The sequence below is a fragment of the Oreochromis aureus genome, linkage group 6 (genome assembly GCF_013358895.1).
Source record: "Oreochromis aureus strain Israel breed Guangdong linkage group 6, ZZ_aureus, whole genome shotgun sequence".
Classification (NCBI taxonomy): Eukaryota; Metazoa; Chordata; class Actinopteri; order Cichliformes; family Cichlidae; genus Oreochromis; species Oreochromis aureus.
In genome coordinates this window covers 23,917,882-24,359,351 of record NC_052947.1, presented here as the reverse complement: position 1 = coordinate 24,359,351, position 441,470 = coordinate 23,917,882, and the positions used below count along the sequence as shown (strand labels likewise).

The window sequence follows — 441,470 nt, the reverse complement described above, 5'->3', positions numbered from 1 at the left end:
CACTGCAGAAGGCTGCCCCTTTATCCTTCCCACTGTTGGCAAATTTTGCTTACAATTGATCATATGATTATTGTGGTTTTCTCTCTAATGTTACTGAATTGGTGCTTCATAAATGTCACTGACCTTAGTTGAATCCACTGGTTATAGAAACTCTTAAAAAAGAATATGACACCACTTATATTACTGTAGCTGGTGATCATGGACAAGATAGTAAGGTCACAGCTTCAGCTGCTTGATTCTGTAGTTTGCACTGTTGTAGGTGTTAGATTTATGAGCGAGCTCATGAGCTTGTGGGATTGATGGTATAAGCCTTACGGTCATCTTTCATGACATGTGACATGTGAAGCAACAGTCTCTTCCTCCTGCTGCTGAACCCAAACATGATACTCTCTGTTCTCTGGCTCTCACGGTCCTGTTGGGCTAAACTAAGCAGTAACTTGGATCTTACAGCCTTAGGCAAACCTCATAAATCTGCATCTAAAACTGGCCTCTCAGTAAGACAAGTCTCTAATAAGTAAGCAATAAGTATACTGTAGGTAACCGTCTCCAGCCAAGTGTGTAACTGGTGTTCCCCAGTTTTTCAGAAAAAAAGGCATAAAAATGTCGTGTGATGCTGTTTGTTTATTCTTCCAAAAGGTAGTGGTAATGTATCTGACAGAAAACAAAAAATCTTTACTGCATTTTAGAGTAAAGGCATTCTCACAGCACTTTCTGAAACAATTAACATTCATTACCATTCAGTTTATGATTTTATTGTCAACATGGCTCTTTACATTTCTGCATTATTTTCTCGAGGTCCTTTCCACACTGACAATGCTAGGAAAAGAGAAAAACCATGTGAACTGACAAACTCATCTGTGGCTGATCTTATTATGAGGGTTGGGTAAATGCAGAGTGCTGTATATGCATACATAAGTGAGTTTAAAAAACCCCAATTTATTTATTTATTTTTTTTTATTTTTATTTTAACCTGTCCCGTTTGGTTCTTTTGCCATCAGAATTATTGTCTAAAGGCGAAGAAAGATGCCCAACGGATTTACTTTACCAAATGGACCATCCCAGCCTTGCCGTAATGGTCCATTTGATTCACCTTTTATTGTTTATTTTATTTTCACTTGCTGGATACGGGACAGACTTGACTGGTGGAAAGAAAGGGGAGAAAGAAAGAGGGAAAAAAAAAAAAAAAACCTGAGAAGAGGGACGGGGAAAAAGGGCAAAAAACAAAAACCAACAGAATAAGCAGACAAAAAATACATATATCGATCACCTGGGTCACCTGTTGAGAAAGAAAAAAGAAAGCAAGCAGAAGAAAACGAGAGTAATAAACAAGATCACAATGATATATGGGAATATGACAGTAAATACTAAATATTAAACATTATTGTGCAGCACGTGAGATCGACAGCGCAGTGTGTGCTTTGAGGTAGGAGCCAAAAAGGGTCCAATTTATATGTAAAAGATTCTGCTCTTCTTCATGTCAGGCTGCCCTTACTGGAGTGGCTGTAGCTCATAAGGTAAAGGAAGTCAGTATGTGTGCATCACTTTAATTTATCAGCTTAAGTTTGCTTAATATGTTATTAAATAGAAACAGGCAGTTTTGTGTTTTCCTGCTTATTACACAGAAACTCCCAGAGGTAATTGAGTGGTAATAACTTAGAAATTACCATATTACATTCTAGTTTCTGCCTTGGTACCCAGCTATTACCACTTTTTTTTACTGAGCTGTAATAGAAAGTGCTACCCAGATTTCCATAACATCTTCCAATCTGAGCCACTATTACAGGTAACATCGGATATTTTGAGTGTTTTACTGCTGTGGTCTGCAGTTGGTTCACAGATGGCATACTTATCTTTACACTCCCACCTTCTCCATGTATGAATCCTATTAAATAATTCTTCCCTGCATGATGCTGGAACGTCAGTAATCGCTGACCCCTTCCTACAGGCACGAAGAGACATCATGTCAGGCCTGGATACGGTGCTGTCTCACTCAAAACAACATTGCATATCATGTGAATAAAATCTAACGGACCTTTAGTCTGTTTTTTCTCTCTTTGGCTGACCTCAAATATTTCGTGCTCTTCTTTTGAATTCTTGGTGTCGCTTTCTATTCTTTAAAGGGCTAACAAGGCAGAAAGAAAAAGACTTTCCCTCCATATATATATTTATAGTGTGCAATGCTCTGAAACCACATCGATGCACTTTACAGATTTAGATTACTGTGTGTATGTGTGTTTATTACATGTATAACAAAACTTTTATTACTCACTTACTTTGTGCGGCACACAAAAAAGCAAAAGCCACAAGTGTTTTTCATTGTTATTATCAGTATGAAGTTGTAGCTTCATATGCTTATTAAATAGATGGTATGTGTGTTTTGTAGTAGTAGTAGTAGTATGTGTGTGTGTGTGTGTGTGTGTGTGTGTGTGTGTGTGTGTGTGTGTGTGTGTGTGTGTAGTGGGGTGGTGGGGGGCAGCAGTTTAATACTGATGGGGTTTTTTAGGAAATGTGTTTTGCTGGCTTGATGAAAGGTTTTGTGGTAAGTGTGAAGACCCATCCATCCAATTAACAAAAATAGCCTTCATTTTGAAAGATGCAGATGGCATCTAAACATGCAGGGAAAAAAAATGTAGATAGCTATAATGTATTATTAGAGCCTCCTGAAGGAGAGCTCAACCTAATACATTTTTTTTGCTCTTCCTCCTGAATGCCACAAAAAACATTCTGTTTGTCAAAACATGACGTCACACAAGTGTCTTGTGGTGGTTTGTTGGATCAGGTGACGAGAAAGAGCACCAGCTTCAGCACCATACAGACCTCGTGTGCCAAAATGTGCAGTGAGGGTGTGCTAGAAGTCCAGGAGAAGTCCAACACCACTCCCAGGGAGGCTGATGTAGCTGACAGGCACCTTAAGCTCAAACAGAGCCCTACTCTGGCAGTTGCTGAAGAAAAACCTCGGAGTGGAGTTTTGTGATGCCAGGGAATAAAAGCTCCATCCTCTGCACAACTCTTACAAATTTTTAGTCAGTGAAGAGGGAAGCATCTTCCCACCCACTCTGTATGCAGGGGGACAGACTGCTGCCAACCTCAACTGAGGATACAGTCAGGTGGTGGAAAAAATACTTTGAGGATCTCCTCAATCCCACTGGCACACCTTCCTTAGAGGGAGCAGAGGATGGAGACAAGGGGTATGACTGTGGCTGGGGTCACAGAGTTTTATATAAACTCTGGTGACAGGGGCCCTAAGACCTAGAGTCCCTTTGCCCTTGGATTAGTGGTGGCCCCTATTTTTAAGAAGGTGTGTACAAAGTTCAGGGAGATCACACTTCTCACCCTCCCTTGGAAGCCTCAGCCTCCCCTTGTAGACATGAGAGAGGAGAGTGTGTGTGCGTTAGTCGACCTTCAGGTTCAGTAGTAATATTGGGGTTTTCCAACAAGCTGTTGGCTATCTGATCCCCATACAGCTATAGGGAGAATTTAGTTTTTATTGCTAACAATAAATTAAACTCATTCATGATGGCAGCTGGACTACTACCTAGAAAATAATTTCTAGGTGTAGCTGAGGTGGATGTGGTCTCAGGATTTCATTTTGCACTGGGGCACTTTACAGCCAAATGTGAAGAAGTTTAAGGCCATAGTTCTCCCTCCAAACAAGGTGAAGAATCCACTTTGGGTGGGGAATAAATTGCTGCCTAAAGTGAAAGAGTGCAAGTGTCTCAGGTGGTTTTTCATGAGGGAGGAAACAAGGGATCTGGAGATTGACATTCAGATAGCTGCAGCGTCAGCAGTGATGCAAGTACTGCCATCTGTTATGGTGAAAAGAGAGCTGAGCATGAAAGGAAAGCTGATGACTTAGCAGTTGATCTATGTTCGTACCCTTAGTTATGGAAACAAGCACTGTATGCCAGAAAGAATGAGATCACAGATACAGGTAGCAGAAACAAGCTTCCTTCAAAAGGTTTCAGGCCATCTGTTAGACATAGGGTGAGGTGCTCAGTCAGTAGTGCCTCAGAATAGAGGCACTTCTTCTCCACATCAAACGAAGGAAGCTGAGGCATTTTAGCATCTAAGACGCCTGCAGGATTATCTCCTGGGCAGAACTGTTTGAAGGGGCTTGAAACTGAGGGTGCTGAATATATGAGTGTTTGTGCGTGCATGCATAGTGCACACATGTGACTATGAAACACTTAAAAAGTATATCAGTCTTTCAACTACGAGGTTTCTTTAGACACAGCAGTCAAGATGTACATGTACACACACAATAACCTATGTGTGTGCAGCTATCCACAACCTATAAATAATGACAGTTTAAAATACATTTATCTATTCTTTGCATTTGCAGGGGGTGTTGTACTGTACCTCCCACAGCATTGCTCATGTTTAAGGTTTTTCAGCCATGTCCAAGTAGGAAGAGACAGGAAGAGAAACCCAGTAAATGCAGGCGAGATATATCTCTATATCTCTACAGCTAGCTTGGGAATGCCTCACTGTTCCCCCATGAGAGTTTGAGGAGGTGGCTGGGGAGAAGGTCTCTGTTTAGACTGCTGCCGCCCCCAAGCCGAACCCCCATAAGTGGCACAAAATGATGGATGGATGGATGGATGGATGGATGGAATAACATAACTGCTTTGTTATAAATCCATGTCCAGTACTATTATGTAATTTTAAATTTTGTGTCGAAGCACAACTAAAATGTATACCTTAAATTTTCTTTAACTGCTAAAAATCAGAAAACTTGTTTTGCTTTTATTTAAGTTAGATAATTTTTACTGTTAATTGTTTTTGTTGTTGTTGTTGTTTGTTTAGTTTACTAAAGGAACAGCTATAACTGGCCCTTGAGGTAACACTGTTGTATAACAGCACCATGCCCGACAGTTTCTGACTCTTTTCAGATGTTACACTGTAATATTTAAATGTTGGTGAAATTTGTTATGGGTAATTTAGGTACCTTACTGCAGACACAACACGAACAAAAGGAAATGTCATGCTTTTCTCCGAGCTTCCACACGCAGCCTGAGGTAATGGTTTTAAAAAATGCTGAATACAGTCCTCTAACTGGTCATTTGAAAGTTGTTTGTTGCAAAGATATGAGGCATGCGCATCATGCAACAGGAATAAAGCTGGTATGGATAAGAGTTCCAGTAAGAATGGCTCTGCTTATCCATCACCCATGAGGCCATCTGTCTGATGGATATAGACGTCTTTACTAGATACTGATTCTGTGTAAACTACACAAAGCTCAAAGAGAAGCAAATGATGGTTAGCCACGAAAAAAAAAATCCAGATTTGAACCCCACTGAAGTGTTGTGGGAGTATTTGCAAGAACAGAAACTGACTGTCTTTTAGTTAGAGATATTTTCCTTTGAAAGGCGAAACAAAATTTCAGCAAGCTGACAGTAACGAGAAATTTTCTCTGCTTAAAAAAGGGAAATGATAATTCTCAGGAATTTCTTTCTCTACAGGAGAGTACAACATGTTCAAACCAAATGTGAAGAGGTCTTTTTCTGATTGAGGTCTTTGTGCTCTTTTAAATTTGTTTTGTTTTTAAATTTATCCCCAAAGGCTGACTTTTGCGTGAAAAAGAAAAAAATTAATTTACCTTTTTTTTTTTTTTTAACTTAATACTTATTGCTTATTACTATTTACATACTTAATGAATCACTTTGTAATTCAACTATTGCTTTTAGTTGTTTGCTGTAATTCACTGATAACTATTAGCAGTAAAATGTGTTTGCTATAAAGTCTATAAAAGTCCAGGATTGTGTCAATATGCAACAGCATATGCTCTATGTCGTTTTCTCAACAGAGTTTCTTTATAAGTTTTTTGGTATTTTTACTGGTTATGATATGACTAAATATACTGATAATCATACATGTGCAAATAGACAAAAATTAAAAATAAAATGATGTGAGACTAATGTTCACCAGACTAATGCAAAAATACAATGGAACAGAAAAAAATCATTGGATTTATCAACAACAACAACATAATGGATCATTTACTAAATTAAATTTTAGTTATAAGATGATCAAAATAATCAATAATCAAAAGCCAGGGTGAGGAAGTGCTTCATAGTTTGGCCTCAGATCATTTGATAGACTGTTCCAGTAGCTCGGAGCATGGAAACTGAATGAAATAACTTCAAATCTTTGGAATGCCGAAATCATTCCCTGAAACGTGATTTAAAAATACATTTGTAGGAAGTTCTTAAATTAAAGAAAAATATGAAAAAAAGGGAAAAATGATAACATTTGACTTGTGAGGATATTACATCATCTGCTTTAGAAAAAGATGCTCATCACTGATATGACTTGACTGCTGCGATCACACAGTACAGTCGCTATCACATGTTTAGTTGTATTTAAATCTGCTAGATGCACAAGAGCTGGTATAAATGAGGGACAACTGTAAAAAACTGAGAGCATTACTTGATGTCTACATCATATTATTTAAAAGCCAGGATGCAGCAGCAACGAGGAACTCATCCAAAGCAGAAATGTCTGCTGCATTTCCTGCCTCCTCGGGGATGTTATCACAATTGTTTTCTCCAACTGTGTCCCCCGAGCACTAAATCCACAAAAATCCACAAAAATGGACACTGGACGAGACATTGAAATTACATGGCATGAAGTCCAAAACAAATCCTAGACACCAGGAATAACGCTAGACTACGAAGCGCAAAGGACAACAAGGTCACTCTGCACCACTGAATCTGGCTCACTACATGACAAATGAAGCCATTTGGGGCTCTTTGAGATATATATGTATATACACGAGTCAAGTGATATGTGTGTGAAAGTTTGGTTATCTACACAGTATTTAAGATGCAATATGGTTTAGGTCAAAGCTGCAAACTCCAATACCTTTTTTAAAAATATACAAGCCACCAAAGCCGCACTCGAATATATCGCACAAACAGAAAACTGCATCCAAACCCGCGTGCATAACGCTGTGCATCCAACACATGGGGGTTGTCTAAATTTATCTCTCTATATGCTGAAATACGCTGACTGACACTGTGCATTGGGCCGCTGGTTGGTGTTGGTAAGCCATAGCCATGCACTGGATCTCTCCAGGACCTGGGCCGAGATGGATCTGTAAATAGCGCTTGACTGCGGTTCGAGTGGGACTCTGCAACACTCTAATTAAGCTCTGTCGCATAATGAGGCTCACTGCTGTTCTGTGTCACTCGATTAGTAGGTTGTGGTAGGCTCAGACTATAGTTTGGGGTTTGTGTGGGTGGGAGATCACATCTGGGGCAAGGAGTATAGAAACATAACAGCAATGGCAGACCTGGCAACCTCGATGTTAAAGAGGCAGCCCTGCAGTGGGTCGTCTGAATTAAAATCCAATTAAATGTTAAGGATATTTTATAGAAATCTTGTAACACCATCAGTTTGGACTTTCAGAGTTTGTTGTATTATTTATACTTCAGTGATGACGGGTCAGAGCTCAAAGGAATTTGAAGGGGATGTACAAGACTGGTAAACAAGTGTATAAAAAATGATTAGTTTGGCCTCAAAAAATGATTGCAATTTTTTGTTGGAGAAAATATTACAAAAAATATATATATAGTGTGGAGTTTATCCAAAAGCAAGAGAAAGGAAGTATTTTGAGATCTCAATTCAGACATTTAATTCAAAATTGATCTACAGCTCATTCAAGTTCTTCAAACTATTTCTGATGAGTTTTTTCTTTGTATGTGAAAAATTCATGTTTGCACACGTGCACGTGTGTTGTGGAGAAAACAGCAGTTCCATAAAGAGTGTAGGGAATAATTCTTCCATCATTCTGTCAACATACGCACATACACACAGGTTTACATGTGTTTCCATGTACTGTATGTAATGTCAAATGCCAGAAATGTTTGTGGCTGTGGCTGTTGGATGAGTTTTTGGACTCTGTGCCAGGAGCTGTTTGGATGTTTATGTGAGTTTTCATGACAAATGGAAGCGGAAACGGTGACATTTGATTCCCCAGCCAATCAGAGGATTATCTCATTGTGTGGGTCTGGTCTGACAAGAGAGGTGGACTGCAGTATATATTGACCTCGACTTGGGAGAAAGAAACAGAACAAGCCGTCGGAGGAAAGCAAAGAAGAAGAAGAAGCTATAAAAGAATCAAGTTGTCTACAAGGAGACACTAACTACAAGACATCATGAAGGCTCTAACTCTTCTCTCCATCTGTACTCTTCTCTCAGTGTGCTGGTCCATGGGAGGTAAGGACAAACTCTTGTTAATGCTGTGAAGCCCAGAAACGTTCTCGACCTTTTTAGGGACGATACGAGCACCTAGAGTACGATTAATGTATGGCATTGTATGTTTTCCTCAGCGGTGGAACCGGAGGTTGTCGTGGACCCCGATGCTGACACAGCTGCTGATGTTGCACCTGCTGACCCTGCCGCTTCTGATTCCTCCTCCGCTTCCGACTCCTCTTCCTCCTCTGAGTCCGATTCCGCCTCATCTGACTCTTCCTCAGACTCTTCAGCATCCGATTCATCATCCTCAGAGTCCTCTGAATCCTCTGAGTCCTCTGAGTCCTCACAGTCTTCAGAGTCCTCTGAATCCTCCGAGTCCTCCGAGTCCGACTCCTCTGCATCAGACTCTGGCTCTGACTCTTCTTCTTCTTCATCATCCTCATCTTCATCAGAGTCAGCCAGTTCTGAGGGTGGGTGGCAGATTTGTTTTGAGATAGAAGCTTTGCATGGTTTTAGAATTTAAACGCGAAAAAAGGAAAAGTCTAAATTTGCAATGTTTGACTCTTCAGCTAATCCAGTGGTGATGAAGAGAGATCTGGCTGCTGTTCTTCTGAGAAGGAGAAGAGCTGCTCCAGCTGGTAACCTCTCCCCTCTGCAGCTGGAAAGGTACAGTTGTTTTCTTTCACTTTGCAGTTTCTTGCTACAAAAGTCAGTATTCATAAGTAAAATGCAGTTTATATATGCACCATCTAAAGCCATTTCTCTCCACTACCCTTCAGCCTCAGAGAGCTGTGTGAGGTGAACGTTGCCTGCGACGAGATGGCCGACACTTCCGGCATCGTGGCCGCGTACACCGCCTACTACGGGCCCGTCCCCTTCTAAGTTAAAGGAGATCTCTGTCATTCATATGTGTACTGTTTTTCTGTCATTTTCTTATACAACAGTGCAACAACTCCCCTAAATCAGAAGCAGAACACAAAAACCATGGTTCAGAACCATGCTATGATGCTACACAGAGAATTTCTTTAGGCACAAATTATTGCACAAGTGGCCAGCTATAGTGGTCCCGAAAGAAACTGCCTCTTCCAGGCTTTCAGAGAGAGGCACATGGAAACACAAGCCTGTGAAGTATGTTATAGTAGCCCACACAAGTTTTAAATTATTCTTTTCATCTGTAGTGTAATGCAGTGAATGGTGCTACAAGTGCAAATGTATTGTTTCTTTTTTCTTTTTTTTCTTTTGATGTACTGATGTTTTGATATTATGGATAGTCTTACTTTAAGTGGTAGTTCTAGTGAGTAGTGGATGTAGTAATGAGGTCGTAGAGGTAGTGTAGTGTTAGCATTGTGTTGATAGTGGTAGTGTACACTATGTGTAAAATGCACATCAGTTATCTGTTATGACTGTAACCACATATTGCCTCTGGGTTTAAAAATAATAAATTATTTTGTTTTGTCAAATTGTTGCATTGTCCTCATGAATTTTTAATTTTAGTTCCTGATCTAAGAAAAGAGAATGTTTTTGGGGGGATACTCAAGGTTTGGCACTAAAGGGCACTGAACACATGCTCCACACTGATATTTGTCAGATTGTTTAATATCTGCCTGAGAACCAGCCTTGTATTTATGTCCTCTATAATGGACATTTATTTTTGTTCTATATCATTATTTGAGCTACCCTACTAAGTCCTCATGTGCTCAATACAGGACATCCTGGCCTTTCCAATGATATCTCATGTGTTTGGGTGCACCTCTTTCAGCTCCAAAGAGCCTGAAATTACAAAAAAAGTTCAACTGAAAGACTTTTTCCTCAGTTCTCAGGAGGACATGCTAACTTGTAAGCTAACAGTAGTGGCTCTAGTCAGATAAAGCACTGTGAGATCCCAGCTGGAGCTTGAAGATGAGGAGCCAGAGCCGTCAGTTGTCAGAGGTAGTTAGGAAACTTTATGAGATGGAGACATGTCACTAACAATCCCACACAGAAATATGTTTGTACTGATTGATATAATCTATATAATAAAAGGAGTTTCTTTAAAAAACAATAATTGTATCAATGTTTAACATTCACAATGTTATTTAAACCACTTTTGTTAATTATTAATATCTCAAATAATCTCTTCTGTCTGTTTAATTAAAAACACAAACATGAGACGCCATCATTGTGTTCTCTTTTGGAAAGTTCAAATTAGAGAGCGCTAACTTACAAAGCATCGTGACAACTCAATTTGCAATACTCTCTTGAGATGGAATCGAAACAAATGAGACAAATGTTAATTTGTCACCCAAACCTGGGTGATACAATGTTCTTCTTCGCTAACAGTGACGCCTTCTACATATTCCAATAAGCTTTTATGTACGCTGATTAAAGCCACATCGGTCATTCAACATTCAAGATTCTCTATTGTCATTATGCAGTCACATAATGTAATTCTGTATGCAAGTTCTCACATTAAAACAGACCGTATTACAACATATATACAAATACACAAATAGTACATACAGTTGACAAATAATTGGAATTGAACAATAAGTGATTCAGATGGATTTGCGCTAAACTATTTTTACACATAGACATGCGCAGTACAATACAGCTGGTGTCTTCATCAGCATCCTCTTCCTCTTCTTCTTTTCCTCAAATGCCTTGTGCTTCCTTTGATTACCATTAGATGGCAGTGTTGGTCAATCAGTCACCTTAGCGTGCAGAAGTCAGGGCTTTATGCTCAGCGGCCACTTGTTTAGGTAGGCCTGTTCAAAAGCTCATTAGTGCAAATATCTAACCAGCCAGTGCATTTAAGCAGGTAGAGATGGTAAAGACTTGACAGTAACACCTGTAAAGGCTTGCTACAACCAAGGTGTGCAGAGTAGTCTATGTGAATACGGCTGCTGATTATGTCCTTCCTTTTGTGTTGAGATGGTTTCTTGGGAAGGATAGTGCATCATGTCACAAAGCTCAAATCATCTCAAACTTGTTTCTTAAGACAACAGTGAGTTCACTGCACAAGGTCACCAGATAACAGTGGAACACCTCTGGGATTTATTGTGAAGGCTCACATCATGGATGTGCAGCTGACACATCTGCAGCGACTGTGTGATACTCTCATGTCAGTATAGAATGTCTCTAATGGCGTGTTGAATATGTACAACAAAGAATAAAGGCAGGTATGAAGGCAAAATGGGGGTCAAAAACAGTACTGGCACGGTGTACCTAATAAAGTGGCTACTGAGTGTAATTCTGTACTAGTTTTATAGGTGATTTAAGAGTTTCCAAAGATACAAGATATGTTATTCTGAATTTGGGATTAATTATATTCAAGACATTTAAAATATTTTTCTTCTGATGGACTAAAAATACAACAAACACGTGCCGTCACACAGATGTCATAATGTTACTATGTCTATCAAAATTAATCTGATCTGCTGGCACCCAATGAAATGGAGATCAAAGACCACAATGTGTGTGTGTGTGTGTGTGTGTGTGTGTGTGTGTGTGTGTGTGTGTGAGAGAGAGAGAGAGAGAGAGAGAGAGAGAGAGAGAGGGAGATACATTTCCATGGCATGATTGTCAGTTGACCATGTGGAAACTGTGGTGGCTTCTGTGTTGTGCTTTGACACAGTTGCACACCCTCTTTATTGATATATTGATGGCGCATCTCATGTTCCCTGCACATGGCTCACTGACACGTGACAGTGAAGGTTTCCCAGATACCGGGTATGATGGTACAACTCAACTCTGCTCTAATTTATTTATAAATCACAGGAGAAAAACTGCAGTTGACCAAAGTTCTGTGCAAAAGGTAGAATGTAAAGAAAATAATCAAGGAAATAGGATCAGAAATAACTAAACACATACAATCTTGTAGATGTAGATGGTGTCTAGAAAAAAAAGAAATATAACAAAACATCAATATTTAAAACTTCACATATCTAACAATACAGTGACTGTACAATGAGAGACCTTTGGACAGTCATTAAAAAAAGTATGAAAGAATAATTTAATAATACTAACAAAGTTTATGACATTCTTAGACACTGGGCAGGTCTTTCCAGAACCCTCAAATCCATTCCAGTGGACCAACTTATTTTACAGCAAAGTGTATATATATATATATATATATATATATATATATATATATATATATATATATATATATATATAAATGTCTCTCTGTATTCCCATTGCCTGCTAAGCACTTCCTGGAACTAGCTAAAGCCTACATGAACCACGTGACGACCTTGTATTCTGGACCCCTGCTGAGGCAGCTCTTACCATTGCAGGGCTCTGGCTTTATCTCTCTTAACACTTTGAACACCCTCCCTATACTTTGCTTAGCTCAGAAACAAATAACACCGATAACAGGGCTATATAGAAATGATCAGCATATAGACAGGTCAGGAAAGCATACCAAATGATGAATCTAGCATTATTTTATTCTTTTTGCTTTTTAACACAGTTTTTTGGGGGGACAACTCACAATTAAACAAACAAAAACAAATTGTTAGATGCGCATTCATCTAATTCCAGACTATATATTCCTTGAATACAATTACCTCTTCAATTACAAAGTTATATTACACCTTAAAACGATGTTTTAAAGATCTGAATGTGTCTTTTATACACGGTGATTTTTTTTCTCTGTATAAAAATACAAAAATGGGAAAATGATGAAACTAGGGAAACATGACAGGTTGGTGTGCCAATGAAACTGCAAAGAAACAAAACAAAACAAAACAAAAACAACAAGCACTACATCTCAGACTCCACAGACCTCAGTTAGCATGTTAAATGTTATGTTATGTTAGTCATGACAATGCAGTTACTCAGATGTCAAAAGGATAAGAATGGTGATATTCTGCAATTTTATATCCACACACAAATTCATTTAAAAGACCAAAGTCAACATGATTGAGTCTAGCTTTGTCTGTGTAGCCAGATTTTCTCATATCATACACCGCTTTATAGCCATGCTACCAGTTCTGAGGCTGTACACATGAGCTAAATGTTCAACGAGCAGGCAGGAAATCATGATGGCATACTGACACAATGACACAAAATAAAATTTGGCTGAAGCCTTTAGGTTTTTCAACTTTTTACTCATGAACCAGGGAACTATTAAAATTTTAGTTCATCAACTCAGCAAGACTCATAAATAAAATAAAAAATGTTATAGCAAAATGTTAAATAGGGAAAATCTTCATGTCTGGGTGAAAGTATTTGACTGGCACTGTCACAGTTCCCTGTCTTGTTCCCTGTCTTGTTCCCTGACTTGTTCCCTGACTTGCAGCTGAAGAATAGTCAAATAAAAATTCAATTTCCCTTCATTTAAACAATGAAAGTAAAAACAATTAAAGTACCAAGATGCTTTAAGAAACAATGATGTCCTTTATAAGGTTAATAGAATTGCACTGATGCATTTATGTCTTCAGCAAGGCCAAACTGATTTGATGTTAAAAATCATAAACTTGCTAAATTATAAAGTATTAGTACTCCGAGGTCTAAGTCATCATAGATAATAACCCTAACCCCACTCTAATAGTATGCTGTGGAAAAAGTCAAGAAGGACCTTTTTGGGAGAAAAAAATCAAATGTTTTTAAATGACAAAAACCCCCAAAACAAATATTACATATTCTGTGAAAAAAAACACACATACACACATTCTGATTGGCTAGCCTTAGTGTTAGGGTTAGGACTGGGGTCATGATATGATGACTCTGAGAAACTAAAGTTGTTGGTTTGGATCCTTTCATAGGATTTGCTGACATTAATATAACTATAGCTTTCCACTTGTATTTCAAGGTCACTTCTGTTAACGATGTAACATTTTACTACATTTGTCTACGCAGTCATTTCCTATGTTACACTACAATATGTCCATTAGTATGTTTCTTTGCATCACACACAGTCACACACATACAGTTGTGGTAGGAACTTTAAATACATCGTGGCAATTTGGGGATTTTTAATGATTTCTTGGAACTGTTTTTTCCATGGTGGAATGACAGTGCACAAGTTTGAATTTATTTTGGAATCTCTCTCATCCACAAAGCATCAAAATGATATATTTGATTAAATGTCCCTTATGTTGCAGTCCGACCAGATACTTTTGGCATCCATTAGTCTTGGCAGAGTTTGATTGGCTTTTAAGCATAATCCATAAAATTGTGTTCTTAGGTTTGAAAGCCTCACCTTTAACCATCCAAACATACCTCTTGTCATTGTGATCAAACAGCTCAATCTTTGGTGTCACCTGACCATAAAATTTGCCATTTGGCTCGTCCACGTGGGCAGCTGAAAATTGCAGATCAGTTGTTGAAGGTGTTGATTTTGGAGCAGGGACTTCTTTCTTGGTCAGCGCCGTCTCAGTCCATGGCAATGTAAAACATGCCTCAGTTGTTCAGTTCCTTCTGCTGGTGTTCCAGCAGTTTCCAGTTCATGGCAGACTTGAGCCTTTGTGGTTTCTCAACATGTTCCTGAACAATTTCCTGTCATCTAAGGGGTGACAGTTGGGGTCTTCTTCTAGAAGTTGGCAAAGTGGTGACAAATAACTTGTACTTACAGAGAACTGTTTGAACTGAAGATTAGAGGCAGTTTTTTTTTTTTTTTTTTTTTTAGAAATGCAGGTAAAAAAAAAGTGTTTTAATAACATTGTAGAACGATCACCACAACCTAAATGAGTTTATGTATAATTTCGACCCTGTGTGGATTAGAGAAAATCCAAAATACATTCAAACTTGCACCCAGTTCTTTTTAAAGTCCTGTAAGTTGGCTTCATCCCCCCCTGGAGAAACAACAGTTAAAGAAATCATTAGAAGTCCAAAATCACCGTAATGTTCAGGGCCATGACGAGTACATGTAAACCTCTGACCACAACTGCACTTAAAGTATCAAATCTCAAAGCCTGGTCATTTTCAGGATATTTAACTCTATTTTTATCCCATCTTCCGCTTCATTCTCTACACTCATTGCAGGATTGTCATATACTGCTGTGTGTGTTGTCCTGTTATTTTCCAATTGTTCTGCTCTGCCTTCTTGGTCGTCGGATACAGCTTGGCAGCATTTGCAGCAGCAGCAGCATTTTGCGATTAAAACACCAACTGCTTTGTCGCAGGGAGCCAGGGAGTGTGCCCATAGTGGGAGGAAGTCCCAGGATCGCAGGACTGCAGGCAGCCACCCAGGTTTCCGCTTTTGTAGTATGTTGATCACAATGATTATGATCAACATGATGACTAGAGGAACACCCACGCCCACCAGTACCTTCCAACCAGCCAGAGACAGGCCGAAAATGAAAAGCGGTAAAACGAAGAAGCAGCAGATGATGTAGACTACAGCAAACCAGCGGTACTTGCCCGTGATGTTGCCCAGACCTTTAGCCAACCGGATAGGGACGCGGGTAAATGGAATGGGATACCACAGAATAATACCAGAGATGTTGAACAGGAAGTGCACGAGGGCAATCTGAATGGTTAACAAACAACAAGCATCAGTGTAAGTGCAAAGAAGTAGCTTGCTACAAATTCAGGTAAAATATGTCATCTTTTACAGGTTGATAATTTCCTGATAAGTTTCTGTTTTATTGAAAATAATTAAATGATTTGGCACAAGATGTCAGTGCCACAAAGATACTGGTCACTTTATTAGGTACACCTTGCTTGGACTTTAATTCTTCATGACATGGATTCAACAAGATTCAGAGATTTTGGTCTATATTGACGATAACATCATACAGCTTCCGCAGATGGGTCAGCTGCACATCCATGATATGAATTTCTCATCCTGCCACATCCCAAAGGTGCTCTATTTGATTGATATCGGGTAACTGTGGAGGCTGGGATGACTACAGTGAACTCATTGTCACGTTCCAGAAACCAGTTTGACATAGTTTGAGCTTTATGACATGGTGCGTTATCCTGCTGGATGCAGCCAGCAGAAGATGCTCAGTTGGTACTGGGGGCCAAAATGTGCCAAATATCTCCCACCCCATTTCACCACTACGACCAGCCTGAATCTTTGATGCAAAGCTCAATGGAGCCATGTATGTTGTTTACAGCAAATTCTGAAATGAGCTCATTTTGTTAATCAGTTATAAGATTTCTCCGTTTTAACATTTGTTATGTTATCTATGTTTGGAGTTGTGAATAAAATACGAGCTCATGTGATTTGAAAGTCTTTTAGTTTTCATTTTGTTCAAATTTAAAGAACATCCCAACTTTTCTGGATAGTATTAACAAGCAGTTGATAAGGTGTACCTAATGAAGTGTCCAGTAAGTTTATATTTCCAACAGTTCTTTCCACAACGATTTGTCCCAAATTTTCATGGAGGCACCCAATTTCTCCCTCAAACCACAAATTTAAAGTTAAGCTAAATGTCACAGTTGAATAAAAATTTAATTAGTCGGATAACATATTATTATTAGGGTAAAATTAGTCATTTGGATTTTTGCAGACCTTAATATGTAAGTAACCATAGGAAATATGTTAAATAGCAAATATGACATAATTTCTCATGAGAAGATGTACCTGCAATGATATTCAAATTACTATAAATTAAGAATTTATTTATTTTTTTAAATAAGAAGAAGTACAGTATAAAACCTTAGAAAGGCTTGTAGTGGTGCTAAATACAATTACTGACACATTTAATGTTAACCAGGACAGGAGAGTGTTTTTGTAGGAATGACCGACCTGTAGAGCGTCAGCCAGAGTTTCTCCGGGACTAGCCATGGCTGCCAGAATGGCTGTGGTGGTTGTGCCGATATTTGAACCAAGACACAGCGGGTACGCTCTCTCTATACTGATGACACCAATGCCTATTGGATTAAAAACGACATGGTTGGAATACATATTTTCACATCCTTACACCATGAGTCACATAAAGAAGACAAACAAGATACAGAAATCTTTAGAAAAAAAATATTTGGAAGAAAACAAATATTCGCAATCGTGCATCAATGCTGTTTTTAATAATAAATACATGGAGGTGATAGAAGTAATAGATGAATGCATAATTAACCTCACCAACTAGTGGAGTAATGGCAGAAGTGAACACTGAACTGCTCTGCACGATGAAGGTCATTCCAGCTCCGACTAAAATGGCGATGTAGCCCGTGACCCAACCGAAGGGAAATGGGAAATCTGTGCAGAGATACAAGAATATTCATGTATTATTCTACACATTGTATCCAGTTTTTTACAGAATTTATAGAGTGCAGTGATGCTCACTGGTGTTGAGGACTTTCTTGATGACAACAGCCACCTGTCCCTTCAGCATAGAGTTGAGCAGCTTGACTATGAGGATCAGGCAGGAGCAGAGCACGAGCAGAGAGAGAGCCAGCAGAATCAGACCCACCGCCATATCGGACAGATTCACATCCACAAAGAGGTGTGTACCTGGCAACACACAGAAACACGCACATAATTACACGAAAGAAATACACAATATGGACAAAACTACTGGCCCACATGTCTTAACATGTCTTTGAATTCAAGTGTTTCATTCAGCCTCATTGCCACAGGAGTGTAAAAAAGTCTACCATTATAAACATTTGTAAAAGAATGGGCCACTGAATTTGAGTAAGGTACTGCAACGCAATGCAACAAGTCAGTTTGTAACATTTTTTTTTTTCCACGATCAAGTCGAAGTAGTTTTGTTGCAAAGTGGAAGCATTCGGGAACCACAGCAACTCAGCCCTAAAGAGGTAGACCTGATAAACTGAGTGCTGAGGAGCGTGGTGCATAAAAGTCACCAGTGCTCTACTGATGCAATAACTGAACAGCTCAATACCTCTGGCATTTACATCAGCACAAAAACTGTGTGCTGGAAGCTTCATGGCATGAGTCTCCAAGCTGAAGCAGCTCCTGTAGGTATAACATGTAGGTGTCCCACTACTTTTGTTCATATAATGTTTGATACTTCTGTAGTAACTTCTGTATGCAACTTTTGTATGCAATTTACTGATGGACTACTAGTGCTATTAGTAAGCTGCAATATTATTATGATGACATCTGATGTATTTCTAATGTATATATATGTATATGAGATGCTTAATCTGGGCAGACTACTGTCCCACAAGGACAATAAAAATTACACAGTTCAATCCAAAGGTCTCTACAAGGAGACTGTGTATTATATTGTGATGGAAACATTATTCCCTTATTTACATAATTAAATTAAAGTAAATAGTGGTCTTACATTTCTTTATATTGTATGTCTCAGAAATGTTCTTTAGCGTGAAGGTATAGTTGCCATCAACCCAGCACAGAGACGGAGAGGTACAGTTCTCTGGACCAGGAACTGTGACATTCATTAAGGTCTGAAACAGGGTGGAAAACATATATTCAGCATTTAATTCTTGGTTCTTTGGAGTATATTTGGATATATTTGACATGCTTTGGTCTTACTGTGTTGGTGAAGGTTTGGCACCATCTCTTTATGAGGCTCTTGTTTTTAGCTTCTGGATCGTCGGTGGCAATCCCACTAATCACAGATGCATCCAGCTGAGTCAGAAGGAAAAAGGGAGGAGGAAACTGTAAACTATAAACCATGAGAAGATAACAGCCTTATATATGAGCATCTTATCTGTCTGATAACGTTAAGAGTGTGAAAACAAGCAATAAACTGCAGACTTTCATGTCAGCATTCATCTTTCAGGAAATGAATCATGCTACTTAATACTTTGTGTGTCATTTTAGATAGAGGTGAAATTCTGCTGTTATATATATATGCTGTGCATGGCCACTCTTACTGTATCATCCAGGCCTGTCAAGCACGTTTTTTCACCAGATTGATGACCAAAAACCGAATAAGGCAGCTGCATGTTTGTTTGTTGCTTGCAAAATTAAGATAATAATGACATCTTACCTGTATGATTGATTCAGTGAGGGGGTCAGTGATCACATTTAACAGATCTGGGGCCTCTCCACTCTGGATTTCGAATGAATCAGTGATGAGCTTGGTGACCACAAACAAATAACCACTGGCTACCTCCAGAGGCAGCAGCACCAACACTGAGAGCCAGTTAAAGAAGTCGTGCACCGTGGCCCCTGCGAAAGCTCTAAGTGCATAATGAAAGACAAAAGCAAGACAACAATGACCTTTGATCTTTCTAATGAAAGTGTGATATCACTGTTTTCCAGGTAAAGAATTCTAGGAAATGTGTACCATTTATCTTATCTCTGAACCTGAGATTCATAAAATAAAAATTAATTAATTATTTTGTTTGTTGATTTATTTATTTGTATTAAATATTACATGGTTAATTTTGTATTTATTTTATTTCCCGGGGGCCTGAGAATCTCAGGTTGAAAAGAAGGCTGTTTGTCAGTTACATAGTTGCAGGTTATTGGAGTTCAAAGGGCTTCAGAGGTAAGATAATAATAAGACAGTAATAAAACAGACCAGACCGATTAATATTCATTTACAGCTAAGTAAAACAGGTCAAGAAAAGAACAAAACATCATAAAATGAAATAAAATTAACAGTATTAGTTATCTAAAATTGAATGCAGATAATAGCATCCATAAAAATACAATAAAGTAATTCTGACGGAAATATATATAACTTCACAGTAAGTTCATCACACTTTTAATTTACCTATGTTCATCTTTTCAGGACAGATCATCACATGTACTGCTGCTGCAGTAAGGAAAGCTATAGTTGGGGTCAGACGCTTACATGCATTTATAATTGGCATGAATGTCATGGTAATTTTTGGCTTTAATGACATCATTGAACTGTTCTTCTTTCAGGGTGGAATGATTGTACAGAATACATTTTACTGACTTTAAATGATTAAAAAAAGCAAGAATTTTTTAATTTAAATTTATTTTGGATTTTCTCTAATCTACACAGGCTCAACTACACTCATACACTCACTCAAATTTATTAACATTTGGTGCTAAAGATTCTACAATGTCTTTTAACTTAATGAGGCCAAGACCTATTAACTTCTTATTAGTGATCATGAGTGACTACGGCTGATAATTTCTCTTTGCCAGCATAGAAGAAGAACTGTAGAGTTCTGGAGGAAGACCCAAACTGTTACCCCGGGATGAGAAGAAATTGCTTAGGATATTCTGGAACAAGCCTGCCATGAACTAGAAACTTCTGAAATACCATGTAACGGTCCACAGTGAAGTGAGTATTATATCGCCATGGACTGAGACCTTCAACAGAACCCCCATATGGTGAAGCAAAGGAGAAGCTAAAGATCCTACACATTCTCTAGCTTAATCTTAAAGCAATAGCTAGATGGTTGAAACTTGGAAACAGTTGGACTTTACACATCAAAACTGGTTTTGGAGTGGATAAAGTATATATTTGGGCCTGTGTGTATAATTTTGACCATGTGTAGATTACAGAAAATTCAAATTTATGCACCCAATCCTGTTTTTTAAGTCAGTAAAGATGTATTCTGTACAATCAATTCACTCTGGAAAAAGAGCAGTTAAAAGAAAACATGGAAATCCCAGAATAACCATACATCCATGCCCATGATGAGTGCATGGAAATGTCTGAACAGAGCTATAATTCATCAGGGTGTTCCTCTAGATACTGTGGGAGAATGCCCACAAGATTTGCAAGGTATATATTTTTGTATATTACTACAATATAATGAAGAACACACACATATTTTCTCCTGGGTTACTTTTTTCTGTTTAGCAGAAGGAAAGGAAGCTTCCATGAAGCACAAATTCATTACCTCCGAAAAGTGTTGCGCTCACCAGCCTGCGTCATGGCGACTAGTGTGTTTGTGACCGAGGTGCCGATGTTGGTGCCCATGATGATAGGAACGGCCACCTGAACTGTTAACACTGTGGAAGCACACAGACCTCCTTCAATATCATCCTCACTCATGATAAGTTTTCTGTGCATGGATGTGTTTCTATATGTGCTGGTAGAGGGGAGAAGTTCATACTCACAACCAGAGGAGACCATGCTGACAACTATGGAGGAGGAAGTGGATGAGCTCTGGACCAGCAGGGTGACCAGAACACCAATGACTAAACCAGCCAGAGGGTTGGACAAAATTTTGTTGTCCTGAAAGATGTCACCTGCCGTTTTACCTGGACCAGGTGAACATTAGAGACTGAACATTTTCACATTCATACCATATTTTATTTCTGAATATAAAAATATTGTGCTTGGGATTGGTGATCGGGTACATTTTAAACAGTAGTAGAGCTGAGTACTGCTAAAGGTGACTTCCAGTCACATTGTGACTGTGCACAGTGTCTTAAAAACAAGATGTCTGCTGTGGTAAAAGGACTATAACTTGCAAGTTTATTGCTCAACATTACATTAACTCATAGCTTCTGATAAGTTTAAGAGTGAGTACCTCCCACAAGCTGGAAAGCTGAGCTCAGGATGTCAAGAGAACAGACGAACATATAGAGGAAACCTAAAAGCAGAATCAGCTTCCCCACTGATATCAGCACTGTGAGGACCTTCCCTTTGGTATCCAGTGCTGAAACAAACAGAAAGAGACAAAGAAAAATATACCAGTATTACACCGAAATACACCTTTCCCCCCCTTCTTCTTTATTATAAGCTCTATAAATGGCCTGTATTTGTATAGCGCTTTACTTAGTCCCTAAGGACCCCAAAGCACTTTACACTACATTCAGTCATTTACACACCCATCCTCACACTTGTGATGGCAAGCTACATTGTAGCCACAGCTGCCCTGGGGCGCAATGACAAAGGCGAGGCTGCCGGACACTGGCGCCACCGGGCCCTCTGACTACCACCAGCAGGCAACAGGTGAAGTATCGGAGACGGGATCGAACCGGCAACCTTCCGATTACAAGACGAACTGCCAACTCTTCAGCCACGAGCTCTATAGACCAGTGGCGCTGGTTTCAAAGAGGACTGAATATAGTAATTTATGTATAATTTTTAGTGCTGCCAGCGTTAATCGCGTGGGACTGCATGGCGCTAACACGTTAATGACCAAACCGTGCTAACGCGTTGACACTGTGCAGCCCCACGCACTAACTCGCTAACGGAGATTTGCCACGTTAATGTAATTTTAAAAAGATTAACACTGACAGCACTAATAATTTTATATACCAGTAGTATTATGTTCTATAATTTTAGAGTTCATCTTAACCTCCATTGCAGTCAAAGCAAATTTACCTAATTTATCTTATCTTAACAGGACGTTTGTTCACTGCTATCATCAACACTACCATTTATTACTGGTACACTGTTCAAGTAATCAGGTCAATGTTTGAACTTCTTAAAATGAGGTAATGATGATCCAGAAGCAAACTAGAGTGTATACTAATGTTTAAAACATGAAAAGCCTTTTATGTCTTATTCTTTTAGTTTTACACAGATCAACACTTTAAACTGTTTTTAACTAAATATTTACAAAATCGTCAAACTTACAGACAAACTCGAAATATGAAACATGTGTTTGCAAAAGGTGTGGGGGTTACTTTGTTTAAAAATCAAATACCGGTATGAAAGATTCTCGGTGAATATTTTAATTATCACTAAAACAAACAGTAACTCTTTAGCTGCAGGACTTTGTGTTTTACTGCAGCTCTTTATGGTGTAATGTACAGCAAATGTTCTGAATCACTAGGCTTGATTTGGAAATGCAATCTTATCAGCACTGTCTTATCACAGTCCTTGATGGGACATTGCTTGTACTTTTAGAAACACGAGTCTACACCTGACCACGGGACACCCGCATCCTTCAGTTCTGGCAGGTCCCATGGATCTGTGTCCTCCGGCTCAGCCACGATCAGAGCCGCAGTGGAATGTGCAGGGCTCGCTTTGATTTCTATAAATAATGGGGAAAAAAAGACCATTTTTGTCCTGCTGCACACACACATGTAATTCTGATGAAATCAATCAGTAGCTTTTCCTTACACACCTTTACTTTTATATCCATTTTTCTCATCGTTGTCTTCCTTACATTTGTTTTTTGTAGCCATTTGCTGAAAAAAAAAATCAGATTAATTTTCACTCATTTAGCTTTAGTCATACAAACAATACTTACATTATATCCAAGTTATTGCAATATTTAGATCACACAAAGAAAAAACGCAATATTATACATAAACTGTAAAGCAGCTTGCTGTTATCCCTAAATGCAGCAAGCATTTACACAGAATGATGCATCGCTGTGTAAAATTTCCTCTATTTTTGCAGCAATCTGTTAGAGTGATGATTGCAGTTAACTAACAATGCAGCAAACTAAGCAAAGATACAGAAAACCTCATTCAGCTGTATCGACTCCTCGCTTTTTAAAACAAACTAATTTTCTCCAGCAGGTATTGGCTTCAGGAATAACACACACACACACACATCTTGTCTAATGCCAGGGTATTGATCTTTGTGTCACATGTAATTCCAGTAAAATTCCAGTCACTGGACAGTATGACAAAAAGAAAACACTCTGGGGTATGTTTCATCATTTTGCTATTGTTTATACTTTGATAATAATTTGTAAAGCTTCTAAGTGTGCACTATTTGTCTAAGCTGTGCCCTGTTTTCTATCATTACTCGTTCATAAGAGGATTACTGCACAGCTAATATTGAACGTCAGTTTTAGTTTTCACATGCTGGGCTTCAGTGGACCACATCCAATCACTTTCAGACTTAATTTCAGTGTTTTCTGTTCTGAATTCCAGCTCAAGTTTTGTTTTGTTTTTTTCACATGAATGAAGAGCCACGTGCATACTGTATGAGCAGTATGCATGTTAAAACATATTTAAAAAATTAAGAAATAAATAAAATTTCAAAAACTACACACATCCTTGTGTTGCCATACAAATGTTATAGTTCATGAACTCTTGACCCATACTGATTCTCCCCATCCATCATATAATTTTATTAATTTAAATACTCCAGATTTGCATTCAGTTTTCAGTTAACAGCAGCAAAAATAATTAGAAGATTGACTGAGACATGTCTGTCCTCACCTGTGGCAGATGTAGTGTGTCCATCCTTCCCGTGCACTTTTTACTTTGGCCTCAGGTTTAAAAATGCTGCCTTCGTGCAGATAGAGTAGAAAAGGTGGGAGAGGGGTCAATGTAGACCAAATGAAAATGTGATGTGCAGTGTTCACATCACCGGGAACACTTCCGTCATGATGATAAGAAGAACACACCTTCCAAACTTTGATTAGTCTTACCTGACTCGGCTTTAATCTTTCTGCCAGTGGTGTTGCAATCCAACTCACATTGTACCTGATAAGTCTCAGGCTGGTGGCGTCAGCTTTCAACTGCACCTCCACACCTGCTGCTAAACTTACCTTACCGATATACTTTGTACGTTTTACACGCAAAACTCATAATCAGTTCTGTTTGCTTGTCCCATTTGAAAGTATGATCATCCATTTAAAACATGAACTTTTAAAGCAAAAACTCTGTACTTCATTTAGCTGTTAAAAAATAAAAAATAATTCTTTGTTGCATGTCTCATGCACAGCTCTCAGAGTGAGGATAGCTCCAGCTGGTGGACCCTGAGATTAACATGGGAAAGAGGTGACAGACACAATGGATTCCCTGACAAAGATTTATCTATACCACACAGGGTGGTGGGGTGTGATCATTGACTGTAATGGGGGTGGGGTGGGTCTATAATGTCATAGAAGTCCAACTTGAGTGTATTTTTGGAGCATTTTTGGATAGAAATTATTGATTTTCCTAATCCAGCTACCGGTTGGTCAATATTTCAAAATGCCAGTGAACTAAGTTTAGCTCCATAAAACTCTTCATAACAAAAAAAGTAGAAGTCAATCTGCGCCAAAGTGATGGACTGAATCTCCATGGTAGCTGCGCCAACATGGGAATCCAGGATCCACTGCTCTAGTGCACAACAAGCCCCTGTGGGACATTTCCATGTATGCTTCCCATCTGACCAAATGCTCTGTTGCTAATTTATTAGGTTCAGCTTGTCAATGTGGATGCACATGAAATAAATATGAACTCATAATTTTCCATTTTAAAGAAGTGCTAATGTGATTTTTTTTAAGCACTTTTAACAAATACTGAACAGCTTAACTTTCATAAAGGAAATCTGTGTAAGAGGACAGTTTTATTAGAGATCACTGATTTAAGACAGATTAACCAAACAAATGTGTAACTGATCTTTTTAAATGGGGGTAGTTAATATTAATCCAAAAAACAAACCAAAGTGCCACAGTTAACTCAGCAAGTAATTTGTACCACATCTTAGAGCTAACTGAGTGGCCCAGTTATGTAACAGTGTGGTTAGCTCAAGTAACTCTGCAGTGACCTAATGAAACCATTGTCAGTATTGATTGTCCCAGAAGCCACGCTGTGCCCCTCTGCAACCCAGTGCACTGAGGTGCCCGTCTGGTTCTCCCAAAAGCCTACAAATTACAACTCTCCAGCTACAGTTCTGATTGCCTGATTATGCCTTAGCATTCCAGTTTGGCCTTACACCTAAACAGGAGCACCTCCATCGCACACCAACACAGCTAAGGCACATATACCCTTTAGCCTGGCATCTCCTGCCATGCAGTAAAACCAAATGGAAGATAACTAAGGTGACAAAGGATACAACTGACCTCATCTTTTAGTTTTCTTTTACTTTTATTGATTATGGCCTCTCTTCTGTTGTACGGATTTTGAACATGCTTAGGATAAAAAGATTCACAGGCTTAATCTTCTCCTTAATAGCAGCATTAAAAGGCCTTTTGATGCATATATGTGCCTGTACATGTCATGTCCTTCTAAGAACCAAGGAAACAATTGTGTTTCAGTTGAACTTCTTTTGTGATATCCAGCCTATTTGGAGCTGAAAGAGGACACCCAAACACATGAGATATTGGAAAAGCCAGGATGTTCTCTTTTGAGCACAACAGGGCTTATTATGGTAGCTCAAATATGTCCAAAGACACAGACCAAAAACAATTGTCTGTTAAAGAGGGCATAAATGAATAGGCTGGTTCTCAGGAGGATGTGAGGCAAAGTCTTTTTCAGTTTACAAGTGCAACAGCATCATCTAGGCACTATACCATGCTATTACAGCACTGCACAATTTAGCTCTTATCACACATCTGTGGCCCTGTATATTATTTTTAATGCAAATCAAGTTGCCATTAATGGTTCCTAAACTGATACATCACGCACGAAGTACAGAAAAATTAGTTGTGCAACTCTGGAAAGCATTTTGCTGTCTGTAAAGTCTAAATAATCAGGACAACATGCATAAAATTATAGTAAAATTTAATGTGTTTTTCAATTGAAATATTATGTAGCATGCATAATGTATATTATAAAAACTTGTAGTATTGTAAAATATAATATGATGAGACATATATGATTATGTGACACACTATGCAAACATCTTGAGTCGCCCCTCATTTTGCTTTCTAGCAGCCAGACTTTCTTGTCATGTTTTTAAAATGTTCTTGAGAAATGCTTCTTCAGGTTTTATGATTTATTTGTTTATATTAAATCAAAGTACTTGCACCTGGCTATTTTCACAGGAATGCTTTTTGTTTCTTAAGTCACTTAATACTGACCTATGAATGATTCAACCATGAAAAGGCTGTGTAATTCCATCCAGTGTGTGCTTACAAATTTGAGCAAACTGGACAAGTGGAAGACAAAAAAGGCAGGCCTAAAAATATCTACACCAGATAAGCAGTATCTAAAAGTCATGTCCAGCAAAGACCTGACACGGGACCTGTGAGATGCATCAGGGGTGTCGAACTCCAGGCCTCAAGGGCCAGTGTCCTGCAGGTTTTAGAGCTCACCCTGGGCCAACACACCTGAATCAAATTATTAGTTCATTACCAGGCCTCTGGAGAACATCAAGACATGTTTAGGAGGTCATTTAGCCATTTAAATCAGCTGTGTTGGATCAAGGATACATCTAAAACCTGCAGGACACTGGCCCTCGAGGCCTGGAGTTCGACACCTGTGACTCTAAACCAAGCTGACCCATCTACTGTTCACCAAATAAAAATAATTCTCATTAGTATCGGATCTCTTTGGACGTGTGGCTCTAAAAAAATTAATTCTTCTTACCAGCAAACCAATAGCCACACAATGAGGCAGTTATGATTATGAAAACAATTAAATTGTTTGGATAATAATAGGTGAAGATGTGAACCGGAAAGTGACAGAAATTAGTTCACATCCACTAGAGGGAGCGGGTAGACATCATTGGTACCGCTTTAACAGCCTTTTTTTTTTTTTTTCAAAATAAAAGACCCAGTTGAGAGCTCTTTCTGATGTTTTAAAGTAATAAAACTGCAACGATATTATTTTTTTATTATTTGGAATGATGTTCATGGGAGATTACATTCCAGCAGTAAAACTGAGCTTAACACGTTTTCTTTTCTTTTCTCATTTTTTGTTAGCTAAACAAATGCAACTTTCCTTCAACTTCCGGGTTAATGTCAGCGCTATCTGTAGCAATGACATTGTACCAAACACTATATAAGTCAGTACGCCGAGTGGCTTACACTATGTTAGTTCACATGCTTTGAGTTGTCAGGAAGCTTGGACATTATCGTCAGTATGTCGTCCTCCACTACAGGTTTCCCGGGCGAGCGGCAGCACCAACCGGCGCAGGTAAAAAACGGAGATAAACACGCACTAAGTTAGATGCTAACACGTTAGCTTACGGTAGCTGGCATTGACTTTGTATGAACTGCACGCGCAGTTTTATGGAGACGGGGGTGTGCTTTGTTGCCCTCCGTTTTAATTTCAGTAATTTGAAGGTGGAGACGTTTGCGTGGATTTCTATGACTTCTAGCGGCTGTTAACTAACGGTAAGGTGTTTGCGTTAACCTGCAGACGCCGCTGAACATTGACTACATCCCCACAGAAGAAGAGAGGAGAGTGTTGAGAGAGTGCAACCAGGAGAGCTTTTTTTACAGGTGTAAGTTTCCCGTGCATGCCAGCTTGATGGTTTAGGATGTGAAAATGTTGTTTGTTGTGACTCCGTCGTGTTTACACTGACATCATTACGATTTCTCCACAGCGGTGCCCTTCTCTGTGATCAGCATGGCTATCACCCAAGCCCTAATAGCCAGAGGTAATGTTGTTCATACTGTGGAGCAGGGGTGTCAAACTCATTTTACACAGTGGGTCACATTCAGAGCAGTCCAATCTGGTCTTCAATAGGACAGATCAGTCATACGTATTATAAAGTGTTCCTCTTTCTTTCACTCTGAAGATGTAAGAGATGTCTTATGAAAACAATTTATAAGGAAAAGATGTGGGAGTGAATCAGCATGTCACTTTGGTCTTAAATGTTTAGAAAGAAATGTAACTTTTTTTTTGTTATTTTACAGATAATTTTGATCAATTTTTACCACGAAACAACATTAATTTCTATAGAAAATAGTGAAAAACATGAACTTCTGCCAATTAATGGAGTACTAGCAATAATTTAAAAAAAAAAAAAATCTATAATTATAGATAGATACTTTACTAATCCCACACTGTGGAAATTCCCTTGTTACAAGGGTCAGAAAGAAAAAGTAAATTAGACATTATATTTATACACAAGTATTTTTAGATGGTGCTTTTCCTGTGTCTATATTGTACACTTTGACTGCTGTTGGGATGAAGGGCTTGCGATAGTGCTTGTTCCTACACCGTGTCTGTAACAGTCTACTGCTGAAGGAGCTGCTCAGGGGCTCCAGTCTCATGCAGGGGGTGAGAGGTGTTGTCCATAATGAACATTGGCATGGTTAACATCCACCTCCTCTATGGAGTCTTGGGGACTGGCAAGGACAGAGCTGTTGATGGGTTGCTGATATTTCTGTTTGTAAGATGGCTCTAAAACTGACAGAAAGCACAGTGAAATATTGAAATTTATGCTCTCCTTTGTAATTTTCACATTCTCTAAAGCATCCAGAGGGGCGAGATCATTCTGGCCCCAGGGCCATAACGGCCCTGGGGTGTTTAACATCCCTGCTGTACTGGAATCAGCACAATATCAGTTAAATGAACATTGTCACATGTTGATCCTCAAGTTGACATGAATGTGTTAAATTTGCAGGGGCTCTGTCTGCATCTCCAAGATTTGGATCTTTACCCAAAGTTGCCTGTAAGTTTATAAGTGTTAAATATGTGGGAAACACACATACACACACTTACCCTGTATTTACTGAGTAGAATAAGAAAAACCTCTCTATTAAACTCAGTTTGTGTTGTTTTCTCATTTCTTTTCTTTGACTGTGTTTGACCCTACAGTTGCTGGTTTCTGTGGCTACCTGGCTGGAAAACTGTCATATATGAAAACATGTCAGGAAAAATTCAAGAGGCTGGAGAACTCTCCTCTTGGTGAGATTATCAGACAGAGGTCAGGCCTGCCTCCACTGAAGTGAGTATCACATACACTTAATTAAATGCCGGCCTGTTGAGATTAACTGTCAGCAGCATTGCCTTTAGCATATTGTCCCCTTCTTTACAGATCCCAGGGTCCTCAGTCAGAGTTGGGTGACCCAGACTCTCAGTCTTTTGAACCCATATTCCAGCCTGCAGAGGCCTCGAGCCACACCTACAGCAAAGATTATGGATATGGCTACAGTCCAGACCCACCAGCACAAATGGACAGAGGAGATGACTTTAGTGCTCCAGGTATTCCAAAGGGGCAATATGTGGGTTATTCACAACTGAGTTCTCAACAGTAGCTCACCAAAAGAAGGTCCTGGGGCCAAAGCTTCCTGTTCTTTTTGCAAGGAGTTTGCAGCTCCCACTAGCCATCTTCAGTTAATTTTCCACGAGCATGAATATTATATTGATAAAGTGCTCTCTGAATTTTGCTTGCAGCAAGAATAGAAAAGTGCTACCAGTGAATACCAGGTCTTTCCTTTTCACTTGTTACAGTGAGGTGGTCATCAAAGTCCAGCATTTACTAGTTTTTCTTGTACGGCATACATCTGAAATTACTTTTAAAAAAACAAGAGTTGGGTGCACAAATTTGAATTTATTTTCGAGTTTCTCTAATCCACACAGGGTCAAAAATATATACACATATCTCCCCTGATATTTTGTTATGTCCCTTAGCAAGTTGCACCTTAGCCATATGCTTCTGGTAGTCATCAGCAAGCTTCTGGCATAATGCTGGCTGGATTTCTTGGTTAATTTAAATCTGTTGATTTTCTGGCGCAGGTCTGACTTTTTAAGCGTACTCCAAAAACTTTTAATAGACTTTAAGGTCTGAGCTTTCTGAAGGCCACTCCAGCTTAATGGCAACCTGCTTTATCTATTGCAAAGTCAGTTTTAAAGTACTGAGATCATTGTCCTGTTGGAACACTCAGTTGTCCAAGTTTCAATCGTCATTTCAACAAAACTTTCCAGTAGAAATGAACTTTAAAAAAAAAAAAAAAAATCCCATCTTTTGCCCTGTAAATTTCAGTCCAGTCATATGTGGAAGAGGAGGAGCCCAAGAGGACGTCTATCCTCTATGAGGACCTGAGGCTCAAAAACAGAGAGAACTATGAGGTCACACTCACTCAGAAAGCTGACGCATTGCTCAAAACACCACCTGCAAAAGAGGTAGAAAGACCCAAGAAAGAGGGTAGGTTGTTACTGCTAAGGCATGTATAGAACTTGATAAATACTTTTTTTCCCTTCCTTGGCCAAACTAAATGGAAGATAACCAACATTAAAGAACTGTATGTTTGTGTCTCTAAAGTGGTGTCTTACAGAGGTTCAAAGTTAGCTGTTAAAGGAGTTGCTTCATAGTCTATAATTCTGACAGTGTCTGTAAGTTAGTATTAAATGACACAATAATTAAATTATATCAACAGTTGAGAGAAAAAAAAATCTTATAGAATTCAAAGAAGTAAAATGTACAAAACCAAATGTCTGGAAATCCATCAAAGAAGAAAATCCTGTTTAGTTGTGGCAGAATCTTATTCCTGTGATGCGCCTGCATCTATATCATGACCAAGCAGAGGAGCAACTGGCATGGAAACGAATAGCAGGGGGGGGAAGAATTTGACGTCATTACTGCCTTTTATTATAATTCAAGATGCAGTGTGGATTGCACCTTACAGGAGGACTAGAATAATGTCCTTAAGAAATGGTGGTGGATAGATGGAGGTAGATTTGCAAGTTCAGCCTGTCTTTCAAGTAATTTGTAAAATAATTTGCATTTCTCCTTCTGTCTCTGTACAGTGAAGAAGAACGTCTATGGAGATGCCTGGGAGGAATGAGTCCTTTGGTGAAATTAAGATGTGATCAGTATTCGAGTGTCACTGATTGTACAGGACACGGGCTTCTCAGTGGTCACTTTTCATGATGTACAAGTTTATGATAATTTTGTCCTTTAAGTATCAATAAAACCAAACAGTTTCAGGTCTTGGTGCTCTGTGTTTTGGCACTAGTGTGAATTTATCAAACATTTTCTATTAACTAGGATAAAGGCAAAGGTTCAAAACAAAAAACCCTGGAGCTGCATTTGACTTCTGTCTGAACTTAATTTGCATCCAGAGTTTAAGATGCTTTCCTGACCTGCAGTTGTTACAATGATGTAAGCACTGTTGTACTTGCATCATGTTTAATACCATGGTGTAAGTACAACACTGAGTTTAATAGTGAAAGAGGAACTTCTGTTTTACTCATCACAGAGGCCTTTAATTTAGGCGTAAACATGGCAATTTAAGTTGCAGAGAAATGGACCAAAACCACAAAGGAAACCACTCTCTAAACCTAATCAGTGAAATTTGTTTGGACTGTTTGTCTAGATGCAACACAGGAAGTGGAGTACATCCTGCTGACACCAAATTCAGATAATAAGACAAAAAAAGGAAAAATAGAAAGATACAGTGCTTAGCAATTTTACTACACCACCAACTAGCGTCAGGATTATGCAGCAGCTCCCATAAATTTACAGCACTGGCACCAAAATCATATTTGGTGTTTGTGTAATGGTTAATCTACCAGTATGTGCAAACACCTTTAATCAAAATGTATTTAATGCTAAAATATAGTTATCCATGAATTTTCAAATGTACTATTTTAGAAACACTGGTAAAGCACATTATTGCTTTCTTGATGCCAAATTGCAATTATTTACATGCATTTCTTACCATGAGCATAAATAGTTGAATTTTACACTTTGTTAATATCTGACTTCTCAAAGACGTTCAGTTTGGTGGGTCAAATTTGGGTATTAAAATGTCAATTCAGTTTATTTGTGTAATAACAATATAATTTTTAGTTTTAAACAAGTTTTTGACAGATTTTCTTAAAGTTTGATCCATTGTCTTTATGACAGGTGGTCTAAAAAAATGATTAAGCACTGTATATGAAGCATGACTTTTAATACTACCATAAAAAGATTGGGATATTTTAAGAAATACTGGGAAAACATGACTGCTCCAAAAACACTGCACACTGGTTATTACAGTTTATGCCTACAGCAGTTAAGAGCCCTATTAGGGTCTCTAGTAACTGCATGGTCTGTATTGTTACTTCTGTGCATCGATTTTGGTTTCCTGTGTGTAAGAAAGAGATTAGAAGGTTTTTATTTAATGTTTAATTAGTAGGAATAAAAATATAGAAAATTAGAATTTTTAAAAATTACAAAAGTCACCAGAAATATTTAAACTTTCAAAAAAAAACTACACTTAATTATACAAGCAGGCAGAGAGACAATCAGTGCTGAGATGCTGCAGGAGCTTATAGATGATAAAAACTGAGTAGCTTTTATAGGATAAGCCTTCATAAGTGGATCCTTGTCAAGGCAAACTCATCTGAAAACATCTACTGTTGTAACAGTGATCCTCCGCTCTTATGGCTATGACTGTGACCGTGGCCATGGCTATGACTGTGGTTGCAGCTGTGGCCAAAACTCTGTGGTGAAAAGTGTCCAGAGCTGTGTCCTGCAACATGTCCATGAAGACTGAGAGGTGGTGTGGGACTCGCCTGGTGTGGCCAGCCTTCATAAGTCATGGCAGCAGTGTTGGCAGTGGGTAATGGAGCATAAGCCTGCACTGGGTAAGATCCAGGAGTGGGATTGATCTGTGGAAGCAGGGTCTTCTTCCTGTCCTCGGAGGAAGCTGGGATGAACATATCACCGCTGATGCTCCTGAACAGCCTGAAAGGCAACAACTTCTCCAGAACTCCAGCCTTGGCCTCAGACATGTCCAGAAAAGAGACCCATCCTTTACCGTACATCACCCCAACCAGGATGGCAATCACATTACAGGGCAGCACACAGTGAGGGACCAGAGCAGTGGTGATAACAAGGAACACCCAGGGAAGGGCCATAGTGGGAAAACTCACTCCACAAAGAAAGGCTTTAGTCATCTTTGTGTGCATGGTAGTTATAGCCACAGAGGCCAGAGTGACGGGAACCAAACCTTCGGTGTGACCCTGGAAGCCGTCCTCCTGCAGGAGATCCATGAAGCTGTAAAACAAGCCTATGATCGAGGACAGCAGGAGGAACAGAAAGAGGAAACGGACTGTCCCCACACCTTTCTCCAAGCTCCCGCTGAGAAACACCAAAGTTGTGATGTTCAGAAGGAGCTGAGCAAAGGTTTGGTGGTAAAAGGGAAACATCAGGATGCAGTATAGGTGTCCGTTTTGAAAAACACTTGCGCCGATGCTGAAGATGCCTTGTTTTAAGCTCAAATATGTTTGGATTGCAAATAAAACACACGATATGATGCTCAGTGTGACAATCCCGCTGGTGAAAGCAGGAACAATATCTTTGATAATTTTGCAGATCATCTTAATATGCTCAGTGAGAGCCATTTTACCATCCAACTCAGGATATCCACGATTAATGAGCTAAATAGAAGTTGAGCAAGACTTGCCGAACTGCTTCATCGATGTCTTCACTTCCTACAGAGGAAGAAGTGCCATTTCCGGGATGTTTCGAGGCAAAGGCTGCTGTAACCTTCTCAGGATGTTTCCAAGTTTGATGGATAAAAACAGCGTGCAGTCTGTGATGCAATATTTCGATAAAAAGCACACCAAATTAACTTACTGTACAAACATCTAGCTAGGTATGAATCAGGAAGGCTAGCATGGGTAATAAGATAACTTCTCGGTAAACCTGTCAAAATAAGTTTCCCGCTAATTTATTTTAGTAAAAACGTGTATTTAATTATGTGGCAAATAAAACAGACCACACATAAAAACTTTAAAGGTTTCAAAAAGGTAAAACTTGCTTATCCATATGCTGTGGGAATGACATGAAGACCTGTTCTAAGATTAACCAACGACATTCAAGTCATATTTTGAAAAACACTTTACTCAGCTTCCGGTTTTAACTGCCCACCCTCTTCATTTTATTTTTAGCTATCATTCACACATCTGCGCCTTCTCCTCAAAGTGGAGAGATGCACTTTTTTCTTCACCACAACTATTTGTACAGGTTTAAGATACTTCAGTGATCTTCATATAACAACATGTTAGACTCGTAAATAGTTGGGAGATTGAGCATGCATCAAGACACCATATTAGACTCTGAAACAGCGACTGAAAAGCTCAATAGTTTATAAAGGTTTTAAAAATGACATAAAACTGTCAGTGATTAAATGCTACAGTCAATAATTACGAAAACTATAAATAATAATAACTCAGTTCGAAGAGCATGAAGGAAACTTAATGCAATACTTCAATGCTCCCTTTGTTTTACTGAGCAAGTGAGACTTAAATATTTTTTTTGCAATTTGAACCTCTCACACGCATTAATGCGTCAAATTGTGATAACGCTTTTTAAATGTTTTTTAATAAAATGTGCTGTGGAATACCAGCATCACTAGACAGCAGTAAATGTCATTCCACAGATAGATGCCTTCAAAAACATCTATCTGTGGAATGACCTGGGATTTTTATAGACATCCATCTTCCTGTGTTAGTCCAGTCTCAAACATTGCAGAGAGCTGTAACTGAATTCTTGTTTAAAAATATTTCTCGAATTAGTTTTACATATTTTATATATTGTTATATTATATTGTTTAACTGTGAATTGTGCTGTTCTTGGTGTTATTCTGTACATCTGTACATTCCTTAATTACACCTCTATGAAAAGTGCATCCAAACAAATTGCTATCATATTTTATTTTATTTTAAAAAATAAAGTACATATAAGAATTACACGCGACACCAAAGCCTTGTTTTATGAATCCACTTGTTAAAAAAAAAATCTGAAAAGAAGTCTGTCCCCCTTCCGGTGTCGTACGGTTACTGCGGCGGATGTTGATGTTTTGTTTCAGAGCTCTCAGAACGATGTGAAACTGTATCGTCTCCGGGACTGCTCGATATTTTTGTGGCCGTCTTCCCGATACTTTTTGTCCCATTTCTCTGTAAGGTTTCGCTGTTTGTCGGCATCGTGTCTCTCCCGGTGTCTTTCCCGGGAAGCGCGAGGCCGAGTCGTGCGATGATGGAGGACTTTGATGAGATCTACGAAGAGGAGGAGGAGGAAGAGGAGGACGAGGACAGGGCCGCGGAAGAACAGCTCCTTAAGTATGCTCCGGACCCGGTAGTGGTGCGAGGGTCCGGCCACGTAACTGTGTAAGGAACTGACAGAGCTCACGGGGGTCTACAAAACAGTTTAACGTTACTGTAAAATGCGGCGGCTAACACAGCTTTCCGTGGGTAACTGGTGGCTAGCTGCGTTAGCTGCCGCTGTTTGGCCTAGCCTAGCCAGTTAGCTTCTAACTTAGCAGCAAGCTAACTAACCGAGGAGTGAATGATCGGGTTTAGCCTCAGACACATTTGCCCTTTCTTGAGATTTTTTTTTTATTGTAGCTGTTGTCAACGTGTTCCCATCACTGATTTCATTTTTCTGGAGTTAAACAGCTCTGGAAGTTTGTACTTATACCGACCATTACAACTCAAGACAGTACTGTGTCAGTAAATGGGTATTCTCACAGTTAAAGCTAGTAATAATTAACCTTCCATTCTTGAGTAAAGAAATTGTATTCTTAAGTAGTTGACTGTACTAAGAGTAGAGCTTTTCCAAACAAATATACGCTTTACTTGTTTTTTCCGTTTATCTTACCTTATCTCTTCTAAAAAAAGGAAGAATATCAAGCCTACTACTACTACTAAGAATAAAGACGGGAAAGGGATAAAGGTTGCAGTTTGTTAAAATTTTGTGCCTTGAATGGATAAATGTACCCCCGCCTTTCAGCCAATTTACATTTGTGGATTTAAAAGTTGGGTTTTTGTTTGGGTGGAAATGAGCTTACAGTTGAGTTACTTCCAAACCTAAATCTGTGTCCTTACCGTTTTGGGGAGTTTAGCCTACTGGTACTGTTTCTTTAATTTTACAGTGCCTCACATTCATTCTCACAGTGTTTGACACTACACTGCTCTTAACGTTGAACATTAGATTTGTCTGTGTAATTCAAAATAAACAGTGACAGAAGCTAAATAAGCAGGTCTGTGTGATAGTACACTGATGTATGGGATGTTTGAACTGTGTATTATGTATTATCTTTGAATGTTTTAGATGAATTATAAAATAATTATTTTTGTTCTGGTAAAGTAAATAGCTTCTCTTTGTTATGGATCTCAGAAAGCTGTTGTGATGTTTTTTTTAATGTCTGCACTAAAAGTATATTAAATCTCTAATAGTGGTTCATGTCTGATATAGTTTCATCTTTAATGTTGTAAGTAAAAATGTAATTTTTTATCTACTTTCAGGTTTGGACTCAGTAACAAATTCGAGTCAGAATTTCCTTCAGCACTTACAGGAAAGGTGAGTGTGTTGTTTTTATTGAAAGCAAACCATGACCATGTGATTCAGATCAGAATCAACATGTAGTGCGTCATTTAAATTAATTTCTTTCCGTTTTTTTCCCATACAAATTACAGATATTTGATGCATATTTAATGGTGCTAAAAATGTGAATACACTCACTTTTAATAATAAAAGTTATACTGTGTGCTTCCCTTAGGTGGCACCAGAGGAATTCAAAGCCAGTATCAATCGTGTGAACAGCTGCCTGAGAAAGACACTCCCGGTGAATGTGCGGTGGCTTCTGTGTGGTTGTCTTTGTTGCTGTTGCACACTGGGCTTCAGTTTGTGGCCCGTCATCTGCCTCAGCAAAAGGGTGAGATGCCCATTCACTTCGTCCCACAGTTTGAAAATGTTATACAGAGAATTTACCACATTTGCTGCAGCATCACAGTGAACACAACAAAAAATGTTGTGCACTAAGTTAATATGAGACCGTTTTTTCACAACAGTATCATCTAATATCTTTTTCCAGACAAGAAGATCTATAGAGAAACTTTTGGAGTGGGAAAACAGCAGACTTTACCACAAGGTAAGCAGTGAAGGCATCATTTGATATGTGTGGGCTAATGAAACTTCTCTAATCTTCTCTAATCACTGTTTCTGAACTCTGTTTCTGTGTAGTTGTGTTTGCATTGGAGACTAAGCAAAAGGAAGTGTGAAACCAACAACATGATGGAATATGTAAGTATTAGCTCTTTTCAGTGGTGTAATTATCCCAGTACAGTTAATGAAAGTATACCAGGTGTTACACCCACTACCAGATTGCGTTAAAAAGCTGCTGTTTTTAACTCAAAAGGTACTATTTTAGATGAGACATTGTGCCGAGAGTTGGTTTCTGGTTGTTCATGAAGTTACAGGTTTATCGCTGCACCATGGAAAAGTATCATATCTCCAACCTTTTTGAACGCAGATGTTAAGAAGTTATTGTATCTGCAGTGTATGCTTGCATGTCTTTGATTGATTACTGTAGCACATTGTGGCTCAGTTAGTCCAAAACAAAGGGGTAAAAAAAACTTTGTAATTGAGTACATTTAGTTGTTGAGTAAATAGGGCTCCTGCAATCCACAGCCCTGGACCACCTTGTCTTGTGTTGTCCATTAATAAAATATTACATATTAGTTTAACCTACTAGTATTAGCATTTCTTATTACTGACATTATCAATTTTGTGTCGTGGTGTCTGGACTTCTATATACAGATGTTGTTTATCCAGCCGGCTTTCAGCTCCTTCATCCGATTCTGTGCCAGTTTAATTGTGTTTAGAAGAGGCTGACGTGCACTTCTAAATATAAACGCAGCATATTGATTCTTGTAAAGATACACAAAATGTAATATTCTGTGGTCGTTATCTGTTAATATATCTGGCTTCCTCGTAATGCTAACACAATAGCCATTTATCCATCAGCCAGTTCCTCTTTTTCATAGCTTTGCGTATAGCCATGGGTAGCCTGCTTGGTTTTTTTGTATTTCAGAAAAAGTAACTTTAGCACGGTCTGCTTAGTTAAGTTGGTACTCAGAAGTAAACAAATAGGCTTGCACAGGTTTGCATCTGTGACCCAGTTAGACGTGAGACGATGGCTGTTTTGATATAAACGCTGTGGCCAAACTTCTCCACGTGAAGTGAGGGTTTGTTTTTTTCCACTAATAGCTCTTTTCCATCAGTACCTACTGGGTCGGCTCAGCACAGCCTGACATGGTTATTAGGGGTTTTCATTAGATGATAGTACCTGTTACCGGGTACTTTTTAAAGTACCTGTTACACAGAAACAACACCGTGGTGCCCGTGTCTAACGAAAAGCCACAGACAGAGCAGCAGGTACGCGTCAAGTCGATCCAAGGAGGTACTAATTGGGGGGGAAAAAAGGGCTTAAATCTTGTTGAAACATCCCTGACTCACTACTGAGAGCCTTTTGTTCTATCCCCTGCAGGTAATCCTAATAGAATTCCTACCTAAGGTCCCGATCTTCAGACCGGACTAGCCTGACTACAGCTGATCTGAAACTTCCTCTGCTGCCCGCCGCTGTCACAGAATCATGATGGCTGTAAAGTTCCCAAATAATTACACTTCCTTAAATACTCCAGCATTTGTGTTTACATTTATTCTCCCTGTTTTCTCTTGGACCCATTCCCTATAACAAATCTCCAGCCTTGTTTACAAATCCAGCAGCCCCATACTTTTTTTTTGGGAGTGACATTACCACTGAACCTTGGCCAGCTGGGCAAACTTATATCAGCCTATGGGATGTGAGGGGAGAACCAGCCGTGGGCAATTTTATTGGTCTTTGGAACTATACCTGGAGACTAGACTCTCAAATTGAGTTCTGGGAGCTACGATTGGAAATGTGTCACTTTTATGTTCCCTAACCGAAGCACATGGCACAGACAGACCATGATTAAAAAAAAAACAATCAATAAAACACTTTCATATGTTACACCACCAACTTCCCCTGCAAAAAATACACGCCAGTGCATTTGTAACAGTTGGTTTGGTGCTTTCGATTTGTTAAAGGCAGAGGAAGCAACGCAACACTGAACTTCAATAGAGCCTTCATCCAAATCAACGCTGTAGCGGAACGTGGGGGTCCTGCGGGAACATGTTGGGCCAGTGGCAAAAACAGCTGAACTCAATGTCACTATTCAAATACCAGGCGTCCTCTGGCCTCTTTTCACGTCACTTCACTGTGCATCAACCTAACCCAGTGACAATCACACACTCTGACTGTACTGTATGAATGGGTCTTTATGCTACACAGATTACGTGGAACAGTTTGTTTTAAACGTGTGTCCATGTGGTGGGCTGACTCTTGAAGAGACGGCCACCGGTGTTGAAGAAAAGCTTGTTTTGTTTTCTTGTTTTCTTTGTTTTTAGCATTTGAAGGTTTGTTTTCTGTTTTGTTGAAAGAAAAGACGGACAATGTTTGCAAAACTTTTGTATGTGTGTCAAACATAAGCAAAAAAATAACCAAAATTGGACAAATCAAACACAGGATACTCTTCTTTGGTAATGGAAAAAAAAAATACTTCAATCTTTTGTTTAAGTAATTTAAAAATGTGAGCGTGCATTGGTGAAATAAGCATCTTTTGTGTAACTGCAAAGGAATGCCTTGGTTGTTTTATTTCTCTCTGGGGTCTTGTGTCGTGACTAAAGCACACAATCGCTTTGTACATAAGAGAGGCCAAGTAAAGGTGTTGATTATCTGCTGACCTTGGCTTACTCGTGTCTAAAGGATGTGGATGTGTACAAGGCAGATATTCTGTCTTAGATGTAAACTTACTCGAGATGAACATAAAGAATAAGAGTTCCACTTTGTGAGGTGTTATGTGGTACAAGTGATCTGTGTCATGAAGCAGGATTTGGGCGTTCAATATAGTATGGAGAATCTCAACAAGGAGATGAAGCAGGTCTAATATGTGTAAAGACGTTATCAGCCCTACTCTGTTCTATGAGGCGTTTTGTCTTCCAGTGAGTTGTTGTGGTTTTCTGTCCTGAAAGCATTACTGCTTTGGTTCACTGTCACCGTTCCTTGTCAGTCTGGTTTGAACCAGTTGTTTTCAGAGAAAAAGTTCAGACTGTACACAGTCTGCTAACATGTAAACATGTCGCTCTTTCCAGCAGAAGTTAGTGAACACCAGTAACGGACCTCAAAGGGTAGTAACAAAATGCACTCCGTATTGTATTCAGCATGATTTAAAGTGAGTGAATAAGAAATTAAGTAGTAAAGTGTGTATACAGGTCTGATTAGATTGCGTTTTTTCAAAAGACTTCTATAGGACCTGAACTCTTTTTTTCTTCCATCCATCCATCCATCTTCATCCGCTTTATCTGAGGCCGGGTCGCGGGGGCAGCAGCCTAAGCAGAGAAGCCCAGACCTCCCTCTCCCCAGCCACCTCCTCCAGCTTATCCGGGGGAACACCAAGGCGTTCCCAGGCCAGCTGAGAGATATAATCTCTCCAGCGTGTCCTGGGTCTGCCCCAGGGCCTCCTCCCAGTGGGCCATGCCCGGAACACCTCACCCAGGAGGCATCCTTGTCAGATGCCCGAACCACCTCAACTGGCTCCTTTCGATGTGGAGGAGCAGCGGCTCTACTCTGAGCCCCTCCCGGATGGCCGAACTTCTCACCCTATCTCTAAGGGAGAGGCCAGCCACCCTTCGGAGGAAGCTCATTTCTGCCGCTTGTATCCGCGATCTCGTTCTTTCGGTCACTACCCACAGCTCGTGGCCATAGGTGAGGATAGGGACGTAGATCGACCGGTAAATTGAGACTTCGCTTTTACACTCAGCTCCCTCTTCACCACGACGGACCGGTGCAGCGTCCGCATCACTGCAACCGCAGCACCAATCCGTCTGTCGATCTCCGGCTCCCTTCTCTTTTTTCTTTTTTTTTTTAAATCACAACTGAGTGCAGGTTTTTGGCTCTTCCACATTGGCTTCATTTTTTTTTCAGGTCTGGAAGCTATGTCCATCTTTTATATCATCTATAGTTATCAGCTAGCCTGACAAGCAAGGGGCATTTATAGGCCGTATTTAGCAGAAATACCTGCTAAATAATAAGCAGTTATTGTTTGTCACGTAAATTCCTTAAAAACACTCCAAAAAGGTTTGAGTGCTGCAAACATGGTTAAAAGGTCTTTTGGAGCCTGCCTCAGGTGGTCATATGAGGAGCTGCAGCCGGTGGCAGTTCAGTGTTAGCAGGATTTTTCAGCCCCAGAGGAGTTCACTTTGTGATAAAATATTAATTATGAAGCCTTGTTTCTGAGTGAGTTATTTAGCCTGTAATCCTGCTTCATGATGGTTACTTCAACAAATGTTTCCATGTCACAGATCACAACATGAAGCACATCACATATCTTGCATATGTTTATCATTGACAAAGAGAGGAACAGATGGAAATCAGAAAGAAGGCCTTTTTGAGTAGATTGCATAATTGTCTTTCCCTGCTCCGCACACCTTTGTGAAAGCATAAGAAGACTATGAGGTTATGTATGTCAAGAATTTGAGCTAAGCCACTTAGTTTTTGTTCACTGAGGTCTGGTGATTGCATGGATCACACTCAGGGGATTGCACTAGATTTTGAAAAGCCCCAAAATGTAGCAAAATCTCACTGTTACACCAGGGTGTCGCATATAGTACACACGTCACACGTTACTTTGAGTAATTGCTAAACGATGCATTTGAAGATTTGGAAATATCCCTGAGAAAAAAAAAGAATAACCTTTCTAACATTTCTGTGGTCTTCCTATTTAGAAAAGTGAATGAAGCACATGCACCAACAAAAAACAGATTTAGCCTTTTTATGTTAAAAGACCCAAATTCACTTGATTACTGCTGGTTTGCCTGTCGGTTCATCTGTCACTTTTCTATACTTTGAACTGTTCTGTGTAAAGCGAGGCATAGGGCCGTATGCATATTTGTGGTGTGTGTGCATGATGTTTGCAGAAGCAAATGTTCCGATGTAGATCTGACTGTGATGAAATCCTGCACAAAATATTAGTCCTTTTTATATGATCTTGAGTGGTCGTATGTGTGCGTGTGTGTCTGAGAGACAGAAAATGTATATACATGACTCATGAGCAGATGTATGTACAGGAATAAACTTAATTAAACAAAGGTATGGACATTCTTCTCTTCAACTCATTTTTTATTAACTGCTTCCTTGGCTGCTATTATTTGCTAGATAATAAGCACTGACAGGCATCTTTGTAAGGTACACCAGTCCACCTACTCTTTCATTCTAATCAGCCAATCAAATGACAACAACTCCGTTTATTTAAGCATGAGGACGCAAGATAACCTGCTGAAGCTCAAATCGGAACATCAGAATGGGTAAGACGGTTGATTTGAGTAACATTTAACATAGCATGGCTCTAGGGTTTACAGAGAGTGGTCAGACAAAGAGATCAAGTAAGCTTTAGATTTAGAAAATGTGTTAACACCAAGAGGTCAGAGAAGAATGGCTTAGTGACATTTATGACTACTTCAGTCTTCATTGAATAGATCCACATTACTTCGGACCATGTCCAAAATGGTCTTCATTCCACTCTTAGTGAAAAGCTTCTCCAATAGGTTGAGATCGTCGGGCGTTACGCTGCTCAAGGACAGATCAGTAGTCTGTGTTCCGGGGCCGAGCGCTGGATCTGGGCAAAACCCTGCAAGAAGACATTTGTAAATAAAGTTCATTCATAAATTTGATTAATCTATGACCTTATCAAACATGGCGGTTACAAAAATATAAAGAGTATAAAGATAATATTAGATTGAAGAAGTAACATTCAGTTCAACTGCAGTTTCTAGGTTTTCATATTATATAAAGGTTCATACCTTTTTCTGAATCCATGATAGCAGGGGATTCTAGGTTCAGACACTCTGTCTGCTTTGTAAACTCTTCCAGCTCAGCAGCAGACACTTTAACTCTCCTACCTGGGAGACAGAAAAAGTAGATAGAAGGAACCATGATATTGAAGGAGAATTTGTGGCCATGAGCACATGAGCAAGGCCACCTCTGAATGGCTTTTAAAATCCATTCATGCTTGAAAATCCAGTCCAGTGCGACTGAATTGAAGGAATTCTACATAGTAGAGTTTTGAAAAATTCCTCCACAGTGATGTGAAAGACTCATTGCCAATCATTGCAAACGCTTGATTTCAGTTCTTGCTAACCAGTTATTAGGTTTAGGGACAATTACCTTTTCACACAGTGCCATGTAAATGAAATATTCCTTTAAGAACTGTGTTTTCTATTTGCTTGGGTTATCTTTGTCTAATCTAAAAATGTATTTGATGATCTGAAATATCTAAGTGTGACTAATATATAAAATAGAGAGAAACCAGGAAGGGTGCAAATACATTTTCACAGCACTGCAAGTTTTTAGATGTTTTATTCTTTAAAAAAAAAAAAAAAAAAAAAAACATTTCCTAATATGCCTTTAACTGGCAAGTGTTATTTGTAACTGGTATTTCAAAGGGCAGTGTTCCGATTTAATAAGCCATAGAACAGTGGAAACCACTGTTCAATGATTAGTCATTGTTTTATTTTGGAAATTAGTGGCCGGCGTGTCATAAAAAAAAATACTTACGTACTTTGACATTACAGTATTTAGGTGTGTCATTGTTCTTACTCAGGAGATAGAGAGCTTTAAATGTGGTTCTTCCAACGGTTTTATTTGAGTACATAACAAGGCAGTCAGGACAGCCAGTATTCAGCAGGACAGTAGGATATTGGTAATCGTGCACTGTGGACAGAAATACACATCAATCGATATATACTGAAAGTGTTGTGGCAATGCTAGGTCCAAAGTCTAAATCTGGTCATCGAATGTTTGTTCCCTCACTAATACTCACCCATACTGTTGTTAACCAAAGTCATGTTGGTTTTCAGTGTGGAACACATGCCCCTCCTTTTAAAAGATAAAATTAAAGAGATTTCTAAATTCACATTACTTGAAAACAGTATCACTTCAGGCAAGGCTTTATCATTTTTATTACATTTTTTTGAATTTGAAGATTATTGAATGTATTAGCCTCGTTGGCAGCAGTGATGTTCATCCAGGCGGTCACCCCAAGCATCTTTGTCAGCATGTTGAATCCAGGTATGCCTAAGCTCGCTGCTATTTGTGTCCATTTTCCCACCAGCTGAAACAGATGGTGTATAATATACAGGGGGTAAAATAAGTATTGAAAACATCACCAAATTTCTCAGTACATGTATTTCTAAAGGTGCTATTGACATAAAATTCTCACCAGATGTCAGTAACAATCCAGCCAGTCCACACATGCAAAGAAATCAAACCATAGATATTATGTGTAATAATGAGAAATGAAAGGAGGAAAAAGTATTGAACACGCTTACTGAAATTGTGTTTAATACTTCATGCAAAAGCTTTTGTTGGTAATGACAACTTCAAGACGCCTCCTAGCCGCAGGCATCGCTCAGGTGTGATTTTGGTTCATTCTTCTACACAAATGGTCTTCAAATTCTGAACGTTCTGTGAGCCCTGCTATGAACTCTAAACTTTAATTATATCTATAGATTTTCAATTAGATTCAGGTCAGGTGATTGGCTGTGTCATTCTAGCAGCTTCTTTGGCTTTGTGTTTGGGATCATCGTCTTGCTGAAAGGTCCGTCCTCATTTAATCTTCAATATCCTGGTAGATGCTAGCAGAACATTTTTCTATTCATTTTCCTCCATTTATATGAAACATTACAGTGCCACATGACGAAAAACAGCCCCATACTGTGATGTTCCCAACTCCAGACTTCACTGTTGGTATATTGTTTTTGGGGTGGTATGCAATGCCTTTTGACCTCCAGACATGGCGTGTATTAAGGCATCAGTTCAGTTTTGGTCTCTACTGACCAAAGCATATTCTGCCAGTATTTCTTGTCTAAATGTTGTTCAGCAAACTTTAAACGTGCTTTAGCATGCTTTTTCTTCAGCAATGGCGTCTTGTATGGTGAGCGTGCATACAGGCCATGGCAGATGAGCTGATTCCACGTCTTTTTGTAGCTCTTCGCAAGTGCTCCTTTGCTTTTGGACAACTCTTCTGATAATTCTTTTCACTCCACTGTCTGAAAACTGGCGGGGAGCAGCTGGTCCTGGCCGGTTTATGGTGAAATTATGTTCTCTCCTGCCCCAACAGTGCTCACTGGAACCTTCAGATCCAACATAACCGTTCTGGTTATGTTGGATCTGAAACATACTAGGTTTAAAACACATGGGGATCGGGCTTTTCAGGCACTGGGACCAAGGCTGTGGAATTCCCTGGCGTTGTCTTTACGCTGTCTAGACTCCACTGACTCCTTTAAAAAGCAGCTGAAGACATTTTTATACAAACAAGCTTTTAATTAAATTTTTCACTGTTTTATATTATTTTATTTGTATTTTTGATTTAATTGTGAAGCACTTTGTGATTTTTAGCTGTGAAATGTGCTATATAAATAAAATTTACTTACAAGTTTAGGCATTCTGATGGATTGGTTTTATCCATCATGAGCTGTTTCTTGTGTGACACCTTGGTAATGAGACAACTTTTTATAGGCCGTCAGTTAGAATAGAACCAGCTGACATTAATTTGCACTAGGGGGCAGGATTGCTTTGTAATTGCTGATAGATTTCAGCTGGTGTCATGACTTCCATGCCTTTTTGCACCTTCCTTTCTCCATGTGTTTAATACTTTTGCTCATGTCATCCTATTATTAAGCATAGCTTAATTTATGGGCATCGATGGTTTGATTTCTTTGTATGTGTGGACTGGATGGGTAGTTACCTACATCTGGTGTAAATTTCATGTAATTTTGGTGGCATGTTCAAAACTTATTTTACTCAGTGTGTATGTGCAGAAAGTGATAAGTGAAAGGTGAGATAAGAGGGAGTCTGACCTCATTTTCATCCATTTCACGAGGCTGGAGTAGATTCTCACAGCTTGTCACAGGAGCTGAGTGTCCAAGAGACAGAAGACCGAGCACAGCTACAGCAACGTGAACAAACTCCATCATGGCTCATCTGCTGATAGTGTGGCTTCAGACTTTAAATGTGTTTTAGACATACAAGACTCAGGCCAGTGTAGGTGACGTATTGCTCAATTGTTTACTTATGTGCTGTAATTTTACTTAGAAGAACATTACAGAAATATTTACTCTGTGGCAGTACAGTCAGGGGGGTTATTTAAATGTGTTGCGGCAATGTCACCTAAGGGAATTTCACCCATAGGAAATAAAAAGATTGACATGTAAATGTAACAAATTAAATTAAAAGCTACCTGGGTTTGGAAACACATCCTGGCAAGAGAGATGGATTCAACGATAAAAAGAAAACTTTACTGAAAGTAATACTATAAAAAGTTAAATGGAATAAAAATAATAGAATAAAAATAAAAATAGACTGTCTTTCAGCCTAATAGTGTCCTCATATCAATTCCAATAAATGTCTTGATGCATGCTCAGTCATCCAGGTAAGTAAATCCCAAAAGGTTGATTCTGTTCATCTGGACGTAGCGTTTTTAATGATCAAGGAACTGACCTCACAGCCACTGTTCATTCAGTGGGCTAGTTTCATGCAAACCTGCAGTCAGCTGAGACTGAAGAAGTCACTTGGATGAGTGACGAAACGTCTCTCCCACTGAAAACGCTAAATCCAGATGAACAGAATCAAGCTTTTGGGAGTACCAATGAAGAAAAATAATAGATGTTGGGATGGACTTGGTAGCTGGAGGCTCTAACAAAAGGGAATGAAAAGAAACACAGACACTATAAGTCACTTCACACCCAGAGTGCTGGTCAATAAAAGAAGTGTGAAAAAGCAGGGCCACAACCAGAGAGGCCACGCTGCTACTGGCTCGATCTTCTGGAGCCAAATCCAGCAACTAAAAAGGATCAAACAAGATGATTAGTAGTTACAAGAGCTGGACTTTATAGTTTTACAGTGTTCATAATGCTTTGTCCAACCATCAGCAGACTGAGCCCAACCGGAGCAACATGAACAAACTTTATCATGGTTTGTTAAATGGGTCTTTAGTACATGGTGCATTAAAGTGACAAAACTAAGTAATTTACTCATGTGTTATGATCTTTTCCTCTTAAAGCACGTTCACATTGTCAGACACCTTAACTCTCCTACCTGAGAGACAGGAAAAGTGTTAGCACGGGATTGCTGCAGGCTCATGTCAGGGCACTACGATGGTACAGAAGTATTTAAGTTAGCAAAAATAATATTACCTCGGGGAATTTTCCTATTTTCAAACATTACAGCATCCATTTGTAAGCAGCAATATTTTGTTTTGTGTGGTTAAGGAAGGTATTTTAGTACAATCATGTACAGTAAAAAATTCTTTCTGATTTCTAAGTTTTTTGCATATTTGTCACATTTCAACGTTTCAGATCATCAACCAAATCCGAATATTAATCAAAGAAACATAATTAAATACAAAATGCTGTTTTAAAATCATGTTTTTATTTCTTAAGAGAAAAAGGCAGGCACAGATCATGTGGGGGAAAAGCACATTTTTCATTTCATACATTTTCTTTTCCTTTTTTCACTTAGTTTAAAATTTTAACTTTAACTGTTATGTGGATGTCCTCATCTAGATGGCAGTATTTGGAAACTACAATTATTTATTAAAAGGCCTGGAAAAGAGGAAACGACTGTAAATCATTGTTTTTGATGTTGTTGTAATTTGGGAATTAGTCACCAGCATCTCTTTCAGCTTTAATAAATTAAATGCATGAAGTTGGACCATAAAAAAAAATACTTAAGTACTTTGACATTACAGTATTTAGGTGTGTCATTGTTCTTACTCAGGAGCTGGAGAGCTTTGACTGCGATTCTTCCAATGGTGTTATTTGAGTACATAACAAGGCAGTCAGGACAGCCCGTATTCAGCAGGACACCAGACAATCGGTAATTGCGCACTATGGACATGTGCACATACACACCAATCAATATATACTGAAAGTGTTGTGGCACAAAGTCTAAATCTGGTCATCCAAATGTTTGTTCCCTCAGTAATACTCACCCATAGTGAGACTGTTGTTAACCAAAGTCATGTTTTTCCGTGTGAAGCACTTGCCCATCCTTTTAGAAGATAAAATTAGAGAGATTTTTACATTAATATTATTTGAAAAGGTCTTAAAGATATGAGGAGATGGATTTTAAATTTGATTCTGAATTTAACAGAAAGCAAAAGAAGATAAGCCAGTATAGGAGAAATGTTCTCTCTCTTCCTAGTCCCTGCTGGTATTCTTGCTACAGCATGCTGGATTGACCAAAGGTTTTCCAAGGGGGTTTTAGAGCAACTTGATAATACTGATTCACAAGCTAGAAGTAATAAACACACAAACTGGCTTTTCACCATCACTCTGAGACCGCATGTTTCTAATTTCAGTGATAACAATGTTACTGGAGACCAAGATAGTGTGATCTAGAGTGAGTATCTGATTAGACACTGTGTTTCTCAGATTTCCAGGACTGAGTGCAATCACCTACATTTTGTCTGAATTTAGAAGCAGAAAATTACAGCTGATCCAGGCTTTTATGTCTTTAAGACACGGCTGTAGTTTAACTAGTTGATTTTTATCACATGGCTTCATTGATAAATAAAGCTGGGTGTCATCTGCATAGCAATAAATATATGTGTGGTGTTTTCTAATAACATTGCCTAAGAGAAGCATGTATAATATAAAAAGCATTGCAACTGTGACTAGTTCTTGTGTGTGAAGAAGACACCCCATTTACATGCACATATGGGAATTTATCAGATACATGTTATTCATGCCAGTGACCCGACAAACATCCAACCACTGGGGTGAACGACCTCACCTGACTTATTTTGATATTTAGTCATAATAGTGGTAAACTATGAGTCCCTCCCAAATGGCCATGCTCCTCACTCTATCACTAAGAGAGACCACCAGCCACCATCTGGAGGAAGCTATTTTCAGCTGCCAATTATTCCTCCAAGTAAAAGAGTTTTAAGATGCTGCTTAGATATCACCGCATTAATGATACTCATCCAGTAATTGAACTGGACTTGTCTTTTGTTCCAGTAAAGACATACAGTAACAACATAAAAGTGATCGTTCATCCAAATAAAGCAGAAGAAATCAGAAGCTACATTTAGGCATTTTTGTTTGTTTGTTTGTTTGTTTTGTTATGCTTTTTCCATAGTTTCACACATAATTTTTAAGAAGTCATTAATTTAATTCAGTATTACAATGGACAGTTTTGTTTTGGCACAAATACAAACCTGTTAATGTAGAAAAATCATGTCCTTAATTACTCTTACGAGTGGATGTCTACGCTATTTCAGACTGGATGACCCATATAGAGTGAGATGATCTTTGGTATTTTGCTGGCACAGAGTAAAAATGGTCACAAGAAATTAATACAAAGTTATTTTAACTGATCACTTTTATCCTATAAGACATTTCTGTCCTGTTTGGAGTTGTCAGTTTTATACAGTTTTCAAAGATTCAGTTCAAAACTTCAGATCCTTCACTAGATATGTGTTTACCTTTCTCCATATATGCTCATTCATGCACGTCAGGCAGAAAAATTCTGTTGCTTTCAAATTAAAGCCTTTGATTTTAAAACCACTTACTGTGGACTGCAAGATTGTGTACTGAGTTTACTAAGAGGTACATTGATGTTACAGACTTCCTACAGATCCTTTTCAATCCCAGTGTCAAGTGACATGGTTTTCAAGATTTGTAACAGCTTTACATCATAGCAAACCTTAGGCAGTAAAATAAAAGGATCTTAAATGTGATCTTAGAGGTGAACAACAATCTTTGCACAAAGGTGGAAGGAAAAACAAACAAAGAAGCGATAATAAGACACAGAAGAACTCAACAAGGAGGGTGATAAAAGTAAACGTCCACATGATAAAATAACCTTTAAAATAAAACTGTCAGCAACTAAAGGACAGACCAGAAATAAAAACAAACAAACAAAAATAAGTAAATAAAAACAGAATAACATGTGAACAGAGAAAGAACAGGAAAAACAAAGAAAATAATGAATTATTAAAACACAGACTATGACAAAATTTCATAATTATCTCACTTTCAATGGTAATTTTGACATACCATGTTTTCTATTTTGTGTTCTAACACGTATAAATGTGTCTAAATATGTTTTAGAGATGTCAAATAAACAAGAAGAAAAGCTGCTTTGGACTATCTTTGCAATACGAGTCAAAATTATAGCAATGATTTTAAATTTTACTACTTCCCCCACTAACAATATAAAAATAATAGTTCCATCATATTAAAATGAGCTACAATCTACTTTTATCTTAAAGTGAAAAACTGGCCAAACTCTCCCATTTAAAGGGACTATAATACATGGGGTTTACATCAGATTCAACTGTAGCACATCTAAGTGCGTTTAAATTAATTCTTTCCTATTTTTCATACAAATTACAGATATTTGATGCACATTTAATGGTGCTAAAAATGTGAACAGACTCACTTTTAATGATAAAAGTAATACTGTGTGCTTCCCTTAGGTGGCACCAGAGGAATTCAAAGCCAGTATCAATCGTGTGAACAGCTGCCTGAGAAAGACGCTCCCGGTGAATGTGCGGTGGCTTCTGTGTGGTTGTCTTTGTTGCTGTTGCACACTGGGCTTCAGTTTGTGGCCCGTCATCTGCCTCAGCAAAAGGGTGAGATGCCCATTCACTTCGTCCCACAGTTTGAAATGTTACGCAGAGAATTTACCACATTTGCTGCAGCATCGCAGTGAACACAACAAAAAATGTTGTGCACTAAGTTGATATGAGACCGTTTTTTCACAACAGTATCATCTAATATCTTTTTCCAGACAAGAAGATCTATAGAGAAACTTTTGGAGTGGGAAAACAGCAGACTTTACCACAAGGTAAGCAGTGAAGGCATCATTTGATATGTGTGGGCTAATGAAACTTCTCTAATCTTCTCTAATCACTGTTTCTGAACTCTGTTTCTGTGTAGTTGTGTTTGCATTGCATTGGAGACTAAGCAAAAGGAAGTGTGAAACCAACAACATGATGGAATATGTAAGTATTAGCTCTTTTCAGTGGTGTAATTATCCCAGTACAGTTAATGAAAGTATACCAGGTGTTACACCCACTACCAGATTGCGTTAAAAAGCTGCTGTTTTTAACTCAAAAGGTACTATTTTAGATGAGACATTGTGCCGAGAGTTGGTTTCTGGTTGTTCATGAAGTTACAGGTTTATCGCTGCACCATGGAAAAGTATCATATCTCCAACCTTTTTGAACGCAGATGTTAAGAAGTTATTGTTTCTGCAGTGTATGTGTAGCTGGGATATAGTATACTGAGTGTGAACATTCTCAAAACTGTATTGTATATAGTTTATTTTATTTTTTTTATTGTGTAAATTTAATTTTTGTAAAACTAAGGTTCCACATGTCACTGTTGAAGTGAGGCATTAATCAGTGTGACACCACTTGTAAACATGCTGCATGTGTGGGGGTTCCCAGCCAGTGCTGCATGGACTCCACACTGGTGAGGCACACTCTCTGTAGCTCCTCTCCCTGTATTAAATTATACGCTTAAATTTGGTGTATTTTTCTTTAATAAGTATTAGTTCTTTTGGGTTAAAGCTCCCAAAGTGTTTTTGATTACTTTGAACGAAGAAAATAGTAATTGGAACTGCCTTTTATCTGTTACACCATCCGTTTATGTGTTCCTTACTTGTGCTAAACAGGGATGAGCAGAGGCGTGCTGTTGCTGTGTGACACTGATTTTGCTGCTCCACTTTGTGTTTTAGGTATGTTTAAATGTATAGTTTTTGTTTTCTGTGTATAATGAGTTCATGATCTGAGGCTGCACACTGAATCGCATTTTCAGCCATGTTGGTAAAAGTTAAAGTTGTTTGAATATGTATTGTGTATTTGATCCATCTTAGTGGGAATTTGAATATTATAAGTTATTATTAGTGGCTTATTTTTGACTGCACCTTGCTTCATCTTTGTCTCTGTTTTACCCCACTATAACGTTTGATTTAAATGTGGCTGTTGAGAAAAACCACACCGTTGTTTTGATAGATTGTATTTTCTTTTATATATTGTAAGCAGTGCTGCATGGACTCCACACTGGGATGAGCAGAGGCGTGCTGTTGCTGTGTGACACTGATTTTGCTGCTCCACTTTGTGTTTTAGAAATAAATCCAGTTTCCAGCCAGTCTGTGTCTGTCGTCACAACGCAGTCAACCGTTTGAAATCTGCTACATAAAAGTGGTGCCATGACCCGGATCCATCTGATCAGCCACTGCCGATCGCTGAGGTTGAGCTGAACACTTCTGACACCTGTGATATCAGCAAAATTATCTTGTGGATCCTTTTGAAAAAAATCCTCAGTGTTTTGTTAGTAGACATTTCTCCAAGACACATGTGTTAGAGTTTAACTGGGCTACATTTACATGTGTTGTATTTTCCTGGGTGATAAGCACTTTCGTATTTTTCCTGTTTCCAATTATTTTTGTAGTTATTGTTAATTTCCTGTGAGTAACATGACTGGTAGGGGCCAAGGCTCGTTTAACCTTTTCACACCAGTTGCTGGGAGAGGTTGGAGACTGTCTGGGGCAGATGAAGTTAGGGACAGGTCCATAATGTCTCATGATGAGCCATCAGAATCAGATGACATTATTCAAAATAATGCTCATGGGCGCCAGTTTTCAACCCCTGCTTTGAGTGATGACAGCACACACAAGGAGCTACGTGAGCTTATTGGTGAGCTGGGGACTCAGATAGGTGAATCAATCGCTAGTCGGTTATTATCCAGTCAAGTCCCGCTTGGTCCAAACCAGACAGCTCCAACTGAGTCTCCCAAAGTTAAGGGCCCTGATACCACTCTCGACTTCTCCAAAATGAACCTAGTGGTCAGGCAAGATATCAAAGACCCACCTATGTACCGAGGTGATGACGCAGATAAGTACTCTGTTCATGAGTGGATAGATATGATGGAAGTGTATTTGCAGAAGAGAGGTTTGTCTGGAGCCATGCAAGTGGATGAAATCTTGAACCATCTCCTCGGCAGAGCTAAAAACATTGTTAGGGTGGGTTTGAAAAGCAACTCATCTTCTGGTGCGGTGACCAACCCTGAGACCATCTATGCCATACTCAGGCGTTATTTTAGTGAGAGCCCTGGTTCTTGTCAACCATTGGCTGACTTCTATGCCACCCAACCAGTTGCAAAAGAAACACCAGTAGACTATTGGGTGAGACTTAATATCACAGCTGAAGCAGCTGATAGGCACTTACAGCGCCAGGGAGGCAAAATGGAGAACATGGAGGCAGAAATAGCCATGATGTTTATCAGAAACTGTCCTGATCCCAGCCTCGCCTGTGTCTTCAAATGTAAGCCCATTAGTAAGTGGTCAGTAATGGAAGTTCAGGAAGCCATTGATGAACATCAAAGAGAGTGCCATGTAAAAAAGAAGAGTCTGAGCTCTGCCAGACCACATCCCCTCCTAGTGGCCACTGCAACAACCACAAGTGAATCACCTGAATTTGAACTGAACCATGCCCAAGTAGGTACAGTAAAGTGTTCCCAAGATAACCCGGTTAAGACCGCTGGAGTTGTCGCTTCAGATTCAAGTGCTCTAGACCGCGTGCTCAGTATGCTAGAGAGGGTGCTAGAGCGCACTAACCAGCCTGCCCCTCCCGTAATCAAACCACAGCCTCCAGTTTCAGCCAGGTTCCCTTCATGCCAGGTTTGTGGTAATAGCTCACACTCTACACGCACTCACTGCATGAGAGAAAGGAGATGTCTAGGTTGTCTGGAGGTTGGGCATCAGAGAAAAGACTGCCCCAGAGCAACTGAGCCCATTACTCAACAAAGCAGTCCCCAGGGAAACTAGGATGCTTGCACTTGAGAGGGGACAGTGTGAGCGAGGAGTGTGAGTCCCTCAATCCCAGTGATGACATACAGACTGTATACAAAGAAAGCCTGAAGTGTGCTCCACCTGGTACTGTTGTACTTTCCCAGAACATAGTAAGACTTGATGAAGCAGACAGCCTGTTTTACACGAATGCATTGGTGAATGATAAAGTCTCTTTGCAGGCTCTTCTTGATACAGGTTCCATGGCGTGTACTTTGAGCGAAGAGGCGGAGCAAGAATTAAAGAGCGCTGGGGTTGCACTGGAATTAAGCGACATTCGCACTGACATTATGCTAGTGGGCTGTGGTGGAGTTCAGGTTAAACCCAAATGTATATGTGAGCTGGAGATGGAGGTTTATGATTGCACGTTCAGAGTGCCCGCTCTAGTGGTCCCTGGTCAGAAAGATCAGTTAATTTTGGGGACAAATGTCATCAAACACCTTCTCAGACACTTCAGGCTGTCTCCCCATTTTTGGCAAGTCCTGAGTAAACCCGAATCAGCAGAAGCACCCGAGATAGTACAGTTTCTGAATATGCTGTCTGGCATTAATAGGTGGAGAGGTGACAAAATGCCAGATGTCATTGGCACTGTCAAACTAGCTCAGGCAGTGACTCTACTCCCCAAGCAAGAACACCTTGTATGGGGCAGACTGCCAGCATCATCACCCCTCTCTGAGGGCAGTGCCATTCTGATTGAACCACCAAAATCTCAGACTCATAAGAAAGGTGTCATTGTCTGCAGAACTGTGGTTTCTATGAGTGGCGATAGGTGGGTCCCTGTTCGAATCCTGAACACCTGTGATAAACCTATCACACTGAGACGAAACACTAAGGTGGCAGATGCCTCCACTTGTGTAGCTGTTGAAGATCTTGAAGTGGCCTCTGATCAAAATCCAGGTGAGACACTTAAAGTCCAGAGCCAGACAGTGTGTAGCGACACACATAGCAGCTCTCCCTCCTGTTCTAGCTTTCGTGACAGCCTGCAGAAGGTGGGGTTGGAAGATTTAGATCTGGACTCTTGTGAAGTCTCAGACCACTGGAAGGCACAGGTACTACAACTGATCCACAGATATGAGGATGTTTTTTCCAAGAGTAAACTAGACTGTGGGCTGGCAAAGGATTTTGTCCATCGCATCCACCTGTCTGATGACCGGCCATTCAGACTTCCCTATCGACGCGTCCCTCCAGGGCAGTATCACAAGTTGCGACAGGTGCTCACAGAGATGGAGGGCGTGAACTGATCCGCAAATCCAACAGTGAGTGGGCGTCTCCACTGGTACTGGTATGGAAAAAGAATGGAGATCTCAGAATATGCGTGACTACCGCTGGTTGAATGCACGCACAATCAAGGATGCCCATCCTTTGCCCCACCAGTCAGACTGTCTGGCAGCCCTGGGAGGTAATGCAATTTTCAGTGCCATGGATCTCACCTCTGGTTTCTACAATATTGTGATGGCAGAGGAGGATAAAAAACTAACGGCATTTACAACACCTATGGGGCTCTACGAGTTTAACAGACTTCCCCAAGGCCTCTGCAACAGTCCGGCAAGCTTCATGCGTCTCATGATGGGCATATTTGGTGACCAGAACTTCCTAACCCTGCTGTGCTACTTGGACGATTTGCTTGTTTATGCACCCAGTGAAGCAGAGGCTCTCAGGAGGTTAGAGATTGTGTTTAGCAGACTACGTGCTCACGGACTGAAGCTAGCTCCTAAAAAATGTCATCTGTTTAGGAGGAGTGTGAGATTTCTGGGTCATGTTGTGACTGAATGAGGGGTTTCGACTGATCCTGACAAGGTTAAGGCGATCACTGCTATTTCAGAGGGTGACCTCATGATGGAGGATGGGGTCACGCCATCTCAGAAGAGGATAAAGTCATTTTTGGGCATGGTAATGTATTACCAGCATTTCATACAAGACTGTTCTAAGATTGCCAGGCCCCTTTTCACCCTGACTGCTGCTCCTAAAGGGAAAAAAAGTAAACGCTTTCGGTGCTGCTTCTTTCCGGAGGCTCAGCCCAAGTGACTGGAGAAAGGAACATGTTGACTCGTTTGAACACCTGAAGGCTGCACTCCTTGGCTCCGTTGTGCTTGCTCACCCTGATTTCAACAAACCATTTATCTTGTCAACAGATGCTTCACAGGACGGTTTGGGTGCTGTGTTGTCACAGGTCCAAGAGGGCGAGAGTAAAGCACGTCCTGTTGCATTTGCCAGCAAGGCCCTCACCCGTGCACAGAGAAACTATCCGCCCATCGTCTTGAGTTTCTGGCACTAAAGTGGTCTGTCTGTGACAAATTTAGCCACTGGCTGAAGGGGCATAGCTTTACAGTCTGGACAGACAATAACCCTCTAACATATATTCTCACAAAGCCTAAGCTTGATGCATGTGAACAAAGGTGGGTGTCAAAGTTGTCCCCCTACAATTTCAGCATCAAGTATATTCCTGGCAGTAAAAATGTCGTTGCAGATGCACTGAGCAGGCAGCCGTTCATTCATAACTGTGTTAGTCAGAGACTCATGAGTGAACCCTATGCAACTCTGTTAGAGGAGTCACAACAAGTCAAGGAAATCTCAGTTCAGGATGCATTCAGGCTCAGTGCCAACCACCAAAGTGTTGAGTGTTTAGCCCCTGCAGAGAGTCTAGGATGTTGTTCCCTGACTAATGATGAAGTTTCCGCAGTTTTCACAGGTCACACTGAGTGGGACCAAGGTCCAAAACAGAGAGCAATCTCCTGGTTGTCTCAAGAGCTAGATCGGCTTCCCTCACTAGGCCAGAACACCTTGTCTGCCTTCTCACTTCAGGAGCTACAGGAGGAGCAGAGAGCAGATGTGACACTGTCTCAAGTCATTCCGTTTGTCATACGTGGTCGGCGCCCATCACGTAGAGAAAGAGCTCACCTGTCACATAAAGTGCAAAAGACAATGAAACAGTGGGAGAAATTGAAAATGCTGGATGGTATTCTGTACAGAGTGAGTAAAGACCTGCTCACTGGCAAAAAACGCCATCAATATGTGACTCCATCCACATTAATCAGTCAAGTCCTGTCAGGTGTCCATGATGATGCTGGCCATCAGGGTCAAAGCAGAACTCTGTATCTAGCTAGGCAGAGATTTTTCTGGATCAACATGGAGCATGACATCCGTGAGCATGTCAAGTGCTGTAAACGTGTTATCAGTAAGACACTTGAACCTGAAGGAAGGGCCCCTCTAGAAAGTATTAAAACTACCAGTCCTCTTGAGCTTGTCTGCATAGACTTCTGGTCCGCAGAAGATCACAAAGGCAAGAGTGTGGATGTTTTAGTAGTGACTGATCACTTCACCAAGATGGCCCATGCTTTCCAGTGTTCAGATCAGACGGCAAAACAAGTTGCGCGTCAGTTGTGGGACAGATATTTTTGCGTCTATGGCTTCCCTCAAAGGATCCATTCAGATCAGGGTGCCAGTTTTGAGAGTGAGTTGATTCAAGAGTTGCTGCAGGTAGCTGGAGTGCAAAAGTCAAGAACGACACCTTATCACCCTATGGGTAATGGTCACACTGAAAGGTTTAACAGAACCTTGGGAAATATGATCAGAGCCTTACCTCCAAGGGAGAAACACAAGTGGCCTCAAATGCTACAGACATTGACTTTTATCTACAACTGTACTGCTCATGAGTCCACTGGCTATGCACCGTTCTTCCTAATGTACGGGCGTGTCCCCAGGTTACCAGTGGATGTCATGTTCCACAATGTTGCAAGGGACAATGATGTAGCAGATTATGACAGTTATGTGAAAAGAATGAGAGATGACCTCAGAGAAGCACTCACACTGGCTCAAACTAACACCAAAATCAGTCAGCAGCGTCAAACAGACCTGTATAACAAAAAGCAGAAAGGTGCTGACATTGAGGAAGGGGATCGTGTTCTTTTGGCAAACAAGGGCGAGCGGGGCCGTAGGAAGTTAGCTGATAGATGGGAGTCGACCATCTACACTGTGGTCTCCAAGAACCCCACATGCCATACGTATCGCATCAGGAATACCAAGAGTGGACAGGAGAAAGTTGTCCATAGGAACTTGCTCTTGCAAGCTAATTTCCTGCCCATTGAATCTGAGGGTGAACCAGAGATGTCTTTTGCCAGTGAATCAGAACTCGGCCAGGAGCAGAGTCAATCTGATGGAGAATCTCCTGTTGCTGATTCTGAGGTTGACTGTACTGAACGCACAGCCCACTGGGTAGCTAAGATGGCAGATGATTGTGTCCCAGCTCTTAGAGGACCCCAAGAGAGTGACAGTGTTGGGGACAGTATCTGTGCGCAGTTTGATGATGACGAGCATCAGGACAGTCACAGTGCTGACAATGAAGTAGCAGCTTACCTTGAAGTAGATGATGACAATGGCAGCAGGATTTGCGCTACCCTAGTTGAAGAAAGAGCACCACCGAGTACAAGTTATCCTGAAAGTCAGCCAGCCAGTGAGGTTGGGAGCCTCAAGAAACCTGGCAGTGTGCCCCAAAGTAAACCAGTGGGTGAGATCAGAACGAGAGTGGGCCGAATGGTGAAGCCTGTGAATAGGCTGATCCAAAACATGACACAAAGGAATCTACAAACAGGCAATGTGGTCAGCAGCTTTGCCAAGAATCTATTTCTGTGAGGACTACTTGTTCCATATATTAGGTGATCTTCATGTTGGATGTTAACATTTATTTTGAGATTGTTTCAAGCTCAGGGTAATATTCATTACATAGTAGCTGTCATTGTATTGTTTGTTCAAGATAGTGTACAAGGCACTTTCTCTTGCGAGTAAACATTAGGGGGTCTGGCCAGCTTTCTTTTGTTTACTCTCCCCATGAGTTGGGAGACACATTTGTTGCATGTATCACCGAGTAGTAAATTTGCGGATCACTGACAGTAACAAATTGTTATTTGCAATGCTCAGTTGCTCACCCTTACCTAACGAGTTTTGAGAAGTTCAGGGGGAAGTATGTAGCTGGGATATAGTATACTGAGTGTGAACATTCTCAAAACTGTATTGTATATAGTTTATTTTATTTTTTTTTATTGTGTAAATTTAATTTTTGTAAAACTAAGGTTCCACATGTCACTGTTGAAGTGAGGCATTAATCAGTGTGACACCACTTGTAAACATGCTGCATGTGTGGGGGTTCCCAGCCAGTGCTGCATGGACTCCACACTGGTGAGGCACACTCTCTGTAGCTCCTCTCCCTGTATTAAATTATACGCTTAAATTTGGTGTATTTTTCTTTAATAAGTATTAGTTCTTTTGGGTTAAAGCTCCCAAAGTGTTTTTGATTACTTTGAACGAAGAAAATAGTAATTGGAACTGCCTTTTATCTGTTACACCATCCGTTTATGTGTTCCTTACTTGTGCTAAACAGGGATGAGCAGAGGCGTGCTGTTGCTGTGTGACACTGATTTTGCTGCTCCACTTTGTGTTTTAGGTATGTTTAAATGTATAGTTTTTGTTTTCTGTGTATAATGAGTTCATGATCTGAGGCTGCACACTGAATCGCATTTTCAGCCATGTTGGTAAAAGTTAAAGTTGTTTGAATATGTATTGTGTATTTGATCCATCTTAGTGGAATTTGAATATTATAAGTTATTATTAGTGGCTTATTTTGACTGCACCTTGCTTCATCTTTGTCTCTGTTTTACCCCACTATAACGTTTGATTTAAATGTGGCTGTTGAGAAAAACCACACCGTTGTTTTGATAGATTGTATTTTCTTTTATATATTGTAAGCAGTGCTGCATGGACTCCACACTGGGATGAGCAGAGGCGTGCTGTTGCTGTGTGACACTGATTTTGCTGCTCCACTTTGTGTTTTAGAAATAAATCCAGTTTCCAGCCAGTCTGTGTCTGTCGTCACAACGCAGTCAACCGTTTGAAATCTGCTACATATGCTTGCATGTCTTTGATTGATTACTGTAGCACATTGTGGCTCAGTTAGTCCAAAACAAAGGGGTAAAAAAAACTTTGTAATTGAGTACATTTAGTTGTTGAGTAAATAGGGCTCCTGCAATCCACAGCCCTGGCTAGTGGTTGTGTACCACCTTGTCTTGTGTTGTCCATTAATAAAATATTACAAATTAGTTTAACCTACTAGTATTAGCATTTCTTATTACTGACATTATCAATTTTGTGTCGTGGTGTCTGGACTTCTATATACAGATGTTGTTTATCCAGCCGGCTTTCAGCTCCTTCATCCGATTCTGTGCCAGTTTAATTGTGTTTAGAAGAGGCTGACGTGCACTTCTAAATATAAACGCAGCATATTGATTCTTGTAAAGATACACAAAATGTAATATTCTGTGGTCGTTATCTGTTAATATATCTGGCTTCCTCGTAATGCTAACACAATAGCCATTTATCCATCAGCCAGTTCCTCTTTTTCATAGCTTTGCGTATAGCCATGGGTAGCCTGCTTGGTTTTTTTGTATTTCAGAAAAAGTAACTTTAGCACGGTCTGCTTAGTTAAGTTGGTACTCAGAAGTAAACAAATAGGCTTGCACAGGTTTGCATCTGTGACCCAGTTAGACGTGAGACGATGGCTGTTTTGATATAAACGCTGTGGCCAAACTTCTCCACGTGAAGTGAGGGTTTGTTTTTTTTTCCACTAATAGCTCTTTTCCATCAGTACCTACTCGGGTCGGCTCAGCACAGCCTGACATGGTTATTAGGGGTTTTCATTAGATGATAGTACCTGTTACCGGGTACTTTTTTAAGTACCTGTTACACAGAAACAACACCGTGGTGCCCGTGTCTAACGAAAAGCCACAGACAGAGCAGCAGGTACGCGTCAAGTCGATCCAAGGAGGTACTAATTGGGGGGGGAAAAAGGGCTTAAATCTTGTTGAAACATCCCTGACTCACTACTGAGAGCCTTTTGTTCTATCCCCTGCAGGTAATCCTAATAGAATTCCTACCTAAGGTCCCGATCTTCAGACCGGACTAGCCTGACTACAGCTGATCTGAAACTTCCTCTGCTGCCCGCCGCTGTCACAGAATCATGATGGCTGTAAAGTTCCCAAATAATTACACTTCCTTAAATACTCCAGCATTTGTTTACATTTATTCTCCCTGTTTTCTCTTGGACCCATTCCCTATAACAAATCTCCAGCCTTGTTTACAAATCCAGCAGCCCCATACTTTTTTTTTGGGGGGAGTGACATTACCACTGAACCTTGGCCAGCTGGGCAAACTTATATCAGCCTATGGGATGTGAGGGGAGAACCAGCCGTGGGCAATTTTATTGGTCTTTGGAACTATACCTGGAGACTAGACTCTCAAATTGAGTTCTGGGAGCCACGATTGGAAATGTGTCACTTTTATGTTCCCTAACCGAAGCACATGGCACAGACAGACCATGATTTTAAAAAAAAACAATCAATAAAACACTTTCATATGTTACACCACCAACTTCCCCTGCAAAAAATACACGCCAGTGCATTTGTAACAGTTGGTTTGGTGCTTTTGATTTGTTAAAGGCAGAGGAAGCAACACAACACTGAACTTCAATAGAGCCTTCATCCAAATCAACGCTGTAGCGGAACGTGGGGTCCTGCGGAACATGTTGGGCCAGTGGCAAAACAGCTGAACTCAATGTCACTATTCAAATACCAGGCGTCCTCTGGCCTCTTTTCACGTCACTTCACTGTGCATCAACCTAACCCAGTGACAATCACACACTCTGACTGTACTGTATGAATGGGTCTTTATGCTACACAGATTACGTGGAACAGTTTGTTTTAAACGTGTGTCCATGTGGTGGGCTGACTCTTGAAGAGACGGCCACCGGTGTTGAAGAAAAGCTTGTTTTGTTTTCTTGTTTTCTTTGTTTTTAGCATTTGAAGGTTTGTTTTCTGTTTTGTTGAAAGAAAAGACGGACAATGTTTGCAAAACTTTTGTATGTGTGTCAAACATAAGCAAAAAAATAACCAAAATTGGACAAATCAAACACAGGATACTCTTCTTTGGTAATGGAAAAAAAAATACTTCAATCTTTTTGTTTAAGTAATTTAAAAATGTGAGCGTGCATTGGTGAAATAAGCATCTTTTGTGTAACTGCAAAGGAATGCCTTGGTTGTTTTATTTCTCTCTGGGGTCTTGTGTCGTGACTAAAGCACACAATCGCTTTGTACATAAGAGAGGCCAAGTAAAGGTGTTGATTATCTGCTGACCTTGGCTTACTCGTGTCTAAAGGATGTGGATGTGTACAAGGCAGATATTCTGTCTTAGATGTAAACTTACTCGAGATGAACATAAAGAATAAGAGTTCCACTTTGTGAGGTGTTATGTGGTACAAGTGATCTGTGTCATGAAGCAGGATTTGGGCGTTCAATATAGTATGGAGAATCTCAACAAGGAGATGAAGCAGGTCTAATATGTGTAAAGACGTTATCAGCCCTACTCTGTTCTATGAGGCGTTTTTGTCTTCCAGTGAGTTGTTGTGGTTTTCTGTCCTGAAAGCATTACTGCTTTGGTTCACTGTCACCGTTCCTTGTCAGTCTGGTTTGAACCAGTTGTTTTCAGAGAAAAAGTTCAGACTGTACACAGTCTGCTAACATGTAAACATGCCGCTCTTTCCAGCAGAAGTTAGTGAACACCAGTAACGGACCTCAAAGGGAAGTAACAAAATGCACTCCGTATTGTATTCAGCATGATTTAAAGTGAGTGAATAAGAAATTAAGTAGTAAAGTGTGTATACAGGTCTGATTAGATTGCGGTTTTTCAAAAGACTTCTATAGGACCTGAACTCTGTCTCTCTTCTTTTTTTTGTTTTAAATCACAACTGAGTGCAGGTTTATGGCTCTTCCACACTGGCTTCATTTTTTTTTCAGGTCTGGAAGCTATGTCCATTCTTTATATCATCTATAGTTATCAGCTAGCCTGACAAGCAAGGAGCATTTATAGGCCATATTTAGCAGAAATACCTGCTAAATAATAAGCAGTTATTATTTGTCACGTAAATTCCTTAAAAACACTCCAAAAAGGTTTGAGTGCCGCAAACATGGTTAAAAGGTCTTTTGGAGCCTGCCTCAGGTGGTCATATGAGGAGCTGCAGCCGGTGGCAGTTCAGTGTTAGCAGGATTTTTCAGCCCCAGAGGAGTTCACTTTGTGATAAAATATTAATTATGAAGCCTTGTTTCTGAGTGAGTTATTTAGCCTGTAATCCTGCTTCATGATGGTTACTTCAACAAATGTTTCCATGTCACAGATCACAACATGAAGCACATCACATATCTTGCATATGTTTATCACTGACAAAGAGAGGAACAGATGGAAATCTGAAAGAAGGCCTTTTTGAGTAGATTGCATAATTGTCTTTCCCTGCTCCGCACACCTTTGTGAAAGCATAAGAAGACTGAGGTTATGTATGTCAAGAATTTGAGCTAAGCCACTTAGTTTTTGTTCACTGAGGTCTGGTGATTGCATGGATCACACTCAGGGGATTGCACTAGATTTTGAAAAGCCCCAAAATGTAGCAAAATCTCACTGTTACACCAGGGTGTCGCATATAGTACACACGTCACACGTTACTTTGAGTAATTGCTAAACGATGCATTTGAAGATTTGGAAATATCCCTGAGAAAAGAAGAATAACCTTTCTAACTTTTCTGTGGTTTTCCTATTTAGAAAAGTGAAGGAAGCACATGCACCAACAAAAAACAGATTTAGCCTTTTTATGTTAAAAGACCCAAATTCACTTGATTACTGCTGGTTTGCCTGTCGGTTCATCTGTCACTTTTCTATACTTTGAACTGTTCTGTGTAAAGCGAGGCATAGGGCCGTATGCATATTTGTGGTGTGTGTGTGCATGATGTTTGCAGAAGCAAATGTTCCGATGTAGATCTGACTGTGATGAAATCCTGCACAAAAAATGAGTCCTTTTTATATAATCTTGAGTGGTCGTATGTGTGCGTGTGTGTCTGAGAGACAGTAAATGTATATACATGACTCATGAGCAGATGTATGTACAGGAATAAACTTAATTAAACAAAGGTATGGACATTCTTCTCTTCAACTCATTTTTTTAATTAACTGCTTCCTTGGCTGCTATTATTTGCTAGATAATAAGCACTGACAGGCATCTTTGTAAGGTACACCAGTCCATCTGCTCTTTCATTCTATTCAGCCAATCAAATGACAGCAACTCCGTTTATTTAAGCATGAAGACGCAAGATAACCTGCTGAAGCTCAAATCGGAACATCAGAATGGGTAAGACAGTTGATTTGAGTAACATTTAACATAGCATGGCTCTAGGGTTTACAGAGAGTGGTCAGACAAAGAGATCAAGTAAGCTTTAGATTTAGAAAATGTGTTAACACCAGAGGTCAGAGAAGAATGGCTTAGTGACATTTATGACTACTTCAGTCTTCCTTGAATAGATCCACACTACTTTGGTCCGTGTCCAAAATGGTCTTCATTCCACTCTCAGTGAAAAGCTTCTCCAATAGGTTGAGCTCATCGGGCGTTATGTTGTTCACGGTCAGATCAATAGTCTTAGTTCCTGGGGTGAGTGCTGGATCTGGGCAAAACCCTGCAAGAAGACATTTGTAAATAAAGTTCATTCATGTGAGAAAGAATAAATTTGATTAATCTATGAATTTATCAAACATGGCGGTTACAAAAATATAAAGAGCATAAAGGTAATATTAGATTGAAGAAGTAACATTCAGTTCAACTGCAGTTTCTAGGTTTTCATATTATATAAAGGTTCATACCTTTTTCTGAATCCAAGATAGCAGGGGATTCTAGGTTCAGACACTCTGCCTGCTTTGTAAACTCTTCCAGCTCAGCAGCAGACACTTTAACTCTCCTACCTGAGAGACAGAAAAAGTAGACAGAAGGAACCATGATATTGAAGGAGAATTTGTGGCCATGAGCACATGAGCAAGGCCACCTCTGAATGGCTTTTAAAATCCGTTCATTTTATTTATTTATTTATTTATTTCACACTTGGTACAACAGTTTCCACAGTTAGTTCTTTCAGACAAACCAACCACACTTTCTATCGGTAAAGCACTGCAACCATGTGTGAAAAGGAGCAGGAAGAAGAAAGTATTCTTATTAAACCCTGCCCCCTATCTACAAACTTATATCGCAAGTGGGCACCAAAAATGAAGGAACAAACTAACATTTATCTCCGGTCCTAACGCAAACCAAACAACAAATTTACAATCAGAATATACCACTCCACATAGTAACAAGGAGAAAAGATAAGTAAATAAAATAAAATGAGGCAAAAAATAAATGGGGGCAAAAAATAATGGATCCTTTTTCAATTAACTCCAATTTCGTTCACGCTCTTCATATTGAGTTAAAGTTTTAGACATGTAACACTTTTTAAAACAATGTAAATTTATACAATTCTTTAAATTATAATGAAGAGTTCCACAGTCGTATACCCCTAACCGTTGGACTCATTAATCTTTGTGTAGTCCTAGCTAGCTGATGCTTAAAATAAAATTTCTTCTGCTGTCTTCTCCCCCCGAACACATTAAAAATAATCTTTGTAACTTAAAAGGCAAAATATTATTTTTAGCCTTAAACATAATTAATAGAGTCTGTAGTTTCACTAAATCTCCTAATTTTAATAATTTCGATTTTATAAATAATTTATTTGTATGTTTTCTACATTTAACGTTATGAATCATTCGTATCACTTTCTTCTGTAATAAGCGAGCCCGTTCTCACTCCCGAGGCGTAACATCCCGACGTTTTGTCACGTCCATCCAGTGCGGCTGAATTGAAGGAATTCTACATAGTAGAGTTTTTTAAAAATTCTTCCACAGTGATGTGAAAGACTCAGTGCCAATCATTGCAAACGCTTGATTTCAGTTCTTGCTAACCAGTTATTAGGTTTAGGGACAATTTCCTTTTCACACAGTGCCATGTAAATGAAATATTCTTTTAAGAACTGTGTTTTCTATTTGCTTGGGTTATCTTTGTCTGATCTAAAAATGTATTTGATGATCTGAAATATCCAAGTGTGACTAATATATAAAATAGAGAGAAACCAGGAAGGGTGCAAATACATTTTCACAGCACTGCACGTTTTTAGATGTTTTATTCTTTTTCTTAAAAAAAACATTTCCTAATATGCCTTTAACTGGCAAGTGTTATTTGTAACTGGTATTTCAAAGGGCAGTGTTCCGATTTATTAAGCCGTAGAACAGTGGAAACCACTGTTCAATGATTAGTCATTGTTTTATTTTGGAAATTAGTGGCCGGCGTGTCATAAAAAAATACTTAAGTACTTTGACATTACATTATTTAGGTGTGTCATTGTTCTTACTCAGGAGATGGAGAGCTTTAACTGTGGTTCTTCCAACGGTGTTATTTGAGTAGATAACAAGGCAGTCAGGACAGCCAGTATTCAGCAGGACAGCAGAATATAGGTAATTGTGCACTGTGGACAGATGACAGATGATGGCCACACTTCATATTCTTTTAGCATTGGTAAGGGTAATACACACCAATCGATATATACTAAAAGTGTTGTGGCAATGCTAGATCCAAAGTCTAAATCAAAGTCTAAATCTGGTCATCGAATGTTTGTTCCCTCACTAATACTCACCCATACTGTTGTTAACCAAAGTCATGTTGGTTTTCAGTGTGAAACACATGCCCCTCCTTTTAAAAGATAAAATTAAAGAGATTTCTAAATTCACATTACTTGAAAACAGTATCACTTCAGGCTTTATCATTTTTATTACATTTTGTGAACGTAGAGATTATTGAACGTATTAGCCTCGTTGGCAGCAGTGATGTTCATCCAGGCGGTCTCCAGAGGCATCTTCGTCAGCACTTTGAATTGAGGTATGCCTGTGCTCTCTGCTATTTGTGTCCATTTTCCCACCAGCTGAAACAGATGGTGTATAATATACAGGGGGTAAAATAAGTATTGAAAACATCACCAAATTTCTCAGTACATATATTTCTAAAGGTGCTATTGACATAAAATTCTCACTAGATGTTGGTAACAATCCAGCCAGTCCACACATGCAAAGAAATCAAACCATAGATGTTATGTGTAATATTGAGAAATGAAAGAAGGAAAAAGTATTGAACACGCTTACTGAAATTGCATTTAATACTTCATGCAAAAGCTTTTGTTGGTAATGACAACTTCAAGACGCCTCCTAGCCGCAGGCATCGCTCAGGTGTGATTTTGGTTCATTCTTCTACACAAATGGTCTTCAAATTCTGAACGTTCTGTGAGCCCTGCTATGAACTCTAAACTTTAATTATATCTATAGATTTTCAATTAGATTCAGGTCAGGTGATTGGCTGTGTCATTCTAGCAGCTTCTTTGGCTTTGTGTTTGGATCATCGTCTTGCTGAAAGGTCATTTCATCTTCAATATCCTGGTAGATGCTAGCAGAACATTTTTCCATTCATCTTCCTCCATTTATATGAAACATTACAGTGCCACATGACGAAAAACAGCCCCATACTGTGATGTTCCCAGCTCCAGACTTCACTGTTGGTATATTGTTTTTGGGGTGGTATGCAGTGCCTTTTGACCTCCAGACATGGCGTGTATTAAGGCATCAGTTCAGTTTTGGTCTCTACTGACCAGAGTATATTCTGCCAGTATTTCTTGTCTAAATGTTGTTCAGCAAACTTTAAACGTGCTTTAGCATGCTTTTTCTTCAGCAATGGCGGCTTGTATGGTGAGCGTGCATACAGGCCATGGCAGATGAGCTGATTCCACGTCTTTTTGTAGCTCTTCGCAAGTGCTCCTTTGCTTTTGGACAACTCTTCTGATAATTCTTTTCACTCCACTGTCTGAAAACTGTCGGGGAGCAGCTGGTCCTGGCCGGTTTATGGTGAAATTATGTTCTCTCCTGCCCCAACAGTGCTCACTGGAACCTTCAGATCCAACATAACCGTTCTGGTTATGTTGGATCTGAAACATACTAGGTTTAAAACACATGGGGATCGGGCTTTTCAGGCACTGGGACCAAGGCTGTGGAATTCCCTGGCGTTGTCTTTACGCTGTCTAGACTCCACTGACTCCGTTAAAAAGCAGCTGAAGACATTTTTACACAAACGAGCTTTTAATTAAATTTTTCACTGTTTTATATTATTTTATTTGTATTTTTGATTTAATTGTGAAGCACTTTGTGATTTTTATCTGTGAAATGTGCTATATAAATAAAATTTACTTACTTGCTACTTACTAGTTTAGCAATTCTGATGGATTGGTTTTATCCATCATGAGATGTTTCTTGTGTGACACCTTGGTAATGAGACAACTTTTTATAGGCCATCAGTTAGAATAGAACCAGCTGACATTAATTTGCACTAGGGGGCAGGATTGCTTTGTAATTGCTGATAGATTTCAGCTGGTGTCATGACTTTCCATGCCTTTTTGCACCTTCCTCTATGTTCAATACTTTTCAGAATCAGAATCAGAATCAGAATCGTGTTAATTGGCCAAGTATATGTGCAGACACATACAAGGAATTTGGTTCCAGTAGATGGTGGCTCTCAAGCACAGCAATGTAAATCACACACACACACACACACACACACACACACACACACACACACACACACACACACACACACACACACACACACACACACACACACACACAACCCCGTTCAGCTATCTTAGTGAGGACCCTCATTGACATAATGGTTTCCCTAGCCCCTTACCCTAACCCTAACCATTAAAAATGAATGCCTAACCCTAACCCTTACCCTAAACCTAACCATAACCTAATTGTAACCCTGACACTAAAACCACGTTTTGAGCCTCAAAAATGGCTTTAAATGCCTTCAAAAATGTGAGGACCGGGTTGTGTGTCCTCACAAGTGACTGCTGGTTCTCACAAGTATAGTAGAATGCAGATTTTGGTCCTCACAAAGATAGCTAGACAAGAACACACACACACACACACACACACGTGTCTATATATACATTACACATGCATACACATACTTTTCCTCTTATTATTACACATAGCTTAATTTATGGATATCGATGGTTTGATTTCTTTGCATGTGTGGACTGGATGGGTGGTTACCCACATCAGGTGTGAATTTCATGTAAATTTGGTGACGTGTTCAAAACTTATTTTACTCAGCGTATATGTGCAGAAAGCGATAAGTGAAAGGTGAGATAGGAGAGAGTCTGACCTGATTTCCGTGGATTTCACGAGGCTGGATTAGATTCTCACAGCTTGTCACAGGAGCTGAGTGTCCAAGAGACAGAAGACCGAGCACAGTTACAGCAACGTGAACAAACTCCATCATGGCTCATCTGCTGATAGTGTGGCTTCAGACTCTGAAGTGTGTTCTAGATATACGAGACTCAGCCCAGTTTAGGTGAAGTATTGCTCAATTGTTTACTTATGTGTTGTAATTGTACTTAGAAGAACATAACAGAAATATTTACTCTGTGGCAGTACAGTCAGGGGGGTTATTTAAATACGTTGCGATAATGGTAGAGCAGGTCATCTACTGATCGGAAGGTTGGAGGTTCGATTCCTGGCTTCCCCTAGGCTGCATGCCAAATATCCTTGGGCAAGATACTAACCCCAAATTACTCTCCGATGCATCCATGGGAGAATGAACGGGTGTGTGAATGTTAGTTAGAAAGCACCAAGAAAATGTGCTTGTGCGAATGGGTGTGAATGCACAAGTTGTGTAAAGCGCTTTGAGTGCTCAGAAGAGTACAAAAGGGCTATATAAGAACCAGTCCATTTACCATTTACCAATGCCACCTAAGGGAATTTCACCCCTAGGAAATAAAAAGATTGACATGTAAATGTAACCAATTAAATTAAAAGCTACCTGGGTTTGAAAACACATCCTGGCAAGAGAGATGGTTTCCATGACAAAAAAGAACACTTTATTGAAAGTAATACAATAAAAAGTTAAATGGAATAAAAATAAAAATAGACTGTCTTTCAGCCTAATAGTGTCCTCATCCATCCATTCGCTTATCCTTTTTCAGGGTCGCTGGAGCCTATCCCAGCTGTCATAGGGCAAGAGGCGGGGTACACCCTGGACAGGTCGCCGGTCTGTCGCAGGGCTAACACACAGGGACAGACAACCATTCGCACTCACATATTCACACCTAGTGGCAATTTGGATTTTCCAATTAACCTATCCCCACAAGCTGCATGTCTTTGGACGGTGGGAGGAAGCCGGAGTACCCGGAGGGAACCCACGCAAACACGGGGAGAACATGCAAACTCCACACAGAAAGACCCCGGCCTGATGGTGGAATTGAACTCAGGACCTTCTTGCTGTGCGGCAACAGTGCTAACCACCGTTCCACCGTGCTGCCTAGTGTCCTCATATCAGTACCAATAAATGTCTTGATGCATGCTCAGTCATCCAGGTAAGTAAATCCCAAAAGGTTGATTCTGTTCATCTGGACGTAGCGTTTTTAATGATCAAGGAACTGACCTCACAGCCCACTGCTCATTCAGTGGGCTAGTTTCATGCAAACCTGCAGTCAGCTGAGACTGAAGAAGTCACTTGGATGAGTGACGAAACGTTTCTCCCACTGAAAACGCTAAATCCAGATGAACAGAATCAAGCTTTTGGGAGTACCAATGAAGAAAAATAATAGATGTTGGGATGGACTTGGTAGCTGGAGGCTCTAACGAAAGGGAATGAAAAGAAACACAGGCTACGTCCAAACTAGCCCGAATAAATTTGAAAACTGCGTTTTCGTCTGAAAACGCTCCGCGTCCACAATAGCGTTTTCATTTGTTTTCACACAGTTGTTCGTCCACATTCAAACGGCTGAAAACGCTTACGTTTCAGTTCTGCGCATGCGTGTAAAGTAAGACGATTCGGCCTGCCTCATTTCTGTCTGCCGTTTATTTGCTTTCCGGCTCTTCGAAATGTGGCGGCAAAATGTTGAGGAAAAGAACCGAGTTTTTTAAATGGTGTAACAATGAGGTGGAGTTGTTGCTGCGAGTAACACAAAAGTAAAAAGTTGGAAAAGCGAGTGAGAATTAAATAATTTGAAGAAAAGCTATCTGGAGCATGTACAGACTAGTATTAATCTTTAATAGGGCTGTCAAAATTCAGAGCAAACAAAACAACTGCTTTATAATGCCCTCTGCTAGCTTACTTTAATTGGTCACATGACTGCATCACAGGACTAACAGGCGTCATTGTTTTCAAAAGTCTGTGTTTTTGCTGTCCACACTGCGACGCGAAAGCTCCGTTTTCAAATGTATGCATTTTCAAGAGCATTTTCAAAACGCTGCGTTTTCCTAGAGCGAAAACGCCATCTCAGTGTGGATGGGAGGCCAAAACGGAGAGAAAGCGATGCATTTTCGTTTGAAAACGGGTTAGTGTGGACATGGCCACAGACACTATAAGTCACTTCACACCCAGAGTGCTGGTCAATAAAAGAAGTGTGAAAAAGCAGGGCCACAACCAGAGAGGCCACGCTGCTATTGGCTCCATCTTCTGTAGCCAAATCCAGCAACTAAAAAGGATCAAACAAAATGATTAGTAGTTACAAGAGCTGGACTTTATAGTTTTACAGTGTCCATAATGCTTTGTCCAACCATCAGCAGACTGAGCCCAACCGGAGCAACATGAACAAACTTTATCATGGTTTGTTGATTGGATCTTTAGTACATGGTGCATTAAAGTGACAAACCTAATTTACTCATGTGTTATAATCTTTTCTTCTTAAAGCACGTTCACATTGTCAGTTTTATGTCAGTTCAATGAAACTAAATCTAAATTACACTGATGACACAGAACAAATTGCCACAGAGGAAAAAACAGTCATGCTTCTTTTTTAGCATCTTTATTTTTAGTGGCAATATTCTTCACAGGCAGAGCCGTCAGTCTTGCTTGGATGAAGCCATACTTCTTTGGATCATATCCAAAAGGGTCTTCACTCCACTTTCACTACTGAGAAGTTCTTCTAGAAGGCTGAGCTCTTCAGAGTTGAGTCTGTTTGTGGTTCCATCAGTGAAATTTGTTTCTGGGGCAAGAGATGGATCTGGGCACAAACCTGTGAAGATGACATTTGTGAATGCCTTTAATTTATGAGAGGAGAAATGAATTGAATCTACAATTGTTCCAACCATGGTGGTATAAAAATAATGACAACACTAAACTGAAGGTGTAACATTTAGTTCAGCTGCAGTTTCTTTGTGTAACTGAAGTCGATTGACAAACCGTAATCTGCTACTGACTACTGCGTTTTCTTTATTCTTCAGGGCACATACAGATGTGGCTTTAAGACTTTCATATTAAGTAGACGTTCATACCCTTTTCCGAGTCCATGATAGCAGGTGGTTGTAGGTTCAGACACTCTGCCTGCTTTGTAAACTCTTCCAGCTCAGCTGCAGACACCCTAACTCTCCTACCTGAGAGACAGGAAAAGTGTTAGCACTGGAGGCTCATGTGAGGGCAGTACGATGGCACAGAAGTATTTAAGTTATCAAAAATAAAATTACATCAGGGACAATTTTCAAACATTAGTGCATCAATATTTTGTTTTGTGTGTTTAAGGAAGGTATTTTAGTACAATTATGTACAGTGAAAAATATTTGGCTTCTTACTGATTTCTTAGTTTTTGCATATTTGTCACATTTCAATGTTTCAGATCATCAACCAAATCTGAATATTACTCAAAGAAACATAAATAAATACAAAATGCTCTTTTAAAATTATGTTTTATTTCTTAAGTGAAAAAAGTTCCTGTCTTGTGGAAAAAGCACATTTTTCAGTTTTCAGATTTTTTACTTTTTCACAGAGTTTAAAATTTTGCCTTTAACTGTTATTTGGATGTCCTCATCCTGACGGCAGTATTTGGAAACTACAATTATTTATTTAAAGACCTGGAGAAGTGGAAACGACTGTTAATCATTGTTTTGATGTTGTTTTAAATTTGGAAAGTAGTCACCAGCATCTCTTTCAGCTTTAATAAATTAAATGCATGAAGTTGGACCATGAAAAAATACTTAAGTACTTTGACATTACAGTATTTAGGTGTGTCATTGTTCTTACTCAGGAGCTTGAGAGCTCTGACTTCGATTCTTCCCACGGTCATATTTGAGTAGATCACAAGGCAGTCAGGGCAGCCAGTATTCAGCAGGACAGCAGACACTCGGTAAGGGTGCACTATGGACATGAGCAAATACACACCAATTGATATATATTGAAAGTGTTGTGGCACAAAGTCTAAATCTGGTCATACAAATGTTTGTTCCCTCAGTAATACTCACATATTGTCATGATCCTGGGTCCTTTTGACTCAGCGTTTTGTGTTTTCTATTATTGTAATTTTGGTTCTGTTCTTCCTCGGTTAGTGTTCATTCTTTTCTACCCGTGTATCCCTGTGTTTAGTCTGTGTCATTACGTGTATGTGTTTCCTGTTTTACTTTAAAGGTCTCTGTCTTATCTTAGTGTGTTCAGTTTACTTTTCCCCTGTCTCGTCAGGTCTGATTACTCCCAGCTGTGCCCTCCTTTTGTGTCTCATTCCCTCGTTATCCTTCTGTGTATTTAAACCTCGTGTCTGCCTCTGTTAGTTGCTGGTTCGTCTGTGTTGCTCCCCTCCGTGTTCTCGTGTTTTCCCCCGCATCTCCGTTTCTCGACCCAAGGTTTCAGGTTTGTTTGTTAGCTCTTCCCAGTTTAGGTTTTTCAGTTCTTGTTCACCTGCCGTTGTTGTTTGTACTCACGTGTGTAAATAAAGACTCACCTGCACCAGAGCTGCCGCCTTTTGGGTCCTCTCTACAATCTCCACACGCCTGCCACACCGGGCGTGACAGCACGAACCAGCCACCATGGACCCTGCGGCATTCAATCCGTCCGAGGAGCTCCAAGATGACATCACTTATAATGTGGAGATCCTCCTCGGGAAATGGCTGGAGAACCCTCCGTATGAGCTTCGCCGCGCTGTTGAAAGCCGGCTTCAACGGCTCTTTTCTGGCCTGCCATGGCTTTTGGGATCTCTTCCTCCGACCATGCAGGCTTTTCTCCGGCGCACTCCTCACCTTCTCTCAGCCACTCCTGCCTCGCTGCCCGACTTGCCGGTTGTGATCTTGCCCGGCCCGTCGGAGCCATCTGCGGGGAGGAAACGCCGATCGCGCCGCCGGCGCGCCACCCCACAGCCGGACGTTCGGACTTCCAATTCGCCGGCTGTGGTGAGTGAGGACTCTTTTCAGTTTTCGGACTATTTGACTGTTCATTCTGGGGCTGTCTTCTGTGCGGCAGATGATTATGAGAACAGCTCATCGCCTGCTCAGCAGCCGCTCTCAGCTCAGTTTTCTGGTGTCACTCCACCGCTGCTTTCAGAAGTCAGGCCCTGCAGGAGGAGCAAGCAGCGGCGAAAGAAAGATTATGTGGTGGAAGACACTGGGCTTACTCCGCTGCAATCCTTTGCTTTGTTCTTGGGACTTCCACGTTCAGAGCTACACAAACTCCCCACCTCCTCGTCCCAGCCTCGCTCCGCCACTCCGTCCCAGCCTCCAGTAGCTCACTTAGCTGCCCAGCCTCCAGTAGCTCACTTAGCTGCCCAGCCTCCAGTAGCTCACTTAGCTGCCCAGCCTCCAGTAGCTCACTTAGCTGCCCAGCCTCCAGTAGCTCACTTAGCTGCCCAGCCTCCAGTAGCTCACTTAGCTGCCCAGCCTCCAGTAGCTCACTTAGCTGCCCAGCCTCCAGTAGCTCACTTAGCTGCCCAGCCTCCAGTAGCTCACTTAGCTGCCCAGCCTCCAGTAGCTCACTTAGCTGCCCAGCCTCCAGTAGCTCACTTAGCTGCCCAGCCTCCAGTAGCTCACTTAGCTGCCCAGCCTCCAGTGCTCCCAGTTTCACCCGCAGCCCAGGCCCCGTGCCGCCCGTAGCTCCAGTGTCCCCGTGCTCCAGTGTCCCCGTGGCTCCAGTGTCCCCGTGGCTCCAGTGTCCCCGTAGCTCAGTGTCCCCGTGGCTCCAGTGTCCCCGTGGCTCCAGTGTCCCCGTGGCTCCAGTGTCCCCGTAGCTCCAGTGTCCCCGTGGCTCCAGTGTCCCCGTGGCTCCAGTGTCCCCGTAGCTCCAGTGTCCCCGTGGCTCCAGTGTCCCCGTAGCTCCAGTGTCCCCGTAGCTCCAGTGTCCCCGTGCTCCAGTGTCCCCGTGGCTCCAGTGTCCCCGTGGCTCCAGTGTCCCCCGTGGCTCCAGTGTCCCCGTAGCTCCGTCGCTCATTCCGTCACCAGTCTCACACAATCACTTCATGCAGGGAGAAAGTCTAAGTTCCTCCCAGGGAGATTCTTGTGCTTTAGCTGCTTCAGGCGAAGTAATGCACTCCAGGGCCTCCCCAGAAGCTAGGTTTTACCCCCCAGCTATTACTGGACCCCTGAAGATTAAGCAGCCCTCAGAGAACTCCTCCGTGTTAGCGTTGCCTGGGCAAAGCCAGTGCTCAGTGCATTGCCAGCTGCCTTTATGTCGGCTAGTGGACTCTTTGCCTCGTGTCTCCGCTGGAGGGTCCGAAGGACCGCTCCGGCCTTTGCCTCGTGTCTCTGCTGGAGGGTCCGAAGGACCGCTCCAGCCTTTGCTTCCTGTCGTCGCTGGAGGGTCCGAGGGGCCCGTCCGGCCTTTGCTTCCTGTCGTCGCTGGAGGGTCCAAGGGATCCGTCCGGCCTTTGCTTCCTGTCGTCGCTGGAGGGTCCAAGGGATCCGTCCGGCCTTTGCTTCCTGTCGTCGCTGGAGGGTCCAAGGGATCCGTCCGGCCTTTGCTTCCTGTCGTCGCTGGAGGGTCCAAGGGATCCGTCCGGCCTTTGCTTCCTGTCGTCGCTGGAGGGTCCAAGGGATCCGTCCGGCCTTTGCTTCCTGTCGTCGCTGGAGGATCCAAGGGATCCGTCCAGCCTGCAGCGCCTCCGGCTTCCACGCCGCCGCCAGCTGCAGCGCCTCCGGCTTCCACGCCGCCGCCTGCTGCAGCGCCTCCGTCTCCGGCTTCCACGCCAGCTGCAGCCTCTTCATTCACGCCGCCTGCAGCGCCTCCGTCTCCGGCTTCCACGCCGCCGCCTGCAGCGCCTCCGTCTCCGACTTCCACGCCAGCTGCAGCCTCTTCATTCACGCCGCCTGCAGCGCCTCTGTCTCCGGCTTCCACGCCGCCGCCTGCAGCGCCTCCGTCTCCGGCTTCCACGCCAGCTGCAGCCTCTTCATTCACGCCAGCTGCAGCGCCACCGCCTCCGGCTTCCACGCCGCCGCCTGCAGCGCCTCCGTCTCCGGCTTCCACGCCAGCTGCAGCCTCTTCATTCACGCCGCCTGCAGCGCCACCGCCTCCGGCTTCCACGCCGCCGCCTGCAGCGCCTCCGTCTCCGGCTTCCACGCCAGCTGCCGCCTCTTCATTCACGCCAGCTGCAGCCTCTTCATTCACGCCAGCTGCAGCGCCACCGCCTCCGGCTTCCACGCCGCCGCCTGCAGCGCCTCCGTCTCCGGCTTCCACGCCAGCTGCAGCCTCTTCATTCACGCCAGCTGCAGCGCCACCGCCTCCGGCTTCCACGCCGCCGCCTGCAGCGCCTCCGTCTCCGGCTTCCACGCCAGCTGCCGCCTCTTCATTCACGCCAGCTGCAGCCTCTTCATTCACGCCAGCTGCAGCGCCTCCGTCTCCGGCTTCCACGCCGCCGCCAGCTGCAGCGCCTCCGTCTCCGGCTTCCACGCCAGCTGCAGCCTCTTCATTCACGCCGCCTGCAGCGCCTCCGTCTCCGGCTTCCACGCCGCCGCCTGCAGCGCCTCCGTCTCCGCTTCCACGCCAGCTGCAGCCTCTTCATTCACGCCAGCTGCAGCGCCACCGCCTCCGGCTTCCACGCCGCCGCCTGCAGCGCCTCCGTCTCTGGCTTCCACGCCAGCTGCAGCCTCTTCATTCACGCCGCCTGCAGCGCCACCGCCTCCGGCTTCCACGCCGCCGCCTGCAGCGCCACCGCCTCCGGCTTCCACGCCGCCGCCTGCAGCGCCTCCGTCTCCGGCTTCCACGCCAGCTGCAGCCTCTTCATTCACGCCGCCTGCAGCGCCACCGCCTCCGGCTTCCGCGCCGCCGCCTGCAGCGCCACCGCCTCCGGCTTCACGCCGCCGCCTGCAGCGCCACCGCCTCCGGCTTCCACGCCGCCGCCTGCAGCGCCACCGCCTCCGGCTTCCACGCCGCCGCCTGCAGCGCCACCGCCTCCGGCTTCCACGCCGCCGCCTGCAGCGCCTTCGTCTCCGGCTTCCACGCCGCCGCCTGCAGCGCTTGCCGTCTCCGGCTTCCACGCCGCCGCCTGCAGCGCCGCCGTCTCTCGGCTTCCACGCCGCCGCCTGCAGCGCCGTTCGTCTCCGGCTTCCACGCCGCCGCCTGCAGCGCCTTCGTCTCCGGCTTCCACGCCGCCGCCTGCAGCGCCTTCGTCTCCGGCTTCCACGCCGCCGCCTGCAGCGCCTTCGTCTCCGGCTTCCACGCCGCCGCCTGCAGCGCCGCCGTCTCCGGCTTCCGCGCCGCCTGCAGCGCCGTCTCCGGCTTCCACGCCGCCGCCTGCAGCGCCGTCTCTCTCTTCCACGCCGTCGCCTGCAGCGCCGTCTCCGGCTTCACGCCGTCGCCTGCAGCGCCGTCTCCGGCTTCCACGCCGTCGCCTGCAGCGCCGCCTCCGGCTTCCACGCCGTCGCCTGCAGCGCCTTCGTCTCCGGCTTCCACGCCGTCGCCTGCAGCGCCTTCGTCTCCGGCTTCCACGCCGTCGCCTGCAGCGCCTTCGTCTCCGGCTTCCACGCCGTCGCCTGCAGCCTCATCAGCCTCCGAGTCTTCAGCCCCGTCTGGTCCAGCCTCCGAGTCTTCAGCCCCGTCTGGTCCAGCCTCCGAGTCTTCAGCCCCGTCTGGTCCAGCCTCCGAGTCTTCAGCCCCGTCTGGTCCAGCCTCCGAGTCTTCAGCCCGTCTGGTCCAGCCTCCGAGTCTTCAGCCCCGTCTGGTCCAGCCTCCGAGTCTTCAGCCCCGTCTGGTCCAGCCTCCGAGTCTTCAGCCCCGTCTGGTCCAGCCTCCGAGTCTTCAGCCCCGTCTGGTCCAGCCTCCGAGTCTTCAGCCCCGTCTGGTCCAGCCTCCGAGTCTTCGCTTTCAGCATCGCCTGGTCCTGCCCCGTCTGGGTCTGCAGCTAACTGGCCACTTTCCAGGCCACGGGCCAGGCGACATTGCCGTCGTGGGCGGCCCCCGGACCGCCTTCGCCTGAGTCGCCGCCGTTGCCATCCGCACGGCCGGCCCCCTGAACTGGGTCCACATCGCCACCGCTGCCGTCCTCACGGCCGGCCCCCTGAACTGTCCGGGCTCCTGTGTTGTCGGCCCCCGGGCCGGCCCCCTGAACTGTGCCCACGTCGGCGCCGCTGCCGTCCGCACGGCCGGCCCCCTGAACTGTTTGGGCTCCGGTGCTGTCGGCCCCCTGGCCGTCCCCCTGAACTGTGTCCACGTCGCCATCCTCACGGCCAGCCCCTGTGGTGTTCTGTTTTGGCCTGTTTTCCTGTGCTCTGGTGTGTTTCCTTTTTGTCTTCTTTTGGTTTTGGGCTCGTGTTGTGTTTTCTGGTGCTCCTGTTTTGTTTTGGCTTCGGGCCCTCCTTCCTGGGCCCCCACCGCCCGCCCTGGTCGGGTTGTTTTCTGTTTTTGGGCGTTTCTTGGTTTCCTTGTTTTGGGCTGTCTGGGGCCAGCCCTTGAGGGGGGGGTACTGTCATGATCCTGGGTCCTTTTGACTCAGCGTTTTGTGTTTTCTATTATTGTAATTTTGGTTCTGTTCTTCCTCGGTTAGTGTTCATTCTTTTCTACCCGTGTATCCCTGTGTTTAGTCTGTGTCATTACGTGTATGTGTTTCCTGTTTTACTTTAAAGGTCTCTGTCTTATCTTAGTGTGTTCAGTTTACTTTTCCCCTGTCTCGTCAGGTCTGATTACTCCCAGCTGTGCCCTCCTTTTGTGTCTCATTCCCTCGTTATCCTTCTGTGTATTTAAACCTCGTGTCTGCCTCTGTTAGTTGCTGGTTCGTCTGTGTTGCTCCCCTCCGTGTTCTCGTGTTTTCCCCCGCATCTCCGTTTCTCGACCCAAGGTTTCAGGTTTGTTTGTTAGCTCTTCCCAGTTTAGGTTTTTCAGTTCTTGTTCACCTGCCGTTGTTGTTTGTACTCACGTGTGTAAATAAAGACTCACCTGCACCAGAGCTGCCGCCTTTTGGGTCCTCTCTACAATCTCCACACGCCTGCCACACCGGGCGTGACACATATAGTGAGAGTGTTGTTAACCAAAGTCAATTTCTCTGTCAATGTGAAGCACTTGCCCATCCTTTTAGAAGATAAAATTAGAGAGATTTTTACATTAATATTATTTGAAAACAGTGTCAGTTCAGGAAGAACATGATCCTGTTTATTACTTTTTTTGAATTTGGAGACTGTGAAATGTATCGACTTCACTGGCAGCGGTGATCTTCGCCCAGGTATTTTCCATAAGCGTCTGTACCAGCATTTTGAAACCAGGTATGCTTCTACTATCTCCTAGTAGTACCCATTTGCCCAGCAGCTGAAACAGACAGTATTAGGTGTATAAGACAACAAACATTTCATATCGAAAATTTTAAAAAAAGAAAAAAAAACTAGAGAAATGACGTAATAGAGGGTCTGACCTGATTTCCGTGGATTTCACGAGGCTGGATTAGATTCTCACAGCTTGTCACAGGAGCTGAGTGTCCAAGAGACAGAAGACCGAGCACAGCTACAGCAACGTGAACAAACTCCATCATGGCTCATCTGCTGATAGTGTGGCTTCAGACTTTAAATGTGTTTTAGACATACGAGACTCAGCCCATTTTAGGTGAAGTATTGCTCAATTGTTTACTTATGTGTTGTAATTGTACTTAGAAGAACATAACAGAAATATTTACTCTGTGGCAGTACAGTCAGGGGGGTTATTTAGATACGTTACGATAATGGTAGAGCAGGTCATCTACTGATCGGAAGGTTGGAGGTTCGATTCCTGGCTTCCCCTAGGCTGCATGCCAAATATCCTTGGGCAAGATACTAACCCCAAATTACTCTCCGATGCATCCATCGGAGAGTGAACGGTGTGTGAAATGTTAGTTAGAAAGCACCAAGAAAATGTGCTTGTGCGAATGGGTGTGAATGCACAAGTTGTGTAAAGCGCTTTGAGTGCTCAGAAGAGTACAAAAGGGCTATATAAGAACCAGTCCATTTACCATTTACCAATGCCACCTAAGGGAATTTCACCCCTAGGAAATAAAAAGATTGACATGTAAATGTAACCAATTAAATTAAAAGCTACCTGGGTTTGAAAACACATCCTGGCAAGAGAGATGGTTTCCATGACAAAAAAGAACACTTTATTGAAAGTAATACAATAAAAAGTTAAATGGAATAAAAATAAAAATAGACTGTCTTTCAGCCTAATAGTGTCCTCATCCATCCATTCGCTTCCGCTTATCCTTTTTCAGGGTCGCTGGAGCCTATCCCAGCTGTCATAAGGCAAGAGGTGGGGTACACCCTGGACAGGTCGCCGGTCTGTCGCAGGGCTAACACACAGGGACAGACAACCATTCGCACTCACATTCACACCTAGTGGCAATTTGGATTTTCCAATTAACCTATCCCCACAAGCTGCATGTCTTTGGACGGTGGGAGGAAGCCGGAGTACCCGGAGGGAACCCACGCAAACACGGGGAGAACATGCAAACTCCACACAGAAAGACCCCGGCCTGATGGTGGAATTGAACTCAGGACCTTCTTGCTGTGCGGCAACAGTGCTAACCACCGTGCCACCGTGCTGCCTAGTGTCCTCATATCAGTACCAATAAATGTCTTGATGCATGCTCAGTCATCCAGGTAAGTAAATCCCAAAAGGTTGATTCTGTTCATCTGGACGTAGCGTTTTTAATGATCAAGGAACTGACCTCACAGCCCACTGCTCATTCAGTGGGCTAGTTTCATGCAAACCTGCAGTCAGCTGAGACTGAAGAAGTCACTTGGATGAGTGACGAAACGTTTCTTCCACTGAAAACACTAAATCCAGATGAACAGAATCAAGCTTTTGGGAGTACCAATGAAGAAAAATAATAGATGTTGGGATGGACTTGGTAGCTGGAGGCTCTAACAAAAGGGAATGAAAAGAAACACAGGTTACGTCCACACTAGCCCGAATAAATTTGAAAACTGCGTTTTCGTCTGAAAACGCTCCGCGTCCACAATAGCGTTTTCATTTGTTTTCACACAGTTGTTCGTCCACATTCAAACGGTGCAAAACGCTTACGTTTCAGTTCTGCGCATGCGTGTAAAGTAAGACGATTCGGCCTGCCTCATTTCTGTCTGCCGTTTAGTTGCTTTCCGGCTCTTTGAAATGTGGCGGCAAAATGTTGAGGAAAAGAACCGAGTTTTTTAAATGGTGTAACAATGAGGTGGAGTTGTTGCTGCGAGTAACACAAAAGTAAAAAGTTGGAAAAGCGAGTGAGAATTAAATAATTTGAAGAAAAGCTATCTGGAGCATGTACAAACTAGTATTAATCTTTAATAGGGCTGTCAAAATTCAGAGCAAACAAAACAACTGCTTTATAATGCCCTCTGCTAGCTTAGTTTAATTGGTCACATGACTGCATCACAGGACTAACAGGCGTCATTGTTTTCAAAAGTCTGTGTTTTTGCTGTCCACACTGCGACGCGAAAGCTCCGTTTTCAAATGTATGCATTTTCAAGAGCATTTTCAAAACGCTGCGTTTTCCTTGAGCGAAAACGCCATCTCAGTGTGGATGGGAGGCCAAAACGGAGAGAAAGCGATGCATTTTCGTTTGAAAACGCATTAGTGTGGACATGGCCACAGACACTATAAGTCACTTCACACCCAGAGTGCTGGTCAATAAAAGAAGTGTGAAAAAGCAGGGCCACAACCAGAGAGCCACGCTGCTATTGGCTCCATCTTCTGTAGCCAAATCCAGCAACTAAAAGGATCAAACAAGATGATTAGTAGTTACAAGAGCTGGACTTTACAGTTTTACAGTGTCCATAATGCTTTGTCCAACCATCAGCAGACTGAGCCCAACCGGAGCAACATGAACAAACTTTATCATGGTTTGTTGATTGGGTCTTTAGTACATGGTGCATTAAAGTGACAAACCTAATTTACTCATGTGTTATAATCTTTTCTTCTTAAAGCACGTTCACATTGTCAGTTTTATGTCAGTTCAATGAAACTAAATCTAAATTACACTGATGACACAGAACAAATTGCCACAGAGGAAAAAACAGTCATGCTTCTTTTTTAGCATCTTTATTTTTAGTGGCAATATTCTTCACAGGCAGAGCCGTCAGTCTTGCTTGGATGAAGCCATACTTCTTTGGATCATATCGAAAAGGGTCTTCACTCCACTTTCACTACTGAGAAGTTCTTCTAGAAGGCTGAGCTCATCAGAGCTTATGGTGTCTGTGGTTACATCAGTGAAATTTGTTTCTGGGGCAAGAGATGGATCTGGGCACAAACCTGTGAAGATGACATTTGTGAATGCCTTTAATTTATGAGAGGAGAAATGAATTGAATCTACAATTGTTCCAACCATGGTGGTATAAAAATAATGACAACACTAAACTGAAGGTGTAACATTTAGTTCAGCTGCAGTTTCTCTGTGTAACTGAACTCATTTGACAAACCGTAATCTGCTACTGACTACTGCGTTTTCTTTATTCTTCAGGGCACATACAGATGTGGCTTTAAGACTTTCATATTAAGTAGACGTTCATACCCTTTTCCGAGTCCATGATAGCAGGTGGTTGTAGGTTCAGACACTCTGCCTGCTTTGTAAACTCTTCCAGCTCAGCTGCAGACACCCTAACTCTCCTACCTGAGAGACAGGAAAAGTGTTAGCACTGCAGGCTCATGTGAGGGCAGTACGATGGCACAGAAGTATTTAAGTTATCAAAAATAAAATTACATCAGGGACAATTTTCAAACGTTACTGCATCAATATTTTGTTTTGTGTGTTTAAGGAAGGTATTTTAGTACAATTATGTACAGTGAAAAAATATTTGGCTTCTTACTGATTTCTTAGTTTTTTGCATATTTGTCACATTTCAATGTTTCAGATCATCAACCAAATCTGAATATTACTCAAAGAAACATAATTAAATACAAAATGCTCTTTTAAAATTATGTTTTTATTTCTTAAGTGAAAAAGTTCCTGTGCGGCGGAAAAGCACATTTTTCAGTTTTCAGATTTTTTTACTTTTTTCACAGAGTTTAAAATTTTGCCTTTAACTGTTATTTGGATGTCCTCATCCTGACGGCAGTATTTGGAAACTACAATTATTTATTTAAAGACCTGGAGAAGTGGAAACGACTGTTAATCATTGTTTTGATGTTGTTTTAAATTTGGAAATTAGTCACCAGCATCTCTTTCAGCTTTAATAAATTAAATGCATGAAGTTGGACCATGAAAAAATACTTAAGTACTTTGACATTACAGTATTTAGGTGTGTCATTGTTCTTACTCAGGAGCTTGAGAGCTCTGACTTCGATTCTTCCCACGGTCATATTTGAGTAGATCACAAGGCAGTCAGGGCAGCCAGTATTCAGCAGGCCAGCAGACACTCGGTAAGGGTGCACTATGGACATGAGCAAATACACACCAATTGATATATATTGAAAGTGTTGTGGCACAAAGTCTAAATCTGGTCATACAAATGTTTGTTCCCTCAGTAATACTCACATCTAGTGAGAGTGTTGTTAACCAAAGTCAATTTCTCTGTCAATGTGAAGCACTTGCCCATCCTTTTAGAAGATAAAATTAGAGAGATTTTTACATTAATATTATTTGAAAACAGTGTCAGTTCAGGAAGAACATGATCCTGTTTATTACTTTTTTAGAATTTGGAGACTGTGAAATGTATCGACTTCACTGGCAGCGGTGATCTTCCCCCAGGAATTTTCCATAAGCGTCTGTACCAGCATTTTGAAACCAGGTATGCTTCTACTATCTCCTAGTAGTACCCATTTGCCCAGCAGCTGAAACAGACAGTATTAGGTGTATAAGACAACAAACATTTCATATCGAAAATTTTAAAAAAGAAAAAACTAGAGAAATGACGTAATAGAGGGTCTGACCTGATTTCCGTGGATTTCACGAGGCTGGATTAGATTCTCACAGCTTGTCACAGGAGCTGAGTGTCCAAGAGACAGAAGACCGAGCACAGCTACAGCAACGTGAACAAACTCCATCATGGCTCATCTGCTGATAGTGTGGCTTCAGACTTTAAATGTGTTTTAGACATACGAGACTCAGCCCATTTTAGGTGAAGTATTGCTCAATTGTTTACTTATGTGTTGTAATTGTACTTAGAAGAACATAACAGAAATATTTACTCTGTGGCAGTACAGTCAGGGGGTTATTTAAATACGTTACGATAATGGTAGAGCAGGTCATCTACTGATCGGAAGGTTGGAGGTTCGATTCCTGGCTTCCCCTAGGCTGCATGCCAAATATCCTTGGGCAAGATACTAACCCCAAATTACTCTCCGATGCATCCATCGGAGAGTGAACGGGTGTGTGAATGTTAGTTAGAAAGCACCAAGAAAATGTGCTTGTGCGAATGGGTGTGAATGCACAAGTTGTGTAAAGCGCTTTGAGTGCTCAGAAGAGTACAAAAGGGCTATATAAGAACCAGTCCATTTACCATTTACCAATGCCACCTAAGGAATTTCACCCCTAGGAAATAAAAAGATTGTCATGTAAATGTAACCAATTAAATTAAAAAGCTACCTGGGTTTGAAAACACATCCTGGCAAGAGAGATGGTTTCCATGACAAAAAAGAACACTTTATTGAAAGTAATACAATAAAAAGTTAAATGGAATAAAAATAGACTGTCTTTCAGCCTAATAGTGTCCTCATCCATCCATTCGCTTCCGCTTATCCTTTTTCAGGGTCGCTGGAGCCTATCCCAGCTGTCATAAGGCAAGAGGTGGGGTACACCCTGGACAGGTCGCCGGGTCTGTCGCAGGGCTAACACACAGGGACAGACAACCATTCGCACTCACATTCACACCTAGTGGCAATTTGGATTTTCCAATTAACCTATCCCCACAAGCTGCATGTCTTTGGACGGTGGGAGGAAGCCGGAGTACCCGGAGGGAACCCACGCAAACACGGGGAGAACATGCAAACTCCACACAGAAAGACCCCGGCCTGATGGTGGAATTGAACGCAGGACCTTCTTGCTGTGCGGCAACAGTGCTAACCACCGTGCCACCGTGCTGCCTAGTGTCCTCATATCAGTACCAATAAATGTCTTGATGCATGCTCAGTCATCCAGGTAAGTAAATCCCAAAAGGTTGATTCTGTTCATCTGGACGTAGCGTTTTTAATGATCAAGGAACTGACCTCACCGCCCACTGCTCATTCAGTGGGCTAGTTTCATGCAAACCTGCAGTCAGCTGAGACTGAAGAAGTCACTTGGATGAGTGACGAAACGTTTCTCCCACTGAAAACGCTAAATCCAGATGAACAGAATCAAGCTTTTGGGAGTACCAATGAAGAAAAATAATAGATGTTGGGAAGGACTTGGTAGCTGGAGGCTCTAACAAAAGGGAATGAAAAGAAACACAGACACTATAAGTCACTTCACACCCAGAGTGCTGGTCAATAAAAGAAGTGTAAAAAAGCAGGGCCACAACCAGAGAGGCCACGCTGCTATTGGCTCCATCTTCTGTAGCCAAATCCAGCAACTAAAAAGGATCAAACAAGATGATTAGTAGTTACAAGAGCTGGACTTTATAGTTTTACAGTGTCCATAATGCTTTGTCCAACCATCAGCAGACTGAGCCCAACCGGAGCAACATGAACAAACTTTATCATGGTTTGTTGATTGGGTCTTTAGTACATGGTGCATTAAAGTGACAAATCTAATTTACTCATGTGTTATGATCTTTTCTTCTTAAAGCAGGTTCACATTGTCAGTTTTATGTCAGTCAATGAAACTAAATCTAAATTACACTGATGACACAGAACAAATTGCCACAGAGGAAAAAACAGTCATGCTTCTTTTTTAGCATCTTTATTTTTAGTGGCAATATTCTTCACAGGCATAGCCGTCAGTCTTGCTTGGATGAAGCCATACTTCTTTGGATCATATCGAAAAGGGTCTTCACTCCACTTTCACTACTGAGAAGTTCTTCTAGAAGGCTGAGCTCATCAGAGCTTATGGTGTCTGTGGTTCCATCAGTGAAATTTCTTTCTGGGGCAAGAGTTGGATCTGGGCACAAACCTGTGAAGATGACATTTGTGAATGCCTTTAATTTATGAGAGGAGAAATGAATTGAATCTACAATTGTTCCAACCATGGTGGTATAAAAATAATGACAACACTAAACTGAAGGTGTAACATTTAGTTCAGCTGCAGTTTCTTTGTGTAACTGAAGCCGATTGACAAACCGTAATCTGCTACTGACTACTGCGTTTTGTTTATTCTTCAGGGCACATACAGATGTGGCTTTAAGACTTTCATATTAAGTAGACGTTCATACCCTTTTCCGAGTCCATGATAGCAGGTGGTTGTAGGTTCAGACACTCTGCCTGCTTTGTAAACTCTTCCAGCTCAGCTGCAGACACCCTAACTCTCCTACCTGAGAGACAGAAAAAGTGTTAGCACTGCAGGCTCATGTGAGGGCACTACGATGGCACAGAAGTATTTAAGTTATCAAAAATAAAATTACATCAGGGACAATTTTCAAACATTAGTGCATCAATATTTTGTTTTGTGTGTTTAAGGAAGGTATTTTAGTACAATTATGTACAGTGAAAAAATATTTGGCTTCTTACTGATTTCTTAGTTTTTTGCATATTTGTCACATTTCAACGTTTCGGATCATCGACCGCATCTGAATATTACTCAAAGAAACATAATTAAATACAAAATGCTCTTTTAAAATTATGTTTTTATTTCTAAAGAGAAATAGGCAGGCACAGGTCATGTGGGGGAAAAGCACATTTTTCATTTCATAATTTTTTTTACTTTTTTCACAGAGTTTAAAATTTTGCCTTTAACTGTTATTTGGATGTCCTCATCCTGACGGCAGTATTTGGAAACTACAATTATTTATTTAAAGACCTGGAAAAGTGGAAACGACTGTTAATCATTGTTTTGATGTTGTTTTAATTTGGAAATTAGTCACCAGCATCTCTTTCAGCTTTAATAAATTAAATGCATGAAGTTGGACCATGAAAAAATACTTAAGTACTTTGACATTACAGTATTTAGGTGTGTCATTGTTCTTACTCAGGAGCTTGAGAACTCTGACTTCGATTCTTCCCACGGTCATATTTGAGTAGATCACAAGGCAGTCAGGGCAGCCAGTATTCAAGTGGCACCCTTGTTAGATCTGTGCCCCACTGATGCCAGCTTTTTCAGCTCCCCCAGGTTGTCTGGGAGGGGAGGCGGGGTAGCCTCTAACATCAAAAGCTGTTTTAATTGCAAACAGATACAAAGTCCTGGTGTTTTTACCTCATTTGAGTCCCAACTCCTGATCTTAAACTGTCCTGTGGTTCTAATTATAGTCATCTATCGTCCACCTAAATATAATGATTTGTTTATCTCGGAATTCTCAGACTTCTTGACATGTTTTATTGTTCACTATGAAAGGATTCTTATAGTGGGGGACTTTAATATCCATTTGTGCTGTGAGGATAAACCCCTGGTCAAAGACTTCTTAAATATAATTGACTCCTTGAATTTTACACAACTGATGTCTGGGCCAACACGTATGGGCCACACCCTAGATCTTGTCTTAGGTTATGGACTGAATATATCGATGACTGAAAACTGTCTTCTACCTATTTTAGACCACTCAGCAATTTTATTTGATATTCTAATCCCTAAATCTCCAGCTTTTGAGAGGGGAAAACTGCCCCTCAGATCATCTCGTTTTATTAGCCCTGAGGCATTGCTTGGAGTTAAACTACATCTACCTGAGGTGTTGGACCCCATTTTTACCCAGGGGTTATGTGTGGACTCTTTGACTGTGAACTTAAATAATACACTTCTTGAGCTACTGGATTCTGTTGCTCCCGTGAAGAAGCTAAAATGTCAAAAAAAGAACCCTATGCCTTGGCTAAACGAGGAGCTCTTGAATCTAAGGAGAAACTGTAGAAAGGCAGAGCGTCACTGGAGATCTTCCAGATTAGAAGTATTTCTTCGGGCTTGGAAGGACTCCCTGACTTCTTTCCAATCAGCGATGTCGACAGCGAAAGCAAATTACTTCTCAAATCTTATCATGAGTCATAAACATAATTCAAAACTATTATTTAACACAGTATCACAACTTACAGAGAGCAAGTCAACTCTCTGCTGTTCTAACTTGATGGCTCATGATTTTCTTGTGTTTTTCAGTGATAGGGCGGACACACTTAGGAATCAGATTACTCCTTCCTCAGGTAGTTTGTCAGACTACTCAGATGTCTTGCCTGTTGCTGCTGATAAACTGTTCTCTGATTTTAAGGTCATTTCTCTGTCTGAATTAACCAAGGTTGTAAAAGCAGCTCGTAGTACAACCTGTTCATTGGATCCTTTACCAGCCTGGGCTATAAAAGAACTGTGGTCAGCATTAGGACCCTACATTCTGTTTCTTCTAAATATTTCATTGATGACTGGAGTCTTCCCTGAATGTTATAAATCAGCTGTGGTAGTACCAATCTTGAAAAAGCCTGGACTAGATGTTGACATGGTTGCAAACTATAGACCCATCTCACATCTGTCTTTCTTGTCTAAAGTCTTTGAAAAAGTGGTTTTTAAGCAGCTCACTGAGCATTTGTCAACAAACAATTTGTTTGAACCATTTCAGTCTGCTTTTAGACCAAATCACTCCACAGAAACAGCTTTACTAAAAGTGGTGAATGACCTGCTGGTACATGCAGACAATGATCGCACTTCAGTTTTATTACTACTGGACCTAAGTGCCGCATTTGACACTGTTGATCACGGCATTTTATTGGATAGGCTTGAACATTTTATTGGAATTACAGGGAATGTTTTATCATGGCTGAGATCTTACCTGTCAGGGAGGTCTCAGACTGTTAATTTTAATAATGTTCTTTCTGAGACCTGTGTGGTGAGGCATGGGGTCCCTCAGGGCTCTGTGCTTGGACCACTGCTGTTCTCTATGTATCTGTCGCCTCTTGGTGCTCTTTTACGTTCTTTTAAAGTAACCTTTCATTGTTATGCTGACGACCTGCAGCTCTATGTTCCTCTAATAATTGGAAACTGTACTGAAATCTCTAATTTGGAATCTTGTCTATCAGCAATTAAGGGCTGGTTATCGGATAATTTCCTGTGCCTAAATACTGATAAAACAGAGTTGATGGTCATTGGACCGCCTAAATTTCAGCACTCGTCCCAAAATTTTACCCTGAGAATTGATGATAGGGTCATAACTTGTAGAGACAAAGTAAAAAAAATTTGGGCGTGTGGTTTGACACGGTGCTCTCTTTTGAGTCTCATATAAAAGAAATAACTAACAAAAACCGCCTTTTATCACTTGAGGAACATAGCTAGAATTAGACAAGTTTTGTCAAACGATACTGCAGAGATTCTTGTTCATGCATTTGTGTCCTCACGCATTGATTACTGTAATGCTCTTTTCTCAGGGCTACCAAAGAAAAGTTTTAAAGGTCTACAGATGGTGCAAAACGCAGCTGCTCGTATTTTAACAAGAACTGGAAAATTCGAACATATTAGCCCTGTTTTATACTCTCTTCATTGGCTACCTTGTCCGGTTCGAGCTGATTTTAAAGTCCTGTTGCTCACTTACAAGGCTTTAAATGGATTAGCACCTCCGTATCTCTCTGACCTTTTACACCGGTATATTCCATCCCGTGCTCTCCGATCTCAGGACTCTGGTCTTTTAAAAGTTCCTAAAGCCAGGAAAAAGAAAATTGGAGAGCGTGCTTTTCTTTTCGTGCCCGGTTTTGTGGAATAACCTCCTCAAGATATTAGGCAGGCATGCTCTGTTGAGGTTTTAAAGCTAAGCTGAAGACACACTTGTTTACCTTATCCTACATGTCTTAACTCTATGGCTTTTAGGTTTTAAATGTTTTCTTCTTTTTATTTTGTTCTTAATTTCTCTTTTTTCTCTGTTCTTAACTTGTACTGTGTCTCCTATCTGTATTGCTATGTATCACTTTTAAACCCTTTTAATTTCAAACAGTTGTACAGCACTTTGCTTGAAGGTGCTTTATAAATAAAGTTATTATTATTATTAGTTAAAGTTATTATTATTATTCAGCAGGACAGCAGACACTCGGTAAGGGTGCACTATGGACATGAGCAAATACACACCAATTGATATATATTGAAAGTGTTGTGGCACAAAGTCTAAATCTGGTCATACAAATGTTTGTTCCCTCAGTAATACTCACATATAGTGAGAGTGTTGTTAACCAAAGTCAATTTCTCTGTCAATGTGAAGCACTTGCCCATCCTTTTAGAAGATAAAATTAGAGAGATTTTTACATTAATAGTATTTGAAAACAGTGTCAGTTCAGGCAAAATATCATGTTTATTACTTTTTTTGAATTTGGAGGTTGTTAAATGTATCGGCTTCACTGGCAACAGTGATGTTCACACAGGTATTTTCCATAAGCATCTGTACCAGCATTTTGGATCCAGGTATGCTTGTGCTCTCTCCTTGTAGTATCCTTTTGCCCAGCAGCTGAAACAGACAGTATTAGGTGTAAAAGATGAACATAGCTAATGGGATATAACCTGTTAGTTCATAATGAAGTCCCACTCTGAAGCCTCGAGAGCAATTTGGCTAATCACTTGTAAATCACAAGTTGACAAGATCAAGCAAAAGTAACAAAATGCACTCCTTGTTGTATTCAGCATGATTTAAAGTGAGTGAATAAGAAATAAAGTAGTAAAGTGCGTACACAGGTCTGATTAGATTGCGGTTTTCCAAAAGACTTCTGTAGGACCTGAACTCTTTTAGTATTATTTTTTTTAATCACAATTGAGTGCAGGTTTATGGCTCTTCCACATTGGCTTCATTTTTTCAGGTCTTGAAGGTATGTCCATCTTTTATATCATCTATAGTTATCAGCTAGCCTGACAAGTAAGGGGGATTTATAGGCCATATTTAGCAGAAATACCTGCTAAATAATACTTAGTTTTACTCCCTCTAACTGGAGCATAGAAATCTTGGAAGCCTGTTCATACAATTGCACATGAACCAGTTATTATTATTTCTCATATAAAACCATTGAAAACAGATTTAAGTGCCACAAACATGGTTAAAAGGTCTTTTGGAGCCTGCCTCAGGTGAGGCGGGCGGAGCTAGAAGATGCAACGTGAAAGGTTCCTGTTCCAGCAGTCCCATGACCAGATGAGAGCCGGGCTGACTGATTTCCAGGCCCTCCATGTCAGTTTGCTGCAGCTGCTGGACCATGCAGAGAGTCTGCAGCTCAGTCCACCACCGCCCAGAGCCCCTGATATTCATCTCCAGCCACCCCCTGCTGAAGAGGAGGAGGACTGGCCTCCACCACCTCCTCCTGTTGTCTCCAGGAGGAGGTGGGCATGCTGAAGACTTTAGGCCCGATGGGGAGGTCGAACTCCAGTGTGGCTCCCATGTGGCTCGACTCCTGAGTAAGCTTGCTTCAGAGCAAAGAGCTGATTTCCATCGGAGCATGTACAATCACCCTGGTCAGACTTACACCCTTGATGACCTGGCTATATGGTTAAAATACGAATCCTGGTGTCAGGACTATGACAGCTTGTCCACTCTAACGACCACCAAAGAGAAGCCTGATGTCAGACCAAGCAGGCGATCTGTCGCGGTTCTTCACAGTGAAGAGATCACCCAGGTCACTAGGTAACATTCCAAACAAAGCAAAGCAGCAGCCTTTTGCTCTGCGCCTTTTGTGATAACTGTGCCCATCACCTGAGTCAATGTTGGGAGGTCATCAAGCGGAGTCGCGAACAGCTCACCAACTGGGTAAAGACCAACAAGAGGTGCTGGCGTTGCACTCGCTCCCATCAAGCAGCGCAGTGCACCCTCAAGAAACCCTGCAGCCTGTTTCAGGGTCATCATCTGCAGGTCCTTCACGACGTGAATTCTAAGCCCTCAAAGACACATGGCCCAGTGTCTGCTCCCCCACAAGAAAGTGAGAATCCTACGGGTGTCCTGTACCTCGATCGTCCTACAGAGAGCAGCCAAGTCCTTTTAAAGGTCTGGCAAGACTTTGAGCACTCACGCAGTTGACGTCACATGCCACTCTTTGTCGGCACCCGTATGGCTGAGATCCAGGAATTAACCCACTCTCGCACCTGGCACTATGTGGATTCAGCCCAGAACCCCGCAGATGATATAATCCATTGGAAGTCCCTTCCAGAGCTGACGAGACCCAACAGATGGAGTCAAGGGCTTCCTTTCCTGCTCCTAAGTCCAGAACAGTGGCCTCCAGAGCCAAGCGGTACCCTGGCTGAGGCTCCAGGCCCATGTGAGCTCTGGAAAGAGACCTTTTGTGGAGTTTCTACCACCTTTGACCCCGCCACCTCGAACTTCAGCAAATATGACACCAGGACACAGCTGCTGGAAGCAGCAGTTGCACGGGGCGGCCAAAGGTGGTGGAACTTCATCGGCTTATGACTATATTCAAGCAGAGATGCGCGTCCTGAGAGAAGCTCAACAGGAGAGCTTTCCTGAGGAGTATCGACTCCTTAAGCAGGGGAAATTTATCAGTCGCAGCAGTCGTCTCCTTGCACTCTCACCTGAGTTTGACCACGAAAATGAAGTCATCCGTGTAGGTGGATGTCTTCGCCGCTCTGAAGATCTCGCCTTTCCCAACTTTCATCCTTTAGTTTTGGATCCAGCACATCCAGTCACCCACCTGCTTATCCAGGACGCCGACAGTCAGCTGCGTCACCCAGGGCCAGAGAGGGTCTTTGCAGAAATTCGGCGCATTCATTGGATCCTGAGAAGCCAGGAAGCAGTTAGGCACTTTCAGCGGACCTGTCTTGAGTGCCGCAGATGGAGAGCCTGACCTACTGTGCCCAAGATGGCTGACCTGCCAGTTGCTCGCCTCCGCCTTTTTGAAACCTGACTTTTATTCGACAGGCGTGGACTGATTTGGACCCTTTGAGGTCAAAATTGGGCACCGTGTGGAGAAGAGGTGGGGCATCATCTTTAAGTGCCTTACTATCAGAGCGGTCCACCTTGATGTCAACCTCAACCTAACTTCCATCGATACAGACGCCTTCCTCATGGCACTCCAACGTTTCATTGCCAGGAGAGGAACCTCAGCTGAGTTGTACTCAGACCAAGGTACCAACTTCCGTGGGGGAGAAAGGGAACTCCAAGCAGCCTTTGTAGCCATGACCTCTGACCTGCAGAAGCTCCTGGCTCTGGGAGATTAGATCTGTCAAGACTGCACTCTACAGTACAGTAGGATCCCAACCCCTTCAAGAAGAGGTCCTCCGCACTGTCCTTGTGGAGGTGGAGGGCATCTTGAACTCCAAACTGGGTTATGTCCCATCTGAAGTCAGTGATCCTGATCCAGTGACCCCCAACTGCTTTTTGATGGGGCGGCCTGACGGATCTCTTCCTCAAATGGCCTACCCTAAAGAAGAGCTCCTGAGTCGGCGGAGGTGGAAGCACTCCCAGGTGCTGGCCGAACACTTCTGGTCTCGATTCATCTGGCTATACCTTCCAAGCCTGCAGTTTCGGCAGAAATGGTGGTCATCCTGCGCGGATGTCACTGAAGTTTCGGTGGTGATGATCGTAGATCCTCAGCTGCCTTGTGCTTCCTGGCTCATGGGTCGCATCTCCAAAGTCAACCCCAGTCTCGACGGGTGCATCAGGTCTGCTGACATCTCGGTGAAAGAATTCACAATGCAAGAACTCCAGCAACACTTAAGGGAAGATGAACAACTTTAATAATTGACCAACGTGTTTCGGCTTGTGGCCTTCATCAGGGTCATAGTAAAACAAAGACAGGACCTTCACCCGAACTGTGGCGAAGCTGGTGGTACTGCCGGCCGTCCCAGACAAAGACAAAGGACAATCACCTTGACTTTGTTTGTAAAGTTGCCTTTTGTTGTGAGCAAATGTACTTCATACATTTGGGGGCAGCTGTACAAAAGGCCCCGTAGTTCTGATTTTATTCTGTTCAGTTGCTAGTTTTCACTGGTAGTTTCTGGAGCGGCCAGTAGAGGTCACCCCACCGCTTTGTATGCGAGAGACAATGGGCAGGGAGGAACGTGGGCAAGGCACCTGAGCTTTTCTGCTCCAGATTACATGCAGGGAGTTGGTCATTCCTTGAGAAGTGTGCGTTAATGAGCAAAGCAAGTTTGTGATGTGTGAGTATGTGATGATAAGATGTGTTTGTGACTGTGCCTGAGGTTGGTGGGGGAATGAATGTTTCTGCTAACCTAAGCTAGCTCTGTAACTAACTAAGCTAACTCTCCCATCATGTGGTTGGGTATAATCGTGTAGCATGCTAGTTCTCTCAGTGAGTCTATCCATCAGTCGTGGGTAATATGGCCTATAGTATTAAAGGGGATGTTAGTTTATTTCCCACCTGTGTTTATGTTGATATACTCTTAGTTATTGATGTGAACATCTTAGTAATTTAGTATTTTCTTTCTGTTCCTTTCAGAGACCACACACACACACACACACACATGCACCTAAACCTGTATGCATACCTGCTCCTATGACAATACCACTGTCACTCCCACCTGTGTGAAGTCTGCACTTATCCTTGGTGTCTTCATTGTCTCCCTTCTGAACATTCATCCAGGCCTTGAGCAGTGTTCTGGCCGACACTTCGGGGAGTGGTAGCTGCAAATCTGAACTAGCACCTTACAGGGAGTGCAGAATTATTAGGCAAATGAGTATTTTGTCCACATCATCCTCTTCATGCATGTTGTCTTTCTCCAAGCTGTATAGGCTCGAAAGCCTACTACCAATTAAGCATATTAGGTGATGTGCATCTCTGTAATGAGAAGGGGTGTGGTCTAATGACATCAACACCCTATATCAGGTGTGCATAATTATTAGGCAACTTCCTTTCCTTTGGCAAAATGGGTCAAAAGAAGGACTTGACAGGCTCAGAAAAGTCAAAAATAGTGAGATATCTTGCAGAGGGATGCAGCAGTCTTAAAATTGCAAAGCTTCTGAAGCGTGATCATCGAACAATCAAGCGTTTCATTCAAAATAGTCAACAGGGTCACAAGAAGCATGTGGAAAAACCAAGGCGCAAAATAACTGCCCATGAACTGAGAAAAGTCAAGCGTGCAGCTGCCAAGATGCCACTTGCCACCAGTTTGGCCATATTTCAGAGCTGCAACATCACTGGAGTGCCCAAAAGCACAAGCTGTGCAATACTCAGAGACATGGCCAAGGTAAGAAAGGCTGAAAGACGACCACCACTGAACAAGACACACAAGCTGAAACGTCAAGACTGGGCCAAGAAATATCTCAAGACTGATTTTTCTAAGGTTTTATGGACTGATGAAATGAGAGTGAGTCTTGATGGGCCAGATGGATGGGCCCGTGGCTGGATTGGTAAAGGGCAGAGAGCTCCAGTCCGACTCAGACGCCAGCAAGGTGGAGGTGGAGTACTGGTTTGGGCTGGTATCATCAAAGATGAGCTTGTGGGGCCTTTTCGGGTTGAGGATGGAGTCAAGCTCAACTCCCAGTCCTACTGCCAGTTTCTGGAAGACACCTTCTTCAAGCAGTGGTACAGGAAGAAGTCTGCATCCTTCAAGAAAAACATGATTTTCATGCAGGACAATGCTCCATCACACGCGTCCAAGTACTCCACAGCGTGGCTGGCAAGAAAGGGTATAAAAGAAGAAAAACTAATGACATGGCCTCCTTGTTCACCTGATCTGAACCCCATTGAGAACCTGTGGTCCATCATCAAATGTGAGATTTACAAGGAGGGAAAACAGTACACCTCTCTGAACAGTGTCTGGGAGGCTGTGGTTGCTGCTGCACGCAATGTTGATGGTGAACAGATCAAAACACTGACAGAATCCATGGATGGCAGGCTTTTGAGTGTCCTTGCAAAGAAAGGTGGCTATATTGGTCGCTGATTTGTTTTTGTTTTGTTTTTGAATGTCAGAAATGTATATTTGTGAATGTGGAGATGTTATATTGGTTTCACTGGTAAAATAAATAATTGAAATGGGTATATATTTGTTTTTGTTAAGTTGCCTAATAATTATGCACAGTAATAGTCACCTGCACACACAGATATCCCCTAAAATAGCTAAAACTAAAAACAAACTAAAATTACTTCCAAAACATTTCAGCTTTGATATTAATGAGTTTTTTGGGTTCATTGAGAACATGGTTGTTGTTCAATAATAAAATTATTCCTCAAAAATACAACTTGCCTAATAATTCTGCACTCCCTGTACAGTCCTCCCACTCCAAGCTATCTACCCAACATACATGGATCATGAGTAGATGTATGTACAGTAATAAACTTACCAATAAACAAAGGTATGGACATTCTTCTCTTCAACTCATTTTTTTTATTAACTGCTTCCTTGGCTGCTATTATTTGCTAGAAAATAAACAATGACAGGCATCTTTGTAAGGTACACCAGTCCATCTGCTCATTCATTCTAATATCTAATCAGCCAATCAAATGACAGCAACTCAGTTTATTTAAGCATGTAGAGGCAAGACAACCTGCTGAAGCTCAAATCAAACATCAGAATGGGTAAGACAGACGATCTGAGTAACATTGAACATAACATGGCTCTAAGGTTTACAGAGAATGGTCAGACAAAGAGATCAAGTAAGCTTTAATTTGAGAAAATGTGTTGTTAACACCAAAGGTCAGAGAAGAATGGCTACACTGCTTGAAGCTGATAGGAAGCCAACATTAAATCAAATAACCCCTCATTACAATGCAGAACAGCATCTTTACAGAAGCAGAAGACCACACCAGGCGCCAAACCTGTCAGTTAAAACCAGGAAACTGAGACTACTGTTCAAATGGGCTCACCAAAATCGGAAAATAGAAGACTGGAAAATGTTGCTTGGCCTCATGAGTCACAACTTCTACTGCTGTATTCACTTGGTAGAGTCAGAATCTGGTGTAACAACATGAATGCATTGATTACTCCTGCCTCGATGAAGACTGGGAGAGGATCATTCTCACCTACCTTCGACTTCTGGTGAGCACGCTGCTGGACCCCATGCAGTTTACTTACCATCTTGGTATTGGGGTGGATGATGCAGTCATCTCTCTTTTTCACAGATCACTTTCACACCTGAAGAGTACTGGAAGCAGTGTGAGAGTCATGTTTTTTTGTTTTTTTTTACTTTTCCACTGCCTTCAATACAATGAAAACCAGCACTGCTGAGAGAGAAGCTGGAAGGAGCGAGAGTCAACCGTTGCCTGATTTCACGGACAGTCGACTAACAGACTTCATTATGTAAGGCTTCAGTGCTGTGTGTCTAAGGTGGTGGTATACAGCACATGAGCCCCTCATAAATAAAACTGAGTTGAAATGAAAATGAGGGTGTGTGTAGAGGATTTGCTTATTCAAGCACTGAATGAAATGAATGAAACACACTACACTGTTTCAAAGCTAAACTGAGCTTCCTGCAGTCTACACCTGTAATCTGTTGTTTAAGTATAATAAATGATGAAAGCCACAAAGGAGGCCCAGCACTGCTGAAATCCTATATCGAGCAAGAATATGGAAACATTTGGCCTTAAAAACTGCAACAGCTACACTTTAAGGAAATTTCATGTAACACTAACCTACACATGCCTCCTATTTCAGTTTGTTGGTGACTTTCAAAAATGAGCATATAGCAGTATTTAAAAACAAAACAAAACATAACAATAAAAACTCGTATGTTGTCTGTATGCTATTTAAAAATGTTTAAAAAATTAGTAAATAATTGCATTCTAGTGTTGTTTATCAATCAATCAATCAAATTGATTGATTTATATTCTACTCAGCGTCATAATTTTTTCTGTAAACCATAAACATTTTTCTGTACATGAAAGTTTTGCTGGTTTAGTCTTTGCACCACCTGAGGGTGAGCCGAGTTGACACCAGCTCAACCTTCAATGAGAATCCTACAGTACCACACAAAGTCATAGTCCAGCACAAGAGGTCAAAGTACCAGAGAAATTTAAAAAACTCTCAAGCTCAGCTAGTTTGTTAGAAAAACAGGCTTAAGCCATCCTTAAATACAGCTGCTTTATTTTTCTCCTCATACAAGTTGTGGCTTTAAAAATTCTCACCTATATTAATTCTTATAGGTATTTTTTTTCTTTTGCATCATACTCTTTTAAAGGCCCATAAAAATTCAACAAATATGCTGCAAACTTACAGCATATTTGTTCTACCAACAGCTTAATTCAGTTAAACAGCTTGTTCCTCAAAGATTAAATTCAAATAATCTAAAATAACTCAGTTTTATTTTATATTGCATTCGGTCCTGTGATTCTTATGCTCAATGCAATTTTTAGCAAGAACATTCACATTTTAAGTTTTTATTCGTAGTAGTAGTAGTAGCCCCTCATAAATAAAACTGAGTTAAATTGAAAATGAGGCTTTGTGTGAGGATTTGATTATTCAAGCAAGAAAAAAAAATACTTTGTACAAATGGGGGGAAAAAACATCACTGTTTCAAAGCTAAACTGAGCTTCCTGCAGTCCAGACCTTTAATCTGTTGTTGAAGTATAATAAATGATGAAAACCACAAAGGAGGCCCAGCACTGCTCCTATATCGAGCAAGGGAAACATTTGGACTGTAAAACTGCAACAACTGGTGCCTTCAGTTACTGTTAAAGGAAAGGTCATGTAACACTGAGGTAAACATGGCTCCTATTTCAATTTGTTGGTGACTTTCAAAACTGAGCATATAGCAATTTTTTTAAAACATAACAATACAAACTTGTATGTTGTCTGTATGCTATTTCTTTTTTTTTTTAAATTGCGTTCTGGTTTTGTTTATATTCTACTCAGCGTCCTAATTGTTTCTGTGAACCATAAACATTTTTCTGTACATGAAAGTTTTGCTGGTTTAGTCTTCACACCACCTGAGTGTGAGCCGAGTTGACACCAGCTCAGCCTTCAGTGAGAAGCATACAGTACCAAACTAACTCATAGCCTAGCACAAGAGGTCAAAGTACCAGAGAAATAAAAAAAAAACTCTTAAATACAGCAGCTTTATTTTCCTCTCGTACAAGTTTTGGTTTTAATCATTCTCACCTATAATAATTCTTGAGTATTTTACAAATATGCTGCGAACTTACAGTATATCTGTTCTACCTTGTTCCTTGAAGCAATTGCACATCTACACCACCAATTAAATTAAAATAATATAAACATATATATGAAAATAACTTTAATTTTTATTTAGTTTTGCATTCTGTCTGGTATTGATATGCTCAATGCAATTTTTACCAAGAAGTTTCACATTTTAAATTTTCATTATAAGTAGTAGTAATTTGGCATTTAGCTAAGGTCAGTGTTTCTACTCGTTATATGAGGCGATACCTGGATCCTACAGAGCTTGCACAGATAATCCAGCTCCTCCAGGATGGCACATCGATATGTGCCACTGCAAGAAGGTTTGCATGGAGCCAATTACATGGGAAATCTTGGAATAATCATCTGGTAAGGCTCTGGGGCCGCATTTCAACCACAATGAACATCGAAGAAGGACTCCTCCGCAGCTGCCTTGCTTCCTGCATCCACTAAATGGATGCAGGAAGCAAGGAAACAGGTGTGGGAGGAGAAGGGCATATTGGCCCACAGAAAGTAGAGCGACTGAGCTAACTGGGAGACTATTCCGAACAACCTGTAACCTATTTTTCACCGTTCCTGCCAACTGCTCAGACTAACAAAACTGACGGGTTAAACTTTGTTTACAAAGGAGATTATCAGGTGATTCTGATGCTGAATCTAATTATTAGCAGAGCAAGAACATTCACATTTCAATTTATTATTATTACTGGTATTGTTATTGGTTTTGCATTTAGCTAAGGTCAGTGTTTCCACTGGTTATATGAGGCAATACCTGGACCCTTCAGAGGTTGCACAGCTAGTCCAGCTCCTCTAGGATGGCACATCCGGGGCGATCGTGGCTCAAGAGTTGGGAGTCCGCCTTGTAATCGGAAGGTTGCCGGTTCGAGCCCCGGCTTGGACAGTCTCGGTCGTTGTGTCCTTGGGCAAGACATTTCACCCGTTGCCTACTGGTGGTGGTCAGAGGGCCCAGTGGCGCCAGTGTCCGGCAGCCTCGCCTCTGTCAGTGTGCCCCAGGGTGGCTGTGGCTACAATGTAGCTTGCCATCACCAGTGTGTGAATGTGTGTGTGAATGGGTGGATGACTGGATATGTAAAGCGCTTTGGGGTCCTTAGGGACTATTAAAGCGCTATATAAATACAGGTCATTTACCATCAATATGAGCCATCGCAAGAAGGTTTGCTGTGTCTCCTAGCACAGTCTCAAGAGGATGAAGCAGACACTAGGGGACACGCAGTTACTCTAGGTGAGCTGGACAGGGCCGTAGAAGGTCCTTAACCGATCAGTAGGATGGATATCTCCTCCCTTATGCAAGGAGGAAGAAAATGAGAGCTGCCAGCAGGCCACTGGTGTGAATGTGTCTGACCAATCAATCAAAAACAGACTTCATGAGGGTGGCCTGAGGGCCCAATCTCCTCTAGCAGGCCGTGCTGGCTGCCTGGCACCATGGAGCCTGATCGGCATTTACTCATGCACTATTATCTCCTTAAAATAGAGAAAGTAGAAATGTTTTGGGGCCATTTATTCAGAAAGCAAATGAATATTTTCAATTTTATGTCAGTTCAGTGAAGCTAAATGTAATTGCTTTGAAGATAGATGACAGATGACGGCCACTCATATTTTTTTAGCATGTTTAATTTTAGTGGTAATGCTCTTGACAGACATGGCTTCTTCATCAACACTTAGTGACATTTGTGACCACGTCAGTCTTCCTTTAATAGATCCATACTACTTTGGACTATGTCCAAAATGGTCTTCATTCCACTCTCAGTGAATAGCTTCTCCGATAGGTTGAGATCATCGGGCATTATGTTGCTCAAGGACAGATCAATAGTCTTAGTTCCTGGGGCGAGCGCTGGATCTGGGCAAAACCCTGCAAGAAGACATTTGTAAATAAAGTTCATTCATGTGAGAAAGAATAAATTTGATTAATCTATGAACTTATCAAACATGGCGGTTACAAAAATATAAAGAGTATAAAGATAATATTAGACTGAAGAAGTAATATTCAGTTCAACTGCAGTTTCTAAGCTTTCTTATTATATAAAGGTTCATACCTTTTTCTGAATCCAAGATAGCAGGGGATTCTAGGTTCAGACACTCTGCCTGCTTTGTAAACTCTTCCAGCTCAGCAGCAGACACTTTAACTCTCCTACCTGAGAGACAGAAAAAGTGTTAGCACGGGGCCTACGCAGTGACACCAAGTAAATAAAGAGATTAAAACACAAAGAAACGACTGCTGTTGCTACTTCAGGACCTGGAACACTTGCTGTAATTGAAGGAACCATGATATTGAAGGAGAATTTGTGGCCATGAGCACATGAGCAAGGCCACCTCTGAATGGCTTTTAAAATCCGTTCATGCTTGAAAATCCAATCCAGTGCGGCTGAATTGAAGGGATTCTACATAGTAGAGTTTTGAAAAATTCTTCCACAGCAATGCGAAAGACTCATTGCCAATCACTGCAAATGCTTGATTTCAGTTCTTGCTAACCAGTTGTTAGATTTAGAGACAATTACAGTTTCACACAGTAAATGAAATATTTCTTTAAGAACTGTGTTTTGTATTTGCTTGGGTTATCTTTGTCAAATATACAAATTTATTTGACGATCTGAAACATGTAAGTGTGACTAGTACACAAAATAGAGAGAAACCAGGAAGGGGGCAAATACATTCATATCACTGCACTGTATCTCTTTAGATGCTTTATTCTTTTTAAATTTGTTTTCTGAAAAAATGCCTTTAATGGGCAACTATTATTTGTAACTGGTATTTCAAAGGGCAGTGTTTGGATTTGATTCATTAAAGCAGGGGAAACCACTGTTCAATGATTAATCATTGTTTTAACTTGGAAATTAGTCACCACCATCTCTTTCAGCTTTAATAAATTAAATGCATGAAGTTGGACCATAAAAAATGCTTAAGTACTTTGACATTACAGTATTTAAGTGTGTCATTGTTCTTACTCAGGAGCTGGAGAGCTTTGACTGCGGTTCTTCCAATGGTGTTATTTGAGTAGATAACAAGGCAGTCAGGACAGCCAGTATTCAGCAGGACAGCAGAATATTGGTAATTGTGCACTGTGGACAGATGACAGATGATGGCCACGCTTCATATCCTTTTAGCAGTGGTAAGGGTAAAGGTGCAGTGTGCAAATACACACCAATCGATATAATGAAAGTGTTGTGGCAATGCTAGGCACAAAGTCTAAATCTGGTCATCCAAATGTTTGTTCCCTCAGTAATACTCACCCATATTGAGAGTGTTGTTAACCAAAGTCATGTTGGTTTTCAATGTGAAGCACATGCCCATCCTTTTAGAAGATAAAATTAGAGAGATTTCTAAATTCGGATTATTTGAAAACAGTATCAGTTCAGGCAAGGCTTTATCATTTTTATTACATTTTTTGAATTTGAAGATTATTGAATGTATTAGCCTCGTTGGCAGCAGTGATGTTCATCCAGGCGGTCTCCACAAGCATCTTCGTCAGCGTTTTGGATCCAGGTATGCCTGTGCTCTCTGCTATTTGTGTCCATTTTCCCACCAGCTGAAACAGATGGTGTATAATATACAGGGGGTAAAATAAGTATTGAAAACATCACCAAATTTCTCAGTACATGTATTTCTAAAGGTGCTATTGACATAAAATTCTCACCAGATGTCAGTAACAATCCAGCCAGTCCACACATGCAAAGAAATCAAACCATAGATATTATGTGTAATAATGAGAAATGAAAGGAGGAAAAAGTATTGAACACGCTTACTGAAATTGTGTTTAATACTTCATGCAAAAGCTTTTGTTGGTAATGACAACTTCAAGACGCCCCCTACCCGCAGACATCGCTCAGGTGTGATTTTGGTTCATTCTTCCACACCAACGGTCTTCAAATCCTGTGTTTGGATCATCGTCTTGCTGAAAGGTCCGTCCGCGTTTCATCTTCAACATCCTGGTAGATGCTAGCAGAACATTTTTCCATTCATCTTCCTCTATTTATATGAAAGATGCCAGTGCCACATGACGAAAAACAGCCCCATACTGTGATGTTCCCAACTCCAAACTTCACTGCTGGTATAGTGTTTTTGGTGTGGTATGCAGTGCCTTTGACTTGCAGACATGGCGTGTATTATAGCATCAGTTCAGTTTTGGTCTCAACTGACCAGAGTATATTCTGCCAGTATTTCTTGTCTAAATGTTGTTCAGCAAACTTTAAACGTGCTTTAGCATGCTTTTTCTTCAGCAATGGAGTCTTGTATGGTGAGGGTGCATACAGGCCATGGCAGATGAGCTGATTCCACGTCTTTTTGTAGCTCTTCGCAAGTGCTCCTTTGCTTTTGGAGAACTCTTCTGATAATTCTTTTCACTCCCCTGTCTGAAAACTGGCGGGGAGCAGCTGGTTCTGGCCGCTTTATGGTGAAATTATGTTCTGTCCTGCCCCAACAGTGCTCACTGGAACCTTCAGTAGTTTAATTCTTCCATGACCAATGCCATCAATTTGTTTTGCAACAATAAGATTATGAAGGTCTTAAGGGACCTCATTGGTTTTATCCATCATGAGATGTTTCTTGTGTGACCCCTTCCTTCTTCTTCTTCTTCTTGTAAGTGTGATTGGCAGTTGGCAAACAACTGCATGGTGCATTGCCACCACCACTGGTATGGAGTGTGGACAGGATTAAAAAAATAAATTAAATTAAATTTTAAAAAAAAATTTTTTTTAAAAACAACCACTTCATATCCTTCCAAACAATCTTCCTTCTCTCAAAAACTGAAACAAAGCCTGATAACTTTTATTCCTCAACTCCTTTTGTAATAACTTAATAAGATCCAATTTCATGTTAATGTTACTGAGACTTAGGACCAGTTGTCTCCTCTCTACCTTATACTTCCGACACTGCAAAATAACATGCTCCAAAGTTTCCTCCTCTCCACAACAATCACATTTCCCTGAATTATGTTTCCGAATCAAGAATAGTGTAGAATTCAATCCTGTATGTCCAAATCTCAGTCTTGACACCACCCCCCCTCTCCTACTCCTTACTGTGGCTCTCCTTACTCCCACCCCGCTTTGAATTTTATATAACCACCTTCCCCACCTTTCTTCTACCCACTGTTTCTGCCATCTACCCCTCATTTCTAGCTTAATAATACTCTTAACTTCCGCCTGATCAAAACTCACTGCCAGATCAACTATCCTATGATTAGTGGCTTCCTTTGCTAACCTTTCCTCTGCTTCATTCCCCCATACCCCATAGTGAGCTGGGACCCATACACACACTACTGACAGACCCATCATATGTATTCTGAAAAGAGTTTGCTGAATCTCTATTAAAATATCTGATCTACCTTCCAAATGACCTTTCTGTCGACTGACCAAGGCTGCTCTTGAATCTGAACAAATAATTGCTTTCAACGGCCTCAACTCTTCCACCCACTGAACCGCTAATAGAATTGCTATCATTTCTCCTGTAAACACAGACAATCCATCATTAATTCTTTCCTAATTTCTACCATAAAGTCCAGAATTACTACTGCTACCCCCACTTGACTAGCTGGATTCTTTGAAGCATCTGTATATACTTGCACATACCCACAATACTGTTCAATGTAACCCTGAACTGAATTTCTGGTGCAATAAAGCAAAATCTACAGTTGCTTCAGGAAGTATCTGTGGAGGGATTGCAGGCCATAGCACTCGCTGACATATGTCTAACTGATCTAATTTAAGTTCTCTAGCTCTTCCCCCCACCACCCATCCAAAGCTCTTTAACTCCCTCCTGCCTTTCTCCCAGCAAGGTTTAAGTACTTCTAGTGTAGGGTGATCCTTCCCCTGACCCTGTAAGTTTGCCCAATAAGTCAATCTAAGCTGTTCCCTCCTCAGCCCTAGTGCCATTTCCTCCATCTCCACCTGCAAGGTTACAGTAGGAGTTTGTGTGACACCTTGGTAATGAGACATCTTTTTATAGGCCATCAGTTAGAATAGAACCAAGTGATATTAATTTGCACTAGGGGGCAGGATTGCTTTCTAATTGCTGATAGATTTCAGCTGGTGTCATGACATTCCATGCCTTTTTGCACCTTCCCTTCATGTGTTCAATAGTTTTACTTGTGTCATCTTATTATTACACATAGCTTAATTTATGGATATCGATGGTTTGATTTCTTTGCATGTGTGGACTGGATGGGTGGTTACCCACATCTGGTGTAAATTTCATGTAAATTTGGTGACGTGTTCAAAACCTATTTTACTCAGTGTGTATGTGCAGAAAGTGATAAGTGAAAGGTGAGATAAGAGAGAGTCTGACCTGATTTCCGTGGATTTCACGAAGCTGGATTAGATTCTCACAGCTTGTCACAGGAGCTGAGTGTCCAAGAGACAGAAGACCAAGCACAGCTACAGCAACGTGAACAAACTCCATCATGGCTCATCTGCTGATAGTGTGGCTTCAGACTTTGAAGTGTGTTCTAGACATACGAGACTCAGCCCAGTTTAGGTGAAGTATTGCTCAATTGTTTACTTATGTGTTGTAATTGTACTTAAAAGAACATAACAGAAATATTTACTCTGTGGCAGTACAGTCAGGGGGGTTATTTAAATGTGTTGCGGCAATGTCACCTAAGGGAATTTCACCCCTAGGAAATAAAAAGATTGAAAATGTAACAAATTAAATTAAAAGCTACCTGGGTTTGAAAACACATCCTGGCAAGAGAGATGGATTCAATGATAAAAAGAACACTTTATTGAAAGTAATACAATAAAAAGTTAAATGGAATGGAAAGACTGTCTTTCAGCCTAATAGTGTCCTCAAATCAGTGCCAAGAAATGTCTTGATGAATGCTCAATCATCCAGGTAAGTAAATCCCAAATTGTTGATTCTGTTCATCTGGACATGTTTTTATAAACCAAGGAACTGACCTCACAGCCCATTGCTCATTCAGTGGGCTAGTTTCATGCAAATGTGTTTATAAGCAGGGGTGCGCATAAGTGGTCCGCAGGTGCGCATTTGCTGTCAAAATAAAAGACGCGCACCAGATAAGAAGTTGCAAAACACATTTGCGTACATAAGATGTTCTGGAGGAGGACAGACATTTGTTCAGAACTCTTAAAGATGTCGAAGAAGAAGGCTCCGTAAGCAGTTACTTTGGTGTTCCTCCACAGCAAGATAAGATAAGATAACCTTTATTAGATTATTTATTAAATTTGTTTTGTCACAGCAGAGAGTGGACAGTGTAAAAGTTATATAGCAAAAATTAGAATACAATACGAATAATATACTGTACAGAATAGAATAGAATAAAATAAAATACTATATACAGTAGAATAAAATAGAATAAAATATACAATAGGATAAAAATAGAATACAAATGCTTAATACAACTGAGTAAAAATACAACTTTGTCAGAAAGGAGTATTGCACTTAGTCTTATTGCACATGTGTGGATGTGTGTGTTTGATCAGCTGCAAAAGTCTTTGTTGTGGAGTCTGACAGCAGTGGGGAGGAAAGACCTGCGAAATCTCTCCATCCCACATCGTGGGTGCCGCAGTCTCCCACTGAAGGAGCTGCTCAGTGCTGTCAGAGTCTCCTGCATGGGGTGGGAGATGTTGTCCAACAGGGATGACAGCTTAGCCACCATTCTCCTGTCACTCACCACCTCCACTGGGTCCAGAGGGCATCCCAGAACAGAGCTGGCCCTTCTGATCAGCCTGTTCAGTCTCTTCCTGTCCACGGCAGAGATGTTGCCACCCCAGCAGACCACACCATAAAAGATGGCTGAGGCCACCACAGAGTCATAGAAGGTCTTCAAGAGTGGGCCCTTCACTCCAAAGTGAAGGTGAGAAAGTCCAAAATCCAGGTAGTGAGGTGATGGTCCACTCCTGAGTTCTCCAGCTTGTCCTTCAGGACTGTGGGAAGAATGGTGTTGAAGGCACTGGAGAAATCAAAGAACATGATTCTCACAGTGCTCCCAGCGGTCTCCAGGTGAGAGAGGGAACGATGTAGGAGGTGAATGACGGCATCATCCGCTCCAATGCCAGGCTGGTAGGCAAACTGAAATGGGTCCAATGATGAGCTCACCAGGCGCCGAAGCTGAGCCAGGACCAGCCGCTCCAGGGTCTTCATCAGGTGGGATGTCAGAGCCACCGGCCTGTAGCTGTTTAGGTCCTTGGGGTCATTAGCGCGTATTCTCGGAAATTCCAAGAATACGCGCTTCTTTTGCGGTTCAGCCTCCTTCTGACATTTCTTTGGAGGTGGAGGAACACCAAGGAATAAGTCTGAATTAGCGGGCCTGCTGAAGCGCAGACCCAACATTATTTGGTCATTCAAGCCGGAGTCCAACAAATGGCTTTCCACCAAGGAGGGGGAGACGACACACCAAAGTTTGCTAGCAGCCAGGACGTCTGGGATGCCTGAGGAAAGCCCTGAATGAGCACGAGTGAGTGAGTACGGACCAGATGTGGTCTGTGGCGCTGATTGTTGTCTTGTAATGGGAAATAAACTGAGTAAGACTGCCTTGAAAGGTGATTAAATATATTGCAAAGTATTCACCGGGCAGCACATAGTATGCAGATCATTGAAGAAAGAAAAGAAGTGAAATGTGCACAAAGCAGATGAAAAAGTGAGTGTGAATGTGCCTGACGTCACTGTGTGTGCGCGCTCCAGAGGAGTGTGAAAGTGTGTGAAGCGGTCTCCAGCTGGGGAAGAGGGTGACTGTGCAGGTCACCAGCTACCCTAGTGGACACAAAAGAAATAAAATTTGCATTGTTGATGAAAATAAGCAACAATAATATGAAGAGTGTTTGGTGTCTCTCAGCCTAAAAACAACTACCATCTCACTTTCTGTTTTAAGTTCAAAAACCACAGAGAGGAGAAGTGTGTTGTTTAAGCAGTGATGAGAATGTCTCTCAGAGTGTCACTTGCAGGTGAAGAGCTGGATCAATTTTCCACATGCAGCAGTTGGAAGAAAATTATAGGTTAAAAATCATTAGAAACACTCAGACCGAGTTTTTGGCCGAATTGTGTTTACAGCTTAACTCCCATGTGTTTCTCACCCTGAGAAAGCAAGCTCCCTGAAGACAAGAAATGCAGTTGCAAAGAGCAACAACATGGCAGTCCAAGACACAACAGCAGAGAGACCCAGCAAGCACCAGCAGTGTGGACAAACGGCATCAGAGAGAGAAAACCCATCACTTTGACTGGATGGAGACACGTTGCCAGCAAGCTGCAACTTCACTGTGTGTGAAGAGGACCTGTGAAAAGACTGTCTGAGTTGACATTTGCCACGTTTGGAGTTAAATGGCAATGAAAGAGACAGTGGGAGAATACACAGGATGAAGCTGAAAAGAAGAACTACCATTGGACTGTTGAAGTGGGAGAGGAGAGCAGGTGAGGACACAGGAATGCTGTTGTTTAGAGTGGGAAATCAAATTTGGGTTAGCAAACCTTGGAAAAAGGAAACTGACTGCGTTAAGTGGGTAAATTGAGAAGGAGTCTGGACTACAAAATGAGAGAGGTACATAAAATCACACAAACAGAAAATGCATTAACCCTACTAACACATATATACACATAGAATGAAACTCATGAAGACCAGACAGCATCTTAAGCATGTGTTTCTGTTTATCATCTTGTCCAGTTCACTTAGTAAGATGAAAAGTGATACATAGACTAGTGGACTAGTATTGTTTTGGGGAAAGATGATTGCATTATAGCTGGGGGGGAAACAGAATGCTGATGAGGGGTCTTGAATGAGTGAGACTGATAGGGTGTTGGGGAGTAACGGAATACATGTACCGCCGTTGCGTATTTAAAATACAAAATATGAGTCACTGTATTCCGTTACAGTTACCGTTTAAAAAGGTGGTATTCAGAATACAGTTACTTTGTTGAAATGAATGGATTACACGGTGGTATTTTCCTGTTTCATAAGGTTATGTCCTCTCTCTTTTTGGTTTGAACGCCGGTGGAAACCCAAACAAAACACGCATTAAGAGGCTCTAATGTCTGTGTCTCAATCTCGCGGCCCATGTCACGCCTACTTGCGGCAAGGCAAGGCAAGTTTATTTATATAGCACAATTCAACAGCAAGGTGATTCAAAGTGCTTTACAGAGACATTAAAAAACAAAAACAAATAAAAAGCATGATTTAAAATGGAAAACAAGAAAGGAACAGTAGATAAAATCAGTAGTTAAAATGTAAGTTTTGAAATTTAAGCTTAAAAGTAAAACAGTGCAGATTTGGTGCTTTATTCAAATGCAGCTGAGAACAGGTGAGTCTTCAACCTGGATTTAAATAAACTGAGTGTTTCAGCTTATCTGAGGCTTTCTGGGAGTTTGTTCCAGTTATATGGAGCATAAAAGCTGAATGCAGCTTCTCCATGTCTGGTTCTGACTCTGGGAACTGATAAAAAACAGGATCCAGATGACCTGAGGGATCTGGAAGGTTCATACTGGGTCAGGAGGTCACTGATGTATTTTGGTCCTAAACCATTCAGAGCTTTATAGACCAGCATCAGAACTTGGAAAGTCTATCCTCTGACGGACAGGCAGCCAGTGTAAAGACCTCAGAGCTGGACTGATGTGGTCCACTTTTTGGTCTTAGTGAGGCCTCGAGCTGTAGTTGTCTGACTGATTTATTTATTTTTTTTAGGTAGACCTGTAAAGATGCTGTTACAGTAATCAAGCCTACTAAAGATGAATGCATGGACTAGTTTTTCCAGGTCCTGTTGAGACATCAGATCTTTTATCCTTGAAATATTCTTGAGGTGATAGTAAGCTGACTTTGTTATTGTCTTAATGTGTTTTCCTAAGTTTAGGTCTGCGTCCATCACTACACCCAAATTTCTCGCCTGGGTGGTGGTTTTTAGGTGTATAGATTGAAGTTCTCTGGCGACCTGTAATCGTCTTTCTTTGGCTCCAAATTACTTCAGTTTTGTTTTTGTTTAGCTGGAGAAAATTGTGGCACAACCAGTCATTAATTTCCTCAATGCATTTACCAAGAGCCTGTACAGGGCCTCGGTCTCCTGGTGACATTGTAATATATATTTGTGTGTCATCTGCATAGCTGTGATAGTTTATTTTGTTGTTCTTTATAATCTGTGCCAGTGGGAGCATGTAAATGTTAAACAGAAGAGGTCCCAAGATGGAACCTTGGGGAACTCCACATGTGATACTTGTCTGCTCAGATGTGAAGTTACCTATTGATACAAAGTATTTCCTGTTTTCTAAGTATGTTTTGAACCAGTTTAGTACAGTTCCTGAAAGACCTGCCCAACTAAGACTGACATTTTTCCACTGTCTGTATTCAGACATATGTCATTAAACACTTTGGTCAGAGCAGCTTCAGTGCTGTGGTTCTGTCTAAAACCTGACTGGAAGGCATAACAACAGTTATTCTGTGTTAAGAAGTAATTGAGCTGTTGAGAAACTGCTTTTTCAATGATCTTACTTAAAAATGGGAGATTTGAGATTGCCCTGTAGTTGTTCATTTGTGTCTTGTCAAGATTGTCCTTTTTCCGTATTTGTTTAATTACAGCAGTTTTTAGTGGTTCTGGAAACACACCTGACATTAAAGAAAGGTTGGCAATCTGTAACAGGTCTGACTCCAAAGTCTTTGAGACCTTTTTGAAAAAACTTGTTGGCAGGACATCTAAACAGCAAGAGGAGTTCAGTTGACCTAAGATGTCCTTCAGGTCCTTGCTGTTAATAGGGTGAAACTGTTTCATGGTGTTTAAACTGTTTTTCCGTGGACACAGTACATATCCTGAATCTGCTGTTGATGTACCAATTGCTTGTCTAGTCTTTTGGATTTTGTCTGTGAAGAATTTGGCAAAGTCATTGCAGGCCATGGTCGAATGAAGTTCAGCTGCCACTGACACAGGAGGGTTTGTTAGCCTGTCAACTGTAGCAAATAAGATCCAAGCATTATGACTGTTTTTGGTGATGATGTCAGAGAAGTAGGACCTCCTTGCATTCCTCAGTTGTAAATTATAATTCTGAAGTTTCTCTTTATATATGTCATAATGAACATGGAGGTTTGTTTTTCTCCATCTGCGCTCAGCTTTCTGACACTCTTTTTTTTTCATTTTTCACCAGTGTGGAGGTTCTCCATGGAGACTTCTTCCTTCCAGAGATAACCTTCACCTTAATGGGAGCAATAGTGTCCATAACATTTAACATTTTAGCATTGAAGCTATTGACGACCTCATTGACTGAGCCTCTGGACAGGCCAGGTGTTAATGGGAAGACCTGGTTAAAGATCTAACTATTGTTTTCAGTCATTATGCGGCCCGCATAATGACGTGAAGAAATATTTTTAAAAAATTATTCACAAAAATTATTTAATATGAAGGCAATAGGCAGAGTGTAACAGACATAGCCCTAAAGAATGTAGCCTCATTGGCAGTGTAGTCCATGCTGCAGGGAGAATGGACTGCCATACCCGTTATGTGTCTGTGAGCGTGAGGGAGAGAGAAAAAGTCGGAAAGTACGATTTTTCTTTTTTGAAATGACGTCATATTGCTGGCACTAAAACTTAATGCGAGAGATTCTGCTATCAGCAATAAACATGGGGAACTGACTGGACTGGTAAAAGTTGACAAAAGTTGACTGACTTGACATCAACATGTAAGGTTGCACCTCCACCTTAGTTTGGACAAAGGGGTGGATGGATGTATGGATGTATGTCTTTTGTTGCAGGAACAACAAGGCCAGAGGCCTCTGTCAGACTTTACACATGAGTGTGTGGGCCCTGCAAATTTAACCTTTTAGCTGTAATTTTTCTGGGTTACTGGGTTTATGCGTGCAGGAAACTGTGTTTATAGGCTATATGTGGATTAGGCTATTACACTGTGTTATTGGGAAAATGGTGAATATTACAGTGGGAAAATGAGCATACAGTGTGAGACACATACTGTGTTGAAACCAGTATTGCTTCTTTTACAGCAGAGTGTTAACTTTATGACCTATTACAGCACCTCTGGAGTCTGTTGACCTAGGCCTGACCTCCAGGATGCTTCTGCTAACGTTTGTTTTCTCTCTAAGAGTGCTTGTAAAGGATTCAGCACAGACAGACAAGTGACAGAAGAAAAGCAAGAGATGCAGTGATTACAGAATGGTTTAATGTTGGGCTCATTATTTGACAACTATTGAGCTCATAGACATAAAATAAGTGGAGTGACAAACTTAAGGAAAGTCACTGATTACAATGTGGAATGAACACATGGGATGATCCATGATTTGAGGCGAATTATGGTGATAGTAGTGGTTTAATGATTTGGAGAAAATTGCATTGACACTTGTCTCTGTGGTGCTGAATACTTTATTACTTTTATGATACAGTTGTTTGCAAATGTGAAGTTTGTTCCAGCTTATAGGATTTGTCTTCTAGAATATAGGGGATCCAGGTGGAGCTGGGAGTTAAACAAGCTTAACATTTAACCGCCGGCTAATGTTTTTTCTTTAACGCAGGGTTACAGGTTTGGAGTAGAGCTACTCCAAGGGAAAAGCCCTTGGGAATTTTTAAGAGAGAATGTGTAGCCTTCTCGTGCATGTCTCATTGAGTGGAGTTGACATATGGCAAGGACCATGTGGCAAAAGAGGGTTTTCTGGGGAGCTCTCATGTTTGAAATTGCAAGTGTCATGAGGTGAAGTAACTGAGGAGATCGTCCACAAGATAGAAGCTGAGGCCAGGAGAGAGGCTTCAAGAGGACCAGTGAGGAGCAGAGATCACCTCCAGCACAGCTGACAACCCACAGAGGGCTGTGCCACTTGATCGAGAGGGGATTGTGGACAACAGTGAAATCCAGAAGAAAGACATTCAACGTTGACGTTGAGGAGGACAACTAGGGTGTAAGACTTGCTCTGCCCTAAATCTTCAGCGGCGTTGGAACGGGAAACTGAAGGATGAAGGGAGCGTGCCAAGCTCCAATCGACAGCGCACAGAGGGATTTCACCGATGGAATTGTGGTTCTGTGAACAGCACAGACACCAGCAGACTGGGAATGACTGACAGCAGTTTCCAAAGGGTGAATGACCACCTAATATTGTGTCACTGTGACATGCGTACTTTGGCACTCTGAAGAGGGTCTTTCCTTTGTGTCATTTGCATCATGAATACTTCTTCAAGCTGGCTGAAATTTTGAGCCATGGGCCAGCCAGGAGGGAGAAGAGCACAACAGCCATAAAACAAAATAACTGGATCCAATTTACTTCAAAAAAGATTTTCTGCAGAGATGAAAGGACAGTAGAGGAGTTGTAAATGCAGATGATATGCCAGGTGGCTTTGTTCCCCCCCACAGAAAGAATGCTTGAAGAAGATTTGGGGGTTGATGGAGGCCATAAAAAAGGGGGCTGCTGACCAGGCCCAAAGCTTTGAAGACAGCCGGAAGCCACATGGACAAACAACAAAACCAACTGGTGTGTTTGAATGCCCATTTCTACATACATTTAGACAAGGAAACATCTGGAAGAGACACTTATGGAGCACTGTAAATGAAGCCTACACTGAAACTGTCAAACACAAGGGTGCATAACTGTAAATTTAAGTTCAAAATGACAAACAGGAGGGACTGTTGGGTTGAAATTGTTAAATGTTGCCATTATTGTACTTAAATTTGTAAGCCTTGGTTTCAAACTGCATGATCAATGACATTCAGAGAGCCACTCACTCACATGCACATACATACATACATACATACATACACACACTCACACGCACATACATACACACACACACACACACACTCACGCACGCATACACACACACACACACACACGCACACACGTACGTTCGTACATGCATACACACACACACTCAGTGCCTTAGTTTTATGACACACCATAGGGGATTTTTACAATGGGTGTTTGTGTAAACTGTGTGTCACAGAATAAAAGGCTGCAGGGGAGGCTGGTTCTTTGGAGTGGTCTGAGACCGAGGACAGAGGTGCTGCTCTGAGATGCTCCCCTTGCTAGCATGTAAAAACCGGTTAAAGTGTTCTGTCTTGCTTTGTTCACGGGAATAAGTCTGAACTAGCGGGCCTGCTGAAGCACAGACCCAACAGTAACAGCGTTACAAAATAAAAACTCTAAAATTTATTTCAAGGCTAAAACCCTGAATACGTGTGCATATATAAACACACATCCACACATTAAAAGACCCAAGATAAAATAAAACACACAGGCCAAAGAGTGTTAGACAATTACGTTGTTGTCACCTGAGCTGAATAGCCCGAGATTCACCCGCATGCTCTGGCACAACAACTCCTTAAGGGAATCGTGGAACAGCACTTCCTATGAGACTTGAATGGGAAGCCTTCCTGCCTCCCCAGGAAAACTCCAGGCAACTTCACAAGGAAACAGTTCATCTTAGGCAATCTGCCAGAAGCAGAGTACTGTAGGCTACCACTATGATTGACACACTGTATGCAAACTTAACTTTAAATTTGGCCCAAATTCCAGAAGGCATCAAACATTGGCTGCCAATGAAGACGGAACCCAGAGCGAGAAGGAGAAACATAGCAGAGAGAGTAACCCCCACATTTGCATTGTCAGCCCAACATAACCAACCCAATATAACCAAGTGTGCATTTGCCATTGGCACTGGGAGCACAACAGGCTTGCTTTTCAAAATTCAACAGACTGAGGAAGATAATAGACCTTGGAATGCTGTCCCACCGTGGAACGTGTGGCAGCCTGCCAAAACTGAGCTGGCCCACAGAAGACTCTGAAGAAAATGTCACGACGGACATGTCGCACCCAATCCAAGTCTCCCATAGGGGCAATGGTATAAACGCCTCTTTACCTCGAGGCGCTCACAACACCTGTTCCATATGTTGCAGATGTCTGACCTTTGGCATTGTGGACCCAAAGGTAGACCAACTGACCTACCTGCAAACGTGTAGCATGGACCAGCTGGTGATGGTGCTCCCAGCGACCAGGAGCTGCTGACAACCATTTACAAGGCCCCTCAAAAGCCACATTCAGCCTGGCTTGGTGCTCCGCCACCCAATTCTGTACTTCTTCACGCACAGGATCCTGAGGCTGGCCCAGAAGGAAGTCAAAGTCATAGGTTCCCAACCAAATATCAAAAAGATTGGTGACTGATGGAATGTGTTGTTTCAGCATAAGAGGACAGAGGTTACACAAGAAAATGTGAAAGGTTCTTTTGAACATATCATGGATGGTATTTGGTAGTCCGAGACTTTGGTTCAAGTCGCACAACTTGTGAATCAGAGAACTCTCAAAGTTCCTCTCTTGACGAGAGGATATGGCTATGGAGGCGAAACTAAAAACATTACTGTATGGAGAGAATCTAAGCTACAGTAGAAGCCCAATGATCCCAAGTAGGGAGAGCAACAGTGTACATGCAGAAAACATGAATCATAACCAGGACATTTATAAGCCGTTACAGGAGAGCACAAGCACTGCGTTCAGTGGTTTGTTTGTTTTTTTCAGTGCATAAAAAGTTAGTTTTAGTAGTTGTGTAAGAGATGAATCAAAATATTGGTTGTTTCCTAAGTGCCTTTTTAAATTAATAAAAAATGCCATACACAGTGGGGATCCGAAGGGGATCCTATTCTACGGGTAGATGACAAGTAAAAACATTTGTATAGAGCAGTTTTATAAAAGTTAGTAAGCTAGTGCGTTTGACTGAAGGGTACTGTTTCACACAGTCATTGTTGTGAATCTAATTGGGATGCAAAGGCAAAAAACAATCTTTATTTAAAACATATCTGTGTAAGTTAAAGCATATTAAAAATTGATATTAGATTCTTGCACAGTTAATCAAAGGCCCTGACTGTCCAACCATCAGCAGACTGAGCCCAACCAGAGCAACATGAACAAACTTTATCATGGTTTGTTGATTGGGTCTTTAGTACATGGTGCATTAAAGTGACAAACCTAATTTACTCATGTGTTATGATCTTTTCTTCTTAAAGCACGTTCATATTGTCAGTTTTATGTCAATTCAATCAAATCTAAATTATACTGATGACACAGAACAAATTGCCACAGAGGAAAAAACAGTCATGCTTCTTTTTTATTTTTTTAGCATCTTTATTTTTAGTGGCAATATTCTTCACAGTCATAGCAGTCAGTCTTGCTTGAATGAAGCCATACTTCTTTGGATCATATCCAAAAGGGTCTTCACTCCACTTTCACTACTGAGAAGCTTTTCTAGAAGGCTGAGCTCATCAGAGCTTATGCTGTCTGCAGTTACATCAGTGGTCTTTGTTTCTGGGGCAAGAGTTGGATCTGGGCACAAACCTGTGAAGATGACATTTATGAATACCTTTAATTTATGACAGGAGAAATGAATTTGATGAATCTGCAACTGTTCCAACCATGGTGGTATAAAAATAACAACAACATTAAACTGAAGGTGTAACATTTAGTTCAGCTGCAGTTTCTTTGTGTAACTAAACTCATTCGAAAAACTGTAATCTGCTACTGACTACTGTGTTTTGTTTATTCTTCAGGGCACATACAGACGTGGCTTTAAGACTTTAATATTAAGTAGACGTTCATACCCTTTTCCGAGTCCATGATAGCAGGTGGTTGTAGGTTCAGACACTCTGCCTGCTTTGTAAACTCTTCCAGCTCAGCAGCAGAAACTTTAACTCTCCTACCTGAGAGACAGAAAAAGTGTTAGCACTGGAGGCTCATGTGAGGGCAGTACGATGGCACAGAAGTATTTAAGTTAGCAAAAATAAAATTACATCAGGGACAATTTTCAAACATTACTGCATCCATTTGAAAGCAGCAATATTTTGTTTTGTGTGTTTAAGGAAGGTATTTTAGTACAATTATGTCCAGTGAAAAAATATTTGCCCTCTTTCTGATTTCTTCATTTTTTGCATATTTGTCACATTTAAACGTTTCAGATCATCGACCGTATCTGAATATTAATCAAAGAAACATAATTAAATACAAAATGCCGTTTTTAAATTATGGTTTTATTTTGTTAAGAGAAAAAGGCAGGCACAGGTCCTGTGGGGAAAAAGCAATTCCAACCCAACTGTCTCACGGCAATGTACATCTTGATACATTTTTTTTTCTTTTCTCAGTGAGTTTAAAATTTTGCCTTTCACTCTTATTTGGATGTCCTCATCCTGACGGCAGTATTTGGAACCATCAATTATTTATTAAAAGGCCTGGAAAAGTGGAAACGACTGTTAATCATTGTTTTAATGTTGTTGTAATTTGGAAATTAGTCACCAGCATCTCTTTCAGCTTTAAGAAATTAAATGCATGAAGTTGGACCATAAAAAAAATACTTAGTACTATTTTTAATAGTAATACTGAGTACTTTGACATTACAGTATTTAGGTGTGTCATTGTTCTTACTCAGGAGCTGGAGAGCTTTGACTGCGATTCTTCCGATGGTGTTATTTGAGTAGATAACAAGGCAGTCAGGGCAGCCAGTATTCAGCAGGACACCAGACAATCGGTAAGTGTGCACTGTGGACATGTGCACATACACACCAATCGATATATATTGAAAGTGTTGTAGCAATGCTAGGCACAAAGTCTAAATCTGGTCATCCAAATGTTTGTTATCTCAGTAATACTCACATATAGTGAGAGTGTTGTTAACCAAAGTCATGTTGGTTTTCAATGTGAAGCACTTGCCCATCCTTTTAGAAGATAAAATTAGAGAGATTTTTAAATTAATATTATTTGAAAACAGTGTCAGTTCAGGACAAACATCATGTTTATTACTTTTTTTGAATTTGGAGATTGTTAAATGTATCGGCTTCACTGGCAGCAGTGATGTTCACCCAGGTGTTTTCCATAAGCATCTGTACCAGCATTTTGGATCCAGGTATGCTTGTCCTCTCTGCTAGTAGTATCCATTTTCCCAGCAGCTGAAACAGATGGTATTAGGTATATAAGATAACAAACATTTCATATTGAATATTTTTTTTAAAAAATGATGTAAGAGAGAGTCTGACTTGATTTCCGGGGATTTCACGAGGCTGGATTAGATTCTCACAGCTTGTCACAGGAGCTGAGCGCCCAAGAGGGAGAAGGCTGAGAACAGTGACAGCAACATGAATAAACTCCATCATGGCTCATCTGCTGATAGTGTGGATTCTCACTTTAAAGTGTGTTCTCTAGTTATGAGGCTCAGCCCAGTTTAGATGACGTATTCGTCTGTTTTTGTGTTGTAATCTGAGTTAAAGGAAGATGACAGAAAAACTGCATTAACCTAAGTAATGAAAAAATGCTGAAGTATTGTGCTAGCAATCCATAATGACACTATCCACCTCCCTTACGCTATTTCTATTGAATTGAACTAAAATGCTATTCCTGACAATTCAGTTTTTTAATATAGTGCCAATTCACAGCAACAATCAACTAAACGCACTTTATATTGAAAGGTAAAGACCCTACCTTCCAGCAGAAACATGCTCATCAGGTAATAGTCATGTGCTGCGAACAGTTAGGTGTGAGGGGAAAAAAGCAAACAGCAGAGTGTGACAGGTCAAAGGCAAGGAGAAAGTTCCAGATCCAAGAAGAATCACTACCTACCACTGCTTACTGCAGCATAATGGAGGGTTCAGGGTCACATGATCCAGCCCTGACTATAAGCTTTATCCAAAAGACAAATTTTAAGACCAATCTTAAAAGTAGAGAGAGTGTCTGTCCCTCAAATCCAAACTGGGAACTGGTTCCACAGAAGAGGGGCCTGCTTTGCGTTCCAGGAACTCTGGGAACCACAAGTAAGACTGCAGTCTGAAAGTAAGGCGCTCTCACAAGGAACTGTGAGGTCTTAAAGATATGAGGAGGCGGATTTTAAATTTGATTCTGAATTTAACGGAAAGCAAATTGCTGCAGCATGCTGGATTGACCAAAGGTTTTCCAAGGGGGTTTTAGAGCAACTTGATAATACTGATTCACAAGCTAGAAGTAATAAACACACAAACTGGCTTTTCACCATCACTCTGAGACCGCGTGTTTCTAATTTCAGTGATAACAATGTTACTGGAGACCAAGATAGTGTGATCTAGAGTGAGTATCTGGTTAGACACTGTGTTTCTCAGATTTTCAGGACTGAGTGCAATCACCTACGTTTTGTCTGAATTTAGAAGCAGAAAATTACAGCTGATCCAGGTTTTTATGTCTTTAAGACACGGCTGTAGTTTAACTAGTTGATTTGTATCATATGGCTTCATTGATAAATAAAGCTGGGTGTCATCTGCATAGCAATAAATGTATATGTAGTGTTTTCTAATAATATTACCTAAGAGAAGCATGTATAATATTGTAGCGGGCCAGGGCTGTTCGGGGTTTGTTCTGTTATTACAGTTATGTGTTTGTTGTCATGTTGTTATGGTGACGTGTGACGCGCTCTCTCGGCGACGGTGTTTCCGGTGAGAGAGTGCCTTTTTTTGTTGTTTATGTTTGGTTGCCGTGCTGAGGAGGGAGATAGCGGCAGTGTTCTGGGCCGATTGTAAATAAACGGGTGCTCCCAAAGAAACCTTTGTCTCCTCCGTGACTGAGCTCGCCACATTGGTGTCAGAAGTGGGATTGCTCACCCTCACCATAATGGAGAGAGACATTCGGAGGCTGGAGCAAGCTGTCGAGGAGAGCATCCGCTGCTTGGGAAGCTGGCGATCGAGGAGAGAGGAAGCGAGCGGCCATGTAAGTCCCCCGACGGGTCCCGACGGTGCGAGCAAGGCAATGCGTCATGGGCTGCCTCTGTCGACCGACACACCGAGCCCCCGACAGCGAGCAGTGACGCCTGCAATGCCAGCTAAGGTACCGAAATACAACGGGCTAACCCTGCTAGAGCCCTACCTCTCACAAGTACGGCTAGCCGCGAGGCATAATGGCTGGAGCGACGAAGAGGCTGCTACACACTTAGCGCTAGCATTGGAAGGAGATGCACTGCAGGTACTCCTTGACCTAGCCCCGTCAGAGCAGCATGAGCTCCAGACCCTCACCATAGCACTCGAGAGGCAATTCGGGCAGCAGCACTCCACTGATCAGAGCCGAGAGCAGCTGACCAACCGGAGCCGTCGGCCGGGGGAGAGCCTGGGCACCTTTGCAGCGGACGTGTTGCTGCATGCTCGTCGTGGCTACCCGGAGTTCCCAGCAGCAGCCCGTGAGGAGCTTAGCCTGCATGCTTTTCTGCGAGGACTTTTTCCAGAGCGACTACGTCAACACGTCCGCCTGGCCATGCCTCAAACTCTCCGTGAGGCGCTCCTTGAGGCTGAGAGGGCTGAGCTGGTGTTCACCTCGCAACCTAACCAGCAGGTGCCCCCCCTCCCCCCAAACTGCCCCCAAATCAGAGTTGCAGACTGCGACGGGGAGGGGGAGGTCGCCGAGATATGCCAGCTGCAACCCTCGGTGCCCCGGAGGCGTCTCCGTCGACCGACCGACCACTGCTACCGGTGCGATAAGCCTGGCCACGTGGCGCGTGACTGCCCAGCACCTGCCCCGAAGACCAGGACTACGCAGCCTCAGGGAAACGGGGAGGGAGCGGTGTAGTGAGGGGACCACCGCTCCAGCTTCCTGCCCCCCTCCAAGGACGATGCACGGTGGTGGGCCGAGTTGGGCACCTCAAGGGACTCTACCTGAGCTGCTGTGTTGAGGACCTGCCATGCCAGGCCCTGGTGGACACGGGGTCCACCATTTCCCTGATACGACCTGGCGTGCTCCCTGGAACGTCCGGGCCATTGGTGAAGGGTTGGTCGCCCACCAACACCCAGGTGATGACGGTGACGGGTGAGAGGGCTGATATGCGGGGGAAGAAACCGTTGCGGGTCCGAGTGAAGGATCTGGAGCTGGTGCAGGACTTCTGGCTTGCTGACATTCAAGACCAGTGCATCATCGGCCTTGATCTGCTGACCTGCTGGGGGGCCTGCGTCGACACCGCAAAGCGGGCTATCACTCTTGGCACAGAGACTCTTGCCCTCCAGTGCGGTCAAAAGCAGGGAGCGGAGGGAGCCCGAGCCAGACGAGACAGGCGTCGGGTGGCTGCCGCTCAGCAGATTTCGGGTCCCGGTGGCTCCGGGTCATCTCTACTCACCTCAGCCCCGGCCTCTCAGCCCAACAAATCTCCCTCGACTGAGACAACCGAGGCTGTTGGTGACCTGTGGCAGCGCAGCAGCGTAGGTCTCAACATTGACCAGCGCCAGCGGTTGAGGTGCCTCCTGGACGAGAATGTGGACATCTTTGCCGCCAGTGACAAAGACTCCAGGCAGACGGGGCTGGTCCAGCACACCATCGACACCGGCTCTGCTCAACCCATCCGTCTGCGCCCACACCGGCTGCCCCTCTCCAAACGGCAGGTGGCAGAGGAAAAGATCCGTGAGATGGCTGCGGCTGGGGTGATCGAGCCGTCCAACAGCCCATGGGCGGCACCCGTGGTCCTGGTGGGGAAGAAGAATGGCAGCCCGAGGTTCTGCGTGGATTTTCGCCGTCTCAATGCAGTCACCAAGAAGGACTCGTTCCCGCTTCCACGGATTGACGAGGCCCTGGATTACGTTACCGGCTCCAACTGGTTCAGCTCCCTCGACTGGGGTGATGCCTGCGCTGCGGCTTTTGCACAGCTGAAGGAGGACCTCACCAGAGCCCCAGTTCTGGCCTACCCCGACGCCCGGCAACCTTTCATTGTGGACACTGACGCTAGCAATGTAGGAGTCAGGGCGGTCCTTTCCCAGCAGGGCGAGGCTGGAGAACGAGTGGTGGCATACTTCAGCCGTGCTCTGGGGCGAGCCGAGAGGAACTATTGCGTGACCCGGCGGGAGCTGCTGGCCGTAGTGCTAGCGGTGCGGCACTTCCGGCCATACCTGCACGGTTGCCGGTTCCTCCTGCGCACTGACCATGCATCTCTGACCTGGCTCCTGAACTTCAAACACCCAGAAGGTCAGGTGGCCCGCTGGCTGGAGGTCCTTCAGGGCTACGACTTCGAGATCCAGCATCGGGCAGGTCGGCAGCATGGCAACGCTGATGCCCTCTCCAGACGGCCCTGCATGGCCGTCGAGTGCCGCTACTGTCTGCGACAGGAGGAGCGGGCCCAGGAGGCGCTCTGGGTGGCTACTGCTCAGGCCACAGCCAGCGGAGGGGGGTGGCTCCCACTGACAACGCAACAGCTGAAGCGGGAGCAGGAGGCCGACGCAACGTTGGGTCAGGTGGGGGCCCGGCTGGAGGCGGCGCAACGCCCAGACTGGACGGGGGTGTCCGGTCAGGAGCCCGAGGTGAAGGCCTACTACTCCCAGCACAACAACCTGGAGACCCACGACGGCCTCCTGTACCGGAGATGGCGGGCCCCCGGTCAGGGCAGAGATCTCCTGCAGCTGTTGGTGCCTCGGTTGCTGCGGTCGCAGGTGCTTGAGCTTGTCCACGGCTCGGTGGGGGCAGGCCACTATGGGAACGCCAAAACTCTCCGCCGCCTCAGGGGACGGTTCTACTGGCCTGGCTGTCGACGAGATGTGGAACTTCACGTGCACTGCTGTGACACCTGCACGGCGCAGAAGGGCCCCACTCAACGCTCCACTGCCCCCCTTCAGCAGTACTTGGTGGGGGCCCCGATGGAGCGAGTGGACGTCCTAGGGCCTTTCCCCGTTACGGAGTCAGGGAACCGGTACGTGCTGGTGGTGATGGACTATTTCACAAAGTGGCCGGAGGCCTACGCGGTGCCGGACCAGAGTGCGACGACGACGGCAGAGAGGCTGGTGGAGGAGATGTTCGCCTGTTTTGGGGTCCTGGCTGAGCTCCACAGTGACCAGGGGCGCAACTTCGAATCGAAGGTCTTCGGGGAGATTTGCCGGCAGCTGGGGGTGGAGAAGACAAGAACCACACCGCTCCACCCGCAAAGCGATGGCTTGGTTGAGCGTTTTAACCGCACACTGGCTACCCAGCTCGCCATTCTCACCAGCCGCCACCAGCGGGATTGGGACCGATATCTGCCCCTGGTCCTTTGGTCGTATCGGACTGCGGTTCAGGAGTCCAGCCAGTGCACGCCTGCCGCTTTGATGTTTGGGCGGGAGCTCCGGACGCCTGTGGATCTGGTGTTTGGGTCCCCCCCCCCGAGCCGGAGATTGACGGTGGGCCAGACATGGACTACTACAGGAGGCTGAGGGAGCGGCTGCAGGTGGTTCACGACTACACCCGCCAGGCTTTTGTGCTTGGCGACAAAGTTTGGGTGTACTGCCCGGTTCGCAAGAGAGGAGTGTCCCCCAAACTGTGCAGTCACTGGCAAGGGCTGGCGGAGGTCGTGGAGCGGCTAACGGAAGTGGTGTACCGTATCCGCATGCCGGGCCCGGGGCGCATGGTGGTGTTGCACTGGGACAGGCTTTCACCGTACCGACCGCTCGCTCCGGCAGACGCCGGGGCAGGGGATGCTGGTGACACCCCAGGTTCTGATCCGAGTGACTTTTCCCCCGCCGGTTGAGACCGGCCGGTGCGCCAGAAGAAGGCACCCGGACACTTACAGGACTTTGTGTGGGGTAATGGGGCTGTCGGGGACGACTGACCCCTTAGGTGGGGGCTATGTAGCGGGCCAGGGCTGTTCGGGGTTTGTTCTGTTATTACAGTTATGTGTTTGTTGTCATGTTGTTATGGTGACGTGTGACGTGCTCTCTCGGCGACGGTGTTTCCGGTGAGAGAGCGCCTTTTTTTGTTGTTTGTGTTTGGTTGCCGCGCTGAGGAGGGAGATAGCGGCAGTGTTCTGGGCCGGTTGTAAATAAACGGGTGCTCCCAAAGAAACCTTTGTCTCCTCCGTGACTGAGCTCGCCACAATATAAAAAGCATTGCAACTGTGACTAGTCATTGTGTGTTAAGAAGACACCCCATTTACATGCACATATGAGAATTTATCAGATACATATTATTCATACCAGTGACCCAGCAAACATCCAACCACTGGGGTGAACGACCTCACCTGACTTATTTTGATATTTAGTCATAATAGTGATAAACTATGACTCCCTCCCAAATGGCCCTGCTCCTCACTCTGTCACTAAGAGAGACCACCCGACACCATTTGTAGGAAGCTCATTTCAGCTGCCAATTATTCCTCCAAGTAGCAGTTTTTAAATGCTGCTTAGATATCATTATTAGCGTTAATGATACTCATCCAGTAATTGAACTGGACTTGTCTTTTGTTCCAGTAAAGACATACAGTAACAACATAAAAGTGATCGTTCATCCAAATAAAGCAGAAGAAATCAGAAGCTACATTTAGGCATTTTTGTTTGTTTGTTTGTTTGGTTGGTTGTGCTTTTTCCATAGTTTCACACATAATTTTTAAGAAGTCATTAATTTAATTCAGTATTACAATGGACAGTTTTGTTTTGGCACAAATACAAACCTGTTTATATAGAAAAATCATGTCCTTAATTACTCTTACGAGTGGATGTCTATGCTATTTCAGACTGGATGACCCATATAGAGTGAGATGATCTTTGGTATTTTGCTGGCACGGAGTAAAAATCTAGAAATTAATACAAAGTTATTTTAACTGATCACTTTTATCCTATAAGACATTTCTGTCCTGTTTGGAGTTGTCAGTTTTATACAGTTTTCAAAGATTCAGTTCAAAACTTCAGATCCTTCACTAGATATGTGTTTACCTTTCTCCATATATGCTCATTCATGCACGTCAGGCAGAAAAATTCTGTTGCTTTCAAATTAAAACCTTTGATTTTAAAACCACTTACTGTGGACTGCAAGATTGTGTACTGAGTTTACTAAGAGGTACATTGATGTAACAGACTTCCTACAGATCCTTTTCAATCCCAGTGTCAAGTGACATGGTTTTCAAGGTTTGTAACAGCTTTACATCATAGCAAACCTTAGGTTTCATATGATGAACTGTCAGCAACTAAAAGAGAGACCAAAAATAAAAACAAGCAAAAATAAATAAATAAAACCAAAATAACATGGGAACAGTGAAAGAAAAGGAAAAACAAAGAAAATAATGAACTATTAAAACACAGACTTTGACAAAATTTCATAATTTCCTCACCTTTAATGGTTGTTTTGACATAGTTTGTTTTCTGCTTTGTGTTCTAACATGTATAAATTTGTCTAAATATGTTTTACAGATGTGAAATAATGTGAATTAAAGTAAAAGCAAAAAACAAAAAACTGGCCAATCTCTCCCATTTAAAGGGACATTTAGCAGAGATTAAAAGTACTAAACTACCAGTTCACAAACACATCAAACAGAACATCCAGGACTCTCGCAACTCGATGTGCCATCTTGTTTTCAAATAAGCTGTTGAGGGCACTGAGCCCGTCTGAGGGAGGGAGGTTGTCGGGGCAGATTTCTGTGTATGCAAAGAATACAAATAAAACAAACAGCTTTTATGACATAATAGTGACACAGTATGTTAAGAAATGTGCTGAAACTCACCGTTGTTTGGGTCCATCATAATGGGTGATGACATCTGGAGACATTCTGCTTGTTTCTTTAACCTCTCCACAACGTCGGGAGAGACATTCGTTTTCCTGCCTGGAAATAAAGAACAAAAAGAGGGAAAAAAACAGGTAACTAAAAGTTTTTCTACAGATTTTCATGCTTCAAAAAAACTATAGTATGAAGAAAAAAGTGTTCTGGATTCACATATGGTATTAGTGGGATATGTGTTTCTTACTGAATAGAAGAAGGCTGGTAAAAGTATCTTTCCCAGAGATGACTTCTTCATAAGCAAGCAGACAGTCAGAGCAGCCAGTTGGCAGGAAGACATCCTTTAGGTAAAAAGGCTCCTCTGTATGAAACAAACAACAACAAAAACAGTTTCTTGAAATTGGAAATCACAAGAAACTACGTGATTGCAGGTTTCCTCTGCATGTGTGCCTCTGTGGCCATTCTTTACTCACTGATTAACATTGCGCTGTTTTCAAAGATCACATTATACGTCATGCTCGAACAGTCACCATTTCTGTGAGGAAGAAAATAAAAGCATCAGAACTTGATGTCAAGATAAACATAGCAAAATAAAGAAAATAAATATGTATAAATGACTTCAGCTATTGTGTTAAAATTGCTTAAGGGAGCATTTACATTCTCTGAGTCTGCAGGATATTGAGGACGTTACTGTTGGCAGTTGTAGTAAGATTCAACCAGACGCTGGTCAGCAGGAAGCCAAAGGAACGGCTTCCCGGGAGGTCAGAGCTTCCCCCAACGTATATCCATTTTCCCAATATCTGCAGCACACAGGCACAAGTTGAATTTAAAATTTAAAATACAAACCCACTTGCAAAAAAGTTGGGATTCTGTGAAAAATGTTAATTTAGGCAGAATGCAATGATTTGTGAATGTAAATGAATCAGAACAGTAGCAATATTGAAACGTATTGTCTTTTGTATAGTATTTTTTTCTCTCTTATTTTCTTTTCTAAATGTACCTGTATATTGTTTACATGTTTGAAATAAATTAACAATCAATCAATATCAAAACCCTATATTTTATTTACAACAGAACATCAAAAACCCCAAATCGAATGAGCCATTGAAAATGAAATGAAAAAAAATTAGCTCATTATGAATTGGATGGCAACAAGACGTCTTTAAAAAGTCAGGATGGGGGGAAACAAAAGGGTGGAAAAGTCATTGGTACTAAGAAGAAAGGGCTGGAGGAACATCTTGTAACTAAGTAGAATAAATGGCAACAGGTCAGTAACATGATTGGGTATAAAAAGAACATCTTAGGCAGAGTTTCAGAGACGCAAAGATGGAACTGTGGAACAATTTCAGAATAAAGGTCTGCCTGCAGTCCAGAGCTTTCACCAGTTGGAAACATTTTGATGTCTACAAACTGTTGTTAAATGAACGGGGGATGCTGCAGAGTGGTAAACAGGAGCTCATCCCAACTTTTTTCAGATTCGTTTCTGCCAGAAAATTTGAAATGAGCTAATATGTTTCTTTAAATAGGACATTTTCTCACTTTAAACATTTTATGTGTTTTCTGTGTTCTATTGTGAATAACATCCCAGCAGTCACATCACAAAAGGTGGGGTAAACCCTGGAAAGGTGACCAGTTTGTCGCAGGGCTAACATAGAGAGACAACCGTTTATACCCACATCTACACCTACAGCCAAATTACAATCAGCACTTAATGTAACATGCATGTCTTTAGACTGTGGGAGGAAGCCGGAGTACTCGAGAGCGCCCATGTAAACACTTTGAGAACATGCAAATTCCACACAGACCAACCAGCCAGGTGCTGGATGCAATCCCAGGACTTCACTACCCCTAAATTTCAATATGTAGTCTTTAATTGTATTGCAATTCTGACAATGGATTGTTTTTTCTAAATTTTCTCCCTCCAAGAGCCAATATCAGGACGCGTTTGCTCCAAAGTAACTTACCTCTTCCGTGCTGACAGTTATTGGGTTAATCAGAGTGTCACAGCTGCTCACAGGAGCTGAGCGTCCCACCGAGAGCAGACTCAGCAACAAAACAACACACTTCATCTTTTAAATGTCTCCTTTCTCCTTTTCAAGATTTCCTCCTTCTTCTTTTGTTACTGCCTCCCTGTTTGCCTCCAAGCTCTATTTTGACTTCACAGCCTCACAGATTTCTCTGGATGCAGCATTTATTCACTTGTGCTGTGAACCTTTGCAGCAAAGGCAAACAGCAGGGGATGATCGAAGGAAGACTTTGACCTCTTTGAGGAATATCGATCCAATCACATGCAACAGGGAGCATTGTGTGGGCTGTAATAAAGTGCGTTTGATGTTTTCTTTATTCACTGAGATAATCTTCCCCGATTAGTCACTGATACTCAAGGATACACAAGATCACAAGTTTATCCTTTTATGTTAGTAAAATTAGGACTATTGCAAGTGTTACTCGGGTATCTGTAACACCCTCTATTTGCATTTAACTGACTCTACGGTAGCTGAAAACAGGCAAGTTTATTGTTTTCAGAACTCATACGGTAGTCATCCGTAATTGGAGACATAACAACTGACAAATTAAAGAAAAAAAATTGACTCCTTCATCCAAATACAGACTCTATAAAAGCACAAACCTTTAGCAGTTTGCAGGTCTGGAGCATTCAGGACAAAAACACCAAAGAGGAAAGACATCAGCAATGATCTTAGAGATGCAACTGTTGATGCACATCGATCTAGGAAGGGTTATTCATTTCCAGACAATTTTAAGTATTCTACAAAAAGCAAGATTATTCACAAAAAAGCAGTGGATATCCTGGCAAATTCAGTTAAGGGTCACAGAAAATGCAAAACACCCAAGAGCTACAGGCCTTAGCATGCCAAATGTTAAAGTTCATATGGGTATAATTAGAAAATAGACAAACAAGTATGGCTTGTTTGAAAGGGTTACCAGCAGAAAGCTTTTGTCTTAGGTTTGCAACAAACCAGAAGACTTCAGAGACAATGTGAGACAAGATCAAAGTAGAGAAGTTTGCAACCCATCCATCCATCCATCTTCATCCGCTTTATCCGAGGCCGGGTCGCGGGGGGCAGCAGCCTAAGCAGAGAAGCCCAGACCTCCCTCTCCCCAGCCACCTCCTCCAGCTTATCTGGGGAACACCAATGTTCCCAGGCCAGCCGAGATATAAATCTCTCCAGCGTGTCCTGGGTCTGCCCCTGGGCCTCCTCCCGGTGGGACATGCCCGAACACCTCACCCAGGAGGCGCCCAGGAGGCATCCTTGTCAGATGCCTGAACCACCTCAACTGGCTCCTTTCGATGTGGAGGAGCAGCGGCTCTACTCTGAGCCCCTCCCGGATGGCCGAACTTCTCACCCTATCTCTAAGGGAGAGGCCAGCCACCCTTCGGAGGAAGCTCATTTCTGCCGCTTGTATCCGCGATCTCGTTCTTTCGGTCACTACCCACAGCTCGTGGCCATAGGTGAGGGTAGGGACGAGATCGACCGGTAAATTGAGAGCTTCGCTTTTACACTCAGCTCCCTCTTCACCACGACGGACCGGTGCAGCGTCCGCATCACTGCAGCCACAGCACCAATCCGTCTGTCGATCTCCGGCTCCCTTCTCCCATCACTCGCGAACAAGACCCCGAGATACTTGAACTCCTCCACTTGGGGCAGGAACTCATCCCCGACCCGGAGTGGGCACTCCACCCTTTTCCGGCTGAGAACCATGGCCTCAGATTTGGAGGTGCTGATCCTCATTCCCGCTGCTTCACACTCGGCTGCGAACCGTTCCAGTGCGAGCTGGAGGCCTTCACCTGATGAAGCCAACAGAACCACATCATCCGCAAAAAAGCAGAGATGAGATTCTGAGGCCACCGGCGAAAGCCCTCCGCCACTTGGCTGCGCCTTTAGAAATCCTGTCCATAAAATTATGAACAGAACCGGTGACAAAGGGCAGCCCTGGCGGAGCCCATCACCCACCGGGAACGAGTCCGACTTATTGCCGGCAATGCGAACCAAACTCTTGCAACGGTTGTATAGGGATCGAATGGCCCGTAGCAATGGGCCATACTCCTGCAACACCTCCCACAGGACACCCCGAGGGACACGGTCGAATGCCTTCTCCAAGTCCACAAAACACATGTAGACTGGTTGGGCAAACTCCCATGCACCCTCAAGTATCCTCGAGAGGATAAAGAGCTGGTCCAGTGTTCCGCGACCAGGACGAAAACCGCATTGTTCCTCCTGTATCCGAGGTTCGACTAGCGGACGAACTCTCCTTTCCAGTGTGGCAGGATGAATGTTATCCCTCGGTCCAACCCACTTTCAGCCTGGCGCATTAGGGGGCGCTAGTATAAATAGTGGCCATTTGAGTGTCCCTGGATCGCTTACCTGTGACCTCCTTTTGGTCACCTGACTTCCTGTTGGTGTTGCTGAGCTTAGTTGCGGTTACTTTTCTGAAGCCTCCATCGCAGCTGGTAGGTGTTTACTCATTGTAGTGTATATATTACTTTGCTTGATGGTAAACAGCTATTGTTTGTAGGTCGTAGCTGTAGAAGCCTCCTCTGAGCCATTCTGCTTACGCTTTTATGACACGGCTTACTTGGAAGTGTGGGCCTGAGTTTTGCGCCAAGCTACGTGAACTGAAGTGCTGCTGCTTTGCTTTGCTTTGCTTTGCTTTGCTGTGATCCTTTGCTTTGTTTTACTTTACTTTTACTGTCTGTTCCGCTGCGAAGTTTCTTTGCTGCTGCTGCCAGCCTTTAAAGTGGACGCCGGCGTGGACAACGGCCATATGCATGCCACGCTGGTCGGCCGGCGCCAAGATACTGATTGACTGACTGGATAATTAACTTATAGCCGCAGCAGATGGCAAGTCGGAGCACTACGGCGATTCCGCTTTGCTCCATATTTTAGAGTTTTATCCAGATTGTATGTTGTTTTACTGTTTGATTTGTAGTTTGATTTTTGTTACGCCACTGGTGGGAGGCCCTTTTTCTAGCTGCAGATCGCCAGTGTGGTCTTGCAGTTGGGTTATCCCCCAGCGCTACACATTAGTTTGTTGTAATATATTAAAATTTTCTTTTGTTTCTTTTATTCAGATGCGGAGTGCCGACGTGGAGGAGACCAGGGTGCCTTGGTGGTGGGATCCTCTGAGTGTATACACCTGCCTTGTTTAATTTATTAGTGTGAGTGTGTGATAGTGTGCTGCACTGGTGTCTTGGTGTATTTTCTTTTTTTTGAGTTTGTGTGTGGCATCCCTGCCCTCCACTGGTAAGCCTCAGCTCTGAATACCTTTTTTTGCATACTTTTACATTGATATTTATCACTGTGCTTTTAAATGTTGTTTTAATTAATAAATTGTCAATTTATTTTATCATTGAACCTCGTCTCTGTATTGAGTATAACAAACCTAACTGCCTTCGTAGTGATTAGTGTTACCTCCAGTATTCTCTGGGTGAAATTCCCAGGGTGGCGTTGTCTTTTTAAAACTGTGAAGAGTAATTACTTTATTTCCAGCTCGTGCTGCCACAAACTTGGCGTTTGTCGACAGGATATACTCTTTAAAAACAGAGACGTGTGTTCCTTTTTAATTTTTTTTTATTATCTGGTGTAACGTAAACTGTTTTTTAAATTTTATTTTGTACAGGATAAAAGCAAAGCAGCAGCTACTTTGGTGTGGGATTCCACAGCTGTGTTACAGAGATGGAGGAAGAGTTACAGGAACTCAGGGACTTGATCGCGCAGCTGAAAGCAGACAATGAGAGGCTGCGTCAGGAGAGGGCTGGGTCAGGTACTAGTGCTACACCTTCTACTTCGACTGCATCATCTGTTAACCCCCCAACTGCTGGTGTCTCTGTAGCAGAGAGACTAGTTTTTGTGCCCCGTGACAGAAAATGCCCTATGTTTAGAGGAAAATCAGGTATAGGGTTGAATGAATGGTTGGAGGAAATAGAAGCTTGTGCTAGAGCACGTCATTTGTCTTTGGCTGATAAAGCATTTTTCCTGTTTGACCACCTGGAAGGGGAAGCACGTGAGGAGATCAAATATCGCCCTAGTGCAGAGAGGTCGGATCCCGCTAAGATAATCACTATATTGCAAGAACTTTATGGCTGTTCAGACTCCTATGTAGCATTGCAGGAAGCTTTCTTCTCTAGAAAACAGCAGGAAAGTGAGACACTGCAAGAGTTTTCCCTCGCTCTCCTGGGTCTTATGGAGAAAGTTAAATTGAGTGCCCCCAATGGCATGCCCAATGCTGATGTTTTATTAAGAGATCAATTTGTTGAACAGGTCTTAGACAGTACCTTGCGGCGGGAGTTAAAGCAGCTAGTAAGGAGGCAGCCAACACTGACATTGCTGGAGATTAGAGGGGAAGCTATTAGGTGGGAACGTGAAGGGTTGCCTAGTGGCGTTGAACATAGAAGCAGTTCTGTTCCTTCTGTCTATGGGATTCAGTATGGGGTCCATAGCGGTCTTTCAGGAATAGCCCAGCCCACCCATTTGTCTGAGATGAGTGAGATGAAGGAATTGTTAAAGCGCCAGCAGGAGCAACTTAATCAGCTCACTCAGAGCATTGCTCAATTGCAGGGCCCCCATCGAATGTCTCACTCAGGACGGAGCGATTCCATTATATGCCGACGTTGTCAGCAACCTGGACATTTTGCTCGGGAGTGTGATGGGGAACGTGTTCCTCGTTCCCGGCCTCCTTCGCAGGCTCCTCTGCATAATCGCAGGCACTCTCCTTTAAATACGGCTTCGGAAAACTAGCACCCTCCGTATTGCCGAGCCACAGTTCGGGTGGGGTGTCTATTGGCTCAAGGGTTGTTTCTAATGGTCCAGAGGCAGTCTCCAAATTAATTTCATCCTGTCCGCATATAGATGTGGACATGGGCGTATAAAGGTACCTTGTTTGGTTGATACGGGGTCCATGGTCTCTACCATTACTGAAAGCTTTTTCCGCCAGCATTTTGAGTCCTGGGGTCAAGAGCGTCTCCAAGCTTGTCATTGGTTGCAGCTTAAAGCGGCTAATGGTTTGTCCATTCCCTACCTTGGCTATATCGAGCTAAGTGTAGAGCTCTGTGATAAGTTTCTTCCACAGTGTGGCGTGTTGATCGTTAAAGATCCTCCAGGTGCAGGACCTTCCACGGTTCCGGGTGTATTGGGGATGAATGTCATTCGGAAGTGTTACCACGAGCTTTTTGGGCAACATGGTGAAGCATTGTTTAGTTTGGGCTCTGTCACAGAGGCCCCTAAACCCCTTGTGCATGCGCTGCAAAAGTGCCATGATGTTAGTATAAGAGCCCCACTGGATTTGTCTGGCCATGTGAGAGTGAGAGGTAAGCGAGCGTGTTGCATTCCGGGTGGTGTAATGAAAATAGTGGCCGGCACCTGTTCTGAGCAATATTCAGGTGCCACCGTGTTATTTGAACCTAATGATGTTAACTTGCCTGCTGGACTTTTAGCGTCCCTGCATTGGTTCGAGTGGTTAGAGGTACTGCATACATACCAGTTGTTAATGTAGGGACCACGGCAGTCTTGCTTCATCCCAGGACCGTTATAGGGACCCTGGAAGATGTTCATGTGGTCAGTTTGCCTGCTGGTGTGACAGAAATACCCCCTAACATAGCCACAATGGCATCTCACACTGCCACTCCTGTGCAGGATCAGATGGAAGGAATTGATTTGTCTAAACTGTCAGCAGAGGAACAGGGACAGGTGAGGTCTCTCCTTAACAAATACAGCTCGGTCTTTTCTGCTCATGACACTGATTTGGGTTGCACTAACTTGATCTCCCATGACATTCCGCTCTTAGATGATATCCCGTGCAAGGCAGCGTTATAGGCGCATCCCCCCTTCAGAGTATGAGGTTGTGAAAGAGCATATTAATCAGTTACTAGGGGCCAAGGTGATTAGAGAGAGTAGCAGCCCCTATGCTTCTCCCATCGTGCTCGTTAAGAAAAAGGATGGCAGCCCCCGCATGTGTGTTGATTATCGGCAATTGAACAACAAGACAAGGAAAGATGCATTCCCCCTGCCGCGCATTGAAGAATCCCTAGATGCGCTGACTGGTGCCCGTTGGTTTTCCACCATGGATTTAGCAAGTGGCTACAATCAGGTCCCAGTTACGGAAGAGGATAAGCCCAAGACTGCCTTCTGTACTCCTTTCGGCCTATTTGAGTGGAACCGAATGCCATTTGGGCTCTGTAATGCCCCTAGCACCTTCCAGAGACTAATGCAACGCCTTTTCGGTGATCAACAGTGCCAGTCTCTGCTTCTCTATCTTGATGACATTGTAATCTTCTCATCAACAGTACAGCAACATCTTGAGCGGCTGGATGTGGTGCTAGGTCGGCTTCAGCAGGAGGGCTTGAAAGCAAAGCTTGCCAAATGTGCCTTTTTCCAGCGGGAGGTTCGCTACTTGGGCCACGTCATCTCCGATCAGGGCGTCTCCACCGACCCTAGCAAGGTGGAAGTGGTGGCTAACTGGCAGCCTCCTAAGACTGTTTCGGAACTACGCTCCTTTCTTGGGTTTGCCAGCTATTATCGCCGTTTCGTAGAGGGTTTTGCTAAGTTGGCGGCACCTCTGCATAGACTGGTGGCAGAGTGGGGAGGCAGAAAATCAAAGAAGAGGTCAGAGCATGGTGTAGCGGAGAACTGGACTTCAGAGTGTGCTCAAAGTTTTGAGGCATTAAAGACTAAACTGACAACAGCACCAGTGCTTGCTTATGCAGATTTCTCTTTGCCTTTTATTTTAGAAGTGGATGCCAGCCATGGCGGCCTAGGGGCAGTGCTCTCCCAGGAGCAGGGAGGTAAGGTGAGGCCAATAGCCTATGCCAGTCGGGGTTTGAGGCCTACTGAGCGCAATATGCTAAATTATAGCTCAATGAAGCTGGAGTTTTTGGCACTTAAGTGGGCCATGACTGAGAAGTTTAGAGAGTACTTGTTGGGCCACAAGTGTATTGTTTACACCGACAACAATCCTCTTAGTCACTTGTCTTCTGCTAAACTTGGGGCTACTGAACAGCGCTGGGCAGCTCAGCTCGCTTGCTTTGACTTCGACTTAAAGTACAGGTCAGGAAGAAGTAATAAGAATGCAGACGCTTTATCTCGCCAGCATCCATCCGATCCTGAGGAAATTAAAGCCATGGTTCCTGGTACAGCCTTGCCTGAACCTCTTCAACAAGCCTTGCGGCTGGGACCAGCTGAGGTATCCCAAGCTGCCATTACAGTTTTGCCCCATCTCACTACTCCTGATCTTCATACCCTCCAACAGGTCGACCCAGTGATAAAGGAGATCCTGGTGTTCTGGAGACGGAAGCAGCGACCCAGCTTTGAGGAGCGGCAGCAGCTTGCCCCACCTGCTTTGGTGCTGCTACGACAATGGGATCGCCTGATTGAAAGGGATGGAGTTCTGTACCGTCAGGTTCATCGCCCTGATGGTGCCGAGGTGGTACTTCAGCTTTTGCTGCCTAGTGCACTAATTGAGCAGGTGTTGACTCATGTTCATCAGGACCACGGCCATCAAGGTGTGGAAAGGACCCTAGCGCTTCTCCGCTCACGGTGCTACTGGCCAGGTATGTCTGCTGAGGTAGCTAGCTGGTGTCAGAGATGTGAACGTTGCCAAGTTGCAAAAGACACCCGACCAGCAGCTCAAAGTTTCATGGGACATTTGTTGGCCTCTCGACCAAATGAAATCTTGGCCATTGATTACACTCTGCTCGAACCCTCCCGGAATGGGCTGGAGAACGTCTTGGTAATGACTGATGTTTTCAGCAAGTATACATTGGCTGTCCCCACTCGTGACCAATGTGCTGCTACAGTGGCCCAGGTTCTTGTAACTGAGTGGTTTTCAAGTTTGGTGTGCCTGCCCGTATTCATTCCGATCAGGGTCGTAACTTTGAAAGCTCCCTGATCCAGCAGCTCTGCAAGTTTTATGGTATTGAGAAGTCCCATACTACTCCTTATCATCCGGCTGGAAATGGTCAGTGCGAACGCTTTAATAGGACTTTGCACAATTTGTTGCGGACCCTGCCAGTATCCAGAAAAAGAGACTGGAATGTATGTTTGCCCCAGTTACTCTACTGTTATAACACCACTCCCCATCAGGCTACTGGGGAAACTCCATTCTTATTGATGTTTGGGCAAGAACCCAGGTTGCCAGTGGACTTTCTGTTGGGCAGAGTACCGGACCCCATCAATGGAGATGTGCACGAGTGGATTCAGGAGCATCAAGCCCGGCTACAGGTTGTACATGAAGGAGCCAAGGAACGACTGCAATTGGCTGCCGACCGCAGAAAGAGGCACCATGATAAAAATGTGAAAGAGGCGCCATTGAACGACGGGCAGTTGGTGTTCCTGCGCGATTTGAGTGGAAGAGGAGATCTAAAATCCAAGATCGATGGAAACCAGCGGTATATAGAATCCTGAAGGCACCTAAAGGAGGTGGGGCAGTATATACCATTGCACCTGCAGATGATCCTAGCAGTGTGAAGCATGTTCATCGTACCTTGCTGAAGGCTGTGGTAATGGCACCTACACCATCAGAAGGGCCTGCTCCGTGCGGTAGCCCACATGGACCAGAAATATCATCCGCAGAGCCAGAACATGACTCATCAAGTGACAGTGACCTGTTATTCCTGAGCATAGGAGCTCCTCAAGTAAATGTTTCACCATCTTACAGCCCAGTGGCAGTGATTCCAAGTAGCTCTGAGTTGTTGCCTCCGCCAGAAGATCGAACTTCCGATGTTCCAGCCACTTGTACAGTTACTCCGAGTGCAGCACCAGTTCCATCTAGCTCTCTTCCTGTTCCCACTACGAGCTCTGATACAAGAAATATTGTTGTGCGAAGAACCGCACGGTCCACGGCCGGCCAGCATTCAAACATCCATCATCTCCCAAGACCAACAGGGAGGTGGCACAAGGGCTGCAAACTCTATTTCTGAGCTTAGAATACATACTGTCTCTGCATTTTTAGGCCTTGGGATTAACCTGGGTGTCTTTGTAATCCATCGTCGGGGCGACGATGCAAAAAGGAGGGGTAGATTGTGGCAGGATGAATGTTATCCCTCGGTCCAACCCACTTTCAGCCTGGCGCATTAGGGGGCGCTAGTATAAATAGTGGCCATTTGAGTGTCCCTGGATCGCTTACCTGTGACCTCCTTTTTGGTCACCTGACTTCCTGTTGGTGTTGCTGAGCTTAGTTGCGGGTTACTTTTCTGAAGCCTCCATCGCAGCTGGTAGGTGTTTACTCATTGTAGTGTATATATTACTTTGCTTGATGGTAAACAGCTATTGTTTGTAGGTCGTAGCTGTAGAAGCCTCCTCTGAGCCATTCTGCTTACGTTTTATGACACGGCTTACTTGGAAGTGTGGGCCTGAGTTTTGCGCCAAGCTACGTGAACTGAAGTGCTGCTGCTTTGCTTTGCTTTGCTTTGCTTTGCTGTGATCCTTTGCTTTGTTTTACTTTACTTTTACTGTCTGTTCCGGCTGCGAAGTTTCTTTGCTGCTGCTGCCAGCCTTTAAAGTGGACGTCGGCGTGGACAACGGCCATATGCATGCCACGCGGGTCGGCCGGCGCGCATACTGATTGACTGACTGGATAATTAACTTATAGCCATGCAGACGGCAAGTCGGAGCACTACGGCGATTCCGTTTGCTCCATATTTTAGAGTTTTATCCAGATTGTATGTTGTTTTACTGTTTGATTTGTAGTTTGGATTTTTGTTACGCCACTGGTGGGAGGCCCTTTTTCTAGCTGCAGATCACCAGTGTGGTCTTGCAGTTGGGTTATCCCCCAGCGCTACACATTAGTTTGTTGTAATATATTAAAATTTTCTTTTGTTTCTTTTATTCAGATGCGGAGTGCCGACGTGGAGGAGACCAGGGTGCCTTGGTGGTGGGATCCTCTGAGTGTATACACCTGCCTTGTTTAATTTATTAGTGTGAGTGTGTGATAGTGTGCTGCACTGGTGTCTTGGTGTATTTTCTTTTTTTTGAGTTTGTGTGTGGCATCCCTGCCCTCCACTGGTAAGCCTCAGCTCTGAATACCTTTTTTTGCATACTTTTACATTGATATTTATCACTGTGCTTTTAAATGTTGTTTTAATTAATAAATTGTCAATTTATTTTATCATTGAACCTCGTCTCTGTATTGAGTATAACAAACCTAACTGCCTTCGTAGTGATTAGTGTTACCTCCAGTATTCTCTGGGTGAAATTCCCAGGGTGGCGTTGTCTTTTTAAAACTGTGAAGAGTAATTACTTTATTTCCAGCTCGTGCTGCCACACCAGCACCCTGGCATAGACTTTCCCAGGGAGGCTGAGGAGTGTGATCCCCCTGTAGTTGGAACACACCCTCCGGTCTCCCTTCTTAAAGATGGGGACCACCACCCCGGTCTGCCAGTCCAGGGGTACTGCCCCTGATCTCCACGCAACATTGTAGAGGCGTGTCAACCAGAACAGCCCTACAACGTCCAGAGCCTTCAGGAACTCAGGGCGGACCTCATCAACACCAGGGGCTCTGCCACCAAGGAGTTGTTTAACTGTCTCAGTGACCTCGCCCCCGGAAATTGGCGGGTCATTCCCCTCATCCCCAGACTCTGCTTCCTCCTCGGAAGACGTGTCAGTGGGATTAAGGAGGTCCTCGAAGTATTCCTTCCACCGCCTGACAATTTTCTCAGTCGACGTCAGCAGCGCTCCGCCAGCACTATACACAGTGCAGGTAGAGCACCGCTTTCCCCTCCTGAGACGCCTGACGGTTTGCCAGAATCTCTTCGAGGCAGTCCGAAAGTCTTTTTCCATGGCCTCTCCGAACTCCTCCCACACCCGAGTTTTTGCTTCAGCCACTGCCTGAGCCGCATTCCGCTTGGCCTGTCGATACCTGTCGGCTGCCTCCGGAGTCCCACAGGCTAACCAAGCCCGATAGGACTCCTTCAGCCTGGTGGCTCCCTTCACCTCTGGTGTCCACCATTTGGTTCGGGGATTACCACCACGGCAGGCACCAACCACCTTGCGGCCGCAGCTCAATGCAGCAGCTTCGGCGATGGAGACGCTGAACATGGTCCATTCGGACTCAATGTCCCCAGTCTCCCTCGGAATGCTGTTGAAGCTCTGCCGGAGGTGTGCGTTGAAGATCTCAGACTGGGGCCTCTGCTAGACGTTCCCAGCACACCCTCACTACGCGTTTAGGTGCACCGGGTCTGTCCAGCGTCCTCCCCCGCCACCTGATCCAACTCACCACCAGGTGGTGATCAGTTGACAGCTCAGCCCCTCTTTTTACCCGAGTGTCCAGAACATATGGTTTGCAACCCAATACTTTAAAACTTTTTAAAGCAAATTCAGAAAAAAATGTCACATTTTGAAGAGTCGTTTTAAGATGCGGAAAATGCTTGGAAAGACAAAAAGAACACAATGTTTTCATTTCAATATTTTAACTGCTGGACACAAGATGCTCCCAACTTAACTGACAAGCCCAGTCTTAAATTGATATATAATGAGCAGCTTTTAATATTTGAAGGCTTTCTGGTGTAAAACTCTGTACATATATTATTCTACACCACGTCTCAAGGGCTGGTGTCCTTGATCCAACACAACTTTAAATGGCTAAATGACCTCCTCAACATGTCTTGAAGTTCTCCAGAGGTCTGGTAATGACCTAATCATTTGATTCAGGTGTGTTGACCCAGGACGCTGGCCTTTGAGGCCTGGAACACCTGTTCTACATGAACTCAAAAATTGAAGTTAAAGAGGGTCCATTGTGATTTTTATTTTGTCATGCACTTTTCCAATGGTTGATCCTCACATTAAAGTTTCCTTTTTTAAATAAAGTCTGTATGCATAGAATACACATCAACTTCAAAATGCTCAGCTTAAGACATTTTTTCCCCTCATAGCTTCTTTATGAGCAGAGAAAAACCAACCCACCTGACCTCCGTCTTTTATGATGCAGTCAGTCAGAAGAAAGCTGTCTAAAGACCCAAGTCTGAATTCAGGTGCTGGATGAACTGAGGGGCTCCTCCAAAGTTCATTGTTACATAAATAAGGATTATTTTTAGACTGAGTCATGCAAAGTTTTTTTTTTTTGTAAAAAGAGTCCAGGAATAAAAATATAGAAAAGTGTGTATTAAGTCCTCTTTAATTAATCTGAAAAGAACTATACGCATTTTCTACTTTATAAATTTGTGAACTAAAGATGCATAATGGGGAGACTATAAAATGAAAAATGATAAACATTATTAGGCTCTGGAGAAATGAAAATGTAGACAATGAAGTATTTATTCCGAGAAAAGTCACAAAAAGACATCTTATCAAAAAGTGTTTAATTGAACTTAACTGACAGCTTTCTAAGGAAGTCTTCATTGGGGACAAGAACAAATGGACAACATACAAACAACAGAAGAAGAGCAAATTCTGCTGATCATAGCGACTATACAGTGAAATCTTTGAGCCTAATTTACAGCAGTGCTCTGAAAGAAGGGGCAGAGAGAGAGAAATGAGGTGGTTAAAGACCAAATGATGTTTTGCCTGATCAGATGGAAAAGATGGGTTAGGAGAATGACCGTTCCTCCTTCACCTCCTTCTCCTTTGCTCCATTTATTCTGTGATGGTGAGGGTGAATGACAGCAGGGTGGAGGAGAATGGAGACTGATGGAGAGGAGAGTGACAGGGCCATCTGTCACTCAGCCACTTTCTGGTTTTCTTGGTCTCTCGTTCATTTTCTCCCTTTCTAGTCAGCATGGAGACAAATGAAGGGATGAAAGATGGAAGGTGGTCATCGCTACTCCATGGCTTCCTGATTCTCTTGGTCTCCGCTGATCTCCTCGCTGGCCTCTTTGCCCTCCTTGCTCCTCTTGCTCTTCTTGTGTTTGTGCCGCCGGTGGCTGTCCCCCTCCTCGCTGTCGTGCCTCCTCCTGCTACTGCTGCTAATGAAAGGTGAAGAGGACAGGAGAGAAAAAAATGATCGGAAGAGAAGTAAAGGGCAGGTGTAAGGAGACGGGAAGGAAGAGGAGGTAGGAGGTGAGAAAGAGACACGGACAAAGAAAGGTCGAGATCAATACAGATGAAAGGTGAGAAGAAGAGAAATAGAGACGAGAGGGCAAAGACAAAGGAGAATTAAGAGAGGAAGCGTGGGTTAGACAGGGCAGAGAGGTAGAAAGAAAAAGTATTAAAAACCTTTCAGGGTTTGTCAGTTGAGCATTTTTGTTCCTCTGATATTTCGATCCTCACATCACACATATGACATTTTTAATGACGACATCAAATTGTCTGAAAATTCTTGGGGGGTTTTTGTTGTTGTTGTTGTTAATGAGAAGTCTGCGACTGCTGATGTTAGCTCTGTGACTTCACAGTTTACAGCTGACTTTTTAATTGTTTACAAACACTGAATCTCTCAACGTTTTAGAAGGTCAGATCTCGATAAAACTAACACTTCATGAGCTGCTACTTCTTTTACTTTAAACTGTATTTTCATATGTAACAACTGAAAATTCGTAAAAGCTAAAATATTTCTGTTTAACTCACATGTTTACATTTCATTTCACAACATAAGCTTAGCCCTAGACCACCAACGCTGCATGATTAAAAGTCCAATCATCTTGGAACCCTGTGTGTGTTGTCTGTGAGTGTCTACGCAATAACAGCCAATATTTAATGGCTTCTGGTTTAGTCAGTGTGCCTCAGGACCAATACTTCCTGTTCCTCCCAGTGATCAGTGTTTAAGGATACAGATATAATTCATTAATTCTTAAAGAAAAAAAAAAAAAAAAAAGAAATGCAATAGTGTTTATTTAATGCAATCCGTTTTTTGCCTCCTGTGTTTGCCTGCTCATATATGATTGGCCTAGAACAGGAAACCACAGAACCTCCAGAATCAAAATTCTTTGTCTGCAGAAATACATGAATATTTACATAAAGTATCTATTTACAGTATTTACAGGGGTTAAACTAAGCCCAATAAATAAAACAGAGAGCATCTTTCATCAGCGTTAACTATGTGACAGGCTTTCACTTTTAAAAAGACCAGTAAACTAACCAATAAATAAAATGTCCCATAGTTTGGGAAATAAACTAGTTACACAACAGGGGTGAAAGAAAAACTGTGTGTTCATTTACCTGCGTGAGGACTTGTGGCGCCCCTCTTCTTTCTCTCTGTGCCGCCTCTCTCTGTGTCTTTCCTCTTTCTCTCGGCTTGCACGGTCACGGTGGCGTTCTGCGTAACCACGCTCTTGATATTCACGGTACCGAAACCGCTCGTCGTCGCTTTAGAAGACGAAAAGGAAAGAAGAATTTACTTCATTTACATGTAAAACAGCTCAGTCTCTGGTTAAAGCAGCGTCTTAACATCAATTGTTCACTTTTCTTTTATTACTCTTAATTTCTCTCCTAGATGCTGTTTATTAGTTCTTTAAAAAGCTTCTCTGTCTGTGCTCTCGGTAATATTTGTGATGAGTTTGACAACCGTGTGATGACTATATGTATGATCACTGATACACCAATACCCACAAACAGCTGAAAACAAACTGTTCAAATTATTTGTTTATCCCTTTCTGTGGCTTTACAGATGCCATTCAAATCCCCCAGCAGCCCATTCACTACTCTGTTTTTGTCCCGCTGGTGTACCTGGTATAGCTCATAGCTGAAGGGCTGTGCTCCCTCTCTCGCTCCCGCTCATGTGTCCTCTCTCTGGGTCTTTCTCTGTCCTTGTCTCTTTTGTCATCTCGGCGGGAATAATAATCCCAAGGTTTGGAGTTATCTATCATCGGAGGCCAAGGAGGAGGCACACCTCCAACCATGGGGGGAGGGTAAGCACCTGAAAACAAATAAGAGGGAAAGCTGGAGTTCATTTAAATAAAAATATGTAACTACGAATGATGATAGTGCAAATGTATGCATTTGAACATGCATTTTTGTAGCGTTTGCCACATCTGTCACTGACAGCACCAGATTACATTGGTCTGTACCTTGAGGAAACGGATACGGAGGAACAGAGCGTCCATCATAACCTCCTGGATGGCTGCTTTGAAAACACAGAGAAAGGAAACATATTACTTCAGAGTGTGTATGTGTGTGCGTGTTGTCTTTTCACTGACGCAACGATTACTGTTCAAACAAAGTCATATAACACCAAATGGCATTGTTATGTTTCGTTATATAATCGTCCTACCTTTTCTCAAGTTTTAGAACTGAATGAAAACACATTAAAAAAGATGAGGCTGTGTTTCCTTACAGATTAACCCTAGGGTACACAGCTTGAATAACTAAGTGGGGGGGTGGGGGTTACTTTAAACTTTGCACCAAAAAGAAAAAGAAAAAAAAAGGCCAAAGCAAACCTTTTATATAATATCTATACAGTGTCACTGAACTGCAGGTCAGTGCGCCAGTGCACATGTTTGGGGTTGTAACTAGAAGAAAACGGACTTAAAGTGTGTGCACAGGTGTAAAATGCAGCTGAAAACACTTGTGAATACATGTCTATTCACTATGTCTATGTCAAGTTTTTTTCAAGCTATACATTTAAAATGTTGCACTAGCTTTAAAAACATCCATATTTAAAAAGTGCTAGAGTTGAACTGCAACTGTGTGTGTGTGTACAGATGCATTACCTGTCCATAGTGGGGATGATAGAAGGAGGAGGCCCACTAGTTGGTGGAGGAAAACTAGGAGGAGGGACAGTAATGGGCAACCCTACAAAGAAGCAGAAGGAGCGAAGAGAGTAAACATGCTGAAAATATTGCATAACAATAATAATAATAATAATAATAATGACGATAAACATTAAAACAGAAAACTGAACTTACTGGGTGGGGGGATGAGTGGGGGTGCAGTACTGACGTTTGGTGGCGGAGGGAGAAATGGCGGTGGGGGAATGTTTGGAGGAAGTGGTCCAGGAGGGAAGAATGCGGGAATCTTAGCCGGAGCAGGCTCAGCCTCTGATGTCGAGTGCTCAGAGATTACCTGCACAACAACAGAGAGGTGAGAGGTGAGGAGGAACACCAAGAGAGCAAACATCACACAGTTTTAATGTCTGTCAACATACTAAAAACAGCTGCCTGATGCTTTTTCATGATCAGAAGTTGAGTTTGCCATACTCCGTAACCACAAAGTCTTCTGAAGCCCTGAGGCGTAACCCAGCGTGCACCTCACTAGAAACATGTCGGGTGGACAAAGTGTCGAACTACTGTCAGTACTACTCCTCTTGTGCATTTCCAGTTACTTTTTCCCTGCTGTTTTTGAGTTCATCAGTGAGAGAATAACAATCACTGCTCAGTATAAGGAATACGATTCATAGAAAGACTCACAAATGTCAGCAAATTCCTGGAGGGAGATTGCTGAAACCATCCTAATGGATGTGAGAGAACATACAAAGAAGAGGAAAAAAATGTTTGCCTCTAAAAACGAAAAACAAAACAAAAACCCACAACAAAGAGCGGGAACCCATGAAGGAAAAAAGTCCAAGCATTTTATTTGTTTCTAACGGCTGGGTGTGCATATAAAACACTGAGGCGCGACCACAAGATAATTAACACACCAGCACGAGCATAAATGCCAACAACAACGCTGGCCACTTATGTAGGTTACATCATAAGCTACACAAAGACTCCCCACAGAAATCTAAATCAGGCCTTATGCGGTGTTTTGTTCACTGTGAAAGACGCATAAATAAACTATAACTCGAGGGTTTTTTTGTGAGTTTCTGTTTTTGCTTGTACCTGAATATTGTTGCCCTCTAGATTATGTCGGCGTCGACCCTCAACTCTGCTGATAGGTGCCAACTGTCCACCAATCACATCGATTGTGCCGCTCGATTTCCTAAAAAAAGACAATTTTTTAAAAATGTACATTAAGGTACCGAGCAGGAGCCAAAGAAAATGGGCTCCAGCTACTTTCAAATGTACTACAATCAAAAATAATGAGCAAAATAAACTATAAGCCAAATTCACCAAAAAGTGTCAGTTTCTGTCTGATAATTTAGTAATCCAGGGGTACGTATCATTAACAGTACTCATTAACTATGGCAAAAACAACAACACAGAGATAAAGGCTACTTACCATGAATACTCTCACACTTTCTTTTTAAATTTAGAGGTAAACATTATTAATGTAATTTTTAAGTTAAATTATAAGTTAATCTGAACTTGCCATGAAGTGATTTAGGACTTTTAGAGCATTACAACACTAAAGAAATTGGCACAATTATTGTTTTATTTCGATTATCTTGTTTTGATAAATCAGCAGAAGCCATCATTCTAACTGAAATTAAAATTCAATTAACTGCAGAGCCACCATGACACCATCATATCTGCAACAATCAGCCAAAGTTTAGAACTAAAACAATTTGTAACTTTCTTTTTAAGCTTGTTTTAAATCAGCCTTTTGGGTCTCAGATAAAAACTATAATACCCTTAAAGAACACACTTTAAAAAAATAGTGGTTTAAAAAGAGAAGACATCTTTAAATGGACTTTCCACCTATTTGTGTTGAAAGTACTTGTCATTTTTATTAGCTTTAACCTCCTAAGACCCGAACTCTTTCATGCCATGCATTTTCCATTTCTCTTTGCTATTTGGGCTGATTGTTTTACATTCATCAGGTCCCAAAGAATTACCTGATTTTTGTTTCTGAGAAAAATGAGATCCACAAATGAGGACACTGGTTTTAAATTTTGATAGAACAGTGGCAAGGTAATGTCCCCGTAAATGGATATCAGGCCCTTGTAGAGCACAATTTAGTATTTTTGTCTAGACAACCCAAAATGTGATGTCCACATATGCCAGGTCCTAGGAGGTTTAACTTTAAAATATAAAATTAAACTAGTTTCTGATACTGTTACAATACAACTAAAATAAATATCATTATTAAGGAAACTAATAACCTTTTTAATATGATATGAGAACCTCACATAGTTAACTGGCCTGCTGTTAGTATTTCTTCTCTTTTGCTTAAGCTGTAAAGCTAGAAAGACACATGCAAGTCAACTACACAAAAAGAAAGAAACAAGGGTGAAAATCAAGCTGTCTTTGAGGCTTCAAAAGCACCCAGAGGAGCCCATTCCTTAAACATCTATGCATTTCCCATCAGGCCCCCTTAACCTCGGAGGGACAAGGCCATGCCCACTTACGTATAATAAGACATGTCCTGAGCAGGCGGGCCAGTCCAAAGAGGGGGAGAGATCCTACCATTTTGAGACAAAGGACAGGGGTAATGAGAGTAACACACATAATAAAAACCATGGGAAGGCGCCTCATTTTAACCCCAAGATGGTGTCTGAGAATGTTGGATTTAAAAACTGTTAACACAATAAACTGAAGAAATTTTAACTTTCTTGTACCAAAACTATCAACAATTTACTCCTCGTCCTTCCGTTAAAGATGGCCAGTTAACTGTATGTGGTTGTTTTAAGCATCTTCATCCAACCCTCCCTAGCCCCGTAACTGGATTATGTATTTCATTGTGCGCTTAATCTCTACTGAAAAACTGTAAGTGTGTTTCTCTACCAGACATTTAACATGTGAATGTAGAGGCAGGAGTCTTACCTGGTGACCTGACTGACAGCAGACTTGTACAAGTTGACAGGAGATGTGAAGTCTGGCTTTGAGGTGTGAACTGGCAAACTGGGTATGTCTTTTTCATTACCAGTTCTGCCCTGCTGAACCTGGAAAAGAGACGCAAAAAAAAAAAAAAAAAAAAAAAAAAAAAAAAAAAAAATCAGTCTATTAGCACATTTCATGTGTCTTCTGAAGGAGAACGAAGGTGCTGATTTTAAAGTACAGTCAAGCAATGGTCATGCAGCAGTACACAAAATTCTAAATTTTTCATCATGGTTTTGAAGTCACTGTGCATGTTTTTGGAAACACATTGGCTATATTTCTTACAATTAAAATTCAGATGCTGGTAGATTTCCAGGAAAATACCTAGATACAAAAATAACATGACATAAATGTCTTTGTTCTTTCTTCTGTAAGTCATCTGACATCAAAGTATGTCACTGACTCTGGTTGCTACCTCATCGCTAATCGCTTCCTGCGTGAACGCCCTGTAGAAGCTGCCTCCTAAAAATGCAAGCCCTTACTCATTTATCCACATTACCACATGCTCTGCGTTGGTGGTTAACTGAAGACAAAAGCTAAAACATGTAGTGAGGTCACACAGCTTTCCCCTTTAAGGTACGTGGTCCCGTGACCTGTATGGAACAGCTATGAAACATTTAGCTGTTAGATCTGCTAACGTTTAGGCATTTACATGTTGTATAAAGTGAAATAAAATGCTCAAAAAGAAACTGAGGGTTGGTGGAAGCAGGAGCTGAAGTACAAAAACAAACAAAGACAGAGCCAGCAGTGGTGCAGTGATATCTTACAGTGATCTTGCTTGTCACTGAGCCAACTGTAGAGACCTCGAGGCCCATACGCAGCCTCTTCTGTTTTTCACAGTAAGCCTTCCATGTGTCTTCATTGAAGCCGTAGTTGAAGTAGTCTGACAGATCGGCTCCTACATAAAAAAAACATTCACACATTTTATGAAATTCTCTTTTTTTCTTTTCCTTTTATAAACTGAGGAGCAAATATGGATTTACAGATTCGGCTAAGACTGGATCCACGATGTCAACCTTGCAATTTTCAAAAAGGAAGGAACAGCAAGCAGTTTAAAAAATTAATACCATATTTCTGTTGACTAACAATTATGGATTATGGAATGGAATTAGAGACACATGGTCATATTTGTCTACTAAACAGCAAACATCCTGCAACTTGCACACTGTGGTGTCTAAGATATTAAGAAAATCTCTACTACAGACTTGATGTAAAAGATAAAAGGAGCAGTGACTTCTCCTGCTTGTCACAGACAGTGACATTAAGCAGATACAAAATGTAGACAATGATCTGCAGAGCTGTGCATAGGACTAATGCACAACCACACTAGTCATTTTAGGCTCTGATTAAAGGGTGTTAATGACCTCAAAGCAAGAGTGCCTCCACCACGTAGCGTTTTGTTAAGGCTGGCAATACTTGGAAGCCCAACAGGGTAGGCAACCATCAGTCGTACAGCTACAGAAAGTGGAAAGATGATGGCTCTATAGACAAACACCACAGCAGGCTACTCTTTACAATCTTTTCATAGATTCACCTACGGAAATATTGCAAGTTTTATTTCTTCTACATAGATCTCGTAGACTCAATGTTTTCTTTCGGTCATTTTAGCTGGAGCTGTTCTACTATAGAAGATTTTAGGGAAGGGGGCACACTAGAGTAAAAAAAAAAAAGAAATCGTGTGTTTGATTTATAACACAATAAAAAGCATTAAAAAAGAGAGATCGGTAGAAAAAATGAAATCTGCAAGACTTTTTTTTTTTGCCATATGATATAAAATGCTTATTTACTCACTTTTGGAGGCAGCCTCTGGCTTTTAAATATTTTGTCTATAAAAGCAAAGACACAGACACAAGCACACACGCACCTGGTTTCCTCCATGGTTTCTCTTCAAAAGACTCCATGTCCACCTCTAGCACTGGAACACCGTTAATGTTTCCAGGTGCATCGAGATCCACTCCCTTCAGCTTTGCGGAAACTGAAAATAAACAATACAACAAGTTACGAGAAGACATCACAGTAATGAAACAGGCAAACTGTCTTTATTGTATGTTTTTATTCAGGAAAAAAGAGATTAAGCCAGTAGAGAACGACACCTTGTCCATAAGGTCTGGAGCCTGTTGATTTGATGTTGAGGTTGACAGGTGGGGCTCCATAAGTTCTGGGAGGAAAACAACAGTATTAAGACTCTGAATGAAGCATCCCAACATAAACTCCAAATTACAATTACCATATTCACATCACCCTTTCAGTTTTTCAGCAAATTGATTTATTTAGCTGTTGATAGCTCACTTGAACTTATGTGTTCACTGAAGCATCCTGTTTTATAAGTGGATCAAAAAGTCCATTAACTCCGTCATGTCAAAGCATTAAGAAGCTTGTAGTACAAACAGCTAGTGTTGACTCACTCATTAGGATTCCATATCAAGTCATTATGACATTTGAGATTCTTCCTGGCAGATCCTCTCAGGAGGAGCTTACAGATCTCTCCACAAATGTTCAATTGGGATCTCAGAGACTCAAGGACAGTCAGAATTTTCCTGAAGCAACTCCACATTCGTAGTTTCCTTACACTTACTGTGGCACTGATAGCCTAATCTAAAGTTGCTGCACTGTGAGGTTTGCTTTCAGGTTCTTTTTGAATTATTTATTTGTTAAATTCTAAACAGTTTTCCTGCTCCTGCTACTGAGAAGCACCCCACAGAGCACGATGCTGACACCACCACGCTACATCACAAGGAAGGTACAAGCAAGGTGATGAGCCATCTCCGAATCAGAAACCTCACCCAGCAGCTTTTATTTAAACCAGCCACAAACTATAAAAATATGTACAGCACCACAATTTGCCTCAAACGTACGTGTACTGTGGCGCTCCGGTTTTTATGTCTCCAATCGTGACACGGACATCATCGTCGTCATCGTCACTGTCGCTGTCGCTCTCCACATCCTCGCCTGCAGCCTCACCTGTGGCCTGAAAATCCAGAAACAAAAACAACACAAGAAACATTCAGTGAGTTGAAACTAGGTTCGTAATAAAAACAAACAAAAATTATTGAAACTGTGCATGTAAGCTACACACCTCAGAGGCAACTCCATTTCCTGTAGCGTGCGCAGCAGCATCATCTGTTGAAGCATCAGCAGGGGCACTACAGGTATGAAAACATTAGACACAACAGACCAAATATAAAATTTCTTCTCAGTCCAAAGTTTCTGGGTTCAAAATCTCACAAAGTTTTTCACCTGGGTGGAGATCTGGTGACTGTGAAGGCCACAACATCTGATTTACATCATTTTCATACTCTTTAAACTATTCAGTCATCAGAGCACTGACATCCTAACAGAGGCCATTCTAATAAGGAAGGAAAATTTAATCAAAGGATAAAGGGGATCTTTTAGAAACACTATATTTACTTGCAGTGACCCTTATCTTAAAGAGAACAAGTATTAAAAAAACAAAACATGCCACCAAAATGTCACTTAAAACATAAAGCTGCCACAGCATGACCTCACTGTAGAGGTCAAGGTGTTACATTTTTCCTTTAATCTATCTGTATGTAAAACACTAGGAGAAAATTATGTTTCAAAAAACCATTAGTTTGTTTTTAAGTCTCCTTTAGTAACTTTTAATTAAACTAGATATTTACACGTACTCATGTGACCTGCTGACTTTTTTTGTTTTGGGTTTTTTTTTAAATATGTTTAACCACTTTTGTTATTCAAATTTAAGCACATAATGTAACTGTAAGATGTCTGTATGTTAGGTGGAGCCCAGGTGATGATATATTAGTAAGCCAAAATTATTTTTGGTCTGTCACAGATATGTTAGATGAATCTGTCTAAGGCTGGGGATAATTTAATAATGGTGTCATTATAAAGCATTCGCTATGAGCCAGAGGTACCTTTACTAAACAAGATTAGATTATATTACACTAATTTTATTCTTTGTGCTGCTGCTGTAACAGAGTTTCCCCCGTAGGATCAATGAATCTATGACAGCAGCAATAGTGTCATCAGCATCTGCAGCACATGTGGATGAGTATAAATGAAGAGATGAGGTATACAGTTAACGACTGACAAACAACATCCTCATAATTTTCTCTTTTCAATAATATTCTAACATACTAGATGTAAAGCAATCTAATCAGTCAATCACATAGCAGTAAATGCATCTCGCATGTGATTTTAGTTTGGATGGATCAGCATGACATGGCTGATTTCAGAAATCCACTGGGATTTTCCCATACAACCATTTCTAGGGTTTACAGAGAATGGGCTTGGGAAAATAAGGAAAGAAAAACTATCCAGTTCTCTCAATGCCAAAGGTCAAAGGTAAATGGTCGGGTTGATTCAAGCTGAGGACGGCAGCAGTAGATCATATAACCAAATAACCAACCAAAGAATTGATTTCTGCTGCAACATTCAAATGGTAGGCATGAATATCATGACAGCATTGACAAATCCTGCCTTGTAGCTGCCGCTTAGCGTTGTTAGTGATGTAATGGAGTGGGAGATATTTTCAGTTTGGCTCCCATAACACCAACTGAGCATTATTTAAACACCATATCCTACCTGAGTATTGGTAGGTTCTCAGGTAGGATACAGCCTACCTATATCTCATCAGATTCTCATGGATGTACAGCGATTCATCAGTAGCAACTGTGTGATGTCATGACGTCAACATGAACCAAAATCTCAGATGAATGCATCCATCACTTTGCTGAATCTATGCCACAAAGGATTAAAGCAGTTCTGACAGCAAAAGGCGGCCCAACCCAGTTACTTGCAAGGTGCAGCTAATAAAGTGACCTCTGCGTGTGTATTAATAGTGCCTTTTATCCCTTCCCAGGGATACAGCATCAGCTGAAATCCACCTCAATAAATCTAAAAATTATTAGAAATTGAAATACTTCTAGAGTTCGTGAGAAGATTTTCTGATAGCTGTACTGAACTATATTACCTTTGCTAGTTACTCTGCCAACGCTCGTTGACCCTGAAATGTGGTACACACAGAGGGTTTTTTGTTTTTTTAAATCCAGGCTAGGACTGAATTATAGTTACCTGACAGCAGCGTTCAGCTTGGCTTCTTCATCCTCGTCTTTGCTCTCTGACTCATCTGGAACAGAAATTAAAAGCAACTGAGTTCATTTATCGTTATCTAATATATATTTAACTAAAGTTGTTGTTGTTTTTAACTAACAAGATGAGCTGCAGAAAATACATACGCCACTTCATAGTCCAGTTAAACGTTATAACAAGCCAGAGGAATACTCAAATGATTTGACTCGAGCGGTGCAGCCACAACAGGCCGACCAAAATCCCGCTGCTAGCTTAGCTTCCAGGCTAACGCTCGTGATTAACGGGATAGCGCACAGTGATATCTGTTGTTAGCAGTTAATTAGGAACACAGCGAGAGACATCGTGTTCCACGTCTCTGTCTGTTCGAAGGAACCGTTTCTGCGGACGTCAGGTGGTTGTTTTTACCTCCATACAGCCATTCCTCCTCCTCGTCTCCGGCGCTGGCATCAGTGGTGGCTGTTTTGTCCGCTTCCTCCGCAGACATGTTAAACTTACACGGAGAGCTAAACCAGCAGCGGCTTCAACAACTACAAGCTTCAATAAAGCTCACAGGTGCAAAAATAACAGTAAAACTTCTCCCTTTATCGGGGAAACGTGGTTATGTACATAAATTATGTCTTCATAGGTTCATTTCCAACCTTTGCGAGTCGGAGTGAACCCGGAAGAGATTGGTGGTATCCCGCTAATGTCAAGGGTGATGGGAGAAAACACAGCGCCCCCAGCGGGCAAACTAACGGCTCCTTTTTTATGTCGCGTTTTTTTTAACACGACAGTGAAAGAATTAAATAAAACGTTATTTTGTGCTGTGACAATTAGTTAGATTATTTTTTCAAAGTAACCACCCAAATGCATGCCCGAAAGTGCTTCTTCACTCTCTTTTCCAGCTCTGCTTTTCTTCTAGGAGAAAGTGAAACTTTGCTACAAACTTTATTACTCAGTACAACCTGAAGGGCATTTCAAGCTCTTCTGCTGCCTTTTTGTTCTGTTATCTGTGAAGATGATCCCACACTGCTTCAATGATGTTGAGGTTTGGGTTCTGGGGAGGCCAATCCATGACTGATGGTGATCCTTCTGTGTTTTTGAATCCAGGTATACTGTTAGTGCATTGGCATTGTACTTGGGATCATCGTTATTATGAGAAATGAAGCCGATGCCAGTCAGACAGACAGAGCCTCCATCATGCTTTATGGTTGGCCCTAGAGACTCACTGTTGTACCTCTCTCCTGACCTCCTCTGTACATAGTGACAATTCGAATCAAAATTTTAAAATCTGGATTCATCACTCCAAGATCTGTTGGCACTAATTTTCAGACCAGCCCTCATGTAATCTGGCATACCTCGGCCTTTTGTCCCTGTTTCTATTCCCTTCCTTCACTAAGAAAGGCTTCTTGCTATCCGCCCTTCCACTGAGAACATTTCTGAAGAGGCCAGATGCAACCCTCAGCTCCTGGGTCAGGTCTTTGTGGGATTTTCTTCTATTTCTTAAGGACATGGCGTTCAGATACTGTTTATCTGCTGTAGAGAGTTTTTTAGGCCTTCCACTTATTATTTTTTTACTGTTCTATTCCAGTTTCCTCAAATGGTTTTAATGGATACCCTGCACATATCCTGAGGTATGTCAAGTTTTTCGCTCTGGAGTCTAGACTCTCGTGGTGGTGAAGATAAGATGGAGGCTTGGATGAGTGGTTTGCATGAGGTGGAGTTGGGGAGGAGGTGGGTTGCATGAAGGAATCTGCAAGGACGAATGAAAGATGGCCAGTGCGATGTAAAGTACGTAGAGTGGAAGCTGATTGGCAGAAAGATGACTGGACTAGAGCAATTATGTCAGCACTGAGTTTTGCAGCGTGGGAAAATGGAAGTGATGTAAAGAATAGACTGACAGCCAAACACGTAGGAAAGCAGACAGATGAGTCAGTACTGATCTTCCTTATTGAACTTACATACTTCATAAATGGGAACAAATTATGTGGTTTTTGACAGGCTTCAAGTTACCAAAGTGCCAAAGCATACGGCTTATTATCTGATCTTAGCTTCTCTGCTAAAATTTTGATATGTGTTGACATAACACATTTACCTGAAAAAGTTTAGACACAAAGACTGGACCTAATATTGGTGAAAAAGCAGCCAATGTCCACAGAAACCCCCCTGGAAAGCCCAGTATTGAACAAAAGTATTGTTCAACACCACTTTAAAGAATAAGAAAGTCTGGCACCTTGGAAGCAAAAATGTAAAAAATGAGGCTCAAGACTTGTGTAATGTGCTTTACATTTTTCATCTTATTAAAGAAAGTATAAGTGTTGCTATTGATTGAAACCCTGGTAGCAAATTTTCTCATATTCCTATCTCCACAAGCATTGGGAAAAATGAAGCCCCTCAGGGCCTCAGCACATGCGAAGCATAGCAGAGCAGGATAAGCACATGTCCAGATGATTAAAAAAACACTGTGTACTCCATTTAGCTGAGTGAGTTTCAAGCTCCTTGTCCTGCACGAAGGCTCAGTGTCACGTCTTACCATGGTGCTTTCATCGTTCATTAAATTAGCTCCCCCTGCACTTATGCTGTAAATGATCAAAGTGCCTGATCTGTTTAAGAAAGTTGTGTCTGAGTCTGAAGGCAGTACAGCCAGTGGCCTGGGGCACACACTGTACCTCATGTAAAAGGCCATGTAGACGCTTCAGCCTTCTATTTGTTTGCATTTCCGCCTGGTAAATTGACATAAATAAATCTACTTTTGTTTTTAGTATATCATGGGATGCCACACTTAAGATAGTCTAATGTGTTTTCAGCTGAACTATTTAGTCCTTCGAAATGTTTTGATGGTTCTCATAATCTGTTGGCTTCTGTCTATCCACGGGAAAATGTGTACCCAGAGGTGAAGGTGGTACTGGCTTCCACTGAAATATGTTTAGACCTTTATTATTTTGAAGATTTTAATATATAAGCCAACTAATGTATTATACAATTTTATTATAAATAAAGCCAGCAATGCAACAACTGTGATTAACACCATCTCAGGCTCCAATATCACAGTTGTACACAACTAAGGATACCCTTTACCTACAAATAGCCAGGGAAGCACCCCTGAATATATTTGAGAAAAGTGTGTGGACATGTAGACATTCTTTGTGAAGACGAGCACTCTTACATTTGTAGAATAGCCTCCACTCTTTTGAAAATGTTTCTGCAAGACTGTAGACTCTCACTGCAGGAGTTTGCTCCCATTCAGACATTCAGCAAGGCTGAATGTTCGGCTTGTACTACTTTGATATGCTGCAAAAATGAATAAAGGTAGCAGCTATATCAAAGTATTTCAAAGTCTATTCTGGACAGTAAGCATTTCCCTGCCTCTAGTTGGCTTTGATAGAAATGAAACTTCACTGGACAAGGTAATCATAAAAAACCAAAACACAAAGAAGTTGTGAGGGCGGAATTGCAGGTTTTCCAAGGACAATGCAAGTTTTACAGCTAAGCCATCTCTGGAACAGCAGTAGAAGCAACTAAGTACATTTCCTTATGCAGGCTACTTCAATAAAGCACAATTTTAAGGTTATTATTTCGTAGTTTTTGACTATTTTATCTGTATTCTTTATTTTTTGGTTTATAGCAAGTAAGTTGTTACTAATGCAAATTATAAGCAATAAATAAATGATGTTAAACAATGTTATGTGTAAGCCAGAGGTTGTGAAAACAAAAGAGCTCTTCACCAAAGCCAATGTACTATATTGTAATTTTAAGAAAAGTAATCCAGATTCACAACAAAATTTATTGAGGTATTTCTCTGGTCGCTATCCACTTCTCCACCAGGTTTCATGAAGTTCAGCTCGGTGGTTTTCGTGTAATCTTGCCGACAAACAAACGAATGCCACTAGAGACATACCTCCGCATCAGCTCCTGCCTTAGAAAAGGAATAAAGACTTAAACTTTGCCTCTCTCAAAGAGCTTTTATAAGTTTATAACCTCAAGAAGCAGCTGCAGACTCATCAGCAGCGAAATGACTTCTCATGATTGCTGTTGTGGTTGTTTGCGCAAGAAGTTGCCTGCTAATGCAAAGAAAACTCTTAATGCATTTATGGCCTCTGACCAGTTAAGTGGAGCCACTTTAGCTTTGTCAGTAAAGGACAAGGAAATCTGTGGATTCTCTCACTCTCCCTCAGTTTTTACAGTGGAAATTACACAGAGGCGTGGCCTGAGTTCTGACACTGGTTTATCTGAGGCTGAAATGAAATTAATTTTTATGTAGTGCGTGCTCTCTCTCACAGGGAGAGTGAAAAATGGGATGGTAACACTATAGTTGTGATTATATTGATTTTTTTCCCCCCATACCGTATGTGAGAACCACACAGGGGTTCATATCACGGGAATCTACTGTATCACATCATATGTGTGAGCTTTTGTGCGGCTCCCCCAAGTTTACGGTGTATTCACACACACACCACACAAACACACACACACACACACACACACACACACACACACACACACACACACACACGTACAGGGACTAATGGTCTCAAACTTAAACTGATCATGGAAATTGCATTTATTTCATTCACTCTCTCTCCCTCTTACGCGTCTCTCTTCCAGTCTGTTACTCCTCTGTGTTTTCTGATCACATTCCCTCCCTTTGTTTTCTTTATACCCCCACCTGCTTTTCATGCTCTTTTCTCCCTTTTCTCTTTTCCTTTCCATGTACTCAAGAGCTATTTAAAGTCAAATTTACTTAACTGAGATGATCGTAATTGGATAAAGTCTTGCAAAGCATCTTTTGAGACAAAAAGACAACAAAGCAACATTTAAAGTAGAAAAGCACATCCTCCCCAAGGTTCAGTGCCAGGGTCCTGTTTCTTGAGAGAAACGATACAGATCTAAGAGTTCCTCTGTCATTCCCACCTGTCCATCCATTCATTGAATTTTGCTTAGTAGTTTTTGTGTAATCTTGCTGATAGACAGTGTTAATCACTTACCACCAACTTAATTCTCACCTTGTCACTCTCAAGGTAAACCCTGCTTCAGCATTTACAGGTGCCATCAAAGACCTGGGCCTTTTTTTCTTACATACTTACAAACTTATTTTGGTAACTGGGCATGGATCTCTGTGTTTTTCTGCTTAAGTAGCTGCCCCTGTGACCCGATAAACTTACAAACTGGACTTTATTATGCAGCCAGAGGAGGAGGAGTCAGCACTCAGGCACTTTGCATTTCATCTTTTATCTACAGTCTGTGCATACAACAACCATGCACAGAGATCTGCAGAATATAATGAGAACGAAAGAAAAAAAAAACACATTTGTCAAACAGAGCAGGAACGTGATTTAAAATAAAATGTGGTTGAACTCTTGGATGCAGTGGCAAAGGTCAAAACCACAGTGGAAGGAGATGAAAGCGGTTTGGAGGGAGTTCAGTTTGCTGTGTTGTTGCCTGTGTTTTTCCTGCGGGCAGTGATCTGCTTTGACACACTGTGCAGCTTTTCTTCGCCTGTTTTTCCCTGACGATTCCTCTGCCTTCTCTCTCCTCTCTCTCTCTGTCTTGTTCCTGTCTGCTTTTCATCCTCTTGCACCTTGTTTATCTTTATTTCCCTTTCTCCCCTTCACCCTATGTGCCACCCTGTCTCTCTCTGAGTTTCCTCCCTCCCTGCATCCATCCCTCTCTCCTTACGGTGGATTAGAGAGGCTTACAGCCTAGTCGATCCTAATCGGGTTTATCCAAGCAGAGGGCGATCGTTGGGCTATCAGTAATTACACACGCTGATATTAGCTTCCCCTGATATGCACCCTGGCACATTTTCAATCCACATCATCTCTTTGGATCAAACAAATGGTTATATCAACGGTATGATGCAATGACAGCTTAAGGTGGCATTTTCTCCTTCTTTGTTTTGCAATACAAAGATCCATCTGTTCTTTAATTACGGACGTTTCATTCAAGCTAAGGCCTTACAAAATAAAAGATCTGAGTTTGTTTTAAACTGTTTTAATGTGAAAATTCAGAATATAAAACTTGTGTTTTCTCTGCTGTTGTTTCAAGCAAAAGTTTGACATTTTAGGGTTTTTCATCTATTGGAAAAAGATGAAAAGATCTCTTTCAGTTTCATGTGTGTCTGTTAAATATGAAGCTCCAGACAGCAGGCAGGTAGCTTAACTTAGCACAAACACTAGAAACAAGGAAACAGAAAGCCTGACTCGGTCCAAAGTGCTTGCTGATAGGGGGACGTGTGAGCTTTCTGTATTGTAGGTTTCAGCTTATTTACAAATCAATTAAAATGCAAATACTAGTATGATAATATATAAAATAGTTATGAAATGGCGAAAAGCTATCATCAGCTTATAAACAAGGACCCAAACACACCAAATAAATATATAATATTCGACATACGTAATCATACCAATAATATCCTAAAATTAACTCAAGGATCCTAACATAGAAATAACACTAATCCAATACATCCAGACTGTGGCACATAAATACAGTAGTATAAACCTTACAGGACCATCTTTACCTTACAATATGAAGTGCCTCAAGGCAACTGTTGAATTTAATGTACATTTTATTTAAGCCAAAAGTTTACATGGTTAGGGCCACGACCACATTAGGTAACAGCCTGGAGCTAATACAGGTTACAGAACTGGACCTGTGCACCTTGATTGTGGTGTTGGTGTTTTACAGAGAGTTTTTAATACTTGAATTAAACCAAAATTATGGTTTGTAGTTTGGTTAATAAACTAACAAGTCTATGCTCCAGTTCTAGTGATTGTTCCAGTATTTATTTGGATGATATTTGACACTAATTGTTGTTTAAAATGTTGTCATTATCTATCTTTGAGACAGAGTACGGTTGTCCACCAGTGCACTGTGCATTGATGGATTGATACAGAACTTTGCTACTCTAACTTAGCAGTCAAAGTGCTTTTTACTACAAGCCACATTCATAAGTGCTTTCTAACAAACAGATCATAAAGTCGCACTGCAATGGATGCATTGTGGGCACTTTGGGGTTCACTATCTTGTCCAAGGCCAAGGAGGAACCAGGGATCAAACCACCAATTTTCTGATTGGTAGATGCCTACCTCTATCTCCTGAGCCACAGCGCCACAATGCATACAGCAAGATTGCTTTGATTTTAGTCACTATATAATGAACAAGTGCACAGACTGAAAATTCAAACATTAATTAAAGACACTTGATGTAGTGCAGAAAACTGGGAGTGACTGACTTCATACATAGCCCAGACCAATACACAACCTCTCCTATTTTTCCAAGCAGTTTTTCTACAGATTGCAACAAAACACACACCACACACACACACACACACACACACAACAGATATGGCTATGATATCAATTGCATTCAAGGATTTAAGGGTTGTGCTCCCGTGCAGAGATGCTCTCTGACAGCTGCACACACCAAGGACAAGTAGTTCTTCACATTACCCCAGCAGCATGTTTTCTGTCTCAGTGAGTACAAAGGGTCCACGAGTGTTTCAGTGCACATTTCTTTATGCAGCCACTTAACTACAAGGGCACCCACTGAGCATGCTTCCTCCAAGCTGTCTCCATGTGAACTAGAAAGCAGTAAAACAAAAACAAGTGAGTATAATCCTGGCCTTGTGCTACTTTCTGCTTGGAAAACTCGTGTGTAATTTTAGTGCAGTGGCTGTGCAGATAAATATATGGTGACCATAAATTTCAGGGTACACAAACATCCTCGTGAACATCCTCTGAAGACAAAACTTATTTAGATGGACAAAGCTTAACAAAGGCTTAATTCACCACCAAAATACTTTTTTTAAAACCATGATGCTACTTATTCAAAGTTATAGTGTTTATTCATGCCATAACCAAGGAAAATCATCTAAACTGTAAAATACATCAGTGTATCCAATCAGTTATATGAAAATAAATGTAAGACAGTGTTTTCTTCTTAAAAGTGTTTTTTTATACTTATAAATGTGTCTTTTTGATTATTTTTTTTACTTAGCTTTTTGTCTGATCTGCTCAGTGGTCATAATTGATATACAAAACACCACAACTGAACCATGGATGGACACTTAACAACCACACAGAGGGGGTAAAAACAAAATGGACACAGATATCAGGTTTATAATGCCCAGTCAGCAGACAGAGAAGAGTGTTGGATTGCATTGGAAAAAAAGATTATACTGAGCTTTTAGTCCATCATCAGAAGAAGAAATGATGAGGTATTCTTTGGGTTTAAATGTCTGCGTGTGTCTGAGTGTGTGTGTGTGTTTGTATGTGTGTTTGTGCCAACAGGCAAAGGTGTACATAGACACCTGCCTGAGGGCGTGAAGATAGCTCCATTTGTAGGTGATTGAGTTTGGGCGAATAGATGTGTGTTTGTGTGTCTATCTGTATGTGTGTGTGTGCCATGTTTACATATCTTTGTGGGGACCAAAAATTGGAAGTTTACTATACTTGTGGGGACCAGCAGCCCTCATGGGGACAAAGTACCCGTCCCCATTAGTGTGAAGACATTTGTGAGACTCAAAATGTGGTTTTAGTGTCAGGGTTACAATTAGGTTACGGTTAAGTTTAAGCACATTAATTTTTGATGGTTAGGGTTAGGATAAGCAGCTGGGGAAATCATAATGTCAGCTAGATGTCCCCACAAGAATATGAAAACACAACTCTCTGTGTGTGTGTGTGTGTGTGTGTGTGTGTGTGTGTGTGTGTGTGTGTGTGTGTGTGTGTGTGTGTGTGTGTGTGTGTGTGTGTGTGTGTGTGTGTGTGTGTCACTAAAAAGAAGAGAGAGAGAGAGAAAGAGAGAGAGAGAGAGAGGCAGGGGGAAAGGTGAAAGAGAAAGAAGGAGGAGAGAGAAGAATGCATCACGTAATCTAATCTAAGTGGCTATTTTTCTTGTATAAAACCTGGGCTGCCCTCAAAGAGACCGCTGTCCTCATCTGTCTAAAAGCAGTGAGTGAGTCATGCTGTAGGGCTATACACACTCACAACACACACACACACACACACACAGACACGCCAAGTCACAGTGAGTCAGCCCAGATCTGCTATAGATGCTCACCTCAATAATGAATAATGAAATAGGGAAAGGCATATAAACTGCTCAAATAACATGTGAACTCAGTGGATAGTAGACATATGGATGATCCTGATGGACGCACACAGTGACATCTTCACAGAGCACATGAGCAGCTGGACTATGGGCGGGTGAACAGGTGGATTGTACTCCGGCACCTTGAGGTTTGTGTTTGTCCACAGGTGGAGAACATTCAACCGAAGGTCGTCACTGCCAGCTGGATGGAGTTGTCTTGAAAACAATGGTTTTGTCAGCATTTCAGGGGATTTCAGTTTCCAGTTTCTAGTCAATGAATCAAAGGTTCCAGCCAACAGTTGGATAGCTTAGCTTCTAACAGAGCCTAGAATTAGCAGGACTATAGATATAGATAACCAAATGCATCCATTTCCGACTGCTGCTGGTCTACTGCCCATTCCCATTCTCCCACACCATCCCCACTCCCCACAGGCTGCAGGTCTCAGACGGATCATTCATCATCCCAGATTTGAACTACCCCATAACCCCACCTGACACAACAAATGTATGACTGCTGCTGGTCTTCTGCTCTGGCCCTTCTTTATACATGTCAGGAAAGGCTGCGCAACCAAATGGATTTCCCCTGCAGTGATTTTTCTGCCTTAATGATATTCAACTGATACCACCATCACTGGTCGCATTTTCCAGAAACAAATAACACAAACAGATAAATCATTTCTTTAAAAAGTCTATAAAAAGCAATGTTATGCCTCTGTTCCAGTTTGTTTAGCCTCATCCCGCCATCATGTGCTATAAAAGGCACAAACAGCTGCAGGGAGATGCAGTGAGGTTAGAGATAATCATGTGTACAAGAATTTCACACAAACAATCCCAGTGTCTTCTCAAATATTACTCTTGAGCACCAGGAAACACGCACACCTACAGGAAAAAAACATAACATTCAATAATTTCTCTCGTGGGATCAATAAAGTATCTATCTATTGATCTATCTAAAAGAGGCACATGAAACCAACACATAACCACACACACTTAAACACGGAGAGCTAACCGAAAGGCATAAAACAAATTAAACACCTATTTATGGTCTCTCAGCCACCAGGAGGCCCTAAAAACAAATTAGAAGGGCAAATTTCTTTTCAGCATTCCCTGCTAAATGTTTTGTGATACCATCGAATAAAATGAGCTTCATTTAGCCTTTTAGGCTTTGTTCTCGCAAAAAACTCATATTTATTTATGATGAGCTTAATGTCCAGATGTGAGAGTATAAAAGGAGCAAGATTTCCAGGATTTTCAATGTTTTAGATGATGCTTTTGGGGTTTAGGGGGTTTGTGTTTACACTTTTTTTTTTTTTTTAATGAAACCCAAAATGAAGACCACAAGATTCCAGGAAAAGCCAAAATTTCATTCCCCCAAAAAACGCACACAGAACAAACTGTTCAGGTGGAAGCAATAAAACCCAAAAATTGTGCGTGAAAGTGGGAGAAAATACAAAGATAGACAGCAAAACTACAAAAGGCACACAGAGAAAGTAAGAGAGGAAGCGACTAGAAGCTTAACGGGGAGTAAAAACAGGAGCAGAAACTGCACCAAAATCCAAAACCACGACCATAACTTGAACATCTGTCAGTAAGACTTCTTCTGCACAAGAAAGGCGTATTTGAAGGTGCATCGTGCAAATCTCAGATTATAACATAACGAAGTCAATACACTTGATGATGTCTACAAACTTATAGAGATTTTTTAAGAATAAGGTCACATTTTATAAATCTGTGTTAGAATAGTCAGGAGACCACACGAGCCTTGAAGCAATTCATGCTTGCTGTAATCCTTCCTGCTGTTCTCGAGCATTAAAAGATCAGTTCCTATTTCTAATGATGTTGGTGGTAAACAGTGTGTATAATTACAGCGCCCGTTAAGTCAGACCTGTGTCTGTGTTCCTACTGGCATCTAAAGATCTAATGTGGAAAAGTGACCACGTCAACCTCCATCATATTCTGGTTAAAAACGTTTGCCTGACCTTGCACATGGCCAAATTAAGAGCGTTTATTGGCTCTTTCGGGGCTACAGAGTTGATTAAATCTGGGAAAAGTGAGACCGCCATAATGCTGATTAGAGTTGGGAAATGTGACACTATGAAGTGCATCGCAAACTGAAAGAGCTCCTGCGGGGAAACTCCTGCCAAGCGAGAGCTGTCATCATCACAACAGGACACGCTGGCCCAGTCGAAGTGTGAGGACAGGCTGCTGCCATAATAATACTTTATTACAATGTCTGTAATATAAAAAAGGATCATGTTATTTAACAGAACAGTTGATCCTCTGTATCCCTGCACCACCCAGGACTTTTATTGATGGAAAATTTACTTATTCTTCCAAACGACTGAGTGAAGATGATTTTTACGGTTTTTTTTCCAGTAATAACAGACTCATCACCTTGGCCAGACTCCAACCAATGCGGGACAGAAAGGAGTGGCAATGAGCCAGAGCAGGAGGGAGGGAGAGAGGCGCTGCACTGTGTCTTTAAGCTCCAATGAAATCCATCAGGGGGAGCCAGGCTGCTGGATCATTGTGTCCGTGCGCTCATTACGTTGGAGGAACCTGTGCCGCGTTATCGCGCTGGACGAGGTCTGATTGTTTTAGACACAGGATGGTTTTGTCTGCGCTTGAAACGCATGGAGTAGAGTGAAAGACTTGAAAATCACCCGACAATGAGATTCCGCTGGGCTCTTTGTGCCTCGTATTTTATTTTGCTGCCACTAACCGGTAAGAAAACCACTTGCGATGTTATTTCAGCGCACCGTGTGGATGTGTGGTTTTTTTTATTCTCAGTGTTGACTTTATTTCTTTGTTATGTTTTTTCCTTCCAACTCTTTGAGTGGGTAGTTTCAGATATTCTTACGTTTTACTGCTGTTATAGTGGTGGAATTTCTATCACGGCATCCTTAATGCTTGTCACCCTATGGTAATAATTCAAATTATTTATTTCTGTACTTTTTTCGTGCATTATTTTAGAGTCAGTGCTTCTTCAGCTCTTATTCCGTCTCCCACCTGTGCGACATGTGCTGCTGTCACCATTAAAGAGTCTTTTTTGCCTTTACTTCAGAGTATAGACGTAAACAGCCGAGGAAAACAGCGTGCATCTTTGCGCATGTTTAGCGCAACCTCCTGTCCGTTTACTGTTTTTCCGGACTGTTTCAAGTCAGTCATTTAGTGCTAAAGGTAAATGTAAAGCTCATGCCAACCCGCCAGCTTAAGTCTACAAATCATTTGTATGCATAACTGTTTAGTGGTGCGCTGGAAATACCTTTGGCGGGCAACAAGTGTGTGTGTGTGTGTGTGTCCCTGTGTGTGCCTGAGTGTTTTGTTTGAAGAGGATTAATTATTTATTCCACCCAAACGAAGAGGATAAGGTTGAGCATCCTACCAGAACAGCAAAAGAAACAAAGAAGAAAGAGAAGAAGAAGAAGAAAGAAAGAAAAAGATACGCATCTTCTACCACAAAGCACCCGCAGCATCTTGACATCTAACAGCTCTGGATGTTAGGATCAAAGCTTTGTGTTTAGTCACATAACTGCCTCGGGTTTTGTTTTTTGTTTTTTAATACTGAAACCGTTCGCTTGTTCAAATAGTTCAAATCACTGGTTGCCAAACTCATATTCTGAGAGATGCAGCATTAAAAACATGCCCTCACACCCCGCGCAAACACAGATGTGGATATTTTGGAAGGGAGGGAGGATTCACATCCTTCTCCTTTTTGCTTTCTGAGCGCTGCTTGAGCCTGGAGGCACAACAGTCACATGAAAATCCTGTTTTTGAAATGGTTCTTATCATGTGCAAATCTACGGGAAAAAAGAGAGAAAGAAAGTGGGGGAAAATGGGGGAAAGGGGGAGTTGACTGGTGGAGCTTAAACTAAAATGTCAGCTGGGTTTACTCATCTTAAGGGAATAGGTTTAGGGACCTTGATGCATGATTACTCAGCGGCTGTATAACTCATAATTATTGATTCTTCAATTGAGCTGTCGTGGTTAGATAGCACTCTCTCTTCAGGGAGTCTCTGTCAATCATGCCATCCTGTTTAACCACCACACTGGGCACTCTGATCTTAAACGATCAATCAAAAGTAAAACAACAGCAATTATTTTGATATTTTGAGTCCTAGTCAAGCCAGGATACTATGCTGCTTTCTTACAGCATTTCAGCTATGAGGAATTGTTTGCTTTTTAGTCTCATGTGGTAGTATTTTTAGATCTCTGGAGTGGCAGTCTGCTAACACAACAAACAGAAAATGCTGTTTTTTGTTACATGTACTTCAGGATTTCTGATTCCTGGTAGCTATTTTCACAATTTTCTGACCCTTTAGAAATCAAGCTATTAATGGAATAATCAGGAAAAAATCTACATCAGCTCTAATCTGTACACCTGTTCACCTGCTTGTTAATGCAGATACCTAATTAAATAATCACTTGGCAGCAGCTCACTGCATTTTGGCGTATAGCAGCGATCGAGACAGTCTGCTTAATTTGAAACAGAGTATGAGAATGGGGAAGGACAGCGGTGTAAGTGATTTGGACCTGGCGTGGTTGTTGGTGCCAGACGGTCTGGTCTGAGTGTTTCAGAAACTGCTGATCTACTGGAATTTTCTCTGCGAATGCCTTGTTGATGCCAGAGGTCAGATGAGAATGGCCAGACTGCTTTGAGCTAAGGGGAACAGTAAGTCACATAACTGTTTGTTAGAACTCTGGTATGCAGAAGATCATCTCCGATTGCATAAGATATTAAACCTTGAAGCAGATGGGCTACAGCAGAAGACCACGCCGGGTGCCATTGCTGTCAGCTAAGAACAGGAAACTGTGGCTACAATCCACAGGCTAATTAAATTTGACATTAGAGGATTGGTAAAATGTTGTTGGGTCAGATCAGAATAAATTTCTGCAGCAAAATTCAGATTTCAGGGTCAGAACTTTACATAAAACAGCATGAATGCATACATCCATCCCGCCTTGTATCAATAGTTATGACAACAGTGCACCCATCTTCTAATTGCTGCCCCTATAAAGCTAAAGCAATCTCAAACCATTCACTGTTCACTGTACTTAAACGGCCTCCATAGTCACCAGATAGCAATCCAATAGAGCACCTTTGGGATTTGGTGGAACAGCAAATTTATACCATGAATGTGTAGCTGAGAGATCTGCAGCAACCGTGTGATGCTATCATTTCAACATGGACCAGAATCTCTGAGGAACGCTTCCAGCACCTTGCTGAATCTGTACCAAAAACAATGAAAGCAGTTTTAAAGGGGCTATATGTTGAAAAAATGTTTAGATTAAGAACAACATCTCCGCTATGTCTTCACTGGTTTTTTTTTTTCAGAGCTTGTATTTAATTATATAATGTATATTAATACACCTGAAAGCAGTAGCATTTCTTTTCCTTCTGGTGTGGATTTTTATCCAAGCTGAACCCATTCAAAATTAGCAATAGGTCCACCATCCATCACCCTTAATGTTCTTCCTCTCTTCCAGTGTGGTCAGAGCCACTCATCTCCCCCAGTGGGCCTCACATCGTAGTTCCCAAGAGGGGGAAGCTAGAGCTGCGCTGCTATGACAATGCCACAACATCTGGCGCCCCGCCCAGGTTAAGGTGGTACAGGGACAAGTCTCGCAAGCTGGATGGAGAGGTGCAGGAGGGCAACGTGGCTTTTGTCAAGCTATCAGCCGCCCAGCTTAACCACATGGGTCGCTATATATGTGTGAATAACATCACACTGGAACAGAGCTCTATCTACGTATACGTGAAAGGTGGGTGTTTAACGTGGGGTGGGGGGAATGGCGTCTGGATGTTTGTCTTCACAACATTAATCCAAATCTTTACCTTTCTGTCATCTCCCTAGACCCCTACAATGCTTTCCTGCACATCATGATAAACATCAAACTGGTGCGAGAAGGCGATAGCTGCACCATTCCCTGCCTTGTTACTGACCCTGAGGTCACCCACCTGGGTTTGGAGACCTGTGACGGACGACCTCTGCCCTCTGGTATGAGATATAAGAGTGACCTTCAGGAAGGCATCACCATCAACAACATTCAGAAGGAATACGATGGCTGCTACGTATGTGTGGGACTTCTTCATGGAGTCAAAGTGATGTCAAGTAAATACAATCTGGAAGTACGACTCGGTAAGTAAAAGTCAAAAAGCATGAAAAAAGCATGAAATTACCATTCATGTTAATAAGAGATTAGTCACTTTTGTCCAGAGTAATTAATTACTGGTGGTATATCCCCTTCAGTGTGCATATATAGAAAATACAAGGTCTTGTTACAGAACAGAGCAGGCATCAGTGACAACAGGCAGGACCCTAATTAAGTCAGACACGGCTTGAACAAGAGGACTGAGGAAGGAAGTGGGATTCAAAGCAGCTGGAAGATGTCCAGCAGCTGCCTGATGTATGGAAGAGTATCAGCCGAGCCATCAGCTGATGTGGGCTGGCACTCAGATGTTGTTGTTATCACCTAATCTATCCAGATTGTGATCGGAGCTTGACGTTTGCAGCGTGCCTAAATGAACACCATGTTTAAGTTGTTTCACTGGTGTTAATGAAGCTAAATGTGGAGGAAGAAAACAATGGGTTTACTGCCACATTCATATTTCTCTTCATGCCTGAAATACGAAAACCTCCATCTATGAGCAGCTGCTCAGAGCACAGAAGCATCTTTAGAGGAACTGTTTGAATTAGGAAAAGGGAAAACTGCAAAGTCACTAGCAGGCGATGGTGAAGTGGAAAAAACGTCCATACTTCACCCGTAATTAGTAATTGGAAGTTAAAACCACAGCATTTGCTTTCACTGATGCCTCTAAAAGCATAATGGCATGTCATTAGTTCTGCAGGAATTTGGTTTGATGCAAACTGAAGGATTTTAATTCATGAAATCATCAGTCAGTAGCTGCCTAGACTTTGGCAGCTATTGACATTTTGCTCAATATCACAAATAAGCGAAATTGTAGCATCGTAAAAAGCCAGAGCATGAGCAGATGCAATAAGCATTCATCCTATGGGAAATCCATCCAGTCTTGGTTAAGACTGGAACATGATAGCGGACCAACACTGGCAAATGCAGAGCAGCTAGCATGGCTAATAATAGACAGTCCAAAAGCCTTCTGTTCACTTTCTTTTTTAGCCACAAGGAGATATTACATTTTTACGAGCTACGTGCATCATAATAAAATAAAATCGACCATAGATACAATTTAAGTTTGTGCTTCTGTCCTCTGCATTACATCAGCACTCTTTATGTGGACAAGCTGAGGGGCAGTACAGCGTGGTGTCCTTTTGAATGATGGGAAGAGGGAGAAAGAGAGAAGTACGTTGAGGAAGGGAGGAGCCGAGGGATTTGATTCCCCCAGTGAACAAAGCTCTGTAACAGAGCATGAAGGCTGTGTTTGGGTTAAATAGAATTAGTCCAGCACAAACACAGCAACCGAAGCGGCGTCTGCAGGCATTTAATGCTGGAAATTAATCGTCCTGCCTACGTGGGGACAAGTGTCTGCATTTGGACATGCTGCTCATGTCAGTATAAAGCTGCACAGTACAAACCGCATTAGGGTATTTTATTATGGCATTTAAATAAGCAATTTACTTATCATTTATTACATTTTAGCACAAAACCACCACATTTTCTGTTTCAGGTCAGATGAAAAGCCACTGTTTGGGATTCATGATTTCAGATCATACCAATCCGGAGTTATTGCAGTTCAGCAGAATGATTTCAGGCTCACGTATATCGTGCCGTTAGAAGTGTCTGTGTGACAATGCACAGGTGAAAAAATGATATGATGCTGGTTTAGATGAACTCACAAATACAGCAGTTTGATACAGTTGCTTTTTGAATCCCTTGATTCAGTGCCAGAGTTACGCCCAGTGATCACGCTGTCCCAGAAAGACAAAGTCATATTGAGGACAGGAGAACAGTTCGAGCTTACCTGCAGCTCCTCCAATGTCAACGCAGACGTCATTCTCAAGTGGGACTTCCCGTCAACAGCGGTGAGAATGATTCAGGGATTTATTTGCAGTTCTTTGTCAGGGATGGTTGGCTGCCTACTTGTCAAACAGTTTGCAACGTCCTTTAGAAATGACTTCATTTTTCACAAAGCTAACGTGGAGAAAAGTGAGTTCATATCCCAAGTAATGTTTTAGAGACTTTTCGTTCAAGAAACATGTTTCCAAAAACATTTGTGATGCTGTTTAACATGTAAACAAAAAGCAGAACTATATTTTCTGTGAAGAATTATACCCAATATTTTAATAAAAGTTTGAATGAAGACCAAAAAAAGGAAGAAATTTGTAAAAGTTTTGGAAACAGGTCGTAACTTCGCCTACTTCCAAGGTGCACGGAGAAGAGCAAACATGTGAAGAGGCTGATGGTCCAGCAACATTTGAAGCATGAAGAGCAACTTTCTGGTTCTGCCAGAACATTTCAGCAGCCTGTTCCCGTCATCACTGACGAAGAGTATAGACTGAAGTAACAAAGTTGCTCTTCATACTGCAAGTGTTGCTGGAGGTTCAACCTTTGACATGCAGAGGAGTGTCCAGAGGGGGGGCTGGGGTGGCAGCTTGTGAATAGCAAATAGATACATTGTGCTTTTTATTCATATTTGACACAAATTCCACACTTTGGATATGGTTGTTACTTACAATTTGTTAGTTACCAGTATAGACATATTTTATATACTAGTACGTGCCACTGCTACAGTATTGTTTGATCTGTAATTTTAACCCATTGTTAGGTGGTTGCTAGGCAACATGATGGCATCATAATGTGCTAAATACAAAATTGAGTCTTTGTGGATATAAATGAGATGTTACTGTCATTAAATTAAAATGATACTATTATTTGAAGTGTTGCGGGTGCATAAATGTTACAAATGGGTCATTTTAACTCCTTGGTAGGTGATGTCATAACAGCTGATCTAGATAAGAAACTTAAGGAGGCTAAGACGTCACTGTGTACTGAGCTTGGTCGCTCAACTGTTGATCATAGGGAGGAGATGCTGACAGCCAGACTTTGTGTGTTACAGTAAGACAACAGTTGCTGGATTATGTAGAAAACACCAGATCTGTGTCATGTTACACCTGTAAAGCATGCCTCTTTGCCTCCTCTTTGCCACTTTGCAGCATCCTTTTGAAACACAAACCTCACACATCCTGTCCGGGGGTTTGGGTTACGAGCGTTCAACCTCACTCTTGATCCCAGCTGTTAACCAATCAGACTCAGGGACTTACCGCTGCCATGCTCACAACGAAAGAGGCCGCAGTGACGAAGCGATGGAGCTCAAAGTTTACGGTAAGAATTTGGGGGTTTTGTATTTATACTCAAAAATATATTTTCAATCATTTAAAGTTGCCCCAGTAATGTTATAGTTATTTCTGAGACCACACATACCTGGATGTGTGCAGAATAAGAGGTCTACACAGAGGTGTCATGTTATCAACCTTTTGTTCATAAAACATATTAAACTTACATATTTCTGCTCTTCAGATCAGGGGTTCATTAAAATGTTAGTAAGTCAAAGTCCAGTCCAGGAAGAGGTTAAAGAGGGAGAGAGCCTGAGCCTAAAAGTTGAATTCGACGCCTATCCTGCACCAAGCTTCATGTCCTGGTCTTACAATGGGAAGATTCTCCACAACACCACAGAGCACGTCATCACTCTCCACCGAAACAAATACAGGTACAGTTAGTTAAAAGTGAGTACTTCAAGTAACCAGTACTCTAGTATTTCACTGTGGGTTGAAAGATTTTACAAGTACGCTTGTTCTATCAGATACAGCAGCAAGCTGAGACTAGTGAGGGTTCTTGGCTCCGAGGGCGGGATCTACAACTTCTCAGCCAGTCACAAAGATGCATCTGTTGATCACTCGTTTCATGTGTACGTCAACAGTAAGTAGCTCTCACATTTGTTCATTTGGGTTGTATATTTAGAACACAGTTAGTAGCTGAAAGCTGAAATAATAATCTGTACAGAAGAGTAGCAGGATAAATCAGAGTTTTACAAATGTTTCGCCTGCATTGATTTTAGTTAAAGGAAACCTCATTTTGTCATTTTAAGCCATCATGATTCTCTGAATGCTGCTTTTCTGTAGTAGCAGGTAGCCAGTATACTGGGAGTCAACAGGAGATGCTTTGTGCATGTACTGTATGCTTCATATACGACTTTCTTTTTTCTCCGTAAGGTAAGCCTGTCATTACTGCTCAGGAAGGGCCTCTTGATGGACAAGTACGGTGCATTGCTGCAGGATACCCCGTCCCTAAGATCAGCTGGTACTTCTGTGAGCTGCCGCGCACAAGGTATCCCAGAAACGCAGCTGATATCAAGATCTTACAGAAGAGGATTAGGCCCACTGAAATTAAAATCAGAATTCTGAAAAACTGATCATGAAACAGGAAATCAGTTTGCCTTTGAAATTTGATTTATTAGTAACATATTATTAAGTAAATATCTAACCAAGCCTTCAAGTACATTGCGCTTTTTTAGCTCTTTAGCTCTTTTTTTTAAACTTTATGCCTTTTAATAAAAGTTTTAAAGCCTTTCTTATCCTAACAAACCATATACACACTATATTTCACATATTTCCGTTCTCAGGTTAGCAACTAAGATATAAATAGTGATTTGGCCCCACTGACAAGAAGCAGCTGTATTACAGGTCCACATGAAGATATGTGCTAGGTTTTAGGATCATATGAACAGAAAGGGTTATTTTATTCCATTAGAACAGAAGTAATGGAGACAATTGCTAGAAGGAGCTGCAGAAACAGCACCAGGCTTCCACTGGGTGATCTACAGCAGCACCACCTCTGATGTGTTTGTTGGCTGGTTCAGCTGTAACTCAGATGCAGAACTGTGCTCTAGTTTCCCAGCTATTAGACTTAAAATTGCTTTAATCTTTCCATCTTTTTAAATTTGTTTTAGACAATTTAGCAATTGATGGAAAAGCTTTTAATGCACTTAGAGTAAGTAGCTGTCATCAAGTTTATTATGTCTTACTTTTCCTACCTCTCCTACTGGAGTGAATCCAAAGGCACTGAATCAATAAATTGATTTGTAAAGGCTGAAACCTGCTCTTACACGGAGTGATCTTAAGCAGCCTTAATGTCTCAACAGGTGCTCACAACTGCCCAATGCCACCCAGTGGGAGACCTCGGAGATCACTGTCCTTTCAGAGTCAACCTTTGGTAGGAGTCAAGTGGAAAGCCGACTGAATGTCAGCAAAGAGTTCACTCAGTACCACACCCTGGAGTGTGTCGCTTCTACAGAGGAGGCAGAGGCCTTCACCCTGTTCTCCATCAGCGGTAAGACACTGTACGGACCACATATAGAGCTGCAGGGAGAGTAACACAGGTGAAGCGTCAGTGTCTGCGTGGTGGGGATTTGTCTTATATAGCGCGCCACAAATACGTTGTGTAAGAATTCAAACAGACACACAAACCCATTGACCCTTTGTCTGCACAGGCCAGGTGTGTGGTTACTGGGTACAGATTGAATGAGATTAGTGTATGCTGACTATGCAAGCTGGGATTATATGGTGTAGACTCACTAATCCTTGTCACACAAACAAACACCACTGCTGCAGCTGTCTGTTTTAACGGTAGAGGATGTCACTCCGTGTGTGTGTGTGTGTGTGTGTGTGTGTGTGTGTGTGTGTGTGTGTGTGTGTGTGTGTGTGTGTGTGTGTGTGTGTGTGTGTGTGTGACTACCAAAACTTGGTTACTTCAATGCTCCATGAGATTTCTCACTGTGGGTTTGTTGGTGTTCATTCTCAGAGCGTGTGGTCCCCCATAAACTCTTCACGCCTCTTCTAACCGGCATGGTGGCTACTGGGGTTATACTCAGCCTCGTGTTAGTGGTGCTGCTCTATAAGTACTTGCAGGTAAGGGAAAAGGAAATAAACTGTGCATGCCTTATGATTATTGTGATTTTAAGCCTGGGTTTAAGTAGGGTCACAGATTTGACGTAAATCACAAAACTCTTTGGCCATCAGCCCCTTTCAAACCCATGAATCAGTTTCAAAGATTATAAACATCAATCTCAAATCAGGATCATCAAGCAGCATTGACATACACTTTGCATCCCAGGAAAGTAAATGGCTTCGGGAGTTTCTGGCAAAGGGCCCATTCTCATTTACTAATGACTCATGCCTCCATCGTGTTTAGAGTACGTTAAAGTTAGAAGCATCTTTCTTTCTTTCTGCGTTTGGCAGTGATGTTTTGCACGCAAGAGTGACGGTAAGTTCTTTTAATCAACATGAATGTGTCCTAATGAATTTCAGTTGAATCAGTCAACCATTTAAAGTGCAGACATGCTGTAGTTAAAGGATTTTTGACACTGCGATCACGCCTCCAGCCATTAATTTGCCCCCCTGAGCATGCTGCGCTTATTGCTCTCAGATGAGTCAGACTCCTTGAGAAGTAGCTCACGCATCTGCAGTGGGATCGTCAGGGGGAAAGTCTAGACTCGGGCTGACAACTAAAGTGCATCTTTGTAAAAGAGCAACGTGAAAGGGAATATGAGCTATACAGTCGAACACAACAAACAGTCCCGGGAAGCTGATCTGACGTCACTTTTTCTCTCCCCTCCAAACTTTAACAGAAACCGAAGTTCCAGATTCAGTGGAAGGTGATCGAGACTGTCCATGGAAACAACCATATATATATTGACCCCACCCAGCTGCCATATGACTCCAAATGGGAGTTCCCCAGGCAGAAACTGCGCTTTGGTAGGACAGTGTGTGTGAGAGTCCAAATGTGCAGTGACTGTTATCACTTTTAGAGCACGAATGAAATGTTAAAGATTGTTTTTTGTGTTTATTTGAAGGTAAAACCTTGGGCTCTGGGGCGTTTGGAAAGGTAGTGAGGGCCACGGCATACGGATTGTGTTCTGCAGACGCTGTGACAACCGTCGCTGTTAAGATGCTGAAACGTAAGTCTATGTTTTCCCCATCACTGTCTCTTGATACAAAGTACCTGTGCTTAAAGAGTGAAAACACCACAATTCAAAGAAGTGTTTGACTGCATTCCTATGTTTAAAATTAAAACTTCCGGAGATGAAAAATAAATCTAACCTGAAAGTCCCAGAGATTGCAGTTCCTTAAGTGGCCACTTGAGGGTGGCTCCGAAAGCAAGTCAGTGCACACAGACTCTGTGTTAAAATCCTCTATATTGGTCTCCACAGATATCTTTAATGAATACAGTGGGGCTTTTAGTTTTTTATTTTTAATAACTCATTTTGATACTTGCAAGACTTAAAGTTAGTTATATGGAAGCCACCTGCTCGTCCTAACCTGAAAACAAAATAACTGCTACACCACCACTAGTGTCACTACTGAAACTGTTTGATCTTCATGCTTCAGTATTTCTGATTGCCATTAGGCTTTTAAATATGAGAATACGCCAGTCACAAAGGAATACTTTCACTTTACGGCCTTTGATTTTGTGCTTATACGTCTTCCACTTTAATGTTGTGATGATGTCATCTCAGCCAACGCTCACTCCACGGAGAAGGAGGCGCTGATGTCTGAGCTGAAGGTTCTCATTTACCTTGGAAACCACGTTAACATCGTTAACCTGCTGGGAGCCTGCACCGTCGGAGGTGAGAGGAGTCACTACGAGCACATTTAGTTCACTCAGAATCAGATTTGCATGTGAGATATTTTTGGATTGGTATTTGTCGTATTGGGCGCATTTGTCGGGGCAACATAAACCTTACGCATCTGCAGTCTTGTTTTATTGTTGACTGTTATGATTTATGATTATGAATATTGTCTGGGAGACACATTTGCCGTATCCTCATGTGGTGACTCACCGCTGTACCCGGCCATTATCAGTTACTGAACAGCCCGCATCTGCCTTCGATGTGAAGACGTGATTCATTTTACCTTGCAACAAATCTGCTGTGTGTGTTCAATATTATTTAGCTGTCTAGACCTCAGTATTGATTATAATTTAGTTTGCGTTTTTTTTTCCACAGATGTATGCATAAGCACTTGTTGTGAGAGAAACAGGGAATAGTGACATTGTTTCCTCTGTTTAAACATGATCAGCTTTTAAACACCCTTGTTGTCAAGCCTCATCACTGTGTCAGAACTGCCTGTCTTTCTTTCTCATTTTCATTGTGCTGTCACGGTTTAAAAATCAGTGACTGATGGTTGTTGTCTTTGTATTGTTTTGGTTTTTTTCCCTGTATTCTGCCAGGACCAATTTTGGTAATCACAGAGTACTGTTGCTATGGGGACCTCCTCAACTTCCTCAGAAGGAAAAGAGAGTCCTTCCTAAACTCCAGAGCTGGGGATGGTTACTACCACAATGTCTCGAACCCAACAGAGTCCACAAGGTGCGTATGTGCAGGAATGCTTCACGGCAATGACAGCTGAAAGTGGCTAATTTCTGTACTTACGTGTGTGTATCTGTGTGTATTTCTGTAGCAGTGAGGCTACTGGTACAGGATATATGCCCATGCGTCCCTCTGAGAAAGAAAGGTCCTCTGAGTCAGGTACAACATCGCTCTCTCTTTACATTTCTAATTACAATACACTGGATAACCAATAGCATACCTCCACAAAGGATGAAAATTCCCTACAAATGAATCAAAACTTGAATTCTCGGATATAACTGAAGTGCATTGTGTGCCTAGATGACATAGATGAGCTGTCCTTGGATGCTGAAGATCTCCTCAGCTTTTCCTACCAGGTGGCCAAAGGAATGGAGTACATTACTTCCAGGAATGTAAGGCTTTTACAGACTGTTAATAAACAGTATATAGACTCGTCATGGGAGGGATTTAAAAGTGCTGTTCCTAGTTCATAAATCATGGCATGGCTCAGGGCCAATATTCGTGCAGAACCTTTGCTTTCAGCTAATGGCATCATTATAGTAGGAAACCACGGCATTGCTGCATTTCAAACGTATACTGCACACAAGTAGATTAAACGATTAGGCGTCTCTATTTAATGCTGTCAATTCAGCAATGAAAAAAAATGCCAAATGTAATGATGATGTTACAGAGAATCTGTTCAGTTATCACATAACTGTGCATCTTCCCCCAGGCTGTGTGGAGCATTTTAGCCATTAAGGCACTGCTTTGTTTTATGCCATATTTAGATTCGAAGCACAAAGTCGACTAGGCGTATAAATCAAATCGAGATAATGTCATATATCTGGATTGCATCTCAGGACCAGTGTTGTCTTTGCAAACTTCTGTATTTGCTGACACACCCATACAACCATAAAACACTCAAGCTGCACAATCCAAACATTGATGTTTCACACACTGCATTAGTGCCTGCTGATTTACAGCATTTCTCGCAGCAACTTTCAAACAATCAGGTAGAAGCATTAGTCTTACATGCGCTACCTGTCATCGATCAGCCTTCTGATCAATGACAGGTAGTGCACTTGGTAGTTGTAGGACTACACAAACGTAGACGGAGCAGAAATTAAATCCTACAAGAGTGATCTGGTGGACAGGAACATGACTCCAAATGATGACACCATCTGGAATTAAATGAATTAAAGTTTGAAGAAGCTCCACGTTCGTTACACACAAACTGTCAGCCTTAGACCACTTCAATTGCTCAGACTGTACTTTTATTTATTTCTTTAATTTATGCATAGTTTATTGGCTTTTTCTACTAATTTATCCATTTGGCTTGCATTCCCTACTATATTTTTTCATGATTTCAGTAGAAACATGGCTTCCGTGCCCAGGTTACCTGAACAGTTAAAAGAAAATATGACATGAATTCCAAAAAAGTCCAAAAAAGTTGGGCACCGTTTTGCCCCTAGTACCATCAGAGGCTTTTGAATTGAGTGCTAGTGATATGAAACTGGATGATCCCTCTCCTCTTTAGTCCACAGGACTTGGCGTCCAAAGAGAATTCCAAATTTCGATTCATCCGCCCTCAGATCAGTTTTCCCCTTTGCCTCAGTCCACTTTAAATGAGCTTTGGCCCAGAGAAGACAGCAGGGTCTCTTTATCATGTGCGTGATAGAGCTTTAACCTGTATTTGTGGAGTGCACGGTGAACTGTGTTCACAGTGCTCACGAGCCCATGCAGGGATTTCCATGACAGGATCGTGCCTGTTTTAAATGTAGTGCTGCCCGAGGACCCGAAGATCACAGGCATCCAGTTTCATATGATTTTCAGCCTCGTCCATTGCACATACAGATTTCTCCACATTCTTTGGAATTGAAGACCATTACTCTGAAATTGTTCCACAGTTTGCAGATTGGTGAACCTTTCCCCATCTTTATTTCATGTTACTGATCTGTTGCCATCAAATTCAAAAAGAGCTAGATTTTTCTTAAATGCATTTTCTTTGTTTAAACGTTTGATGTTTTTCCTATATTGTGTTGTCATTCAAATATGGACTCAAGAGATTTGCAAATCCATGCATTCTCTTTTTACATAGCAGCCCAACTTTTTTAGAATTACGGTTGTAATAACACGATTCCCCTTTTGTTGTGTAAAGAAACTGTACTCAAACACAGCTTTAATGGTGTCTTTCACCACAGCTGATTTGTTTCTCACAGACACAAACTGGTGGCAGGCCAACAGAGAGCCCAAGCTGGTGACACTTTCTCTTTGTAACATAAAGATGAAAAAAAGTGTTTTACTTCCCTCTACGATGCAATCTTAAAACCGTTTTATTAACCAGTTAAACTCTTAAAAAAGACATAAGTAACTGTTTAGAATGATCCTGTAAAACATGGCACCCGTTGACCCACACATGCTTTATTGAATTTTGTTTGGTCATATTGAGTCATTGTTTCTCCTTCTTCTACTACTTCTTCTTTTGTAAACACGTCAGTTCGCCTTTTGTGTTTGCCACAAGCTTTACCGGCCTCGCCTCCTTTGTAAGCGTGTCCTGTCATTCACTGCAGAAACCGGTTGCTGTGTCAATACTCATCGCTGTGTTTGTTTCTGCTGCCGCGTTTGTGTGCGCAGTGCATCCACAGGGATCTTGCAGCTAGAAACATTCTGCTGACTCACGGCAGGGTGGCGAAGATCTGCGACTTTGGCTTGGCACGAGACATCACCACCGATGCCAGCTATGTGCTCCGTGGAAACGTGAGTCTGTCTTTCCGTCTGTCAGTCTTTCGCTCCCTCCTCCTTTGTTCTTTGTTCCCGCTCCATCTCCGCAAATCAAGACAGGAAAACTCCCACGCTCGCTTCTTTTTACTGAGTCTGAACTGCTCTACGAAACAATACATGCAGAATTTTTGTGAGGAAAGTTGGACAGCAAGCTAAAAAGGAAAAGATAAAAAGTTTGCAGTTACATTGGCCAAACAAGAAGAAATTTCTGTTCATTTTGTACACGAAGGCATTATTTATTGAATTGTATTTTATAAAACATGCTTCTTTTTCTCACACTGAAAATTTAGATGCTTTTTGATGAGCTATATTTTGTATTCTTATAAATGAGGACAAGAGTTCATGGCTATCTCTCCCTCCTTCAGGCTCGTCTGCCCGTCAAGTGGATGTCACCTGAGAGTATTTTTGACTGCGTCTACACGATTGAGAGTGACGTGTGGTCCTACGGCATCCTGCTCTGGGAAATATTCTCCCTCGGTAACTTTTCCATTTTATGCTTTACTTTCCTTTTACTGTTTCAAATCATCATTGTCATCCATTTGACCGGGGGCCTTAGTAGAGGCTTATTAATGCTCACAAGCAGTAACATAGCTTAGGGCAGTGAATCATGCAAAGTGGTATTGATTGAGAAGCCAACAGTACCGTGCAAATCAATATTTTTTTCCTTTAAAAATGATGCAAAGTTGTTGTTGCAGGTAACAGCCCGTACCCTGGGATGCAGGTGGGATCTGCATTTTATAGGATGATTCAGGAAGGCCACAGGATGAGCAGGCCTGAGTATGCCCCCACTGAGATGTAAGTGCATATTTGTGCAGTATATATTGCAGAAAGTCGTGTTTTTTTTTTTTACTATCAGGCGATAAACAGACTATTTTGTTCTGGGCCTTGATCAAGCACTTACTTCATCCAAACCTTTTTCTTTGATGAAATAATCAAGGCAGAACCAACAACACCAACACTGTAGAAGCTAAAAGCAGAGAACTGTTTTATTCAAAACAAATTATCAGTCTGTTTTGTGGTGATCAATTAATAATTTTTTGTTTTTATTTATAACCTGGACTTCTTTGATCATAATTTTACATGATCAGTTATTTAAATAAATTATTTGGATCTAATTTATATGTTGTTTTCCATCAGTGGGTACTTGAGCTAAATCAGCAGCAGTTAAGGTGTAAAAGCCAAATATGTTAAATTTCCTGCTTCTTGGACAGTATGGGGAGTAAAAAAAAATAATTGAAAAATTAATAACAGTAATAATAATTTTTATATATTTTATAGACCACCTGAATATTTGTTCGTTGCTGCCTTATATCAATGACTAAAGTCATTTTATACAACATGACTTATGTAATATGAGCTGTTACAGGCTATGAGCCTGTCAGCCTGTAGTTTAGATTTATAATTATTAGCTAGATTGTTTTTTCGTTCTGCTGGCTGTTTCTGTGTCCAGACATATAAACTAACACCAGTGTGACCTGTGGTGTAGGTATGACATGATGCTGTCCTGCTGGAACCACGATCCTCTGAAAAGGCCTTCCTTCAAAAAGCTGGTGGAGAAAACCGAGCTGCTGCTGTCAGAAAATACCAAGAATGTAAGTGCAAGAACGACCCTTAGTCTTACTTTTGTAATCTGTCTTTTTTGTTTTTCACTCATTTCCCTACATTTTGTCTCCAAAGCACAAAAATTATGTTATATGTCTTTTTTTCTTTCTTTCTTTCGTAAAACACAAGTCTGTGTTACTCCTCAGGTGTACCTGACCCTGAGTAATGCTTCAGGTCCTCCAGAGCAGCAGAGGGCGCCGTCTCGGAGACTGAGCTCAGTCTGCAGCACAACAGCCCCCAACCAACCTTTACTGCAGAACACAGCTGACGTCTTCCTGGACTATGTCTGACACACCGATTGGACAGATACATAAATCCCCACCTTCCTGACCTTCCTCACCTCATACCACACAAACTACACTCCACTCTACTACAACTAACAGCTGATCATTTTAAACAAACTCTCAAATGCTGGCCTTCCTGCATCTTCCATATACACACACACTCACACATACAGAAACACACACACATATAGATATTGTACATATTGAGGGCTGCACTTGGCTCTCAGCCTCTACCTACTCTTGCCCTTGCAATATTGATCTCCATGGTAGGTATTTCAGGTGCACGTCTAAATAAAGCAGACCTCAGCACTAACCGGCCATCAGATACATCACCCATCAGCAGTGGGAAGAGTCTTGGCTCACATTCAGCCTTAGATTACATCTTAAGATGCTTTGGGGAAAACAAAAGGCTGCCAGTACATGTACATACCTGCACAGGGGAGATGATAATGAACTGATAAATAAATAAACAGAGTTGATGCTGTGACTAGAGGACCTCTTTGTATCAGACTTGTCTGCCATTTCATAGAAATATTTTTGACATTTTGGGACTTTCTTGTTGAGAGATAGATGAGAAGAATTATACCATCCTCATGTCGCTGCATGCAAATGAGGAAATAAAGCTTAAAAACTGTAGTTTCTAGTTTAGGAGACACAATACACAGGTAATCAGCTTGTCTGGCTTTGTCCAATGGTAACAAAATCTGCACACCAGCATTTCTAAAGCTTGGACACTTGTGCAGTTGCTAAACATTGAGTAAAAGATATGTAAGATAGTAGAATAGCCCCTGAGCTGCATGCCTGTGGTAGTTTTGCCTTTTTAGAGTGTACAGCTTTGAGTTGTGCTTACGTAACTGTCACCATGCTGCTGTTGTAGGTGTTGAATGGTGTGGTTCATAGAAATTATCAGTCTGTGCAGTCTTTAACTCGTCTCCATATGTTCTTTATGGCTGTCTATCAGTATTTACCAGTGAAAGCCGATAAAACCAATCAGTTGAACTACAAATTTGTCTTAAAGACGTTAAGGCCTATAAGAATTTGGCCCAAGAAACAAGGCATCTAACCAGATACTTGCTTTGGATGGCATCACTTTGGCCTTCATTATTACGATAGATATTTTAACACAGACATTGAAGAAATGTTTAGGAGTGCCTTCTCTAATCTGCACAAGATTGTCAAAGTTAGGAGACCCTGCCTTAGAGGGATGCTGAAAAACTAGTCCACACATTTGTTAATTCTAGTCTGGACTAATATGTAATTGCAATATATGCCCAAAAAAAGCATCCACTTGATCAAAATTCCTGCAGGAAGGAACTTAAAACAAGATCCGTGGAACCAGCTCCTACTATGTGTTTGGTTGGCTGACGCCATCTCTGCCATTAAGATTAGACTAAAATGATACAGCTTATATTAAAGGCTACCATTAGAAGTGCCTTCTCATTCTCTGTGACTCCAATGCAATGTGAGCAAAGATGATGGCACTGCAGCACTCATTACAAGTTGCCATGGTAGTTAATGAAGTCTCAGTAATGGATTTTTGCACATTAGAGGCACCAGATTGTACAGAAGCTATTCGGTGGCTTCAAGCTGGTATTCAGTGGTGACTTGGGGCAGATCCTTCTTATGAGACATGGTAGCTGCACTGTGATGGCGCTTGAAGAGCTTAATCTTGTGGAGGAATGTTGGGATTGAAGAAGATTTTTGACAAATTCCTGCTGGACTTTGGTGAGGGAAAGATTCTTGTTTTTCTAGAGGAGGTTGATTCTGCTGTTGAACTCACTGAGGAGAGATGAGGTCATTCAGAGCAACACTGCCAACCCAGAGTGGCTCGGTGCCTGAAGAACTCTGACAAAGATCCCTCCAGGAGTTCTTGCTGTTTGTGTGGACACACTGGAGCGTGAGCATCATTTGTATCCTTCCTGAAGTTTCTACATAACCTCTGCCTGTCCGGAAATACCTCTGCATTACAGAGTAATGTAGGAATCATATGATTTAGAAACCAGGACACTGCCATTGTTTAAGGCATTCCATCAATCACATGCTGCCCCATCCGCTGGCTACACACAAAACCAAGAATAGGTCTCAGGGTTCTTCCATGGTTGATAGTGCATCACTGACGTCATGAAGTCGCCCGTGGTGGCGCTGGAGGGTTGAAATGGAGAACATGTCATGAAGAGGGAGTAAAGGAGAAGCGTGAGGAGCACACAGCCCTGTGTTGCTGCTGTGTTTAGGAGGCATAGCCTTTCAATCCAGACATCTTGCTTAAAAAGTTCTGCCTATGAGGGCAGACTGGATGTTGGAAAGGTTAATTGTTCTTATCTCACTCAGCAAAAATATTTTCCCAAAATGTCAAATCCTAAAACCTTAAAACTTGTTTTCAGCAGGCCTTTAAATGAACATGTTTCTCTAAGGAAGTACAAAGTGTCTTTGAAGAGGAAACAAAAAAAAGAAGAGAAGCCATAGCAGAGTGGCATGCGAGCGATAATTCCTAATGAAAAAGAAAAAGCCATAAAAGTTACATAAACACGAATTTCCACCTGTGCGTTGTAGCTTTGAAAACTGTGACTTATAAACAACAATTGCTGTATGTTTTTATGGATAACTTTAGTCTCTTTAGCAAAGCCAGTGTGGCCAAGGATTTAGGACTGATTGTGTGCTTTTTACTGTATGTCAAACCTGTATGCAATGTAAATATCTTAGAGATGTGCCTTTAGACTTTTTTTTTTTAAGTGAATGCATTTGTTTGTGACAGTTATTGGTGAGAGAGCAGAAAAATGTTTCTGCTCTCTGGCTTTCGGGTTCTTGCAGTTTTGATACAGTTGGTTGACTTGTAATAATAAAGAATGTACCTGTGATGGTCGAACTAACTGCAATGAGTCTTTTATTGTTTTCTGTGAAACAACATGGAGTCGTAAAAGAAACTCTTGGGGGGAAAATGTTGCCAACATGGTCCAACCATCAGGTGTCGCATGATGCTTCTTGATGAAAAGTTGGCACTCCTGTTCCATTAAAGACATGCATGCCTCTATGCATTTTAATGGCAGTAATTACTGTAGGAGTAATAGCACTTTTCAGTCAAACTTCTAATCTGAACCTCAGATGGGCACTAGGATTGCCAGCCAAAAGTACTCACTCACCCATACTGACTTCAGGTGTTTCAGTCACTTGCATGGCCACGAGTGTAAAAAATGAAGCACCTAGGCATGCAGACAGCTTCTACAAACATTTGTGAATGAATGGGTCACCTCAGGAGCTCAGTGAATTCCAGCAATTCTGTGCAACAACTCCAGTGGTGAAATTTCCTCACTACTAAATATTCCAGCTGTTAGTGGTGTTATAGCAAAGTGGAAGCGATTGAGAACGAGACCAACTTAGCTATGAAGTGGTAGATCACATAAAATCACAGTGTGGAGTCAGTGGAAGCTGAGGCGCATCGTTGGTGACCTCTGCGCACCATCTGCAAATTCAGTCACTACAGACCTCCAAACTTCACCCGGTCTTCAGATTACCTCTAGAACAGTGTGTAGAGCTTCATGGAATGGGTTTCCATGGCCGTGCAGCTGCATCCAAGCCTTACATCATCAAGCAAAATGCAAAGTATCGGATGTGGCGGTGTATAGCATGGCGCCACTGGACTCTAAACAAGAGGAGATGTGTTCTCTGGGGGATTCATGCTTCTCCATCTAGTAATCTGATGACCAAGTCTGGGCTTGGTAGTTGCCAGGAGAACGGTACTTGTCTCAGTGCAATTTGCCAAGTGTTAGGTTTGGTGGAAGGGGGATTATGATGTAGGGATGGGGGGGGGGTTTGGTTTTTGGGGGGGGGGGTTTTAGGAGTTGGGCTCAACCCCTTGGTTTCAGTGAAATGAACTCTTAATGCTTGAGAATACCAAGAAATTTTGGACATCTTGGCCCCAACTTTGTGGGAACAGCTTGGGAGTGAGCCCTTCCTATTCCAAAATGACTGCACAGCAGTGCACAAAGCAAGGTCCATATAGACATGGATGTGTGAGTTTGGTGTGGAAGAACTTGACTGGCCTGCACAGAGTCCTGACCTCAACTCTATAGATCACCTTTGGGATGAATTAGAACAGAGACTGTGAGCCAGGTCTTCTCGTCCAACATTCATTTTCTGACCTCACAAATATGCTTCTGAAAGAATGGCTAAAAATTCCCATAGACGAACTCCTAAACCTTGTGGAAAGCCTTCCCAGAAGACATGAAGCTATTAGAGCTGCAAAGGTTGGGGCGACATCATATTTAAACCTTATGGATTAAGAAGTTCATATGCACGTGAAGGTAAACAACCGGCAATAAGTGTACTTTACTGTGGGTCAAAAGGAATGCCATCCCTGGCTAAAAACAGAGTACAATGCACACATGTCACATTTAATATTTGCAACTGTTTTTATTTTCAAATTGACCAAGAGGGGAGAAGAGGGGATTATAATAATAATAATGTTAGCAAACATTTTGCTTCAAAATATTGATTACATCTGACTTTGGGGTAGATAAAGGAGCACAGTTCAAGAGCAGAAGAAGGGATAGAAATACATACAGTACATGTTAGCATAGCACCGTTTTTACACTGAATACTGGTGTTTTTAACTTTGTGTATGTGTACAGTATTATACTAGATCTAGAACTGTTTAGAACCAAACTGTGTAGTGGAAAGGTGACCTGTGTATCTGTGTGGAAGGGGGAGCTCGCCGCCTTGTCAATGGGGTCCCATATCAAATATCCTAGACCTCAACTTTGAAGGGATTTTGAACCCTTTTCCCAACCAAGATGTTGTCAGAAACATATTGCTGTAAACCAATAAAGTCTGTAATGGTGAAACATTTAGAGGTTCTTTTACAATAGACTGAATTTCAGATTGTAAGTTCTGGATTCTTGCAGTGAATCGTGAGTTTCGTTCACACCCCTCCATTTCCTTCATCATAAAAGCCTGTCAAACAGGCGCACAGTTACAACATCCATTAGTCTCTTTAAAACACCATTACATTCTTTGGGCTGGGTATCAGTGACACAAACTATAAACATTTCATTACCCTTTAGAGATGCCTTAACACACACACACACACACACACACACACACACACACACACACACACACACACACACACACACACACACACACACACACACACACACACACACACACACACACACACACACACACACACACACACACACACACACACACACACACACACACACCCCCTATACAGGACAAACAATTAATGTGAGACAAGTGGAAGACCTGATTCAAATATTAAAGCCCTCACTGTGTAATCTCGCCACTATTCCTTATTTGTAAGGGGGAAAACAAGAAATGAGGTTTTATCCCCGCTAACAGCAATTTAGTCTAAGTTAAGCTTATCTCCAAGGGTTAACATTTGAGACTTGAGTTCAAATAGTACTATAGTCACTGCGAGCAGTCTGTTATTGCAGAACAATAACAGTACCCATCTTCTTTAGCCTGGCAGGTGACCAGTGCTCTGCAATGCCTAATAACCACTTTCCAGTCACACTTCTGTGTATGAAAATATACTGGGTTAAAGCGACAGCTAACATGCACACAGACTCAATCACATAAACATATTCAAGTTGAGCTGTCCCACACACGGGCTCGCACAATACTGCGCCCAACGAGAGCAGACGTTCCTTGAAAATTACAATTCCTTTATACTGCAACGCAAGAACTGATTGGCTATCGCCAGGGGAAACAAATACTGACCCCCAAGTGATATAAGAAGTAGGATCAAGGACAGGAGATGTTATATTCACACAAACCCACATGCACACTTTTACTACACTCTGAGACAAAACACATTCTAGATGCTCCTTTGCCAACATTTCACTTCCTCCAAACCAAGGCTTTTCTGTATGATATGGCTTAATCACTGAAGTACACAGGCTGAGCCCAAACCCATTTAAAGTGGAGCGGGACCCTGTCCTGGTTTTTGACTGCTATTTGAGAACCGAGAGTCAAGTGAACTGGACTGCATGAGGTTTTCTGAGGCCTAGGAAGATAAAGAAGGACGAAACACTGATGATACAGGAGACCTTAAGACAGTTAGCTGAAATTCAGATGCTTGGGTAGAGTGAAGTTAGCCTATTCCAATAAGAGTGACAACAGAAGGATTTCTCTGTAATTCTGCTCTACTGAGTGTCAACATCTACCCCCACAAAAATAAAAAACAAACAAACAAACAAAAAAAAACACAACAGCATATTTTTACATCTCTTTGGAGACCCCCCCCCCCCCTTCTGCTTTGATAAATAAACAATGAAGGCTCTAAAGAAATCTGGGGCAAATTTGATTCAGTCACCACTTCCTTTATGAATCTTCTTCCTATGGTCTTTGCAGCATCACTGTCTAATCCTTCTGGTCTGGTTCCAGACTGAGGCAGAAGCAAAAACTTTCCACATTCCTGAGAATACAAGTACCATCCAACAACTTCAAACCCTTTACTAAGTCAATTGTAAGACACAAGGGGCAACACACACACACACACACACACACACACACACACACACACACACACACACACACACACACACACACACACACACACACACACACACACACACACACACACACACACACACACACACACACACACACACACACACACACACACACACACACACACACACACACACACACACACACTCTTGTCACTCATTCACACAAAGATTGTTTTCTCGGAAACACTCATTAGCTCAAAGAATCACACCACAGATTACAAACAACAGGGTCGACAGTGATTTATCGTACACAACCACGTTAAGTGCTAAAGTTGAGGAGCTTGAGGATATACTGTTTGTTACATATAGGGCTCTTTTACTTTTAAAAAATAATCCCTACTATATACACACGCACTAATTTTAATAGGGGTAATATCTTGTTGGAAAATATATGCCTTTGAATAGTCTGCTTGAAATTTAAAGTAAAAAAAAAAATTTGACTATGTTATTGGCACTTGGAATCACTAAACCCGTCATATGTACAGTAATTATCCTGTAAATAATACAGTTAAACTGCAATCTAGTTTCTTGCCAAGCATGATCTGTAATTAGAAAGAGAGCCTTTTTTTGTCTCAGAGACACAGTGTTCAAAAAACAACTTCCACAAAAAACACCCAAGCCCAACCATTTTTTAAAACACTCAGAACTTTAAAACCTTGTTCTGGACTTAATTTTTTCCTGGGAGGGGTGGTGGTGGTGGTAGGGCGGGGAGGTCTAAGAGAGGAGTCAGTGCTCCATCTTTGACCACACTTGACCAAAGTAAAAAGTTTTGTTGGTTTTTTTTTTCGTTTTTTTAAAGCAACTAATAAAAGCTTACACAGTTATTTTTTCCATGCAATCATATAAAATACTACATTTCTGTTTTCTGTTAGGCTATGGTGGATATTTACAAGTTTTTGTTTTTATCATACAGTAAATCTGTACAAGGCCAGTTCGCTTTGACACGCTTCTCAGAAAAAAAAGAAAAAAAAAAGTGGCCATAAAGTAATTAATTCAGGTTTTCACGGAAAGTGAAGCTTCCCTCACAACACCGCTTCTCATGAGAGGAAATGGGGATTTGAATCCATCCTGTTGCCATGGTGACAGTCTTTTGGTGAGTTCCTTGTGGACTCATTTTCCTCTTTCCTATGATTTGTTTCTTTCAGATGGAGGAACGATTTCGGGGGGGAAAAAAAACAACAAAAAAAACAAACGTATGCAGCAATCCCTTAAGAGCTTCGATTCCCCACATGTTCTTGCTGTACACACTCCCCTCCTCGCTTCACTGCTGTTGGCTGCTGACAGCGTCAGTCCTGTGCGATGACGGGGCTTTCTGCTGTTTCTGGGGCTGTGGTTTAAGCTGCTGCTGGTGCCTCTGGTGGTGAGATTGTTGTTGCTGCTGTTGCTGCGGTTGTTGTTGTTGTTGCTGCAGTTGTTGCTGCTGCTGTGGATGTGTTGCCTGGGTGAAGGTTCCCTGCTGCTGGAGTGGGAAAGCTGCCTGCAGGATCAGCTGCGTAGACTGGTTGTTGTGGAGAAGACGAGGGCCCTGGCAGCAAGACAATGCAATGATATTAGACAATGAAGGAAATTCTTCTCCCTCTGCTCATTCTCTAGAGTCACTGAAAGCCTCATAAACGTCTACAAGTGTAAATGACACTGCGCACACTTAAGACACACTTCATATAGTTTCATAATTATTCGCAATATCATAAAATGAAAAATCTGCACAGTAAAATTAAACATGAATGCTATCCTATCATACCATGCCTCTACAATATTTTAAATCAATGACATCTTCTGCCCTCTAGTGATACCTGTAGGAATTGCTGTTGTTGCTGCTGCCCCTGCTGGTTGCTTTGTGCCACTACAGCCGTCTGGTTTTGGCCGTCTGGTTGTCCTTGAGGTGCTTGGGCGGGCTGCAGAGTCAGCGTTTGGGTCTGCCCCCCTTGCTGAAGTGGTACAGAGGGTTAACAAAGGGAATATGTTGAAGTAAAGGAATAAAAATGAATTACAAAGTTCACTCACTCACTGCTTTCAGGGTGAATGAGCAGCTACTCTTAGTTTTATCGTTATCAATTATTAAAATGTGTGTCCCATTTTTTCACTATTTAAGTAATTACCCAACAACCTGCAAGTCTTTGGTTTTTCAAGCGTGGTTTTGGGTTTCAATAATTATTAAAAGGGTTAAGCTATTTTTTTAAACCCCAAATACTTTTTCTATCATCCTGAATCTCTCCGTTAACTACTTCCAGATCCACACTGTTGTGTTAACTAGTCTTTTTTTCCCCCCTCCCCTTTTCATTCCAGTTACAAACACCTAGAAAATTATTGCTAATGTCCATTTGCAAGGCTATTGTGCCAGAACCATTACACCAAACAGTAAAATGTGTGTTCTTTAACATGCTCTCCCAGGAGCAGTTTATCAGCCCTGAGTGGCTCAGATATAATCACTTAAACGGGCTCCACTCCAAATAGTTTTGATCTTACACAGAGAGAGGCAAACAAAAAACAGACTTAATTCAAACTGTGTTTACCTGCTGGCTCCCAAAGGGGTTGTATGCGGTAACCACCTGCCCCATAAACATAGAAGTGGGAACCATGACTGCACCACATGCATGCATTGGAGCTGTCACGAGCTTGGTCACAAGCTGCTGCCCTGCTGGGAAGCTGGAGAAAGTGGAGAAAGAAATAGATATATTTATCCATCATAGTAAATATCAGCTTTTCAAATGTACAAACTGTCAGATTGTCATTATAATGGGAATCAGGTTTGATTGTTCTGCACTAACCGGATCTGTCGGTCCTGGGTGAAAGTGGCCACAGCTGTGCCTTGCTGGGTGTTATTCTGCGGCAGGCTGGTGCTGATCTGCAGCACATTTGGCTGTCCTGGCTGGGAAATCATCATTGTGTTGTATAAAGGAGCAGATACAGAGCCCTGGGTCTGGGGTTGAGGCTGGGGCTGAGGAGCTTGCTGAGTCTGACGCTGGGGCTACAGAAGAGCAACAGCAAAGGCCATGACATTATGTCTTTTAAGTTAAAGAAGCATTAACAAGATTATTTGAAGATTTTCTGTGGATTCGTTCTCCAGCTTCACTTTCCCCACTTTTACGCTGTCATGTGTGAAATTTACACATAAATCAGCGTGTAAGTCGAAGTGGTTTTTCATAAGTTTTCTGTCTTCTAACTTTGAGACACATAAATGAAATCAGTGAAATGTCTTGCTGCTGTCACACTCACCATTTTGAGCTGAGTTCAAAATTGCATGAGATAATCAATAATTCACAACATGGAAATTTAAACTGTCTATTCAGAGGAAAGGCGGGGTTTAATGAAAGACTCCACTATCACGGAGTGACCCCTAAAGTGTCACATTATTAAAAATGCAAACAGCATGAGATTTTAACATTTTATCCTCACAGCATAGCACTGAAATCTCTGCATAAAAGTGACTAATACTGTCCCAAATTTAGGTAAGATTATTGTTCACAGAGAACACTGAAAGAAGACTACATGCACACACAGGCAACTTCTGACATTAAAAGGAAATGACAAAATCATGGACATGCAAAGGAAACAGACAAACATTTTCATCTGATCTGAACTTTCAAAACCATTTTCATAGTATTTCCATAGCCTGTCTGCTTGCGTGTGTCTGCAGGTATCGCACCTGCGTAAGGGTGTTGGTCTGCTGTTGTAAGCTCTGTTGAGTGGGAGGAGCCTGCTGCTGGATGGTGAGCTGCTGAGTTCCCGAATGGACGGGGTTAATTGTTGTTTGCTGGACCTGATTAGTCAACGTAGTTGTCTGCTGGACTGATCCTACTTGAGGAAGCTGTACATTCATGGGTCCACCCTGCTGCTGCAGCAACATCTGTTAGAATGGACACATGAAAAGTCAGGCAACATTCAGCTAGTAAGGAGATTTACAATGTGCGCGTGTTACTTTTACCAGATCTGTGCGTGACAACAGAATAATCAACAGAAATAATTTATCTTTACACAATCAGGAGATGGCAGTTTACTGTTTTCTATGAATAGAAGAAATATATAATGCATGCAGGATTCCAGTCCTGATTTAGGTCAAGCAAAACCAGATACAGCACAATTCACCCACTGGTCTGAACAGACGTCACATTTCTTGTTCGATTAAGTGATTTTTTTTTTTTTCCACATTTGGAAAATATTACATCAATACTACTTCTTGGCTCTAACTGTATCCTGTGAACAGAATCCACCCTGTTGGTTTATTGATATAATTAATTTTATTTTGCTGTAAACACTGGGTGCAGTCATACACACCATTTTGTCAATATACAGATGTTAACTTCGACATGAAGACAGAGAAAGAGTTATGAATAGAGAGAAATAAAGCAAAGTAATAGAGGATGACACAAGGTATGTAACATTAGAGATATAAATAGACACTGAGTAAAGTGGACTTAAACACACCTACTGTAAGAAAAGGCTTTTATGTCATAAAGCAGTGCTGACCTGAAAGTAATCTTGCATATGCATGCATCTACAGCCTACCTGTATACCCTGCCCCTGGACTCTCTGCAGCTGCTCCTGGATGTGTCTGAGCTCCTCCTGCTGCCGCTGAATGTTAGCCTGGATCATTCTGGTCCTCTGCTCCAGCTGCTCCTTTAAGTGCTGCATGGCATTCACCTGCGCTGAGAACTCCATCACTGGCTGCAGACGGAGAGAAAAACAACAAGCCGTACAATGTGTATGCAATTAGGATACACTGGCTAATCGAACTCCATAGTTGGGTTGCACAGTTAATTAAATGCCACAAGGTCCAAGACCTCAAAGTCCACTGTGGCGGGGCGTGGCTTGCGGATGCCGAGCAGGTGCGTCTGCCTTCCCTGCATGGCACTGCAAGCCATGCCCTGCCACATCTACATTATACAAGGATTTGAAAAAACGTTTGTTGACAACAGGTTAATTGGTGACAAACCATTTGAGCTCTTCTCCACATTATTATGTCTCACCTGCACATTTGTCTGGAGCTGCTGTTGTTGTTGTTGTTGTTGTTGTTGTTGCTGCTGCTGTTGCTGTTGCTGCTGCTGTTGCTGTTGTTGTTGTTGTTGTTGTTGTTGTTGCTGATTGATCATACCAGGAGCTACACTCTGCCCTGTAGTCTGAGAGCTCATAGACTGCAAATATAATGAAAATAAAAACCATGATTACAGGCATTTTCCATTGTATTACACCACTTTATATGCACATGTTCAAGACTGAAAACTGAAATACACTTGCATTTATATAGTGTTTTTCTAATTTTACAGATACATACATCTACACTGGAAAATTTAGAATAACAGTTAACCTAGTATTTATGTTTTTGGACTGTGAGAGGAAGCCAGAGTACCCTGAGGAAACCCACACAGGAACAGAGAAAATATGCACACTCCACACAGAAAGTCCCTAGCTGAGGTTTAAACCAGGAACTTTCTTGCTGTGAGGCAAAAGTGCTACACACGTCTCTGTATTTTGACGCCGCTTAACGCCCATTCAAAGCACACCAACTTTAGTAAGTTGAAAAACACAGATTTTGTGGTAATTATGTATTTTTGATTGAAAGATTGTTTTGCATATCTTCACTTCAACAATGAACCTCTCACCATCCCAGCATCCCACTGCAGCACTGTCTTGATGCTAACCGCTGGCCTACTGAAACCTCATCAGCATATTAACCCTGCCTGTTGCTCTCCACTGAAGTTTAAAATTAAAACTGTAGCCGAGAAATTTGATTACATGTGGTGAAAATTATGGTGGTAAAATCAGGTCACATTCAACATAATGTGATATAATGGAAATTTAAACTCGCGTACGGGTTTTATGTACAACCCAGACTTTAAGCAGCTGAACAGATGCTTTATAACTTCCCCAGTGATGCTCTTTCAGGCCTTCACTGTAACTCTGGTTTAGCTCTCTGTCTTTAACAAGTGTTTTTATGACAGCAATTTTTTGAATTTTTAAAGAGTCATTTAGTTTTAGTTATAATTTAGGGATCTAAATTCTTTTCGTTTTAGTCGACTACATATCACAAGATTATCAAAGTCCAAATCTGAAGTTGATTTATTTGACTAAAATATAAAGTGTAAACGTTTGTTGTGTTTTTACTCCACAAGGTTTACAAAGCATCTTATTTTCCTAGACTTAAAATGCGAAATGTGTCCATATGTCTGCTCTAAATTTTATCATGTTTTCATGAGAAACGGGGAGCTTCCCCCACACCCTGTTTGTTGAGGGCAGATCAAATTCTGCGCATCCAACTTTGCTGCACAAAGAGAATACTTCTGACAGGACTGCTTCCAAACTCGAACTGCCTCTCAGAACATTTTCATCTCGTTTTTATTCGTTGATAAAAGTGTCCGTAGATTTCACAGTTTTAATCCTCATGCATTAGTTTTTTATTTATTTATTTTGTTTTCATCAGGAAGAAAAAGGTTGTTGACAAAAACTATGACAAAAATTATTAGTCAGCAAAATTAACACTGGTCTTAAAGTGGGATGTCTTTGTCTGAGCCTAGTGGTCAGATTGTGTAAGAAAGCTTCAAGAAATAGTCAAATACCAACACAAAGGTTCCACCAAGAACCAGATATGCCAATCCATCAAACAAAAAGAAAACAGTGTTTTCCTGACAGATTTCTGTGTTAGTTACAGCCTATAACTTGTTTTTGTAAGTTATAGGATTTTCTATGCATTAGCCAGGTGTGTCTCGTCTCACCTGGCTGCTGATAGATGACCGGCGCTGTGATGTCATCTCCATGGTGGATGCCAACGACTGCCGAGGGGGCGTGGCCGTGTCCATGTGTAACTTGGGAGCCGTCGCTGCAGAGAAAGTCATTGGTGGTCAATGGTTATTTTTAGATGATATCACTTTACTACAGGAGTTAGCCACTGAATTTTAATGCAGAGAGGATATGTCACCACCTCCCCTTAACAGTATGTCAGTGTATAATGTCACATTATTTGTGTGACTGTGTGTGTCCTTACAAGTGCAGGTGTTGTCAGAGACATGCGATGAGGACTTGCGGGAACTCCGTGAGGACGTCGAAGGTGTTCTACTGTGGTCAAATCGCTCCAGCGCCTCCTTCAGGCTGGACGTATTGAGCTGTGACTCTGAGCCAGAGTCTTGACTCTGGAAAAATAAGAAAATACCAAAGATTTAAAAACAAAACCCCCCCAAAAAAAACAACAACAAAGCCTATCCATTGTAACTAATGGAATGCATATGAGTGGAAATTACAGGCCTAAAAGGTAATTGAGAAGGTATCAGCAGAAAATCTGAAGCATAAATTTCATGATCTAACATTATAACAGCTCCTAATGAAGCTGAATATTGTACTTCAACATGTAATATATTTCCAGTAAAGTATTTTTGCTTTCATCAGTTTCAGTTAGGCTTATCCAACAACTTCTACCACACTGTTGTTTTTAGACTCAATTTTACTCCTGTGCTTGGCATGTTTGTAATTATAAGAACCATGCTACATGTTTTATTTATTTCTCACCTTATCTGCAGTGACCTCTGGATTTGCCTCCTCGATGCCCAGCTCTCTGCGCTGTTCTGCCCTCACCTCTGCATAGCTGCATTTTAGACCAAAAAACAAAAAAAAACAAAAACAAGAAACAGGGGGGGGTTTGAGAAGATGGTTGACCAATAAAAACATTATAAAAATAGATACATAAAGAGTCTTTTGTTATCACAGACTCAACAATGTTCCTGAAAGTCCAGTGATCAGCAATCTTCAATAACATTTTCATGGAAAAGGGAAATAAAATAAACATACAATTACTTGTACCTGACTACTGTGTGCGTGCAGACAATAAACTCAGGTCGAGAGTTCCACTGATGGTAGGTGATGTAGTAGTGTGTCTGCAGCCAGATCCACTGTTGACCTTTCGTCAGGAAACGGTAGTAGCATGACTTCCCTTTACCATATTGCATTACTGAACAGAAGGGGGACAGAAACAGCCAAAGATGTTACCAATAACATTCAGAGAAAGGCTTTTACAAAAGCTTTTTGCTAGTTTGACTAAACGTAAGTGCTCACAGTGTTCATGACATTTCGCTAGCGTCTCCAGGTCATCCACATGGTAATAGTCGTACCCTGATGTCCCCAAAACCTCAAAAGGCAGGTAGCCAATAATTGGTGGCGCTCTGTAAAAGGTAAAAGAATTTTCTTACTCTGATGTAACAATGCTGAACGGATACATTTTCTAGAGAAATGCTTTATTTTCATGTACATTTATGTGATTTCTTAACTTCTGGTGTCCTGAGAAGTAAAACTAGAAATGTGGAGGAAGATGTCAATGAAAAGGTGAAACTGTGACCTGGAAAAACACAGTACTAACTATACTCTAGTTCACATTTAAATTTGTCAATAATGAATGAAAACAGAACTTAACTGGTTAGATCCATGAATAAATTCTCACATTTACTCAACCGACCAATCATAAAGTGTGTGAATGTGTGTTTCAGCCATCTGTATATGACCCAGCCATGTGAGTGCAACTCAACCACCCAACAACCCGTTGTGATTGCATATACATAAGAAGAACTAGATCTGTGTGCCTACCGATGGTCTAAAAAGAGGAATTTCCATTCTAGACTGTGTCTCGACGTGAACTCTTCATTGGGCTCCTCCACCGTACACATTTCCTATGAAAATAAAATTGTGAAAATTAGATGTTTTGAGTGCTAATTAATAGCTAATTGATAAATAAATACATGACAATCTAATAAGTAAAGTAAGTTCATGTCTGGATAATACCTTGATAAACTGAGGCTTAGCTAGCCGGACCGTGGCTACAAAGCACACCTGGTCATCAAAGGCAGGTTGTAGCGACCGCTGTAACACCCCTGCCAGACCGTTCCTAGTCACGTTGGGAACTGCACAACAGAGTTACTTACTCAGCATGTCAAAGAATATAAAATGTAGTTCACAGAGCAGTACACAGAATAATATCTTTCTAGGCTAGTAAATGATTGATATCTTAAAAATATGCTTATTTTCCACTTTTTGACTTTTACATTTAATGGGTTTAACACACAAGTTTAATGCTAGTTTGTATCTGTACATGCAAGCTTGTTTGGAAAATAGTATATCAACAAAAAACTTCTTCTGAAATTCCTTGCATGCAGTGCGAGGGACATACCGTTATTGAGAGACTTGAAGTTGCCGATGAACTTAACATATTCATAAACAGGGGATTCTTTGGGGTCAATGGCCCCTCGCAGCATATGACAGCAGAACTCCATGTGATTCTTAGCTGGAGACAAAAAGGAAAAAGAGAATATAATTACCTAGGAAAAAAAATTACAACTGCTTGTAAAAACATGTTGTTCATGTGCTCCACAAAGTTCATGTCCAGTCCAGGGCAGCTGCTTCACTCTGACAAGCTGTGTCTTCACACTATGGTGACATTTTTGAAATTTGAATCATTTTAAAAATTATTTATTTATTTGAGAAATACTTTTACTTGTGAGCATTATTAATCTGACAATAATAAATAACCTGTTTAATCATCAGACATACAAAAAAAAAAAAAAAAGTAAACCATATCATTTCAAATAAGCAGGTTTTATGGTACAAGATCACGGTGTGTTACTCACACTTTAGGTAATCAGTGCTAAGGTTCTCTAGCTCAGAGGGGTGTGTGGACAGAGCCTTGTACACTTCGGAGTGTTCCCCAACCGGCAGGAAGTTTAACAAGTTCTGGTCCACCAAATCCGCCTGATAAAACACCCACACACACACACATTCAAGAAGAATACAAATGAAGACAAGCCCTTTTCAATACACACTGGTCAGCCTGACATGTTTAATCTGAACCACACAAAAGATCCTATGAAAGCTTTTGTTATAATAAAGTGTATGACTAATACAGAGCAGTTGCGGGGGGAGGTGATTTACCGGGAGGTGTTCTAGTAGTGAGGTGACACTCTCGGACACGTAGAGGATGTTGCCATCAGTCATTATTGCTATAAAGAACCCATCAAGAGCCTGTTAAAAAAACAAACAAACAAAAAACAGTGTGAAATCCCATAAGGACAAACTTAAAATTGTAAGTTTAACTTCAAATATACCTATACAGTACAAAATGAGGTGACACTGACCACTGCATTAATATAACTGTGGTTAAAGCCCCTGTGTTTTTACACAACAGGCAGGATTACAGAATGAAATCTAAGATTTCTGACCTCCAGCATGAGCTGGGTGAATTCCTCATTGCTAAGAAATGGAGGCTTCCAGTCTTGCCTGATCTCACTCGACTCAGACTGAGCTGCAATCTCTGATGAAGGAAAGAGAATTCAGTTAGAACTTAAAGAAATACAGGCATAGTGGAAAACGTCAAGGAGAAATAAGAGCACATGAGGTGAGGGCACGTAAAAAGACAACAAGAATAGCATAAAGTTAACAGTAAACAACTGGGTGGAAAAATGTTTTGAGACTGTTATGTCCACAATGAAAACAAGACAGTTAAAAACATACTAGGAGTGCACGTGAAGCGGAAGCTGGTATTTTATTATCTTGCAAGTCAATGACACTAGATAAAAGCAAAAGGATCACTGACCTATATACAGTGATGAAATAATTTAACATAAACACAATATCAGTGTTCATAAAAAGTTAAAACTGCTGAAACACTTAAAATTATTAAAAGACTTAAAGGTAGATTTCAAACATGGCAATAATTTGTTAGGTCAAAAATACACAACTGGTTAAAATAGTTACCATTTTGTACTGTAAAATTACAGCACCAATGTCTCATAAAAAGGCAATAAAAACATGCTTTCACTTTCTAGTGATGATGGTAAACAAACCCTGATAAGTGTGGCTAAGTCTGAATGATCAAGCTAAATATACAAAAACATCCACCCTGTGAGGTGTTCAGCAAAAACAGGAAGTGAGACGAGCATGGCAGAAAGCTCTGACCTTTGTGTTTACACAGGAAGTCGATGCTTTTCTGCAGGATGGTGGACTTGTCCATCTTTCTAGTGTTGCCAGGCAACATTGTGCCGAGTTCCTTGATGAGGACATTGAACTGGTCTCGCCGTCTCTTCTCAGACTTGTTACGGGACACACTGCAAGCCAAAATAGTTTTGAAATAGGAGGTTTAAGACATTTTATTTGGTTCTGTTTTCATCCAATGTTTTGACTGGGTTTTAAAAAATAACCTTTAAAAAAAAAAAAAAAAAACAGTAATGTAACTTTATCATAAGTGACCCTGGTTATGTGAAAGTCAAGGCAGAATGACTGTTGTGTGAATGGCATTAGGACAAAGTCAGCTCTGACACTGTGTATTCTTCAGAGGAGCTAAAAATGTACTAACTCATGTTTAATCAATATTCTATGACTTTTTTAAGTCCATACTACACTAATCTCCTCTCCAGTTTGTTTATCTTACCGTTTCGCTTTGTCCTTTTCATCTTCTTCCATCAACCCATCAAAGATACTACAATCATCCCTAAAGAAGGAAGAAAGGAAACATATTTACAGCCATTCACAGCTTTCAAGACTTACTTGTTTACGTTTTCCTGCATGTGCGGTGGCCTTTGAAGGCAGGTATGCATTGTTAATAATAACCAATGACTGATGTTGGCTAATAAGAGAATTCCTATTGTACATGCCAGCAGCAGGTTTATTTTTGGGTCACACAGAAAACGGGTGAGACAGACAGAGAGAGAGAGAGCGGTAGAAGGAATGCGTTTTGTTTGCCAAGAAGATTAAGCGCATTTGTGTAATAGGGTGTGTTTCTTGACTACGTTTCAATTAATATGGGTCAAAAAAATAATTTGATGGGGACTCATAGATGCTATCCATAACTTTTTTCTTTAAATGGAAAAATATTCTTTCAAAAGTAAAGAAATATAAAGAGTTAAAATAATGAGTTTTAATTTTTGAGCCAGATGTTACATACATATATTTTGTGATTTTGTACATGTGACTATGAACATATTCTGTATACAGTAGAGGCAACATTTTGAGGTATTGTGTGTGGCATTATACCCTATGCTTGATGTCATGGTGGCTGCTAATCAGGGCTGTGGCTGCAGTGATTTGTTCTTTAGGCGTGAGGTAGGCATTTGGAAGACCACCTGTTGAGACAAAAAGAGCAGGTAGTTTATTAGTTTAACTCCCAGTTATATTTCATATTGTATATGAAGGCACTAAAAAGGGCTTTGAAGTGAAAGCCTGAAAGGGTAGTCCCTTTTCTAACCATAACATTTGCAGATTGCATCTTTTCTCTCAACTAGTTCCTTTCTTTTTAAAAACACCGTTACATCTCCATACATGCATGCACACACACACTAAATAATAATAATACTATCTCACATTTAATAAACACTTTTCCATGCACCAGATTAAATCTGTGTGTCTGTGTAGTCACTTCTCACCTCACTGCAGCCTATGCACGTGCTCAGTTAACGTATTTTCTGAGGGGGTTGTAGAAGGGGTTTGGGGTCAAAAGTGGAGCTGAGGTCATTGGGGTCATGAGAGGGCACCAGGCCACAGGAAGGACATGGTGGTCAAGCAAACCTGCTGGAGAAATCAGAGCAGAAACTAAGGGTCATGAGGAGACCAACCAGAGAGTTTGGAAACATCTTCTAGTCATTTTACATCTTTATTGGAGCTATAAGAACAGGGAACTATGTTTCCTTATGTGCTTGTGTTTTGAAATGAGACACAGAAATTCTATTACAAATCAAGAGTGATATTTAAAAAAAGGCTAAATGTCCTATTTTTTTTAAATTTCAGTTTCACTTTAATAACCATCTTCAAGTGCATTGTCTTTCTTGAACCAAGATTTATTTTTATTTATTCTTTTTTTTCCCCATTTAACATCAGTTTCTTCCCTTTAATTTTGGTACAATATACATTATGGACAAATGTATTTTATGAATTAAGAATATTATTAAATTACAGTATAACATGCCACAGCATCTTCAAAGTGTGAATAACATAAACCAATACAGAAAGAATACCCTGAAATGAAATTTACTTCTGCACTTACAATATTTTTACATCATGTAACTTACCTTCTGGAATGTCACTTGTTGGTATAATTAGTTGTTGGGATCGCAGCCTTTGAGTTGCTGACAAATCTTGTGTGTGCAAACCACACCTCACCTGCAACACAAACATACACCCACTGTTTACCATGCACAGAAATTCTAGAAGTCACCCGAAAAATACAGATGTTAGTTGCTGCAAAGTACAAAACAGGAAACTTGAGCTGCAAGTAATCAGTTTTTATATATAGATTTGTCATACCACTGTAAAATGCCAAAAACAAGTCTGCTCTGTCTAAGAAACAGTTAAAAGTAAAAGGGGTTTAACACTTCTTTCATATAAAAAATTAACAACAAATACCCCCATTATCTCAGCAACAGTCCAATCATTTTACAGAGATATAGGATCACAACTGAGGTGCTGGATCCAATATAACCTTGGCATTTTGCCATGAAAAATGACTGGTGATGACTTATCAGAGTAGTTGCTGATTGTTTTCCTGTTAATCAACAATTCTGTTGTTTTGATTCTCAAACTGTTATGGCCAATCTAGTCTTCGCATTAATACTCAATGTGCGTTTTCCTTTTTACATCCTCTTTACATTAACACCAACCAGCACCACAACTGAACAGCAATAACTTGTGAGTGTTAGTACTTTTTTCTACAAGCAAACTCATGCACAAGAGTCGAATAATCATTTTCAGCATTTGTTAAAGTCTTAAAAGATTAGTCTATAGGAGTCGCTCCCAAACTCGTCAAGTAGTCCCACCGTCACAGGGACAACAGACCACCACTTAATCAACGCCTTCTCAGAGGATTTTGCTGTATATAAGTGTGGGCAGAGAGGTCACGAAGACTACACTAACACCTATGGACAGCATACTAGGAGAGATGCTCTCTCATATCTCCCTCATGTGTATAAAACCATCATAAGGAGATCACACTGGTGGTCCCGAGGCTATATTTCGGGATGCTGACCTCCAGTTGTTGTTCTCCTCATGGCCAATAAGTGAAGCCTCGTTAAACTGAGCTTCTTCATTGGACGAAGACGCTGTAAACCATTCCCAATGAATTAACTCTCATATGAGCAACATGGCCGAATGTTTTTCCGTCTCCCAAAACAGCAACGAGCCATAAGATAAGGCGAGCTAGCGTTTAACATATACAATTTAATGCCACAGGTGTCAGTTATACAACCAAAAGAGAGCAACCCATATAGCTAGCTAGCAGGCTAACTAAGCTTGCTACCGAAAACTGCTAATTTAACTCAAGAGATTTAATGCTCTTACTGCCCCAGTTTCCTCCTGCTCACACTCGGAAAACACTGAATGACACTCACGGGTAAAGCATTTCACGTTTGTCAAAAATAAACAAGAGGAAAAATGTGTCTCTATCATAGCAAGCTGGCGCCGAGCCCGAAGCTGTCACGCAACAACTGACATTGAAGACGAAATAATCTAAAATATTACCGTCGGGTCCTCAAACGCCGCGCGACAGCAGAGCATAAACATCCGCGCGGGGGGAAGGTCCTCGCGTAAACCGACAAAAACATGCCTATCCACCGCGGAGACATCTATAAAACCAACGACGGTGGAAACATTTTCGCGGCAGATGTACGTACACACATACGTACACTATGCCCGGGCACACACGCGCGGGCGCACACACACACACTGGTAAGGATACGCGCACGCGCTCGCCCACTCGTACACATAGACACTGGCTGCTCCAAATGTGGGTCACTGGGCCTTGCTCTCCCTCAAGCGTGCGGAAACAGTCCCGAAGCCTGCTCTGCAGTCCGACCGCTTCCGCACGCCGAAAACACAGTCTACAAACCACGGCTGCCGTGCTATTTCACAATTGGTAACCGCCACCAGCTTCGCGTATGCACTAAAAACCCTTACCTTCACGAATAATCGAGAGCAGCCTCCGTGTTTTGCTTACTTGTGAGCGTTGCAGCGAGGTGGTGGGGGCCAGGAGGACTTCGGGTTGGGGAGAAAAACAGGAGGCCTACTTCATATTCCGACGTACAGTCATGCGCAATAGAGACAGCAGGGCGCACTATTTTGCAAGTACAGTAGCCGAGGGAAAACTGAGGGAATCGCTGAGTGATCTTCGAAAGGGGAAATGACTCCGCGTTTTTTTGGGGTTTTTTTTGTGGCTTTTCCACACAAACTACTCCACTGTCTGAGCGACCGAGGTAGCGATTAAAAATAAAGGCATTTAAAATGTGTAAAAATGGCTGACGCCAGTCTGGATAATAGTGATATATAAATATAGATACACAGCTTACTCGTGTTTTAAAAGCACTTCGATAGCAATATTTAAATAATATATTTACATAAACTAATAATACCTCTATTGGCTGTAATTTGGGTTGCAGCGAATGTGATGTGACATTGGACGGTCGCCACAGGGGTGCAGAAGCAGGTTAGGGACGGCCCTCCTGGTGACAAGGGGTTTCCCCTTTTATCGACATTCAATCGCAGGCATTCAAGGCCATGACGTTGTCCGTATTTTGTGTCGAGGTTCCCCCTAACTTTTTCTAAAGGTGCTTTTAGGTGTTAGAAATTCTTTTTATGAGGTATAATCTGGAATTCTACATCAATTTCATGTGTTTGCAGTAGATATCTACACTATACTGGTTACTGTCTTTATGGACAAGATGCTATCAAGACAGTACAAATTATATAAAAATGTTACACCATAAATTGAACAATATCACCAAACTGGGAGACATTTTATTTCACTAGTCTACTTCCTTCTCTGTTCCTCTGATGGATGTGAGCTGTAAATATTACTCATAAGTGGGGGAAGGATTTAGGCACAGAATAAATAGAGGATGACTGGCAGGAAACTATAACCCTGATCAAATCTACCTTCATATGCAAGAGACTCAGTATAATAGTGTTCACAGATTGCATATCACCGCTGTTGTTTTGCACAAGATAAACTCCTCTCTCTCTCTCTCTCTCCTCTGTGCATTAAGTGCTTTTCTGATAGGGGAACATATTTTCACTGGATCTGGGAGTCTAAATTGATTTCCAGGTTCTGGAAAGTTATGTCTAAGGAAATTAGTGGAATGTTTAAAATAAGCTTCTTTATTTATTTTTTTTAAGATCCTGGTGTTTTCCTCTTAGGCCTACCCTCTAGGGAGTTGCAGCTACTGGTAGCACACTACAGATTTCTGGAGAAGCTTCTTCTAATTGCCAGAAAATGTATTTCACTCAACTGGATCAAAGGTTCTAGTGTTACCATTGGGAACCGGGAAATCTTTAATGCTCTTCCACGTGAAAGACTACATGCGACTATAAAGGGTCATGACAAATTGTTTTTGAGGGTCTGGTCACTCTGTCTACACTATCCACCTTCTGGCTTGAAATACTTGCTTCTGGAGTACTCGGTAATATCCCAGAATCTCTGATTGTTAGCTTGATGGCTGTTGATGACAAGTTAACTTATTTATTTATTTATGTTTGTGAATTTGCTAACTATGTAATAGGACTGCAGTGGGATGTTGGGTGGGCTGGTCATTCTTTTGCATGTGTGTCAGACTCTTTGTTACTTGATAAAACTTATTAAAGTATTTTTTTTTTAATCCAACAATACCATAAGCTCATTCACTCATATATAACTTTCATACAGTGCTATGTTCTGTGCATTTATTCTGCTGTTTCTTTCTTTCTTATTCAGCTGCTCCCTTTAGGGTTCACCACAGCAGATCATCTGCCTCCCTATCTATAGCAGTCTTCTCTGTCACTCCAGCCCTCTGCATGTCCTCCTTCACTACATCCATGAACTTTCTCTATGGTCTTCCTCCTTTTCTCGCAGCTCCACATTTTACATCCACTATCCCTCCTCTGCACATGTGGAAACAATCTGAGCCTTTTCTCTAACTGTGCCTCCAACCCACTCAAACTGAGCTGTCCCTCTGATCAATTCCGCCATGTCTGCTCAGCCTCCTGATTTTCTTTCTGTGCCACAGTCTACAAACCATATACCATAGAAGGTCTCACTATCACCTTGTAAACCTTCCCTTTCACTTGTGCTGCTCTTGGTTCGTTACAAATCACCCATACAATCACAATCTCCATCCTGCCTGCACTTTCTTCTTCACCTCTGTTATACACTGTCCATTGCTTTGAATCGTTTATCCCAGGTATTTAAACCCATTCCCCTTCACTTCCACTACAAGCACGTTATCATCCACGCAGACACAGGGAGAGCTTGCAAACCCCACACAATTTCATGAAAGCCATTATTTAGGTTTCCAACCTGGCTGTGGTGACAGTGCTAACCACTCCATCATTGTGTCACCCATAATATACATACATCCAACATTTTTTAAAACTAAAAAAGAAAACCAAAAAGAAATTATGAAATAAACATGTGAAAAACTTTCCATGAGCAACTCTATGACAGGAGTAAAGATTTCAATTCTGTGACATGAAAAAAACAGAGGAACACTTTTTTTTTAAATAACTTTTGTAATTTTACAACCAAAAGTACCTCTAAATTAAACAATTATCATGAGTTAGCTTGTTGTTCCCTTCCTGCAAATCTATGCTAATCCACCTGCCCTTTTCTTCCATTTGAGCATCTCACCGGTTTGATGGTCTCTTGATCACGCTGACTTCATTCAGCGTAACTGTCTGTGTCCATTACTCATTCCTCACTAATGCCTCCGGGTGAAAACGACATGCTATAATAAGACATAACATGAAAACAATCATCCATTAATGGTTTTCACAGTGCAAACAATCATAAAATCAATCAATCTGAGGCCATGGTCCTCAGCTGGAAAAGGGTGGAGTGGCCACCCCAGGTCAGGGATGAGCTCCTGCCCCAAGTGGAGGAGTATAAGTATCTCGGGATCTTGTTCACAAGTGACGGAAGAAGGGAGTGGGAGATCGACAGACGGATTGATGCTGCGGCTGTCGTGATGCAGACACTGTACCGGTCTGTTGTGGTGAAGAGGGAGCTGAGTGTAAAAGCGAAGCTCTCAATTTACCGGTCAATCTACGTCCCTACCCTTGCCTATGGTCACGAGCTGTGGGTACTGACCGAAAGAATGAGATCGCAGATACAAGCGGCAGAAGTGAGCTTCCTCCGAAGGGTGGCTGGCCTCTCCCTTAGAGATAGGTCAAGCTATTCAGCCCATCCATGAGGGGCTCAGAGTAGAGCTGCTGCTCCTCCACATCGAAAGGCGCCAGTTGATGTGGTTCAGGCATCTGATAAGGATGCCTCCTGGGCGCCTCCTTGGTGAGGTGTTCCGGGCATGTACCACCGGGAGGACGCCCCAGGGGAGACCCCAGGACACGCTGGAGAGATTATATCTCTCCCCCGCAACTCGGCCCCAGATAAGCAAAAGATGATGATGGATGGATGCATGGATGGATGATTGGATGGATAGCATCCACAGTTTTCAAGATATCATTTTCTAATTTTGTGCAGTGGTAGATACCAGTAACAGCTCAAGCTGATATCATTTTGGTGAAAATTCTGTAAAGGTCAGAGCAAAGGAGGAAATAAGTAATAACATTTTTATGGGTCAAACTTCACAACAATATATGAAGCCTTTCGGAGACATGAGTACTGGGTTGACCTTCATTAGCGTTTTAGGTCAAAGTTGACCTTGTAAAACAAATTTGAAGAATCCATATTGAGTAATGTGTCATATGAAAGGGCATGGGGAGAGCTGTACAACACACTTTTTATTTGATCAATACGACGCCCTGGGACGTCACAATGAAGCCATAATCGGCCGTTGTCATCGTACTGTAATCAAAACATCATAAAACGAAGGACATCATAAAAGAGTTTTAGTATAGCCCTTGCTATTCCGGGGGTGTTGCATTCTCTGAGTGCTCTTGTTATTATTATAATTATAATTCATAGAATGTGGTATGTATATTGGACTATTTCTTGAGCTCTCTTATACAGCATATATCTCATTAATTCATTCCTTCTGCCTGGGCTCATTTTTCTCAGTCTCTCAGCTTCTTATTCCCGTTGTCAAGCTCCTTCCTCTGAACTCCAGTTGCTCCTCCACTTTCCTCTCTGTTATCACTTTCACTTTTCTCGCTGTACGTTCAGATTAGTCCTCATCTGTTTTTTAAAGGATTATCCCCGTTTTCCTATCTATTATTTTCTCTCCTTTCTGCTCTTTCCCTCACACAGCACCCCTGCATAATATGCACGATTCAGTCATTCTGTAATTGATCTCTTCTTGTCGCGTTCACATTCTGGGTTTCCTTTACTCAATGTGTTCTGTTCCTTCTTTCTTTCTTGCTTTCGTCTTCCTTCTTGCGTCCTGCTTTCTCCAGCGTTCCACTTTAACACTTGTTCTCCACCCTTTGTGTCAATCACCTTGTGGGTTTCTCAGCAACTTTATTCATTCCTTGCTTCTTCAGCTGCTTCCTTCTTCTTTTCATTTCCCCCCCAGCCTTCATTATTTAGGCTTCCAGCATCACATAGTTGATTTCCTCATCCTTGCTGCTATATGTTCCATTTTATTCATTATCTCTTTGTCCTCTTCAATTAGGCTTACCTGCATTTCCAAACTCCCCCCATGTTACCTTATAACCGTATTATAGCAGTTTTATCCCAATGATTTCCATTTCTTACGTGCATTTGTGTATTCCAGCATACGCTGCAAAAAAACCTCCAAAACTCTAAACCTTGGATTACCCCAGCAAATGTGCAAATATGAATCTTTTCAATGTATGTGTCAGATATACTTGGATAAATCAATGATAAGTAAGTACAAAAACACCTCATGTGTTATTCATAAGATTCAACACTTGTATGTATTTGCTTTCCTCCCTATACTTCCTGCCTCTCCGCTCATTTTTCCATCTCAGAGGCAAAAAGCCTTTCAAGCGAACACCCACAAAAACCATCAACAACAACAACAACAATAAAGCACTTAGCAGAGGAGCGACCCATTTTTGTTTTCACAAATGTGACAAATCCAATGGAGCCACACTTTTTAGTGCTAACAAATTGAATCAGAGCTCCGGTCTGGTTCATTCTGGCGTGGTTTTGGCCCATAGAGAAGTCCTCCCACAATGTTTTGACAAATCTGCCAACAGCTGGGATTCGTTCATAGGTGCAAAATGATGTCCTCTACAGCCACCGGCATGTCTAGCAAATTACCTTGTGGAGCCATGATCAGTAGAACAGCTTCCTTTATATGCTTATAAAAATCACCCCCACCCCACCTCCCCACCCCTCATCTCCCCATATAAGTGCTTCACTGTACTTGTACATATTGTCAGAGATTGAATTACTACACGGTAATGGAAACCATGCAGAGTGCTGTGGGACATCCGTTTCCCACACAACAACCGTTTAATCACGGACAAACACTGGGCTGTTTGCCACAATATGTATCAGTGTCTATATGTGAGTGAGTGGAGAAGAGGCCAAAAGACCACAAAAAGAAAAAAAAAAGTGAGACCGTCTGTTACATGCGCGATGTAATGGAGCCATGCAACCACATGGAACCGCAGTTAATTTAGTTTTTAGTTTAATATTCCATCTGCCAGGGAACATGCACAAAAAAAGATTGATCTTATATGAGAAGAGCTGCTTTGTACCCCCCCACCCCCACCCCGTAGTTACTGAGCATATATAGTTAATATATAGTTATATAGTTAATGCTAAATATAAATTTCAAATGCTTATCCAACCATGATATACAAACAGTATCTAAGATATTTTTGTCAGCTACAAATGCAAGAGTGAAATCCATATTTGCAGGAAACCGTCATAACATAATGGATCTTAATTGAAGCAATAAAAACGCAAATGATGAAGAGCTTGGCCTTTTATTGCCCCCTTTCTACTCACTCCCTCCTGGGCAAGTTGGTATGAACACAGCACTTCAATCAAAGATTAACATACATCATCAAACCATGCCGATCCAGAGTGGACTGTGTGTGTGTGTGCACATTTGTCGGTAGAGTAAGAGCTTATTTCACACAGAACCAACCCACAAACCCTGCATGCTTTCAGAAGGTCTGAGCACAGGGAGCATCATCACTTCCCTCCCCTCACGCCACTGCTGGATTCCAGGGTTCTCCAGTGTCACAGTATTTTTGGGGGGATATCTCATTCCTTTCTTTTGAATTTCTCTCGCTCTCTTTGGGCTCTCTTCTTGCCGTTGCTGTTTTTGGGACGCTCTGATTCTTCTCCCCCCTCTCTCCAGTGATGTCGTCTCTTCTGAGGGAGGAGATGCAGAGAGTTTTGTTTCGACCTGCAAAACAGAGACTGGTGGAGTTCATTGAAATTGAAGAGCCATCGCACGGAAGACATTTTCTCTGTGCCTCAGGTAAACAGCTTGATTGTTGACTCAGAAATTTGCATTTGAGTTTTACACAGGAGTAAATATCTTCCTCCTTAAAATGTAAATGTACATTTTTAATGTCTTTAATAACTCACTTCCTTAAAAGCTGTGTATACCTGCACCACACAGGGTGTGTTAAATCTATAAGGCTGGCTTGCTGATGAAAAGCCCGGTGCTGCAGTGCACCTGTTTGTGATGTTTTTCCATTTTTCCGCAGTTGCAAAAAACAAAGAAGTCCAGCTATGCATAGTGCACTGTCAGATGTCTGTGCCCCTAAAGTCTGCATCCAAGAGATCCTTCACCAAACGCTCCTGCATACAAGAGTGCTACCAGAGGACAGAGATCTGGTCCCTGAAAGACCTTACCCTGATTGATGGAAGAAATCCTGACGTGGTAATTAGCCAAATTCTTCTGTAACTTCCACTGTTCTTAACTGGCTACAAATAGAGACAAACTGTCTTTTGGGTAACTGTATGTGGATGGCATTCTTGATGAGCACATAGAACGCATAATAAAGATTTGTAGACATTTTGCTTTATCAGTACCTATTAACTAAGTAATTAAAATGTATTTGTAAAGCGCATTTAAACACAGTTTTCACCAACCAAAGTGCTGCACAAAGTCACTGACCTTTGACCACCACCATAATGTTCGGTTTATGCCACAGCCGCACTAAATTAACAGTGTTTGTAATTATTCATGTCATTTTCTATGTTTCTGTAATGTTTAATCTACCAGTAAGTAACAAGCTCTTTAATGAAAAGGATATTTTTAATGCTAAAATTGCTGTTGTTATCATTATTTTTAGCTGTGATTTATATTAAAGCACACAAATTTTTTATTTTATTTTATTAAGATGGCAAATTACAGTGATTGCATTCCTAAACAGAAAAGGTTTAGTGATTTAATGTTATGCGGTGTACTGGCATTTTTCGAATATAAAAATGTGAACACAAATTTTGTGTTTGCCTAATAAATAATAATATAAGTTTTAGTTTTAAACACGTTTTTGACAGATTTCTAAAATATTGGTGCTTTCGTGTTTTTATGACAAGTGGTCTAATAAATTTGTTAAGCATTGTATGTATCCCATATACACACACAGGCATGTAAATACATTAAGAAAAAATAAATAAATGAATTTAAGATAATACCAAAGTTTTATCAGAAGCTACTTAGCTATTTAATCTTAGATGAGTCATGTTATTAAAATCTTTACTCCTGCTCTGGCACCCTCCCGTGACTCATCAGCTATAAATTTGACAGTGTTATTTATCTATTTTTCACATTTTAATTAATCGGTTGCAAAATTTCTACAGTTGCTTAAACACATAATGTTTGTGGACTAACAAGGGACAAGGTAAAGAAGAATGGTCTGTGGTCATTTGGCTTTAGTTGCCCTATAATAATGTAGGCTTTCTACAGAACAAACACAATAAAAAAAAAATGCAGTGATTCTTAAAGGTGCTCCATAAATATAATTTTCTTTGGTTTCAGGATGACCCTTGTTTCCTGCTGCACTTCGACGAGGTGCGTACAGTGACGGCCATCAGCTGCTCAGCCAAATACGCTATCGTCCGTGCCCTGGTTGCCCTCAGTGACCGGTACTGTCAAAGGTCACTGAACCTGAGGAACTTTGACTGGCCTTACATCAAGCCCACCTCCTTCTACTCAAACAAAGGGGACTGCGCTGTTCTGTCACAGATATGCTTCTATGCGATCAATTTGGTTTGTCTCTCCATGTGTCATGTGCCTCTGGATGGATAATAAAAGTACACAGTTGTTGTGAGAGTGCCAGTTAAGGTGGGTGTTTATATTACAAAGTTGCAGCAAATACTGTACGTGTATATTACTTATATCAGTTAGTGAGAAGCAAATGTAGGCTCGTAGCTTCAGTAAGCTGGGCTTTGAAGAACTTACAATGAAATATGTTTTGCATTAATGCTCTGCTGAATGTATCTTCATGGCAAATGCTAGCTATGTGCTATATTTATCATCTAATTTTGTGAACTTTTAATTATATAACCCTGAAAGTATTATATTCCATGTGCTGAATTTCAAAATAAATGTAGCACAAAAGAAATAAAGCAACTGCAAATTCTTGCGCTTCTTTCTCCCTTTACCCTTTTAAACATAGGGTACGAATCATTTACCCTATGCTCTTTATGCAGTGCATAGTACTGTTAACAGTATATGTCACAGGGAGCTGCGCTGCAAAAATCTCATTTATTTTAATGAACCTTAAAATGTATTTGGTGGATATTTCAGTGTCTGATTCCAGTATACTCTATGCCATTTCTAGATAAATAAATGATTAGGTATTTCCTCACTAGATGTATTACTCCAATGACGAGAGGCTTTCAAGCAACATTTGAGTACATGCACTACTGTGCAAAAGTCTTGAGCCACCCTGTCATTTCTTTACATTTTACTAGGAAAATGGGAAATAGATGCAACAATTTTTTAAACATCTGCAAACACACACAGAAATACAATAAACAGTGTAAAAAAAGGAGTTTGTACAATTCCAGTGAGCCTGAGTTAAGTTAGTTAATACTAAATACTAAGTTATTATTCTGCATGACCAGCTTTTTTCTTTAACATAGCCTGAATTCTCTTAGGAAAACTTGTAATTTCTGTAAGTAGTCTTTAGGAATAGTTCTCTGGGCTTCTTGAAGGACATCCAAAACTCTTCTTTGTATGTTGGCTGCCTTTTCTTCCATTCTCTGTCAAGACGATTCCACACTGCTTCAATAATGTTGAGGGCCAGACTCTAGGGAGGTCGCTCCATAGCTGATAGTGTTCCACTGTATGTTTTTCTATCCAGATATGCTTTTAGTGCATTGGCAGTGTGTTTGAAATGACTGTCATGCTGAAGCCCCTACAAATCAGATGCTTTCAAGATGCCTGCGTGGTGGATCAAACTCTTATGGAACTTTTCTGTGTTAATAATTCCATTCATTTTGACATGATCCCAACACCACTGGCTGAATTGTAGTCCCAACCATGACAGAGTCTGTACGGTGTTTTACAGATGGCTGTACACGCTGTTGTACCTTTTTCCTGACTTCTTCTCTACATATTAACAATGATTTAAAAAAAATTGGTTTCATCACTTCATAAGACCTCTTACCACTGATTTTCAGTACAGTTCTTATGTAATTTAGCATACCTCAGCATTTTCTCCCCGTTTTCCTTCCTTAAGAATTGCTTCTTGAAATTCACCCCTCCACTGAGACCATTTCTGATGAGGGTTCAGCCAGATATCTCTGAGGTCTCAGCCAGACCTTCTTCTTCAAACAGTATTTCTTTAGGACATTATTTTCAGATGTGCTGCAGACGCACACACACACACACACACACACACACACACACACACACACACACACACACACACATATGTGTGTGTATATATATATACACACACACACACTACACACCATGCCAAGACGTGCAAAGTTTTCAGCTAATAGGTAAATCAGAAAATATTACTTCATCCCTGTTCAACTGTGTTATCTTTGGCATTATATTACAATTACAAGAAGTTCTGGCTGCTTGGAAGCAAAAGATAAAGAAATTAGGGGTGGGTCAAGACTTTTGCACAATAGGTTACATAGGTTAAATAACTGTGGGAATAATTAGTATTTGAATTCAAGGCTATAACTTCTAGTCAATGCTTTTAGCGAGAGGAGCTACTTTTCGTTATTTAACAGTCATACCACCGATTTCTCTAAATCCCAAGCGGGAGAGCAGCCTCATAGCGCTTCTAAGTGACAGGTTTTTCAATTTCATTTAATATTTCGGATTTTATATAAAGAAATATTTAATATCTAGCGTCATTAAATTATCTTTATTAACTAAAACTATTTTTAGTATAATGCAGTATTTTCTCGACCGGACAGGTTGACTCCGGACGATTTTACTAATGCACTTGTACTTCATATTCGTATCTACTACAGGTGGCGCCAACACACACGTCTAAGAGTTTTAGTTGCCTTAGAAGTTGCCTGACGAAAATAAATATATGTCGCAATAAATATTTAAGAATCGTCGTTTCTTTGATTTTACATTGACGTTTATTTATTTTAAAATTTCATCATTATAATATACTTGTTGTGTGTCTGCATATTTTTCATGTAGTAAGTTTTCTTTGTTTTGTTTCCGGCACACAACGGACGCACGCACTCGAGGCTCAGGGTCTGCACGCCTGCCGCCAAAATTCAAGTTAGAGGAGAGAAGAAGCAGTTTCCCAGTTGTCAGCTGTAAACACGGGGCTAATATTTGATGCTTTCCGTTTAAGGTGGTGGTTTGTCACTTGGCTATAACAAATCTTGCCTCCGGAATCAGCGGAGAGACGAAACTCGAAAAATGTACATCAAGTCTATTATTATCGAAGGATTCAAGTCCTACGCGCAAAGGACGGAGATCAACGGCTTTGACCCACTCTTCAACGCCATCACAGGACTGAACGGCAGCGGCAAGTCCAATATTTTGGACTCGATATGTTTCCTTTTGGGTATTTCAAATCTCACCCATGTAAGTGTGCTGTTGTGCGTAAGCTAGCTTAAAAGCTATCAAATCCAGTGTTACAGTTGTTTATATTTGATTACTTAGAGTTTTTGTAGAGTTTGGCAGTGGTTGTATTCCTATCAGCAACAAGCGAAAGTCACAAATTGTTATAGTGCTTAAAACTACTGTATTTTGCGAAACAAATTTAAAATAAAATGAAGTATGAATACAAGAAATACATCTAGTTTTAGTTTCGTAGAAGCTGTCAATAGAGTAAGCATAAGGAGGCATCGACACTTTGAGACTGCGGTCGCTTCGTGACTGGAAGTAAATAGCCGTCACGATTTGTTTATAACAATATGGTTCTCTCATAGCAAGTGACAAAAAATAATAAAATAAAATAAGCATATCCTTTCTGAAAACTGACTCAGGTCAAACTGAACTGCCACAAAAGTGAGAAACAAAATATGAAGAACAACTGTTGAAAAATACGAAGCTGCAGTGACTCTGAACTGAGGTTAACTAAGTAAGAAGCATGTGTAGTTGTTTCTCATTCAAAACTTGCATCCCTTTTTGTTTCATCTCATCTGACAGGTGCGAGCCTCCAACCTCCAGGACTTGGTGTACAAGAACGGACAGGGTGGCATCACAAAGGCCACTGTGTCCATTACCTTTGACAACTCCAACAAAAGCCAGAGTCCTCTGGGGTTTGAAACACATGATGAGATCACTGTTACGAGACAGGTGGGGAAAGAAATAAAGGAGGAAAGTCTCTGGCTTTAGGGTTATTATGCAGTGCTTGTATTAACACGGATATACTTTTTTTTTTTTTTTTTTTTTTTTTTTTTTTTTTTTAAAGGTGGTAATTGGTGGCAGGAACAAGTATCTCATCAATGGAGTCAATGCCAACAACACCCGAGTGCAGGACTTATTCTGCTCTGTTGGTCTTAATGTCAACAACCCACATTTCCTCATCATGCAGGTCAGTCTTGTGTCAGCTGTGTAGTTGTGGTTGTGAATAGATATGATCTGTCACCCCATTCATAGATTTTCCTTTTGTTTTAATACATTAGGGGAGGATTACCAAAGTTCTGAATATGAAACCACCAGAGGTAAGACAAACACGTTGCCCATTAGGAGGACCATATTTCCCTCCCTTCTTAGGACTTCTAATATTGAATACTTTTATTCTTTCAGATCCTTGCCATGATCGAGGAAGCAGCAGGTACCAGGATGTATGAATGTAAAAAGATTAGCGCTCAGAAGACCATCGAGAAGAAAGAGGCCAAGCTGAAGGAGATTCAGACTGTATGTTAAGTCACTCTGACTATATCACTATCTATACTTGTTTGTCAGCAAACTGCTGCTGAAGCAAACCATTTATTTTGTTTGCTCTTACAGATTTTGGATGAGGAAATCACTCCAACCATGCAGAAACTGCAGGAGGTAGTTTGGCATTAAGATTTGAACTGACTATCTCTCTCCACAGGTTCAACCTGTGAAGCCTGTGTTCTTTTTGTTTTTACTGTTGTAATATCCATTTCTGAACCTTCCTCTGTCCGCAGGAACGATCATCATACCTGGAATACCAGAAGCTGATGCGTGAGATCCAGCACTTGTCGCGGCTGTATGTGGCCTGGCTGTTTGTGTGTGCGGAGGAGACCAAGCTGAAGTCAGCAGAGAATCTAAAAGTGATGCAGGACAACATCGCCAAGATGCAAGCTAGCATGGCAGAGAACGAGAGCAAAGTCCAGGAGCTCACAGCCCAGATTCAGGAGCTGCAAAAGAAAAAAGACCAGGTACTTTACACTGGGGAAGAAAGGGAGCGATAAGAGTAATTTAAAAATTTTTATCACAATTTGAATTTTTATATAATAGTGGGCAGATTTTGCAATACCTTTGTTGAAGTCTTTAAAATAATTTGTATGCTATAGGTCCATTCTTTGTATGTTTTAATCGAACTGCAGCAAAGTAATCCATATCAATCTGCTCGTCTGTAGGAAGTAAATGGAGTATTAAAGTCCCTTGAGGAGGCTCTAGCTGATGTTCAGCGTGTGGATGCCAAAGCTCAGAGTGCACTTGACTTAAAAAAATCAAATCTCAAAGATGAAACCAAGAAGAGGAAGGAGCTTGTAAAGAACATGGAGGAGGTAACAGACTGATAAATCGTGTTATTCTATGACTTGCAAACAAGGGTAATCTGTACATCTGAATCATTTATTCAAACTGTTGTTTTCCTTCATCCACAGGACAAGAAAATGCTTGTGGTGAAGGAAAAAGAGGTTTCTGTGTTGACCAAGCAGCTTCAGGCTCTGCAGGAGGAAGGAAAGAATGACAGCGCTGCCCTTGAAGCAGCTGAACAGCATTTCAAAGCTGTGTCTGCAGGTCTTTCTACCAATGAGGATGGAGAGGAAGCCACACTCGCAGGCCAGATGATGGCCTGCAAGAATGACATGAGCAAAGCAGATACAGAGGCCAAGCAGGTGACGAAAGCAGACGGACAGATGTCTTTAGAGTCAGAGTCTTGCTTTAAGAATAAATATTTTTGCAGAAGGCTGATTACACGTATATGCTTCTGTGACTGGAAAACATTTTTTTTCACTGACCTTATTCCCTGGGTTCTTTATTTTATCATGAATTTCCAACAATTTCTTTTTTCTTCCTTATTTATGCTCAGGCCCAAATGACGCTTAAGCATGCCCAGGCTGAGCTGAAGACCAAACAAGCAGAGGTGAAAAAGATGGACAGTGGCTACAAAAAAGACCAGGACACTCTGAAAGCTGTCAAAAACAGCAGGGAGAAACTAGAGGCTGAGCTAGCCAAGCTCAACTACGAAGGTACTAATTCATGATTATTTATGTATTTGATTAAACTGGAGTCACCTGCAGTCACGTATGAGATGCCTTTTCTGTATAAACCTGTGTACTGACAGGAGGTTTTTTTATGTCCTTCTGCAGATGGGAAGGAAGAAAGTCTGCTGGAAAAAAGAAGGCAGCTGTCCAGAGAGATCGCTAAACTTAAAGAGACCCATGAGCGTCTCATGTCACGTTTCCCCAACCTGCGCTTTGACTACAAGTAAGAACTCAGATCTCATCACATTATATTACGTATAATTTTATAAAGACATTTAATGATTTTCTGATAAAAGAAGTAGTATTGAGAAACGATTTCATGTTAAAAATGTAGAGGTGTGTAAGTTTATTAATTTATTTTTTTTTAATAAACTTGCATTCCTTTGCACACTTGGCTGACAGTTCCCTCACCTTTAACTTTGTTTGTTGTATTGTACCTGTGAAGAGGAGTCTTAGCTATTTGTTAATATATTGATATGATGGCAGATATGTATGGGTTTTTATGGGATGCCAGAGGACACAAGCTAAGACATTTTTTCTCTCCTGGGTCTTCACTCCCTCAGTTGTTGTTGTTTCATTTTTTCTCTTCTCTCCCCAACAGTACTGAACTCCAATGATAATAGTTCTGGTGTGCGGCAAAAAACATGTGGTTACATTTCTGGGTCGTAGGGTTTCAAAGTGTTTTGCAGTTATGATAATGCTACAGCGTAAATTTCCCACTGAAGGATAAATCCCCAATAAAGCCCAAAATGACATTTATGAGAATAAACAAACAAATCTTTTTTGAAAAGTAGGAACCAGATGCTATGTCAAAAATCAAAAGATTATAAGAAATATGTATTTCAATAATCTCTTAGCAACCTGAGAATATCTTTGGGAATTGTAATTTTCAAGGCACCTCTGGTAATTGATATCATCGTCAGATTTCTTTGTTAAACTTATCTCATAGACTTTTAAAACATATTTTGTTTGGCCAATGCTTGAAAATGGGATTTTAAAAAAAGTCGTTAGAGATTAATGTTTTCAGAGGGAGTGAACACTACTTAATGAACTCTGGTGTGTTAATGTTGTTGTTTTTTCCCTTTCTTTAGGGACCCTGAGCGAGGATGGGACCGGAGCAAAGTGAAGGGGCTTCTAGCTAACCTGATCACAGTCAGCGACATCTCCTACTCAACAGCACTGGAGGTCGTGGCAGGAGGACGGCTTTATAACATTGTTGTTGACACAGAGGTAGGCGTGTGTGTTTTTTATTTATTTATTTATTTTCATTTGCAGATCAGTGGGACAGCATAACTGGAGTTATTGATTTTGGTTTTTTGTAGGTGACAGGCAAAAAGTTGCTAGAGAAGGGAGAGCTCCAGCGAAGGTACACCATCATTCCCCTGAACAAGATCTCTGCTAAGACACTTAATGACAGAGTGATCAATGCTGCCAAGAGCCTGGTGAGAGAATCTTCTGAGTGTTTGGGTTTGAAAATCTTTGGAGAAGTTGGAAAAGTGCACTGATTTTTTTTTTTTTTTTTTTTTTTTTCTCCCCCTGTTTACTGAAACTTACCATTGACTCTTTTTGCCTTCTTTCTGTCTTATCTTCATCCAGGTTGGAGTGGACAATGTTCACACAGCTCTGTCCTTAGTTGGCTATGAGTCTGACCTACGTAAAGCCATGGAGTATGTGTTCGGCGCCACACTGGTTTGCGACACTCTGGACAATGCCAAAAAAGTGGCTTTTGATAAGCAGGTGATGACCAAGACAGTCACACTCGGTGGGGACATCTTTGACCCACAGGGAACTCTGAGTGGAGGTGAGAGCAAGGAGGACACGTGTGCTCTGTCATGTGTTACTTATTGGATTTTGTTGCAACTGTTTTATGATCATTTTGAACGTTATACCTGCAGAAATGGTTTTATTTTAACTCACTCAAGCACTCAAAAAGTAAACTGGCTTTTTTCCCCTCTCAGGTGCTCGTTCCCAGTCTGCATCAGTTCTGTCCAGCCTGAAGGAGGTGAAGGAGGTTCAGGACAACCTGAATGAAAAGGAGGCCCAACTTCAGGATACTGAACGGCAACTAGCCAGCCTGAAGGGAACCGCTGAGAAGTATGCACATGCAAACACAAAAAAATATGCCCATGTTTTAACTGTTCACATGTATGTTTACAGCAAAACTCTTAAAAGCCTCGTTTTTAAGACTTGATGCACCACAACGCCATTTAGTATTTAAAAGCAGTGGAAAAAAACACAACAGAAACACACTGTGATGTAGCTGCCAGCACCTACCCAGTACATTTCCTTGTTCTTTTCACCACACTTCTCTCTCTCTCTCTCTCTCTCTCTCTCTCTCTCTCTCTCTCTCTCTCTCTTTTTTTAGGTACCGTCAGCTGAAGCAGCAGTATGAACTGAAGGTGGAGGAAGAACAGATTCTGCAGGCCAAGGTGCAGCAGAGCTCCTTCCACCAGCAGCAAGAGGAGCTTGAGAGGCTGCGCAAAGCAATTGGTCAGAGAAATCAAAATACGTGGGGCAAGAAAAAAATGTCCAGTCTGCATTTTGTGTTTTCTAACTTGATCAAATGCGCTGTTTGTTAATCCAGAGGAGAGTGAGGAGACGTTGCGTGTTACTAAAGAGGTGCAAAAGCGGGCTGAAGAGAAATACAAGGTGCTGGAGAACAAGATGAAGAATGCTGAAGCTGAGAGGGAGAAGGAGCTGAAAGCTGCCCAGCAGAAACTCAATACAGCCAAGGCCAAAGCCGATGCCTTCAACAAGAAGCTGAAGCAGAAGCAGCAGGTTAAATGAACTTTTGACTGCTTTGAATAATTACTATAATATACAATAACATATTTTTATTTTTAGCCAGAATTTTTGTCAGCTGGTGTGTGTGGGTCTGTTTTGTTTTGCTTTTTATTTTTATTTTTTATTTTTTTTAACTCTTGCTTTGCTCATGTTTGCAGGAGGCTGATGCAGTGGCCCTGGAGCTGGAGGAGCTGCAGAGGGAGCAGGCTGGCTATGAGCAGCAGATTCAGGCTGTAGATGAGGCGATGAAGGCTATCCAGGAGCAGATCGACAGCATGGCTTGCACTGTATCCCAAAACAAGGTATTTGGGCCATTTTGAACGTGCAGAGTAGCTCCCAGAAGGCTTTTGGCAAATAGACTTAGATGAGTTTATTACTGCTCCACTCCAGGGGTGGAACTCGTTCATGTGAACTTAAAAAGTGTTACAATTTATCACAATCAATTTGTCTGCGTGGGTTCTCAGTCATCCAGGTCATGACAGTCTTAAGAACTTGAAAAAAGGGGGCAACTGGACTTCCCTTCTTTTGTTAAGCTCTTAAGAATCCCAGTCGATTACTAACTCAGATCTTATAAGTAAAAGTGTGCTGGTTCTTTCTAGGGAGTTGACAAGAGCTCCACTTCAAAAACCGCCTGCTTCCCCCACTTCTTGATTGAATTTGTGTCAGGTCACAGAACACATTAATATTAGCTGTACCTCCCTGAACTTGGAAGAATAACTGGTTTCAAATATTTAGCTGCCTGTAAATAGAACGAGCTACAAAAATAACCCAAATTTTGATGCTGTTAAATTTTTTTTTATCTACAACTGCTCATGTGTGCAGTTTTATTATGTGGTTGTCTGTCTCAATATGTTTTTTGTACACAGGTCTCTGTTGAAAAAGAGATGTTGATTTGAAAATGATTACCTGCTTAAATAATTTAATAATTAATATTAAAAAAAGTTCCATGCCCCAGCAGTACAAGCAAATACAAGCATTTTGCAACTTTAACGAGGCTGTTAGAGGGTTTCCACGTAGTTGTTTTGGTCCTCATTATGAATTGTAGTGTTGTACTCTTCTTGTGGATCATTTGGCTGAGGATGTGCCATCTTTCTATTTAAAAAAACAAAAAAAAAAACACACCATCTAATGTGATGTTTATAAATTTAAGTACCCAAATACTTTCCTAATTTTTTATTTGTTTATTTATTTTTTCTGTTGTAATGTAGGAGGCAGTGCGTAAAGCCCATGAGGAGCTGGTCAAACAGAAGGAAGTGATTGTGGCACAAGACAAAGAGCTCAAGGTAAATACTGTTACACATATATATTATATAATGTTACAAGCCCTCCACAGGAGGATTGTTGTTGTAACTGCAACAGTTTCAGTTTCTGACTGAAATACTTTAAAGCATTTCACACTCCTCAGCACTGAGAGCTTCACAACTGCTTAGAACTTTCAGATATGACTGATTAACTGAATTGTCTATCCATCTCAACGCTCCAGACAAAGTCCACTGAGGCCAATAAGCTCAGAGAACAAAACAATGAGGTCCAGCTGAAGATCAAGGAGCTGGAGCATAACATCAGCAAACACCGCAAAGACAGCCAGGATGCTGCTGACAAGGTACACGTAAACTCTCATTAGCCCACAGTCCTCCCACTGCAGTAACACTTGATCCAGAAGATTGGAGTGAGTTTCATCTCATCTCGTATGCCTTGAGCATCATAAACATGTTTCCATCTCTCAGGTGACTCGGATGCTGGAGGAGCATGACTGGATCAATTCAGAGCGCCACTTTTTCGGTCAGCCGAACACTTCTTATGATTTCAAGACCAACAACCCGCGTGAAGCAGGCCAGCGGCTCAAGAAGCTGGAGGAGACCACCAGCAAGCTAGAGAGGAACGTTAACAAGAGGGCCATGAACATGCTGAACGAGGCAGAGGAAAGGGTGAGGAGGGAGGGGGAGGGACGAAAAAGTACATTTGTAACTCAAAGGCCTCAGCTACTATCTGTTCCTCCATGTAACTTCATTCCCTTCTGCAGTACAATGATCTGATGAAGAAGAAGAGGATTGTGGAGAATGACAAAGCAAAGATTTTGCAGACCATTGAGGAGCTGGACCAAAAGAAAAACGAGGCTCTTAACTTGGCATGGCAGAAGGTAAACTTCTGAGCACCTTTTATTTATTTTTTTCTCCTTTACTTGTATATTTTTATTGTCAACTTGCTTTGTTTTAAATTTTAAACCATTGCAGGATTTTCAATAAATCTAATATCTGTGGATGGTATAAATCAGTAATGCCAGTGAACAGGACTTATTTTGTGCAGCAGCCACTTCTGCTTCTTTCTCTAATAGGTTTCAGTCACTATGAATATAAAAAGGTGTTAGGATCATAGGCTGTATGAAGAGTATCACTACCCCCATCTTTAAAATTGAGTCAGACAGTGAAACCGTACATATGTTAGGTAATCCTCCTTTCTTACACTCAAGTCATTTTTGTATATTTAGTCATCCTAACATTTTATTCAGTCTGATCCAAAACGGGTGACTGAGCCAAGAATCACATCAGGAAACTTCTAGGCTTCTATAGGACTGAACATCTGTTTGATGCCTTAGGTTTTGCCCCCTGGTGGCCATTAAGAAGAAAGCAGGTTGGCTGCCTTTTGTACAGGAGTCACCTGCACTTCTTAGTTTCTTTTTCTGGCCTCCACATGACACGTAGATCATTACCTCCTTCCTGTCTTGTTGTTGTTGGTGTAGTTTTCTTTGTTTGTTTTAATTATCATTATTATTATCCTCAGTATCCTGTAGTTGTGGCATGTCAGATGCTGGCTTTTGGTTGTGTTCCTTTTTTGTTTAACTTTAGAATAATTAATTTAAATTAATTTATTGCCCATTATCTCTCACTGTAGGTAAACAAGGACTTTGGCTCCATCTTCTCCACCCTGTTGCCAGGAGCCACAGCAAAGCTGGCTCCTCCGCAGGGCGGCGGTGTCCTGGAGGGCCTCGAGTTCAAAGTGGCCTTGGGTAACACCTGGAAGGAGAATCTCACAGAGCTCAGTGGTGGGCAAAGGTGAGTAACATCATTCAGTATGGCCTTTTAGTGTCACTTCGATTGCACCTAAACAATACTGTAAATAAGTTGTGTGTCTGTTTTCAGATCACTGGTGGCCCTGTCTCTCATCCTGGCCATGCTGCTGTTCAAACCCGCTCCCATCTACATCTTAGATGAGGTGGACGCTGCTCTGGATCTGTCTCACACACAAAATATTGGACAGATGCTGCGGACGCATTTTAGACACTCTCAGGTAAGTTAAAGCATGAAGGTTTTCACTTTATTGCGCAGAAGACACTTCCTGCCGTGAAGTACCATAAACCATTATTCCTCTTTTAAACCAAGTTAATGGGTAAAGTTTTTCCACACCTTGCAATTTTTATTGTCTTTGCAGTTTGTGGTCGTGTCACTTAAGGACGGCATGTTCACAAACGCCAACGTCCTATTCAAGACGAAGTTTGTCGACGGCATGTCCACAGTGACGCGGACCGCGCTCAGCCAGAGCGACCCCAAGAAAATCCAAGAAAAGCCGTCACAGAAAGAGAAGAGGAGCAAGCAGCTCATCAGCTAATCATTGCACTGAAATTTCATCACACATTATGTCATCTAAAAACCTTGTAACATAATCTAAGGAGGTATCGGTTAATAAGAGTTGTCTTTCATGCCATGTGTTCTTCTTTCTTTGTTTACATCTTTGCATTTCAAACAATAACGAGCTTTATTTTGTCTGAACTGTCCTTATTTATCCTGTCTCTTTTGTGGTTCATGTTCCCTTGCTTCCTGTCATCTGATTTATGTGGTTTATATTTTAGTAAATAAAGCAATAAATGCATTTTTGTCTGGTCTCATAAGCTCTCCCATCGAAGGGAGGGAGTACATAATCACTTCAATTTGTTACTCAACCATATTGAGTAGTATGTGATAGAAAAGGGCATGGAGAAACCTGTACGACACACTTCAATCTTTTTCAATACAAAACCCTACAACAGGGGTGGGGAACTCCAGGCCGGTGTCCTGCACGTGTTAGATATCACCCTGGGTCAACACACCTGAATCAATTAGTTCATTACCAGGCCTCTTCAAGACATGTTTAGGGGCAAATTTAGCCATTTAAATCAGCTGTTTTGGATCAAGGACACATCTACAACCTGCAGGACACTGGCCCTTAAAACCTGGAGTTCCCCCACCCCTGCCCTATGACAGTAGTGACACCATAGCAGGCTGATATCGCCATAAAAATAGCAAAGCGTAAGGTGTCTTGCCTTTCTAGGAGAGTTGCACTCACTGAGTGCGTTTGTTCCTAGTGCCTTCCACTGAGGCTGAAAGCACTTATACATCTGGTTTTAATACAGAACTTATCTGAATTAAGTGAAAATAAAAGTCATTGGTGCAAATTATTATGGGAATTTTATTTATTCAGGGACAAATTCAAACAACTATAGCATCTCTTTGAAGTTGACAGCAGGTATTTTGTTTTTGTTTTTAAAAGACTTCACAAAATAGCCTTACATCTTGCTCATTCATCAGGCAAATAAAACCTTAATCTTTTTTTAAGATCACAAGAGTTCTCGAGTAGCCCCCGTCCTTTCACCACTACTCAGCAGTGATGGTGTTCACAACCCTCAAAAGCCCTCCCCCACCCACCATGTCGACTAAGGTGCGCAACCTTCTGTAGTTTCCAATGTTAGGCAAACCCACGACAGCAGTAAAGCTCCCAAAATTGGGGCTACAGGGATACAGTGTCCACAAACCTAACACACTGGTTTATATATCATTTATCATCAGCTTACTGTCCATTTAAACAAACCAAATAAACCTCAACACGTTATGATAACAGCCTCGCCCTTCAACATGTCACCGAGTGCAGATGTAGAGCAAGGTTTGTTAGTCTCTTCAAGCTTTGCCAGCCATAAACATGAAACAGTCTGCATAAACAGGTGGGAGTCTCTTGGGCAAACCAGCATCGCAGCTCATGGGAATTATTATTATAGAGTGGGATATTTGTGAATCTCCGAGTATCAAAGAGGTCGGGGAAGTGTGCTAATGTATGGTCGCTGATGAAGAAGGAAAAAAAGAGACGCCGATGCCGTATGTTCTTGCCGCTGTGCGCTCAAGGTTGGCTTTGGATGTGTCTGCGCAGCTCCTGGGCCTTATCCCGCAAGTCAGGTCTGCTGTCGGACTGCAGCGTTGACAGGGAGCGCTGCAGCTGCTCCCGGCTCTTCACAGACACACAATCCCACTGTTCACTCTCTGTTCATATCAGAGAAAGCACAAAGATATCATCAGTCAATCAATCAAATCTTTATTTCAACATATGAGTAATAAATGTAATCACACATTAAAAAAATCAAAACATGAAATCACTCAAACACGCATATATACACACGATCTATAATTATTTAACTACAGCAATCCAAAAGCGTTCCTTTTCATAATATGTAATTATATAGAATTATCAATTTTTAATGTATAATACAACTACATACATTTTTAATACTCTACTTCATCCATATAGTGCTTTATAAGACTACACATGCTCCTCATTGCTCTCTATACTTTGTTTTTTTTACATTTAGCTCTTTCCTTACCAAATAATCTTTCTTTTGTTTAAATTTAGTGACTATTTGTTCATATCAAAGCACATTTGAACTTATTCTTTTCTGTTATGATTTTCTCTAAAAGCTGCTGTAAACTCTATGTATAATATGAGGAACAAGTCTGAACCTTAATTCAGTGCAAATTGATGGTGGACAAGTCACAACCTGGCAAATGATAATACTGCTCATATGTGACATTTCCACTCTTGGCTGTGGAGTGCAAAGAGTCAGTAAGCAGGAATCAATATTCACCTCCAGTTCTCTTGACGATCAGATCCACGACTGACAGGGCCTCGGTCCTCACAGAGGAGTAACTCTTGTTTTCTGGATAGAAAAGCAACACAGTTGGGCATGAAACGCATGCGTATAAACTATAAAACAAAGTACCAGGAAGTAGTGAAGGGCTTACCTAAAGGATATGTGAGAGCAGCACAGGTCTCTGTGAGAATCTCTGACAGTGAATTCAAGTCTTCATTACCCTTCTCTAGCAGCAGCAACCTGCAACGAAAAAACAGCTCAATACCTTTTAATAATATTTTTTTTTTTTTTTTTTTTTTTTTTTTTACAGCCAGTCGAACACCCTTTCTTTGTTTCGCTGCTTACCCCTGGAAGTATGCCTTCATAGACTGAAGAACAGCCAGCTGCACTTTCCAGGTGCTCAGCTTAAGCTTCTCGCACATCAGATTGCACACCTCTGCCTGGAAACGTGCTATACACACACACACACACACACACACACACACACACACACACACACACACACACACACACACACACACACGAGAACATTACTTGATGATCTTTCAATCAGCTCAAACACATTTCTTGCCCATTCTGTGGTAAGAAATTTGTGGAAGTTCTGCCAGATAACTTAAAAATCCAAGAAACATTAAGTGGCTTAAAATACGTCTAAAAAGTAGACAAAGGGAAAGAATAGTGTCCATTAAAGGACACCATTTTTGAGCTGGTCCTACATTCCCATCTCTTTAAATGCCATATACAATATGTCAAAACAAATTTGGGATTCAGTTTTGTCTCTTGTGAGAATAAACTTACTCTGAGTCTCGGGCTTTCTGGGCCAACTTTTTCCAAGAGTCTCAAAAGCACAAATAATAGCTTCGGTCTGCAGCTCTTTCTCCTTCACATCTTTATCATCATCATCATCATCGTCGTCTTCCAGTGATCTTGGGGATCCAGCACCACTCTCTGGACTTCTCTGTTAAAAAAATATTAAGACAGGTTGAGTTCATTAAAAGACTTTTTCAAAATATGGCATCAATATTTTAATATTCATATTCAAGAGGCAGTAGGGAGGTTTTAACCTTCTTGATTAGAGGGAAAAGGATCTCTGCCATGTCGGCGAAACGGTCCTCCTGGCTGCTGTGCAGCACGTCTCCAGCACAGCGCAGAGCAGCAATTTTGTACACGAGACTCTCCTTACGACATTCCTTCATCACAACTTCCAACACCTCAGAGATGGTGGGCTGGCCGCTGCAAGGCTTCTGTAGCTCCGTGCTGAAAAGAAAGAAGTGTGATAAGAAATTTTGTGATGTACTTGGAAGAAAACATACAAAGAAAAGGCTGTGAGAGACTTTTTACCTGCATTTGGACACTACAGATCCAATGGCTTTCAAAAGCTCCTCCTGGAACAAAAAGAAATAGTTTAAAATAGAAAAATAAAATGAACACTTTTATGTTTTCTTTAGGTATATTACATATCATTACCTTGCCGGCCCACGTGCGCCCAGATAGACCCTGCATTAAAGCTGTCAGCACCAAGCCAAGGTGTGGCGCTACCAGTGAGCCTGTCTGTTCCTTGGCAACAGTTGCCATGGCAGCTGCACCCTGAGCCTTCATCTTCCAGGACTGGGACTGCAGCGCTTTCTGTGTGATGGCAATCAGCTCGGTCATGTACAGTCTGATGCCTCCAAAGCTTCCTGATTAGAAAAAAGTTTAAAGAAGTGGAAACAAAATTAAATCTTTATGTCATCACAAAAAGACACCATCACAAATATAGAGTACATCTGAAGCTGAAAGGATTAGTTGGTAAAACAGGAAGATTTGCTTTGTTTCCTTTATATTGTCAGTGTATTGCAGCAGATTAATCAGTAATGCATCATTTTCATTAATGCTGTCTGGATTTTCCTCACCTGGAACGTTCTCCTGCCACACCTCAGACCACAGCGTGGCATCATGGCTCTCTCCTTTCTCCTCATCGGGACCCGGTGCCTGATGCATGCCCAGGAAAGCCAGTGGCAGCGCCACTCCCGCATGGCCTTTCAGCACATCTGGACTGTAGTGGCTGATTGCATGTACTATCAGTGCACAGGATGACTTGTACACAGGCTCTGGGAGCAAGAAAACACAAAGAGCAGTGTCTGAAAGCTAGCACTGAATTTAGTAGACCAACTTCTTGTGTTTTTTAAATCTAGACCATCTGGGGAAAATATAGGCATATTTTACACTTTCTCACCTTCTTTCTCCAAGTACCAGGTGTTGAGTTTCAGCAGTAGTTTTTCTACACTGCTGTCTTTTGCTGTCTGATGGGAGAAAACAGATGTCCTTATGACTTTAACAAATCATTATTTCTAAATCATCAACAAGATTACTTATCACAATTGCTGCTCACCCTGACCAGGTGTCCCAAAGCAAAGGCATAAGCTTTCTGTACTACAGTGCTTCTGTCATGGATGCCATTCAGCAGGGAGCTCATAAGTTTTCCTGAGGAAACAAAAAACAGTTATCACGGTTATCGCCACACTTCCATCATACAATACACAAACTAGATGAACAGATTCAAACTTGTCCTGTACCTGAGTGTGGGGTCAGATCCTGTGGACACTGCACTGTGAGGGAAACAATTACACTAGCACAGCCACCCTGTGAGGAGAGACAAAGAGTAGCAGGTAAACTTGGAACACCTTGGTAGAAAGAAAATAGAAAGGAAAGAGCCACTCTGTGGAAAAATAGGCAAATGTAAGAAAGATTGGTGTGACGATGCAAAGAAAGCTAAATAACTGTGTTTTTTACCTTGGTGCCCAAGCCTACTCCACTCTTAAGCAGGTCACAGAGTCTGGGAACCAGTTCTCCCAGAACAGCAACATCCAGGTGCTGCAGACACTGAATATAAAGACAGCAAAACATCAAATATATGTCACATGCTTTTGTAGCACTTTAAATAAGGCACCCTTTTTGTGACACATCTACTTAATTAATTAGTAATTTTTTTTACCATGTTAACAGTCTCCATCATTGGAGAGGCTTTGGCAGCACTCAGTCTAGCAGCATCCATGGCACTCTAGAAGTACAGTAATAAAAACTCATGACAACTTTTCATAAACTTATAGGCTTCAATTTTTTTTATGGAGGGGAGTGCTGAGGCTACCTTTTCCTGCTCTGTGGCTCGGAGACTCAGGTAGTTGAGGACCTGAGGCTCCAGAGTGCTGAGGGACTCCAACAGAGCTGGGATTAACCGGGAAGCATGGGGCTTTAGTCTGGCACCGGCAGTCTTACTGATCTTCACCAGGGTCTGGATACTGATTTGGAAAAAAGAGATTGTTGAGAGAACAGAACACACAACTATACAGCAAAAAATTACGACCTGGTAACGTGATGACCGAATGATGAATTAAAGTTGGCATCATGCCATGTTGGACAAGCGGAAAGGTAAATTTCCCATTGTCTTTGTTAATTTTTAACAAGTGAAAGAAAAGAAAAACAACCTAGGAGTCAACTGCAAATACTTACTAAGACATCACCTAACATAATTTGTGCAGGATCATATATTGGTATACAGCAAGCTGCTAAATTTCTGGTTTAATTATGCTTGAAAAACAAAAAAACAAACCAAAAAAAAAAAACCCAAACCAATTTTGCTGTTAATCTCTTACTACTAAAATATTTTACTAGAATTAAAACTAGAATTAAAGCACAAGTTTACATTAAAAGCAACGACTGCCACCGAAGAAAAACCAAACCAAAGTTATAGAAGAAGACATTACCTGAGTGAGCGAACCTCTGCGACGTTGCTAACAATGCCTTTTTCCAGTAGGGTGGGTAAAATCACCGCCACAGTTCTCTGGGCTCCAGAGCCTGTAGACTCACACATACGAGTGCACACCTGGAGAGAGAAAAAGTCTGCTTTAGAAATGGTACTTAGACAAGCACACATGTACACACAAACACATACACACAGTCCAAAGTTGTGGGAAACAGCTTTACCTTACTGAGTGTTTTCAGTGTTAGGTCTGCAGCCTTCCTCACAGACTCCTAAACAGAAAAAAATGTACTTTGTAATAATGTACGTTTTATTTTTTTGTTATGCATCAGAAACAGTGAACAAATTCAAACCTTTGTGCCACATCAATGAAAGAAACACTGATTTCTGATCACTTCCTTCCTACCTTGATGTCATCAAGGACTCTAAACAGGGTCTCCCATATTTCTGCCAGGTGATCAATGAGGTCATCAGCCTGACGGCCTCGAATCAGGTCATTTAAGGCCAGGCAGCTGAAAGAAAAATCCACATAAGCTTTTAGCCTTTAAATCTTATTCTGAACAAACTGCAAACATATTAACAGAGCATCCATTCTAATGCAAGTTAACAAAGTCAAAAGCCAAAGCTGATGATCTTCTTTTTTTAATATAAGTGTATATGCACCTGGACTCTCGCACTCTCCAGGCGTTGTTGGTCAAATTAGAAATTACATCCTGAAGGATCTCTTTGAGATACTTATCCACCTGTAATAAATCAGAACAAGCAAGCATACACACATTACTTAACATCTATGTCTACAGTCAAATAATTACAAATAATGTTTGTTTTTTAATAAATGCAAATGTACAAGAATCAGTTCTTACCAGGGTCTTATCAGTGACCAAAGCATCCCAGATGCTTGTCATGGCCTGACGAATGCTAAGGTTGGGATCAAACTGGTAGCGGTACAGACGAGGAATTATCTGAGGCAGGAATGGAGCCAGCTGTTCCCCGGCTTTAGCTGCGATCATGTGGAAACCAAAAGCTGCTCCCTGAAAGTAGGATAGGTATGATCAGGTTGGAAGGGGCATGGATGTCAGGGATGTAAAAACTGGTGAATACAAACACGATACCTTGCGAGAGTTCCACATGGCATGATGATTGGCTAGGTTCATAAATTTGTACACAAGATCTGGTTGGTTCAGGTCGCTGGCCAATGAACACAGCTCCTTGTATGTGGACAAACCGTGACTGCCAGAAACCACGAATATAGATTATGTACAGAAGTAGGCCAAGAAGGGTGAATGTGTTCAAACTGAACACAAAAATTAAATACATTTTAAAAAGCCTAAATATATTTATTACACTTTCACTGAAAGAGGAGCTAAAAAGGCCAGTAGAGGTGATATGCCTTACCCATCAGGTGTTTTCCCCAAACCTTCTCCCTGGAACACCTCTGTATCCCCTGAGACTGCATGTTTCACTCTGTTTACAAAAAAAAATTAAAAAATTAAAAATTAGCCCAATGCAAGACACGATTGTGAGCTTGTTACAATCTTCGTCCTTCTTCAGTTTAACACTGGTTTCAATCACAATTTCAAGTTTCCCTGACAAACCACTGGAGACCAACAAACCTGCCTGGATCGAACACAACTTTAGGTGGAAACTGAAGGACACCCACAACAATATACTGCTTTTGTTCTATTTTTAAAAGCGCAAAATTTGCTCAATGCATGTGTTCATCCTGCCCATGGTGCACATTAGCTAATCATTAGTCCTCCCACGGTGCTTAATGGACCATTTACATTATTTATTTTTCCCCCTTTCTAAACATTTTGTGAATCCACTGCTTTATGATCCAAGTCGAGTCAGTCAGCTCTGTGAAACAGATACATTCACAGGTCTTACCCCAGAAAACTGAGCAGCATCTTTGTGAGTCCATAATATTCCATTCCCCTTTCTTCTCATTTTTTATTCTGTTCACAAACTTATCAACACTTGCATTATTAAAAAAAACTGTATTTTTAGACCATTTTAGCTTTCAGCAGGGTATGTGGAGGACCTCATTCAACATGCACTACTCTAACAGTTTGTTTCGAAATAATAAACCTGTTTCTAGATTTTTCCCTCCTTCATACACAAGCTTGAAGCTGTTGAATGTTACTCAACCCAACCATCCACTCACCTTTTACCAGTCATGAGCGTTTCAACAAGAGTGGACACCAGTTCCTGCTGGTCACCCTCTCCCCCCATCTCATAGACCAGACCAAGGCCTTTAGATGCCACATCCTGACTCAACTCTGAATGAGAGAGGAAGAGTGAAGCGTGAGGAAGTACACAGGCACAAAGCTAGCAAGTAATGAGCTGATCAAACAGTTCACTTAGACTTGACTCTGATCTTACCGTCAGGGTCTGAGAGAACAGAGATAAAGGCCCCCTGAATCTCTTTCAAATGTGACTGTAAGAGTAAAAGAAGAGAAATAAAATTACAGGTATTTGACATACGTGCATAAAGAAATTTGCACACTAAAGACTTTGGCACATGAATATTTTTCCCAGGAAAGTACAATTTCACAGTTCAAACATCTGATATGTTTTCTACGGCCTATTGTGAACAAAACATGAGCTCACAAGATCTGCAAATATTTGCATTCTGTTTTTAATTTACATTTCATCCCGAGTCTCAAAGTTTGGGGTTATAAATACACACCGTAATCTCCTTGTGCTGGCTGAGTTTCTTGACAAGGGAAAGCAGCCAGATGCAGGATGCCTGCCGGACGTGGGGGTTCTGGCTGGTTATATACTTGGTCAGGATGGCGTTGAGGACCCAGGGAACCACATCATTGTTTTTTACATCTGTCAGGAAAGGAAAAAGTGGAAATTAAAACCTTTGTGGATAAAACATTCAGTGTTTACATAAAAATGGACTGTTGCAGTCGAATATATGCTTAGAAAATTCAAAATAATATTCAGACAGAAAAGATAATCATGCATTTCATTGGGACAACTGCTGGTATAAAGCTGAATATGGTCATGCAGAGTGAGCCTGCCACCATACTGGAGAACCAAATCAGAGTAGTGTGAACTTCAGACATGGCATAATTCATTAACAGCTAAAAAAAATGTTAAAGCACAATACAAGCTGGGACTACATTTTAGAAACGTACTCTGTGGTGGAGTGTAATGGTCCTCGGTGCAGGTCCATGGGTCTCTGGCAGCTCCAGAACTGGTCCCTACTGCACCACTTGTTATGGCCTCTCCTACTGTGAATTGTAGCTCCACCTGCTTGGCCTTGGAAAGATTGAGAATGCAAAAAAACCCAAAACAAACTTGAGTACTGCTGCCAGCAACGAGTTGTTAAGCCGAATGACAGCTCAAGTAGAAATTTTTAGAGACAATACCAGCATATCTGTGCTTGCAAAAGTAACGACCTCAACACAGCCCGATTCATTACCCTGACCTCAAAAAGTAAAATGTTAAAAAACAATCAAACATTAAGCTACCAATTACACCTGTTCATTTGAACCTAGTCTTTTAAACATGTACTATCCATCAGTATGTTTCATACCTCTACAGAGTCCATAAGTCCCTGCAGCAGCTTCTTCTGATGAGGGAAATCTTCATCTCCCACTGGCAGATAACCCAGGGTCATGATGGCTCGTTCCTTCATCTGGAACAAATACACAAAAAAGACACAAACATGTTGATCAAGATAAAAAAGCAGGCAAGAAAATCTGAAGACCCGACATATCATTAATTCATACAGTGCAAATAAACCACCGATATAATGTGTGCCAGTAACGATCACTGGAAAGTGCCTGTCAGCAGCCATTTTTTCGATTAGATTTCTAGAATACCTTTGTACTCTCCTTGCCAGAGGGAATGCGGGCCAGCAGGTTTTCTACAACAGAGAGTTTAGTCAAGCCCTCTCCCTCTGCAGGGATCAGCAGGGGGCCATTACGCCCAATTTCCCCCAGAGCTGTACAGGCTGCTATAGCCAGCATTGCACTGCTGTTGTCCAGGAAGGAACCTTGACGCACATGAACAAAAGTGGGTCAAACAGCATACACAGAAGCAAATCATTATTTATGATATAAACTTTAAAACTGCCAACTAAAAACTAAGGAATTAAAAAAAATACTGTATAATCATTGCAGTCTAGGCAAAATAAAATTTAGCATCAGTTTTTGGTACTCCAACAGTTACCAGGCCAGTAAATAAATGAAGCTGATGTGAAATAATTATATACCAATTGTCTTTGTTGCCATGGCAGCAAGTTCATCATCTTCCTGGGAAGAGATGTTCATCTGCTGCCCCATGTTTTCTGTCGAATCAATGGATGTGGCAGCTTTTTTCCTGCTCATGTTCCTTCCGACCATATAGCCAAGAGCCAAGATAGCACCATGCTGAGTTTCAGGGCTCTGTGATTTGACAAAGCAAATAAACATTAATGCAAGGTAAATTTTCCACACCTATAAAATAAATGAAGCTACGAACGGCTGTGTAGCAACAAAGTGGCATTACGTGGTTGTCTTTGGTGATTTTGACGAGGTTCTGCACGGCCTTCTGCAACTCGTTGCCAGTCATAGTCGAAACCACAACAGCATACAGCTGGGCTGCCAGCTCCCTCATGTCCTCCTTGTTTGTGTTCATCAGACTCTGGGGGAAAAAACATCTGCTATTACAGCGATGAGATCTGTAAAATGTGCACTAGGCTGATGGTTTTACAATATCACAACACAGCTGAGCAGCTGGATTATCTGGTATCTGTCTCATTTGTGAAATAGTAAATACCAATATTGGCACTAACATCCCACATGTTTATGATACTCACTTTAATCCAGTCGATTTTATCAGCAAATCTGGGAGCCAGTTTCTCCGGGCACACAGACACAACCTCCAGTAAACAGTACATGACAGGGATTCCTGTTAAGAGATTATTACATTAAGTACAATTTCCTGATAAACATAAATACCTGGAAATGCACATGGATTCTTAAAGGAACACTTCTAGCAGAACTTATTTACATTAAGCACAAATTGAATTTTGCAGTCTTCTATCAAAGAGACAGTCTTCTTTTGAAGAGTCAAGAGATTTTTTTGTTACTTAAATATTCACTGCACTGCATTGCTGCAGAGCAAAAAAATATATGTTCCAAAAACTGCTTGATTGCTTAAGAAACACATAATAACTGTAAGTGCTTCCTCACCTCCTACAGCAGAGAGCAGCTGCTGCAGAAGATCCATGTAGACATGTACAGGATTTGCTTCAGAGCCCTTTGACCCTGAGGGCTGAGAGTAAGAAAACAGCAGTGTGTGGACATAGCGGCCAATGGCAGGGGCATCATCCTGCATGTCTGACAAGCGTGTGGACATGGGCATGGCCCCGGCACTGTGGGCTAAACACATCCTCAGGTAGAGCATGATCTGGGACAACAGGAAACGGAAATGAGACGGATTAGAAGACAAGCATCTAGCATAGGTATAAGAGTATAAGATGGTCTAGTGCAGGGCTCAGCAACCTTTAACATCCAAAGAGCCACTTGGACCCGAACCTCTGTGCACAGCATCTGCAAATTGGGCCTGTACGAAGTCACTTTCATCTTTACGCAGGACTGTAAGCTGTCATCTGTGAGGTGTGAGCGGTGTTTGTTTTTAACATAGTTCACGGTGGAGAATAGCTGCTGACATAATGTGGATCCAAAGATCCATAATTGGCCTACCTGGGGTTGAAAGTCTCAATAAATGCATGGCGTTTCGGCGGGTATACCGGTTTCCGCGAGTGTGATGCTTATTTTGAACGACGAAAAATAATAAAATATAATTTTATTTTTATATTTCAATATCACAATAATCTTCCAATTTAGAACTACAAGTTAAAAAAGAACTAAACACAAATAAAATACACTTCAGCTAAATACTTCTAATTTATTTTCCCAAACCACCCGGAGCCGCAGTATAAGGACTAAAGAGCCGCATGTGGCTCCGGAGCCACAGGTTGCCGACCCCTGGTCTAGTGTCACGATTAATAGATGTCGTGAGGTCATAACAAATTCATATTTACCTCGCCAAATGCAGAGGGGTTGAAAGGAATTGTGGAAGTTCCCACAATGTACTTAGCCGGAGTCTTGATTCGCTGAGCGGCCTAATAAAGACAAAAGCGCAGAGATTTAAGATTTAAAACGTCTTAGTAAAAACGCCATCATGAGAAACTTGGAGAACATGCTCAGAGCCTCACTTTCTCCTGGACATAAGCCACCATATCAGGAAAGGAGGGCATAGGTTTTGGTCCCTCCTTCTCTGAGCTCTTGGCATGGAAAGCCCTCAGCACCCTCTGGGCCTCCCCAGACACCTCTTCTCTTCTACAACACAGAAAAATAAGACACTTCAAGCTTTTCTGCAGGTAAGTACACCTAGGAAACATTTTAGTTTAAGCTCAAAGCTTCTTGTTTGTACTAACAATAATTTTATGACCCAGTAAAATGTTTACTGTGTGTTCTTATCATTTATTCACCACTACACAAAAGATTGCTGTGTTTTTCAAACTTACGGGTCTCCAGCAGCCAGCAGCAGTAGGTATCTTGATGGCACATGATCAGGAGCAAAGACTGTGCTGGCAAACTTCATGGCCACCTGGCGAACCTGCACCTCCGGCTGTTACAAACCAAAACAAAAAAAAAAGAACTATATCAGTGCTTGATTTGCCTCATTTCTACTTATTAAACCCACCAAGATTAACGTTTATTCTACCAGTTCTGCCTCTCACCTTTCCAATATACGCAGCTACCAGGGCCTCCATTAGGTTGAGCAGTGCTCCTTGGAGGTTAGCGTAAGCTCCAACCATCATAGACAAAGCTTCCTGAATGGCTAGACGGACATCAGCTTCCTCCTGAAGAGGAATTTTAGAAATTTCAATACCAGATGCACAAGAATACAGTTTAAGCCAATAATTATATATCGACTGGGAGTGCCAATATCTTGTAAAGCATTAGTTGGTTGGTACTCAGTTTTCACTGCAAGCAGCGTCTTTCCCCTACCTTACACATGGACTCAAAGAACTGCTGCACAAGTGCAATGTCCTTTGTGAAGAGCTGAGGCATACGACTAAACCAGAGGACCGAGATATTTTGTATTAGATCATTTGAAATACAATGCAAGACTGGAAATGTTTAAATTAAAAAAAAATTCATTATTTCCTTATACCTTGACAGCTTTCCAACAGCAGAGTAAGCAACACATAGTAACTTAGGATCCTGCAAAGACAAGTGTTTCCCAGTAAGTATATTTCAAATTAAAGTGCGCAAACTTGTATGAACTTCACATTATTTATGTCTGATGCCATTTGCACTTTACCTCCTTGTATTCATTGATGAGCTTGGTAAGACCATTAAGCAACATTAGCCCTAAAGGCTTATTAGTGTCAGGGCATCTAATGAAAAATCAGAGAGATAGAATCAGCTTTTAATTACTTGAAACACACTGATGAAGACAGATGTGTCTGTAGGAAGACGAAGAAAAGACTTACACCATGCAGATATGATGGACAAACTGTAAGGTGAGAGACAGCAGTTTGTTGTTTGTGTTGGCCCCAAACAGACCGTCATAAACAACCTACAGAGGACAGACAGCAAACTAGTGAGAAAAACTGGAAATTTTACTGTTTTGCATGGCAGTACCTGAAAAATACCCACATATCAGAGTTATCTGGATACACTAAAACAAACTTCACACTGAATAAAAAAGAAAACATGGCCAGAAGCATCACAGATCGTACCTGGATATTAGCTGGAAAGCACTCTGCAGCCAGACGTGAGCGTAGAAGATGCGGCAGGATCTTCAGCTTAACTCTTGTGCTTACTGGCTCATGTTTCAGCTCTTGCTTCATGCCGCCCCCCTACAGTATACATATAAAGGTATTTTACATTTCTACGTGTCAAGAAAATACTTATGTTGACAGGTTATGTTAAAAAAAGAAAGTTTAAATGTTGAGTTTGAGTTGACAAACCTTTGTTTTAAGAGGGACATCCCCTAGATACACTTTGAACATCTTGTTGATAATTAGAGGATTGTTCCAGTCGATGATGCTGAAACATTACAAAACAAGTGCATTACTAATGACAGGAATGACAGTTTGACAGTTTATTTAGCTCCTCAGAAATACTTGAAAAAGTCTGAGTTAAATTTTTTTTTTTTTTTTTTACAAAATCTAGGAAACTGTTAAGTTGTATAAACTACCAGACAAAAGAAGTACTTAAAAGTGGAGGACTTGGTGATGCAAATACAAACACAGACATAAATCAAGTTTCATGGCCTACCTTTGTTTGCTCTTCAGCTCCAGATCAGCTGCAGTGGCCACACTGTGTCTGGTGTCACTTGACGCCACCACCAGGTGGACCACCGTCTCCACTTCTGGGACTTGCTTTGCCTCAATGAACTTCACTATACCCAGTTTACACTGTTGGAACCAAGTACACAACAAGGAACTATTTAGTCATAGTTAACATGACACATGGTGCTTCATCGTCCACATTTATATTAAAAAATATACATTACAGAAGAAATTGCCAAACAGTCAAATTAGGGATGAAGGTGGAAAATGTATAGACATAATTGATTCTAAACTGAATGTGGCCCCAGCTATTCAAAGATTTGCCTTACAAAAATATACCTCCATATCAGAGTTTGCCGCAGATTTGAATATTTTTGTGCCGATAACCTGTATGTATCCACAAGCGGAGGCACAAGCACTGCATGTGTATAGCAATAATCATCTCCAGTTACTCTTTACGCCTGCAGATGGACTTCAAATGCACAGTGCTGAACTGCAGCTGGTCGTTTTTGTCATTCTCTGCATCATCTGTGATCTCAGTATAGTTGTCCATCTGCTGCATGTTTTGATGAACATGAAACTCAGTTACAATGAAACCCAGTTTGCATCGGCTCTCCAGAGGAGAACAGGGACCGTCTTTGTTAACTGTAGTGTACAATGGTAGAGTTGGACACTATTCCAATGAATGATATTCAGGATTGGCATTAAAGTCACCTGACTAGCAAAAGACTGGGATGGCCTAGATTAGTTGGTAAACAACTGAACTTTCAAAACATCGGCAAGGGGGACCAAATCTACCAGATCAACAGGGCATTGAGCTATCCACGCAGACAGACAAAAACAAGTCACCAAACATAGTTGGATGGGCATAAATATACTTGGTCGGCCTGCCCAAACACTGAGCATATTATCTTTCCAAACAGATAAACATATAAAGCCAGTACCCATCCTCCCAGTTCAGTTTGTATACCTGCTCCAGCTGTTCAGCATTCCACTGGGCTTCTCCAATCACCCTCTTGGCAGCATAAACACTCATCCCCGGAGGAGGCTGAGGGAGACCCTGACTACTCGCAGCCACTGTCCCATCTCCAGAAGTACCCTGGGAGGAGGAGGGAGCGGGGCGAGTTGGAGATTCATTCAGCACAAAGCTAGGAGGAGAAGGACACTACAGGTCAGCAATTTGTGGTAAAAATACTTCTCAAAAGCAAATAATTTCACCAGAGGTAGGTCTGCAACCCTTATTCGCTTATGAATCATCAACTCACCCATAAGGCATCAGTAAAACATCTAACATGAACTCCAACAGCAGGTGCATTGTCTTTGGCCGCTCAGTTAGGTTAAACAGAGAAGCACTCTTGGCGGTGTCAGTAGGATACTTTATGTGGTAAAGAGTAGGGATCAGCAGGTGCATCAGACTAAGAGAGAAAATAGAGTATGGACAAGTCATTTTAAATTAAGAATAATAAACTGATATCTCAAGATTGCTTAACACACATGTTACACAACCACATCCAAAATGCGTGTTTGGATGCATCCCCTCACCTGTCCTGCTGTGGCTGTGGTTTTCCTTCCATGGCAGTGATGAGGGTCGGGGCTAGCTCACACTGTTTTACCACCTCCAGACGAGGGTAGCCCATTTTAATGTAGATGATGGTGAAATTCTGTGTATAAATGTGACCATCAAAACTCTGCTCTCAATAATAGGCCAATTTTTAAAAACCCAAGTCAATCTAGGATCACTAACTAGATTAAAAAACCACATAAACGTCAACTCAATCATGTGTATTAAATGGTGTGTTTTTTTAAAAAAAAACAAAGGGACAAAAACACTGATCTGATTAAATCCCATGTGGTAACTGTGTGATACCTTACCAACGCTGTTCATTGGCCCATAAGGCAATCACGCCCACAAGGCAAACACGACATCCTCCACTATATGGCAAACATCCTAATATGAGATTCTTACCGTAACGAAAGAGGCAGCTGCAGGGTCTTGGTACTGCACAAGCAAAGTTTCTACTGGAAGTTGAATCTTAGGCCGGCTTTTTATCCTCTTATTCAGGTGGACCAACAACTCCATTACCTAGCAGAGAAGGTGCAGTTTCCACATTTTATTATGTAGTTAAATTAGACAGATGCATAAACAAAGTGAAAGGGAACTAAGCTCCTTGAAGAACCTTTGCATCTAGAGAACTGAGTCTATATCTCTGCTACACCTTCAAATAATTTTTTTCTGGGCTGAACTTTGAAGTAATGATACTGCTTTAATGATACTGCTGATACTTTATAAACACATCTCCCTTGTAATGCAGTCATTATAATCTCTTAAGTAACAGAGACAGGCTACACCCTTCTTACTTTCTTCCGCACCCCCTCTTGAACGCTGGAAAGCTTGAGGAGAACAGGGGGTAGGAACTTGGAGATAATGTCCTGCAGCTGTTCATCTGTCTCTGCATGGCCCAGGCGAAGGAACACACGTTCCAGTTGATCTGTCAAAAACACATATAATACCCTTGTTAACACATTTTCCAGGCGGTATTTGTCACACGCTAATTATTGGCCCCATCATGGCTAATTTCGCAATATCTTTCTATTCAAGTATCTCACTAATACACCCCAAAGAGGTGTCTGCAACACAGAGACTACGACCTTCAGTTTAATATAGAGGGAGAGCAACATGCATGCTTAAAACGGTCTTACGGGCATGTTGCTGCAGTTCTGCTGATAAGTTCGTCCTGTCAGCTCCTGTGCTGGTGCGACCATCACCCAGCCCTGCCTTCCTTCTCCTGGCATGGCTCACCAAGCACCCAGCTAGCTACAACAACTGACAAGACTATTCACGCATTTGATCGTTTCTGTATTATTCAACTAGCTTTTCACTTAAGGTCACATCCTGCAGGTCAAATCCCCAATACCCCGAATATCCTAGCAGTTACTGCGCACTTTCAAAGTTTCATAAAATTATATATATTAATAGCCTACGTGATAGTTTCATTTTGACCATGACTGGGCAAACGGCCTCCTGACGATAGCATTCTGGTTAGCTTAGTAGCTAGCTATCGCACCTACCCCTGGTTTTTAACTAAAAGAAGCTTTAGCGTTACACAAAAAAGCACCTCAACTGTCAGGGCGGATCAGGCATTTTCCTGGATACGTTTTTAGAAACCACGAGTGCGACATTTGACAAAATATGAATCGCCAATAACCCAAAAAGAAACTTACTGAGTTCATCCTGGGCAGCCATGTTTGCAGAAAGTCAATCAGCGACCCCCCAGTTTAGACAGTGTTACTGCGTCCACCGGCGCCACTCCTAAGCTACTGCTTCATCACCCCAGACACCAAAAACGATTAAATGACACACAAGAAATCACAAGGAAGTTTTGTACATTTAAGAGAGCCTACATGCTCTTATTCTACAGGCTCTCACGACAAATACAACGAGATAGATCGCCCTATCACTGGCATCCTTTTCTGTCACACCGTCTGCACGTCCCCTTCATTACATCCATGAATCTTCTCTGTGGTCTTCCTCTTTTCCTCCTACCTGGCACCTTGTTATCCAGCATCCTTTGTCAAATATATCCTTCCTCTGCACATGTCCTCTCTGACTTTGTCTCCAAACTGCTCAACTTCAGTTGTCCTTCTGATCTACTCATTTCCATTGAAATTCTTAACCTCTTTAGCTCCACCCGTCTCTTTTTTTTGTCAGCACCATCATCTCCAAACCATACATCATAGCATGTCTCACATTTCCCATTTATTCTTGCTGCTATTGTTCTTTCACAGCTCACCCCTGACACAAATACACTCTCTCTCGTACACTATCCATGGTTTTGGCTGGTTGATCCCGGGTATTTAAACTTATCCAACAGGAGTCCATGGAAACTCCATGGAGACATGCCTGACCTCATCAGTCAACGTATCCATTGCCACTACAACCCAGAAGAAGCTTGTAAGACCCTACTCCCGATTTAATCCCAGCCCCACCATGAACCTATCGGTCACTGCTACTGCACACCTCACCACTCTCTCACTTTTCTCATACATGTCCAACACACTACTTCATTTCACTTCACTACAAATACACTGGGCTTCTTTAAGTTTCCAGTCCACTTGCTTTTCTTTACAAGCTCCTTACATTACCATGACCTGGATGACTGAGAACCTTCACAGACACCTTCTTTTCATAGCTGTCGTCACTTCCTCCTTACTAATCCTCTGCACTTAATGATTCACCAACTTTCCTCCATCTTTCCTCCTCAAAGTACTCCTTCCATCTTCCTAGGACACTCATTAGCAGCTCTGTCCTTAATCACTCTAACCAGCTGCACATCCTTTCCAGGTCAAAATCTTTGCCAGTCAACCAGTACAAGTTATCTATTCTTTAGTGTCCAGCCTTGCATACAACTCACTATAAGCTGTGTCCTTTGCTTTTGTTCCAGTACTGCTGTCCCCCCTCTTTCTTCGTCATCCTCTTCCTTCAAATGCGTTCTTGTACCCTTTCCTTCCACCACCAAAGTCTCATTGTCTACTCTCCTCAGTCCAGGGGATACACGAAATAACTTCTTTGTACAATTATTCACAAATTACTAATTCAGTACTAATTCTGGAGCATTAAATCCCAACCTAACAAACCTCTCACAACCAGGCAACCCAAAAGTTATTTTCATCAGATGCCAAAAAGGCAGCCTAGGCTAAGTTAAGCTACTATTAAAAAATCCTTTGGGATTTAATTTAAGCTTAATTGTTTTAGCCCTTGATATTACAAATTGCACAATTAACTCCAGATTTTTTAAATTTATTTATAGATTTAAAAACAAAAATAACTTTCTCCTCTGGGTCTCAAGGTGCAGCTATAGAAATGACAAAATATTAGACCAGCACTTTTTTTTACTTTTTAGCGCTGGGGATGCACGTGCACTTACTACCTACGTCTGTGGCTGCGTTCCAGTTCACGGGCTCGCCTCCCGATCCGCAGATCTCACAGCGCCTGGATAGGTTACTGCACCACGGCCGTGCCTGTGGAGGCGGTGTGGGACACCGCCGTGCTGCACGGCACGAATCAGCAGCAGCTGTCATGTGAATCAGCTGTACGAACAAGGAAGGGGATAAACAACAACACGACCCGAGTCTTTCTAAATCAAGGTAAAATAAAATAAAATAAAACTCTGTACACTTTAATGCGGACATGATGTGAAATACCGGCGAAAATTGTGCAGAGGAAGCTAGCTTTGCGCCAGTTTGTGTGAAAGCAGGGTGCATTTCGTGACTCCTGTGCAGAATTAGCCGAGCTATCAACAGCTAAGCGTTAGCACTGGCACAAACATAAGTTGGCACGCTCTCATGCCACTGGACATCTCGCGCTGTATGCTTTGGCTTTGTTTGTTGGTCTGTTGCTAAACTTGCATAAGAAATAACAGTAGAGAAGTGCTAGATGAAATGTTCTGCACTACATAAAGTGGCGAAGGGGGTAGCTACAGGCCTGTGTGCAGCCTTCTTGTGAGGGGCATTTAAATCCCATTGACTCGTGCAGTAAGAAGTTAGCTAACGCGATAGGTGGCTTAACTTAACAGTTAGAAATGCTTTGCCCTCTCTAACTGTTAGCACCAAATACTGTTGAGCCGCAATGCCCCACGAACACACATTAAATTAAAGCCGGTGGGTATCATTTAAATATAAGCGAGCTAGTCAGCCGAGCTAGCAAGCTGCGCTGTTTGTTCAGCCATTATTTGGCATCCTAACAAAACGTAGGCTAGCTGGCTAGTTAGCTTGTTGGCAGACAACAAAGATCAGCAAAGCCAGAGGCGTTCAGGCAGTGTTATTAATGCGTAAATACAATTCTGCTGTGATTTAATGGAGATATTTATTTATCCCAATATATATATTATGCCAGACGGAGGTTATGCAGGGTTTTAAAACGATTGTTTTAACACCCTGACAAAGAGTAAGGATGTAAACATTGTGCTTAAGGATTTTTAATCCCTCAACCCAGAAAACTTGTTCCAGCCTGTGATTGCCTATTACATAATTAGGTCGCATGCCACTAATTGGGTCTCATGTAATGTAGATTGCAGTGAAGTAACCTTATAAAGAAATATAAGGCCAAACAAACACAACAGCTTCACCCGTTGATCCTTTGTCTGGATACACAGGAACCTCAGAGTTGGGAGTGGGATGGGTGGATGGGACAAAAATCTGAAAAGGGTTGTTGGCATGAGCAAGGATCAATAGATCATATCCACATTTGTCGAATCTCTATCTCCATCTAGTGGCGAACCTGTCAGTTACACGCAAGTCAGTTACCCAATGGGTTAAAACTGCTAATGAGCACAAGATCTCCAAGTAATGCGATTTGTATTTTTTGCAGTCGTCAGAAAAACTAAAGAATTTCTAACACTATAACTATAATGAAGCTATTTGAAATTATATATCATTGTGATGAGTGTGGAAAAAGTGAAATGGGAGGTGAACAGTTGTTAAATGGCATTTTGTATTGTATTTTGTATTTGTAACAAGAGTTGGTGCTGGGGGGTGCAAAACCATCTGTCCCCTTGTTGCTCTACTCCTGAAATTCACTCTAAATAACTAACTAATACCCTGCATTTTTACTAACCATAGAGAGTATAGGGGTAAAGTATTTTGACAGATACAGATACTTTTTATGTGAATTTTAAAATTCATACAAAATTCACATTAATGTTGGAACATCATCAATATTTTCTGTTTTTCTTTCTCCTCAGGTTTTACCTGGTAAGGTGGCAGGATGGCGGGAGCAGAGGTGCATACCGCTGCAAACCCCACCTGCAAGATTATGACCTTCAGGCCCACTATGGAAGAGTTCAAGGACTTCAACAAGTATCTGGTTTATATGGAGTCTCAGGGTGCACATCGGGCAGGCCTGGCTAAGGTAAGTAGTGAGTTGAATCAGACCTTGGACAGCTATTTTTTTAAACTTATCATATAGTTACTATATCTTAGTGAGTGGGTTTACATTTTATACATAGTTTGAACTGAAGATGGATTTAGTCAATCAAAAGAAGGAAAAGGAGAATGATGTATAGTGTGACATATGTAAATGCACAAGGAACTGACTTTTTGTTTTGGACAGATACATTTCCTACATGTATCTGTAGGAAATGTACATTTCCTACATGTATCGTTGTTTTTGATTCCTCTGTTTATCCTTCAGGTAATTCCTCCTAAAGGCTGGAAGCCCCGTCGCACCTATGATGACATAGATGATTTGGTCATCGATGCTCCAATTCAGCAGATGGTAGCCGGCCAATCAGGGCTCTTCATTCAATACAACATCCAGAAAAAACCTCTGACAGTGCAGGAGTTCAGACGATTGGCCAACAGTGACATGTGAGTTTTAGCTAGCTGGTTTACATGCTTCGTTAACTCTAATAATCAGGAGCAAGAGTTCTTAAATTCACACAAATGTTTCATTTTGATGTTGTCACAGCAAAAAACCAAATTTCTTCAGAGTTTATGACTATTTACAAACCTTTGTAAAAGGCCTGTAAGGTTTTGTATACTTATACTAATAAAGAGAAATTGACCACAAGCTGGCAAAAACAGTATTAAACATGACCATTAACAAAATAGAATAAAGGAGAATAACTCAAATATGATCGAATGAAATGAAATGAATGAAAGCGTAATAAGGTTAAAATTACATAAAAAGGAGGTCAAGTAAACGGAAAGAGCAGTAAATATACATGAATCAAACAAAGAAGCTCAATATGTTAAAAAAATACACACATACCATAGAAAGCAATGTAAAAAGCTTAATATACAAAAAGCCGGTCAATAATTAAAAATCAAAAATACAATAAAAGTGAATTTTAAAAAAAGGTAAATGTTTAAATTAAAGACTATGTAAAAACTGAATAGAGAAGTAAGTATGATGTAAAGAAGCTCACAATCAGTAAAGTAAAATAAAAATAGGTTACTAAATCTAGCAAAAAAACCACAAGCATAGCAAATATTATTAAAACAAAGTCCACGTACCCAAGTGTAAAGTGTGGTTAAGAGTAGAAATAAGTTGCTTTGGTGTTGGTCTCATTGGCTCTGATTCTGCGTCTCCGGTTTAGACCACAGCAAAGTACTTGTACAACTTCAAGGATCGCTGTCTAATGTCAAATGAAATTTCTTTCTTTTTCTCACAGGTACTGTACGCCTCGCTACCTGAATTATGAAGACCTTGAGAGGAAGTATTGGAAGAACCTCACTTTTGTTTCACCCATATATGGTGCTGATGTCAGTGGCAGCCTCTACGATGAGGTAGATGGATCTTTCGTCTCTCTGTTTTTGCTCTTTTTTTTTTTCATGCATGCTGATGCTAAAGCCAACCTTTCTAGTTTAGCTTTCTCTTATTACATTCCCTGCTCAGTTTTTACAATTCGTTTTATCATTAGCAAAATAATAGCAAAATTAAATTGACTGACGATCAGGTTCATGGCCTGTTCCTTTGTTATTTCATGACGAATGAAGCAGATAATATTTGGACTTAATGAGTGTGGAACATGTATTCAGTGCCTTGTGAAACAAGTGTCAAAGTCTACCTTCATGAATGGAAGTACAGAGAGTTACAACAAGGTGCAAATCACTGGTTACACTCAAAAACAAGAAGTCTGGATTAAACTTTGACAGAAAACATCTAAAATAGCCAGAACAGTCCTGGAAAAATCATTTGGACACATGAAACCAAGATTAACTTTTACCACAATGATGGGTAGAGAAGAGTATTGAGAAAGGAAGAAACAGATTCTGGCAAATACTGCAAAGCTGACTAGGCAGCACTTCACAGTCCACGTGGATAATGACAAAGCATACTGCAAAAGCAATGGAAAGAAATGGGACATCATTCATATTTGGTGACGATTGACTCCAAAGGATTTTTGGACAAGTGTTAAAACCAATCCTTATATTTAACAATGGTTAGGTTTTTTTTCACCGATTAGTTCTGAGCCTTTAAAAATGAGGTACTATGTATAAAAATAGCTGCAATTTCTAGTTTGGTCATGCAAATAGTTTTGTTAAATAAAAGCTGAAAGTCTGCACTTTGATCATATCTCGATTGCTTGATTTAAAATCCACTGTGGTGGAGTACAAAGGTAAAATTGTCATTTTAAACGTATCACTGTCCAACAACTTACAGACTTTACTGTACATCAATATTGGAACTGTTTGACATTTCTACATGCACACAAATACAGCAGAATAATGAAAGTAATCAGAAGGATTTTGTACACAGGGACTTCAATAGTCATTACAAATCCTCCAGTTTTGCACTGCATTGTTGACCCCCAGTAAAATCGGTGAATAGTGTGGTTTCTATTAATATAGAGTGATTGGAAGCCTGGGTAACATTTCTTCATTGCTGGCTTGAACAACTGAAGGTCAAAACATGTCGAGCAGCACTTTAGCGGCACAGCGCACTTGTCTCTTTGTGTAGCTGAGCTGATAGTGATTGGATTTAAAATGCCATCATCAACTGCAGTACCAATCTGTAACCCAGGTCTAAAGCCTGTTTCTCATTTTCTAGGACGTGGATGAGTGGAACATTGCCCACCTGAACTCTATCCTGGATGTTATAGAGGAGGACTGCGGTGTTTCCATTCAGGGTGTCAACACTCCATATCTATACTTTGGTATGTGGAAGACCACCTTCTCCTGGCACACTGAGGATATGGACCTTTACAGCATCAACTACCTTCACTTTGGAGAGCCCAAATCTTGGTGAGTAAGGAAAAGTGATTTAGTAGGAGATGGAATCATTTTTGTGTTTTTTATTAGTCACTGAGTTATAATCTTGACTCCTACAGCAAGAAGGTCTAATCTAACAATGTTTCACACACTGTATCAGTCCTTTTTCTCTTTTCTACTAACCAGGCAGACAAATTAGACAAAAATGAGAAATGTGAAGCTAAAGGTGACTACAGCCCTTTAAAAGCGTTATAACAAAGTCCTTTAAATAATAAATGCAATCAAGGTTCAGAGCACAGAAGGCGTTGATCATTAAAGAATAGTCAAATAGTTTTTTTCCCCAGTCAATCTTTTTTCCCACCCTTACTTTTGGCCACAGGCTGTCTTGTGAGACGAAAGGATGACCTCATGGTTACACTGAGCTTCCTTTGAGTGGTGGCTGGGTTGCTTTCGAGACAGGGTGAGGACACTTGGTCATTCAGGAGGAACTTGGAGTCTTTACTGTTCCACACTGGAAAGGAGCCAGTTGAGGTGGTTTAAGCATCTAATTGGGATACCTCCCAAACGCTTTCCAGGCGAGGTGTTTCAGGCACTTCCTACCTGGAGGAGGCCCTGGGGCAGACCCAGGACTGGTTGGAGAGATGATATCTCTCAACTGTCTTGGAATCATCTCAGCATCCCTTTGGATGAGCTGGAGGCTGTGTCCAGATAGAGCGGGGTCTTGACTTCTCTGCTTAGACTGCTCGCCCCACCAACCCAAACCCAGATAAGTGATTGAAGGTGGATGGCTAGATGGTTTGGAAAGCCAAATTCTAGGTTTCAGTAGAGGAACCAAGTGCAAAAAGAAAAGGGGAATTCTGCAGTGCAATAATACAATACATTAAACACTTTAACTTTGTTAACAAGTCTCTCCTTTAAGCTAGAGGACACCATTATAAATACTATTCACAAAAAAGAGGAAAGTTTTCCTCTTAGCTTCAAATCATGTTAAATGAGTTTGGTCCCAGTGAAAAGTGGCTGTGTTTGCAGATAATTGTCTATACTTTTTTTTTGCAAGGTAAAGTGTTAACTCAAGTTTTGTGCATTTGTGAGTAATCAGAGAAACAATTTTATGTGACATGTTTAAACAAATACAGGGCATAGCGGGGACTATTTTAAGGCTGAGAAAGTATAGAGGAGGTGCATATCCTTTATTTCTCTCAGAGCTGGAAAATAGCTTTTATCATGTCCAGTGGATTTAAATAGCAAGTATTTACAGTGTTACAGGTTTAATTTGATTTACATGCCAATTCAAATGCATAGAGACCCCAGAGGTTTCTTCCTGTGGTTGTTTTTGGCACACAAAGAAATAAATGAGTGTTAGGAGTCTCTAAGTAGTGGTGAGAGCTGTAAAGGAACAACAGATGAAGCAATTAGGCTACATGTGCAGGCAGTGAATGTGCGGCAGCTGTGCTATTCTCCACGGGTGCAAGCATTTAAATTGACTTCTCGGCAGCTGTCTTTCCTGTATGTACAACAGACCAAGGAGAAATTTAGTATTTTAGCAAGTCAATCAATACGGTACACAGTTAGCACAAAAGCTTAACACAGATCAAAACCATAAACTCTTAGCAGTAGTAGTTTGTTAAACCTGAGATTTCTCATTGTCCTTGAATTGAATGGAACTGCATTAGTACGGACAATTAGAGCTCCAAATCGTCCGTGCTGATCATGTGGTGGTGTTGGAGGGTTTTGTCTCATACTTAGAAAGTGTGGCATCCCAGCAAACATCATTGATTTTTTTTTTCTTACAGATTAATTGGGGTCTGGGGATATAATTACTGGAATTTTCTCTGTTGTTACTCTTTCATTGAGCCAGCTTAATGAACAGATTTTTCTTTTTTTCAATTTGTCAAACTATCTTCTTCGCATTTTAGAGAACGTACTTTATTGACCACAGTGAAAGGTATCATGATCCATCACAGAGTGCCTATTGCACAGGTCTGATTGGTATTTGTGAACGGAATTATCAGAGCTTAGTCATTAGGAGGTTAGGACTAGAATAATAAAGGTAAAGAAGAAGTGGAAATGCAGGTAGATCAGAATGAAGTTTGCTTTTCATTTCTTTGTCAGCTTGGTTGTTCCATTTCTCTCTCTTGCCCTGGAGGGAGTTTTGCTCATTAGAGCAGTGAGCCCTGCAACCCCACAGGGATCAGTGTCACAGCCAGACACACAGAAACAGTCATACACACTCACAAAGAGCAGCCTGGTGTACCAAATACCCACACACATGCATACCCTTATCATCTAGTACTCTCTCATACACACACACACTCACTGACGTAGACTCTTTCATCTCACTGATGTGTTGACATCTTGTCCCTGGAGGGGAGCAGCTTAAAAGATGCACTTCTCTCACCTCTTCTCAATCCCGTATACCCTCCCCCTCCTCTCCCAAACTCCCCGTGTCACCTCTACCTGAGGTTTGCTTCCTTTTCTCACCCTGTCTCTCACTGCCGTGTTAAACTGACAGGTGGTATGATGATAGAAATTCCACACACCTGAGGGCGGATGGTACTAGTCAAATGGAATGCCTAGTCAAACCTAGAGGGAATCTTGTCACGCTTCATGGATTTCTTGCTGGGAAGTTTGGGAAGATTATATATTCAGGTTGCATCAGCAGCATGAACGAGAAGACGCAGAATAAGGTCATCTTGAAATTCTGCAAACTCATAACTCAGCAGCAATCAGCGATGGTTACTGTGTCCTTATCGGACACATAACTGGGCTTGAATTTTGAAATATTATAGTGGCTAAGATTTAATATAGTATGAAGACCAAACCTTAAATGGTCACATATTCTGGAAAAATATGGGTAATTGTAAAGGAGTGTGAGCACAGGTGGGCGATTAATGATAGCATAATGCTGTATGTTGTTAAGATTACATATAAAATAACAGTGCAGTGTTTTAAAAGCTTGATCCACCTTTCTGAAGTTTTTCACTTGTCCACCACTTGATGGCAGTCTTGAAACTGCAAATGCTCATCGAAAGTTTGTTTGCAACTGTCAGCACATGGTGCCCCGTAGACATAATTAACAGAGCATGTTCATACACAGTCAAAAATAACTCTCTGCTCCATATCTCTGTCTTTAACAGGTATGCCATCCCCCCCGAGCATGGGAAGAGACTGGAGCGCCTGGCTACAGGTAAAAGATTAAAAGGAGTTGGGTTGGGTAATTTAACAAATATTGAATCGTGATCACAGCATACAGAGGCAGGTCTGCATTAAACAACAACATCCATCTCATAATTAATCTGAGTGCGCTCGAGAGAACAACCTAGATGTAGCATGCTAATGAACTCTGGCTGCAAAGAGATGTAACCTGACAAATCCATAAACACATAAGCCCATGTAAATTAGATGTAAAATGCAGTTGAAATGCCGATTGGGTCACTCAGTAAGTTGAAAAACAACTAATTTGAGAAGAAAGACAAATACATATAGATCAGGGTTCTCCAGCCTCCTTTAAACTGAAAGCTGTATTACAAAATGAAAGCTGCTGATAGATACTCATGTCCTACATTTGTTTTTGTGTTTATTCATGTGTCACATCAAGACATTCAAACAAATCTCTGAACCAATCCAACCAATCAAATGCACTTTTTTGTATCAGCACCTAGTTTTAATGAAAAACCACACAATATTTGGTTTAGCCGTATGTCCATGTCTATACATTTCGGTTTCAGTACAGCATTTAAATGACTTAATATTAGTTACCAATTATTATTACTGATGGTTTTTGTTATGTTTTTCTTTGTCTGCATATCTCACTTTATCTATTTCATAAATTGTTGAGAGTACTGATGTTGCTTGGGGTCTCAGCGACTTATAAAGCTGGATTGTATCCTGGATTGTATTGTATATATTAAGGTCACCCTTACAAATCAGATGAGCTAAATGTTAATCTTTTTTTTTCTGCTGGAATGGTGTCTGAATAATTAAACTTGAAGTCATTGTCTAGTTTACCATCTTTGCTTTGTCAGAATATATAGACCACTGTAAACAATGCACTGGTTGCTTCAATGATCTTCTTTTTTGACTAGATGAACAGAGACAGAGATCTTGTTGTCTTATTGTTCCATTAAAGCCTGCTATCCCCAAGACACCTCCACACAGCATTTTCATGGACGTTAGTAAAGCTACGCAAAACTGTGTCTTTTAGTAGAATGTATTGCATTTGTTTGTTTTGCAGCTGGAACAGCTTTACTAAGAGAAACTGTGTCATTTAGTATTTGCACATTACAGCCATGGTTTGCACATGAAACTGCAAATCCAAAAGTGGTTTATGACCCAAAATAATTTTGTTACAGACAGCCATTTCCAATTTCTCATATATGAGAGTCCACTCCACTATGCTAAATTGTAAAAAAACACTTAAATAATTGCAGTTCTTTCTGTAGGATAGATGGTACTGAAGTGATTGCACAATGCATTAACGAATTGACAGATATAAAATTAATTGCTGACTGTTGTTTAAGTGCAATGTTTTAGGGTTTTTTTCCTGGCTGTAGTTGCATTCATTCTAAACTGAATACTGCTGTATTTCTTTCACCATTCATCAGGGAAAGTAATTATGTTTAAGATAAGCTAATAATTGAAATAATCTTTGGTTTCCATAATGGAAAAAAATGTCACTCTACTCGATAAATATTTAAAATGTAGCAGTCGGTAATAGACCACTTCTCACACAGCTTTTCGGTTCGGCTTTTTTATTCACCTGTTTTTTGTTTTTTTTTTTATTTCTCTCTGACAGATTAAGTCTCTCTAATGGGTTTTTTTGTGTCTTTGTGTATGTGTGTGTTTCTGTCAGGTTTTTTTCCCAGTAGCATCAAGGGTTGTGAAGCTTTCCTTCGTCATAAGATGACTCTAATCTCCCCTTCTGTACTGAAGAAGTATGGTATTCCCTTTGATAAGGTAGGTTCTCAGTCCCTTTGAGGAATTACTCTCAGTCTTAGTTCCTTTATTTACCACCTGTGTGAAAACAGCTTTTCCTGCTTCTAAAATAGGCAGTGTTAATTTTTATTGGTTGCAGAAATCCTCAGTGGTTTATTTTAAACTTGTCATTTCTTTTCTGTATTAATATCTTTTTGAAAACCACGAGGACATTTAAAGGTCAATCACTCACATACACACCTATAAACCAATCTTTTGCTCCTCTTTCTTTCCTTCTTATATCACAAATTGCCAGATTACTCAGGAAGCCGGAGAGTTTATGATCACCTTCCCTTACGGTTACCATGCTGGGTTCAATCATGGATTCAACTGCGCAGAGTCGACCAACTTTGCCACTTTACGTTGGATAGACTATGGAAAGGTTGCTACACAGGTAACAACTTAATTCAGTCTAATCATAATTTAGATTAAGATCTAAATTATTTACATTTTGCACAGCATCCCAACTTTTTTGTTGTAAAATTCTGGCCAAAGATCATCACAAAAAATGAATATCTTGCCGTTTAGCCTTGAGTCTGAGATCTCATCTTTTTTTCCTCTTGTAGTGCACGTGTAGCAAAGACATGGTAAAGATATCAATGGAGCCTTTTGTGAAGCGTTTTCAGCCTGACAGATATGCTAACTGGATGCTGGGTAAAGATTCAACGTTTATTGACCACACACTTGCCACTCCCAGTACAACACCAGAGCTGCAGAGCTGGTTGCAGAGGCGCCGCAAGACCAATTCTGGAAACAAAGGGTACTTTGTTTATATTCATGCAATGTTTCTTCTCTTTTCTTTAGTTATTTTTTTACACCTTCACTGAAAACCTGAACTTTTCTAGATATTAAAAACAGGAGGTACACGTGAGTTTCTAACATTCCAGCTTTGTAGTAGAAAGTCCGTGTAATGTCTGATTGTACATATGTCAGATAGCATTCACAGCGAGAAAGTCGGTGGCGTGTGTCCTGCCTGCTGCAAATACTATCCATGCTACACCCTTGTCTTAGCCAAATGGGCTATTTTCAGAAGTGATAATGCGGCTGACAATTTCAGACAGTGTCCCAATATTCTTCGCCCAATATTGTCCTCTTGAATTCATGCGTAAACAGCTTGTGGCACATTATTACATCGAGTAGGGTTAATGGTGGTAGTGGGCATTTCATTTGGAGTAGGAAAGAGAGAGTGCATATATGCACTCTCTGTGATAATTGTGATAATTTAACGACTGGTGGCTTTGGTGCAGTCACTGGTGATCTGATATTTGTGGCTAGAAGTATTTGCCCTTATCTCAAAAGGCACATCTTTCTACATTTGCTTTTAATGCTTTCATTGCTTTTCGGTTTCATTCAGTTTTGAGTTTTAATCTTCTTTGATCTCTTTAACTTCTGACAGCAGCCACTCTCGTATGCGCTCCAAGCGCCTCAGGACCACAGAAGAGCCCGTTGACCTGGATGGCTCCTCAGCGCTGAAAAGCAAGAGGAAAAGTTCGGCAGGTCCCCCCGGCCCGAAGGTGCGAAGGTCTGTGGCTGGGACAACCAGCAAAAGAGAGCAGAAAGAGAAGAAAAAGGAAGCCGAGTCAAAGCACAACCAGAGTCAAAACTCTGTTCAGCTCTCTGGTAAGAACCTGACAGATGATAAAGAAGATATTTGAGATATTACTTTAATTTCTTTATGTACATAGCTGTCTGTGTTTCTGGTTTCTTATATTTGTAAACTCCTTCATGTGAGGTCTATAAAAACTTTTGGCAGTGACTGTTTTTCATTTTTTAGCCAGCAATTCTTTTATTCTCAACAGGTCCTTGCAGACAGATGTGTGTGGTCAAGGTAAATCGTGTAGAGAGTAAAAGTTTGGGGGTTTCTAAAGAGCACTCTCATGACTCTCACGACAGCCCCCCTGCCTCACCTTTGAAGGATGACCTTAAGGCAGAAACAGACACTCATATTGACCCACAATACCTCTCAGGGCCAGGTCTCACAAGCAGAACTGCTGAAAGTCTCAGACAAAGGCCTGAGGCTACTCAGGCGGATCCAGGAATTAACGAGCCAAGGTGTCCCTCTTCTGAACAAAGAGACCTCTCATCTCGTAAAGACTGCTCAATCAGGATGCCTCCCGTGGAAGCCAGTGAACACAACTCAACTTCCCACACAAGCACTTCTGATGAGACTGTGGTGAACTTGTGTTCCCCTGTTTCTAAAGCTCACACATCTGCTTCAGTATGTAGAGAAGACACTTTAAGTGAAATATTCAACACTGATTGCAGCATGGACACGGGTACAGAAAGTTACTCTAGCAACAGCTTTAAAGCAGAGAGAACGGACGCAGTTGTTGATTCGAAGCCTATCAATCCACACTCCACTACAGAAGCACTTTATGATCTAAAAAGTGAGCCAGTAGAGGGGGGTAGCTGCACATCATGTAGCTCCCCTTCTACACACAATCGCATTTTCAAAAGCAACACTGAGGAAAATCTTCCTCCCCCTCTCCTGCAGAGGAATGCAGTGGATATGCCACAACTCACTCCGGAGCCTGCAGATAAGGTTGGAATTTGCCCTTTGCCACCTGTACTGACCCAAGAGATGCCCTCGCTTACGCCTGCTGATGATGGCCTGACTGATTTTTCAAAATCTCGATCGTGTAGTCACCAGATTGCACCTGTGCTTCAGAGGGAGATGCCAACTGGCTCTTCAACCTCACATGGAGCCAGACAAGAAGAGAAAGAGGCTGATTTAATGATGTCAGCAGAACTTCATACAGGAGAACATGCCAACAACTGGCATTTAAATTCCCCATATAATTGCGAAGGGGCAGCGGTGTCTGGTTCAGAAGGAAAAACGGCTCATTTAACTGCCAGTGGTATGCACAAAATAACATCTGGTGGTGTCCATGAAATGATGATAATGCCTGCAGTTGCTGCCGACAAGGATCACGCAAAGCTGGAAAATCTTACTGGACCGAGCGATGCCTCCCTTGGGCTGCTTGTTCAGAGCACTGCACCTCAAAGAGAGCAGAAACCCAACTTACAAGAGTTTGCAAATAAAGATAACTCCAAAGATCCATTTCAAAGAGAAGGCGGATTCAGTACCTCGAACAAAAACATCCCAGCCCCTGCCCCTCCATTATGCACTCAAAGTGACAGCCACTCAGCATTACAACTACAGCATCACACTACATACTCCTCTTCCTTTTGTACACCCCAGCACCCATACACAGAGCCTAAAACATTCTCCAGTAGCATCTGGAAAAACTTTAATTCCCAAAATCCTGCAGTCCTTATCCAAAGTCTGCACCCAGAGCTCCCTTCTGACTTTACCCACGACCCTCTACCTTACACCATGTGGACTGAACCTCAGTGCAAAGAGGTCACTGACCTGGAAAACCCTGAGCAAGAACTACGCGAGTCAGAAAACCAGGAAGGAGAAAGTGGGCCTCTCACCTGGGCTCAACTCGAGCCCACTTCTCTAGTTTCAGTTGGTGCTATGGAGCCTTTGGGGCTTTGTGGAGAGTATGAATTGCAAAGAGATGATGCAGATGGGGCTGACGCGCTGTCCCTGTGCAGGGAGCTGGGGAGACAAAGGGAAGCTGAGGAGAGACTCCATTCGGATACTGCTGTTTCACCTCTCGGAACAGGAGATGGAGAACGGGATAGGGTGTCTGATATGGAAGAAGGAGGATCTGATGGCGATGAGGCAGAGCAGCACAGTGCCAAGGAAGAGAGCAGTAGTGACTCCTCTGACGACGATGATGATGATGATGATGAAGAAGAAGAAATAAATGATACAAATAATTATGAGTGCAATGAATCAGGCCTGGAGCCTGGGGAGGTTTGTGCTGTGAGTGTTTTTTTTGGTTTTTTTTAAATAGTCAATTATAATAGTTTACACATTACAGAAATGAAAAAAAACGTTAACACCTTCAATCAATCCCTGTCTATGCCAGTATCCTGCCCTGTCAATGAAGAGGACCACTAAGAGCTGGCGTCACCCACTCAGGAAACCCACCGCAAGGGCTGTACCAACTGCTGTCAAACAACAGGTCGCCAGTGACGACGGTGGGCACACTGAAAAAACACACACATATATACAGTTAACACAGTTCAATGAAAGCTATTGCTATGGTTGAGCTTAAAAAAGACATTTAGACAGCAACACATGCACACAGTATAAGCCAAGAGTCAAGCTTATTTCAATAAAAAACCCAGGGACATTTCCTGTTGTGGTTAGTACTGCATGGTGGGTGGCACCGGGCCAGAACCCACAATCGTTAGACTTCTTTTTGGTTGCACTGGAGTAAAACAAGAATGCAATCATCACAACATTTAGATATTAATCCGCTTTGTAGTCCAAAAACAAAAACGCATTCTTTGTAAAAGTTTGTATTTCTAACACAATATACTCAGAAGTAATAGAACGGACTCTGTTAGCAGCATGAGCAACAGTCTTGACAAATATAAAGTACACTCAGGTAAAATTTGTGTTTTCCCACAGTGAGCCATTCCACCCTGTGGTCCATACTTCCCCTCCTCATTTTTCAAATTTTATGTCCCCCCGAAATGATTCTTTTGACGTCAATGCACACATAAACCAAACACATTTAATTCTTGGGCCTACCACAGTAAAATGATCTAGTGATAGATATTCTATTTGTTTTCATGGTTTTAATGGGGTGGGGTTTTGGGTGGGGGTAGGGGGGGCCTCCATTAACAACCACTAATGTGCATATACACACACAGTCACATTTATCATCTCTGTAGTTGTGAGAAAGGATGAATAATTCAGCAGCCGTTGTAGTTGTTTATCCGCGAGTAAGAAATGACCATGGCTGTGAGAAGCCTGTTTTATGATCATGAGAGTGCTTAATTATTTTTGGGCAATTTTGGAAACTGACAGGCGTCTATTCCGTGAAAATGTTTTTCAAGTCACTCGAGGAAATTGTCACCACAGCGGCTGGATTAGCTCTGACTTCTGCAGCGATTCTGTGCAGAAAATGCTGCAGAATTCACTTTGTGAGAGCAATTTTGTGTTTTGTGTTGTGTTTTTTGATATTCTGGCCAGATGATTATTTCACATTTAGAAAAGGCTTAATTAACAAACTACCAGGCAAGAGATTCGTGGTTGGAATTGCATGAATCATTGTCCGCGCCCCAGTAAAAGAAACCACCGTTTGAATAGATGAGTGATTACAGTGTCAGTAAGGCTTTATTTTGTCTCAATTTAGAGCCACCTGAAGTAAGCTTGGCAGAAGAAGAGGGGCAGGAAATGGAAGCGTGGGCAAAGCCGCTTGTCTACCTGTGGCAGAACAAAAAGAGCTGCTTCTCAACAGAGAGGGAATACAATGCTCATGCAGCCACCATGCAGCCATACTGTGCAGTGTGCACACTCTTCATGCCCTACTATCAGGTAAAGGGGAGGTCAGCACAAATTGGGAGATGATTTTCTTTAAAATGCACAGTTCCACTGGTGTAAATTGAGTGCGCATTGCAACTTTCCTCTCTTGAGAATGTTGAAAGATCACATTTCATTCTGTGTATACATCATTTGCCTTATTTGGCTAGCATTTTTGCTACTCTAAGTAGAGGTTGTTTCAATATTGCACTGGTCAGTGATTCTTATCCTGTGTTGAGCTCATATGTCTGTGATTTTTATCCAACCACTTTACTGATAATTACAGCTTACAGTTTTTCAGCACATTTCCAGCTCTAAATGTAATTAAAGTTCAGTCTGGAGAGACAATTTTGAGTTTTTAGTCTGCCAGAGCTTTTTATACATGAAAGTTACAGTCTCTTCCTCCCCTAGGCGGAAGACAAAGCAGAGGACAATAAGCCTATGGTAGCTAAAGACATCTCCCAATCTTCATCTCCAATGGAGGGTCCCTCACCTCATGGTGGAGGGTTTAGGAGAAGCAAGCCCCTGATCCCAGAGATCTGCTTTTCTTTTCGGGAGGAGAATTGCCCCCCTACTCCCACTAACCCTCTGCTGCAGGAAGATGGCACCTCCCCTCTGCTCTACTGCCAGAGCTGTTGCTTGCAAGTCCATGCAAGTATGTATGCACAAGGCAACAGTAGCACATATATTTGAGTTTGTGTGTGAGAGAGGGGGGTAGAAGATACAAACTGATGTGTATAGTTTTTAAACTTCATGCCATCTGTTTACCACTTACCACCAGGCGACATTCTTCGTTTTCACATGTTGTGCTTGTGTTACTGATGTCATTATTAGAGGGTCAGTGGGTTTAAATCCTGACTCATTTCTTCTGTATGTTCCACCCTCTCTCTGTTTCCCTTTCTCCCCCCTTTCTTTGTGGTTTGGAGTATTTTATTTCCCTCGTCAGACTGGGGGTGAATCCTCTGTTTTCGCCACACACAGTTCCTGTTCAGAATCCCCAAGCCAGTAACAAGCTCTCACACATTCTCTTAAAAAAGGAAAAAAAAAAATCCCTAGAGCTTTTCTTTTCCAAGCTACTCAGACACGATACATTGTGCATTGTCGTAATCCCTCATTCACACGGATCTCTGTCCCAATCATGCACATTTCGATATCTTAAGCCTCCAGCCGGCCTTATGCACGCGTGCATGCGCACACACACACACACACACACACACACACACACACACACACACACACACACACACACACGTACAGCTACTTTTAAAAGACTTAGACAGCAGTATGTGCAGCTTTCAGTCAGTTTGAGTCACTCTTACTAATGTTCACTTTGCCATATTTTTAGTCTGCGGGGTCTAGGATGTTATATATTTATTGTGTGTGTCTGTGTGTCTGTAAGTCTGGTGGGGTGGGAGTTAGAGATGAAGTGTATGTCATTTGACACTGATGAAAAAGCCACAAGTTCGGTTTTGAGGCCCAACAATAAGTACACGTTGATGTAGCTTTCTGCCTGTTCTGTTATTTGAACTCTGGAAAGGAAACAGAGGTGGGCTTAGATTTTATTTTTGGTTTTCTGATGGATAATGCAGGAAAAGAATAGTGACATGCACACATATACAGACTTCAAGTGTGTTTTTTCAAATAAAAATTCCTCCCAACCTGCGTGTCTAAAGCCTCTAGCTCATGGATTGTAATCAGCTGCCAGCTTTGAATAAGATCACGTTTGTTTTACTAAATGAGATTCCAGTGTTTTTCTGTTCAAGGCCATTTTTTATTTTGGAAAAACATTTGGATGCGAGGACTCAGACCAAAAAGCAAAGTTGCTGCTGTGAAGTGCCTAAAATGACAGCGAGCTATGACACACGTTAATATGAGATAAACCCACACAGACGGACGCCTTTGTAAACAACGATGAATTGTACACCAACTCTTTCTTTTGTTGTGACATTTTTTTCCTTAATAACATAAAATTATCTTGCCATTTACTGTCAAGTCTGCTGTTTTTCTCCCGGCCCATTGAAACAACAGTTTAATAGCATTTGAGTCAGTGAGTCTTTTTGCCACAGATTTTTGATCCATCCTTTCTTTCTTTAGGTTGTTACGGTGTTGCTGCAGACGACATCAGTGAACAATGGTCATGTGATCGCTGTACCGAGGGAAACTTAACAGCAGTAAGACAATTTTATACCTTTGATTCAAGTATGACCATGGTGTATCAGGAAAATAGCAGTGATATCCTGAAATTTTAATGTGAACTAGTGTTAAAATAATTATACGTTATAACTGATGATGGCTCACCCAGTCAGAACAGTCAGTAATATCTTAAGAATATAGATGACCACATTCATATGTGGTAGTTGACACATGGCAGTGTGATCACTGTATACAATAAAGAGATAACTAATTTTTTCTTCTTTCTGACTATTTAATAAGCAGAAATATCTTCCTCTGTGGCACGTGTATAGATTTTGGTGACTAGAAGAAAAATATCTTCGTTTCGTCTTTCTCACTCATTTTTCTCTTTTCCCAGGAATGCTGTCTCTGTAACCTCAGAGGTGGCGCTCTAAAGAAAACCCAAAACGACAAGTGAGACAAGCTTTTGTTCTGCGATTAGCTCTGCACACTTATCCCTCATCTCCAGAGCTCAGCCAAATGAATTGTCTGGGTATCTTAATCATCACAATGTATTAATTTGTTTGTGTGTATATGTGTGTATAGATGGGCTCACGTGATGTGTGCAGTAGCACTGCCAGAGGCGAGGTTCAGCAATGAATCCAAGAGGAGTCCCATCGACACCAGCAGGATCCCCATGCAGCGATATAAACTGGTGAGAACACACAGACACACACCCGCACACCACACACACTCCTTGAGGACTGTCCTGGTCTAATTAATGAAGTGTTCACAGTTCTAATTAACAATGTGAGACGAACATGCCCGCAATCAAAGCTAGATAATTAACCACTGGTGGGTGGGAGTGGGGGGGTTTGTGTGTGTGTGTGTGTGTGTGTGTGTGTGTATGTGTGTGTTTAAGACTCTCTGTGTGCTGATGTTTGTCTATATGTGTGCAGGTGTATGTCTGCCTCCCTGAGTGCATGTGCATGTGTTTGTGCATTTATTAAGTGTGTATGTGTTTGCTTAATGAGGGAGCTGCAGTGTGTCTCAGCAGACCTGACATGTTGCCACTATACTTAGCTTTCTGCTGCAGGCACTGTGATAACTCAGCAGAAAGCAAAGTGTTGGAGAAGCACATCCTCACATAAGATGGATCACAGAGATGTGATGAGTTCCATTCTTCTTAGAAGCATATGTAATAAATCACAGTTTAGGACTCCTTAAAACAGCTCATGACAAAAGATACATTAATAAATCAGTTTATTGTTCAAAATGGATTGTGTGAGCTGAAAGTAACAATGATGTGAATGCATCATTAATATATATGAGCTGAGATTACAAAGTTATACAATAAAAATTAAAAGCCATGCCCAATTTAACACTGGCCGTTGTCCCTTCCAAAGTTGTCTTTGAATGCAGTGATGCGCCACTTCCAGCCCTGCTGCTGTTTTTAGAAGTCTTGTTTTGAGCTTTCGTTACAGCACAGCACAGCTGCGATGGCCTGAGGATGTTACAGTAAAAGTCCATGCCTACACAGTCACAAAGAAGGAAGAATATACAACACCATGAATGATATTTAAAAGAAAAAAAGGAAGATGAATCAGGTCTCAGGGGTTTCTAGCTCATAGACAGAGAATTAGATCTCATTTGTCCCCCGACATAAAATGAAGTTAATGTTTGTCCATAGTGAAACTGCAAATGCACAGATGAACTGGACAGATCTGGGGTGCTAAGAAGGCTTGTGAAAAAGGTAGTATAGGCCTCGGACACAAAGATCTAGAGACCTGTTGGCAACCATCTGGCAACCTCCGGTCATGAGGGAAAAAGAGGTATTCCCTGATAAGGTTGCACGTGGTTGCTGGAGGTTGCTGGTAGCTCCGTTGAAATTGATTCCTAAAGCCTCGGCCATGCAGGCCCAATGACGGGTCGGTGACCCCCTGCTAACCACCAGTCACTTGGGAAAGGTGTGTTTTCTACACCTGGCTGGTGAGTGGTTGCTGGAGGTTGCAGTCAGGGGAAATGCTAGTGACCAAAGCAAGCCCAAGGAAGTTTTGGAGCAGCATACTCTTTACAACCAGTTTCACCTTGCGACAGCCAGCAATCACTTGCTAACCAATTGGGGAATGCACCCTTTTTCCCTGGTGACCAGAGGTCGAGAGAGGGTCACTGACCAGTCTTATGTGACTGAGGCTTTACTCTCACTGTTAAGAGAAAACCTGTTGGCCCAATGATCCAGCCTCAAACTATAACTTTGGCAGTTAAATTCCAGATAAAGTCCTTTGGCTCTTATCATCTGGCCTTTCTTTCCAAATTAAAGAAATGGTAAGAAGACTTTTCAGTGTAACACAATGATATCCAGTTTGAGTTTAGTTATCAGTCCCTCAGAAAACGGCATCTGAGTGAATAGACTTCAGTTATAACTAAAATGTCGTACTTCACCACAGGGAACCAGCCAATTTAGGTTTATACATGACTGCTTACCCAAAAATAGTTCAAGGAATATTGCTGCACTGACACTGAATGGGATGCTAACTCTGTGGACACAGTGACATTACCCATAGGGTATTTACAGGGATATGGTTCATATCTTCTCACACCACATTGAAATTAAGCTCATTTGGATATGAAAGCACAAACCACAAAGTCAGTTTCCATATCCACGGGCTGAAATCTGAACAAAATGAAAATTATAGTCCAGACGGGAAGAGGCGGGGTGCTCATAAAAGCCTCTGACATGACCTGTGTGATGGCCAAAATGTAAGTATAGGAAGGACCTAAATTCATTTTAGAGGAAGTGATACTTCCTTGCTTTAGATGGTAAATGCTTTCTTTATCACAGTGCCAATCAATGCTGGATACCTCCCATGGGTCTTTGTAGCTATAAATCTTAAAGTGGATTATTTGAGAATCAGTTATATGTTAAAGTGTTTCCTACTTAACACAATGACACAAAATCTTTAGATTTAGTTTTCAAGTTTTCATTAATTAGCGCAGTCACAGAAGTACCCATACTTCATTAGCTGGTAAAACAGGAAAAACTGCACAGTATGCGTGAATAACCAATATGTCCTTCACATGTACACCAGTACAAAGTGTGCTCCTGTGATGCACACTTTCTCTTAAAGTTTTTGAGGATGGCGTACAGACTACCTTTCTGTTTTGTCGGTGTTGTCATTTGTAGATTCACTCCCCGAGCCACGTGTCCTGAAGTTCGCATTGGACCCGTTGCCACTGCAGCAGCTCAGTACATTCATAATTTACTATCATACAACACACGCACACCGATGTGCACACATACACATTTATAATTTACTGTGGGAATGTTCTTAACGCATGGCTCAACACAGGCACCCGAATACACCCTGCAGAACTCACAGGGGAAAAATTGGCGAAGTTTACACAGGCATTAAAACATACAATTATTCTTACATGTTTATATTACTTTCTGATCTAATGGGCGTTATTTTGTTTTGTTTCCCCCCCCCCTCCCAATATATGTACATAAGTGCTCATTTGCAGAAATACAAACACACAGATTTTTGCACACAGTGCATGCCAGCTAGAATCTTGTTATGCTGGCCTCAATAAGTGGACTAGACAGTCGGGCCAGTTCATCTGTGCAGTGCTGTCCATAATGTAGGAGGTATGGGAAAAGGCTTTACGAAATGTAGGCCAAGTTAGTCACCGAGAAAAGCACTGACTGCTTCTCCCTCAGCTCAGGAACAGAAAGGACAAGAAACTTCATTATTAGGGGGAAAAAAGGATAAACTTAGGATTTTCACCCCATTTTAAAATCAGAGTTTTACATTGCCTTTTGGTTTTCCTCACAAGAGGAAAAGAGGGTAGTCTCTCACTATACACAATACCTACTGATCCCCAACTGATATCTGCATTAAGAGGGCTAAGCTGATAATTGTAAAGACGAAGCCAGCCCTGCTGTAGAGGTTAAATTTAATTAATGCTGAGCCAACTAATTAGATCAGTTATTGATTTGTTCAAATAAATGAACAAAGGGCAGTGGCTTAGCTGATAAGGACAGAGACTTTAAGAAAGGTTCGTACTTGCGCAGCGTCACCTTCTTATTCACCTCTCAGATGCCTTGCTCTTGTTTCTGGGCATCATCACATCCTCTTATATAGAAATATACACGGGAGAATTAAACTGTCATAAAGTGCTTTTGATATTGTATTTTCTTAATATTTCAACACGTGTTGTTTAAACAATATGTAAACAACAATATTATGCACAAGATATAGCAGTGATATGGTAATTTAGAACCTTTTATAGAAAGAGATATTAAAAAACCAGCTAATTCCCACTTAAACTCACTGAGGCACTGGAACGTGTCTGCATATAGACGTATTACATGTCGATATTATAGCATGGATTTCCAGGGAATTAGATTAATGAATAAATTACTTTCAGTAAGATGTGAAACCAAGCTGCAAAGACAGAAGCCAGGGCAGGGAAGTGAAGCGAAGAAGAGAGCGTAGATGGGTGTTTTATTAAGAGCAGACTAGAGAAAATGGAGTGAGATGGAAGGCGTGCAAAGGGGGTGAAAGAGGAAGAGGGAGCGAGTGGGGTTATAATGGGAGGCATGTCGTCATATTTTCCCTTTAGTTGGAGAGGACGGACAAGAGAGATGCCACAGTAGAGGGAACTGACTTGATGGGCTGTTTAGTGCAGAAACCCGAGAGATAGTCTTTTACAAAATTTAGCTTCAAGTGTGTTTGTGCATGGATGCATGGCAGTGTTTGTGTGTAGGATGTGTATGTGTATTATGCTCGCCAGTGTGCAGTTGTGTACTCTTCACAGAGCTTAAACGAGGAAAGAAAATACCACAACATACAGATTGAAGCACTTTTTATTTGTGGAAAGCGTAAATGATGTCATCTGATTGGCTTAACTTGAGGGTTTCTTTGTATTGCAGCAGTCCAATAACATGTTTCTGTTGACTATTAAACTGGGGTCTCTCATTTTATTTTCTGCTATCAATGACTTGTTTACACTACCGTATCCAATAACAGCAGATTTCACAGATATAATTTTTTTGGAGCACATATTGGCTTTAAATTATGTTAGAGGTTCACGGCACAGCTGAGCGTTGATTCACTTAGCAGTCTATTGTCACTAATTTGCTGTTTTTCTTAGCCAACATTTAAAGTCTGGAGTGGAAATGCAAATGTTAAATTACTTTATTTTTTTTTATTTATTTTACCCCATACATGGGTGCTTTAGTGAATAAGGTCAGGTTTCCTCCACAGCACTAAAGACAGTCACTGGGAGTAGGTGTATTGTGCAGTAGTTTGCTTTTGAAATTTAAAAAGGAGAACATCTGACTGAAGGTCTTCCATTTACAATGTGAATTTTTATTTATTTATTACCCTTGGGTTAAAATGATTTACCCTTTGTGTAAATCATATCCTCAGTCTGCCCTTTTTGTATATACAGAGCACATCAGCCACACTAAGTGTGTGTAGGATGTTGCTGTCCATCACTTCCTCCTTTCATCTCTGGAAGCACAGTATTTCATCTTTTCTATCAGTGTTTTTTGATTTTCTATATATAAAAAAACAACAACAACAACAAATGTATTAATTAACCAAAAAGTTTGATCAGTGTTCATCGTTCATCAGACTGATGTCAGCAGTGCCAAGATCCAAAAGTGGTGTCGTGGAGATATCCCATATGACGGTCCAGTATCAGTCAGCAGCTGCTGTTGGAAACTACTGTTATGTAGATAATATGTTACTTCTCCTGGGTACTGATCAAGAAATCTTTCTTAATATAAAGCAACACGGAGCTGTTTTGGTCTTTTCATTCATTTCTTCAAAGTAACTTTGGTCAGGATGGTGATAAAGCAACAGGAAGATGGAGTCAGTCTGCTGCCAGACTGCGACTGACTGGCTGTTACATGCAGTCTGTTATGGATAATACAGCATTTTACTGATACACTGGTGAAAATCGCAAATCTATTGCTATCTGTTGCAAATCTGTCGCTGTCTACATTTACAGAAATGAACTACTTAAATTCAGAGTCCAGCTAGAACATCAGTTTTGAAACTGTTTCAGTAATTCTTTCACAAATAGTGACATCAATTTAACTGCAAAATGATATAGATACTCAGTGACATTGCTTTTATATAAGAATATAACTAGAAAATAAATCAGCTAGCAACCAGTTGAGTTGAGTCCCCATCTGCAATTATAAATTAGATGGTAGTTTTTTGGAATCCTTTGCTAATCTGTCTGAGAGTGATTGCAGTCAGTCTGAGCTGTACTGTGATTGTTGCCTCCCACAATGCGACCTGTGCAATTATCTTGTGTTGTCCACAAGTTGAGGGTGTTTCATCCTTGACCTCTGGGCAACAAGTTTTTCACAACATGTACTTGCAATCAGTTTCCAACAGCAAAAAAAATTCAATGCAATCACTGCTCAACCACCAAGTTTTCTTGGTTGCGATGAGCTTGGCCATCCTATTCATACTTTAGTGTTATTAAACCATTAGCAACGTGCTTTTAAAACGACCATATATTCTAAAAGCCAAGAGTGGCGACCCAGCTGTTGTTTTTATGTGTTTTTAGAATGCAAGCCATAACGATATATAGAGGACAAATACTCCTGTTGTAACGACAAGGCTAGAGATTTTATTTATTCGTTGTGTATATGTGACATCGTTTTGGATAATTTCCAGTTAGGCTTGAAAACATTTTGGTAAAGACGTACTTAAAGAACATGCTTATTGTTTACAGAAAAAAGTTTTTTGAAGAACAGTTTGACAGCATTTTAAATCTAGTTATATTTAAAAAAAAAAACAAGCTGCATACAGTCTAAAAACACCTTCGGTTTGTCTAAAAGCAGCTGCTGATCGTTCTAGACCATTGGCCATTTTTTGGTTCTTGGCGTCTCTCAATTGTTTTTATAATTCCTTTGCAGTATTAACATTTTCTCAGCTTTTCGTGTGCAACCTAAGTTAATTCAGGCCTATTGACAGTCTGGTCTGGTCCTTATGTGTTTACAGAAGTGCATCTATTGTCGTAAACGCTGTGCGGGAAAGCGGCACTCAGGGGCTTGTATCCAGTGCTCATGTGGCCGGTGTCCCACCTCCTTTCATGTGACCTGTGCCCATGCTGCCGGTGTTATCATGGAGCCCGATGATTGGCCGTATGTTGTATCAATCACCTGCCATAGACACCAGTCGCGGAGTTCGTCAGCTGTAAGTTATAGGACAGGTGTTTGCTACAGCTGATCTGAACAAGTGCCCGGAAAAAATAGACATATTATTGTTTTTGACACGCTTGAAATAACTGACTCATTTATAAGCACCTAATAATTTGTGTTAATGTAATTAAGGAAGTGGCACAAATGACTACTCGCCAGATAATTGAAAACAGCTTGTTAAAGGGGCCCCTTTATGTTATGCCTTTGTCTCTGTTTTACCTGTTGCATATACTACAGCTGAACTGCCTGAATCACCTTGTTTGTAGTCGAGTCTTTCTTCCATGACTTATACAAAGCACTGTGTAACAACACATTGGCGTGATGTGTGCACAGTGGCTTGTTTGCACTCAAACAAAGAATGAACAACTACTATTTCCTTGCTAGAAGCTTTTTCTGCCAACTCTTAACTCTATATTCTATTAATGAAGCACACCAAATGTTCTGTTGTTGGCTGCAAGAATGAACATAAGCATGTTCATTTACTCTTGGCATAAAAGAAGATGAAGATCCAATGGATTACTTTTATTTCTGATGTGAATGTCTCTGCAACACCAAGAAAATCCTTACACTTTATACTGTGTTAGCGTGAGATCAGCGTCAGTCTCCTCCTTCTCTAATGTATTAAAATATAGTACATGTACAAACAAGCTCATAATAAAGTCATTTGATACTTTGTTTCAGTTGAAACAAATCAAGCATAAGATAGTGACACAAATGCGACCCATTAGGACTAATGTCCCCACTTTACAAACTGCTGCTCTGCACTGCTCAGCTTGTGATGTCTGATTAAAATCTCTATTAACACGTTAAAGATGAAAGCTGTGATGCGACTTTTGGCCATATTTACCTGTATAATTGTCACTCAAAAATGTGTAAAGCATTTTACACAAAACGTATTCTCATTTGACCCCAAATAAAATTGAACTTGTGGAATTTAGAAATCCATTTCCTCCAAAATTGAGATGCTGTGTAAAATATAAATAAAAACAGAATGCAGTGATTTAAAAACCTCATAAATTTATATTTTATTCACAGTAGAATAAAGAAAACATATGAAATGTTAAAACTTAAGACATGGTAATATTTTATGAAAAATAGCAGCTCATTTTGAATTTGAGGGCAGCAGCACTCTAAATAATCTCTTAAAACTGAGGCAAGGGGCAACAAAAGGCTGGAAAAGTAAAAGGTGCTGAAAAGAAGGAGCTGGATGAACAATTTGTAACTAATTATGTTAATTGGAAACTGGTCAGCCACAATTTGGGGAATAAAAAGAGCATTGCAAAAAATGATGTCTATAATTTGTGAACCGATTTCAGAATAGTGTTCTGCAAAATAAATGTCTAATCCTCTATAGTTCAGAATACCAAAATATTTAGAGAATCTGGAGAAATCTCTGTGGACAATGGACAGGGCTGAAAAATCAGATTATATTGGATGCCGCTGATGTTTGGTCCCTCAGATGGCACTTCATTTAAAACAGAAATGTTTCTGTCATGGAAACACTGCTGTCAGAAATCATTGTCTGTGAACACAGTCATTGTGCCATCTATAAATGCACGCTAAAGCTCTGTCATGCAAGAAGAAGCCATATGTGAACATGAGCCACATGACATTTGGTAAATCATTGCATTCTGGTTATAGTCACATTTTTAACAGTGTTCCAGCAGCATTTTTTGTTTTTTGGGGGGAATTGCGGTAGTAAATGTAGTTTGACGTTAAGTCATTACTGCAGTCACTTGTAGGTTCAAGTTCAGCTCTTTGCTTTGTTCACTTGCATCATCTATAATAATGCTGGTAACTGAATTAAACGTATCAACTGAAACATTGTCCATGACAGTGCGGTTAGTAGTGCAACATTATGCTAGAAAAGGAGGAGAAAAGTGTGCAGTAAGTCTGTGGGGTTTTTTTTTTTTTTTTTTGTTTTGTTTTGTTTTTGTTTTTTAAGCTTTGGGGATTTTTTTTTTTATTTTTTATGGATAAACCAGCTCAACACACAACAGATCATTATTATTGATTTCAGTTATTTAACAGTTATTCTGCTGGAACAGCCGTACAGAATTAACTGCTGGTTTAGAAGACTAATTGCTGTTTTAGAAAGTTCCCGCTTTAAGTGAGCGCAGAATACATTCGCACTGTGCCACAGTGGTGTGAGTGAATGCCAGTATCTAAAATGTCAAGGATGTAATTTCACAAATGAGTTCTTTGTGCTGGTACTGAAGAAAAGTTTTCTTTGGGGTCTTGTTAGAGCTGATGCCCAACTTACACTTAAATTCACACTAATTTAAGGTTTGTCTTCACTATGCTGCAACTAACTTGCATGGTGCAACTTTTTCCCTTCTAAATGCAAAGATAACAACCATACTCTATTCGTACTGAGCTTAATTAAAAGTAAAAGTTGTACCTCGGTACAAGAAGCTGTCAAGATGACTTCAGAGACAGATCTATAAACCTGATTGTATTAAAAGCAGAGATTTGGGTATCAGAGCCTTTTATAATGCAAATAAACCTAACAGAACATTTCAGTTGTCACTAATTATATAACATTGCTGTACCCCAGTGGAATTTAGTTTGACTTCACTCTGTATTGCCATACATTAGTCTAATTGCTACTCTCTGTCTACACTAGAAGCAGCAAGCAAACCAAGCTTCTATCTCACTTGGCCAGACGGTGATCTCCAAACACAAGAACCTGCGCTACTACAGCTCCAAGGTCACGCAGATCACCTCCCAGACGTTCTACGAGGTCATGTTTGATGATGGCTCTTTCTCTAATGACACGTACCCCGAGGACATAGTGGTGAGGATATGTTTAATTAGACGCACACTCAAGAGGTCACTGCGTAGTTGTATGAGGTCAAACCAGTTGTTTAAATCCCCCTCATTAGAAAGGAACTTCTTTTTCTCCTTTGAAAATACGCTCCAGTGTTTGTCATTGTAAATCTTTTTTTTTTTTTTTTTTTTTTTTTAAACAAAGCGAGTTTCTGAAAGGGCCTTTCAGAGAAAGAGTTTCCATGGGAGTATGGAAACTGACAGCTAAATGTGTGTTTCTATATTTAAGAGCACATTAAAGTTAAGTGCATTCAGTCCTGAGCCTCAGCTAGCTACCTAAGATATTGTATATTACACCAAAATAACTGTAAAATTCCATTTGAATCTGTATGTTTTGAAGCCTTGTGCTTGTTTTGTTAAAAAGCTGTGTACACCTTAAAGCTTATTGATTGTCTAGTGTTGAAGCCCCTTACATACAAGACAAGAAAACAAGCTTCACGGGGATATTCAGTGTGTCACAGTAGCACAAAGCATTCACGAGGTCCTGCTGTCTGAGCACTGAAACAAAACCATGTGCTCTTTACATGATCATAACGTCTCAACCATTTTGGGCTGAGAAGTTTTGTACTCAGCTTTATTGAGTTTAGATCTCAACAGCACTCGACTGTCAAATTCTCGACTATAGCAAAAGCTGTTTTCAGTCCACTTGAGTTTTTTTAGCAGGTAAATATATCAAAGGGAATTACTCTCTTTAGCAGTTATCCTGACACCCACTTTGAATGACTTCTTCTGTCTTTTTGAAATCGTTTTGAAACACTCAGGCACTTACAGACCAACTACTACTCTCTTGTATTTCAGAGCAGAGATTGTGTGAACCTGGGTGCTCCTGAAGTGGGGGAAGCTGTTCAAGTAAAATGGCCTGATGGGCTGTTCTACAGTGCCAAATACCTGGGATCCAACGTCTCCTACATGTACCAGGTACACGAACATGCGATCCATCAGTAAACTACTCAGTCACGACAGCAGTGAGTGAGCATGGGCGGACAAACAAATGGCCACGTTGTGCTGAATAGACTTTCAGGCATAGTTGTAGGTCAAAGCAGCATAGCAGTAAACTTGTTGAACTCCCTCAACATGCGCCTCCGCTGACGTTGTCAATGTCCCCTGGTCTGCGTGTGGACAGAAAAGACGGAGATTAAGGGAAGTGCTGAAGTCACGATGACTCAAGAGGAGATTGAAGATGATGGGAGGGTAAAAGACAGACGTAGGAAGCAAAAGCTGTTCGGACACAGAGTGATAGAAAATGGGTAGAGGGGGAAAAAGACGGAGAGTGAGAAAGCGAAAAGGGGAGGAGGAAGAGAAGGAGGTGACAATCTGCATTATTCAAACTCACTGAAATATTAACTAAGCTAAGACTCTTGCGGGTTCCATTTAAGCTTTATTTAGGCGAGCTGGGCGTTAACCATTACTTATGCACAAATGCACCTGTGACGCAAAGACGGTTTAATATAGGTCAGATTAAGAAGGAAAAAAATGGCTGAACAAGAACTTTCCATTGTCAAGGTGTGTTTTAGAGATGAAGCCCCTGCTTTTTTCCAAGAACTCCAGCGTTAATGTTTAAAGAGCAGAGGTAACATGAAGATGGTCTTCATTTGATCTTTTTTTATTAGAGCTAAGGGTTAGAACTGCACACTTGTGCACTCTGGCAAAAATGCTGAGGGGAGTGAGGGGAAAGAAATTCTTTGTGGCCTCTTATGATCTGTAATAATGTTAGCCTGAAAAACACACAGAAAAAAGCCTGAGTTATATGAATGCCTGTGTAGGTTCTCAGCTATCCAGGTCATGGTACTCTAAGGGGCTTGGAAAGAAAGCGACTGGACTTCCACCATGAACGACCATCATTGAGCAGAGGGGGTGGCTTATGACACCAAATTCAATTTTTAATTCAATTTTATTTATATAGCACCAGTTGCCTGAGGGTGCTTTTTATTGTAGGGTAAAGACCTACAGTAATACAAAGAAAAGAGAAAATCTCAAAAATCATATGACTCCCTTTGAGCTAGCGCTTTGTTGACAGTGGGAAGGAAAAGCTCCTTTTAACAGGAAGAAACCTCCAGCAGAATCAGCCTCTGGGAGATGGGGCCATCTGCTGCAACCAAAAGCCACTAGCACCTGCTCTCTTTTGGATTTTCTATTAGGTGTTTTTTAGTACCTGCTTGGCCAGGGTTCCAACTGAGCTGAGTTGAAATCCAAACTCGGACTCCTTCACAAGAATCAAAACCGCCATTTTTGAAGCTCGGCAATGAGGGAAATGGCTTTGTTGACACCTGGGCTCATGTGACAAGGCGTATGATTAATAGTAGGGTTTAAATACCTGGGAGACTCCAGCATTTGGTTTTAGATCTGAAGAAGCCTCTTGGATGAGCGGTGAAATGTCTTCAAGAAACTTAATGAAGCCCAGTTACCTTCTTTCCCAGCTCCTTAGACTGTTATATAAGCTTCTGTATTATTAATGCAACAAACCTACAGATACCACCATATGTAACTGCTGTATCAAAGATGATTAAGTAAAAAATATTTAAAAGACAGTTTAAATGTAAATAGGAGTTTTTTTGGCTTTTTTTTTTGGTGGTAAGATTTTGAGTGTGCATGTGCATGAATAGTATCAAAGCTGTATAAATGCAACCTCTCGGATGGCTGCTGATTGGTTTCACCTCATCTCAGGTGGAGTTTGAAGACGGCTCTCAGGTGCTGGCCAAAAGAGAAGATGTCTACACCTTAGACGAAGACCTCCCCAAAAAGGTGAAGCGCAGACTTGTAAGTATTAGATTTACAAGATTTACACATAAACTTTAAAAGCATAAGTTTCAAACTTCATTGGCATAAACAAACAGAATATTCTCATGCCATGTGGAACATTTTGCTATTACTCATTGGTGCTTTCTCATGTCTTGTTTTCTAGTCAACGGCCTCGAGCATGCGTTTCCAGGATGCTTTCTTCACCACGCAGGGGGAGAGGAAACGACAGAGAACGCCAAATTCACGCTTCCAGAAAGACTATGTGGCCCTGCCAGGCCTCCGTACAACTGCCAAAAGCACATGGGAGCAACGCAGCCACAAAGGGAAATGAAGTCATGGAGAAGCATCAATGACAAATGAATGCACTGAGTTAACAGTGGATGTAGAGGGGAGGTTGTTTGTGTGTGTGTGTGTGTGCGTGTGTGTGTGAGTAAGCTTGTACGTTTTGGGGATTTGGGGATTGCTATTTACATCTTAACTCTTGCCCACACAAGTTTCCTGTGAAAAGTTCTGAGGAAATGATGTAAAGGGGGGTTGAATGAGGTGATGTGGATTAGGTGGATGTTGACTTGCGTGTGCTTCTACATTTTACATCAGTGACTGAATGGTGTAACAGGGGAGGAATTTTGATTGGACTCTTACAGAATGGGTTAACAGAGGGCATTGTTGCCTCAGTTGCCTAATGCTCTCACAACCGTCAGGGAAATAATTGTGACTTATAATGGTCACATCACCCTTTTTTGGAATAACATTTTTTGCTTTGTACATGAAAACTTCAAAAAGCGATTTTTCTAATTAGCCCACATACGGTAGCCTTTTGGGTGATCTTTAAGTTTTGATTTTCAATGTTTATGTTCTTTGGCTGTAGTATTTTCCTCATGTCTTATGCATGTTCAGCATCGTCTCCTAACTGCTTCTGCCGGGCCGAGTCCAAACCCAAGAATGGCTTCCTCTCTGGCCATTTTTTAAAATTCCCTTACAGATAAAAAAAAAAATGAATAAATATGTGAATTGTGTAATTTCAAGTTTAAAAGCATTAAGAAAAATGACCATGTGCTCATAACTTCCTGTGGGGAAAAACGGACAGGAAGCCATAGCTTTGTGTTGGACTTTGTGTCCAATTAACGTGAAATGCTACTGTTGCCCTCTTGAATGAAACACATTGTTGAAATTATTTAAAATTTGTATTTATTTTTGGCTTGCTATAGTTAAGCTATTGCTAACTGCTGTAAGGAAAACAATAAAACATTACATATGTTTTTCTATTCAGTTTTCAGTTATTTTAACTCCAAAAGAAATGATAATTTAGGAGCCGCTGAAAAGCTTTTCAGAGCTATTATGAACACGAATACTGAAACAATACCTGTGTGTTTAATAGTATATGCATTAGAGTATACAATGTAAGGTTTTAAAACTAGTGATTGATTATGGGTTTGTGGGCATTGCCACTGGGTACTGACATTAAATCATCTACAGTTGGGAAAAATAAAAAGTCCACCCCATGATTCATATGTGTGTAGAAGCACCTTTAGCAGCAATAACCTGCAGCAGTCGTTTTCTGTATCACTTAATCAGTCTCTCACATTGTTGTTGAGGAATTCTGGTCCACTCTTCTTTACAGTGTTGCTTCACTTCATTGAGGTTTGTGTGCATTTGTCTATGACAGCTCTGTTAAGGTTCCACCACAGCATTTCAGTTGGGCTGAGCTCTGGACTTGCATGACTTGACTGCATCACTGCAACACCTTGATTCTTTTCTTGCCACTCTGTTGTAGATTTGCTGCTGTGCTTGGCATCCTCTCCTATTGCATGACCCAGTTTTGGCCAGACTATCAGACAGCTGGCCTCACATTTGTATCTAGAATACTTTGGTATACAGAGGAGTTTATGGTTAATTCGGAGACTGCAGGGTGCCCAGGTCCTGTGACTGCAAAACAAGCCAGATGCAACTTTGCAAACCTAAGCTGTGCTGTCGTGTTCTTCTTAGAGAGAAGAAGTTTTGTCCTGGCATCCCTTCCAAACAAGCCATACTTCTTTAATCTTTTTATAATTGTACTGCTAACTGAGGGCTGTACACTCTGAGATGTACTTCTGGTGTTTTTTGCAATTTTTCTGAGCATTGCACAGTCTGACCTTGGGATTTATTCCCAGGAAGACTGGTGAGTGTCTCGAATGTTTTCCATTTGGAAATAATCTTTTTCCTAGTAGAATGATCGTCTTGAAATTGTTTGGAATTGGCATTGTAACCTGTCCCAGATTGATCCGCAAACTTCTGCTTTGCAGAGGTGCTCACACTTGCTGACAGTCAATTAAGTGCTGCTACTTAACCTTTTAATTCCAGCACATGACTGCAAAGAACCATGTGAAACTTTCTTTGTCACATGACTGCAGAGTAGATGAAAAGAGGCTGATGTCAGGAAGTCGTCACATGATCAATTATTGTCTTCAGTAATATCACTGAATTTATTTCAAACCATTATTTTTGCCGTGCTCTCACCTCTTTGCACAGTGGTTTAAATTTGTTATGCTTTCAAAGATATAACAGTAAATTATGTTTAAATATTAAACTTTTCTGATGTGTTAAGGTTTTCATAAATGCTTTTAGAAACCAAAGCTTCAAGTGCAAGTCAGAAGTACCGGTTATATATTTTTAATCTGGGATACTCTGAGCTATGGGGTCAGCCCTTGCAGGTACATACTGTATAAGGGCGCCTCATGCTGAACGATAAGGAGCAGAGTGTTCCCAGCAGCTTGGCAGAACAAACGGGAAGTGAAATCCAGGCGGTATCTTAACTGGCTTCAAAAAGCTTTGTACTCCCATGGAAACCACGTCACAGCCAGCTTCAGATGGCTCTTTGTGATACTGAAGCCAAAGCAAGAAGACAAGTCAGCTTTGATGAAAAGTGCCAAAAAAGAGAGAGCTAAACATCCTTTTAACACCGTTCTTTTGTGCGGCCATAATACCCAATCACGCTACCCCTGCTGTTCTTTCAAGTCCTGTAGGACTTTTTTTCTAAACCTTTGACAAAAACATACCCGAGCAGGCCTTTTAGCTGCTGGTAAATATTCAAAGTTATGCACTGGGTGCTGTGCTATTGAAAAGGTTTACTCCTTTTACCAGGGTAGACTTTGTTAGGAGTCTAATGTTTTGGCCAGCTATATTAGAATTTTTGGATCCTTCTTGAGAATAAAGAGGAAAAGTTAAACTGAAGGTTTGAACAGACAATTCAAATCTAATTGTAGATATATTTTATTATTTGCATAGGTTGAGTTGTAAGGTGGTTATCGTTGTCTTGTCACTGCAAAGCTTTAAAAAAATTAGTGCATCATATGCAGTGTTGGGACTAACGCGTTATTAAGTAACGCGTTACAGTAACGACGTTATTATTGTGGTAACGAGCACGGTAACTAGTTATTATGCCAAAACCAGGAACGCGTTACTCGTTACTGGGATTTAGATAGGCTCGTTACTCGTTACTTCGTGTGGTGGATATCGCGGGGCTTCCACAGATTCAATAACATTAGCAAGTGGTGGAAGCCAGCAGGTGGATGAAGGAAAAGGAGGCAAGAGGAGAGACCGAAGCGGCCGCCGGTCCGCGTGTCAGGTGAACTGAACTTCAGGTAAGAAGTTATGACCTGCAGTCTATCTGGGTCAGATATAAACCAAGTTTAGGTGGAGTTTATTTTCGGTATGCTGACATTTTCGTACTGCGTGCTAGCTAGCATGACGGAGTTTCTATACAGCTGTGTGGGTGCTATGTTACTGATGTTGAACTTTATTTTGTTCATATGGTTAATTATTAGAGTTGCCAACCGTCCCGTAAAAACAGAATCGTCTGGTATTCAGAGAAAATATTTCGCGTTTCGTACTGAGGTGAAAAGGAACACAGTTTGTCCCGGACTTCAGCTACAATGAAAAAGACACAAAGCTGAAGCTGCACAGCTGCCTCTTCTTCTCTCATTCTCTCCTCTCCTGTTTCTACTTCAATCACGAAACTGATCAATGATCAGCTGATCGGCTTTTCTCTCTTGTTTATTTATCGCCCACTTTGCGCCAGAAAGAGGAAACCAGCGGATGTCGCGTTAAACAACAGCAGCACGTTTAAGCTTGATCAGCTGTTGTTAGAATTTATTTAATATTAATTGCTAGTATCAGCTGATGTTTGCTGGAGCCACAGCTGTAAAGCTGCTGGTCATGATATCGGTTTGGTTATCTGGTGAGAGGGAAACATGAAGATGAAACCAGGAGATGTCCTTACTGAATCATCAGAGCTGAACAGCTGATGGAGAAACAGGTTTACCTTTTAGGTGACATGGATGAGTTGAAGGGAAGTTATGAACTGTTTCTGACAGACAAATAACACCAGGATCCTTTTCTAAGTAGCTGACAGCTGGTAACTGTGCAGGGGCGGATCTAGCAAAGTTTTGCCAGGGGGGCAGGTAGGGCATTAACAGGGAAAGGGGGGGACAAGGAAATACTTTTCTTTATTATTCTCATTTAAAATGTCTCGCTTTAAAAAAAAATAATTATCTGAGTCTTACAACAAACAATTGATAGATTGATACATATATACCATCAGAACAGTGTACATCACTGTCACAACAGTGTTTATTTTCATTCAAAGGCTTTATGATTTTTCCTATAATGGTGGGCCGGTCTCTAGTCAAAATGCCCAGTCCAGCTCTGTATGCAGCTCATCTGCAGTCTGGTGTTACCTACATCTTCCTATTCAGAAGGCAGAATTTCCAAGTTCTGAGTACAATCAAAAGCACCACGACTGCAGTTTTTGTGTTGGATGTAAAAAGCAGGCTAGAATCATGGCGGCGGTCAACGACGGTCCAGGCGTGGGATTTCTCTCGTGGAAATGTGCACATTATTTTTTCCTTTCTATTGGTAGGTGGCACAGTGCACTTGTGGCAAGTAAGCAAGCTAGAAGACTGGCAATCTGGCTGGGTATCCAGTTATGGAAGCAACACATTAACAAGAGAATTCTGAGTAAAACCAAAGTTACTTTCCCTAGTAACTAGTTACTTTGAAAGTAACGAGTAACTTGAAGTAACTGAGTTACTTTTTTAGAGAAGTAACTAGTAATGTAACTAAGTTACTAATTTAAAGTAACTTACCCAACACTGATCATATGTCAATCTATCACACGTTATGAGTCGATTATTTATTATTCTAACTAACCTGTCAGAACTCACAGGTCAGCTCAAACGTCAAGCTATAACTTATTTAGCAATTTCATGCACTGAGTGCATAAAATTTATACACTCAGTGCTTTCTCTTTACATTGTGCTTCACAGTCAGTCAGAAAGTGTTGAATTACTTTTGCTCTATTATCACACTATCAAGTGTGACAGGATAATGGGCAGGGTTATTTAGGTAAGCCAGACCTCTATTTGTACTTGCTTAACCTCTCACAAAGATGGAAGTTTATTTTAGCTAGACAGCTTGGTCTGAGTATTTCATAAACTGCTGGGATTTTCCCACACATCCGTCTCCAGGGTTTACAGAGAATGGTCAGAGGAAGATAAAAGATAGAATAAACGGCTGTTCTCTTGGTAAAAAATGTCTTGTTGGTGTTAGAGGCCAGAGGAGAATGACCTTTGAGCTCATAGGAAGGCAACAATAACTTAAAATAAATGCCCAAGGAAGGCAGAAGAGCATCTGCAAATGCACAACATGTTTCGGTTACAGCAGCAAAGACCACATGTGGTGCCACTCCTGTCAGCCAAGAACAGGAAACTGACCTGACAACTCACACCAGCTCATCAACGTTGGACAATAGATGATTGAAAAAATATTCCCAGGTCTAAAGAGTGTCTGTCTTGGAATTCAGATATTGGCGTCCGAATTTGCACGGTGCAACAAACAACATGAAAGTATGGATCCTTTTTTGTATCAACAGTTCAGGCTGGTAGTTGGGGTGTAACGGGATGGGGCATATTTTCTTGGCACACTTGGCTTTTGCGTATCAGTTGAACAATGTTTAAACAACACGGAAAAAATTAAGGCAGTTCTGAAGGCAAAACCCAGGCAAAACAGAGAGCACAGGGAGAAGTGTAATGATGGAAAAGGCCAAACGAGGGGAAGTGAGATGATAGTTCATAGCAAATGCAAACATTAAAACATTGGTGATTTAGCAAAAGACAGCTCTCAAATGTTCCCGCAGAAAAAATGGCTCATTTATTTTCTGTGCCTATACTGTAGTATCATGAGCCAGACATGAATAAGCATCAGCTTCAGCTCTTTCCACTTATTGCCTGAATCTGTTTTCTAATATGACTTTAACAAGACTAAAAGAATAGCACCAAGTCCCGTGAGGCTGCAATGCTCATTGCACATCCAAACACATTATTGCTGATAAACTGCTGGATATAAAGCACTGAGATTAAAAAAATAGAGAGAAAAAAAGGAGAAATAATGTTGCTATTCTGAACATTTTTCCATTAGCCAGGGAGTAAAATGTTTTTGGTATGACCAGAGGGTGGCATGAAAGGCTGTCTGTCTGTACAATGACCATATTAGTACATCAGGCTCAGCTCTGCAGTCAGAATAAGTTAAGCTGCTGTAAAATATTGTGATTTAATTACTATATTATTATTATCTTGGTTTTAGAAACGCCTCAACAGTGGCTTTTGGCTGATAAGGGCTCCGTGCCATTCATATAATAAGAAACACATTAGTTTAAAGAGGAAATAAGAAAGGAATCATTTCAAAGAAGCAGTTAATTAACCAGCAGTAAATGAAGCTTTCACAACAACCACAATAACTACCACACCACAGTTGGCCTAGCAAAATATAACATCTCAAAAGGAATCAAATAAATCAAACTTAAAGAGAATCGTTACAAGAGCTGAGCAAATTACAAGACTAGAAGAGATGATCGCCCATGTTTTCATCTTGGATCAGTATTTTTCATCAGTCACAGGTAGCATAACTCACAGGGAAATCCCCCCCCCCCCACACACACAGACACAGGAATGGGTCTGAATCCAGAGGTTTAATATTGGAGTGAGGGGGGGCTGTCCAGTGGTTATTTCAGTTACTGCTGCCTTCCTCTCACTTTTGGCATCAACAAGGCATTTTGGCCCAGAGAACTGCTGCTTGCCAGATATTCTGCCTTTTTCGGCTTTTTTCTTTATGAACCCTAGAGAGATGCTTGTCCGGGAAAATCGTGGGTGGGTAGATCAGCAATTTCTGTAAAACTCAGGCCAGGCCATCTGGCACCACTTAAATCACCTTTCTTCCCCATTCTGATGCATGGTTTGAACTTCAACAGGTGGTCTAAACCATGTCTTGCCATGTGATTGTAGATTTTTGTTGGCAAACAGTAGAGCAAGTGTACCTAATAAAGTGGTGTATTAACATGAAATGTAATTGTCTCCACGTAGGATGATATTGTTGTTTTGGCTGCTGCCAGTGTAAAGATGTTTTGAAGGGAAAAACTATGGAAAATCACGTTTGTTATGAGCTGTAAACGCACCTTTGTTTGCCCTTTTGTGGAGACTGAGTTGCTATTAGCGTGACAGTTTTGTTGAAAATGTGTACAAGAAAATACTCACCTGCATCTATTTCCCTCCTGCTTTTGCTGGAGCCCATTTGGAGGTGCTCACATTTATAAAAACAAAAACAAAAAAACAATAGCTTTACTGTTTGTTAATTTAGTTTTTATGGTTAGTTCTGAGTACCCAAGTTAGCTGCTTTTAGCTAGCTAAATCGTTGAAGGACTCCATTAGCTTGCTAAGTCCTGTCGGTGGAGTTTGTCTGAATTTGGTTTCCTGTTGCTCCTTGAATAACAACCTGTAAGCACTGTTGTTTTCTTGTAGCCCATAGACTGTACTGAAAACAGTTCTCAACAGTGTATTATTAACTTTTTATACCGACATCTCATAAAATCCACACATTATGCATAAATTACTGAAAAGAATCAGACTTAACTCTGCATATTAAGGTATATACACATTGCTCAAAATAATTAAAGGAACACTTTAAAAACACATCAGCCTTCAATGGGGAAAAAATCATGCTGGATATCTACACTGATATGGGCTGGGTACATTGTTTCATCCCAATACCTAATGCCTAGCCTATAGAGGTCTTTGTGTCCCATCATGCTTATGCCTTCCCATCCCATCACATTAATCGATCATGCTGAACATTATTCATGGTCATGTGTCACATGTGCTCAGGGTGAACTTGCTGTAAAAAGCATAGGACAACATTCAGGATGCCAGGCACAGGCCTCACTAAAGGACATCGGATCCTTAGGTCACCCTCATGAACTTTCTATTGCACTGTTGTGTCTGCACTTTCTTGTGTCCGTATTGCTTTGTTCTGTCTGGTTTGCAATTTTTGCACACTTGCACTTTATGCAGTCCTGTGTTGATCGTCTGTTATATGTAACACCATGGTCTTGGAGGAACACTGTCTTGTTTCACTGTGTAAGGTACCACTGATTGAAATGACAATAAAACCACTTGACTTGACTTGAAGTCTGATTGTTTGGTCAAACACATTCCCACTTGTGGCCTGCTGGAGGTCATCGTGTCATTTTTCACTAAAATCACCATCCTGCAGTAGCTACATAAATCTATAAATAATATCAATCCCTGTTTCAGGTCTCGGCAGTTCTGACTAGATTCTGTATGTAAGTAGTTAATTAAAATTTCTGTGTACGTAGACACCAACAGATTTGCTGTTTTTGCTGTTTTATCACAGATAACCTTCATTTGTAGCCCAAATTTGGAATTGAAAGGTTGACTCAACATTTAAAAACGAGAGCGGTAACAGTCATTTTCACTTGAGTTTATTTGTAACAAATGAAACTTGTGTCGATAAAGAACAGAAATCCATACAGACCTGTTTTTCAGTTTTCACGCGCTCCGAGAACCAATGTAAGAAAATAAAAAGCACTTGTTGACTCGGAGCAGAAAACGGAAACAAAAAGGTTTACATGTACAGACCAATTGGAGGTAACTGATCCCAATAACACACCATATTTTCATTTTTTATACAATTTATAAACTCCAGTTTAATCCATCTACATGATACATCGGGGTAAAATAGAACACTTTGTTTTGTGAAACTTCTCTTTTGTGGTACAACAAATCCACAATGTGATGTATTGCACATACTGCTGTGCCATAAAAACTGTGACTTGTGGTGCATCCTTTTATTATATCGCTCTGTATATCTGATAAATCTCTATTCATTCTTTGCCTTTATCATCAGTTAATTCATTTACTTTTACGTAGTCATCTATTTATGCATTTCAGTTACTCTCTGTGTTTTGTGTTATTTACATATACACAACCGTGTGAGCATTGCAGGGTCCATCTTTGCTGAGTTCAAGTAAGACTCCTTTTTTTGAGGGGGGGAGGCCGGGGCTATCGGAGTTAACAGGATACTAAATATTAGTGCATAGTACAAAGAGAGAAAGTGCAAGTCTTCCCGTAACAGGTGCGACCAAAGGGGCATCTCGAAAGTGGTACCATGCATACAAACAACAACAAGGTTACTTTAAGATGGTGGAAAACTGTCAACAATCCCTCATATGGCCGAGAGTTAATGGACTTACAAAAAAATGAGTATATACTGTAGGTTCTGTGTCAGCGGAGACAAAGCACCTGAACTTCTCTCAGCCTTCGTTTTTGAAAGAAAAGGAAAAATGCGGAACAGCAGAATGAGGAACACAGATGAACTACTCTGACTGATTTTAGGTGAATGGCTTCAGGTGGGATACTTAAGCATACTCTTAAGGGCTGATGCTCCTCCTTTCCAACAGACTGACAAAGAGCCATTCAGCTTTTACAGATTTCTATACAGCCGAGCAAGTATGACTTGTTCGAGCCAGCTCAAAGTCTGCGCCAAACTTTCATGGCGGGTAAAAGAAAAGTGTCCATAATGACAGTATATCCACAAAGCCTGTGTAAGTGTCCTGTGAGGAAAAGATGGAAAGCTTGACGTAGAACCTTAAAAAATGATCAGTCTGTCTTGCTAATAACCTACTTTAAAACCACATTTTTCTGCAGTTGAGTCTCTTGTAACATATGCTTTTTTTCTTTTGAATGAAAAGAGATATGATGATGCAGTTGCTGGGTTTAAAATGTGACTACAACTGTCCAGCCTACACAAACCCTTCCATTCAAAATTTCACAGCCAAAAACAACAAAACAACAACAAAGAACAAAAAAAGAACAAAACAAAACAAAACAAAAATCCCACAAAATACTTTTTCACATACTGTAACATAACAAAAACGCACACACACATTCGGTTCACACACGCAGACAAGCATACATAAAATACACAAAAACCCTTTAAAGTAACTTTATCAAAATAGGCGTGTAATATAAGGCACTAGAAATCTAAAATTAAAATACTTATTAGATGCAGTTTGTAATATGACTTCGATCATTCGTTGCTCGCCGTGACACAAAGAAGGATGACATCATCTACTGGACATGTGACTTGATTAAAAAAAAAAAAAAATCGACTTCCTAAGAGGTCAGAGGTTATTTCTCTAACACTTTTAAATGGTGGAGGGAACATCAAGTGTAACATCCTTGTGTCTGGAAAATGATGCACCATCATCAGTATTATCGTCGTCATCATCACCGTCATCATCATCATGGCATATAACTGCAGTTAGTGACTTGACACAAAAATATATAATACATCTACTTATTGCACACTGAATCAGACACAGAGAAAAGTCAACGGTGAGCATTCCAGTAAGAAAATTGTTCTCCTTTTCCCACCCCTTTCCTGCTCGCTCATCTCGCTTTCTACTTAGTAAATCTTAGTGAAGCTTATTTGGACACCTAATATTTCGTCTGCTCTCAGCGCTTACTAGCTTCACTCGTGGTCCGCCCGGCTTTCTTTTGGCCTACGCGCAGAACAACGTGGCGGGATTATTCTCGGGACTTTCTGGTAGCAGCACTGTTAATACTGTACCCTGGCGGGCCCTCGGGAATTGAGAAATTACCGTCTTCGCGTCTTTAAACGTCGCAAGTGAGACAGTAATGAGGTTGAGAGTCCTGTGTGCATGCGAAACGTGTGGGTGGAGAATACAGGAAAGTGACACTCAATTTTTTTCATAGAACTGTGAACATTTTCCACACTAGATTTGATTGTACACTTTAAAACAGTACCGTATCACTTTAACAAAAAAAAAGAAAATGGCTACAGCTCATTGGATTACACAAAAAAAAAATGTAACTTTGCCCATGTATGCTCAATGGTGACAAAATCATAAACCTATAAGAATGAAAAAACAGAACGTGCCATATGGAATATCCAGTTTTTTAAAAAACAATATAGTCACATATTTTTCTAGAAAACTAAATTAATGTTTTACTTTGCGGTATGCATTTTTAGACCTCAGTAAACCTTCCCTTATCTTAAATCGTGAAGCATAAGGTTGAACTGGTGGTGTTTATTACTGTATGGTAGAAATGTCTTCTTTTTCATTCACAGGAAACAAGAGTCTGTTTCCAAAATAAGAGAAAAAAACTAACCCACACTTGTGTCTTTTTTTTTTTTAAGTTGCGTGTTCTTGGTCTTTTTAATACTGTGTGCTCTGTGTTTTCAGGCTCCTGTTGGCAATTCTCTGGTGCTTGATATCCCAGTTCTTTCTTGTCCACAAGGTTTCCATAAGATGGATTTGTAGTCTCCTTCTGAACTGTCCTCCAGATAGAAAAATCGAAATTTCCTGTGACAGAAAAAAATGCTGTAGCTGGGTCCCGTATTTAGGTTGGTGATGCTACACTGGTGGTGGACGAGGTGAGAGTTCCACACCCAAACAACAAAAAACGCAATTCGGGTGCTCGGAAAAGCACTGAAAGGAATAAAAAAAAAAATCTATATTTGATCAAGTATTCTGATTGGAACAGTGGTTGAAGTTGCTGCTTCAGACTGACCAATGGGTGTGTTTGGGCTGAGGGTGGCAGGAAAACACCCTTGTCAAGCAGGTTGCTATGGCTCAGTTAGAGGTGCTGTTTCTGGGTACGGATAAGCCGATGGTCCCCCTTCACTCTGCATGCAGTGGCAAAGTCTTCATACCTGCACATCGCAACCTAGTGCATTTATTCTGGCTGTGCATAACATGAGAAAAATGCACTCGGTTGAACGTGCGCATGATCGACAGCCACTGGGTTTATGTTGCATAGTGATCAAAGCTTCCCAGGTACTCCAGACTGGCGCGGTAGCAGAACTGGTACTGGTCCTAGAGGGAAGCAGAAGAGTTGTGAAGAAAGAATAAACGAACATGCAAGTGTTCTTTGAAGATGTGAAGTGGTTTAGAAAGCTCACCTCTGTCTGAACGGTGGCTGGTCTCTGGGTGCGCAGCATCTTGACAGTCTGGAAGATATCCACCACTCCCTCGTACCTCATCCTCTCTAGCACGATGCTGAGGGTGATGAACACACCGGTCCTTCCTACACCAGCACTGTTGGAGCACAGGTGGAAACGTATTCAGAGCTGGAAATACATCTGCTTCTGTATGCATCATGCACTAGCTCAGTTTGCTACTAGTCGTGTTATTCTGAATATTTGCTCACACGTGGTGCAGCAAGCGGTGGTGGTGCTTTATTAGCGTATCGGCAAGAAAAAAAGTCCAGTGCTGTGAAAAACTATTTCCCTCTTCCTCATTTCATATTTTTCCAATATCTGTCACAGCTAGGTGTTTCAACTCATCAAAGAAGTTTTAATATTAGACAAAGATAACTGAGTAAATACAAAATGGACTTTTTAAATGATGGTTTTTGCCCAGTCTCTTTCTTATTCTTCAATTGTGAACTTTGCCCTTAACTGAGACAAGTGAGGATTACAGTTGTTTAGATGTTTTTCTGGGATCTTTTGTGACCTCTAGGTCATCAGCATGGTAATTCTGGTAGCCCTGTCATTCCTAGGATGGTTCTCCAAGTTTTCTCCATTTATGGCCTTCACTGTGGTTCCCTGGAGTCCCAAAGCCTTAGAAATGGCTTTGTAATCCTTTTCAGACTGATAGATGTTAGTGGCTTTATATCTCAGCTGTTTCTTTAGATCGTGGCATGATGTGTTGTGTTTTTTTAGATCTTTTAGCAACATCACTTTATCAGAAAGGCTCCAAGTGATTTCTTGATTCAACCGGTCTGGGAGTAATCAGGCCAGAGGGTGGTATTGAAACTTAACTTAACTTAGCTTCCCAAAAAACGGGGTTAATCACAGTTAATCTATCATTTAACTACTTTTTCACATAGGAGCAGGAAGGTTTGATTTTTACCTTACTAAATGAAATCATTATTTAAAAACGGCATTTTTCATTTATCTTTGTCTGATATTAAAGCACTGTATATATTTAACAGGAGTGGAATAAATTTAACGTAAAAGATTCTCCGAGTCTTTACTCAAGTAGAAACAAAATGTTCCAAAAATCTCTCACAGGTCATCTGGTGAATGTGTACGTATTCTTTTTTATCTAGTCTGCACAACTTAATGAACAATATGTGAAATGTTGAGGTATTTGTAGGCAGCCTAGACCTTACCTGCAGTGCACAGTAATTGGCCCGTCCTGGCCAAACTGTTCTTTAGTTTTATGCACTTGGCCAATAAAATCAATAAATCCTTCTCCTGACTTTGGCACTCCTTGCTCGGGCCAGTCTGTGAACTGGAACTGACGAACTGTCCGTGACTGGCCATCCTGGGTGAAAGAAGATATGGTAATTTGAAACTCAGAAAATTCTGGAAGCCAGTACAAATTAGTCTGTCTTGCTCACAGGTTGACGACTCACCCTGGCATCAGTGACTTTGAACTCTCTCAAGATGTACTGGGGCATGTTGTACTCAGCCATAGGATCCACCACAAAGTACTGGTACCTGGCTGAGCGCTCTGCAGGCCAGTACTGGTGACACTTCTCCTGTAGAGTACAAAGGCTTCTCTTCAGAGCACTGCATCATATTTAAAGTACTCAGTGTGTGAGGAGAACCATTTCTAGGCAATTTATAACGAAAATGTCACCATAACTTGTGATATTCATTATTCATTTCAAGACCATCTCAATGCAGATGAGATATTATGTTCACTGAATTAATACTGAAAGTCATATCACTCTCACTGTGCCATGCATAATGCTTCATAACGCCCAAACATTTATTATATTTAATTCATTATATTAAATTTTTGATAGATTTTTTTCCACCAAAATCGCAAATTATTAATCACGAAACATTCGCTTTTTTTCTGTTGCATGCATCAAAAGCTATTCTGCTGCCCATTTTAAGAGGACATTGTTATTCACAGTTCAGTCCTCTCCTGATGTAAACTTCTGCAACAACAAAACAGGGAGCTGCTGATTATGCTGCTATTCAGTCAGCCCTTCAATATATTCTTTTTCTGAAAATAATTAGCTCAAATTACAATATATTGTGTGATACTGCATGTTATAGTACACGCTTAGGCAAAAACGATCACTTAATCAAGGGAAAAATGTGGGTCTATTGTTTAAAAGCTGCAGCTAGCCCAAACACATTTAATTAATGTGAGTTTCAAAGAATTTGTAAATTCTTTGTCTAGATTTTAGTTAAGAGCTTGTACCCCTACACACATCTCCATACTGGTAATTGTGTGGGCTCTGAATAGCTGAATAGGATGGTCTGCTTTCCTTCTGTGAAGTGACATGCTTTTTTGTTGTTAACTGAAGTTATTTGTAACCTCTTCAGGTTCCTTTGGTCTAAAATATGAGACCATCCTGATGAAGCTTCACTGAGACCATCCTGATGAAGCTTCAGGTAACAGTGGGTGGATCGACTGAAGGGCCAGATGCGTCTCTCAGGCCCTGTGTCAGGTCTCTGCTGCATTTTTTTCCTATTTCTCCAGGACATGACTGTCAGGTCCTAACAGGTTTTCAGTTAATAGTCCTTTGAAAGTCGCCTTGTTAGTGCAAAAAAGCTATTTTATGATAATGGGCTGTGTAATTTTTTGGCATTTTATGTAATTTCAACTGAAGAAATTGGAACAAATTTTGTCTGTTTTTGTGACGGGTTGTTAGTAACAAAGTGCCTGAAGCTACAATTTAAAATTGCTTCTTTGCTAAGTCGTCTGCTTTGTGTAGACCCAACACAGGTTCATCTCTTGAGTTCAGTTCCTTTTTATCCTTGAACGGTTCATAGGTCAGTGTTCAGGAGCTCAACATTCCTCTGAAATGGTCAAACACTGGACTGAAAATGAGTAGAAAAGCTGCCAGTGTCCAAAGGAAAAAAAACCCCATGTAGCTCAAGACTTTTGCACAGTACTGTGATACGCTAATTAAAAAGACATTTAACCAGTACAGCTATATGTTTTTATTCTGTAGGACCAATGCATGTATTACATTTGAGTGTGTTTGAGTGCGTTTATCCGTACCCGTCCCATTTCTCTCAGTTTGGTTAGCATGACAACAATGGTGGAGTTATGTTCCCACAGCATCCTCCAGTAGTCCTCTGTGGTCTCAGCCAGTGGGCCCTGGGTTGCTATATAGGCCTTCTGCTGCCTATAAACACATGGATAAGTATAAATGAAAATACATTTCTCCCCATGCGTGAGAACATTATAAAGTGACTGATGTTAAACTGACCTGTATCCATCAATGAAGCTGGCATTGATGTAGTCGGATCCTTCCACTCCTCTGATTGGCTGCAGACACACACGCGTGGTCTCGTAGGGCATGATGTTCACCAGCCGGTTTTTGAACTTGTTGCACGGCAGATTGGCACTCACAAACCGTGATGTGTGGGCCTTGGCACTGGCCAGACGCTGAAATATAAGAAATAAAGGAAATATGCTGTAATATTGTGCAGATGAAAATTACAGAAAAAAAATTACAAGTAGCATTGATGAGAGCACTAAAATGATGGCGAAATAAAAAAGGACGGTTAAGCAAGGAAGTAAAAGAAAAAAAAGTACTTTTTTAAAAAAGCACAAGGCTTGGTTTTTTAATGGACAAGTGGAATTAGAAAATCATCTTTAATCTGCAGGCCTCAGGATATTTAGTCAACTGAATCAACAAAGCAGGGCCAATATAGGGGACGAGGGCAGCGGTAGGGAATGGAAGAGGGAAGAATAAAGATGAATAAAGAGAGGAAGGAGAAAATCAAAAGTCAGGGGGCAGGAAACCACAGGGCCCCACACTGTCTCAACACACACATGTGAACCACAGTTGATCCAGTCAAAAAAAAAAAAGAAAAAGAAAAACTGGAACACACACATTCATATGTAGATATGTGCAGACAGGCAGACGTAAGTACATGCCGTACACTCGCTCACACTCGACCATTGGATGACACGCTTTAAAAAGAAACACAGAGAAACAGAGAATAGGCATAGGGAAACCGCAGACTCAGGGGGAAACAATGGGGTCTCATGAACCCAACGTCTACCATCAGCGGCTACCGGAGCGCTGTGGGAGAAACAGCAGTACCTTATTTTCTTACAGACAGACTGAGCTGGAAAATCCCCACTAACCACAAGTTCACCAGTTCATTCTGGGTACTCTGAACCCAGTTTCCAGCATCAACAATACTAATTCTTCGTGTCATTTGGTTTGAATTTGACGCGGTCTTATCAATAAAGCCTGGCAAAAACAAAGCTTTTCACCACTTCGATACATGCCAATATTTTTCACCAAGGAGAAACTCATGCCCTCTTGGCAAGCTCCGAGAACTCCACCAATAAACTCTCTGTGAAAGGAAACAAAAACACGGCGTATTAAGGTGTTGGATTACCAAAAGCAGCCAGAAAACATTCACCTCTCCCTTTTTCTCACACGCTTGCTACAACTTTGCGATTTTATTTGAGGGACATGACGCCTCTCTTACACGAGAAGTTCCAACCTTTTGGTGTTTTGTTGACGGAGGTGGAAAGTAATCTTTCAGACGGTGGGCTGTGATAAACCACGCGAGTTCAAGTGAGATGAAATATGGTGAGTAGGACAACCCCGCCATGTGTTTCACATCAATCTAAGGCTGTGAAAACAATAGAGCGAGCGCTCAGTTCATTGTCATTCTGAGGGGAGCGCTCCTATTAGAGGGAGGGAGGAAAGCTGGGGCATAGGATGAGGGAGATTGCTCAGAGTCACTTTGTGTTTACCTTGCCCTCTGATTGTCTGAGCAGACACAAGCCATTCCTGGGAAAAATTAAGCCACCTGCTTTCAATCTATACCTGTAAAGCTACAACCGATTCTCTCTTTTTCACCCAGCCAGGCCAGTCAGGTCTGCAGAGAACTCATCTGGCATGAGGTAAACAACACAGTAAACAAAATAACAACTAGAATATAATGAAAATAACACTTCCCAACAACACTTTGAATCCCTTATGTTCTCACTGCGATTGTTTATGATGCCTACATTTGCTGTTCTCACTTTATATTCTAATCAGCTCCCTAAAGTTTTGAAAAAGCTGCTATAACTTCCGCCCCCCTAAGATTTTATTACAAACTTCAACTTTCTGGCCTACATTATTTGGTCTTTACGTGAATGTCTATCAAACTTCCCAAACTGCGATGCTTTCAGAAACCCTCAGAAGAGCTAACTCTCTTACCTTAGATTCAAAAGGTGCAATCCCATAATCCCCTTCAAATCCAACCATCTATATGAATCTCTCAGAGGGGGATTGAAACTGTAAGAACCACTAACAGCCCTGGGAAAGATGCTCAGGGGCTATCAAAGTCAAAGCTTCCTGAATTAAACATTCTGTATGTCATTTTAGACAACGTTCTTCCCAAGCTTTGGTGGTAAGAACCATCTTATGAAAAGCTTCAGCATGGGACCTGAAGTGCAGCTTTGTTTTTTGGTCAACTATGGCTTTCAAGTTCAAGAATTAAATATGAATGTTTGCTCTATTCTTTGTATGGACAGAATGGCCAGTAGGTAAAGTCTTCAGACAGTGATTTATCCCGCTGGATATCTCTGAGCAGGCCCTGAAGATCTGCAGTGCTTCAAAAGAGCTTTCACTGGCTCTTACTGTTAACCTTTTAGGTGGCGAAGGGCAAGAAAAAGACAACTCGGCCTTACAGAAACCAGTGAAGTGTTACATTATTATCATGAATCGGTTTTATGAACCTCCATAAATCCGTAGGGCTTAATTTTACAGCCTTCGGGGGAACAAAGTGAATCCTCCTCACCTTGAACTCCAGCTCCATGCCGGTGACATTTTCTCCTGGTTCAATCTGCGTCAGCCTCTGGATGTAGGAGTACAAGTTCCTCGCCGGGACTTCGGTGTTCCCGCAGGTCACCGCCTCCAGCAGTGCATCGTGGATGAAGATGTACTGGTCTTCCGTCTGCACCATGTAGTTCCTCTGGGAGCGCATCAGCGTGACATGACCGTAGATGTCGATGGTCTTCTCATGCTTGATTCGCTCTGTCATGGCATCGATCACGATGAAACAGCCAGTGCGGCCCACTCCAGCACTGGAAATAGGAAAAGAGAACCAGATAGTGAGGTTATTTTCTCACATAACATGCAGTGTGGGCACTGTGTCCTGGTGCAAAACTGGCCCAAACATACCATGCTTTGCCTAAATCAGCTAACTATCATCGAGATCCCAGCCAGCAATATTTCCGACAAAGCAGGTAAAAATTGACATCAGCGATGAGTCAGCAACACTGTCTCGCTGGCATTAAGAAGATATCCTCCCTATCGACACACAATCCGGAAATATAATACCGTTAGCTGCCCACCCAAACACTTCACATTTTTGCTGTGCTAGTAAACGGTGAGACAACCTGACCAAGCAAGTTTGTGCAAGTGAATAGAAAATTCTTTATGTGGTTAAATGAATATCGGTGTGCATGCGCGAGCGCGTTGTCGAGGTGGAATGAGATTTGGTCCGTTGTTTGGTTGAAATGTAAAAGCACATTATGATGGAGTCTTGCCAGGATAATTAAATTTGACTGATAATCCTGTTAGATACTCCATCTGACTGCTACGGAAGATTAGGAAGAGCTGCTCTCCTGCCAACCTTCTCCGCTGCGTCCCGCCCCCGTCGCTCTGCCTCTTTTTCTTCTCCATAAGTACCCTCTCACGCCAGCCCCGACACTTTTTCACACTCACATTTGTCCTTCTTTTTCCTTCTTGGAAACCATTTTCTCTCCATCTTTCCTTTTCCTTAATTCATCATTTTCATTCACTGTGCCCTGGATTTGACCTCACCTTCTTTTTTCTCACTCTGCACACATCTCCTCCTCTAACTCCCAGTCCCTCGCTACCTTTCCCTCTCCATCATTGTCTCAGGCTCACCCCCTTCCCCTCCTTCATTCTCCTCCACATCTATACCTCACTAATTCTTCCTCCCGAGAGTTTCTGCTCCATATTCCCACTGCCCTGCTCTATCTTCTTTTCTCTGCGATTGCCGGTAAGAGCAAACAGAAGCTTCATTCGAGCTCTGGAGCTAAACGCTGTGCCAAGCCCGTAATGACAAGCTCCCAGAGTCTCTTCTCCATCCAACACATTGGCCTCCTGCTGCTCAGACAGCAGCTCATTTGAATATAAACTTGTGAACCCAGATGTACCCCCGGCCTAAATGGTATATTGTCAACTGTGAAAGCTAATTATGGAAAATAGGGTCAGCATGGTAGCTGATGATGGAGACGACGGAGGTTGTTGTGGGAGGAATGTGGGTGTCTAAGCCAGCCAGGATGTTTGGGGTTTGCATAATGGCAGGTCAATCTTATTTTACTTCAGCGCCTCTGAACGATTTTATACAAGCGCCCTTGGACTCTTGTTGATTTTCACCGACTGCCAGGCTTTTGAAAATGTTATTAACTCATAAATGCCAAAATAACACATAAGTGTTTCATGCAAACTCACAAACGCACAGTCACGGAGCTGACCTGTTTCCTTTATGGTCGTGGATGGATATCATAAATAATTCTGGTTCAGTGAATAATAAGAATGGATGAGCCGAACTGAAAATACACAGACACATACCTGCAATGGACAACCATGGGTCCCGCATCTGGAGGATTGCAGGCCTTGACCCGGCGAAGGAAGGCCAGGAAGGGGGTGGGATGTTCAGGCACCCCGTGGTCTGGCCAGGCTGTAAACTGGAAGTGACGGACTTCACGCTTCTCATTTGAGCCGCTCTGGTTGAGCAGATTAGACGTGAGGTTAAATATAAAGATTTAGTTATTCTGTTATTTTTCTAAATGTCCAAAAATCCCAGTAAAAAATGTACACAAACATGTCATGAGCTGCCCAGGCTATCAGGTTTAGTCTAGTTTATTTTTAAAAAAATCTGCAGGGCACTATAGTTTTTGGAGAACACTGCTCAAATATAAAGAAAGTGTATTAGTTGGCGCTCTCTTCAGCCAATGATTAATACGCTGATGTGGTTTGTTCACTCCTTACAGCAGCAGGATGGTTTACAGTGTGAGCTCTCAGAACTAGCTCTAAAAATATGCTATCCAACCATGCTGGGAATGAAATTTTGTTTATAGACCTGCAAAGAAGTATGTATAAATATTTGAGCAGATCAATTACGCACACTCCATTATACATGCCATGTTTCAGTACCTTGTAAAGAGCGAAGGTCCTGACAGAGTAGGTGGCCAGCTCCACCGTGTCAAGCAGAGTGACCTGGATCAGGCCGTAGGTCTCTGTGCCACGTGTTGGCCAGTACTGATCGCACTTCACCTAAAATGGAAGAGGGGAGAAGCTGTGAGAGACGAAGAGCAGGTTGTATATTTCTTTGCAAAGATTTTGGTGAAAGAAAAGAGAAAGAAAAGAGCTGACGTGACTTCGAGTGCATGTGTAGAGGGAACAAAAAAAAAGAAAAGAAGGGGGAGAGGAGTGCTAAAGCAGATCAGTGAGAGAATTTGAGAGTATCAGACAGTAATGTACATACAGAGACAACCCAGCATGTGAAAAGGGGTTTTAGTAAGTGTGTGTCTGTGTCGGGTGGGGTGGGCATTTGATCCTGCTAGTTAACTGCTATAGGTTGGTGGGCTCTCTCAAAGATCCACACCAGTGCTCAGAAAAGCCAAAAGATACCTAAAACTCATCCTTCACATATTTGATGCTGTACATTGCTAATACATCGCAGCCTCACAAATCCCTACATAACCAATCGTAGCACACACAAAATCCCAGCATCCCTATCAAGCAAAACACTTTGATTTCCCCTGCACCCGGCAGTCATATTTGTAGTTCTTCGAATCGGCTTCGGAGACCACAGAGGAGGGAGGAAAAAAAATCCCAGAGGAGATGAGGGGGGGGCTTGGCAGAATCAGGCCAAACCAAACGTTATGTGCTGATCCCTCCAGTCCTCACATCAAAGACTGCAGGGAGCTCAGCTCAGCTTGCTCTGCATTCCACTGCTCCAGACTGGGGATTATGCGTTTTGGCCCGTGATGTTCAGGCTGTAATTACAGCTTTTCAACTGTTGTTTTCCCACCAGACCTTGAGACACTGTGGGGACAGGAACGGTTGCCTGTGTAAGGAGGAGGGGGGCGCTCACACTGACAGAGCATAAACAGGATCGCAAAAAAAATAAAATCCCTGGTGTGAAGACTATATTATCCATTGATTTATGAGGCTAGCAGCATAACTGTGCCCTGTTCTAGCGTGGTTTGATTGGTGCTAAAAGGAAGGATGCTGGCATCGTTCCCACAGTGGGACCATCTGTGATCATCTGTGCGCTTAATGCGTAAACACATAATGGCATAATGTTGAGAGGTGTTAAATGAGATTAAATAATTTTCTCCAACAAGCAGCCCACTACTCACTCAAACAGTACGTGCAGAGCTAGTGGGCTGATAATAAACAGCTAAATATCTTCAAATTGAATGTTTTCATTTCATAACGCTGTAACCAGCTTATTGAATTTTGACAATTTACAGCTTCACAAGCTCAACACAAACTTGCTCTGCAGTGGAAAAAAACCCAACCGAAAAACAACCAAAAAATAAACCTTATGACGATGTAGCCAGAAAATAAGGACTACATAATATACTACACAGTCACAAGACAGGAAGTGGAGGAAAATGCCCATTGTGGGTGCGATCATGCAAACCATAAACACTTATGTAAACTCTTTATGAACCATATTAAAAGCAAAAAATAACATTTTCAACTAGTTAACTATGTGATCAGTTTACAATACAATTTTTGCATTATCATCCAATGCATTTTGCTATTGCTTGGAGAAAAAAAAGAGGAGGTGGGGAGGGAGCAGAAAAACTATAACAAAACGGTGGATAAAGGTAAGGAGAAAACCATGAGGGGTGAGTTTGCACTTATAAAGGGATTTTAGCAAAGGAGAGAAAGAGAGATCTTGCCTTAGAGAAGAAATAAGAGGGCATCTGAGGGTCAAACAGACACAACAGAGACAGTTGGAAAAAGTTGAAAAGGAAACAGCGTTTTAACACAAGGCACAGGTTAATAGGAAAAGAAGCACAAATGGGAAGAAAGGATAATTTTCTGAAAAGGTCTTTGGACATAATTGGTTAGCACTTCAGTCATGATTCATACCGCAAGCCATTCTTGTTCATTTTACTCTGACATGACATTCTCATTACATTGAATTTTTACTCAAGTGCACATTCTGTTAACAACAGCAAATGCCTCGAAGCCAGATTATTTTCTAATTCATTACTTACCCCAATTTAGCTGTACTTGTAATTCCTCCAGGTCTGGTTCATCAATCCACGCTATTTTTTTGCCTTCTATTCTGATACACTACATGCCCATTCTGACTTCCCAAGAACATTTAGCTTGGTCGTCATGCACTAAATGTTGTATTCCAGCGATTCCTCGCGTGTCCTCTTCTAGCCTATTCTGTTCACTCCACCTACAATCTATTGTCCTCGTGCATCGAAATAAAATAAAATTAAATAAAATAAAACTCATGTCTTTTTCTAGTCTCTCTGTATCTCCTCACAACATGCCATAACACCTTAGCTGTAATTTTGCTGTTTTGCATTTCTCACTCATTATGTCACTCTAACCTTCAGTTGTATATACACCTCCATCATGACAGCTTACGCATTAGTTGCACGTTGCACATAGAAAGCAAAAATACTGACGATACAGATGATGAAAAATGTTTGTCCGTCTGCATGCCTGCTAATGCTGAAAAATATTTAGGAGCTCACTAACAATATTTCAGTACTTGCCTAACAACTAAATAATACCAGTAATTACCAACAAAACTGCCTTTTTCCTTACAAACTTTAAAAGTTAATTCAGCCACAGAACATTAGCTTCCAGTTCGGAGTGACTGGACAGCATTACATTTGGTATAAAACAGCAGCTTTTGTTGGCCTGCACATTCTCACTAATAAAAAGAGAAAATCTATGAGGTGGCCTTTTGATGTTATTTAGTATTTTAAATTAAGTGATTAATTTAGGTTTCAATGATTATGATTTTGTGGATACCAATTTAGACACAATTTTCATTTGAAGCTATCTAGTGAAAACACCAGCCAATATTACCGTATTATTATCAGCTTATTACCACAATAATGTAATAACAGTAAGTTTTTAAGCCAAAACATTTTCTTGTTACCACCTTAACACATGGTGACCAAAATATTTCTATAACGTCACCAAATAGTTCTACCTCACTGGCATCCTTGGTTAATAAATGTAACTATTAAGTTTACAGAGATATGCAAATGGTTAATACCTTTGTATTACTTGCTTAATATCTTGGTTATTATTTTATTATCTGATTATGTTGTTGTTATGAAACTATTACCCAACTATAAGAACATTACTGAGCTGTAATGGAGGCTGCTATAATATATTTATTGTTGCAGATGAACTCTATATATCATATTCTTTTCAGCTTGTGAAAAGCTAGATGCTTCATAATCAAAGGCAAATAGATAATCTCACCAAACGTGTAACTTTTCTCCGATTTTATGCAGTGGACCTCACAATAGAGCTTATCCAGTTCTTATACTACATTTGATAAATTTAATCCAATAATAAAAACCACAATTTCTCTCATCTAGCCTTACCTAGCCTTATGCTTCATCATGTCCTGCTCTAGTCTTTGTCTTCGTCTGTAATATTGTATTTGTACTCATCCTCTGTGATGCTATCTGTATTCAGTTCTGCAGTCGTGCACACTCCCACCTTATTCCATTTTCTTACCCGTGATTTCTCTTCCAGCTTGGTCATCATGATGATGTTGGCTGTGTGCTGCTCCCAGACCATCCTCCAGAAGTCCCCGAAGGTCTCGGGAAGGGCGCCCTGAGTGGCAATATAGGCATTCTGACGGCGGTAGCCATCAATATAGTTAGCGTTGATGTAGTCACTGCCCGGGACACCTGAGTAATAAGAGAAAAAGTGGATGTTATTTAAGGTGGAGAAAAGAATAGAAACACATGTGTGCAAGCTGAACTGGAGAATGGATTAGATGGAAAAAGCAAATAAGGGAAAAGACAGAAAAACAGATGGGAGCAAAAGATACAGGCGGTGATGAAACACTCAATTCTAAGTCTGTATGCTGAGAGTATGTGAATGATGCATGGCACTGATTGCATCAAATTACTGCCTGCAGATGAACCTGATTCTTATTCTGTTCCATGTTGAAATAATCTTTAAGGATTATTTAAAGTCTACTACTATAAAGGCAGGTTTATGTGCAAGTAATAAAGGGTGAGGATCATCTGAGGTCATGGCAGGGAGATTAATGTTTTCACAGGGCCCAGAGGCCTTTGGTGTTGGATTGTTCAGCCGTCTTGTTTTATAATACATGCTAAGACGATCATGGGCCTAATCTGAGTATACTCTGGATGTGTCGCTTTGAATGGCAATATGACTGTAAGGCCGTCTCTGTGTAAGACTCGGCTGACACTGCTTGTCCTGGAAGGGATTGTGTGTGTGTGTGTGTGTGTGTGTGTGTGAGAGATGTGAAAGACTGTCTGTGTGTGTTTGATTTAGGATCAGGCCTGCTCATCTAGGGCCTAATACCATAATCCCAAAAATCACTGAGTCACAGCTCAAACATGCACACATACGCCAAAAACACCAAAGTACACACACACACATACACTCAGGCACACATGCGTACGTTCAGCTGTGACCCGATTCTGCCGAAATGGGACCTAAAACTCCTTTTGAGCCTTCAGATGGCAGTTTACGTTTAAACAGATCGAAATCAATGAACAGTGGGATGCTGACAGGAAGAAACTCCTGCAGCCGATTCTCCTCCCGCAGCTTATTTTACGAGCACGAATCAGTCCCGTACAGTTGTAAAATCCCACGCCAACATCGCAAACACACACACACACACAGACAGCAGACACACACACTCAAATGACAGAGGAGCAAGGGGGTGCTTATACAACTTACTTTAAATGGGATGTGGACAGACGGTAAGAAGAGCTTCTAACATATGTTTATCAACCCCAGTCTTTAAAAGACAGCTTGCCTAAATTCTTTGATGCGCTACAACTTTACTGCAATGGACTACAACAGAAGCAATCTGCAGATAAAACACACACTCGCACTTTCCAGTCACTTGGTGGGAATGCTGGCTTGGCAGAAGGTCTGCGTTCAGCAACGTGTGGAAGTGGCTGCGAGGAGAGTATATGTTTGTTCTCGTCCACATCTGGGCATATATGGTTTTTTTTGTGTGTGTTTGTGCGTGCGTGAAAGCACGCGCACGTGTGTTTGGACATGCTCAACAGTATTTGCATTTTCTTAGCTGGAAGAAAGACAGACAGCCAGGGCTCCAGGACAGGCGGGGGCGGAGGGGCTGCTCACACATGCTCTGCCCAGATAAGGCTCATCTGTTTGGGCTTGGCCTCCCACTGCCTCCCTCTCTCCACATTGGAGCTGCCAGTTTCTCTGCCTCGGGTCTTTCCCAGCTGAGGTGGGTGAGTGCGCTTCAAAATGCACACTGAGTACAGAACTATTTGTTTCTTCTCATTTTAAACCATTCAGAAAGCCCAAATCCAGGAAAATGGGCACACCATGAATAAATCGGTAAACAGTCTAAATAAAGCATGATCGCACGCTATCTCCTCAGATATTAAATTGGTCAGGCCGGGTCCAAACCAGTCATATGATGTGGTAACACAGTGGGGTAAAACACAGCAGTTGGTTAGATGGGAAATACTTTTTGTTTTCATTGTGTTTACGTAGGCACAGCACTTGGTTTGTGATGCATGGGAACAGCCAGTGCAGCACAGCTTCGAACTATTAACATCCCATCTTTCACGGATAGAAGCTCTCACGCACAGGTTCACACAGTCATACACACATGCACGGTATGACATAACGCACTACTTTGCCTCCACACCCAAACTCAAGAATCACAACTTCATGCCCAATTTAAAGCCTAGCCCAAACCATAACTCTGCAACCAAATCGTAAACCTTAAACGGCCCTGAGAAAGTGACCAGAATGGCCTCATTTCCTGAAACCATTACCGTAGCCATACAAAGACGGAGGTAACAGGTCACGCACACCCACACACGCACACAAACACAGCGGAAGCGTGTCTTACCCTCGATGCTGGAGAGTATAACTCTGGAGTGATCGTAGGCAATGACGTTCGCGTAGCGGTTCTTTGGTTTGTTGACCTCCAAGTTGGAGTTCTCCCACGTGAACTGTTGACCAGGATCGACTGACTGCAAGACACGCAAGCGAAGGTCAGCGCAAAGAACAAACATCAACGAGAAGCTGTTGCAGTTATATCGTTTCATGTGGCTTACCACAGTTGTTCTGTGCTGAATCATGTTTTTGTTACCAGAAATATTTTGGCATTATTAAAGCAAGTGGGTTTCAGACAGTGAAACTAGCATGCAGTCTGTCAAAAACATTAGATTAAGATAAATGGCCGTGGCACGAATGATTCACAGGACTTGCAATGAGGAAAAAACAATCTTGCTGCATACCACTTTTAATCCCCGTATGATTGTAAGATACGATATGCTGCTTATGCGTGCACAGCATTGGCTGATTCTCTAAAATCACACATAAGCACCAAGCATTAGCACTTAAAATTTACTGCTGGCATCGATATCGCTATCTCTTAAACTGAACCTCAATGTGCAAGAAATTGGCATCCAGAACAGGAAGATTTTAACAGTTCCAAGAATCTGAGCTCACAGGCACCGGGGCAGGATCGTTGCAGCAAAACCCAATGTTAAAACCAACAAGAAACTGAAAATTAAGACGGTATTATTGATACTGTATAGGAGCGTGGGCACCCATGATATCCCTTTTCAAGAAAGCCTTTCCACTTTCAAAACTATCTAAAAGAGAAAGACGATAAAAGCGCAACCAATAACCCTGGGAGAGAGGGGATGGTTGTGTTAGACCAACACATTAAGTTCCTAGAGGGTAATTACAGTGCAACCATTGCTGTTAGCTGGGAGAGGCAGACATGAGGTCATTATAGGGCTGTCAATGGAGAGGGACGAAGAGGAGAGAGCCAGAGCAATTTAGCAATTCTGAATATTTTACGACACATAATTATGGTTTGGTTGAGGAAAAAGTGGACAGGAGCGGTACTGGATACGTGCACGTATCTGTGTGTGTGTGTGTGTTTAAGAATGCTTTCCATGAGCTGCAGACATCATGTGTGCCTGATTATTACACCGCAATCATTTCTGGCCTCTCTCTCGCTCTCTCTCTCTCTCAGTCCCTCTTCCATCCATCTCTCTTGTTCCTTCGTTAAAGCTTCAGTACCGAACAAAGCACACAGTCATGCAGAGAGAATGTGAGGCTCAACAGAGTGGTTCCAGCTCACACCACAATTGCATACAGCTTCTCCCTCAATGTCTCCTCCATCCTCCTTTATCCTCTCTCCCAACACTCTCCGCCCCCAAAAAACATTCTTGCTCTGTTTTTCTACTTTTTGCATAATGTGTCCTTGTCTTTCTCTATATACGTACTATATATCTGTCACACACAATTTGTCTCTCTTTTGCGGCAACCAATTAGGGCCGTATGCCGTCTCCTCCACCCAGAAGCCCTTGGCCTAAACACATTTTTTTATGCAGGGAAAAGAAAACATTTTTACTCTTTTAACAGCTCTCCGCGGAGCTCATTGTAGTGCTATTTGCGACACAGCCATAATATTTCTGCTAATGTCTTTTTTTTGAGGGCTACAGTTCAGCACGACAAGTTCAGCCAAACTGTTATCTCCAAGTAGATGGCTTTTCTGTTGTTGTTCCACATTAACTCTTCTGTAAGTTGAAGGAAACTAATCAAGAAGCGTCTATTTTACAGAGAACATTTGCCTCTCGCATCTCTTGGCGAGTCTGCTCTCTGTGGCTGTCGCTTTATTTCTAGCTCCCCTTTTCTCCACCAGAGCGTAGAAATGAGGGCTTGATAACCATCTGGCTGTAAGCAAACTCTCTTTGAGCTTGCAATTTCAATTTTCCTCTTATATTTGTATAGATAACAACAAGACAGCAGAGAGAGGGAGATGCGCTCGATTTTGTATCATTCGACGGAGACGAATCCAAACGTAACTTAACTGTATAGTCAATGTGAGGCTTTAAATCTACTCGCGCTCGCTATCACAACTGGAACTGAGCAAGAAACGGCAGGTCAACGATAAATATGCGAGTGTGTGTGCTTATGTGCACCAAGCCCGCATGAATTTCCCAAGTTAGTGATTTTCAGGGACAGATAATCAGCATTCGTACCTCGTACTCTTGAGAGAACTTGAGATTGTCATTTGCCTTGAGGCGCTCAATGTGATCTGCCAGCTCAGAGATGGGGACGGGCGGGTGACTTGCCATGCCTGCCGAGTACAGAAACAGAAAAAGAGGCGGTTTTGATACACACACAATTGAACTCCTTTGGAGGAAAATGTTAAGAGTTAGGATTCTCAAAGGAGGTGTTGTTTAGTGCTCGGTCCATGGACAGTGGAGGAAGCAAATGGAAGTGTTGTCTTTTTTTTTTTTTGGGTTAAGTGACCGTTTTCTCTCCAGGCAGACAGAAGGAACAATGTGCATGTTCAGAAAGTTACTGAGGCACAATAACACGTCTTCAGAGGACACGCACACTGCTGGTGAAGATTAAAAAAAGGCTATGACACAGGCAATAAAACATTTAGCATGATTTTAATTTTGTTTTTTTTCAGTAGAAGTATTCCGGAGGCGTTTGATGAAATGTCAAGCAGCTTCATCCTATATGGGATGGATGGTTAGTTAGCATGGATATGGAGAAGGAAAAGAGTAGAAAAAAATAGAAAGACAGAAAAAGAAAGAAAGAAAGGAAGAGGGGGACAAGGACCAACTAACTTGACAGACGCCGATAACCGCGGTACACTGATACACGGTAGGCTGAAAAGGGAAACAACACCACAGTTAATCTCATCAACACTGGCCACATATAGCATATTTTGCGTGTGGATATTTCTCCCCAATCTACCTGGAGTCTGGAAGTTGATTCTGCGTAGCTCCACAGGATCAGTGGGATGGTGGGAGGACATCGCTTTGCTGCAGGGAAAACTGCCCTTTCTTCCTTCAGCCTCGGCTCTTTTCCTGGAAGAACAAACATAATTTACCTCAACCTGATCTACTTAAAATACACTTAAAATGATGGACATAAACCAGCCGATGCAGTGCAGCTGTTGCTCTTTCCATACATATCTTTATCCAACACACTGAATAAAGTGAGCTTGGGGGATTACAAATGTACAATTCAGCCAGTATACTTCTAGTTAATATATTGTCAATAAAGGCACATGGCAATAATCCTGACTCTTCTGGGTTCAATTTTCTAAATGATTCTTTGCAAGGAAATTGTACCCGCAGGACAGAGGAAATGGTAATAAGCAGTGTTTGTTTACCTGTCAGGTTTGCTGGATCCACGTAGGAAGACGTGTAGATAAAAGCAGAGACAAGGATGAATAACATTAGTGTCCAATCAACAAACATCAGGGACTGAAGCATTGCTGAACTCATCATTCTCTTCCTCTCATTTAAATGGATATGAATAGTAATTTAATCTTAAATATGCAAAACAGCACCTTCTGTAGCTATAAAGATCATCAGCGGATGTAAATCTAAACACAAGGACACTGCATACATATCAACACCCAGCACCTCTGCCCTGGAATGGTACAGCTTAAGAACAAGTGTGAAATGAATAGCTAGAAATCACCAGGAGTTACACTCTAGGGCTGTACTGAGTATTAGATTATTACCATCAAGGTTAATAATTTTGCTGAGCTGCATCAGTCACACTAATTATTCATGTGCATTAACTAACCTCTAGCTAGAAGATTGGCTGGCGAGCTTATCGTGAATAGTGCTAATGGGTGATAATGTTATCTTTCACTTTTCTCTCATGCTAGCTAACACTGCTCCCCATATTTGGCTTTAAATGGGCGTTACTGTGCAAAAATCTTAAGCCACTTTTCATTTATTTGCAGTTTTCTTCAAAAATGGGATATTGTTGCAAAAATTTATTGAAAGTATATAAACTCAGTATATAAGACAAAAACAGACTTTGCTTCTAATGAGCTTGAAAGTCATTATTTGGTGTTGCCATCTTTATTCCTCAACACAGCGGAAAATCTCTTAGGCAGCTTTCTTGTAGTTTCATTAAGTAGTCGTCAGGAATAGTTCTCCAGGCTTCTTGAAGGGCTTTCAAGTCTCTTGTTTGGATGTTGGCCTCATTTTTGTTCCATTCTCTGTCAAGAGGATCCCACGCTGCTTCAATATTGTCAATAATGTTGACGTTCGGGCTCTGGGGAGGCCAATCCATGACTCATAGTGCTCTGTTGTCTGTTTTTCTCTCCAGGTTTGTTTTTGTTGCACTGACAGTGTGTTTGGGCGTCATTGTCACGTTGAAAAATGATGCTGTTGGCATTTAGATGCCTGTTGGATCAAAATTTGATGGTAGTTTTCCATCAATTTTGACATCACCAGCGAAATGAAGCTCCAAACCATGACAGAGGCCGTTTATAGCGAACGATGGCTGAAAACAGTCATTCCTGTCACTCCAGAAGACCTGTTGCCACTGATTTTAGGTCCAGTTCTTTTCTCCACTTCTCCTTCCTTACGAGTGGCTTCTTGACAGCCACTCTTCAACTGAAGCCATTTCTCATAAGGCTTCAGCAAACAGTAGATGGATCACCTGAAGGACCAGATGCATCTCTGAGGTCCTGGAAATTTTCTTACTTAAAGAGATCATTTCAAATGTTTTTTAAGCCTGTACACTTGTCCAGTTTTCTCAGTTTTTTTAAGGGCAGACCGCACACCATTATGAGATATGCAAAATATTCAGCTCTTTGGGAATCACCAATCATCATCAGAAGCACTGCTTATGACTTTTGCACAGTACTGATGATGACAGAAAAAATACATATCTATGATAACCTCAAATTTAAGCTTAGCTATTATTAGTATAAATAATTATAAATATTTCACCATACATTTAACCCACTGGTTTAACCTTTAAAGCAACAAGGAAATGCTGAGTTTTTATTCATTTAGAAATATAAATTATGTTCACACAAAATCGATAGATCTGACAACTTATATAAACGATAATAACCTGTATGCACATCTCTGAAAGAAAACTGACACTGTCTGCCGATTAGGATCTTTTTCTGTCACACACTGCTTGATAACTTGTAGGAAATATTCATGAAATGAACAAAAAAGATAAATTAAGTGATGAAAATGGATAAACCCCTGCAGAATAACTGCTGTCCCTTCTATAAAGACTAATGTGGAACTTTAAATTCTTTTCTCCATATTCAGCAAAACTCAAAATCTCTTTTGTTTACAGCTTTCTTTGTCTCAGCATTCAAATGTATTACTGAACAGCGTTTATTTCTGTCTTCCTCCATCGTGCTGATCTTACCTCTTGAAGAGGAGAATGGCAATGACGATGCAGACAATGAAGATCACAGCCAGCACAGGCCCCACCACCCACAAAAGACCCTCCTCCTCATCAACAATTGGCTGAGGATCCACATATGATGATGTCACAGGATCAGAGTAAGGGCTGGTTGAATACATAGTCTGCAAGAGGCCAAGGGTTTATGCATTTACATGTATAAATTAAACACCAGTGGACTTAGACGGTAGATTTGTGCGGGCGTGTTTGCGTCTGCACTCACATTCTCGGAGAGGTCGAGCAGTGCCAGCACAAAGAAAACATATTCTTGTCCGTTCTGCAGTGGACGGTTGCGAAAGTCGCCGTAGTTTCGGCCGTCCCCTAATGTGAATTCAAGGGGCAGAGTCTTGAAGTGAGCTGTGACATAGGCCCTGGGATCTGACTGGCTAGCCTGTCTGCGGATGCGAAGGGCTCGGCTGACGCTGGTTCTGTTGATCTCTCTGAGGAGCTATGAGGAAAAACAAAACAGAGAAAATGAGCATTCAAGCAGGTTCACAGTTTAGAGGAGATGGGGAAAATTGACAGAACGGAAACAAAGAAACAAAAAAAGTCTGACTCAAATACGTGACAAAAAATGGGACAACAACCTGCAAGTGCTGGTTGCAAGTTCAAACAAAGTGCATGACCAGATCATCAGTCTGCTTCAAACTCCCCCCTCCCATCCCAACCCACATACAAAAAAACCTTCAGAAAAAAGGTCAGTTTTGACCATTTTACCCCACACAAAACCCTCATTATTGTAGAAACAATGGACTGTACAGTGCAATATCACCTTAGCCCAAATGTGTTCATCAACTGAATTGCTGCCACATTTATCCACTGAGACAGTAGGCGCCATAAAACTCTATTGACTCAATTGCTTTCAGAGCAGAATAATGAGGTGGTGAAGTCTTTAGAAAAAAGGCAGGAAGTGGAATTAGATGGGAAATGGCATGTGAAAGTATTGTTTAGAGTGAGCAAGCAATGGATGGTTAGGCCGTTTGCCTTCACGTAATAAGGCACAGTCTGATAAGTCTGATACAACAGACAAAAAATCTGCATCGCATTTAACAGTTATTACCTCCATCACCCCGATTAACATAATCATTCCCCCCAGCATCGGTATTACCTTATAACAAGCGTGACCATTATTTAGCTTTTTATTTTTCCTGCCTGCTGCATGTCTCACCTCATCTAGGTTCATTTGGTCAGGGTCCTCCCAAGGATTCAAGAATTTCCCCCCTCTCTGCTTCTTCAGCGGCACCACCACCACAAAATAACCCCTGAAACACAGCATGCAACTGGGATCAGGCCTGAGGAAGCACACTCCAAACTGCACACTTTTTCAACATTTCAGTTTCTGCAGAACCGTCAGTGTTGTGAAATTTAACAGAATACTTTAAAAGAATTTCAGACACGAAAGTATGGAGGCGATTGATGTTACACTTTATTTATTCTTGATGTGTATGGAACATGATGGACACACCTGTCTATATAAAGACCCATAATTCACAAAAACAAGCCATTAAGTTAAGAAACTCTCTTAAGCCAGCAATTATAATATTGTTTTAAGGCACAGAAAAGGATAGGGGCATAAAACTTTCTAACGCTATCAGTGGTACCACGGGCACGAAGGCCATGTACAATTTTGGAATAAAAGACTGAAATCATAAGGATGGTTGTCAGGTCAAGTGGAATAACTGAGCAGGAATCGTCTTGGTCTGGAAAGTGACTTAAAACCACAAGATCGAAACGAAACTTTAAAAGTGCTCTTCAAAGATGAAGGAAACTCCCTGGAAGTAGAACTCCATTAAGCTGGCCTTCATGGTAGAGAAGCAAGACAGAAGTCACTTCTGAAAAATGCGTACTTGGAGTTTGCCAAATGGTGCACTGTGAAGTCAGATCTCCAAGCATCTGGCAAACACAATGCACCGACTCATATCATCTCTATAGTAAAGCATAGTGGAGGCAACATTATGACATTGCCTCTCAGAAGAAGGAAAAAGGAGAGAGGACAGAACTGTAGGGAAGATGAATGCAGCCAAATTCAAATGTACAAATGTGTTGTTTACAAGAGCAGTCGCAACTTTAATTGCATAAAAGGGCTAAATAAATAGCCTGGACCTAAATTATAGCGATTTACATTTTTTCATAGATTTTTTATCCATTTAATTCTTTCAAAATTAATTTTATGAAAAGCTAAATAAAATGTAGTTACTTTCTGAGCATAAGAAATACTGGTTGGCAATTTCTATTACAGACAGACTCAGGCTGTTTCAAGTGCTTAGCTAAGCTAAGTGGCTGCTGGTGACAGAAAAGTGCTATTGATCCTCTCATCTCACTCTGGGTGTTATCTCTACTTTAAAAGAGTATGTAGTATCTGACCATCAATATGTTATACATTATACTAATATGCATTAGTATGTTGCTGTAGTTGTAGCTGCTGTGAAACAGTATAGTACGTTGAAACTGTGTGGCATCTGCTGGGAGAAAACTGGCCGCATCTTAAACAGGATGTAGAATGCAATATTACAGGATTGAGCAACTATGTAATGAGGGAAAAGACAAATCTCCATGTGTCCTTAGTGGATCACTCATTTCAGAAATCAGTGCTTGCACTTTGTACAGCATACAGTATGCAGCCTCATGTTGAATCTGACAATAAGAATTTGTAAAGAAGGAATAGTATCCAAATTGATACGTATTTAAATCCAGCTTGTGTTTTTGGATTATTTTGACATTTTGAGTGACCATCATCTATACAATAAAAGAGTGAAAAAACCCCACCCCTAAACACTACTGAAGTGACAGAGAAAGACAGACTCCTGGAAAATAGCTGTGAGAAGCAATATGCATATTTAAACATGTATGGCTATTTGGACTTTGTATCTATATTTATTATTGGTGCCAAAAAGCAGATAAAATGATCAGTATTGGGGATTCTCTTGGCCTGTTGAGGGAGTTATCGGACTTGCTTTGCTGTCAGCTCCAAGACATAGTAAAATGACCTCACAGGGTCCATAGATAACTCAGCCTGGCAAATTGATACAAAGTTACAATTTAAAGCCTTCACATTTGGTATTTAGGATAACAAATCCACTCTATCTACATGCTGTAAGTCTTTCCTACCTGACTTTAGCTGTGGTCTGTACAGTCGGTAGCTGCACAGTCACCATGCCATCTGCATTAGTCTTTCCCACTACAATAGGTTTGGTTTTCAGGATGTCTGGAGCGGTGGTAGTAGTGACACGGTGCTGCAGGCCCCCAGCGCTGTTGGCTCGGTTGGTTAGCAGAAAAGAGTACTGAGTGTCTGGCTCCAAACCAGTGATCAGCTTCTGAGTTTGTTTGCCGTCCACTTCCACAGACTGGCCCTTCCCGTACAGGATCTGAAAACACCAAAAATGCACACATGGGTCTAAATAGGAAGCCCAGTTTTGCCTTAAACTTAGCTGATTAGGCTAAAATTATGCTTTTATTGTGCAGTTCCTCCAATGGAAGTAGAAACAACAAAGGATGGATTGCACTGACAATGAAGAAAACCAAGTTGTGATGCTATTTTGTTATGAAAAATACCAGTTTGCAAATATTTGTTTACCACAGAGGTGAGAGGTTTTGATGTCCTATGAAATTTCTCTTTATATTTAATCTGTAAATATGTATCAAATGTCTGTGTATTTACATTTAACTACATTATGACTCCAAGATAGAGTGAAAAGATTTTGACATAAATTGTGGCAATTGTGAGATAAAAGTAACGGTATCTTCCTTTGTCTGTTAGGGAGCCAGACTTCATTATCTTTTCTTGACAGGAAGAGTGAAGTTTCATAGATAATGAGTGGCTGGAAATATGATACCTCACAATTAATCTGCCATAAACAAATGCAAAACATGCAATTCTGAATTTAATCCCAGGCTTTTATCAAGGTCCTGCTTTTTCAGCTTATAAGAGGTAAACTGCATGAGACACGGCTACTTTTTATACCTACTAACAAACAAATATACATCTCCTTACAGTGAACGGCTGGGCAGGGTTCTTGTCTCGGATCTCCCAGGACAGAAGGACAGAGTTCTTCATGGATGCTTTTACTCTGAAATTGGTGGCAAAAACTACGGCACAGAAAAAGAAAAAAAAAAGGAGTATTAATGTGGCTCAACATTCTCAGTTATGGTCTCTACTGTCCAATCCTACTGGTCTTACCTGCGTATCATTCTCTAGTACCAGCCTCATGCTAGCTATTTGCTCTTATTAACACACAGGACTGTGATTCCTGCCCAAGACCCAAAACTCTTACCTTGCTTTAGGAAAAGGATGTTGGGTCTAAGGCTACAGTGACAAGACAACGAAAAAGGACACTTAGGATGCAGCCACAAGATGTCTCGTGTTCATGTGGGACTTTGCTTGATATACTCTCAAATGTGCTGTTTGGAAGTGTGTCTAGCATCCTGAGCCTGGTGAAGATGGGTTGTTAGAATGTGAGTGTGAGCCTACCTTGGTCTAGCCGTTGGGTCCTAAATTGGACACTGGGGCTGTAAGGCCCAGGACCGACAGCTGTGAACGCACACACCCTGACATCATACACAGTATCGGCACTCAGACCCTCCAACAAAACACTCGACCTTTGAGTGGGCACCACAACCTCTGTAGCGTTTCCCCGACTGTTTATATCCTTGTATAGCACCGAGTACTTCAAAATTTTCCCATTTTGCTCGATCAGCGGGACTGTTTTCCACGCCAGCCGAAGCGAGGTGGCAGACGCCTCTTCTGAGATAATATTTTCTGGATATCCACTCGGGACGTCTTCTGGAGTAGTCACCTCTTTTACAGCCTCTTCTCCATAGCCCATCTTGTTGCGGGCTGACAGTCTGAACACATAGTTAGCACCCTTGTGGATATCCTGGGCAGTGTAGCGGTTTTCCTTGGGGGGAAACTCAACCACTGTAAAGGGAAGAACGTCAACGCGGCCGAAGGTGAGGCGGTACCCCAGGAGCGGGGTGGGTGGACTGGGAGGGGGGTACCACTGAAGCAGGGCCGTACCTGAGTCAGTGGCACTCACTTGCAGTTTGGGCTTCTCGGGCACTACGAGGGAAAGGAAAGAAACAGGAGAGAGGGAGAGAATAATGAAAAGATAATTAGACGGTAATTACAAAGCACATTATTCATTACCTCGAGCAAAACTGCACAATACGATTAATACAACACTCGTGGCTTCTTGTGGCACAGCAAGGTGTGAGACCATTTCAATGAGCAATAATTATCATTAATGATGCCAAACTCTCAAAGACAATCAACTACGTGTGTCGTTTATTTCAACCTCTGTGTCTTTGTGTATGGTTGGGTCTGTGCAGACACACTTACATGGCGGGGCGGTGCACACAGTAACAGGTTTGCTGCGAGCGCCATCGCCCTTGGCAGTGTAAGCCCCTACTGATACAGAGTAGGCAGTATCTGCCTTCAGGTCCCCAAGCACCACTTCCTGCAGAACAACAAAAAGCATTGTCAGCGACAAAAGGCCACTAATTTTTGTGTGTCCTCGGGATAATGAGCAGTCACTGCTCAACAGAAAGAGACTCAAGGAGGGTGTGGTTAAAGCAACACATAGAGGTATAGCAGAAGAGTAGTCTTTTTGCCTGACAGTGTGTCTGTGCAGTTATACACCTTTGTATCCGTATACAAAGGTGTATATGGATACTCTCATACACTGTATTTGACTTTTTGAGGATAGAGTTTGTGATTATCAAAACAAACCCCAAAGTCCTGGAAAACTACCAAATGATACGAGTTTAAATCATTTTTTTAACTCAAAATATTGTTTACCTACAGACATTAAAAACTGATTTGTCTCCATATAAACACATATATTTTGTAAATTCTTAGCATGTGTGTAAATCATATATATAACACGAATATTTTGGTGATACAAAAAATGACTCATATTATCAGTCATCTGTGTTTTTTTTAGGTCCCTTTATTAAATATATTCTTTTTTCTATGTTCCTGGTGAACACGCAATACAGAAATAGAAATGTGTTCTTGCACGATGTTTAAAGACTTAATTTTAAAGCTCCAGTCTCATAAATATGACTCATCTACTTTTTTTTCTTTTTCTAACATCAAATAATATGCACAAATAAATCTTTACTCACATATACTGTTGAGTCATCGTATTCCCACTGAATGATGGAGCAGCAGGAGGAAAAAAAAAGAGAGAAACACATTATGAGTAATAGTCAAAAGGACTTTTTTTTTTATCTGCATTTAACAAAATCTCCAGTTTAATTTAAATAAAACGTAATAACACACATTAAGGCTGTTTAACTTTATCAGATTGTAAATCTTATTTTAGGAATTCTGTGAGTCAGGCTGTGTTCACATTATTTGGGAGTTGCGATGGGAAAAATTCTCACATTTACCAGAAAACAAAACAAGAAGAAACAAATGCTAGCTCCATTTACTTGAAAGAGTAAGAGTCAGAAAATAGTTTACCCTTACTGAAAAAAAGTGCATTTTTAATGTTGAGTTTAGATGTTAAAGATGCAAAGTACGATATTTAACACTGTGGTATTTTCTTTACCAACGAACTTTGGCTGACATGAGATTTGCTTGCTTTTGCTGGCACATAACATGAGTTGCTAGCTGTTATTACTACTTGGACATTAGTGCACTTACATAACATGTGATGAGAATAATGATTTTGTTCTCACGTCTGTTCGCTAAGTGTTTAGCTACAGGCTGCGGACTGTTGACTTAGCACAATCAGGAGAAAACACTGATTCTCAAATAGGAGTAAAGAGATTTAGACAGACAACAGAGAGGATGCATTTGAGCAAAATTTAATTTGGATCCTTTTTAGTTGATGTCTCTATATCTGTTGATTCTTTAGAATTGTGGTGAGGGTTTCAAGGTTTTTTGGTTTCTAAAGGGTAGAAAAAGTCTGACATTCGCCGACCTGCACAAAGATGGACTAGCTTGTTTCCCGTATTTATGCTAAGCTAAGCGTACTGGTTGAAGGTATTAGATATATTACAGACAGATATGAGAGTTAGCTTCTTATTTAGCAAAAGTGTAGTCACTAATTCATCCTATAGAAAGTTGATACAGACTGCTGCATTATGTATTACTGTTATGGTCCTTTGAGTTTGGCTTTCTGTTTAGATTTTTCTGTTGTCATAGCGTTGTTTCCTGCTATTCTAGTAATATTGGATCCCTGTTGTGTTTTTATTGTTCCAGTAAAGCTGAGCTTTAGTTTCACTATATAATTTAAGTTCTAGCTCTCGTTTAGTTTTCTGAATACCCGTGAAGTTGCTGTTCAAGTGTTAGGTTTTTTGTGCTTGGTTAATATTGAATTTGAGTTAATTTTTTAATTTGTTTTTCTTTCTAACATGTTTAGTTTCTTCAGTGTTTTCAGGTCAGGTTTCAGGTCAGGTTTCTATGTTAATGTCGTGGCTCCCCAGTGCTACCTAGTCTGATGTCTTCTTAGGTTTTAATTGTCTTCTAGTCATTTCCTGCTTTGCTGGGTTAATTTTACTTCCTTGGCCTCTGTCTTGTTGTCCTTCTTTGCTCTCCAGTCAATTATAATCATTCAAATTGATTTTTCGTTTTTCATGTTTCAGTGGCTGCTTTTTTTTTTTTTTTTTTTTTTTAAACAGTTGTTGCGCATTTCCTGTTTTACTTTAAAAAGTTGGTCCTCTCTTGTGTTCTTTTCCTCCCTACTTGATTGTCGTCACCTGTGCTGATTATACACATCTGAGTCTAGTCCCTAGTTAGTCCTCACTGCCCTCTCTTCTGTTCGCTCTTTGGTGTTTCTTATGGTTCTCTTTGTGTTTCTGAACTTGTGTTAATTTATTTTGGACTTGAATAAAAAGCCTATATTGTCCTATATTTGGGTCCTAACTCCAGCACAACACCTTCTATGACAGATGGTGTTTGCACAATTGAAATAAGATACTTTAATGTCTTAATGGCCACATATTGGTTTTTGACATCTGTATAATGTGTCCCGGTAAACCCACGTGCTGCTGAACTGAGCTGACTATGCTAACAATCAGCATTACCATGTAATATAATTTATCTCATAATGTTTTATATTGCATTTATAGATTACTTATTTACAGATTACCCATTAAGGTAATATTCTCGGGTTACCTGTGAGTCATCTATAAGGATGTCCTTGATGAAGGGCTGACCCTGAGGTTCTCCGTAGTTCATCCTCACATAATGGACTTGGTAGCCTCGGATCAGACCGTGCTGTCTTTCAGGTGCAGGGGCTCGCCATTTCACCCTAACAGCCGAGGCGTTCACAGTTTCTGCCTCCACCCCTCGCGGAGGACCACTTGGAACTAAAAATGCATTTTTGGATAGAAGTCAAGGGTCACAGATGATGGGCATTTAAACCTCTCAGTTAAAGGACTTCACTTTAGTGAAGTTTCTTTCTAGTAAAAAAAAAAAAAAATGCTTTCAGGGGCAGATAAAAAACAGCCAAAAGCTAAAAAAAGGTGAAAAACTACAACCCTAGAAAAAGTCTAAAACAGCTCTGATGTCAGGGAAAAAAAGTCAAAATAGTAAAAAAAATGAGAGCACTTGAGGAAAAACATGGAGGAAAAAAGCAGTGGAGGATAAGAAGCAAATGTAGAAAAGATAAGAATGGCAGATAGAAAAGGATTTGTTGCCAGGGGCAGATAAATAGTGGCAGGCAGTCAAAGAGAAAATACTGTTATCAAGAAAAACCTCTCCCGTACTGCCAAGAACTACACTTCTTCCCCCAAAAAGCAAAAATATACAAAAAGAAGGAAAAAACTCCAGCACCTTTATCTATTTGACAGACCCACCCACAAGCACAAAGAGAACTGGAATGAAAAATATAACAAATTACTCTAGATACAATAAGACATACATCTAATATAAACCAGTGCGGTATCAAAATAATTGTAAAGGTACTGGAAATGATTTGGTAGGACAGATTACTGGTGAGAAAAGCCAAGGTGAGGAAAGATTGAGGTACACCGACAGCCTTGGTATTGTTAGAGGGGACTATTGCTAGCTTTCGACAGGAAAATCTCAGCATTCCTTTTTGTAAAAAGAGGGGCTTTTAGAAGAAAGGGAAAGGTGAGGAAAAAAGATGCTGGTTCAAAAAAATAAAAGAGGATAATGCCAGCTGCTGGAGGAAAAAAGGGGACTGCTGCTGACAAGAGAAAGCAGTGGTGAGGGGGTTGCAGGAGGAGATTCTGTATGTTGGCAGATTCTGGTGGTTACAAAGGAAAAATAAAGAGGAGGTTTTCACTGGAGGGTCTGACAGTGGTTCACAAATGCATTGTCCGTTTAAACTGCAGCTCAAGAACAGAATAAATGAGTTTACTGGCCAGTAGAACAAGCTTGCTGTTAGTTTAGGGTGCTGCTTGGTTAGTGAGTTAGAGGTAGCGACTATTAGTAGGGAGGACCATCCTATTTTTATTTGTGTCTTTTGTTGGGAACATACCATCTTCCTCAGTGCGGATAAGCAGCTGTAAACTTTCTGGTCCATCCCCAGCTTCTGTCTGTGCCCTCACGGTTATGCCGTACTCAGTCCATTTCTCTAGGTTTTCCAGGAGATACGGAGAACTTTCCGGAGAAATTCCATCAATTCTTTTTGATGTTTTGTTGCCCTCTGTAGTGGCATACTGGATGGAGTATCCTGTAATGATGCCGTTCTGAAACTCCACAGGTGGTGGTGCCCAACTTACCAGGACGCTGGTAGAACTGGGACTGGTGCATTTGATGTCCTGGGGAGGTGCTGAAGGAACTGATTGGCCAGTTTTGAGGAGGCACAGTAGGGGTTGTTTGGGTAAATGTTATTTGGGTGTGTGTACAAGTTGTTATTGGTGGGTGGAGAGGTGAATGGAGAAGTGAGGTTTGCCATGGGGGTGAAATTGAGCAGATGAGAGACAGAGAGCAAAAGACAAAGAAACACAAAATGAAAACAAAACACTGGAGAACTGAAGCTCTTTTGAAAAATGACCATAGAAATTAAAAGATGGTTGAACAGAGTGAACAGAGATACTGAAATGATGGGTGTCAACTTCTGTTTGGTAGCAATGTTTGATTAATGAAAACGAGTGAATGACAAAAACACTGACTAGAGCTTGAAACACACATACCTTCCCATAATTTGTCCTTACAGCCTACAAGCCTCTGTGATCCATGTTGGACTTCTCATGTCTATCTGCAAACCTCGTCTTACCTTGTTTTACTGAGTCTCTTACGGACCTCAGATTGGTAGCCAACAAATGAAGTTGTTCTGGCAATCTTAAAAGAATTGCTTGGTACTGTATGCAAAATACATCAACTAAAGCCAAGTTCTTGAAATAATTATTGGTCTTTTATATATTTGTTGAAATATCAATTCTGAGGTCAGCTCCAGCTAAGGTCTTGATTCATGATGGCCCCTTTTTGACAATGCAACAATGCCGCATATGTGTCTAATTAAAATTACAGCATAGAAACCTACGTGATTTAGCATTACATGTATTTGCATTTGCATTGTCAAAACTGGATCTTGTTTCTCTTTCGCTCTCACAAACACCTTCACACTTTCACACACTGCAGTCTGTGCAGGTAGACCTACGTGTCTGTGGTGTGTCAATGGACACTTCATTGGTATATGCCCCAATTCCATTTTTGCTTTTGGCAGCTAGCTGGAAGGTGTAGGTGGAAAAGGGCTTCAAGTTCTTGAGCAGGTAGGATGTGGCGGGCTCAAAGCTCACTTTTTTCTGAAGGGACAAAAACATAAGCGTTAACTTTTAATAACTAAATCAATAATGATATCAAATTGTTATCACTTTACACAATCGTATTTAAATTTGTTATTGTCTATCCACCTACCAATGTGATCAGAATTTTAGGGACACTCATCATGGGCATGGATGTCATGGTATCTTGGAGCTCTGAATGATTTCTTTCAACTTTTCATTTTTTCAGGTGCACTGATTTTACAGCATACATCTCTAGTGACTGTTTGCTGAACTGGCAGAATTAGCAGAGTTTGTTTGAAATGGTTGGTTTCCTGAGACGGAACTGGCTGATCCACAAATTTTCAAAAGAGTTGAGGTTGGGGCTTTGGGAAGCCCTTCCAAAAATGTAACATCAAACATTTCAAAACAGTTTTGATGTGTGTTTGGGATCATTGTCCTGTTCAAATACACAATTGTGTCCAAGTTTCAATCATCTAGCTGTTGATGTGAGGTGAAGTTAAAGAATCTGGAGGTCCTCCTTCTTCATGATTCAATTTTTGCAATGTACCAGTACCACTGGCAGAGCATGATGCTACCACCGCTATACTTGACAGCTGGTAATGTGTTCTTGATTTGAAAGCCTCCCCTTTAATCAAACCAAACATACCTCTTATGATAGCGGCCAAACAGCTCAATCTTGGTCTCGCCTGACCATAAAACCTTTCTCTACAAAGCATGTGCCTTCTCCATGTGGGTGACAGTTTGGGTCTCCTTCCTGAATTTGGCAGTGACACATCAGAATAACTTGTAATTATGTACAGTTATTTGAACTGATCTTAGAATCTGCAGTTTACAAATGGCTCCAAGAGATCTTCCCAAATTGTTTGAATCTACACTTCCCCTTTTTATAGCTCTTTACTCGATTTTCCCATTGTTTTAAAAAACTGGTCAATCCAACAAATGCTGTGAAACTAATCCTTGTTATGCGGGCAAAGAGAAACTACCAGTTGTAATCAGTCACGATCACCAACGATTAAAAGAATCAAGATTCAAATTGAGCCTGTTTGCATACCCCGTTGAGCCTGTGTGGACTCGAGAAATAAATAAATCATTAAATTCAAACTTGTGCACTCGATTCACGTTTTTTAAAGTCATTAAAGTTTTCTTTTCTGTACAATCATACCACCCTGAAAACTGAACAGTTCAAAGAAATCATTAAAGGTCCAAAATTATCATGACATTCATACGCATGATGGGTTTATGTAAACGTCTGACCACAACTATAAAATTATAAATGTATGAAAACAGCTCATTTAATGACAAATTTTTCTGTCTCTCCCTCTTTACCTCTTCTGTGTCGTCAGCTCGTCGGTAAACAAGTTCATATCCTGTAATCTGGTTATCTGGGCCACCCTGGGTCGTTGGAGCCACCCAGGACAACAGGATACTGGTTTCAGATTTTGCCTCACCCTTAAAATCTAATGGTTGAGAAGGAACTAAAGGGAAAGAGGATTGTTAAAAGAACACAAAGACTACATAATCTTAACCATTATATGCCATTTACTTCTCTTATTTTACCTCCAGTCTTGGCTATGATCTGCAGGTCCTGGGACAAGGGGCCATCTCCTACAGAGGTAAAGGCCAGCACTCGGATGTAATAAGTCTTGTTAGGAGTCAAATCCTGGATGGTGATGAAGCTGGATCCACGGACCATCTGCTTCTCCCACTGCACAACACCGGCGCAAAACACAATGCATGAATGCAAGCAGGCACACAGATACACTCTCATGCCTTATACATCTTGGCAACACAAGTTATCATCTGTTATGCATAAATAGTAACAATAACATTAAGCCAAACCATGCACACAGGAATACACACCTGGTTGACTGGCAGCGAATTGTCAGAGGTGTAGTACACTCTGTAACCGACCACCTGTCCATTAGGTTCCTCAGGCTCATCCCAGTGGATCATTGCTGTTGTGGCGCTCAGCATCCGACCTATGACCTACAAATAAAAAGAGTAAAATTAACCAACAAGTGCAAAAGTGACACAAATGTGGAGAAAGTTTAAACCTGGATTCTGCTAATAGGCAACAGGGGACAGTTTATGTGGTTGCCAAACGGAGAGTGATTGCATTTAAGTCTATGAGGAAAAGACCCTTGGTTGACATGTCACTATTGCGCGAGTGTGAAAGTGCCATCGCACTACCACCACCATGTTTGACTGTTGGTAAGTTCTTTGTATTGAAATTCGGTGTTAGTTTTACACCAGCTGTTATAAGATTCAGGCCTTCAAAAACCAACTTTTGTCTCATCAGTCAACAGAATACTTTTCCAAAAGTCTTGGAGATCATCAAGATGCTTTTTGGCAACTGGGAAACGTTTGTGTTCTTTTTGGTCAGCAGTGTTTTTTCCTTGGAACTCCTCCATGGATGCTTTCCCACCAATCTATTTCCTATTGTTGAATCTTGAAGACTGACCTTAACTGAGACAAGTGAGCTGGCAGTTCTTTAGATGTTATTCTCGGTTCTTTTGCGCCCTCCTGGATAAGTCATCGATGTACTCTTGGAGTAATTTCGGTAGGGGGGCCAATCCTGGGAAGGTTCACCACTGTTCCAAGTTTTCTCCATTTGTAAATAATGGTTTACATCACAGTTCACTGGGGTCCTAAAGCCTTAAAAAATGGCTTTGTAACATCTCCCAGACTGATAGTGTCTTTGTTTGTCAGCTATTATTGAGTTGTTTGTAGATTGTGGCATGATGTGTTACTTAAAACAAATCTTTTGGCCTACTTCATTTTGTCAGACAGGTGTCAGATATGTAAGGGGTTTCCTGATTCAGCAGTCCTAGAAGTAATCAGGTCTGGATGTGGCTAGATCAACTGAACTCTTTGCAAAAACATGATTAATCACAGTTAATTAATGATGGAAAAGGAGGACTGATTAGTTTCTGATACAGAACCTGGGAAGTTTGGTATGTTTTTCCATTAAGAAATGAAATCATTGTGTAAAAAGTGCATTTTGTATTTACTTATCTTAGTCTAATATTAAACGTTGTTTGATGATTGGAGACATGTAAATATGACAAATATGCAAAAAATAAAACAAAAATAAAACTAAGAAATCAAACTTTTTCCACAGAAATGGAAAACAGCAGACACTGAAATGCATTAAAATAGAGGTTGAATAATGCATCCACACATTGAACCAGAAATACCAATTTTTATTTATATGCCTAACTAGTCAAGTTGCATATTACATCCATATCTCTAGATGTAATATGCAATGATATGATATGTAAAATGTATAATATGTGAGGTGAAGCCTTAGAAAATTAGGTGATCACCAATTTGGTCTCTGACCAAATGTAAATGATTTAAAGCCCCATATAAATATAAGAAACATGTATTTTATAGAAAATTATGATGATTTCTTTTGGCTAAAATGTCATCACTGTGGTATTTTATCCAATTCCACATTTTTGTATTCCATAGTTTGCAATAATTAGTGAAATAAATCCTGGTATATGGCCCTTTGAACAAATTCTATTCATTCCAGTATGTATGCTTGTACTAAATTTGAAATTCCCTCAAAGCTTTTATGAGAATGGAACAGGATGGACAGACCGCTTCAGCAACGGCTGTCTCAGAGTCAAAAATAGCCTCGATCCATATTTGGAAAGAACATTTTTATCACTGTAAAAACTGCTTTCCACTTTGTCAAATAAAGGCATCATCCTGACCTGGCGAGGAGGCGAGGAGGGGGCCTGCTCAGCTGTGCGAGCCTCCACCACCTCGCTGGAGGGGCCCTGACCAATGGTGTTGACAGCTGCCACCCGAAAGTCATAGTGAGAGTAAGGACTCAGGCCGCCCACACTATAGCGTGTTGTAGCAATGCCATCAATCTCTTTATAGGGGTCCTCTGAGCCTTTGGCGCGATGCTAGATGAAACAAGAGATGAAAAGGGGAAGAAGAAGAAGTACAGACTGAATTCAAGCTGCAATAAACAACTCTGTATTGAGGAACAGCTACAGCTGTGTCTGTATACATAAATACATCAAAACTATCTAAAACCATACCTACATTTACTTATTTAGATTTACATTGAAATGTACAGAGTGAAATTTGAGGCAATTCATGTTTCATGCAGGAGTCCTGCATTTTAGAAATTGAGTATTTCAATACTACTGTTAACCATAGTACTGTTAATTCATTCTCTTTTATGAATTTACCACTGTCAGCAGGGAGTATTCACAGGATACCAGATTTATTTTGAACACTTCCAGGGAGGTTATTAGTATTGGGAGAAACAGGGATTCCTGCCTTTGTCAGCCATACTAAGTAGGCTTGAGGCTAACATAATAACAGTTTATATTGATAAATCCTAGTGCTCTAAGACTCAGGGTATGAAGAGAATGCAATAATTCATAAATAGCATTTTTTATTTACAACAGAAAATAGAAAACATGACATTTTCTAAATCCTTTAACGATATTACTTATTCTAGATAACGAGATATTCAAAGTCTTTACGCTTTCACATTGAGGAACATTATTGCAAAATTGTTCCACAATTTGTATTTTTAATAAAATGATAAAATGCCTCAATTCAAACATTTCATATGCTTTCTGTGCATTGTTCTGAAAATATTGGTTTATGAGATCTTGAATTCACTGGATTCTGTTTTTATGTACACTTTATGCAACAGCTCAGGTTTCTTGGAATTGGGGTTGTATTATGCGTGTCTCAGCAATTTGTGTACATACAGTGTTGTGAGGTAGGTAATGTTTACGTCCTTACAAGTCTGTCATACCTGTATGATATAGTAGGAGACGGGTTCAGGGTTTCCAGAATCCCAGGTGAGAGTGATGCTTGTTGCAGTTCTCTCTGTCACCACAGGGGTGCCAGGAGCCTTTGGCAAAGCTGAAATGTGGAAAAAAGATGAGACATATTTTACTGTTTATTGTAATAGACAGCTGGGCAGAGACGTGTTTAGCACTCTAGAGCATCACCTCTTTTTTTTAAGCGCCCCAAGCAAAACCGCTGCTTTAGTTTTGAAAGCAAACGTGTTCTCAGTGTTTCTTGATAGGATTTAAGCTGCTCAGCAGATCAGGGCCTTCTTTGTCATTTATATATTTGTTACAATTAATTCTCTAAATATTTTCTCTTGAAGAGAAACACGCAATGAATTTAAGACCACTTAACAGCATTTTACTGCAAAGCTGTGCTAGTTTAATGTATAGACGTGGCTTGGTATTGTCTTGCTGACAGAAGTAAGACAAGGCAAGTTGTTTGGTAGCCCACAGGATGCACTTCTTGAATTTCAAATTTTTGACTGAGTCTTACAATCTTACATGAGTTCAGGGCCAGAACTCATACAGTGTAACTCGTGCAGCTCTTTCTGGATCTTCTTTACATTTTTTATATGTTTATTTATTCATTGCATGGTGAAGTCTTACAGTAGAAATCATGACAAACATTGTTCAATGAGCTCAAAGAGAGATTTTCACAAAACCATTAGGTCAGTTTTTAATGTAGTGCCACTTGAGGCCATGAAGATCACAGTAATTCAATATTGTTCTAGGTCTTGTCCCTTGAGTACATAGATTTACCACAAGCTCTTTAAATTTCAACATTTTTTTCATTTTTGTGATGAAAATCCCCATTTTTCCTTCTGAAAGACTTTAAAAGTCTCTGTGGATGCTCTTTTCATATATAATTACATTAGGTACCTGTTACCAATTTGCCTAAATAGGTGGAAGATACTCCAACAGGTGTTATTCCTAAGAACTTTCTTAGAACACACATTTTCTTTCTTACTCCTGTTCCAAATTTTCTGTGAGTTACAGGTGCTAAATTCAAAAATGCATTTAAATTTGCAAATCACTACTCTGTCTTTTGATTTACATTTGCTTAAAGCAGCTCCATAAGGAATAGAGTTGTATTTGAAATTAAATTGACCTCCCAAAATAATTAAGCATTCACAGTGATACAGCTGTTACAGCAATAAGAAGAGCCTTTTCCAATGTAAACCATAACAAAACAAATCTAACTAAATCTATGCTTTGTCATAAGTCCAAGATCATAGTTTCTTCTTAATTTTAAATTAACTGTAAAACATGTAGTTGTCTTTGTATCTGCTTCAAATGTATTCAGTGACTATTTGTCTGCTTCCATATTGTACAGAACTACATCTTTAGTGTATTCATTACATGCACTCATTACTTTCCTCTTCAATACATATTTTTTAACATCTGTATATATAAAGGAGCTCTCATAGAAATAAGTTTCTTTACTGTCTTACTTTTTAATTCTTTTGTAATAAAAATACACGTCAAAGAGAGAGAGAGAGAGAGAGAGAGAGAGCACTGCAGTTCTGCCTTATTACAAAGTCATAAGCAAAATCACTGTTGATTAAGGTTGGTGTAAAACTCTTTTGTTCCTATCCTTTCCACTACTCACCTTTAACTATAATCTGTGCCACTGCCTCAATCACACCTAACGTTGACATGGCAACGCACGTGTAATTGTTGGACTGGCGTACGTCAGTCAGTTCCAGTACATTGCGGCCAATGGGCATGTCGTCCTCTGGCGTCAGGTCTTCTGCTCCCAGCATCCATTTCACATATGGCATGGGTGAGCCTACCGCCACGCAGGTGATGTTGACGTTCCCTCCTGGCATGATTTCGCTATCCGCCGGAGGAATGGAAAAGCGAGGGGGGACACGGCGCACTGGACCAAACGGCAAAGAAGGCAAGAGAAGAGAAACGATTACGATTTAATGATTGTGCAGAGCGGCGGAGAACAATCAGGAGGTTTGAGCTCTGAGATAAAGTTTTATGACATTCAAGTTAGAGTACAAGCATTTGAACAGTCTGGTACACTACCATTAGGGTGCATGTGATATCAAGATGTTTTATTAATGTGAATTTTAATATTTTATGAACACAAAAGACAGAAAAAAAGGAGAAAAAAATCACAACACACACACACATGCATTCACATGGAAAAACAGCACATGGTATATTACTCTGGAGTAAAATGTACAGGCGGGTTTAGACTTTCAGTACTGGACACATCCCACAGCTGAGCCACACAAACAGAAAGTGTCAGTTTAATGGAAGAAAAAAGGCAAAAAACAACAACTCAGGAAAGACTCGAGAGAACCACTCGGTCGTTACAGTACCAACCTTCTCGCAGCTCTGCAGTGGGAGATATGACATGGCGGGAGGAGCAGAGAAAAGACAGGAAAATGCAAAATATCAGAAAGAGAATACAAGACAAAGAGGGATATGTTAGACAAAAAGAGCTTTGCAAGGTGGCAAAAGACAGAAAGGAGAAGAGAACGAGCAAGGAAGGGCAAGAACGTGTGAGGGGAGGACAGGAAAGAAAAGGAGGCCATACATGGCCAATGTTGGTGAAAGCGTTCCTGTTTAAGGCAGGCTCCTCTGCCAGCTGTCTCCATAGACTGCCTGTCAAACACTCACTGAGCAGCTCTGCAAGATTTCCCTGGCCCTGCAAGCACTGTTAGACACACATCACTGACTGTATGCTGTTTGTGTTCATGTGTATGCGCATGTGGATTTTATATATGACATAGGTGTGTATCCTAATGTGTGTGAATTCAGTGTTTGCTTTGTATCCCCATGAGCCATGTTGGAGTCAGAAAAAAAAAGAAAAAAAACATGCTCCACTGTTTAAGACCTTTTTTTTAAGGGGTGGGTTGAAGGCAGACAACAGAGCAAAAGGCCCCAGGAATAAAAATGTCTCCGAGATTCAAACATTTCATGGGTATGCGTGTGAACGTGCGTGTGCTGAAGGAGCAGAGGGGAAGACAGCGCCTGAGGAGGTGAGATGCCTGTCAGATTTGGAGAGATATACAAGTTTTAACCAGACAATGATTTGGTTTTTCTCTGAGGTCTAAAGGCTAAGAAGTCAGGGCAAAGAGATAAATGACTCGAGTGAAACATTTAGGCCAGCCTTAAGAGCGCTCATTCTTAAACCATCCAGTTTCATTGCTCGATAGCTAAAAACTATAAAATATAGTCAGCTTAAAAGCATTGTATCATGGTAATAAGATATATTCCTAATACAGGTCTATCTACTGATACATATGTGTAAATTTCATCTCATCCACACATAATCATTAGAATCGTTGCATCATCATAAAAAAAGTGTTCAAACTCTTACCTCTTACATAAAGGTTAGCTGGGGTGGAATAACGTGTCCCATCCCTGTTGGTAGCGACACACTCATACTTCCCCTGGTCTGACTCCTCACTCATCTCTATCTGGAGGGCACCTGGATGCATGGAGGGATGGAGAGGAAGAGCAAAAGATAAAGAGAGGACAGAGAGTCACACAGACAGACAGACAGAAGAAAGAGCAATCACACAGAAGTGGAAGACATTAGGAAATTTGATACAGTAAGTATATACATTAACATATAAATGGTAAAAAAAACTGCAGAAAGAATAAGAATAAATGAGTCTGTGGGCATTTTCAGAAAACAAACAGGCTGAACTCATTCTGAGGAAAGTAGGGGTACAAACAGAGCCAAATCTGTAGAGCGACTTTAACATGTTTCTACCACTTTCAGCAAGAAACTGCCCAAAACAAGGGTCAGCTTCCTGATTTGAAAATATGAAAAAAAGAAAAAAGAAAAAAAGAGAAAAACAACCCAAAAGACCAAAACAAAACCTACAAAAACGGAGAATGCGGTCGTCATGCAAAGCAAATGAAACAAACAGCTAGAATGCGCAGAAATCCAGTCACTGTATTTTGAGAAGAAAAAAAAAATTGCTGAAAATTGAGATGCAGTTACATTAAGCAACAAATCATGTTTCATTTTCCAAGGATAACGTCTGACAAAAGATATTGCCATGGCAATAAGATATCCCCAACCCTTTCGGATCCACCAATGGGATCAGGAGTGTGATGTCAATTTAAAACACACCCAATAAGGAGGTAAAGACATCAACCGACCTCCGTCAAGGCCAACAGATGGGAAAAAAAAAAGAACGACATACGCAAAGCCTTGGGAAGGGACCGATGTTTTCTCGCTCCCTGAAAATAGAAAAACTGTCAAAAAAGAGTCAACCAGAGGTTCTTTAAAGATGGTGTGGTAAGGCAAAAAAGCGCCCATAAAAACTTTATCAAAAAAGTGGTTGTTTGGGGCTTTTTATCGGTAATGAGAGAGAAAAGAGAAAGTAATGGGTAAAAACCATGAAAGTATGTGTGTTTCTGTGTGTGTGCGTGGAGATTTGAGAATTTATGTGTGCGTGTGAGCGCACTCATGTTTGCAAGTGTGTGTCTGAGTCTTTGCCATCTGGACTTTTCAGCCTGAGCGAATAACAGCTGGGAGGAAAAACAAAACTGGGACGTTTGATTGGGCAAATAGAGACAAGGTAGAAGGAGAGGCCAGGCCAAGCTTAGGTCAAGACCTCTGAGAAAAAAAAAAAAGGAAAAAAAGAAAAGAAATTCAGGTCACAAAAATTTAAAAAGCAACAAACAAACAAACAGAGGTAGAAGTGAGTACGCTTTTTCACCTCAAACTAAGCAACAAAGAAAGAAAACCAAGTTGTAAACATATCATGCGTTTGATTGGAAACACGGTCGATGTGAACGGTTAAACGGTGGTTAAACTGATGGGTACAAAAGAGAGATCACAACATGACGAGGAAGGAAGCAATGGACTTCTTTGTTACAGAGTGAACGCTGAGGCTGAGATGGAAAAATTAAAGTGTGAAGAGGGGATGAAGGATGAGAAGAGGGGAGGTGACAGTCATAGTATAATGAGTTGCTTGCTCAACTCCAATTCCTCCTCTTGCACCTACTGCAGATCTGAAGCAGTTGGATGAGTTTTACCAATGTCACAGAGTCTTGAGTCTTTTGGACTAAACCCCATATTGATTAACCCACCCGGGGCTGCTTTTCAGATCTGTGAGACAAGTAGGAACCAGGGGTTGAAAAGGAATCAGGCCACTGTGTCATGTTGGTCCTCCCAGCAGTCTTACCTCGTATGGGCGTGCCACCTGAGTGGGCAATGAATGCACGAGATTAGAGAAGGAGAAGAAGAAGAAAATGTTAGTACCACAGAAGGAGAAGGGGATAAGGGAGGGAGGGACTGGGGGAAGGGGGTGTGGGGGGAGTAACTTGGCAAGGAGAAGAATCAAATTAGAGAGAAAGACTCAAAATATAGATCCTTACAGAGCGAGAGGAAGAAGAGGCATAAAGGAAATAGACAGAATAAACTAAGACAGAATAAGCCTGAGAAGAGGAAAAACTGATCTGAGATAGAGCGATAGACAGTGACAGAGCTATAAGGAGATGGGTTATTGATTGGACTTTATTGACTTGTAGCAGGGGTGGATGTGGCTATAGGAGAAGGGTGTCTGCACTACACTCATCTGGGTGTCTAAAAAGTGTACTGGCGAACTCTAAGTCCATTAACTACTATGAGCTTTTAACTGCTCTTGTCCTCTAAAAGGCTCGAAACCAGGTTTAATCCTGCTAGTTGCAAAGTGTGTTAAAACCTCTATTAGATAATGTGATATTTGCCCCATGCAAGGCAAGCACCCGCTATTTTAGTTCGTGGCTTCTGAGTTCATCTGAACAGTGACTTACTAGTAAATTCACTCTTAGCCAGTCACATCACAGGTCTCTGTTCTCTGAAACAGCTGTGCCAATTACAGTGATGCATGATGACAACAGCTCCGAAAACAGCAAGAGGCTGATTAAAAAAATGTTATTATTGTCTGGGTGGTGCCGAAAGGCACATCCTAAACACACAACACATCAAATTTGCAGCCAAAGGCAGATGGTGTGGGTTTTTGTTCAAGTTGTGGAATAATACCAGAAACAAACAATAAAAACGTGGCAGAAGCCTTTGATGTGCCCTAATCTCTCTGAACTACCTTAAATGATAAATGCTGACATGCGGCTTTGCACAAAATAAACATTTTTTATGGTGATTTAAAAGACTCAACTGTCTGGAGAGCGATTAATTAAGGTGATGTATTTGCATAAATCATAAATACATATTTTCATACACTGTCACGGCGCTACGTATTTAATTTGCTCTCGCTGATGAAATCACAACAGCGTGGTTCTCAGATAACTTTTCCCAGCACGTCTATACATATTTTCCACCAAAAATGCAGACACCCCGCTCGGCGCTGACTTATTTGAATGAACTCACACCTGTTTGTGTGACGTGCGCACAGTGTGGTCGCACGGCGAAGTAAAGTCATTTAAAGGTCAGGAAATTACCAAACCGATGAAGCGCAAGCTGTTGTGCCACCACAAAAATAGGGCTTATCGCATCAGAGCGCTTTCAGCGGGGCATCAACTGTCAGCCGAGAAATGCTCGACTGAAATCAGACACATGTGTCGAGCTGATGTCTCTTAGGCTCATCTTAAAGTATCTAAATTGAAAATGTATTAAAAAAGTATAGTAAAGTATTTTAAGCTAATACTACCTAAGAGAAACGAAAGCTAAAGCCAGCCTCTACTTTTTCCCCCTCAGTCTTATGATGAAATTTTAAAATTTATAAACTAACATGACAAAAAACATCAGTTTTAATCAGATTAAACTATATGTCAGAAACTAGATTTGCAATTTAACAGATAACACTCTGCCTTTAAAGGTATAACATGAGGAAAAACTAAGGTCTGAGTCCTCACATTACAGGAAAATTTAAGCTGTAGTAATCACATATTTGGCCCACTGTGCATTTATATGCCAAAGAAGGTTTTCTAAATCAAGTAAATGATTCAAATGTCTAAAACAGTTCACGTGATTATTGGAAAATTAGTGGAAATTACAGCATTTAATCACTAAATTTTCAACTATCCATAAACTGAACAGACAAGCGATTGTTTCTTCTTCTTCTTTTTAAAACAGTTAATCCTTACTAAGCTCTTTTTTACACTAATGCAGTGTAACGTCTGACCACTACTTTTACACCACAGCAGCTAGACTTATATGTTTTCATATATGCATATCACAATGCACAGCTAATGTCTAGAAGGCTGAAACGTGGTCTCGATTGATTTCTTTATCCTGGCTCCACCAGCGGCCATCTAGAGCTCATAGCTATTGACTGGTAACTTTATACAGCAGACTGGAGATAGTAAGTGGATGAGTGAAAGGCAGGGTGAGTGAGTGAGTGAGGGAAAGAATATTTGAATTAGTGAAGGAGTGGAAAAGTAAATAGGTGAGTGTGAGGAGAAAAATTATTATTCTCTGGGCGTGGAAGGGCTGCAGGTGCACAGGTGAGGGTGAGGTCAGCTACATCTAGGTTGACAGAGAGTGTGTGTGTCTTTCTATGTTCATGTCTGTGTGTGTGTGTGTTTGTACGTCCTCTTTGTGGCATCTACCTTTAGCCAGTACGATGTACAGTGCGTGTATTACAGTGGGTGTGTGCACATCTATGCTTCGTGCTGTGTAAAAACTGTTAGTAAAATGCATGCCATGCATTTTAATAACACTGCAATAGTTGTAAAAGTGAGCAGCAGCAAAATCAGTAGCAACATTAGTGAACAGTATATAGAAAAGTGGACAGTGAGGGTGTGGGCCTCGGAACAGAAGCACTTACCAAAGGACTCTGTGGTTAAAAAGATACAAAGAGAAAAGAAACAGCATAGACATTGCATTACAATCGGGCCATTAGTTACACAGAGGAGTTGACTTAGTAGAAACACCTTGAAAACTCCACAAAAAAAAGTAATGGATATGGAAATTTATACTTTAAAGAATCATACAAGTCACGCTATTTTGCATCATAATAATAACCACTTAAAAAAGCTAACATGGCTAACTATCAAATATTTTACAATTTAAGTTGTAACAATTTTTCTACATCCTTTAAATGTTTTTTTTTTCTATTTCTTTATAAATTAAGATAAGAAAGAATCCAGTGCAGGGTCTTAGGGGTTGAGCCAGATAATAATAATAATAATGATAATAAAAAAAGCAGGGACACAAACAAATAGGTTGATATATCCACACAGAAGCCAGAGACTTGGGAGTCCAATCACAAGAAAGGGGGTTTTAGGTCCAGAGTCGGTCCCTGAAAGCAGAAGGAGGACTGAGGAGGGAGCGGACTTACACACTACTGTGGCTCGAGAAAAAAACAAAAAAAATGTAAAAAAAAAACCCAGATTGAAATGGATTAATGATTTGACTGGAACAGAATAAACTGTCCTCGTATTATTCAATTTTGGTTTTTGAAATTCTGTTATCAGATTTCCTCAGATAACACGAATACATGTTCTTGGGCTCAGTGTCACATCCACCCGGGACGCACTTTCCGACAAATCAGGAAAAGCAAAATGTTATTCAAGTAAGTCACAGCAGTGAGCTCTATGTTAGAGAGGCCATTCAGTCAGTACATGCCACCGCCACTTGGTTTTGCTAAATCTTGTCTGTAGATACAGTTTTTGAGTTTTTACTACAGATGTAGCCCACTGATAAATCTCAGGGGCATTTTTAGTTTTACAGAAACATTTTACAGAAACTTTAACTGTCTGTGATGGTGGCTTGCACAGGAAGACCTCAGAGTTAGGAGAAAAGTCGGGAGTCCACTTTTAAAGGCTTAGAAGAGTTTAGAAGGGTTGGCAACCGTATACAGTCAACTCATAACATAGCAGCAGAAACAGCAGCAGCAACAGCAGCAGCAGAAAGAGAGGCAGCTGAGAAATACAGCCAGTATCCATAGCAGGAGGAGTGTGGAGTAAGAAAATGGGTTAACAAGGGCAAGAAAAACAGAAACTTCGTAGGAACGGGAAATAAATAATGGGTTTAAGGGGCAGATATTAAGAAGGGGATATAAAACGAAATGGTGGAGGAAAAACCCTTAAGGTGGAAATAAAATCTGGGATTGAAGAGAAGGCAAAAGAATGGAGGGATAAAAGCACTGGTTACCTGAGCGGAGCTGCTTGATTCTTCCATTGTTATTGGACGTGTTGACTGGGAGGAAATCCTTGAACCAGGTAATTTCTGGGTCAGGGTTGCCGCTAGCGGCGCATAGCATAGTGGCAGTCCGAGAACGCTCCACCACTTTCAGCTGGGGACCCATGTCAATGGTGGGAAACCCTGAGGGCAGCTGATCCTCTGGAAGGATTAGGTACACAAGTAAAATATTTAACCTGGTAAGACAGAGTAGCAGTTATCAAGCTTTCTTCTAACATCTTCCTGCAGTCTTTTCACCCTCACTTACACCATTTGTCATGTTTTGATTGTGCTGAATAGATTTGAATCCATTGTTCCATAAGACTGATTGTTCTCTGATTTTTGTCCAGTTCTTCAATTTGAAATACCTTGGCTATTTCTCCCTGTTTCCCCGACTCCTTAAAAACCGCCCTCCCACTGAGAGCATTCTGATAAGGATTAAGCGAACAGTAGTTGGATCGATTGAAGGGCCAGATGCATCTCTCAGGTCCTTGCTGGATTTTGTTCCTGTTTCTTAAGGCCATGACTTTCAGATACTGTTCATCGACGGTAGATAGTTACTGAGGCCAAACACTTTGTTTGTCCTCAGCTGTCCAGTTTGCTCATTTTTTTCAGCCCACACTGCAGACCACACAGAGATATGCTTAGTTTGTACTACTAACTCTTTGGGAATGACCTTGTTGGTGCAAAAATACAATTTTATGCCTGTAAAATTGTGTTATGTTTGGATTTTTTGTGGATTCAGCTAAAGAAATTGGAACAAATGATGTGTTTTTGTTACAGGCTGTTAGGCAAAAAACCTAAAGATACAATTTGAAACTGTTTCTTTCCTAAGTTGTCTGTTATGTGTAGACACAACAGTGATTCATCCCTTGAGTTAGGCATCGTTTTATGCTTCAATGAGATCAGTGTTAAGTGGATCAAGAAACAGACAAACAAGCAATCCTCTTAAGATGGTCAGGTACAAGGACGTGAAGTGAAAAAGCAGCCAATCATCCTCCCCCCCTTTACTTAACTCTCCAAGATTTCAGCATGAAGACAAATAACCGTGTTTCCCCAAACGTCAAACTAATACTTGAGATTGTCCCGCCTGTCTGCGAGCAGTGCAATTTTGGCTATTGAGAAAGCTCTCACACATTGATCAGTCTGTGCTCAATATAAGAAATTCCTGAGGCCTGAAGACACACAGCTTAAGCACCGAAATGACATCGGGGAGGTTCAAATGCTAGTCCAGTCTCAGAGGAACTTTCAGGGGAAAACTTGCGAGCTAAATGGTAAAAGACTCTAATTTGGATTCAGTTTAAGTCAAAATATGTTTCATCAGCCTTGAGTCCAGAGGCAAGACTTTTGAAGAATCCAATAGTGAGGTCAAATAGCATAAGTAACATTTCATCCTACCTGACAAATTCACTAATGCTTTAGGCAACAGCTTTCTGAACAGGAATCAGTTGAGCTACACTTTCTGTAGCGCCGCGTTTTGCACAGCACGAGCAGGTTGCATAAAGTGAAATGGGTGAGCCCTATAAAGACTTATCTACTGGGACTTGCACTCTTTTGGGATAGCAAATCAAATGTGAATTCATTAAATCAATTAAATCAAACACAGAGAGTCATTTCACTGTGAGAGAGGAAATCAAAGGCAGCGAACCAACTTCATTCAACTGAAGTAGGAGATTTAAGAGAAGGGGGGGACAATGGCTTCGAGGAAGTAGGGGATCAAAGACGAGTGAACCCAGCTCACTAAAAACTGAAAGGATACGTTATCCCCCCTTTGAATCAAAAAGCTACAGCGCAAACCAGGTTTTTAAAACTTTGTTCAAGGCTACACAACGAATGCCACATTTGTGAGTCATCTATAATACAGGGAATAAAATCGTTATATAAAGTCAGACGAACAAGGAATATTTATATAGAAGACAAGTTTATTTTAAGCACTCACCCCTCCACAATCCCACACACACACACATATATTTTTTGTTTTACCCAGAATCCCTTGTGACTTTATCCCTCTACGCCAAACAGAACCTCATTAACGGGAAATCCTAGCGCTGAACCTCGCCAAGGAGATGCTAATTCTGGTACCAGCCCATCGAACCATGGCTGATAGGTCGTGAGACGCCGGTTTCATGAGTGCGTGTGTGGCCTTTTAACAGCTCCGGTTTCAATCAATCACCACGCCCGACAAATGGAAACACGGACATAATAAACCAAGAGAACAAGATGAGAAGGTGTTTGTGTGTACGAGCGTGCCAGTGAGCATGGGTGGCGAAGAGGGCGAAAGTGCGAAGAAAAAAGAGAGAGAAGGAGAATAGACCAGAATAGACTGAAACAGAGTGGGACAAAGAAAGAGTGACAGAAAGGAAAACACAGCGAGAGAGAAAGAGAGAACGAGAGAACGAGAGAGAGAAATAGAGAGGGAGAGAGAGCACAAGGGACCTATACAGCATAACAATCATGATTCTCTCTGCTTTCATTATGCAAACGCTTACTTCAAAGCCAGCCCCTTGTAGGCAGGAATAATGCATTCTATTTCATCTACCTGGGGTGGGACACTGCACTGAACATTGAGGATGCACAGTCAGAATGCTACTCCCTGAGAACGTGCATCTTTCTCTGCCCCTTTCCTACAACCACTTAGCATGTGTGCAAAGAAAAAAAAGTTGGAAATGTACCACTGCTGGTAGAAGCGTTTAAAGCCTTGCAAAACACACAAGTATGCTCATGTACTAGCTGAAAATATTTGCACACACATAGAAGTATATGTACAAAAAACACCGCAAAGACAAACACACACACACACAAGTTTAAAGTTGACAAGGTGGAAAGTGATGTAAATGAAAGGTTGAGGGAGGTTTCAATTGGCTAAAGCACACACACAAGTTAACATGTGCACACAATCAGCATTCCGCCATCCATGATAGCGACAGGTGTAAGCAACACCGCAGTGTGTTTGGGTCAAAGCCGCTGCAGCATGTGTATTTGAGACTGGGCTGCTGAATGGTAACAGCTAAGAACCCCCTGAGGTCAGGGTAGATTAGTAACCCTACACTCCCTTGTTGACGTGGCCTTGCACACATCACATTGTTTCATTTGGATGTGCTCCCTACTTCACCATTTCCACTGAGAGCCACCCAGATAATTTCACAGCTCATAGAAAAAGCCCCGCTCTCGCAATCATGGGAACCACTGCGCGAACACTGTCCCCTTTATATAAAACCTCCAAAATGAATTCTGCACACATTGCTTTCTGGGTTTGTCATCTGTAAATTTGGAAGTCAAGCCTGGTTTTATAATCATGGGAAGAATGAGCTGGCTGCTGTATCAGAACCCAGAGTGCACCTGCAAACAAACCTGTTTCTGCCATTCACGACTGCCGCACAGCATAAACAGTGAATGCTTATAAAACACTTCACTTTAGATTTTCTAATAAAATGTTGTGTTTCTGACGTGATAACCTCTTCCTTCTGTCTGTGATTGTTTTGTGAGGTGTGCCTGCAACACTCCAGCTCTGTTCCAAGTCATTTATTGTTGCAAAAAGCACCACATGACAACAAGAAGTTGTCACTGAACACAAACAGAAGAAAGCAAATAAGTTGGAACTACAAAACTCCATCATTAACTTTATTTTTTGGGGCTCGAGTACCTAAAATATCTTCTCACACACGCACAAGCTTTGTCTTCAACCACTAGTTATACAACACCTGATTGTGCCACGGATACTAAAGCACATAATTGCTCTCAGCTTCATTATTATTTCAACCACTGCCAATCACAGCCATTTACTGGAAGCCCAGATTTCAATTAGCCTGGTTCTAATCCTCAGTAATTAAGCCAGCTGACCTTAACACCGGATCCCTCCTGTCAGTCAGTCAGTCAGTCAGTCAGTCAGTCACCGGAGCTGTGTCTTTAGAGAGCCAGAGGGGAGGCATGGAGACATGACTGACAAGACCGCATGTGTGTTTGAGTGCTTTTGTTTAAGTGTGTGTGTGTGTATTTGTGTGGGTACATTTGGACTGACAGTCTATCGGGGACTATTAGCTGCTCCCAGGTGGCCTTTTATTCATCCACAACACAATGAGTCCTCAGAGGAACAGAAAGAGGCTAATCACTATATAAAGGCTGACTGTTTTAGATTGAGGATACGTTTGTATGTCTCTATGTGAGTGTGTGTGCGCTTGAGTGGTTATGGTCTTGATAAGGGAAAAAAACCTGGAAATGAGTGTATTCATCCATCAAGAGTAAAACAAAAATCAAAAATAGACACACACACACACAAAAGTAAGCATGCCTGCTTGCACTCAGATGGACAAGTGCACAAACACGCACAAAGACGACCATGTGAGACAGGAAAAATTCTGGATGGATGGAGCGGAACAGCACAGAAGATGCAAAGAGTGGTCTGATGTGAATAATTTAGAGGCTGCTGTGTAGTAGACGTAAGAGCATGTGGAGAGACAGAATGAGCGAGAGCTTGGGAAAAGGAGGAATGCTTGAAAAGATAAAGAGAGGAAAGGGAAAGAGTAAAAGTAGCAGGGATGGACTTGGAAACAAACAAAAACAAGTATAAGAGAAACGGGAAGAACTGCAAACTATCCTATCACCCATCAGACAGACAAGAGGGACACAGAGAGAAAGAGAAAGACAGAAGGGGAGAGAAAGCATGAGAAGACAGAACAATAGGCTGCATGTCCCTTCCCCATGAGCATGTACTGTAAAGGCAGGCAATGTGATTATCCACACTTGAGCAACTTCACTCGCTAAGACACTCTTGAGCTTCAAACAACTGGTACATAATGTTCTCCTAATGGACTCCACTAACACTAACATCACTATCTGCATTAATGGACTCTTGCGAACACTAAACCGTCTACTGCAGCGGATCCAGGCTCACACTTGAATATATAGCCGCATGCGAAGAATCCCCCAAGCCTCCAATTTCCATCCATTCAGTCAGCCATCCATTAGTTACACCCACTTTATCCTGTTATTCTGGGTTACAAACAGGAATAGTCATTTGCAAATCATTGTCACTAAATTATCAGAGGAGCAGTTAACCATTGCAACTATTTCTTTTTAAATAGTTCTTCAATTAGTTAGTTAAGAAAACCTGGAAAAAACAATGATTGTTTAAAAAATAAATAAATAAATAAATAAATAAATAAATAAATATATATGTATGTATATATATATATATATATATATATATATATATATATATATATATATTTGCATGAACATATTTTCAGCCTTATTGCCACAGGTGTATAAAATCAAGCACATGGGCATGGAGCCTGCCTTTACAAAGATTTGCAAAAGAATATATACCGTTGTTCTAAAGAGGTCACTGGATTCATTGGTACTGTAATAAGATACTACTATTGCAACAAGTCAGTCTCCTAGATATTCCAAAATCAACTGTAAGTGGTTTTATTGGATAGTGGAAGCGCTTAGGAAACACCGCAACTCAGTTTTGAAGTGGCAGGTCATTTAACACTTTGGTAACTTAATAATTTAAGAGCTCCAAACCTCCTCTGGGATTAACATCAGTACAAAAACTGTGAATCAGGAGCTTTATGGCATGGGTTTCCATGGCTGAGCAGCTCCTGTGGGGACAATGTGCAGATGGTCCAGCATTTTTGTCCTTATAGTTATTAAGCTAGGGAAGAATCTTCTTGCAGGGCAGCATGGTGGTGCGATGGTTAACACTGTTGCCTTACAGCAAGAAGTTTCCTAGGTTTGATTTTCACCATCTGGCCTTTTTCTGTGGAGTTTGCATTTTCTCCCCATGTATGGTTCTCTCCGGGTACTCCGGCTTACTCCCACAGTCCAAACACATGCAGTTAGTGGGGTTAGATTAATTGGTGATACTGAATTGCCCACAGTTGTGAATGTGAGTGCGAACTGTTGTCCGTCTGTCTGTGTTAGCCATGCAACAGACTGGCGACCTGTCCAGTGTGTACCCCGCCTCTCGCTCTCTGGCCGCTGGGGGGACTGGAGCCTATCCCAGCTACCAGGTTGGTTGAATGGATGGAGAATTTTTTGGCATAGAAGTATTACTAGGAACAAAAGGATGGGTTTTTAAACAGGGCCAATCAATCCAGTAAAAAGCCACTGAAAAGCTGTTGAAAAGATGATTTTTGCAGAAGTCTAAATGACACTGACATTCAGTTAAAAATGAAACCCTTGTTTCTTTAGGTTATTGAAAAAATTTGGTTGAAAAGTGAAAAGAGCTCCTTTCAGTTTTGAAAGATGAGGAGCAGGAGATTCAGACCCACACGCCTCTCACTGTGAGGCAAACTTCTTAACCACTGAAGTCTCTCTCTCACACACACACACACACACACATGTATATAAATTGCATAATATACTTCAGCATTCCCCTTCCCGCAACCCTGAAATGGATAAGCAGAAGAGAATAGATGGATTGATGGATGAACTACTAGTCTGCATACCTAGAGTGGACGGCGCGTTGCTGCCTGATCAATTCACAATCAAATGAAATGGCACAGCTAGGTGTGATGCAGACGCTTACTAGACTACTACCAAATTTGGTCGTTTTTAGATGTCTTTCTAAACTCCTGAAAAGACAAATGCTTTTGTTTTTCTTCAACAAAAATTCTCATGTTGCCCTCAAAGGTTCACTCTGAGCCAGGAAAACCCCATTTGTTATGAAATAAAGTGTGTCATAAACAATTTATTAGCTGTTTATGTACAGATTATAAACGCCACCTAAGATGTGAGACAGCTGGATGGAAAAACTGTGTGGGGGTGTTCACACTGACCTCGTAACACAGTGAGTCTGGCAGTGGCAGTAATCTCTCCTGCAGAGCTGGAGGCGTGACATTCATAAACTGCCTCGTCTCTGGGGGTCCTCAGCGGCTGGATCCTCAGGACTGAGCCGGATCCATCATCAAACTCTATAACCTGTTAGTGGGGGAATATGTTAAAGCGGCTAAAATTTCTATTTCTATTATAGATTGGAGAATGCGCAAGGTCAAAAACTTCCTTAATGAAGGAGTGCATGATGTGCAGTTCTCAAAATTCAGTGGCAGCAAATTTGTTTGGCTCATTTGTATTTGCAAAGGAAAAGGTTTTTAAGGCTGAATCCAAAGTATGAGGTCATTGAAAACACAGCTTAAAACAGATCTCAGGTTTGGAGAAAAGCAAAGAACTTACACTTGAATATCTCTCATGTTCTTTTTCACATGTAATGACCGGATTTTTCAGATCTGCTGGACTGCACATTATAACTGCTGTTGCATAAGTCTAATACATGCATGTAATTGATCTGGATTCTGAATTCTGGGAATGTTTCCACTGACTGAAATCCAATAAAAATAAATCCCACAACAAGTCCTGACCTACAGGACGTCAATGGGAAATATACAGCAGGTAGCCCAAATGTTATATAGTCTGGATTAAAAATAAAATATCTCCTCGAGTGATTTACTCATGAACAGGAAGACACGGAGGTGAACTTAAACCTGGAAGGAAACTCCACTTATTAAAGTGGAAAAGCACCCTGAGCTCAGGGTGACACTGGCTGAGCAGGACCAAGGCTGATTCAACATCTCCATCTAAGAGTAACTTGTGGGGTGGGGAAATAAAGCAAAGGTTAGAGCCTACGGGAAACTAATAAGGCTGATCATATAAGAATCTCATATAGTGTAGCCCCAGGCATCAACTGACATATGAAAAAGTTGAAGCATTCCAGACATCTGTATGATAGTGGGAGTATAAAAAAAACAGGTCAAATTGACAGTTTTTGTTGTATGCAAACAGATGTATGCATTGGATGATATGTACATACATATATATATATATATATATATATATATATATATGTATACACAATTCCAATTTATTTTTAATGGGGACAGACGACACCAACAGTTGCCTCAAGGTACTTTATGCTGCAAGACCCTACATTACTGCAGAGAAAACCCCACCAATCAGATGATGCCATAATAATAGCGAAGGGCACTCATTATACAGCTACATGTCAATTTTTGTACAAATAGCACACCTTTCTCCCAGTGGGGAATCTAGTGTGTCATGAACTAGTCCTGTTATATTTAGACAACGAGTGAGTCAGTAGCTTTTACAATAGAAGTGCTCTGACGCTCTGGAATTATACTTGTTCATGAATACGTTTCTTAAATAATTGATCGTTTGCTCTGTTAAAATGTCAGGAAATTTAAAGAATGTTTAGACAGTTTTCAGGAGGCCGGTGTGACTTCATCAGCTATTATTCTTTTTCTCATCAAACAGTCCAACATCAAAGGGTTTTGTTACATAAGACAAAAAAAAAAAAAAAAAATCCTCCCTGTCAGCCGGCTGGGACTGTAATGTTTGGCATCTGTGCTTACAAAGTTTTTTAGAGGAATAGTTTTGGGAATATCCTTTTTCGCTTTCATACTATGTTGTATGACAGCATAAACAGCTAACCTGGCATTATTTAAAGATTATAAACTGACCTATTAATATTTGACATCTCAGTATAAACAATAAACTATAAAAATTACACATTATCTTCTGGTTCCTCTTCTATTTTCCACAATTCTTATTAGTACTTTGAACAATTAAGTGATTACGAGAACAAGTGAAAATGATTTCAGCTGATTGCCAATTATATCAGTGCTTTTTACAGCTATATTTAAGGAGCAGAAGTAGCGAAGGTAGATTAGTTGAAATACCTCACGTCAGAGAGGTGAAGAGGTGAGTGCAGGGAGAGTGGGTGGAGACGAGTGTTGCGGATGATTTGTGACAGAAGGATAGCAGCAAGAGTGAATCGGAAGGATTACAAGATGGTAGTGAGACCTGCTGTGATGTATGTTTGGCAGAGTTGAAGATGCAAAGATTTTCGATGGGAGTGACTAGAATGGACAAGGTTAGAAATGATGAATATATCAGAGGGACAGCTATAGAGAGGAAGGATGGTGGTGAATATTAGACACACGGTGTTGAAGATGGAGCTCTCAGGCAGGAGGAAAAGAGGTAGACCACAGAGAAGCTTCATGGATGTAGTGAAGGAGGATGCTAGGGATGGGGTGAGATGGAGGCAGATGGTCTGCCATGGTGAACATCCCAAAGCAGTTTTTTTCCTAAAAAAAAAAACATCGTGGGCTGTGGGAAAAATTATAAAGAAAACAAGACAGGAAAATGCTAACAAGAACTGACAGTAGCAGCAGTCATCTTGCCTCAGTGCTCTGTGTGGCCACTCACTGCAAACACAGCTGCTTCCACGCAGCCAATAAATCTCTGTTGTTGGACACTAATCTATTTTCTTTCACAGCACTTCACCATGGGAAAAAGTTAGTTAATGTTACAGGAGACACAAAGTTTCAAATCCCATTAGTATCTCAGCTTCTTTACCTCAAATCGCTGGTTGCTGACTTTTTTGCCTTTCTTGTTCCAGACAATCTTGGGCTGTGGATCTCCTGTGGCCTGGCACACAAAGGAAGCGACTCCCCCCTGGACTCCTGTCTGGTCCTCTGGGGTTCGTGTGAATCTAGGAGGTGCTGTATGGGAAAAAAATAAATCAAACATCAGGTTCACACCGACCGTGTTCCTCTGTGTGGATGCACATCCACATGCCGGAAAGCAAAACGATAAGTTGTGACAGATAGTTACAATCTTGATAGAATTTGCACCACTACTATTTGCAGGCACTCCTATAAATATTCTCTAATAGATTATTATGTTTTTTCCTGTTCTCTGCTTTGTTGTTTAGCACCCAAATATCACTTCATATAAAACCACAAACTTCTGCTTACACATCAGTAACAGTTAAAGTGTGATTGTGATCTGTGCTGCACTTAAACAGAGTGTGAAAGAGGGACACCAGCTGTGTATGTGTTATGCAGTTTAAGGAGGAAAAATTAAGGACAATGATGCAGCCTGGAAACGATTTCAACAATCCAATTGTGTGTGTGTGTGTGTGTGTGTGTGTGTGTGTGTGTGTGTGTGTGTGTGTGTGTGTGTGTGTGTGTATAATGTCAGCTACTTCTTGAAGTAGCTCTACACCTTCAGCACATCTTTCTGTTGGATGTTCACGAGGTTGGCTTTGTCTGTGCGTGTGTCCTTTTTTTTCTGTACATGTGTGTGTGTGTACGTTCCGCCATGTTTTTCCCTCTGTCCCTGTACCACCAAAGAAGCTTAATATTTCTGTGCCATAAAGGATTTATGAAGACTTACTCCTGACATGACCACTAAAGCCCCTCGTTCCAGGGACGCCAACAATATCATAACCGCAGCCTCCGCTGGATTGTGACATCATGACATCAAATAGATTCGGCACGTCAGTCACGGCACGTCACCACCAGCTTGCCTAATGGCATTCCAGCCAAACCAGAAAATCCCTACTTAAGGGCTTACCGCCAACCGCCCTGACAAAGGGAGAGAAATTGCTTTTTGCTGTTTAAAAGGAGGGAGGGAGTAAGGGAGAAAAGCTAAGCTCTTCAGAAAAGAGAAGGAAACAGAGAGAGAGAGAGTGAGTGTGTGTGTGAAAGAGTGGGGAGAAATGAACAGAGGAGTGAATGAGATAAAAGGAACGAGTGAGAGAGACAGATGGAGAGCAGCAGAGGGAGCGAGCAAGACACCGAGGGGTGAGACGGAGAGCGAGCGAGCCAGATGTACTGGCAAACATAGCCGGAGAGCCCCAAGCTGCCCAATCACCTCTACACCTCACTGGCTCGCAGCCAAATCTACCTCAATGGCTGACTAAAACAACGTGTGTGTGTGTGCATGTGCATCTGTGTCAGAATGCCACAAAAAGGTAACGTGTGCATGTTTCCGGGTTCTTCTTCATCCTCCGTGCCACATTACATGCAAACCACATGTTTCGGGTTACGATTAGGCTACTAAATGCTTATCGACAGGCTCGAGGTGACTGACAAAAAAAAATTGACAATCTATTAGTCGTTTATTTATTTCAGTCAGCTGCGGGGCAAGAAATACCTTCATCGGGCCAAGCTTTTAAAATAAGAAAACTTACATGTTTACCAGGAGGATCTGCATGTAAAACAAACAAATAAACCAAAAAAATTTAAAAAAAAATTTTTTTTAGTATCTTAGTTGACAAATCAGTCAAGCAGAAAACCAGTCTGCAGATTAACAGAGAACAGAAATAATGACCTGCCTGCAGCCATAACATGTAAAGTATGTGCAACATTTTTTGCGTGTGTCATTATAATGCATGTGTGTGTGTGATGCATGAGCGAGTAGATGGGTGTGTCCCTCTGAGAGAGAGAGAGCATGGGAGAAAGAGAAAGAATTGAAGAGCAGGAGAATCTCTCTCTTAATCCTCTTGCTAATCTCTCCCCCACAAAACAAATGAAAAGTGTAAAGCCAGCAGGGCCATACTAAAAGGCACGGTAGATCTTTCCAATTGCTTTTTTTTTTATCTATCCCCCTCTTTTTTTTTACCCACCCTAACCCTGATCATTCTCTTCATATATCTCGTGTTTAATTGTCTTACGTTATGCTTTGCCTCTCTATCTCTCTACCCCATCCCAGTTTTTTTAACCACTGAATCCCTTCTTTCTCCCGCTTCACAGCTGCTCTCCTTCCTCCATCTTTCATCCTCCTCCTTGTTACTCTTTCCCCATCTCCTCCCTCCATCTCTGGGGTGTTACATAAGTCTTCCTGTCACATTGACTGACTTTATGAAGGGGAGGTGGGGTTCCAACCGTATGCTCCACACTTCTCCCTACTCTCTCCTCGCAATTCTCCATCTCTTCTCTCCTCCCCTCTCTTTATTGGCTCTCATCCTTATTCTCTTTTCTTTGATTTCCCTTTCAGTTACTTCACTGTCTTTTCTCTGAATTCATCTTCTCTGTTCTCCTCCTCTGGTTTCCTCCCTCTGGGTGTCCTAACTGGTCTGTCTTTTGCCTTGATCATCAGGGGTTTTTTTTGTGACTGTGCCACTTGGTGGGATTAAGCACTGACATCTGGGCCAAAGGAGGGAAGCTGAAACTCAAAAGGAAACTTAAATATTTGTACATGTTTTCAGGAGGGACAGAATATGTACAGGTTCATTGTTTGGTGATATAGATGGACTCGGAAAAATGAAGAACAATTACAGCGAGAAGGTGCTCATGAATGTTACCATATGTTACCACATTTCCTCACACCATCCTTCAATGTGATCCAAGATGGAAGTGAAGGAAAACTACTAAGTGGTCCACAGAGAGAGATTTAGAGGGAATTAGACGGTGCCAATCTTTTCACTCTGGTGTGTGTGTGTGGGGTGGAAGAAGGGTGGCCTACATAGCAATCCATATAGTGGGACCTAATCTACACAACAGATTGCAGAAATGACTCCTGAAATCAGCTCCTGTCCCTGCACCACTTCTGAGTCACGGCTGAAGATCTACAGTAAACAAAAAGATAATCTTCAGATCTTCCCTGTAATTAAAAATAAAAGAAACATAAGAATTTGGGTACCACCAAATAGAACTAAAGATTTATAACCTGAATAATCTTCACACATGCTTTCACATTTAGACATTGTCTTTTCCGTCCAATTTTTAGTTTTAATTTTGTAAATGGTGACAAATATTATGCTGTTTTGGAATTAACTACAATGGGGTGATGGGGGATCAGTGAAGAAGCACTTTGAAAAGACAAATAGCCAGACTAAAGGAAGCTAATGGCACCGTGTAGGAGACTACGGGGGCATATTATAGCTGGCAGATGCTGTCTTAACCCTAGAGGGAGGGAGAGAGAGAGAGAGATCGGGTTTGTAAGAACAGATGCTAGCACAAACCTTTAGGGAGCATGATTTACGGATATAGTGTACTAGGATTGGGAATGTGATTAGATATAAGAATGGAGAGCTGATGTTGGGCAAGGAAAACAGATGGAAAGTAGTGGAACTTTAAAGGGTTGATAAATAAAAGTCTACTTTTATTGCGCAGAGAAATTCATGAATATGTGCTGAGTAATGAACAACGACTGAAATGTATATTTTATTCTCAAGACTCATGCATTTGATTACAATGAAGATTAAGGAAACCTAGGAGGAGTGATACATTCATTTGATTACATTTTCTACTAAAAGTAACCCTTAAATAGCAATATATTTTGGACAGGCTAAGGGCTCTTGACTCATTCCTACACATCTTTTAAAATGCTGCAAATTATGTGCCCTCATGTCTCATCTTGTGTGCCCGCAATCACTTAGCTGATCCGATACGAAAAAGCCATAAAGCAGACAGGCGGATCCGAACAAATCAAATCAACAAAAAGCAATGGATTGAGCAGCACGAAATGGGACTATTCTGCCTGATACTGCAGATATCAATTGGAAAAGAAAAACTAATATAAACAATATAAAAATATAGCAGGAGTAAGCTGAGTTTTCATTAGTGAAAGACTAAGGTTTCAGCTAAAAGGAGCAGACACGGAGGTCAGCTTTTCCTATGTGCTGGCTAATGTTTGGAAATGTGGATCAAATTGTTTTTAACCTTTATGATCACATCAAAATCAGGGGCATCTTCATCTACATACTCATAGATAATCCTGGGTGTCTAGTTGTGTGTGGACGTGTAATCATGCGTATGAACAGGTTATGTGAGTACTCGTGTGGGAAGTTTTGATCATGTCTAAAAACACTGACTAGATCTTACCGAGCATCTGTGCTGCACCTCAGATTCATTAGTATGTTAGGGATAAAGGGAAAAGATCAGTACCCAAAAGAGGACTGAATCAGGCTTGTCAGACAAGTTGAGGAACGAGGCCAATATAGAGGACTGAGCCAGGGCCATGATAGTCAGGCGAGAATGGGTGGGCAGCTGGCCAGAACCATAACTTAAAACACATTAACATCAAAAGGACACATTAAGAGCAAATTATCAGCTGCTCGCTTTCGTCCTGGTAATGAAATTGGATTGCTTGGGCCAATAAACACAGAGACAGCTATCATCCTTCTGTAGAACACAGAAACATTAATTGGAAATTATTTGGCAAAATGGGCAATTTCAACTTAGCAAAATTAAATTTTACACAATAAAGTGCCGTAACATTTGGAACAATTTCACATTAAAATATGATGTTATTCAGGTTGCACAAAGTTTAAGTGTCTATTTGAACCAAGCCAAAACAAAGTATTACATCTTTCTTTAAACTCAAAGCCCTGCAGTTTTTTGGGTGAATTTATTATTTGACTTATTTGACATAGATTAGGAGTTTCTGAAAACCTAGCCAGCTGATGTTAACAAGCATTAATGAAACATTGTGATTTTTACACTAATGCAGGAAAAGACAAAATGCACTTTTATTGCTGATAGTTAACGCACATCCAATTAGCATGACACTTACCCACCCAAGCTGCCGCTGGGTTTGGCTAGTGCCGAGTTAATCAGGGTTAATTTGTTAGAAACACAAGGGGAGGAATTAATCAAACAGGATCTCTTTTTATACACAGGTCATTAGAAGCACATGGGCTTCCCACTGGGTATACTACTTTACTGGGTCAGAGCTGGCTTCCCATAAAGAGGAACAGAGGGTTTTTTCAGTGCTGGTCGCACTGCATTAGTTACAGACCACTGGTCAGTTACGTTACAGCAAAGCTAACATTATCCAGGCCTCAACACAGATGAGTGCACCTGCTAAGCTAATGCTAAGACAAGGTGGTCAGATTCTGTTACTCACAGATGAGCGCACAGCTATGCTAGCTGCTAATAGCTACAGTGCCTGTGATAGCACAAAACTGAGAAGCTTCACATTTCTTCAGATTCACATGCACTGTCCTGCTCTCAGCCTATCACCTTACTCATGGTTTGACATTAATAACAATAAAGAACAAATCGAGGGATCACAAATAGTCAATTTAACAATAATTTAACAGGCTAATTTACCAGAAACAGTAAGACCCTGAATCCTAGCGTGAGCTAGTTAAAATAAAGTAACACAACTTTGATTGGCATTTTAGTTTCGTGTGTTAACGACTTTGGAAATTGTTTGTGATGTGGCCCATTTCTGTCACCTTCTGCTGCACAGATCAAAGATTTAAAATGAGCAGATGAGCATGAGGTGACACATCATCACTGAAAATGAATTTTAATACAATATAATGAATTATTTCAGAAAACATACCATGAATTATTTGGATAATGACTAAAATTACTTAAGTTGATGGATGGCATTTTCATTTAATAATGAGCTGCACACATTTCTTATAACCAATCCTTTTCTCCACTGTCGGAGCAGATTTCTGAAAACTGTTAACCCTTCTACTGTCCATGTGTCCATAAATCCATAAATCCATTACTTCCTAAAAAAATTGTATATATTGCATTTTTCATTTTTAGGATACAGGAGCAGAGGACCTAATGTAAATAGACCGCCTATTGGTCTATACTAATTTTCATTAAAAAAAAATGTATCATATATAAATGTAGGTATTAGTAAAAAATTGAAGTCAGTTTTAAAGCAAAGACTTTATCCGTTAAATAACCTGCTTTACACTTTGCTTCCTTTGATAGCTCTGAAGTAGAGCGGAGGACTGGAGGGGCATGTACTTTTTCGATTTCATGTGGAGACCAACAGTGTCGACTCAAAAGCAATGAAAGATCTTTTTTTAAGTGTTACAAAAGCTCAAACGTAAAACTAAACCATTGTGATTGTACAGAGAAGGGTTACTCACAACGAAGATAAAATTAAAAAGATGTATTATGTGTTAGATCTGCCTGTTCAGTTTATACAAAACAACTGCTGGATCTTGCTTAATACTGAATGGGGAGCTGTTAGAGTAGTCCTATAATATTCATTTATTTCTACAAAAATCTTTGTATATAGTACAAAAAAGTGTCATTGATGGCAATGACTTCTCACAAAAACTGTATGTTAATAACAAACTACAGAGAGTTTCACAAGCGTGATCATACCAGTTTAATTTCTTGGACCTCACCCAATAATGAATGACATCACTCATTTATATGTCAGCTACATACCTAAATAGGTACAAAGTTTAAATACATACATAAAGTTTGGGGCTATACTTTGAACAGTTGGACACTGTTATTGATCACTAGTGCGCCAGTCATTTGAAAATCTGAGCCTACAGAGGAATTCGGCAGCTGTCTGCATCATGGCCCAAACTGCCATGGGCAGGTGCTGACACTGTGACATTTTGAACGGACGTTAACCAGTCATGTCAACCAGGGTCGGGGCTTTACTCTCTTCTTTCAGTGAGCAAAGCGATACAAATCACAAAAGAAACAAGATCCCTTAAAGTAAATTGCTTGTATATCTTTCACGCACTTAACAAATTCTTTGGGCTCAACCCGCTGACCCTAACCTTTAGGCTAACCTGACATCTGTGACCCTGTTTCTTCACCCTGATCCAACGAATCCTGACTATAGCTGCATCCACACGTATTGGAATTTTCCACTTTAGTTTTCTAAAATATCTCTGACCATTTCCATGAAGATGAAAATGCAAAAAACGATGTCAGTTGTCATCAAGTGCATGCCAAAGCAACAGGTGGCAAAATAACCTCAACTGTGTCGAAATGTCAGCGATTCAGGAGCCTGAAAAAATACTGAACACGCAGTCTGCTAACAAAAAAGGAGATAAAGGCACAAACATTTGATGTTGGAAAGCAAAATCTTCACCCTGGTTTTTCAAAATCTCCTTTCTCAGTGACCTAAAATAAAATGTATGTGGACGAAATGTCAAAACGGAGGAAAAGCTATGTGTGTGTGTGATTTACAAAATAAGCAATGCAAAAATGTAAAAACTATTTAACACTATTTAAGGTGTAGCTTAGTGTACAGGTGTGGGGACTGTGAAATCTGTCCCCATACATGGTCGCTGTTCTTGCAGTTGACGAAAGTGTGTGAAGAAAGTAAGAAAAGCTAGCTCTGCCGTCACTGTAGCATTCTGAGCCAACCATCTCTCACATTAAGCTCATCCAAAAGGCCAAGTGAATGCTGGCAATGGCAATGTGTTCAGAGGGTGACGGGTCAATCAGTCACCACATGAGCAAGTTCTTTGTTTCCAGTGTTGTGCACTTGTCTAATATGAATGAAAAGATTATTTTTTCTAGTAAAAAACAACAAGAACAAAAAGACTTAGGAGTTTATTGAGTTTATACAAAAAGCTTTCAGAATAGATAAATCGGAGAAGAGTTTCACATTACTGAAATCTTCCTGAGGCATAATCTTAAAAAACTCTTGCTTGGTTTCAAAATGTACAGTCCTCTTACGAAAGCACATGGCTGCGACTCGATAATGCCATCCCTACTGTAAGCCTCTGAAACATGAGCTGTTTCTTTGTGTTGTGTTTCACATACTGCGGGCTGGAGTTTTCACTGATACATCCAAGCCACACGGGGAAGCATGGCAACTCGGTGGTTTTTGGGGGCAAATGCAGGCCAGCAGAAAGAAACCCTGTTGTTGTTTTGTTCCCGCTCACCCTGAATGATACGAGAGAGATGGAGTTTCTTGTATCTCGATGCGTATGTGTGGCAGTGGCCTAGATTGTGACAGGATCATGGCATTACTCTTAATCCACCAGATAGATGTCATATACATGCACGCGCACAGAAACACCGAGAAAGAAATGTGTGTGTGTGTGTGTGGGGGGGTGGAGAGTAAAAGAGGGTGAATTAAAAAAATAAAAACATGAAATCACATATGCAAGCTCAGTGCACTGCTTGCACAGTCGTACCAGTGCTTGTGTGCAGAATGCACATATGGTGAAGTCATGCAAGGTTTCCAGCTATGCACATGGGATACTGTTCCATTTGATTGCGTCATAACACTCTAGTGTAACTATACAAGTAACTTGGGTGTCGAGCAAGGGCGTCGATGTCATCGGGATTTCTAGAATTTAGTAACATTTTATGCCACATATCATAAAAAAATGTGGCCTCTTTTTTGAGAAAACCCTATTATTCTTCAAATGTATTTCATTCATTCTGCATTAAGTTTGAGGAGAGATAAGCACAACTGAAAGCAATTTTTTAGAGGGGATTTAACATTTCAAAACATGTCGCCACATTATGAAGACCAAAGATGTCAGTGTGTCCCAGCACCCCCTGTTTGAATCCTCGGAATTCAAATCTCAGAGTCCCTACTGTTGATATTAAAAGAAGCTCTGAATGTCATACACAATGAGATAAAAAGAGGAAGAAGCATCCCACCGCCCCCTTTCAAGCCCTCTGTCCCTCCTTTCTCACCAGATTACATGGATGTGCTGAGAGGAGGCAGAGAGCGAGCGCGAAAAGAGCAATGGAGAAAGTCACAACGAATGAGATGAGGGCAGGAGAAAAGAAAAACAGACAGAGAAGGCAAAGTATGAATCCTTTCCCCTCTTGTCGCATCTGTGCTGCTCCCGGAACTCTCATAGAGGAACTGTGGGAGCATCATTGTTTTGATGGATGACTGGGCCTTAACTGGCCGACCCTGGAACTTACACGTGGGACAAGAGGGCAGGAGGCTGAAAGGAAAACAAGAGTGGTTTGCGGATATGTGTGCGTGTGTGTGCTATAACTGTGCTCTGGGTGACTGTGTACTTTTAAAACATTGCAGGATGGAAATGGCTGACTGAAGCCTGCACTTGTGTGTCATTACAGCAGCTTTGTGCATATGTATGCCTGCTTTAGAAGGTGGTGATGAAAAATGTGCTGTATTGTATAACCACAAGCTTGCTTGGAACTACGCTCCATTCTCCTTCCAACAAACAGCTACGCATGCTTCATGTATTATATACTTATGCAACAAGCATTTCAAAACAAATACACGCAATGAAATTTCCACTAGATACCATTTTGACTGAAAAAGTATAACTCCTGGATGTTTAAAAGACCCATAAAGCTTGACTAGCAGCCTTTTTCTCTTACATTATTCCCTTTCTGAGTACTCCCTGAGTCTTTTAGTACTCCCACATTCCTCTTATGCCTTAATGTCTTTTATGCTTAGTCTCAACTCAGACCGGAGCATTTCATCATCTCTGCTATAAGATTCTCATTGCTAATTGTCAACCTGAATAGTCAGACCTGGCCATGTCTCTCTCTCAAAAACTCTGGATATATTTCCAGGCACATCAACTTAACACGACGTTTTTGGATTCCAAAACCTCCAGAGCCACGTTTGTCCCTCTCAACAGCTCCCTGTGGTCTGTCAATCTATACAGCCTCCAGTTATTTAAAAAAAGTGTAGCCTAAAAACCAATAAATGAAAACAGAGAAAACAAAAATTGTTTGACACCTATGACACCTAAAAATTGTGTCATAACCTAATCATAACCTGATCTATTACCTTGTGTGTTTGCCACTTAATTCGGTAGAACCTCAACAGCTGTGTTTAACATGGATGTATACATATTAACGGCTCTTTTAGTTTCCAAATCCAAAAAAAAGAGGAGAAAAATTGAGAATTCTGTGGCTCTGCGGCTGGATTTTACTCCAAATTTAACTGAAACTGGCTTTTTTTAAGCTTTTGTTATTAGCCTGCGATATATTTTATTTATTATCAGAGAAGGCTGCTTTTATTTTTTTTATTGGCACAAATAGATAGAACTGACCTTCCTGAATATCACAAATATTCAGTTTTGTTGGTAATGAAAAAACTTGCAACACTGAAATGTAGCTTTTTTGGTTCCCCAATTTCATAAATGCAGATGAAAATGCTCATTTAAAGTACCCAAAATTTTGTGAACAATTACTGGAGACAAGAAACACCTGGTAAAGATTTCTATTATTTACACTTATTAATAATGTTGGTAGGCTATTTTACACTTAACATGCAATGACATGTTCTTCATAAGATCAAATATGTGTCTCAGTACAGATTTTTGTACAGATTTGATCTTGTAAATTCATTCAGTTATACAAGCTAAGCTTAAACTATTGGTAAATTAGCTCATGCTTAAGAAAATGAATCACCAACTATCTGGTAATCATTAGAGCACAAGTTAAAAAAAAATCTAAATTTGAAAATTCCAAAATGGACTATTAATAAACTAATTGTCTTTCAGTTTTAATTTAGCCTGTGGTTACACATAATAAGCATTTTGATGACATCATCTTAGGCTGTGGGAAAATCCATCCTTTTATAAACCAGATGATTAAACAAACAAACAAACAAACAATAAATAAATAAATAAATAAATAAATGAATTTTTTGTTCAGTAACAATGAAAGTAACGATTTGCAGTAATTGCAGCTGTAGTTTCAGCCAGGATGTGACTATACCCAGTATGCTAATGTGCATGTAAACTTCCTTGATAAATATATCGGATGAGGATTGGATGATGTGATGAGCCACGGGGATCACACATGGATACACACAAACACACACACACATGCACATGGTATAATCACAATTACACAAGCAGTAGGGAAATTATCTGATTTGCCATATGTGGTCTGTCTATCCATGCCAAGTAATACTGGGATGGACAAAAACATCTGGCCTTGTATCAAACCTGCTACCAAACATACAGTCATGCACAGATGTACAAACTCACACAAACACACACACACACGTATAGTAGGGATGTGATATCTGGAATAGTGGTCTATGAAACACAAACAGCTATATATAACATACATAATATATACAATTAGCTTAAGCAATGAAGCAATGAATCACAAGGTACAATAAATTACAGCAACAGTTTATAAAAAAGCATTTTATTATATTTTTTACACTCTACATACTTTGGAGGTTTGTTGTCACGTGCATCTTGAAGAACCTCAAGTAATCTCAGAGTAGCTAAATGTTAATGAGATCAGGGCTCTGTTGAGTCCATGGCATCTACTGCAGATCTGTTTGTTCTGCTTTCATGACTCTGGCTGTTTGTTTGGTTTCATCAGAATAGACCAAATTAAATTCAGACTCCTCAATGTACACAAATCCAAACATATAATGGCCATAAACCTCTGCACAATATTATATACGTGCATGTGTGTGTGGCTGTGTCTGCAGTAGTGCAGAGTGTGAAAGCACTCACTGTCAGCATCAGCGAGGAAGAGGAAGCTGAGGAGGAGCAGGCCTGGACAGGAGTGCATCATGGGATATGTCGACACATGCATGCTGTATCAGCCGTGAGCTCACTGCCTCACTGTACAACAGGACAATAGAAACAGGCTCTCACAACCTGGGGAGAGAATCAGGGAGTCAGAGAAAGAAAGAAAAGGAAACAGAGTTATTACAGAAAGTCCAATTTTTAGAGAATTTCAGACATTATATCAACTGTGGGTACACACACACACACACACACACCAACACATACACGTACACGGGCACACACAGACTTGAAGTGTGTGAGTTCCCTCTGGGCCTCACACTCCAGTTATGCAGCTGCCTCTCCCCTTCTCGCTTCATTAGGACCATACACTCATTGCCAGAGGTGTGTTTTGATGTGTGTGCACTTGTGTGTGTGTTTGAGAGAGAGAGAGAGAGAGAGAGTTGACTAAGTAGCTGATGAATTTCAACTTATGGCAAACATTTGGCATTAAAAAATCAGCGACTTCTGAAGTTCAGTTATGCTTTTTTTTTTTTTTTTTTAAATCTCCCAAGACAGCAATGGTCTGAGTTTTTCTGCTTTATTTTTTTTTGCCCATTATATAATCTACAAAGCTTTAAAGTACTACAAAGTACTTCAGTAATGGATTTCTTCCAAATGTGCATCATATCGTCATGATTTGAAATTGATAAAAAAGGAATGACTGGCTTTAAGATGGAGGGGTGGAAGGCTAGAGCAAGGGATTGATGGATGATGGGCAGATTAAAGTGGGAGGAGACTGACTAGTGTTATCTGCTGGCTATGTTGCACACAGTGTTGGATCAACATACAGCTCAATGTCTCTATCCCTTCATCTTAAGCCTCCTTCCTTCCTTACACTCTGTCAGGTCCTTTCCTGCTTTTAAAGTCTTTAGTCTCCAAAACGTTCCCTCGTCACTTCCTCATATCCTTTCTCTTTAACTTACGTTCCTTCCCTTTTCCTGTCATTTGCTATTACGCTCTCCCTTGCATCATCCTTTCTCCTTTCCATCAGTCGATTTTTTTTTGTATTATTCCTAACTCTCTGTCCCTCTAACTGTCTGTCTGTCTGTCTGTCTGTCTTTGTGCCATCTGCAGCGCCTGGTGTGAGTGTTTGGCATTAGAAGAGACAGGCGTCAGTCTGTGTGTCAGAAATCTCACAGCTCAAATCACATGACACAATGAGACATGGCAGATCACTGCTGCTGTCCAGAAGCTGACGGTGTTGAATGAGAGACACTGAAAGTGAGCAGAAGCAGGAGAGCAGGATAGGCCTGCGCTGTAGTGTACATGCGAGCATATGTGCGGGTTCATGCTCACGCTGCTTTACGTGAATCCCTGTGTTCGCTAACTCTGACTGCAGGTACCTGTAACTGAACTGTTTCTGTGTGCATCTACATATGCATCTGTGCGCGCCTGCAGCTGTGTGACTGAGAGGGTATGTGCATGTGTTTGTGTGCCTTCCAAAACTGGACAGATTCATCAGCGACGGCAGCAGCAGTCTTAATCCCCTCCACTCGTGAACAAGCCATCTGATTAAAAAAAGACAAGGGGGGTGGGGTGGAAGACTGGAACCCAGAGCTCTTTGCATCCCTGCAGCTAAGGCAGCAAACAACTAAAACCCTCGCTGGATTTTCCACTTGGTTTGGTTTGGAACAATTGCTTTGGGATAACCTAGATCTCTCCCTGCACAAATTAAGTCCTGCACTGATTTACACTACTCTAGTACAGTATGGCCGGGCACAATACTTATTGGGTTTCTTGAGGATCTACCCAAAAGAAAAACACGTTTTTTTGTGTGTTCTTACTAATTAATTCACAAGTTATTTTGTTATTAGCTGTAAAAATGGCTCTCAATTACACAAACTCTACTTATTGTACTAATTTCAGGGTGACTGCTGTTGTCATTCTAAATGCATACTCATAACAGAAGGAGCATTCTTGACAGAGCATTCATATGCACATTTGTGTAATTAAGTCTAATTTCCAGAAAATTCAATATTGGTAAAGATGGATCTTTTTTTTATGTGTGTGTGTGCCGTGTATGCCCACTAATCACTGCAGCTTATTCACTGTCACTGGAAAAGCCTGCATTATTTAGTAACTCACTTCACAGCGTGTCACGTTAATTAAAGAGCTAACTCGGGGTGGTTTAGGGGGTGGCAGTGATGGAGGTAGTGATAAATAAAAAGATATGAGAAAAGGTGTGTGGAGAGAGGAGAAATAAAAGAGGAGCGGTAAACAGACAAGAAGGGAACCCGTAATGGAAAAAAGACAAAAGGAAGATAACCTGAGCCCAAAATACAAACTTACACACACACACACACACACACACACACACACACACACACACACACACACGGACAATCATACACACACAGCCAGGTAGTCACCAGATTGTCATCTGGTGGCTGTTGTTGTTAGTATTACTGACGGCCTAACAGAAAGCTTCCCTCTATGCCCGAGCTTCTGCTGCTGCTGTAGATCACAGTCGGCCCTAAGCCATTCACTTACATTAGTCCCTATCACTCAATTATACACTGTCTGTCTGCCTGGGCCTGCAGCTATCTGTTACACTTATCGCCGGAATAGCTTCTGACAGAACAAAGACTAACTGAAGAGTGGCAGACCGGCTTATGCTTCTACGTCCGGTACAGACGGACGGACGTAGAAAAGTGAACAGGATTAGAAAATATGTCCACAGCCTTGTTTCAGTAATAATAATAATAATCAAGAAAACATATTAGAAAAAACAAGGTTAAATTCATTTAAGTGCTATTTATAGCATTAATTTTAATCTATTGCATTCTTCCAGTTGTTACAGAGTCAATTTATAACGGAAACAATTCATTAAGAGATCAAAAGTTGAGAGCTGAGGAAGTGCAAGTCAAAAGGAAAAAAAAACAAATTAAAAGAAAGTGAAAATCTGATCCAAAAACGGAAAGAAAAGGAAAAGAAAGTGTGGGCGGATGATGAGAGAGAGGAGGGGAGACTACAAAGCGAGAGCCTAGTACAGCTGGAAGGGATGCTGAGAAAGATAGAGACAAAGACAAAAGACAGATCCTAAAAAGCATAGCTTAAGGCAAACCGTGTGCCACGGAAGAGAACACTGAGAATCCTAATTTGATTTGATATTCCAAAAGCTGAGCCACCAAATGCAATTAGACATACTAATTAACTTATTCTATTTGCCCTGTTGAAATGGTGGCAGACTGACAGAAATGTCAATGAAGAGACAATTTGTGTTTGTTGCATCATAGCGCCGCACGAGAAAAAACAAGATAAGCTAAGTGGCAACAGCAAGGTTTTTGTTGCACTCCTCAGCAGCGAGCTCAAGTTTTCTCAAAGACCATATTTTGATTATCTCGGGCTGCTTTCACACATGCAGTAAGTTTTATGGATCAGCTCATACGAACTCTGGAGTGAAAGGTGTCAGCTCATCCCTGGTGCTGTTAGTTTATCAAGAAAGTGATCTTACAAATGACCTGTATGAGCTCATTTGGTAACCACGGTAACACCTGGTGGTTCCTTGAAAGCACTCGTGTGGCAAAACTGGCTTTTTTTCTTCTTCTCAAGATGACTAACTTAATTCCTAAAGGACTTCAATTCTCAGCTTTTCCTCCATCTCAGTGTAGGTGGTTTTGACGGCAACATGTCGTTTGATTATTTAACAGCTCCTTAAACTAATACCACGGCTTAACGGCGAAGTTGAAGATGCTGCCTTGTCACTAACAGAGGATCTGAAAGCACTCACTGACATAGCGGATAGATAACAAGCAGTATAAAATAAGAAAAAGAAAAAAAAAGAGCAAATTGTCAAACTGTCTCCTAGAACAACAAAGAAAACACAGCTGGATATGGCTTGAAGGGAGAGTGTTTGTTTGATGTATATGACTACTGAGCATGTGCGTGCACATAAACTCATACACATGCTGATTACCAGTTATCCGTCATCTTCCCAAGTGTACACAAACAAACTCAAACAGACTCCAGAAGTACCCCCTGAGCATTTTTTTAAGAGAAATTATGATCTTTAAAGGCACAAAACTTAACGTTGCGCTGGCCCATTTTAATTGCCTCTGCAGAGGATAACTCACCCACCTTTGAGCGTTCAAGAGCAGCCGCTGTATGCAGGTAGATACATCATATGCCCGTGTGTTATTATTTGTCAGTGTGAGAAAAACACAAGACAAGAGACGGAGAAAGTGCTCTGCCGAGCCACCTCGCTGGCCTTTTCAAAAGTGACTCAGACTGTGGTATCGTGTGGGCGCTGAGACGCACAAACTGTATACATCAGCTGCATATCCCAAAGATTCAAATGCTTATATTCAATTACTGTTTTTCATTACTGATGACATTTTTTCAAAAAATTAAGGCCATCTGTGCCTTAACTTTTTTTAATGTTTTCCACATTAGCCATGCATGACAGATCAAAAACCACATAAATTTGTGAACTTGGTCGCAGTTTTTACCAAAAAACTTTAAGATGCTGCACCTCTTGCATCAACGTTTTAAGCCTGTAAATCCAAATCGGAGCAATACACTTGAAACTTGACTGCTGCCGTACTTATTGACCTCACCAGGTATAATGACGGACAAGTGAAGAGCAATAGATTTTAGATGATGAATTGAAATCACATGTATTTGTGATATTAATCTCCACATTTTCAAAATAAGCAAGCTTTACATCTCCATTTGTTTAAGAGGACATATGATTTACTTGCTCTTAAAGATAAAAAAAACACTCCAATTTCCTCAGTTCACACCATAACACACGTCAAGCACTTTAATGTGAGTACAGTGTGGAACAGTGAGCTGCTGCTCATATAGCTATATATAGCTATGAGAACAAATGACCAAATACCAGTTTTCACTGGGAAATGGAGCCCCCCAAAACTCTGAAAAGTCATTTGAGCTGGCTTTCAGGACACTGGCAGCAACAAGAAATCAATAAGACAAACTGAGAGGGGAGGAAGAGAAAATGTGATTGATTGAGATGAGGATTTAGGCTATCTGGCTGTACTCAACTTATCACTTCCCCCGGTTCACCAAACACTCTGTCCTCCTCCCCTCCCGACATGCCTCTTATCCTTTCTTTCTGCCTCCCTTTATATCTTTCTTCAGCCTGGCTGCTTCTCTCTCTGCCTCCCCTTTTCGTCTTTTCTCTCTCCTTTCGCTACCCCAAACTTTCATCCAATCCCAAACTCTCAAACAAACTATCATTTTTTTTTGCCTTTGTAAGATGGTCTCACCAACATCTTACCTCTCTTAAGGAGGACTGCAATGTCAATCAAGTGTCTTATCAGGTGGGCGAGAGGGGATTTTGGATTTTCTTGAATAAAAATAAGAGCAAATTTCATACTCAAAGAGGCAAAGAGTGCCTATTTCAGATTGCGAGACGGGCTTCTATTTCATTTCAGAACACATTTTTATTTTAATTTGCAGACATTACCCTTTTTTCCTCCCTTCTCTGTTCTGTTTCCTTGATGTTAGAATAAAAGCTTTTGAGTTGGTTCTCCCAAAAGGAAGCCTGGCCCTTTTCAGCAGCTCCTTGCGTGAAAGCAGTCTGTTCTTAACACATGAAAGATGAAAATCCATATTGCTGCGACATTGCTGAATAATGGGCAGACCTCGAGAGCGGCAAACTTCATGAGCCTGACTGGCTCAATACTGTTTAATAGCCATTTATGCATTATGGTAAACACTGTTATCACTGATGTAACAGATGACAACTCAAAGACAACATGGTTGCAATTATTTATTTCAGTCGCTCTGAAGCTGATGAATAGTTTGTTTCTATTTTTTTTTTTTTTTTTGGCCTCGGCACAATAATACATCCCACTAGCTTCACCGACTGCCTGTGGACTGTTGCCTTCAGGCAGGCGATTTGATTGCTTTAATAGCCGTTAGAGTGCTGAGCCAAAGCGAGTGCTTTTCTGATTGTCAGTCTCACAAAAAGTGCAACTATTGCTCTCCACCGCTGACCATTTATGTCACCTCTTTCTGACAGACCAAAATGCCCCAGACTGCATACAGTCTATTAGCAGGCAAGATTTTGTCATCATTTAGCCAGTGGGTGGTTCCAGTTTTCCCATTATGATTATACATTTCACCAAATAACAGGGAGGAAAAAAAGGGGGGAAATTGTGCACTAAGCAGACTGCTGAATATGGCCAGTCGACGGGTTAAGCCAGCTGTGACTAACAGACCCACTCTTGAGTTTCTATTGGACCATCTCTGGCAGCCACCCATGATATCGAGACAGCAAGAGGGAAAGAGAAGTAGACAGAGAGGAGTGGAGTGAAGTTGAGTGGATTAGCAAGAGGTGGGGGGATGACAACATGTAATTACCTATTTATCCAGCCTTTAGTGGAAGCCTCATCGAAGGCTAATTGAGCGGTGCATTAGTAAGAGGGCTGTAAAGATAGCAGCAGGGAGGGATGGAGGGAGGAACTGGGAAGAAGATGAGAGATGAGCACCAGCTGAGGGCCATGAAGGTTAAAGAGAGGGATTTCAGTGGCACACAAACCAAGAGCTGGAAGGAGACAGAGAAAGTACAGCAATGCGGTTACTTCGGTGTGGTAATTTTATGTCTGCGCCCGTGTAACTGGAGCTCCGATGCCTTATTTTAAGTAGCGGCACCACAGTGGAAACATTTCCAGCCATGTTTTACACGTATCCTGTTTTCATTAAATGTCATTTTTTTTTTAAAAAGCGCAGCAGGAGCTGTAAAAAAGAAAAAATCTTGTGATTTAAAATTCACATTAGAGCAGAAACTATAAGCCGACTAACTCATTAGTCAACTGAAAGAACTGGCAATGTCCCAGCAATGTAGTTTAGCAACTTACCAGGACACTGCACCACCGTCACCTCGGTTATAGTGTCTCTGCACACCACCTCTGAATTACACCACTTCTCATTTTCTCAATCAAGTCTTGTAAACAACAACAAAATTGTGCCGCAGTGTACTGAACACTGATATATCTGCAATGAGCCTCAGAAACAGTCAAAACGGCACTCGTGTACAGTACTTCAGAATGTAGTTATGTCATATTTTTCGTATTGTCGTGCTTCCAAGTGTGCTCATTTTGGCAACGATACCTTCCTCCGGCGGCATTCACTGTACAGCGGAAAGCCTTTATCGCTGGAGGTAAAGTGTCACATCAGAGGCAGTCATCTCTGTAATGTGTTTTAGTATATGGATGGATGGAGAGAGGATAGATCTATGGATCGATGGGCCCGCGTATGGTTATGGTGTGACTCCTGCTGCAGCCCTGTGACATGCTACACATGTCTAGCAGAACTGGATACACATCAGGGTGAACATGAGTGCTAACACAGGCACACATCCACATCCACAAACACACATACACAAATATCTATCTAGCTGCCAGGGTGACCTCTAAAAGCAGGAATATGGCAGTAATAATTTACAGCCCTTTGAACAGCTCTCACGTCAAATAAAATATGGATTTCCTCCAGAAGCGAGCTAACCCTTCTGTAACTGGACCTTTTATCCACAGCTATAACCTATCTCCCAAATCCTCTTCTTTTATATACTATCTAACCAGGGTGCTCAATAGGTTCATCAGCCTGAGAGCTCACTCAGCGCAGTCCTTTACATTCTGCTCACTTCCCCTGAGAGTCCAGTGAATGCACTTACAGTACCTGTGGTCTCAAAACATGCAACCATTCACAGAAACAGCCACTCACATGTCCAGTGGTGCTCAACAACTGAGCGAACCTCCTGTTTCCTTTTGACACTGAGGAGGACGAGGAGGAGGCGGCAGAGGAACCACGCAGCAGCTCATAAACTCTACTTCACACATTCACTGAATTCCACGGTGCACCACAAGTCAAGAGATGGCCTTCCTATTGTGAGAGAAAACCATTTTTTTCGTCAATGAGCAGGAGTGACTGCTGACTAGATAAAAGCGAGCTCCATTTGAATGTAAAAAGTCATGCTTTTTCCACGCTTCCCTCCGGCTGATTTCATGCAAAGTGGGCAAATTAAATCAAATCCTAATCTTTCCTTTTCAACTATTCATCTGTACAAGCTCAGGGAAACTTTGAAGAAGGCTGAAACCTACTGATTACTGGAAAAAACACACACACACAAAAAAAATATTCCTAGCAACAACGAAACAGAGACAAAGGGGATTTTAAAAAGTTGTAAAGAGTAACTACCCTCAAGGTCAAAGGGAGTCCAAAAATACATTTCTAGATCAATCTTCTCCAATGTCATGTTACAATGTCTGAACGAGAAGGATGGGGTTACCAAAGCTTTTTTCCTCAGATTGATTTTGGCCAGCAGAGTAGTGGGAGTACATGGGTATGACTCAAAATAACATGCAGGGAAAAGCAACGATGTGAACACCATGCGTGGATTTTTAAATAATTGTTTCTTTGAGCACGTGGCAGCATCTTGAAGGATTCTTTCCAACTATATAATCAACCATAACTATTATAATTAGGAAGGAAACATGTGCCAGAATCTTGATTATGTCTTGCATATGCTGCTGCCAATTTAAAGAAGGTAAAGAAGAGCAGAAAGACCAAGTTGCACACATGCAAAATTGCTTAATGAGGTGTTTGTTTAAACTGAGAAATAAGAAGACGCTTTGCTTCGAGCTGTGACACATGCAACATCACACATTTGTAACATGTGCCAGTTCCATTGGTTTTCTGCAGGAAAATTCAAACATGCTGGGTAACTTTCCACAACACAAGCTGCTGAGACTACAGTTTACACAAAACCTCATATTTTCCATTGGTGGTTACTTTATATGGATATGAAGTTACATAGTTTGAAAGGACAGAGGTCTGACAAATGGAGAGATGGGAGAGCAAAAAAAGACAGGAGAAAGAAGATCTGATCGCTACGAGTTAAAAAGAAAGACGGGAGAGCGAGACAGAGAGAGAGCCTGGCTATATATCGTTTGGCTCAATAATTAAGAGTGGGGACAATAAATATGTAATGGGGGCTTTTTCCACCAAGTGCGGCTGCCTCTCCTTCTTGGAGATGGGACCGCGGGGAGACAGGCCCGGGAAGAGCAACTAAGCACATTGGCCATTAAAAATGGATGCAAGGAACCCTGACTGGCCCTGTCGACCAACCACCCTGAATGTTGTGATGGGAGTTGCCGTGGTTACAGGGTTCCCAAATGGTCCTTGGTTGTCAGGGTGAATCAAATCAGACATCACAGCACCTCCGCCCTTCGTTGGGTTGCTGCCGCTGGGGGCACCGCAACACAATGATGTCACCAAGAAAGGAAGTTTGGACCTGCAGTGTGTGTGTGTGTGTGTGGTTTGAAGAGCAAGAAATCCAAGAGGCAGGGAGATTAACATGATTTCCCAACCAGCCCTTAAAAACTTCTGCTTGTTAGTATCAGTGCTCCATTTGTCTCAACTGGATCCAGCGTTTTATATAACAGCAGGCTTGCTTGTTTGAGTTCCTAGAGTAAGATGAATACAGTGGAGTGTTAAACAGATAAGGATCTTATTGCGCCATGACTTCAAAATATGACTTGCGTCCCAGATCTATCAGTGATACATGTTTATCCAAACTCGTTGAGACTTTTCAGAGAAAGAAAATAATATTTTGTTTCAGAGAGAGGGAGCAGTGGTGGAACCCGGAGACTTTCCTAAAAGAACTAGGATATTTGCTTATTTGCTTTCTGGTGGACATTTGGGTGAGAAGATTGAAACCGCCCTCATATCTGACCATTAAATATGAAGTAACACCCAGCGGCCAGTTAGCTTAGCAATACGACTGGATGGAGGGGAAGAAGAAGGAGGGGCTTTAAGGGCGCTGTTAGCTAGATTTTGTTATCTTTCTTCAGAGACAGGTGAACTGTCTACTGTTGTTTTCAGCCGTAGTGATAAACTAGCTTATCATGGGAGTCATAGCGAGCAGCAATAAGGTGCTTGAGTGTATTAATTAACATCACCTTTTCGATACAGACTCACTGTGTTGTTCCACAAAGCAGGAAATCTGCACCCATGATGCGCCCATAAAAGAAGCAGCATCACTAAAAAAAATCAGTATAATCAGCATAAGCAAAAATACTCCAGTAAAGTTCCTGAAAACTGTGCACACATCTATACAACACTAGAAAAAGTGTACTTAGATACTTTTAATCATTGTTTTGGAGGCAAAATTAGAAAAGGATAAGCAGAGGGTTGGTGTGACAGAGGAGGATGCTCGGGATAAGGATACAGGGAGGAAGATAAGCTGCTGTAGTGAGCCCTAAATGGAGCAGCTGTAAAAAGAATAAGATACTACTGCTTGCATGTGAGAGTGGATAAAAACTGCAAGATGTGAGCTCAAACAAGAGCAAGAATCTATGATGCGTGTGATGCTGTGCATGTATAAAATATGGAGAATATATGCATGTGCTTCCTTCTGTGTGTTTATGTGTGTGAGAGTGTCGGCTTGTGAGGAGAAAAGACCTGTATGGTGGTGCACACTATATAATGGCTAGTGACAGCAGTGCAGAGGTTGTCTTACAGCAGAGGAGACTAGGCACCATGAAGAGAATACTGCAGGTGCACAGATATGTGGTCTGTAGTGCTTTCTCACAGGCACTAACACAGCAATAATCTTGGTTGTTTGGTGATAACGATGAAGGCAGTGATGGAAAATCTTGCATGTTGCAATCTTGCAGCTTCAGGCTTGTTAAATGGACCCTAACACCTCCACATGCTAGGGAAAGATGAATGTGAAAAGCCTGCTGTCTGTCAAGGCATGTCCTAGTTTCTATGAGCCATTGATGCTCAGAATGACATACAACTGGAGAGGATTCAGAAGTCAGGGGTCAGGGAGAAAGCATTAGGCTGAATGAAACGAACACTCACAGAGTAAACATGTACAGTACATACTCTCTACTATATCAACTGTTTCTACAGGAGGTAAAACAAGACCTTCTTTGCTTGTGATTGCTGGAGACACGCATCACTCGACGAATTAATTGCAGGGTTGGTTTACGTAAAACAGGGCTCATGGGGTACGCTGTTCACGTGCTGAATCTGAGAGCACAATAATCTGACACTGGGTGCTTTTTTTATTGCTAGCACTAGTTTTTCAGGGCTAGAGCTGAAAAAAAACACCCATATATGTATAATATTTTATGTTGCTGAATGTTGTACCATAAGTTAAGGGAGCAAGCTGTCTGATGTGACGGTTATATAAAGCTGTAGTCAGAAGATGTTGAAGAACCTTCAGCACCGCTTATTAAAAGATTTAAATGTATATATCTGAGCGTGTATGCATACTTTTGACCCTGTGTGGATTTTATAAAAAACTCGACAAAAATTCAGACTTGTACCTTTAATTCCTGTTTTTTTTTTTTAAAGTAATTAAAGACGGATGCTGCACAATCATTTCAACCTAGAATGATAGTTTATGTTTATATTGAAATATAAAACATAAAGTATACTTTTCCAATCTTACATTTTTCCAATATTAGATGCATGCACACTTTAAATGAGCAGTAAGCAGTATATGGTATATATGACAAAAATAATGCTAGACTGTTGCAGATGTCCATTACATTTGTACACTTTGGTTCCACATGAGCACAAAGCAGGAAGAATAAATAAATATAATAAATATTTGAGCACATATTGCTCCTTTCACAATGTGGTTATAAACTACACACATCCAGTGCATTCAGTGTCAACTAACTCTTCTTATTCAAATGTGAACTACAAATCACAAATTGAGGGTACAAAAGTTTTCCAAATACAGATAATTTGGCATTGGACCGACAGCATAATCAAGGTTTATTACAGAATGTTTTGTTTCCATATAAAATCAATGTTGTCTTTAAGATTCAAAGAGCTTCCCTCTAGAACAACCAGCATTCTGCACTGATTTCTGCCTAATGCGCTGGAGGGAATTCACTTTAAAATAGTCACCGATACCAAATTTCTCTACTGCTTAGATTGGTTGTGAAATTTTGAGTCCACACCATAGCATAGACTTCAAGACTTTAAGGTGTTTTCCTTGAAAGGCTTTTCTTTAGAAGAAATCCTGTTTCATGTGCACTGGCTTCTTCCACTACAGCCCACCTTCATAAACACCCAGCTCATCTCATCTCCTTCTTTTCACCCTCCTTGAAAACTCAGTGAAAAAATGAATCTCATATAACACAACGCAAACTTGCACGTGATAAACACCAACGTATAGAAAAAAAACAACAACGCTCATATAATCATAAAGAGGCATAATGATCTAATCTGTCATTTCCTCAAAGGCTGATAGGCTCATACATCAGCACGTGAAAAGTAATTTATCACGGGGCAGCGGCAGATTATGGCAGTGTGCTGATGGATAGGAGCTGTGGATGGAGAGGATGGCTGAGTTGCCCTTGTCGAAGTTATGAAAAGGAGAGGTACGGGCGGAGCGGGGATAGGATGCAACGAGACCTAAATGTGTTCTGAACAGACTCGTTTGTCACGCGTTGCCATCGAGGGACATCACGGCAGTCAACAGCTTCTGCACCTATACAGTAGTAACTGTGTGCGAGAGGGTCGTCTAGTGCTCTGCTACATATGTGACACTGTGCAAGTGCGCTTAATTACTACACTGACTGATCACTGGGGAATAAATTTTGCCCTTAACAAAGAAAAACGCAATGCTTTATGTGATCTGCGAAACGTATGTGCATAAGCATCCATTCCGCGATATGTGTTGTGGAATCCAAAGCATTTGACCCCAATCTCTGTCTCTGCATTATTTATAGTCTGAAGCCAGCTTCCCTTTGTTTGTTTTTCAAAGCTTGTATAAGGAGCTGAAGTGGTGGAAGAAAGTGAGGAAAAGGGAGGTGAGATGACAGTGAAATATTGCAGAAAGCAGCACTTTTCGGGTAAATCTGTTCTCTGAGTAAACACAAGAAATCACATCAAAAATATTCCAGCTAATTGATCACTTTGGACTTTCCTATAGTTTCCCAAAGGGGTTTAAACAGTTCAGAGCATATAGTTACTGCAGCCTTGCTGCAGAATAGGATTTAGGAGAGTTGTCGTCACAAACTGCACCAATGTACACTTGAAAATCCCTTCTCCCTTTATATCTGACACACACACACGTACAAACACTACAGTCCCCTTCCCTGGGCCTAGCCGGCAGGGCAACAGTGTGTATCCTCAGAGACCTGCTGGGCCAAATCAATAGCAGCCAGCAGCCTTCCACAATGAGCGCCACCATTTTACTGGCTGCCACCCAGGGCAGCAGAGAGGCAGCTAAATTGTCTGTGAGGAGAGTAGAACGGCATAGCTAGGCTGCTTAAAATGAGCACACGTCACAACAGGAAAACAAAAAAAATATCTCTGTGATGCAGTATGTGTGTGTCTGTGCTGGGCAGCCAATTTGAGCAAGCTTAATGTATGCTGCTTGTGCAGATGGAGTTGTGTGCGCATGGGCGGGGAAGCCCATTTGGGGTAAGCAAGCTTATCATAACTCGCTCGCTTGTATGCGAGCATGTGTGAGAATGACAGAGTGCGTTTTGCCCGAGTGAGCTGATGACAATACAGAGGTTTCTAGTTCTAATCAAAGAGGGATGTAGTTTTACAATTGTCTTTTGGATGATCGCTCTCTTTCATATCATCTAGCCAAAAAAGCTTGCTACAAACACCGCATACCCATGCACACACATTATCTGTTATTATGTCTCTGTTTTTACACACAAACACACACACTCACCCCTGGCATGGCAGACTGGTTTCTAATCGGTGAATCAGCATATCAGCCAAGAAATGTCAGATTATGTTATAATCCCGCGTTTTAGTGCCTTTAACTCCATACACATATATATTTGCGTGTGTTTGTGCCATAGTTTTTACACTGGCCTATTATGTCTGCCTTTCTGTGAAAAGGGAGGCAACACAGATGCCGACACAGAGGCTCACACACACTTGGACATGCACACACCCACTGGGGAACACAGACAGTCTCAGGCTCAGGCGGTGACAGAGCTGTGCAGGAGGAAGGGGATCAATCTGTGACGTGACTGATTTCTGAACCCGACTCAAGTGTCCCTGTGTTGCTTTAAAAAAACCACACTGCTGAAACAACTGAAGACCAGTTGTGCAATTAACTTATGTGATTATCAGCAGCTGCTTGTAGATATATATAAATTATCTTATCCAATGCTTTGAGAGTTTGAGTATCGACACAAATAGATGGTATTTATGTAGAGATGTATGTTTCATAGCTTCTTATTCACAAATGATTAAGAATAAAACTCCTTCCCCATTCAACTTTGTGCTTTGTTCTATGGTTTGTTTCATGCCTTCTTACGAACCGTCTCAGGACGCTCACATTTCTCAGCATTAGGTTGGATACCTTGGTAAGCAGTCGAAACGCGCCTAAAAAAAAATTAAAAAAAAATCACTCCATTGAAAAAAAATACTCCACAGTTTATTGATGTTCGAGCCGAGACAGCGGCAGAGCCCCGTCTGTAACTCTAGAAGACAACCTTGTTATTTTCAATAAACCTATTACAGGAGCTTTTTATGAAAGGCCGCAGTAGGTTAGGTGTCTCTTTGCTTTGGCCGAGAGATTCAGAGTATGCACAGGGAAAATGATGCCAATCTGTACACCAAGGGATGTATTAAATGACCAGTCTAATTTAATATCGAGATATTGAGAAACCTGCTAAGGCACTTCCTGTGTCTAAAGGGCATCCAGGAATGGAGTAGTTGGGGATTGCTGAGTAGGTGGTTTGGGATACATTAGAGAGGAAAGGCAATGATTTCATAGCACATGTTTATAAGAAGAATGATGAGCACAGTATGCAAAGCTTTTCTGTTGGTTCAGTGTTGATCTAGTATCTATTTAGAGATAGCATCTCCTAATATTGATATTGATATTAGTGTTATAGCTACTATATATATTTAAGGTATGACATGGCTAAATTTATGTTATCCAGTAGACACTACATTTTGAAGATGATTTGTACATATGCTGTGTCATTCAGATAATCCAAGCCGCAACCTCTGAGGCTGAGAACTGACTTGGAAGTGCAAAATCTGCAGTTCCTCAGGTCGCCACTAGAGGTAGGCTCATAAAGCGAGTCGATCGGCATAGAGTCCCATATTAAAAACACATATGGCCACTTCTTGGTTTCTTTAATCCAAATATAAAAATGGGTGAGGCCACTGTCTATAATATGCATAATAAAAAATGCGTTCTGAAATAAATGAAACACTTATTGTGAACTAAGTCCATCTGATATGGCAAAATCTTAGGTCATGCCGGCAACATTTGCTCCCTGGTGTCTCAGGTCTTCTAAGGACAAAAAATGCTACGTAAATTCAAATGTTTGGTGCATGTAAAGAGAATTATTCATATTCATCCCCATCCCCATGCGCGCGCACACACACACACACACACACACACACACACACACACACACACACAAATAGAGGTTTATAAGAATGGCTACGCCCAGACTTACACATGCTCCCACACACTCAATGAATCCACAGCCTACAAACCCCGAATCTTTTAGAACACCAAAGGTGAGTCTTACTGTGGCTGTTACACACAGAAAACCCTTATACAATCAAAACTAACAGTAAAGGCTGACAAAAAACTGCATATGCACACACACACACAAGCGCGCGCACAAACACACACATCACATATCACGCATCATTTAATCCCAGGTGCCTTAGGGAGTCTGAGGGAAATAGCACGGCTGAACGTAATTCCTGAACATGAACAACAAGAAATAGGATTTGTGTTGGACTTTCAGCCCCCCCAGAGAGAAGCCGAGAGAAAATGAAAGACAACAGGATGAAGAATGATCATGAGAACAAAAGAAAAAGCTCAATTCAAAAGACCTCTTCTGATTCAATTGGTAAAAACAAACAACGAAGACAATCAAAGTTATTAATTATAAATCAACAGACAAGCAGCAGTGAAGGCTAATCCTGGACAGGCAGAAGAATTAGGAGCTAAGAGAGACTAATAGAATTAATGAGCTGTGGGTGATTGGTGGAAACCAATTTTAGGTTTCTAGTTGCGGTTTGGCCTTTTGTTTGGGAATGGAGAGGTTGTGAAAGTAGGTAAAGTACTGAAACGCTGTCATTGTGGCTAGAACAACAGACTCCAGAGGACAGAGCAAAGACTACGCCTTCATATATGTAATGACCTGGATAATTACTCACTGTAGAATGGAATAGTCATCTGTGAGATGTTCGTGTCCAGTGTGGACTTTGCTGCTCTATTTCTGATTTATATAAAACAGCAGTAACGTGTATTGGGTTGACATTAAAAATATATGATGGGAAACATCTGCTTGCAAGGGGAAAAAATGAGAAAAAAGTGTGTGACTTACAGAAAATGGACATAGCCACTGTCACCTCACACATTGGTTTGTGACATCCTGAAATCTTGACTTAAGCATTTTTTAAACATGACATGACACTGTACACTCATATGCTGGTAATTTGTCAGTACCAATGATAGTCACACCCGAGTTTACCCTACTTTAGTTTTTAGTTTGCTCCAGCCAGATGCGGCGCCTCCTGCTGGCCATTAGAAAGAATGTATGTTTAAGGCAATCCATCACTGGCTTCACTTTTCAAACTCAGGGCTGTGCCCATCTTTTATTTACAATCAGTGGATAAATTCCAAGACAGAGTGCCAACACTGTCTGACTGACAAGTAATCTCTGGGAAAATACCACAGCAGTAATGGATGACTGCCAAAGAAAAAAAAGGAAGAAAGAACAAATGTTTAGATGACAATCAGTCGTCAAAGTTATATATTCAAAAGCGGATCAAGCAGTGGTTGGAAGCCCTGTCTTTGCAGCTATATGTGGTGCAAAAACTCATAGCAGTGATTTCACAGACATCACCTGAGTTTTACCGCTGTGTCAACTGAATAGTGGCTAAAGATAGAATAATATTTTAATGCAAACGCGTGTCACTCAGGCGCTGCCGTGAAGACAATTTCTGAGGAAATCTGAAAATGAATAAATGATTAAATAAATTCATAGCTTTAGAGGACCTAAGGCAAAGAGGGCAATAGGGAAAAAAATGGCTGCAAACAGAAGCAGATTCTCTGGCAGCAAAAAAAGAAGTGATGTGGAAGTCCTGCAGCCGTGCCACTAAGCCCCCACTGCAGATTAAACTGTACAGTAGTAAGCAGGGGAGGGAAGGAAAGGAGGGGAGAGACAGATAAAGAGAGAGCCAAAAAAGAGAAAGAACTGTAAAGAGAAAATAAAGCTTTGTGGTCTGGCACCAGTTTGCTATGTTAAACCATCATGCGCGCCACGGGGATAGAAGATGAGGAAGAAAGAGCACAACACACACACACACACACACACACACACACACACACACACACACACACACACACACACACACACACAGAGGAGACAATAAGTGAAGTAGAGGGCAGGGAAAAGAAGACAGAAACAATAAATGTGAACCTGAAAAGAGTGCGTAAGAAACACTTAAGTCTTGACTGTGGACGTTTGGCTCAGATTGTGCGCTCATGTGATTTTATGTGTGCAAGTGTGGTTGGAAAACAGAATTGTTGTGGTTGTGCCTGGCTCCTTCAGGGTGTCTCCCTGTGATTGGTACATGAAGGGGATCTGTAAAGGGATAACCCCAAACACAATCTCTTTCGCTCTCTTTCACACACTCTCTGAATCTCTCCTTTATTTTTCTTTATTCTTCTTTATTCCATACACTCCATATCTCATATCCAGATACACAGCCTCCCTCTCTCTCTCACTCACACACACACACGCACACACACACACACACACACACACAGGGAATACACAATCCATGTAATAAATATGGAAATCTGATGCCAGTGCTTCTCTGTTATGGAATAATAAGCAGAGCACTGCTAAAAATGTCCATGAGCAGAAAAAAATGTTTGCTTGCTTTGATTTAAAAAAAAAAAAAAAATCCAAATAAAAACGGGATACAACCAAACAGTTTTGTTTTTCAGTAATACAGAAGCACAAAAAGAAGAGACATGAAGAACACGCCCACCTGAGTGGAGAACAGATGAAGCTAGGAAAGTCTTAAGTTAAATTTTTAATATCTAGCCATATGCTCGTCTCCACAGGTGAAGACATCTTCGCTATTAATTAACAATTCACAGCCTGTATGTGGGTGTGATTGCGTGATGGATGGATAAACACAAAAATAACGAGGCAAAGTGAAGGATGAGTGAGCACGGAAAAGAAAAAGGGGCGACGAAAAGACAAAAATTAGGTGTAACATGAACAAGCAGATCAAGCAGAGAACAAACCAATTAAACAGAGACATGACACGTATAGTATCGATTAGCCTCAGATGCTGGGAGGAGTGTGGGAAAGTGAAAGCAGGGGGCAATCTAGATATCAGACATAGAAAAAGAGGGGAAGGCTGAGACGGGGGGGGTGAACCGATGGACAGAGGATAGGGAAAGCCGATATAGATTGGAAGCTGTCCCCTCCAACTGCAAAGTAAATCAATAGCATCGCTGTGCCTCTTCCACTTGTCTCAGCTGCTCGTCCACCTATTCCACTCCTCTCGGCTCGTCATCTTATCACTGTTGCAAGCAGCGGCACAGCTGGATGCTGGCTAACTGTAGCTGAAGCAAGTGCCTCCCGCTCATCCCTTTAGACTTACGGCTTCCTTTCACCACAAGCGTGTCTCTCAAAATAGCCTCTTCTAAAACATTTACAGGTTCATAAATGAAGGGGAATATCATTGTAAGCATGCTTACTTTTTCACTCTTCCACCACACCAGGCAATAAATATAAGAAATATCTAGCTAGATATTTTTAACAAGAACCTTTTTTTCCTTACAATAAGGCCATCCTGTCGTCTTCTTCCTCTGTATAACTTTTTTTTCTTGACTCTGTCTTTTGTTATCAGCAGAACAGCTTGACTCGGGCAGCAATCTGGCACTGTTGACCCGCTCATGTTTTCCTGGTTTAGACTGTGTAGGCTGGGGTGTGGGGACCAATAGCACAGCCACTATAATTACCAGCCCAACATCCCTGACCTTAACTTCACCCAACCTGGTCCAACATTTGCTGCATGTATAGGCAATCATGTCACAGCTTAGTGCATATGTGTACACAGAAAAGTGCTGACAAGCATGCAAGATACACACACAAACACATGCACACACACAGCTGGCTCTGCAGACACTGGCATCCATCACATCTTGTGAAACTTAATCTCTCCGCAAGGTGGAACAGCTGCAGAGCCACGCATGTACACGTGCACACGCGCCCACATATGTGCACAATCACACACAGCTCAGGAAAGCAGCAGAAGATCAGCTGGAGTAAACTTGTTCATCTGCAGACTGGCATGTCACAGGGCACCTCTGACCCCAGAGTAGCAGCCTGTGGTCGTAAAAGCGGTAGCAGTCACTGCTTAATGTGCCCAAAAGGTATCTGCTGAGAGCAGCACGAGCAGGTCTTGTGATACATGTATGCGTGTATTCCTTTTTCTTTTTAACAGTTCAAATCAAACAGGCAGCTAATCATAGGCGTCACAGTGTTCATCAGTGTTTAGGGAAGGGAATTATTTGGTTTCAGCTTTCAGTTTTAAGATACACTTTAGGAAGTGCTCACACTTACGTGTTAAAAGACCGTTCACAAGTTCTTTGCATAGCATATTAATGCGATGAACACCTGGTCATTAAATTAAATATAACTTAGATGCATCGTTAAAAAAAATATGTGTAGTTTTTTTTATAGCAATACTAAATGTAGATAGTGGGGGCAGAGAAACAACTGTATATGTGATATCAGTCAAGCACATGCAGGCACCTCTCTTACTCACTCACCTTCTCTATGTACATCTCTCTCTCACATCCTCAAACCTAATTGCTGTAAAAGTACTTGCATGATTGATTTGTAAGCTAGTGAGGTCTGTAATGCTGCCATAGACAGTGTTTGAGCAAGACTGCTGACTGCTGTCAAACACGCATACACAAAAACACACACACACAGCCATCAGCACATTACAGCACATTAGAGTCTTTGAGTTATGGCATAAATACAGCAATATAGCAGCAAAACTGTATGCGGTCATTACATCTCTCACAGGTGAGAGCATATTGCAGACTTGATAACCTGGACATGCTTCACGAAGATCAGCTGTGTTTCGAATTACCTCTTATATGTGTCCAATGGACTGGATGCAGGCTGGCAGTGAAATCCACAGGCAGAAATTCGCCCTCTATAATCCACTGTAGCCTGCTAGAGTCTAAAATGTTCACGCAATTTTGCATAAATTCGCAAGGAGCCAACTCAATACAGGTTGAGGTGACTGACAGCCATTAACAAGTCCTGTTGCTTTGAGTCTACACCATTAGCAGTCCATCCAGTCTCCTCTGTGCCGGTGGCATCGGTCCAGTCATGGGAAAATACCTCTGAGCATGTTTAGAGGGGGAGCACCCAACCCCAGGCAGGCATCAACCCCGGTGGAAACCAAGCGGTTTACAGCCTCCTTAATCTCTAATCAGCATTAAAAACCTCATTTCATGGGCCGCCCTAAAGCGAAAAGAACTGTGATCATCTCGCAGCAAAACAGACAGAAATGCAATTCTGATTAACAATCTATTAAGTGTATATTTATATGGCTGTGACATAAAATAAAGAGCACAAAGATCAATGGGCAACAGTCATCTGGTCCTGTAAAGCCTCTATAGGAATAACACAACGAGAGATTAGCCTCCCACAGAAAAGGACAGGCTCTAATAAACCGATCACAATTAATAAAATTGATCAGGACAAATTAAGATAAGCACGAACTCTCCATTGACTCTCCACGACAAGCTCCAAGTCCTAAATATAACAGAAATATCACAATGATTTCCCAAATGGTGCGAATTCAAAGCCAGGGCTTGCACCTGAAACACCCGTAAAACAAGTACCTGCTCATGTTGGACAGGACGGATCCGCCAAAATAGTCTGATTATATCGCCGGTCATACGTGTTTAACGCCGGAGCACGGACGCGCACGCATGCACCCACACGCGCACACACCACGAGCGGAAAGATGCGAATGGACGCTTTGCAAAGGGAACGCATAATGACAAGAAGTTAAGGCTCGGCTGTGCACAACAACAACAACAACAACAAAAAGCAACTACGGGCAAAATGACGAGAGGCGCGCTCACCATATCAGCGTCCTGCCAGGCGCCGTCGTTGGGAAAAACTCACAGTCTGAATAGATTCAAGCTCTCCGTCACTCGTCTCCCCGTGTAACATCCACCGTGGCTGCAGCCGCTTTGCCCAAATAATCCAGCGCCGTGCGTCTGCTCTCTCTCTCTCTTTCTCTCTCTCGCTCTCTCTCTCTCTCGCTCCAATAATTTCCTACCCGGTGTGTGTGACTCGGTAAGGTAGCTGCTTAAGTCCCCCGGTGTGGTGGCTGGAGTGAAGTTGGGGCAGATTTAAAGCCGCAGGCGCCGCTCATAATGTTTGCGACGCTATTTCTGGGGAGTCCGTTGCATAGTTCCATACAGCGATATGGAATCGCCAAAAGGCTTCAACTCCCGTTATCGTCACTCCCTCGCCCGGCAAGAGATGAGATCGTCCAGGCAAACGAGTGGCGAGAAAGGGCTGGTGGATAAGGAGCTCGGCAGTAGTCACATATTCAGTTTCGGTGTCTTATCAAATTGACAGGAGTGAAATAAGCAGTGAGCTGACTTTTAATGCAGTTTGTGCGTTACGTGTTATATCACAACAGAAGGAAGATATGGCATCCATCATCTCCTCCGTCTTGGGGGGGGGGGGGGATTATGTCAAACACTGGCAATGTCAGTGTTCTCAATTATTTTGGGAAAATTAAAACTTCATGTTTAGATTTAATCTTTTTTTTTCTTCTTTTGTCAAAAGGCTCTCTGGGATAAAATGCAGAATTTTAGAGGGAGGGGTGCAATCACAGGAGCAATTTATCTGTGGACAAGTGGTGTTGATCTTATCTGCAGCTAGGAGCAGTTCCCAGATAAACTCAGGCTATTGCCTGAACATTTCATGGTATTAGGCCAGCAGTCGTCAAATTGTGCTATTATACAGACACAGAAAAACGAGTCCAACGGGGTGATTTCAAGGCATAGAAGAAACAAAATCATTTTCACCTTAATGTTTCCAAACAGATGAACTGCTCTGACTACAGCTTAGTTAACTGTATGATGAGTGCAAGATCAAACCCAAAATCTTACCAGATGGAACTGCTTACAGCGATTACATGCTTCTAACAAGATTATGCCAGTATGGATGTTAGTGATTTAGTTTGGTGTTAATTTAATGCATTGCTGTTTATTCATATGCCAGAATGGTCATAAAGTCATCCTCGCAGGCAACAACGTGTTCTGAGCAGCTTCAACAATTCACTCTAATAAGGAGATCAAATCAATAATTATGTATAGGCCTATAATAGCGTGTGAGGCTAAACACACTGTGGCTTACAGTGTTTCTACATTTCATTTTTATGATGAGCTGCAGAGCAAGTTTTGTGTGAAAATAATATAGATGGCGTGTAAAAAGCTAACAGTGACAAAGAGACAGAAAGTCAGCAAAGTCAGCCGGCGAGACGGGCCTTAAGACACGCGTGCGCCGCTCACACACATAGGGAAACACTTAGATGCGCACAGACTTATCTGTGTGTGCTGACCTAGAACACCAAACACAATCAGTCGTTCAGCAGATTCCCATCAGCACAATGTAAATGAGATGGAGAGCCGTAAACGTGCTTTTGTTGCAGAAACTCCTCAGCTCACTGGGCGAAAGAAAACACAACCTCAGGCAGGGCTGGGGCATACACGGACTCACACCCACACAGATGCAAAGCTCTGTTTCTCTCGCAGACGCACACGGGAGACCAATGTGAATGCCCATACGTGCATGATGATGCACAGGCACATGCAAGGACACTCAAAAGATAACAACTCAGCACATAGGAGATAAAGGGTTTGCCATCAAGATAGCGTCACTGGCTGAAATAGAATTCAGAGCTGCGTTTGATAAGCTTCAAGACACAGCACCACATTTGCACAATACACATGCGCTAATGTTTCAGTTTGTTTCCTATACTATTGTTTGCAACTATTGTTGCTATTGTTTTGCTTCATTTCACCCCGCCCCCTTTATCAAGTCCATAGTACCCTCAAACAGCTCTTGATAAAATAGTCAACTGATCCTCTAATAAATATGTATGGATTTGTGCGCTCAACGTTCAGTGTGTGTTTATACATGGATGCTTTCTGTATGTGAAAACGCAAGATTGTCTACACACACACACACACATGCACTGTGGTTCACATGCTCCCCGCAGGCACTGTGCACACTTTGAGCCAATTTATTTATCAGCTTTAAAGCCATGCATGAACCATGCCTTTTACTGAGCACTGTTTAAATGCACTTATTAACCCCGATGAACATATCAGTGCTCCACTGTGGCACAAACTGGAACAATAATATTCTCAGCGAAACTGTTAACAAGCAGATAGAACAAATTAAAATCCCATTTTCCATATTTGGGGACTCTGTGAAATGTAAATAAGAATAAAATTCAAAGTGAGGATAAGAACAATAATAGTTTAGTTTTTGACATTTCATATCTTGTCTCTGTACCATTTCCAATTAAATATGGAGCTTAAATGATGTGCAAATTGTTCCAATATGTTTTAATTTTACAAAAAGTCCCAACAGTTCTGGGAAAGCTGGTTGTATTCCAGGCTCTAAGGGCGGCAAATTTTCTTTTTTAAATAAGTGAAAAGAATGTGATTGTAATACAAAGTGTCCTGCTCACTTATGGATTTACTCCTGTGGTGTAGAGATAGTAGCGAGGTCCATAAATATCGGGATGGTAGCACAGTTTTTGTACGTTTCACTCTGTGCGACACCATGGGATTTAAAACGAAGTAATTAGAAAGAAGTGTGAGACTTTCAGCTTTAATTCAAGATGTTTAACACAAATATTTCTTTTGCCATTCAAGAATTAAAACCACGTTTTCCTTTTAACACCATCCCTCCATTTTCACAAGCTTATTAATAATAAGTTCACTGACAAAAAGTCTCATGGTCAGGTGCGGCCTGCTGCCTCATTACTTCATGACAAATTAAGGCGATAAAGGTCTCGAGTTCATTATTATTGTGTAATTTGCATTTGGTAGCAGCTTAATGAGAAATCTCAATAAGCTGTACAAAGACTAGCAAGTGCAAGAGGGCGTAATTAGGCTGTAAAAATAACAACAACAACAAAAAAAACCTATCAGAAAGATAACAGGAGCTTTAGGACTGGTCAAAACAACAATGTGGTCTACACTTTAATAATTCCTTGACTACTTCGTTTCAAGTCCAAGCTAAAGAGGCAAAACGAGAAAAAGTATCAATCTAAAGAAGCCGATTGCATCACGCCACCTGCGGCATGTGGTGCTTTCATCTTCTAAAAGATAACATAAAGGGGATTAATTCATTAATTATATTTAGAAATCAGTCATCATTAATTCTGTTGCTGACATGCACGCTTGACGAGTTGAAAAGGTTTGCCACAAGACAGCCTGCGAGAGAAAGAAAACCACATAAATGAAGGTAAAAGGAGGCTACAAAGGAAAGATAGAGTATGCTAAACAAAAAAGCATTTAATAAACACACAGCGTCGCAGCATACGGGCTCTTGTTTCATCACTTTGAAAGTTCAAGTCATGACTTATGAGGGGGAACAGAGCAGAAGCCCATTAAAGCCATGACATTTCAATAATTGCCTCCAATCTCAGCATCACAGAGAGTCACAGTACCACCCACTTGCACTACTCGCAAAGATACACACTCACACATTCTTTAACCTTAATGATCTTAATGATTAATGTCCCCTCCCAACACACTTGACTCCCACATACATACACACACATGCTGTACAACGTGTACATGCTATGCAAACTGTATGACTCTAGATACTGAGAAGAATAGTTTTCGCCGTATTTATCCATTATCCCTTGATACATAAGTTTTTGGGAGATTTGGTCATCATCAGGTTGACTTTTTCAATTTTTTAAAATTGCAAGATAAATTTTAAAGGAGTAATCTGCAAGAAAATGCCTGATGTAGCAACTATGATACAAATTAAAACTCATATATGCAAATTTATATTTAATTGATTATTTTTTAAATTTCATGGAGGTTCACTAAACACACAGGAAAATGTTACACAGTTCAGGCTTGAACTTGCTCAAAGAAAGACTTCCCCCTTGTGTAGTGGATTCTCGGTCGCTCCTGTCTCTTTCTGTACTCCCAGATTGACTCTATGATCTTGAGATCAGAGCTCTGTGCTCAGGATATTTATAATCTGTTGCAGGAATCCCAGTCCTTGTAGCATAAGATTGTGTTTTTATGACTCCAGCTGCGTGTTTTAGGTCATTTTTAGTACGGTGGGATTGCCAGATGGATCAGAAGCTAAACACTGACAAGTCAATGACACGCACAGGCATCTTTCTCTTAGTGTACATGGAAAATTAGTTTTGTATAATTTGCACATCTATGACTGCATAACACATCATTATCCCTTCCTTCCTTTAGGCACCAACTTGGCATTTGCTAGTGCTCCCGTCATTTGTTTTCTACACAGACATTAGAAGCTGCAGTGGACTGCTAACCGTTAGCGACTTTGGCTGGTATTGGAGATGGCACCTTCTCTAGTTGCACCTGGACAATTACGACTATAATTTCATAGCGGGAGACACTAATGCAGTTAATAAGGCGGGCATAAACAGTCAGGGGGATGTCAGGGGAAATGCTGTTGACTTGTTTATTGTAGTGTATGAAAGCTATATTCTTTTCTGCAGTCGTATATCGGAATCACGCTAAAAGGATAAACAAGGATAACAACACATTTGTATTGTCCAATTCACTCTACACCTACCATTTTCTTTTATGAATTCTTTGCTATTCAGTCTTAAAGGGATTGAGCATTTTTTCTTTTTTACTACTGTAAACATGTTGATTTAGCTCTGACGATGTCAGTCCCCTCTGAAATAGCTGCTGGAAAAGGTATTTCAGAGCTTTCGCAACGGGAATTGATCGATTTCTCAAAATGTGTTTTCATTTATATATAACTGTTAAAACCTCCATAACTAGAATCGATTTTTGCAAACACAATGCAGATGAGCTTGGGTGGTCTGAATGACATGTTACAGGCTCAGAATGTTGAGCAGAATTACAAAGAAGTATTCAGGAAACATGCTATGATACACATTGTAACCGTGCACCTGAGACCGATCTGTTTAACAAAGGCCACAAAGGTATGACACTTCAAAGTGTGCGTGCGTGCACGTGTGCTTGACTGTGCATGGTCAGAAAGACTGAAAATGAAGGCGTGACAAAATAGGAAGAGCCACAGCACGAGCAGCCTGGCAGTTCTAAAGAAGCTTTTATTGAACACTAAGAAGGGAGTATAGAATGATGAACACCCAGCCTGAGCTTTTCACATTGAGGAAATTGCATTTGGGAATATTGAACTGGCTGGCATGATGAAGTACACAACTCCTCCTCCACACGCGCACACAAATGCTCACATTTTTATGGTACAGTGTATTAGCAATACAGAAACAATCATGCTCACAGAGCTACATGCACACGTTGCACGCACACGCGCACACAGGATCTCATTTAGTCTGTGTGCATGGGTTGGATCAGCACTTCCCACTATTGAAAGAGCGGAAATGAGAATCGGTGCAAACAGGGAGAGAGATAAAAGAGTGAAGAGACAGCAAGAGAAGAGGAAGTGGCAGAGAAAGAGAGACAGAAAGCAGGATTGAGGAATAAATGAGTGAATCATGAAAAAACGAAAAAGAGTGAGATACCCTTCATTAGCACCAGTGTAGGAGCTGAAGGTGTTGCTGATGTGGCGACAATTCATTCCAGCGTGAAACACATCAGGATTGTTTATCACCAAAAAAAAAAGAAAAAGAAAAAAGAAAATCATTATTCTACTGTTAGGAACAGCTGGATTCAACAGGTTCTATACAAATGTCAAGCAGACAGACCATTACCCATGGATGCTGACTCAAAATGAGTGGCAAATGATCACAGTACTGATGGTTGTTGGCAAGGCTGCACTGTGTTAGGCTGTAGATTCTCAAGTTGGGTGTATAAACCCTGAAAATGTAAAACGAGGAGCAAAAGAAATTTGTGCTTTATAAGGAGGCTGTACCTGCATATTCACACTCACACAATCGCGCTCCCGCACACACACCTGCACACTGTCACACAAACTGCTGCCGCCGAACAGCTTATTTATGTTTACATAAATGCATTACTGTGAACTATAAAGAGAGCTGTCAGTTACTTGCTGTACACACTCGACAAGCAATTACTTCTATGCACGGAGCAACAAAAGCAGACAGCAAAATAAAATACTATCAGCGCTTCACACACACAGAGACTCATACTTGCATGAGCGCACACGCTCACGCGCGCACGCACGGGTCACAGAGAAGTGGCTGTCACTGTGATTGGTTCCTGCTGCCGAGGGCAAACCCACAATAGCCAATTATCTGTCATTATACACCACAGAAGCTCTTGCGGTCTGGATAACTCTGCATGTGTCTGTGTGTGCATGAGTGTCTGCGCGAGCGTGCATGTGTGTCATAGTGGGAGAGATTGGCAAATTGCTAGTTATATATTTCAGCATGCTGAAAGAAGAGAGGAGAAATGTGGAGGAGGAGAAAGAGGAGGGTAAGAGGGGAGAGTTTGAGTAGACCAGGCAGAAATATGCAGAGTGAATATAAAAGGAAGCAAAGAAGAGATTGATTATTATATTTGACAGTAGTAGAGAAGATGGGATCACGGAGGAGCCACAGACCTCCGCTGAGCTGCATGCTGATGACAGTCTGGTGACCGACATGCCTGATGCGGCAGGGCTAAAGTTTAGATGGCTGGAGATTGAGGCTCTCAGTCAGCATATGACTGGTGCTTCATCATATATGAAGTGTGTGACTGAGCTGTGACTAGTGTGGACAGATTTCAAAAGGTACCATCGCAATATTTAGGATGAGTACAGACCTGCCTAACTGGAAGGTCTATGGTTCAGTAGCCATATCAAAGTGCCCTTGGGCAAGATCCTGAACCCCAAAACTGCCTTGGATATGTCACTGTGTGTGATAAAGCTTTGTATGTATTCAATAAAGCGCTGTATGAAAGTGTGTGGGATTTGTTGAATGTGGCTTCAAGTGAAAAGCACTTTCAGTAGTCGATAAGACTAGAAAAGATAAATGCAGCCCATTTACCATTTACTTTGAAATTCATCAGAAACAGCACAAAGTATAAAGCTCATATGCACTCTGATTCACAGCAGTGCACAGAATCAGAGACTGTTACAAACTAACAAGGTGGGTGTTTGAGAGCTCTCATTTTCTGATAATGTGAGTTTGTGTCTATGTGTCTATGTCTTCCACGCTCAGCATGACAACTTAGGTCAAGATTGGTTACAAAGTCCACCAGCCATCATTAAAGACGCACCGATCAACCTACTGGAGACCAGAACTGAACAGATTTTCAGCGAGCTAAGCTCAGACTTTTTTCGCTCTTACCTATATCCAATAACGCACCTGTCTGTTTCATGCATGTGCAATACACGCAGAGTGGTGCAGACAAACAGTCCCAATATGCTATCATGTGGTTTGAATGCGGCCATGGCTATTAGCAAATTCTTTACTGTTACTGAGCAAGCCACAAATTTAGCTTTAGTAAACCGTAGGTGAACATCACCATCACCCAGCTCAACATGCCTTGTTTGAAGAAGCTAAAGCTAAAGTCAGCAGCCTCATTATGAGCCTGGGTATCAACAGTGAAAGAACCAAAGCAGATATAAGCAAAATGATGGAGACAAGAGAAAAAGGTTGATGTCCTGTTATCTGGTGAAATGTACTCTGAAATGATGTAAGTAACTGAGGCTTGTCTTGTTACATAGATCAACTGCACCTGCTTTTGTTTAATAAGGTAAAATCATCAGATAAAAGTACAGCAGCTCATTTTCAGTTAATTATCTGTACCTCTTTCGAGAAGCAGAGAACTTTGTTTTCTGTAATTTTAATAAGAGAAGAAAATATGATATTTTAGAAGAGAAGAAAAGTTCATTTTTGTTTGTACATGATGGCAGTTATAGTTCTTCGAAAGAAAAGCAGGTCACGCTCAGAAAAACCAAAATCAACCATGAAAATAACAATTATTGTATGTCTAGATGTTATAGATGTTAATCAGACCACAGTGACACAGAAAGCATTTATGTCTTTAGATATAGGGAAAAAAAAATTTCTACTAAGAATTAACAAAGTGACTAATCAGGTGACAATCATAGCAGCTTATACAGCTATAAAGATAGTGATTAGGGACTTCAAGAAAACATATCTCGTTTTGACATTCCAGTTTAAACTTAACCTTGATCACAATCCCTTCTATCCATAGGGTCAAATATGATCTGCTTGGCATTCTTTGACTTTTTATCAGACTCTAGCTGGATCACAGCTCATCATCTGAGGTTTTTTCTTTTTCTTTTTATGGATGTAATAGAAACATATAAAGGTCTCAAATGTATGCTTCACTGTAATTTTTCACTTTGGTCATTTAGTAGAAAGTAAAAACACACATTGTAAAATGCTTCAAGACCCAGACAGGAAATATCTGCAGCTTTATGTTCCCTCCATTCGAGCTCTATAGCTCCATAATTGATTGCTAAAGCTTCTCTACTGTTAAACCGAACTGTCCTCCTATTTAAGCTTGAATGGTGCTCAGTCATGATGCGTGAACCAAAGTCATCATACCATCCACCTCAAAATAAATCTATCTTACTGTACACTCTTAATACACATTCAATGTGTGTGTGCGAGTGCTTATGAAGTATGACACTGATCTGTCTCTGCCTGTTTTACAGCTATGCTTTGATAATCCCCATCCTAATCCACTGCCTGTGTGTCTGCCTGTGTGTGTGTCTGTGCTGTCCTTTTATGTTTGTGCGTGTTATGCATGGTATTTAAGCTTGTGGCTTTCAGAGGGTCTCTCTTTCCCATGGCTTCAACACTATACGTAATATCACAGATAGATAGCCCTCCAGTCATCCACTCCACTCCATCGAACCACTCAGCACAATGGCCTAGACACAATCGCTCTGCAGTCAATATCTCCATTACCATTTCTGTCAACAGAATAAACACAGTGAAAATTGAATGGTTATGGGTTATATTACTTTTAAATGAGCTGATGAAATGGGTGCAGTGGCGATGGGAGAGAGGGCCGAGAGTGGCTCAGATGAGGAGAGGTTAATATGTCATTTTAACTAAAAGATACATGAACAGACCAACAAATCAGTATTACTTTTCCTCACAGTCTTTTCTCTTCTGTTTTGGTTTCATATTCTTATTCAAATGTAAGGATTTTTTTCATGCATCACCTTGAGTAGGACAACCTGTTCAAGTGCCTGTGCACTTTTGCACAGGCTATAATATGCAAGCTTATAAACCAGTAATTCCTAGTTTGGTGTTCAGAGTGGCCAGGTGGTTGCAAGACAACATGTGGGTTTATGGCAGTAAAGCAAAAAACTATTTCTTGCACAAAATATTTTGCTCTTCCTATGTTTTCTGGTTAAATATGGGATTGTTTCCATTCTCAGTGCTTCTAAACCGATTCAGATACACAGAAAAAACAAACAAAACAGTCTGGTTTAAGTGGTCAGAACTGCATGTGCAATCTGAGATAAGGATTTGTACAAAAGACTCTTTGTTTGCATGGAGTCACTGACCAAAAAGCTTGGAAAATACTACTATATAGTCATAGATAGAAACGAATTTAGATCTTATTTTGGTGTTTTAGATATTTTGTTTAAACCCAACAGCAGAAACAGACAGGGAATGATGAGAAAAATAATGGAAAAAAACAGAATTCAATCATTGAGAACCACATTTCTTTAAAAAATGTAAGGTCATTTTAATCTGATCCCAGGAACACTTTTCAAAAAGCTGAGATGGGGTAAAAAAAAGACTGAAAAAGTTGTGTAACTCTAACAATAAATGAATAAATAAATAAATAAACAAATAAAAAAACCTACTTGATCACAATTCAGTAACGGTGCATCAGCTTAACAGAGCATCTCAGAGAAGCTCAGCCTTTCAAAATAAGAATTAAAGATGGGTGCATTGAAAAGCAGTTCAACAATTTAACATAAAACTATTACGACTTGGAGACTTCGGTATATGCTGTACATAAAACAGTAACACAGGCTGTCAGCTAATGGAGGCTATAAAAGCGCTTGTATTTCTCTCTCAAACACTCACTCTCTCCTGGTGGGTCAAAGAAAGCTCTTGCATGGACTCCCTGCTTGTCAGTTTGTTAGTACAAGTTTTAGATAAATGGGGGCTTGTCCGGGACAATCAAACCTATGTGGTTATGTTAAAGCTTCCTGTGATGAGTGATTTATAGTGACTACCAATGAGCCACATGGCATTTGCAAAAAATGACTCGAATAAAGTGCCTAGTAGAAAGTCAATGCAAGAGATTTGGTTAAGTCAATAGGAATTAATCTTAGAAGAAGTCAGTAACATCAGTGATGCAAGCATTGATTGTGTGTCATACGTCCTGCAAACCTGTTGATGGTACAAACAAAAAATAAAAAGGGGAAATTTAGGTGGATGGAAGCCAGAGGGAATTTGAACATGCACACACTGTTTGTGATTCATGTCAGCCAGCTGCCCTTCAAAGTAGGCCAAGGCTGCCAAAGACATTGGGAATGATGTCACAATATTATTGAATGATTATGAGCTGGATAATTCTTGGACATGGCTGAAAAACAATATTTAGGTGGCTGTGATTTTTGAAATTTTAACTAAAACCAGATGGAATTCTGTTGTGGAAATCAGAGAATGGGGTCAATAGCTTTAGAAAATCCTTATGAACAAAAAATGTCCCTGCAATAACAAATACAAGTTAAAACTGATATTCAAAATACATCCACGCATAAACATGAAAAGGGCATGGTCTGGGCTTGAGTTCATTTAAGATGGAGACCAGAGTAAAGTAGAAAATGATTTTGTTCCCTGACAAATCACGACTTGAGATTCTTTTTGGAAATTATGAAGGCTGCGTCCTTCAGGCTAAAGAGGAGAGGGACCATAAATTTTTTTCCACAGCGCAATTGAAAAGCCAGTATTTGTGATGCTGTGGATGTGCATTAGTGGTCTTGGCATGAGTAGCATGCACATCTGTGAAGGCCCCTGTGCTGCCATCCATCCATAGAATCCATTGAATCAACTTTCATTAAAATGTCCTTAAAGGTAATGAAGAAAGAAACATGAAAAAGAGAAAGAATTACATTGCATAGAAAGCACTGAGTCTTCTCATTGTTTGAGAATTCTGCTTGATGATGAGTAGAGAGAGGAGTGAGAGCTTGATGAGTGGAACCCTTAGCAATGATAATCCCATTAGTACTGTACTGCATGTTAAGCTCTCCACTAATAACTCACATGTATGAGCATGAAGGGTGTGTATGTGCGTGTATGGCTGAGTCCCGCTTGGACCATCCTAATTATCAGACGAGGCTCACGTGAGGGTAATTACCGCATCTGAGACAGTGGGAACAAGGCTATGACTGACCCAGAAATCCACAGGCTAATGAAGCGATAACACACACACACATACACACACACACCGTTTCTCTCTATGTGTTGGTCTTACCTCACATAGAGACACAGGGACAGAGCAAAAGAAAGAGCGAAAGCCAAAAGACAGAAAGGGGAACAATGTTTCCCTCAGTCTGCATTAGAGAGAGCAGAGAGATTTGGGAGGAGCTGTCAAGAGACGCTCTGTCAGGCAGCTTCAAGCTCAGCCCTTTTCCTAGTATGAACTAATCTGGCTGCTCTCTGTTCTTTGTCATATCTGGCCATGGCTCCACAGTACTGTGGTCTGCTTCCACAGCCGCGGATTAAGCTCGGCTACCCGAGACTAAATTCTCTATTGAAGAATCATCTAGGTGTAATCCCTGTGTGAAGCCAGCCCTGTATGGTACAGCACATTATATCTCTCACAATGACTATTATTCACATCAGGCTGTGCACTCTGGAGATACTGGAGACAAGCACAAGGGCGATGTGCTGTGCATAGGCAAAGGACCTTAAGGGTTTGTTATGTGAAGTGAGATTGGCTCACTTAAGGTGGGCCCTCCTGGGAAGAGATCAGCTAATTCTGGCAAGTTGTTTTTCCACACCTAGGTGATTAAAATATTAACATTTTAATACACTCTGTCACATATTTCTTTAGTAATCCTGTCTCCCATTTTCTACATTTGCATTAACATTTAACATTTGCATTTTTCCATTTCCCTTTCTGTTGAATGTGCAGGGAGAAAAAAATCAAGAAAGAAATAAAGAAATAAGGGCAAATAAACCGAATGTGCCTATAAATCAAAAACAAACAGTTGAATAACAAAAATAATGAAAAACTTTACAGACAATCAGATATTTATAGAAGGAAAAACTAATGTGTATAAGCCAAAATGCATCTATATGTGTATATATGAATTAAATTGCATTAAGTAGTTAGTTAAATATGATGATAGCTTATCCCAGGTGTCCTAGGGTGAGGGTTGGGGAACAACATGGTCACCCGCCCATCACAAGGGGTTATCACCAACCAAAGGAAGTCTATTGAGGTAAGAGGAGAATGTGCAAACTCATAAAAGAAACAAGACAGAACCTTCTTTCTGTGAGGAGATAGTGGTAACCATCAAAAATCTGCTCTGACAGTGGAGGGTATGTGAATTCCCCTGGGTAATGTCAGACTGGAGTACAGGTGAGAAAATGCTTTATGATGTGACAATGACCTTTGACCTTGAAGGTAAACATCACCAGTTTATCATATCAAACAATGGTGTGGAATTGTCTTGAGTTATCCCCAAACTCAGTTCTGTAAGATCATAGTGACCTTGAGCTTTGACTACAAATTTCTAATCTGTTCATCCTTTGATTAAAGTCATGAAGAATGCTACAAAGTATGGAAGTAGTGATGCACAGATAAAAACATTCTGTATTCATTTACTGCTCGAGTAGTGAGCAGCTGAGTCAGTTTTTATTACCAGAGAAATCCTTACATAAAGGAATACAGATTTCCAGATATTTTAACATGCTTCCCTATTCATATTTTAGACAAGTCTCCTATATGGGAGTACGTTTGGTTTTGAATATCATATCTTTAATTATTCACTTTTTTATTCTTTATTTATGATCAAAATCAAGAATCTGGGATCAGAGATTGTGCACCCCATAAACCTACAGTGCATTTTAAAAAGGGCAAACATTTAGTGGTTTATCCCAAACCAGAACTGTATTTGTATTGATAAGTGCACTGCAGCTGACAAAAATACCACTAATTTCTTTTGGTTGCTCCCTTATTTCCCAAGTGGTTGCCACAGCGGATGGATCCACATGTTTGATTTGGCACAGATTTTATGCCGGATGCCCTTCCTAACACAACCCTCTCAACTGTCTTGGGACTGGCACTAATAGTACACTAGCTGAGGCTGAGTTTGTGTGTCCTTCTGGAATCAAACGGGGGAACTTTCTTATCTACGGTAAACATGTTAACCACCACAGCAGTTTATTTATAAAGCGCTTTCACAGACAAGCAATCACAAAGCGCTGTACAACAAGACAGAGTAAAATAAACAAGAAAATCAACTGCTGTAATAGCAATACAAAATGGGAGACTTGGTGCCACAGGCTGTCCATTGCCCTAGTTTTTAATCTTATACAAGAAACAACTAACAAATTCTGAGCCTGTGATCGAATACTGGAAGGACCGGTGTGTTTAGTAAAAAGTTTATTTAAATACTATGGATCCTGGCCATTGAGTGCTCTGTATCTAAGTACAATAATTTTAAAACAGATTTTAAAATCTACTGGTAAAGAAATAAAATAAAATAAAAGATAAATATTAAATAATAATTAATAAATAAAATAGCAATAATGTGCAGAGCTCCCTTACTAGAATGGGTTAATAGTCTGGCTGCAGCGTTTTTTGCCTGTTTGAGGCCCCCAAAAAGATGGTTTATCTAAGTCAGTAAACAGGGCATTACAATAATCTAAGCATGATAACACAAATGCATGAACAATTATCTGTGGTTTGGCCAAAGAGACCATACGTAGCATTTTAAAATGTTCCTGATATGAAAGAAACAGGAACAATAAATAGAGAGGAATCAAATGTTATGCCAATATTTCAAATGATGGACCTAGCAGATGAACAAATAGAAGCATTAGCCTGACTGATTTTCGTATATAATAGAGGAGAAGCTATAATCATAGCCTCAGTCTTGCGGTGTTCAGAACAAAATAATAGCTTGAGAGCCAGTCACTAATGTGGGTTAAAGAGGAGACTAGAGCGAACAGCCAATTCAGCTGGTGAGGTTTTAAAGACATATACAGCTAAACGTCATCTGCATAGAAACGTTAAGAAACATCAGAAAAATACTTAATGGTGCCAACTAGGAGAAGAATGTAAAAAGAAAATAATAATGGACCCAGTACTGAACCTTGTGGAACCCCCACAGGTTAGGGAGGCATAATCAGAGAAGAACTTGTTCACCCTAACAGAGAAAGTCTTGTCAGAGGAATATATAAATAGGAAAAAAAACAATGTAACACAGAGCCAGAGAGACCAGCCAGAAACTTAAGCCTATTAAGTAAAATTTTATGATCAGCAGTATCAAATGCGGAACTGAGGTCAAGTAGAATGAGTCCAGAACAAATCCCTGCATTAGAAGCCATCAAAAGACTGTTATAGAATTTCAAAAGAGCAGTCTCAGTGCAGTGCTGCTTTTGAAAGCCAGATTGTAATAGGTTGGGAAAAAATCTAATTTGCGTAATAAGGATCTGAAAAGACTTTCTACAGCTTTTTCTAAGAATTCCCTAACAAATGGCAATTTCAAAATAAGACGAAAAATTACCAATGCAGAAAAAAGAAGAAACTAATCATGAATTCTTTCTTCATATGTTGTAATTGAAGATAAGATAACATTACTCAGCCTTTAAATATACTCTCTAAATTATTGCTTCTCCACCAGATCAGTAAACATGAGCACAACAAAACCGTGAACCTCATACAAGGGCTAGGAATGCACAGGTTGTGGGTCAGTACTCAGAATCAACATCAAACACAGAGAGAGCTCAAGTACTTGAAAGAGTATCAAGTAATAAAAAGTTGATCTCACTATTGTTATAACAATAGCAACACAAAAATGATAAGGGAGTTCACAATCATCTCTATGTGGCTTTTGACTTCCCGTTAAAACAAACCTGTAAATCATGTCTGAGTTTTATGCAGTTCAACCAACAAGATATGTTTAAGAACTCCAAAACCGTCTCTTACTTCACAAAAGGAAAAACAAAAGGTTACAAAACATCTAAAAGTCAATCTCAGGGATCCCCACTTTGGTCTGACAAGGCCTCGTGGAAGATGGTACCCTCAGGGTAATACTGTTGATACTGTCCTACTCTGCAGCCTTACATTTAAGTGCTTCAGACTAGTGTTGTACAATCTCTGTGCTCACAGAACCAGAGGGCATTTCTTTTGCTTGTACCAGTTTGCTAAACAGCTCCACTGACGTGGCAGTTTAAGTGATAAGTATGACCCACTCATAGTGTTGGTCTGTGAGGCAGAACAGGTTACCCCAAGCCCACGCTTCAGCCATCACAGGATCCCTGTCTATGTCGCTCCTACGCAGAAAGAATATGTGTGTGTGCGCACATGATTGACTGTGTATTCGAGTGAGTTATCTTGATCAAATTCCCAATTACACAGACGAGTGTCTCTTCAATGCTGTGCTCTTTATACAGATACACAAACAAACAGACATAAACATCACACAAACACACCCACTCTCACATACAAAACGAGAAAAAGAAACACACGCAGGCCGGAGGCAACAAACACTTCATTTCCTATTCCGCCCCCTCTTCTCATCCTCAGCACCCCTTCTATTCCACTCTGGCCTCCCCAACACTCAACCCACAGTCACTATAGCAACCTCACACACAGAGGACTAATCATGCCATTGCAACATCTGTCAGACAACAGAGACACACGCCCTTAAAATGTGCATGCCACTGCATACGCTAATGAAGCGCACAAGCACAGAAACAGTTAAAGAAAGCAAACTTTATTACCTTTGCTCATGGTTCATCCTGTCACATGAAGTTTGAAAGTGGGAGCTGCAAGAGAAGATTATTGAAGAATATTGTTTTTCTAGGACCGGAAGAATGATCTGCTTGAAAACTTGCAATGATGCCACAGAGGTTTATGAAGGCCCTACTGTACAAAAGCCCTTGCCGCTTAAAATGAGCCAATAAAGTCTGCTCCAGAAACATTTCTGCTGGGTATGCTGCTCTGCTGCCACCTGTAGATTACACCTGGTACTCCACAATATAAACATATAAGTCTCAGGACTCTGGCCTCGCAACATCCATGGAAATTCACAATATTAAATAATATTAGAAAAATATGAACTAAGAAAAATGAGGTGTCTTAGATCTGCCGTATTCCTCCTGCTGCTGAGCAGCAAAATCAATCCCCTTCCTTCAGCAAACAGTACATACGAGTCCCAGTGAAGCGCTCATCGTGCTTCAGTATACTCTATGCACCATCTAGCCAGCTTTCAAGGAGTTTGATGATATCTATTTTGGTTTTTGTAAAGTTTGCTGAGGCTTGGTACCAAAATGAGTCACACACAAACTCAACTCAAACTCCAGCTATAGCCTCAGAAAAGGAAAGTGGCTCTCAGAGCAACACACAGCCTACGTGCAGCCTCTGCATCTTTTAGCAAAAAATAAAAGGGGGTGAGTGAATGCTTTATATTTAGAATGGTGACGCTATGCAAACTTGAGCACTAACATGAGAGGAAAGCTCAGCGATGCGTTAGAGAGCCGCATATTCAATAATGTATCAGAGGCAGCATTTTAAAAACAGCTGGGGATCGCCGCTCTGTCTTGTCCCGTCTGTCAGTCTGTCTCTTTGCATGTCTTTCTCCCGGTCCGTCCACTGCGACGGCAGCAGATTTGCTACTCCTGTGGGGAGCTGATGTTTGGTTAAACTTTCATCCTATCAACGTCTTCACTTGATTTTTCTCTGGGCCTTATGATGAATCTCCCTCTGAGTTTTCTACATTCTCTCAGAAGAAAGGTTCCATTCCTTTCTTTATCTTTGTGTGCTCCCTTGCTGTGTCTTCCTTAGTGGTCATGGTGCAGCCTTTTAGCAAAAGAGATCATACACAAAACTCACCTGGGGAAAAAAGGGCTTCTGACAGTAAATGTTCATGTGTGTGCATGTGTCTGTTTGACGTTCAGTGTGGTAATCATTGCCTACCTGTTTCAGTGCACAGACACACTGCGCTGCTTCATCCTTGAGGAATGAAAGAGTAAGAAATCTCCCCAGAATTCTCCTGCAAGAGAGAAGAGAGGATACAGTGAGAAAGCAAAGGGGTTGGGGAAGGAAAGAGAAGAGAAAGAAGGAGAAGGAAAGGAATTAAGAGCAGAGCTTTAGCTTTAAAGAAGTCACTGATCTTAAAGACAACTCTGACTTTCAACTAAGTTCTCCATGTTCTTCCTGCACTCATTTTTGCATTGATACGTGTGTGTGTGTGTGTTTATATCATTGCATTCAGATCAAAGCTTCCAATCTGAAACCCAAGTTCAGCTAGTGCAGCTCAGTTGTTCCAAAAGCAGTCTGGGTCAAATGGACAGCCGTGGCTCAACTTCTACACCGGGAGCTTTTAAGGCTTTTAAGGCTTCCATGCCAGCAAGACGTACAGGCTGTGAGTGGAACAGGGGCTGAAATGCCCAAGTGGGAAAAGCATGCAGCACCTTGGTATGAAAAGTACACACTCGCAGATTAAAGGTCCATGTGAGAATATTAGCAAGGAGGCATGTTTAATGTAACAGACCATACATGCATGTGCACACACAGACCTGCACACAGATATACAGATGTCACTCTTCAGCATTTTTCCATGTTTTGTGACTCCAGTGACATCAAGATGTAGCAAAGAAGAAATCACTGGTGGAGGGAAATCAGTGTGGATCTGAAAGGATTACAGGGTTTTTTCCACAACTGCTTCTGTTGATGATGATATTTGTCTTCTATTGAACTTAAATAATCTGACAAAAAGTCCTCTACACACATGCTGTGAATCAGCCACTTAAAAAAAAAGAACATTTTGAACATTTTCAACTTAAATCTATAATTCTTCTTCTTCTTTTTATTTTCTACTACTTCTGGTGTATCTGATGGGATGGCCACTGTAAGCACTGTAAGTCAGGCTAGCCTATAAATTCTGCATATCCCCAAATAAATAATATAATGAGCAATAAATACATTAAAATCAAATTGAAAGAATGCTATAGAAAAGCCTATTAATAATATCAAGATGATTAGAATAAATCAGTCCCTGGCAAAAGGCAAAAGATGCCATAACAAAGAGTCACCACTGGTCTGTGCTATTACACCACTCCTGTGTTTGTGCTGCTGACCGACTTACCAAACAAGGGCAAAGACGGTGATGGCAGCATACATTAACTGCAGAATCTGGTGATGTAAATATCAAGATTGATTTGTTTGCAAATCATAACCAGGTCATGCTGTGCATTCCTTGGCTTGTAATCACAAGTTGCTTTTAGGTTATAAAGGTGAGATCTTCAATGATGCAAAATTTGAAGATTGTGTTTCTTTGTCTGACTTTGACGATCTAAGTGTGTGATCTGAGTTCAGACTTGTGTTCGCTTGCATATATGTGCACTATTGCAAATGAACGTGCATCACGTGTGGAGGCAAGCTAGCATTTTATTTTCAGTCGATGACACATTCCTCCCTCGATTCCCATCCACTCGCAACATGTTTCCTCTGTAATGATCTTACAGTGCTGGTGAAATGAGTTGTGCAGAGGATTATTATAAGCATCGGTTACCCTCTATTGCGGGAACTGGTTTCCCCCTCAATCATGTTGTTTTCCTGTTGGGTTTCAGTACTCCCTGGTTGGAAACCACCTTGTTAGTGAGAATGTGCTTCACCTGTGCTGGCCCAGCAGAAGTAATTAAAGCCTCAGCAGCTTTGTGCAGGAAAGGGAGAGTCTGGAAACTAGATCAGTGAGAAAGCTTGTGTTGGTGCAACCAATTCAGTTTACAGATCTTGCACAGCGACATAGGACGAGTTATGTTTGTCCTGCGTTGGTGGACACGACGTTACTTTAGATTCTTCTGTGACTTTTATGCAATGAAGTGGCACCCACTGGTGAAAGCCTGTCTGCAAACCTTTTTTGCTGCTTTGAAACTCTGAGAGGACTCCCATGGGAACCCTTCAGAGCAGCCTTTGAAGCCCTTTTATGTTAATGGCTGAAAGTGATTATTCAGAGAGAGTCAAAATGTTGATAGTAATTTGAAGGGAATTCATCTCTAGGTGCTACGTCTGGACGTCACCTTAAAGGTTTCTGCTGGTGGTGGAAATGGTTCTGGGCATGGTAGCATATTATTTAGGTCACTGAAGTGCTTTCACATGGCCCTTTCACACCATGAACCAAACTATTTCTGCACTGATCTGCACAGCAATGGCCCAGATAATTTTTTGATGTCTAACCCTAACCAGGGCAGCTCAGTGGAACTCCGCTTACTTTGGTTTGGCTTCACTCAGCATGTATGAAACACTCTTCATAGGCTTCTGTCACTCAGACTCAAAATCAAGGCAAGTGGGGCAGCGGGGCAGCAGAGTGGGCATCAGATGTCTCTTAAGCCTATTTTAAATGCAGTGTCACAGTTAAGCCACGGACAACACTGACATGATTACCTACAAACTTTATCTGCAGACGCAACCGTCCTCAAGCTGCGCCATCTCTTTTTACAGTGTCAGTAAAGTGTGAAATCTTTCAAGATCATATGTTCACCAGAAGTGTCATTCCCTTTTAGAGAAATATATTTCAGCAGCATACTTCAGTTTGTAAACATGTTTACTCTTTCGAAGTGTATGTGCGGCACTGATCAAAATTGGCCCAGAACGTTAAGGAGGTTGTTGCAGGTCAAGCTGGCAACAGGGACTCTCAGAGTGGAATGGCACAGTCTTGCTTAAACAACTTCTCCAACTTGTTTACAACTTGCATGCTTGTGTGTGCGTGTGTGTGTGCACCTCTAGCGTTTAAGAGTTTACACAAAGGGAATAAAGTGGGTGAGGATTAAATCTGACCCCACAAGGATGATCAAACATCTTGAGAGGATTCAAGATGCCTGCATAATTCAAATGAAACTTCAAAACTGACCTGCTGCTCTTGAACTTTTTAAGCTGAAAAGGTATACAGTAAAATAATAATGAGTCAGCTGCATTCAAAACCCAATTGTTCCTCCACCCATTGAACAACCTGTATAAGAAGAAGCAAGATGACAGGTAGGCAGTTCAGACACACACTCACTTTAATCCTAAACTACATAAAATTACCACTTCTGAAAAATCAAAAGTAAGTACAGCTGTCTGGCGTTTCAAGTTGTGTCGGATTACAAAGCTCTGGTGTTCCTTCACGTCTCGGTTTATTATAGCAAATGCAGCTGGGTCTCTTGGGTTTTGATTCAAAACAGTGAGTTAAAATTTGATTCCTCTATTGGCATTCTCAGACATTTATCCCCACCGTACATCCAGGTGAGAATAGTGAGTAAAATCTTTAAGCACTTGCTGTAAAGTGAGGATATTTTTAGTAAGAGGGGACCATTTTTATTATTCAATAAAAATGCAGAAAAGGAAAAACATAATCTCTATCCACTATAATCAGTTTTTTTGTAACCATGGTTTACAAGAAAACCCCCAAAACATGAATTCTCCCCAGGTCCACCAGGGTACAGTTTTTTACCCATGTTGTTAGCATCCCTGTGAACCTGCTACAGTTTTTACGTCTGTTTAGGGACTCTAAGTCACTTCTGCCTCTTTGTGAATCCCCAGACTGACTCACTGATGTTGACTGAAGGGTTCTGTGTTGGGCAAACAATCTGTTACACGACTCGGCTCTTTTTCGTGCCACTAAAATAATTCTTTATGACTCATTTTCAAGGTTGGGGACAAACAGATGCCTCTCTGGTGGTATTGGACGACAAATGAGATTTTGTCTATGTTTCTTATTAATGAGGAGGTCACTAACTCTGACCAAGCCCCTCGCTCCATTTGCAGCAATTGATTTCTAAAGCATTCAGAGACCCTCTACTGTGTTTCCCGGTAAAAACATCATTCTTCAGCACTTTGCCAACGAAATTGCCTTCAGTTAGACCCAGTTTTTATATTTTCAAGCGTCACTTTGCTTTATTTCCACATTCACAAAGACTTCCATAAATACAACTTTAATAAGCACTGATTCAGTAAAGTCTACTTATGACCAGACTGTACACATTAGATGGATGTACCCACTTGTTTCTGCCAGTTCTGTGCTGATGGTGCTGCCGGGCATCTTTTAGATTCAGAGAACAGTAAGTCAGCTTTTTGTATTTTTCATCTGCCATACTCACTTTCATTGAACAACGCTTTCTGCCTGTCAGAGACCTTGCTGATGCAAGAAGCCCAGCTTAAGTTTTCTTCTTATATAAACTCTTGCCATACGCTTTAGATGAAACTGTCATTGGCTGTCATTCACCCAGTTTATATCTCATATCTGTATGAGTATTTCTATTTCAGCAAATGATCTGGTTCAAGCATTACATTGTTGGTTATAAGCACCCCTTCGCTATACTTGTTTAATTTTCCACTGGGCTCAATGCATACAAATGATTTCCTTTTCTTCTATAAAGTGCTCTGTTACTTCATTTTCTTCAACAGGATGCAGATATTGTAGTTTAGTATTTCACTCAAAAAATGCCTTGGAATTTAAAGTCAATTTCAAACTATCACTCTAATAGAGACGACACAGAATAACCTTGAACAAATGACAAGTTATTGTGAAGCACACACAGAAACAAAGAAAATGATAGACAGCTGCCTTTATGTTAGATCACAGTAAAGGAGTTCCACATATAAAGCTTTTCATTATATGGTGAAAGGGTTTTTTTGTCCATTTTAACTGGATTTCCTGTGCTAATATTTATTTTTAATTAACAGAAGTGGTAGTGCCTGTGTACTTAAGCAGGAACCAACTTTTCTCAGTTCTATAGCATATCATATTATCTTTTTCTGCTTTTTAAATTTGTAGTTTTAGATTAATCATCTGACTTTTATAAACAGCCTGTGTAAAATTTTGTGACTAAAGCGTTCCATCAAAAGACCAGCAAGAGCTCAATCTACATTTCACGTGTCAGGCTGCACAGCCTGCGTAGACACTTTTATTGACTGAAACAGGAGCACGTCTTTCAATCAAATGCACCTGACAACCGAAAAAACCCCCCAACAACAACAAAAAAGCAAACTAGGCTTTGTTTGTGGTTCAGTCTCACAACGTTCATGAACCTTATTTCAGATCATCAGGGTTAGTATAAATTAGTGTCCAGTCCAACCCAACCTGAGACTGACGTGCCCAAAAGGCCACTCAATGAAAAGCTGTAGATTCAAAACAGTAGCTTTCATTAATAAAGTAATTAATAGCTGTGTACTGCCACACAAGCTAAAATAATTAGTACATATGCTTCAAGAGGAATACATATACAAAAAGTTATAATCTTACTTCCACCTCCTATAACAACAAAAACAACAACAACAACAATACAGGAAATTAATAAAGAAGATTATACTGCACAGATTTTGGTCCAGTTCTATTACAATGTGGGTATGAATGGACTGAAAAAAACAAAAAACAAAACAACAAAACCTGACCTGGGGCCTGTGCTACTATGAAGTGAACTGAACATATGCTGGGTACCTTTCCCTTATCTGAATTCAGTTACACCAACACTGGCAATCAGAATAAGCAGGCACATGAAGCTGATTATCAGCTCCCTAAATTAACCTGGGGTTTCCTCTGCGCATTCACACAAAAGAGGTGACGCAGGAAGCATCAGCCCAATCAAAAATATGAATAAGTGCACTGGCAGCCTGCACTATGGAAAACTAGTAAGAGGTTAAACACATAACACAGGCTGAAAGTAGCACTGCTGCTGCAGACAAAGTCTGTAGAGTCTGAGAGCACAAACACTGAACAGTATGATAGAAAAAAACTGTAGGAATGTGTGTGTGGTTGAAAAGTTTTTGATTAGTGAGACTGGAAAAGACCTCAGATCAATAAAATCTAGCCTATTTGAAGCCTTAAAAGAAATCTGGCAAAAGCGCAAACTTTGTACTGCAAGTCAAAAAACAACAACTTTATCTTAAAGACACAAGAGAATCTGACAGTAAATGAATGTTTAAAATACAGTTTTAGTTTTTATTTTTTCAGTTCAAGCATAGACTGTCTCCAATTTGATGTAAGGTCAGAAAGTACATCATATATTAATGCATACAAAAAGTAAAATAGTTTAAAAGTAATTGTTTGCAGCCACCAGGGAAAAAATAAAGAAATAAAGCCGCGTCTAAGAATCTATATTTATTACTGAAGCTCATCATGGAAACACAAAAACTTTAGATAGTCCTACTATCCATGCACAAAGGTTCAAGGAATCTTTTATGAATTTTGATCATATTTTGATTGAACTGACTGGCAAATAGGTAGTAATTTCACACATGTTGATCTCTGATGTGCTTCAGAGCAGTAACCATACAAGCAGGGTTAAACCTGGTGATCTTAAAAAAGGTGTGAAAAAGAGATAAAATCTGGCTTCACAGTGCAGGCCTTTGATTGTTTAACGCACCACATTATGTGTGATCTTCCTAGAAAGCAGTATAGACAAGGGATCAAGAATAGCTTGACTAGAAGTGAACACAGTGGAGTGTTTAGCCATTAAAGATGAAGATATGTCCATTTAGGGAGAAGAGCTGGTACGGAACAAAGCACATCATAAACAGTGCTGGGTGTGATGACGTGTTACTATAATCACACACTTCCAGTTACTGTACTACAGTAAATGCATTTCATTTTATATGACGGAATAAGCAGAAATAATGTAACGAGTAGCATAGTACCATATAAATTACTTTACATGGGGAGTAATAAATATTATATAACAGACTGCATTACCTTTAAGAAATGTGTAATACATGACTTTCTTTGGGTAATAATGGATTGACAGTGTCAACTTTTGTTGGGCGAGAACATGCCAGCCTTATGTTGACAGCCTGTTGTGCTGCATTTGGAAAAAACTTATTTAAGTCTAAATGTATGAATGTGAGCTTAAGTGCAATCCTGTGTTTCAGAAGCTGTAACAGTAGGAATACTCTATTTATAGACTTCCATAAGACTAAGACGGCAGACTGAAAAGCTTTTACTAACTGCTACTATGGGTCAAGGCCACCTCAAATGCTACTGACCTGCATCTGTATTTGACTTGTTAATGCCTTTTTCACCCCCTTTAAACTGTACACTAACAAAGAAGCACCAAAACCATAAAACTGACAGTTAAATAATACAAGTAACATTATTGCTTACATATTGCTGATACTAATACTAAATGTTGGCATTCAGTCTCTTGAGAGGCCAAACCTTGTGAAACTGCTTTTACTAAGCCTTCAACATTACAGCATAAAAGCTTAAAATTAAGGCAGATATATTTTCACGCTTACTGCCAGGAAGAGCAGCTACAACAGAAGGTGGCTGTAAGCAATCTAGAACACAGCAAATTCCATGTAATGGCAGTGAAATGACGCAGCTTACACAAAGGGTACAAACATCCCTGCTGTGAAATGGTGTCATGCCTTTGTGAAATAATCCTATATTTTCAAATTCAATTCAACAATACAATGATGAAAAAAAAAAGCACAATGGCTGTTCTCCTGAGAAGCAGATGCTATTGTGTGCTTGGGGTGGCCCTGTAGTCATGGATATATGGTGACAATTGTGAATTATCATTTGCTAGGTGCAACAAATTACTCAGTGGTGTCCTACTTTTAAAGACATATTAGAGTCTACTGCGCTTGGGGCCAAGAGAGCGCTGACTGAGGGAGTGAAACAAGTGAAAGGAAGCGTCTACAACACAGAGGGGAACGGAGAAAAATGAACGGGCGTTATCGGGTGAAGAAGAGAGAGGGCGATACGGAGAATTATAGCTAATGAGAAAGGGCAAATGATATGTGAGAGGGAGGAGGAACTTCTGAAGTGCAGAAACTTTGACAGAGCTTTGCCCTGTTCCATCTGCTCAGCTATCATATTTGAAAGGCAAAATTACACGGTACATCTAATTCCTTTGCACAGTTAACATCAAATTGTCTCAGCGCTAACATCCTAATTCTTTCACTGACAAAGACAAAGGGTGCATTTTTTTTCTTTCCACCAAGAACCTGCAAAGTTTTGGATTAGAAACAACCTGACATTTTTCTTTCCAAGGCGAGCGAGATGAAGTGCTAATTTAGGCAGAATAAATAGAAAGCGGTGGCAGGATGTCACAACTGTGGTGGCGGGTGAGACCGGCGTGACCTGACTCCTGGTTATTTCTTGTTTTTGACGAGGTCACAAATGTTAGGCAGATATTGGATTCCCACGAGCGCTGAATGGGAATGCTGAGGCAGAATTAGAATGACCACAGAATGACTGCAACGGGTATCCTAATGAAGCCTCTCAGTCCCTCTGTTTAGGTGACCCATTTTCTCTTCCTCTCTCTTTTTCTTCCTTCTCTCACTAATACAGATGCCCCAAATTCTTCAGAGGGAAGAATATGCATAAATTTAATTAAAATAACCAAAATTATTGGGTGAGATTCGTATATCCTCCCTCTAAACCATTAGTTCTTGGGCTTGCTCGGACTATGGCAGGTGAGGAGTCTGATGGGGTCAGTCCTCTTTCTTGGGAGAAAATGTCACAGTGAAAATGGTAAATTACAATAACACAAATGAACTTTCACTTTAAAGGACAAGATGGGATTGAAAATGTGTGTTTTTTATGTATGGATGGATGAATTGATTTTTCCTGATGGGTTTCTGCAAAACTTTTAGAAATAAGAAACGGATTTTGGAGGGTTTATGAAGTAAAGTGTGGGGACTAGTCCAAATTGCAAACCATTGCAAGATAGATGGGGATTTTGTTAAATATCTTGCAATTACAAAATTCCCGTGGGCAACTGATTATACAGTACTCAGACACCCAGTGTAAGTGCACAAGGTTGTTAGTTCAATAGAAGATGCTCTATTTCCATGCTTCAGATAGACTGTGCTCTACCAAGGGGCTTGGACAGCATGAAGAGGATGGTGTTTTTAATTTCCCACCTTCTCAGATAAGAAATGATTCATAAACACTTTACAACTGCCTTTTTTTTAAACACATACAAACAGGGGGAAATGAACAGGGAAAGAAAATCACATTTCCCTTATTTAAAACATAAACAAACCAAAGGGAAAACACAGCTCGATTCACATAGTTTACCTTTTCTCCTATAAGTATTTTTAGCAATGACGTCCAGTAATAAGGCTACTTTTTCAGTTATGAGTACTGAAGGCACTGTATTTTAAAATTCAATAATTAAGCCACAGTTTGCTTGTACCTATTTTCTTATGATAACTTCTTCAGCACTTCTACTCGTTTGTCTTATCCAGGAGCATACTATATTTTTGTCACACTTTCGATTACAGCCCACAGCGTAGACGACAATAATCAAAATGTTTTTGTACTAGCAGTGCATTAATGCTGTAAGTAGGAGTGACTGAGATTTAGGCATCACGGAAACATGTTATACATACAGTGCATAACAGGTTTAGTACCAAATTACTGATAACTACCTAAATCATTTTCATGTTTCTGTAATAGTTAGTAAACCAGCATGTGCAAGAACTTTAGTCAAAATAATATCTTTATTGACAAAATGTAATTATTGTTGTTGTTAGGATTTAATGTTTTACGAAAAAGCAGAAAAAGTAAGTAATTTTAAGTGTGACGAGATATTTTTTGACTAGAAATTAGACAAATATACTTGGTAAGATTTTGAGTTTTTGCAGTGTAGCTCTTATCAGTCAGTAGATACTTTTTTAAAGGCAGCCTGTTTGTTAAACCATCATTGTTTTTGTATCTAACTTTAATAATATAACCACGTGGTTAAAATTGGGCATTTCTTATACCTTCAGTCAATGAGCAACGTGATTAAATTTTGTATTCCACTAGGCAGAGTAATACAAAATGCTACAAATCATAAATAATCATAAGTAATGCCACTCTACACAGTTGGGTTTTTTTTTAAAACAACTTTCTCATCCCTGTCACTCATCCATGATGTAACTATAATGATGGATGATGATGGTTCATGTCAATAAAGTTGTGCTTTAGGAGCTAGTTACCGCTACAGTGAGTCTAAACAATTGTGAGCACAAAACCATTTAAAAAAAAAAAGTATTTATTTTTTAAGTAGTAGGTTTTTTTCAAATGCAAACTTTCAAACAGCTCACTAAATAGCACCAAACTGTTTCTGTGCAGCTTGATAGTAATTCTGTCTGGTAGCTTAAACTGTATGTTACAGAATGAAACAAAATGTTGTGTTAACTGCACTCTCAGATTTGGAGCAAGATATGAGAAAGAAAGGACACGAGAGAAGGTAAGTTTAAGAACTGCTCAGCAAGTGACATTTGTGGCAGTCTGTCTGGCAGCTGGCATTGTAGACACTGCAGAGGAGGTGTGGCTTTTTCCCAAACAGCAACACTGGCAATACCTGGGCCCAATGTGTCACTGCTCTAAAAAAGTCCTGGGAACTCGGCTGCTGTGCACCTCTCCTTTATGAGGCACCCAATTAGATTTGCTGCTACAGTTTTCAATTTCTTGCATTATACAACACTGCATTTAACACTTCTCCACTCATACATTCACTTGCCCTGCTAATGTCACCCACCCTTGAGTGGAATGATTATGCAATGGTTAGTATTGTCACCTCACAGGAAGAAGGTTACAGATTTGAATCTCCTGGTTGGCTGGGGCGTTTCTATGTGAACCCGTGCTCGCATGGGTCACCTAGATTTCTCTGGCTTCCAGAGAAGCACAGTATGAATGTATGATTAAATGCAACTTACAGTCTAAAGCACTTTGAGGGATCAATTAGACTAGAAAAGCACTATATAAATGCAAATAATAAAATATTTCTTAATTGCCATTTGCATCTCCCTTACTGTCATGCCTGCAGTCTTAGCTTTTTAAATTAAACGCTGGATTTGAGCATGTCATGTTCCTGAAGTTCTCTGGTACTTTCATGCACAGAAATGTCAATCATGTTGTATTGTTTAAATTGTCTATTTTATGGCAGTACTAGGTAGTGCAGGCTAAATTTGTTGGTTTGCAGTGTTACCTTGCAGGTCTTTAAACACGCCTATAAATAAAATCTATTATTATTTTACTGCTATTATTATTACTGTGGTTTCTGTTATCTAAGGTAATTCTTTTTATCCCCCCAACCCCGCCCACCGGCATAAGCTGTTTTTTCTCTGCACTGATGGCCTTCACATCAGTAAGGAGGAGCAGATTTCACGTGTCACTGCTCCTGTAGCTGCACAATTCTGCTTGTGTGTATGTGCTTACATGTGTTTTTTTTTCTTCTTCTCAAGCATCTGCTGTCAACCAGTTGGTGAAAAACGAGGTGAATATAAGTCATCTGGTGAGAAGTAGTCACTAATAGGATCGAGCCTGCTCCTTCTTCGCAACGTAAGCACACAGACACATAACTTCTGCACACATAGACTGTTGGAGACATTCACACTTGCAGACACCTCCACAGGAATGAGCTATGGCCTTATTACCCACCTCACTTCCTAGCAGCCGGTGTCCTCCCGTAAAAGCACAACAGTGTTCCTATCCTCTCTCCTACACATCATCCATCCATCCATCCATGCTCCCTCCTCTTTTCAACATTGCCCTAATGTTTTCCTGGGACTTTTTTGCCTTCACATTCTGCTTTCTTTCTACTATTCTCCCTTCCTCCGCACTTATTTTCTCTTTACCTCATTTACTCCTTTGCTCCACATCTCCCCTCCTACCTCTTTTCTTTGGCATCCCACCTCAAGCACCTGATTTCTACCCTGAATTAAAATAGCCTCTTCCGCACCTCTTTCTTCAGCATGGCACCTACCTGATTTAGTCAAAGCTCTTCTTTCCCTTTACACCTCCACTCTTGCCTCCCTGCTCCAATCCTATCTTAACTCTTTCCTTTCCATCATATGCCTCTGTGGCTGATCTAGTTACCTCTCTGCTCTCGATCACTCTTCCCTATCCCCTTGACTCCTCTCCTGCCTTCTCCTAGCCTCCTTCCTTCCCTGCCTCCCTCTTTTCTCACCCTATTTTTTTTTCCTCCCAGCCCTAACACCTGCTGCTGAAGATGTCTAGACCGGCAATGAAATGAGGATGGAGAGAGGGGGGAGGAGGTGGTGCATATGTGCACAAATAGGAGGATAAAAGACAAGAAAAGCACGGAGAGCAAAGATAAAGGGCGGAAATGTTTGAGTAAAAACAGAAAATGGTTTGAAGAATGAGTGGATGTCATGAGGAATGCAGATATGTTGTAAATAGGTTCGCAATTTAAACCAAACTGATTGTTGTCCACTTTTAGCAGAAAAAAGATTTACTACTTCACGGTGGTTTCTTTTCAGCTGTCACTTTCAGATTTTTTTTTTCATTCTAAATTGTTTGGCTTCTTCCAGACAACACAGCAGCAATCATTTTTTATGGTTCACTGCTTCACACCCACTGAACACCTCTGTCTACCCATCTGTAATTTCATTTTTGATCTGAGAAACCTACCCAAGTCACACATTGTATCAAAGCGAAGGAGCGTGATCTAAGAGGACTTTTCTCCGTTTCTTCCTTATGAACAACATGACTGAAATTTGTGCCATCAGTCCAGGCATATCACCACGCATACAGTACGTGTGGTGGGATTAGAAGAAGGGATGAGTGAAGAAAAATACAAAAAAAAAAGGGCCTCGACTAAATGATGAAGGAAATGAGGACAAACAGATGCTGGATTACATCTTTATATGGCAGTTACACACTGAGAGAGAGTTTTGTTTGATGGCTCGCTTGTTTGTGTGGTTCAGAGTGTTATGTGTGTGCGCTTGACAGGAGGAGGTGTCCTGTCTGTAGCAGGATGTGATAATTAACCTTTCTCCTGCTGAGCGCCGCTATTAAAGCTAGGGCTGTAAATGAATCTTATCACGAAAACAACATATTACACAACTTCACTTGTTTAGAGCTGTTGTACATTTAGAGCGAAATTGTAAATTGGACTGGTTCATGCAGAGGCCATTCTGTCTGCTCATGTCTATCTGTGTTTATCTTTATGTGAGCTTACTTACCTGTCACTTCAAATTCATGGCCAGACCTACTGGAGAAACCTTTTACTTTAAAATCAAATAGAATTATTCAAATTTCTGTACTATCTGTTGACATCCAAATTCATGATTTGGCTTTTCTTTCTTTTTTTAACCTTTTTTTCCCTCTTACCTGCTGCGTGGAGGGATGAAAACTACTAGATTTACTGGCAGCAATTTCACAACATAACACAATTATGTGCTTAGATTGAAATTGCTGTGGTCAAAGTTAATATATAAATGCTTTGATAAGTTTAAAAATTACTTTTTTCTGTAGAAAATAATTATTTTTATCAATGCGTACAACTTCAGTTAGGGGAATATGTCTGTGTAGGTTCTCAGTCATCCAGGTCATGGTATTCTAAGCAGCTTGGAAAGAAAGCAACTAGACTTCTTTGAGTTTCGTGAAGACCTCTTGGATGAGAGGTTGAACATCTTCAAGAAACCAGTTGCTTTCTTTCCAAGCTCCTTCGACTTCCGTTAGGGGAGTTGAACAGTCCTTCTGGTCCGAACACAAGAAAAAATAAATATGAGGGAATTTTGGAAATAGCAGGGTCACTACTCTTCCTCCCTTAGCAGGTTTAATAGCAGACAGCCGTGGGTTTAAGTTAAAGTGCTAGCTTGCATTTTGCCCTCTCTGTTATTTCTGGTTTGCTGGTCTAGCTGGGAAGTGGATCTCTTTGCCTCCCTGAATCTGACTTAAACTTCCAGAGCTTTAAGTGACAGTATAAGTGACAGTGAAATATAACATGGGTTTTATAGATTGGCGCTCAGAAAACTACATAAATGTGCATACAACTGAAACAAATCAAAGTCGCAAAGTGGCAAACCATGTAAAGTTACAGAGTTTCAGAATTGAAGTGCATTGTGGAGACTCTGGAGTCTCCAGTGCTCTACAGAGCTCCTAATGCTCTGCCGAGTTTTTAACCCGCTCTGGCATTAACATCAGCATAAAACTGTGAACCAGGAGCTTGATGCCATGGGTTTCCATGGCAGCACAGCTCCTGCAGGTGTGTATGTTCTCAAACACATGCATAATATTAACAATCTGTGCATGGGCTAATTTAATCAATATACCAACATGATTGTGCTCCTCATAGACAGATAATTTTGAAACAAAATATTGATTGTCCACTGTCTCTGCCAACGTTTAGCTACAACTCTATGCAACTAAATGCAGGTGGAAATTAATGGATTGATTTAATTGATTCTGGGTATACTGGGCAATCCAGAGATGCATCTGGATCGCCCAGTATACCCAGAACTGTATATACGCATAACTGTCAGGTTCTTAGATGTAGTCTATTTTATATTTAATGCTAATAGTAAATGATTTCAGTGTGCTAGAGAAAACATTATGCCTCCATAAATTCTACATTAATATGATGATTTTACAGTTGAATATTGCTGGGTACAAGTTTCTGTCTGAAGAATAAAAACACAAATGAGATTATGAAGAGATGAATTACTGATGACAGAGAAAAAAAACAGGCGAAAACTTGATATGACAGCAGAGATACAAATCGAGAAATATGGAGAAAATAAATGAGGAAGGAGGAAAGAGACAAAAACACACTTCAAAAGCGTAAGTTAGGCATGACACATAAAACTTAGAGGTTAAGGTCTAAGCACTGGTTTTGACCCAGGACTGTGACCTTCCAAAATCATTGATTTGGCTCAGAAATCTGGATCTCCTAACCCAACGTAACTGTAAATTAATTTTTTATTGGTTGTATCATTTAACACCAAGGCAAACACTCATTTGGATCAAATTGATTGAAGCCCTCAGAGATTTTTTTCCCTTAAAAAGAAACAAAGCTGTAAATAAAATATTTAACAGGTGCTGTGTGTAGGTACATGAATGATCACAAAATCAAAAATGACTTAATGCACAAAAAGCCATTAATTATTTCATGAAAACCTCATTAACTGCCAAGAGTCTCGTTCTCTCAAGGACCACTTAAGTTCTAATATACTGAAAAGTTAATATGGATGTTTTTTTAGCCAATGAGGCAAAACATGTTGCCTACTTCACCTTTATTTTTTTTTAATGCATGAAGTCATGGATAAATACATTATGATTCAACTTCTCTTATCGTACAATGTAACCTTTTGTCTTTATGCTGTCACTAAGATCAATAGACACATTGTTTCCATTCGGTATCAGTTCTGATCAACTGAGAAAAACTAAATATTGGTTTTCCAGTAGTATTGCAGATCATTAAGCCTTTTAAATTTATTTTAAACAACACCTCTTGTCTTGGTAAATGGTTGACGCTTACTAGGCCCGATTTTGCTGTGGGTCATCCTTATGAATATAGTGCAATATCTTTCCTATTACATCATGATTAGGGAGGACGGTGTATTAAACTGACCCAAAGCGGTTGGTTTTGCACATAATAGCAGTGTTTAATAGAAATACTGTAAAAAAAAACAAACACCTTTATGAAAAATGCAAACAAATATCTATATAATTATGTCTACAATTAAAAGAAAAATCATTTGCATGATGTTTATTAGTCTCTCATCAAAGTAATCCTATCATAATTATTTACACTTCAGTGCATGTATGGCATATAATAGTTAATAGCTTAATTTTAAAGGTGCTAGGTTACTGAAAACAAACACTGACTTAAGAAATACAGCTTGAGTTGTAGACTACTGACTAAATTCATAGCAGTTTTATAATATGCTTCCTGGCAGGACAAGGAATTATTAACACAGATGTTTATTATCTTACTTTTTAACATAGGAGGGCTGACATAGCAGAGGGGTACATGGTTGTCCCAGTTTTGTTTTAGGAAATCCAGTATCAAATGTTCAAAACATTTGTTCCATAATAATCATATTTTATTACATTTTTCGCATTTAACAGTGCGTAAGGAGCACTTTTTCCTTTTGAACTGTATTTTTTTTAAATACATGTAAAGCACAAATACCTCATAACTGTACTTAAGTACACTGCCTGGTGAATTTTTGCTTACAAAGATTTACGTGCACAAAAAAATTAAACAAAACTCAAGAGTATCAAGTGAGGGCCAATGTGGCAGATGGGCCAGCAGTAGAGTAACATATGACTTTGTGTCCCGAGTATCTTCAGCAGCAGCACGCCAGCCAAACCTTAGCCACTAATGAGGCTCCACACAAAGTCCCAGCAGAGCCCACTCAAAACACTGAACCAGACACAAACACAAGGAAGACACAGAGACTAAGATGTAGGCATATGCCCTCCCAAGCACACATGCACACACACACACATGCTTTTTCACACAACCTCGGGTAACAATAAAGCGCAAGCACACACACACACATACACAAATAATTAAGGTTTGTACCAAAGATTAACATTGCACCTTTGGTAAAAAACCTTCTTAAACTCTTTGGTGGATTGGCATCCCTCTCTGCTTGTCCTTCTGAAGTAGATGTGACAAAGCCTGCCATGATTATTAGCATTTTATTCCACTGTTACTGACACGTTCCAGTGTTAAGCATTCAAAATCAAAGGATAAACCTTTAACAACCTTTTGTTCTTTTCACTGTTAAACCTAAAAATTCTTTCAATATCTTTCAAATGATGTTTTTTTTTGTAAAATGCTGCTTTGTCCATTTTCTGTAACTATGAATAACTTTCCCAATATGATTTCTGCTTTATCACAGAGAAAGAATACCTTTGAACTGTAGTTTACCCAGCACACGCTGCTTACTTTAGCTGAAAGTGAATGTACATGTGCACTCTGTACAGAACTGCACTCATGCATGGAGACTTTATTTTAGTTAACCTATTATTACTCATTTTTACCATGTTGTTCAACAGAGTGAAAAAAAGGAGAAATTGCACGATGTATGATTTACTTACTCCTCATGTGTCAGATTCTGTAAAAATGCTCTAATTGCAATTTTCTTGGCTGATTCAGATTCTTTTTTTTGTAAGTGTGACCTGCCAATACTGAAATTTGTCGATTAATGTTTTCTTTTAAAGAAACATAATTGACAGGATATACAAGCAAAAGCAAACTTTTCTTCAATGCAAAAATTTATTTTCATAATAAAATAACTGAACTTTTACCCTGAACTTTAGTGAGTCACTGGATTTTCTCTCACTTAAACAGCTGAAAAAAAAGAGTTCTGCTCTTAGAAAAGGGGTAGAAATATTTGAGTTGTTGTACAATCATCTTTACCTGTATTTTATCTTACCAAACAGGAGCATCATTTACTTGCATCCATTTTCGGTATGCTTATGATTTTAAGTTCAAAAGATAACAGAATATTAACCATTTTGTCTTTTTCACCTGTCCCATCATCTCTTTCATCCTTTCACTGCTCAGACTGAGGCTGCTGGCTGAGCTCTGGATAGCTTTAGCTTTAGCAACTTTGCCTTCGTTAGCATCTTTAAAATGTTCACATTCAACTGGATGATAGTCATTTCAGTGTCTTATTAAGTTTGTTATTACAAACATTTTCATGGTAGTCCCCCTATGGCTTATTTGAAACTTTCCATACTGTCTCCACTCAAAGTGAGGAGCTTCCACACTAACAAGATGTTAGCATGTGGCTGTGGCGCTGCGGTTCACGTGTATTGCATACATGAAAAGGTAACGTGACCTTCCAGGCCAAGAACACTGGAAGCTATCTGATTCCAGTTGCATCCCAGTTGAGCGTTGCATCTCTAGTCTTCTGATTACTTTGCCATTTGTCTTTGTTATCAACGCCGTCTGGCCTTTACAGGTTTTGTGTCCATTCCAGCTTTTGTTGCTTTCGCTAGTTAGTTTATTAAAGTTATTTTTCCTATTCATGCTGCCTGAGTGCCTGTGCTTGGTGTCCTCTTACCAGAACTCCACATAACAGTGACATTGCAGATATTACAGAGACATCTTTTATGCTCAAACACAAGGTCAAACCCAGCTGTATGGCATTGTGGCACATTTAATTTTCTTTTGAAAGTATTGTGAGTCTGCTGATATTATTACAGAACATTGCAGCCTGAAAGTAATAAGTTTGAGATTTACTAAAGCTGAAACCTGTAGTCTACAAATAAACAACAATATTGGCATTGCCTCTTAAAAACTGTAAGGGATTTATATTTATTTATTTATTTTTTGCTCTTGTTGATTTGCAGACGGGTTCAGATTCAGTCGTAAGACACCACAGAAGAGGACTTACCGTGTTTTATTATAGTTTGTGTACGGAATTGCCAAACAGCTTCTCATTATATGTTGATTTAAAAATATTTATTGCCTAATACAAGGATGAAAATATATCACACGTGCTATAAAATCCCAATGGAAAGTGTAATACTGGCTGCTGATTCTGCTCTGTACATTTCAGACCATGGCTATACCAGCTGAGTGCAGTGGGAGTGCTACCCAGAGTGTCTCTTTGTTATCTTAACACAATTTCATTGTGTTTCAGTGAGCAGAATACTGAGCCAAATAAATTTTGAGGACGCAGACTGTTCCGTGAAACACACACTGTGCCAAGTGCTGATGGCATGCTGTGTTTTATGGGTAGAAAATCAGACGAAGAAAAGTACTGAACAAGAAAAGGAAAACACGAAATGAGACACTCTTACCTTAAGAAGCACTTCAGCACTTCAAACTGCAAAGAAAAGGAGCGAAACAGGGGAGAGGCAGAAGGAGAGAGGGAGGGACAAGAGGGGAGATGAGAGGGGGAAAAAAAGAGACTGAAATTAGATTACCATAGGGTGCAACAACTTTCCACTTTACAAGAGAACATCTGAGATAAAACTACAGACATTTTTTGAAGAGGTGATTTAATTTCACAAGCAGTGCTGTTGTGCATTTCTCTGCAATTTCATTCCCTTGCCTTCGGCAACACATACAGTACTGAGTATTTATAGTTGACTGGCCTGCATGCATTTTGAAAAATAATTCTTCGTGAGGATGTAAAGAGTCATTTCAACAATTTCCAAGAAGTCCAATGAAATTCATTTGGACATAGTTATCAAAAGCACAATTACCTCTTGAGTTCAGTTTTGAGTATTTTTTTAATGACATCACTTAATCAGTGTTTTACACTGATAGATTACATGAAATTAAAAATACGATAAAATGACTGTGATTTTATTTAAAACTTTATTTGTCGACCAGCTGTGCTTTGACAGGTTTGACTAAGAATATGGAGAAGATTTACAAGAGGAAACAAAGTGAAACCATTTCTGCTGCTCCAAATGTCACTTGACAGTTGTTTTCTTCAAAAAATAAAAAATAAAAGAAGCTGCTCTTAAGTTTGCTTTTGATGGGACTGCTCAAATTTAAACAGAATTTAAACAAAGAAAAAAAATTGTAAGGCATTATATTCTTCTTCCCTTTCTTCAAACCTGAGTTTAAAGCAGAAAATACTACTTTGCTAGGTATTGTTCTTCTCTCTTATCCGTTGCCAAATACTGACTTTCTCTACTTCACACTGTCACATTCTCCTGGCTGCAATTCATGAAGCTTTGGAGAGAGATAGCACACACATTCACACTGCTAAAACACAGTGACATGCCTAAAAAAGAAAAGAAAGAAAGAAACCCAAACAAAATAAACAAAGACTGACCAAGAAAACTGCTTCCTAATTAAAAAACTGTAACAAGCAGATGCTAAAGTAAGAAATGCTGACATAGATATTATAAAGGTTGACCAAACTTCTAGCTGAGTTTGCAACATTAAAATAGATTACTAAAATAGAACCCAGGTTTCATTTTATTCACTTAATATGAAGAGAAGTTGTGTAATGAATCGTTAGCCCAACTGTACAAAAGAGTACAACTCCAAGAAAGATTGAACATAAAGCTGAAAAGAAAGTTTCCAATAACTGTATTGGAAACTTTCTTCATATATATATGTATGTCTGCAAGTGTACATATATAAATACATACATATATATATATATATATATACATATATATATATACATATACATATATTTACAGTCACTTTATTACAGTAGGTGCAGGTGTTTAGCTGCTCATTAACACAAATATCTAATCACATGATGCTAAAGTTCAAAGAAGGAGGAAGAAAGATGAAGTCATTTTGAACGTGGCATGGCTGTTGCCGTGAGACTAGCTGATCTGAATATTTCAGAAACTGCTTTTCTACTGGGATTTTCCCACACCAACATCTCTGGGGTTTACAGGAAAAATAGAAAATATCCAATGAGTGGCAGTTCTTTAGGTGAAAAATGGCTTGTTGATGCCAGAGGCCAGAGGAGAATGGCCAGACTGCTTCGGGCTCATAGGCAGACCACACTAATTCAAATAACCACAACAAAAGTGTGCATCTCTGCATCAAACATTGAAGCAGAGAACCTAAGCAGCAGAAGACCACACTGGGCGCCACTCCTGTCAGCTAAGAGCAAGAAATTGAGGCTTCAATTCACATGAATGCACCAAAATTGGGCAGTAGAAACCTGGAAAAATGTTACCTGGACTAATTTCTGTAGCAAAATTCAGATGTTAGGGTCAAAAATTGGCATCCACAACATGAAAGCATGGATTCATCCAGCCCTGTACCAAAGATTCAGGCTTGCGGTGGTGGTGTAATCGTGTCAGGGAAATTTTCTTTGCACATGTTGTGCCTTTTAGTACCAAATCAGCATCGTTTAAATGCCAAAAGTCTACCTGAGTATTGTTGCTGACCATATAGGACTATGTACCCCTTCTTTTGATGGTTGCTTCCAGCAGGATAATGCACCAAATGTCAAACTGGTTTCTTGAATAGGACACTTGAACAGTTCACCATACCCAAATGGCCTCCAAAGACACCAGATCTCAATTCAGCAGGAGACTTGTATCATGGATGTGCAGCCAACAAATCAACAGCAACTGTGTGATGCTCTCATGTCAGCATGGACCAACTGTTTCCAGCACGTTGCTGAATCTATGTCACAGAGACTTAAGAACGTTCAGAAGGCAAGAGGGAGCCTAACCAGGTAGCAGCATGGCATATTTAAAACATGGCCACTGAGTAAAGAGTAACAACAACAACAAAAAAAGAAGTGTGGCTGGAATGTAAACCGTAAGAAATAGTCCTTATATTTGTATATTACAGTTTTCATCTTGAGTGCTTACCAGTGAAACAGGGTTAGAAAATCAAAGGTAATTTTACGTTGGTACTGGTACTAATGTTGTTTTCCTTAAATTAAATTAAATATTCATAAGAACGTTGACAACATACACACATATACATGATGGTGCACTCTGTAATTAACCTAAGACTAAGCTACATGACTCCATATCCATATAATTTAAAATCAATCTTACCAATGAGTGCATGCAGACATTCAAACCCACACACACACACACTCACGATCAGAGTGTTTCATTAGTGAGGAGCAGATAGATAACCCTCCCTAAGGAGACATTGACCAAGGGGCCATTGATCTACTGAGCTAAGCCATTCTGTGTGTGTGTGTGTGTGTGTGTGTGTGTGTGTGTGTGTGTGTGTGTGCATGTGGAAAGTGGCCTACTGATGGAGTCTTTAAGCTGTTAGAGTAAGCACAGTAAATCTAATCCAGTTGTGTTTAATGGAAAGAGAAAGAAACAGTCTGTTGACATGTTCATTAGGACCAATTACTCTGTCCAATCACTGCCATATCACTCACGCACCAGAGAGGGTAGAGACACAAAGAGAGAGACAGACCATCAGCAATATTTATGTCTTGGCAGACCACCATGAGAAAAGATTGATAGTACTTGAATGATAAATAAAAAACATATTTATTCCACTTACTGAGTGACAACATGGTGCATTTTGTGGCATCTAATTTCATTTGATCCCATTCAAGCCTGGCAGGGTACTGAAGTGTAAATCAATCTGGCTAAAACTGGAATCACTAAATTATACAGTCTTATTGATGATTCAATAAAGCTAGTTGGGCTCAGAGGTTGTATGATGACTTATGCTAATGATCCAATGTCACAACCATATTTCCCATAACAAGCTCATTGTAAACGCTAACAACCACAGACGAAAACAAGAAAATGCTATTGCTGGTCACATATCACGGGCCTAAGTGTGTGTGTCTGTGTGTGTGTAAGAGAGAGCTTGAACGGTTTCCATCTACATGTGGGGGACTTATAATTAGCTTTCCAGCTTGTTCTCTTACATTGGATGTGAAGGTAATTGGCGCTTTTGGACACTCACTCTCAATCTCTGTCAATGCAAGTGTGTGTGTTTGTGTGTGTCTGAGTGTATGTGTGCGCTGTAGTGTCTAAATTCTGGAGGATGGCCAAACCATTACTGTGTGCTCAGCCTGCTCTAAAGCAGCTTGTGATTCATTAGTAATGAGTCCATTTGCAAACTAAATGAGTGTCTGAGTGTCCGAACGGCGACGTGTGCAATGATTGTGGCCACTTCATCTAGTCAACACAGCGCTGCTATTTTGTAGTAAAACACACATTCTCTCACACTACTGTACATTCAGAAGCATGTTGTAATGTTTCTGTATTTGTGCGTGCGCGTGCTCGCGCGTGTGTGTTGAGCCAGGATGAGAAGCTCATGTGGAGATAATGAAGTCAGTCAGTTGTGCCATTAATTACTGTTTTACACCTGCATGTCTCAGCTAATTAGACATGCTGACACACACACATGCTGTATACACATACATTCTCTTGTTTTCTCAACTTGCACACACACACACGCAAACGCACACACACTTAATAGAATTACACATGTCTGAGTGCACAGAAAACACATATTTTGTAACACTCACTCCCAAGCACAAACTTCTAGACTTTTTTTTTTTTTTTTTTCACCGACGAGTCAAAAATACATTCTCATTTTCACTTTCCGGAAGGTGAGATGGCACTGCTAAACACAGTGTGGTTCGGGGATCTCTCTCTCCCCCCTTTCCCTCTTTTAGTCTCACTTACGAACACATCTCTGTACACCTCCGTCTCCCTTTCTCACTGTCATTCTCTCGTCCTCACACTCTTCCTTCCTGCAAGCGTTCAGTTCCCACTGTCTCTCGGTACAGTGTATAGTTTATTCACTTCTTCGCTTACGCGACACGCACAATCTTCCAGTCTTTAAACTTCGCCTCGGTGTGTGTGTGTGTGTGAGACAGAGACAGAGAGTGTGTCTCTCTCCTCCTAGCCCATTTCCTCAACAAAGGCCACAGCTGCTGCCGGTTTGCTGAATAAAAGATGACAGAGCCATAATATCAGGAGATTACCAGCTAACGAAACAATGATTTTGTCCAATTTAAATAGTGACATCAGTTGCATCACAACCACTTTGCGTGTCAACTGTGATATGATAATGTTTGCTACCAAATGAAAACAGCTTCATCTGCACACACAGAGACTCCCTGATTTCATCTCCTCCTTTTGTTCTCTCACTCCCGATCTCACTCTCTCTCTCCCCACACATTTGCTCTGGCTCTCTGGCACACACACACACACACACACACACACACACACACACACACACACACACACACACACACACACACACACACACACACACACACACACACACAGCAACGCGAAGAGCATATGGCTATTTCTCTCCTCTTTGAAGGGTTGCTTTGAAGCTATGGCACCCGTATCGATTGGCGCTCAGATGAGCTCGCTTCACCAGAGCCCTGCGATTATCTGTCGCTTTATTTCAAACAGAGCGCAAGAGAGGGAGGCTTACACACCCATCACTCACTCACACTCTCACAGTCAGTTATACACTCATACATGAAGCGCGCACACACACACACACACACACACCCACAAACACATACACACACACAAACGGGGATAATGAGATGAGCTTACATGCTGAACCCCGATACTTAAGGCAAGCTGTGCTTCAGAACTGACAAGTGAGTGGTGAATGTTAAGAAAGTGAGGACATAGTGAGAGAAAAAAGACTATAAAGTCTGGCAAAGTGATGAAACTTAAGAGAAAAAAATTCTTCCTACGGCTCTACTCTGATTAAAAAAAAAAAAAACACCTCTTTTTCCATAGGCATTATGCAAATCAGTTTGTCAAAATGAGCATTTACTAGAGTGCAGTCCATGTAAAAAAGATTGTGCTTGGGGTCAATGCTTAACACTGATTGTCATCTTTTTCATAAAAAAACCCCTGAAAAAAACTGGAAAAAACACAGCTGAGGTCCGATAATAAAAGTGTGGTCACCGTGGTCTGCTTTTAAAGTCTGTAGGGATTATACAAAGAGGGAATTTCAGCTACATGCCCATGGGAGCAACACAGGGAGTGAGCCAGGGTGATATGAAATGTTAATGGTCTGCTCAGGGCAGCAGAACTTCATAAAAGTCTTGATTTAGAAACTACAGAGGCTTTCAGGAACAACGAAAATTGCCGTAGCACACAGAGAGAGGCACACATGTGGCCGTGGCTCGGGAGATGGAGGGAGTTGTCTACTAGTTGGAAGGCTGGTGGTTCAATCCCCGACTCCTCTAGTCTGCATATTGAATTATCCTTGGGCAAGTACTGACTTCTTAGTTTCTTCTGGAGTGTGAGTTGGGTTAAAAGTGCTCAGGCATAGAGGAATAGGTGAATGAGCCTTGTAAGTGCTCAAACATTTATGTTTATGCTCCTAAAACAAATTAAGGGAACAATTGAAACTTTATTTTTGGTGCGATTTTAAACTCTGCTATCACCTCCACTGACTACTCTTACATCATTTTGTTCTCAAAAGGTTACACAATGCATGCCAGTAAAGATTTTCAGGTTGAATATTTCATTCAAGATCCAATGTATGATGTAAGTGTTCCCTTAATGTTTTTGAGCAGTATATTTGAGGGTGAGGTTTGAGTCAAGATTATCACTCTTGGATGGACACCAATACTCACACACATGCACAAAGACAGCATCTAGCAGAGTCTTTTCATAACATCTCACTTCATTTTCTTTAAGAATATCCTTGAATTCTATTACATTCAAAGGGGGCATCCAAAAACTCATATTTCATGCATGATATTGCAAACAGTTACCAAACCACAAAACTTAAAGATATCCTCTAACCACACCGCTGAACACAACAAGTGCTCCCATTTGATTTTGTTCACATTCTTCATAGTAATGATTTTTTCTTTCTTTCTTCTTTTTTTTTCTGCACCGCTCCGATTCTCTGAGATTAAATTTTTCATCTCTAATCTTTCACCCATTACCTGCACACGGTTAACTGTCACAGCATATCTGCCAGGGCACACTTAACAGAGTGGACATTACACGCAGCTGTTTGGTAACAAACACAGTTTCCTTTCGGCTACACTGTATGTTAGAGTATGCACGGAATGGGGCTGAGTATGGATATTGCACTTGGAAAACTAGGAAAAATAATGAAGTGACTGATTAGTGCACAAAACACTTGCTGCCTGTCTGGTTATGCAGAGCGTGATGTGCATGTCTAAATGTGTAAGCATGCGAATATTTGTATGTGTGTGCATGTGTGTGTGTGTGTGTGTGTGTGTGTGTGTGTGTGTGTGTGTGTGTGTATGTGTGCAAGAACAAAGGGGGTCTCGAGAGGTTGCGAGGGGGATGTCTGGGTGAGTAAGTTTATTAGCTGAGGTGGAAGGTTTATGTGCATAAGTGCACCTCCGAGAACCTGAAAAAATGAAAATGTGGGTGTGTGTTTGTGTGTGTTCGTATGTGAGCGAGAGACAGAGGGAGGGAACTGTGTGTGTGTGTGTGTGTGTGTGTGTGTGTGTGTGTGTGTGTGTGTGTGTGTGTGTGTGTGTGTGCATTTATGTGTGTATTTGTATACTCGTTAGGTCGGCATCCAACCATTGCTATCAGCAGTAATCTTGACTCAGCATCAATAATGACCCCATTAGTCACAAACCCCTACTGGTGCACACTCATACACACAAACTTAAACACACACATACACAGACTGCCAGATGGACACCTCCTCTTATTACTGTTTGTGTGTATGTGCATGTAAATCACATGTGACATTTACTAAAGGGACACGAAAGCTACACAGACACAAAATGCAACGTATAACACTTGGTTCGTCTCATTTTTATCCGTGAACCAAAAGACGCTTGGAGAAATCAGTCGTTTTCACACCATCGACAATGCCGCCGCACAGATTTTTAAAAAAACGTGTCATGTCATTTCAGCAGAGTTATGTCACTGAATTTCAGCAAGGTCGGAGTCTGTGGTAAAACTTATCCACCATTAGGTTTTAAGTCCTCAGTTCTTATTCAAATTTGACCTTGAACCTTTTTTCAATATGATTGTGTTTTTTTTTAATCTATAGCAGTGTGAATCTCATTAAATATGCATAAATGTGTCTTTTGTTTTGAAAATATCTTTTATGTATGCACTTAATTGTATGCATGCACAAAAGAAGTTTCCATTTGACTTTCAGGCTGTAAGAAAGAAAAAAAAGAAAAAAAAACACAGGACAAAAAAGAAAACACCCTGAGTGTACTTGGAAGGACGTGCAGAATCATATTCAAATGTACAGCAATTTCACCCAGTTTGACACCTTGTTATCTTCTTCGTACTACGCTGCGAGTAGTTAAAGTAGTTTCATGCACGTTAATAGAATCGTCGTTTCCTGGCACGAAAGAGAGAGAGAGAGAGAAGGATATTGTGAGAGAAAGTGAGGCAGAAGGAAAACACAAGGGCAGGAAGCTGAATAATAAATAACATAATGGCTGTATAATGATCTTAAATATAAAAACACAAATAGAGCCTGGCTAATCGCACACAGACAATCTGGTGAAAAGAGAGAGATCTGGAGAAAAGCAGCGTTGCTGACGGTGTAAAGGTCAGAGGTCATGTGTCAAGAGTTAAGACCCAGTCAGCAAGACTGAACCTCGCAGGAGACCTCACCTCTACCAGCCCTCCGCCTGCAAGCGTATGTGTGTGTGTGTGTGTATGGTGGAAGTGCATGCGTGTCACAGTCATACATATGCGCATTTACATCACATTTCAGTTATGGATGTGTGTGTGTGTGTGTGTGTGTGCCAATCACAAAGCTCACAGTAGGTATGTGATCCTTCGTTTATATGTCGCATGTGTGCGCGTGACCCCATGCCCTACATCCTGACAGGAAGAGCCAGCAGGCTACGTGGGGAATGTTGGACCCCGAGGTGTCAATCACAGATTTAGATTGACAGACGAGTTAGCTAGCGCTGCTCTCACATTCACCCACACACTCTCCCTCTCAGGACTGCACTCTGTCACTCTCTCAGGCTGACTGTCTTTCACTCCCTCTTCCTGTCTCTGTCTCCTCTCCATCTCTTCATTTCTCCTTGTCTCTCTCTTTTTTTGTCTGTCTCACAGTCCACGTCTGTACACTCACATGCTGTTTTTCAGTTTGTGAACCCCCCTCCCTGCCCTACCACCACCACCACCACCACCACCACCACCATTCGCAGTCACTGTCTGTCTCTCAGCTTGCCTCTCCTCTTTCTCTATGACAGATGGGTGCCTCAAAGCATTTCTGTTTCTGTTTTCTCTCTATCGCAGTGCATGTCCTTTCTTTGGTTTTCTAGTTTTCTTCAAAGCACACGATGGTGGTCATTCATGCATGCACACATTTGTGATGAATGTGTGTCAAACATCTGTCTGTTTAAATGTGGCTTCATGACTGTTATTGTTTTGCTATCTCTAAAAAAACGCAAAAAAAGGTATTTTAGACTTTGACTGTGAAATAAGTGCATGCTGTTAATGGTTTTAATGGTTTTAAACGTTAAAATGAGTTTTAAGATGTTAAAAAGAAACCTAAAATAGAATTACTGCTTAACAAGTAGTGCTATTTGTTCAGTTATTCAAATTGGTGCTGGATTAAACCTCCTCGTATGTGGATGCCAAGCTTGGGCTGAAGTTTTTTTAGGTAACGTGTTTATAAGTGGAGTTAAATATAACATATTTGATTGAAACTAGGCAGAAAGTAAGTGCAGCTCTAACTATTATTCCACAGTACTAAAGAAAGTGATCTGGATCTACACCAAAATGTAACGGGTTTCCCTTTTTGCCTATCCTCCACGTCTCTAAACCATTTTCATGAAATACAGAGTGATAGTTTTTGCATAATCTTGCTAAAAGACAAACGCAAATGGTATCAGTCGTACCAGTGCCTCTGCACAGGAATTAAAGTAACAACAACGGCACTCAGAGAGTGATCCAAGGACAATGTCCTGCTTCCTATTGTTCACATAAAGGATTTGGAGGTGTGCCAAAAGTTAATGAGTACTTCAGTGCCCGAGTTCCACCTTTTCACCAAGATTTTTAAAATTTGGCCGTGTAGTTTATTCTTATCCTGCTGACAAGCAGCCAAACAGCACTGGACACTTTATTATCTTGGAAAAGGAATAAAAGAGCAAGCAGGTCATAATCTTAAGGAATTGTGCTTTCAACCACTTTTAAGAAAGCAGTGCTGAGCTAATGCAGCTCCAGTCTTGAGATGACATCACGGAAGAGAAAAAGTCCTTGAGGCCCAAGGACCATTAGATAACTATATTATCCAAGCTAGAAATATGGATAATTATATAATATTGTATAACTCAATCCTGTCTGGTTCTTAATATGCAGACGAGATCTGAACACTTGGTACGCATTTCTTTACTAAATAAAGTCATTCCATAATAAGTGAATTATTATTATTACTCCTTGGAAAATAGTTGTCAGTCTAAGCAGAGTGTGCTTACAGAGTGTGTGGTCCCTGACAGGACTAAATAGTGCAAACATCACTCCAAGTCAGTGAACACACTTCACAATAAATGCATCCAGGTGTGATCACAGATTAAGCCACCTGAAAACACAACTATTACCACTGGTGCACAAATAATCATGTGTTTCCAATGTACTGAAGACTCAGTCCTACAGAGTGCTGTATGATCTGCAAATCTGTTGCACTGAGCTTATAGCTGTATAATAGTCCTACTGCTTATCTCTACAAACACCCAGAAGGAGCAAATATCTTCTGATGTTTTACCTTTGCAGAGATGTAAAATCTGTCCTCAAAACAGGATAAATTGCCTGCCTTGTTGTATAATCAGGCGTCAGTGGTGACTTCCTTGTTTGCATCTCATTTTCTCACTGGTACCTGTAGCCGCTCACCCATTCCAATGCAGAACGTTGTGTTGTTATGATGTAGAGTTATTTTTGGATTTGCAGGATAAGTTGCACTATATGAGAAATTTCTTCATGACACACTTGTTATATATTTATAAATCTGAAAACATAATTACAGTATGTTTAACTGAACTGATGTAATATCCCGCATGCTTCAGTTTAGGTGAGTAAAATCTTAGTATTTATGTTACTTACCACTAATTAGCAGGTGTCGGTGTGATACACCTGCACAGTCTATGGATGAAGTGTAACCCTATAACTAAGCGCTGTAGCTTTTCATTCACATATGATCACCGCTTGAGAGCTCACAAGGTGATGGTAGGTGACGTCATCTTTAAAATAAAATGTATGACCTAATCCAATAAAGCTATGGTTATTTCATCCTGTAAGTAAGTTACAATGTTAGAATTACACAATGATGGTATCAGTGGATAGTCTTCATATGTGCAGCAGGAGTAATGGATGCTTATGTGAATCTGTGAATATATGTTCTGTTTTTCATTATGGCAGTCAGCCAGATCTTTAAAGATGTATCCGTGTTTCCTCTTTGGGGTCAGTATAGTGTGTAACTAATCTATTAGTGGGTGAAAAACATTCACAGTGACCATTTAGCCTCAACTTTTGCCCCTCACAAGGCCCTCGGGGCTTGACTGTTGAGAGGGTTGGTTTTAAATAAAAATGAAACATGGGGAAATCTTTATGCTTATCAAAGAACACAAATTGGTTTCTGGTCAGCGTGCGAATGCATGTTTCACCTGAAACTGACAGAATGAATTCCTTTGTGCCCCAATGTCTGCGATGTGTTAATGTTTAGGCGGCTAAAGTGAGAAAAGGAGGGAAAGTAAGGGAGAAACAGGGCTGATCTGTCAAACTATATTCAGAGACTCTTTTAAAAAGCATAGTGTAGCCTCTCCTTCTATTCTATACTCTGTTCACATTTTTCTTATTCTATCTCATTCTATGCTCCCCTGCATAATCTTCTCTGTCTCATCCTTTTCTTTGCCGTCATCCTCTGATTCCATTTCCCTCCCCTCTCGGCCTTCTTCATCTCCCTGTGTACTGCTCTATCTTCCATCTGCTCCCCCCACCAACCCACCCGGCCCCCTCAGCCCCCCCCCTCGTCATCGCTTTCCTTTCGTCTCGACACCTGACAGAGAGAGGATCCAGCAGTAAATCTCCTAAAGCACAGTCATCCACCATTGTTCACACCACAAAGCTGGAGAGGTAGAGAGAGAGTGAAGAAAGACAGTGAGATGGGCGAGGGAGACATTGAACGGTAGTTTGTTGAGAAGGAGAACAAAAGATACAAGATAACAAAAAGACAAACAGACACAAAATGGCCTGAGACGCAGGCGGTGGTGAGGGGGAAACAGACACTGATGGAAGTGCTAAAGGAGTGATGGAAGGGAAGAGACAGTGCGGGAGGGAGATAAAGACACACGCTTTCACTTACTGTAACTCACACAGAGCAGACAGTAGTCCATCCTTACACACACACACGCACACACACATAGACACGCAGAGTGTGGCACTTAGCAGTATGATTAAAATTCCCTTTGGGTCAGAAGACATCCTTCCTGCCCAAGCAGAGAGGAATGTCTTGGACTAAGCTCCTTGGGCAAAAAGCTCAAACTTATGGAGGCCCACCACTCGGCTCTCGATGATTCACTTAAAGCTGCGAGTCTGCGCATGTATGTGTCAGCATGTACAGATTTGCGTACATGCATCTCTCGTCTGTGTGCTTTCATTTCTGTTTACGCACACAGATCTGTCCTTGTGCATGAGTCTACACTTGCATTGGTTTCTGTGTACTTGAGATTGTGTTTCTATGTGTGCGTGTGTGTGTGACAGCGGGCTGGGCAGAGTGTCCATAGCCGGTGGTTTATGGCTGCTGAGGTCTGATTACATTGGTGTGACTGGAGGGGTGAGCAGACTGGTAGTTCTATCTGTCTTCTGTGTGGCTGACTGAACAGACATACAGCGAATGGAGGCGACTCAGCCAGAGACACTTGGCCTGCCTCCCAGAGATCTCGCAGAGTTACAGCCACATAATGGATTCACACAAGAAAACACATCTGATTCATACTTGATTTGCAGGTTCTGTGTCTGTCTATGAATTTGACAATTATTTAAGTTGAAAGTGTTGACCCATAGTGACTGGGGAGTTCGACGCTTGTGTTTAACACATGCAAATCCATGTGTTACCACATTAAAATAGCTGCCTTTTCTTTAATGCTTCACACTTGAGTGGGTCCAGTGATCTCTAACAATCAAGTTGGGGTCAAGTTAGAGAAAATATTTTTATACAATAATAATAATTCATCATTCTGCTCTTACCTGACTGCGTTAGCAGGCAGCCAGCACTACCAGAAGCAGATAACCCCTGATTTATGACACTGAATCTTATGAACAAGACCTGAATATATTTACTGGTGAATAAAATTTCATAAGTCAGTTCTATGAGGAAGCACACAATATAATTCAAACAAGCAAATGAAAGAAACACTTGATTATCTTTGCTCTTCTGCACAGTATAAAGCATGCAGAACATCTCTATTCTATTCTAGATGATACTGGCTTGTCATAGATATATGGTTATAAATGTTTAGTCGAATGATCATCTTACCTAATAATCTCTCATTTACTGAAACAGTTCTAATGTATAAAAGCAGCAAATAAGTGCTTTATTGAAGATGGAGATAGTGTACATTTGCATGCATTTCCTAACTTTTAACTAACTTATTAAAAGTCAAAACAAACACACCTAATATTTTGTTTTCACAGATTTTTTTTTAACTTTTCAGAATTGCTCTCGCTACATTCAGTATATCATTTTTAATTAACAGCCAAATTTTTGTGCCAGCAACTGCTTAAGTAAGCTCTTCTGTAGCAACTTGTATTACTGACTCAACGATGTGAGCCTCCACTCTCCTTTTAAGTCTTATGTTAGATTTCGGACCAGGGAGTTTGGTTCACTTTCACTTTAGAGCAGCCTGAATGTTAAATTCAGTGCAGTTAAATTTTAGTTAGGAAAAAAAAGACCGAAACATTCTCAGGATTGCAACGAGCCAAGCTAAGCTGTATTAATGACTGCTAAAGCAAAATGTTGGCAAGGCTGTACAGGTACCTGGAACATTCCGACTATGATTTAAATTATGTTTTCGAGTACTGATGTGAGGGTCGGTCGGTTTTAACTTTGCTTAAAATACAGGCAAGAAGTTGAAATTCACTGCAGCTGTTAGCTTCTTTTACATTTTTAGCGCATTAGCTGGAGCATCACTGGATCCCAGCGGTCATACATGAACCTTAAGTGTTAGTTGTTGCTACTGCAATAAACCTACTCCTACTTGTTAAGTAAACATGATCTAAAAATATATATGTTTTTTGTATTATTCTTAAAAAAATATTCTATTCTATTCTGTTCTAATTAAGCCACTTCAAGTCAATTTAGTCCAAAGAGTCTGAGCTTTATATGGAATGAGGTACTGTTTGGAGGTGGCCTTGCTTAATGATACCCATGGTGGATTTATGTAATACACAGAGGGATAAGGCAGAGGTAGCATGTTTTATCTTGCGACTGTAAGTGTGCACTAGCAGACTGCTGAGAGAGGTAGAAGTGACAGAAAGAGGAGAGAGGGGCTGGTAGAGATTGTGAAAAGGGGGCAGGGGGGTGGAGGGTTGGGGGGAGTGTTGAACAGAACAGAAGGCTAGATGTTGTTACATTTACTGAAAAACAGCTAAAACCCTCTGTGCTCCGGAACTTTGAAGAAAAGAGATGAGAAAGGACAAAGATTGGGCCAATAGATAGGCGTGCATGAAAGAGCGAGGGTGAGAAATGAGAAGAGAAAAGAAGGAAAATAAATAGACACGAAACCAGGAGCAATTGAGATGGAGGGAGGGGGTGAAAGGTGGAAAGATGGACAGTGATGTATAGGTGTGCCGAGCGGCTGAACGGAGCGCAGGTTTACTCCCAAGTGTGTGCAATGTATGGAATTAGAAAGAACAATGTGACGTAAAGTGATGAGGGAGACTCGGATGCCTGATGTTGTTTCTGTTCGCTTCCACTGCATCGGAAGGGAATACCTTCCACTAGTGTGTTTGTGTTTGACAGAGCGAGAGAGGGAAAAAAAGACAAGTAGGCAGCAAGAGAGGGTAATAAAAGGAAGATAATGAGAAGGGAAACTTGTGTGTGCATGCGTTTTGCGCGTGTTAATGTGCAATTGCATGTGCACGTGTGTATAAGTGAGTGCACGTGAGTGTGTATATTCGATTTCATGTGAATCCTAAATGTGGATGAAAACCAAGGCTTTAGGATTTTAATCAGCCCCATCTGAACGCTTTATGGCGAGTCTGAAAAGCTTTCATGTAGAGTTTCTCTCACGCTCACACACATACACACGTAGGCACACACAAACACACATAGCATTCCCTCATGCCTTCTGTTCTAAATTTACACCTAACACGAGCAGGAGAATGGGGGAAGAGGAGAAGCAAGGTAAGAGAGCGAAGAAAGAGAGTGGAGGAAGAGTGGTGGACGAAAGAAGTATGGGGGAGGGAAAAGGACACGAGCGAAGAGAAAGTGCACAGGGGAGGTAAAAGAAGTGTAGACAGAAATAAGGAGGAAGCAAATCTAAAAGGAGAGCAGAGGGGGGAAAAGAGAAAAGGAGAAGAGCCAAATTTGATTTAGACAGCGGCCAGGAGACATGGAGAAAGAGAGGGATGGAGAAGTTCGATAGACTCGGGGAGAGAGAGGAAGGGAGAAGGACAGCGGTATATTAGTCAAGGTGTCCAGTCTATGTATTGCCTGCTGTGCAATACCACCCCTCTGATTTACTCTGCCGGGTGACTGATGAGAGGGAGGAAGAGAAGGAGGGATACAGAGATGAAGGGATGAGAGTGGAGGGAGGTCTCGCAACGAGCGTTTAGGCCAAATTAACGGCACCTCATAAATTAGACTAACAGCCAAATCGGAGGGGCTGGATGGGAGGGGCTGTGTTTGCGTGTGTGTGTGTGTGTGTGTGTGCGTGTGCAAGCGTGTTTTTGTATACACAACTAAGTAAGCTTTGTGCATGTATAGTATGTGAATGATGACATGTCAAGAGGGAACAATTTGAACCAGTGCAAACAGATTACTCTGATAAAGCAGTGATATCCAGCCGCTTACTCATGCAAACACAATCTTCCCTTGATTACTGCACACACTGAAGCTTTTTCCCCTGCACGGTGCGCTCGTAAACTGAAACACCGTTACACATCAAGGATGCTGAATTTAAGTTGCCCACCTTTTTCACTAATAGTACGTTTTACCGTAAAGCAGAATTAATGTGAGATGCATTAGACTAAAAAAACAAATTAACTGAATTACATGAATTACGTTTCGTTAATAAAATAGCAAGGACATATTAAATGTAAACTAAACTCACTGCCCGTGCAAAATGTTCAGAGACAATTCAGTTCGGTTTTATTTATATGGCGCCATATTGTAAGGTAAAGATAATAGAGAGAAAACCCAGCAATCAAGCGACCTCGTTTGAGCAAACACTTGGCAACAGTAGGAAAGAAAAACTCCCTTTTAACAGGAAGAAACCTCTGACAGAACCAGGCTCAGGGAGGGGGTGGCCATCTGTCGCGACCGGTTGGGGGTGATGGGAGGAAGACAGGATGAAAGACACTCTGAAGAAGAGAGCCAGAGATTAATAATAACTAATGATTGAACGCAGAGTGGTGTGTAAGCACATAGTGAATAGGTACAGATGAATACATCAGTTAGATGTTCACCTTTTCATTTCATATAACACCTTCGCTCCTAGCAGCTAAAGAATAAGTAATGCTTTCACAGGCTTGTTAAGGTACTCGATCAGGGGAAAGTCGAGTTCTGGGTTGAATGTTGAAAATTAAGATGATTTCTCAAGAAATCAACATTAAAATCAACGTTAACCATTAACCCAGACTGTGCTCTCAGGTCTCTTCTGTGTCTAGTTATCTCCCCCCTGCCTACTTTTTCTTATATAGTAGTACGACATCACACTCCAACATTGTTATGACTCCAGTGAATCAAATAAAGACAATAGATACATTTAGTCCTTTTCAAAGCTGTTAGAAGTATATTTTATGGGTGATGGGGGTTACAGATGGGTATGTTCACCTCATATAAGGCTTGGTGCAATTTTTACCCCCCGTTATATAATATATGTTTTATCCTACCTTTCAAGCTACACGCAGCATAAATCCCACCTCGTATACGTTATTTATGTCACTCCCTTTACATTCTAAAGAAATGTTAACTCTGTCAGAAGTGCAAGCACTTGCCGATCGTTGTGTGATTACAGTACTGCTGGACTGAGTGAGATACTAATACAAAAACACACACACACACTTATGCACGTACACTAACCCACCCACACACCAATCTTGGCAGTGTAGAGTTGATGTTCAGAGTGATTAAAGTGGCATGCTTCTGAGTGTGTCACCTGGGTGCTGCTGTATCTTAAATCAGGACAGTGGGGCTCAGATTGGGTATTGACTGGCCTGCAGAAGTCTCCATCCATCACGCTGAGAAACGATAGCAGCGAGGCCGCCCTGATGTAGCCATATACCACTGATGTTGTTCGCTGGCTGGCTAAGGTGACGTAAGGTTAGGGTTATGGCACAGACCCTTATTTATACTGCGTGGTGCGCAGGCAGAGAAGTGAAGCACACGGCCAGATGTGGACTGACAGGCAACGCGTCTGCCGTCAAGATACGGATAAACACATGTTCACAAGCTAACGCGAAGGCAAGCGTACCTGTGACAAGCACAGGCTGACAAACACATGCTCAGACATGCAGCAGTTATAAGAGATAAGGCTTCCTGTTCTGTCTCCATCCTGTTGTCTCTCACTCTCAGTGACATAAACATGCACGCACAGACGAGCACACGCACACACATGCACAGACGTACCTCTCTGTCTTGAGGGTCTGAGCAGCATCTTTTGACTGTGTGCCTAATGATAATAAATGAGCCATCATGGGTGGGGAGGGAGGCACTAAGTCATCCCCTTCATCGACAGGAGGAAGACTGGGAGCCCCAAGGTCACCCCACTGTCAGCATCACTCTCCCTAATGACTTCTCTTGCTCCAGCACATACACACATGCATGTGCACATACATTCGGCACACACAAAGTGCACCCCACCATGTTCACAGTCATATACCTCTCACCTACACATGTGCATATAAACAGAGATGTGCACACACCAGAGGCCACTGGGAAAAGCCTGGTTCTCGATTCTCTTTAGCGTAAGATGGGAAATCCTTTTTTCAAAGCACCTCTGTCATTCACATTTTCAGTAAAAGACATTAGCTCTTAGCTAGATAACAGTCTTAGATAGTGTTTTAAAGAGTGTTATAGTAGCAGGAGTTGTATAGCAGAGCTGAATGTTGCAAGGAAGGGTATTAAGCATGCAAGTCCTACATGAGGCTTTTATTTTGAAAATGTTATTTTTCTTTCATTACTCTCATTTGGGATTAAAAAAAATCATTTAACTTAAACAAGGTTAATGTTTTGATGCTAGACGTACCTGGGACATAGTGTCAGGCAGGGCAATCATTTCAGCCAGTGAGTATATGTTAAAGGAGAGTCTGAAGAGTTTTAAAGATGTGAAAAGTTCATATGGTCACAAAACAGGTTAGATTAGAACATTTCTGAGAAGTCAGAAAAGGTCAGCTGAATTTGCAATATCAAAATGTGTGTTACTAATCTTGTAATCTTGTTAATCACCTTACACTAAGCCCCCCTACCCCTGATATTTATCTTCTGACCTTTTGGATTGTGAATCCCCAGGCTGCAAAACACTCCTCTAATTTTCTATAATTTTCTTAAAATGCACAAATTTCCTTCTTTTTCTACTCAAAAACATTTTTAACAGTCTATCAGTCCACTACCGTGTTAAGTGATGCACACTGTACCACTGCCCTCATGGTGCAATGTGTACGGAATATCACCAAGCAGCTTTCCCCTTTAGCAAAACAGCGCTCGATCAGATCAGGAAAGAGGAAGACAAGCAGTGGATAACTGAAACATGTCTCTATAACCTTCCTGACCCTCCTGACTTCCATCCCTCTCCCTAATGAGCTGCCATGCACTGTCATCTCTCAGAGGCACAGATCAGAATTCAAATCCATAGAGGGTGGCCAAGTGAATTCTTCCAGCCAAAAGAGACAAACTAAAGCATTCCAAACCAGCGAACGTTATTAGCGCTGTACTAAAAATGTAAATTTGTGGGAGAGATGAGGCATCAGTAGACACAATGGAGAAATGAATAGGAAGGTATAACGCCTTCACTTTTAACCGTGGGAATTTTTTCACACACACGCACGCGCACATGCACATGCATGCATACATGCACGGGCACACGCTTACATACGTTGCAAGTTTAGGCTGGAGCTGGAGAAAGCTAATTTGCACCACATTGAAATGCATCTCAATTAAAGAGAAACACATCGAGGTGCCAGGGGAGGAGAGAGATGTGAGAGAACGGGAGGGAGGAACGGGGTGTGAAACAGATAGTGTGTGAGAGTATGAGAGTAATAGAAGGCTGGGTGGATTGGGGGGTGGGGGGGTGGGGGGGTGGAGGATGAGCTCAACTGGCAAGGGAAGAAGAGAGGGAGAGGAAAAACAGAGGGAGAGAGAGTATTTTCATCTCCTTCTCTTGGAAAAACATCTCATTTTGGGATGAATCAGATTTAGAAAGGGTGTTAGGAGGTTCAGGCGCAGCTAAAATCCTAACTAACTTCAGCCTCGTTATCACCACCTCTTTGGTTTGGTGCCAGCTCGCCAGGGCTGTCCCTGCAAAAACTGTGTGTGTCCGTGTGAGTATGACTGTGTTTGTACTCAGATATTTTTAAGCCCAAGGCCGTGTTCTGTTTGACAGAATGGGTGGAGGATAAGCAAAAGACACAATGAGGTTTTACCTAAGTATGTAGCCAAATGTGACTGCGGGCCCGCATCAATTAGTTTTTGGTGTTAAATTCTTCATTCCTCATCGTCATATTTGTCCACGCTGAAAATTAGATAATGCGCATAAGTACATTTGAGTGTGCATGCGCTGTTATGTGTGATTTAGTAAGTGTGCATCTGAGAGAACAAACAACATCCGGAGGAAAGGAAAAAAAGAAAAACATACCCAATCTGTCACATGGAAAAAATCAGGATTTGCTTTGTATGCCTCTACCATTTTGCATGGGTTGTCATGTTCTAAAAAACTGTGGTGGTTCTCTCAGCCCACCATCTTAATAACGACACCAAATACAAGCAGGGACATTTGTCCTGCTGTCAAGATACTTAACTTCTTCCTTTAACCTGGTGTTTGCCTCTGCTCAAAGACACTGGAACTTGCACATATCTCAAAATGAAAAGCACTGTGGGAAATGAAGTGCTTTTAATCTTCTTCTGTTTTAAGATGTAGTGCATTACCATCACAGCATCATAACCGTGATGTAATATACCTACCTCCTTCAGCGTTAGCAATAATCAACTGGTCAGCATTATAGCTATCATTAAGAAGCACCACAATAGGACTGCCATCATCATCATCATCTTGACTGCCATCAGCGGCAGCATATCAGCACATCATCTGAGACTACATCTCATTTTCACCTGACGAAAAAAAAACTGATGGGGGTTATAAAGGCTAAATGTTTGACTCGTTGCATGATTGCCTGTCCACGTCTACAATGAGGTTCAAAATCTCCACTGAAACATCTGTGTGAATCCCAGAACTGAAACTCATCTAAACAGAGTGCAGGAGGCAAATTGAGGAGGTACGACAGAGGACACTTTCCCACTGAAATGAATTTTCTTTGATACATTATTACTGTTACGGTAAATGTAGCTAGACAACACGAAATAAATTCTGATTATTAAATATCCTGAGCCCGCCGACCGGCGGCGAGACGGTGGCCTTCGTGCGTTTTCACCTCGGCTTTTCGGCCAGTGCAGCGTAAAAGCAAGTGAACCCCGGCACTTTCCACTCGTGTCACCTGAGTTACAAGCTGCGTTCACATGTGTTTAAATCTATGCTCTTGTTTGGTCAATCCTCTTAGCCTCTTCTTGTTTATGCTTGCAGGTTGTATAGCTAAAATAAGCAGTGGCCTTCTTTCATATAAACCTCAAGCTGGTGACAAGCATGTCAAAGCCAAAAGAACCAAGTGTGTTTCAGTGAAGACCCTGACAGCTAAATATATAAATATATATAGGCTAAAAAGAAAAACTGCTTACATGGGTTTTCCTTTTTCCTTCAATACTTCGAGTTAGCATAATCTCTCCCCCTCTCTCCCCTTCTCTCTGTCCCTCTTTTCTTTATGCTCACTTATTCTTTCCTTGCACACACATGACTGAGCAGATCCAGCTCACACAAACAGCCACTAAGACGCACACACATCGGGGCACACACATTCTGGGGTGCATGCTTCACAATGACAGCCCCATACTGTACTCGGACAATAAACCACATCAGAAAACTACTCAGACAACCTCTGAAGGCACTTTGTCTTGTCTTCTGTGTCTTTATGGCCTCTCAATCTGGCCTTGATGACACCGCTTATGAGCCTTTAAGCAGCCCTCTGTTGTGCATGGCCTGACAGATAGAGTTGTCATTACATTAAGTAGGGACTCTCTATTAGTGCAAATGGTGGCACATAACCAGATAATCGGCTGTGGACAGCAAGTGTGGCTATGTGGGAGGTGAGATGCTAACGGATGGTGTGTGGGAGAGTAATGTTTTATGTTGGAGGAAGTGTGATATTTCCATTATAGACAAGCTTAATTGATAAACAGGACAATAAAAGCAGAAAATGGCCTCATAGATTTGTGCCTACAGCACAGGCAGTTGTACTGTAGGATGTCACTATATATATAATGAGTAGTAATGGCACTGACAATAATAGCATATTAAGTAGAGGCTTTAGAACACTATCAGATAATGTCATCATTGTAGGGAATAAAAAGACTAATAAAATCCCCCTCATAAAGAGGAGGGAAGCAGCGCTTTCCCTGAGGGATCCCTGCGTTCCTTTCTTCTCACACTCCTCACCCATCTCACCTAATCTCTCCCCCCCACCCCTCAACTCCCTCACCCGGCCGGCTGTATTTTACTCTCACCGCCGTCCGTGAGTGGAATACTGACATCACTTCTAATTGTCACAAATAGCCACGTTTAAGTCCCATGCATAATAAGCGAGAAGTTAAAATGTAGAGGGAGCAGCGGAGGAGCTGCGCTGCACACGCTCGTTTTCCGCTTTTGGCACAAAAAGACAATTCATAAAACACTTCTTGAAGTATCTGATGGTGATCATTAAAAGAATAAACGAAAAAGAAAAAGAAAAAAAGTACTCGGTGTTTAAACACACTGCCGATATGGACCATTACAGCGAACCAGAAGGAGCACTTTAGGATGTTTTCCGCAAAAAATGAGGAAGGGAAAAAAAAAAAAAATCAAGCAACAATTCCGGCCAAAGTGTACTCACCACAATATCCAGATCAGCGCACGGTGTATGGAGAATCCCGAGGAGTTTCCCGTGTCTTTCTTCGCCCCAAGTTGAAGACAGCGATCAGATGCGGTCCCACAGTCCCGACTGAACTGCAAAGAGAAAAGGTAAGACCACATTGACAAAAAAGCACGTCAGCCAGATTCCCACATCCCGGGCGGCAATCGAGGTCAATCTCCCCCCACCTACCCACCCGAAAAGTAGATCAATAATTACACACGTATAGCTTTGTAATCCGGGGCTGTACCTCTTAAACGAGGCGGGATGACCACCAGAGAGTAAAAGAGACCGTTAAAGGACCGGGAAAGGCAGCGGCTGTCAGATTTGACTTCAAACTGATGCTGACGATGCGCACAGAGATAAGCTCCGGAGGGGAGAGAGAGAGAGAGAAGGAGAGAGCGAGAGAGGGAGAGAGAGAGAACGAGAGAGAGAGACGAGCCCACGGAAGTGAATTATAAAAATTCACCACTTGAAAGTTTCTCTAGTAGGTCGAAATATGAGCACAGAACATCTTTGCTCCAGAAATGATATCACAGGAGCTGATGGAAGGTCTTAGAACATTATTTCCAATTCGACTCGGGCATGTTTAGGGTTGCACTAAAAATGCTACAAGAATAAAATAGTAATAATAATAATAGTAATAGTCAATATGCACGCTCTAACCACAAGGGGCTGATGGTCTTGCCAAACACACACACACACGCACAGACACACACACAGATTAGCAATAATTATACAGCCTGCCAATTATTTCCCTTACACAGAAAGTCTGACTTGGATAACACAAAAAGGGAGAAAGACAGAGCGAAAGAGTAGTAATAACTATATTTTATACACAATTCATGTTCTTCAAGGTACAAATGTTGCTTTAGAGAAATCTGGGACCTTTTAGTAAACCTTTTGTACCTCAGTTGATGACAGTTCTGGTCTCAAAAACAAAGTTTTAAAAAAGTAAAACACAAATCACAAATGCACTGTTTCAAATATTTACATATACAGTATGTAATAATGTGAAACAGACAGTGCACCCTCTTTCTGTTCTAAGACTTTATCAGGACACAAAAGGGAAAAAATTATCTGAGTCTTATCAGGTTATCACACGTTACGTTTATTTAATCAACAAAAACTAAGCCAAAATTCAGAAGCGGTGTGTGTGTGTGTGTGTGTGTGTGTGTGTGTGTGTGTGTGTGTGTGTGTGTGTGTGTGTGTGTGTGTGTGTGTGTGTTGGGGGGGGGGACAGAGTGCATCCTATGGTTTGTAGAACCACCTTTAGCAGCAATAAGTTGAAATAATGGGTTTCTGTATGACTATCAGTCTCTCACATTGCTGTGGAGAAATTTTGGCCCACACGTCTTGACAACATTGCTTCAGTTTATTGAGGCTTGTGGGCATTCATCTATGCCCAGCTCTCATAGGGCCCTGCCACCGCTTGTCAATAAGGTCGAGTTCTGGACTTTGACTGGGCCATTGAAACACCTTGATGCTTTTTCAGCTGTTACTGATTTGCTGCTGTGCTTGGAACCATTGTCCTGTTTTGTGACCCACTTTCCGCCAAGTTTTATCTGTCAGGCAGATGGCCTCACATTTGTGGAGCTGTGCACTATGGCCAAGCATTTCCACTTTGGTCTCGTCTGTCCAAAGGACATTGTTCCAGAAGTTTAGTGGTTTGGTCACATGCATCTTTGCAAGCGTAAGCAATGCTGCCGCGTTTTGTTTAGAGAGAAGAGTCTTTCTCCTGGCAGCCTCTCCAAACAAACCATACGTGCGTAGTCTTTCTAATTGTACTGTCATGAACTTTGACATTTCACTTGCTATCTGAGACCTGTAGAGTCTGAGATGTAGCGTTTGGGTTTTTGCAATTTCTCTGAGCATTGCTGCGTAAAACCTTGGGGTGAATTTGCTGGGATGTCCACTCCTGGGAAGATTGTCAGCTATACTGAGTGTTTTGTGAACAGTCACTCTCACTGTAGAATGATGGACTTGAAATTGTTTGGAAATGGCCTTATAACCCTTCTCAGATTGACGGGCAGCAACAATTTGTAGGATCATTGCTGATGTTTTTCATCCTTGGCATTGTGTTAACACACAGTCGAATGCTCCAGACCAGCAAACTACCCAAACTTTGCTGGTGATCAATTCAGATGATCAGTACAGCATCTGACTGCTACTTACCCTCTTAAATCCACCAAAATCTATAACGGGGGCACTTCATTTTACACACACATTTTGCCTTAATTTTCACTAAATAAATAACGACACAGTGTAATATATCATGTGTTGATGTTCATCAGAGGTTGTATTCACCCCGTCCTAAGACCAGCTGACCAGATGATTTTAAGACCGCTTGAGGGCCACAACTACACATTTTACATGAAGGAAATCCTGTGTGTACATGACAAATCCAAGAAAGCAAACATATGGTGTCACAGCCACAATGTATATCAAATGCTATATATGCTTAAATTATTCACACCCATTATTCACACCTTCATACAAGCTTAAAGTGATTACTTCCAGAAATGCCCCATGTAAAAATGTCTGCTAGTCTAGCAGGATCAACATTCTTGGACATCAGAAATGTTCAGTCATCAGAAACAAATGTGTTTCATTTATCTGACTGTCATCTCCACCCCACAGGTGACACTTTATATCTCCCTCTGGGCTTGACTGTTGTTCCACAGCCAAAGGCGGGATCCCCAGAGAACAAACAGATCTTTGTACTGTGGTCAAAAACTGCAGAATTATTACAGGGGTATAACAATGATAGCAGGATGTAAAAGCTACAAAAATATGTGTAGGTGTATTATTTCATTTTCAAACAGATTCTTTTTTGGTGTGAGACAACAGTACCAACCGCTGTTATGTATTTTATTGTACTAGCACTATTTTTTTATTTGACTTTTGAATTACACTTTCATATTTTTTTTTTTAAAATGTGCCCGCAGATGATTTGTCTCCTGCTATATCTCGTGAACATTCTCTTTTTTCTGTTTCTTTTTTATAAGAATGCACTGTGACAGCTGCTAGTCACAGTAGTAGAGTGGCAATGTAAATAAGGATGAAATGAATAAAAAAAAGAAAAAGGAGAGAGAGAGGATGGAGAGAAAATGGAAAGAAGAAGAGGAAGAGGAAGAGTTGGGTCCAGGATGAGATCCATGACCCTCTCATCCTACTTTTCCTGGCTAAAGAAAGAATGGGAGAGGAGAAATGAGGAGGAGGAGAATTATTCCAAGTGCTGATTCTTGTTCTTTTCATATCTCATTCCTGACTCACCACTTCATCTGTCCACCTACCCCAGCTTGCTTTTCCTGTTTCTCTCTCTGTCTTGATTCTGTGTGCCTCTCTACCACTCGCTCTCATCTGTCCTTCCTTCCTTGCGTTCTTACTCTCTTACAAGGAGCATCACTTGTTTGTTCATACACCCAAATGTCTGCAACATCCTGTTCTCTATTTACAGAGCATGTGGGATGAAATGTGCATGTTTGTGTGTGTGCGCGCGTGTATGTGCGAGTCAGCTTTGTACTTGTATAACTCTCTGTATTCTTACGTATAGGTTGAGTATGTGGATACATTGTACTGTTGCTTTTTTTTCTTTGCCTTAACGGTATGGCCCATCCATCCATCCATCCATCCATCCATCCATCCATCCATCCATCCATCCATCCATCCATCCATCCATCCATCCATCCATCCATCCATCCATCCATCCATCCATCCATCCATCCATCAATATCCAAATAATAACAATTTGGTTCCTTTTATTCAAGCTCAATCCATTTCATTTCAATTCAGTCGTACTTTACTGTGCATTCAACATCCCTGGGGGTCTATCGTGTGGATGCATACCTACATACATATGTGCAAGAAGATATGAGGCTCCATTAGAAGTATTCATACTTTTGAGACCTTAGCTGTTTGAATTCTGAAGTCACAGTTGAACTTGTTAATAAAAGTGTTCTTTGAGCAGAAATTGTATCTGTGTCTCCACTTTACCTGTCTGACGGTGACATATTTCTATTGGTTGTCATGATGTTTTTGGCTTTGCTATTGCCAAATTGTGCTCACTGAGCCTGCACTTGTTCAGGAGCTGTCTCTGCTGTTTGCTTTTTTTCATCCTGGGTAGTAGAGAGATGTTCTGCCAATTTATAATGTTTTTGGGGGCAGATACCATTCTGATTTGCTTTGACTCTTAGTTTCTTCTTCCGAGTATTCTAATTATAGTATTTTTTTACATTACACTGTAATTTGGCTTCATTCTGATAGGTGTTTTTTTAAAAGCAGTGTTGTTGTGAGATGATTCAGTATGTCTACGAAAAGGGGAGAAAGAGCTGAGATAAGGGACTCTCCTGGGCTCAGCTCTTGGGTTAGGAGGGGTTTTGAAAGGGATGTGTGTGCATAAGGTGATTAAAACATCTGAGTGCTCTCTTTTGAGTGAAAACTGTCAGTGTATGTCTGCATTATTCTGCTTTTTTAAACATGTTTTTTGCATTGTACGATAAGCAGGAGTGTGAAAATGATTATATTCTGTAATTAGAGCTCTGTAGGTTCCACAGCATATGTACAGCTCTCTGTTTTTAATTAAATTAAACTTTACCAAGAGAGACAATAGTGCTAAGATATATTCACTGTAAGTGAATCAAAGAGTCAAGTGATTGATTACATACTTGGCTAATCAATGAAGTCATCTTAATTTCTCCTTGAAAAGACACACAATGGAAGTCGTACAGAAGGGCAGAAGTGCACATTAAAAGCTTTTACTTTTTGGATTTAGAGTCTAAGACTCCTTCTCTTCCTTGATAAAGCTGTGTTGGCTTCAGAGCGGTTTATTTAAGACACTCTGGGACTCAACTCTTCAGTAGATTTAGGTCTAAACCTGGATTTCAAGGTGAAGAATCTTATTGCTATGCGCCTACTGTTGCACTCCAATCCATCGGTCCATCTTCATTCTCTTTCATGAAATACCCAAATAATGAGCGGTAATTCGTTGCCCATGTTTCAGGTTTAGATGAGTATGCAATGAGTGTGCATGTACTATATTTTTTGTATAAAAATAGGACAAGAGCAATTTCACCTTTTGGGTTACATAAACCAGTATGTACGTTTTGTACATACAAAACACTCTTAAAACAATTTAATCTGCTCAGTGAAGAATATTCTGTTATAGATTGTTTTTTTTTCTATAAAGTAGCATAAATAGGGTCAAAATTTCAATTTTCTCCACAATACCTTTGAATAGGACTCATTGGAAGACTATTAAAGCTGTATAGAGGCAAACTCCCCATTCCTCTGCCTTAATTATCCATCCCCTGGGCTGTCATCATTAAGGCAAGCCAGACACTGGGACATATTTGGCATTATATTTTTAATGCTACAACAACCGGCTCAGCAGAAACCCACCACAGATTATTCACAGTGTGTGTCTTGGCTCGGCTCCATATACTGTGACACATTATTATACTTTATTCCCCTTTTCTTCCTTCTCCTTTTTCTTCCCTCCTCATCTCCTCCCCTTCCTCTACATTCACCTCCTCCCTTCCTCCGTCTTCCCGTTCCCTCTTCAGATGCTTTTCTTGTCCTCCGTGGAATCCAAAAAGGAAAGAACAAAGCCCTGTCATACATGTTCTGTCGATTCACTTACAACGTCTGTATTGCTGCGTGCGTGCATCTGTGCTGTGCGAGTGGGGCTGACGGTGCATTGTATGTGTGCCAGTTGTTTGTGTACCTCTCCGTGTGCAGCAGGAAATTCAAAAACTAGGCCATATCGACCACCCAGGGGTTTGAAAGCTCAGGGGGTACCAAAGCAACATGGTTTAAGTAAGAAAAAAATGTTTCAAACGCCATAAAAGGGGAAAAGAGACAACGCATGTGCACATTCTCACGCACGCGAGCAAATATACACACACACACACACACACACAGAGAAACGGGCACCCCTCCCATCTGATAAACCTCTGGCTTATGTTGTATTCACAGTAACATCAAGCACGTAATCACACACATATCAGCGAGATAAGCACCCTTATATATTTATACGTTACCCTTCCAGCTTACACTGGTGGCCAGACATTTTTTGTATAGATTAGGGTCTCTCCTGCTGACATCCTTTGAGGAATAAGCAGATCCTGTCACTATTGATCCAATTCGGAGTGTAATGGATATGAATGGGACCGAGCCTTTTGTGGTTGGATGGTTTAAGTAAAAAGTTTTCGTTGTGTGTTTTGCTAAAGTTTTATAGGTATATATTTTCTTTTTTCTTTTTCTTCTTCTTTTTTTTGGCATTTGTTATTATTTTTAAATATGAAATATTTGGTGGGAGGAAATTTTGCTTTGGCAAACATTTAATATCTCAGACAATTAGTCCAAACCTATAATGCCAGAGGTTGTTTATGCGTAAGAAGGTGAAGTGGGGGTGAGTTTTAAGAACATCTCTAGATGAATCTGAAAATCGATAATGCCATTAATATGAGCCCGTATCGTGCGCTGCCACTACAGTTCATCACCTCTCAACTGTTACTCCATTTAGATATTGATTATGTCATTTCACTGTTTACCTTAAGACCTTAGTTACTGAGTCAGCGGAAAATAAAAGCTTAATGTGACCTTAAACTGTAAGGCCAAGTCAATCTGTTGGATATAGAAGATTAAAATAAATATTTACGATATCTTCTTTCAGCTGAGGAAGAGGAGGGAGCACCTTAACACCATAAGTAATCCTGAAGATTGCGGACTGTACTTTCTTTTCAACTAAACCAAAGATTAATAAGATTTAGGGTATTTTGTTTCTTGTGTACTGAAATTTACTGCAAAGAACTTGATTAATAAATACCCCAACTGTGTGTGTGTGTGTGTGTGTGTGTGTGTGTGTGTGTGTGTGTGTGTGTGTGTGTGTGTGTGTGTGTGTGTGTGGAGCACATGAAATATAACTAAAAAATCTAACAATAAGCAAGTTAAAATTATTACAATTTATTAGAAGCTAACTGAGTTTAAACTAACTGAAATTCAAACAGAAATAAAAAATAGGATTTGGGAAGGTCATAAGAGTATAAAGGCACCTGAGCTGCCATTTCAGTGAGTGTGGTAAATACAGATACATTTCTAATTTCCACACATACAAGGTTTCTTAACACAGCTTTCATTACACACACTAGTTAGAAATATTTATTTTACGTTTTATATTTTAGGTGTAAACTAATGTTAGAGTAATACTGATAATTGTATATGTAGTTCTGAGGATTTCTGTTAACAATAGTGAGGAGAATATTCATCCATTTATTTATGTTAGAAAGACTATTTAAATATTCTAAAGTGATATGTAGCTTAGAGTGGCAGCAATTTGTCTTCTGTCCTTGTTATTATAAGCAATACAAGCCTTTAGTCTATATCTTTTAATGTTCCTAAAACTCCATGCACATGCTACAGTATTATTTTATAGAAGCCCGCTTCCGCCACTAAAAAAAATGTCAAATTATTAACTTGAAATTTTGACTTATTAACTCAAAATTTTGAGAAAAGTAACTCGAAATTTTGAGTTAGCGCTGCCAATCAGCAGTTTACTTGAATGACATCATTTCCTTGTTACCCAGAAGCTGAAGGCCTCAGCTACAAATGCTACAGTTAAGCTACCAGTATTACAGCCAGTCATGAATGCACAAATTGCTGAGTATTTTCAGGGTGGCTTCACAAATGATGAAATCCTTGTGTTATAAGCTGAATCACATGTCGTTACTATCAACAAACGTATTCTCGAAAGCGCTAATTTGTTGCTATACGTTGGTAGCTCGTGATTCGGTTTTGAGTGTGCATTCCTCTGCACCATATCCTTCCGGGTAACAACAAAATGACATTCACTGGCAGCGCTAACTCGAAATTTTGAGTTACTTTTCTTAAAATTTTGAGACAAGTCAAAATTTCAAGTTACTTTTCTCGAAATTTCGACTTAACTCGAAATTTAGAGAAAGATAACTCGAAATTTCGAATTATGGATACTGTTTTTTTTAGTGGTGGAAACGGGCTTCCATATTATTTGGCCTATTTTTTGCAGTGTGGCCATGAAATTAAAATTATATTATGCTTTTATAAGGTGAAGTAGGTGCATAAGATTTTAGCCCGTTACTAGGTGGTTGCTAGATGACATTATATCATATATAATTCAGCTTTTGTGGATATAAATTAGGTGTTATTGTTGTGAAATTAAAAGAATGACAAGAGTGCTTTTATAAGGTTTAAAGGTTTATAAATGCTGAGAAACGGGCAATTTTGACTTGTTGCTAAGTGGTTGCTATTCAACCTGCCGATGTCATAATATCTGATGTATATAAGAAGCTTCAGGGCCCTAAGATGTACCTGGGTGCCAAACTTGGTTTCTCAACTCCTGATTGTGTAGGAGTTGGTGTCATAATCACAAGAATGATTGAACTCAATAGTAAAACCATGAAGACCAACACAAGTTTAACTCTTCTACCGACACAAGCAAGGAATACTGTCTGTATACAGGCAAGTATAATGCAGGTGAGCGTTTGCAGCACAGCAAGGGGCTGAGCAGCGTAGCGGCAGAGCTCTGTGAGAGAGGAGATCACGGGTTAGTGATGTTTCAGTAAGTCTGGGGATTGAATTGTGTATGTTGGAACTGGCTCGAGTTCTTACTCGAGTCCTTTTATTGAATTGCACATAGGGGAGTCAGGCGACTGTTCGGGAAGACTGAAGTGGCAGAGAGTGGTCGTACGGGCGAGCTTTCCAAGGTGAGTATTGATGAGGGATTGCAAGGTTTTGGTCTGCAGGTAAGTCCAACTTGAAGCAGAGGGTTTTGAAGGATTTCTTCCAGTTGCAAGAAACTTGAATCCAGCCAAAGCCCACACACTGGAGAAAAACATCACAAGGGTGACAATGATGTGGCAAAGAGTGAAGGTTTCAGCTGGCTTTTCATCCAGAGGAGTGATGAGTATACGGGAAGCACATCTGTAGACTAGATAAGAAGGTAAGGCAGCCCCGCCCAAGGATGGAATATCCCGAAACTAGAACTGAGAGCGACAGGTAGAGTGGGAGAAAAAAGCAGGAAAATGGGAATTAAAATAACAGGGACAGACACCCAGAGATCTCATGTATTGAGAAGATGGCCAGTTAGCTTAGATCAAAAAGATGCATCTTTAGCAATGATAAAAATATGTTGTCTAAACAAACTATGACTAATTTTTCCTGGATTTTTTTGTTTCTTTTGTTTTGTAATTGGTAAAAAGATAATCAAAAATGTCCCTCCAAGATGCAGGGTTATTCTAGGCCTTGTCCTGTAGGGTTGCAATCTTCTGCAGCTAGCTCTTCTTCCCCTGGATGAACACTGGGGAACTTCCCAGTATTAGGCAAGTGGTTTTATTGTAGTTGGCTGTTATAGATAATATCTTTTTTGGTCCCAAAGACAAAACAAAAGCCAGTAATACTGAGTTTAAGTTATCTAGCTTCAAAATAAGTTGGTAGCTAGCTTATGTAAACAACGTGACAAAGTGCCTACTCAGAAATTAGTCCACCTCAGCGCTAAAGCATTTGTCCACTGCCTGTTCTGTGTCTTAACTTGAGGTCACAACACAAATCAAAGTGACAGACATGTCACAGGACAAGATTCACGGGAGTAAATAATACATTTCATCAGCTGCTTCAGTTCCATGGCCCTCGTGTGGAAATTTATCACAGCAGACATTTTGACTTGTCACAGCAGGAAAAGCGCGGGTGGAATTAATAACACTACTGCTGACTCAGTTCCATTAAGTATCGCAGTACGGCATGGCAGTAAACCAGCATGCATGAATGCAGGATCTTCCTTAACTGAAATACTGTAAAATACACCTTCGACTTCCCTGCTATGACATGTCAACATGTCTGCAAGTAAAGAAAAAAAAAAGCTGGCACGGTGTGACACTACCGTATCTTCCTGGGAGTCACCTAAAGAATATTTTTATCTGTTTTCACCCGCTTCTCTCATCATAATACCCGGTGAGAACAAATGTAAAGTTTGATGGTGGTTTCATGTCACGGTGACTTATTAATTTATTTAGTTAGGTTCTTACTTTTCCAGCAGATGCACAGTAGACAGAATGTGGTGTTTATGTAAAGTCTTGGTGTGAAGGCCCGGGTTTATGGTGGGTTTCAGAGCATGGTTTCTTCATACCACGAGCCTCCTTCTTTTATAGGCATAATTAGTCATAATGTATGGGAAAAAATATAAAAACTGTTAGACTGAATAGGCTTTAATAAATATCCTTTTTTAATGCTCTCTTTGTTGAGTTTGCAGTGTTCTGGTGTTGATTGCTGAGCCAACCACAGGCCTCTCTCTAGTGTCCTTTCTCTGAATTTCGGTGCAATGGCTGACCCACTATCAGTATCATTAATATAATGAATTTATTATTTCCATTGAAATAATAAATTCATTATATTATTTATATAAATATACATGTACACATGTCTTTGTGTGCATTAACCCGCTCCCCCCTCAAAAAAACAACCACCCCAAATAAAACCCTACAAACGTACTTTTTATTTAAAATTGCACTTTCCATTCTCATCGCTCATTCATCACATACTATCTTCTTCAGAATCCTGTTCTCACTATTTTAATGCAAGGCCCTTAGAGTCATTTTCCGATGCACCACGACAGCGCTTTAGCATAATTTTCCGGCACGAGGAAGAATATCAACCTGCAAACCTTGTTTTTACTTTGACCTATCTCTTACCTTTTCTGTCACTGTATTGTTAGGTGTAAGCACTAAAATGAAGTGGTTAAATTGAAGAAAATAACATTGTTTGGTTTAAAACTATTTGACCATGCAAAGATAAACAGGATCTGCAACGTTAATCTGCAACAAGCTTCTCCAGTAGATCATTTTTGATCATCTATTTCTTTGGCATCTATATCAGCAGTTAAAGGAATCCTACTGAACTCTGTCAGACTGGATCTATTATCTTGAAAGCTCCCCATTCAGCCTTGCATTGCGTTACATTTTAAGCTATAGATCACTAAAATCTAAGACCCTAGTCAGACAAGCCTAGACAAGGGTCAGTGACCATCTAGCAACCACCATTCGCTAGGAAAATGTAGCAACACATTGATGAATGGTTGCCAGAGGTTTCTGGCAGTCACGAGGTGAAACTATTTACAAAGAGACATATGGTTCTGCACCAAAAACCTCCTTGTGATTGCTTTGGTTGCTAGCAGAGTGCTGTGGTGTCCTGTAGTTTTCATAGGAGACGTCTGCAAACACCTGTCAACCACTCTCCAAGTGGGAGTGAAACTGTGAAAAGTGTGACTACTATCTGCCAACAACCAAACCATTCAAAAGGTGTTTTTTTTTTTTTTTTGTTGTTTTTTTGTGGAGCACCCTCTTTGCAACTAATTTCACTTCGTGACAACCAGCAGCCTCTCTGCAATCGTGTGACTGAAGCCTAAGCTATTTTGTCCAACTCAGGAGTATTTTTACCACGTGTGTTTACAGCCGCAGGGGAAATTGCCTCGATAAAAAAGAAAAAAAATCATAAACACCTTAAATTAAACTTTGTATCAATGAAGTCCTACTAGGAACAAAATGAAAATATTTATTCTGTTCTTCAAGTAATTTTATATTAAAAATATAATTATAAAATATTTTTGCCTTCACTGCGCTCATGCATTTTAGGCCATTACCATAGTTCAATTTCAACACCTGCCATGTTGTTGAAACACAGTATATGTTTGCAACACACTGAGATAGGTGTTCCATCTTGCTCGCCGACCCCTGCCAAATTATGAAAATGTGACACAAAACTTTCAGCTACTGTATAAACAAAGCCAGAATGAGTGCTCGCAGAAATATTATTTCTTTTGCAGAAGCAAAGCATCATATAAAAAATGGAAAGAAGGGAAAAAAGAAAATGTGCAGGAGAGCAAGCGCTTTGGAGCCTGTCTCTGTGGTTTAAGATGTTATGCATTAATTCTCTAAGGGGCCTTGAGGTCCCAGTTTCCAATGTTAATTGATATCCCCATTAAAGAGATAAGTAGGCTTGGGGAAAAGAAGAGAGCCAGAGAGCAGAGAAGTTACTGCAAGGTGTAGCCGAAAAGAGAACGGAGAGGAAGAGGAAGATGAGAAAGAAGATGACAGGATGTTTAGGGGAAAAAGAGAGAGCAGGAAAACAATGCACCAGTCAGCTGCTGGGAGATGACCCCAGACGATTAGTTCTGGCGATGGCTGTGCAAGTGTCCAATAAATGAATAATACTTTGCATTGTGAGTTTATGTGTCTCTGCATGTGAGAAAGTGAGAGTGACATAAAGAAGAGAGCACAGAGAGGGAAAAAGAATGCGCTTATTGGCTGACAGAGCTGCTCTCACCTAGTTCGGGATGAGTCACAGTTCGCAGAGCTGTTAATTACGCCAACGGCTGAATCAAAACTCGGGGAATGAGAGCAGCTGTCTGCGCATTTACATATCACAGCCTACAAGGAGTGGAAGGGAAGGAGGGATGAAAGATAGGGAACAGAGGAAGGTAGAGAAAGTGGAAGATGGAAGGGGAGTCGATTCAGAGATAGAAAAAGAAAACTAAAGGAGGACTAAAAAGCTCTCAAAAAGAAAGTGAAAGGTAAAGAATCGGGACAGGAAGGAAGGTAGCGTAAGGAAGTGTGAGATGCAAAGAAAGAGTGACAGAACTCACTTGTTTAGAGAAAAATGCAGTGACAATCACTTCATCTGCATCAGCCGTCATGGGATTTTGTCATTATTTTTGTTTTGGAGTCTTATGCTCTAAATGTCTTGTTTTTGCATGATGTACTCACACTGCCAAAACATTTATGACTGGAACCTCTGTACCTGAATTAAACGCAAGGTTTTCGTATATACCTGGCGTATAGTTTCCCGAGTGTTGGCAGGAATCTCCATTTGGTTTGCAACTACATTTGTTTTATTCCATTTGCTTCTTTTCCCACTACATTCGTAAAACTGACAGCCTTAAGGCCAGCACTGACCAGAATAAGACTTGCTTTGATTTCAAAGTCACAAACAAGGCAAGCCATTAGCATACAGCTGCCAACAGGCCAGCCTGCAGCTGCACTTAAAGCCTTTAGTTTCCTTCCAAAAATAAAGCAACAAAACAACGCAAGAAACACAAAACCAAGTGACTGCCTTGCATTGCTTTACCACTTGAATACCAAATACACAGCCTAATACAAACGACCTGGGTATGTGGTAATAATACGTACATCTACACACCTACATGTACTATATTGCCACCGTTTGAATTACTAACACTAAGAAAAAACTGGATTTAAATAAATAGTACAACCAGGAAGATACAGTATGTTTTATTTCTAATATTTATCAGTAGTAAAGGTTGAAAATGTCAAGCATACAGAGTATTAATGATTGTCAGTTAAATCAAATGAACTGGTTCCTTTATTCCTACACAATGCGCACATGATGACGAACAATATGAGAAACTTATGATGTTTTTGTTAATATTGGTTTGAAGCTATATCTCACACCTTGTCAGTGTGGCTTGATACTTTGTGATGCACGGTGCATAGCTTGACATATAGCTTATTGGTATGTTTGCAATTCTGTATCCTGTCTGAAAGAGTAAAATACATTGTGTTGTTGCCAAGTACAGAATAGAAGCTTTCAAAGAAGAGCAAGGGCGTGAAAATGACATTGAGACATTTCCCATGTTTTCAAGGAGAACTGTGAGTCAATGACAGCAGTTGTAATTTGGCGCTGGGAGCCGATTTAATTGAGATGATTTCCAACTCAAAATTAAAATGAAAATGCCATCCCTGGAAACACTTTACTATCAAGTTTATCATCTGCTTTCATCAAAGAGACTAGGTCACTGCTTTTTGGCCACGGTATTTACCGGACGTGAGGAGAAGGCAGATGAGGGAGTCGTGTCAATCACAAAGACTTCGTTCATGACAAGCAGGTGGCTGTGGTGGTGGTGGTGGTAGTGGTGGTGGAGGGTTGCGAGCAGGGTCTCGAGTGAACAGTCTCTCTCAGTCTTAGTCATCAGAAACTGCACTCAGCTGAGTTACAGAGAAAGAACCAGGCAGCTCTCTGTAATAACAGACCGGCGGCTTTGAATGCGTCCTTCATGTGACAACAGATTTACAGTAGCATCTTTTCATTAGCTTGTAACAACACAACAGTCACATAATCATAATCATCATTAACTGAGCCGTGTCTTAACATCTGTAAACCTTTAACACTGCGACAGAAGTATATTTGAACCACTCTTTTAAGATGCAAACCTCACACGTAATATGTATTATAAAAACGCATCATCATACATAAATGACAGCATCGGTTGATTGCTAATGACTCTTCAAATGACATTCATTCAGACATTCATTATACTGCATGCCGTAATGAATGTAATGTCAGTATAATGTGTAATGTCAGTGATGTCGCTGAGCGGTTTTTCCTCCCACTTTAAGTTACAAAGGGCTATTTTCTCAAATTGTTATATTGTTTTAAGTGTTTGTAATCAAATGATCAGTTGTGAATGTGTTGCTC

The 441,470-nt window shown here is 41.1% G+C and overlaps 20 protein-coding genes and 1 long non-coding RNA gene across 44 annotated transcripts; 8 read left to right on the top strand and 13 right to left on the bottom strand.

Moving 5' to 3' along the window:
* Positions 1-8,078: 8,078 nt before the first annotated feature.
* bglapl (bone gamma-carboxyglutamate (gla) protein, like) lies at positions 8,079-9,659 on the top strand. The gene is made up of 4 exons (XM_031741152.2): positions 8,079-8,220; positions 8,334-8,669; positions 8,769-8,865; positions 8,979-9,659. The coding sequence occupies exons 1-4, from the start codon at positions 8,160-8,162 to the stop codon at positions 9,079-9,081; spliced, it is 597 nt and encodes a 198-aa protein (XP_031597012.1). The 5' UTR covers positions 8,079-8,159; the 3' UTR covers positions 9,082-9,659.
* A 2,963-nt stretch (positions 9,660-12,622) lies between these two features.
* Positions 12,623-24,252, bottom strand: slc34a2a (solute carrier family 34 member 2a). The gene is made up of 13 exons (XM_031741165.2): positions 24,131-24,252; positions 23,080-23,143; positions 22,876-22,986; positions 21,532-21,660; positions 21,116-21,259; positions 20,896-21,007; positions 19,056-19,248; positions 18,596-18,691; positions 18,387-18,507; positions 17,417-17,584; positions 17,213-17,329; positions 16,880-17,004; positions 12,623-15,652 (listed from the first exon to the last, which is right to left on the bottom strand). Exons 1-13 carry the CDS (start codon positions 24,152-24,154, stop codon positions 15,089-15,091), a joined length of 1,968 nt encoding a protein of 655 aa, XP_031597025.2. The 5' UTR covers positions 24,155-24,252; the 3' UTR covers positions 12,623-15,088.
* Positions 24,253-27,559: 3,307 nt separating this feature from the next.
* Positions 27,560-31,508, top strand: LOC116321395 (OCIA domain-containing protein 1). Its single transcript, XM_031741232.2, has 8 exons — positions 27,560-27,760; positions 27,986-28,070; positions 28,173-28,226; positions 29,199-29,246; positions 29,393-29,522; positions 29,613-29,779; positions 30,561-30,722; positions 31,325-31,508. Exons 1-8 carry the CDS (start codon positions 27,707-27,709, stop codon positions 31,360-31,362), a joined length of 738 nt encoding a protein of 245 aa, XP_031597092.1. The 5' UTR covers positions 27,560-27,706; the 3' UTR covers positions 31,363-31,508.
* Positions 31,509-32,672: 1,164 nt separating this feature from the next.
* rhbdd2 (rhomboid domain containing 2) lies at positions 32,673-34,193 on the bottom strand. Its single transcript, XM_031741204.2, has one exon. It carries the CDS (start codon positions 33,905-33,907, stop codon positions 32,915-32,917), a length of 993 nt encoding a protein of 330 aa, XP_031597064.1. The 5' UTR covers positions 33,908-34,193; the 3' UTR covers positions 32,673-32,914.
* Positions 34,194-35,343: 1,150 nt separating this feature from the next.
* On the top strand, positions 35,344-40,212 carry chic2 (cysteine-rich hydrophobic domain 2). Its single transcript, XM_031741234.2, has 6 exons — positions 35,344-35,674; positions 36,812-36,866; positions 37,066-37,221; positions 37,381-37,437; positions 37,530-37,589; positions 38,836-40,212. The coding sequence occupies exons 1-6, from the start codon at positions 35,541-35,543 to the stop codon at positions 38,884-38,886; spliced, it is 513 nt and encodes a 170-aa protein (XP_031597094.1). The 5' UTR covers positions 35,344-35,540; the 3' UTR covers positions 38,887-40,212.
* An 11,471-nt stretch (positions 40,213-51,683) lies between these two features.
* LOC120440761 lies at positions 51,684-55,505 on the top strand. 2 transcript variants are annotated; one of them, XM_039613972.1, is made up of 2 exons: positions 51,684-52,173; positions 52,565-55,505. In XM_039613972.1, the coding sequence occupies exon 2, from the start codon at positions 52,915-52,917 to the stop codon at positions 54,262-54,264; it is 1,350 nt and encodes a 449-aa protein (XP_039469906.1). In that variant the 5' UTR covers positions 51,684-52,173; positions 52,565-52,914; the 3' UTR covers positions 54,265-55,505. The 2 variants fall into 2 exon arrangements, with proteins under 2 accessions (XP_039469906.1, XP_039469907.1); XM_039613973.1 differs by having other exon boundaries at positions 51,888-51,908; positions 52,111-55,505.
* An 8,921-nt stretch (positions 55,506-64,426) lies between these two features.
* Positions 64,427-69,600, bottom strand: LOC120440762. The gene is made up of 6 exons (XM_039613974.1): positions 69,437-69,600; positions 67,003-67,148; positions 66,864-66,919; positions 66,582-66,695; positions 65,008-65,106; positions 64,427-64,823 (listed from the first exon to the last, which is right to left on the bottom strand). The coding sequence occupies exons 1-6, from the start codon at positions 69,551-69,553 to the stop codon at positions 64,654-64,656; spliced, it is 702 nt and encodes a 233-aa protein (XP_039469908.1). The 5' UTR covers positions 69,554-69,600; the 3' UTR covers positions 64,427-64,653.
* Positions 69,601-72,067: 2,467 nt separating this feature from the next.
* Positions 72,068-74,475, bottom strand: LOC120440637. The gene is made up of 5 exons (XM_039613493.1): positions 74,404-74,475; positions 73,986-74,280; positions 73,295-73,408; positions 72,553-72,651; positions 72,068-72,293 (listed from the first exon to the last, which is right to left on the bottom strand). Exons 1-5 carry the CDS (start codon positions 74,473-74,475, stop codon positions 72,121-72,123), a joined length of 753 nt encoding a protein of 250 aa, XP_039469427.1. The 3' UTR covers positions 72,068-72,120.
* Positions 74,476-82,497: 8,022 nt separating this feature from the next.
* LOC120440484 lies at positions 82,498-84,520 on the bottom strand. The gene is made up of 6 exons (XM_039613123.1): positions 84,341-84,520; positions 84,096-84,241; positions 83,946-84,007; positions 83,728-83,841; positions 82,983-83,081; positions 82,498-82,723 (listed from the first exon to the last, which is right to left on the bottom strand). The coding sequence occupies exons 1-6, from the start codon at positions 84,455-84,457 to the stop codon at positions 82,551-82,553; spliced, it is 711 nt and encodes a 236-aa protein (XP_039469057.1). The 5' UTR covers positions 84,458-84,520; the 3' UTR covers positions 82,498-82,550.
* Positions 84,521-86,272: 1,752 nt separating this feature from the next.
* LOC120440764 lies at positions 86,273-86,854 on the bottom strand. Its single transcript, XR_005613495.1, has 2 exons — positions 86,758-86,854; positions 86,273-86,498 (listed from the first exon to the last, which is right to left on the bottom strand). It is a non-coding gene; the product is annotated as an uncharacterized LOC120440764 (long non-coding RNA).
* A 14,272-nt stretch (positions 86,855-101,126) lies between these two features.
* Positions 101,127-105,973, bottom strand: LOC116325994. The gene is made up of 6 exons (XM_031747081.2): positions 105,813-105,973; positions 102,914-103,059; positions 102,764-102,825; positions 102,479-102,592; positions 101,570-101,668; positions 101,127-101,385 (listed from the first exon to the last, which is right to left on the bottom strand). Exons 1-6 carry the CDS (start codon positions 105,927-105,929, stop codon positions 101,216-101,218), a joined length of 708 nt encoding a protein of 235 aa, XP_031602941.1. The 5' UTR covers positions 105,930-105,973; the 3' UTR covers positions 101,127-101,215.
* A 10,567-nt stretch (positions 105,974-116,540) lies between these two features.
* On the bottom strand, positions 116,541-119,126 carry LOC116326014. The gene is made up of 6 exons (XM_031747102.2): positions 118,460-119,126; positions 118,227-118,372; positions 118,080-118,141; positions 117,852-117,965; positions 117,035-117,133; positions 116,541-116,771 (listed from the first exon to the last, which is right to left on the bottom strand). Exons 1-6 carry the CDS (start codon positions 118,574-118,576, stop codon positions 116,599-116,601), a joined length of 711 nt encoding a protein of 236 aa, XP_031602962.2. The 5' UTR covers positions 118,577-119,126; the 3' UTR covers positions 116,541-116,598.
* Positions 119,127-125,467: 6,341 nt separating this feature from the next.
* On the bottom strand, positions 125,468-128,105 carry LOC116325998. The gene is made up of 6 exons (XM_031747085.2): positions 127,833-128,105; positions 126,526-126,668; positions 126,342-126,403; positions 126,116-126,229; positions 125,875-125,973; positions 125,468-125,788 (listed from the first exon to the last, which is right to left on the bottom strand). The coding sequence occupies exons 1-6, from the start codon at positions 127,935-127,937 to the stop codon at positions 125,661-125,663; spliced, it is 651 nt and encodes a 216-aa protein (XP_031602945.1). The 5' UTR covers positions 127,938-128,105; the 3' UTR covers positions 125,468-125,660.
* Positions 128,106-140,114: 12,009 nt separating this feature from the next.
* On the bottom strand, positions 140,115-152,208 carry fip1l1b (FIP1 like 1b (S. cerevisiae)). 4 transcript variants are annotated; one of them, XM_031747072.2, is made up of 16 exons: positions 151,922-152,208; positions 151,499-151,553; positions 149,520-149,586; positions 149,299-149,411; positions 148,537-148,601; positions 148,308-148,418; positions 147,211-147,341; positions 146,390-146,508; positions 145,975-146,028; positions 144,566-144,665; positions 143,654-143,810; positions 143,459-143,540; positions 142,817-142,872; positions 142,476-142,665; positions 141,969-142,115; positions 140,115-140,776 (listed from the first exon to the last, which is right to left on the bottom strand). In XM_031747072.2, the coding sequence occupies exons 1-16, from the start codon at positions 151,998-152,000 to the stop codon at positions 140,635-140,637; spliced, it is 1,668 nt and encodes a 555-aa protein (XP_031602932.1). In that variant the 5' UTR covers positions 152,001-152,208; the 3' UTR covers positions 140,115-140,634. The 4 variants fall into 4 exon arrangements, with proteins under 4 accessions (XP_031602932.1, XP_031602930.1, XP_031602931.1 ...); XM_031747070.2 differs by having other exon boundaries at positions 140,115-140,779; positions 151,922-152,206; XM_031747071.2 differs by having other exon boundaries at positions 140,115-140,779; positions 142,817-142,869; positions 151,922-152,206.
* Positions 152,209-163,109: 10,901 nt separating this feature from the next.
* kitb (KIT proto-oncogene, receptor tyrosine kinase b) lies at positions 163,110-182,445 on the top strand. 2 transcript variants are annotated; one of them, XM_039612966.1, is made up of 21 exons: positions 163,110-163,306; positions 166,070-166,345; positions 166,438-166,722; positions 168,446-168,585; positions 169,717-169,885; positions 170,081-170,270; positions 170,364-170,479; positions 170,773-170,887; positions 171,702-171,889; positions 172,361-172,467; positions 173,187-173,313; positions 173,412-173,516; positions 174,075-174,185; positions 174,788-174,926; positions 175,018-175,085; positions 175,227-175,318; positions 177,540-177,662; positions 178,052-178,163; positions 178,382-178,481; positions 179,173-179,278; positions 179,435-182,445. In XM_039612966.1, exons 1-21 carry the CDS (start codon positions 163,252-163,254, stop codon positions 179,576-179,578), a joined length of 2,868 nt encoding a protein of 955 aa, XP_039468900.1. In that variant the 5' UTR covers positions 163,110-163,251; the 3' UTR covers positions 179,579-182,445. The 2 variants fall into 2 exon arrangements, with proteins under 2 accessions (XP_039468900.1, XP_039468901.1); XM_039612967.1 differs by having other exon boundaries at positions 179,418-179,555.
* A 3,884-nt stretch (positions 182,446-186,329) lies between these two features.
* clockb (clock circadian regulator b) lies at positions 186,330-201,166 on the bottom strand. 7 transcript variants are annotated; one of them, XM_039613680.1, is made up of 24 exons: positions 201,056-201,166; positions 199,137-199,227; positions 198,495-198,639; positions 198,106-198,194; positions 197,504-197,563; positions 197,032-197,180; positions 196,296-196,387; positions 196,009-196,098; positions 195,708-195,828; positions 195,251-195,364; positions 194,866-194,984; positions 194,671-194,753; positions 194,146-194,252; positions 193,894-194,041; positions 193,603-193,678; positions 193,085-193,229; positions 192,816-192,919; positions 191,073-191,237; positions 190,612-190,770; positions 189,752-189,952; positions 188,874-189,073; positions 188,619-188,751; positions 187,899-188,033; positions 186,330-187,630 (listed from the first exon to the last, which is right to left on the bottom strand). In XM_039613680.1, the coding sequence occupies exons 4-24, from the start codon at positions 198,120-198,122 to the stop codon at positions 187,367-187,369; spliced, it is 2,682 nt and encodes an 893-aa protein (XP_039469614.1). In that variant the 5' UTR covers positions 198,123-198,194; positions 198,495-198,639; positions 199,137-199,227; positions 201,056-201,166; the 3' UTR covers positions 186,330-187,366. The 7 variants fall into 7 exon arrangements, with proteins under 7 accessions (XP_039469614.1, XP_039469620.1, XP_039469613.1 ...); XM_039613686.1 differs by having other exon boundaries at positions 198,495-198,636; XM_039613679.1 differs by having other exon boundaries at positions 201,016-201,157.
* Positions 200,603-209,499, top strand: si:dkey-245p14.4 (uncharacterized protein LOC563576 homolog). Of its 2 annotated transcripts, none has more exons than XM_031747009.2 (4): positions 200,603-200,724; positions 207,324-207,446; positions 207,679-207,854; positions 208,959-209,499. In XM_031747009.2, the coding sequence occupies exons 2-4, from the start codon at positions 207,326-207,328 to the stop codon at positions 209,226-209,228; spliced, it is 567 nt and encodes a 188-aa protein (XP_031602869.1). In that variant the 5' UTR covers positions 200,603-200,724; positions 207,324-207,325; the 3' UTR covers positions 209,229-209,499. The 2 variants fall into 2 exon arrangements, with proteins under 2 accessions (XP_031602869.1, XP_039469621.1); XM_039613687.1 differs by having other exon boundaries at positions 200,655-200,787.
* A 2,170-nt stretch (positions 209,500-211,669) lies between these two features.
* smc2 (structural maintenance of chromosomes 2) lies at positions 211,670-221,473 on the top strand. Its single transcript, XM_039613596.1, has 25 exons — positions 211,670-211,997; positions 212,565-212,714; positions 212,830-212,952; positions 213,044-213,082; positions 213,168-213,278; positions 213,372-213,416; positions 213,536-213,769; positions 213,971-214,120; positions 214,220-214,453; positions 214,648-214,807; positions 214,928-215,045; positions 215,914-216,052; positions 216,145-216,264; positions 216,419-216,623; positions 216,781-216,916; positions 217,188-217,312; positions 217,407-217,600; positions 217,765-217,908; positions 218,815-218,889; positions 219,090-219,209; positions 219,334-219,534; positions 219,630-219,746; positions 220,499-220,659; positions 220,747-220,894; positions 221,036-221,473. The coding sequence occupies exons 1-25, from the start codon at positions 211,830-211,832 to the stop codon at positions 221,210-221,212; spliced, it is 3,594 nt and encodes a 1,197-aa protein (XP_039469530.1). The 5' UTR covers positions 211,670-211,829; the 3' UTR covers positions 221,213-221,473.
* Positions 221,474-222,029: 556 nt separating this feature from the next.
* On the bottom strand, positions 222,030-241,682 carry ecpas (Ecm29 proteasome adaptor and scaffold). Of its 7 annotated transcripts, none has more exons than XM_039613592.1 (50): positions 241,669-241,682; positions 240,469-240,631; positions 237,902-238,032; positions 237,510-237,626; positions 237,086-237,204; positions 236,809-236,958; positions 236,514-236,691; positions 235,530-235,669; positions 235,220-235,298; positions 234,989-235,108; positions 234,740-234,825; positions 234,568-234,643; positions 234,418-234,467; positions 234,252-234,318; positions 233,981-234,103; positions 233,765-233,868; positions 233,453-233,576; positions 233,279-233,359; positions 232,425-232,641; positions 232,049-232,140; positions 231,739-231,873; positions 231,464-231,635; positions 231,072-231,244; positions 230,783-230,884; positions 230,382-230,505; positions 229,925-230,070; positions 229,618-229,672; positions 229,400-229,514; positions 228,631-228,699; positions 228,348-228,465; positions 228,099-228,266; positions 227,899-227,978; positions 227,642-227,747; positions 227,460-227,507; positions 227,240-227,358; positions 226,624-226,774; positions 226,471-226,536; positions 226,269-226,358; positions 226,052-226,118; positions 225,868-225,959; positions 225,712-225,778; positions 225,389-225,586; positions 224,964-225,175; positions 224,838-224,881; positions 224,561-224,753; positions 224,295-224,454; positions 223,842-223,947; positions 223,648-223,736; positions 223,491-223,562; positions 222,030-222,891 (listed from the first exon to the last, which is right to left on the bottom strand). In XM_039613592.1, exons 2-50 carry the CDS (start codon positions 240,620-240,622, stop codon positions 222,752-222,754), a joined length of 5,685 nt encoding a protein of 1,894 aa, XP_039469526.1. In that variant the 5' UTR covers positions 240,623-240,631; positions 241,669-241,682; the 3' UTR covers positions 222,030-222,751. The 7 variants fall into 7 exon arrangements, with proteins under 7 accessions (XP_039469526.1, XP_039469524.1, XP_039469525.1 ...); XM_039613590.1 differs by lacking the exon at positions 241,669-241,682 and adding an exon at positions 240,746-240,807; XM_039613591.1 differs by lacking the exon at positions 241,669-241,682 and adding an exon at positions 240,746-240,807 and having other exon boundaries at positions 240,472-240,631.
* kdm4c (lysine (K)-specific demethylase 4C) lies at positions 240,552-271,777 on the top strand. 6 transcript variants are annotated; one of them, XM_031747020.2, is made up of 22 exons: positions 240,552-240,688; positions 242,284-242,450; positions 242,733-242,908; positions 243,715-243,829; positions 245,094-245,287; positions 248,392-248,441; positions 250,107-250,210; positions 250,485-250,622; positions 250,795-250,988; positions 251,628-251,848; positions 252,028-254,063; positions 254,170-254,281; positions 255,448-255,629; positions 256,026-256,269; positions 257,709-257,785; positions 258,145-258,200; positions 258,333-258,441; positions 264,752-264,946; positions 267,578-267,748; positions 268,579-268,698; positions 270,445-270,537; positions 270,683-271,777. In XM_031747020.2, the coding sequence occupies exons 2-22, from the start codon at positions 242,307-242,309 to the stop codon at positions 270,848-270,850; spliced, it is 4,899 nt and encodes a 1,632-aa protein (XP_031602880.1). In that variant the 5' UTR covers positions 240,552-240,688; positions 242,284-242,306; the 3' UTR covers positions 270,851-271,777. The 6 variants fall into 6 exon arrangements, 5 of the variants coding, with proteins under 5 accessions (XP_031602880.1, XP_031602881.1, XP_031602879.1 ...); XM_031747021.2 differs by having other exon boundaries at positions 251,625-251,848; positions 270,445-270,522; XM_031747019.2 differs by having other exon boundaries at positions 251,625-251,848.
* A 7,535-nt stretch (positions 271,778-279,312) lies between these two features.
* Positions 279,313-427,305, bottom strand: ptprdb (protein tyrosine phosphatase receptor type Db). The gene is made up of 45 exons (XM_039613748.1): positions 427,201-427,305; positions 426,933-427,045; positions 404,943-404,968; positions 386,372-386,447; positions 385,177-385,221; positions 347,962-348,108; positions 336,372-336,517; positions 333,779-333,920; positions 326,970-327,158; positions 325,642-325,650; positions 323,059-323,076; positions 321,234-321,344; positions 320,234-320,245; positions 319,506-319,775; positions 317,857-317,966; positions 316,787-316,984; positions 314,925-315,050; positions 314,622-314,769; positions 314,391-314,539; positions 312,938-313,082; positions 311,813-312,115; positions 310,483-310,676; positions 308,484-308,510; positions 307,696-307,813; positions 306,829-307,416; positions 306,352-306,446; positions 305,469-305,725; positions 303,529-303,622; positions 302,584-302,808; positions 302,325-302,485; positions 300,301-300,312; positions 299,880-299,992; positions 299,750-299,791; positions 299,150-299,247; positions 296,998-297,121; positions 294,636-294,811; positions 291,051-291,170; positions 290,466-290,620; positions 288,661-288,946; positions 286,116-286,294; positions 285,905-286,031; positions 284,295-284,420; positions 284,049-284,203; positions 282,835-282,970; positions 279,313-282,748 (listed from the first exon to the last, which is right to left on the bottom strand). The coding sequence occupies exons 6-45, from the start codon at positions 348,041-348,043 to the stop codon at positions 282,680-282,682; spliced, it is 5,835 nt and encodes a 1,944-aa protein (XP_039469682.1). The 5' UTR covers positions 348,044-348,108; positions 385,177-385,221; positions 386,372-386,447; positions 404,943-404,968; positions 426,933-427,045; positions 427,201-427,305; the 3' UTR covers positions 279,313-282,679.
* Positions 427,306-441,470: the final 14,165 nt, after the last annotated feature.

Excerpts from the sequence above, each read along its gene's own strand:
- bglapl (XM_031741152.2), top strand. The coding sequence starts at position 8,160 with ATGAAGGCTCTAACTCTTCTCTCCATCTGTACTCTTCTCTCAGTGTGC. Across the intron at positions 8,670-8,768 it reads AGAGTCAGCCAGTTCTGAGG|CTAATCCAGTGGTGATGAAG; the intron begins GTGGGTGGCAGA and ends TTGACTCTTCAG. Across the intron at positions 8,866-8,978 it reads TCCCCTCTGCAGCTGGAAAG|CCTCAGAGAGCTGTGTGAGG; the intron begins GTACAGTTGTTT and ends ACTACCCTTCAG.
- slc34a2a (XM_031741165.2), bottom strand. The coding sequence starts at position 24,154 with ATGGACACACTACATCTGCCACAG. Across the intron at positions 23,144-24,130 it reads ACACACTACATCTGCCACAG|CAAATGGCTACAAAAAACAA; the intron begins GTGAGGACAGAC and ends TTTTTTTTTCAG. Across the intron at positions 17,585-18,386 it reads GACATACAATATAAAGAAAT|GTACACACCTCTTTGTGGAT; the intron begins GTAAGACCACTA and ends GTGTGTTGCCAG.
- LOC116321395 (XM_031741232.2), top strand. The coding sequence starts at position 27,707 with ATGTCGTCCTCCACTACAGGTTTCCCGGGCGAGCGGCAGCACCAACCG. Across the intron at positions 27,761-27,985 it reads GGCAGCACCAACCGGCGCAG|ACGCCGCTGAACATTGACTA; the intron begins GTAAAAAACGGA and ends GTTAACCTGCAG. Across the intron at positions 28,227-29,198 it reads CCAAGCCCTAATAGCCAGAG|GGGCTCTGTCTGCATCTCCA; the intron begins GTAATGTTGTTC and ends TTAAATTTGCAG.
- rhbdd2 (XM_031741204.2), bottom strand. The coding sequence starts at position 33,907 with ATGGCTCTCACTGAGCATATTAAGATGATCTGCAAAATTATCAAAGAT.
- chic2 (XM_031741234.2), top strand. The coding sequence starts at position 35,541 with ATGATGGAGGACTTTGATGAGATCTACGAAGAGGAGGAGGAGGAAGAG. Across the intron at positions 36,867-37,065 it reads CTTCAGCACTTACAGGAAAG|GTGGCACCAGAGGAATTCAA; the intron begins GTGAGTGTGTTG and ends TGCTTCCCTTAG. Across the intron at positions 37,222-37,380 it reads TCATCTGCCTCAGCAAAAGG|ACAAGAAGATCTATAGAGAA; the intron begins GTGAGATGCCCA and ends ATCTTTTTCCAG.
- LOC120440761 (XM_039613972.1), top strand. The coding sequence starts at position 52,915 with ATGACTGGTAGGGGCCAAGGCTCGTTTAACCTTTTCACACCAGTTGCT.
- LOC120440762 (XM_039613974.1), bottom strand. The coding sequence starts at position 69,553 with ATGATGGAGTTTGTTCACGTTGCTGTAACTGTGCTCGGTCTTCTGTCT. Across the intron at positions 66,696-66,863 it reads TTTGGTTAACAACAGTATGG|TGCACAATTACCTATATTCT; the intron begins GTGAGTATTAGT and ends ATCTGTCCACAG. Across the intron at positions 64,824-65,007 it reads TATCTTGGATTCAGAAAAAG|GGTTTTGCCCAGATCCAGCA; the intron begins GTATGAACCTTT and ends GTCTTCTTGCAG.
- LOC120440637 (XM_039613493.1), bottom strand. The coding sequence starts at position 74,475 with ATGAACAGTCAAATAGTCCGAAAACTGAAAAGAGTCCTCACTCACCAC. Across the intron at positions 74,281-74,403 it reads GGCGAATTGGAAGTCCGAAC|GTGAGGAGTGCGCCGGAGAA; the intron begins GTCCGGCTGTGG and ends GGCTGAGAGAAG. Across the intron at positions 73,409-73,985 it reads AGGCGGCAGCTCTGGTGCAG|TGCACCCTTACCGAGTGTCT; the intron begins GTGAGTCTTTAT and ends TCATGTCCATAG.
- LOC120440484 (XM_039613123.1), bottom strand. The coding sequence starts at position 84,457 with ATGATGGAGTTTGTTCACGTTGCTGTAGCTGTGCTCGGTCTTCTGTCT. Across the intron at positions 84,008-84,095 it reads AGTCTCCAAATTCTAAAAAA|GATGGGCAAGTGCTTCACAT; the intron begins GTAATAAACAGG and ends ATCTTCTAAAAG. Across the intron at positions 83,082-83,727 it reads CAGAGCTCTCAAGCTCCTGA|GTAGGAGAGTTAGGGTGTCT; the intron begins GTAAGAACAATG and ends CCTGTCTCTCAG.
- LOC116325994 (XM_031747081.2), bottom strand. The coding sequence starts at position 105,929 with ATGATGGAGTTTGTTCACGTTGCTGTAGCTGTGCTTGGTCTTCTGTCT. Across the intron at positions 102,826-102,913 it reads AATCTTCAAATTCAAAAAAT|GATGGGCATGTGCTTCACAT; the intron begins GTAATAAAAATG and ends ATCTTCTAAAAG. Across the intron at positions 102,593-102,763 it reads TAACAACACTCTCAATATGG|TGCACAATTACCAATATTCT; the intron begins GTGAGTATTACT and ends ATCTGTCCACAG.
- LOC116326014 (XM_031747102.2), bottom strand. The coding sequence starts at position 118,576 with ATGATGGAGTTTATTCATGTTGCTGTCACTGTTCTCAGCCTTCTCCCT. Across the intron at positions 118,373-118,459 it reads GTGAAATCCCCGGAAATCAA|CTGCTGGGAAAATGGATACT; the intron begins GTCAGACTCTCT and ends CATCTGTTTCAG. Across the intron at positions 118,142-118,226 it reads AATCTCCAAATTCAAAAAAA|GATGGGCAAGTGCTTCACAT; the intron begins GTAATAAACATG and ends ATCTTCTAAAAG.
- LOC116325998 (XM_031747085.2), bottom strand. The coding sequence starts at position 127,937 with ATGAAGTGTGTTGTTTTGTTGCTGAGTCTGCTCTCGGTGGGACGCTCA. Across the intron at positions 126,404-126,525 it reads ATCCTGCAGACTCAGAGAAT|AAATGGTGACTGTTCGAGCA; the intron begins GTAAATGCTCCC and ends TCTTCCTCACAG. Across the intron at positions 126,230-126,341 it reads AAACAGCGCAATGTTAATCA|AGGAGCCTTTTTACCTAAAG; the intron begins GTGAGTAAAGAA and ends TGTTTCATACAG.
- fip1l1b (XM_031747070.2), bottom strand. The coding sequence starts at position 152,000 with ATGTCTGCGGAGGAAGCGGACAAAACAGCCACCACTGATGCCAGCGCC. Across the intron at positions 143,811-144,565 it reads TAGAGGGCAACAATATTCAG|GTAATCTCTGAGCACTCGAC; the intron begins GTACAAGCAAAA and ends GTTGTTGTGCAG. Across the intron at positions 142,666-142,816 it reads TCCGTATCCGTTTCCTCAAG|GTGCTTACCCTCCCCCCATG; the intron begins GTACAGACCAAT and ends ATTTGTTTTCAG.
- kitb (XM_039612966.1), top strand. The coding sequence starts at position 163,252 with ATGAGATTCCGCTGGGCTCTTTGTGCCTCGTATTTTATTTTGCTGCCA. Across the intron at positions 166,346-166,437 it reads TATCTACGTATACGTGAAAG|ACCCCTACAATGCTTTCCTG; the intron begins GTGGGTGTTTAA and ends TCATCTCCCTAG. Across the intron at positions 178,482-179,172 it reads GAGTATGCCCCCACTGAGAT|GTATGACATGATGCTGTCCT; the intron begins GTAAGTGCATAT and ends CCTGTGGTGTAG.
- clockb (XM_039613680.1), bottom strand. Across the intron at positions 189,074-189,751 it reads AGACCAACACCCTTACGCAG|CCCCAGCGTCAGACTCAGCA; the intron begins GTGCGATACCTG and ends GCTCTTCTGTAG. Across the intron at positions 188,034-188,618 it reads ACCCCTTTGGGAGCCAGCAG|CAAGGGGGGCAGACCCAAAC; the intron begins GTAAACACAGTT and ends GTACCACTTCAG.
- si:dkey-245p14.4 (XM_039613687.1), top strand. The coding sequence starts at position 200,748 with ATGCCCGGGCACACACGCGCGGGCGCACACACACACACTG. Across the intron at positions 200,788-207,323 it reads GGGCGCACACACACACACTG|TGATGTCGTCTCTTCTGAGG; the intron begins GTAAGGATACGC and ends CCCTCTCTCCAG. Across the intron at positions 207,447-207,678 it reads ACATTTTCTCTGTGCCTCAG|TTGCAAAAAACAAAGAAGTC; the intron begins GTAAACAGCTTG and ends ATTTTTCCGCAG.
- smc2 (XM_039613596.1), top strand. The coding sequence starts at position 211,830 with ATGTACATCAAGTCTATTATTATCGAAGGATTCAAGTCCTACGCGCAA. Across the intron at positions 211,998-212,564 it reads GTATTTCAAATCTCACCCAT|GTGCGAGCCTCCAACCTCCA; the intron begins GTAAGTGTGCTG and ends CTCATCTGACAG. Across the intron at positions 218,890-219,089 it reads CACAAGACAAAGAGCTCAAG|ACAAAGTCCACTGAGGCCAA; the intron begins GTAAATACTGTT and ends TCAACGCTCCAG.
- ecpas (XM_039613590.1), bottom strand. The coding sequence starts at position 240,805 with ATGCACCCTGCTTTCACACAAACTGGCGCAAAGCTAGCTTCCTCTGCA. Across the intron at positions 234,104-234,251 it reads TCTTTGAGTCCATGTGTAAG|GAGGAAGCTGATGTCCGTCT; the intron begins GTAGGGGAAAGA and ends ATTCCTCTTCAG. Across the intron at positions 226,775-227,239 it reads GCAGAGGTTCGCTCACTCAG|TATCCAGACCCTGGTGAAGA; the intron begins GTAATGTCTTCT and ends TTTCCAAATCAG.
- kdm4c (XM_031747019.2), top strand. The coding sequence starts at position 242,307 with ATGGCGGGAGCAGAGGTGCATACCGCTGCAAACCCCACCTGCAAGATT. Across the intron at positions 256,270-257,708 it reads TTGCTTGCAAGTCCATGCAA|GTTGTTACGGTGTTGCTGCA; the intron begins GTATGTATGCAC and ends TTCTTTCTTTAG. Across the intron at positions 268,699-270,444 it reads ACGTCTCCTACATGTACCAG|GTGGAGTTTGAAGACGGCTC; the intron begins GTACACGAACAT and ends ACCTCATCTCAG.
- ptprdb (XM_039613748.1), bottom strand. The coding sequence starts at position 348,043 with ATGCATGTGTCGACATATCCCATGATGCACTCCTGTCCAGGCCTGCTC. Across the intron at positions 299,248-299,749 it reads CGGTTATCGGCGTCTGTCAA|GCATGGCAAGTCACCCGCCC; the intron begins GTTAGTTGGTCC and ends TGTACTCGGCAG. Across the intron at positions 286,032-286,115 it reads AGCTTCATTGATGGATACAG|GCAGCAGAAGGCCTATATAG; the intron begins GTCAGTTTAACA and ends ATGTGTTTATAG.